Source organism: Drosophila subobscura, chromosome E (genome assembly GCF_008121235.1).
Source record: "Drosophila subobscura isolate 14011-0131.10 chromosome E, UCBerk_Dsub_1.0, whole genome shotgun sequence".
Lineage (NCBI taxonomy): Eukaryota > Metazoa > Arthropoda > Insecta > Diptera > Drosophilidae > Drosophila > Drosophila subobscura.
This window is the reverse complement of record NC_048531.1, coordinates 16744841-17254193: the sequence shown is the minus strand read 5'-3', so window position 1 is coordinate 17254193 and position 509353 is coordinate 16744841. Positions and strand designations below refer to the sequence as shown.

Below are 509353 nucleotides of genomic sequence, written 5' to 3'. Positions count from 1 at the left end.
CAATGACTTTAAAGCGATGCAGCAGGGCTCGCCGCGCTCCGTGCCTTAGAGGGGGGCTGACTGACACAGAGGGATGCCCAGTCATTATAATCGCTCGCTAATTGACTCTAATAGACTTGGTTCCATCAAATGCCCTGTTAGCTCACCCCGGACTGGGGTGGCTCTGACCTGCGCGAGTTCCCTTTCGCCCCCAGAGACCTCTCCGCTGCTTTGGAAACGCTGTCGTCCTGGAACTGGAACGCAATTGAAGTAGGTATTAGTAGAGTACTCAGAGCACGTCTTCAGCGGCAGTTCTGTCCTCTGTGAGATCTGTGAATCCTTAGCTGGGGTCTTGGAATAGTTTAAGCAGCTTGCCCAAAACACTTTCGGATTGTATGGTGTTGGAATTATGTGCGAAAAGTACGTGTATCTATTAGGAAATTGCCCACAAATTAGCACAAATAATGCGTGTCTTTAGCAATTTGAATAAGCTATTCAGAGTGCCCGGCACTCTACTCCACTCCACTCCAGCCTGCTCTGATCTGCCGTCAAAATCCCACACTCAAACACACATCCCAATCGCTTATCCCCTCGACCTTTCACCTTTTCACATGTCCCAGGCCTAAGTCCGCTCACACGTGAGCCCAGGGCATTGATAATTATGCGCCTGATTTAACCCTATAGAAGGTATTATACATATGCACATATAGGCTAGACTCTCTTTCTCCGCTCTCGCACACAAATGACAGTTTCACACTGCCTTTGTTACGTTGTCCGCCCTGTCCACTCCGTCCAGTGTCCGTTGTCCTCTGTCTGGTCCTTTCTTTCGCTGTTATTTCTCTGTTATTTCAAGTGCCGCGCACTTGAATTTTCGGTCGTGTCCTTGAAGCTGCTCATGCAGAAAGCGAGAAAAAATAAAACGAAATCCTCGACACAAAAATGGCTCCGCTCATCGAAATATGAGTGCATGAATGTGGGACAGGGTATTAAACAAAGGGCTGAGGCTGGCATGGCAGTGCCTGGTCACGCCTTCAAATCAAAAGCGTCATCCAAAATGCCAAGGAAATGGCCGAGGAAATTCGCATTTATTATAATCATGGGGGGAAATGGGAAAAGTGCAAAGAAAATTGCTCTCAATTTCCCGCCAAGGCATAAAAACCGAAAATAAAATTAATTTCCACAGCGAAAGAGAGACAGAGAGAGCCAAAGTGCTGCTCAAACTTTGCAATTTGCGGCGCGTTTCCTGCTTCCGTTCAGTTTAGCGTCAATGGGGCATCCTTCGACAGACTTCAGCTGTCTTCTGTGCCAAAGCAGGAGGATGGAAATGGAGCTGGAGATGGAGGTGGAGGAGTCGACTCCTTGGTTGGTAAGGAGAGCTTCAATTGTCATCAATTTCGTTTGATGTGCTTTCCCCGTCACAGTCGCAACGCGCACAACAATTTTATTTCCATTTTCGCATTTTCCTTTTTCCTTTTCACTTTTCTTCGGAACCCCGAAACGATTAGCAGCCACTTAGAGCAGTTAAGAGACCCATTGAGCTTATTAAATCAGGCGTAATAATTGGCACACACAATGAGCAGACGGAGCTGGCAGTCACCAGTCACCGAATCATAGGATCGAACATCGAAATTCAATCCTAGGCAGGCCTTGCCTTGACAAAGCAGCACAGATCACATGTCCACATGCCCTTGACAAAAAAACACTTTTCAATTCATTCGGAAATAGTACAAAATATACACACAACAAAAATAACCCAAAATTTTCCCAGGATGCCGAACGTTGTAGACGAGAATGGCCGACCACTGTCAACAATTGTGGAAATTGCCGACGAGTTGGGTAATTACCTCGATAAAGATATTCCCCCATCCCCTATAGATTGCACTTTTCAGAGCGAACTCATCTGGCACGCTCGCCACAAGTGCTGAAGAGTCTGGAGTACATTCGAGAGTCGGAGGACGAGATGGGCCAGACCGAACGCCGGCGCTTGAGCCGTAGATACGATTCGGGGGTATAAAGGAGCTCCAGCCATACGTCACAACAAAGCTCACCCGCCCATAACCAGCGACACCTGCCAAGGTGTTTGGCTGACAATTAATGGTACAACTTTCCACATTCCCATCCAAAATCCTCGAGCAAAGCAAACAAAGCAATCGACCAGAGCCTCACGCGAAGAGAGCTGAAGGGTTCGGGCTCGAAGAACACAAACAAATTGTGACAAAGTTGCGGAAATTTAATTAAAATCAAATAGTCGTACAACTAAACTAAACCCATGCGAACCCAAGCAAAAGGGGTAGAAAATTCTCAGTCAGGTGTGACCCGGCAGTTTCCAGCACGTAATTCGAGCAGCCCCGAACCGCGCTGGCGGACTGTCGCTGGTTTTCCGCGTCGTTTAATAAACAAAATGCAAACAAAGTTTAACAGCAATGACACACATGGATTTCTCCGTCCCTGCCCCCCGCGCCCACAGCCTGTTGTTGTTATTGGCCTTTTTATTAATATAATTTATGAGCCCGTGGTGGTGGGGCGGGTGTCAGCAAGGTGGAAATGCAAATAGAGCCGAGCCGAGCCGAGCCCGAACTAGCTCGGCAGCTGCTTCGATTCACAGCGCATACATTTGATTAACTTAATTTAATAGTATTTCTTTTTCACTGTTTTTGTTCACTTCCAGCTCATTTTGATATATTTGTTTGTTTCCCTAATTTATTATTATAGTAGTTAGGGCCGTGCCAGAGCTTGGTTAACAGCCTGAAATGCGATTATATAGCCATCGATCATGTTGAACAGAGCTTGAGAGAGTGTCTGTTGGCAAAATAAAAGTGGAAATTGATTTGATTCGACCATTAAAAATACCGGATCTCATCTACAGATCAAGTCCCAATTGCAATAAAGTATGAGATCAGTTGGGGAGCAGTTTGAATCGATCTGTGAGCGCGTAATATAAGAATGTACATATCTCGTTAAAAGAGAATGCCATACATACACTCGTACATAAAAATAAGAAAAAATGTCACCACACTCAGCCAGACTATTGGCTAATGAGAACACAATTGGCTAGCCAGCAGCAGCTGCCCGAGCGTGCTACCTGAACTGGCCAAGGGCCGAGGGGCAGAGGCGAGGCTTCGAGGCAAATCAGGCATGAAACCATTATGGCTAAAATCGGTAAACAAAAACCACGGGGCCACTGCTCTTTCTTTAATCACAGCCCAGCCCAGAGAGGACATCTACTGAGTGTGGGATCAGCTGTTTGGCCGAACGATCAGCGAGCGATAAATAAGGCACGGCTTAGCCTCATTGAAGTCAGGCAGGCCAGAAATGGAAAGGAAAGGACAGGACAGAACATTTCTTCGCCTCACCTTGAGCTCTCTCCCTCTATATTGAGGAGTCTCAGCTGGAGGAGATTGGGTGTCGGCTCGCTTTGAAATGCTTAGCAGGAGCTGCTGGATCGGCAAGCGACACAAAAGTATCGTGTTTCCCGGTTGTCGCCAACATACTTACGATAGATATCCTGTCGGAAATGTTTTCGTTTTGCGATGGCATGTTGCGGTATGTTGGCAATTTATTTATAAACGATCAGGGATCAGGCATCAGTCGGGTGTCACCCGATACTCAGTGTCCCATAGTGATTTCTCCTCAAGTGGTCACAAATTACTGCAATTACTGATCCGCCTCAATGCCCCTTCGCTCTATTTCTCTCCCTCTCCCTCTCTCTCTGTCACTCTCTTTTCGTTGCCACAAAATGGCGCTCATTAGGGACACGGCACTCCTCTGGCAGTCATCCATTCAATCCCACCCACAGCAGCCAGACAATCTGCGTAATTATTTCGCTGACAACTTTTGATGAAATGAATTAAATGCGAAATAATTTTTTAAGTACTACTAACGAACGCAGAGCTGCTGCAGCCAGTTGCCAAATGAAATGAACACGAAAATGCGACTGTCAACAGAGCCCTGCCTGAATGCAAGACGAAGGACCGAGGCAGGACAGAGGGCCCTCTGCCAGTAGAAGTATTTTCAGAGCGTCTGTTGAGCGGATTTAACTTGTTTAATTACCGCTGTATTCAGCATCGCGCAAGTTCATCAACGGCCGCTCATTACGGTCCCGCGCCCACGTCGCTTTTGAGACATCGAAAATGTTGCCAGTGTTTCAAGAGCTCCGCCACCCGCAAACCGCAACCCGCAACCCGCACCACCGCACGAACCGCTTCCTGGCGACCACTTGCTCTCTTGTTTTGCGTAACTGTTACCATTTTAATGCGCTCGAGTGTCGAGGACGAAATTGATTTTCGTTACCCATTGTGTTGGACGTTTTGGAGAGCATTTTGCTCATCAAATTTGAGCTCAATTTTGTTTGGTATACTCCTGGTATGGTATATGTACTTGGACAGGACAAGGTGAAATTCCACTGAGCCGAGAGCAAATACAGCTTTGAGAAGGGAGGCACAGGCACAGGCACTCGTCTCTCAATTTCGTAGAGCCACAAATACGAAACTCAAAAGGCCACTTGATAAATTTCATATATTTATAGCCCGCAGAGTGACGCGCTGCATTTGCACACTGAGTGAAATTCCATGAGCACACAGCCACACCCGGACACACACAAGGACATTTTGGCCCGAATTGTGGATGGGCGGGAGGCTTACCCCAACCAACCCTCTCCTCCTTGGCCAAACACTTGCACAAATAAAAGATCTACTTCAACTTATTGAATTTTCGTTGATAGAAACAAGATGAAATGCGAGCAGGGCAACACGGCAGATGGAATACTCTATGCGAACATTATTCGAGGCATATTTTACAGATGAACTGTCCATGGGATCCCACATAGTTGTGGTCCAGTGTTCCAGATAGAAGTTCAGAGTGTTGACTGTAACTAAGATCTACCAGCATGCAGTTTCCCCATGCCTATTATGTGTCATAACGGGAAAGAGTATAAGGCTGTGCGGGTCCTTCCACTGGTCCGGATACCTTCCACACAAAGGACAGCCACAAAAGGCAATTGCATATGAGTTTTATGAAAGCTTCTTTTGACAGTGCCGATGCTGACTCTGACTCTTCCTCTGCCACTGGCTCTAAGGCAAGGTTGAGTCACAGTCGGTGAATCCACCCAGCGCCCAGCGTCCTTTGACTGTGACAAATCCGTTAAGTCGCGCAATTCGTTCATTATTATGGTGTGTTTGTATTTGTGCAGGGAATTTCGCTCTGACCTCGCACAGGATCGGGCAGGACATGGCGAATGGTAAGTGTAATCAAATTCCAACCCGAATCCCGCCGATTCAGACAGAGCTTGACGGCGTTTTATTATTAAATTTGAGGCCATTGTACACACAATGCGACATCCTGCCGCGCGCCCAGAGCCCTGTGCGAAATTATTAAAAAGTAATTATGGCACAAATTACGAGATATCAATATAGCATTTAGCTCCGCAGGCGGCCCACTACAAAAGGACTCTCCCTCAGAATCTCGATCTAGTTCTCTCTCGCTCTCGCTCTCTCTCTCTCTCCTACCACCACTTGAGTTCGGTGCAAATCCTTTGGCTCACACATCCTTTAGAATTCAGCATTCTGCCGACATTTCCTTTCCTGCACTCCTGTCTGCCGCCGTGTCCGGGCACAATACGAGATTCCTTCTCTCCCATTGTGCTCCCTCCGGACGACTTCTTCGCCGTCTCTTCACATTTTATGCAACATTTCCTTTGCCCCTGACTAATATCGAGATTATTTGACGACTTGAACTCCTCCGGCTCTGGCTCTGGCTTTGGCCCATGCATTCAATAGCCTCTATCCCTGGGGGTTGGTCTCTGCCGAAGATCATTTTCATTTGACTCGAGCAAAGAAAAGGTCGCGTCAATTGTAGCAAACATTTGGCCAATTTATAGCGAGACCCCGTAGGGTCATAATCCCTGCTCAAGGTTCAAACTTTTACAGATAATTTTGCAGTGGAGCAATTTGGGAATGGGATGCTGTCGAAAATTGAAAAATTTCTTGGGTGAACGGAAACAGACGAAGAGATTAACTTTGTTTATGGTTCTTCTCCAGATGTAGACAGCCAGCAGCCACGGTTGATTGGTACTCAAAGAAAGAGATACCAAAATAACTTATTAAACGTATTTGGAAGTATTAGAGGTACACCTCAGCTGGCTTCCGTGTTGCCAACAGGTTCAAAGTTAGCGCAAATCCAAGATCGTAATTGCAGATCGACACGTCTGAGAATAATTGTATCCCAACTGTCAGAAGAATGGGGTGTTGTATCTTTCCCAAAGCTTCCTTCGAAAGGAACGATTTCCCCATTAAAATGCACCATGACTTCTTTTCATTTTGTTTATTTTTGTTTTCTTCAGATAAATGTCTTGGCTTCGGCGTTATGGCTAATTGTATGACACTTGCTGGGGCTAATTATAATTATGGATCTCTTATAGATAGGCAATACGTGTACGTGTTAGGACTAAGTTCAATTTGGCAATTGGCTACGCTCTTGCATATCTTACAGTGTGGCATATCCCTGCCAGTGAAGTGTGTGTCTATGTGTGATGTGTATGTACATAGCGATCGCTGTTCCGCTTTTCCTTCTGTGTATCGCTAAATATCACCGCGAAGCTAGTCCTCGCCCTTGGTCACCACGGACACGGGGGTCGAGGAGTTGCTGCTCGCTCCACCTGCACTGCAGGGTGACTGGGCGGCCGTCGAAGTGAGCATCAGGCCGCCCGAGATGAGGGTGGTGCCGCCGCCGGAGGGTGGCGTAGCATGGGGATGAGGCACGAGCGGTTTGGGGCTCTCCCGCGGACTGCTGTTGCTGCAGGGCGGACTCACCTGGGCCGTGGACAGGCCCGAGTGCATCGATAGGTTCTGTGGGTAGCCGGCAGCTGCGGCAGCCGCTGCTGCCGATCCGTTGGCCGCTGCCGCAGCTGCAGCCGCCGCACCGGCGCCAAAGATGCCGTTCAGGTTGCTCAGGCCCATGTACTGGGAAAGCAGGGTGTGGAAATTGGGAAGTTTGTAGTGGGGCGCCATCAGGTGCTGGGGCAGGAGGCCGGCGGCAGGGTTGAAGTGCTGGTGCAGGGCAAAGTGGGGGGGCCAGAACTCGGCGGGCAGGCCGGCCGGATGCCCGGGTAGGCCGTGAGGCGGCATGGGAATGCCCAGCGGAAACTCTGGCAGACCTGGAATCAGACCAAAGGAGAGGGAATTCGTTAGTCGAGCGAGGGCTGGTGACATTCGTAATTTCTAATTATGTTGCACACGTAATTCGGTAATTTGCGGACAAATCAAATGCGTATCGGGCGGACTTACCTTGCTCGGGCAGGAGGTATCCGGCCTTATCCTGATTCATAAACTTCTCACGTTTGCGCCATTTGGCCCGACGGTTCTGGAACCACACCTGCAAGTGCGAAAAGAGAACAAATTTTAGAGTTTGAACGTATGCAAATGTGAGCTACCCTTTAGATACGAGTATTCTGAGCATCAACTTGAAGAGTAACTTATACCGAAAAGTACCCTAAAGCTTAAGGAGAGATAACATTTAAACAATTAAATATTAATCCATCGGCTTAGCTTCGATTAGCTCCATTAAGGTTAAGGGATATCCCCAAAGTCGATTTGCGAGCACTTGAAGTTGACTTGCGAACGTTCGTCTTGTAATTGCTTTGACTTTGACCAAAGCCGAACAATTTGGCAATCTGTCAATCTGGAAGTTCGAAAAGTTCACGCCACATGGTCCTTCGATGGCTCCTTCACACCCCACCCACCATTGTCTGAGCCAGTTGGCTGAAGGTGGAACGTGGAGTGCTTTGAGTGGGCTGGCTGGAGAGATGGATGATGCCAAATACAATGGCATCCAATCGGAAGTGTTGTACTCTGATTTGCAGCGCTCCCAACCCTGTCTCACCCCCCTCTCTCCATCGCTCTTTCTCTTGCTCTTGCTCTCGGCCTCATTCTCTTTCTGGAATGCTGCAAAAGGGTGTCTTATGCATTTTTCGGCACTTGCTTGGGGTTGACCACCCACCCACAATGGGCGTTGGCTGCACACACACATTTCCGCTGTGTCGCTGGATGGAGCGGGGGTAGAGCCGAGAATTTCAATCCAAGCCGATGGGAAAATTAATTGTTTGTAAATTGAAATCACTCGACAACTGACTGTACCCGCAGGGCACGGTTGAGACAAAAGAGGAGTCGCTGCAATTATAGACACCCTGTACTTAGGCCGGGCCCCCCAGGATCCAGTCTGCTGATTCTGCTCCAGCTACCAGCTCCCAGCTCCCAGCTCTGCCAGCATTTGCAACAATGTGTGCAGTTGAGCGAGTAGTAAATTAGCAACGATTTCCTTGCTATAATTGCTGCCAATTATTGTCCTGTGTCCTGTCCCGTGTCCGCTGTGTCTGCTGGGAAATGTCAACCCACCCGCAACAGTCGCCCTCTTTGTGTATGTGTGTGTGTGATTTTGTGGGCTTTTTAATTGTCAGTTGGCAGCAATTATGATGCGGACCAACTTAAACCACTGTGCGAGAGCAGCGAGGCGGCAGAAGTTGAATTGCGGATATCCGTTCAGCATTTATCGCACATGTGCGATCATCAAACTGTCACAGGAGGAGGCTTCCCCAGCACTAGACAACTGTACAGCGAACACTGTAAGGGTCCAAACAGTTGTTAGATTTTGGAGTACATTTTGGATTTTTGCTGGCCGCTTTACAATGCAAATTCACCTGACCCCAAGACATGGAGTGCTGTTTACTCCTTTTTTTTGTTGGTCTGGTATGCCGCTCAGCAGTCGATACAAATCCCGAAATAATTGCCCACTCATCAACCCCAGAACAAGCGGGGATTAAGCTGCAGATACTTTTGTATCTATCACAGGGAAACACAAACAGAAAAAAATACAGCACAAAAAGTCGCTGCAAGCTGCCAGCTCTAAATCTGCTTCTACTCGTACATACATATGTATTGAAGTACCCCAAAAAACGCTCTTCGCATATGGGAATCAATGACCAATTACAGTTAATCTGCTAACAGATACACGTATGTATGTATGTGCATATGTGTGAGGGTTCCCCGGCAATTCCATCGCGAGGAGGATACGGATGCGGATGAATGACGACCGTGAAACGGACAATTTGTATGCAGAGTCCGTAATCCCTCTGTGAGCCAGGCTGCTCGCGAGTGCTTAGGTCAAGTTGTTTTACATTCTCTTGAAATCTTTTTTGTGCGATTGCGATACTTTCATTGCCCCGTCAACAGCGGCAAAAGCGGGTAAATCGCTCAATCAAAACTGAAGTGTTTGAAAGCATTCTCAACCGAAATCAAATTGTACGAGCTGGCAGAGACCTCTCTGCCCGGCGAAAGGACACCCTAATTACATGTGTAGTCATCGGTGTGTATGCTTGCCGCGTGTCCTGCAGCAGCACAGGGAGACAGTGCCCAGAGCCACTTTAATTGTTTACCCAAAAGGAGAGTTAATAAAAATACCAACACCATGTGAGCGCGACCAATTTAATCATTTGGAAAATCACAATATCTAATGTCCCTGGGACAACCCCTAGAAAGGACGAGCGACAACCCTCCGCCGACTAGATCTAAGCGTGTTTGTGTACAAAGTGGGGTTTAAGTGTTTCAAAGACCATTTAAAAATTCGGCAGGACCGATTGTTCGACGGGTTTAGCGACCTCTCCGCGTTCCCAAGCGATTCCCAAGCCATTTTGCAATCGTTTTGTTGGTTGCCGTTTATCAGCAAAGTTTGTTGAATTTACAAAGCTACAAAGCTCGTCAGTTAATTATAATTTCTACTGATTTGTACTGGGCTTTCTATTGGGGTTAGCCGGGTGGGGGAATCTAGCCTAATTCGAAAATAATTACGAGACCATTGCCCGTGTATTTCAATTACCTGCACGCGCGCCTCGCTTAAATCCAGGCGCATGGCCAGATCCTCCCTTGTGAACACGTCCGGGTACTGGGTCTTCTCGAAGGCCCGCTCCAATTGATGCAATTGAAAGGTTGTGAATGTTGTGCGAGATCTGCGAAATCAAAGTCGGCACATTAGCGAGATAAATAGATAGATAGGTGGATGGCAGGAGTGGAGTGGAGGCTTCTGTTTTTGTTTTCGGATTTTTTATTAGCCCAACAATGGGTAAATACGATTTGATCTGTTAAGCGGATTGCCCCCGGCAACTCAATCGATTACTCACCTACGGACTTTGCGCGGCCTCTCCATGTCGCTGAGATCGTGGCCATTGTTGAGGCTCGAGGAGAGCTCATCATCGTTGTCCACATCCAGGCCGCTCTCCGTGTTGGTCGGCGAATCCTCGCGCTTGGCCTGGGCCTGGGCCTGCTGCTGCTGCTGCTGAAGCTGCTGTTGCTGTTGCTGCTGGTGCTGGTGCTGCTGTTCCTGCAACATGTGGCTGTTGCTGTGGTGCAAGTGATGGATGTGATGGGCATGGCCATGATGGGGATGCGAAATCAGCACATCGCTGGGTGTATCTGAAAAGGCAAAGAATGGAAAAGTTAAACAATTTCGAATTGAACTCGAGTGCCGCCTCGAACAAAAAAGTTTTGCGTTTGACTTTGAAAATCGAAAGCTGCGCCAGCTGCGGCCGAGAACACTTTCGAAATTCATTCAATTGTAACTGAAGTAGTTATATCCGGGACTTTTAACCCCCTTTGGCCAGGCCAGGCAGGAGCAGCCAGCGGAGCCGCATCGAAAAAGCAAATCCCTTCCACTTTCGAGAGCCTCAAGAGCTCGAAAGCTACGCGAATTGATTTGGCAATCAATAACAAATAAATAAATACGCTTTGCCTTACCCCCGATTCCCGAATCCCTATTCTCGATTCGGGTTGGGTTGGGTTTGAGGATCCATTCACACGCCCGAGGCCCAAATCGGGTAAAAGTTTTTCTAAAAGATTTCCCTCAGAGCTAACGGGCAACGTGTAATCAAACTTTAATGAACCTCAAATTAATCATATTCACAATAGCACAAGGACACGTCGCCGCTCAGCGGGGTACCATGTCGTCCTTATCGTATTTCGTAACATTTATGCAGACAGAAAGAGCCGGAGAGCAAGCCCAAGCCCGAGCCTGTTGTGGCGAAAAGGTAATTTCCAGCGAGCATCAAATTACGCGACAGCAATCGAGGCTCACAGGATGCAGTGTCCTGCGGTGCGCACGCTGCTCGTTGTCGCCAAATTGTAGCCTTCCCTGGTCCCTGGTCCCTGGTCTTTGGTCCCTTGTCCCTGATTCCGTTCCTGTTCCTGCCTCCCTGCCCCCCGGCCCATTCACCCAAAGCGCTTCAATCTAATTATGGGTCTAATGATGCAATTGGTTTTCTCTCCCAGTCCCTGCCACCATGATACATGTGGCGTATCCTGTCAGATATGTTTTGATACACAGTGATTTTCTTTTTCTCCTTCAGCTGTTCACCGATCCCTGGGTGAGGCCTCATGCCGCTTAGCCACGCCCACAACAAGAGACTCAACATGGCAGACACCTCCCATTGTCATGATATGTTTCTTGTTGCTCAGCCTGCAGAGGTTTCGGGATGATGTTTGCCCCAAAGTTTATTCTACGCCAGCACTAACTATGACAAAATGTCCTCTCCAAGCAATTTGCATATGATATGGGTCCTTGAGATGGGTCAGCCCGGACATGGGGTCCCTGTCCCCCTGTGTCTCCAAATAGATCTTTGATGTGGTCACCAGGTTTGGTTTGGAGCTTGATTAGCAATTTTTGACTCAATTTATATAATATTTGACTCCCATCTCAATAAATACTGCTTGGCTTAACAATTTAGAAAGCACTTTTGGCAAATAGAAAGCAATAAATAATTTAATAGCTAAGCATCATCAACATCAACATCATCGATTGAATAAAGGTTAATAAATTAGAACTACCAAGAACTAGACCAAATTCTTTGAGACTTGTTTATGAAATAGAAAAAGAAATCGATTTGCAATTAAGTTTGCAATAACTGGCACTGCTTTCTACTGATGACATAAGCTATAATTTACGCTTTAAATTAATTCCAAGCTGATTATCAGAAAAGGGTAAAGAATGTTTAGAACTCCGCAAAGAGGCAAGGGACTATAACGTGATCTTGCAAGACGTAGCATAAAAGAGATCCTCTGATCATCATTGCCTTGCAGAAATCAGATAAGAATTAAAATTAAATAATTATATTAAAATGTAATGCCAAAAGTTCCAATGCATCTTCCATGAGTTTAAGTGTAATTTAGTTAACCCACAAATTAACACAAGCATCCAATTATAATAATTATAATCCTTCATTGCTGCCAAACCCCACAATCATTATGGCTCTTAGTCTTTTGCCAAACAGATCGCCGACGGCAGTCGATATTATCCCTGTGTTCGAATATCTATAAAAACCAACCCAAAATCCATAAATATATGACTTACCACTGCGCTTGATCTGGTGCTGATTGCCCAAGATCTGATCGATGCTGTAGACGGCGCGGGGACGCGAGACGGGACTCTCCTGGACAGGACCGGGACGCATGGCTGGCGGCATGATAGGATGCTGGTGGTGCTGTGTGGTCGTTGTGGTCATCATAGCTCAATGAGAGCTCAGGCTGTAGCAGCAGGATCCACGAACCACAAACTAAGAATCGATTGTCGAAAATTGTTTTCCTTCGTAGCACTTTTTAGCAACCAAATTATTATTATTATTTTTTCAGAATCGAATTTCCAATACAATTTCGTATTTATTTCACAGAATTTATTGTGTTGACTTGCACGCGCGGCGACTGATTAATTAATGAATGTGATTGAGTTAGTCTGGTTACTTCTGTACGAATCTGATTGATGGGGTTTACACAGCTAGTGCGATTAGCAGGACTCTGGCTGAGCAGAGCGGAACAGGACTGTGGACTGTGGACTGTGCTGAACTGAGGCAGGAGCGAATGCGTGTAACGCTCGAGACGATCAACAACCACCGACTGAGCCCGTCTCCTGTGGCACCGTTGCATTAAATACGTGCCACGTTTGCTTGCCTCTTGCCTCTTGTTGTTGTTGTTGTTGCTGGATGGTAGATGGCTGCTGGTTTCTGGTTGTTGCTGCTTCTCCTGCTGCTGCTGCTGCAAGTGTCGCGGGGCTGAATGAAATGGGCGAGGCTGAGGCCGACTCTCGCTCGCTCGCTGCCAGTTCCCAATCCTTCGCATCGCCCATATCTCTGGCTCTGTCTCTCTCTCTCTCTCCCTGTCTCACAAGGGGTAGTTTCCCCCAGTATCTGTGTGCGCGCCGTATCTGTTCGTGTGCGTGCATTTACAGGTAGCTTTTGTTTAGGGGTGTTGCTCTGCCCTGCCACTCGCACTCTCTCTCTCTCTCCCTCTCTTTCTATGCGTGCTGCCTCTCACTCTTGCACGTGCTCTCTCTCATTTTTCCCTCTGGCGCGATACTCTCTCTTTTATTCGACCAACATGGTTTGCTGATTAATTTTATTTATTTCACAAATTTCGCTCATTAAAAACTATCCTTAGCCCGTACGCACGAATATCTATCTCGCTCTCTCTTTCTCACTCTGCCCTTCCCGAATTTGGACATCCACAAATCGCGAAACAGGTTGCACGACTCTCTGAAATTCCCTACCTGAGCTGGTCCGCCATTTGCCGGCACAACGTTTATTAGTTCCGCTTCCATTTGGGCGAAAACTGGATCTGCGGGGACCCTCGTGATCCTCTGCCGCGCTTGGGAATGAGCCCAGGGTTTCATTGAACAATCCAAACGATCAATGAATCCCTTTACTTAACAGGCAGATGCCGCGAAATCTTGACCTAAGTTCATTGATTAAACTGATCTCATCTCTGATCTGTGATCTGCACTGAACACAGATCTCGACTGGGCTGAAAGGGATCTACTAATGGCAGGTACAGTAGGGCGCTATTTGGCAACAAAAAAACCATAATAAGTATTTATTTATTTGTAATTCAAAGTAATATTTTTACCTTAAGTACATGGCAGTTGTCTTTGTGGGGTATTGGCTTTGATATTTGAGAGCAAAATGTACAAATATTTTTATTTAGTTTAAAAAGTATGATGATCAAAAATGAATCTTCGCTTTAAATGTAGAGTAGCAATGAAGAACTATTCACGAAAAATGACAGGTATTAAATACAGTATTTAAGTAGTAGAATATCATTAGCAAAGCGTTTAAAGTTGTGGGTGTGTGAAGCCACAAAATAACACATTTTTGATCAATTTTTGCTTCACTTTAAGAAACTAAAATCGACCACTACTTGGACAAGTGCAACCAGCTCAGAAACCCCTGAATTTAAGGTATATTCTCTGCCTTTCCGATTAGTTTTCCAAAGCAAAGAAAACATTATTTTTAATTACAAAGTAGAGGACTTTTCTGGACGAAGCTTTTTGGCCGCAGATATACTCTTAATCTCTGTTATCTTTGCTAAAATCTAAACATAATCTCAATCCTGGCCATATTTTTTCAGACAACAAAGATTTGCCTTAAGTACAGCTTAGACAGGGCTCTCAGCTGAAGCTTTTCCCTATTACCAGTGTTTAGATCTCTCGCAGGTTGCATAATACAAAGGGCAGCCAAAGGTGTGGTGGCGTGTCTGAGATCTCTGGCTGTCCTCACAATGCGAAACGCCGTCGACAATGCTGACAATGCGAGGACTGGGACTGATCCTCTCTAATTTGTCGAAACTTACACAATTCCTTTGTGGTCCGAACCTAAACAAAGCCAAAGATCGCGGCACCTTGTGCCGGGCAGGCACTCCGAATCAGGATCAGGAACACGTAATTTCCGCAGAACTGCGAACAAGTAGCAAGGACCTCATTAATTTGCCAGATGGGTGACGCCACAGGACACAGGCCGGTCGGAGGGTATGCACAGACTCTTATGCTTCAGGGGAAAACTATCCGCGCCAGGCCAAGGCGCTTAATCATATTTTCATAGGACGCTGTCCCTATGCAGATTTCATTCAGAAATCCGATTGCATGTTCGTTTAATGTAGAGCTGAACGGGAGAGACGGTGACAGGCCTTAGGGGCAGGGCAAGTTCTGGGCCTACCTGTCCAGATCCCCGATCCCCGATCCTCGATGCCAGATCTTCTGCCCCGTAATCTCTGATCTAATGTGGAATGCATAATGCCAGCCAACCAATTTATGCAACATCATGCAGCGCACTTAGCCATAATCGTTGTGGCTCATTAGGCTAACCAGGGCGGTGTGGAGGGGGGCGACTGTTCGGTGGTCCACTAATTGGTCCGATCCAGCCTAGGGCAATCCTTGATCTATCTGCTCCGCTTGGCAGACATCAAGAATCGTTTGCCTCTTCAACGCTGCTGATGGCCTTCCCACGTTCAAGCCTTCTCCGGTTGTTCTTGTAAACGCTTTCAACTCATTTGGCCCCTCTACTTGCCAAAGTGATAACTGGAAGCCATTTAGCCAAAGTGTGAAATGACAAATTGAATCAAAGTCAAACTCAAACTCATTGAAGGCTACACTTGATTGTAATTTCTAAATTAGCACATCAATGGGGTGGGGTTTGGCTTGAAGCTGGGGGAATGCCAGCAAATACTCCGAGCGCTCTCTAGCTCTATGCTCGCCACGCTCTCTCTTTATGTGTATTACTCTCTCTCTCTCTCGTCTCTACCGCAGTCCACTCTCTCTCGTTCTCCTGTTGCGTTTCTCCTGGGACCTGCGCAGTGGAGGTGAAAGCTTATTGGATGTTACAGCTTTCCCACCCACACTCACACGCGGGGGGTTTTTGGGCCAACGAGGTCATTATCGTGTTACCCCAACCCGCAGCCACCCGTCTCCGTCTGCGTCTCCGTCTCCAGCTCCATCTCCTGACCCCACCCCAGGCAGCTGCGTGTAAACACATTGTGGCAATTCTCTCTGGTGCCATGACTGTGTTCACCTTTTAATAAGGTTAACTGCAACGCAGCGACGACAACAACCCACAAACACCCACTTTTCACAATAGAGCCCGTTAGATGGAGGGCAGGCAGGCAAGTTGTGTGCGGGGAGGGTGCGGGTGGGCTGGGTGCTAAGTGGGGCGACTGGGGGGGAGGGAGGGCGCTGGCTGCTGTTGGCAACATTTTTCTTAACCATTAAATCTAATATATCAAAGTAATAAAACGAATTTTGTTCCTTGCGTGGGTGTGGGTGCGGGTGTGAGTGAGAGTGGGGGTCTGGGTGGATGGGCCGAGACATTGCCACAGCCCAAGGAGGGGTGAGTATCTTGCAGATACGCTATGCATCTGTGTATCTGTGCGTGAGCTTCAGTCTTACCCTCCACGTAATCCAACTAAAAAGTTTTCGTCTACTCACAGTCTGCCTGCCATTGTCTGCCGGATATTCTTCCCTTTCTTTTCGCCAAAGTAGCAAAATGGGATATGGGTACGGGCTCGAGGTAAACTGATAGCTTTTCCTATAGCTGGGATATTTAATTTTGACTTTTTACCCGCTCTTGGCGGGGTTAAGTGATGGGCGTGGGGGTGCTTGGAGTTGGCTGTGTGCTCAATCGCTGCCACTGACATCATTTTGAGTGGTTTCGATGGAGAGACTTGGGGAAAGGGATTGATTTTTGCAATTACATAAAGCATTAGAATATATTGTGGGTGGAGTGATTGAAAATTAAACTGACTAACCCAAAATAATGATTTATTGTCTTATGCTGGACACTTGTATTAGCTTGAGAGATTCATATTTTATCTTGTGGTAGAACTTATTCCAATTTATCATTGGGGACAAATTCATTAGCAAACGATCAATGCAAAATAGACGATAAATCGCTTTCCAAATGCCTTTTGCTTTGATAAATAGTTTGCGAAAGTTGGGTCCCGCCTTAACCGTTGGCTGGCTAAATGTAATATGCGGTATGCGGCAGAAATGGCAGCAAATGAGCAACTGCTGAGGTTGGCCAGGCAACCGCAACTCGCCCAACACACGCCCAGATACAGATACTACACACCCACCCACCACTACACACAGATGGAGGATATGCAACCCCCACCAGTTACAGAGTCAAATGCATATAGATATAGTTGCTTAAATTATCCAATATCCTTGACAGTTTGTGGACGTAATCAAACAACTGCAAGGGGGAATGGAGCCGGAGATGGGCCAGGATTTGTTTGACATTTCGTTTCATAATCTAATATATACCGGCAGGACTGAGGGTAAAACCTTCCGTCTTTGGTCAGAGCTGGAGGGGAAGCTGGCAGTCCACACAGACCGCATATAAATGTCCCAAGTCAAGTTTCGTATCTCAGCATTTTTCGCTTTATTAAGCCCCCAGGCGGAAACAGGCCACAGACGGGTTGGGATCACAGGCGGTAACTCCTTCTTGCCAGCGAACAGGAACTGAGAGCAGGAAGAAGAGACTTTGGCACACTTTTCCAGATCAACCAGAACGATAAAGATAAAGAGCGTTTTCCAAGTAAGAATGTGGTCTGATCTCTCCATATGCCGGATCAGTGGTAAATTGACACTCACTTAGGGCCGAATTAAAGCACGTACATATGTACATATGTACCTATGAAAAGACACACATGCTTGTGGTTCTGCAAATTCCTGGCCGAGATAAGCGGCAGAGGAGAGTCCGAATTCGAGTCCTGGCTACGGCTGCTGCTCACTTCAAACGCCCTGGGGCCGACAAAAGAGTTTCCCGATAATTATGCGGCTCGGCTTCTGTTCTGTTCTATGCTGTGCTGTTTGCAAAGATTTGGCCACCTCCTTTCCTTTCAGCAGGAGATGGGCAATCACACATGCGAGAAGGACGCTGAGGGGAATTCATTGGAAATTACCTGTCACATTGTTGTGCACTTGAATTACATAAAAATTGGTCGAGTGAACAATGGGCGAGTGGCTACCGTTTTGGCCAGAACACAAACAAAAGGATAATGCGACACATATCCACATGCACACATATAGCATATGGATATGCAAAACTGTAGCCAAACAAATAAGCTGACAAGACCTCCTGACAACTGCCAAGTGGCTCTGGATCTGTCTCTGTATTCTGTCTCTGAGTCTGCCTCTCTGGCTCAGAATCTGTATCGGTTTTTTGGTTGAAGAGAATGGGAACGGGGACGGGGACGGGGACAACAATAAGGCGCTTGACATGTGTATGCATGGGCGTGGCCCGGGGGCCGAGTTCAGGCCAAACAACAATTGTAATCACACACCTTTTGTGTGTGGGAGCGTGTGGCCAGAAAAACCCATCGAAAACAGTTTTCCCTTTGTGTGGGAAAAAAAAGAAAAGAAAGCAAGAAGTTTTTAGCAGTTTTATGGCCAGATTGGCAAATGAGAAACAATTGAGCATTGAATGGGCGGAAATGAAAGGCTGATGAAGGCTCATCAGACTGCATATTGCGGTGGCTCCTCTCTGCACCCACCACCCTATTATAAGTGGGAGGGCGGTGGGGGGAAACTTGTTCAAAAATTTCATTAAAAACGGTTTTCATTTGTTATTGTTGCTGGCTGCCATGCAGGCCGCCAAATGGAGGCGTAATAAAATAAAAAGTGCAGCCTACGATGGCTCCTTCAACCCACCACAACCAGGCCCAGGAACAGTCGCGCAGGCCCATCTTCATGCCCATGCCCATTTGCCTTCTCAGCTCCGCTCATCCACACGGAAATGTAACACACAACACAATTGGCAGCCTCCAAAAAGTGGCGAAAAAAGATTTTTTAATATCTCATGCAAAATTGCATTCAATTGCCTCTGTCTGTGTGTGCCCCGCGTGCATGTGTGTGCGTTTGCATAAGTGCTGTAAATTTCCTTATTTGCCCCCCACACACACACACACACACAAACAAGCGCACAGCCAGAAATATATGTACATGTGTGTGCATATAAAAACTTGCATACATTTTTAACTCAAACAAAAACGTTGCAGAAATGAAATTTGTTACATTTTTTGTTTTGTTTATTTATAACAATTGTGTTTAAAAGCGCTTAAATTTTTCCCAGCATGTGCAAATAAAGTTCCCCCACCACACCACACCACACATCCCCCCTAAGCACAATCTGCCTCCACACTCTCTCTCTCTCTCTGGTTGCGGGGCAAGTGCAATTTCGCGTTAGGAGAAATTTTTTTGTGGCTTTCGCATCTTTTTTTGAGGTTTCTCTGTTTGAGTTGCTTTTTCGGGCGGGGCGACCAAAATGAAAACTAAATGCAATAAACGTTTGCGCCTAAAAGCTGCAACAAAAAATCAACGCCCAGAGATTAGCACATATGCACAGAGGACCTCCAACAGTGCTGAGCAGTTAGCTAATTTCCCGCCAGAACAGCGTTCTTTGCAGCATGCACACTTGGAGACTTGTATGGCCGATCCCTTACTTTGGTTTTGGTAGTAAATTATTATATTTACACCACTTGTTTAGGAATAAATTGAATCATAAATGGATCCAGCAAACGGTTCAGCCATCAATTCAGCATTTTTTCGGAACTTATCAAACATGTTTGGCAGCACTGAGATGGCCGCTGCACTGCTCTTCTGCTGCTCCATGTGTGAGAGTGTGCACACCACTTTTTGTTACGCTCTGCCCCCGCTCTCTCCCACTCTACGCCTCACTTTCTCGCTCGCACTCGCCCTCGCCCACTCCCTTTGTTTCTTGTTGTTGCCCGTTTAGCGTTCATTTAATCTCTGTCTGACTGCAGTTGTTGCTGTTTTTTCTTTCTTGTGCATTTAGCAGGGCCGCAATTTCGCGTTGTTACTCTTGTGCGTTGCTTTTTCTGCCTCTGCCTCTGCCTCTCTGTCGGATTTGTAATGAAATTTTTTTCGCTTCGTTCTTGGCCATTTGCACGATTTGCAGAGCCAGAAAAGAAGCAACAAAGAAGAGCAGAAAACCAACCAGAACGAAAATCAAAATCGAAACGTTAAAATTTTCATTGCAACGCAATTTGGGGCCGTAATTGCTGAAAAACCTGTGGTTGGTTGTTCTATACATTCACCCTCTCGGCATGAAAGGATGCTGCCGGAGTGGGTGGGAAATCAGGGGTTGGGTTGGGCTACGTTGTTTGTTTTAACTTTATTATTGGTCGTTTGTCACAAGAAGATAGGTACATTTTTCTCCATGCATCTATGTTGTATGTGTTTCTCAAAGGAATTCTGTAAGGAAATATTGAAAAACCATTGGCAGGCTTAGCAAATATGTATCCTCATGCACTTGTATATGTATTTATGTACATAGATGGCACATGCATATGCACCTGCTCTCAATCACGACGTTCCTGCTTTGATTTTATTGACCTCTGATGAAGTTTAATAGAACATTTTTCTCAAAACTCTACAAACGCCACTTCAGGTCCTATCAATCAGATATTCGCTGGCAATAAACGAGACGACTCCTCATAGCCCGGAGGTCTTTTAAAGATAGAGCACAGGACGCATTCATCTAAGCCTGCTCTGCGTCTGCCCCTGCTCTCCGTTACCGTGCCTGGCGTGTACAAATAACGCTCAAATTGCAAAAAATAACATGACCGCAGGCCACGCAACCAGAAAACGGACAACCCTGTGACAGTGGCAATAGAGCGGGAAGGATTCTCCATTTTTTGCCGGTCCCTGGCTGCGGATTGCTGCTTAGTGTAGTCCTGTGTGGCCCGATGTTCTCTGTGGCACAGTGTCCGCTGTCTGTATTGACACAACATGCCAATTTTCTTCGTGGCAGGTGGCGGGCGGCAGCCGCGTCGTGTCCTGCGGCTTTGCGGGTGTCACAAGAGCAGCCACCAAAGGGAAAGGACGGAAGAGTCGCAGTTACACAAATCCAAGCTTGGGGATGAGTGGGGAGAGTTAGGGGAGGAGCCAACATCAGTTAGCAGCGCCATATCAACTGACAAAATAATTAATTTTATTCGAGTTCTCTCGTTTTTTTTTGTGGGCATAGTAGATACAGTTCGTTTCAGACAGGGTATTTGTACTCAGAGGACTTCCAGAAACAACTGTGGGAAAATACAGGCATGGGACGCACTGTACCACACGAGTGGGACACTTCGGATGAGTAAGATCCTGGCTCCTGCCTGGCATACGTAATTAAATGCGCCTTACGCAATGTGCGAAAAAAAGCCGAAGGACTGACAGAAAGGGAAAGAAATCAAAAGTTAAAGGAGAGCACCGCTAAAACGGCGGTGTGGGGCTTGGGGCGTTTACCAGCAGCTCCATACGCCCACTTAGCAGACGCTTTTCCAGCTTTTCTATGTAATTAGTTTTTCCCCTCCAAACCGAAATACGAGAAAAGAAGCGAAAAAGTTCCTGGTGCGCTTCGTTTCGTATTTTATTGAATTTTCTTTTCATTTGTTTGTTGATTTTTGGGATTTACCGCATTTCGTATGCACAGCGGATAGACAGGACGAAGGGACAGAGGCGGGCTTATTGAGGGAATTCGGGGACTGCCATTGAGACAAATCTCTGTTTATCTACGAGTATCTTGTTGTTGCTGCTGCTGGCACTGTGGCTTTTCGTTTTGCCAATAAATTACTTTGTAATCAAGTGAATTCGAGTGGCAAAGGACAAAAAGTGGCAGAAGCTGAAGCTAAAGGGAAGTGGAAGCCGGCAAGAATTGCTCCAGGGGGAGGCCAGGAAATGTTGAATTTGCCTCATCAACTGATGACTATAATTTTCATAAGATTGTTTATTAAATTCCAGTCATCCTGCCCAGAGCGGACATTTGTGGACTAATATTGAGGTAAGTAAGTGGAACGGAACATGTTTAATTATTAGAAAATGCATTCTTCATCCGCATGGACTTTAAATCAGTGCGAAATATTCTGAGTTGAACTTATCCGAGTATTCTTGATTGTAAATTGAAAACTTTAAGCTATTGATCAACTTCATAGCGGGTGTATTGTGTGTGTGAACACCCTTTCCTATTACCTACTACAATGGCAAGAAATCTGCACTACCCCATCACAACCTCAAGGGAACTCTTGATTCTGAGCCGATCGATGCCATGGGCGGGGTTGGGCGCGCAGTTTGCTCCGTGCATTAGTCGAGGACGTTGTGGCATAATGGATTTGCATTTGCAAACACAGCAAAGAAATCCTTTGGTAAACTTATTGAATGAATATTATAAGTGCACATAAGAAATGTATTTACGCATGTACACTTTATACGAATATGTGATATGTGTATATATATCGTATAGCTGTAAATATTTTCCAGTCTTCCAATCCCATCTCGCTGGAACTGTTCTATGGTGATAAATGGCACTTGTCTGCCTGTTTTGGTTCATAATTGCTTGACAAAATTATGGTAGCAAGACAATGAGTAGAGATCCACAAAGAGCAGAGGGTAAAAGGTAGAGAGAGAGAGAGAGAGATCGAGAAAGGGGAGGAGCAGGAGAAGCACTAACTAATCTGTCAGCGACAGATGCGGGCGCAATGATAAAATTTAAAATTGCCCAGCTAGCATTGCAATTACCCTCAAATAAAAAACCGGCACAAGGATATGCTAAAAGTACCTCCTGCTGCGTGGTAGCGGAGATAAAAGGAGAAGAGCCAAGAGTCACTTTCTGCTTGCCCATATACGAAACGTTTTTCACCGACGCTAAGCGAGAGAAACAAAGACAAGTTTTTGTTTCGCATTTGTTGGGAAATTTTGTGCCAGAGCTGACTGGGCTTTCGTGTAGGATCCGCAGCATACGTGCATCGGTAGAAAATGTGTTGTGCAACAGCAATTTAATGAAATAAAATAAATCCTCAAAAGATGGAACGAGATTCTCCCTCTCTCTTAGCTTTTCCCATGAGCAGCAGCAGGTCGCCAGCATCCTCCAGCCACAAGGACAAAAGGCAGTTGACATTATGGCATTGTTATGGGATGACCCCCCCTCCAGCCCAACCCTACTCCCACCCCGCTGTCCATCTCTTTCTGTGTGCTGTTGATATTATATTACATTTTATAAATTACATTTTGTGCGCAAGCAAAGCTGATTTGCTATTCACTCTGCTGCTGCTGCTGCTCGTGCTTCTGCTCTGCTCTCTCTCTCACTCTTCCACTGAGCCACTTTCCATGGCAGACGAATACCCCACGAACACACACCCCCCCGCTCGCTACACTTCAGTTGCATGCAACACAAGTTGACATTTATTGTTGTTGTGGCCCCATGCATTAGCCATCGCCTGGGTCTCCGTCTCCGACAGAGTCCTTCCCTTCAGTTTGACTTCAATTGCGCAACGGAAATGCATTAAGAAATTCATTCTTCCCCACCCCAGGGCACACAGGGACATGCCCTTCAGGTGCATTGAACCAATAATCAGCAAACTGGGACTGGGACTGGGAAACAACACCATAAGTGGTCGGCGAGGAGTATTTTTCAAATGGCTAATGCAATGTCTAGGCAATGGAGTTTCGAATAAAAACTAATTCATAAACCAAATGGAACTTTGCCAAAATATGCAATCCTGAATGGAATTTGCTACACCAATTAGCTGGAAGAGGCTTTCCTCCGAAACCCATCGATCTGGCGGCAGTCAATCAACGTCCCCTGCCCTGACTGTCTAATAATAATATCAAAAAACATTTAGCACCCATTCACACCGCACAGACACTGCCCTTGGCCCTGCCACATACATGTTGACTCAAATGTACCTTTTTTTTGTGCACATTTTTATGACAAGTAATCCGCTTTCACAGCAATTGATGTCAGGGGAAAATCGTCACAAAATGAAAGTTAATACCCAACAACGCGACAATTGATTCCACCTGATGCGATATCCCATCATTATTATTGAGTTTGTCCTCTGCCAGTGTCCCCTTCCGCGACGCACTACGAGTATTATTAAACATTTTATTTGATGTTGAGTGAATAGTGATAAGGCTAATGAATGCATGCCTCATCCTTGACTGGAATCGTGACTGGCGGCTGGACTGGGTGCAGAGCTGGGCCCTGGCACTGGTACTCGGTAAAATATCATTATGATTCTATTTGCATTTGGCTTTAATAAAAGTCAACCCAGCATGTCTTATCAAGCTGGCGATGACTGTTTGATTTCGTATTAAATTAGTGTCATAAACGGAACAACTGTTGCGGTTCGCACGGGCACCAATCGGGATGCCGGGATGGGATTCGTTCGGGACTTATCAATGAATTATTTACAATGCTGTATTAACAATTTGTTAAACAATTTTATGGTGTTATCGCGGCCAAATCCATATTACGTGTGCGCTGCGTTCCATTGCGCCCCCAACTCTGTTTCTGATTCTGATTGGGCTGATGCCAGCTGTAATGTAATTTCCGATGTGCATTTCCGCTGGCTGCTGACCCAAAAGAGCCACCAAATGTGCGTAATTTTATTTATTTAACGCAGCAGTTTGCCGTGCATCGTCCACTGCAGTCAGTGCGTTTTCCACTGGGCAGTGGCAGTGGCTGTGGCGTGGCAGTTCATTTCCGGTGCACACAACAACAGTTGTTGCTGCTCCCGAGCGCGGTTGCCATTGTTGCAGTTAATCCCATTGATTGTCGGGTTTCGCGAATTTGCTGCAAGACTATTTATACTCGAATTCTGGCAAATCTGATTACCTTTTTGCTACTCTTTACTTGCTACAATTTTCACGATGGCTGCTCAAAGTATGCCAAGGCAAAACACATTCCCTGAAGCCCATCCCATTCAAATCGTCATCTGTAGCTGCATCATGGCAACCACTCAGCTCCACCTCTTCTGCGAACAGCCAGCATTGTCCTGATTCCGCTCGCAGCGAAATTGGCTTCAATTATGCGACAGAATTATGAAATTACGAAAGTAAGTAGCTGCCGCTTCTGTTCGCTTTTCGCTTCAGCCAAATGTAATTGCGGCAATTTGCAGTTGCAACTGGCAGTCGCTCGGCTAATAACGTTTATTAAAACCACAACAACATGCTGGCGGTTGGCTCCTGTCCCAATCCCAGTCCCAGTCCCAGTCCTTAACGATGCAGTCGCGGATAAAGCACAGAAGATACCGGGTATATTTATACACCCTTTTTTAAGCTCTTAAATAATAATAGGAAAAATGAAAGTAAAGAAGATCTTTAAGAGCTGAATCTACTGCATCTTCGATGCATTGTTTTGCTGGAAATGCATCATTGTTTCGGACTCTACACGAATAACATATACCCTTTCAGTTTACGTTTTGCTGGGTGCCACAATAAGCCGATAAGAGTGGGATTTTTCAGAGACAGAGAGAGACGCAAAGGCAAAGAGGTGATTATACATGTAGAATCTCGTATGGCAACGTTGTGCAAATTATGCAAATCCTTGTGAAGCACATTAATGCGCACAATGACAATTAATCGCTGCAAATTAAAATGATGACAATGTGATGCATCTGCCTGGGTATATGTGGCGCCCACGCCCCACCCACGGACTCATCCACTCAGGCCCACTCGTTGGGATTTTGGATTTGGCTTGGCAAATGAAATAACAGTTAAATGATGTAAATGATAATTATTTATGGCTAAACTGGTGGAGGCGGATAATTCTGATTGTGCTCGCCACCGAGGCGACCTACATCGCGCACAGCCTGCTCCATTCGTCGCTCCTCGTGCCACCCATCCGTGCCCGCTCCCAGTCGCTCAATGAACTTGGATGAACGGTATCCATTTTTCTGCGTTAGACATGGATAGTTATAGTTACTGCAACGTGTAGGGATCTAGGAGGATCAAGACTCACCTCGAAGTAAAGGGCACGCGCCTTCTTTGCCGCGTTCGGATCGAAGTTCCATTCGGTCCTGTCGTGTGTGATGGGCTCACCGGCCACGTTGTTCTGCAGTGTCTCGGTGATTAAGCGGAGTATGAAACCCTCTGCGGGTTGGCTGAGCTGCAGCAGCACCAACAGCAAAGGAATCTGAAATGTCGATCGATTAGAGTTGGGTTAGAAGTATAATAAAAATGTATTTTTGTGGAAACTTGTACACTAAACACTACACAAATAGTCATAAAATATTCCGCTTTTGAGGAGTAATCAATAAAAGCGATTGCATATTCATAGATTCCACAGTAACTTGATGCATTCATAACACAAAATTGCACAACGATTATTAAGAAAATATTAACAAATATACAAATATTGCACAATTGTTTTCTATCTCTGTTTGTTTTCTTGGGATATTAAAAAGAAACATCTACTGGACACTGTTATCAGTTGTCATTTGGTCGTGGATTGTGTCCCAAAAATAGCTCATACTCCGCATGACACACACACTGTCATTCGCCATCAACAAATCTCAGTAACCCCTTCTATACAGCAACTTTTTCATGGCTTATTGATTCCACTTTATTCACATTTCAGTGCACTTACAGCTAACGCACAGACAAATCGCAGGTGTAGCATTGTCTCGATGTGGTTGACGTTGAAGCGGTGGGGCCCGTGCGAGTCACTGGAGCATTGATCACTGAATACCACCGAAATCGTGGTGTTGCATAAAACTCAGCCAAGCGCCAACTCAAAAATTATTGAAAATAACCCGCAACTGGAAAACAACAACAAAATATGGTAAGGCAAGGCAAGAAAACTTCGTGAAGCTTCAAAGCAAAGCAGAGAGTGAGAGACAGAAAACCAAACAGAAAGAGAGACAAAAACAGAAAAAGAGATGGAAATGAGAGATAATGCTTCGGGTACAAATCTTTACATATTTAATAGTTGTTGTTGCTACTTAAATCCATGTGGATGTCTTAAACGAAAGATGATCTCCGATCTGTGGCTTTTGGATACGACCTTCAGGTGGTGGCGATAAGGTACTTGGCTTTGCCATAATATTAGATTCGTTTAATGGAAATAATATTCTACCCTTACAGAGGGTATTACGATTTGGCACTGGATTTACAAGGAATAAAAACAGTTACAAAGGTAATCTCAGAACTAGTATACATATAAAAGCCGATGTGATACTTCCATGAGAACCATCGAACTGCAAGAGCATCAGTAGCTTCGGTCTTCCACGACAAACTTTTTGGCTCGTTTTATTTTTTGGTTTCAAATTTTATGACCATCCAAATGGGTTTTCAAGGCAGACGGAACTAAGTGCGCGTACGAGTGTTTGCTAAAGGTTAGTCACATCTGCCGCGAAACGGCTGTGGGCCGAGGCAGCCACAGAAGCGAAAAGGCCTCAAGGAAAATGCAAATGCATGGCAAAGAAAGTGCACGATAGAAATGGCACAGTGGAATGGAAGAAAGGCGCAAAGAAGGAAGGCAGCAACAGGTTGGCCAATGTGGGACTGGACTGCCTCTTTGTGGTTGCAGAAGTTACATAATGGTCCATCGTCATCTCGATCGGAGCCGGAGGCAGACAGTCGCTCCAAAACCACTTTTGGTCATTTGGCCTCATTTCCGTTTTTGCCCACTCGAACAGCTGTCTCTGTGAAGTTTACTCTCCCACTCTCTCTCTCTCTCTCTCTTTCTTTATTTGGAGTGGCACATTTGGCGCTCTCTCTCTCTCTTTGCCGCTCGAGAGGGGCTACGTGAGCGGCTTCATGTCGACTTCCATTATTGTTTACACAGATTTCCGGCAACTTAAGTCCATGCCGAAGAAGCTTTCAGTAAGAGTCTCTGGCAGGACTTTCACTTTCCTTGAGAGCCAAGTCTTCAGATCGCAAGGAAAACGGATAAGTTCCAGTACCACAAAGAGCGAGAAGATGAAATTGCTTTAAAAAAAAGGTGAGGTATGCCCGGGCAGCGTTCTCATCGTCTGTTACTGGCAGGCCTCACCTTACCCTATACCAACACACCTTGGCGGAGCGCTGGCTCTCTCTCTCTCTCTGTCCGCCAAGCTTTCTCTCTGGCGCTCTGCTTGGAGCTACTGTGGGGCTCTGCACCGTCTGGCTGTGGGCCATGCAATTCATTCAAACGCGATCGCCGGCCAAACAACTCCGCTTTGGTTTCCGCTTTTGGGCCAACTGCTCTGGGACTACCGTTACAAAACCGAAGATTGTTGGATTCGAGTAAAAAAACCATGGCAAAGTTGAATGCTCTGCTGCTGGCCGTAAGTCTAGATCGTTTGATTTTCCCTCCAATGGGAGTACAACTATCGAGTATTGGCTTCTCCAATTAACACGGCCCGGCCAGACCGAAAGTCGCACGTTCTGGCTGACACAATTTCCGCTGCGCCTGCGCGAAAGTGGCACCCGAAAGAAAACCGCGTCGAAAATAGTGACTTGAATTTCCGATGAGCATTTCGTTTGACACATTTCGAAACTACGCGTATTCGTGTATATTTATGTGTGCCAATATTTAGGTCTGCCTGCCACTTAAAAGACCTTGAAACGTCTGCCTGTGCTCTTGCGCTCTCTCTTGTTGCGGTGCTGCGGCGGGATGGGGGTGGCGGCGTGGCTGGCTTGAAACCCAAACAAAATGTGTCATAATCTCGGAGCAACAACAAGTGCGCGGCCATGTTGTGGCTTCATTGCATAAGCAGCGTCAATAACCGTTGCTTTGCTGTGCCTGTTGTTTGCTTTAACCGACGAAAACCCACTACGGGGAAGTCGCCAGCCAATTGTCTGTGCATTCGCTGCCGCTTTTATGTGCCGCCTGACACACTGAACTAATGAGCATCGCTGATTTAATGGAGATTACAATATTTATGTCTTTTTCAGCTCTTTGTGTGCGTTGTGGCCCTCCTAGTGCACACATCGTATGCCACAGTTCAACCAAAGGCCCCAAACTTCCAGTACTTTGAAAGGTGAGTTGTGCCACAGTTATCCTTCCAAGGATCCTATATTTTATTTTAACGAATGCTTTTTGCAGACCCAAGTACCGTTATCCCTACTACGATGAACATGGACGGGGAAAACTGTTATACGGCTATGGAGGACCGGAACTGTATCAGTACAAGACCTATACGCCACTGGAGGGCATACACTGAGCCATTATTAATGACTATTTAAACTATAGCTGATAAATTTGATAACTTATGTAATTTTGCTTTATTTAATATAATGTATTGATTTTTTTTGAAAGTACAACGAAGCCGCGCTAAGTTGTTTCCCGAACAAAAGATGGCGCTGCGTCCGTAAGTGCGGTCACACCTTTAGGTCTACATTTCGTACCCACTTTTTTATGTACGTTGTTTGATTTAACCTTTTTTTTAACTTTATTTGGTACAGAATGCATGAGACGAAGCCATGAAAACTGGCCAATCTTTTGGAGAGTTTGTTGATAAATCGGATAAAATTACAGTCTTAGCCGTGAAAATCCTAACTAGCTAGCAATATTAAACAGAAGATCCAAAACGAGTAAAATGACATGGCTTACGATATATTTACGATATATGTAAGTGGGAACGTATATTATTTTTGGTAAATTTCTGTGTGTATTCTGTGCTCATATTTGAAACGCAAAAATAAGCACGGGAGCGCGTCTGGCAGAAGTGAATTTCGCTGACCGTTCAGGCACAGGAGACAATTTCCCTGACCATCAAATGAAAAATTCAAAAAGAAATTTGTAAAATATAAGGTCATAAGGTATACATCCAATAAATTGGAGTATTTATAATAAGCCAAATTGAATCTTTAATCGGGAGAAATTGTTTTTTCAGTGTTAAAAGTCTCTGCAAGCTAGTAATTTCAAATAGAAAATCAACATAGAGGAATTTGATTTAAGTCTACGGTATATTACGGTATATTTTTAAAATGAAATGGTATATTTTGGTATATTTTTGAGGGTCTGATGGTATTTTTTATTAAATTCCAATGTCACACTGACCACGTTTTAAGTTTCAATAAAAATGTTAATCAATTTTCAAAAGCGTCTGCGTTCGGTTTATTTTTTCATTGTTTAAACAATCTGTACACTGTACAAAGGAACACGTGCTGTCCTTTGCACGCTCGCTTGCTCATATTCAGAGTTAGCGAGTGCTATTTTAAAGGACAAAGAGAAAACCAAACGACAAAATTACCAAAAGTGCTTAGCTAACCCCTGGCTTTTCACTTATTTTAAGTTGTCAAACATATGTAAATGATTTATGAAACTCCGAATCGCATGCCACTCGAAACATTAAGCGGTGGCCTGGTTCGCACGCAGGCCATAGTTATGCACGCAGCGCCAAGATAATATATGGCAGCATTTAATAATGTATTGGTTCCGAATGACTCAGCCCCCTGCATTTTGAGGTGTTCGCCACAACGTGACTGCATAAAATTGGGTTATGTAGAAGCTTTTATTTTCTTTAATGATAGCCTTAACCTATTGCACACGTGGTGCACCTACTTTAATGTTTGGGCCGATTCGAGCAGGCGCTTCAGCTCCTCGTTCTGGGACAGGGCCCGCTTGACGGCCATGAAGATCTGGGAGTCCATTGCGCGCGTCTGGTCGTCGCTGAGGGACAAGGTGCTCACACGCTTGGCCAGCTCCGCTAGTTTAGGCTGTTGCTTCAGGAAGTGATCTAGGACCTGGGGGGAGATGTTGGCCATTTCAGCTAGATGCCGCACATGTGGTGCCACAGGAGGAGATTGCATCTCAGTCTCTATGTGCTTGGGGGAGTTCAAGTGCGGCGGGTTGCTTGGCCTGGGCGCCGCCGTCGTGCTGGGCACTTCAGTTGGCCTCGCAGGGAGCGCCACCGGTCGCAGTGGAATGGGATAATGATAGGGCAGAGGCTGACGCACAAGAAGCGGACGCATACGGGCCACGCCTGGTGGCGACACAAACACGGGCTTGAACGACACGGCTGCAGGTATGGGCTTCCTCGTGGCTGGTGCTGCAGTCGTGGTGGTGTGCCACAGGCTGTACTGCTTCATAAAGTCGCCGAAGCGTTGCAGGAGGCTGCCTTGCATCTCGGGTGTTGTGGTGGTTGTGGTGGAGCTGCTCGATGTCTCCATCCTGGGCCGCTCATCAAAGTCTGCTTCGACATCTGCATTGTCCATGGCGTTGTCATCATCGCCTGCGTCGTCGTCATCATCTACGCTGTCCGGCACATCTTCGGATAGCTCATAGTCCAGGGTCTCCAGGTACTCCTTCATCAGCGCTATTCCGCCTTCATTGGATGTCAGCGAGCGGATGTAGTCGATGGTTTCACTGTTGCTGCGCGTGCCAATCAACTGTCCAAGCTCACTTATGCTCGGCAGCACCTTCAGGCCCAGCTTAGTTTGGGCGATCTCGACCAAGTCGCTTGGGTACTCTGTGGGAACAGTTGGTGCAGGAGCAGCCGTTGTAGTCGACGTAGATTGAACCTGGCTGCCTGGCTTGATCAGCTTGTAGACGGGAAAATTGTAGTACAAAGCATTCTGCAGCTTGGAGTCCAGTCTCGAGGGCGTATTTCTTCCCACATCCACTATGACTGCACTGTCCTGGCCATAGAACTTTGGCATCAGGGCCACTCGTGCGCTGATGCACTGCAGCAGGGCCAGAGGCCAGAGGAAACGCACCAGCAGACCAAACATTCTGCTCACTTCAAAGGTCAAAGGACAACTAACACAGATCAGCTCCGAAGACTGTTCGAAATCGACTTTGAACCATTAAAGCAATCTTGTTCTTGTTTGCATTTCATGGAAGTCTCTTCAAGGGTTTCCACGAATTCTCGAGAACGTGCGGAATCTACCTGCTGTGCCATAGAAAATCTCACATTTCCATTGAATTTCCCACCTACGCGACGCGAAGGAATGCCTTTTCTTTTGTTACTCGCTCTACCTGAAATATTTACAAAAGAAATGGTTTTCAAGAGGGCTTCGTTTCGTTTCGTTTCGGGTTGGTTTGAGGAAAAGGATGAAATGAAGATGGTTGGCGGGAATCCGCCACCCGCTTCAAGCAAATGCCGCAATCTTTCAACTAAAACATGTTTTTATTATCATAATTAAACCTTAAATTGGAACACTCGATGGCTACGCGTGTGGTACAAATCTGTAGCCATCGAGTCCAGTCATCGATCACTTAGCAACTAAGAGGAATTCTAAATTCGCAAGCCATCCTCACGGATTGTTGGATCATTTGTATTTACATAGGGTTTACGTACAGGAATTTTTGCAGGATAAAACAAATTGCAAACAATGGAGACTCCTATGGCGTAGACTTTGTATGTAAACGCTTCTTGCTGGGGGTGCGGGGACACAGAACGGAACATGGACATGGGTCGGGAAACTAGCAATCAACACTTCGACACACCCACCAGCGCTGGGCGTACGCAACGCTCGTGCAGTTTGTAGCCCAATTTGGTGACCTCCACCACGGTGTTGGCCTCGACGGTCTTGTCCTCCTTCTGGAACAGAGCCTCGTGCAGATTGGGATCAAACTTCTGGTTGATTGGGTCCACAGCTTCCAGACCGTTACGCTTGAACACCTGCAGCAGCGAGGCGCGCGTCATTGTGAGACCCTCATAAAGGCTCTTCAGATCAGTATTGTCCCCGAGCTGTAAATGAAGGCGCATGTTAGACTCGATTACTTTACGATGCCGCCAATGGGCGCAAACGTCGTACCTTGTCCTTGGGCACTGCCTTTATGGCGTGGCCGAGAGTGTCTGCGACCTCCAGCAAATCCTTGCAGAAGCTCTGGATGGCGAAAATCTTCGCATCGCTAATCTGCTTGTTCAGGCGCGTTCGCATGTTCTCGCCATCCGCCAGGGCTCGCATATACTTGTCCTTGGACTCGGCCAGCTCTTTAGTAAGACGCTCAACCTCCTGGGTGGCTGCATTTTGTTCAGCGGCAGCGGCCTCCTCCGGCTGCTTCTCGGTGCTGTAGAGGCGTCCATTGCCTAGGGCTGTGGTGGCCTGACGCAAGGTCCTATAGAACACGACAAAATTGCGATAAGATGTTATTGCCGACGAACGTGCGTTCATTACGTCACAAAAAAGAGGAAGCATGCGGCAAACTTACCTTGACTGGCGTGCACTGACCACGGCCCTGAATTGGCTCAAGCTGCGGCCAAAGACTAGCATGGATAAACCGGCTCTCGATGTCATTTTGATGTGTATTTTGTGTGTTATTTGCGTATTTAAATAAAACTTAAAATAATTCCAACCGGAACTAGTGGGGTCGGAACCGGAACAGTCCGCCTGCTCTTTAAACTGACCAGGTGCTTAAAAGTCATAAATAACAAGGGCTCGCAGTGTCGTCACAGATGGCGCCAGTGTGCGAAGTATTCAAATTATGAACCGTTTTAATTCATGCAAAGATTTTGTTGTGCCCAGCCTTCAGATATATATTATTAAGAGCCGCCACGCCTTGAGGCGTGGAGAGCAATTAATTTACGCATAGCTTATAAATCTTTCAGCTTGAGCCCGACTAGGAGGCCGCCAAAATATAGTTCGTTTGTAAAAGTTGCTCTAAATATGTAAATTGCCCCAGCTCCCGGCACTTTCGGCTGTTGCCCGGAGCACTTAATGAATTCAAAGTACGAGTGGGGCGGGCTCAGCATCTTATTCAACTTCTACTCTCGAAAACGTACAAACATTATTACATATGCGCATGCATTGTATATATTTTGGAAAGCCAGGTATGAAAAGGCATTTAGTTTCATTTCGGCAACGAATCAGAGCTGTTGTCCGCACACTTGGTTGGCTCAGTGAGAACGGCTTGAGCTTGAAATGCGCGAGGAGGACCTGGAGCTTGCCCGCAAAATGGTGGCCAATTTAATTTCCCCATCCACGTCCGTGGAGGACGACGACGACGAAGGGGCAGCAGCGGCGGCAACATCGCCTGGGAATTCACCGCAACCCTTGAGAAGACGCGTCCTAGACCTGAGTGAGAGGCGTAAACAGTTTCGGTGAGTGAGGCAGCTCGGGCACAATAGAAGTGCCTATTTATAAACATAAACACAAGAGAGATGCTAATACATTCTTTTGGGATGAAAATAAACAAAAACGTATTCACGTGCCTCGCTAAATTTGCATATCCGCAGCTAATTTTAAATTTAGCTCTGCTCAGTTAGTCACAAAACTGAATGGGAAGTACTTCTGTGAATGGAAAGATTTCCAAACCATCTTGTGTACTGATACATATATGAGGAATTACATATTTCGCGTTTAAAAAGTGCGCCTTTTCCACTCGTGCTCCAACACTGAGTAAACACGACTCATTCAAACCATGTTTTATCAACAATCCAATCGAGAAATAGGTCTTTAGGACTAATTAGATTGTAGAAAATGTATTCATCTATCGAATCAAATTGTACGTCAAGAGCTAAATGCCCTAGCTAGCTGGTAATATTAAAAAGAATATCAAAATCGGGGAATATGATTTACGATCATGGACCCACATCGGTATACTTAGGTATATTTTCAAATGTAAGGTATATTTCGGTATATTTCCGAGGGTCTGTCGGTATATTTTACATATAAATTCTAGGGTTGACGCGGCACTGGAATTTTTGTGACGTATTTACCTTTTGCGACACCTTAGTTTTTGGTACAAATTTCGCAGCAGCTGAATATAAAATAAAATATATTGTATTTATTTATTTTCAATTAATACAAAATTGATACAAAATAACTTGAGGCAGACAGTGTAGGAGCCAGAAACACCAACATATAAGAACATTTCCAATGCAAAACCTTGCATGCCCTTATCAACAATATCAACAGCTACTAGGAACATACCCTTTTCAAAAATATTTCGACCATGCGGATTCATCGCAAAACAATGTCAAAACAACAACAAACAACAATCAATTGCCATTTAAGTGTTTAAATTTTTAAAACAATTGCCGACAACGAGTGTGACATCTGCTGAGCGAGCTCCAATGTGGCCCTAAACTTCTCTCGATTTGTGTGCAGTGAAAGAAGATGTCCGCCGCAGCAGCGAAAGGGAACAGCCCGAAACAGACACTGGCATGCCCCATTCCAGACGTTGATGGGGAGGGCGAGGCTCATCTGTTGCATGCCACAGACCTGGGCGCAGCGACACCGGAGGCGGCTTCTTCGGCGCCCGGCCTGGGTGGGGGGCATGGACATATGACCAGCAGCTGGTGGTGGTAAGGCCTTATCATCTGCCTACAATTTGCATGCATCTCCGCACGAATCTTATCTAAGTTGAATGCGCTGTCTTGAACTAACCGAGGCTACTTCCTTAATGGATTTGTTGATTCGATTTCCCTTTAAATTTTAAAGTGTTTCTCTGGTTATAGATTTGATTTGATATTACTAGACATTGTTCAATTAAGTGCGCTCTAAATTTGGCAATTGATTCGTATGGCAGCGACTGGTCTGCGTTATCAATTAATTAATTGTTGACCAAGGCCGCCTACACGCATGCGCACAGACACACGCACTCGCACACACAAACACACACACACACACACTGCCCTGCCATCAGCTGTTTCGAGTGTCGCCCTGGCATGGCATTCCATGCGACAAACAAACCAAACGCAACCAAAACCCTGTGCAGCAGTTTTTCAGTTGTCGCTCGACAACGCGATCGATCGCCTGGTGTTGCCTTCTGCTCTGGTGGTTATTGCGTCAATTTTTCCGGCCAGCTGTGTGAAGTAATCAAATCAAGAGAAAACTGTCACCGTGACAGCGAAAAACAGAAGAGCAAGCAAGCGAATTCCTTTTCGAATCATCGTCCAAATGCATTTCTGATTACCCGTTTTTCCAACGCGGATAAAACACTTTCTCTTTTGCCGTTTTGCATTACACATTACCTCCTACTCCTCCTCCGTGGTGTACATATCTATAAATGGTGACACACTTCAGGGCAAACAATATTTCGGTGTCTCATCAATCACAGACCACTCGTGAATGTGAATACTTGTGTTTGGCTGTGTGGGCGTGATACAACGAGTTCCATTTTGAAAACAAATGTAACCTTGGGCCCTTTAAAAGAACTCCAGGCGGTCTGACTGCATTCCAAAATACTCGAAACCAAAAAAAAAAACCCCCCAAAATAATCACAGCTATGGCCTGTCTCTCGGACATTGATTTGGCCACTCTCCATGAGCATCGGCTTGAGCAGCGCTGGCACTACGGCCTGGCGAACCATTCGAACTACCATCACGATCATCACTATCACCAGGAGGGGTTCAGTGCCATGACGCGACTCTGCCTGGAGCGTAGTCTGCATAAGCAAAACACGGACTCGAGGAAAATCCACAGCGATTTGAATGGCAATAGCCTGAATGCATTTGCTTCGTCTGAAGGGGTCGCTAATAAATCTGATCTGGGCAACAACTGCTTTGCGTCAGGTATGCAACGACGACGCTCCGGCACATGGCCGTAAGTTCAGCACACATTTCCTAGTCGATAAGAGTCCGGGATTGGTGTAAAGAGGGGATCTACATCATAAATTAGAATACGTAATAAGAATCAGTACTCGGATTGCAGACGCTGAATTGTTGAATTTGATTCCGGCTTATCATAAATTTGACATGTTCTTGTTTATTTTCTACCATGAAAGCTCAACAGCTGAGAATCGTTCTCTGCTTTGTGAACATTGCACCTGAAAGCACTCTCTTCCCGCTCTCTCATTGTTCATCTCTCATCTGCCTTTGCCACCACCATTTGCATTCAAGCCCTTTTACCGTTGTAGAATATTAATAAATAGTCTTGCTAAAGCATAGAGAACCAGTGCAAAAGATAAAGTTAAAAAAAACGCATAGTATTACACAAATTAGATCATGTTTCCAAAGAGAGCCGATAAGTCCATGCATTCAGGGCCATTGTTTCCTCAGCATAGCTCTTTGAGCATTGAGGAGTTTAATAATTTGGGCTGGGAGCAAGGCAGTGATTGCAACAACAACTGCATACGGGGAGACCCAAGGGAAAAGGTGCAAAGAGCGCCTGAGGCAGATCCAAGGGTACAGGTGCTAAGAACGCATCGCATTCTTAGGTCTGGACTTTGATTAAAATGTAATTATATTACTAACATATAATAATAATTAGTTTTCTCTTACCATTCCAGGCGAACACGCAGCTTGAATGCCCCATCGCCCTTTCAGCAGTTCGGACCATGTGGACGCATCATGAAAAACTCCGCCATGGTGATGCAGATCCAGGATCCGGCCAGCCAGCGACTCACCTGGTACAAGCCACCGCTCACGGTGCTGGTGATTAAGAAGGTCAGCGATGCCTCGGTGCTGGCGCCGTTCGTCCAGCTGGTGGGCTGGCTGCTGCAGGAGAAGAACATGGTGGTGTGGGTGGAGTCGGCGGTGCTGGAGGATGTCCACCTCAATGAGGATGCCAAGTTCAAGGCTATTCGGGAAAAGTTGGTCACCTTCAAGTGAGTCTACAATGAGTGTGCATCAGTATGAAACCATTCTAATTGCGATTCTCTGACCGATAGGGATGGGCGCGATGACCTGACCGATCGGATCGACTTTATTGTCTGCCTCGGAGGGGACGGCACCTTGCTGTACGCCTCGCAGCTGTTTCAGCAGTCGGTGCCGCCCGTGATGGCCTTCCACTTGGGCTCACTCGGCTTTCTCACACCCTTCCGATTCGACAATTTTGAAGAGCAGCTCACCAGCGTCCTGGAGGGTCACGCTGCACTGACACTGCGCAGCCGCCTGCGCTGCGTGACGCATCGCAAAGGTGAAAAAAGGCAGGAGGCCAAAGTGGAGGCCAACGCAGATGCAAGACCTGCAGCCAGCAGCATCCTCGTGCTCAACGAGGTGGTCATTGATCGCGGTCCGTCGCCGTATCTCAGCAATATTGATTTGTTCCTCGATGGCAAGTACATAACCTCCGTTCAGGGCGATGGCCTGATTGTGTCAACTCCGACTGGGAGCACAGCTTATGCGGCAGCAGCTGGTGCCTCCATGATCCATCCCTCCGTGCCAGCCATTATGGTGACTCCCATTTGCCCGCATTCGCTGAGCTTCCGGCCCATTGTGGTGCCTGCGGGAGTGGAACTGAAGGTAAGTAAAGTCTTACTTTTCTATTGAACCAATTCTATGTGATCGACCATTTCCCGCAGGTCTCTGTTTCGCCTGAAAGTCGCAACACTTCGTGGGTTAGCTTTGACGGGCGCAACCGTCAGGAGCTGTTCCATGGCGACAGCCTGCGTGTGACCACCTCCATTTATCCTGTTCCGTGTATATGCGCTCAGGATCAGATTTCCGATTGGTTTGCATCCCTCGCCGATGGCCTCCATTGGAATGTGCGCAAGCGCCAGAAGTGCCTCGACGAGCTGTCAGATCTGACGGCATCCGGCTCCGAGGACACCCTGGACGAGATGGAAAACTTAAAATTGTATGATATTTAGTAAGTCCCCGCTGGCTAAGCCCCACGGCATGCTTTTAGTTTTAGTCGAGCCTTTGCAATCGCTTCAATGTAATTCGAATATATGTAAAGTCGTTTCATAGTCTATAATTTCGTAGTATTTGCATATTTGCCAATTATACTCGTATACACAATATGGTGAACCATTCATTTGGCCAACTTTGGTCAAAGGTACACACATACATATATTATAGATGAACGTGCACTGATATTCGTTTGGAAGAGGAACACAAATATTTGGCCAAGATATTGTAGAGTGGAATGTAGAAATAATGTCCAATTTAATTGTTATAGAAACACACCCGCAACGAGCGTTGCCTTGCCTTGTTCCAATCAACTAATGTATTAGTAAATTGTGTTGTTTAGCTTTATACTCGATAGATATATTTCGTATATAGACTCGTTTTGTGCCCCGTCTGTCTGGCGTGTCTGGCGTCTGGCCACTTGTTGCATCTTGCTCACCTCGTGTCTGTCGCTGCGGCTGCCGGCTGTGCCGTGCCGTGCCTTGCTTTAGTAGCCTGGCACCACTGATACGCACTTGGGGCTGTCAAAAAAATTTTTTTGCGCTTATTTGCATAGAAAATGTGAATTGAAAGTGAAGCCGCCGTCGCGTAAGTAAGACTGTTAGCCAGACGCGCCCTCAGGCCGTACAAGCTATGCATTACACGGCAAAGATTTTTTGCACCATTGTTCGTGTTGTGCGATGTGCTGTGTTCGATGTGTTTTTGCCTTTTTTGTTAACTGAATTCAAGGTGTGCGAATCGGTCGGCGTGTGCGTGAGGCAGGTGTGCGGTGCGTGCTTATCTAGTCATATGAGATTCACGAAATCTCGCAATAGTCGACTCTGAGCGTTTCCAGCGTGCGGTTGTGAGTTAGTTTTGCAGTGAGAATTGGGTAAAATGAATCAAGAAGATATGCAGCGAGCCCGAAAAATGGCTAACGTGGAGTCAACCCAGCCGCTAGGCTCCCCTACGCCGTTGAGAAGGACGCTGGCGGCTAATTTGCTGGATAAACGTACACAGTTCCGGTGAGAAAACTACCCACATTCCCAGAATGTCCTTGAACAAGCAGAATTTCTCTGATTTCAAATATTAACTGCCAGTGCTATATCAATGAACTTCTTGACGCGCTCCTGAGCAGCCTGTTTACTCAAGTTGACACTTAAGATGCAAAGAAAAGCCTCCAAACCTAGTATTTTGTTTATAGATGCAGTCATTCCTGTCTTAGATTATAATGTACACAATGTATAAAAATTGATCTCCAATGTCCTTGAACAAGCAGTTTTTCTCAGTTTTAAAATAGTAACTGCTGCTGCTATATCATTGAGCTTTTTAACGTGCTCCCACATGATATATGGCTTATCGGTACAAAATATGCCGCGGTTTGTTGGGCCAGCAACCTTTAGTACCCATGGAGGGATGGATATCCTCGAGTTGAAGAACTTTTGGAAATCGCTGGCTCCAATCCATGCAAAAACACTTTCCAACTATGTTGGTGAGAGATTTTTTCAGATTATAGATACCGAGAATGTATGTATCTACATCGGTTGAAAGCATGTCAGTCTAAGACAAAGTCATTGTTAATATATATGGCAGCTGGTAAAATGGAATTTTAATATTAGGTATGGCAAGTAGGGTACACAAGTGCCCGTACTATGTTATCGGTTGGCCAGCAACGAATTGTCAAATGACGTACCCACGTTACTTTGAATGTTCGTTTTTTTGGTTGACCTTTTTAGTTTTAACCTTATTTTGCAATCAAACAAATAGAGATAAGATATGAAAATCCACCAATCTTATGGAAAATTGAATGATAATTCGAGTAAAATTACATTTTTAAATCATAGAGGCCTAAAGTGCTGGTAATATTAAACAGAAGATTAAAGTCGAGGAAAATTATTGAAGCTTTATGGTATATTTAGAGTATATTTTGAAAATGAAAAGGTATATTTCCGACGGTCTGTCGGTATATTTTTTATCGAATTCCGCGGTCACACTGGTGCTTAATCGCAATGATTAAAAAAACAAAAATATGAATAATTTAGTGCAACAATAACAAAGGCAGTGCGGAAAAGCTGCAGCAAATCATTCCGAAAAGAGCAGCAGCTTAGGCGGGCCTGTGAAAAGTTTAAAACAAAAGGCAGGAGGCAAGCAGGTGCTGCGCGTTTGTAGGTCAAACTCGAGCCTTCGACACAGATACGCATTCAAACGCATACATGCGCAGGACGGAACAGGTGATTTGACCAACATGACGTCCTCGTACAACATTATGATGTCCGCCGCCGCCTCGCCAGCTCAAACTGTGCCAAAGGCCAAATCCACGGCATCGGGGGGAGTTGGGTCAAGTAATTCCAATGACGTCGCAGGCTCCTACTACGACGGTCATGAGAATCACCTGCTGCATGTGAACAGTGTGCGTGTAAGCAGTGCCGCGGCCTCCTCCGCCCCAGGCCCTGGTCTGACCAACGGTAGGGCCGGCAGCGATGCGGAAATGCGCTGGTGGTGGTAAGTGGAACTATGATTTTGGTACTCCACTGTAGTGCACTTGCCATTTACCTGTTAATCAATTAGTGTGTGTTTGCCGGAAAATGTTTTCGTTTTCAAGTGAAGTGGAGTGGCCTGCTCTGCTCTGCACACACAAAGCTTCTGTTAAGCGACTGTAAACTGTCTGTTGCTGGTACTGTTATTGCCTTGTCAATGAGTTTATGACTTTCAGCACTGAACCTATAAATCAATCATTTGGTGCATTAATCAAAGCGAAGTTCAAGCGGAGACTGCTAATTACTGAGTTTACATAACAGTAACTCTACAGAGCGCACCTGTTTAATTGTCTCTCAGTCAATGGTTTATTTTTTTAAGGTGAGGAGTCTTACAAAGATGATAGAGCACAAAGTGTCCAAGGCCTCACCTTACGGATAGACCATGGCGCGGGCACTCGAGCGGTCGCGTGGCACGACGCTCAGCTGTTGCCCAGCGATCATATAATTTTATACTTTTATTTTCAAATCGGAATCGCACGAAAAATTTACAATTTAATCACCTTTTAGCGTCTCAGTTCAGTTTCGCGTACTGACTGGACAGCACGGTTGTGTTCGCGCGCTCTCTCTCTCCCGATCTCTTTGGCACGATCACCCTCGGATCTCGCGCGATTTGAACGTCCAGCGATCTGTTTCGTTTCGGTCGTTTACCTGGTGGCGCTGGTCAGCTTTGCTTTCAAGCTGCCTTCCCCTGTCTCTTCGGCTCCAATTCGCGTCTCATTTTGTGCTAAGAAGAAAATATAACAATTATATAACGTGTAATTAGAGTACTTTGTTGGCTGCCTAGCCCCTAAACTTGTCTTGGCATTTGTTGGCTCAGACACAGTCCCAGTTCCGACCCACTTTCGGTTTCTAAGTCAATCTCCCACCAGAACAATCCACACTATCTTTGCACTGTGGTTCCAATTCACGTGTATCCATTCCCCATACGTTCCCGGCACGTTGCAGGGAGGGGGACCTCTCCGTGTTCGATCTTGTCAATGATAATCACTAGTCTTAGTTACTAGTACTGCGCCATTTGTTGCTCGCTTGGCGCTTTAAATTGATTAATTAATTTCGTTTTTCTTTGTGCAATAAATCACTTAAAATTCGCTGTATGCACTCGTCTATGTGCATATGTATTTAGTCAGGTCTAAGGAGGGGGTGTGCCTTGTTCGTCTCCTTTGTTTATTTGTACTTCAATGATTTGTAATAATTGTACTTGTTGCTTCCTGGTGGCAGTGGCAGACAAAGAGAACTATAGATCACGCGAGCCCCTTATTAAGTTGAATGTTATATTTGTAATGATGTGATTCTTGTTATGCAACCTTTTACGTGATCAAGTACTTCAAAATGAAAGCTTTCCATTTAATTCGAATCTTTCAAGTTGTAGTCAAACATCTTCTAAAGCCTTGCTCGAACGATGGTGGGCTTCCTGCCTTCCATGTTTCCTCAAAAGAATCGACCGCTGTTAATGAACTGGTAATGAGCTACTCTAAAAGAGATCAAATATTATCATTTCACACACAGGTCACGATTTCAAGACTAATGGCCCCCGATACTGTTATGCCCAAGTGGTCTGCGTGCTTTATAACAGTTTAATTGTGGGCTAAGTGAATGTTTTTCTAATTAAAAGGTTGTTGACCACCGCCATGACCAAAAAGAGAGAGCCTCAAATCTGTTTAATTATGTGTACATTTAAGTAACCAACTTGTGTGGTGTTTTTTTTTTGTGCTTTAGCTTGTGCAATGTACAGACTGCAAATTGATTTATACTTGACATGCTTTTTGGGCTTAGCCCAGCTATAAATGTTGGCCAAGTCCGCTTCTGGCAGCCCTCTTCTGCTTCAGCGGAAGCTGGCTAATGACGCATTAAGCCTTGGTTTTTTCATCTCTCCCACTCTGCTGTCTCTGGCTCTCTTTTTGATTGCTCTTTGTTGACATCCAAGCCGGAACTACGCCAAGTCCGTTAGGTTGACCAAAAAAATTAATGAATAAACAACTATTTAATGGCCAATAGCAAATTTTTTTTGCACGAATTTCCAAATAAACCAAAAACCGGTTAGGTATATTGTACTAAATCCAGACACATATAAAATCGGATCGTTTATTTTTTTGTTTACCAACTTTTACCACGCGCCAAACGCTGAAGGCCCGATACATTGTACGACACCCGATACATCACAAATGCGTGGTGCATTCTTGGGTCTGTGTGTGCTTTCTGGTTATTTGGTTAACAAAAACTGTTAACGCCTTTACAAAAAGGGGAGCAAGGTCGTTGTTATCTACCGTTTTGGCCAGCCCAGGGACGTTTTGAGCTAGTAGGGGGACCCAGAAATGCCAAGTGAAATGGGAGCTAATATTCCAGTTTTTATTTCGTCAGTTGATTGAACTAAAGAAAAATGTGTTAGAAACAAACGTTGCTTGATTAATTGATGCAGAAATTTGTGTGAATCGTAAAGTGATAAAAAGAAAATCTGAAGCTCATAAATATGACGTGTCTTTCGGACATCGACCTGGCCACCCTGCACCAACATCGCCTGGAAGAGCGCTTTAGCTATAAGCTAGCCTGGAGCGGCACGGCCCATCAGCAGACCCAATACAATGATCTGCTGGTGCGGCACAATGCCTCCCTGAAGCGGCAAAGAATCATCCAGCACAAGGCAAACCAGGCTACCAGTACCAAGCCAAGGGAGCAAGGCGAAGCCACAAAAAACACGGCCAGTAATCAGGACAGCCAGCTGACCAAGTCCGAGGACGAGCATGACGATGGCTACTTCGATTCATCAACCCGACGCAGGCGTAGTGGCACCTGGCCGTAAGTACTTCGCTGTTCGAACCCATTCCAGCCCAAGCAATTCGATAACCCTGAACGTCGGACAACAGCCCAAAAAAACAATTGTGGCAATGTTATCAGGACATCGGACATTTGTTCGCGTCATGCTCTGATAGGAGAGGCCGACGCGCCGCCTCTCTAATCAAGTGTTACCTTGTTATTGGTCCTTATCGGCTCGAGTAGAGCGAGAACGGCGTTTCGTGCATTCAGGCGCTTTGCCTATCAATTTGCTTGTTCAGTCAGGAAAAGTCACAGCTAGGTATAGTAGATAGATAGTACGTAGTACGTATGCATAATCTGAATTTATTATTGATTTCTACATGTCAGCATGATGATCACCAAAAATGTGCGTGCAGAGATTTTAGTACACTTCGGTGGTGGCCTGTTCTCAAATCGAAAAAGTGTTTTAGAAGTCCTTGACCTTTCTGCATAGTTGAATGCTTGCAGCTCGTTTTTTGTCTGTTTATCTGTAGTTTCATTTGGCCAAAACTAAAAAAAAAACAAGTTTTTTAACACCTTGTCTTATGGTATAACTCTGGCGCCGTCTGTTAATTTATGGTTATCTAATTCTGATATGTGTGTAGGTTTTCTCTTCAGCTACTATTTTTGAACGATTTGTTTTGAAGAACTTGAGACACTGACGCGACGCCGTGGCTGAGTGCCAGTTAAACTTTTGGAATCGGTGCCAGTTTGTGCTTGGCGCGGTTCATGAAACAACAACAAATTAATAAATTAAAATATATTCAGAGAAACAAAAAATTAGTGACTGACGCGGCTTGTGACCACTTCAGCGGGCCGTATTCCAAAGGTTTGCATCGGCTCAGCCCGACCAGGTCAGGCAGTTCAAGCCGCATTTGCATGGTCTGTCTGGCTCGGATTCGATTATACTCGTACTTTCTACAGACTCGTTAATTCCCGCGGGAAACAGAAAACGAATTGAAGGTATTCGAAAGGTTTACAGCAAGTCAACGATGGCTGCACATATAAGTTTCTCATGCTGACGTTGTTGAACTTCTTTCCGGCACGCGTACATACAGTAAGCACACATATTATTCGTACACCACCATCACCCTAGTTTGAACAACTATAACTTGGCGTACGGTCAACGTAAACCAAAAAAGTTAATTTTGTATCAAAGATCAATATATCTACTATATTTTTATGAAAAAAGTTTTTAAATTTCTTCTATGATATCCTTATAAAAATTAACTTAAGCAAAAAAGTCCCTTTTTTTCGCACATAAATTATTCGTACAGCGGTCCGATTCCTTAAGTAAAATTAAAATATTAAAGGTAACTTGTACAATGAACATTTTTGTTTGCTATATTTAGTCTTTATGATAACTAAAAGCCCTAGAAACAATCTTTCCCCCAAGCTATTGATGCCCCATGAATTAATAGTGACCCCCTCCACAAGCAGTACCGGTTGCAATAGCTCCCTCGATGAAATGTTGGGCTTCCGTATTCTTTTTTATCAATTTTGCCACGCAGGCTTCATGAAACTTAAGTTTACTAACCGTAGTGAAAGTTTCAGCTAGTTGCAGTTTTAAATGAGCCAGATTTGATCCAAAAAAGATTATATTTTGTGTAATTTTTTGGGATGGGTCAAGTTTAACTTCGAATTATGACCAAACGGAATGACACATGGATGCCAATTGTCACTCAAAATAAAGTTTAATACACCCTTTTTCATATTTCCATTAAACAAGACCATTCGTAAAGCTCCAGTTAAAAAACAACACAGGTGAAAAAATAGGCACCCTCCGAAATGCCATACAGCAGGGACCACCATTTTCTCATCATGGGCTAAATGAACTTTCGCAAGGCCAACCAATCAAAAATCTGTCTTAGATGGACTCTCTAGTCATTCTCATTCTCTAGAAATGAAACTGGCCATGGGTTTCTTCAAAAGTCTTCCAAACAATTAATTTAACATATCTTGAAAAAAATCGTATTGGTCATTGGAGGGTGCCTATTTTTTCACCTGTGTTGTTTTTTAACTGGAGCTTTACGAATGGTCTTGTTTAATGGAAATATGAAAAAGGGTGTATTAAACTTTATTTTGAGTGACAATTGGCATCCATGTGTCATTCCGTTTGGTCATAATTCGAAGTTAAACTTGACCCATCCCAAAAAATTACACAAAATATAATCTTTTTTGGATCAAATCTGGCTCATTTAAAACTGCAACTAGCTGAAACTTTCACTACGGTTAGTAAACTTAAGTTTCATGAAGCCTGCGTGGCAAAATTGGTAAAAAAGAATACGGAAGCCCAACATTTCATCGAGGGAGCTATTGCAACCGGTACTGCTTGTGGAGGGGGTCACTATTAATTCATGGGGCATCAATAGCTTGGGGGAAAGATTGTTTCTAGGGCTTTTAGTTATCATAAAGACTAAATATAGCAAACAAAAATGTTCATTGTACAAGTTACCTTTAATATTTTAATTTTACTTAAGGAATCGGACGGCTGTACGAATAATTTATGTGCGAAAAAAAAGGACTTTTTTGCTTAAGTTAATTTTTATAAGGATATCATAGAAGAAATTTAAAAACTTTTTTCATAAACATATAGTAGATATATTGATCTTTGATACAAAATTAACTTTTTTGGTTTACGTTGACCGTACGCCAAGTTATAGGTGTTCAAACTAGGGTGATGGTGGTGTACGAATAATATGTGTGCTTACTGTATGTACATAGTTCGTTCATTTTCCTACATTATCTATTATATTGGATGTTCGGCTGTGATTTTTACTTGGCTTCCAGTTTAGTTCTAATCGAGCGGTGGTCGAGCAAGTGCAGTTAACGAGCGCCCCCTGTGCAAAATGTCGCGTAAGTATTGGTCAACTGGGAAGCCGGTGAATGAATCTGAATTTCCTGCGAAATAATTATCGTACGGAGTGAATGGGGGAAACGAGATCATGATCTGTCCTGCAATTTATCAGAAATTGTGCGTCACTGGATCTGCTTAACAGCTTATTGTTCAGCCTGGGCTGGGGATGAGTCGATGGAACAGAGATACAAAGGGACAAAATGGACACAAATTTTAAGATGTCAGAATATAAAATTCTACGATTTTCCGGAATTAAAAAATTAATTTGCCACTTTAAAAATCTAATGATAATTCCACCTATCTGTCCCACTGTGCGACTTGCGCTGCTGCGGTTCAGCATAGCCCAGCTTATGGCTCATTTGGGATGTTCTATCCCTCTCTCTCGTTTGGCTCTTCTCAATTCGCTCATCTCTGGATGAGTCAGCGCAAACATGTCTCAGCTCGCATTAGCACATCAATCAAATCCAACCCGTTATTATGCGATGCTTTGAGGGTACACCCACCTACACGCACACAGACACAAAACACTCAAGAGTCAAACGAAACGTTTAAAGTTCAGCATTAGCAAGGTGTATTTTTAAAGGGTGAGGCATGCGGTCATGCCTCTGCTTACTCTCTCGCGCTCTGGGAGACCGCTCTCACGCCATGGACTAGGAATTCACACAATTCACAAAAATGGCACGTAAGTTGCTATCATTTGACGGTTTATTGAAGGTTTATGGCAGAGCCCAGGTCGTTTAGGGGGCCAGTTCCATGGATTCCAGATGAGTATTCTCTCGGAATGCCTTACTTTATGTTCATACATCTTGGGCTGGCTCTCTGGATGCTATCTCTCTCCCAAACACTCTTGGTTAGCATGTGCAATTCCTGTTTGTTTGCGTCTGAGAGATTCAACAAGTTTATTTGCGGTTGGGTCTCCCCCGCGCCGCTGCCGCTGTTGTGTTGTTGTAATGAAAATATATATATAAATACGTTGTATACCTTTATTTTGTTGTTTTCGAACTCAAAAATTGGCCGTCCAGTGATTTTGTAACCTTCGCACGAGCCACAACGTCGGTCGAAGCACATATTCCAACAAGTTTTTTCTCCGTTTCCATCGTTTTGCCTTTGCTTTGTGTGAAATCGTACAACAAAAGATCGAAAACTACTCATAGTTGAGAGGAATAGGGCGTGACCATCCAAATATTGGCACTCTAGAGATTAATACTTACCCCAAATGCAGCATCAAAAGTTGCGACTCGCGGCGACCCTGCAGCGTCAGAGTTCTCTAAGTGCAGACGCAGCTGTTGAGGCGGCAGAAGACCAAATGCAACAAGTGGCCCAAGTGTTACCCGACCCCCGCATTCTGAGGTCCCACCCCAGCTCTGAATCTCCTCTCCAACTTGTACTAAATATCTGTATTCTTTCTGAATCCTTTCAGGCGCACTCGGAGCTTGAATGCCCCGTCGCCCTTCCAGCAGTTCGGACCATGTGGACGCATTATGAAAAATTCTGCCATGGTGATGCAGATTCAAGATCCGGCCAGCCAGCGCCTGACCTGGTACAAGCCACCGCTCACAGTGCTGGTGATCAAGAAGAAGGACTCTCAGGTTCTCCTGCCATTTGTCCAGCTGGTGGAGTGGCTGGTGCAGGAGAAGCACATGGTCGTGTGGGTGGAGTCCGCCGTGCTGGAGGATAAGTTGCTACGGGACGATGTCAAGCTGGAGAACGAGAGCGCCAAGTTCCGGCAGGTGCACGGAGACTACTGTGGTGTGCGTGAGCGCTTTCTGGCCCTGCGCGAGAAGCTGGTGACCTTCAAGTAAGTCCGAAACGATAGTGCCCCTCAGATCGTAATCAATTCTAACTGTATTTTCTACTACAGGGATGGTCGCGATGATCTAACCGATCGCATCGACTTTATTGTCTGCCTCGGAGGGGACGGAACCTTGCTGTACGCCTCGCAGCTGTTTCAGCAGTCGGTGCCGCCCGTTATGGCCTTCTATCTGGGCTCACTGGGCTTTCTTACGCCCTTCCAGTGTGATAACTTTCAGGAGCAGGTGACCAATGTGCTAGAGGGTCACGCTGCCCTCACCCTGCGCAGCCGCCTGCGCTGTTCCATCCACCGCAAGGGCGAACGCCGCAAGGAGTCGCTCCAGCCAGCCGGCAGCAACCTGCTGAAGCCAAGTCAGCATCGCCACCTCAACTATGTAGAGCTCAACAATGGATCATTCACTGGTGGCAACAACAACTACTGCAACCCGCATATGTCATCGAACAACAGCATCCTGGTACTCAACGAGGTGGTGATCAATCGCGGCCCTTCGCCATATCTCAGCAACATCGATATATTCTTGGACGGCAAGTACATCACCTCCGTGCAGGGCGATGGCCTTATTGTGTCAACTCCGACTGGAAGCACAGCTTATGCGGCAGCAGCTGGTGCCTCCATGATCCATCCCTCCGTGCCGGCCATATTGGTGACACCCATCTGTCCGCACTCGCTGAGCTTCAGGCCCATTGTGGTGCCTGCAGGAGTGGAGCTAAGGGTAAGATCCAGTTGAAGCCAATTTTCGATCGTTTAATATCGCTTTATATGCTTTCAACAGATATCCATATCGCCGGACAGCCGCAACACCTCGCGCGTCTCCTTCGATGGACGCAACGACCAGGAACTGAACCATGGAGATAGCCTGCGGGTGACCACCTCCATCTATCCCGTTCCCAGCATTTGCTCTCAGGATCAGATCTCCGATTGGTTCGACTCCCTAGCCGAGGGTCTGCATTGGAATGTGCGCAAGCGTCAGAAGTGCCTCGACGAGCTGTCGGACCTCACGGCCTCCGGATCGGAGGACACGCTCGACGAGTTTGACAATCTGAAGATCTACGATGTGTAGTGGCTCTTCCCTGGATGTTAGTGTGGCCAATTAGCTTAGTTCTAGAGCTAGTTTATAGGGTTTGCTGTGTGCAATTTATTAGGCTAAGGAATGTAGCGAAAAATACTCTATTATAATATGTATATATACAAGTACATAAATCACCTGGTTGAGTTAAAATATTAAATGTTAATGGAAAATGATTGCAATGTTTGTTTAAGCTAGACAAATTTCTGTTGTTGCTTGTGAACAAAGCCGCTTAGGCATAGTTTTTAAGTTTTTATTATACGTAAGCCTTTAATCGGCGATGGCATCGAGTACTCCGTACTTAAGCAAAATCACATTATCTGTATAATTCGAAGAAGGTAATAAAAATTGTATTATTTACTGAAAGCGCCACGCAATCCATTCCACTGCAATTGTTTACTCTTTGAAGCAAAAACACAATCAAAATCCAATTAATTAGATGAGCAATGGACAAAACCAGAACGGAGGCTATCAGCATGAACTCTTGTCGTGAAAAGGCACTTAAACAGCCCGGCTAGTTGCTTTCGAATGACCAGTCACTGGATGATGGATGGATAAACCAAAGGAAGGAGGGTTAAGCCTCAAAGAGGTCCATCATTCACAGTGCTTTTCGGAGGGAGTTTTTTGACTGGTCATAACTTTTATTTAATGTTAAAAACCTTACAAAAAAGGTTTGTTCTTCTACATATACATATATAGTATCCAAGGTATTTCTACACGTCTATGTGCTATAATTAACATTAAAAACTTTTCCAGCGATACAAGGGGACGTGTGAAACGCTTCTTACGCGTCACAACTTTTATACCCGGCACTCAGTACTACATCTGCAACTTAGCGGTTATTTGTCAAATTTTACATTTTTTCTTCATCTGTCATCTACATCAACAACACTACTCACCCCAACACGCTCCTTTATCTCGCCACCCTCCCCTAGAAACACACACTGCAGAGTCAGGGCAGAGTCGCGGCAGAGGCAGCGGCAGAGACGTGTCAGGGGCAGAGGCCAATAAACTGAAGTATCTTTTGGGGGCTGCTTTTGTTCTCAAAAGTATAGCATACTGTCAGGCTGAAAAGTTCCCAATTACGAAATAGCGTAGGACAGCCATATCCTGCAGTCCTTGTGGTCCTTGATGGACTCATGCGATACAGGAGACTCGTACCTTCGCCAGGAGGCATGCCATGTCCTGATCCGACAGGAAACAGCCGAGTTATAGCGTTGAAGGGGATTATATAGAAAAACAATATTCAAATAGCATTATCCTTAATGTCCTAGCACCCGAAGTGATCCGGGACATTTTCCCGATCCCGAGGAGGCGTGACATGTCCGTTTTTCGACAGGAAACAGCTGAGCTATAGCCTTGTAGAGATTAAAAAGAAAAAACAACGTGAAAATGGCATTATCCTTAATGTCCTTGCACCCGAACTGGTCGCAAAGGATCCAGGACATTGTGCCGATCACGAGGGGGCGTGGCACATCCTGGACGGACTACAAATAAAGGAGAAAACAACAAAACAAATCTCTCCTGTTATTTTTGTCAAATTTTGACAGTCACCTCTTTGCACAGTGTCGCCCACACGATGAAGACGGTCATTTCTGGAACTAAAATAACGTAGTTCGAGAATTGGCCGATCTGTGTTGGGACGCCACTGTGAACTTTTGAAATTGCTTCACTGAAATGGCCGAAAACTGGAAAATTTTCAGACCAAGTACCAGGCGAACAGAAGTCAGTAGAAGGTAACTGGCTTCCATGTTTTTTCACTGTGTCAAAAGCTGGATGCTATTAAACCGCAATAAATTTTAGTTTTCTGTTATCTTCAAAATTGTAGATTTGGGAGGTTTTCGCCCTTTTGCGGGGGCGGGGCTCATTTTTTAAATACACAGGTTTCATTGTGAGCATACAGCAGTCTGGTGCCAAAACTAGCCGACAAACAAGACGGACGGACGGACGGACGGACGGACGGACGGACAGACAGACATGGCTCAATCGACTCGGCTATTGATGCTGATCAAGAATATATATACTTTATGGGGTCGGAAACGTTTCCTACTGTGCGTTACATACAACCGTTATCCGCACAAATACAATATACCCTATTTACTCTTCGAGTACCGGGTATAATTCCCACTTCTGTTACATTGTGGAGCCCAGGGTGTAAATGATTCTAATATGATTATTGCCGATTTGTCCCAACCCCTGTCTCTGCAGCTGGACGCATGCCTCTATGCGACAATTGTTTAAGTGCACGAGCCGCGCCATAAATCAAAAGCATAAAACGAAAGCCAACTGCCATAAATGTGGCTAGAAGTGTTCTATGCTCGCTGCCATTGCCCACTCTCTCTCTTTCTCTCTCTCTCACTCTTTCTCTTCACATTTCCGGATGCGTGTGTACGTGCCAAGTGCGTTTATTATCAATTTTCACGCTCTTACAGCAGCTCCTTTCCCTCCTTACTTGGCGTGCAACAAGTAGAGCCGAGCGAGGACCTCAGCATCCATCCGCTTCGTGCCCCATACATCTGACTGGCGGATAAACGCATTGCGTATTATCCGACCCATCCGATTGGTAGACTTTGGCCACGCCCCGTTTATTCTTGCGCAGGACTCGTCTCCGGCTCGTGCATAATGATGGGGGTCCCTGTCTGACAAATGAAATAAATGGCATCAAGCGTATATATTCAATTAAATTTGTTCTTTTATTCGCATTATTTATCCCCTGTAATCCCCCTTAGTCGGGTCAAATATAAAGCTTAATAGTTGCGGATTTAAGTTGAGAAAGAATATAAAGAGAGTTAGTGAAATAGGATCCCCAAAGAACTCACTTTAACAGATTAACTTCACAATCTCCATTCTGTTGAATTATTTTCTGAACCTTTAATCAATCGATTCACAACTTTACTTTCACTGGCAGCCAGAGCCGAAGACCCCCTTTCCTTCTCTCCACGGCCGGCATTGTGAGTGCCTTTTTCATTTAACCGCAATAATATTTCAAAATATTTGAGGAATTTCTTAATGAAGTCGTGCTCATGCTTGGGCTAAGACAAATGCCAAAGGGGCAAGGCAAACCCAACTATGCGAAAGCAGCGGCCGAAGTCGAAGTCGGAGCTGGAGCTGCTGATGAAGATGAAGAAGATGATGCGGCACGTGTTGATATTCCAATTGAATGCCACCAAATATGCGGCACTCCATATACACCCACACGCACAGGAAACAACAACTTATCGTCATCTCATCGCAGTCTCATCCCTCTGCCTAGAAATGAAAAATATTTCCCTCTCATGCCATGGGTGACATTTGAACGTTGACTGGGGGACACACTCGTAAATTTAAATAGATTTCGCAAATGCTAATGACAGCTACAGCCTGTCCAGGGTGAGGTCGCTCCTGCTCTGCCTTTCAAACAAAAGGAAATTAAACATTTGCGGTCGAGTGAATTTTTCCCGTTTTGCGTCTGCTTTCAGCCTTTTTGGTTCTGTGATAAAACTTGACCACAAGCCAGAGATTGTCATCGGAATGACCCGCATATTGTGGAGTGTCCTACTAGCCACATTTGTCATCGTCTTAACCCCCAGCGAAGCCGAGTTAAGCTGTCATATGTGGCAAATTCAATTTGTCAGGCCTCACACTGAAAGAGACTTTTAGGCTTTTAGCCCTGACCAACTACTTCCTTGCCTCTGCTCAATTTGAAGTCCTCTCCACTGCCCGAAAGTATTACATTCCTGTATTTACTGTATTATTTAATGCCATCAGTCCTGGGTGATTTCTAGTCCATTAACTTTGAAGTTATTTGGGCGACGCCACTTTAACACTTCAATGGAACTCTCCACCTTTTCATGGCCCTATTGTTGATGCTTTTTTTCCTGGAAAAAGTTCCACACAAAAGAAAGTGTTCGGATATCGATTTTATGAGCGAGTTCTTCCGCATTAATATTGGGGTTTTGTGTTCACCGAAAGGAAACCAAAGAGGATTCATGGACTTCCAGTTGAATTGTCCCGCAATTAAAGCCGCAGTTATTAGCAAACACCATTGGCTGGCAAATAAATACCCTACCTAGCTGACACATTAAATAAAATATTAATTGCAAAAGCTCTTTGTATTTATATTTAAATAATCTACAAAGTAGCTCTAAGCAATCTGCAGACATTTCCATATCCCCAGTGATTTGGAGCTTGTTGAAGATGGGTTTCTTCAAGGTCTCTCCCCCACATCCCATTTGACCAGTTCAGTTCGGTTCAGCAGGCCAGGCCGACCTGTTTATATGTAAGTATGTTTGTGTTCATTGCCATTGACTCTTTCTTGCCTCGTTTCGCTTGGACGTTGCTCACTGCTGTGGATTCCAAGTTTTATATATCGACTTCTGTATGCAAATTCGAGCCCTAGACGTGATCGCAGAATTCGGCTCAGCTACGCAACCATCATCAATGACTATAAATATTTCCGAAGCCTGTCCTCTGCCTTTGGGGCCTGATTCGGCCGCGTTCTCCAAGTCAGTCGCGTGTCGTTTTCCAATCGCTGCGGTCCGTTCTGGTCCGGTGTGTTCTCTGTCTCTGTCAATCTCAACAAGCTCCTGATCCGGTTAGCTGCATTAATTGACAGCACCCGTAACGGATTAATCGTCGAGCCCTAAGTAAGTTGAATGATTGAAATTCATCTCGGTTATGCATCAGGTGTCTGTCTTGCTTGGCGGCATTAAGTGGGTATAATGTTCCCCCGCCCGGAAATTGGCCGAATCAAAGCAACAGCACGTTCGCCTTCGGGTGCTAGCCTGCGGGGCCGATGCCCTAAAAGTATGCAGCACACCTGTTACTCTTCGAACTAACAAGGGAGCACAAATTGTTAACCTCGCATCAAGCGCGGAAGCTGTCGAACAAAAGCGACTAAAGAAAACTGTGCGGAAGTTTGATAATGTTTGAATTTGTGAGATATTCCTGAGCATGCACCAAAAAGTGTCCTTTTAATATTGATCTTTAAGCTGGCATTGGCTTCGGAGACAAGTACTTTCCAAAAATTTGCCTTTCGTCTGACCCCCGCCCCTTTTCCAACCCCCTTGTGCGAGCGCGTTGCCACTTAACGCGAAAATCAATTAGGAATAATGCGTACGTGTGTACACATACATACATATGTACATATGTATGTGTGGGCCAAAAAGCGCCTCTGCATACTTCCAGTCGTAACGCAATTGACAGTGAAAACGGAAGCTCACACACAGCCAGAAACACCCAGAAATACATACTCACATATGTACATCCACACACAATGAAGGCAATTGAGCAGAAGCATTGCCGCTGGCAGTTTTCATCAATACTCGTAGTGGGAGTGGGAGTAGCAGTGATGGCAGGGAGAGCGATAATGAGAGGGACAGAGAAGGGCCAAACGGATAACGGGGATGGACTGCAACAGGCAGCGGCAGACAACAAGTGGCAGCGGCTTCCGACTGCGCTGCTTTTGCCGCTGTCTCTGCCTGTGCCTCTGCCTCTGCCAGTGCCTCTGCGTATGTCTCTGCTGGTTGTGCTGTTGCTGCTTCCTCGCATAGTCCTCGCATCCACAGCCGCATCCTGAACGCAGTCGTTCCCTGTCGTTGTCGGTATCGCCGTCGCCTCGTGCGCCGCTGGCGCTCGCCTTGGCTTTCAGTGCGAGATGAGATCTCGTGGCTGATGGACGTGCTCGATTACCACGTTTCCAGTGCAGCACCAGCGGCAGCGCCAGCGCCACACATTGATTCTGACACTTGTGGCACTTGCCTTATCATTTTGTGTTTGGTTGCCACGTAAAGTGTGGTTTAAAGTTTCAGTTTAAACATCAATTCAATTCAAACAAATGTGCGACTGAGATTGTGCGTAACCAAAACCCCCAAAAGCGGAAACCAACACCCACAAAAACATCAAAAAATATGTGAAAACTTGCAAGGGAAAAGGGTGTAAGTTCCAGTTGAAAGAGAGACGAACCCGTCAATAAGTTATATAGATATTTTTGTAATATAACAATAGTGAAAATTCTAGTTGAAGCAGAGACTCCAAGTTCCACTAGCGAATTCCATTTTGATTAATTTATTCAAACGGGTTTCATTAGCATATCTTGAGATGCTTCAATGTACCCTGGTAAATCCATCAAAATCGAAATTGAAATTAGAATTTTTAAGCGGCAACAAGCGCTGATAAAAGTATTGAATGTGCGGGTATTTATTTATCGATTTGAGTCGAGCCTGTTGGGCACACAAGATTATTTGCCTGGCTTGTTCGGCAAACATGGGAAAAAATCAAAGACAAATAATACATATTTATCTTTGTTTGCCTGCCACAAATAGCCGCCGTCTCATTGAGTAATTTGTGTGGATGGAATCCGATTTTTATTGACCTTATTTACCTTTCGGGAATCGTTTGCAGTTGCCAATATTTGGGATAAGTTTTGATGCTTTTCCTAGGGTTGGGAAAACATTATTAATAACTAATTGAGGGAGAGAGGGAAATAACATTTTTTATAGTATGTTTGATGCAAATAAATCTTTGTGCTCTGTGTAAGCTGCCCTTTGGGCCAAACAACTTGATATTCAGAAAATCAAACACTCCACACCGCTCAAAGGAAAGTCGCTCTGCTTTCCCCACAAGCATGCCACAAGTGGCCACCGAACATTGCAGGCGCAGGAAGTCTGTTGCAAGCTCTTGGTTTCCTTATTTACACAACTTACTTATAATTGCTTGATTCACCCACAGGAATACTCCAACAACGCAAAACTTCACCCGCCAAAAGACCGGCCAGACCAGCAATCATCATAGCAACATCCTCGAGTTTCCCTTGCAATAGAACCAGAAGCAGGACAGACATAAGTACCTCCCATCCGCCCCGCAACCAAAGCGAGGCAGACAAATCAGCAACAGTAGTCCCCAGGGAGAAGCCAGGCCAAAGAGGGAAAGCCAAAAGCCGTACATAAAAATAGCTCAGGTGAGTCCAGTCTCCACACAATAAGTATTATTAACATTGAAGCCAGATGAAGAGTTAGAGTCTGCAAAGGGACATCTTCTTAAATGATATTTAAGCTCTATTCCCTGTCAGAGTTCATTTTTTCATTCGTTTTCTATGTCAGCTAGCTCTCAGTCATCCGAGTGATCCAAACGTATGATCTATGCTCCCCAATTAGACACGTAGGAGGCAAAAATGATTGCCAGTTGGCATCGATTTGAACTAATTAGTTTAGAGGGGCTCATTTACACGGCTCCGCAATTTGCATGGATGCAGCGGCTACCGTTTCGCAATTAAAATTGCAATTACAGAACAATAAGTCGAATGGTTGTAATATGCGGGAAATAAAATGGAATTAAGAAGCAACTTGCAGCCTTCGATAACAGATTGAATCGAGAGAATGTAGAAGTAACCTGAGGCTAAGGCTCCAAGCAGAAGAAGGCAGACAAAGAGCTCTTATGGCTGTTGCCTCCAATGTCAAGCTCAAGTCCATGCTCACGCTCGGAACTGAGCTTCGTGTTAATTAATAAGAATCTGAAAAATGAGCACAATCTGAATAAAGTTGCGTGTCGATGCCAGTGGAGAAGGCGTGTGGCAAGTAGCCGCTAAATGTTGACCGTCGGCAGTTGAAAATGAATATTGTGCAATTAACAGAAGCTCCAAGCAACCTACAGCCCCCCTTCGAACAGCAACAATTATTTAAAATAAAAGCAGCGACAACAGCAATCAAAAGAAACAACTGCGACTGAGGCTGAGACTGAGAGAGCATAAATAATGAACGAAACAATCGCACTGCATCGCATCGCAACGGATCGCACGTGCAGGCAGGAGGCAGGCTGCTTCGTTATTGCTGCATTCTGTATACCCTATAACTCAGAGCGAACCTTATTAATAACTGTTTTAAATCTGATATTAGCCATGAGAAGAGTTGAGTCCTAGCTAAGGGAAATGGCTCTATAAATGAGAAAATGCTTAGTTCTTTTTTTATTTTATTTTAAACACATAAATATTTCCCTATAGTTTTGCATGTTTACCTCCAAACATTTGTGGATTTTCCTCTTGCTTTAATATAGTATTTTATTGTCATTACAAAGAACGGAAGCGGGTAGCACGCGACACAAAGTATCCATAATATGCATCAGCATCGTTGAAAATTGAATTGAATATAATTCTAATCAGATCGAAGCGCAAATTGCGAAATAGTCAAGCTCTGGATGCACAACTTAAACTGCGAGTTCTTTCTTCCATGCGAATGTAAAGTCGAAGTTTGTGTTGTGAGTCAACGAAATTTGCATAATTTTGTTTTGTTTTGAACGCTTTTTTGCCTTTGTTTGGATTTGATTTTCCCACAGCCGTCAAAAACCGAAATTGCATGCCAATTGCTAATTAATGATTATTAAAATGTATTTTACACACTTTTCATTGTGCATTCATTTCAAAAAAAAAGATTCCTTGGCAGAAAAACAGAGAACACACAGAAAAAAGCGAACGCTCAGTGAATTCTGTGTGCGGCAAATGACGAACACGAGCGATAAACTAACTAATGGCAAAGCCAGGGCAAATCTTTTTTTGTTTGTGCAAAAATGATTTCGTTTAATAAGCTTCTGGCAGCACGGCAAAGTTTTTAGTTTAAGCTGAGAGCGCCGACTTGTCGGTAGAGAACGCGGCACGAATGATCCATCAACACGAAGAAGAACGCGTGAGCAGGCAGAAAGTGAAAGTGCAATTAAGTGCTGATTCGATCAGATCAGAACTTCCTGGTTGCATCTTGACAGAGAACTACTGCCTTGACATTTGACTCATTGGGACAGAGTTCCCCGCCCCTTAATTGACATTTCTGTGCGCGTACCGAAGATCGTAAAGCAGTTCAATTTGAATAGCAGCTCCATAAATACTCAAGGCAGTTGTGGGAGCTCAGGCTCATAGTCTATCTCTTCTTCTTAAATATACAAAGTTCAAGCTGCGAGGTAAGATCAGATCCACCAGTTACGTGCCCAACTCTCAGCACATGCTATGCCATTCCCATTATTTAAGCGAATGATTGCATTTGATAGTAGTTGGAATTAATGCGTCAGCTTTGCTGTTCACATTTAATTTAGACAGATTGAATCAATTAAAATTACAAATTTAGTACCGCGCAGCACGCCCCCAAACGTGACACAGTGTCAGTATATTGTAATTCTAGTTCGCTTTTATTGAGTGATATGTTTCCTGCACCATTTATCAGGCACTTGCAATCGTTTTCCGAATTGATACACATGGTATCCAATGACAAACTTGACACTCGCTCTGAAGAGGACGTCAGAGACCAATCAATTGAAGAACTTGGACAGGTCCCATAAATACATATATTCCATTCTCAGTTGTGAAAGCAAATTAAGAAAATTATTCCATGAATGGCTCTGAGAAGTTACATCAACTTTGATTGCATATCGTATTCATTTCACCCTCAATTAGAAAACCTTTTTGGGCACTAATTGTTGGGTAATTCAATTTTTGAGTTGAAAACTTAAAGAAGTCGAACCAGAAGGGGCGCTATCTTTTGACGCTCTCTAAACGAATTATGGATTCAAATTCAATTTGCGCCCTGCGATAGGCAACGAAAGATGTTTCAATGACAAATGTCGCGCATACGCCATGTGCCACGACGACTGTCGACTGTGTGTGTGAATGCGTGTGTGTGTGGATGGGGAAGGCAATTAAATAAATATTTAAATTGTATATGATTCCATTAAATGCGGATTCTCGTGTGAAATCAACATTTTAATTCAAATCCCAAGATGTATAATTTATTTTTAATTAGCGAAATTCATTGAGGCATAAAGCGAGCGCAGCATTGCGAATGGGAATGGGAGTGGGATTGGTATTGGGTTTGAGGTTTCGGGGTGGGAATAAGAATGGGCACAGGGCTGGCGCGGAAGCGGGAGCGGAAGCGGGCGCTGTGTGAGAAGGAGCAGGCAAAAGCCGCTTATAATTTGATTGCATTTTAAAAGGCAATCCGCTTAGATCTAATCACAGTTGTTCCCTGTCCAACCCTTAGCAACTAGCGGCTAGCGACGCAATGCAATCATCGACTGATGCGGGCAATGGTGGACCAAGAAAACCCGCGCAGAGCACAGCACAGCAGCAGCAGCAGCAACAGTCGGAGATTAGCGCAGGAGCAGGAGCAGCAAGCGGCAGTGAGACCACCTCCTTCACCATAAGCGCCAACAATCAGGCGCAACCTCAGCAACAGCTTCCCGGTGGGAGCAACACACCCAGCAAAAATCCCTTCAAGCAACAGTTGGACAGCAATCAGCAGAATGGCAATATGGACACGGACTGCGGCATTCTCGGCGTTGGCAGGCAGCCCCCGGCACCGCCGCCGCCTACGTATCAGTCGCAGACGCACACGGCTGGCCGCCAACCGCCGCCGGATCAGTATCGCCAGGAGGATCCACGCGCTGCCGGGACCTGGTCCGCCGCCAAATCCTGGATGGTCAGCTGGCGCGGCTCCAACCGACTTGTCCTTGTCATCGTGGCCATAGCCCTGCTCCTCGACAACATGTTGCTGACCACAGTGGGTAAGTGCACCTGGGGGATGACTACTTAGCTGTCGGTTGGGGATTGGGTGGTTTTGATATATTTACCCCATGAATAAATCTTTTTCCCTGGAGCCCATTAGCATTTCATGACCATTTATCTCCTGTGGCTGGTTATCTTAGCAATGGAAGGCAATCGCTTGGAAATTGTCCATTCCTCCGAAGGGATGGGTGGGTGTGGAGTGCAGGAAGTGGAGTGGTGTGGCGTAGCGCCATTAAATTACCACAGAGCACCACTTAAGCTAATGAAGGTTTTCCTGCTGCACAGAAGCTGTCAATGCTCGTCCTCTTGTCGGCTCATCACTGTCAGTGAGTGCTGATGGCTGAGATTGCTAGGATCTACCAGCAACAGTTCTTGCCCCATCGTACATTGGAAGTCAATTAAGCGTCTGATCTTGCAACAAATCAAATCCCAGTGTATTCTCTGATTTTGCTAATTTTTCGTTGAAAATACTGCTGAGAAATCAAACCAGCCAGAGTCCGACCCAACTAGAGTGTCATGCCCAAGCCTGTCGACCACTAATCAATGTTGAAGTGCCAATCCTTCGTCATTAACAAAACCCCATGGCCAATGACCAATGGACCGAATCGAACGGGGCAGCTCCAAGTGGTCGACAGTCAATTAAATAGACACGCACAGGGAGAGCTGCGTTGGAACTGCAAACCGTCCTGCGTTTGACACTAAAACCCAACCACCAAGCAAACCACAGCCAGGGGGAAGCTCTCGTTCGACCGAGTGGATGCGAATGGAAATGGGAATGGGATGTGTCCGGGGCAAGTGCTTGTGTCAAGTGTCTGGACAAACACATGGACATTGAGTGGTAACGCAGTTGTCCGGCGGTGCTCCAGCCTGTGGCTGCGGCTGACAAATACAACAGGAGACACAAAAAAAATTAAACCCGAAAGGAGGGGACATTTTTCTTTGTGCTAAACGTTCATGAATTTAAATCAACAAGTTGGGGCCTGCGAGCCAGCCAGCCAGCCAGCCAGCCAGCCAGCCGAAGACAAATACACGTAGCGTTGGGAAAATAGCCGAGAACCAAAGTGGAAAACCACTCGAGCAACTTGTTGAGGCAGCGGAAGTGAAAGTCAAAGGAAAAAGCTGAAGCAAAACTATTAGCTCCAGCTCCAGCCCGAACTTCTTTCTCGTTTCCTTTCCAGCCACAGACTGATGGATGGGAAATGGGAGGTAAAAAGCAAAAGAAAGGGAATGTTCAGGGGGAAGAGGGCTTTTAGCTTTCGACTCGAGGCATTTCCACTTAAGTGCTTTCTCCCCTTCGCGCCCAGCACAAGGTGTTGATGCGAAAATAGCTGCGAATGAATACTTTTGATTATTTGATTCATTTGATCTATGTTCTGCCTCCCTCTGTGCTTGTTCATCCTCCCTGTAAGTTGTATCGTCTGCATCGCATAATATTCTCATAAATTAGATTTAGCCCAGGAGCATGTGGAGATTTATATGGGTCATAGATGCGCTGTTGTCTCGGTCCCTTATCCCTTATCCCTTATCCTTGCATATCCCCTTTGACTCCAAATTGAATATGCAATAAGGTTTTTGTTTTATTGAAAGAGATTGAATACTTAGCAGAAGAATGAGGGTTTGTGTGGGGCTACATTTGATAGCCTTAGGTTAGGGGTCGTTCGACCGGGTAATCAAATTAAATTACAAAGTTTAAGTAAGTTATTCAAATACTAAAGACGTTCGTTGCTGCAAATATTGAGAGAGAGTGAGATCAAGTAGAGTTACCAAAGGGTAGATGCAGGACTTGTTCCTTAAATGTAGCCTTAAATGTTAGTAATACTTATTGAAAATAGCTTAGAGATACACTTTAGTCGTATATTTGTTGAAGCAGGCTGCTCGTTGCCAAACAGAACTTTCGCATCATGGCATCGCCTGCTGGTTGGTGACGTCCACAGCCTCCAGTTTCTCCAGGCAGGCACCTGCTCGTCGAGTGGGCGTGGTGCTCAGCGAACGGGCGGCCTTCGTTGAGTCACCGGGCCGCAGTTGATCGAAGCCGCCGGAGCCGTCCTTGGTGAGGGACGCGCTGCGGGAGAAGGGCAGATAGGCGTTCAGCTGCCGCTCCAGCACATCCTTGTTGATGCTCGTCTCCCAGATCTGCCTCTGGATGATGCTGCTGTAGCGCGCCTCGAAGCTGTGCTGGTGTCGCAGGTTCTCGGGTCCGGGGCGTCCGCCTTTGGTGCGCTCCTGGCCGCCGCTGGGCGTGGGGGTGGCCGGCTTGAAGGGGCTGCCCACGGATGATGAGTCCTCGTCGGACACAGACATAGCTGCACACTAATAGCGGAAAATTAAAATGCGCCGCGGAAAACTTTGCTTGTTAGCAATGGAGGACAGAACTCGCAGGACTCTCGCGGTGAGCACCTGCCGCGCTTGCTGCAGAAACGCGAATAAGTCACGGCAGGCATTTGGCTCGTCTATAAGTCCATAAGTTGCCTTGTTATGTGTGTAATCCATATATTGTTGCGCATTTTCTTTGCCACACGGGGGAGAAGTCAACCGTCGCGGGCGGGACTCCGCCTCAAAGTTCCAAAGTTCCAAAGTTCCGACTTGCCTGCAAAGTAATTGCTCTTGCTTCCCTTTGTCTTTGGTTCGCCTTGAAGCGAAAGAACTTTTCTTTTTGGCCTTTTGCATTTGGCTAAGGGCTGGGGCTCGCACTCCCCACAAATTCCGCCAGCCAGGACTGGAGGCAAAGGTCACAATCGTGCGGCTTTTTCGCTGTCATTTTTGCCTTCATGCCAGACGCAATGACTCATTGGGGCAAAAATGCTCAGCCAACACCCCCAACCACCCCCGTATCGATATTGGAAGGGAATCGGAATACTGACGCGTCAGCCATAAAAAGAAACCAACGATGACGATGACGACGACGACGACAACTTGCCACGTGTGGCATTCAGCCAGTTGCAGGTGTCGCTGGAAGGGAAGTTTCCCTTGCAATACGGGCTGACAGTTGATGCCCTATTATCCCTTCATTTGATGGATTTGTAATGCTCATAATTAGCTTAAAGCGAATACTGCACAGGCAAGGCCAAGGAAAAGTCTTCAGTTATAACTCTCTTGTTGCTGATTTCTGGCAATACAAATATGGGAATATCTTAACTAACAGTGCAGATTATTAAGCGTATTTCAAGTCTTATCTTTATAGAAAAGAATCCAAAATTTCACTCACTTTAAATGCCAAATCGGCTCAATTTTCTATAAATAATTCCACACAAAACTTTATTCCACTAACGAAAATTCTTCCATGGCATTTTCATTAAAAAAACTTTATGCAAAACTTTATTTCATTATTTACCATGCAACATTCTGCACAATTACACTGATTACCCGCCTTACACCCCACCCACTCGGGATCGTGCCCCTTAAGCCACAAAAGCAAGTCAAAATCAACAATGAAGTCGGAAGCCAAAAATCAAAACAAAAGAAATTGGGCGTGGCACAGGGCGAAGAGTAATCCAAAAATAAACGAGAGCAGAATCAAAAACCAAACAAAAGACACAACAAAAAGTTTCAATGGCAACGAAACAAAAAACGCAAATCAATAAAATACACAACAAAAAAAGGTTGTAGAATATTAATAGGTACAAGAAATAATAAAAATACCCTACCCAAATGCGGGTACACTGACTTTGAGGACTTTGCCTTAACCAAAGCAGAGAAAACATTGAAAGGTTTCGAGAGATTTAGCAGCTAGAATGTCCGCAGTTCGTTGGGGTTCTACTACGAATATTTACACAAACAACAGTTAAGCCATTTGTTGCGGGTTGTTTTAATAATAGCATGTTAATAGGCCCTGCTCTATCTCTGAGGCGTGGCACTTGTGGGGCTCTATAAATGTAACGCTTGTTGCCTTCCGTGGCACACATTTGGCACAAGTTTCGCACAGCAAAAAGCTGCGGTATGGGACGCACTTTGAGTTTAACGCTCCTTGACTTGAGTGCCGATGAACGTTGGATGGCTGTGTGGTAGGGAAAACTCAGCCCAATATATGCAAACATGCTACTTCCGTGTAGCCCTAAATCTCGATATGTAACATACACTTTATTCAATGTTTATTAATTACAACGCAGCACTGATTGAATGTGTTACCATTTGCCAGCTACAGCTGGCACAATTCACTGAAACTGACGCTCAGTGCATCCTCGCCAGAGCCAGCACCTGCGCCTCCAGCAGGCGGTGCCAGTAGCCCCTTCTTGGGCAGGCTGGGCATGAAGATGTGCAGCTGCTTGCGGCTGTCCAGGCTGACGGAGGAGCCCAAGCCGTTGGCCAGTGCCCCGCGACTGCTGTGCGGCGGGGTGCGCGTCTCATCGGAGTGCGGGGGAGAAGCGGCAGCTCCACTGTACAACCGGGCGGATGCCAACTGTCCGGCCAAGCGTCTCGTGGCACTGGCACTGCTGCTCAATGCACAGAGATCAATGTTCCGGGCCGGTCGATTGAGGCGCACTGGGATGCCCTCCTTGTTGAAGATGATGGTGATGGGCTTGGCATTGGCATTGGCATTGGCATTGGCGGAAGCCGAGGAGCACGACACCACTGTGTGGGTGGACTGGCTGGTCTGCTGCGGTTTTGGGATGGGTTTTCTTGCCATCGAGCGCTGGTGGCTGCCGCTCCCTGCCGCCGTCGCCATTCGCTTGAGGCTCACGGCACGGTGGTGGATGCGCTGGCTCCTCTGGTTGGCCCTGGCCACCTGGGCACTGCTGGACACTGGCTGGCTGGGAACCACCTCTTTCACGATGTCCGTCCTCCCAGCCAGGTCCAGCCAGTGGAGCACTCGCTCGGCCAGCCGCTCCTCGGGATTGTTCGCCGTCACGGTGGTTGCGCTGGGATCCTGCAGTGAGCTGCGTCGCGACTGATGCTCCGGCAGGTGGTGGTCCAGGTGGTAGGTCTTGCCTCTGCTCAGCAGCCAGGCGCGCCTCTTGGCCTGACGACTGTTCTGCCTTTGCTCTCTGCTGCCCAGGGCCGAGCCAGAGTTGCCATTCATTCTGCCGCCCAAAGAGGGGAAGGATTGTTGCTGCTGCAGGGTCAGCTTGGTGGCATCCAGCAGCAGATACTCGTCCAGCAGATCGATACTTTCCTCCGCCGACTGATCGTACTCCTCGCAGGATGGGCTCTGCTGATAGTTCCCTATGGAATGGAAGTTCCATCAGTCACAGCCCGTTTGGGGGTTGATTTGCTTCAACTTACCTTTCGGTCGAAGCGTCTTCTGGCGCTTCCAACGCTGCCTCTGGCGCGGCTCGTAGTCGAGGATGAAGTGCCGCCTGCCTATCGCCTCCTGCCACACGGAGCGCACAAACAGCGGCCTGCTGGCCGACTCCCAAATGGGACGCATTTCCTGCTTCAGTCTCTTCCTCTCCCTTTCTGAGTAATTAAATGATTTGCATATTAATGGATCCAACAACGAACTTGAAGCTTATCGTTTTGTCACTGCTTAGGTCCCAGTGCGGTTCGGGGTCTGGCCTCTTCCTTGTCGCCAGCCGATGACTGGCTGCCTCGCCAGTTGTTGCCTCACTGCCGCCGCTGTTTGGCTTGACGACGACTCCGCCGCCGCCGCCGTCACCATCATCGCCAGCGCAGCAAATGTCGCCCTGCATATCGATGTATCTGTGACCCGTGACCTGTGGATGTGCGGCCACAGGGATGGGCAAGCAATGTCCCTGTCCCTGTCCCTGCAGTTTGTCACTTGTAATCGTGAGATTTGTAACTCTTAAACTAATTAACAGCAGACAGATAAGTTTGAATTATCATCAAAGGAATTGGAGTTGTCCTCCTGCAGCTGTTTTATGAATTTATTCCTTGGTCGTTCCATGGAAGATCGAACTCTTAACATACTCCAGTTGTAACAGTCACACTTTCTGCTGATCAAACAAACAGTGATTTGGTTACTCGATTACCAAGTCTCGTAGCCCTGGCCAGCGCCAGTCACTGTTTGTTTTGCCTGGCTGCATGGCTGACAGACTGCCAGAGTCGCTTTCCTTTTGGCTTTGCGGTTTAAGTGTCTTCGACACGCGAAATGCAACCAGAGCAGCGGCAGTCCCCCATCTAGCCAAACCCCAAACCCAAACCCAATACCAATGCCATGCCCAGCCCTTGTCTCGATGTGCTGCACGTGCTCTTCCTGAAGGATTATTTGTTTGTGTGTCAAACATGGGTCTTATGGGAGCGTTTAATGAGTTGTTGGGGACTTGATACCTACGAAATTACTAGGCAACAATTTTCTTTTTGTCGCATAAAATTGGTTGGCTAATCGTTTGGATGTTGTGGCATTCCAAGCGGTTAACCCCAATTAGGCGAATCGCAGGAAATTTGCATACATTTCCGCTTGCATGTCAGGGCAGGGGCTGCCTCCTCCCACCACCCAAAAGGGCTTCCTTTTTGGCAAAGCTGCCAAATGGCATGCCCGATGACATGGCCGACATATGTGACAGTTGAATGTGGTTGACACGAGGCATCAAAAGTTGCTTTCGGGTCAGGTCAGGCGAGATTTCCACTTTCGCTTGAGCTCATTGGCAGACCCCGGGGCACGAGGCAGCACGAGCCAGTGGCACGGGGGCATGCTCATATGCATATGAAGGAAAAGTTTGACTAAGTAGCTAAGCCCAGGAAACAACATAAACAACATAAAGGCCCAAATGAATGGCATGCCTCCAGGCCACACAGCCCATGTGGTGGCACACGTTCGTTGTCAGTGGGATAACCACGAGTCCCTGTCCACGTGCAAACAAATTACCTCAACAGTACTTCAAGCAACTTTCCACACACACTCAACGGGGCAACTCAATTGAAAAGTAGCCCAGCAGTGGCCCCTGCCATTGCCATCGGCCATGGCCGACCTCGGCCTAGCCTTTGGCAGGAAATGCAATTACGGGTACGAGCAAGAGTACCGGGGGGGGGTAGGGTACGCTCTGAGTCTATGTCTGAGTGATGCAGTCGTTTTACGGGTGTTGATAATAAATATAAACTGAGTCGAAACATGCAACAAACAAATTGAATTTGCCCTGCAACGCAAGAGCGTGGGCATGGGCCACCACACCGACTGGGGATCCCCTTTTTGGAGAGTCAATTAAAGGCAGCGTCGTCGTCTTGGGGTTGGCCCATCGTATGCACAAAGTGTACGTTCCACACTGTACTCTGTTGGCCTTCCTCTCTTTTGTTGCCGCTTGCCGGTTGCAACTCAATTAGGCGGAGGCAATCTCTTGCGCTGGCAAAGCAATTATAAAACTTTTAGCACCAAATGCAATTAAAGAGCGGCCAGAGACTCGCTTTCGGCAACAGCCAGCGCCATCAAGCGGCGGCCGCTTAGACTAATTGTGCGAAGATTCTTTTTTTTTGCTGCTGTGTTTCCTATTTTAATTACACCTTTCGTAACGCACCGCATCGTGCTCTAAACAGTGCCCATCATACCCGAGTTCCTGTACGACATACGACATCCGGATGCTCCGCTCGACAGCTATGCCCGCACCCCACTCACCTTCCACACCCCAGCACCGCCGACTCCGTGTCCGTGCAACAAGGATGGCAGCGAGGCGGCACCCCTTGAGATCTCCACCATGAGTCCGGAGGGTAAGTTGGGTGCAGCGAAGGCAGTCTGTCTAATTGGCAACGCGCTAAAAATGTGATTTATGCCACAGAGAACGAGACCTACTACCGTGAGCTGGAGGAGCGCCACAACGAACTCGTGGGAGAGACCGTCGAGGTTGGGCTGCTGTTCGCCTCGAAGGCCTTCGTCCAGCTGCTGGTTAATCCGATTGTGGGACCCCTTACGCACCGGTAAGTTAACGAGTTGCTCACACCCGCAGGTGTACAGTGGTGACTGTGCTCCTCTACACCTCTCCAACTCCCTCTTGCAGCATTGGCTACAGCATTCCGATGTTCGCTGGCTTCGTCATAATGTTTCTCTCCACGATAAGTGAGTTGGCTAGGGAAAAGAAGTTGCCACAGCTAAGTTTTCCACTCTCTCTCTCCCTCTCCGTAGTCTTTGCTTTTGGTCGCTCCTATTTGGTGCTGTTTGTGGCCCGAGCTCTGCAGGGAATCGGCTCATCCTGTTCCTCGGTGTCGGGCATGGGCATGTTGGCAGATCGCTTCACCGACGACAAGGAGCGCGGCAACGCCATGGGCATTGCCTTGGGCGGACTGGCTCTGGGCGTGCTCATTGGTCCACCGTTTGGCGGTGTCATGTACGAGTTTGTGGGTAAGTCAGCTCCATTCCTGATACTGGCCGCACTGGCGCTGGGCGATGGCCTGCTGCAGCTGTTCATGCTGCAGCCCTCGGTGCAGAAATGCGAGTCCGAGCCCCCGTCCCTGAAGTCGCTGGTCAGTGATCCGTACATTCTGATTGCCGCTGGGGCGATCACCTTTGCCAATATGGGCATTGCCATGCTGGAACCTTCGCTGCCCCTGTGGATGGTCGACAACATGGGAGCCACCCGCTGGGAGCAGGGCGTCGCCTTTCTGCCGGCCTCCATTAGCTATCTGATTGGCACGAATCTCTTCGGACCGCTGGGACACAAGATTGGACGCTGGTTTGCCGCCTGCCTCGGCCTGGTTATCATTGGAGCTTGCCTGATCTTTGTGAGTGCTTCGTAAACCCAAGTCTGAAGTGGCCTGAAGCTCATTGAGAACCTTTGCAGATACCCATGGCCACTTCTATTACACATCTGATTATTCCGAATGCCGGTCTCGGCTTTGCCATTGGCATGGTCGACTCTTCGATGATGCCGGAGCTGGGCTACCTGGTGGACATCCGCCACTCGGCCGTCTATGGCAGCGTCTATGCCTTGGGTGACGTCGCCTTCTGCGTGGGCTTTGCCGTGGGTCCTGCCCTGTCCGGCTCCCTGGTGAAGAGCATCGGTTTCGAGTGGATGCTCTTCGGCATTGCCATTCTCTGCTTCATGTACGCCCCGCTCCTGACTTTCCTCAAGAATCCACCGACCAGCGATGAGAAAAAGGTACGTATGGCCAGGGAAGCAGCAGCAGCGGCAGCGGCAGCGGCAGCGGCTGCCGATACGGAACTGGCCAATGCCGGCGGCAATTCGATTCCCCAGCTGACGGCATCCTGTCCGGCCATTATGCATGGCACGGCCGAGCTGGGCAAGTCGAATGATGCATACGAGAGCGAGAGGCTCTAGCTGCCCTTTTATTGCTTTTCCAATCGATTTAGTTTTTGTATTATTAGTAATTATCATTGTTATTTGTACGATTTAAGTTCTTCTTAGTTTGATTGTAATAAAACTTTTAATTTGTATTCATTTTATCGTCGCTGGAGCTTTATTTTACTGCAAATTTTGTTAGAGAGCTCGCAAATAATAATCTCCCACTCTCCCACTCGGTTCCTTTGCAGTCATTGATCTACGGACGCGATCGGGAACAGGTACGTTATGTCACCTATCAGAACTACGACGAAGACGAATAAATGACGAATCGAATCCTTGAGATGATTACAAATAAACTCCAACGCAATGTCGCCAAAAGAGTGACCAAAAATACAACAAAAAAAGTGTGAAAGAAGATGAAAAATTGGTAAAAAGAAAAAGCAAAACAAAAAAAAGGAAACACAACCAACAATATCAGATATATCATATGCAATTTCAAAGGAAATCGTTATTATTGTTCAATGTTACGAGTGTTAAATAACCCCTCCGCTATTATCATATCGAAACGAAACCTAAACTCCCATAGAACCACAGCTGCAGATCCAACAACAAACAAGTCGCACACGTTAATGACAAGCACAGCACAAACATTTAAATACAATAATCAGAGCAGTTATAGTATGGATAGAGAGAGCTCTATTGATGAGTAGGAGTGGGCACGATGTTCGGCGAAGACGGGTAACTTTTAGTTCGAATGGATACTAGAAGCGGAAGATCCGAGCATCTTCAATGTGGCAATCTTAAGAGCCCTACTATGTACCGAAGGCAATTCAATGACCCAATTTGGTATTTCATAATTGGAACTATTGACTAACCAAATTATTTATGTCACTACAAAGTACAGTCGCCGCATCGACCGCACCAACAGATGATGCATGCAACTGTATGTAAAGTTTACTGAGCTTTTTAGGAGAGCTTTTCTAGCGCAAAACTCTACTCCCAGTATAGAAGGTTTTATTGCTGTGCCAAAGAGCAGGCGCCTGCAATTGCATTGATTTAATGGACTGGGAATATCTAGGAACTAGGCAAAAAGCAAACACAAACTGTAGGGGGAACTTGCACTTTTTTACATACATTTTTTCTGCATTTTTGCTGACATTTAAAACAAAGTGAGCTTAAGACGAGTGCCGCATCTGGGATATATTTGATTATGTTTATGGGTGGGTTCAACATCAGATCGACTCTGAAACAAATTCCTTTTACGAAAGCACCTGCCTGAGGGTCAGGGTTCCAGAATTGTCCCGATGTTGATCCTACCCATGCTTAGACTCTCCCTCCTCTACATACGCATCCGACGCGAGTTGCTATCCGCATAGACATTGATATTGACATTCAAGGAGTGCACGGAGCTGTCGTCCCCCTGTAGCAGCCGACTGCTGCTCAGCCGTGGAGCCACACCCGGAATGGGTGAATGATTTCGCAGCCGCACTTGGTTAATGGAGAACTCCAGATCCCCGTCTCGGGGACGCGACGTGGTTATCCTAATGGGCATATTATTGAGCCGAGTGAGAATGGGGGAGTCGGAGTTCAGCTGCTTCTGCTCGTTCAACTCTGTGGTCGATGGCCGATGGCTCCCATTGGTGCTCACCGACACATGGACATTGCCGTTCGATGTGCCCGAACTGCTCCGCTCTAGACTTCTGGAAGGGCTGACAAGAGGAGCTCTACTGAACATGGGAACAGCAGGAGCTGGACTGTACTTGGGTTCCGCAGGAGCTGGAGTGTACTTGGGAACAGTACGAGCCGAAGTGTACATGGGGATAGGAGAAGCAGCAGTGAACGTGGAGGCGCGAGGAGGCGCGGTCGTAGCTGTGGGCTTCTTTTGGCCCCGCAGCGATGGCAGATACTTGTTGCAGCTCTGCAGAGGCTGAGGCCGCTTACAGGCAGCGGCAGGCGGACGGTCACAGAAGTGTACCATGCCGGGCAGACGATCGTCGGAGGTGCGCCTGTACAGATGGGAGCTCATCATCACGGGATTATGGGCGGGTATGGGCATCGGCATCGGCATCGGCACTTCCCGCCGCTTCTGCTCTGCCCGTCGCTGGAGTTCCTGGTACTCATGGTACTCCTTGCGTCGCTGAGACTCCCTCTCCACCTCCAGTTCGAGGAGCCGCTCGTAGTCCCGTTGCCTCTCCTGCTGGCGCAGATTCTCGCGCTCCCTCTCCCGCTGCCCGGCGCGTTCTCGCTCCATCTTCAGCTCCAGCTCCCGCTCCGTAACCCGTTGCTTGGCAGCCTGCTCCGCGCTTATCCTGGGCTTCTTTCCGGCCACACTGAACTTGGACAATCGCTTGTCTATGCCAAAGCTGACCGAGGATCGGCTGGCACTGCTTGAGCTCTGTTGTCTTGTCGGTTGCTTTGCCCTGTCCGTGTTGTTCAGCAGGCAGCTGTCCGTCTCAATCTTGATTCTCAAATTGTTGTCCGCCTCCGATTGCGAGTCCTGGGCCGCCATGTTAGTGTTTATCTCGCAGCCACTGCAGCCGCTTCTCTTGGGCAGCAGCTGGATGCTGGAGCTGCTGCTACCAGCAACCGACTGATGCCAACTCCCTTCCCTCTTCTCAAATGTTGCCCTAGAGGCGCTCATGGACGCTGCATTAGTGCTGCAGCGCCGATAGAGAGACGTGGCGCTCTGTCCCCGATCCATTGCCTGATAGTCGCCGCGGTTGCAGCAGCTCTTTAGCAGCGGAGAATCCGTCGAGACATTATGCTGCAACTGGGAGTCGCGCAGGCACCTGCGGCGCCTGTTCTCCGCAAATGAAGCGCTGTCCTGCTGCACCAACCTGGCGCTCGGAGGCGCCGGAGCACACTCGGGATCGCTGGAAAACTTGGCATTCCGATAGTAAGTCTCGAACTGCGGCGCTCGGCTAGGGCTCGACTGTGGCTGTGGCTCGGGCCGCTGGTAGTGCTGTACTGGGTAGACGGGTCGCTCGGCATAGCGAAATTTGTACGACTGAATTTTGAATGGATCGCCGTGAAAGATGTCGGTTTGGGGTCGGATCGGATACGGATGCGGTCCCTCTGTGGCGAAATGAAAGATCTTTGTTAATGCACTCTTTCGGCTGGGACGTGGAGGCGGCCTTACGCATTGCATGACTCATTGTGTGCTAGTAATTTTGTGCTCTCCGAGGACGTTGTGCCAAAGGGATTGGGAATATTGCATTCCAATCATGAAAATGAATTTTTTGCTAGTGTTAAAACAACTCCAAAGTGAAACTAATTCGTTGATTTGACAACGAACACCCAGGGCACCCTTCCCCTCACTTTGTGCCACCTCCTAGGCGCCCCAGTTCCATTGAAACTCTCAGGCAATACGGCGTGGCATTTGACAGGCTTTATCGGGGCACTCGATGACGACGAGTCCCGACCTTCTTTAACTAAATCAATTTAAAATTTAAAGTTGTTAAAGATAGTTATCGGAATGTAGTTGAATATATCTCCCAGTATCCCATACATAAACTATTAAATATATTCTAAACACACCCTTGTAAAATTGTTGCCCACTTGGCACACACACACAAGTTATCTGACACATTAAGGGAACTACTTATAGGCTTGTGGTGCAAACTGTACTAGGAATTCACTTCCATAGCATTACCATAAATAGGCTAAGTTCAAACACAAAGAAATAGCGAAATGCGTGCACAATTTTGTGATTTTTCTTTCTGTTTGCATTTTATTATTTAGAATTGAATTTACAAGTGGGGAATGAAATCGCTAAGGTGAGTTGCTCAAGAAGAACCTACATTCCTAGTATCTATTTATAGAGTGTCCATCCAACAATTCCCACCCAAGTTTTAAAGTGTTTCCCTCATGCGTATTACCGATTTCGTTCCCCGACTTGCACGGATCAACTTGGATCAATCGGATACTGCCGCAGGACACTTGAATGGCTGCAAGTGTCCTCAAGTGTTGTGATCACCTGAAAAGGATCATGTAAAATCCACAAATTATAATGCAATCATAATGCGCCAACCCAATGGGCCACCTTGTAATACATTTTTGTGCGCGCATTGAACAGAATTCACGCAAAATAAAGGAAAATATCTCTGTAATAGTTAGTAGGCCAGAGTGGCAAAACGACAAAAGTTGAAAAGCAAACAAAATGTAGTAAATCGCAGGTATACAATGAGGTTATATTGAACAAATTGTACATACGCATAGCTGAAGTACTTGCTGATTATCATCGTTGTTCCGTTGTTGTGACTCTACAGATCTAATATCTAAATAAAATATCCAATCGTATTATCTACTTGTAATCCAATCATAATCCACATAGACTTTGACTTTGTGTTCGTTGTAACTTTTCACGCTTTGAAGAATTGCCGAATTCAATCATGCAACAACACACACCACAAACATTTTATAGCAAATTAACTAAATTAAAGATTTGATACTATAGTACTCGTAAAAACGTGCATACATATGAGATTTAGATGTATCTATAATGATCTGATATTTAGCAAGAGGTTTTGTTCGGTTTTCATAAGGTTATACTATGGCTATAGCCTTGTGCTGTGGGCTCCCCACCGCCTCGTGCGGCGGGGTGCTCAGCATTCAATATAGACGTGTGAATTAGACAATATAGCTTATAAATGAACAACAAACAATATAGAAATTACTCGTATTCAAATCGTTACTGTTATCTAACCTAATGTTTAAATGTTCCAAAGAAAAAAGCGTGTGCCAAAAACACACACCAAAAGCTGGTATGGGGTCAAACAAAGCTATTAAGCAAAACTACAATTAACCAAAGCGTTTTGTGCACAGTATTAAATAAATAATCCACAAATATACACACTACACTACACAACTATATTTAACAATTTACTGTATGTATTTGCTATATATACTTATAAGAAATAATCGCACACACATACTCTCTCTCAAGTTCCCATGCGAATGTCCGCAGGAAAACCAAATATTGTATTCGTTTCTATGGTTTAGCGCGAGCATATTAGTCAAAATGCAACAAACAACACAACACAATACGATACATTTATAGAAACTTAACAAACATTATGGAAGACGCATTATAGTCCCTAGATAATTATCACACTACACCAAACACTAAACACTACAAACGATGTGACGATGTGTACTCATGCCATGCCATGTTTAGGGTGAGAGCCGGGAGAAACCTAACCAGAAAACTTACATTTATTAAGCCAAATGGTGACCGAGTAGAATATATATTACAAACCACTTATATATTGATAATACTACCAAACTTATAGCTATTATATATACACATTCAATCTATGCACTAGTCGTTGGACAAATGTTTATTTCATAGAGATACTTACATATAACGATATCGGGATAAATAAACTAAATTGCGTTGAGTTTACTATACTCGGATTCGCCCTTATCTTATTGGCAGCAATTGGAAACAATGCCATTGTAATTCAAAAATGCAAATGCAAATGCAAACTACAAATATGTAACTGAAGTTGTTGGTGAATAAACAAGCTACACACGAGAACAAATGTTGTTTTATGAATTGTGTTTGTATGCCCCTCGGCCCAGGAAAGACTCTATAATTATATTCTTTTTCCAACTAAACATTTATTTTATAGTTACATTTATTTACATCAAGGTGGCGGAAGAGCTCTCGCACAATGATAAACCATTTATATCAAAGTCCGCGTTAAAACCCCTCAATGGTAATACGAAGTGCATGTTATCTTAAATCTGATATTAGCTAATGTAAGTGTTAATGCATGATCGAGTTGATTTATATACATTTGAAACTTTACACATTACTTTAAGGTCAACTTTTATAAAGCCCATGAAAAGAGTACACGACAAAGGGGAAAAGGTCAAGAACGCTTTGAACTTACGAACTAATTCATGTTACGTTTAAATATCAAGATACTAAATCCATGGAGTCTACCAGCTCGTTTGAATCGCCTTTCTCCTTGCCAAAGGTAATAATCTGATTCAGGCTTTCGCCCAACTCCTCCATCACCTCACGCTCGGTATTCTCTATAGAAGTGTTCTGCTTCTCGTGCATCACAATACGAGAAATCATGCACATGATGGTCGCCTCTACCACATCGTCTGTCAAATACCGATCCGAATCATCCTGCGACTTTTTGTCGTCCCTAGCCTTGTTCGATTCTTCACCATCCGCCAAACTGTCTATAGAGTCCATGTCCATATCGGGACGATCTTCCATGTTCCGACAGCCTACAAAATACCACAAATAAAACATTTTAGCTAAGATCAGTGAACAGGCATCCAAAAGCATTCATTCTTGTACTAACCCACGCATTTGCACATGTTCGAGCAGGGTATCTTTGCCTCGTAGCACTCGCAATAGTTCTTCAGACAGCCAGACCGTTTGCAGTTGCACCCCTTGTTGTGCAGCCGCATGTCACCCGAATTCGGGGCCGTAATCTTAGGTCTGCAAGGAAAACCAAACAATAATTGTAAGTAAACAAACAGGATGACAGTGGCACTGAATATAAATACGTACTTGAATGCGCTGGGATTGCGCTCGAGGCAACTGCGTATGGCTCGCTCCCGCTCGACTTCATAGTCCAGATTATTGAAGCAGTCCTTACAGGTGCAGTCCTGGCAGAACTCCCCATTGGCAAAACAATCGCAATAGAGCTTCAAACACTGCGACTTGCTGCAGTTACAATGCTTGCGTCGCGACGTCATACCCGCTAGTGCGTCAGCCGCAGGCGGCGTGTCGGATGGGGGAGACTTTAGTACCTCGAAGAGCTGCTTCCCAGGCAATATCTTGGCGCTTTGAGGATTGGCATTGGCATTGGCATTAGCATTAGCTGGAGGAGGCTGAACTGGGGCCTGTGACGCCTTTGGCTGTACCGCTGATGGTTGATTTTGCAGCTGCTGCTGTCGTATCCTCTGCTTTGCCTGGGCCTGCAATGCTTGCAAATTTGTTGCATGTTGCATTGGTGCAATTTGCATGCGGTGCTGTTGAGCCGCTAAGGAAAGGGGACGTCGAGTCTTGCTGTCCACATAGCCGGTGTATCCACGTCGCATGGCACTGGTCGATGACTGGGGAACACCCGAATTGCAGATCATGTACTTGACTCCATTGGCCGACTGCACCAAATTATAGACTTTCTTTGCCGAATTGGGAGCTATTTTGTTGGAGTTGGCGCCCTGCACCGTCACGCGCTGTATGGACGAAGGACGTGTCACTATCTGCTTGTGCTGCGGCTGCTGCTGAGAGGATTGCGCTACTGATATTACGAAACGTGGCTTCTTTGTCTCTGGGCCAGCTTCGCTGCTATCGCTGGCATCGTCCCCAGCTGACAAGTGTTGGATGTTGAGATCGGTGAGTCTATGTTTTCGGGGTGATTCCTGATTGCCGCTATTGCTGCCAGGCGATCTGGTGTTGGTGGCGCCCAGCGCACGCTGCAAAGGATCATACAAGGTTAGCCTGGATAGTATTTTGGCAGTTTTCGTACTCACCTTGGAAACCAACGTTTGCATAGAGGGAAGCGGAACAATGCTTCCACCCGTTGTCTTCATTATAATCTTGTTTGTATTGCCCACAGATTGACTTTTAGTTGCTGCTGATGATGCGTTAGTTGGGCTGCTTGTGGATGCATTCGCGGGCATGATGGAACGCACAAAGGTCACCTTCGACGTGGAATTGGTCTTGGCGCTTGTAGATGTACTGCTGCTACTGGCCGCCTCCTTTGTATTGGGAAGGACGCGTACATACTGGACGACACCGCCCTTGCCGGGAATCTGTACAGCATGGATTCCCTTCGTAGGGGAGCTGCCTTGGGAGACGCTTGTGTTTGTTATGCTACTGGTGGCCCCTGGCTTGGGTGACAGCTTTATGATGTTCTTGCTGGACACCACAATTTGCTTGCCTGTACTCTGCACCAGCATCTTGCCAGGCGGGGCCGATGAGCTGCTTGTGCCGGTGGTGGTCGTAGTCAACGTGGCACTGTTGCTTGCATCGCTTTGCGCTTGTTTGGGGGGAGCTGCCTTGATAACCACTTGGCCAATCGACTTCCTGAGCCCCGCGTTTCCAGCTGTCAGAGACATTTTAAGGGCAGATGCTGCTGCATTAATTCCAGTTCCAGGTGTTGTGCCCGTGGTTGCTTTGGAGTTTATAATCATGGACGAACTGGCCTGATTTATCTTGATTATCTTGCCATCAGATGACCGCACCACCTGAAATTTGGCTGCCGGAGCTGATGTTGGTGAACTGGCGGACGATGGTACACCCTTTGCGCCCAGTGGAGTTATTCCCTTGATGGTAACGGGCGTGGAGCCAGAGGTACCTCCTTTCCCTGGCACGGCTGCCTTGACCAGCCCAGTGCTGCCCACGTTTACGGCCTTGGAGAGGATTGCTTTTTTGAAGACCCGCTGGGGCGACTAGATGATGTACAGCTCCTCCTGATGACACAGTGACTGCTGCCTTGGACGTGGTAGGAGTTGAGGCGGTCACAACTGGTTGCTTCGCAGCTGCTCCCGCTGACATGGACTTTTGAAGGTAGAGAATTTTCCCATCCGGCGTCTTGATCTGTGTCATGGTCACGCTGTTTAATGGCATTCCTTTGGCTGTTCCACCCGGAGACGATGTTGGTGCGACAGTTGTGTTGCCAATCTTTATGGTATTGCTGGAAACGGGCTTAAAATTGTTTAGAATCTTTATATCCGTTATTTGTGGCTTGACTGGAGCGACTGGCCCCGCCCCCGCCCCTGCTGTAACCACTTTGATAGCGTGCGATTTCAAAACAGCGGGTCCGGGCGTCCGCAATCGTTTGTCCTCCAGTATCGTGACAACGGATCTTTTGAATTGCGGCGTGTTCAAAGACTCATTTATGGAGATTGAGTGCTCCTCTCCAGAGGCGCCATCTTCATCCGAATCGAGTGCATCGATTTCCATGTGGTGCTGTGTGGCAGTTTCGTCTTGCGTTGGCTCCATGAAGTCTTCGAAACTGAGTTCGGGTAATGGCGTGCTGTCGTCCAAAGATTCTGTGTACGAAAAAGATTGCAATTAATATGTTGTTTATTGGCTTTTGCGTTATTTTGTATACCCGATGACCGTCGCCACCGTTGAGTGTACATGTTTGCAATTATTTTTCAATTCAATTTCAAAAATTTTCTTTATCATCAGCTGCGTTCAAGGCGGTTGCGATACTTCGCTTGCCAACACTGGGACTCAGTGTTGAAAAATATTCTACTGTACTCGAAGAATAATCGATATACATAAAAAATCATTCCTCACAAGCATGAACAAGATTTAAAAATTGTTTTTCTGCCGTTTCCGACTCTTTGTTTTTGTTTGGTTTATTTTTCGACTGCAATTTAATCGCCAATAACTTACAGAATACGCATACAAAGTGCTTAAATATATGATTTTATTAAATAGCCGACACATTTTTTATTACTTCTTGGCAGCCTCCTTCTTCTCGCGCGCCTTCTTGCCCTCAGTTAGTTCGAGGCGTTGCGTCTCAGTCAGGGCCGACATGGTCTTGGTAACCACACCCGTGCCCAGAGTCAGATTGCCGTCGCGCAGGGTGAAACGTTGTCCCTGCTCCATGACCATGGGTCGGATAAGACGCAGTATCAGTTTGGTGTCCTCGCCAGGCATGACCATGTCCTTGTCGGGTATTTGCACTTGGACAGCACAGTCCCAGGTGCGCGAGAACATTTGAAGTTGAATGAAGGACATAAAGGGCTTGGTGCGACCTCCCTCCTCCTTGGACAAAATGTAGACCTGCGCCTCCAGCTGATCCATGGCCTTGACACTGCCCGGCTTGCACATAACCATGCCACGCTTGATGTCGTCTCGCTTGACGCCTCGCACCAAAGCTCCCAGTTGATCTCCGGCCTGAGCCTCCTCCAAAATCTGATGGAACATCTCCACGCCCGTCACCGTCGACTTGAGCACCTTGTTGTAGCCGACAAATTCGCACTCCATACCCTTCTTGACCACACCGCGCTCCAGGCGACCAGTGACCACAGTGCCACGTCCGGGAATCGAGTAGACATTCTCCACTGGCAGAAGGAAGGGCTTGTCCAGCTCACGCACTGGAGTCGGTATGAAGCTGTCTACTTCCTTGAGCAGCTTTAGAATCGCCTCCGAGCCGATCTCGGGGCTTTTATCCTCCAGAGCGCACAGCGCCGAGCCTTTTACGACAGGAACTTTGTCCCCATCATAGCCCATTTCGGTGAGCAGCTCGCGTATCTCCATTTCCACCAGGTCAACCATCTCCTGGTCAGCGGCATCCACTTTGTTGATAAATACCACAATATGATCAATGCCAATCTGCTTGGCCAGCAGCATGTGCTCCCGGGTCTGGGGCATAGCGCCGTCCGTTGCAGCCACCACCAGAATGGCACCATCCATTTGAGCTGTGCCCGTGATCATGTTCTTGATGTAGTCGGCATGTCCTGGACAGTCGGTGTGTCCATAATGACGCGACTCTGTTTGGTACTCGACATGGGCCACATTGATGGTAATGCCTCTGGCCTTCTCCTCCGGCGCGTTGTCGATTTCGTTGTACTTTTTGCTCTCGGCCAAATGCTTATCCGCCAGCACTTTGGTGATTGCTGCGGTCAACGTTGTCTTGCCGTGATCAACATGCCCAATGGTGCCCACATTGCAATGCGGCTTGGTGCGCTCGAATACCTTCTTCTCATTGGCGTATTCTCGCAGATATTGCTGAACGTTGCCGGTCGGGGCAGTGAGGAGTAGACTGTTCCGCTTCCAATCCCGGCTGGCAGTGGTCGGACCGGTGGCGCAAGCCAAACGCAGCATTCGGGATGAGCTCATGGCCCGGCGGCTGCACCGAATGGCCATGGGGGCAGCCGACCGGTATACTGCAGCAAATGCATGTGACATGATTCAACGGTTCCGTACGCTTTCTCTGTGGCCAAAAACTGAAAGAAACTTGAGTTGCCAAGTGTGGTACCAGCTGCGTTGCACTTTCCGTCACTTACAACAATATTGTCTTGTCCTTCAGGGGAGCAAAAAGAGTTTTTGAAAGTCGGGAAAAATCTTGTCAATTGCGTAAACCGTACAATGTGCTGTGCTGCCGACTGAACTGCCAACTTGATACGATATATCGATATCAGTATTGTGAGCTCGATACACACCACATTTCTTACATAATTATGTTCGCGCTTCGCTTTATTCATAATCTAGATAATAGATATATATTTAACTTGCACGCAGACTTAATTAAGCCCATAAAACTAGTCTTCCGATTTGGTTCAATTGTAGCTAGTTGGCAGGTCTTGTTTACGTTGTGGAGGGAAATTATTTTTGCGCGATTTTTTCATAATAAAGTAAATTTGCTGGCACTTACACAAATACTCTAGAGCTGATGCATTTCAAACACATCGGGACGTAATGGCATTCTTAACCAGCTGTTTCGCATGCAAATACTTGGTATCAGCAGCCAAGTGCCCCCAAGACTGTACCCCACAAAGCACTCATACATCCACATATTCGTGTATATGTAGTGTTGGGAAATTTTTGGTTGGGATGTTCCCACGTTAAAAGCACTTGGTACATTTTTGAATTATCAAAAATGGGCAAATTACGAACCGACCTCATTACATATGCGTGCCAAAATGGGCGACAAAAGTGCACCCACTTATGAGGCACACTGCACTGATTTCCCATGGTCGACACATGGGCTGCTGGCCGGTTTGATAATTTGCGCGCCAGCAGGCCCCTCTACGTGAGATGGGCCAACTGCCATGCCAGGCAGGTACACGCTGTACTGGCCAGAGGTTGAAAATTCAATTTGAAATACGAAAGTTCGGCTTAAGCGCTAGACCACTCACCAATCGTAATGCAACTGGTATCCATTGTGGGGTCCAGCTCAGATTATGTGTCCTTATCGGGTAGTAATGTGTGATTGTTTTGAATATTTGCAGTGTGCGCGGTAGATGCTAAGCAAAACAAAAAAAAATCTATGCCGTGATGACAAACAACTAAGAACCGTGCGGCCCGGTCACTTTGCTGAAACACCACTCGCAAATCGCCTTAGAATTGTCTTCCACAACACCACTAATGTATGCACTTTATTTGGGACCGTATTTACATTCCGAACACAAAAGCAAATTCAAAATTCAATTTAAATTGCCGTCCAGTCTATTTCTGCTGCAGTTGATGTGAATTTTATCTAAATTGTACTAGCCGAGCAGAGTTGCTAATGAAACTATCGAGGAAGTGCGATGACTCAAGTGTTGTAAAGCGTTTCAGAAACTGCGGCATTTTTAAATAAATGTATTAATCATATAATTAATGTATTACGAGTGGTTAAAGCACAGTTATGGTATTCTTCTTATCCATAAACTGTCTATTAAGAAGCTGCATCTTGGAACTGTGCGTGCTCTCCATATCCTCCACCAGTAGGTAATTCTCACGAACAAACGCCATGAATGCCGTTTCCGACTTATTCAGTCCCGGCAATTTGTATGGGTCAGTGCGGCTCCAACGCTCCACCTTTACCGCAAACTGGCAGTAATGACACCGCAGACGCTCCGAGTCGTTCTTAAACTCCATGCGGCCGAAGGAGAATCGGGAGCACAGCGGACAGGAATATTTATATCTAGCCTCGCAATTCGTGATCAATGCCAGGTCCGGTATCCGTTGTTTGGATTGGTTGCCCCTAGACGAAATGCAGACGAATATGTACATATGTGAGAGGATATTACGTAAGGAGGAACGATCTATTTACCATTTCCGACAGTTGTCGCCATGTCCTATTTCACCGTTGAACACAAAGGCCGCCACATGGCACATCTCATGAAGCAGCAGCTTTATTAGCAAACTCGCCTGACTGATGTTCTTTTTGCACAGCAAAACTCGCGCTGTGCGGTGCCCTGAATCGTTAAAGCCCAGCTCGCTGGTGCTGGCAGTGCTCATTCTAGATTTCCACACAATTTTCGCCTGAAGGCCGCAGTGAAAGATTGAATGATTGAATATTTCATATAGGACCTCAGCCAGGTCCACTTTGCACTTCGCAAAATCTGTGTTTCGGTAGGTCAGTGCCCGCGGATGGCACATATTGATCGCAATCTTTGGATTCAGTGATTCGACGAATCCGTAAACGAGCGGATGATGTTCTAGGCAGGCTAGAGTGCTCTCCTTGTGCTGCTGACAAATGCTCGCCACCCGCAGCTTCGGCTCCTTGAGGGCCGTCGTTGTCCGTTCCTGAATGCTGCTGTTATTTCTCTGGAACACCAGATCGGAACAGAGCTTGGACTTCGTCTCCTCAATGGGGGAACTATGCAGGCTCACCTTGTCAGCCTCCTCCGCCTCATTCGCAGTGTCCATGAAATTGAAGTCACGTTTGTGCGGCGTTCTGAGGCCCAGGATTTTGTGCAGCTGCACTTTGAGTGCTTCATTATCATCGTGTTTATCTCTGGCAGTAGCCACAGACTGGCCCTGGTCTATAAAAAGTCTGCTAGAGGGGTGTGCACTCCCCTTCTGGGGAGAGTTATTTGGCTCAAGGGATTCCATGGGATTGTAAAGTCTACGGCGCGGGGCGAGGAGGCCCAGGAATTTGTGCAGCCTAGTTTTGAGATCTGCATCGCCATCTAATGATAAATCGGCCACAGGTTTATCCCTTACAATCGCCACCGACTGGTCCAGGTCAATGTATATTAACCGCTGATTGTCTTTGCGCCTCCGCCTGCGGAGCTTGGGGCGACACTTCCTATTGTCAGTGTAAACAAAGTTACTGTCCCACGAAGACCGCACGATGCGTCCACTGCGTGTTACCCCTCGTACCATCGAAGTGGGACGATCTACAAAGAATCCACCATCAATATTGAAACTGTTTGTAATTACTTGATCGCGACTTACCTGCATTTACCAATTTATTCTCTTGGAGAACTCCCGAAGATTTCTGATCCATGTTGCTGGTAGTTTTCCTTTTCTTTATTTGATTGATTTTTATTTCCAATTGACATTAAAATCAAATATTTGACATTTATAAATCATTTTCAGATATTATTATAACCATATATATTAACAAATATGAAGCTTTAAACAATAAATAAAACATAAACTACATAAACTCAGTGGAGGGCCGAAGACGCACTCTGCGATTGCGCAGCGTGTACGTGCGCGAAGTGTTGCCATCCTCAGATTGCTGCTGATTTTCGGCTGGACCATGGTCTAGGGAACGTCTTTCCCCTGAAGCCTCCAGCGACATGTCCTCCTCGCAGTCCTCTAGCTTGTCGCCCCCGACGGCCTCATCGTCGCTGACAGTGCCTTCGTCGATGGTGAATTTGAAACGCCGAACATTTTTCTTTGTACTGAAAATAACGCCACGGCTTTCGCGCCTGCTGGTGCCTGGCGTCTTCAGAATCGACTGGCGTGCCTTATTCGGAGGTGGCGTGTGATTCATTGCGTTTTGTTCGGCAGCCGCCAATATGGCAGACTTGAGCAAGGCATTGCCCCCTATGGAGGGACGGCTCTCGCCGACAGACATGCGCAGGACGGTGCGAGCGGGAGAGAAGGAGCGCCGATCGCGTACTACGATCAAACGCTGGTGGCTCTTGCGAGATGGAGTGGATTGTGCATCTGTATCTGCAGATGCCTCATCGTTCTTGGTCTTTTTCATATCAGCATGGGCCCTGCGGAGGAATTGCTTCAAGCTGCTACTGGCCTTGGCCTTGGGCTTGGGCTTTGCTTTCAAATTGTTGCCCAGCTTGGCCTTTGGTTTGGCCACCGGCTTGGCTGGTATTTTGGCATCCTCGACTGCATCGGGGTCCTGCCAATTGTTCTGCTTCCAACGCTTCAAGTTGTCAAAGCGTTTGTCGACATTTTCACTCTGGAGTCTCAGCATGTCCCACCACCCCTCCAGATCCTCTGGCTGCACGGGCTTCGTCTCCTCGCTGCCGTCATAGGGTCGATGGTTCTTGCCCGTAGCTCCCGCCTCGCAGCGGTCAATCAGACCGCTGAACTGCAGCATTTTCTTGGTAGCGAGCAGATTGGTCTGTCCAATGGCCACATTGATCATATCCATGCCGCCCGTATCCAGCAGATGCGCCTCATTCTCCTTACTATAGCCTTCCCACTCACTGCAGATGGCACGCAGTCGCTCAATCTCGTTCTTCAGCTGTAGGCGAAAATAGAGCACCGACTCGAGAGCTCTCCGTATGGCCACAGGAGTCTCCTCACCGGGCAAGTACATGCTATTTCGCTTCTCCCGCTCACAGCGAGAGTTGACTTTGCCGCGCGAAACGCTCACGTAGGGACTCAAATAGTTTGGCTTCCCATCGGACACCCTGCGTGGGGGCGTTGTTTCCTCAGCTGGCTTCAGAGTAACATCTTCTGGATCTGCATCATCTGTAACTGGATACCAACAATATTTAAATGTTACTTTATTACTGCTCTGTGTACCCTGCACTCACCCTTGGCCGCAAATGGAGTCATGATCAAACTATCTTCCGCTTTCGTCTCGACTATGGAGTATCGGGAAAAATCAAATTTTCGCTTGGCCTTCGGCTCCTCAGACGCGGAATCTTTGTGGCTGCTCGGTGGAGCCACTGGACTTAGGCTTGTGATGTCACCAAAGTCGTCCAGAGCACTGCTTGACTTGCACTGCGTGGACGTGGCCAGGGCTGGGCCACTTGTTCTTCCATCCAGTGGCGTATTGGGAGGCAACTCAAGGGTCGCAGCCTCAATCAGCTCCAGCCTGAGATCCGGCCGGTTACGCACATTCTTTTGAAGATTCACGTACTTGCTGGTGTTGCTCTTGGCCTTCATTCTCGTCGAAAAGTGACTGGCAGGCTTGTTTCTTGTCACAGCAGCCCCTCCTTTTGTCTCTGCACTTGGCTTAAACTTGCCCGCAGCTCCTCCACCGCCTCCACGAATTGGCTTTGGCTTCACAATCTCGGCACGGCGACCAGTCGCCGTGATGGCTTTGCTCACGGCCGGCTTCTCAAATGGTTGTGTCCTCAGATTTGGCAATTGAACAACTCCATTCTCAGCAGAGCCAACGCCAATATATGCTGCTGCCTTGGGCTTCGTTGCTGTTGTAGGCTTCAAGGGCCATGCATGTGACGGTGCAGGCTTCACTGTCGCTGGCTGCAGATTTCTAGTTGACTTCACAGCGACTGGCTGAGGGCGCGTTGTGGTTGGATGTGGCTTTACTGTGGCTGCCGCAGGTTGATGCTTTACTGTTTTTGGATTGGGCTTTAGTGTGGTTGCCGCAGTCGAAGCGCGCGTTGTGGTTGGATGTGGCTTGACTGTGGTTGCCGCAGGTTGGTGCCTGACTTTGGTTGGATGGGGCTTTACAGTGGTTGCCGCAGTCAGGGGTCGCGCTGTAGTTGGCTGAATTTGTACTGTGGTTGCCGCTGCCTTGGGGCGCATTGTGGTTGGATGAGGCTGTACTGTAGTGGCCTGAGAATGCGGACGTGATGTGGTTGGATGAGGCTGTACTGTAGTGGCCTGAGAATGCGGACGTGATGTGGTTGCCGGAGGACGCGATGTTGTTGCATTAGGCTTTGCAGTGCTCGTAGGAGGCCTTTTATATATGACCGCGTATAATGAGTGCCTTTTTGGCGGCACGAATGATGGCGCATCCTGCTGCTCTTGCTGGAGGTTCGGCGGAGGTTTAAATGTTCTGGATTTGTGTGTGAATTTAGAATTTTGTAATGTTTCCGCTTTCAACGGCTGGCCACGATGCGCATTTTGCTCGCACTTTATTTGTTCCTTCTTGGACGCCCTCCAGTCCAGAAAGCGCTTCAAGTAAAAATCTGGCCGGGTGGGTTTCTTCGGCGGCGAAGCCAGCTCTGGTTTCTGGTTCTCCTTCGGCGGAGCGTCATAGGTAAGGCGTGGCTGCGCCTCCTCCGAGGGAGATGTAGGTGCCGCAGACTTCATGGGAGTGGGACTAACGCTAATAATGCGGTTGCTTTGAAAACGATCTTCGCGTTGTTTGGCACGCGCCGCTTTCTGGAGTTCCCGGTTCTGCTCATTGAAGTTGCGAGGGCTCAGAGCAAGGGATTGCTGTTTGTATAAATCCTTGTAACGCTGCATTGCGACGGCAAGCAATATTATTTTAAGATTTGAGAGTTTTTAAAAAATTTAAATTTGTCTGGACAGGCGACGCTACTTTTAAATGGCGCCCAGTGTGGCCGCAGGCAAATCGATAAAAAATACGACCGACCCTCTGAAATATGCCAAAATATATATTCCCATTTTTTAAAAAAACCGCAAATATACCGTAAATCCTAAATCATATTCCTCGATTTTGATCGTCTGTTTAATATCTCCAGCTAGTTGGGACTGTCAGCTCTTAATCTACAATTTTACATAAATCATCAATAAATTTTCCACAATATTGGGTAGCATTCACTTAGTTTTTTGTTGTATAATATACAAAATGTCCTTAATTGAATAATCCCTATGGGTAGCAGAATGTTGGGAAACAGTGCTGCCCACTTTTCGCAGCATGTTACTGGCCCATAAAATGTATGTTGTCAACGATAAAAAAACGTAAGTGGGAATGTGAAAATCTAAGGACATTGTAAATCTACTTCAGCACGTACAACAGTTTTTGTGTAGGTTATCTGAAAATTATCTAGATAAATAGAGATGACACTTTTCACAGCTGATATCGATAACACTGTGCACCAACATCGGTAGCAGCTGTAAACTGTGCATATCGATACAGTCGTGACTCGATAGGGGCAGACGCATCAATAGTTTAGTTTAGATAGTTTCGCACGTATGAAAATAAAAGTGAATTATAATAAGGAAGATCAATTAATGTAAAGTATGTGATGAGTGATAAGTGTGTTATCTAGAACGCTGCTTCAGAGCATGGAAAATTCGCCAGAAATCTTGGCAGTGTGTGCGTGTGTGTGCATTAAAAAAACTAAAACAAACAACAACGTCACAGCAACAGCATTGCCAGCAGCAAGAACACACGCCCTACTTTGACAAATTAAATTCCTGTTAAAACCACATATATTCAATCGGTTTGAAACGCCAAGATTTGCCCCGAGTATGCCCCACGGCAAGCCAATGCTTAATTGCTTTTTCCCTACCTGCTTTTCCGTGAATTTCCGAATATAAGTTAGCTAAACGAATGCTGCTGGCAACGCTGCCCTCTCGCTCACGCACGCACACACTCCACTCTCTGTCGGTGTCGGTGTCGCCGCCGCCGCCTGTCAATTCTCGCTCTGCCTTGTCGGTTGTCGGTGTATTTTTAATCGCTTTTCTCGCCCAAGAATATTAAAGAAAGGAGAGGCGAACCACAACGCGCAGTCAAATCTATGAGTTATTGTTTATATAATAAAATGGAAATCCAAGTAAACCCAGCACTATTTTAATTTCGACAGAGCTGGAAAAAAACGCACATAAATACGAAACCCTCTCAGTCATATGTATGTATGCTGTGCGTGTGTGTGTGTGTGGTGCATTCAAGGCTGATAAAACAACACAAAAAAAATAACAGAGCAAGTGACTAACTAAAAGGCGACAAACACAAAACTTCGCGCTATCCATTACGCACGGGGATCAACAACAACAATAAAAAATGGAAGCAGTTGCCAAACACGATTTCTCCGCGACGGCCGACGATGAGCTCAGTTTTCGCAAAACTCAAATCCTAAAGGTGAGTGAGGAAGGAGTCCAGCCGGGATTGCATTGGATCTGCTTAAGCACGGGTCGTTCGTTGCCTTAACCCAGATACTAAGCCCCCAGACAGATTTTGTAACCGAATCCCCAGCCATGAGGGCAAATGTTTTGTGCAACAAGAAGGGATTCTAAAATGTGACTCCATCGAAGCCTAAACGCTGTGTGTGTGTGGTTGTGTGTGTAGGTGTGTAGCCTCGCAACTAGTTTTTTGCCTTGCGATGCATAAAGAAGCAAATATTCCCCGATTCCGTTCCGAGTGTAGCACAGTATATAAATCGCCTCACCCGCGCGCCAACTTTGGCTGTGAAAACCAGCCAAATTCCGTCTATACTCGTACGAGCCTGGTTTCTTTCTCATTTCTCTCTCTCCCTCTATCTCTCACTCGCTGCTCCCTTCCAGGTGTTTGCCGTGTTCCGTGCTAGACCCTTTGTTTTGGCCTCGCTGGCTGGCTGGCTGAATTTTCCGGTTTCTTGTTGCCAGGGCAGGGCAAGCCGCTTGTTGCAAGCTCACTTTTTGCTGCTGCTGCTGCTTCTGCTGCTGTGCTGTGTCTACCTTGTCGTAGGTTAGTCACAGCAGGGACACAGGACAGGCAGGTTTTTCCCTCTTTTGCATTTGCCAGCACAATATCCCCGCTGATTGATGATGTCAATGACTCGGGAAGCAGGCGAATGCAATGGCTCCACCACTGCTTATCAATCGCAAGAAGGTCAAGTGTGTGCATTGCTCTTTCTATCCCATTGGGTCCCCTATTTGCTTATCAGTCGGTAAACAACTGATAGTGGCTAGGATTGTGGTCGGAGGAAGCTAACACTGATCCACGGAAATTGTGGATTGCTGGATTGGGGTGCTATGAATTCGAACGTTTGCCTCTGCTTAGTCATACGTTGGGTGTCTGCCTTATCTAGACAAAGCAAAGATTCCCAAATACACACACACACACGCTCATGCTCATGCTCATGCTGTTGGTACCCCATGATTCATTCATATTCCAGAAGAGCACTGAAACTGGTTTCTTGATGGAAAGTGCTACTGCATCTCTCAGATACAAATGTATTTCGACAAACATCCAACAATTTGCGAAATAAATAGTTACAAACCATTGTGAAACCCTCCCAGATTGAGGGAAATCTACAGCAAAACTATATTTTATCATGACAATAGCACGAAATGCTATTCTACACTAAACTTTCGCTTGGACGAACGCTCCAACGAACGAACGTTCGTTTCGGCGTGTGACAATATCGTTATCCCCCACAAATGCCACAGAAAACCGAAAACACACACAGCACAGGCACTTCTCATGCCATTTTCCCAGTAATTACATACAAGTTATGAACAAATTGATAATGCCAATCGCTTGTGGGGTGCTGGATGCCACTAGTACGTGCTAGCTCTCGGAGATCGCTGTAACATATTTATATTTATTGTCTACAGGGGGGCACTGGGGACTCGCTGGGGTGCATTCCTTGAACGACAACGGAACGGAATTCATGGAACTGTTTGCCTCCGATTCGAATATGAATACGAATACGAATACGAATTTCTCGTTGCCGATTTCGATGTCGTTCAATGAATGAAAATGATCTAAAAATAAAAATAAATATACGATAAACAATGTCTGGGGTGACAGATGCGGGCGGGCCTGGTTATAGAGGAGGCTTTCCGAGGGTTAGATCCGAGAGCCAGGGCGATTAGAACCATTCACGGAGAGGGGAAAAGGGGTTGAGAGAGGGAGAGCGAGAAAGAGCGAGCTCGATGTATGCCAATTAGTGAGAACAGATCCAGCTGAGCGAGCAATAGCTCTGCCACTGCCATTCCCACAGCCGAAAAAAAACAAACAAACGAAAAAACAATAAATGATGACTTACATAACCCTGTGGAATACTCCCGTAGGCGCCGTCGTCTCACTATTTGAGGTGCAAATCAAAATCCCATGTACCCCGTTTTCTGTGCTCCCTACATGAGCACACAATTATGCCCCACCTTGTGCCCGGGGAGGGCTCTTGGATGAGTCACATGAAAGCCATTTCATTAATGCAACTCCATTGAATGCCACCTGCCATACCATAAAATACTTTAGTTATTATATATACAAATATTCATATGTGGCTTATCCCAATGAGAGGAAATCTGTTTTGAAAATCGAATAACTGAATGGCAAACAGTTTTATGAGTCTCTATGTATCAAGCCTGAGTGAGAAATTACATTTGTAGAGCCAAAATATTAGATCACAGACTACAGGTGCTTCATTCATGTGGCCAGCATCAGGCCAGCATCAGGCCAGCGCCTTGAAACGTATTGGAATTCCCCAAAAGCCAGCAGATGCAAAGATACAAATTTCAATTTGCTTTGGCAATTGAATGGAATCTTAAGAGGTGGCAGCTGAGAGGCGATTACGTTGGCTGGTTGCCCTGGGAGCTCTTGTGTTGTGTCATTGGCATGCGAAATGGGCAAACGACGACAGCGACAACTACTAGCTGGCTGCTGGCTGGCTGGCTAAAAAATGTATCTATTAGGAGGCATAAAAGTGAAATTCACGTACTCGCGCTGCTGTGGCACACTTGGTGCGTTTCACTTAACATTCTTATCACATGTCAACCATTTTGTGCGCTTATTTTTAGCGCCCGAAGCGACGAGATATGAGAATAACAGATAATACAAATGTATCTCTGGTCTCTGGTCAATAAGCCCCATCTTCAATGACTGCCGTGCTGCTGCCTGATTACACAGTGACACAGTTTTTGCGGCTCAATGAACGAACAATTGAAAATTATTTATCGAAAAACAACCTCTAGATCCCCAGGGTATTGGGAACAGTCTCCAATCTCTCGCAATTCATAGGAATTTTTCAATTGGTTTCCATTCTATGGGTGTTAAAGAAGGGCATCTATCTGGTAGTTAACATTTAGGGTGTTGGTTGGGGTCGGTTATCATCGCACTTTAACTATCTTTTTATCTGCTTATCTTTTTATTTTGTAGATATTAAACATGGAAGACGATTCAAATTGGTATCGTGCCGAATTGGATGGAAAAGAAGGTCTCATACCAAGCAATTACATAGAAATGAAAAATCACGAGTAAGTACCACAGCACCCACTTCTCCGTTCTTCAATCTGATTATGTATTTATCCAACAGTTGGTACTATGGACGCATCACACGTGCCGATGCCGAGAAGCTGCTATCGAATAAACATGAAGGTGCATTCTTGATACGCATCAGCGAATCCAGTCCCGGCGATTTCTCCCTATCAGTCAAGTGAGTTAATTGAGCGCCTGTGCTGGTGTTTGTGCTTGTGATTGATTGTGGATTCCCTTTTTTAGATGCCCCGATGGTGTGCAACATTTTAAAGTTCTGCGCGATGCCCAAAGCAAGTTCTTCCTTTGGGTGGTGAAATTCAACTCCCTCAACGAACTGGTGGAATACCATCGGACGGCGAGCGTGTCACGGTCACAGGATGTCAAATTGCGAGACATGATACCTGAAGAGGTAAGGAAGGATGAAGGGGAATGGTGTTAGCCATTCCCCATTCCCCATCGGAATCGTAATCGTAATCGGACATGTGGCGTGCTGGTGGTGGGATAGGCAGACAGATTTGTTTTAAAAATAAAAATTACGCACAACACATTGAGGTCATGCTTTTGCCCGCCGCCCACTGACTACTGGCTACTGGCCCCACTGTTGTACCCGTCCATAGAAAACTATAAACAAAATAATGATGCCAAGAAGAGAAACAAAAATTATATTATATATTTTATGTTGCAGATGCTCGTGCAGGCGCTGTACGACTTTGTGCCACAGGAATCCGGGGAATTGGACTTCAGACGCGGCGATGTCATCACCGTGACAGACCGATCCGACGAGAACTGGTGGAACGGTGAGATTGGCAATAGGAAAGGAATCTTCCCAGCCACTTATGTGACGCCATATCATTCGTAATAAGATAAATATCTAAAGGACACACACAGCCACACACAACACACAACAACCGCACCCTACTCCCCCCACACACACACAAACATAAACGAAGCAAAACAGGAGCAACAACAACAAATAACTAAACACAAATTTTTAAATATTTATATACAAGAAATGAGATGAATGGAGCTCGTAGATCGCGTATACGACACTCTAAGCATACATTATATGTATAAGCCGAATGCATTTTTTACATTTTGACGTTTTTTGATACTACATAGAAGAAAATGAGAAAAGAAAACACACAAGCAGAACACAATAGTAGTATGTATCCGAAGCATCCACTTACTACACTTGTAACCAAATATATATATTTATGTGTATATAGAGCTGCGGTCAAGATGAGAGAGCATAAGACAGACGTTAGTTTTATAGTCCGCCGACCAGACCAGACCAGACCCTAAACCCCTAATAATTAGACAGTTTCCCCTGTTAAGGAGAGATTGGAGAGGAGTGCCAACACTTGGACCGCAACGATATGCACATACGAATATATATTTGTAGAATAACAACACGGAACAGAATATGACGATGACGTTGGCACTATTATTATTGTAAACGAAACGATTTTTGATATAAATATACTATATACATATAACTTAAGATCGATAGAGATGAATATTTGTGTCCTGTGCTTCGCAGCGAGTGTGTAGCTCCTTAGTTTATTCGATGCTCGAGGGCGAAGGAGTAGTAGAAGGGAGAGCAAACACTTTAATTAATTATGATAACAAATTACCAACAACAAACCCAAACTATTGCTTAACAAATTTATAGAAAAAACAAAAACAAATTCACTATGAAAACAAACAAACTTTTGCCTAAATGTCTCAACAAAACTGAAGACAATTAAAACAAAATTTATATTATATTATCATAAATGATTACCAAGTAAATTAAATTAATTTTTGCATCGCTGGTTACTATATATATATATACATATATGTACGATACACATACACACACACACACTTACGATCGTATATACATTCATAATGCAAATCGAACGATATTATAAGCCACACAACATGCACTTCTCGCGGCTTTATAACTCAAAATTGTGTCAAATTTTGTGTCCCGTCCCCCACACTTCCAAATTGAAAATTGTCTAGAATTTGTTTGCTTTTTGGTCGGCCGCTGACCAGACCACCAACTCGATTATATGTTTTAACAAATTATAAAAAATTGAAGCGAAAAATGTGTGACATGTGTATAAAGTTTGAAACTGCTTGCTATATTACATTGTGCTATAAATTATTACATAAAACTATTGTATTTATAAAATGGGTTGAGTCCTGTGTAAGCTTTTTTGTCATCATTTGCCGACGATACAGAATGTGGATACAGAATCGAAATAACTGCACAATTGAGCATTATTTGACTACATAACTATATACATATGCATAAACAAATGAATTGTAATGAGAGTTGCCAATATAAGTAATTTAAAACAAACAACAACAAAACAAAACACTTTAAGCCTATTTTTTTACATATACGCATTCAGATAGAGAGATACACTTATACATATTCCTAATATCCACAAATCTAATGCCTCATGGAAGAAATAACACATCAGCAATTGTTTTCGATGATGATAGGCCATAGTTTATATAAGCAGAGCTACAATTTAATGGGCAGCTGGGAGGGAACTTGTTTTGTACTTTTTGAGCATATTTGGCCGGCATTTTGCCAAAACATTTCTCGGCCCAGAGAACCAGCATAAATTCGTATCGCAAAAATAAAGCAGGCAAACAAAGAACAAGGTCTAGATATAATTAACAAGCGAATACACAAAAAAAAGAAATATTACAGACGGTACATATGTTAAGTTGAGGAATTAGTCTAAGCGGTAACTGATTTATATAATAAAAACTATAAATTTAAATGTAGTTTGTCATTCTTTTTCGCGCTCAATAGCAACAGCATTGCCAGCACAAAATCTGGAGCTGTGTAGTGCTGTCGTTTGACAGCAAGCAAAAGACTCAGCAAAAAGTCAATTGATTCATCAATCGGGTAACACAATAGTTTCAGGTCAGAGAGTCTTACATAGCTATTAATATTAAAAACAATATCGAAATTGGGGAATACGATTCCGATCGTGGTTACGCGTCTGTATACTTCGGCAGATTTTGGAAAGCAGGTATGTTTCGGTATTTTTCTGAGGGTCGGGAAATGGGGCAGCCTTGTTCCATCCCTTACTTTCAATTCCACCACCAATATAATATGGAATTAGGGTACACAAATGCTCATACTATACTATACGGTTGGCCAGCAAAAAATTGTGAAATAATGTATCACTCTATGCCCACTCACGTAACGTTTTATGCTTTTTTTGGTTGATCTTTTTAGTTTGATCCTTATTTTGTTTAACAATCCAATAAAAAGAAGGCATGAAAATTTGCCCATCTTGTGGAAAATTGTTTTATGAATGGGATAATTTGTATATTTTTAGCGCTGAGAATCCTAACTGCATATTAATATTCAATAGAAAATAAAAATCGGAGAAACTTATTGAAGATTTTCGGTATATTTTTAAAATGAGAATGTACATTTTGGTATATTTTTGAGAGTAGTGATGTATATTTGATCGATAGTTCCGCGGTCACACTGGGGGCAGCGGTGGTTCGGAATTTTTGTTAAATTTTGCTAAATTAAATGTGCGCACACGTATATACATTGACGCATAGAACACGTATATCTACCACCCACAAAGCGCGTCTCGGTGCGTTCAAGGGCTACGTAGTTGCCTTTCCTAGTGTAACACACGGGAAAAAATAGGCGCTGAAAATAAAATCGCTAGGCACACACATCGAAATTTCAAGTCATACCATCTACACGTATACAAATGCGCGAAAAGTGAAAAGCGCGTGCGGAAAGTTTCACGAAATCTCCTGAAGTGTTATCATCCCACCCTTACGCTCACACAGCACACAAAGCCCCACACCACCACCCCACCACCCGCCGCACTCAATATAAAGTAAAAATGCCGCTACTTGCCTACAAGGAAAGTCACATTCTCAGCGCCCAGCAGCTGCGAAAGCTCAGCGAACACAAATACTCATGCTTCAGCGCCAGCTTATTGGATCCTTTGCTGCAGCCCTGGTGGAACTGGCTGGTGTCCCAAACGCCACTTTGGCTGGCGCCTAATCTGATTACGATTGTCGGTCTCATCCTGAACATTGTGACGACATTGATATTAATTTGGTAAGTCGTTAAGAGATTCAATCAGTTTTTGCCGGTGTACGTGCATGAAATGCATATATGTACATACATATGTATGTGGTATGAGTTTTGAGTTGTTGGGGGGCCTGAGTGCACGTTTTGCAACACTCACACAGACGCACACACACTGTCGTGTTGACCCTCAAAAATTGCAAGTTTTTCATGTTCTTTTCTTGCATTTGCCTTGGCTCTTGAATGTGGTTTTTGTGAGTGTGTGTGTGTGTGTTTGTTGCTGCCGACTTTTCATTTCAATTTCGTACAGAGACCAAATGATTTTTTCTTGGCAGACTTCTCTACCTCAGTAATTTTCCATTGGTACCGCACTATAGCAATTATTCTAATCCTTTTGGGCCTACACTTGTTCACCAGTTGGTGCCATCCAACTTATTTGGTATCTTGACAGCACTGTCGTCCGTTTATCCTGATATTTTATCGGGATTCTTAAGGCTTAAGCTTAAGAAATCCAACTGCGATCAAATTATAAGTTATTGTACTACTGCATTCATACTACTACATAGTAACACCCTTTATTCAGACATTGCTACAGTTGTTTCTTCATTTGTCGTTTCATAACAACCCAAGCGATACCATATCATATCATGTCATAACTACGAGTACCGTAACCATTTAGTAGGCGAGCGAGAGAGCGGGAGTGGGAGAGCCATAGCCCCCACACACGTACAAAAACTATGCCACAGATAAGATAGCAAAGGCGTCTCGCCATTTTGCCCCATTACACATATATGAATGTACAAATTGCGCGAAATATATGTAGCAAAATATATAAGTAAAGTAATCTCGACAATAATTTCTCGACTTGTCGCCGCGCATTTCTTGGGGGCTGAAACCGTCACGGAAAAAAGCGACATTAAACGATAAGCAAATAAACAAAGGCACACTAATCGCCGGATCACACAAGCGGCAGAGGAACCAAATGGAACGAAGGCACTGAAAGCACCTGAAAAGCAATGGCTAACGAGCAGAGGAATACGAAATAAATTGCCAGCGGGAACAAGGGGGAGACCAAAGTTCGCTTAAGTTAACCTCGGCGGGGGGCAGAGCATTTCCATTTTCCCAATTGTTTCCCATATTCAATTGGAATTCTTTTTGCGTCTCTGATTGAATTAGAATGAACATTTGCATTTTTAATTGATTTTTATAGGTGGGATGGTAGTACTTATTGGTACGATGTGTAGATATTTTCTGGCTGAATTGTCGCTGCCAAAATATGAGCATTTTGTAATTAAAAGAACTATTTTTAGATCTATGTACTTTCACTATTGCCATGGGGAGCAATTATATTTTCTTAGGAAAGTGACCTCCAAGCTAATAATTTCTCTGTCTCGTATCATCTCTCTCTCTCTCTCTTTCTGTATATCTATAAAATAACACTTGATTGCTAATTAAAGGGCTAACAGATTAAGTGGCAAAAGTAAAGGGATACAATTGAACTGTGAACCCACTTTGATCATACTTAAATACATAAGAGAATGTCCGTATGCTAAATTATTCATTATAATTGTCTTCTGAACAGGACACCTGTCCTGTGTCACTTTATTGTTGGGGAAAAATGTCAATCAAAGTGCCCACAATGTCCACCCACCCTTACCCAGTCCATAAATTACATATGAAACACCTTTTCGGCTGTGCCTCACGTGTTTGCCTGTCTGTTATTTTTAACCCGAAAATATACATACATACATACATTTATACTTACATATATGTATGTACATATCTATGTATGTACATATATGCGAATGCTCATTCACAAAAGCTCTCGAATAGGCATTGAAAATATACCGGTTTTATTTGCACTTATATGTTATTATTCTAGTTTCGTTTGCACCATTTGTATTTGTTTGAATAAACCAAAATCAAGCCATGATGATGATGCTGTTCAGTCAGTTTAGGGGTCAGTGGGACTTTATGTCTATCAAATAATTTCCCACCGTTGCGTGGGGGGTGGGGGCGGGTATGAGTAAGCTGAAATCGAGGGCTGTGCTGTGATTTTGTCTACCGAATATGTCGAGCCGGAACCGCGAAATCAGCTGATTGGATGGACAATACGACTGCCTGAGGAGCAAGGGGAGATTGCTTATCGTTCAGCAACAGCAGCAGAAAAGTGATTTTATTCTATATTCAACGTGATTGATAATTATAAAGTTTAGCTCGAGAACAGAGCTTTGATCATCAGGCGACTTTATGCTGACTGACGTCAGTGTTTAATTTACCGACCAGGGGATAGTTCGGGTCGATCGGTTAGTCAGTAGCCCGAGTAATTGACTTGTTTCCATTACCACTGGCCCAGTAACGCCTAAAGCTAGGGTTCATTAGGCCATAACTAACATTATATTTTCTCCTCTGCTGTTACAGCTACAGTCCAAATGGCGTTGAAGCCCCGCCTCGTTGGACCTGTGCGCTATGCGCCCTTGGACTGTTCGTCTACCAGAGCCTGGACTCGATTGATGGCAAACAGGCGCGTCGCACGAACACATCATCGCCGCTGGGGGAGCTGTTTGATCATGGCTGTGACTCCATATCGACTGTGTTCGTAGCCCTCTCGGCCTGCATCTCCTGCCAACTGGGACACTATCCCAATTGGCTTTTCTTTCAGGTGAGTAGCTGCCAGATTCAGATCCAGAGCAAGATAAATACCCAAAACTTTATCTTTCAGTGCTTCTGTGCGATTGCATTGTTCTACTGCGCCCACTGGCAGACTTATGTGTCTGGAACGATGCGCTTCGGACGCATCGACGTGACGGAGGCACAGTTCTCGATTATAGCCATACATCTGGTGTCGGCGGTACTGGGTCCTGAGTTCTGGCTCACCAAGGTAGGCGTGGGAACACACAGGCACAATGGACAGGCCTAAAGCCCCTTTAATGATACTCGAATTTCGTTTCAAAGCATTCTCCATTCCGGAAGTTCTTTGCGTTTCTTTTTAGTTGTTTTTCCTTCTTTTTTTTTACTTTTCATATGTAGATCGTTAAGAGTATGTCTTAAGTATTCTTATGTTTAGCATAGCATTTAGAGTTCAAGTTCCAGTTGCTGTCGCTGCAGCTAGGCAACCGTTTGCTGCGCTCGGCTCAGTTGCCTTAAGTTCTGTTCTAGTCGAGTTTTGTACGCTATGGCTCCGATTTAGTGGGACCAGTTTTTGAGTTGTTTTTGCTAGAGCTTTGATTTGATTTAAGGTTAAGCATCCATTAATTTATTATTTATTATTTACCATTTACCTGGCATGAAAATGCGACGAGCTGAATCAGGGGATTGAAGCCAGGACCAAACACAACTCTGTCCACATCGATTTGAGGCGTGTATCTCAATACTATTAGGCGCCCAGTTATTTAAGCAACCAAACCATATTCAGTATTTGTAATCGTCTAACCACTTTTACTTCTATGTACATAATGCGTGTTCTCTTCCACCCGCGCTCTCTAAAAACCAATCTGCCAACAAATCCACACACAAACACACACGTATAACACATGTATAACACTAACTATACGTTCATACGTATATGCATATGCAGATCGGCATTGGCGACATTCAGCTTTGGTATGGTCCGGCCATAACGACCATTGTGTGCGGTCTGCTCTCCCTAACTTATGTATTTTCCGTGATTAAAGCCGGTGGTGTTGGCAAGAATGGCTCCACAGTTGCTGTAAGTCTTGATACACACACACACACACACACACACATACACTACTACTACATGGAAATGTGTGCATACTAGTGTTGGGGACTAACATATTTTCTGTTACTACTCGTTTATTAGTTCACTTTTGCTCCTTTGTTCATACAAGTAAAAATTCGATTTTAATATGAAGAAACATTGAAATTTTAAGGAAAAATTTAACTAATGAACTAAAACGTAGTCTAAAATTATTACTTGAACGATGTTACCCAACACTAATTCACACACACACTTTTGTATACACGACAAAAACTATTTTGGCTTCTCTGAATTGATATGAATGTGAACACACCATTCTCGAAGGGTTCTCCCCCTCTTTATACATGTATGGTAATGCTGAGACAGGCCCAGTCCAGTCTGAAAGAAGGTGCGTGGCGTGAGGTCCTTTCTAAATTCCCCAACCAACCCCCGCTCTCTATTTCTCACAAATTGCTTGCCTACTTAATTTTGTGCCGTTGTAATTTTCTTGTTCTTGTGTACTTTGGTTTTTCCGACGATGCAGCTGCAATTCCTGCCTTGCGCTTCAATTGAATGATACCAAAATTTTAATATACTATATTCATATATGTATTCCAATATCTGTACGTGAGCATGCCTTTTGGAATATGGAAAAAATCCACCAACTATAACTCTTGGAAGCTGCTTAATGCAATTTTTAAGTTAACTCTATCAGTGTTTCCTTTGTTTACTCAAAATTAATGTACCTGTATTTGCCCTGTCCATTTGTCCAGTTCTCTGGTATACATATACTCTTTATAGTCCTCCTATACTATAATCGTACGTCTAAATTCTGTCTTGGTTTTGGATATTCTCCACTCCTGCCATTAACACAAAACAGGAGTCTAAATCTGCAAATCTTTACTATATTTCCTATATGTATGTATGTATTCTCTTTAAGTGTAGTTTGTAAGCCAGGTGGAGCGTATTCACAGTGCAGTCACAGTGCCAGGCAACTCACTGGCTGGCGACTGTGAACACTCTGCGATTACGTTTTGTTTTGTTTTTGTTTTCCTAACCATAACAAATGCAAATATATTCTTCCAAATTTATACTCACCCTTTGAATGCAGTTGACGAATTCTCTAAATTTTATTATGTTTTCTTGCAATCTTTCATCTTTACTAGATACCAATCGTGGGCGTTTCATGGAATTACACAATATTAGTATTTATCACATTCGGTTATACCTTGAATATAATCAATTTCTTAAAAATGTTTACTCAAGGCGGCAGTGGCAAAAACGGCTCTTCAGTTGCTGTAAGCATTGCACCCTATCCACCTTATACCTCTCCACCAAACGAGAGACGAACAATTAAACAATCCCATCAAAATACTACTATATTAACAGCCATAACAAACAAACAAAAAAGCATCTATCTAATTCTAATTCCTACGTTGATCTGTGTTTGGTTTAGCCGCTACTAACTATTCCATTCTGCATTTACCTTTGACTTGGGTTTGGATTGGCTTGTCGTTTAGGGACCGGTCGGATCGGTGGGGGGCTGGCACTCGACTTCCCCGATCAACAATGGCTAACATTATTATTTTAATTGCGTCATATCGATTAACATGTCATGGTTTTATCATTGGATGGCATTTCTGGCATGCTCCTGGCTTGGGTACAAATAGTTTTTAAACTGGATAATTTTAATTAATTTTTTTTTCATAGGATTATAATTATAGTTTGCCAAACCGCGTAACGATTTAATGAAAATATGAATAATTATTGTTCATTTTGCTGCAGTATGTAGAGAACTTTGATGCTTAAGAGACACTTAAATTTAACAGCTTGAAACTGTTATATTTTTTTTATTTAAAAGTTATTATTTGTATAATTTCCCCTTTTATTTTGTATTTAAATTTTATACCCAAAAGACTTCTGGAAAATGGTATTATTTGTTCGTTATTTGAAATCACAATCTAATGCGAACCCCTTTTCTCTTCCTCTCGCAATTAATCAAATGAATCAATCGCAAATCAAACAAAAATATATCCCATACGTTCTGAAATTGGCAGCTACCGAACTTCGACTGTGAAACGCGAATTATGCCATTGTATCTGGCCTGTGGGATAGATTTGCTCTTGACCCTGCGCTACGCAAAATGCATTTTGACCCAGGGCTGTGGCAAGAATGGATCGACGGTTGCTGTAAGAATTTTATGTTTATGCTTCTTATAGTAAAATGACACCGAGACACATAGCCCCATGCTTGTACAGTGCGTTCCACAACTATGAAAAGGGAATGAAAGCCGAAGTGCTTGACTTGTAGTTATTGAACGCACTGCCTGCAGGTCGGCATCCGTAGAACCACACTGGAGAAATCTGAGTATACTTAATTAGCCTAAGTAACTGTCTTTTGTTTTTGCTATCAATTGTGTACAATATGTGTATGGGCATATCTTATCTGAATACCGGATACTTGTTGCCAACTATTTAGACTATTGTTTTGTATAGTTTTTAAGCCGCTTCCTGGTGTCCGTTTGGCCTGGCCTGGCATGTAATGTTATTGTTTCGTTTGGTATCAATTGGTTTCTACTGTACTTACGCACGCTTTTGAAACACACCCACAAATCCCACCCACCCACCAACCCACACAACCGCCAACTAGCGCTAGACCATGTAAATAAAACAAGTATTAAACAACAAAACAAGAGTAATTTCCCCTCCCCAAATCTGTTGTCTTATGCTGTGACGGGGAGGGGAAAATGCTCAACTCCAAAAAAGCCAAAAGAATTTTTGTTCTCTTTCCCTGCACTGAAAGTTGTTGTGATCTTTGCAAAATGTGCCGTTTTACACACACACACACACCACAAACCAAACCAAACCAACTATGTATCGACTTGTGATAGTTGTGAGCACAACTGTACTCCCGTGATCAAGAAACTCGTGTGTGGCAAACGCCGCAACTTGCAAGTTTGCAACAAATCGATGAAACATCTAAAACTAATTGAATTCAATTTGTACCACGCTTTAGGGCACCAGTGTGCTGTCCCCCAGCATACCCCTTACGCTGGTGGTGCTGCCAGCTCTGATTATTGCCCAGAAGTCGCCGGAGAACTTATTCACCGAGCACGCATCGGTGTACATAATGGCCTTTGGCATGGTGGCAGCTAAAATAACCAACAAACTGGTGGTAAGTACACAGCTAGACACTTGATGCGAATTCACTTAATTGGATGAATGGATTTATTCTACAACAGATCGCACACATGACCAAGGCGGAGATGGAGTATCTGGACTGGTCGTTGCTCGGTCCGGCGCTGCTGTTCCTCAATCAATACTTCAACTGCATTGTGCCGGAGATCTGGCTGCTCTGGTTCACGCTCATCTGGGGAACTCAGGATCTGCTGCGCTACTGTTCGCAGGTGTGCCTGGAGATCTGCCAGCATCTGCGGATTAATCTCTTCAGGATACCCTACAACCCCAAGGGAGGGGCACCGCATCCGGCCACCGCTTCGGTCAGCAGTCAAAGCAGCTTTGGCAGCAGCGTCGACAAAAATGGCGGCACTTCGCATCGAAAGTCCAAGAGCAAACCTCATTAAGCGCCCCAAATACTGGTCGAAGAAGGGCCTGCAACCGAAGCCGAAGCCGAACCCGAAACGGACAAGGTTTCCTATTAAATTAATTAGTTTCCTTTTATAATTTAACGTCGTTAGAGTTGGCTGATAGCGGATCGGAAAGAAAGGAAGAGGCAAGGATAGAGAGAGAGTAATACAAACCGTTAACGCAGCCCAACAAAATTTACCGTCAGTGTTTAAAGAGAAAGAAACCAAACAGTAAGGAACGATGTAGCAAAAAGGCAAAGCAAAATGTTGCTCTTAAGTTTTAAGAAATCGTTTACAACCCATTGTTGTAGCAAATGAGAGTAGGAGAAGGAGGTATCAATTATATATGGCTATGGCTAAATACATATATATTTTGTATAATTGTGTAAGTTGTAATACATCTATATACATAGATTCTTGATGGCAGTATTTTTACTGTTGTGCAAAAGACGAATGCCAAAAAGAAAAGTAGTAAGAACAAAGTAGGAGAACTAGAACCAACCCAAACCCCAATCCAACACACATATTTGGCAAGGCAAAAGCTCAATTTACGTTTAAGTCCCCAATAAATTAATTGGCAAAGGCAGAGAGTGAGAGACAGGGGTAGTGGGGTAGGGGTTACTTTCAGCCTGAAACAGTTCCGATTCGAGCGGCTGATGCTGCCACTCCCAATTAGTTTTTTTTAATGTTCCGCAACATTCTAAATGGTGACTCATTTCAAAAAGCGCATTAACTATCCTGGTTTGTAAGCCGTACTCTTAGATGGAACCACTAAGCATGATCAACTTTTAATGCATCCTAGCTAAAACTTATTGTATCTTTGCGTGGCGTTGCAGTGGGCGCCACGTGCCGCCAGATGGCCACATCTTTATAGTGAAACTAAAATGGATTATGTTGAATGTTGTACAACAAGACGCAATGCAAAAAAAAACCACAAATAAAACGAATTGCAGAATACAAATTGGAGCTAAAACAAGAAACTTTCATTTATTTAACAGAAAACTAATAAAGGATTATTATTCACTTCTTATATGTATATAAACTTAAACGACTTAAACTATCCTTAAACAACAACCTACGTTTAGCAAGTAAATATATTTAGCGGGAGGGATTGCAGAGCCATGCCATAAGCGCCATATCGCGCACCTCCAGCGTCACTCGTTGGCGATGCAGTGTGAGCAGATAGGCGTCTTGTAAGCGTTGGGTTACATAGATTTCCGACGACGTTTGCAATGCCTCCAGGGCGCTGGTGGTTATCCTAAACGAAAATGATGTGCCAGTGAGCCGGGACATCAATTCACGCACCAAGCGAGAAAACGGCATGCGGGGTAACAGCAATGTGGGCAGCGCCTGCAGACGCTTTATCTCTTGATTCATTTGGGCGGCACGGCTCACGGGTCTCGTCATTTTTCGACGCGGCGCTCCAGTGGCTCTAGCCTGCTGTGGCTGTGGGGGATTTGCCGAGCGGAGATTGCGATTTGAGGTGTTGTGTGCCAGCAGTGCTGGTCCTTGTCCTTGTCCTGGTGCGCGACGGTTTTCTGGCTCTGGGTTGCGATTCTCCTCGTCAGAAGAATCTGATTCCTGATTCTGTCGAGTCCGACGGGCAGATGTGTTTTTGCGCTGCGTCGAGGTGCGCCGATTGCTCCCATCTGTCAGATTTAGACGGCTCGTGGTAAACTCCAAGCCGTAGTCGGTTCCATCTTCCTCGACTGGCGATTCAAATGCGGAGCTGTCATCAGCCGTGTTCGAGTCCACCAATGTTGCCTTTGAACTTTGGCCGGCACGCCGAGCGCCGCTGTTTTTTGCGGGTGGTCGCATAGTGGAGTCAAAGTCAGACGGCACAAATTTATAATCAGTTTTTTGTTTGTTTAATTTGCTAACGCTTCGCTTTGGTTGAAATGCTTCCCGCTTTTTTCTGTAAGTGTGGCCGTATTTAAAATGTGTGAGAGTACATTGTCCCCCCGCCTTTTCCAACACCAATCGATCAGCTGTTTTTCGTCAAGCGAGGCGACTTGTAAATTGTTTGTTTTGTTTATTCAGCATTTATTGCAATTTAAGGAATGTCGGAGCATCAAGGCAGGGGCCAGGACTACAGCCTGGAGGGGGACTCCGAGCTGCGTTTCGAAATAGAGCAGAAGGATGCCAAAGTTGTGGTTACAGTAGGTAAGAGCAAACCAAGCAATGGAATGGCCCTAACTTACCTTCCATTGTAGCTGGTAAATGGATTTGCGGAACTCTTTGGCACCGAATTGGTGAAGAAAAAGAAATATGAGTTCCGGATGGGCGCCAAGGTGGCGATATTCACATACCAAGGGTGCGTTCTCCATGTCACTGGAAAAATGGACGTTTGCTATATTTCCAAGGAGACGCCGATGGTGCAGTACCTCAATTGTCACGCTGCACTGGAACAGTTTCGCATGGAGGCCGAGGAGAAGGATCGTCGTGGTCCGGTGGCCATGGTAGTGGGCCCCACGGATGTCGGCAAGAGCACGCTCTGCCGGATTCTCCTCAACTATGCAGTCAGAGTCGGACGTCGTCCCCTCTACGCGGACCTCGATGTGGGCCAAGGCGCAATCGCCATTTCCGGCAACGTGGCCACCATACTAATCGAAAGGCCGGCCAGTGTCGAGGAAGGATTTCCAAAGACCGCCCCGCTGGTCTACCACTTCGGTCACAAGTCGCCCAGCGGCAACAGTGTCCTCTACAATGCCGTCGTCTCCAAGATGGCCGAGGTCACGCTGCAATCGCTCAACGGAAACAAGCGCAGTGAGTAGATGCAGTACGTGTGGACCTGCAAGTATTCATAAGCAACCTTTCAGCAAAGAGCTCCGGCATCATAGTCAACACCTGCGGCTGGGTCAAGGGCCATGGTTATGCACACTTGCTCCATGCGGCCAGGGCCTATGGGGCTTGCGCCATTTTCGTATTGGACCAGGAGCGGCTGTACAACGAACTGCTGCGGGATGTGCCCTCCAGCGTTCATGTGGTGCTCCTGCCGAAGAGCGGCGGCGTTGTGGAGCGCAGCAAGGAGTTGCGGCACGAGTGCCGGGATCAGCGCATCAAGGAATACTTCTATGGCAACGCCCGAGCGCCCTTCTATCCGTTCTCCTTTGAGGTGAAATTCCAGGACCTGCGATTGTACAAGATAGGAGCTCCTCCGCTGCCAGACTCCTGCATGCCCATCGGCATGAAGGCCGAAGACAACAAGACAAAAGTGGTTGCTGTTACACCCACCCCGGCATTGATCCATCACGTGTTGGCTCTGACTTTTGCAGAGTCCGTGGAAGACGATGTCATTGGCACTAACATTGCCGGTTTCTGTTGCGTGTAAGGCTTTAGGAGAAACCTCAAGAAGGAAATGTATAATAGAAAATCTCCCGTCTCTCATTTGCAGCACTGAAGTGGATATGGAAAGGCAAGCCGTGATGCTACTCTCGCCGCAGCCGCGACCGCTGCCACCGAACGCTCTGCTGCTATGGTCAGAGCTGCAGTTCATGGACAACCATACCTAGCTTCATGTTATATTGATTCAGTTAAGAGTATATTAAACAATAAATTAAAATAGGAATTGGTCGCCATTAGGCCTCTCGATTTTGCATGCTATTTTGTATGTACATACAACACCCTTTGAATGTAATTTAACAATGTCATGTCTAAGTTACATTAACATAATATTAAATAATATGAATATTACTCTCGCTTGCTCATTCGTTTTGCGAGTTTTTTGCCATAGAAAGACGCAGATTATTATTACATTGATTTTGTTGCACACACACACACACATATGTACATATATTGCTCATTTCCGTGCCATGACGTGATATTAGCACAGAGAGCCACTATGTCCTTCTGACGAGTCGTGGGAAACACGGGACCAAGGAACTCCATCAGCATGGGCTGCTTGCGCACTGCATCGTAATATTCGTCTGCCGATATGGCAGAGTCCTTGTCTAGGTCTAACTTCATGAATAGCAATTCCACCATATCTATATCAGACGTAGAATATAGTCAATATATTGTATACCGTCCAGCACTGAACTCACTTGACGCATCTCAAGCACCTCGTCCTCGTCACCGCCCTCGAAGAATTTGTCATATAGCGCTGGACAACCTAACGGTCCAGTGTATTCAAATCGGCCCTATCATATGCCTGGAGGCATGTACATACATATGTATGTACATACAATTACTTCGTATTCCTATTGAGATTTTACTCACTGAGAAACAGTTATACCCTAGAAACTGCCACAACATTTGAGTGCTGGGATAGAGCGAGGTTCCAAAGTTATTAAAAAACATTTGGGCAATTGATTACACACTATGTATTTGTATTTTCTTTATCTAGTTTAATTTTACTTCGCTCTCGCCTTAATTATGCCTTTTTATTAAGCAGAAGCATAGTGACAGGACATTACAGCGCTATACATAACGGATGTACAGTAACTTATGATTATAAGAATTATAAAAGATTCTCCTCGTTAATGTATGAACAGACATACTAGGGGATTTACAATTACGACACGTACCTACATATGTCTATGTAAAGATTTGTAAAAAAAAAACTTACAAATCAAGAGAGTGTAAAAAGTAAAAATAATACAATGCAGTGGCAATAGAGAATACTGACTTTTGGGGGTCGATTGCGTTTTTGAGTTTTGCAAAAGGGAACTTATTCAGAGTGTGCTTGAGTATTTTTGTTTGTTTCGTACGACACAACCGCTTTTTAAATGTCATCAATAATTCTGTTTTTGTTGTCCGGGAGGCTTAAACGGTAGAAATATATGTATATGTATGTAATACTATATTGAAAATGCATTGTCTGTATGCTCGTATTGGTTTGTGGTGCCAAATGCACAAAAAAACAGTCCATTTTGTCGTGGCAGGCGGCGCCCGAGTGGCATCTTGAGTGTAGTTCTTTTTTGTTTGAGTATTCGTATTCATTCGTCTTCGAAATCATTCATCTGACCCCGTGATTGGGTCGGCTACATTTCGCTAAACGTATTTCAAGCTAAATTTTAAAGTATTGGATGATGTTTTCCTCTAAATACACTTACAGGCTAACTTGCTGGCAATTCGTATTGCAAGAGTTTGTGTTGAGCCCCCCACCGCGCCCACTAATTGCAGGCTGCACTGAGAGCCTGCGTTCCCTCAGCACTGGTCGATGGCTTGACTGTCTCACCGTCCATGTGGACATTGTTGTAGTCCAATTTGGCGTTGCATTTCGCTGAGGGCAGGGGCATCTGTTCCTGTATGCTTCCGTTTAGTCCGCTGCATTTGAGGCTGTAGATAGCAAGACGCGCCTCGTGCTCCCGCCGCTGCTGCCGAAGCCTTATATCGTGCTCTTCCCGCATTTGTCGTAGCTTTAAGTCCTGCTCTTGCCGGTAGTACGCCATTTTTATTTCCTGCTCCATTTGCTCGAGGCGCAGCTTCTGTTCGTGCTCGCGGCGTGCATAGTCTATCTCGGCCAGACGGGCCTGCTTCAGCAGCTTGAAGAGGTCATGCTTATACTTTTGCTCCATATCCGTGCTGCTGATGAGGTCATGCGGTGCGGCTGGCGGGCTGTTCGTTTCGGGAACCGTTGTTGCCGCCGACGAGAACTGTTGCGGCGTTGTGCTAGGAGCAACAGTGGTGGACGCTTCATTTTCATCGGATACCACCGACTGTGCCTGCGAGAGCTGTCCCGGGGAAGACGATTCGTTATTAGCATTGCTCGTGTTCATGGCAGCTTGGACAATCCTCCAACTTACATTGCGTTGTCGCCGCTTTCGCACTGGAGCTGCCTTTTCGTTTTCCTCTCCCATATCCCCGGAATCGTTTTTATTGACCGTCGACTTGGGTTTGGCACGCTTGCGACGTTGGGTGGGCGGCTGGTTAGGAGCGCTCTCATGCTGCGAGTCCCCATCCCCGCCAGCGGTGGATGGTGGTGGCGATGGAATGGCCATGGTGGATGTCTGCAACGTGTCCTCACTGGCGTTCGTTGAGTTGGGCAAGGCGGCCAGCGGCATATCTTCATCTTCGTCAATATCGAGCAGTTCCTTCTTGAGAGTGCTCACGGTGGCGCCATTGGTGTTGGCCCCGCGGGTTTGGCTTCGGGCTGTAACCGGATCCTTTTGCATCTCCTCCATAAACTCAATCATACGCATGCCCTCCAGGGGATCCGACTTTGGATGCTTTTGCTGATGCTCGCGCTTGGCCGAGTTCTTCATGCTGCGCCATTGCACCTGAATTTGCTCGAGCAGTCGATGCCGAAAGTTTAACGCATTAAATCTGCAATGGGAGTAATGTCATATGTGCCTTAGTATGTGTAGAAATACACACATGTATGTTGCGCAATCTAGGTACACTTACTGTTTGGTGATCTGGGACCAGGCCAGACGCTTGGCTTTGATACTCTTCGCATCCACACTGCGGTTCTCAACGAACGCCACTTTTGATTTGATAACATCCAGCAGCAGTCCCCGCTCCGCCTCTTCCCAGTTGAGGGAGCGTTTTTTGCGCGTGCCTTTCTTCTTGCCACCCGCGCTTTCCTTTTCAACACACTCCTCCACAGCATCCTCCACCCCCTCGTCAGAGGCGATTGCGACTTTTGCCTTCAGCTCCACCTTTTCATCTTCGTCGTCTTCCTCCTGCGGCGACGACGAACCCTTCGTCAGCAGATCTTCCATTTTCATTGTTTATTATTCCTTCTAATATTTATATTTACTTATTTCTGATTCGAATTTCAGGCTTGCAAAAAAAATCGTATTTGATTTCTGTATATACTGGAGTTGCGTGGTTCTTGGCCGAGCTAGTTCGATGAAGTGAATCGAACAGTGGTTCAATTCCCATCGATGACGCTAAAAATGTTGCTACAAATAATGTTGAATGTGCTAAATTGTAAATTAATATTTCTTTTAGTACACCTTTCGGGTTTTTTACTGTTGATCGAGAAGCTAATGAAATTAACAAGTCAACTTATCGAACGGCACGAACTAAAGGAGCGAACTAGATCTTTGGCTGAAAAGTGTAGTCTGACCCTCAAAAATATACCCTATTTATACCTGAATACTAAATATACCTACAACTTGGACGCCAAAGTATACTGAAAAGTATTAAATATACCGAAATATACCTTCTAATGTGTCACTGTACAACACAGACAGAAAGTCGATTACATTTCGATTGTCACACTTGTAAGTAGCAGCAGCCATAATTTTTATTTTCGCAGGAAAAATTTAAATATATGTTTTTGAACACAGCGAGATGGCTTTCGGTGACTATCCAGCTGAATACAACCCCAAGGTGCATGGGCCCTACGACCCTGCACGCTTCTACGGCAAAGGTAAGCAATTTTTCAAAGTTACGTAATTTTCACCGCAAGATTCTTGCGGCAGGGCAGGCCAGGCCAAGTGCGAAAAATTAGAAGTAATTTACATAATTTAATTATCTTTGCTTGCAGCTGATGTCCCATTCGGACAGGTGAAATTGGGCGAGTTGGGCTCCTGGTTCGGTCGCCGCAACAAGACACCCAACGCCATGGCTGGAGCCATCAGCCGTGCCTGGTGGCGCTGGCAGCACAAGTACGTTTTCCCCAAGCGTGCTGGCATTGCACCCTTTTTCCAGCTGACCGTGGCCAGCATGACGTTCTTCTACGTGATCAACTACACCAAATTGAAGCACCACAGGAACTACAAGTACCACTAAACCCTGATGACTTCGGTTCCAGCGGCGATGGTGTGCACTTTATTTGTTCTACAACCTTCAAACATTGCGATTCACGTTCAATATAGAGTGCGGGAGGTGGGCTGACACTACATAATACTAGTACATTTGGCTTTTGTGTTTTCAAAACCGCTTAAGTGAATAAAACGGCTGCGAATAACAGTGTTGCACCACAGACTCTCAACCATTACGACACTCTGCCACAGCATTCGGCCCTGTATCCAGTTCCGCCTCACGCCTCCAGCTCCTTGGACTCGCAGTGAATATTTCGCAAATGAAAGGTAGCTCGCGCTCGCAGCTGATCGCATGCCAGGTGCCCTGCGGCGTCAATGCAACGCAACTGGCGTTTGCTTGCTGCTGCCTGTAAGTGTGAAAGAACAAATTGCGGGAATCTGCTGTAACCTGTGGCCATGCTTACCCAAGACCTGGATGACCAACGTCCCATGCCCTGTACAGAAAACACATTAAGCTCTCGTGCTGAGCATTCCGAAAATCACGAAGGCTCTGGGAGGTTGTGCGATTATATGATAGCCCCACATAGGCCAGGAAAATATCTGGCATAGACTCTGCTTCCAGCACTGTGCGCGTGTTCCTGTTGAAGTCAAGCATCCACTGTGACAAGGCTCTCGTCCGGGACTCGGAGGCTATGTGCACCAGGCTCCCGTCGAATTCGCTGGAATTACTGCAGGCCAATGAAGCATTCAGATAACTGCTGGGATTGGTGTATACCAAAAATAGGCCAACCTGCGGCACACAGCTATAGTTACGCACGGTTGTTGGTCGGCCATACAAGCTGTAGTAGTCGAAGCGGCTGTCATTGACCATGCCCCCAAAGGTGCTATTCTGTGGGCACTGCAGCACATGACAGTTGAAGAACTCTGCGGGCTGCTGAAATACCGTCAATTGACTGCGTAAGGCTTTGTGGCGAGCACTGGAGTCAGAATTCGGCTTAATAAACCTATTTCTGCTTCGCGTTGGACCTCCTGGTGCATAGTTCAAGGCTAGCCCATGCCATTCACGGGCCAATTTAGCGCACTCCTCCAGGGATGATGTGCTGTCCAGAGCCAGAGCATCATCCGCTGAAGCCCGTTGACATTCGCGCACCAAATGAAACTGCAGTGGAATTGCTGCTTCAGGGGGACAATTCAGAGAGCCCCTGGACAGGCTCGCCAGCAGTGGCAGCAACAGAATTGTAATAGTAGTAATCATCTGAGACCCACATCCATCACAGTCCACTCACTAAATTGCACTGACATTGGGCAGTGCATCTCTGCTGTCCCTGAGTGACGTGGACATGCACCACAAAAGCTGAAAGTGTATGGTCAATTTGAGTTTATTGTTCAATGTGATTAACATTAACTTAGAGGTAAACTATAATTGCAGTTTAAAGTTTAAATTGATTTCCATTTGTATGCGTTATGCGTAAATTGAACGGCTCCAGAAGAGCATTCCATCGGAACCGTATTCGGAATGCTCCATTGAAGCTGTACAAAGTCCTTAGCTTACTTTGAGAATGATTACAACAATGATTGATTGTATTTTAAGTATAGTAGATATCTGCTTGGGACGGCTGCATTCTAATAAGGGCTGCTGTGGCTGCAGCTCCTAGTCCTAGTTCAGGGTTAAGTGCAGTAGTTTAAGTTAAACAATGACAAGAAGTTGTTCAGGAAATTCAACTAAGAACGTGATGTGTGTGGATTGGTTTGTGCTTCTGTAGGTGGCAGTAGGGCAGCACATCCGATCCGATACGATAAATTAATAAATTACGTGTAGCTGTTAAAGTATTAAGTAGATACGAGTACAAATATCACCTGAGCGTCGGCTGCTGCATTCGTTGTTAGTTCGAGTGTTTAAATTATAGTAGTAGTAGTAGCTAGGTAGGTAGGGTAAGCATAATACGTGTGAAAGAGGGCTGTGATGCCAAGAGACACGCTAATGACTGCACCACTGCTTAAAGTGGAGTCTCTCAAAGAAGGGCGAGTCCAACACCGACTGTGCGAAACAGAGTTCCAGCTCCAGCAACCATTTGACTGAGCCGCTGCGAAGAACTCTGCGACATTAGCGGGCAATGGAGACGGGACCCAGCCATTGCCCGGTAATCTCTGCACAAACATTTTGCAAAACCTAAGATGCTACGCTTAACCTAGGCGACCGCTTGATCCTGTGACCTTACAGACTAATTGGCTCCCATTCTTGCTTCGACGGAGTTGACGTTGACTACCGCAGCGGCACCCTGCGCGACAGAATCTCATCCTGACAACTGATTTAAAACACTTTGAGTGTTCCATTTGCATAAATTTGGATAGGTTAAATTTTGAATTTTCACATTGAGGCGGCACCCGGACCCGGGCTGCGTTTAGCTGCTGTGCGAGAAGGCGGTGTTCGTGTAGGGTCCACTGTAGATTGAGCTGCCGGAATTGGACACCGTCTTCGTGCTGCGTCGTGCCATGATGCAGAGCACTGCTGCAACCACAGCCAGCATCAAAATCAAACCAGCAATGGCAATGGCTATGGCAAAGGTGCGCTGCGACACACACAGAGCGTCCTCCAGAGTCTACAATTGAAATGAATTATCAGAAATTATGGAGTTTGTATTATGAGTGGACTTACCTTCTCTTTGTAGACCGCATCATCGTCACTGTCGTTCGCATTCTCATTCTCGTTGACGTAGAGGCCGGAGAATACCTCAATCGTGGCCGGTAAGCCTTCCTCGTCCTTGCTGTCGACAGCAGTCTGACGCTTTGGCCGCTTGCCACTGCACAGAGGCGCCTCCTGGCACGTCGGATCTTCCAGGGCACAGAGGCGCACATTGCACTGATAGTAGACGGAGGTCGTGTATGGGAACTTGTGGGCCGGGAAGGTCACATTAGCGGCCAAGCGATCCTGCGTGTAGTTGAATTGTCCCATGATCTCGTTGTCCATGGGACAGCTAGAAAACCAGACAAGATGTGAATTTATATAGATTCGTTGTAGATAGTTTCTTTTGCACTTACCCATCCTCTCCCACCAGTCGCTGTTCTCCCCAACCCAAGCCATCACGCACGATGCAGTCGGTGACATGAAGACCATAGATCTGCTGTCTATCGATGCTGATGACAATCGTAAGAGGATCCCCAATCTTCACGTCGTCGGCTATCTTGTGCTCGTCATTGTAGATTTTCATGTGGCAGCCGGGCATGGGGATTTCGTTGTTGCTGACATCCTCCTCCTCGAGCGGGGCATTCACATCGTAGACATCCTCCTCGTCCAGTTCATCGTCGCGCTGCTTGTCCAAGGATCTGCCATAGTCCCGGCGATCCTCGCTGCGCAAGGCCTGTGGCTTCTGCGAATGCTTGCGCAGATGCTTCTTGGGCTTGATGGCTGCGTCGCGGCTTTTATAGGCACAGCGCACATGGTAGCCACGTCCCAGATCCGTGATGAGCTTCAGGTGAGGCTGGAGCACGATTGTGTTGAAGAATTCAATGCCGCCATCGTCCTGAAAGGCAAAAATAATCTTAATCTTGATGGAAAATGGAAATTTTAAGCGTACATCGGATGCCAGGGTATAAGCCAGTCTTTCTAGTCAAACCTATTTCTTTTCTTGCCATTCAAATGGAAATTCTAGGCGGTGGCTAACAAAAGACTTGGACAGCAAACTCGTTGGCATCTCTCACAGGGCAGTGAGCGGTGAGTTGGTGCCAAGAAGCCATACATCCCAGCGACTGGAGAACACACCAGCTACCAGCTACCAGCAAGCACACACACACACAGCCCCTTCTCATTATGCATTCAAATTCACGCTCCGTTGCAGCCAGAAATCGCTTTGGAGCCAGAAATAGCCCCTCGCCAGCCAGAAGTTAATGTGCGATTCAGTTGCCATCCAAGACCAACAGTAAGTGAACTGATGTTGTCATAGAATGGTGCTAGCTCCGATCAGCCAAGTGTGACGTCTCGCCGCCAGGCCCCGGCCAGGAGATCTGTGGGCCTTATCTCCTCGCAAATTAGCAAATGTTTTCCTGATGAATTTTAATTGCAGGCCAGGCTATGATGCAATTGTGATTGGTATTTCCTCTGTCTGGATAGGCGATAGGCCATTGCCTCCAACCCTGACGCACATTTGGCATTTCTCTGTCCGCACCTAACGGTTGTCGCCCATTGCCCATTGCCCATTGATTCTTGTGCTAATTCCGCTGACAACGCAACGCCACGGCAACAAATCGAGTACACACATACTCGTTGGCACTAGCGGTAAGGGGTAAGGGGAAGCGGGCTCGGAAGTTTTGTAATTGGGTCTCTACAGATTTTGGGCACGGAAGTTCTTCATTTAAGTGGACTCTGACACGGGGCGGGGGCACTCTTAATTGGTAGCGTTGTTTCGAAAGGCATTAAGTGGAAGCCGGCTTAGTCCGACCCCATGCGATTAATTGCCCAAAGCAGACGCTGAAGCGTTTCCGTCGCTGCGCTGCTATTGTCTGGCTTAAAACAAGCTGAGGCACGGATAGGTGGAAAAGAGAGAGAAGAGGTGTGCGGGCTGCTTCCAGCCTCCAAGAAGAACCTCTAAGAAGCGTTGACAGTTAGGTTCTCAGCATCGCGGCTTCAGCGGCACAATGGGCCAATAAAAAGCATAATAAAATGACATTTAAGATTTCAAGCACAAGCGTCAAGAGAATCTAACGGTAGAAAGAGCCATTATGTCATTATGACACTTCTCTCCCGCTCTTCCCAAAACAGAGCTGTGAATGTGAATGTGTGCGTGTTTTTTTGGAAGCACGAACACGAAAAATTGTTGGGATGTAAATGCCTGATGAGCTGCAAGATATTTGGGGCCTGTGTAAACAGGTTCAAGCTGGAATGCGTGGGAGTTGCCTTCATCGACCAACTGACCTTCGCTCCAAACACGGCAGCGGCAGCGGCAGCAGCGTCAATCGCATTATAATATCAATAACAGCAATAAAACGCCGCTTACATGTCGTTGCACACTTTTGGCCTTTTCACGGCCAGCCACCAGCCAGTGGCATTGTCCGACCGCCAACGTTGCCAGCGTCAGAACAAATCGAACTCGACCGGGAAGATGATGGAACCCAAAGGGTGCGGGGTAAGCCCTAATTGGATCGCTACTTGCTGGGGCCATGAAAAATTGTGATTTGATGTGTGTCTGCGCGAACGAAGAGTGCACACTTGCGAGCTGGCAATGAAGTTGTAGTTCTGAGCTCATCATCTTGGTGGCAATTAAATTTTAATTAAAACAATATTTTTCTCGCTTCAGAGGGGCCTCCTCCCGCTGCCCTGTGGGGGCACCTGTTCGTAGCTGATTTAATTATGCTTGACATGCGCACTGCGCACAGCACGGATCGTCTTGGCGCGACCCTCAGCTCGGGGTGGCAGTCACCAGTCAATGGCAGCGCTGTGGCAAGTTGTCACGCGACTCTCCCACCTTGCATTCGGAAAGCTGAGCTCATCGTTTTTGAGCGACGATGACGTAAGACAGGCAGGATGCCAGCCAAGCGGTGGCCATTAGCCGAGTGCATGCTGGCTCAGTGCCGCTCATCGTCTTTAATGACAAACATTAAAAAGTAGGTACACACTCGTACATATCTCGAGTCCAGCCTTGACTGCGTCTGTTGATTTTTCCCGCTGTTGGTCCGCAGCAAACAAACCATTATCGATTCTGGCTTATTGAATGCTCGACGCAAATTGTTTGAGTCAATACTGGAAGGCGGCTTGGCCAAGGACAAAGCAAAGACAACGCCAGAGACTCGGACCACAAACTCAAAGAACATGGCAGCCATGTACAGTGCGTCTGGAAACTATTTACCAATCTTCTAGCAAACGAACACACATTGCAGGTAATGCATTGCCACATCGATCGAATCAATCCGCTTGTCGTAACTGCAATTAACATTTGCAATTTCAACAATTGTGTCAATCCAATTGAGCGAAAGGAAAAAGCAGTCGAAGCAGCTGCAGCAGCAGCGGCAGAAAATTACAAAATGCTGGCCCCATAAATGCTGGGAAAAATTACGTTAAATATGTATCATAAGCGGGTACCACTGGCTCCGGGTTTAGTAGACCATAAACGTGTCTCTGCTGTGCTGCTGATGCGTGAGCTGTAGCCGCATTTAGCCGGGCCAAGTGCTAATTGAGATTTCAAAATCCCATCAGATCCCAGCACAAAGTCAGTGCGTTGTGTGATCGAATGAGCCAATAAATATGCTCGGCCATAAACGCGTTAGAGCTAGCTGGACAAACTCTCGACTGAAATTTATATGGCACATCTGGGCCGTCTTTGGGATCATTCGATATCATTTACAGGGACATGGCAGGCGAGGCAGCTTGTCATGCTCGCTGAGGCGGTGCCTATAAATAATACCTGATCGGATTTAATGTTATGAAACCCCAAGAAATCTAGTTTTTTGTTAGGCTTTAAGAATTACTAATATGAAACGATGATGGCCACATCCATTAGGTTCTTCTTGCCATCTGCCGTACCTAATGACTGCTATTTTAGTTAACAAGTCTTGACGCTATACAAGCCATTTATCCACCATTAGCTTAGTCACTGAGTGCGTGTGCTGGTGGTGAGCAGCGTCAACCTTTCAATTGACTAATCATCTTGGCATATGGATTTTACCTTGTAACCAATGACTTGAATTGCCTTATAGGCGGGAATGCTTTTTAAATTTGCATGCGAAAAAGGCAGAACGAGTTTGCTTGGACATCTGCTTGAGTGGGAGCACAAGTTAGAGTCTCGTCACCCATTATGGAAGAGACCCATCACATCACATCAATTTGGTTCTAGGCTATCGGCTGTGACTTACCGTCTCCTTGGGCATCGTGTTGCAGCTACGCAGGGGCAGCTTGTACCGCAGCGAACCCACGTGATCTCTGCGGGGGACACGGATATAAAAGCGATAGCAATTACAACGATCTAATCTAAATTGTGATCAGCACGCGGCTCTCACTCACCTGTACTCGCTGAGGCATGTGGAGTTCTTGGATAGGCCTTTCGGGTAGATCATGCCACTGAACAGCCCGGTCTCGTGGTTTGGCGGGGCATCTTTGATGGTGATCAGCATGGAGCCCGATAGGCATTTTATCCGCACGCTCGGCTCAATGGCTGCCTTCGAGGTGGGTGCGCCCCCATCGGACTCCGCCTCAGCCGCCGCGATGGCGTCACTTAGCGAACTTTGTGCATCCTCTGCAAGGAAAAAAGAAATTATGAAATGCAATAAAGTCGCAGATAAACATGACAGGCGCACGCTCCCCAAATGGGAATGTTTGTGTGCAGCTGGCAAACTACAGTTAGATGTGGATGAGGATGCGGTTGCAGTTGCAGTTGCATCAGCTGCTTCCACAGTGAAGTAACCTCAAGAGCCGTTAGCACAAGTCATGAGCGCACAACAAAACAAAAAGCCAAGACAACAATGGCCCAACAGATGCCCATGGGAGCAGTATTTAGTCGAGGTTGGAGTCGCAGTGCAGCTCCAAGCTGTGCCAGCATGCGGAAGAGCCAACAAACAGCGACAACAACGGTACGTTCATGACATTGAAAAGCCATTGAAGCGGCAACAACAGCGCACCAAACCCACCGGGGGGAAGACACAGCACAGAAGCGCTCGTGGGCCTGGCCTGATCCGCAGCCATTAGAAAGATGCCAAGTTCCTTGAACTTCAGCAGACGATTCGAGACATGGCCTGGGATTAGGTTGGGCTCTTGGCATTTCCTGCTCGATGCCAGCGCTCACGAAGCCAAAACAGATCAGACCAGACCAGACCAGAAAGCCATTGCAATGCCAAGAACTCCATGCTGAGTTGTTGCTCTGACACCTCCACCTCCTTCCCGCGCTCGCGTGCTTGGGCTCTTCTTTTTGCACTCTTTCGTGGGCCCATCCGAAGGTACACAACTGGTCCGAGGAAGAGCTCTACTCTGCTGCGGCACGTTCGCCCTGCCAGTTCAGTTGGCTGTGTGTATACTTTGGATGGGATGCGCGGCAAGGCGATGTGATGCCTCCGCAGTGGTTCAACGAACCTTGCAGCATTTCGCATCACTTACCTCTGTTTCTGTTCTGTTCTATGCCAGCATGTGGCTGGGCAAAGTAATTGCATGCAACACGGCCACGTCGTCGTTGTCGTGGCTGGAGCCGGTTTTTGTGGTGCCTCCACTCCTGCAGTGGACTGCGGCCAGCACATAAAACATTTAATGGCTTTCTATTATGTATAATTTGTGAAGGGGAAGAATTGCAATACCCAGCAGATCTCAAATATAACAAGAGAAGTAAACTGCACTTATACATACATACATATGTGAATTAGTGTTGGACAGCACCAAAGTATTGCTGTCCTTGTTTCACTAATGCAAAGGCAAGGGCAGCGAAAAAACAAACAGAAAAAAAAGAAAATGGCAGACGTCGAATGGATAGAACGAAATTCCACAATCAATTAAATTAATACAATCTTAAAAAGTTCTTTCGGGATACGAACATTTCCTTACTGCCTTCCTCGATGGCTTGGTTGCTTTTGCGACTTCGTGAAAATGGACGGATCCTCAGAACGGACAATGTGGGAGTCAACAGTGAAATTGGGGTCAGCCTCAACTGATCATTGATCCCTGCTCCCACCAGATTTTTATCCCGGTAACCCGCTGGCTCTACCACGACTGGCCCCTGCGGAAGCTGCAATCGATGAAGATGATGAAATGCGTTTGCTTTGGTCAGCTCCCGGTACCGTCTGCTGTGATTCGTGCCAACCGAATAGAAGACGCAAATGCTGGACTATCGAAATTGGAGAGCGTCGGGAAAGAGTCCCAACCAGCTTCGCCAGTCCTCACAATTCTATTATCGCTCCAGGCATGCTTCCACCAAGCACTTTGACCCGGACACAACTATCCCGCAGGCTGCCGTCCCGTTAGGAGCTACTAAGCACAGGCTCTCCTACCAGCAGTTCCTTAACTATCTGCAGCCGCTTTGGGCCATCTAGGGGATACAGCCGTTTTGCGAGGCCGAAAGGAAACAAGCCGCAACGTTTGCTGTCGTTTTTCAATGAGGCAGCTTAAGGCGCCACATGAATGGACTTTTGTTTGCCATGCGATTATGTGCCTGGTGCTGGCAACTCTTTTGGCCCACAGTCAAGAGATTTGGCAACCCAACAAACGACAAAACAATGACAAACACCACGGCAAACCAAACGCTGTTTCCATAGCGATGCAACAATGGCAGATTAGAGAGAAATGTGGGCTCTTAAGTGGATTGCTGCTCATAACTAATTAGGTAATACTTGTAGAGCTCATTTAAACACTAAAGAGTCCAGCCTAATGATATATGTCTATGTATTTTCAGATGCCACAACCGATTCGGGAACCAGTTTTCCCATAATTCAGCATTTGGAGTCAATAGAATTTATCGAGGAGGGGCTTATTGATGGATGGATTTGTGTACTCACTGACTGCCGTTGGTATCTGTGCTGCGTGCGTCGTCAGAGCTGCGATTGTCTGCAAAGAAAGTGGAGACAAGTCACTCATTAGCATAGTTGGGATAGTAGTGGCCGCGCGAACCCCGGACTCCTGCCCAGACCCCATGGCAGGCGGACCATAAAGCGCTGACATAAATCACGGCAAGCCGACAGTGAGCCCCAGCCTAATCCAGCCGAGACACGGCAGTAGGTAAGCTTCTTTAATTAAAGTGCATAGAAAATGCAGCAGAAATTTCGTTTTCGTGTTGCAGGCAGATATGGGGGAAACATTATATTCTCACGATTCTAAGGCTGCGCTGTGCCTGTGATGGCGAAAACTTTCGCCAGCCTCTTGCGCTGGGTTAGAGTTGAACCTGAATCCAGGCAAAGTCTCTGCTGGAGTCGAGGTTGAGTCGGGGCCAAGCGGCTCAGAATGAAGCGGAGCTAGGCATGGGTCCAGTGTTGTGCCACTTTTGACTATGCTTGCAAGCAGGAGCGACCGAATCGCGTTTAGCATACAGAGAGAGAGTCGGGTCGGCTGTCCGTCTGTCCGTCTGTTGGCCACCTCATATCCAGGTTAATCGCATTGGCATGCAATTGTCATTCGGTGTTCTGTCGGCTGATTGATGTGTTTACCGGCTGCTCTGGCTGGCCTGGTCTGCCAATTTTCCATTTCAATGGGCCCAGAATGGGGCTACGGATTGTGGACTCTCAGATAAAACTTACGATTAAGTGCAGCGCCGTGTACAGTAGGTCCATTTGCGTGCCCGACTTCATGGTGCGGTGTGAGCTGTAAAAAAGGTGAGAGAAAGACAGAGATTAGTGCCGTTGCTTGTGAGACCTGTGAGATATCCGCGATAACCGGTTCCAGACACCCACAATACACGTATATCAATCGGATTATGCTAAATCATTCAACACACAACTCGCACCAACAGTTCTGCAATGGATTGTTGTTGCTTGGGTTTGCGCTTGGGTTCGTTGCCGGCGGGCAAACTTTCTGTTTGCCAATTGGGTCAAGTCAACAGCCCAGCCAAAAATTCGGCTCCAATGGCAACAGCATCGCGTGCGCGGATCTTGCAAATGGGTTAACATCGGCATAAATATTGTACAACGGTTCAACAGTGACTGAGTAGAAGAAGATGGAGGAGTTGGAGGAGGAGCTGATGCTGGAGGCCAGTGGCCAGAAGCATCTTCAAGTACCACACAACAGAGCCGAAGATGGACAAACATCCGTCAGTGCAACTCATGCCGGAGACTCATTGTGGCATGACTCTGATTTCCGCTATTACAACACAAACAGAAGCAGTGGCTGGACTGGACTGGACTGGACTGGGGAGTACACATTACGAGGAATTAAACACATATCAATAACCGGGCATGCTGCACACATGATAAGCACTTTTTAGCTTCCTGCAACGTATACACGGGGTCCCAGTGTTGTGTGAGAACAACCTGACGGCGAGTCATGGCCAGGAAGAGACAAAATCACCTCCGTTTGTTGCCAGCTAGATGATTATCTTTGGGGCGAACCGAAACAACAACATGCGGCTTACGTTGATGGCCAACAGGCAAGGCGATAATGGCCGGAGGCAATGATTTGTTGCTGTTGTTACAGCCTACTGCTGCTGCCAACACATTTCATTCAACAGATATGATGTCACAAGGCCCGAACTCGACTGCAGCGACTCGCGACTGGATCAGTTATTATTATCCAAGTGCTGTAATCTCTTTGAGGGGTTTTTGAGGAGAAGCCAGCAACTGGGTCAATAGTAATCTTATGGAAATGATAAATTGTAAACATTATGCACCGAGCACACACACACAAACACACACACACCAATCACCAATTTGTCAATGCTGGCAGGCAGGCCCACACTTCCTCAACAATAAGCCAATGTTCCAAAACAGATTGGGATCGCGGAGCGGATCGGATCGTCACTCAAAGCTGAATGCAAATTGCCAACTGACGCCAGCAACAGCCTCACAGCCCATCCCACAATGGCAGTACGGAGCCGGTAATTCCAATGGCAGTGCAATAAATTAGCTAAAATTAGCGAAAATGACGCAACCTGCTCTAACAGAGACAGAAATAGTAGATACGAGTATGTACTCCCAATTGAAAACGCAGCTCATGCAGGCAACAAAAACATCGACCTGGAAAATGCGGCTAAGCACGCCAACGAATATTATGAATAATGACTTTGATTGGCATCTGCTCTCGTTACCTAGTTCGGCAAAAAAGTAAAAGAGGAGAGCAAAAATAATGCCAAAGTGCCATTGGAAATGGGAGCTGAGCTCTGGCGGCTGACCTTCAATTACGTTCGCCTGCGATAAGGGAAATTGCAACAAATTCAACTTTCACGACTCTGCGAGTTCAGCAAATGAAATTAATAAATGTAAAGCAATCGAAGAAGACAGGAAATTGAAGTTCCTTCTGCCATTTGTATTCTCCGCATGGAAATGAAGAACCAACTCGGAATGGATGTATCATTTCCAATGTAATTTCCTTCCTGCTGCTGCCCATGATTCATTGACTATTCAAGTCGAAGCACACAAAGTATGCGTGCTTGTTGCAAAGAGTGTGCATTGAACTGCAACGGATATTTTCTGTCGATTTGAATCCATTTGACACACATTTCGGAGAGCAACAAAGCCACGCCACACTAAAACGTAAACAAATACGAGGTAAAAACCAACAAAATGCTCCGTGCAACTGAATAAATTAAGTGTGTGGTGTGTGTGTGGAGTGTGTGTGTTTTGCGTGCCAACGAAGAGTGTTTTACTTTTATTTTGTTTAAACAATTGCATTTTCATTGATGTGTGGAGTGCTCTGCTAATGTGGCGGCAAAGTGACCTCGCGTGTTTCCATTTTCCCTCCAACTGCTCCAACGTAATTTATTTGTTTGTTAAATAGTCAACGAGGGTATGCAAAAGCGAAAATGGTACGCTTAACTTTTACAGCTTTCTGCTTGAGCAAAATTGTTAGGAAAAGCCAAAAATAAAAGGCATGAAAGGGCATGAAAAAAGCGCGTAACTGTGCGTTAAATTGCGCCAAGATCAAATTGGAAAATTAAATGTTAATTGCCCGTTTAATTGTGGGGCCAGGCCAGACTCTAATATCTGATTATTCGGTGCCGCCTATGGATCAATTCATTCATCAACAAATTAGGTTGCTCCACATACAAGAAGTACCTGCGTAAGCGGGGCACATTAATCAAACGAAAGAGCTGAGGGACCCCGAATCCAATGAATTGGGTTACTTCATTAGAAGCAACAGCAGGAACAGCGCTGCTTACAATTAGAATATCAGGCGATTCCCATCTCGAGATGTTTAATACGATGCAAATTGCCAAAGGCTATACACAAAATACATGCAAAAAAAAAAAGCGTGTTAAGCACACACGGCATACATACATATGCATACATATACATAAGTATTAACCGCAACACAAACTCAGCTCTGACCCATTTGAAATGAGCAGGCGGGTAAAGGAAAGAGTGAAACAGAGAGACCGGACGGACTGAGAACCTAACTTTCGGTTGCGTTGCGGTTTGCCGCCTGGTGTGGGGCGGATGAAGGGCGGGCACAGGTAGAAGTGCCATAAAAATGAGAAATCTCCCCAAGCCAAGATCATCTCTCTCTCTCTTTCTGTCTCTCTCTCGTATATACTTATACATATGCATACTCGTATTCGGGTCGGCACAGAGCCAATGTTGTATTATGATCAATCAGCATAGCGATGCGTACAGCTAATTTTACTGCAATTTCGCTGCCATAGAAAGTAAAGTTGGGGCTGGTTATGTTATGCCTCTCTCTCTCTCTCTCTCTCGAGATCTCTGGCTCTCTCGATCTTGATTGTAATATGCAGGCGTTAGGCCTAGCCTTGGCTATGCCACCATTGTTTGATTATCCCGCATTGTTCTTAATGATGGTAATTAACGAGTCGAAGTCGAATAAAAAAGGGTCAAATGCGCTGCAGTCTCTCCACACGCATATTTCGTTGATTTTACAGTTTGAATGAGGTCAGGCATGGCTTTTGTTTCTTTAGCTTTTACTTTTACCCAAAAAACTTCTAGTGGCAGTCGCCGCAGGTGCTTGAATGTCTCTCTCTCTCTCTGTATCATCGACTTTGCGTGCTAATCAAACACTAAAGATCAATGGCAATTGAAGAATCGACGACTTTCACCTGCTTGTGTATGCAGGGGCAGGGACAGAGACAGAGACAGGGGCTTTGGCCATGAATTAGAATTTCAAATGTGGATATATCACAATTAGCTGACATTTGATTGGGGGGATCGCATTCGATCGCAGGTAGTCCAGGCAGTCAGGCTCACGACTGCCATCTCAGGTCTCAGATGCAAAGCAAACGCAGCCAACGAATCGGAACGAAGTCTATTTTGTTTACCCGCTTTACGGCCTGCTCTGGCGTTGCGTCAAGGTCATTGCAATTGTCTCGTCGCCGCCGTATTGTGTTGAGTCCCAACACAATGCGCAAATGAACTAACAATGCTTTAATTTGCTGTTGGCCAATTGCAATAAACGCCAACGCCAATTCCCATTGTGCTGGCCACATTTATAGGTTTTGATTTGGCCAATCGCAGTGGCAGCCGCAACTTTAACTTTAATTTACGCTGCAATTAAAACAAAGTGAGAATTTTGTGGCAAAGTGCACATCGTTAGCGGCTAAATGGTCGTCCCCACCTTTTTGTTTTGGTCAAAATGGAATGGCGGCCCCTCTCTTGGGGTGTTGTCCTTGTGCAATGCTTTGGACCAATATGAGCTGTGGCCGTTGCCAAACGCACCTTTGTGCGGTAAACTGGAGCGTGGAGACATCTTGCCACATCTTGCGCGAATGGACAGACGCTGTGTGACCAAGTTTGGGTGAGACCAAAACGCAAGCCGCTGCCTGCCCAATTTCGTTTTGCTCTGTCTCTGGCGCTTATGTAAGTTTTCTGCCAAAGTTTTTGCAGCGTTGATTTGTCAAGATGTCCAATTTGGCTTAGCGGCTGACTGGCAATATGCAAAATGCTTATTGACACCCCCACAACAGCAGCCTCAAAGTATTTTTTGACGCCTAATTTTGTGGGTTACAAGTTGTGCCACAGGAAAAACAAAACAAAAAAAAAAAACAGCAGACGAAACAAACGGCAAAGAAATTCGCATTGAACGTGACTCGGGCTAAGCTGTAGACATGAATGTGTTTTGATTTTTATCAGGCCTGGTCTACAATATTTCAGTTTTAGCCATTTACTTTGCGCTCTTTGCTTTTTGCTTTGCGTCTTGCCTTTGCCTTTTTGACTGGCGCCCATTGTTACCCGCCGCCGCTGTTGTTATTTGTTTGCCTTGCCTGAAGGCAGCTTCAGAAACTCGTTTTTGTAGTTCCGTTTTTTGCTGTAGCTTTTGGGTTTCTGCTGTTTCTGTTTCAGCCTGTCTAGAAGTACTTAAAATGAACGCTGCCAGCGACATTGGCAACGGCTACTGCTGCGGCTGCGGCTGCTGGTCAACGAGCTTAGCACGAGAATAATTCGTCATTAAAACCCATTTATTGTAGCGTATTTTAAACCCGATGAGGGAATCGACTGATGAGCTACAGACACGAGCAATGCTAATTACTTGGAGCCCGCTCTGACCTCATAATAACTTTATTCGTCTCTCCTTTCTACATCTGTTTTGCAACACTGATGAGTTCCTACTACAAAATGATCTCATTCTCTGGCATAAACGAGGGAAGAACTGGGTGTAGTGTTCGTGGTACATTTCCTACAGTTCCTTTTTCATGCCGGCTAAACTTAGACCCCGCGCTCAAGGCAGTTCAAGAGTCAGCATTAGACACACCCCAGTTAAAGCTGGGATTTGAAAGTGTTTTTTTGGAATGAGTTGAGTCGAGCATTGGTACAGCTGGAGCCGCAGCCTCTTATTCAATTGCAGCTCAGTTCAGGGGGTTTTTGCGTGGGGTTTGTCTAAGGTAAAAGCCTGCATTAAGTCAGCTTGGTTTTAGCTCTAACTGCGACTGTGACTCCTGGTCGGGAGGGGGAGAGAGACAGACGGGGGTAACTAGCCAGACGACTTTTCATTTTGAGCCAAAACAAACACGAAATTTGCTGCACATTGTCCAGGCAGCAGATCGGACAAGTGACTCATGGCTAAACGGTGGGATAGGCGTGGCACGCCTCTGGCTAGCAAACGGTAACTTTTGGGTTTTTGCATAATTAGCGGCGAGCGCCAACGTGTCGCGTGAGTAATGCGCTCGGGCAGACGACAGACCGCCGCTGAAGCCAAGTTTGTTGCTTAAGTCTTTCGTCGTCAACTGTAAATCAATGAAGAGTATGTTGCAAAAAAGAAATGCCGCACAAGCGGGAAATCTAACGTTGTAAAGTTCTTTAAATTCGGTTGAATGAACCCACAATTTTGTCGGTGCTTTCTTTGGCTGTTCTTCGGGCAACGTTTTTCAATGCGAAAGATTATAAATCAAATTATTAGACAGCCGCAGCACACCTTCGGAAAGCCCACACGTTGTCTGGGTGTACAGTTCATGAACCTACCCAGTGGCAAATTCGTCATTCGATTAAAGAGAAGAAACAGGCAGATTGGCAGCCTCTCTCTCTTAAGTGAGTCTCCCCACAGTCACATAATCGCTAAAAAAGTCATATGATTATATATAACACAAAAATTATACATATTTTTTCCGTCTTTATTGTATTTTGTGCTTCCTTCAAGGTCACTCGGAGCAGTTGTTATATAAACAAGTTAACTACACGATCGCCAAGAAACTGGTATTCCAAGCAGAGTCGAGAGCTGTAGAGCTGGAGAGCTCGAGCCACTCGCGGATTCGCCTTTTTAATTATACAAAATGTAACGCTTGCGTTGGCGTTCCTCAAACTTCGTGGCAAAACAAAGCATTCTGAGAATGTTGTGGCAGCCGCCAACCCACAGATGAGAGAACGAACCGGAGACAGAATGTTGCGGGGGCAATGCTCATACATAAGGCCATTATTCATCATTCATGGCAGCAGGCGTTGCATTCAACACAAACATTAGAGCATTACATTGGCCAGACAATATTTTGATGGCTAACAAACCACAAATTAACCAATTAATAGGCGATGCATCAAAAGGGAAAGGCCAGAAGGCTCACTCCACATGGCCTAGCCGAGTTCCCAGCGTTCGGATGATGTAAGCCGCGGCCTCATCCTCACTCAATGTCCATCAATCAAATTTTCTAATTGCTTCTTTTAGACGCCAACCCAGCAACTCGAAACGAACATTATTATGATGACCCCTTCCGCCTGGGTGGATGCTGCGTCGAAGTGCTAAAAGTTCGACAGGGAGAAGCTCCGACTTTCGGCTCAGCAGAGCTCCGCCATAACGCTGGCACTTTTCCCAGGCAAATGATTAATGTTATACGCACACAGCACTGAGAATTGGGAAATTGTTTGGTCAGCCAATTAGCAACAGAATTCTGGCCACACAATGAGTGCGTGGAAAATGTGAATGGACTTGGACTTGGTCTTGGATTTAAGGTCTCCCGATGACACATTACTTATGCCGGACACACGCACAATCCAGAGAGGGAAATGGAATGAGGTGGGGGGAGACCAAAACGGATGTCCGTGATGTGGCTGTTCAAACAGCAACTGCAGTCTGCTTCTATTTTGAGGCATGCCACATGCATCCCATCCATATTTGTGTCCCCAGACACACCGGATGATGTAACCATCTGATCAGCGAACTTGGCAGCCAATTTTGGCCATCGCCAACCTTGGGGAAACAGGTTCAATGCAGTTGGGGACAGTTTTTGCTCGGCAAAACGCAACAAACTAAAGTCCCATTTAATTTGCACAGAAAACAAATTCAGCCGGAGATGCAGCCTCCTCCTTTTCCACTGCCAATCGCATTTTCTTCAAGTTTTTCAGGCGAAACCAAACAGCGAACCGGTTTCGTTGATGGATTTTTGGCAGATCCGCGCAGCGTGAGTCGAATTATGAAGTCATCTTTTCGAGGTTTTTGTGGGTTTCGGCAAAAGCTTCGATATCTCGAATATATCGAATGTGGAATTTTGTTGTGGCTTGCAACTGTTTGCCTGCCTAACGGTCCCGACTGGCACTCACCTCTGTCCAGGTTGTCCAACTTCGCCCTTCTTGTGTAATCCAATGCAAATGGTTTTGTGATGTTTGCTTTTTTAACGCTGTGGCTGGGTTCAAAGTGGTTGGGGGATTGGCCAAAATGCTGATGAATTTTAATTATTTGTAGGGTATTTTCGTTTCACATGAGTTTGCAGCTTTTGTTATTGGCATTAAGTGATTTTTGCGCTTCGGCTTCCTCTTATTATTTATCCGTGTTTGGTGGCCAACACTGGTTTTACCACACACAAGAGTTCCCGAAGAGAAACAGAGAGCCAAAGAGCGAGAGTGAGAGAGAGAGAGAGAGAGACGGCTTTAGTGGATTTTAGTTGCAAATATTTTGAGCTGTTTGTGCCTGTTGGCTGTTGTCTGTTTCCCGTTGCCTGTTGCACGTTGCCTGCTGCCTGTTTCCCGTGGCAAGACAAAAGACGCGACAGAAACCTCCACAAACTTTCCGACACTTTTACACTTGCCCCAAAACAACGCGAAATATTTTTGTATTCAAACGAATTCACAAATCATTCAGCACGAATTTTTAAGCTGCCTCGGTTCAACCACCCGCCGAGCGTAATATCTTCCCAAGGGCAGCAGCCAACAATCCGAAGACCCCAGACGACAGACAACAACAACAACAACAGCAGACAGCGGTAGGGCGAAGAAACGTTTTCAAAATTCCCAAAAAAATTACAAATAGCTCCACTGGCGTTGCCAATGGGGTTTGCACGATCCAATTAGAACCGGGTAAACACTTATTCTTGAATCTTTAAACGCACTCAGAACTTGGTGTCGATGGGGAGGCACTCGCGTACACGGGAATGGGATCGGAGCGAGGCAAAGCGAAACGAAGCGAAGCGGAGAGGGTCGGATCGGATCTGTCGTGCGATCCGCGTTCGTTAGCAATGTGGATGTCTCTCGCACACCAACCTGGCCAAGACTGTTTGAGCCCGTCGACGCCAAGACCGAGCCGAGTCGAGTCGAGTCGAGACACTCCGAAGAGCCCGAAGAACCGGTCTTGCTTAGAGTCTTTTCGGAGTAGCCTGACTTGAGATTTTCGGAGTATTTGGCAAGTCTGCTCTTAATGTACGCTCTTCCAGCCACTACTAAGCCGAGAGTCCAAGTCTAACCTGGCTATCGATGTCGTCTCTGTCTCTGTCTCCGTCTCCGTCTCTGCATCGGTGTCGTTGGCAGTTTTTCAGCAGCAACACTCGAACCGAGCTGCACGCTCTGGTGGCTCTCTTTGCTAGATACACCCTAGCAGTCGAGTCGGGATTGTCTTTCTAATGAGTGCGCCTCCCCTTTGCATAATTAGAGGTTCAGGCGTCCAGTCGGCCACTGGTCATCTCATGCCGCAAAGGTTCCAGCCCCGGATCAAGCCAGGGCGTCGTCATGCTTGGCCACAGCTTCAGCTAAACTTGGAGCCAGATTCTGCTCGGCTCTGACTTGGCAACCCGTCCGCTGATGCAATTATGGGCAATGTGTGGGCTGTCACCAGAACACCTTGATGACGGCATATATAGCCATAGCCACAGCCACAGTCATAGCCACAGCCATTCCATGGTCATAACTAATCGACTGATCAGGTGGCTTCGTGGATAGAACAGCTGGGCGACAGTTTCTTACTGGTTCATTGTTTGCTTTCTTGCTGCTGTCCATAAATCTTGGCACTTGCATTTACATTTTAGGAACCCAACTCCCTTCCAGCAGAGCCACAAGTACAGGTAGCTGTGGCACATAAAGAAGGGTACGGTTCGAATGGTCCGCTTGTTGTCCATTTCCCTTGAAGTCGAGCGTCGTGTTTCTGCTTATACTTTTAGTTGTATCAATATTTATGATTATTATGCGTGTTCCCCTTGTTGATCTCCTCAATGGAACGAGAAATATGCTCTTAAAACGTGAGAGAATTTCAATGAGGCAGGGAACAATTATGACTGACTGCAAGAAGAACCAAAGACTAGACTCAGTTCGTAGAAGGTCTTCCTTCTGTTTGAAGCGCTCTGCCAAATCTATTAATGGTTCAGTTACATCATACAAATTCTGAAGAGCATTAGCACATGGAAAGATTTCACCCACGCCACAAATTGATTGATATTTTGTGTGTGAATTCAAAGGCGCCCACACACACGGTGTCATGCCAAAAAGTTTATTAACTTCAGCAGACAATAGTTCATGGAAGTTTATGGGGGAGCGGGAAGCCGGTCTCCAATCGAACAAACGGAGAAAAACAACCCCCAACACTTTCATTGTCATGGTCTCAAGGCGTCGGTAGCCGGAAGGACGGGGAGGTGTGCCCCATGCCAATGATAATTCCCCGAAGTAGCCAGGGGTAACTGTCGTCAGTGTTTGGCGGCGGCAAAAGGGAGATTTATTTAGTCAGGAATCACATCAACATTGGGCGACAACTCATTCGATATAGCCACCGAATATATCCGGGAAAACTAGTTTCGAGGATAAATTCTATGTGTACGAGGTCTTGGGATAAATATCGCTAGAATTGTTTGAAGTATTAGCTAGGGACAGGGCAGATTGCTCCAATCTGTTTCAACGGCTAATATTCATCCTCAATGGCAGAGTTATTGTCACGCGAGAAAGAACTTTTCAAGATGAATCAGGAGCTCAACTTGTTGACCCTGACACCTGGCGGGATATCAGATGTCATTTACCCGTCAAAGGGACCGTCGGGACTCGCACTCAGGACGCGAACTGACACCTTCCACCGGCAGAAGGGGCCGAGTACGCTGCTCAAGAAGAAGGGCGCCCAAACGAAGCTGGTGTGCAAGGCAATGGGATCTGGCTCTGTCACGCCACCGGGCAGGAACTCGCCACCGGCGCCCGCGTCCACTCTGCTGAACAGTTCGAAGACGCCGGACTGGAAGAAGGGAAAGTCCGTGGGTCCTCCCTCGCCCACGACGGCCCGCTTCGAGAGCAAGTTCAGCACATTCACGCGGGTCCCGAGCAGCAAGACGGCGACGGTCGTGAAGTATCGGAACCCCAACTTCAGCGACAGCACCTCGCTGGACATGATACTGCTCGACAACGCGAGCATCAAGTCGGATCAAATGGAGATGGAGGTCACCCAGAGACGGGAGAGCACCACTGTGGTCAATGGCCAGGCCAAGAAGCAACTGACCCAGGATAACTTCATCAAGTGAGTGACACACACGCAGCTTGCGGAGGCTTCTTCACTCTGGTTCTTTCACAGATTCCTGAAGGCAAAGGTTGCCATACTCGAGGAGGATCATGCCCAGCATGCCGGTGAGCTGGGACGCCAGAAGGAGAAGCTGGACCAGGCACTGGAGGGGCTACGCAAGTCCGAGAGTCAGCGGGATCAGAGCCTGCACTCCAACAAGCATTTGTCGGAGCAGCTGCAGCGGGCCGAGCAGCAGTACGAGGAGGCCAACCGGCGCCTGAAGGAGCGCCAGCAGGAGTTCACCAGCCAGCAGCGCGAACTGGAGCAGCTCAAGCGCGACAACAAGGTGCTGAAGCAGGGCAATACGAATCTGGAGAATCGTCTGACTCGCAACCAGGAGGAGGCGGAGTCCGCCCGCCAGGCCCTCAGCAAAATGCGCGAGGAGCAACGCGACGAATTGGACACGCACCGCAACGAGCTGAAGGCAAAGGATAGCCGCATCAGGGCTCTGAAGCGGCAACGAGGCGACCTCCTGAATGCCTACAAGAAGCAGCTGTACATGATCGACAATCTGAAGCGGCAGACCAGCTGCATGGAGCAATCGGTGGCCATTGGCTGCGGGGAGAAGGAGTTCAACAAGGTGCTCGAGTGGAACGCCAAGACGTAGTTTGGATTTTAGCTAGAATATCAGACTACTCACTACAGCAATGTGTATAAATGAATGGCAATTAAATTGTATGGTACAGGTCCCCAAGCAATCTCGTTTCAATTATCTGTGTAACTCAATTAGGAAGGAATCATGTGCCGGCCACTGGCTGGACCCTTTTGATGGGTATAAAAGCTGCGAGCGCTGCTTGGTTGGACACAGAAACATTCGCTCGCTTCAGGCACTCACATCAGAACCAGGAGCATCGCAATCGCACACTGCCCACAACGCTCACCGAAGACTGCAAAATGGCACTCCGATTCACACTCACTCTGCTGCTGGTGACCATCCTGGCCATGGCCATTCTGCTGGGCTCCAGCGAGGCGGCCTACAGGAAGCCCCCGTTCAATGGCAGCATCTTTGGCAAGCGCAATGGTTTGGGTAAGTTTCCGGGCGCCCATTCTGGGGGATCATTGAACTTCACTTGACTCTAATTTGTATGCAGACTATGACAATGCCAAGATGAGTGCCGTGTGCGAGGTGGCCATGGAGGCGTGTCCCATGTGGTTTCCACAGAACGACAGCAAATAGGACCACGCCCTCCGACTGCGCCTAATAGAAGTGATCTCAAGCCTACGATTAATGCAATACCAGCAGCAGCAGCAGCAGGCAGGCAGATGCTGTGGCTGCACCTGCAGCTGCAGCGGCGACTAAATGGGGAAAACCGAAACATTATAGAATCATGTAAAATGTTATATTATAAGCCGTGCATTCGCATAAAACTTACGCATTATCATATATAGATACATGCATATAATCATTAAACTTACTGCAAATGAACATGATCCTACTCTACTATTACTTCAAATATTCCTACAGATGATTGCTGCAAGCACACTCGTGAGATACAATTAGATTACAATTAGAATACAGTTTATATATGGCCTGGGCCACTGCTGTTGCACCACTTGCACTTGTTGATCACTCTGGCTGGTGGCTAGTGTACCCTCGGCGCTCGTCCACGGCCCCGATGCCGCAGCTCATTCACGTGCTTGCGCAGATTGGTTATGTAGTCTGTCATGGAGGAGGTGAGTGCCTGAAAGCAACAACATATATTATGGTTAGCATTCAAATGAGTCGTCAGACTCATACTACTCACAGCATCCAGAACGTAGCGAGGGATGTATCCCTTTAGATCTAGACACAACACCCATTCAACGATGCAGCTGTCCGATTTGCCAACGATTTCACGAAAGGCAAAGCCCGTGACTATATTCTCGCCCCTGCAATTGGATGAGAAATTCCGAGAGTGAGTTTCCACGTCATGTTTCCCTTTCGTTTGTCGCCTCACCTTGTGTACTTGGATGTGGGCGGAACAGGAGCGTATTGCACACTAATCGCAGCGGTCATCCAAACCTTATCCGTGGTCGTGCCAATGCTGCTTGGCTTTGTCATGGTCTCTTTCTCTGCTTCGCCATCCAGCTTTTCTTTGGCATCTGAAAACTCATCTTCGTCCAGAGGCGGCGGTTCTTCATCAAAGTTTACTACTGTTCCTAGACTCTTTGCCCCCAGACTGTTGCCCAGTGTGTTGAAGGGCGTTGAGGGACCCACCGATGCGTTGGGGAACTTTGCCCGACAACTGGACACACTGCTGGGCAGAGGCGATTGCGATTCGCCATCGGATATGGTGCTGACACTGCCCTCGCAGGAGCGGTTCAGGGTGCTGTTGTCGTCGTCATCGTCGCTGCTCAGCTTGGGCACATCGTCGTCATCGCAGATTTGGCCATTGTAAAACAGACGACACGACCGCAAGTTGACAAAGTCGCGACTCTTTACCATGCCACCACCACCTCCGATGGACACCTGGTAGGTGATGTCCGTGTAGGAATTTATTTTCTATTCAAAGGAGTTCCGTGTGAGCAAAGTTATTTTCTGAAGTCTTGTGTGTGGACTTACGCGCACTATTTTCGATTCCAATAGGGCCGGATTCCATTTTGGACAGTCCTCAATGCGGTAGAAAAGATCTTCCATCAGAGCCTTGGCGGGATATTTGATGCGTGCCTGTAAAACGAAATAAACTCCATGTAAAGTAAGGCTTTAGTTGTAGAAAACGAAGCGCATACGTACAGTCAGTTTGTATATTTTTCCAATCTTCTCCCGCTGCATGCTGTGAATGGTGTCGCCCTTGTGGTTGACTTTTTCCACCTTCCAGTCACAGGACTCAATGATCTGATAGGCCTTGCGCAGGCAATCCAAGCCCATTTGGTGATATTCCTCATCCTGAAATGGAACCAATCAAGGGATATCAAGATCAATTGATTTTTAGAGGCATTAAAGTACCGAAAACATGGAAACAGTTTTGTTGCTACCGAAACCGAATCAATCGTTTTTATAGTCGCCAGACGCTCTGTCGTTATTATTCCAAAATGTTTTTAGAATGCGCATACATGAATAGCTTACCTCTTCATCTTCTTCGTCGGAGTGGCGAGCTGTGTCCAGCGGTGAATAAAAATTAGTCACACTCTGCGGCGGTCGCTCATTCTCAATCAAGATGGACGGCTGTACCAAAGGTGTGCGATCATTCGTAATCAGCGCTGCAATAGAGTGCAACACAATTAACATATTGCAGTGAAAAGGGAGCCAAGCTGTACTTACACCTAAAATAGTGCTGGGCATGCCGCTCCTGCGGTATGACCCGACAGTCTAGGAACCAGGCCTCGCCCCAAGCCAGTATGAATGAAGTGATTATGAGGATGACTTCGAATACTTGTTGCTTGGCTTGCAGCCACTGTGGGCAAGGTAAGGGAAAGATGGTTATACAAATTCTCTTCGGGATGTGCCATTTGCATATCTTACATTGAAAACAAAAACCTTGGAGATGAGGAACAAGCACGAACAACTCGTCGAAAGCTGTAAAGAAGAATTATCAGTTTGGGAGCATCAATTAACCTTCGAAATAAACCTACCGCTATAATGGACCAATGATTGATGTACATCATGGCATAGAAGAAGATGAGGACTATGAATCGGCACAGCGCTATGGCCACCACATCGAATAGCGATGTGTAGATGGTGTACTCCACAATTTGTTTGTGGAATGCCTGGAATATATTGTCCCCATCAATCTGAAAGTCGAAATAAATCAAAGTTTATGCATTTCGACACAGACAATCAACATACCACAATGCAAATGAGCCACAGCAGCGACACAAACACCAGATCGAATGTTACGAAGAGGCAGAAGAAGCGTCGTACCACAGACATGCGTCCATCTTGCATGTAGCCGGCCAGGAAGTCCTCCGTTATCAAGTTGATGGAATGTGTTCGCGCTGCTATTAAAATATGATCGATTTTAGTCAGAACTAAGGGCTTACCGGCAGCTCTACTTACACATATCATATTGCATGTTGTAGGCATTATTCCCGTGTCGCGCGTTGGACAGTAGGAGCTGAGCAGCATTGCGGGCATCCACTGAATCACTTTGAGGCATGGCAGTCGGTGGTCACTGAGCTTAGCTCATTTTATTATCCGCTATAACGACACCACAGCATTGGTTAATATTGAAAAAATCGCTGAAAATGCGCTTATCTTTGATTGATAGTGCAAAATCAGAACAATGAAAAAAAGACATGGAGTAGCTCAGTGTGTGACTAATTCAAAGGCGTATAAATAGGCAATTATGCTTACGCCGATAAGAATTGAATTAGTCGCCATCATACTAGGTGTTCATGCCGACTTATTAATACATTTACCATGTTCATTTATACATTCAATTAGCAGAATTTACCCAGAAACCAGGCTAGGAATCTGGAACACAGCGTAGAGCTATACCGTTACGTATATAAATATACCAATACAGTATAAATATATTCGCAACTTTGCTTTTTCTTTGTTTTGCTTCGGCCATAAACAAAATTTCTAACTGTACACCCGCATCATTCACAATAAGAATTCTACAGCTCTATTTACCTTAACTAATAGTATTCGTTGCACTTTGTTCTTATAGTATATATAAAGGCGACAAAAGGCGCCAGTAAAATTGGGATCAATCGCTATCTAATTGCATTACTTTTATATGTTAATTATAGTTGCATTTATGAACAAAAGGAAAAGAAAAGATAATGTAAAAACAGCTGGTCAGTGTGGATTATTTGGGTGGCTCTTAAATACCAGATATACCTCGGAGGAAAATATATTTTGTTGGTATTTTATACTCGTATGGCCGTATGACATTCAACTTAGCTTAGCGGCGTAGCTGCCAAGACAAGGATAGTCTTATGGGAAAAGCATGCAGTGAGAGCGAGATAAGTATATGATACCATTTTGGTATAAATACATACATATGTATGTATACAATGCTTTTAATGTTTATATGTACATATGTATATAGTAGGTCCTTTCCTTATTTTCACAGGAGTACAAGTAAAGAACTATTTATGCACATGCAAGGGAAAACATCCGAGTTTAATCAGCTTGCGGCATTTTACAGAGTTAATAATACGACTTCGAAAGAGTTCCATAGACCTGAAACACAGATCTAATGATGCCATCAACAAATGCGTGGGTCTGCAAGAGGTAATCACCTTCCGGAAAGGGCAGAACCGCTGTTAAACGATTGTTGACCAGGCTAATGGACAACTTATCCACATAAAGTTCACCCTGCACATGAAAAATGATTAGAAATTTAGCATCTGCTCGAATGGGATCAACAATTTACAATGTAGGGACATGTATGGTTTAGGTTGTGGTTCGTCCCAAGAAGACCAAAAACGTAATTATCGACGGAGATACGCCTACGACTCTTAAAGAATTTGCAGCCATCAACAGTGTAATTGTAGAGGAAAGGCTTGTATCCACTCAATCGCTTGTAAAATGCATAGTTTAACTGAAAATATTTATACTTTCAATGCACATATCATATAGAGTTGGTGTCCAGAACGTACCTTGACATTGTAAATGGGTTTAAATAGAGTCAATCGCACTGACATATATTTGTAGGTTCGATTTATCGACTTCAGATAGCAATAATCTACTCTGCAGAATTCCTTATCCACACAAGTATATTTGATGTTGGTAAACTCAAATTTGGAAGTGATCTTGAGAATTTGTAAATACTTATAGGATAAATGTCAAATGGAATCAATTTATACATACTTCGGTGATAAAATACAGCATCAAAATGAGCTGAAATAAGTTCTTAACTGACATGTTGAGCTGGCCTAACTCAAATGCACACTATTTTGGCTAGTCTTATGGTCAAAAAAAAATGGACTCAATGACAACAAATCATTAAATAGCAATAAATAATCAATTAAATAGTTGTATTTGTATTTTAAATCTCCACTGATGCATACTATTACTATCATTGCTATCATCTTCATAATGTTTTTGGGTAGACACTGTACAGATCTTCCGCATGGGCTGAAGTTGAGCCGGGAATTTTGAGGTACAAACACTCACACATATTTATTATTTACAATTTTGCTTAATTACTCAAGTGTATTGATATTATTTTGATGTCATCGTACGGTTTGTCCGTCTTGGGATTCGCTTTTGTGTTGCAAATATTGAGAACGACCTCCATGCCACGATACACGCGACCAAAAACAGTGTGCTTATTGTCCAGCCAAGGCTGTAAAGAGTTGTTGTTATACAAAAAAAGTCAACTAGTTGGACAAAGTGTTGAAATACTTACAGTAGGCAGGACTGTTATAAAGAATTGACTACCATTTGTGTTGGGGCCAGCGTTAGCCATACTAACCGTATAGGGGCGATCGTGCTTTAGACTTGGTACGAACTCATCCTTGAAATCGTGCCCCCAGATTGACTTACCGCCAGTACCAGTGCCCGTCGGATCACCCGTTTGCACCATGAATCCCTTGATGACACGGTGGAATATGTGCCCGTTGTAGTACCTGGATAATGGACACCGTTTAAAAGGAAACTGCAAACTGAGAAGACATTCTAGTGCTTACCCATTTTTCGCATGAACACAAAAGTTCTCGATAGTCTTTGGCACCTCCTTGAAGAAAAGCTTTATGTGCACGTCCCCTTTGGTGGTGTGTAGCACCACGTTCTCATAGATACGTTGCACGACTAAAATGATTAAACAGTTTCAATGATATAGATCTTGAATGGGCAAACACAGAAGTAAAAGTAACCTTCGTCTTGAAAAATTGTTAGCGTTAGCGTTAGGAGAAAAACAACGACGGTTAGTAAACAATTAACTAAGTAGATTCGAAATATCTGAATACCTGTGGCCTCGGGCACTGCAATAATGTCTTCTTTCGATGGCTTCTCATTGAATATATCCCGATCAACATCCTGGAGATCTGAGGGCAGCCTTCGACTGTACAAGTAAAAGCGATTTTTCCTAACAAACGCATAAGCAATCGTGTGAGTAAAATGGAACAGGCTTTAAGGTAAATGGAAACTAACTTGTAGCCGGTGCAAAAGGCGGTTGGATCATTAAAATAGTTGTGCAACGCTGGATTCTCGCTCGCCTCCTGTTCGAGCGTTATTGCAGCCTTCTGTCGCTTTACCCTGCCTTGGAACAGGGCCACTTGCAAGGGCCGTATGTTGTCCGTCTTGCCGAGTATTGTGACGCAGCGATTCGTTACCACATTGATCACCTTAATGCCCAGCATGGTTGGATACAGCAAAAAGTTTCCGGTACTATCGAACAGAATGTTGAGTGTCGTATTTTGTGCCGTCTTCTCCAGGTCGCGTTCGGCAGCCATTCTACAAAGAGTGCATTAAACAATGTCATTACATAAATAACAAATTATGTTTCCATATACTGTGCGTACCTTCGGCCAAATTCCATGTTCGGCAATGCGTGCGGCGTCTGCTGCAGTTGCGTGTACGTGGAGAGCGCCTCGTCGAACACTCTGATCATCTTTCCCGTGTTGAACTGAAATACGCGCACCTTGCGATCTGTGGAAATGGCAGCGAAACGCTTGCCGTCCGGGGAGGCTGCCAGACCGGTGACTTGGGTCTTTTGTTTGGCAAACTCAAAGAGGCTGGTGTCCAGTTTGGAGTCGAAATTCACCAACTTCTGGGGAAATCTGTAATCGTACTTTGGGGTTTGCCAGTACTCCAATATGCCCTTACGATCCACCGATATGACCGTCTCCATGGCCACATTGAAGCACATGGCGACCACAGGGGCGGCGTGCATCTTCTCCAAGGTGTGCAGCACTTGGCCCCCGCTTTGGCCATCGTAAATGTGTATAAAGTTGCTCTCCGAGTCCGTGCTGCAAATAAGATACATAATCATTATAGTTTCTCCAGTGAGCATTCAGTTAACCAGCTTACATGGCCAGTCCCTGCACGGCATCCCCTGGAGCGCTTATCCATTCGGTACATTGGGGTGTGTAGCCCAGGCGGATGATATTAATCATATCAAAGTTTACCACATCGAATACCTTGGCTGTTTGATCGGTCGCCGCAGAGCAGAGCAATGTGCCACTAGCATTTGTAGACAACGACTTGATTGGAACTGGAAGTGATCGAAAGTCATTAAAATAAATGCCAAAGGAAACCCCACGTCTACGTACCCAAATGACTTCTAAAGTGCTTGACGAACTCAATGCCCAACTCTCCCTTCTTCCAGAACTTAATGTGCCCATCCAAGCTGGCGGTGACCACAAAATCCGTCTTGGTGCACACCAAATGCGAGATCACGTCCCTGTGCATGTAGCTCCTTTCATAGCTCTCGGCGTTGGGCAGGTTCTCCAGGAAGATGTGTTCGTACGGAAGCACTGCAAAAATCAAAACCATACCAGTAAGAAGCCATCAAACGGATTGACTGTACAATGTGTATTTACCTTTCTTTTTCTTGGCCGGCACAGCACTTTGTTCCGAAGGCATTGGCCCAATCCAGCCTGAGTCTTCACCATCGGCATCGTTCTCTTCTGCTGGTTCTGCAGTCGCCTCATCTTCCTCCGCTGGAGCACTGCGTTTCAGATCCTCTCTAGAGTCTGTTTCACTCATCCTGCACGCTACTTTCTTAATAAACAAAAACAAAAGCGTGTTTTTATGAGAACGTGAACAATTTTAGCGCCGTTTGGGTGCCAAGCAATGTGACCGCAGATTTATCGATAAAATACCCCACTTAAACATTGGGAATATACCGTGGTATACCAAAGAATGTACTAAATATACTAATTATATACCGACATTTGAGGGACTGCTAGAGGTGGAAGTACTTCGATGATACCTGATGTTTTGCAAGGTAAAAACATAACAAGGCACAGAGATTTGAACAAACTTGATTATATTTGTATTAAAAACATTGTAAATACAAGATGGAGAAGCTTGGCCAGGAGGAAACTGCGCATTCCAGCCGGATTGCAGGCAGCAGCAGCAAGGATGGCGATGATGGCGGCGGCGGTGGCGGTATCAGTGGCGGCGGCGGAAGCGCGAAAGGCATTGTTGTAAATGCAGCACTTGGTGATACAGAGACACGCATACGAATCAATAAATGGCGCGTACGCGAAGGACAATTCGTGTCGGCAGCACAAATCCTGTTTCTCTACCAGGAAGTTGGAGACGATGGCAAGCCGTCAAAGGCCGGCAACATTACAGTCCACAAATACAAGTCAAACCGTGCCGGAGTTGTCAAAAAGCGGCTTCGCAAAGACGGCGAAATGGTTGTGAAGGGGTGAGTTTTGCCCCCACACACTCTGCCTGCGGTGTTGGAGCTGTGCTGGGTTGGGGTTGTTTTGGGTGGAATGCATTTGTGCACAACGCCGCACAGATGGGGGTATACACACATTTTGAGCGTGGATTTGTTTTTATTTGCTCTTCCAGGGATGCGATTATGGAGCTGTCCGAATGCATACACACAACCGTCATCAAGGATATGTGCGCGGACTGCGGTGCCGATTTGCGAAAAGATGACAATGTAAGTGTAAAAAAAAACAACAAATTCTTCCCATTGTCATGTGTTACAAACTAATTTGATCGTTGTTCCCTCTGCTCTCCTTGTCAAAAGGGCCAAACCTCTGAGGCCTCAGTGCCGATGGTGCACACCATGCCGGACCTCAAAGTCACCCAAAAGCTGGCCCAGAAGCTGGGCCATGACGACACACGACGCCTGCTGGCCGACCGCAAGCTTGTGCTACTCGTTGATCTCGACCAGACGGTTATCCATACCACCAACGACACCGTGCCGGAGAACATCAAGGGGATATACCACTTTCAGCTATATGGCCCACAGTCACCTTGGTACCACACGCGACTGCGCCCCGGCACGGCCGAGTTCCTGGAGCGCATGTCCCAGCTGTACGAGCTGCACATCTGCACTTTCGGCGCCCGCAACTATGCGCACATGATTGCTCAACTGCTCGACCCGGAGGGCAAGTTCTTCTCGCATCGCATACTGTCACGCGATGAATGCTTCAATGCCACCAGCAAGACGGACAACTTGAAGTGAGTAGAAACTTGTGAATATGTTTGTGGGCAATCATTTCATTGCAATTCTGGCAGGGCTTTATTTCCGAATGGTGATTCGATGGTGTGCATCATTGACGATCGAGAGGATGTCTGGAATATGGCATCCAATTTGATACAAGTCAAGCCCTACCATTTCTTCCAACACACCGGCGACATCAACGCCCCGCCGGGACTGTCCAAGCACGAGTTGGATGGCGAAGGTGTCGACTTCAAAGGTTAGTCCCGCTCCCAAAGCATAAGCAGTGTCATTACAGTGTTTATTTGTTGTAGATATGGCAGAGAAAGAAGAGGAAAAAGATAAGGTAGATGTGGAGAGTGAAATGAAAACTGAAGACCCCGATAAAGGCGACAATACAGTGTCCAGCACAAGCAAAGATGAGGACGGCAATGAAGAAACTGTTGACGTTCTCGGGCATGAGAGTGACCCAAAGGATGCAGAAGTAACAGACGCCTCGATTGTCACTGAGTCAAAGGAGTTGTCGGACAAGGTGAACGGCAAGGTTACGGATATGGATGTGGATGTGGATGTGGATGCAGATGCGGATGCAGATGCAGATGCGCTTGTAGATAATAACTCAACTGGCACGCCGGACCCACACAAGCCGGCCAGCGATAGCGAAGACATAGTCGTGGATGATGTGACATCGGAGAACTCTAAGGATAGCACAAGTGCGCTTAAGATTGATGGCAGATTGATGGAGATTGACGCAAAGGCGACTGCTGCCGAAACGAACGAAACAAACAACGATCTGGTGGAGTCATCGACTAGTCCAGCGGATGCGGAGAATCAGAACCAAGTTGGTGGCGAAGATGCTGCCACCACGTCAAAGATTCCAATCGTCAAAGTCAACCACGACGAGGGAGGAAAACTGATTGAGATTGAGGACCCAGATGACTACCTACTCTATTTGGAGGTCATATTGCGCAACATACACAAGCGCTTCTATGCGATCTACGACGAGACCATGGAGATTCCAGACTTGAAGATAATTGTGCCTAAAATTCGATGCGAAGTTCTGCGCGGCAAGAATCTTGTGTTTTCTGGCCTAGTGCCAACGCAAATGAGACTGGAGCAGTCGCGCGCCTACTTCATAGCCAAGAGCCTGGGTGCCGAGGTGCAGCCGAACATTAATAAGGAGAGCACACATCTGGTGGCCGTCAATGCGGGCACCTACAAGGTAAATGCCGCCAAAAAGGAGGTCAACATCCGTGTGGTCAATGCCAATTGGCTGTGGACCTGCGCCGAGCGTTGGGAGCATGTGGAGGAGAAGCTGTTCCCCTTGGACCGCAAAGTGCGCAATAAAGGCCGCCAGCCGCCCGCCCATTGCCACAGTCCCGAGCATGTGGTGAACTACAGCGAACGTTCGGAGATATCGCCATCGAGCAGCAAGCAGCAGGAGGAGCAGAGTGGTAACTTTCGGGAAACCCTCAATCCCCTGCTGGTCCTCACAAACGAGGAAATTGACTCCATGAACAAAGACTACGACACGTTCTTCGAGTCTGACTCGTCCAGTGACGAGGGACCCGTCAACTTTGGTAAGACCACAACATAAGATTACCAAATCTGTTATATTGATTTGCGAATTGCTTCCCAGAAAATCCACCCATGGACAAGAAACTGCTGAAGCGCAAGCGTGAGGATGAGAACTCGAATCGGGCCCACGATTTCTTCATGCGCACTGGCGATGTGATGATGGGAGCGCCGAGTCTAGCTAACTTCGATGAGGATGAACGCGAGCGCGATGACAATAACGAAGACGAAGAGGATGATGACGATGAGATTCCGAGCGCCAAATTTCGACGAGGTAGGAGGAGGAAGGAAGGCTTTCAAATATGAAAAATTAATCATTCAAATTCGTGATTGCTTGCAGGCGAGGAGCTGCCGTCAGATTTGGAAATTGGTTCGGACTCGAACAGTGAAAACAACCAGGAGGATGAGGATGATGGCGAATGGAATATGATGGGAGCCGCTCTGGAGCGGGAATTTCTGGGGCTAGAAGATTAACTATTTGACATTAAGAAGGTCTGCGAGGCAAATTAACAACAACAACAGCAGCAGCAGCAACAACAAATGAAGCAATCGAAAATCAGCTATCAGTTACATATTGATGTAGAATATCTAGGTTTACCGCCTATGTATAAGATCTGTATGTAGTAGTTAACTTTAAATAGTTTTAAGCAATTCGCTGAGTACTCTTTTACCAACAAACAAAAACACAAAACACACACTCCAGCCCCAGCCTCAGCCCAAGCCCAAGCCCTACCCCACATCGTCACGCATTGAAATTGTAATCAAAAAACATCTCACGACTTAAATCCTAACTCTAATCTAATGTAAATTGATATCTACTGTAAATGTTTTACAAAATAAATTCCGTTGAAACGGACTAGCTAGCGTCTAGAGTTTATTTTAAATATTTATCTTATATGTACACCACACCAGTAGTTGTTTATTGTTTGTCGTTGTGTTTTGTAATAGATCCACCACATGAAACTTGAACAAATATACAAATACAAAGTAATTCGAAGAAGCGATCGAATCGATTCCGCTACGTTCTGTTGAGCTGCGACGATCGCTGCTGCTTGAAGCGGCTGACGCGCTTCTTCGGTGTGTGAGCATCTATGTAGTTCTCCTTGGGCAAAGGGTCTGGCGCTGTTGGCTCCTTGGTCTCCACCAGATCGTGCATCACCTTCTGATAGGCGCTCATGTCGCGCAGATCATCGTCCAGGGTGCGCTCCTTCTTCGGCTGCCTGTTGCCTTTGCCCTTCTTTGACTTCTTCGTTTGTTTTGTGGCAATGTGGGACTCGAGCTCAACAGCGGACTTATTACGCAGGATTGACTTTGATAGAGGCGCAGCAACAGCTGCATCTGGCTTGGAAAACTGGAAAACAAAATGCTTTTAGTTTTGCCAACCAAACTGGTTTATGGCTTGTGTCTTACCTGAGTTCGAGGATCCTCGTAGGCCTCCTCTCGCGCTGCCTCCTTCAGTATGGGCACTTTCAGTTCCTGTTCGCCCTCGAATCCGTTCACGTAAATGGGAAAATGTGGCTGTGCCTTTGGCAGTGCTTTCTCGTACTGGTCGTAGAAATCCGCAGGCGTACCAGGCGTTCCGTCCTCGCACACGGGCAACGCAGCAGGCACCGCATCGGAATGTTTGAAGCTTATGTGTAAGGTGTTGATGCGTCCAGTTGACTCCTCCAGTATGCGGTTAAGCAAATCGAAATCCTGGGCACTCTGATTCTCCTGGACATACTCGAGGTTCTGCTGCACCTTCTCTAATATCTCCGAGTTCTTGTTTCTTACTTTCTCTGCAGGCACAACAGTCACTGTCTCAGGCAGTGGTTCGTCCAGCGATATGACTTCTCGGGCCCGCTGTTGCGCCTTTGGCATCATTTCGGAGACGGGTTCGTGGGTGCGGAACTCCAGCTTCTCCTCTGACAGAGCAAAGGAAATGCGCCGTTTTTGAGAGTCTACCTGGGGTGCTACCTCAGGCGCTTCCTCATCCACAGAGGCCTGCTCCTCGTCGCTATCTGCCACCAGATCCTTCTCAAACATTAACTCCTGCAGGTCGTCTTCCAGCGTGACAACCACATTCATCAAGTGCGTCAGCTCTTCGCTTATAAATTGAACTTTTTGTATTTTGCGCATTTTCGCTTTCAGCACCTGCAGCTGGGACCTCAGGAATGGTTCACGCTCCTCGCTGGGCAACAGCGACATTTGATTACGAATGGTTTGTACCTCCTCTTCCTGGTCGACAGGTTCATCTTCTACGCTTTCAACTTCATCTTTACCCTCAACACTGGGCAACAGGGATTCACTTTCTGTAGAGGTTTGCGCCTTTTCCTCTTGGGCTTTAGCTTTAACAGTCTGAATTTCTTCTTGGTTCACACTCTTGGTGTCCTTATCACTTTTAGTTGGTGCTCTGCCTATACGTTTCTTCGACGAAGCTTGCCTTATTTCGCCGGACATTAACTGATGCACCACTTGTTGGTCTGTGCTTCGAATTAGGGACTCCTCCTCCTCAGTTAGTTTCAATTGACTTGGCTCTGCTTTCGTGACAGGTTTTTCTTGCATCTCCTTTAGCAGCTCTTCAAGCATCTCCGGATCTGCATTGTCGGGGTCCAGACCCATTTCCTCCATTATTTCCAGAACTTCTAATTTGTGTAGCTTATCATCGCCGTTTCTGAGTGCTGCCTCACGTTCCTCACGCTCCACTTGCTTCATCCTGCGCACACTTTCCTTGTGTTGCTCCCTCCACTTGATGTCGGCCTCTTCGTTGTAGTCTTCAATGATTTCTAACTGCCCGGACTCCGCCACAGCGCCCTTCGCCAGTGGCTCGTCCAATTTGTTTCTGAAATAGGATCATAAACATTGAGCTCTGCCAAAAGCAATTACTAGCCACAACTCACTGCCACAGATTAGCTTCCGTCTCCAGCTTTTTCAAGCGCTCTTCCGCCACCCGAAGCCGATGTTGGCATATTTCCTTGGCCTTGTGAGCGGAACAGGCCGAGAAGTAGTCTTCGCTATGGCTCACCATCAGCTCGTTTGTGTGTATGAGCTGGCCCGGCATCAGGGCCTTCCTGCCAATGGGCACCATAACCTCGACGCTGAGACTCTTGGCGAACATTTCCAAGTTACGAATGGCGCCCTCATTGTCGCTTTTGTATGCCTGCCAACGCTCCGTTTCCTTGGCATTGTCCACGATGGCCTGAAAGCAACCAATTTTGTAATATATGTCCGTATTTATATATGAAAATAGCCACAAACCTGCCGAAGAGCATCCTCGCGCCGGTCCATGATGGAAGAATGTATCGCTATCGATAGGCAACAAGTCCAATCGTATATATTTGCCGCGGCCAAAATCGGAATACAAAATTCGATCTTCTTTTTCATTTGTTAATTGAATTGTATAACGTTTGTAAATAGCATGTAAGTTTATCAGCAATTTGCCATGTTTTGTGATGGTAAAGCCCAACAGGTTGGATATGAGTTGCGGAAGAACAAAGAAATCAATGAATTACCAGCACACTTCGACAATAACCGCTATAAATGTTACCAATTTAATAATCTTTCTTACTTAACGAATTGAAAAACACAATGAACAAATCTTAAGACTATTGGGCGGCCAATTTGGCATCCAGTTGCTTCATATCGACGCCTATTTCGATGAGACGCTTCTCCTGCTCTTTGGTGTCCAGCCCGTGCTCCTTGTTGTACCTGTAGTTGACTGTCAGCTGCACCTCCTCCAGGCCGCTCACATGGTCGTACAGGTTTCCCTCCAGCCGCTGATCAATGTCGCTCTCCTCGCGCAAGCAGCAGAAATAAAGAAGAAATACGGCCAGGCTGGCTGAGATCACGTAGGGCTGGTACCAAAGGGATTCATCGCTACCACCACTGCGGGTCTCCCGTGCTCGCCAGGTGGCCGCCTGACTGCCAAAGAACTGTATGGGCTCATTGCTGATCGCTCCCTCCTCCGGCTTCTGCTTTTCGTTTGCCACCTTCTGGGCATAAAAACGCGGACAGCCGGCAGAAGCTCTAGACGCCGTGGCCAACTGCCTGAAACACATTCGTAATTAGTCAAAGTTCTTTGTGGTTTAAGGTATGTTACAGCTTACCTTGCGAATCTGGTTTTTGTTAGCAATCGCAGCATTTTCTTTTCGGCAATTTAACCAAAATTTCATAACAAATGGTAAACAGCGGAGCGCCAGGGCGGCAAGAAACATCGATGGAATATATCGCGAGAATCGTTAAGGATTCCAGCCAAATTAAATCCATATTCAAAACATTTTGTTGTTTTTCTACTAACAAATAAAAAGATTATAATGAACAATTAAAATTAAAGAAAATTGGTAACTGAGACAACAAGTGATATCGGTTTTTCAGATCGATGTTATCGATAGACCATTCCAGGGCTGGTTGTGCCACACGTGCGTTGTAAATTTATAAACACGCGCTGGAATTTTAAAATAATTTAGTTGGAAAATGGGTGCAACCAATAATCTAGACTTGATCGGCACCATCGAGGATGATGCCGAGGTGGAGAATCTATCCGAGGACTCTGATGCCGAAGTAGAGGTGAGAAAACATGAAATATTTTATGCTCTGAATGAAAACTGAGACCAACTTTTCTCACCCGGCGGCGACTGCACACAGTATCAACCCACGAAGCTGCGACACAAGAAGGTAACCGAGTTCGAGAAGGGCTTCGAGTTTGTGGGCTCCGTCAAGGAGTACAACAAGGACACCTGGGACGATCTGATGAAGTATGTCAAGCGGAAGGCACGCACAAAGACCGATGACAAGATTGCTGCCCGCCTGCAGAAGCGCGGCGGAGTCGAAGTGGTGGCCGCCGAGCAGAGTGACGAGGATGAGATAGACCTTTCGGAGGATGAGCTGCAGCACGATAATCTGCGTTTGCGTGAGAAGAAGCAAACCAAGAACAAGAAAAAGAAGAAGGCCGAAGAGGAAGACGAGGATGAGGGCGAGAAAATGCAATTCGACGACACTGTGGAGGGCAACGAACAAGTCACCTCCTTCTATCAAATGAATCTGTCGCGTCCCCTTATGCGGTCCATTGGCGTACTGGGCTACATCTATCCCACGCCCATTCAGTCCTCGACGATACCGATTGCCCTCCTGGGCAGGGACATTTGTGGCTGTGCGGCCACTGGTACGGGCAAGACGGCTGCCTATATGCTGCCCACACTGGAGCGTCTGCTGTATCGTCCGCTCAACAACAAGGCCATCACCCGTGTCCTGGTGCTAGTGCCCACCCGTGAGCTGGGTGCCCAGGTCTATCAGGTGACGAAACAGCTCTGCCAATTCACAAGCATTGATGTGGGCTTGGCCATTGGTGGCCTGGATGTGAAGGCCCAGGAGGCTGTGCTGCGCCAGAATCCAGATATTGTGATAGCCACTCCTGGACGTCTTATCGATCACATCAAAAACACGCCCAGCTTCACGCTGGACTCCATTGAGGTGAGTTAATCCTCAGATATTTGATAGTTGATCTCTCTTTACGATGATGAATCTCCATCCTTGCGCTCTGAGCTCATCGCTGGGCAAAGCGGATAACCCTGGTCCTTGCAACTGCGCGGCAGATGCAAGCTGATTAGAGAAAATTCAATGAATGTTCCCCAATTGTATGCCTCATCTAATTTTGTCTGGTGATTCCCTTGCAGGTACTCATTCTGGACGAAGCTGACCGCATGCTGGACGAATATTTCGCAGAGCAAATGAAGGAGATCATCAATTCCTGCTGCAAGACACGCCAGACCATGCTCTTTTCGGCCACGATGAGCGAGCAGGTCAAGGATCTGGCAGCCGTCTCGCTGGACAAGCCCGTCAAGGTGTTTGTGAACAACAACCAACAGGTTGCCTTCAATCTGCGGCAGGAATTCATACGCATACGCGAGGACAAGGAGGGAGATCGCGAGCCCATTCTGGCCAGCTTGATTTGTCGCACATTCCACGACCATTGCATGGTGTTTGTGCAGACCAAGAAGCAGGCCCATCGCCTGCACATCCTGTTGGGTCTGTTGGGCGTTAGAGCGGGCGAACTGCACGGCAATCTGACGCAGCAACAGCGTCTGGAATCCCTCAAGAAGTTCAAGGAGGAGCAGATCGATATCCTGATCGCCACAGATGTGGCTGCTCGTGGTCTGGACATCGTGGGTGTGAAGACTGTCATTAACTTTGTGATGCCCATTACGACAGAGCATTACATCCATCGTGTGGGCCGTACGGCGCGTGCGGGTCGTGCCGGTATCTCCGTTTCGCTTGCTGGCGAAAAGGAGCGCAAGATTGTCAAGGACATTATCAAGAATGCCGAAAGCACCATCAAGAATCGCATTATCCCACCGGAGATTATTGAGAAGTATCGCAACAAGCTGACCGCCCTGGAGCCAGAGATTCGTGAGTATAAAAATCGATTTGCTGGCTTATCCTTGGACCTAATCGTTGATTCCATGCAGAAAACATTCTCGACGAGGAGCAGGCCGAGCGACAGCTGGCCAAGACAGAGCAGCAACTGTCCAAAACGGAGCGCAAGCTCTTGGGCCAGACCAACGGCAAGCGCGACTGGTTCCAGACGAGACAGCAGCGTGAGGATGAAAAGAATCGACTCGCACTGACACCAAGTGACGAGGGCAAGGCGCCAGGCGGCAGGGGAGGCAAGGGCAAGGGCCAGGGTCCGAACGGTGGCAAGCGCAAGCGGCCCGAATACGGCGGTGATGGTGAGGATGGACCGCCAGTCAAGGAGCTGGATGCCAAGCGACACAAGAAGAAGAAGGAGGAGCCGAGAAAGAAGACGCCCGAGCAGATGGCCAAAGAGCGGGCCATGAAAGAGGTCGAGAAGGTTTCGTTGGTGCGCGCGAAAATGTCCAAGCTCCGGAAGCGCCCTGGCAAGCTGGGTGCAGCCACCGAGCCACCCAAATACGGAGCCAGTGCGGCGGGCGGCAAACCCAAGCGACGCGGCCCACAATCGGCATTCACCAACGATTTGACCGATGTCAGTCGGGGCGGAGCATTGCGATTGAGGTAAGCACATATACAATTGCATTTCAAGATCATTCCATTAACAATTGTCTCCCTGCCAAACCAGATCCGAGGCCAATCGCCACAAGAAGATGACAAAGATTGCGGCCAAGAAGAAGGTCAGCAACGTGAAGCTAACAAACAAGGCGGGCAAAAACAAGTTCAACAAGGGCAAGAGCTTTGGCGGACCACGCTTCCAAAAGAAGGATAAGAAGAAATAGTCGTATGCAATGTCGGGCCGTAAAACTTGTAAAATAATAAAACATTTGATTCGCATAGGCAGATGAAAGATTTGAACTTAATTATCGATAGGGCGCTTGTTTCTCGATTACCGATTGAAGCTCAAACATTTCTCGCTGACCAACACTTGTTTGCCAATTTTGTGCGCTTTCGTTGTTTGTTTTCGTTATTTTAATAAATTTGCATTTAATTTTGCGAAAAACAACGAGATGAGCTTGGCGTATGGCCCCCCGCCTTCCGATTCGGACTCGGACAGCAGCTACGATGGCTTCTACTTTTCGGATACGGTAATTTGCACAGATTGTTGTGGCCACGAGGATTTGTAATGTTTCTGTTGTGCAGGTCAAGCGCCCAAAGCCTCAGCAGTTTGTGGCCCCGGATCAGAAGCTCTACGATGCCGTGCTCGATGGGGATATGGAGACAGTGATCCGGGAAATAGATGCCCTGCGGTTCAATGTGAACGACTCGCTGAGTGACGGCCCGACGCTGTTGATGCACGCCTGCCGTGGGGGCCACTACGACTTGGCCGTGTACCTGATTGAGCAGAGCTCGGCTGGCGTCAACAAGCAGGTGGAATCTCAGATGCCACTGATGGAGGCATGCGACTGCTCGAAGAACGATCCGTACTTGGTGGAGAAGCTGGTCCGCCTTCTGCTCCGCCATGGGGCAGTCATCAATGTCTCGAACAAATTCGGCATGACTCCGTTTATGCTCGCCTGCCGCAACGGCTACACCAACGTTGTCCGCCTGATGATCAAGGGTGCCAGCTTGAACGCCGTGGACAACCATGGCTGCACCGCGCTCTTCCATGCCATCGAGAAGAACCACGCGGACATTGTGAAGCTGCTGGTGGAGGCGGGCGTCAATGCCACGATACCCAACGGCAAGGGCTACACACCCACCCAGGCGGCCGAGTCGCATGGCTACTATGATCTGCTGGAGCTGCTGCCACGGGCTGTGGAAACGTACTCGGTGCCATCGCACTTCCTAGGCTACCACACGCTGCGGGACCACATTCCACGCATCTTCCTGAAGGCCGACTGCCCGGAGTACTTTCAGGAGCTGAACAGCATCCTGCAATCCATCAATATGCAGGACCAGCTGCAGCATTTTGCCATTTCACGCACATCCCTCGCCGAGTTCCTGGTGATGGACGATCAGGCGCTCAAGTCAGTGGGCATCCCATTTCCCGTGCAACGCAACAAGATTATGAAGGGCATCCTGGAGTGAGTGGAGTGCATGTCTCTCCTGTAATTGGCAACTCATTTGTATCCTCCCTTTGCAGCTTTCATCTGCACCATTGGTCCAACAAGTCAATCGCTCGAGTGAAGAAGGATGGAATGGATAAGTAGGTGCTTCGATTTCCTCTCAATCCTGAAATGAATTCCTTCTTCTTTTAGCTTCTATGAGATTCTGATGATCGCTGCCAATCATATGCAACAGTTGGTCATCGTTCAGGCTTCCCTGGACTTTGTGAAGAAGAATCTAAATGCAGGGAAGCTGGGCCAAACTTCGTCGATCCAGTTGGCCAACCTCAAGACGAACATCAAGGCATATCGCAAATCGGTCGATGACCTAACCAAGACTGTTAAATATGTAAGCGTGAGCCGAGGAGTTCCTGAATTCCGTCTCTAATCTTTGCCTTGCTTTGCCCACAGCTTGGTTCGTTCAGTCCGGCAAAGAATCCGCTGCACATCGACTACGATGAGATGCTGGCCGAGCGGAAGCGCACAACGGTGCGGCGCTACTTCAAGTACACAACCATTATACTGGGCATCTCAGTATTCGTCTGCCTCAAGTGCAAGTGGTTCGGTTTGTAGGGTTATTCCCCGGAACGCTTTTAGCTTTGCAAAGTACAAATAATGTTGATCCTCATGGAATTTGCATAATTCGCTTGTGTTCTCTTTAATCAAAATAGTTTGTAGGTTAAGAATTACGAAACCAAGCAAGTGTTATATGAAGTTGATAAGTTTAAATGCGTTAATAATTAAATTAATAAAAAAATGTTTTGAAAAATGAAGTTTAAGTATCATGCTGCAGGCGAGATTTCAGTGCTTCACAGCACTAAAGAAATGGTATTTACTGGTATATTTCTGAGGGTTACAGAACACTGTTAGCATTGCACATAAACACTTCCCGCCACGATTTTATTTATAAACAAAGTCCCTTGTTAATTGTTTACTGCATGGACACTGCATGTACAGATTTGTTTAGTCATGCAAGTGGATCTGGAGCCGGGTGTTATCCGGAAGCTGGACGAGGTGGTGGTCAATCGCATTGCCGCTGGCGAAATCATCCAGCGACCGGCCAACGCACTGAAGGAGCTGCTGGAGAATAGTTTGGACTCCAAATCGAGCCACATTCAGGTGCACGTCAAGTCCGGTGGCCTGAAGCTGATGCAGATCCAGGACAACGGCACAGGCATACGCAGAGAGGACTTGGAAATAGTCTGCGAACGCTTCACCACCTCGAAGCTTGCGAAATTCGAGGATCTCTCGCAGATAGCCACCTTCGGCTTTCGCGGCGAGGCGCTGGCGAGCATCAGTCATGTGGCTCACCTGACAATTCAAACCAAGACGGCGCAGGAGCGTTGCGGCTACAAGGCCACCTACACCGATGGCCGGCTGCAGGGCCAGGCCAAACCGTGTGCCGGCAATCAGGGCACCATAATCACCATCGAGGATCTGTTCTACAACATGCCGCAACGGCGGCAGGCGCTCAAGTCGCCCACGGATGAGTTCCAGAAGCTCTCCGACGTGCTGGCCAAGTATGCGGTGCACAATCCCCACGTGGGCTTCACCCTGCGCAAACAGGGCGAGGCGCAGCCCTCGCTGAAGACGCCCGTGGCCAGTTCGCGCGAGGAGAACATTCGCATCATCTATGGCGCTGGCATCTCCAAGGAGCTGCTGCACTTCAGCCACACGGATGAGGTGTACAAGTTCGAGGTGGAGTGTCTGCTCACCCAAGTCAACTACTCGGCAAAGCGCAGCCAGATGCTGCTCTTCATCAATCAGCGGCTCGTGGAGTCGCCAGGTGGGTGGCAACGCATCTGCTGGCCTGATTCCTCATTTGATTCTTCCTCCCTCTTGCAGCGCTCAAGTGTGCGGTGGATTCCGTGTACGCCACTTACCTGCCGCGCGGCCAGCATCCCTTTGTGTACATGAGCCTGAGGCTGCCGCCACAGAATCTGGACGTGAACGTGCACCCCACCAAGCACGAGGTGCACTTTCTCTACCAGGACGAGATCGTGGAACGGCTCAAGGAGCAGGTGGAGGCCCAACTGCTGGGCAGCAATGCCACCAGAACCTTCTACAAGCAGCTGAAGCTGCCCGGCGCCACGGAGCTGGACGAAACGCAGTCGGTGGACAAGACGCAGCGCATCTATCCCAAGGAGCTCATTCGCACCGATTCCACTGAACAAAAGCTGGACAAGTTCCTGGCGCCCATCAGGAAGAGTGACTCTGGGTCTCTGTCCTCCAGCTCTTTGGGTACTGAAATTTCGTCCCAGGAGACGCCAAGCGAAACGAGTGCCTCGCAGGAGGAGGAGAGCTTCCGCGTGGTGGCAGCCCGCAAGGCGCGGGAGGTGCGCCTGAGCAGCGTCCTGGACATGCGACAGAGCGTGGAGCGACAGTGCAACATTCAGCTGAGAAACATCCTCAAAAATCTGGTCTTCGTGGGCTGCGTGGACGAGCGTCGGGCTCTGTTCCAGCACGAGACGCGCCTCTACCTGTGCAACACGCGAGCCTTCAGCGAGGAGCTGTTCTACCAGCGATTGGTCTACGAGTTCCAGAACTGCTCCGAGATCAGTGTAACGCCGCCGCTGCCGCTTCAGGAGCTCCTAATGATTGCGCTGGACAGCGAGGCGGCTGGCTGGACACCCGAGGATGGCGACAAGGCCGAACTGGCCGCCAGCGCCGCGCAGATCCTCCAGCAGAAGGCACCCATAATGAAGGAGTATTTCGGTCTGCGCATATCCGAGGACGGACTGGTCGGGTCGCTGCCCAGCCTGGTGGCCCGCCACAAGCCAAGTGCCACACATCTGCCCGTCTACTTGCTGCGCCTGGCCACCGAGGTGGACTGGGAGCAGGAGGCCAAGTGCTTTGAGACCTTTTGCCGCGAGACAGCCCGTTTCTATGCGCAGCTGGAGTGGCGGGAGGACGTGTCATCCGGTCACCAGCACTGGCACACGGAGCACGTGCTCTTTCCGGCGCTGAAGAAGTACTTGCTGCCGCCGGCGGGTCTCCGGCAACAGATCTACGAGCTCACCAATCTGCCCACGCTCTACAAGGTATTCGAGCGGTGTTAGCATCAAAGTTCCATTTTTTGTTTGCTAATCAACTGCATAAATAATTTATAAAACTAAAACTAAGTTGGGGATTAGCTGTAGGCATGTTTCCCCTCTGCAGGATGTCCCTCTCCATTCCTAAGTCAAATCCGGCTGGCGGAGGCGCGTGACACGCTCGGCATTCTTCACGTGCTCCTTGAGCAGCTGCATGATCTCCGTGTTGTATTCGTCGGGCGTGGGCTTGACCTCGGTGGCCCAGTAGTAGATGTCCCAATCGTTGCTCACTCCATTGATCAACTGGTCGTAGATGGCCGTCTGCTCGGCATTGAAGTCCTTCAGGTACTTGGCCGCAAAGGTGCTCAAAAGCAGATCGTTCTCCAGCATGCCACGCTTACGCGATTGATAGATTAAACTACAAATTGGAGGCAGTGTTGGGTAATTTCTACAGCAGTTGTCCTTGCCTTGCCCCACTCACCGTTGCTTGCGCGTCTCCAGCTGCTCGTTGGGTCGCGCCGGGTACTCCGGCAGCGGCAAGTAGTCCGGATCCTCGTAGTCCACAATCACATCGCTGATGGGCGCCATGAAGGGTGGCTCCTGGCTGCTGGTGGCGGCATGGCGCTGCCAGGGCGCAAAAATCCAACGGGAAATATTCAACGTCAGCTGCAAGCGTAAATAGAAAATGGAAAATGGTGGAAAATGCATTTCTTATGCAATCGGCGATGCACTTTGCCGCTTACCTTTAATTGGCGAAACATCTTGCAAGCAAATCACGTTAATAACTAGTAAAATTATGTTTTACTCTCTCGATGGAGTGTACCTGCTGCCAAATTGGTTTTTAACACAATTTTGAAAATATCAAAACAACTTCAACGACAAAAGGCGCCAGCCAGGCCAGCTGAGTAGAATTGGGGCCAAAAAGTAAGTGGGGTGGATTGAGTATTGCAAACTGGCGGAATTATTGTTGCAGTATTTGTCCCATTCCCAACAAGGCATAATATTTATTCATAATATAATGGCCAAAACAGAAATGGCGCCAAGTCAAATTTCAAATGTTTCCGCTCTCTACCTCGTGGTGCAAGCACACCCTGCAAGAGGATTTTACTGTTATTTGCAAAATAATTTTAAAAATTTAGCTTCAATGGCAAATATTATTTATAAATATTGATACAATTATTATTTGCCAATTAAAATGGAAGTTTTTAAAACACGCATTCAACAAAATCAAATACAAGCTCATGCATGGAACGCAAAAGTGAGCAATCTGCTCTCGCTCTCATTCTCGCCGCAAAATAAAACCAGCTAGATCTAGCTATATTGGCAGCACTGCATCTAGCCGCAAACAAACTCAAGAGTACAACGCAAAACTGAGCTCCTCCAGTGTTGTCGCTTCGGGTCATAACAAAACTAGAAATAGCCATCATGCCAGCTTTAAGAACGCCAGATACAGTGGGAAAAGGCTAAATTGGCATCACTAAACAACTTTCGGTCGAACGCGGTCACGTCGCGCATCGTTGTAAAATTTAAACAAAGATTCGAGTGCCGACGCCAAAACTATGTGAAATAATAGTGGTTCGAATTAAAGCCTGTGCGAGAGGTGATAGGTAAATAATAGTGTGTGTTATTCGTAAAATCAAATACATATCTAGTTAATTGAGGAAGTTTCCTTCCCCTCACATCCGCGCGCGTGTGTGTGTTTGTTCGTGTGTAAGAGTGTGTTTCGCCGCGCGGCAAAAGGAGGGAGCGAAAGAAGTAAACAAAAACGTGCGACACTACCACAAAAATGCAAAGTTATATGAAAATCTGAATAAAAGGTTAACGAAAAGTGCTATTCCCGGCTGCGCGAGTGGTTAGTGTATTTTTTTGCGGCACAAAGGAGAGAAAGAAATAGTAAAAGAAACGGAAAGACAGCAGCACCGGCAACTGGAGAAGCAGCGAGGAGCAGGAGCGTGCGGCAAGATGCCGGCGACAGCGAATGTGTGGGTGTTGTTGTTGTTGTGCTGCTGCTTGTTCGTCGCCGTCGTTGTGGATAGCAGTAAATTGCAGGAGCAGCAACAGGAGTCCTCCACGAAGAAACCCTTGGCTGAGAAAGGTAAGAACGTGCTTTATCTCTCATTCCTCCGACTCTTTTTGTCTCCCTGTCGCTCTCATGTTAATTGTTTTTAATCTGCGGTGCATTAACCTGGGCCTCTCACTCACACTCTCACACTTTCATGCCAAAAATAACAGCAGCGTCTCTCCGTCTGCCGTCTGTGTGTTTCTCCCAATTTCTCTCACCCCTCTTTCGCGCTCTCACTCTGTCATCGTCTCGCCCCGCGAGCATTCACTTTGTTATGCAAATTCTTGGTTTTTTCTTGTTTCCACAAAACACAAAAAAAACACGCAAATAAACAAAACAAGAAAAACAAAGAAAATGCAAACAATTTTTGTGGATTTGGGTGGAATGTGGTACTTTACTTGCAACAACAACATAAAAAAGAAATAAAAATTTTGCGCTGAACGCAAAATGGCAGAAACTGCGAGGAGTGGAGTGCCTAACCCATTCAGGCTCCACATGAATGGGGAAATGGGAAAATGATGCTATACAAACTTTCAACTCAAGTTCAGCCGATCTTCCACCTTAATCTTTCCAATGCTACCTTGAATGTCTTGCAGACAATGCATACCCTCTGCAAGGGTATAAAAAGATCAAAACTCATAATTGGAGTCTCCTCCGCATAAATCATAAACCACTCATGGCCATAAAATTCCTTAGAATATTTGCACAGCAACAACAAATAAATTTCAATAAATTATGTAAGCTCTCCCCTTGACTTTATGGTGAGGGACGGTGGGAGCGCGGTGCCCGTCTCACATTATGCATGCACATGATCCATGACCCGAGGGGTCCCAAGTCTCCATACAAGAGGCTCGTTCCCTCGCTTGTTGAGACAGACCGTGAGGGGCGGGAGGTGAATCGTAAAAAAAAATATAAATAAAATTAAAGTAAGCATTTCCTCATTTGAGGCGCAACTTTGTCGCAATTTAAGCGGGGATAATGCCCATAAAACACACAGAAATCAATCAAACAAATTGCCCGCCTGACAACTGCGACCGCAAACGCAGTGCCCACACGTACAGTGCAAGAAATAAATGACAAGATTCCATTATAGATTACTTTATATTCTGTTTCGATTACCATATAAAGAACATAATTTCTTAACGTAGCTTGAAAGTGATTTTGGGTTTTCTTATCATCAGCTTATTTTGTTTATTTGGATGAGTTTCTTTCGGTTTTTTGTGGCACCAAATTGCTAATCTTTATAGGGCGATAATTAGCATGAAATTTCTAAAAATTGCCATGAAAATAAAGCCATTAAATTTATAATAATTAAATTAAGTGGCTCGAGATGCGGCAACTAATTAAGAGATAATCGGATGATGTGGGATGTGGGGTCAATCCTAAGGGTTAAGGGGAAACGGTTGTTCACGCTGCTAGACAAATCCACTCTCAATCACACTGACATATTTTTCAATTACTTTTTTGTTTTTATACATTCGCATACTTAATAAATTTGCATATTGTTAATCAAGTTGAAATAACTTTGTTTGATTCCCTTTTAAATTGTTTTTCCAAGACATTTTTCTCCTCAACACTCGTCGCCGGGAATTTGCATTTTTGATCGGCCTTTTCACTTTTTGTTCCGTTCCGTTTCGCTTCAATTGTTTTCTGCCTTCGCCCGCCTGACCTCCCCCCTGTCACCATGGCTCCCATCCTGCCAGCTCTCCCCCGTCCCCGCATCCTTTCGCACAAGAAGTGTGTAAACAAGACCGTTATGCTTGCGCAGCCTCTTTTAACAGTTTCGCAATTTGTACCCTGTGCAAAAAAAAAAAAAACCGCAAGGCGTGTTTATATAAGGTGGTGGAATTTTTGGTATCCCCCAGCTGCCCATTTTGTTGGCCATTTTCACTGTTCCTCCGGCCTTCGTTGTGCATGCAAGTACTGCAAATGTACTACCTCTAGCCCTACCTTGCATTAATATACCCTCCACTGAAGTGTGTCGCAGTAAACGCTACACGCCCGCGGGCCGGCCGTAACAGCAGGGCAGAGGGGGAATGTCAACAGAACCCAGTGCAACCCTATAACTCTCCCCTTGGCCCTGCCGTCTAGTGCAGGCGGAAATATTGCGGAAATCGTTTATCATGTCGCCAATGGCTCTGTTTTAATAATTGCTGTCCGCGTTAAATGGCCAAAGGGAGGTCGATGCCGAAAAGAGTAAGAAAGAACGAAAGAGAGAGAGAGAAAGAGAGTAGTGAGAAAAGGTAGCCTTAATTGAGAAACGGTAAATAGTAAGAAGTGAATGCTGTGTGTGGAAAATCGGTAAAACTGTCATAGCAATTGCAGGGTTCTTACAATCAATTCCGAACTGAGGCAGGAAGTAGAAGGGCATGCATCTATCACACCAATGACAAAAAAGTTCCTCGTCACCCTATACAATTTGTTCTCTTTTTTCCTGTCCATCTCCGTGTCTGTCTCTGGTCAAGTTCCACCTTCAATTTTGTTTGTTTGTTTCACTGTTTGCCCTCACCTCCTATGCTCTGCTATGGCGCTCGGCTCAAGTTCAAGAGCAAACGATAACCTGTCCACAGACGATTAAGTAACAACAACTACAACAACAAACAAGTTTGTGAGCTGGGTTACACAAATATACAAACAAACAAACATACACACTCGCACGGGGGTTCACGCACATGCATAGTTGTACATAGAGTGGGGAGAGAGACTTTAGCTCAAACAGCTACCCATACCGACACATAAGTCACACCTGCTTAAGGCCAGCGGCCCCCAGACCCAAACCTGAAGCCAAGAGAGAAGAAAAAGGAAGAAGACGGAAGAGAGGCAGAAAAATGAAACAATTTGCCTTCGCTGCGGCCAAACACAGCCAGAGCAAACGGAACAGAGCCCAAAACAAACTGGACAAGAGAGGGAAGGCTTAGCCATCGCCAGTCGAAGCGTTTGATGCCCTTGCGGATCCAACGCCACAAACATTAATATATGTATGGATAAAGTGTAGTTAAAAGCTTAGCTGTTCCGAAATTTGTACTAAGTGTGTCCATAATAAGTGAATCATAGGAAAAAAAATATACATTGGATATGGTACTTCCTTATCATCACAGCAAACATCTGGCTTAAATCAGAGTACACTCTGAAAGGGTAAAACAACCGGAGGCCAAGCCGGCCGGCTTGTGTGTATGTGTGTGTGTGTTTAGTGGAAAGGCAAAAAGGAAGAAGTGGTTAGATATGTATACATACATATGTACACTGTACAGACGTACAAAGAAGAATCCAAGCTGTCGAGGCTTTAATACACTCCAAGATTTTCAGGATTTGTGCTTAAATTGTGGGGAAAAAGAGATCCTTAACTCAAAAGTGAAGAGAAGGCGAGTTTGTTGTGTACTTGCAATACAATGTATTAGCTTTTCCACTCGAATTAGATGCACGGTTACCTAGTGCTGGTAAATCGGAATAAACATGATCTATTTTATAGCATTTCCTATTTTGATTGAAGAATAATCGAGTACGACTCCTCTATTCTTTAAACTTTATCCTATCCCAACTACTTATGCTGCTCATGTGATTTTCTCCCCCCATGCTCCCGGGAGCAATGCGCTTCTTTCCGTTTCATTCCTCCGTTATGGACGTTTTTTATGCATGTCTCTTTTTTGTTGCTATTGATTTATTGTACAATTTATTGTTGTTGCTGTTGCTGAATGCATGTCTCGACTGCGGCTGCTGCTGCTTCTGTGTGCTGCCGTCTTTATTGTACGAGCAGTTCCATAGTTCTGCTGTTGTTGTACGATATACATTTATGGTCCGTCTGGTTTGGCATGGCGCACGACCGAGATGGGGACCTGGGACCGGTTCGGTTCGCTGAACAAAGACACCAGCAGAAGTCAGCAGTCTAGACGAAGTGCCCAATATGGTCATGGGCAGGACGGGACACAGCCAGCAGCGAATTCATTTTGTCATCATCCAGAATTTCCGCGCTGATATCAACCTGAAATTTAGAGTTGAACTCGAGAACTTGAGAATACTTTATTAATGCAAAGGATTCATTAATTAATTACTTTCAGTTCGTTTGTTACTCTTTCATGTTTACAAAATGATGATACATATGATAAGTATCTTCATAAATATATCTAACATTCGTCACCCACACAGTTTCATATGATTCATTATTGCATCCCACAATTCCATCATTCATTTCGCTCACTGCAGCCCCTTGAGAAAAACATTTCAATTGAAAGCATGGAAATAATTATATGGCAATTAAAAATTCATTATGAGCTTATGTGTCTGCATAGCATGAAGAAGGAGAATGTCGGAGGCTGTACACTGAGATAAATATCTGATACATAAATATATCAAAAGAGATGTAAGCGATTGTTTGCACACTTGTACTGCCACTTTCGAGCTTTTTCTTCTATATCTTCATACATACATATGTATGTGGTTAATCTATTTCCATGGATTTTTCCAGTGAAGAGAGTATTGTGGTTTTCTCAGCTTTAGCTTTTAATGAGCTTAAGGCTACACATGTTCATCTCCCTTTCCCCCACTCATATGCAGCAAAGAAAATATAGTATTTATTTTAAATTTAAATCATTTACATGGTACAAGCATTCGCTATTTATCTATATTTGTATGAATGTACATACATATGAATGTAAAATATGTACATTTGCATTATACTACATATGTATGTATGTACATTTGTATGTACGTATTTCAAACGTTTGACACAAATGAATAGCAAACATGAATTTGCTGTTTCCATTTCCACTAGCAATAAGCCACAGCACAGCGCAGCATAGCCACAGACCCACCCACAAAGCTGCGGTTTGCACACACACACGCACACATACAAATTAAGTAGAGTAATATGCTGACTCTGTGTGTGTGTGTGTGACACTCAATTTAGTTTTAATTAGCAATGAGCATGGAATAGTTGTACCAAGAGAGCTACAAGCTCAACGAGCATCTCAAGTGGACCTTCCCCCCTTTTCTGTTTCTCATCGTTTCGTTTCGTTCAACGCTTTTCCTCCGTCCGTTGCACCCATTTTGCATACTTATTTGGTTAATTCTCGTAATGAAAATATATTTTATAATTGCCATTTACCCAAGGGGCATTAAGGGAAGGGGATGGATTGAGTGGCTTACTTGAGGTCAAAAAAGAATTTCTCTGTGAAGTGGTGCCGGCGGTGGTTAAAAGCGGCAATATAAAGCATATTTCAAAGTTTTAAAATACACAAAATAAATAATTATTGTTATAAATATGTACATACATAAATACATTGGTATATACATATTTACACGTATTACAAATAATGAAAATATGAAGGCAAATACACGAAATGTACGAACAAAAATTGGGCTCTTATTAAAAAAGTTGCACTGCAACAGAGTATATTCTATGCGTTTTCCACTCAGTCAATCGTTATCATTCGCTCTTGAATGGGCTTAAGTAAACAACAATAAATCTTCAAACTTATACTTTCCTACGTACATTTAGCATATGGACGCCGCATAATGCTCAAAGCTCTATCACACACACACAAAACTACTTTTCTGTAACAACTTCTATCGTTCAAACCCCGTATATGGTCAGACCTGGACGTTGAAGCGTTGCTGCCCTGCCGTTGGTGTTGCTAACGGCCGGCTCTGAGCCGATTGCAGTATTGAGAGGGAATTTAAATGGGGGTTTGCATTAGGTAGAATATTGAGGAAAACTGTGAGTGGCAGGCTGTAAATGTTATAGTCGTGTAACAATAAAACCACAAAGCCAAACCAATCCTTCTCCCCTGCTTACTATCTCTCTTACCAATATTCCGTGGTTTATGCGCACTTTAAGTTTGTGATTCGCAAGTTCTCGTACTTTGTGTACCATTAATATATGTAGTTTATGAGGTAAAACAATTTGACAATGCTGTGTTGTTCCAATAGTGCTGCCTCCGCATAAACCTTGGACAATTTGTCATCTCTGCACTTCTCTCTATGCTCCTGGTTTTGCATTTTATAAAGTAATTTAACCGTATGACGACAGGCAGAAGCAGCAACCGTAGAACAGACTAGCAAGGGGGTAGGAGGTGTGTGTTGTTGTGAGGTGGAGGAGTAGCACAGGCAGGCAGGCAGGCAAAACGCAAATTAATGATACGCAATTGCGGCAAATCGCACGCTTCCATGTGGGCGACATTTTGTTTGAAGTGCACTTTGTCCCCTGTATGTGGCCCATTGGTGTGGTGAGGGAGGCAGGGAACCGCTCTGCTGTAATTGTATGCTGTAGTTTGCTTGTTCTTCCCCAACTCTCCAGCTGTGTATGCTCGACTAGGAGTCAGGTTGCAACAGCTTTAATATAGAGGATTTTGAGACGTCACATTATGTGATATTCATTATTCATTTACTATGAACTGTCAACAACACGATGCAGTTTTTCCATCTGGTAATCCCTTTGCCATGATGCTGATCATCTCTTATATCACTTGCAATATAGTAATGCAGGGAATAAAGAAGTCGCTACTCCCGTCCAAATTGCTGCCATTTAAATTCTCCATTCTCTCTCACTCTCTTTTCACACACTCTCTCTCTCTCTTTTTTTGTTGCTTTGCATATTTGTCTACCTTTGTGCACTCGGTGTGGCTACGCTGCTGATGCTGCTGCTGTTGATGATGGTTTCTGTTGTTGCCTTTCTTGTTGCTTTTTGTGCTGTAATTTTTTCCGCTTCCTTTGTTTGCGCCAGGCTTCTGCTGCAGTTTCTGCTACTGCTGCTGCTTCTGCTGGTGTTGTTTTCTGCTGTCGCCGCTGCGTCTGTTATTATAAGCAGAGAGCTTTAGCCGTTTTTGCAAATTACTTCCACTTCTCATTTCGCTCTCCCCACGGCCCCTCCCTCTAGATGCCTATTGTATGGTTTCTTTTGGCGGGGGTCCATTTGGAGTGTGTAACTACTTCCTTTCGACAACCCACTGTATCCCTCCTCATCGCTTTCCCTCACTCTAGCCCTCTTTCTCGCTCTCGTTTTGCTAATCACAGCCATGCCAAAACACAGTCATCAATATTCCCACTCCACAAAGCTCATGTCGAAACATGTCTGCAATAACCGTTGATGCAGCGCTATTTGGTTCTCTAATTTATGGCATTGTCCACTTTTGGTTGTGAAGAGAGAGGGGGAGAGAGATGCTTATCAGTTGGACACGCGCTCGCTCTGGAGCGCCATCAAATGGGAACGGAACAGGCGAAGCATGAAATATGAGCATCCCACAATGGAATGGGGAAACTGTCTGAGGGAAGACAACGGAGACATGGGTCTGGAAATTGAATTTGAATCTATTCTATGGATACACAGGCACGAAAATGAATGTACATATTTAGGTACTACTGGACCTATCCCAATTTCATCCTAAACATATAAAACATCTCTCCCCGTTTGCTCATTGCCCGGCTATTTGACCTTCACAAGCTGCAAATAAACGTTATTTTAATTAAATTTCCATGCAAATGTTTTTGAAGCGCAGGAAGGAAGAGGCCTAAACTGAAATTAAACTAATTAAAATGTTTTGCCCTATAAATCAGCCAAAATTCCTACAACCCATATCCAAAACCCAGATGGGGTCCCGACCCTATCCCATGTTCCATGTTTCCCCTTGAGTTAATTTTGAGAAGTTTTCGAGCGCGTTATGTGGGAGAAATGTAGAAAGGAGAGGCCTCGAAAGATATGGAGAGGGATTTTTGTTTCTCTTTACGCGCGCTGACAAAGTTTGTTAGTTTTAGCGCCAATTTTAATGTGCAAACTTTTAGCGCAGACTGTTCTAAGCCGCGTTTTGTAAGCCACATTAAGGGTGAGGGGCATGTAGAGATCGCTTTGGGTTGAATGATTAGCAAAAAGTTTTTCATTTTGTGTCTCCCCTACTTGTGTGTGTCTCACTTACTATAACTAGAAAATTCAGTTGTTCGCATAGTCTCGAGAATCAGTTGGGAGGCAAATGTCGGTGACAAGGGATAAACTCGTAAATGCAGCAATTTTCCAGCTTTTTCAAGGGAAAGCCTATCCGTAGGGAAAACTTTAGCGAGGAGTTTTTCTACCCTCCAAAGACCGAATTGCAATCAATTTACACCAGAGCCAAATCTCTTTTATAAACACCTATAATCAAAAATCAATTCTACCCATCATCAAAGTGGTTTAATTTATAAAAGCTTCTCTTTGGCTTCATATACAAATTTGGATCCTCTGAAAGAGAGCAGCAAAAAGCCGTTATGTTTCATCGGCTTTTCAATTAAATTTGATAATTGTGAAAAATAATAAAGCAATAAATACACAGGAGAGGGAGAAAACCATGGAAAAAGGAAAAGCAATAAAACAATAAAAAGTTGCCATTCATTTTGCCCATTTTTCCCCACTCCCCCTGCCAGTGCCAGAGACCCTCCCGCTGATGATGATTTGTGTAATTTGCGCCCAGGCGAACAATTTTTCAATTTAATTAAAGCATCTCCCCTTACATACGCTGTGGATCTGAATCTGAATCTGAATTTATGGATATATGCCGCCGCAGTGCCCTGGATGGCCTGTCCCCACTCCCCTGGTGACGGTCGTTGGGCCGAATGAATTTCAATTTCAATTTTCATGCTCTCCCATTAATGTATGTATTTACCTTTGCGTATTTATAGCACATACACACATACATAAATACACGTAGTGTGTGTGGTTTGTGTGTGCCTGAAATTTATATCAGAGATCTATTACATGAACTGAAATTGCATAAAAAATCAGCATTGAATGTGTCGCAGATACAGATACAGATAGGTATGCATAAACAACAATCTGGAATTGATGGAGTGCCAAATTGACAAATGATTGACAACATTGATATTTACAACGTGCAGCAAAAAATTAAAAATAAAGTAAATGAATGAAAAGTCATCTTTTATGCAATTCAATACAATTTGATATTTTCCTGGCGGGATATCCGCTTTTCATCGAATTTTTCTGCCTGTTGCAAAAATGTTGAAAAATGGTTTTCAGAATTGTTGAAATGCCCTGCGGGGGGTCCTGCGCACAACTCTGAAATCAATTAAGCCAAAGTTATCGAAACAGAACTTTATGTTGGCCAAATATTTCGCATGCACAAACCCCTTTTACCAAAGGTTTCACCTAAAAATTCTTAAATTTTGTGTTCCCATAAAGGAAATCCCTCAAATGCTTCGACTGCCACACTTTTTTCTATAGACCTCCTGCAAATGACACCCTTTTTGGGCAGCATGGTATACATATTCCGTAGAGCCCTTCCTAAAGCCAGTCACAAGCGCGCGATACAAAAGTCAAAAAGTCACCACCAAATCCAGGGGAAAAAAATAAAACGGCCAACCCCCCTCACCCGTGAATACTCCTCGCTTTTCATCAATCTTTGTTAATCATTTTCCTCTACATGGAAAAAATCGAAAGAGGAAAAAATAATATTTGTATTTGTATCCGCTTCCCCCTGCATTGCCTAGTTTTTCAAAGGAGACTGGCGGACATATCCTGTGTGGCGGATGATGGACAGGGAAAAATTGGAAAACTCTTCCATTTGTTGTTGTTTTGCTGGCGCCCGCATTTTTTTGTATACAAGCAGACAACATATATTTTTTCTCTCTGCTCGCTCTACTAATTTTCTTTTATTTTGGATGTGAACGTTCCCAGTGAATGTTTGCAATACCTTTTCGAGGATATTAAAGAATCGGTTTTGGGGGAGAACTAGCAAAGGTGTAATCATTCAAGCGGAAATAATCGAATGAAGCTCTGATGGCTGAAACATTCAATTATTGATTGATGGCTAAACCAGAATACAATGCATTGAAATTTGTGTATATTGTACATACATAAATACATATTTACATAATTTCAAGTAGAGATTAAATACATCTTTACACTGAGAAGATACATATGTAGTGGAAAGTGGAGTCCAGTGATTAGTATGTTGTTTCAGGGGTGATTTGATCTCTTCACTGCTGACAATTCAGAAAATATCTGTAATTAGATGATAGTAAAATATTTGTGAAGCTTAGCAGCTGTGAGTTCACCGATTGAAATACAACTGATAGGGCAATTTGTTGTCTTAAACTTGGGGAAGAGATTGTTTCAAAGGTTATCAAACTTCAGAACTGGCTTTGAAATTGCTCTGAAGTCGCTGCGGTTGAAATTGAATTCAAACACAGTACAGTAAACATAATGATTAGTTTCTATCTGGGTCCGTGGCTGACCTTTGACATTTTCTGCCCTCAATTCTCTTTGGTTTCAGTTGGGATTTCGCTTGGATTTTCCATCATATTTAGGAAAAGGTCGACAACAGAAACTCGCCTCACAGCTCCCCCTACACCCCCGTATCCCATATCTCTTGCTCTCATTTTTGTTGCTTCTATTTTTTGCTGTTTTTATTGTGGTTTTTTGTTGTTTTGTTTGTTGTCCATTGTAGAAAATTAAAAGTGCGCTTTGTTTCAATTTGTCTGCTGCTTTTGCTTTGTGTGTGTGTTTGTAGGGAAAGAAAAATTTTTAATTTCCTCGCGCAATCACAAAGGGATCCTCCAGCTAATCTAAGGGACAATAGCAGGACACAAACAGAATGAGGGCTGTGTCGGACAGGCTTTTTGCCGAAGTTTTCATACCCTTGCAGAATCTAAATGAGCAAGTTTTTCCAAAAATAATCGAATCTGAATCGATTATTCACTAAAGATCTATTTTCAAATGAAATAATTAATCCATCATCTGGGTTGAGATTGTGTAATTTATGATTCCAAATACCTTTTCAAATTCGAATACCTTCTGAAAGGGTATAGACCGTATAAAAATGAGCAGCAATGCGGAGCGGAGCATAAAGAAAAAGAAGGAGAAGCAGAGTCCTACACTATTTTTTTTACTCTCCCTCACCCCCATCGGATTGCTCGTCTGTCTTTGTCGTGAGGCGCACCACTGGCAAACACACAGCTGCTCTGCTCTGCTCTGTTCTGCTCTCTCACCTTAGACAAACACATACAAGCAGGAACGTGAGAGGAGAGCGAGAGAGCGGGTTGGCGGCTTGAGACTCATTTACAGCTGCAGCTTTTAATCTTAATTTTATAGTAGTGCCAAAGGTGGGTTTGCCTTCTTTTGCCTTTAGCACTTCCTCCTTCTTTTGCCTTTCTCACTTCCTCCTTCTTCCTTCCCTTTCTTACAGATGTAAACAAACTGCACTTTTGTGGAGAGTTTTACTGCTCTCTATCCGTCTGCTCTTCCTACTCTCTTCTCTCCTCCAATACCTCTCTAACTCCTCAGCTCTCCAGCTCCATCTCTGTCTCTCCAACACTTTTTAGTGCCACTTTAGGACTTGTTCAAGAAACTGCATCTTTGTGCATCTCTGTGCATGTCTGTTCAGGTTCATAATAGAAATGCTTGAACTAATTTAAACAATTTAAATGTGCGTTTAGCATATGCCATCCACACTTCTCGGATTCTATCCGCCTCCATTCCACATTGGCCGCCGTTCGCCCATTAATTAGAGACACAAAATTATGACAAAATATCATATTTACAATGTATAAATTATGAGACCTATGTACATATGTATGCATGTACATCTGCACATACAATGTGCATACATATGTACATAAATATGTACATACATACATACACATATTTGCCATCCAATTAGGAGCCAAAAATGCTCATAATTGCTTAATGCAATTTATTGTGTAATTTTAATTATATTTTGACTAGAAAATATTTATTTAATTGGGAAAATATTCAGAAGAAAGCTTTTGAATTTTTAATATTTTAATAGGATTATAATGATAATGACATAATTTCTATTATATAGTCCAGTTTTCCCTTTACATTTAGTGTTTGTGCATTCGCTTTTGTGTGAAAATATTTTCGTTTTGTATTTAAAACTCACTTTGGGGCTTCCCTTTTGGAGGTAATTTTATCAATTTTCACTTCCCACTGTTCCTCCTCTAATGTTTCTGCTGTACGTGCTGGTCCTTTGATTCCTATTGCTTCACACACAAGCCCCACCCTGCAATGTCTTTCTGCTGGTACGTTCTAGTCCTTGCTCCATTCATAGTCCCCTGCTACCCCACTTTTCCACCACACAAATTGGCTTCAAATCTTTTGACATGCTACGTCAAGTTTGTCATATGTCCTGCATACACTTCGGGATGACAAGGATTGGTGTGCAACCTCCTCCAAGTTCTCCTTGGACCGACGTCAGGAACAAATGCCAAGCCAGAAAATTGTTTTAAAGTGTGTCAGCATTTGCCTGTCTCTGTCTCTGTCTCTCTCTTTCTGCCTGTTTCTATCTCCGTCGCTCTGTCTCCGGTTTTCCCTGCTTAAGTGAAAATGCCTGGAATTTTAATGAAGGGGGTGGGACGAGAACACAGCTCCTGCTTTTGGTGGGCAGTCGGCGGAGATTTGTCTGCTTCTCCGGCCTCCCATCGGTGGCTTACGTGGGCCGCCGCCGACTGACTCCTCGTTGATGGAAACGCCGCTGCTTTGCATATTTTTCCATTAAAAACGATTTAAATACCTTTTGCTAGGCTTTCTTTTCCCCATTCGTCTTATCACAGGCACTCTTTCGACACTTTGGCGGAGTAGAAAGTTCTCCACCCACCGCCCAGCCCCTCGTTTCAAAGCTGGTAAAAAAGATTGAATTTTATAATAAATTTCACCAGAAGAAGACACCAATAGCACAGTATCTATAGCCGCCTCCTTGAGAGCCGCAGAGAGCCTGTCGTTCGCCTGGAGATTTATGTGTGGCATCAGGGGCTCGGGTTAAAGTCAACATGTCTCTCGCTTTATCTCTCTCTCCCTTTGGATATCCTTGTGGCTGTGGCAGGAGGCAATTTAAATTGAAATTTGAAGTGCGACAGAGTGTCAAAGGTAAAATAGTGAAGGGCAACAAATTGTTTGGAGATGAATTTATACACAAAAGAAGGGCAAACTATGCAATGGGAAACCTATAATTGTAAAACGTTTAAGCCGTTTCCTTTAATGGTTTTTAATATAATTTACTAAATGGGTTTCTCTTCTTCTCTTCTTTCAGGTAAGAGCGCTCAAATTTGCAGCTCGGTTAACCGCACATGTGGATTAAATTGACCAAAATATCCGCCTTCTAATTGTGTGGCACATTAAATTTCTGAGGTACTGCAAATTGTGGCCATTATTACAATGGCTGTGATGAATTTATTATTATTATTATTATTATTGTGTATTGTGTGTACGTATGTCATACAAAGGCACCTCGCAATGGCAGCACAAACCGCAAGATTGAGTTTTATATGCCACTCAAATTACGTATACGCCGCGGAGACTCAGAGGCCAACGACTACGAACAAATCAAATCAGCAGCGCTTAAGTGCCAGCAATTCAAACACAGAGAAGTAGTTTATACACACAAACATATCTAATATGTACAAATATGTGTATTATTTATGCACATCTAAAGCTACGAGCACATTCGGTATTTATGAGTGCGTTTATGCCATCAAATTGTGTCCAAATCCTTGTTGTTTCATGGATTACTTAGTCATGAATATGAATATGAACAGATACGTAGATTTGGTTGCTATTATAATTCATTTTTCATTTTATTTATGATTATGATTTGGACACTTTAAGAATGGCGATGCAAACTTGTTGTCTATTTCCATTTGACTTGCTCTTAAATCAACCTGTATTTAAAGACATTCCATTTGAGTAGCCACAGAGAGCAGAGCTCTCGTAAATCATATTCATAAATTCTTCGACTGTCATCAGCACTGAAAATGTTGCTTTAATTTTGCCCACAATTGCCATATTCACATTTCACATATTTATTTGATAATAAACATTTTCAAAACAACGTACAGCCTACAGCTGTGTCTGCTACATATTGAAAATATTTGTGCAAAGTAAACAAGGAAAATAAGTCTAGACCTTGCGAGTGGCTCTTTCCCTTACACAAAATTTACAGTAGTCAGAATGGAGCAGCAAATTGCTTCCAACTAATATGCCCGAGGGGCACTCTCTCTGCCGTGTGTGTGTGCGTCCGTCGAGTAAACATCTTGGCTTTTTCCTTTAGAATAATCTTGCAGTATTTAAAGAATTTTCCTCATTTTATTTGGCATTTGTTTACGTGAAATTTAAATAGCAAAAACAATATCCCATACATTAGTAAACGTTTTGGAAAACATTTCGGTACGATTGCAAATGAAAATTCATCTCCTCCAGTTTCCCCCACACTTTTGCCCCACGTCTTACTTTTCAATGATTCTGATGCCCATTTCCGATTTGGCAATTTGGCCGCCAATTCGTGTGCGCCAGCTGAATTTATGAAACTTTTAAGATTTAAGTTTCTCCTGCTCCGTTAGCCCACTCTCTCTCACTCTCTCTCTCTAGCTGGTCCGCGCTTTGGCGGAAACTTTGCGGCTGGTGTGGGGCGGTAATGCTGGAATTTGTTCCCGCTTCCAATTTGGGGCTGGCAGGGGGTGCCTTGAGTACTTCATTAGGTCGCTTTGTTGCTCATTAAGTGCGCGCATTAGTCGATCCAGGGAGTAACTTTTCATGCGCAAACACACGGGCATGTTTTGTATACCCTTACTGAGAGGGTATGCTGATTTATAGCGACTTTCCAACTTCAGTGTTCTACAAAGGGTATCTGCTAGTTCGGCTCTGCGGTTGCTCCTTTCATGTTTTATGTAAATACTTTTTGAAAAGATTTTCCACCTACGATTTGGCGCCATGTGCTTCGCTCTACCTCGTCCAGTCCCCGCCTCATTTCATTGGAGCACACTCTACCCCTGCAGCGCCGTGGCCCTTTCAGTTTCAATCAGCGGCAGCCGCAGCCGCAGACACAGACGCAGTCTCATAGTCACAGAAGCTGCCTGCATGTTTTCATTATTAATGCCTCCAACCTTTCTGCAACTTCGTGCCACCATTCCGCACCGCCTGCTGTCTGCGGCGCCGTCTTTTGCTGACTTGGCTTTTTGTCTAGAGTTGCAACCACATTGCGCTGGTCATGGACCAGACTGCTGCTGCTGCTGCTGACTTCGTTGCCCTCGGCTCGAGTGGGATTCTGTTTCCTGTTTCATTGCGTCTCTCTCGCTACCGGTGCCAAGTTTTACGCCGTTCTGCCAAATCAATTGTTTGTAATGAACTTGCAACAAAATGGTGGCAGTCCACGGCAGTTGATGTGGCAGCCAGCCACTATGGGCTGTCAACGGAAAATATGGCAGCAAAATAAATCCTAAATGAAGTCTTCAATAAAGATATTTCTATGTTGAGAGAGAGAAAAGCCCGTCCCGAACTCATTGCTCGCCCTGAAAGACTTCTCGTGTTCCACGATCCACGTTCCGTGTTCATCTTCTGCCCAAGAATCCCATTACAACAGCAATTGAAATTAATTAGTGCTGTAATTTGATTAAGTACAACATCTCCGTCTTCCCCTGTGTCTGCCTCCTGCTCCTCCTTCTCGCCCTGCATCTCATTTGTCTCTCGAGTGTCTGCATAAATATACGAGTATTGGGGCAACCAGCAAGTAAATTTCGCTCAAGCATTTCGGGGTGTCTGTCGTGTGTATTTGCATTTTGGCTCCCAAAAGATGTTCATGCTTGGCGCTTCTTCATTAACTAATTGCCCCACAGCTTTCCACCATTGGATTCTCGTGCTCATAACGAACCGCGACACAAGCAAAAGACACACAAAAAACGACACGTGTTAAGTACATGTGTATGCAAATGAAGGCAGAGAAAACAACTCGATATCATCACATAAAATGGTTTTTGGTGTTGCCATTGCCAGGGTATATGTGCGAAGCTAATGGGATATACATATGTACATATGGTGGATCTTCCTTTGTACTATGCCAATTTTTAAGCAGACATTTCCTTCCAACTCACACTGAAAAACACCATGGACTAAGTTCGACGACAGCTCTTCACGCCTTGCTTTTATGATTGTCTAAGAGAGTAAGGTCTAAGAGTAAGCTGTCAACCAGCAAGAACGTAGAGAGCCAACCAGGATGTGTTTCATATTCTTTTTCTGCATTTAAAGCTGCTTAACCTTGGGGTACAGGGTATTTGAACGTTGATTTCATTTAATTAGACAATTCCAACAAGTTTTCACTTTGTCTGTTGCTTTGGTGGCATGAACTTTGCCAGGCATCTATCTGCATCCACTCACACAACTCATTTTCATCGTCATCCACGTCCTCGTTGTCGTCCTCTCTCTCTCTGGCTTCCTTTTGCCGCATATTGAAAATTCCAAATTGGAGTAGTGGGTGCGTGGAGGGGCGGTGGGGCACGTGAGCTTGGATCTGTTAACATCTTGAGCCACATTGACGCCTCCATGTGAGAAGCATTTACATAACAGCTGGTTACGCCGCGAGGTGCCCCACCATGTCGCCACATGCAGGGCTGGATGGTTTTGGCTTCTCTTGGTTTTGGCTTTTTGTTTTTGCCACACAAAGGAAATTGCCAATTGCAAATCAATTTGGGCAACAACTTTACATAAATCAAATGCTCCAGCACCGTCAGCTGTTTGGAATGACTCTTTGGGCGCAATTGGAAAAGCGGAAAACGGGGAAAAGCGGTACGCAAATACGAATTGAAACATATGGCTGCAAGGTTGGGAGGGAGTTGAGCTGCTAAGATGCAAAGATGTTATTCCCTTAGTTTATTTGCCAACAAAAAAATGAAATAAGGAAACAATTTTGCAAATTCACAAAAGAACAAACGGAAAATCTTTCGTCTCTGCTTTCGATGAGGCCATGGAAATTTGCGGACAAGGCAAAAAACAAATGAAATGCCAAGTAGAAAAAAATGTACACAAACTGTGCACGAAATAAGTAAAATTGGGTGAAAAATAAAGCAAAATGTGCCTCCGCCTCTGCCGCCGCTGCTGTCCTTCTGTCTGTCCGCAAATCAAACCGAAAAACCTAACCAAAATCCATTTGGGCCTGTGAGAGGCAACGCTTGACTGATTTTCTACTTTGGCTTCGATCCAGCCCTATGCTGCCACACCTCCCCTCCCTCTGGCCATGAATTGCGAGCATTTCACTCAATTCTCAGTTAACGCAAAAGCAGCTCAAAGTGATTGATGGCTGACTGCATAAATTATTGATGACCATAGACAATGCTGCCTGCTTTCAGGACTGAATGGCAGATGACAGGGGAACCTAGCGGGTAGGCGCCAATGAGCTTTAGTGGGTGTACGAGAGACAGTTATACATACCTCTCCGGAGGCGTAGCGAGAGAGAGCGACAGTGAGAGAGAAAATTATGCGGCAAATTGTTGTAGCTACAGGGAGAATGAATGCCCTACAGAATGTGATAGAGAATGTTTGCGCTCTGCGTTTAGTTACAGCAACTGAAAAGCAGCCAGAAGCGAATGGAACAGACTAGAAATGAATGTATTGAAATCAAAAATGAACAAAATGGACACTTTAAGGCACTCCCCATGAGCTTTTACTGAATATTTACTTAAAATATGGAAGAATAGTGCTAAACTCCAGGAAATACAATCTGTAACCTTTCAAATTCGCATAGCGTATTCCCCAGAGTTTTCCCTATGGCATTTTCGCCCACTCAAATCCTCGGCATAGTTACGGAATTCTTTTTCTGCTTTTGGGGCACTTTTGTTTATTTTCTTTTTGCTTGGGTATTGATTTCGTCAAACGCTTTTTATAGATCTTTGCCCAAGTCGAGTCTAGTCGAGTGGGGGCAAAAAGGGGCGCAAAAACAATTTAAGCGTAATTTGAAGCTTAAAGTAAACAGACAAATGCGACACGGAGAACGGAAGAGAACAGTTCGACAGGCCACCGGACCGGGCATAGGGAATGGGAATAGCGTGAATAGAGGGATGGCGGCCTGTTGTAATTGTTGTGTTGACTGATGATGGCCATGTTTGACAGTTTAATAGCCCCAATGGTCATGGCCATGGCCACTTCCTCCCGTTCCCCGCCGTTGCACGCCTGTCAAATGCTGGCAAATCATTTGGCAAGTAAGCGAGAGAGAAAATAACACCCGAATAACCTAGAATAAAAAGGGAATAGACTTTTTGGTGGTGCACTAAGTAGAAAGTGATCTAATTGGAATTCGAATATCGGAATTCGGAATCTGACACTGAGGGAGAGTGCCTTACATGAACCCTGGCATGTTTATTATCTTCCCAGCTACTATAAATCATACACAACTGAAGATAAGCGAAAGAGCCAGAAAATTGTAGGGACAAAGGCCTGCATTCTCTCCTTAGAAGATGTTAATTTGTTTTGAATTGGGGATAGTCTATTCGCCTGCGTATGAAAGCAACCATCGCCCGGCCTGAATGCCGAGCATATGAATAGATTCTCAAGTGCTGCGCCCATTAAGCATGGGCCAACTAAGGGTTAATGTTTGCCTTACCCCCATAGAAGTGCCGTTCCAACTCCCACCCTGTCCCTGCGTCATACACTTTTAATTCGTTGAAGCAGTTTTCTTTTCTCTCATTCCTTATTCATTTTTTCATTGCTCTACTGGTGCTGCTGCTGCTGCTTCCGCTCTGCTTTTGCTTATACTGCTGCTGCTTCTTCTGCTGCTGCTGCTGCTACTTGTTCTCCTCCTTCTCCTTCTCCTTCTGCTCGGCTACCGCTTGGGCTGCCTCTTTTGATTCTTGCCCAAGTGCGTAAAGCTTTCAAAGCTGAGCGGCTTAAGAGCTTTGCAACTGTTGTTGCTGTTGGCTGAGGTTTATGTTTTCTAAAGGTAACATATCCGTCGGTTCACACACACCTACACACATCTATACATATGTATGTACATACATCATGGCTTAAAGTTATGCCTATCAATGGCAGCAAAGAGAGGAAGAGGGAACGTGTGTGTGCTGGGTGTGAAAGAGGGGGAAAGACATCTATGGAAATTGGAATCATTGGAGGAAAGAAGAGGAAGAGGCTCCACCAAGCATGATAAGTTGGCAAAGTACGGTAAGGGAGGGGGTCGCAGGGGGTGCCGATATGATGATATTGACATGTGTCACATATGTTGCGCTTGCTAAAGTGTGGGAGCAAAGGGAAGAAAGGGAAAAAGAGGAGCAGCAGAGAGGGGTGTAGAAGAGTGCAGAGAAGTGACAGCACGAGAGAGAGAGAGGAGAGGAGTGCTTGAGATGTCGTGGAATGTGCTCCAAATTGCCCCATAAATATTTATCGCTCTCTGTGCAGAAGGAGCGGAAGGAGGAGGAAATAATTTATTCATTTACCCCAGAAATGAAATTTCGGTTTATGCCATACAGAGGAAGTACACAAAACACCCACACACACACACAAACACACACACACATACAAAGTATATTTATCCACACACACTTACAATAATATATTATGATAGATTTACGATTTTCCCCAGAAATAATGGAATTTCGTTGAAACAAACAAACAAAATCCGATTTAACAGCAAAAAGGGGACACGTCTCAAGCAAATTTCATTAACCATATCGCGTATGGATACATATTTACATAATATACATAAGTACATATGTACATAACGATATCACTTTAACACGGAACCAGAAACGTGCTTTAAGCTCATACAAAATGCAGCAATAATACAAATGTGCTGTTGTTTTTGCTGTTGCTTTTATGCATTACCCAGAAACGCAAAATAAAACGGGAAATTTGTCTAGGAATCGAAAACAGAGGACAGTGAACAGACAACAGAGAAGAGACAACAGCAGAGAGAATCATACAGAAAATGTAACAAAAATTGGAATCAAGACCTCGCTGGCATGCCTCTGCTCTTGTTATTGTTTTTATTGTTGTTGTTGTTATTGTCGACAATTTTTTGCAATTGACTATGCAATCGTCGTCCCCATCTGAACTGTCAGGGTTAATTTAAGGCGAGGTTCATAGCTAGACGGGGGGGAGCTCCAGTGAATGCATTTCATTGTTGTCGAAATAAAAAACGAATCACTAGCCAAAAGAAAAATAAGAATTATAGGGAATATGAGAGCTAATATTTCTGTTTAAGCAATCAAAAAGGGGAAAGAGTTCTTTGGATGACAGACTATGATTTCTATGAAACATTAATTCTTATGCGAAAGCAAAGCAAAGGAATAAGCAATATTTAATCGGCATAAATACCATAGAAGATTGACAATGATTCCACACAGATTCATCGATTCAATAGTTCCTGGAGAGGTCTGTTAAGACACTGTTAGGTGGTTCGATTATTGTCAATTTAAATACATTTCTTGGGCTAAAATCGCATGCAAAATAAATTGGGTTTTGCACAAACAAACAAAACAAGGTGAAACCCAGGGGGGAATGGACTTAAATGGAGGTGCCACAATTCAGTAGCCAAATTAAATGTCACACCCGAAATGCGCTCGAAATAAAGTTTAATATGCATTTTCATAATTTATGCCTGGCCGCCCCCAGAGAACTTGTCTGCTGACTGCCCTCCCATTCCACTGTCTTGCCTTGCTACCCATAAGAAATCTATCTGAATCTTTGAGTCTAAACTAGTTTACCCAGTTGATTGGCTTGGCTTGGCTTGGTCTGGGTCTGGGTCTGGGCTTTGCTGGACTGTGCTGTGCTGTGCTTTACCCGGTTAACGACTTTGAAAGTCTGTCTTCCCCAAGAACAGCGACTGGCAACTGGCAACTGGCCGGAGCGACAGCCCACGCAGCAGACCTGCTGGGACCTCCACTTAATGGCCTGACGACCCAAAAGATACTCGTAGTAAAAGCAAACTCAAATCAAATCGAGTAAATATTAATGACAGACGAACACCGACCTAGAAGCAGCACACGTTGGGGAATTTGAATAAATTATTGCACATTTACAGCTTCAAGGAATCACATTCTAATGTCTTCGATTCGATGGATTTCCAATGCGATTAGTTTGCTTTATCTCTGGGATTCTGTTGTGTGTTCACGTGTGTTCATGTGTGTGGGAAGACTCTTTCCAAAGCTCTAAACTTGCATGTGTCAAGTGAGTGGAAAAAAGGTTTAACCCTCGTACAGAGTTCATACATAAATAATACTCAACAGAGGAGGCAGCTCGAAAGGGTCTCAGGTGATGCTGCGCACGACGATGATGATGATTGTATCGAGTTACCCAACATATGGTTGAGTGGGCATCAATATGGCATCGACTCTCCCCCTCTCTTTTTATTGGATCAAAGCTTTGCTTCGAATCAATTGTGGTTCAGCTGAGAAGCAGAGGCTTTAGAGTCAGGACAGTCGCAAGAGAATGCTAAATCAAGATGTCCCTGTATTATTGAGTTCCTGTTTCCATCTCTTTTTTTGTTGCTGTGGAAAACGACGAACGATGGTTAATTACAAAGGCACAAAGGAAAAGGCAAACAGAAATGGCTACAAATCAGCCAAGGCAGTAAGAAAAAGTAACAAAAAGGGTTAAGAGAGCCGCCTAACAAGCTGCAGCTGGCATCAAATTCTGCATTGCCAATGACACACACAAAGAGAGAGAGAGAGGCAGAGTCAAAAGAGTGGCCTGAAGGAGCTGCAGAATAACGATGCAGTCAGTACCTTCTACTCGCTTGTGCTTTTGGCCAACTTCTTCTGGTCAGCAGGGGGGAGAGAGGGGGCGGCGAGCAGTGTAGATGGCAGCTCTCTGAGGCAGCAGACAAACGACACACACGAAATGATAAGCGCGCCAAAGTGCACGCTGCAATCAGGCAGGCAGGCGGCAGGCAGGCAGCAGCCAGAGACGCAACATTCAAGGGGATTTAAAGATATATCTAAATATATAAATTACATATGTACTATATATAGTATATATACATACATATATCTGCTGCTCTTTGTATGTATTTATTTTATTTATCAGACGTGATTTTTTCCTTCTTCTTGCTTTCTGTTCGCTTCTCTCCTTTGCTTTTGTTCTTTGGCTCGTCCGAGGAACCTGTTCAGTTGCATCGACGAACGTGAACGAGCGAACAACAACAATCTCTTGTTGAATCGCTGGCCACAACAGCAGCAGCAGCAGCAGCTACAAAACACAGAGAGGGGAAAAATGGCAAGGGAAGAATTGCAGTGGGGAGCAGAGAGAGAGGGAGACCTGCGGAAGTTAAGCTCCTCAATGCTGTCAGGTGTGGTACCCTTACAGCAGTAGCTCGTTTGGGGATTGCAAGACATTGATTGATCCACCCTTTCAAAAAGCCATAAAACCTAAGAGGAATCAAAGAAGTTCCTTCAAAAAGAATTCATAGATACAAAAAGTGAAAGTGAAAGATGGAACTTTGATATTAATTGAAGGCTATGTGTAATGCAGTAAAGGACTTTCATTCGACAGCAGAGTGCAGGTGAATTTTATTCATTGATTAATTTCCATTCAAAAGCGAACATTCTTTCGTTTATTCCCTACCAATATGAATGAATAAAATTAACATTTTGCATTACATGCACCAAAATGAATATGCAACCGCAATCAATCGGCGGGCACAAAGCGAATGGGAGAACATATGGAACTGAAATGTTCTGTTCACTCGAGAAGACAAAAGGCAGACACACAAATAAAGAGAAAAGCAAAGAGGCAAAAGAGGAGTTAAGTCCTGCTACTGGTATCCTGGTCTCATTTCTGTGTGTCTGAAGGACAGACCGCATTCGGACAATGCTCCAAGCGGTGAGAGGGTAATGGAGGGGCGATATGTATGTACGAGTGGAGCTGCTGTCCTCATGGATGGTTTTAATATGTTCTCGAGGGTGATTCAATTACGTGGACACTGCTCTCGTTGCAGCTCCTCTGGCACTGCTGCTCCACTGCTCCTTTGCTGCTGGTGCTGCCCCCTCAGCTGATGCTGCGACTGCTGCTGCTGATGGCTCAGACCAAATACATATATCGTCGGGGTGGTGCGGCACAGGTGGGGTCTGCTCTTTTCTGCTGTTGTTTTTTTAATGAGGCAACCACTGCAGGGACAGAGAGGAGACTTGTCAAGTGTGGCAGCACAGCAGCAGCACAGCAGCAGCACAGCAGCAGCAGCAGCAGTGAGTGAACAAAAACTTTGTGGCTTACCCCGGAGTTAACCACAAAATCGCTTCGGGTTGTGTATCTGACAGATGTCCCTCAGTCAACACTCTAGCCCCGACCCCGATACAGCCACATCTTCTCTCTGTCCATCTCTATTTCTTTCCTGTTAAAGGATTCGTCCGTCGTCTTTGGCTTGCTGCTCACCAAAAAAATGTTGACGTTCTGTTGGTCACGTTTTTCCATTATTTTCAAATTTTGCCTTGTGCCTGCCTGGTTTTTTGTTTGGTCTCGGCTCGTTGTATGTTTTATGCGATAATAAATGACAATAAATGCGAGTATTATGTGGCTGCACTCGTAATCCAAACAAATTGAAGAATATGAGTGCTCTCCAGAAAGGAATTAACATCATTGAAATGTTCTGTTTAGGTCATTGAAAGGGGGGAACAGGGGAATGGGGAATAGTGTGCTCGGCTTGCATCGTTCTGCTCTTGTGTGCTGCACATGACAGGAGAGAGCGAGAGAGAGACAGAGAGAGGAGCAGTTCCAATTTGATTTGAATATCTCAATTCTCATCCAATTATCTCTGTCTCTGGAGTGTTTTCTGTGTGATTTATGCCACTCGAGTGCCGCCAGCAGATGGAACAGATCAACGCTCCCTTAAGATGAGGGATATACGCGGCTGGCTCCCCCCCCTCCTCGGTATCTCTCACTTTCCCTCCTTTTATATTGAAAATAATTACCGAAAGGAAGACAAATGAAAATTATATTGTTTCGGGCGGACAACGCGGGCAGCACGCACTCTGCCACTTAGCTAATGAAAAAGAAGTGGCTCCCAATGGTAGTCCTATGGAGAAGGAGAAGGGGGAAACCAGAGCTAGCTGAGCTGTAATGGAAATTTTCCATGCAATTCCATCCTACGGCATGGCCCACCCTCTAATCAGACTCTGGCTTGGATCGTCTCCGTACCAAAGGCTAATTGAGGCAGCTAGTCCCCGACGACGACTGGCTGGCATCCGCATCGACATGAAGCAAGGACCAGGGACCTGGGACCAAGGACCAAGATGGCCGTATAGTGAGGGCATTTTACGGCAGGCAACTCAGTTTAACATCCGCTTTTATGGCAATTTGATAGCTGCAAGTCGGCTCCTCTAATAACTGCCCGGAGATGGACAGTGGACAGTGGACACCGGACACCGGACACCGGACACAGTGGGCTGCGCAGGGCCAAAGCCATGGAGAAAGTGGAGAAACTTAATTGAAAAGTTCGATAGATAATTGGAGTAGGAAATTTGAGAGTGCTTTCAGTACGCATTACGCTTATTCTTGTAATAAAAACCAACAACTTTAAGAAAAATAATGGTTCCACTGAACAAAGAAATTGCCAAAAATATAATTAAAATAGAAACTTACATATGTACGTACATACATACATACATATGTATGTATTTATGCACACATATCGAAGAATATTCACCGATTAAATCCTAAAAGTATGCATTTAAAATTGAGTTGTTCAAAGAGCCAAACAACAAAATACTCTTCAGTTTTCTTTATTCTTGCTATACCAATAACCCAATGGCAATGTTTTCCCAAAGTTTCCTCCGCTTTTAAACTAAAGTCTGCCTTGAGTATGAGCAATTTTCTTGGTTTAACATTAAAGGCATCCACTTAATGCATTTCATGAGTCAAGGATTGTTTCATTTAATTGGTTAATTAATCACTTAAACCGTCATCGATTCGACAATGTCCTAATGATTGGATGTGGAGCCACTGTAAGGAGTAGGGAGGTGCCCTGCCCTGCAACTTTGTGGCATTGTCACGTTCTGCCACAACGATGAAAGCGATGGTTGTGTGTGCGTGTGCATGAAATGCCAAAACGAAAGTGTTTTTGGGGCCCCCTGCAGAGTGGGGACTTGGGGCCTTTTGACTGCGCCTAAAATCTGTTGCCATGCCACTGCTTGCCCCAGCACGCTGGCACCTGCGCTGATTACACAAAACGAAGAAAAAAGAGAGAGTCTCTGGTCTCCCTGCAACATAGTAAGGAGACATGCCACAGTGCAAGATGATGATGTTCTTGTGCGAACAGGATCTGTTCATGCCTCTGCGTCCTGCTCCTGCCCCTGCCCGTGGTTGCAGCCATTTCTACAACGTTTTTCATGCCTCGCCACACCAGAATGATGTCTGGCCTGCCTTCTGCCACACTCGTAATTTCTTCAAGAAGGTCCTCACTTTTTTTATTCTCTTTTTTTCTTGCCTTTCGTTTATTGCATGGCAAAGTTTTGCAATAATTTTTTATTTACTTGACTTGCATTCAACCTCGCCCCCCCCCCCACTCGCACCCGCTCAATTGCTGTAGTTTTTTTTTTATTGCCTGTAGTTTGGCCTGGGAAATGGCCAAATGGCAACTGCCAGCAGCGGCAACAATTTCCTCTCTCGCTCTCTCGCGCTTACCCAGTAGTTTTTCCCCGTGCAAGAAAACTTTGCCACTTAAAAATATGCGTGCCACTTCCCCTTTTTGCTTTTCCTTTTTGCTCTTTGCTGGCTAATAATTTGACGCTTTTCTAATGGGAAAAAAGCTAGAAGAAACTTAATCAGGCATCAAAGAAGTCATTTGAATCCGTTTTAGAAATGTTAAAGAAGATGTGGCGATGCCTGCTGCAAGATACATTTAACTTTTTGTATGTGGCAATCACTGAATAAAATAAACCCTTTGGTTGTTAACAAGTGTAAAAACCAATCAATTTTGTTTGGTTTGTGTGCGTACTGCGTGTCGTATACGCAACGTAATGTGGTTATGCCCGGAAGGGGTGCGGTAGTACACGTGTCAACAATATAATGAAAATAACCACAAAAACAAAACAATTCAATTACTTTCTTCGGCAAAGAATTTCATTTGATTTGAGAATCCAGCAGTTATGAGAGAGAGGGAGTGGGGGAGTGAACAAAATGTCTAAATAAATAAATAAATAAATGGATTGACAATGCATTGAATCAAGGGAAGTGATACCCATTGAGGAACGATCCGATTGCGTTGCTTTGTGCGTGTTTGATTTTGGTTCGCTTGGACAACTTTGCCTTGGAAGTGTGCCTGCCCCGTTGGCTACCCTGCAATGGGAATTTGCTGAACTATCGATTGATGTTTGCTGGCTCCACAAAATGCATTTATTCGTGCCTCCTCTTGTACGACACACAAAACATGACTATGACAGACACGACGACAACATGCCACAACACTTCCCTGCCCCGCAACTGGGGAAAATGTATTTTCAGTCTTAGGAAATGTTTTTGGGGGAAATCAATGACATAAACAATATGAAATGAAAAACGAAAATAAGTTAAAAGCCTTGCTATTTGGATTCATTCGAGTGGCAGTAACCTGTGGGGGCACAACAATATAACAACAAAAGCAGCACTGCTATCGAATGTTGCATGCAACAACAGAAATGTCAGTTAACGAAGATTGATGATTATTTATATATAAATCATAGTTTGCTGCCAGCCAGATAGCCAAGCTAAATTCAGCAATAAAGCAACTTTTGGGCCACGACTTGAAAATTGTATCTCGTAGAAAAATTTATGAAGAGGATTTTGCCATACAAATATTTCCATGGGAGAGACGAGACGGGACTGTGATGAAGGACTGCCGAGTGAGGAGCAGCAGTGAGGGAGCAAGTGCCTTAAGCCAAAACTCCAAGTGAAACTCCTCCAACTGGGATGGAAGCGATGCCAAAAACTTTGTAGATGGCTGAAAAATGTACGTGTACGATGAAGAAAGTTCTCTTCTTGTTTAGTTTCTAGCTCTAATGTAGTTTTGCATACTTTATTCAAACTGCAAATTGTTGGCACATTTTCCATTGATCTAAGGATCTACTAATTGCTTTGGATACGACTGCACTTACATGCCTGTGGAATCTATTGATGCTGCTAAATGGAATCTGCACTTCCACCCCGTTGAATATTTTGTCATAATTTTTTACTTCAATTTGAATGAAAGCCGAGGGCACTCAATGGTTTTTCCTATCTAAAAAACCATTCAACATACAGTTGACCTTAGAATACTTTTGGTTGAAGTCCACTTTTCATGCCACTGCATTTTTAGCAGAAGCATCCTTGCAGCCAGGATTGTCAAGTGCCAGCGAAAAGAGTGAGAGGGCTGCTTTCGGAAATACTAATATAATTTTCCATTGCTCCAACGTTTGCAGCTCCTTGATTAGGATTATTAAAATTAAATAGGAAAAGTGCGCCAGCTCTTTCATGAAATAAGTTTCAGTGGAGTTGGCCCTCAAAAATAGCATTGGTTTTCCCTCTCTCTCTCTCTCTCTCTGCCTTTCTACTCTGCTGCGCTTTCCCTCTGCCATCCGATGCGGCTCATTAAAGGCAGTTTTTTTGCACAGAAGAAAAACAGACAACGAAAGAGGCAGAGGCAGGGGATTGGGCTTAAGGGGAGCACAAGGCGAGCTCTTTTAAATATTTGCTACAAAGTTTCATCTCGACTGCCAAAATGGGGCAAACTTTGGGCCACCCTTCCTGCTGCAACGCCCCCTCGAGGGGCGTTGATGATGCTGCAACTTTTTATGGCGGCAAGGGATGCCAAGGGAGGTCAGTGAGGGAATATCTCAGTTTTATGGCCCTTGGAAGGCAGCAGGGCAGAGGGGATTATTAGCCCCTCCACATAAAGGGCGAGGAATTTAATCTGCTGAATTATTTGTATGAAAATTGCATAAAAATATTTAGAAATGCCAACGCACAAAATACATTGTGTAAATGTGAATATAAAATATTTGACTCTTGAATAATTCGTGCAGGAAAATGTATTTCAAATGTGGCCAAATATCGTGCATAGCTGATGAGTTTTATTTTTGCCTGTTGCATGCCCCAGTTGATGGAATACAAGGAATATCCTTCACTCTGGAACTCGGGCGGATGTACTCCAAAAACTTTGATGTTTTCCGTTTTAACTTTATTTTTGGTATCTGTTTTTGTTTTCTGCTGCCAGTGATGATTTGGCTTTTAGTAGTTTAAGCCACACCCTCCCACGCCCCTTCCCATGTATGAAGCATGCAATAAACTCGATTAAAATGCCTGAGGGAACGTACGGCCATGGACAGAGCCAACAAAAACGAAGTAGACAAGCCCCAAAAGTGCCCTACAAAGCAAAGCAATGTCCAATGTTGAAAACGAACAAAAAACGAGACAAGAGACTGTGCGGCCCAGCCCCTGGCTACAGGAAGGACATGCCACCACGGCCCAGCAAACAAGGCTTTGGGCATGACAACCAACCGTTGTGCCAAGGGGCCGGCGAACTCCCTCTAGAAGGGACTCCCAACATTGTCTGCTCGACATTTGCCACTCAGGCTGTGATTCCCTGGTGCATTTAAAGTTCATTTATGTCAATCACGCTCATTATGCGCACATCAACGCATTAAATAATACACAAAAGGGGGCATCCAGAGAGAGGCATAGAGAGTGAGAAAGGATCTCACCTCACTCTCGCTTCACGAAATGAATGATGATGAAAATTGAGACCACAGTGCAAGGAAATCGTCATGCCACCGGAAGCCAGCGCCATATTTGTGAGTGTGTGCATGTGTACATCCAGATGCTGCCCCACCGGATGCAACTCTGGCTTTTTGCCTTCCGCCTCCTGCTCTGCCCTGCCCTGCCCTGCCCTGCCACCCATTGCCAGCGGCCATGGAGTGCTGCTGTTTGTTGACTGACCATCGCTGAGCGGAAATCTGTACTGGCTTTGTCACCTTTTTCTTTCATTTTTGGTGTATACCTTTTTCTGTTTGTGTTTCATTTTGATTCGCGTGTCGGCGACAGGAAAATGCTATTATAAAATGAATTTTCAGCAGGAAATTTATTCAGTGCTGGGCGGACAAAAAGACGAAAGATATAGATATACCGAACGACCCATCCTTTGTGAAACGCTTTTTCTGTATCGCATTGATTCGCAGAGAAGCGGCTGGGCAGCATCCAAGCGCTGTGCTATGTTGCGCGCTCATTAAAATTTCAGCATAAAAAATGTCTTACGATTTGGTGAAATATACTCGCTGGATATCTTCTCTAGCGATGGGGTGCAAATGTTACGCAGAGAATCATTAAAACCGGTTTAAAGGATCAACAGAGAGAGGGTGGGGGAGCAATGGGAGGATTCCTGAGATGTGTGAAAATGTTTACGACATTCATGGACTCCATTTTATGTGGCAAAGTGCTCTGTGGCTCTGTGGCTTTATTCTCAATCGTTAAATTTGCGTGCCAGCCACCCGGCAATTAATTTGAATGCCTTTCCGTGTTTTGCAACACTTAATGTCAGGGCAGGCACTCTTCCGTTTAATGTTTTGCACCCTTGGAAATCGATTAAAGTTTCTACATTTTGATTGTAAATCTATTACCGAGTTGTTGGCATCGCCAAGATGCATTTTGAGGGTATATTATGTGCTGGACAAGTGCCTGCCCTCAAGTATCCATGTGCCCTGTGTGGCCCTTCATCAGTCGAATAACCTACATATGGCAACTGGCCCACAATGCTGAACTCTGGGCATCCAGTTGAACCTCAAACTTTGGCCGCAATCTGTGGCGTCTCTGGGCACATGCCACAACTGTCATGGCAACTGCAGTAGCGAAAGCAACAACAACAGCAAGAACAAGAACAATAGCAGTTGCCATGATGACAGAGCACTGTTGTATGTTGTTGCATGCCCCGCGGCTGTGGCACGTACACTCCTGGCAACTGTCAGCGCGTCATTCAGAGCGCTAATTAAGTGAAAAACAGTGTTGCACACACATATGCAAACACACTCTCACCCACACACATGCACATTTTTGACCCCAAAACAAGAAAAAGTAAAGAAAATCATGCAAATTTGTTGACAAACAAGGACTCCATCGAAGTGGTGGGAGTGAGAGAGAGAGAGGTGAAGTGAAGGATATTCCCTGAATCTGATGGTGCCGCCACTGCTGTTGCTGCTGGCAATTTTCCGCGTGCGCCCACATAAATCGCAGCAGCGGCGGCGACGACGACAAATGCAAATTTAGCTTCGAGCCCAAAAGGCGCTTAACCCGCTTTCGCGGCTCTGCTCCCCGTGGTCTCTAAGTTCTTCCCTCTGGCGTTTGATGGAAAACAAGCAGAAACACGGGCAACGGCAGTGCGAGGGCAACAGCAGTGCGAGGGCAACAGCAACAGCCAGAGGCAGGCAAATGCAAAGCAGTGGCAGAGAGCTGAGCTGCTACCCAATATGCATAGGCAGCTGCAGAATGTGGACTAGATCGAATTTTAGAGTAGAGAACAGAGCTAAGGTCAAGCAGAAGCCGAACTAAAGGCACCGCGATCAAGTAAATCGAAAGCGGAGAGAGACAGCAAAGCCATAGAACTTCGGCAGAAACGAACCCGAAGCTTCAGCCGAAGCAGAGGCAGGTAGCGAGCAGAGTGAGATAGCGACAAACCGTAGGAAGTTTCGATGCAGCTTACTCCAAGGTGAATTGGAGGTGAGCTTTAAGTAAGCGATCTCAGTTGACTTTCTGTGGGTGCACAAAGGGAACGAGAGAGTTACAGTAAGAGAGCGGTGACAGGCAACTCGGGAGAGAAAGAAAGAGCAGAGGTAAAGCAAACGGTTTTTAAAGTTTTGTCGGTAAAGGCGCGTGCTTTGAAAGCTGCTCTACAAAATATTAAGCACATTCCATGTGACTGGAGAGCTATCAAATTAGATTGAAGAAACCTCGGGAACGGAGCAGAAACTGAACCTGAACTCGAACGCAAAGGCCAGACGAGAATAAAGCGATGGCACGTACCGGTAGTGAGAGGTTGAGAACGAGCCAACGAGAGTCAATTAAAATTTCTATTTGATTTGGCAAACGTCAGTGGCAAGCGGCAGGCGGCTGGCAGACATCCGGACAGGAACAGAAAACAGTGGAAGGCCAGTAGTCTGTACGTACAGCAATCCACACACCCACCCACCATAGAGTCGTGCCAATTTTCCCCAACCTGTGCTCCCCCCCCGCCGTCATTCCCATAGACAGGGCTGACCAAATGCCAACAGCAGACCAGACAGATAAGAGAAGCTCGAAATTGGCTACAGGTAGACAGAGTAAACAGAGCAGAGCCACAGTCCGAGATGTTCTCGGCAGGAATATCTCTTAAATTTCAGAGCGAACTGGAGCTTGGGGGGACCCTTAGCAGGAGAAAGAGCATTTCGTGGAGTAATTTATGAATGTGTTCATTCTCGGGAACATCCCCAAAACAAACGAGGATGTCAGGTAAACGAACTCAATGGCCAAGGCAGCAAGCAGGCAGCAGCCATTGCCAGAGATGAGCTTAAACGAAAACAAAACTGAAATCGAGTGCACCACCAGCTGCAATGCAACCTGAATCCGAGTCAGTGTCGCTGTCGGAGTCACAGTTTGGTGGCACAACAGGAGCAAGTTGAGTGCTTATTCAGTACTGTACTTGTCGTGCAGACATTATATTCATGCATTTCATGTGCTACAAGCTCTAAAAACTATAAACTAAATCGGTATAAAAAAAGAGGCGTAAAACTAATTTCGAACAGTGCAAAAGCCGCTAAACGAAATTGCAGCGTTTCATAATTTATGGGGTCATGCATGCATGCACACACACACAAACACACGCACACACACAAATATAAAGGACATAAAAAAAGCTATAACAAAAGGAGAATCGCTGGTGAAATTTATGACTTGTGGTTGTGCTACCTGCCACATGAATTCTCTTTCACACACACACACACACATACACAGAAAAATGTACAAATGTAGAGTATGTGGATGCGATAAAAACTTTCTCTGGCGCTAAAAACATTTGCCCCGAAAAGTATGCTGCAATAAAGCGAATTCCAGTGTGGATATAAACTGAAATATTTGAAGATCAGCCGCCTGATATGGAGGGGGTTATCTGCTATGTGAGCGCTAAGCCACCAAAAAGCCAACCAACAAATAACCATAAGCACGAAATAAAACAACTAGCAGATGAATTGGAAACAAAAGAAATAGGACGAAAGTGTTCCCCATATCTCACCCGTTTCCATGTCATTCCTTTTGCTTTACCAAATTTCCCATAAGCGAAGGGACAGCAGTGATTCACGCGGAAATGTAAAACCAATTGAATTCGTAATGCCGCAAGGCATAACTAATTTCCATAACTTTTATCCGCTCGCGTATCAAAGAAAATGTCACTTCCATTGGGACAACCCATTGGGAAATATGACAAACTTGCAGTGGAAATATATCTGCCTGCTTTGCCACCTGCTCGCAGTGGTTGCATCTCTCAGCATGCCTGATGATGCGGAAGTCGATTGCACAGTGAATGGAACCCTGGCCGTGTGTCCCCCCGCCTGTCCGGAAACCTGTGAATTTGTGAGTGAAACCTGTTCGAACGAGTGCGGTGGACCGTGTGTGTGCCGGGAGGGTTACATTATCGACGGTGATCGGAAGATCTGTGTCCTGAAATCGGATTGTCCGGCGGAGCTAAAGCAGACCACGATTCGACGACATTATCCTGTGAATATCAAATACTTTGGTTCATATTTAATCTTTAACGATACCACGGACTATAAAAGCTGGGAAGTGCGCATACCCGCGACTTGAGACCCTCTCAGATCTGAATGAAGAATTCAAAGTTGGAAGAATTTGTTGGTTTATTTTGTTATAATAGAAGAAGGCGGAGAAGTCTTCACGAATTTAAGCCGCGATTATGTGCCTGCTGGTTGATCCACTAGTCTGCTGCTTGTTTTCGTTGTTCTTGTTGTTGTTGGTGGACGGCTTCTTGCCTCCCTGGCGTTTGTTGTTGTTGTTGTTGGACTGTTTCCTTTGTGACTGGCGCTTGTTGCTGCCCGTTCGTCGTTTGTTGCCGTTGCGCCTGGACACGTTCGGTTTGCGCTGTCCCCGTCGTCCACGTCCACCACGACCTCCGCGTCCACCGCAACGGCGATTGCCGCCACGTCTGCGATTCTGACGTCCGCGGCCTCGGCGTCCGCCGCGACGGCTTCCACGTCGACGGGCGCGTGCCTCGGGGCGAACCAGCTCCAGGACCTGCTCTACCACTTCGTTGGCCTCCTGCTCATCGATGGCATCTTCATCGGCCTTTTGCAGATCATCTGCAGTCTCTTCCTCCTCCTCCTCCGGCTGCTGCTGCTCTGCCTTGAGGTCAAGCAGCTCCTGGTTGGCATCGTTCACCTCCTCCTCTTCGTCGCCCTTGGCTGCTTCATTGTCAATATCCTCCTCATGCTCGCGGATATCATCCTGATCCTGATCATCATCATCGATGGCATCGGCATAGTACAGCAGATTCTGGGGTACCTGCTCCTTGCTGGGCCGTGCCTGAATGGTCCTGTGCCTCTGTCTGGCACCCGGCTTGGCCCAGCTGCCGGTGCCGATGCTGAGTAGTGCCACAAGGGCACACAGTGTGATCCACTTGAGAGACATGATGTCGATGTTGTTGGGTTTTTGTTGTGTGGCTTCTCTGGCACTTGGCCATGGCTTTTATGCGATGCTTCTGGCCAAAAAGAAACCCACTTGTCACTTGCCACCGGCTGCTGCTGCTGCTGTTGCTGCTGCTGCTGTGTCAACATTTGATGATGATTTCTGTTTGTTTGGGGAAAAGTTGTTGGCTCGGAAACCCCCCCGAAAAAGTTCTCCAACACCTTCGTATTTATGCTCTAAGCAAATTTAAATTAGTTTTTTATTGTTTAACGAACCTCCAACGAACCCCCAATGAACCCCCCCGCAGTCCCCGGAGACGGGCGGAAGTGCTGCAGACTCCCGGGGGCTCTAATGATGCAATGTACCAAAGTCACGTACTTCAACTTGGCCGACAGTTGGCCGACAGTTGGCCGACATTCTGTACAGTTGTTCTTTCGGGTTGATGTTTAATGTTTAATTGTGGGCACGTACTGCCACGTACCACAGCGGGCTAGGGGCAGGGGCCAGCAACTGCATAAACATTGGAATATTTTCAAAATATTACCATAGCGACAGAGGAGGAGGGACTGAGCCAGAGGCTGAGTAGAATATTAACGTGGGGGGTGGGGCGCGGCTCATCGCATTCGCATGTTGTTTTTTTGGGGCTTTTGCGCATTAGCGAAAAATCAATGGAAAATCTGTGGTTTTGTGTTTGGTTATGAAATTCGCATAAATACTGAATAAATTACACACAATAATAAATCCATTGATTGGGAAAGAAAATGTATAAATAATTGGAGAGAGCAGCCATTCCGCAAAAGGAAATGTCTCTATGGCAAATATGATTAATTAATATTCGAATTTCAATTGTGGCTTCGGCAGCTAATTGCCTGTCATTATGCCAATTATTAGCATTGATTGCAAATCATCTTTTGCTGAAAGACTTTTCACCCTTTAAATGGTTATTACTCGTTATGGCTATCTGTGGGCTGTGGCCATTGGCTGCTGGATTGATTGAATTCTATTGCCATTTTAGGATTCGCACAAGAATTTGCATGTGCTCGACTCCTGTACTGCATGTCCTGCCTGTGGCTACCCCTGCAAAGCCTGCCCCTTTTCCCATTGCACTCTGAGGAGTGACCATTATTCCATCATCTGTCCGATTGCATTTCCCATACTATGTGGCAGGCAACGATGGCTCGTTGGGTCGTTGCCTGCATACCGATTCGATGTTTGTGTGGCTTGGACACGGCTCCAATGAGATAGCCACAAAAACCCCACTCAAAAACCACTCCCCTCCACTCACCGCTCCACTCCCCTCTCGCCTCTCTCCGGGGACATTAGCAGCAGGTGATTGGTTTATTATGGGTTTTCCTCTGTTTGGTTTGCAGCTTTTTCTGGGTGGGCCCATCGCCTGTCTGATGGCCTAATGACAGGTGCAGGCGGGGAGCGTGCTGCTGATGGTCTCCTAAAAACCCACAAAATGCTAGCCAAAGCACTTTCCTTCACCCCCCCGCCCAAATAGCCTGCTGGGCTGAAGCGAAACGCGTGGACGAGTGGGTCGGGGGACGCGGGAGACCATGGCAAATGCAATTAGTGGCCTGAACCATTTTAGGCTGGAACTGCACGAAAATTGAAAGCCCCTGAACTTTAAAAGCCAACACTGCTTTGAATGTCAGTGCAAAATTCAAGCGTTTGCCCTGGATTTTCGTTGACTTTGCGGCAGGGGCAGAAGCAGGAACAGGAGCTGCAACAGGGATAAAAAGCCACATGACTGTGGCGTTGTGGCGTCCACTTAAACCCCCTCCACTAAATTAATGTGTAGACATTTTTTTTGAATATACTCTGCAGACGGGGTATAATGATTTTGTGTGTTGCGAGATGGGAAAGGATGTACAAATATATCTATGACCCAAGTACACGGCTAGAGTCTAACAAAGATCATGGGAGCGAGTGAGCACTGTGTGATAGAGGGTTAGATTTATTGCAAAGTATCTGCCAGTGTGTATCCACAGCCTCAGTGTCCCCAAAAGTGTAATTTCCTTTGGCAGTCCGCTGCTGTCTTTTCACAATAAAAACAAGAAAATGTGCGAATTGCAACAATTGCTGCTGCTGCTGCTGTTGCTGTTGCTGCTGCTGATGGTTTGGCCCAGAGAGTTCTTCTCTGGCGTTTTTAATTTAATTTTTATGGCACTGCAGCAGTGCCAGAGATGGAGATAAAAACAGAGCAACAGAGAAAGCGACCGAGAGAGAGAGAGTGAAAGAGCAAGGGATGGGAGTGACAGAACAGACGACAAATTGTCGGCAAATATTAATGCAACAGATTATAATAAATGTGCCTGGCATCATGGCACATCGTTGCCATCATCATTCCCGCCATTTGCCAAACAGGGGCACCCCCCGCCACCGCTCCCCTCATCACCAGTCTTCCAGGCCGTCGCCTTTGCTCGACTCTGCTCGCAATTTCAATTAAAGTGAACTGCGAATGCACTCAGAGAACACTCGAAGCACTCACTATCACATCCCCCCCCCCAACCATGAGCGGTGGCAAAGTTTTATAAAGTGTTGTCATATATACATATATGTATCTACTCTACATATACATATGTATGTATGTACATACTCGAGCAAGTTTGTCTCTTGATACTACATACATATATCACACTTAAAATGGCCTCGTTGCTGCACAAACGACACAAAAGTTTTGCCTAGTGATTTTTTTTTACACGAATAAGTTGAGTTTCATGGGTAACATTTATTGAATATAAACAGAGGAATTTGTGCTGTCACTCGAAACGAAAGTAGACCATCGCTTATGGGATATTTGTGCAGCGAATGTGACCCACAAGAGCCACCAGTCTGCAAGGACTCTATAAAACTGTCCCCATTGGAAATCGCAAGTTCATTCCTTACAACTTTCTTCAGCAATAAAATAATATTTTCCTGGCTTTTCTTGCCACCACTCTGTTTGTATGTATTAGAAAATATCTTCCTTTTCGGAGGATGCAAATTGCTTGTGGCACAAAAGAAAGGAACAATTTGTGAAAAAGAATTCAAATAACGTCGCAAGCCCCAGCCAGCCAGACCCAACACCATCGCACGTTGAAATCAAAGGCAACAATGACAAGCCGAGCCAAGCCGAGCCATGACAACGAATTGGATGGGTAGCACATTGGATTGGATGTTGTTCCAGGGGGAGAAGGTGGTGCTCCACGGCATGCGCGACTATAACCATAAAAGCCACATTGGCGACACATGGGAACGGCCAAAAATATTCCAACTGCCAAGAGGTTAAACTCCAGAGACAGGAATTGGACGATGGCTGGCAGCCATGTTGCCATGTCCGTCCCGTATTTGCGTGGCAATTTGCATGGGGCATGAGGCATGAGGCACGAGGCAGCTACATAATAAGCCCAAGGGCATGCGGACACCGTCGGTCCAGCGAGAAAGTTTAAATTTTTTATTTGCCATTTGTGAAACTGTAGCGAAAAATACTGTCAAGGCTGCAGTGAACCATCCCCAAAGGGTGGCTGGCCCACCAGCCACCAAGTGGAGTGGAGTCCAGGCATTTATTTAATCAACTCGTGAAATGCCCCCGAAAATGTGCTCCAAAATGATGTTATAGGGCAATTGTTAAACATTCGCAAGTGCCGCTGGGGAGTGCCTCCAACTGGAAACGAAAGTTAACTCAACCAAAAAAAAAGAACAAAAAAAAACAGAAAATTAACAGCGTATTTGCAGGACCCTCTTTAGAGGAATATAAAAAAGGAGAACAAAAATAAGCACAGAGCTAATTAAAAGAAACTTTTTGGATAAATGAAAGTGGAAAATGAATGAATGAATGAGGAGTGGGCAAGCGTGTTGCATTTTTCCCCGCTTTGAAATGGGTAAATCAAACTCAGCAATCGTAACGGTTTTTCTCCATTTGAATGCACTTTTCCCAATACCTCTATGGGCGGGTTCTCTACCCTTGAATTTGTAGCAACTTTTGCTGCCTCTCCTTGGTATATAATTCAAAAGATTTGCAGCAAAGCCAGAAGTGCAGAAGTGCAGTGTCCGCCCAAAAGCAAACCACAGAAGCATCCTCCACCCTCATTCATAAATCTTCATTTTCGGTTATTGTTATTGCACGGTTGTGTCCAAGTACTTAATCCTGCACTATTTTCCCTCCCTCTCTGCTTGCAGCAGCGACAGCCCTGCTGGGTCCCTATTGCAACGAGGGACAATTCCGTTGCGTGCCGAGCCTCAAATGCATACCCGAAACCTGGCGCTGCGATGGGGAGTACGACTGTGGCGACGGGGACCTAACCGATGAAGTGAACTGTAAGTAAAGTCCCACCACTCAAATGCACGCTTTTTGTACCGAAACTCTCCACTCCCCTTTTTCTCCACCAGGTACCGATGCTCAGGCACTCCAGTGTCGCGTTTTCGAGGGCGAATGCTTCAATGGGGAATGCCTGGAGCTGTCGCGCTTCTGCGATGGCCACTGGGACTGTGATAGCGATGAGCTGCAATGTGGTAAGTGGCCAAGAGCCAAACAGCCAGCAGCCAAATGGGAAAACTGCAGTTAATTGGCTCATTCTCTCTCTGGTCAAAATCCCCTCCAAAACAGATAAACAAGACGCTGCCTGTGCAGCCATGAACTGCAGCTACAACTGCAAGCTGACGCCGCATGGTCCGCGCTGCTATTGTCCCGGGGGTCAGGTCCCGGAGTCGATGAACTCCACAAGGTGCGTGGATCACGACGAGTGCCAGGAGTTGGGCACCTGTGACCAGCTCTGCCGCAACACACCCGGCTCCTACGAGTGCTCCTGCGTCTCGGGCTACGACAAGATTAAGGGCGGACGCTGTCGGGCCATCAATGGTGTGTATATCCCCCAATGGGAGTGTGCGCGGGTAATTGGTAGCTGCAAGCTAATCCCCGCCCTACTTCATTTATAGTACCCACTGCGGGGCCAGCCACGCTGATGCTCTTTTCCAATGGATCCATTCTGCACATATCTCTGCTGGAGCTCCCATCGAATGCGAGTAAGGAGGAGGCAACGCGCGGATTGCTTTCCACGCTGACAATGCCCCAGGCGCAGGCCTTCGAGGTGTGGCACCGCAACCGGACAATCTGCGCCCTTCACAGCAGCAGGCACGAGCTGCGGTTGCACTGCCAGCGCATCGATGAGCCCAAAGACAATTGGACGCTGCCCGTTTCCCCGCTCATCTCCCCCAAGCAATGTGAGTCCAGCGCTCAGAGTGTGAGCCATATTTGTGATCCAATTTTCCGTTTCTCTTGCAGCCTTTTTGGAGCTGCATCTCGACTGGATAGCGGGTAATTGGTATCTGCTGAACAAGGACCAGGGCCTGGTGTTCTTCTGCACCAACACGATGACCTTTTGCCGTCAGATACTGCAGCAAGTGCAGGATCCCGAATCGCTGGCCCTCGACCCCACCAAGGGCTACATGTTCTACACGGATCGTACGCCCAGTCTGTCCCGCGCCCTGCTCGATGGCAGCAATCGCACCGCGTTGGTCACGGCGCACATCTATCATCCGAATACCGTGTGCCTCGATCTGGCCAATCAGCATGTCTACTGGGTGGACGTCTACGAGGATGTGATCGAGCGCGTCGACTACGAGGGCCAGCATCGTTGGACCCTCAAGAAGTTCCCACACGTAAGATTTGAAGTCGATTCAATTGAGATTCACTCTGATACCCTGTGTCCCATCGATTGCAGTCACCCGTGCTGCTGAGGAGCCTGCAGGCCATCGAGGTGTTTGAGAACACAATTTATTTGTCGCCCTGGACGGGCAATGTCATCGTCAGCCTGGACAGATTCAGCCACAAGAGCCAACTGCTGCGACGGAATGTGACGCGAGCGACAAATTTTCGTATTTACCATCGCCAGAAGCAGCCCGAGGTGGCGCATCCGTGTCGCGAGAACAATGGCGACTGCAATCAGATCTGTGTGCCGCTGTGGACGCGGGGATTTGCCAGCGCCAAGTGCCTGTGCACGGCCGGCTATAAATTGCACAATCAGACGACCTGCCTGCTGGCCGCCCACGACAAATTCCTGGTGTACAGCGACAAGCGATTGGGCCGCATCACTGGCGTGCCCCTGGGCACGGAGCAGGTGCAGCAGCTGGAGCAGCTCGGCGAGCAGCCCGACTTGATGGTGCCCATTTACAATGCGTCCATTGGCCAGACCATCGATGTGAATGTGCGGGCCAAGTCGGTGTTTTATGTGGTGCGCGATGACATCGATCTGGATCCGTTGGAGGTGGAGTCTGAGCCCAGCTTCAGCATCAAGTGCCAGTCGCTGAATGGCAGTGTGTCACGTCAGCTGGCCCATGGCCTCCAGCGGGTGCATGCCATGGCCTACGATTGGATCAACGATCACTTGTACTGGGCCACCAATCTGCAGCTGCATGTTGCACCGCTGCGCAACATGAGCAAAGTGCTGACATTTGCCACCGAATGCGATGCAATGTGAGTGTGCAACATCTGCCTTTTGCCTCACAAAATTATTACTTTTTGGGTTCTCTTGCAGGTCCATTGAACTGGATCCCACCACGGGTCTGCTGTACTGGTCGCAATGGTCCATTCAGACCTGTGTGGCAGGCATCTACAGCGCCTGGATGGATGGCACGCACAAGGAGCTGCTGGCCAAGGGCACCACCGAGATGGCCATGCATTGGCCGCGCAGCCTCGATGTGGATCGACGTGGCAAGCGCATCTATTGGTGCGACTCGCTGCGTGGCACCATTGAGCGCATGAAGCTGGATGGCACGGCACGGGAAGTGCTCTTCCAGTCGGATCAGTTCCATCCCTATTCGATGGTGCAGCACAACGGCATGATCTACTGGGTGGGCACCAAGAACTCGAGCATCTGGCGCTTCCATGTGCACCATGGCAATCAGACGAGCACGTTCAGCTCCACGGTGCATCTGCAGACGAGTGGACGGTCGGCGGATCTGCGCGTCTTTGATGTGGCCACGCAACCGCTGCCACAGACACCCAGCGCCTGCTCGCAGTCCAAGTGTCCGGGCATGTGCCTGAATACGCCCAAAGGAGCGATATGCCGCTGTCCGGATGGCTTCACCCTCAACGGCACTGGCACCCATTGCATACCGCAGCTGGCGCCATCAACGGTGGCCGCCCCGGGGCGTCGCAACTGCTCGTCGGCCTTCCAGTGCCGCAAATCGGGTGATTGCATCGACAGCAAGGATCTGTGCGATGGCTTCGATGACTGCAGCGATGGCAGCGACGAGAGCAGCGATGCGACGGGCCCCTGCAATCCCCAGAACTGCGACAAGGATCATAATTTTGTGTGCAACGGGCGGTGCTATCAGCGCTCGCTGCTCTGCAGCTCCATTGCCTACTGCTCGGACGGATCGGATCAGGCGAACTGCGAGCACAGCACCTGCAACAGCAACGAGTTCACCTGCGCCAAGAGCGGACGCTGCATCCAGATGACGTGGGTCAACGATGGCGTCGTCGACTGTGGCCCCGACGACAACTCGGACGAGTCGTCGGAGATTTTCTTTGGCAGCAAGTGCCCGGAATTTGACTGCGGCAACGGGCGGTGCCGTCAATTTACCGACGTCTGCGACGGCATCGACAATTGTGGGTGAGTTTTCGATGAGATATTGCCTGCTGCTCGACGTTTTGCTCATCCCAATCCCTTTGGTAGGAACAACATTGATGAATTTGGCTGCGATCAGGAGTGCGGACATGGCGAAAAGTATTGCCGGCCCATCGGCTGCTATGGGGAGATGCACATGTGCGATGGCATCCACGACTGTGAGGACTTTAGCGACGAGGCCAACTGCAATCAGACCAAGAGCGACAATCACCCAGTGAGCGGATGGAAGGAGCTCGGCGAGTGTGCAGCCTTCGAGTTTGCCTGCCAAGATCCATTCGAGTGCATACCGGACTTCCTGCGCTGCGACGGCATACCGCACTGCTACGACAAGACGGACGAGTCCAACTGCACGACGATACACGCGACAAAGTTCGACATGAACGAAACGGTCATCTGTGAGCATCCGGATCGAGTGTGCGGCTTCTCCAGGCAGTGCATATCCGTGGCGCAGCTGTGCGACGGCAAGAACGACTGCGAGGACACCACCGACGAGGGCTTCCTGTGCGCTGATAAGCTGTGCGAGCATGGCCACGAGTGCTCCCACAACTGCCACAACACGCCCGAGGGCTACATCTGCTCCTGCCCGGACCATCTGTTCCTGCAGCCGAATGGCAAGCGCTGCAACATGCAGCACGCCTGCGATCACTGGGACACCTGCTCCCAGGTGTGCCAGACCAACGGCAAGGGCTACGACTGTCGCTGCTTGGAGGGTTTCGATCTCGCTTACGACAAATTCACCTGCAAGAGCACCGCACCCGACGAACCCTTCGTGATATTCACCAATCGGCAGGACATCAAGGGCATCAACCTGAAGACAATGGCCGTGGGCACGTTGTACACGTCGCTGAGGAACATCATTGCCCTGGACTTTCTGTACAGCAACGAGTCGAGTGTGGAGATCTACTGGACGGATGTGATCGATGACAAGATCTACAGGGGAGAGCTGGTGGGCGAGAGTCTGCGCAATGTGGAGGCTGTCATCCATTCGGGGCTCTCCACCACCGAGGGACTGGCCGTCGACTGGGTGGGCAAGAACCTCTACTGGATCGACTCGAATCTGGACCAAATCGAGGTGGCCAAACTGAACGGCAGCTTCCGGCGCACCCTCATTGCGGGCAACATGGAGAGTCCGCGTGCCATAGCGCTGGATCCGCGCGAGGGCCTGCTCTTCTGGACCGACTGGGATGACAATTCACCGCGGATCGAGCGGGCCTCCATGGCTGGCGAGGGCAGACGCATCATATCCACCAGCTGGCAGCTGAGCACCGGCTGGCCCAACGGCCTGACCCTGGACTTTACGCAGAAGCGTGTCTACTGGGTGGATGCCAAGTCCAAGTCGATCAGCAGCATCAAGTACGATGGCTCCGAGCACCATGTGGTGCTCCGCCAGCCGGACATACTCTCCCATCCGTTTGCCATTTCTGTTTTCGAGAATTACGTTTACTGGACGGATTGGCGGACGACGTCTGTGATTCGGGCCAACAAGTGGAACGGCAGCGATGTGCAGGTGCTGCAGCGTACCCAATCACAGCCATTTGGCATTCAGGTGCTCCACTCCAGTCGCCAGCCATGGGAGCGGAATCCCTGTGGCGACAACAACGGCGGCTGCTCGCATCTTTGCCTGCTCAGCGGCAGGGGAACCTTCAAGTGCGAGTGTCCGCATGTGATGCGCCTGGATCCGAGCGATGAGCGCAATTGTGTGCCCAATGAGCAGGTGCTGCTCTTTGTGATGGTCGATGAGATACGTGGCATTGATCTACACCAGCCGAATCATCATACAATCCCCACCATACGGCAATCCCCAAGGGTGAGTACGCTGCCACACAGCCAATGGATCGCCATCGCTCAATATTTATGTATCCACAGCTCGTGGCACCGCAACGCATTGATTTCCTGGTGGATGAGGGGCGCATCTTTTGGTCGGACATCCAGCAGAACGAAATATCCAGCGCTGGCATATCCAATGGCCTCATCGAACCCATCATCAATACGAACATCGAGAAGCCTTATGGCTTTGCCATCGATTGGATAGCCAGGCACATGTACTTCTCCTCGGGCCAGATCCGTTGCAATATTCTCGCGAGCAATCTAAAGGGCGAGTATGTCGCGCACATTCACGAGGATCTCAATATGGTGGATAGCATTGCCCTCGATCCAGCCAAGTAAGTGGCGAATCACCCAACCGCATAGAGCAAACTTCTAAGCGACTCTCTCTGTCTCTCTGTTGTTCCAGTGGAAAAATGTATTGGCTTCATTCTGCGCCGGATGCCAGCTTGTGGCAATTGGAGCAATCGAATCTGGATGGCTCGGGCCGACTGCTGATCTATGAGCACGAGAATGCGCTGCAGAGTCTCACCATGGACTTTGATTCGCAGCGACTGTACTACGCGTACGACAATTCGGGCATTGCGTACTACGATATACCCAGGAATGAGACGCACAAGGTGCTGGTGGCCAGCCAGATAACGTCCATCAGTTCGCTGACCGTGTACAATGGCACCCTGTACTTTCCCGAGAACATTCAGAGTGTGATTATGCACTGCGAGAAGGAGGCCTGCTCCAACATGTCCTTCCTGAGGGTCAACACAAGTAGGAAATCCACAAAAAATCAATGCACTTCCACTATATTTATGACTGGTTTGTTTGCAGAGAGCATTCAGAGCATGAAAATGTTCTATGCGGATGCCCAGACAGGCACCAACACCTGTGCCGGACCCCTGCGCGGTGGCTGTGAGCATTTGTGCCTGGCCACTTCCGCCACGGAGCATGTCTGCCGCTGTGCCCTTGGCTATGATGTGGAGCCCCATAACCCCACACGTTGCATACCGCGGGCAGAGTTCATCTTCTACTCGATTGATGTGCTGCAAGGGGTGGAGATTATTGATCCAGCTGAGCAGCCCACGCCACCGAAATCGGTAGGGAATTCTCTCCTTTTGGCTAACAACAAACAAAAGCTAATCCTCTGTGCTCTTTCTGTAGGCTTTGGTGCCCATTTCGCGGGTCAGTTCGGCGAGCTTCATCGACTACCATGCCGCCACGGACATGCTGTATTGGGGCGACAATGAAGTGGGCAGCATATCGCGTGTGAAGCGCGACGGAACGCAGAGGGAGACCATTCTGGAGGCCATCAATCTGGCGGGGTACAAGCAACAGGACTGGCTGGGCGGCATTGCCATCGACTGGGTGGCTGGCAACATCTACTGGAGCGACACGAAGCGCAATCTGATCGAAGTGTCGCGCCTGGATGGCAGCCATCGGTATGTGGTGGTCTCCAATGTGGAGAAGCCCACCTGCCTCGCCGTGGATCCGCTGCAGGGGCTGCTCTTCTACGTGACACAGCAGCACATTGGACGCGTGGGCCTCGATGGCAGTCAGCCGTTCGTGCTGGTCAATCAGACGCGCACCAATTGGGCGGTGGGCAGCCTCGTCCTGGACATTGAGGCCACCAAGGTGTACTGGTGCGAGCAGCATCCGGATGCGCTCATGAAGGTCGACTACGATGGCAATCTGCGCCAGCAGCTGCTCAACGAGACGCTCAACAATCCGGTAGCTCTGGCCAAGATGGGGGACTATCTGTATTGGGCGGAGAACAAGTACAACGAGGGAGCCATCCGCGTGGCACCGCTCTCCAATCTCACGCAATCGAAGCTCGTGCTGCAGACGGAGCAGGATGCCATACGAGACCTGAAGATCTACTCGAAGCGCATCCAACGGGGCAGCAATCCGTGTGAGCAGAGCAACGGCGGCTGCGAGCAGCTGTGCCTGTACAATGGCACCAGCGTGGTGTGTGCCTGTGCGCACAGCCACCTGGCAGCGGACGGGCTGAGCTGCGAGCCGTACGAGAACTTTCTGCTGTTCAGCTACCGCAGCAACATCGAGAGCATCCACATGACGGAGCACACGAACAAGAACTGGCCCGTGCAGCTCATCTCGAACACGAGCATGATGCGCAACGTGATTGCCATTACGTACAACTACGAGGAGCAGTTGGTCTACTACTCGGACGTGCAGCTGAGCACCATCAATCAGGTGCACTTCAATGGTAGCGGGCAGCGCGTGCTCGTCGCCCAGCAGGGACGTGTGGAGGGCCTCGCCTACGACATTGTCAACGAGCAGCTTTTCTGGACATCCAACAATGATGCGGCAGTGCGTAGCCTCGAACTCATACATCTCTCCCAGCGGCCGGAGCGGAATCTGCAGCATGTGAAAACCGTGCTGAGTCTGCAGCCGAAGGACAAGCCGCGCGGCATCACCGTGGAGCCCTGCCTGGGTATGATTTACTGGACGAACTGGAACGAGGAGTCGCCCAGCATACAGCGTGCCTATCTGACTGGCTATGGCACCGAGCGGATCATTCGCAGTGACATCAAGATGCCGAATGCGTTGACCCTGGATCTCGAGGAGCAGAAGCTGTACTGGGCCGATGCGCGGCTGGACAAGATCGAGTGCACCAACTACGATGGCAGCAATCGCGTGGTGCTCGCCCACTCAACGCCCAAGCACGCCTTCGCCATGGCCGTCTACGGGGATCTGCTCTTCTGGACGGACTGGGTGCTGCATGCGGTGGTGCGGGCCAACAAGTACACCGGCACCGATGTGCTCTTCCTGCGCGAACATGTCACGCGGCCCATGGGCATCATTGCGGTGCAGAACAGCAGCATCAACTGTGAGGCGAATCGCTGCAAGATACTCAACGGACAGTGCGAGGATGTGTGCATCCTGAACAAGAGCGGGCTGGCCAGCTGCCACTGCACCCAGGGTGTCCTCGCACCAGACGGACGTCGCTGCATTGCGCCCGCCAATACGAACTGCGGCAAGTCGCAGTTCACCTGCCGCTCCGGCGAGTGCATACCCATGGAGCTGACGTGCGACAATGTGACCCACTGCCTGGACGGATCGGATGAGCTGCGCAGCTACTGCATCTTCCGGCAGTGCCCGGACACGCACTTCATGTGCCAGAACCATCGCTGCATCTCACACGAGCACACCTGCGACGGCATCCAGCAGTGTGGCGACGGCAGCGACGAGTCTGCCATGCTCTGCTCCTGCCAGTCGGATCAGTTCCGCTGCGGCAGCGGCGAGTGCATCTCGAATAAGTTCCTCTGCGACAACATGAAGGACTGCCGCGACTTTAGCGACGAGAAATCCTGCTCCCCGCGCCCCTGCGAGAGTGGGGACGTGGCCTTTGAGCACTGCGAGAACAGCACCATCTGCATCATGCCCAGCTGGCGGTGCGACGGCGATCCCGACTGTCCCGATGGCACCGACGAGCTGGACTGCAGCAATCGCACCAGCTGCGACGAGGATCAGTTCCATTGTGCCAGCGGCAATTGCATTGCCGGCTCCTGGCGCTGTGATGGCGAGAAGGACTGTCCCGATGGCAGCGACGAGCTGGGCTGCCGCCGAGCCTGCGATGGCAATCAGTTTGCCTGCGACAATGGCTGCATACCGGCCAGCTGGCAATGTGACGGCAAGAGCGACTGCGAGGACAATGCCGACGAGGGCCCGCAGTGCTCCAGTCGGGCGTGTCGCCCCCATTTGTTCCAGTGCAAGAGCTCCGGCCGCTGCATCACCCAAAAGTGGGTGTGCGATGGCGAGCGCGATTGTCCCATTGGCAGCAATGGCCAGGGGGGCGAGGATGAGGGCCCCCAATGTGGCGGAATTGCCCACATACCCGACTGTCCACCGCCAGCGCATCTTTGTACCAGCGGTAAGTGGTATTTCGGTTGCTCGAATTCGATTTATTTAACAATCTTCTCCTCTCCGGCAGGTCTCTGCATCGATTCGCAGTACGTTTGCGATGGCGACGAGGATTGCCCTGGGGGCGATGACGAGTACGAGGGCTGTGAGCCGGCCTTTCCGCAGCACGCCTGTCCGGGCGGCACGCTGATGCATCAGTGCCAGGACGGGCATTGCATTCTCAAGAATCAGACGTGCGACGGCAAGATGGACTGCGGCGATGGCTCGGATGAGCTGGCCAGCCTGTGCGCGCACACGCGCGGCTGCAACGGCACCGACGACTTCCGCTGCAAGAACGGGGCCTGCATCAGTGCGGATCTGCTGTGCGACAGGCGCAACGACTGCGCCGACTTCTCGGACGAGGAGCTGTGCAATGTGAACGAGTGCCTCATACCGGACATCTGCGAACACGAGTGCGTCGACAAGGTGGTGGGCTACGAGTGTCTGTGCCGTCCCGGCTACAAGCTGCTGCCCAAGAGTCCGCACCTGTGCACGGACATTGACGAGTGCCACGAGCAGCAGCCCTGCTCCCAGACGTGCATCAACACGTACGGCTCCTACAAGTGCATCTGCGCCAAGGGCTACGCCCTCGTCGATCATCACACCTGCAAGGCCACCAGCAATGTGTCCATGGAGCTGATCTTCTCGAATCGCTACTACATACGGCAGGTGAACATGGAGGGCAACGGCACCATCCTGATCAACGAGCTGTCGAATGCCGTGGCCTTGGACTTTGACTGGGAGAGTCAGTGCCTGTACTGGTCGGATGTGACCAGCACTGTGGGCACCATCAAGCGCCACTGTCCGGCGGAGAACAAGACGCAGACGCTGCATCAGACAATGCTCAAGAATCCCGACGGTCTGGCCGTCGACTGGGTGGCCAAGAATCTCTACTGGTGCGACAAGGGTCTGGACACCATCGAGGTGTCGCAGATGGACGGTAAATATCGCAAAGTGCTGATCAGCGAGTATTTGAGGGAGCCGCGAGGCATCGCCCTGGACCCATACCAGCGTCACATCTTCTGGTCGGACTGGGGCGACAATCCGCACATTGGCAAGGCCGGCATGGATGGCTCCAATCCGCGGATGATCATACGCGAGAATCTCGGCTGGCCCAACGCCCTGACCATCAGCTTTGAGACGCAGCAGCTCTTCTGGGGCGATGCCCGGGAGGATACCATTTCGGTGAGCGATCTGGATGGCAATCACACGCGTCTGCTGCTGGCCAGAAGCCTCAATCCCAGCCTCAATCTGCACCACATCTTCGCCATTGCCGTGTGGGAGGGTCGCATCTACTGGTCCGACTGGGAGACCAAGTCCATCGAGTACTGCCACATGTACAGCGGCCAGAACTGCTCCACGCTGCTCACCACCATCCATCGGCCGATGGATCTGCGCGTCTTCCATCCGTACCGCCAGCAGCAGCCCGTCAGCGGCAATCCCTGCCTCTCGGCCAACTGCTCCACGCTCTGCGTACTCTCCCCGGAGGCGCCCTACTACAAGTGCATCTGCCCCACCAACTTCATACTGGCCGACGACGGACGCACCTGCCGCGCCAACTGCACGGCCGCCCACTTTGAGTGCGTGAACACGTACAAGTGCATTCCGTTCTACTGGCGCTGCGACACGCAGGACGATTGCGGCGATGGCAGCGACGAGCCGGACACCTGTCCGCCCTTCCACTGCGAACCGGGGCAGTATCAGTGCGGCAACAAGAAGTGCATCCATCCGTCGCACATCTGCGACGGCGTCAACCAGTGCGGCGACAGCTCCGATGAGCTGAACTGCGACAAGTTCACCTGCTTCGACACGCACCTGAAGTGCGGCGCCACCGCCAACTCGAGCGCCTTCTGTGTGGACAATGTAAAGCGCTGCGATGGGGTTAAGAATTGTCCTGGCGGCGAGGATGAGGCTGGATGCACGCCGTTGGTCTGCAAGAAGGACGAGTTCCAGTGCGGCAACAATCGCTGCATGACCTACGTGTGGGTGTGCGATGGCGACATCGATTGTCCGGACAAGTCCGACGAAGCGAACTGCGACAATGTCTCCTGTGGACCCAACGATTTCCAGTGAGTAAACAGAATATCAACCAAGGGACATCCCTTTGCCAACTAAATGACTCTTTAAATCCTCTTTTTAGATGCGATTCGGGTCGCTGTATTCCTTTGGCCTGGCGCTGCGACGACGAGCACGACTGTCCGAATGGTGAGGATGAGCCCGCCAGCTGCTTCACCTCGAAGGCCACCTGCGATCCCACATATTTCAAGTGCAACAACTCCAAGTGCATACCCGGACGCTGGCGTTGCGACTACGAGAACGATTGCGGTGACGGCAGCGACGAACTCAACTGCCAGATGAGGAACTGCTCGGAGAGCGAGTTCCGCTGCGGCACGGGCAAGTGCATCAAGCACAACTACCGCTGCGATGGAGAGATACATTGCGATGACAGCAGCGACGAGATCAACTGCAACATCACCTGCAAGGCGAATCAGTTCAAGTGTGCAGCCTTCAATACGTGCATCAACAAGTGAGTAGAGAACAGCAAATGGATGCCAACAGATAGTATAAATGTATTTGCTTTCAGGCAATATCAATGCGATGGAGATGACGACTGCCCCGATGGCTCCGATGAGGTGAACTGCACCTGTCCGGCGGATCACTTCAGCTGCGGCAATGGCAAGTGCATTATGTCGAGGTGGAAATGCGATGGCTGGGACGATTGCCTGGACGGCAGCGACGAGAGCTATGCCACCTGTGCCCACGTCCACTGCCACACGAATGCCTTCAAGTGCAACAATCTGATCTGCATACGGAACTCGGCGCTCTGCGATGGCGTCAACGATTGCGGCACCAACGAGGACGAGTCGGATCAGGTGTGTGCGGCGCTGCCCAAGTGCCGCCACGATCAGTTCCAGTGCGAGAACGATGACTGCATATCGAAGATCTTCCGCTGCGACGGCCAATACAACTGCATCGATGGCTCCGACGAGATGAATTGCCAGCCACCGGTCTGTGGCTTTGGCACCTGCTCGCAGATTTGCATCGAGAAGAAGGCGGGACACTTCAACTGCAAGTGCGCCGAGGGCTATCACAAGGGGGCGGAGAAGAATGCCACCTGCCTGGCCTCTGGGCCAGATCAGATTCTGCTGCTGGCCTCCGAGCAAGAGTTCCGCTTCATATTGCCCTCCAAGCAGGAGGGCACCACTGTGGTGGGCTTCTTCCAGACGGACAGCCTGAAGATCGATGTCTTCGACATACTCATCAGGCCCAAGGACACGCTGCTCTTCTGGATTGACTCCCATCATGGCAAGGTGCACACCATGAAGATTGCCACGCCCCACGTGGAGGGTGCGGGCGTTCGTGTGCGTCGCGATCTTAAAGAGTTGACGGCATTTAATGTGAGTTTGATTGGATTTTCCTCTTGCTTGGTTTTAATCGCACTTTCTCTTGCCTTGCAGATCCCAGAACTCGATGATCCCAAGTCTCTGGCCGTGGACTGGATCACTCAGCGCGTGTACATCATCGATTCGCGACACAATCAAATCCTAGCCACCGATATTGAGGGCAAAAAGTACATCTCGCTGGTGTCAACCGGCACGAATCCCACGGACATTGTCCTCGAGCCCGAATCGCGTATTATGATCTGGTCCACGCTGGAGAATGGCATTCTGGTGGCCTCCCTCGATGGAAGCAATAAGAAGAGTCTGGTGGAGCGGGACGTGGGCTGGCCCATCAGCCTCTCGATGGACTATCCGACGGGTCGACTGTACTGGGCGGACTACCGCAAGGGCACGATCGAGACGTGCCGCCTCAATGGCAAAGATCGAAATGTTGTGCGACGCTTCGGCAATCGCGAGAAGCCCCAAAAGATCGATGTGTTTGAGGACTATCTGTACATCAAGCTGTACGATCAGAGCATCATCAAGATGAATAAATTCGGCAACGACAACGGCACCTACCTGCTGAAGGGCTATCGCTCCTCGGACATTGGCATACTGCATCCCATGAAACAGAATCGAAACAGTGAGTGTCGGATCTTGCAACATTTAACAGAAACGTCTTCAACTTGTTTTCTTTTTTCAGTAAGCAATCCCTGCCTGAAGGATCCCTGCAAGACCTCGAAGGCACTCTGTATTCTCTCCTCCGAGACAGCCAGCGGCTACAGCTGCAAGTGCGCCGAGGGCTATGTGATGACCGATGAGGGAATGTGCAAGGCCCACGCCGATGTGCCCGACTACTGTCCGCTGCAGTGCAACCTGGGCTCCTGCCAGATCGTGGATCACGTGCCCAAATGCATCTGCCAGCCGCAGTTCGAGGGCGAACTGTGCGAACACTATCGCTGCTCAGGCCACTGCCTCAACTATGGACTGTGCACGGTGGCGCCACAGCTACCGGGATCGCTGGATGTGCCGCCGCTCAAGTGCACCTGCACGCCAGGCTGGTCGGGCGCTCGTTGCGAGACCTCGCTGCCGGCCTGCCAGAGCCGTTGCCACAACGGCGGCTCCTGCCTCATCTCCGAAACGGAGGGCATGAAGTGCAGCTGCCCGGACATGTTCGTAGGTGAGCAGTGCGAGCATTGCCTGAATCTCACGTGCGAGAACGGAGGCGTGTGCCGCGAGACGCTGACCGGAACGCCGCAATGCGAGTGTCCCGACGGCTACACGGGCAAGCGGTGTGAGACCAACGAGTGCGCCGACTTCTGCAAGAACGGCGGCTCCTGCGTGATTGGCTCGAAGGGGCAGCGGCAATGCAAGTGTCCCAATGGCTTCTACGGCGAGCACTGTGAGTCCACCTCGTGTCGGGACTACTGTCAGAACGGAGGAACCTGCTCGGAGGGTGGCCACTACTTGAACTGCGTCTGTCCCTCACGCTACTATGGCAGGCGCTGTGAGATGGATCTCTGCTTAACCGCTGATCCACCGCGTTTCTGCCAGACATCGACGGTGCCCATCCGGAATCCCTGCACGGGCATCATTTGCCAGAATGCCGGCACCTGTCACGTCATCAAGGGCGTGGCCATGTGCAACTGCACGGACGATTGGAACGGCGACTTCTGCACCACGCCCGTAGGGTATGACAATCCCTGCATACGGTACTGTGCCAACGGGGGCGTCTGCCACCTGGACGAGTACATCCGGCCGCACTGCAGCTGCATTGGCGAGTGGCAGGGCAATGCCTGTGAGCTGCCGCCGCATTGCGTGGGCGGAGAGTGCAGCGTGTGCCGTCCAGGCAGCTCCATCAATGAGTGCCTCTGCGGGCCCCAGAAGGTGGTGCCATGTCTGACGGACAGTGCGGAGGGTGCCTTGAAGGGCGAGCAGGAACCCACGGAATCGGGCAGCGTATTCTCCATATTGGCGGTCGTTTTGTCTGTGACGCCGCTGGTTGTTGCCCTGTTCGCTGGTGCCATCTATTTCCTCAAGTGAGTTTTCCAAAACCCCCGGTTTACCAGGGTTCTAATATGTTTTATTTGCTGCAGGAAACATCGCATAGCTCAGCCGTTCTCGCATGCTCGTCTGACGGACAACGTGGAGATAATGCTCACCAATGCCATGTATCGCGGGGATGCCGATGAGGCGCCCACATTCTCCACAGAAGATGATAAGGTGCGTACACCATCCAAGTACCATAAGTCTATAAATTACATGCTTAATCTTACTGTTGCAGGGGAACTTTGCCAATCCCGTGTACGAATCGATGTATGCGGACGCCATTGCGGAGCCTGCGAGCACGGAAATAGCGCACAGTACGGGCCCGGATGAGCGCAAGGGGCTGCTGCAGCACACGCACGACGAGACACACACACCGGACATACTCTGATGATTGACCAGCGATGATTCCGATCGAGAGCTGTGCTAGGCGCAGTCAATTCTAGACACATCCCAAAACTCCAAAACTCAATACCGATTTGAACTCGAACCATGGACTGATAGCATAGCCATATTACGAATTTTGTGTAAACATTTTTGTGTACATTTGTTTCCTTTTTACTTTTTACTTTTAACGTTTTACTCTTTTTTATTTTATTTGTTTGTTTTGATTGTAATTTTTAGTTTGAGTCTTGTGTATTGTTTAAATTTGTGGGCTTACCTGTGGGCCCCGCATCCAAAGAGCTCTTACTCAGGCAGCCTTGCAGCCCCCAACGATGTCCTTATATACCTTAACCGGGAATACTTCTTGTCATTCGTTTACAAGTCTAACAAGCAATGAACGCCTTTTGATAATTGAATTTTATATATTGTATTGTGTATTGTGTATATCTGAAACGTTTTGTGGATCTGTAAATTTAGTAGTTGGTAGACTTAGTTGAGGCTCCCGTTCTATCGAGAGCTTTGTACATATTTTATACATTAATTGCCCAACAAGCAGCCTAGTTAACATTTAACAAGAAACCAGAACTAACAAACAATTCAGAAGAATCACTCACTAAACAACCAAACCCACATTGCCAATTAGTGAACGAAACTAACGAAACAAAAGAAAACAAAACCCTACTATACGATACGAACAATTGTGAAACGAATTCGTCTTTTGAGATTGACCAAAAAATGCATTTAAATGAATCTAGAGTGTTCACAAGATTGCCAGAATGAACGATACGATCAAGAGACAGAAACCTGCGAACAAACTGCATAGTCGATATGCATAGATTAAGTGCATAGAAACATAATTTATTGTATGTACACTCGTATATCTATATACGAGTATGAACACGTATCAATATTTAGATTGCACACTTTTCAACTCAATCCAACTCAAGCCGAAAGCAAAGCGAACAAAACCGAACCGAACCGTACCGTACCGAGATTTCCTGTATAGATTAATGCTCAGAAAAACGCCAAATTTTAACAATTATACAATGTAAAAAATTAATAAAACTATAATAATAAAATATATTATCATAAGCAAAGTGCGAGAACTGGAAAACCATTGTAAAAAAATAAACTACATAAATATTCAACAATATTCGCAGTAGCTGTGGAGCCAAAGAGTTTGCTAGCCTGGGAAAGGATTTCATTTCCCTTTCAAGGAGTGCGAGCAGTGTGAGTGACGCGTGGTTTACTTCCGCTTCAGTGTGTCTACCTGCTGGATCCCTGGGAAACCTAAAGGAAATACATTTCCACATCTTCGAGAGCTATCATAAGAAAAGTATCTCCCATGATGATGAGATACTATGCGCCGGGGTTGCGCAAAGCTGTTCAATCACGGCCATCGCACGCCTATTGATGTGATACGAGTAGATACGAATACACTTGTTACCCACAAGAAAACCAAATCGGCAGAAAAGAGCCCAAGATACGAATAACTGGGTCCATTCAGACGGTTTGCGTGAGAAATGCAAGCGATTTGAATTTACTGCACAACACAAGCACAGCGAGCACAGGCACACAGGTAGATGGGTAGATGGGATATGTTTCAGTTCAGTCTTTTCTTGTAGCGAAAAAGAATTGGAAAAGGATCACAGGGGCATATTCAAAGTGCCGGATCGGAATCTGTGTGTGGGAGAATTCCAGCTAAGCACCGCATGACTTTGTTGTTTGCGAGGATAACTCTATTGTGGCTCCAGAAATTTGGCTGTGGGAAAATCTTCGCCAGCAATGTTTAAGACATTTTTCGCAAGTTAATTTGGTAAATGACAATTAAATATGTTGTTAGGAAACCCGAAAACAAAGGATAAAGACAGGCGCTAAGATATAATCTGATAACAATGGAAGACCTGTTTGGCCTCAAGAACTTCTTCTTAAAATTATACAAAAATTCAAGTAAATTCAGATTCCCACAGTGCTGCCGGAGAACGAAACGAAATCAAAAGTAGAAATAAGAGTGATAGCCACACGAACACACACAGGGTCAAATTCATGGATATCCCATGGATATCTCCTCCCCATCCCCATGCCAGTCCCAGCATCAAATCTCAGCAAACACCGCGCACACAAAGAGCAGAAATCGAAGGATCCGTAGAGACAAGTGGAATGCAAACAGGCGAGACGGGAGGGTCGAGCAACCGAAGCAGACCTGCGAACAACCACAAAGCAAACAAGCAAAGATAAAGGATCTCAAGGATGTGTGGGAAACATACACGAAACAAGTGCAACGGTATGTGGAAATGCAAAAGGATAATAGCGTAAAAAGGAAATGAAAATTATCATAATTCTGTATCTCTCTTTCCCTCTCACACTCTCTGCGCGGGAGGTGTTGTTGTTTTTCTCACAGCCTGGATCGGGTAACAGCAGCGGCAGCAGCAGCCTCGAATATGAATGAGTGTGGGAAGGGCTGAGAAGCGGCGAGGGATCCGATCCGGCATCCGAAATCGAAGGCGGGGGCGTCGCCGCATAACTGGCGATGCGACGCTCGACAGCCACACGCAAGGCAGCCGCAGGATTGGATTGGATCAAGCTGTTGCGGAAGCTATTACGGAAGTGAAATCTAATTTGTAAGTAAAAAACCCAAAGGGGAAACGGATAATGGGGGCTGTAAATCAATTTGTAGCTGGCAACTTTATTCAATCACTTTCATTTCATACTCCCGCCCCCCTCTAATTTCCTTCTCCATTGTCCTGGGTGTAGCCGAACAATCTCTTGATCATGTTGTAGATGATCATTTGTCGCGTCACTTCCGCCTCGTACTGCATGTAGTCCTTGAGCCGATGCTGCTTGTATAACTGATCGAGCAGATCGAAAAGTTCCATTTCGAGGGCTCGCAGTGGCGCCTCCAATTCGGGTGTATGGGTGCCAGAGACCAAAGCATGCATGTAGATCGTGGATATCTTCTGCAGTGCCTCATCCAAGGAATTCAGTGTCGCATCCTGAGAATCGTGCAGAAGCTTAACGGGTCCAGTCAGCCTCGGCGAAGCCCGATATGTGTGCCAGCGATCGTCAGAATCACTAGCCAAGCAGATCAGTGGCAAGATTGCCACAATTATAAAAATTGTTTGCAATGTGAAATTTCGGTACTGCATTTCGATAAACTTTAATATAGATTGCCAGGAAGCTTGAACACACGCCTGAAGATCACTGCGTGCTCTGGTCTGCAATAACTTTTTGTGTTTGGCACACTGATCGGTGGGGCTTCTCCTTATATAGCGCTAGATCTGTTGAGGGACCCTGTAGTTGGGTTATCTGTTGAGTTGATTATTGCAAGATCACAGGGTTATTTCCTCAGCAAACTCGTAGATTGTGTAACTTCCGTTTTCTATGAGAGTTCAAGTTTTGCATGGGTCAGAAATGCATTTCAAATGATTATTTGTTGCTGAATATTAGAATCAGCTAGAAAGATCGAATATTTGAATCAGATGTTTGCTTTGTTTTTGAGCATGTATCATTTATTATCATTATTTTCACTCTTCTTTTGTCATATCATCAAATTACGATTACAAAATTGTACAATAAAACACTTTAAATTGAAACGTGAAAAACTTAATGCTATGCTTTGAAAAATCTACATAACTTAACTAAAACATCCGCATAAAGAATCATTTAAATAATGGAGAGAAATTACAAAAACTTCATTGGTCAATGAACTACATAATAGTACAAGTGTTTAATATAAGAATGCTTAAATGAGAATTACACAAAAAAATATACAAAATCACAGCTGAACTTAAAATAAAGAAAGCAAAACATAGAACATGGAAAAACATAGAAATCTATCGTATTATGGTAGAAACTTAATGGGTTCTAAAGCATTTGTTGTTGTTGGTTGGATTTTCGATTAATTGCGATGAAATAAATTAACAATTTGAGGATAAACTTAACATAAAACTTTGTCGTCATCTGCTTCCTCAGATCTATAGATCGATAGATCTACCAGGGCCTCCAGGCGGAGCTGGACTTGTCGATGGCTGCCGCCAGGAACTTCTTAGACGAGGGTTCGTCCAACGAACAGTCACTAGAATCGGCCTCCGGCTCCGGCTCAACCTCTGCCTCCCGTTCCCGCTTCGCGTGTCCGCTGGTGGAGCTCACTTGCTGCTGCTGCAAGTGGACCAGGGAGCGCGAGCATCCGCTGCTGTCGTGGCTGCCGGCACTCAGGTTGAGCGATCCGCTCGTGTTGAACGACGTCTCGGCGCTGGTCGGCGGTGGCGTGGAGAATACTCCGGCGAAACTGTGCTTGGCCAGCACATCGACGGTGGGAGAGGCTGCCCGGGACTCATCGCAATGGCTGGACATTGAGGAGATGGGGCTCAGTGGTGGGCTGCTGGTGGGAGTGTTGCTGTTGTTCTTCACCGGCAGCTGTGTCTGTGCTGGGATCTGCGTGTTGCTAGGGATCTGGCCTGTGGGAGCAGCCGCACTTGGAGGCTTGCTAAAGGCGCTCAGCCGGAAGCTCTGGGCGTAGTCGCTGAGATGGGTGGGATTCGCAATGCTGGCCAGGGCGGCGCTGGCCGGACCTCCCGCCGTGACCGTTGCACCAGGCCAGACGAAGGGGCCCGCTGGAGGAACAGTCGCGCCCGCGGTATTGGGCATGATGAGGGCAAACTCCCCGGATGGCAAGCGTGAGGGGATGAGCTGGAGGCCACCCATTTGGATGGATGGCGGAGTGGTCTCCGTCCGACTGTTGTTGTTCAAGTCCTGCGGCAGTGAGGGGAAGAGCGGAGCGGAGGCGGCAATTCCACCGACGGCTGCTGGGAAAAGTCCGGCGGGCATCTGACCCCGATATCCATTGTTGAAGTTGCTCATCGAGCCAATCTGCTCCAGACTGTTGGCACAGTTGTTCAAATGGGCACTCAGCCGCTGCCGCACACCCGTGTCCACGTCCAGTTGGCTGACGTAGCGATTCACCTCCTCGGCGCACTCCACGAAGCCCGTCTTGAACTTCTGCACTACTCCGGGGTCCGTCTGGATGGCCATGTTCAGCTGCTGGCGCTGCACAGACTGCAGATGCTTCACCGTCATCTCGAGTATGTCGGCCTTCTCCAGCTTGGTATGGCGTGCCGGCTGAAACGGGAGGAGAACCAAGGCAAGATAATGATGAGTTGAATGTTCAAATTGAAGCAACAAGAATGGGTGTGTTGTGCAGTGGGATGGAGTGGAGTGGAGTATGTCTAAGCCAAAGCAGAAGCCGCCGCTGCTGCTGCTGCTGCCGTCTGGCTAATTGTTTTGCCAGAGATGAGATCCCACAGGCCCAGTCGCTGCTGCAGTTGCAGTCCCTATAACAAGTTCAATGCCTGGGAAAAAGTGAAGTTAAGGAGCACGTTTCGTGCCTCATATGTCCAACTATTCGTGTGTAATCTCTGCCCCCGGCCCTTAGCCCGCGGTCCAACTTTGGGCCGGACCACTCTGCAAATATCACACGACTAAGGTGAGATACAACAGCAAGAAGATAGGAAGGAATAGCCGAGCCATTTGATACCCTTTTGGATTGATGGAAGACACATACAATTATTTGGAGATCCGATCTAAATGGATGTGGAATAGGCTTTACACAGTATACATTTTCTTCTCTGCCTTGCAAGCATCTGATCCACATCGAAATACCTTTTGGAAGGGTAAAAAAGAACGATCTTCGTTCTCTGATCTTCTCCCATTCTCTGGTCTGGCCCTTTCCCTTTCGCTCTGCTGGTCCCTCTCCGCCTTGCTGTCTCTTTCTTGCGCTCTGGGACTGCATATTTTAGCAAAAGTTTCCCACGCAGGTCGCCCGCTTCTTTCGTGCTCCTCTGCCCCCCGCCCCACCTGGCTGGGCTTGTCTGAATCTTTTGTTTACTTTTGCTCTTTTCCTTTCCCTTCAATGTCTTTCTTATTTGATTTTTTGGACCTCATCTTCGTCGTCATCGCCCTGGCTGGCCTGCCTCTCTCTCTCTCTCTCTCTCTGTCTTGCTCTTCTGCGCAGAATTCTGCGGCGGCGAATTTTGTTTTATTTTTTCGTTTTATTTCTTTTTTTCTTCTCACACAGCAGGAGGATCAGTCCTGAGGAAACTGGTTTTGGCCTGGCCAGTCCGTCCATCGATTTCTGCGTAATTCCTCGACTTGTTAACACTTTTTGGTCTCCTGACTGACTCCTACTCCGTCGGCGCTCTCTTGTAATGATCATCAATAAAATTTAATACTCAATTAGATTGTTGACTCTGCTGACGCTGACTCTCGTAGGAGTTCGGTTCTCCCATTTTTTGTGTGATCCTTTTGTACTCTTGCCGCCGGCGGACACTTGAGTGTGTGTCTCAAGGGGTTTTTTATGTGGGACCTGACATAATTTATAGTGAAAGTGAACTGATATGGATCCTGTGGCCGGCCCTAGTTTCTAAATCACTGCCTCAGCACTTTGTTCATTTTTCTTTGGGTCAAGCTGGTTTAACGGCGAATACTTACGTCTTTCTTCATGGCCTCCAAAATGAGGGATTTCAGCTCGTTCAGGCAATGATTAATGCGAGCCCGACGACGTTTCTCCATAATGGGTTTGTTGGTCTGTAAAATGGTTGAGAGAAAATTCCATTACTGAGTTGAAATTAAAGTCCTTTAAATGATTTCTCCCTCTCAAATTGCATCATTATCACGGTCTTATTTCACTTCATCTCTCATCTATCCATTTACTCACCTTTCTCAGCTCGGCCTTGGATAATCCATTGGGATTGGACATGCGTCCGTTGCTGCCGTAACTGTCGCTATATCCATTCGAGCAGTCGAAGTCGTCGTCCGAATTGAGATCGTTTTTGTAATCCATTTTGATCTTGTTCTAATTTTTATATATCCAAATTATTGTGGTAATCCAAAAGTGTTTAGCTGATCGGTCAGCTTTCGTTTAAAAATGAGTTTCTTGTTTTGTTTTTCTTTTCACAACACTAAAACTTTGGTTCAAGTACGAATATATTTCAACAATTATTGCACGTACTTTTTTCCGAATGTCCAGAACAACAAAAACTTAACAAATGTTCGCGTTTGTTTCAACTTATCGTACGGTTCATGCGGAGAGAGCGAGCGGCAGAGAACCGCACACACGAGACGCAGAAAGGATAGTGATCCTCGATCGACCGGGTCGCTGCATAAAAACGAAACGCTTCGAAGGCGAAACGGGTCCCCGAATTGAGCCGAACGACGTCTAGCGACGATTACCTGAACCCGAACACTAAGCAGAGCCGAAAGAATAGAACAGCGCAGCGCAGCGCAGGCAGGTACGTAGCCGGCTCCCGCTCCGCTAGCGTTCTCTGTGTGTGTTTTGGGGTGGTTGTGCAGACTGAGAAATTCCAGTGCAGTGAGAATCACTCAAAATGTGCGCAGTCGCGACTTTATACTTTGAGTTTTATTTGAGTGTCGGGTAAAATGAGTGCAGGCCGAGTTGTCTAGGCAACTGATGGCGCGACGGTGATCGTGGGATTACCCCAGATCTTAGCTTAACCAAATAAACGATCCCAAGTCCAGCACAACATTCAGAGTAAAGCCAAGTCATTAGACGGGAGGGCAGCTGGCAAATATTTGAAAATATTTGTGCTCAAACTGATTCGAAATCTCACCCTGTGAGGGGACGGGGATAGCGCAAACTTAATCAATGCCCGTCCAATGATTTGCAATTCATTAAGAAAAGAATTCCTTGGCAATTGTTCTGGGGTTGTCTTTTGCGCTCCTGGAGACAGAGCGCAGCTGTCTCGCGCAACCCCCGAGATACAACCCAACCCCCTTGGAAGACGAAGGTCTTTCTGCCTGCCCGTTGCCGCATCAACGGCTATGGGTCCGGTTTGGGTTCGGGGTCAATCATTACCGAAGCTTACCTGATTTGGCCAGTTTTTATGACCGATCACCGTTCTTGGTTCGTGCAGATTTACGTCCTCAAGCCAAATTTATTACTTTACAATGTTGGGAGGATTAAGGCCAAAGGAGTTGTCAATAACCAAGGGGACATGGCCATGGCCATGCGTCAGCTGACAGCTGGCGAACCTACCTCTGGGACTGGGACTGGGATTGCGACTATGACTGTGATGGGGAGGCCGGGTCATAAAGGTATTGCGCCGACTGGCAACTCTGGTTATGCAAAGTACAACACACCAAATCGCACTCAGCTGCCACACATTTGGCTCGAGCAGAAATCCCATGTTGAGCAATAAGCTGGCTGGGGTGATCACCCATGATCCATCCATCACTCACCATCATTTACAGCGTTGATCATGTCAGCTTTCATAAATTGAATAAATGCTGTTTAAAGTCGTATAGTTTTTGTGGTTTTTCGGTTGACAGGCCCAACTATGCAGATCCCGTGCTCATTCCATATAACCCTGATTACATTCGGGTGAATACTAATGCCCGCCATTTAGGTGCAAATATGGTCAGCATTTTCCCACGAAAGCCCAATAAAAATCATGATCGAGAGAACTGCAAAAAATATAGTTGTACTTACACGAAAAAAATGAAGAAACCTCAAGCTCATCAGACACATGTGGATGGATGTGATGTGGATCAATCGTCTGGCAAAACATGCAGCGGAGAGTCCCCTCCGATCACACACTCTGCTGCCTTCTTGAGAAACCAGACCAAAACAGAGAATTGAAACTCTATAGGGAGGAGCTGAAGTAAAAATCAAAGTTCAACATCAGCCCCCAAACAGTTGCTTTGGCTTCCCTTTTTTTGTCTTCTTTGCTCTTTTACGAGTTTTCTTTGGCAAGGGATCAAGGTAAATGCCATTTAGTGTGGCACGATCGCTGATGATCGGCAGCCAGAGTGTGCATATTGTATCTGTATCTGTATCTCCTTCTGTCTCAGCCTTTGGCTCCATATCCGTCTGCGTCTCGATCTTCATTTCGGTTTCTTTTTGGGCTTCCTTCCCTCAGTTTCGATGCGTTCGTTCCCAACGCACGATTTACACATTAAAACACTTTAATTTTTATTGTACAGCCGGTCGGAGCTTCGATCTGTCGATCAGTGACGATCTACTTCCCTTTTTTTAATCAACTCCGAAGGTGGAGCACATGGGGAGAGAGAGAGAGCGAGGAGGGACCTTTCACAACCTCAAATTAGTGACTTGAGGGTATTTTTAGCTGTGGGAACTGCAGTTATTACTTGGGGTGTGTGCTGCTCGTAGATGCAACGCCCCCGCCTCCCCATCATCCGCCCTCATCCAGTCCATTCAGTACCCAAAATAATGAGCAAGAAAAATATGAAACGGTAGCAAATGTGTGAACTGATCTGATCCAAGCAGAGCCGAACCGAACCGCTCCACTCGGGACGTAGCTAAAGCCGATCTGAAGTGGGGTTGGTTGGTGTCGGATGTAATGCTGCTGCTGCTGCTGTGGCTGCTTGGCCAAGATATATGTTGATTTAAATGAATTCCTTGTTGATTTTTATGGCGCTTAGTCGCGACTTGCATGCATTTGGGGGGAAATTTGAGTGAAGTGTGCGGTCTGCGGGGCATTAGGAGTCGTGACAGGCACCGGGGGCTACGAGTAATATTTGATTATTTTTTGTGGGAGATTTTATTTTTATGAATTTGATAAATGGCCAGCAGGGAGTTGGGCTAATAAGTGGGAAGTTTTTTCCTGACAGATGCCAAAAAAGGGGGAACGAAATGGGGGAGTCTTTTATTTCGAACACGAAAATATACCCGGAGGGCCGAGGTGTGGGAATTACCTATTGACTTTTGGGTTTAAATGTGCTTAAGTTTCATGTTTCACGATATTTCGGACTCTACAAATACAGCGCTGAGCTTTCATTACAACGAATTTAACCACAATTAGGATCCATTGATATTTCAGATTATTTCATTTATCTTTTCAGTCGCCGGAGATGTCCTTCCTGCAGATCAATAATCTCATTAATGGGCGTTCCAGCCCGTAAGTCATGGTAACGGTCAGTTTTGCCGATCAGCTGCTCATGTGACAACATTTGCACTATGTAAGTATGTGATGAGGCCTCTCTCCAGCTCTCGTGCCACAGATTCGCTGCACAGCTGCTCGTCTCCCTCCTCATGCCCGTCTATGATAACAATGGAATTACAGCTCGGAGCACGGACAATGGACGGCGCTAAGAAAACTGAACTGACTTTCTAGGGGAGGGGCGGGGTATCTTTTGCCGCTACCAAACGTCTTACATAATCGCAGAAAAGATGCGACGACTCCTAGAGGCAGACGCGGCATGGATTTTGGATGAAGCGTGCCTGATGCGAGGCAGCTGCTGCTATTGCTGCTGCTTGATGAAGGGTTGCCGGGGATTAAGTGCGATCTGTGTGCTGTAAAGATTTGCGGTTGTCTTGCCACTGAATCGATTCCCCCTGTGCCAAAGCCACTGTAAATCCTTCTGCCATGCGGTAAGTACAGTCAGACCTCGGGGGAAATCAGGCGACAAACACACACGCACAGCGACCAGCAATTGGGCGTCATATCAATTCATAAATGAATATTAATTCCGACCGGGGCTAAAATTAAAATAAAACTAGGAGCACCAGAGTCGAAGTCGAATAATGTGAGAAAAAAATGTTCTCACGATCACCTTTGAAGTCGGAACAGACGGCGCATGGAAAATCCACGTGCAAAAGGGGGAAGTAAGTAGGCAAGGAAGGAAGGAAGGAAGGAAGAAACCCTCCACCATACCACGCCACCACCAACATCCACCGTGCGATAGGAGCGAGCAGGCGGAGTAGGACGCAGGACACACGGCTGGCTTTGGTGGTGGTTGGTGGGCACGGCCACGGCCCCCTCCTACCCGTCGACTGTCGTTGTCACCGTTTGTCCTGCTCAATTCCAGGGAGTGCATGAGAATTTAAATTATACCCACACACACGTGCACTCACTGCAGTGCGCACAATCAACGGGCTTTGTCTGCGGCTGTGTGTGTGTGTTGTGTATCGGCATGCAAGCGGGTCGCCCGATAGGAACAGGGCGCAGGACGACCTACGCGAGGCGTGTGTGGGAACTTTTGACGGAGGACACTCGAGCATGAAGAGCGAGGAGACAGGAGGCAATAATTACCCATCCGAATTGAAATGCCCACTAATGTCCTTAATTCCCACACAGCTCACGAGGACCAGCAGCATCAGCAGCACAATCACCCACAAGAGGCAGAAGTTTCGTTACTTTCAAGCAATTCTCAGAGGAAATATAAATAAAACCCAAAAGAAACGGAATTATCGCTACAGCCAGAGCGAGACAGCGAACGAAAGAGAGATAAGCAATGCAAAAACAAAGTTTCTCGCTCTCTCTCTTTGTTACGCTCATGCGCAACATGCAAAAAAAAACAGCAAACGAAACGACACAGCAGCGAAAAGTCAAAGTCATCGAAAACAGATAATTTCTGTGTTGCAGCTGAATGTAAAACAAGGAGACCCACTTAAGTGCCCTCATTCACATATGTTCATGTGAGTAAATGCATTTCTTTTCCTATTTTTAAGCATTCCAAATGATAAGAACCAAGGCGAGGGCCTGCCTTGGTGTGCATGTGCATTGATAAATGTGTGTGTATGCATGTGTCGGTGCCTTTGCATTACTCATGCGCTGTAGCATCTTTTGGTATCTTTTGGTATTTCTAAGCCGCGAGTGAAGCACTTTCAGTATTTTACCACTGTCACACTAGCAACGGGCGGTGTTTTGTTGTTTTTCTCTCGCTCTCTCGCGCGCCCGGGGAGTATTATTTTGCGGGTTGCCGCCGACGGTCATACTGACACAGAAAATGCAAAAAAAGTAAAAGCAAAAAAGTTAAGCGTAGGCGTGACAAACGGGTGAAAAAGCGTTGTAAGAAGAACTGTTGTTGACACAAAAAAGCATAAGAGTAAACCCAAGTGCGGCACGCAAATCAAAAGCAAAAGAAAGACAAAATCAGTTAGGCAAAGCCAGAAAATAGTGCAGCCCTTGGCGGCCATTCAAATGAATAGTCCTCGCTCAAACGCGCTCAATGGCGGCGGCAGCGTCGGCAGCGGCGGGGCCATCTCTGCCCTGCCCAGCACCCTGGCACAATTGGCGCTGCGCGATAAGCAGGCGGCCTCTGTTACCAGCAATGGCAGCAGCGAATCCTCGGTCGGTCGACCGGCAGTGCAGCCCCCGAGTGTGCCATCGATAGTCGCCAGCAAGCTGGGCGAGTCCACACCCACATCTGCTGGAGCGCCCTCCAATGGTGATTCGAACAAACTGACCCACGATCTGCAGGAGAAGGAGGTCCAGAAGCCAGCCAAGCCGCCGCTGCCAGTGCGCCAGAAGCCCATGGAGATCGCCGGCTACGTGGGCTTCGCCAATCTGCCCAATCAGGTGTACCGCAAGGCGGTGAAGCGCGGCTTTGAGTTCACCCTGATGGTGGTGGGCGCCAGTGGGCTGGGCAAGTCCACGCTCATCAACTCCATGTTTCTGTCCGACATCTACAATGCGGAGCAGTATCCGGGGCCCTCGCTACGCAAGAAGAAGACGGTCGCCGTGGAGGCCACCAAGGTGATGCTCAAGGAGAACGGCGTCAACCTGACGCTGACCGTGGTGGACACACCCGGGTTCGGCGATGCCGTAGACAACAGCAACTGCTGGGTGCCCATTCTCGAGTACGTGGACAGCAAGTACGAGGAGTACCTGACGGCCGAGTCGAGGGTGTACCGCAAGACCATTTCGGACAACCGGGTGCACTGCTGCTTGTACTTCATAGCGCCATCGGGGCACGGCCTCCTGCCACTGGACATTGCCTGCATGCAGAGCCTGTCGGACAAGGTTAACCTGGTGCCGGTGATTGCCAAGGCCGACACCATGACGCCGGACGAGGTGCATCTGTTCAAGAAGCAGATACTCAATGAGATTGCTCAGCATAAGATTAAGATCTACGACTTCCCCGCCACGATCGAGGATGCGGCAGAGGAGTCGAAGACCACGCAGAATCTGCGTAGCCGTGTGCCATTTGCCGTTGTCGGAGCCAACACGATTATCGAGCAGGACGGGAAGAAGGTGCGCGGTCGGCGGTACCCGTGGGGCCTGGTCGAGGTGGAGAATCTGACACACTGCGACTTCATTGCCCTGAGGAACATGGTGATCCGGACGCATCTGCAGGACCTCAAGGACGTCACGAATAATGTGCACTACGAGAACTATCGCTGCCGCAAGCTGTCCGAGCTGGGCCTGGTCGATGGCAAGGCGCGGCTCTCGAACAAGAACCCCCTGACCCAGATGGAGGAGGAGAAGCGCGAGCACGAGCAGAAGATGAAGAAGATGGAGGCCGAAATGGAGCAGGTGTTCGACATGAAGGTCAAGGAGAAGATGCAGAAGCTCAAGGACTCCGAGCTAGAGCTGGCCCGCCGTCACGAGGAGCGCAAGAAGGCCCTCGAGCTGCAGATCAGGGAGCTGGACGAGAAGCGGCGGGAGTTTGAGCGCGAGAAGAAGGAGTGGGAGGACATCAACCATGTGACGCTCGAGGAGATGAAGCGGCGGAGCCTGGGCGCCAACAGCAGCACCGACAACGTAGACGGTAAGAAGGAGAAGAAAAAGAAGGGTCTGTTCTAAGTCAACCCAGAGGAATGAATTTCTCCTTCTATTTATCCCTCTCAATCCTCCATCCTCCCATCCGCCATCCGCCACCCGATATACTTAAGCGCTAATCTCGAGAACAAACAAAAAACTTAACTGATCGCGAATGATAAACATAGCGTAACCATAAATATACATACCTTTAAATATACATATACTACTAATAGAAGTGCTACCGAAATACATACAAACTTATATCTATTGTTGGGCCCCTCAGCCGCCCCACAAGGCTTTTCCGCACAGCAGTCGCACTCCGAACGCGTTGCATTTGTTTTCTACTTACTATACAAGTACATATAGCAGTTATTATCGCAGTATTCTACCGATATACAATATACACTTATTCAGATCGAAACTACTTGACGATGACGAAGAGATTTTTGCTAGCCTAAATGAATTGAAAGCCCGAACAGCCCTAAAATGGTAGTAAACCCTAAAATTGTATTTAAAAAATACTTAAATATCGCTTAAACAAACAAAATATATGAAAGTAAGCAAAACAGTGCGAGTATTTGATCCTAAATGTAACGAATAATAATAACGAAGACCATGTTAAACGTATGATATTGATATTGTAATTGTATCTTATACCTATACCTACCTATTATGCATAAAGTAAAGTCATTTACATACCACTCGAGCACACAAACAAGCGGAAAACAGCAGAAACAACAAAATATACTCTTCAATTTTACAAAATAAAGTCTTCTTTAGTTTAACTACATAAAACACAAAAACAACAAAAAACAGAAAAGAACAAAATTCCATTTCTTGTATTGTCGATGGTTTACACAACTGCTGAAGAGGCCATACAGGGTGCTTGGACGTGCGGCACGCGACTCTCAATTAACGCCGTGACGCTACATTTTGAAATCGTTGGCGATGCAACCCCCCAAACATTCCTCAGCGGTTGACTAATATATTTTTTAAACAGAAACTCGGAGGAATGGTGTGTGGAGAGTGTGACTCAGGCCAAGCTCCGTTTATGGATATTTTTGCTGGGCATTTTTGAGTCAGACGGACAGCTAAATCATTCAGCGAGACCAATTTAATGTTTACTCTTTCCATCATTAAATTCTAAACCATTAAGAAAAATCTCCTGGCGTACAGTGTGTGCCATTGAAGTAAGACTCAACCATAAGCTATAGGAATGATATCTCTGTAAATCTTACTGCTATTTTTTGCATGTGTGATGATGATTTGCTGTCAAGAGTTCAAGCACCCATTATACGGTTCCTGCCCATATAAGGCGCATGCAATTTTAAGCCCCGACCACACCCTATATGCCGCTACATACCCGTACTCGTGTGCATGTGTATGCTGGCAGTGCATATTGTCGGTGGCCCCCACTTGAAATTGCTTTCTAAATGCCCCAGACGCACAAACACATATGCAGACAGACCTACATATGTATGTATATGTATGTAAGTAGATGGACATGTGTGTACATATGGCTATTTAATTTATTCACAAAAATTAATCCATAACCCAATTGAAAGGCACTCAATTAATGCCGTATAAAGCGTAAAATGGAAATCCATTGGTGAAAGACATGAAAACATGGAGCGAGAGTGCCGGCACGGTGGGTGAGTTGTGGGTTGTGGGCGAGAGGGGAGATTGGGGAATCAAGATATGCTTGTTCGAATATGTGTGTACGGGTCTCTCTCTCTCAATATCTCTCTCTTCTCTGTATGTAAGTCAACAACGTTGACGCAGCACTTAACTCCATTCGAAGCAATTGGCTTTGGCGATCAATGAACGCAGAGCGCTGCTGCTTCGAAGAAGAGCAAGAACCAAGCCCCTTCAGCCGCCAGAGTGGTAGCGAGAACGGCAGTGGAGTGAAGGTGGAGTGGAGCTCGTTGCTCGCGGTGTTGTTTTTAGTTCGATGACTCACACATACACAAACATATGCACAGCAAGGCAAGAGTGGGAGGGAGAGCACTAGCACTTGAACTGCTGCTTATCAGACTGAAATGAGAGCACTTTTGCCTCTGCCTCTGCCTGCATGTGGTGTCCATGTGTGCAGTATGTTTCTGGCGAGGCACCCTGTAACTACGTTTTGCTCCGCTTGCGGCCAGCATTCTTGCACGTCGTCAAATGGCAAAGACAGGCCAACGGCAACCACAAGAAATGGATAAAAGCCTCAGGAGTCGAAGCGTTAGATACTCTTGCAGATCGACAATTTTCTGCTGGAGCTGCATATGCAGTGCACATGTGTCCACAGCAAGACAAACCGCTGGTCAAAGTAATAACTGCCTCTGCAAGAGTATAAAATCGTTTAAGATCAAAAACAAATGTTTGACCGTTTCTGAAAAGCCGCAGTCTGGAGAAGAGAGATAAAGAGAGATAGAACGTTCACCCACAACAGCAAGTAAGTACATACACACATACATATGTACATATTTATGTATCAGCGCTTGACATATTTACGTGACCGCGCGAGAGAGAGAGAAAGAGGGAGAACAGCTAATTGAGAGCTAGAATCAACGTTGCGCCTGCGTCGCTCTTCGCTTCAAATTTTTATTGGAAATTTCCGTTTTACAGTTTGAAATTCCTCTCTCTGGCGTCGGCTCGCGAGTCTTGACATTTGACATGACGATGGGGGAAGTGATTTTTATGGGTTTGTTTGTTTGTTGTTGTGGTTACAGTCCCCGTCGCCGTTCCTCGTCCCCAAATATTGCCCAGCCCCCGCATCGTCACTATCCAGAACTGATAAGGGCTCGCTCCCATATTTGTGTGCATTTGTTTTATGATTTCTCTCATATTTCACTGTTTACAATGCAAGCAAATCGGGATGGTGGTGAGGCGCGGGGGTCTTGGAGTTCTATCGCTTTACATAACACTTGTGGGAACCCGGACGGGGCAACCTTTGCGCCTTGGTCTGGATTGATAGCAGCTCCGGGTCCAGTCCATTAATTATCTGGCCCAGGCGTTGAGTAAATAAACACTTGTTAGAACTAACACATTCGCTTGGGTTCCGATAGAGACGCTGTTTGCACTGCATTTATCGAGGCTCTCCCTCTGTGGAGAGGCGCTTGTCCCCTGCTCCTTCAAGACGAGGTCCTAATTCACAGCCTTGTGTGAGTGTGAGTGTGTGTGGTCTATCAGTGCACACGGAAGTTCCTCTTCTCTTGTCTACTTCCGTTTTTGTGTTCTACCTTGGCTTGGTTGTGGATCCCATAGCGGTACAATTAAGTTCTTCTCCCTCACCTATGTCTGCGTCTCCTCTTTAGTCCTTTGTCCTGCCTGGATTTCCGCTACGCATGCGCTGGAAGCGTGCACAACATCCGCTCCTCGCGAACCGTTTCGTTCCGTCCCGTTCCGTTCTGAGCCATTCCCGCAAATCTTTCGTTTCGCCTTTTGTTGTGCATTTTACAGTTGGAATTGGCATTGTCCCGACATCCTGGGAACCCAAGCTATTAACAGGTGTCCCCACCCCCGCGCTCTCTCTCTCCCAGGCGAATAATTTGCGGAGGTGTGAAAAATATTCGAAGAGTTTTGAGTTTTGAGGGTGGATCTTTGCTGTTTTTGTCGTCTGAGAAAAAGGGAATCCTAATTGATTTGTTGTTCATTTGAATTGTGAAGCCACTCAACACAATTATGAGTTCACTTTATTATCAAATACATATGGAAAATGTACATACATTTATGTACATTTTCTACTAGATAATACATAAGTGGTAAGCTACATAAATAGCCTCCAAGTCTGACCCAATTTACGGATTTCTGCACACATTTTCTCGTTGCTCTTTTTCTCAGGGTTCTGTGGAGACCGACCTGATGGTCCATCGCTTAATCTACAAGCTGTCAAAGCACTTGACATATGTTCTCAAGTACACAAAAAGAAACCACACAATTATGCCCCGTAATCGTTCTCCATAACAAAGAACACAAAAGACCAAAAATCAAAATCGAATGAGGGCTATTTTGAGTATAATTTCAGTTAATTGGGGGACAGTTGGATCAGAACAGAAGAGATTTGTGGTTTGTGGCTGCCGGTGTGACCCTGGAAACAGATTTCATTGGACATTGACAGTTTTGTCGGTTATGCAAACCCAATTTGGGTCACTTCACAGCAGTTGAAGAGAGCTGAAGAGGGCATTGGACGGAGGGCTGGGAGGCGCCTCTTCGAGTGAGTTGAATGTAGGTTAGGTGGATGCTGATGCTGCCCAGTGGTGTAGACAGTCGTTTGTGGGGGGACAGGGAGCTTTGTGCTTAGTGCTTTGGAACCCTGCTGGCAGACGGCACTGCTGGGGATAAGGATGATGCGGCTGTTGGTGGCTTGTCGGGCTTTTGTGCTGCATCTTGGCTTGTGCCAGCAGCCAGCCCCTTTTGTGTGTGCGTCTGTGTCATTGAATGCGTTTGCATGCTGAGTGGTGCTCATCCTCGGTACATGTTTGATGGTTTCTCCACCATTTCCGCACCCGTCTCCACCGTCTGCGTCGCCCCATTTGGATCCCATTCAGTCACAGAGCTCATAATTGATGTTCAAAATGATGTTGAGGCTGGGGCAGGAGCATGAGCACAAGCACTTGCCACAGATTCTTTCTGCTGCTGCTGCTGCTGCTGGTGCTGGTGCCGAGGGGGCCCTCAATTGTGACACGTTTTGTCCGGCATTACTCGCATTATTGTTATTGCTATTGTGATTCCGGGCAGATGATGGTTTTGTTGTGCCACATAACATTGATTTAATTAACTTAAATTAAAGAAGCGGAAGCTGTCACAAACAGAGACACAGACAGAGTGAGAGAGTGTGCGGGAGAGACAGAAAGCCGAGTTCCATCACGCCTTCAATGGAGTTCCTGAGCGTGCCACACGTGCCAGGAAATCATCTGCTGCTGGAGTGGCAAGAAATACGTTACTTCGGGACTAATTTCCCTGCTCAACAATGCAGCAGCTACACATATTATTGAGCCACGCGGCAAAGGACGAAAAATCCAACGCACAAAGGTACACAAACGAGGGTCCCCGCTCCACAATGAGGGTCCTGCAATGAGCATTACCTTGCTCCATCCCTCTCCAGCTCCTGCTCATTCTCGGGGTTGCAGTTGCGTTGCACATTGAGCCGCAACGAGAGAGAGAGGACGACTCATCAGCGGCGTCCTGTTTGGGTAATTGTTATCAGTGATCCTGAAATGAACGTTACTTTGAGTCCGGGGCCCGGTGTTCTGCCTTCCCTTGGCACGCGCCAAAACGATCTCTCCCCTCCCTCTTGTTCCCAACACGAACAGCTGTTAGTCCTCGTCTTTTTACGTTGGCCTGCAGGACATGCTCTGGCATTTCAATTTCGACTGAACGTCACTTTTTAGTAATTGAAAAGGAAGCAGAGATTCCGTTTTTTTAGGGAACTGTGAGAAAGGTCGCGCGGTTCGTTGGGACCGCCTTCGGGGTCTCAAATCTGTCAGAATCTTTCAGTATATTTTTAGGAGAATATTTTAAAATTTGACATTAATCTTAGGACTAGAAAAAACAAATATTTTTGATGGTGACAAGCACAAGAAATATTTGAAATGCTATTAAAAACAAAGCAAAGACCTATTGAAGAAACTCCGTTGCTGGAGATGAAAACATGGAGAAATCAGAAGAAGTCTTTGGGCAAACTTTAAATCGATTTTACATACTCTGAGCATCTTTTGCACCCTTCATTTTGAAGTGCTCTACCCTATCATCCACTCAAACGCAAATGCCCTTCCAAAACTCACTCAGAAATTGCGCTCCACTCAAATCACTTCCTTGAGTCGGAGCGAGGCTGGGCGTGAAATGTGTCAGCCCCGGAGTTCTATTGAAACCAGCGGCAGAGCAAAGTTCTCTAACCATTTTCATGGTTGCCAGCAAATTATCTATTCGGGGTTTTCTAAGAGCTAGACCCTGGACTGTGGGCCCCGGCCGCGATGGCCAAAACCGAGCAGCGCTGACCACAGCAAGTGTCGGCCAGAGGATGACACTCCCCGGAGGAGAGTCCTGGTCCACCACTCATAAACACATTATGCATGCCGCCCTGGGGGGTGCTCGGCCTGATCGCCGGATCACTATTTTTGCTGTCGGTCGTTGTGAATGCGAAAAAGTGTCAATAAAACCATAACGCGTTTTCTTGGAAAGCGTAAAATCAGGTAACGCCCACCACTGCCATGCCGGAACCTTCGCTCTATCTACCCGACTTTGAGTCCGACTTCGTCTTCGACTTCGACTCTGAGCCTGTGTCCGGACGACACCGGACTGACTGACAGTCTTGTTTTGACAATTTCCATTCTTTGAAAGATTTTTGTAGGCGAACCATAAAGCGATTATGATTGGGAAAATGGTTTTGGGAAAGTAGAATGAAGTTTTTTTGTTCCTCGAAGGAAAGCAGAAACTAATTACCGCTGATGATACGCTTTTTGTTCGAAACTCGACCAAAAAATGGACCTCGTTCTGCATAAATAAACCATTTATTAAAACTATCACTCGGCCAGAACGAATCGAACCAGGAGGCTCGGCCCGGCCAGCTTGAAGTCTTGGGGGTTGTCGATAGAAAAGGCAGGAATAGGATCGCATGGCAGCCCGTGGCCAGGTGTGCGCCGAGTCGTGTGACGACACATCTCACAGCTCACAGCTCAGGAAAGGAATTATTTTTTATGCATGCGTACGAGTAAAATCCTTCTTGGCTTGGGTCTGGCCTGAGACACAAAAAGAAACAGGAGAAAAGTTTGCTGCGCATGCGCAGCCCTGTGCCACCACCCCTTGGCGAGTTGCCTTTGTTTGATGCTTGTGAAATCTTTTGCGAAATGTACAACCAGAGGGGTGGCTTTGCCAGTTGCTGCCACCGCCGAAGGGGCTGGGGGAGGAGCAGCAGCAGCAAGAGAGGGTTTCCAGAGGTCGCTGAGGCGCAACGACCTTTCGCTGGGCGCTCGATTCATTTCATTTCGGGGTTTTCTTTTCCTTTGCTTTCTGCTTTTGCGTTTCGTTTGCAGCTGTTGTTTTTGCTTGAGCGACAGATTTTTCTTAAAGACACCCCGTAGTAAAAAAACCTTCCCTCTGCACCTCCCCTGCCCAGTCCAGCCCCCTCCCTGTCTTGGTTGTGTGAAACGCGTGTGAAAGTTCTGTATTCCTGCCACAGCCACGCTTCAGCCATTTTGTTTCTGGCTCTTGGATCAGAGATTCCTTAATGCCGATCCGATCCGATCCGATGCGAGCTGCGACGCAGTTGGAACTAGTCGTCTGGGTGGAGGGCATGTGTGGCAGAAGCGTGTGCAGAGGGTACAGAGACGAGAGGAGCAGTCCCCTTGGAATAGGCAAACAAAAGAAGTTTACCAAAGAAATTACGGTTCACTGGAATCCAGATTGTAGTCGTAAATTATGGATTCCTATTCATACTTATATATGATCCAAGCAGCAGGACTACAGGCCATATATCAGTCGCCAGTTGCTTAGATTTTGCATAGATTTTATGGCTAGGATTCATGCTTATAATCATTGGAGTTGCATGCTTTTTTTGGGCCATGTTTTTGAAATAGAATAATCTAAATTGGGTGAATCTCAGAGGTTACCTACGGGGAAGACAGGCCTTGAGCTGTTTGTTGTTCGCACAAGCCCAAGCCCGAGTCTTTGGTTTCCTCATTAATGTCTCTGAGTAGTTACGACAAAATGCTGGCTGGGCCAAGTCAAATGTAAGCGAATGTCCATGTCCTGACCTTGATGGGATGGCCGCTAATTGCTTTATAGTACAAAAGTGTACGTGTACGAGTATGGCCTCGAGGCAAGGTTACGTTTTATGATTTGGCAAATTTCCACTGGCCTGGCGATGAGTTCCGTGTAAGGGACTGCGGATGAAAGGCTGCTGAGGCGGATGGACATGGACGTGGACGCGAAAGGATGCGCAAAGTTAGGAAGGCTGCGAAAGGAACCCAGAAGGATGCAAGAAAGGATAACTTTATGAGAGGCTCGTAAAGACCCGTTGAGCATTCGACCATTGAGCAATGGGTGATTATTTGCTTTGGTCACAATAAAGGCGACGGGTGGCCAGGATAATGCTAGCATATCCTTGCAATCCTCAAGCCATTAGCATGGCGATTAGCGGCTTTTGCATGGCTGTTTCGGCTCGAAGAGGGAAAGGGCTTCAACCGGACTTCCCGGAACGCCTGGGACCTCTTTTACTGGCTTCTTGCAGGAGTTTTTTTTTAGTTTTGCGTAAAAAAGTTCCTTAGATTTGCGTAAAAAACGTTTGCCGACGATTAGAGAAGTCAATTTTGATTCCAGGAACATCAATTGCGTCCTTTTACGGCGACTGTCAAAGGCTTTGTCCGACTGTATCCAGGCACAGGATTGAGGCAATGTTATGCAAGCTTGTCCAGGACTCTGGCTGAACGGCTGGGCTGCAGCTGATTTCTGTGGAAAGGTGTCACCTCCTTTTTCCTGGAAAAAGATTTTCTTTAACCATAGGAAAACCAAAGCCAAGAGAGGGAAGGCCATCATAAAGAATTCCTTCCCTTATCCATGCGATAAGCTGACAAAATTTCTTATCAAAACAAATAGGAGGCACTAATAAATGGTCGATAATTGTAAATCCAGCCCAGAAAGTATCCCAGTGCAGACAGAGCCCCGTTAAACTAATTTTCCCAGCTCCCTCATCGTGGCACACTGAAAATGTAAGAAAACAATAAAAAACTGAGGAACTTCTCAGCGAAAAATGGTGCAAAGGGATCAGATCAGCAAGGATCTACTGTGCTGTGTTCGGATACACTAATCGTTTATTGTGATCAACGAGCTGAATCAATAAAACCGAAAACGAAGCGCCCACTTCAGGACATGTCATCGTGCTGGTTCCCACTCTCATCCTTGCTTATTGTGGTTCTCATTCTCATTCTCATTCCCATTCTCATCCACATTCCCATTACCGCTCTCAGATCAACCTGTTTCACAGGGTTGGATGTCCTTTTGTGTGTGCGTTGGAGTGTTACCGTTGCTGGTTGCTGGTCGTGAGAAATGAATGCACTGAGGGGTAGGGTACCAGGTCCTGTTGCTGGCCCCTTATGTTGCTGCTGTTGTTTGCTGTTTGCTGCTTGCTGGTGTACAGGTATGCAAAAGTCAAATTGGTTTGCTATGGGAATTTGTCGAAGGTGTCTGGGGCTTGGGAAGGTCTTTTGCGAGTGAATGTGTGTGATGGGAATTCGCTTAGTCCTCCCTTTGTCTGGTGTGAATATGCTGGAAGGAATGAAAATTGTGGGCGGCAGAGAAAGGAAGAGGCTTAGCCATGAAGATGGTGAAGGGGTGATGGGAAATGGCTGGATGGAATCACAACGTACATAGTTGACATTCTGTTCAACGAAATGTGGAACTGTTTTGACCGGAATGCAAGCAACTTGAAAGTAAAAATTAATAAATAAAAGGGCTTTGGCTTCAAGTGGAGTATAAATTAAGTTGTCTAAAGCTATTCCTTTCAAAGTTCTTCCTTTGAATAAGCTAAAATGTATCCCTCGAACAACTTTAGTTTTGTTTGTCCTCGAAAAACCTCATCGTTGTGCGTCGAACTCTTTTAATATGCATTTTGGATTGTTTCCGATTCTTTTTGCTAATTTCCTGTCTGACGTACCAGGACACAGTTTGAGACATTCACACAAATTTCGTGCACTTCCTTCCGGTGTGCGGAACTGGCACGCAGAAAGGGAAAACAGAAAAGGGAGAAGAGCACGCAGAAGGAGATGAGGATGAGGATATTTTGTGTTCACATCTCGGCCAGACAACAAATAGAAATCTAAATTGCAAAATATGGGCCAGCGGCACTGTCGACAGAGAGAGAAAGAGAGAGATAGAGGCCTGTGGGAACCAATTTGATGTGGGCCCACCCTCGCATCGATAAGATCGTTAACCGAACGAGATCTGGGTCTGGGCCCCGGGGACCTCTCTAAGGAGGTGCTGAGAAAATCTCGTTTGTTGTGGCAGAGCAAAAGATGCAAAGATTTCATTGTTAGCCTGGGAGCATCGGCTGTGGCAGGGGCATTGCTCGTTGGCAGTGGCAACAATGTTTGTTTGTGCAGCAAAACAGGTTAACAGGTATTTAGCCCAGGGATCAGTCAGGATTAGAGTGATGCCCGAGGATGCGTGCACTCGAGTGGGTGGTCAAATCAGCAAACATGTGGAATCCATTGGGACTATCGACGGCGCATGTTCGATGTCCCATAAATCAGTACGCCCCATGGCAAGACATCGGCTTCAAGAATCATAGTTCAGATTTCATTTGCATTCCACTGGCTCCGACCCCGTCGACACATTAGTCGAGCAATTAAGCGAAGGACTCTACTCGGGGCGGCTCTCTGGGAAAAGGGATAATGGAGAATGAAAATAAGTAAATGGAATGAAATGGTAATTTGATACGCGCACACTTATGGAGCGCGTTTCCCAAGGCCTCGCATTGCCACAGCGACAACGGAGCCTCAAACAGGTAGCTCAGCGAGGCAGTCCTTTGAGTCCTGTGTTTCCTGCAGCTCTGTAGTCGCAACGCAAGCAAACAAATCTACAATTTCAATGATGGATCGATTGTGGCCCTCGCTTGAGCCTCCGTCGCTCTATCGTCCTGCGGCCGGTGAGCGTTAATTAGATTTGCACCGAGCGGCGCTCATCAAAGTGTTGGTCAGTGGAAATGTTCGAAAATGCTCGGATATTGCCTTGGAAAATCACTGACTCAATTTCGGGCTAAACACCTGTGGGAAAGGACCTCACGCAGCCAAGGACAGCCAAGCGAACATGCACTTGCACACATCTCGCTCCCCAGGACGTTCCATTGACTGACCTTTCCTCTTCTCTCCTTGGCGTTCCCACATAGGGAGTCGAGTCCCGTTCCCATTCCCATTCCCATCTTCGTTTTCATTGTTATTCGCAGTTCCTTTTATTAATTTGAAGTGCCCGCAACTCTGGCTGGGTTTTCCTTCCGGTAGAACTCCTCCTCTCCCTTCGGTTCCTCCTTTCAAGATACCCAGTGCCATTGTCCAGCCACGGCACTTCCTGTGGGTCAGTTGGAACATGTGGCCAAAACAATCTATTGTTAATTAATTGTGCTGGTCAAGGCGCAGGGGCAGAGGAAGTGACTGCCTGTCAGTCAATCGTCGAAGGAGGAGCCAAGGATTTTGCAGTCGCCAATTAAATATTAACCTTTTTTTGGCTCATGCAAGTCTCAATTTCAATTTGGTTAAACGCGAAATGGAGTAGCATCCACACCAGCTTAATGCCAGAACTTTCGAGTATTTCCGGTCTTGCCACCATGGAATCGACTACTTGGAGTACACTTCTGGAGATATTCCTTCAGGCAATGAGCAGGGATTCGCACTTGCGACAATTTCCGACAATTTTCAAGCGATGCACTGAAAAGGTACGATGTATTTCGACTCTGCAATCAGCTCTCTGTTTACCTATGCTTGTTTTTGTATTTTTCAGAGAATTGGAACCGTCATGGAGTTGAAAGATAAGAATTTGTCAGATTTTGCAGCTATCCGATACACAGATGTCCGATGTAGCCCGGGTTGCAGTAGGTATCACAATGAGCTGAACTACAACCTTCTTCACGCAGGAGATTGAGGAAGGATGGAGGGTCCTTCTAGGGCTACGATCAGGTTTACAAGTCTTGGAAGTGGCCGATTTCCAGCGAGTCGGATAAGGGAGCAGGTTAAGATTAGCATATGTACATAACATAAACATAACGAGAAGGGACGTGTGAGACGCTTCTTACGCGTTTCAGTGTGAGCATATAGCAGTCTGGATGCAAAATTTGGTGGCTCTAGCACTTATAGTCTCTCAGAAATAGCCGACAAAGAAGACGGGCGGACGGACGGACGGACGGACAATCAGACATGGCTCTATCGACTCGTCTATATATGCTGATCAAGAATATATATACTTTATGGGGTCGGAACCGTTTCCTTCTGTGCGTTACATACAACCGTTATTCCCCACAAATACAATATACCCTATTTTTTCTTCGAGTACCGAGAAAGTGCAAAAAAACAAAAAAAGGCGGGACGGGGTGGGTTTAGCCATTGAAAATTAAGACAAACAAATTGTACCTTGAGGTAGGCTTCACAATTTTTCAAAATTTCACAAAAAATCAGAAAATTCTGTTGCATACTTCAAGGTTCAATATTTTTAAGACAAAAAAGTTGAACCTTGAAGTATGCAACAAAATTTTTCACAAAAAATGGAAAATTCTGTTGCATACTTCAAGGTTCAATATTTTTAAGACAAAAAAGTTGAACCTTGAAGTATGCAACAAAATTTTTCACAAAAAATCGGAAAATTCTGTTGCATACTTCAAGGTTCAATATTTTTAGGACAAAAAAGTTGAACCTTGAAGTATGCAACAAAATTTTTCACAAAAAATAGGAAAATTCTGTTGCATACTTCAAGGTTCAATATTTTTAAGACAAAAAGTTGAACCTTGAAGTATGCAACAAAAATTTGTCACAAAAAATCGGAAAATTCTGTTGCATACTTCAAGGTTCAATATTTTTAAGACAAAAAAGTTGAACCTTGAAGTATGCAACAAAAATTTTTCAAAAAAATAGGAAAATTCTGTTGCATACTTCAAGGTTCAATATTTTTAAGACAAAAAAGTTGAACCTTGAAGTATGCAACAAAATTTGTCACAAAAAATCGGAAAATTCTGTTGCATACTTCAAGGTTCAATATTTTTAAGACAAAAAAATTGAACCGTGAAGTATGCTTCAAAATTTTTCACAAAAAAACCAGAAAATTCTGTTGCATACTTCAAGGTTAAATTTTTTTAAGACGAAAAAGTTTAACCTTGAAGTATGCATCAAAATTTTTCACAAAAAATCAGAAAATTCTGTTGCATACTTCAAGGTTCAACTTTTTTGTCTTAAAAATATTGAACCTTGAAGTATGCAATAGCATTTTTCGTGATATTTTGAAAATTTTTAAAGCCTACTTCAAGGTTCAATTTTTTTTTCTTAAAAATATTGAACCTTGAAGTATGCAACAAAATTGTCTGATTTTTCGTGAAACATTTTGAAGCTTACTTCAAGGTTCAACTTTCTTGTCTTAAAAATATTACATGTTACATACAACCGTTATTCCCCACAAATACAATATACCCTATTTACTCTTCGAGTACCGGGTATAAAAATCCATTTTGTAAACATACATACATATGTACATATGTATTGACACAAGTTGTTTTTATCAATAAATATTATTATTTTCAAATGTATGAAGTATCTGTTGGGAGTGGCTTTGATTACAACAAGTGTGGCATACTTTCAGGATGAACAGATTGTCAATTTAAACTGTTGTACCACAAAAGTTGTTGTTTTTATTGTTGTACAACAACCACGTCGTGGAGTACAGTTCCTCGTTGTAGTCAAAGGGTAGAGTTCCATCAATTGGGATCCATAAGTCAAGGCCAGCTCATCCAGCTCCATCAGTTATTCCCACAGGATCTTTGCGAGTGCCATGTCTGTCTGTCATCTGGCAGTTCCGCTCCGCTGCTGTAGGAAGTCTAAGCAATCGTTGCCAACCAGCAGAACCAACTAATTATCGCAAACCTGCTCGTCGGTGGCATCTCTGAGGTTCTCGGACAGGCCGTCTTGCTCTGTGCAAAGATGCCATCCTTGTTAAACTTGCTCAGACAACTCTGCCGTCAATATGTAGGTATATATGTCCAGGGGATGCAGGAGGCGATCTTTCTTCACATTGTTGTCAGACTCTTTATTGGCCAACTGGGGAGTAACACAGACGATTGTCAGTCAATTATATATGTAGATGTGTCCCGCTGATATACTTACATTCATGCAGGATATGAACAATGGCCAATAGCTTAATCTGGTACCGAGCGCACAGTTTTTGCGACGCTTCTGGTTTCATTCCACGTATTCAGTCATTCGTGTGCCATCCAACCCGCACACATCGCCAACGCCCTGGCCACATCACGACGCGGACGCTGTGAGTTGTACATCGGCTAGACGCAAAAGATTAGTTCTAAAAACACAAAAAACAGACAAAACTTAGCAAAATTATCATCAAAACAATGCAATCAGTGTTACCGCGGAATTATCGATAAATAATACCGTCTGATCCTCAGAAATATACTGAAACATACCTTCTAGATGGCGCAACGTAGTTGACACCAATCATACACGTATATTTACATATTTGATGTACGTCCTACTGGCTCCTTCTGATTCACATGTAAGGGCCGCTGGATGGCGCACGTAAAGATTCCTCGTCTCTTGGCTTGCAATGTAGATGGCGGACCTGTCATAATATATTCCTATATTCCAACAACCACGTCGTGGGCTACAGTTCCTCGTTGTAGTCAAAGGGTGGAGTTCCATCAATTGGGATCCATAAGTCAAGGCCAGCTCATCCAGCTCCATCAGTTATTCCCACAGGATCTTTGCGAGTGCCATGTCTGTCTGTCATCTGGCAGTTCCGCTCCGCTGCTGTAGGAAGTCTAAGCAATCGTTGCCAACCAGCAGAACCAACTAATTATCGCAAACCCGCTCGTCGGTGGCATCTCTGAGGTTCTCGGACAGGCCGTCTTGCTCTGTGCAAAGATGCCATCCTTGTTGAACTTGCTCAGACAACTCTGCCGTCAATATGTAGGTATATATGTCCAGGGGATGCAGGAGGCGATCTTTCTTCACATTGTTGTCAGACTCTTTATTGGCCAACTGGGGAGTAACACAGACGATTGTCAGTCAATTATATATGTAGATGTGTCCCGCTGATATACTTACATTCATGCAGGATATGAACAATGGCCAATAGCTTAATCTGGTACCGAGCGCACATTTCTTGCGACGCTTCTGTTTTCAATTCACGTATTCAGTCATTCGTGTGTCATCCAACCCGCACACATCGCCAACGCCCTGGCCACATGACGACGCGGACGCTGTGAGTTGTACATCGGCTAGACGCAAAAGATTAGTTCTAAAAACACAAAAAACAGACAAAACTTAGCAAAATTATCATCAAAACAATGCAATCAGTGTTACCGCGGAATTATCGATAAATAATACCGTCTGACCCTCAGAAATATACTGAAATATACCTTCTAGATGGCGCAACGTAGTTGACACCAATCATACACGTATATTTACATATTTGATGTACGTCCTACTGGCTCCATCTGATTCACATGTAAGGGCCGCTGGATGGCGCAAGTAAAGGTTCCTCGTCTCTTGGCTTGCAATGTAGATGGCGGACCTGTCATAATATATTCCTAATTAGTTTAATTTCATAAAATTAAGGCTTACAGAACAATGTGGCAAAAACATGATTTACAGAAGTACACGAAATAAAATTTCTCTATAAAATGTTACCTTTAATTTAGGACCACTTCAAAAAAATGTTTTGTAGACAGATACAATTAAATAAAATATAAATGAAACTCTGTATGGCATCCAGTCCTCCTTCCCTTCATAGGACCACCGTTTGTCCAATTGCATGTGTCATCCCTGGGGTCGCAGAGGGGAAGTCCTACATCTGTCGCTTTATGTGGTGCTGGGGCTTCAGCCTCACGCCTCCAATGTCCCAATCCCGAGCCATGTGGCTGCTCGCTGCTCCAGTGTTTTTTTCATTTATGCGCCAGAAGGTTCTTTGCTTTTCCTTCGAAATTCATTTTAATTCGCTTTTATTTCTTTTTAATTTTTATTACATTTTCGTATATTAGCTTTGACTTTGCTTTAGTTGTATCCACTTTGAATTATTTGCTGTTTGTTTTTCCCGCTCGCTCTGCGGCAAAACGAAAAAAAAAGATGGAAAGGCAAGCGGCATCAACAGCAGGAGCAGCAGGAACAGGAACAGCAGCTCCGGCCAAGCATTTTTTGTTTTTTCTGCTGGTGTCCAGCATTGTTCTCCTGGCTTATGCATGGTGGGAGGGGAGCGATGCCCATGCCACGTCTAGGGCCCACTCTAGGGCTCGGGCTCGGGCTCTGGCGTCGGTCTCCGGGTCCGGTTTTGTAGTTATTGTCCAACGTTGACTGTTTACGCCGAATGCGCCCAGCCACGTCGCGATCCGCGGAGTAGGAAATTAAAAATGGCGAAATAAAGTTAAATTTTTTATGGTTTGTGCAAATAAGTCACATGCTGGCGTCCGGACTCCACCGTACCGACCCCCCCTGCCCGTTGGCGACTGTGCCCCACCGTGTAGCTCATCGCTTGTTAAGCAAGAAAATAATATTAGCATTAAGCGTTTGTCTCTGCGCCTCTGACAGAACGCGGCGCCATCCGTCTTCCCTCCTTTTTTCTATATACCCTCGGACTCGGACTCTGACTCTGACTCGTATTTATTTTACAAAATGGGCGACAAACTTGTCTGTGGCGCGGCTCCTTTTTTTAGTCGCTGCCACGAGTAGTTGCCGTGTGTGTCCTTTCTCCCACATGCAGCACATCCAATTAAGCAGCTCTGCAAATGGTCTAAAAAATGAGCAGAGGGTGGGCGGGTGAGAAGTGGGTGGCCAAAAGAGATCCCGGGGAATACGGCTGGCAGGGCATGGCCTGGCTGTGTATAAGGTTTTTATTTTTATGCGCTGGCTCTAACGAGCCAATGAAAATAAAGTAATTATCAAAGGCTTAAACACATTTTTTTTTGGGGGGGGGAAGAGTTGAGTTTCAAGTAAATTACGTGCCAGAATGAAAAGATCCCTACCTACCCCAAACGGGAGCCAGAGATGGTTGCCACTTCCAGCTACAATTTTCGAGGTGTTCCATAAACTTGAAACCGGTTTCCGATTGACACACTTGCACTTTCTTTCAATTAGCCGCAAAAGACCCCCTCGTGTGCCACTGCCGGCTGTGTGTTTCTTTGCGGGTTTCTTTTCTTTTTCGGCAAACGAGGTGTTTGAGATTTCTTTAAGGCCATAATTAACTCGTATTTAAAGCAGGAACAGAGCGTGGGTGTCGAGGTGTCGAGGTGTCTAGGTGTTGAGAGATAGGTCTGCTACGATGTAGGTAGATCGCGTGACGGGCACCACAAAGGTGCTGTCTGCGGCATTCTTAAGAGGCTGCGGCTGTTGGGGCACCGCTCAGTGCCGCTTTGGACGTTGCCGCGATCGTGATCATGTGGCGACTACTGTTGTTGTTGCTGTTCCACTCCGCTGTGGCGCTGTTCGAGGAGTGCAATCATCAGGTGACGCTGTCAACGGGACAGAAGCTGCTCATCAACTCTCCCTATTATCCTGGCTGGTATCCGGTGGGAACTTCCTGCCGCTACTCGGTGGAGGCGCCCCGTGATCAGGTGCTGCAATTCAAATGCGAGCTGCAACTGCAAACGGTAAGGAGTGAGGAGTGAGAGACAAAATGAGATTCATTCCTGGCAATTTTCTCACCTTGTCAACTCCCGCACACAGCTAGCCACGGACCTGCAGTGCCGAACGGAGGCGTTTCACTTCAATTCCGAGGGCGATGAGGTGTTAACAAGTTCCGAATACTTTTGTGGCAGCGGAAAATTCGAGCGCAAAAGTTTTCTCAATCGTGCCGTCATTTCCTACATTTCTCACGGCACAGCGAAGCCCCCGCCAGCCGTGAAGCTAAAGGATAAGCTCTCGGTGCCGGCAGCAACAACAACCACTACAGAGTCGCCGCAAGCTGGGTCCATCGAGCAGCAGCAGGAGGATGAAGAAGACGAAGACGAGGACCTGAGCGACGAGGTGCTGCACGTGCTACAGGATGTGGGCGTTAGCGATGCCCTGGCCTACATGGCCTCCCTCCTGTACGACGAGTGTGAAGGTTGCAGACCAAAAATACAAAATTTAGAATGTCTGGACAAAAATTGTATTAAGAATTTTTTTGGGAACAGTTTTCTTATTTTATCTCAAAAATATTGAACCTTCCCCACTGTACATGCATTCCATAGAGAGCCCAAATGCAAGATCAGAAGCTTTTATCTTGAAAAGCTCTCTCTTTCGAAATTGCACGTGCGAGCGCCGTTCACATGTGAGCTTTTCTCTCCGCAAGCATAGCTTACGGCTAGCCCTTCGAGAACCTTCTTAGCTCTCTCATACCCAGCTTTTGGAGGGGTAAAATAGTTAGGCTAAGTGCATGCTGCACAGAACAAAAAGTGCATTCAAAGTTGGAAGACTTAATTAATGTGCGTACAGAACACATAAAAAGAAAAACGTGGTGAAAATTCTGCAAAACCATAAAAGGGAACATAAACCCAATAAAAACCATTTGAAAGGTGTTGTGGCTGCAAAGAACAAAAACAAAAAACCAAACCCTGGATAAGGTTATGATCCACGTGTGGCAGAAAATTGCTGACCTGGCCTGACCACCCTCAAGGAGGGGGGGGTCCGCTTCATGACGATCATCAGTCCTTCTTCTTGGTGCCACCGGACCTTGCCTGCAGGCATAGAAACGGATGGACTTGGCGATCGGGACCGAGCCGTTTATATACATATATCTCACGCGCAATTAAGCCGCTCAACAACAACGACAATATAAAACCATCTAAAATATTATATCACCGCGCCTTGTGTAAAGAAAATGTTGGTGCTTGCACATGTAGGGTGTGGAAAAATTAGCTCAGCGGTCATTGCCCTTGCGGCTGACCATACACCTATGCACACTTAACTAGACCCACCTGACCGTATGTCACCTATTCTCTCCTTCTCTCAGGTTATTAAAATTGTTCGATGCCGACATTCTAAAAGCCACTTGAGGGAAGAAAAATAAATCACAAAATCTAGAAAAGAAAATTTAATGAAAAGTTATGGATCGAAGAAAAAAATAGAAAAGAAAATTGTTAAATAATATTAAATATTCCTAGACGTTAACTTAGAAATAGAAGAAGAAAAAATGAAATTTATGCCTAGTTAAGAATAGATTTTAAAAGGTGCATCATCGGTCTCATTGTGTCCATGGAAGGGTATTGGTAAAATACCTCTTCATAACGCCTCTTGTTATTTTGCATATTTCTACATTTCTTTAACAGTTTTTATTGCAAACGTGAAATTGGGCCCAACGACACCAGCAGCTGTTTAAAAGTCTGTAAGTAGACACACATATATACACATACACTCCGGGTCAGGAGAATAGCGTCTACACAGTGAGACATGCATGCTTAACCATATATAAAGTGAATTATTATTAACTACAATCACTAAAATTATGCCATTTAATTCCTTTAATTAATTCATTCTTACTTTATATTTTGATTATATTATTTTTATTCATATTTGATCATTCTCTTGAATTCCTATGTCTTAAATTAGTCCCACATATATATACACATGCAGTAAAAATAGTTTTAAGGGTTAGGGTAGAAATAATGGGGGTTACAAACAACATGAAGTCATACCAGTCAAAGTAAAATTATAACGATTAACATGCATTTCTAATCTGATTTTTGGGAGGGGTTCCTAAGGCACATAGCGCAGCAGCAGAAGGTTTTGGGTAGAACCATAATGGCATATTCTTATGTTATTCTACATGGAGGGTGGGTCAAGAGGGAAGAGCACAACCACCTTGCTCTTCACAGTAGGTAGTGGACCTTAAGTTCCGTCCGGGTTTGTAATTCCGATCCCAGTTCCCGTAAATCTGTCTACGATTTTGTTAGGTGACGGAGTTCGTTTTCGCAGCACAACACCCACCCCATTTTCCCTGAGCCTAGCCGGCCAACCTTTAGTAGACAGAGAGTGCTGACGAGACGACACTTCCCGTGTCCGTTACACGAGTCAGAGCCAGAGTCCAACAACGATGCTCGCCACACGCCGGCCACAATTGTCCTCCGCCACTTGCCAAATCGCACCTCAAAGACTTCCGCAAAACGTGCCAAGATTGTGTCGAGTTACCCGTCCGCCTTTGCCCTCGGAGGCGGCCGTTTCTCCTGCCTCGTGGAGGCCATTGTGCCCACGTGCAGCTGCGGCTGGAGTCGTTTGCCACGGATAGCCAGTCCCACCAACGAGGAGGCCGCCCTGCACGAGTTCCCCTCGATGGCTGGCGTACTAACAAAGCGTCAGGGAAAAATCTTCTGCGGTGCAGCGATCAGTAAGTAGTGGCTCCATCCGTAGAGGATCTCCTCTCAATGCTCTCTCTCTCTCTCTACAGTTCATCATCACTACTTGTTGTCGGCTGCCCATTGCTTTCTCGGTGCGGAGACGGGCAGCGCTTCCCTGCTGCGCGTTGTGGTGGGCGAGCACGATCTGTCCAGCGTCTACGAGACGTTCTTCACCCGCCGCTACGACGTGGAGTCCCTCATCCTGCACGAGCAGTTCAGCCAGACCAATGGACAGCTGAGGAACGACATAGCTCTGCTGCGGACACGTCTGCCCATTGCCTGGAGTCGGTATGTGGGTCCGGCCTGCCTGCCGCTGCAACCGACGATGGGTGGCAAAAAGCTGCCGCTGGCGGGCCACCAGGTAGTTGCTGCCGGCTGGGGCACCACCTCATACGGCGGTCCACAGACCCATCGCCTGCTGAAGACCACCCTCGATGTGATCAACGGCCAGCGCTGCCGGGAGACTCTCTCCTCGTCGGGCACTGGTGTTCCGCCGCACAGTTTCTGCACGTACACGCCGGGCCGGGACACGTGCCAGTACGACTCGGGCGGTGCGCTGTACGAGAGGATCAATGGCCGCCTGATGGCCGTCGGTATTGTGAGCTTCGGCCATGCCTGCGCCACCAACCAGCCATCGGTCAACACGCGTGTGGCCTCCTTCATCAAGTGGATACGAGCGAAGAGTCCCGAGGTGGCCTATTGTCCGAGCAGAGTCTAGAATTAATGTGTAGAAAATAAATGGAAAATCTGTAAATGAAAAATGAATCATTATTGGAACCAAATGAAAGGCTAAAGAGTACAGGAGTACAGCTCACCCCCCATTTGCTGCTTGTTCCATTTTTGTCGTGCCACTTTAACCCTTAAGTGGGTGTCAAGTTTGTCGCTTTGCCTGAACGCGTTCGTCGCGAGCATCGCCATTCATTCGCCTATCAATGATGCATGCCTGTCGGAACGCTTCACTGGAGCTGTGCGAGTATGCCACCTGGCTGGTGCTGGGGCAATGCAATTAAGACCAAATGTCAACTAATTAACACTGCAAGGGGTTGTGGAAATTGCCACAGGCAGTGCGCAGTCAATACAGATTCTTTTCAGTTGCTTTATTTTGGAGAGTCGAGTCGGGCGGGAGCTGGCTTCCTTTCAGGTAAATAATTAAACGATTCGCATAGCAGATGAAGCACGCTTTTAGGCTTAAAGGCAGCGCGAATCATCATCGTCTGCCAACTTCGTTTTGTCATGTCTCTCCGGCTAGGGCCTGGCAATGCCGGATGTCTGTGTGGTTTGGGGGGCATCTTTTTATTCCTATCCTATTTTAGAGGAGGAGGAGTAAGAGTATGCTTTTTGTCTATATGTGTACACTGGCGTTGCACTTTTTCAATGCTTCTCCCACACACTCCCGCTCCCGAGGAGCGTCGCTTGTCTGTCTAACTTTGCTTGCCTGCATTTGCGCCTTTTTGCAATGTATTGACTGTTGTTGTTGTTGCCTCTCTGTATGTTTGCTTTTGTAGTTTTGGTGCATGGCGCACATGTCTGTGCCTGGGAATGCCTTGTAAGCCTGTTGTTCAATTTACGTGAAACGCGAGCGGGCACAAACCAACGTCAACTGCAGTCTGCGAGCGGCATCAAGTGTTGCACGGAACATTGGGGGCGTGGTATGGCTGCTGGTGGCACTAATTGAAAAGCAGCAGCCACTAAGAGCCAGGCTACAGGATACAAGTATCAGCCAATTGTGCAGCTACAGTGCGCATTTTGATTAAGCAAAAGGAAACCAAATGGCATCGGCATCGGCATCGGAGTGTGATTGACAACATCCACTGCAGCGGTTGTCCACTGTAATAAGAAAACGAATGCGCCAAAATCCGTTTGCATTTCCCACCAGCATTTCTATTTGGTTTTCGCTTTTTTTTGTTGCTGTTGCACAGCAATTTCCTTTGCATAAAGTTTGTGCTGCATTTGATTACAAAAATGGCGGCGCTGTTGCTTCTCCTCCTTCTCCTGCTCCTCCTGCGCCTCCTGTAGCTCCTGTTGCAGTCGTAATGCACGCCTAAACATTTACGTTTAGTTCTCGTTTTTGGGGCGCAGCTGCAGCTGCAGCATCCGCCTAGACTTTGGCCATTCATTAGCGTGTGTGTGTGTGTGTGTGTGTGGTGGGTGGGTTCGAGGCAGAAAAAACTCTAACAAGCTCAAAAAGCAATTTGCAAAGAGGCAGTCGAAAAAATTGGCAAAAATATCGACGTGCTAGCTCGTGCAATTGACGTTTGGTCGGGGTGGGGTAGGAATTTTCGGGGACCAGGGGATAGGGGAGATTGGGGGGGTTACCAGTTACATAAAACCACGCGTCGCACAAAAGCCGCCAAATCGTCGTCGCTCACAAAGCCCCAGCAACCAAAATACAAAATGGCTGCACAATAACCAAAATTCCCACAATTCCAAACAACTATTTCACCCCGAAAACTATTTGAGCGGAAAAGCAGAGACACATGGAACAGAACTATCCACACAATTGTCAGGGAAAATGCTTTTGGGAACTGCTGGTTTACCCTCAAAAATAAATTCGTTTCGTGGTCAGAAATTAGCATCGCTTTTGGGTTGATTTTTTGTGTGTTCGGATTATGGCCCTGCTGCTGATGCTAGTAGGCCAATGGAATCCCTTCGCATCACTAAAATCGGAAACAATGCAAAAATCAAACAAAATTTGAGCTTGGCTTCCCCCAAAGCTACAAGTAAATATTTCGACACAAAACAGACATCCAACAGCTAACGCATAATGTTCATTTGTCGTGGCATAGGAGCACTCGGAAAGGTGTGTACAAACTCCAAGGCCTTCGATTGTGCACTGCTGACTGTCAGGGGTAGCTCCTCGGATCGACCACCGCTGGCGCTGATTAAAAGCTTCTTGAAAATACGCATGATGGAGGCATCCCACATACGACCCGTGCCGGACCGTCTAAAGCCTCGAATCATGAGCGAATCGAAGCCGCTCTACTCGCCACATCGCTGTGTGCTGGATGATCGAAATTGTTGCACGGACTTCAGGCAGGAGCAGCAGCAGCAGCAGCGGAAAAAGGCCGCTAAGGAGCGCAAAACGAGGCAGCATGGAAGTCTGTTCAAGGATGAGGACATTACCGATCTGGAGCCATAAATGAACAGCGAAGATGCACAAAATTATAAAGTAAATTAAAATGTTTTTGGTGGAAGAATTTAAATAAAACTTAGAAATGTTTGAATAAACTCTTGTTTCATTTGCCAACGATTTTGTGAGCTAAACATTCATATCTGCAACGTATATTAGATACATTTGCTACCACTTCTTGGCTTAATTTCCAAGCAACAAATTGGTGGCCACGCAATTTAGTCTCAAGTTGCACGCCATCTGGTTGCCTCCTCGTCCCACTTGCAACTGTCATGTTGGAGGCCCTCGAGAGCAAAGCACAAAACATAATTAAACAATTAAAAAGCCTTTTGGCACCCAAACCCCCAGCGGCCGTGGCTGTGGGTGCCATACTTAGCCCAGTTAAGAGCAGCGAACATCAAAGCCAAAGAGGCTGGTCGGCGCCTAATTACGCCGACAAGTGCAGTGGATGGAAGCGCAGAAAATGCAAATGTGCAGAGCAAAAAATACAAAAAAACCAAAATTAACTGGCAACAATTGAGAGCGGCAAGAAACATCCGAGAATATGGATGGGGGCAAGTTAATTTGTGCAACTCGGCGTAGGGAGGAGCGAAGCCCCGAGACCGACACGGGCCTGCGGCAGACTGGATAGTAGGACAGTGCAGGACTGTGGACAGTGTACCAGTGGACGAGAAGTGGGCAGCCGGGCAGGACACTCGACGAGCTAGTCCTTGCTTCTCTGCATTTTTTGCTGCCATTGATTTTTTCTATATTATAAAATTTATGCTACTCGTGCGCGCTACTCTCTGTGCTTTGTTCTACCCCGCCTCTCTCTCTCTCTCTCTCTCTCTTTATACCCGCCACCTACAGCACTCCATTTTCTGCCTTTGCTTTTTATAAAGTCCTTTTTTTCTGCATTTTTTTGCCCCAAGCGCTTTTGAGCTTTTGTTGTCGAGTGCATCGGCAGCGGCAGCACCACCCAAACCCAAAGAAAAGGGCTTGACAATAAAAATTATGAAGCATATTACTTGAGTGCACTTGAGTTCTCTCTTGCCTCTCTCCTCTCTCCTCTATCCTCTATCCTCCATCCATTTTAGCCTCGCCCCCGCGTCAAGCTCTTCTGTCACTTTTCGTGCCGCTCTTGTTGGGATTTTTCCTTGTTTCGTTTTGTGTTTTGTTTGCGTTTTTGTTGTGCTGCTTGTTCTTGGCGCCCATCGGAAGGATGCGAAAATATGCCAAAGTATGTCGCTAGTTTCTAGAGTGTACGGCGGCGTGTTAAGTAGCAGCAAGGGTTAAGAGCACTCGAGATAATAATAAACTGAATGAGCTGCAATTTAAGATGCGAATTGAGCAAGAGTTGCAGCACAGACTTAAAAGGTGAGCTATGAGGCTAGCCAACTGATTCTTAGATGATTAAATACATTACCATGGCATAGACCGAGTCCTGCAACGAGTCCCTGGAGGCAAGTCAGCGAAATGTAGAAGCTCTGTAAAACAAAGAAAAATAACCGATTATTTCCATTATTTGTAGTTTAAGGGAAATATTTATAAGTTTAAATACCAATTGGAAACAATTTAATTAAATTTATAGCAATAACCGAAGATCATGGCGCACCAGAGCTCCGCCCAGCGTCATTGATCCGACAGTAATTGATGACGCTCCTCTTTCCACCTACTAATCGAACAAATATCCCATAGCCCATTGCCATTAAAAAGTTTCCTTAATTACCCTCTCATGTAAATCAATTATAATTTTATTTAATAGTTAGTTAAGTTCGCTCGAAATGTGTCTAGAAGCTCGGTCGCCCATAGATCATGGCATGCCGGAACTCTGCCCAGCGACTGCGATGCGACATGTAGGATGGATAGGGGCAGATGACCTTGCGGGAGATTTCCTTTTGCGGTGTGCTGTATTCGAGTTTTTGAGCAGACACACGTCGCCGCAGCTCCTCGCTGTACCGCCTGCGTTCGAGCTCATCCTCATCCTCGTGGTCGTCTTGTTGATGGCCAAAGATAACCTCACGGACGGTGCCGACTCGCTGATCATCATAGGGGGCCTCCATTTCGTAGTTCTGCCCTACCAAGTCGTGTGCTCTTCGCCCTTGCTCCTGGTGACTATACTCCTGTGTGCCCTTGTGCGCATCACTTCGTACCTCTGTGTCCATTTCGGCAACGGCATTCGCCGGCAGATCCTGGGAGACGCCAAACTGCCGACGACGCCGGCGCGTGGCCTGGCCCATCCTCCTGCTGCTGTTGCTCCAGCAGCGACTCTGGCTGCGGTGCAGGTTCGGATTCTGATTCTGTTTCTGCAGCATTAGTTGCCGGGCTGCAAACCAGTCCTCCCGCAGGGGCCACTGCCTGGTGCCGGCGCCCAAGTTCAACATTGCTCGATTAATCACCGCACTGTGCAGCGACGATTCGACACTGTACGATCGGAGGCACTGGCCGAGGGCCGGTCTCAGCGAGGAGCACATCGCGGGAAGGGTTTTCAGAAGGGAAGGCATTTTGGAAAGTTGCACTTTTAATTTTTTTCGAGTACCAATGAACAATTTTGTGAGAATTTCTACAAAAATTTTGTTGAACAACAGCAAAAGGGAATTTAAGAATTTGTACAAAAGTTTTGTGTAGTGCTATGGAAGACAACAATTTTGAAACTGAGAAAAGTACACACTGGCCCGGCCCAGGGACATGTGACGCAACGGTATCGAACGAACACGCTTGCTTTTTCATCGAATTTTCCCCTTGCCATGTGCCACACACACATAGGATTAGGAAAATCTGTCCAAACAAATGTCCAAACATAATACAATATTTATAGCCAATGACAATTCATTTTGAATGCGCCTCAGCCAGAGACATTTGGGCATTTTGGGTGCAAATTAAACAAGAGAGAAAACTTGAAATAAAAATGGAAAATGGCAAATTGAAGACCACAAAGCAATCTTTAGCGCATGAAGAATATTTATTAATATTTCATCAGTGGGTGAGTGGCCGGAGGAGGGTGTCAGCAGCTAGAGCCAGAGGCTGATAAAAACCTTTGACTATATTTTACGCAATCTGAGCTGAGAGCTGGGAGCAACAACAGCGACACTGCAAATTGAGTTAGTGCAAAATTACAACAACAATTACGAGTAAAGTCTACAATTTGATGTACAATAAATGCAAAATAGTATTATAAAATAAAAGCTACCCGCTGGCCGAACACGGAACACTCTTAAGGAGGGGATTGGTAATGGTAAAAAACAATTTCAGGCTAGAGTATTTAATAAAAGTTGATAAAAGCTTCTGGGAAAAACTATTTTATGGCCAGCGGAATTGGATTGGTAAGAGCTGTGCGTAGGGCGGAGGCAGGGACAGCGGGTTTTGTGTGTTGTTTAAATGTAGGCAAAGACATGTCACTGCTTTTTAATTTAAATGCAAATTAAGGCCTTTGTCAACACTTTGGCAAACTCAAGACAACTGCGATGACAACGTTGGATGCCCGAGGCCGAGGCGGCTGCAAGGAGCCAAGGAATTGCTTTATATAGTTTTAGATAAATGTATGTGTGTGTGTGTGTGTGTGTGTGTACTTTAACAGCAATCAATGCTGTGCACATCCTTAACGCACACAAACCGCACCACCCACATAGCGCCACAGCCAGTTGATGTGGGAGGTGATGCGAGTGTTGACACCGATGCCATAGGGCTGTCCACATGCCCGCCCGTAGCTGATCACGCCCAGCAGATACATTCGTTCACGCTGGCGCAGAATAACCGGGCCACCAGAGTCGTACTGGCAGGAGTCCTGGCCACGGCCGCTCGCGTCGTAGGTGCACAGCTGGCTGGCCGTGATGCTCGAGTTGTACTGCTGCCGGCACACCGCGTTCTCCATGGTCAGCAGCGTGGCCTTCTGCAGAGTGTTTGACTTGGCAGCGGCAAAGCCCAGCGTGCCCCATCCTGCGATGTCCACGTTTTGGTAGCTGAATGTGCTGTCGCTGTGGGGGATTCAATGGCAGTTCATAGAAGTCTGGAAAGTCAATGAACACTCCGCCACTTACGCTTGTCGAATGGGCAGACAAATGGGAGCCACACCCCTCGACCACTCCATGGGCGTGGCTGTCTGCAGCAGCGCAATGTCATTGAGATCTCCAGAGTTGGTCACCGTGTAGGCGGGATGATTGATTATGCTGCGAATTCGATGCTGGGCAGCGTAGATCGATTCGCTGGCTGGCAAAAAATAATCCGTACTGTTACTGTCACTGCAACTGAAGCGAAGACTCACCCGAACTCAGATCATGTTCCCCCACAAGTGCCAGCAGACGACTGGCCACTGGCTGACGCCTCGTGCAGTGGGCTGCGGTCACAATGAACCATTCACTCACGATCGTGCCGCCACAGAAGATGGGCAGCGTGGAGGCCAGGTCGCGGAGGCCCACCATCGAGGGGTACTCGTGCTTGGCCGTCTCCACGCCATTGGCCACGCGATTGGGATACGACCAGCCGCAGTCGCAGGGCGCTGGACGAGCCACAGCCTGGCAGCTGAGACGCGCTCGCTGGCGGCTCTGCACACTGCTCGAGTAGTAGGCCAAAGCCAGGGACTGGAAGTTGGAGGTGCGCGAGATCTGACCCATGCGGCAGTAGCGTTCGGCATCGCGGAACTGCAGGTCCCCGTCGCGTGAGACGAACAGAAACTCCGAGCCGCAAGTGTCGGGAAACTAGCACGGGAGGAGTAAGGATTGTCTCATAGATCAGAGAATCGGAATCGATTCAAGACTCACCAGCTCGTAGCGGCAGTTCAGTTGGATCACATGATTGCTGGGCGCTCGCAGGCGAAACCTGCAACTGCTGCCACTCGGCAGGGCGCCCGGAAAGTTGAGGCTGGTGATGTTAATCACTTGATTCGACAACAAATTGTAATGCCTGGTGCACTGCTGCTGCCCGGCAACTGCACCGATGGCTAAAGCCACAAGAAAACTGACAAGTTGCAGCAAGAACATGATGCTAACTTCTGTAAGTATGAATCCCTTACAGCTTCGCTTTATATAAGACCCACCTGCCAGCAGATAAGAGTGGAAATTTCACGAAATATTTAATAAAAACAAATATTGGCCATAGTCAAAGTGGAAATGGAAGTCAAGGCGAGGAAATGCAACTATTTACACGACATTGAAGGGCGGGAATTATTGCTCAAAGGCTGACCACACAATTGGAGTTGGCAATCTTCTGACGGATCCAGCTGATGTGGGAGGAGATGCGGGTATTCACGCCCATGGGGTACGCGGTGGCGGCACAGCTCTTGCCGAAGCTGATGATGCCCAGCAGGAACTGCCTGGAGGAGCGCAGAATGACGGGACCCCCCGAGTCGTACTGGCAGGAGTCGCGCGCGTTGCCCGAGTAGTCGTAGGTGCACATTTGATTTGCATAAATGTCAGCCTCATCGCCATACTCCGTCTGGCAGTCCTGGTTGTTCACCACCATCAGGTTGATCTTCTGCATGGTGGCCGATGTGGGTCCACCAAAGAAGAGTGTGCCCCAGCCAACAGCATCGACAGTTTGATACGAGAATGTCTGAGAACTGCAGAGGGATGATTTGGATTTCGAACTAAAGGAAGAGGAAAGGAAGTACTCACGTGCCCACAGGCGGCAGGCAGACGGGACCCACGCCACGGGACCACTGGATGTCGCTGGCTGTTATGAGAACTGCAATATCGTTCGTCATGTCCGGATCATCCGCGTACTTTTCGTGGCGTATTATCTGCTGAATGGCGTACTGCTTGTAGTACCTGGAATTGGAAGCTGCAAAGATCTGCGCTTAGGCTGTGGCTTGCCTTGGCTTTGGGGCTGCCCAGCTGCCCAACTTACGGTTCTGCAGATTGTTCGTGCCGGCAATGGCCACAATGTTGATGGCCTGCTTGACCTGCATCGTGCAATGGGCGGCGGTCAGGATGTAGCGATGTGCCACTAACGGGGAGGATGGATGGGATACCAATTGAGAGTTAGAGAGTCTCAAGGAGTTGGGTTCCTCGGGTTGCGCTCACCTATGGTGCCGCCGCAGAAGGAAGCCAGATTGCTGGTCACATCCTTGAGGGCCACCGTGCTGGGAAACTCGTTTTCCGCGGCCTGCTGGCCATTGGCAATGCGCGAGTTGACCGACCAACCGCAGTTACAGTTCTGCCTGCTGGTGGTCAGGGTGCACTTGAAGTTGCCCCCCTGCCGGCCCGTCGAGATGTAGGCAAAGACCAGTTCGGTGAAGAGGGACTCACGGCTGAAGGTGCCGCTGCCGCAGAAGTTCTCGGCTCCGCGCATCAAGAGGTCGCCCTCGGGATCCAGCCAGAAGTTATCCGTGACGCACTGGCCATTGCTCTGGGGCAGACTGATGGTGCACTGCACCTGCACGGAATAGTCCACGGGCGCCACGAACCTGTAGCGGCAGGACGTGCCCGCGGGATAGTTGCCGGGATAGTAGGGCGACTCCACGTACGTGGTGCCCGGACTCAGATTGTACGTATTATCGCAGCCCTCGAAGTAGGCCAGAACCACGGGACATAGCGCCAAGAGCCACAGCTCCGTGATAAACATTTTCGCAGAGACCTCACAGTTTCGTGGCCGAAACTGAACTGGAACAGCCCGATAATGCCGCCCACAACTAATACCCGAGACAGTGGCAAAGTTAATTGAAAACAAAAAAGAATAATAGGCCGCGTTCCAGCAGTTGATAAAACAGTTGGAAGTTTGCCATTAAGCATTACGTCCGTCCCATTATGCAGTTGTTCAAATACAATGTTGTGCGGCAACGGCAGTCCCCCGCCCGCTACCCTTGGCCGTCGATGCACAAACTACTCCATCTTTGAACTTGGCCAAGAGCTGGCTGCCTTGGCATTATTCAATTAGCCCGATAACTGTCGACTGCATTTGCTGTGGGTCATTGCTACTGTACGGGTTTACATCTACATCAGCGTCTACGCAGTCATGTTCCGTGCTTTATTTTCCAGCAGCAGATCGTTTGGGGTTATCCGCCAGCTGCGCTGCTGGCTGCTGGCTGCTAGCTGCTAGCTGGCTTGCTGATAAGCAAAAGTCGAAGGCAAATACAGCAATTAAACGTAGAATAATGAGTTCTAATTAAGAGGTAAACAGCGACAACAACAAACCTACGTAGATCTGTTCCGACGGATTCACTTTTTCCTGTTAATTTTGTTTTGTCCACACAATCGCGCGATAAACAAAAGATAAACCAGATCCAGCCACCGATTGTAGTCTTCCCCGTTGGCATGTTTGCCAAGAAATTTACGATTAAATAAACAGAAAGAATAAAGAAATAAACGCACAATTTTATCTTGAAAATTCCTACGTTTGTGGCACAATTTGGGGCAGTTTTGATTTCCTATTTAGCCAGGCCACTAGCTTGAGGCTAAACAATTCCTATCAATTTGTATTTAAAGTTGCCATTTGATCAATTATTTTATTTACCAACTCACACTCGTATTTGGGCTTGAATTGTTTGTTTTAATTTGACTGCCATGAAATAAATGAAAATGAAAACTATCTTTAAACGAAAGTACAAGTATTTTCCATCTCCGAAATGTTTGTTGATCTTTAATTAATTTTTTGCCCTTTTATTGTCTTGCAACATCTGCGTTCTCAGACCGAATTTCTTAAAAATACATTGAAAACGGAATGGGGCTAGCGTGGCTTTAAATTTTGGTGGAAAAAACATAAATTAATGGGGAACACTGAAGCAATCATCGTGGAGAAGGTGCGGGTAAATGCTGATGAATATCAGCCAATGTGTCTATCAAAAATTGACTTTATTCAAAAATATCAGCACACAGCGCCGCATGGCAGCAGTTTTGTCTCTGCCCCGCTCGGAGCTGTGTAATTATAATATGGCAGCAATTTTTGTCTTTATCTTTTTGCAGGCCACACTTTTGTTGCCATTCCTGCCCCTCCATTCCCCTCCTCTGGCTGCTGCCTATGTTTCTGCTGTACATAGCATGGCCATGTCTATATTTTCTAGTGTCACACACAATTTTTTGTTGCTCCATTTGAAGGGGTTTCCTCTCTTTTTTGTTGTGCTGATGGCACTCCATGGCATTTTTTCTACATGCATTTGCATTTTCCACTAATTTGACTTTTGTATTGTTGCGGTCGTAAGCCCCTTCCAGTACCCTGCCTCTGCCCTGCAGCTCGTTTATGTGTTAGAGGTTTTTGCTGGTCGTTTTTGCTTTCCACCAATCGCATTCCCTCTGCCACACACAGCATCTGTGTGTTGGTGTGTGTCCTGCGCTTATGCATTGGTGGGTGGGCTGCGCTACGCACTTTTTGACTTTTCGTTGAGGAAAATGCGTTTTCATGCACTGGTTGGCTGTCGAGTGGCAGGGCTGGGCGTGTGATTGGGTTTGCTTCTCAGTTGTGTGGCTTTTGGGTTTGGGTCTATGCTTCTATCTCTCTATATGCCTCTGCGTCTCTCTTTTCGTTTGCCATTACATACCCGTGTGTGTGTGCATGTGTGTGAGTGGGAATGTATTTTCCCAGGCCTTGTCATTTGATGCGGCTGTGACTCTGTGGCCATATCATTAATTGCCGTTAGCTGGTAACAGGAACTAGGCATGGAGCGCGTGCAGCACACACAAATTAGTGGGCAACGCGCGCACTTTGTATAGAAACTACAACTACCACGGGACAAAGATGGGGGGGGAAAGCTGAAACTCTGGCAGAATGGCGGTTGAAAAAACGGATAGACAGAGAGGCTTTCAATAGTTGGAGGCCAGAGCATAGAACGTGCACTTTAATCATCGTGTTTGATTACAAATGAAGGCGCTTTTAATATGGGAATTTGATGAGGCAGAAACGAAGAAATAATTGCATCAAAATGTTACCTTTAGAAGTGAAAAACTCTTTCGATACTTCTCCTTGGCACGATATCAGGATGAACTGTAATTGCAGTTTCCAAGGCCATAATCCGACAGATTTGATGCATCCATCAGAGGCGGTATTTGCCTTCTCTGCTGCTCGCCCCACAGCCTTTGACAGCTTTTTACAGCCTCTCCAGTTACAGGCAACTCGTAAGCGGAAACACATTCAATTTGCTGCACCTTCAATCACAATAAATCCATACAAATTTCCGGCCTGCTCTTTTGCGAATCTCTTTTCAAATGCAAACTAAGCAAATTTTAATTAATGAAAAATTGCAATTAAAAATGGGGTTTTCTTCCAACTATCTCACTCTAGCGTGCGCCGTGCACAGTTTTTCATTTGCGGCTGTACAAAACAAAACAAAAAAGAGCGCAAGGCAATCCACAAAACAAACAAAAACGGCAAAAACAACAACAACAAGAACTGTGCGCCCAGTAAATGCATAAAAAACACAACGCACTCGGGTACATATGTACAGCGATGGGTGGCGGGCTGTGGGAGGCGTTATCTAAGCAAAGCCTCTGCCGCTGCAACGCTGCCAGCGCCACCGATTAACATAAACACGCAAAAAACATTAACAGAGCCACAACAGCGGCAGCGGCAGAGGCAGCAACAGCAGCCACAGCAGCGGCCAACGGCAATGCAGTTAGAAAAAGCAACAAGAGGAAAACTATAGCACGCGGGAGCAGCGGAGGGGAGATGTGTTTCATACATAGATAACGCGGCGTATGTGTAATGTGTGAAGGAGATGGAGAGAGAGTGCCAGCCAGCCCCAGAGTCGAGTCTCTCTCTTTCGGTCGCTCATTCTGCCACTCGCTCATTACACTCATTTCGCATAGTAGTTTGGGGTGGCGCATAGGCAATTTTCCTCACAAACACAGACACACACACACAAACACAATCATAGCGGGAAAAGCATAAAGCAAAAAAAAGTGCGCTGACTGCGCTGCTTTTGGAGCACCCAAACCCAATCACAAAAACGCGTTAATAAGAGGAAAACGTGGGGCAAAAAACTACACACACATAGCCAAGCGCGAACACACACACACACACACACACACACACAGACACCACGCAGCCAGAGAGAGGGAAAGACTGGCTGCAGCCAATCACAGAATTTGTTTACGAATCGTGCGGCAAAAGCAACAGAAAGAAAATACTTGGGCAAAAAAGAAAAATCCACCCACAGCATCGCTCTCTCTCTCTCTCTCTCTCTCTTACTCGCTCGCCCGCTCTCCATCTCCCTCTCGCTGTGTGTGCCCGTGTGCCTCTCTCGCGGCACAGTTTTTACTTTTCCACAAAGCTCTCTCAACGTGCGCCTCTCTCTTAAGCGCCGCTCGCTCTCTTTTGGCTGCTCTTTCGCTTGAGTTTCGGCCCCGTGGATTGAGTGACTGCCCGGTGCAGTGGCAGTGGCAGAGAAACTGGTTTTAGGTTTTTGCGGAAACGGGAGGGAGACTGGAATGGCATGGAGGGAATGGTGAAGGGGGGGAGGGGGAACGAGTTTGCCTCGATTGATGTTTTAGTTAATATGGTCAACAAATTTTAATTGAATGCTCCATGTTTGTGAATGTTTGATGAATGTTGGACGAATGCAGCTGGAAAGTGCAGAGCGCAGCCGAGTGGAGTGGAGTGTGGACTGAAGTGGGTTGAGGGGGTAAAGCTGTACCGAATCTAAATCGATTTTAATTGGATTTGATTTCAGTTGAGTATATGATTAGATAACCAAAACTACTCTGACATGCAAATGTCTTGTGAATGTTCCACTGAAAAGTGGATTCACTTTGGAGGATTTTTTATTTTCCATCCAGGCTTTTTTGACATATTCCATATGATGTTCCAATTATTCGAACACTTACTGCTCTGAGCTGGTCTTTTAGGTGCATATAATTGAAACTGTCGCAGCGAATAGACTCCTTCTAGCTCTACATAATTAAGTGAAACCATCGCTGCCATTACTCAACCACTTTACGACATTCATTAGCCCAGAAAGTATTTTTTTGTTGCTATAAAAATAGCCTAAATTCCCCCTCAAAGAACTTTTCTATTAGCCAACAATCGATTGCAAAGGCTTATGACCTGCGTGCCAGCTATAAGCAGATACTCTGCCCCCCCACCAGGGGTGGGGCTGCAGCTGTGGGTCTGGATGTGAAGCTAATAGAAAGAGAAAAACGGAAGGAAGGAAGAAGCAAACAGTTAAACGAAACGGTAAACATAACGCATCAAATGTTAATGTCGCCTAATTGTGTAATTCTGGTGTCGCATTTTGGCCGTCATTTACATAGGACATAACAATGGAACACACTAATGAAGGCACAAAGGAGCTGTGGGGCGACAGCGAGTGGGTGAAAGCGAACAACGCTAATGAAGTAATTACAACAATTAATTTAATTATGAATTAAGCGATTGTCGCTGTTGTCCTGACATTTATGGGCAGTTCAAAGGCTGCTCTAGGGTGGGGCGATGGTAGCTTACCTCAGTTTGTTTGGTCAACATGTTGACAAAGGACAACGAAGGACGTACGCAGGTACAGTGCTTGGGAATGCTTGGAAACGCTTGGGGTTCGCGTTAAGCCAGCGGGAAGCAATGGAATCTCTTTAAAAGAGAGCAAAAAACGTTGGCTAGTTTTCATGAATTAATTTTTCAAAAGTCTGTGCACTTTAACCCACAAGTGCCTCAGCGTATTTGCGTCTAACCGCAGAATCGGGAAATGCTTTCAAATATTATTCATACGCCCCATGCGACCGCATATAAACCAACAAACGAGTCCCTGCGTGAGTGTCCATGTTGTACTAATGAGAACTGACACACACACACACACACACACACACACACATGCCTATCGCGCTACAAATATTATCCAGATTTTCACACCTTGTCCGCTTGTTTCTGGTTTCTGGTTTTTGGTTTTTCCCCTCGCGAACTTGCATAATTGAAATATAAAATAAGCCAATTAAAATTAAAATTATTGCCACGCATTATGGCCTGTGGCATGCCAGAAACAACCCATCCCATGCACACCCTAGGACGATGGTAGACACTGGATAGTCGTTGCATTTATTGAAAATTACTGAAAATGAGCAGCGGGGGGAGTTGGCTGCTGGCTGCAATTGTTGATAATTTGTAAATTATTGCACTGCTGATAAAACCGCAAGGCGGCAAATGTAAACATGTGAACACATGTCGGGCTATTTATTTGTTCAATATGCCCTTAATGAAGTCCCATAATCAGATTTTAATTGCTTCAAGTTGCAAGAATTTAAAGTGCCACGAAAAGGGCAAATTAAAGTATTCCGAATGAATGGAAAACTATTAACTATGAACATACAATTCGTCTCCCCGCCATAATAATAATCACTAAAGAGCATCAAAAATGTTATCGGACGCGTAATTGCTTCTTAAGTGCTTGATTAGGCGAGCAAGTAAATATATTAACATTCAAAAGAAGCGGCCTTCTGGGAAGTGTGGCGGGGATTGTGGCTGACAAGCGGTTCTAACGAACTATTTGGTACTTACACCCCGGCGAGGGCAGTGTGGGTTTGAGGAGAAGTTTGTAACACACAAAATAAAGGATTTGCGATCACAAGAAGTCGTTTAAATATATTCATTCTTGGGCATCCACAACAGAACCAGAAAAAGAGAATATGAAGATGGCAGAAACGCCGCTTGAAGGCCTTGTTCCTGTGGCTATAAATATTTATGTTAAAGGAACTATCGATATGTTAGAGTATTTAAGCTTCATCATCTTCGGCTATGTTCTTCTTTTCTATCAGCATAAATGACACTGGTTATAGATGGCGATTGGGATACACCTAGTTGGTATTCCACCCGGTTAATCTTTTCATAGTAACGAGTAATCTGCAAGCACCACACAGATAACGTCAATTCACCAAAAACCGCATTTAATATTGGGCTATGCGGGTATATATAGGTTTCCACAGTTGGTCAGGCATCAGTTGTAAAACAAAAATCGCCACTAAGTAGGTACTAGGGCAAGATGATAAGTGTTCTGGCCGTAGTGTCGCTCTGTTGGCTGGCGTTAGCCAGGTCCAATGCGGAACTTGTCTATCAGCAGGAGAATGGATTTAGCATGGCGAACTATGAGCGACTCATGGATCTGCGTCCATTGGGTACGGAGTTCTTTCGCCATTTCGGGAACATTTCAGAGGCAGATCTGGAGCTCCTGGAGGGGCGGCTACCCAGCCAGCAGGATCTGGTGTGCCTGGCAGACATTGCCCAACTTATGCAGGCGCTGACCTCGGGACGCTTGTGGGCCCTCAGCAGTAAGTGGAATTCCCATCTGTATTTGGCCAAACCTTTGGAAATGTACAACTCTTTCCAGTGATTGATTCGTGGGGAACCATACCGTCTGGCTATCTGATGGGAAATCGCATCGATTTGGGCAACTACGATCAGTGCATCAGGCTGGACAAGGCTGTAGCGGATGGACACAGCATTCAAGGGAAATACTGCTTCTTGGAGCTGCCTGTGGCCAAGTGGCTCGGCTTCGACATGGAGATCTTGAAGGAGACCAACATGAAGACCGCTGTGTGCCTGCCCTCCTCCTGCTCCGCCGCGCGTATGGAGACCTTTGTGGGGCAGCTGCTGCAGCGCCTTCTCGGCGTCAGCAATGCCAACACGAAGTTCTCCATCGACGAGTCGAGCTGTAAGACAGGACAGAGCAAATCCTTCGACAGCCTTACCATTGTGACTGTGTAAGTACTGACATGTTTCCGTTCCACAAGTGGCAGTGTCTAATCACTTGTCTTTGCCAGTGTACTGCTATCAGTGTTTGCTTCTGTGATGATTATTTGTACCGTCTACGACTACCTCCGCTGCGGGGATAACTGTGAGTAAGAAGGGTTCGACTTTGACTAAATTCTCAATGAATTATTTTTGCTGCAGCAAAACTACCACCCCGTATAGTCAGTGTATTCTCTGCCCGTGCCAATTCCCGAAGTCTATTTGCAATGGTGGACATCAAATCGAGTCCCAATGTCATTCATTGCCTGCATGGCATACGCTGCATGTCGCTTATTTGGGTGATCTTTGGCCATGAGTTCATCATCGCACTGATATCGCCAAATATCAACCAAATGGATGTACTTCGAGTGGGTACTTTTCCCCCTACAAATATTTGTTCACTGCACTCACACCTCTTCTTACAGTGGGTGCAGCAAGCATTCAGCAGCTTCATCCTGTACGCCCCGTTCTCGGTGGACACTTTCTTCTTCCTCAGCGGCCTGCTGCTGGTTGTGATTTCCTTGCGCTTTCTGGACAAGTGAGTTCCACCATCCAATCTGTCTACGTGGCTCCTTGGACTCAATTCTTTTATTAATTTGTCAGAACAAAGGGCAAGATAAATGTGCCAATGATGTATCTGCATCGGTATTTACGCCTGACACCGCTGCTGGCGGTGGCTATTCTCGTGTACTGGAAACTCTTGCCCCACTTGGCCGATGGACCACTGTATGAGCAGGTCGGCTTTGCGGACTATTGCGTGTGTGAGCGCACCTGGTTCTGGACGCTGCTCTATGTGCAAAACTACGCCACCAAGGAGACGGTGGGTGCCACCAATCACCAGTCGCTGGACATCAACTGATCCTCTAATCATTTCAGTGCATTACTCACACTTGGTACCTGGCCGTGGATATGCAACTGTATATCATATCGCCAATTCTGCTGATTGCTCTTTATAGATGGGGCAAGAAGGCAGCTGGCGGCATTCTGCTGCTCATGCTGCTGCTCTCTTCGTGCCTCTTCGCCACCATGTTGATCAACAACTACAAAGTGCTCTTCAAGTGAGATTTGCCACTGAGAAAAATTGCATCGCTGGCTTATGCCCTTGTCCTTTCCAGAAACGGTGGCCCGGATCAGGATGTGCAGCGGAAACTCTACCAGGCGACACATAACCATGCGGCGCCGTGGCTGGTGGGGCTGCTCTTTGGCTACTTTCTGCACCTGACCCGCGGCAAACAGTTCCAGTTGAGTCGCCTCATCGTCTGGGCCGGCTGGCTGCTCAGTCTGGCCATGCTCTTTACTTCAATCTTTGCCATGTACCCGTACGCCAAGTGGCTGGGACCGTCGCCAACGGTCTTGGCGCAGGCCTTCTACTACACCCTGACCCGCATCGGCTGGCCCCTGGCCCTCTGCTGGGTGGTCTTTGCCTGCATGCAGGGCCACGGAGGCCTGGCCAACAGCTTCCTATCCTCGCCGCTCTGGCAGCCACTGTCGAAGCTCTCCTACTCCGCCTACATCTGGCACGTGTTCATCATGGAGGTTAACCACAGACGCATACGCTCGAACTCGCATTTCACAAACTTCGATATGGTAAGTGAGCCACGAGCCCCGTCCCCGCTTCGATCACAACTCATTCAACGATCTCCTCAGATGCTGGCCTTTTGGGCAACCTTTGGCTTCACCCTGCTGATGTCCTATACGTTCTACATTGTCATTGAGGCGCCCTTGGCTGGCCTGGAGTCTCTCCTGCTGCCCACTCGCAAGCCCAACTTGAAGCCGAGCACAAGGCCAGTCGTCGCCACGGACGCAGTCGAAGCTGTCGTCGCCGCAGACGAAGCCATCGAACCTCAAGTGGAAACAAAGCAGACTGACTTGGATCTGTTCCCTACGGAGACTTCTAAAGAAAGCGTTTAGCAGCAATTATTATTTGAATCTAAGACTTTAACACCAATCCACAGCTTAAGACTGCTGCCTGGTACGGGTACGAGTATATTATTTGCACACCAAAACTTGTAAATATACTAAAATTCTGCATGAATTTGAATCTTTGAACCGAATTGAGCACAGTCTAAGGAGTAGCTGTAATTGTTGTGTTTCGGACTTCAAATTGATATTTTTGTAGTATTGAAATTATGGAAATAAGTATAAAATAAGCCACTTAACATTAAAATTAAGTATTCCCGCGCCTTGTAGCACCTGGCATTGCCCATTTGTGTCCCACCTGTGTGTTCCCCTGAGGCGATTGCAGACAGCTGATAGTCGCTGCATTTATTGAAAATTACTGAACATTAACTGCAAGGCGCCAGGACTGCTGCTGGCTGCAACTGTTGATAATTTGTAAATTATTGCACTGCTGATAAAACCACAAGGCGGCACATGTAAATATGTAAATGTGTTTGTTTCAATACTCGCCCTTAATGAAGTGCGATAATCAGATTTGAATGCTCAACTGATGTATGTAGACAGCATTGTTTAAGAGCAAGCAATATTAGTTTAATAATATTAAACATCAAGTTTCTTTCGGGTTACTTCAACCCACGTCAGAGGAAGAACACTGCCCGCAGCAACTACTCAAATTTCGTTCGATATTTTGCCTAATTGACTACAAGTATGGCAAACCTTGCCCAATTTACACCCTGAAGGCCGCGCCACAACACGGACCCAAAAATGTTCAATGGAAAATCGCAAATTCAATATTTGAGCAGCACCTGCAACACATGCCGGCACAGACCAGAGCAGCAGCAGCGAACAAAGTGTGGCACGGGAGGGACCGAACACCAACCCACAACCCCGTTTTGGCTGAGCTGCCGTCGAGCAGTTGTCGGGCTGAAGTTGCAAGAGTTGTAAGTTGCCTTCTTACCAGGCCATCCCGAATCTGAACCAGAACCAGATCCAGGTGCAGTGGCAGGTGCAGGGTCCAGGTCCAGGTTCCGTCCGTCTTTTGCCAGTTAGTGATGCCTTCGGAAAAGTTTTCCAGGACACCGTTGCCGGCAGCTTCTTGCGGCTGTCGTCGCTGCATTTCGGGTCGCGCAATTATTTAATGAAGTTATACAATTTTGGCCCATGTGCTGATCAGGGACACGTGCAGCAGTCGGTGTGTGCGTGTGTGCGTGTGTGTGTGTGGTGTGTTGCGGTGAAAATTTCATTGCTGGGTTGAATTTTGTTGTAATTTGATTTTTGGTTTGTTGGCTTTTGTTTGAGTTCGCTGCTCATTCTGCCGTGCCATCGTAGACGGCACCAACTTTGTGCAACGGAATTCAATTAAGAAATGTCAAAATTTTATTGAACACAATGCAGATTCCGGACTCGGCTTCACGGTCACCCCGGGACGGTCGCCAGGATCTCTCGCGTTTCCATTGCATCCGTATGGGTTCGGGGGCGCGCTGGTTCGGGGTTCGGGGTTCGGGCACATCCTCGACATTAATTTAGGCACGCCAATAACCTTTGCGCACTTTTGCTGCATCAATTTTCATTAAAACGCGCTCGCTCGCTGGCTGGCAAAAAAAGGCGAGTTTTTTCCACGGCACTCGCTTGGATTTTGCGCGAAAAGTTAGAAAACCGTAAGCGGAAATGAATCCCATGTGCATAAATACGTATAAATCCAAAAATAAATTGAATTAAAAAAGGCTAGAGAAGCGAGAACCAAAAAAAAGAAACAACAAAAACCGAAAAGGAGTACAAAAAATAAAGAGAAAAGGGAAGCACGAGTCCAGCCGGCAATTGGAGTGAGCATAATAAATTCGGGCATCAGACTTTGTTTGGCTTAGTCAATGGTCCAAATAGCACGAAAAAAAAAAGAGAAATGAAGAGAACCATCGAGCAGAGCACAGCTACTGGTACGGCCCCACTGGTGCTGGGGGCAAAGAAGCCAGCCAAATAGCCGAGCACCAAGGATGGAGTCAACAAACTGAAGCAAAATCGCGAATTTATTGTGGACACCCCGGGCCCCGAAAGGGCCGAGCAAGCTACTTTTGTTCAGAACATTTTTAAATTTCCTCGTAAATGTTTGCAAGTTCTGTAAGCAGTCACACACGTTCACTTTGCTTCCCGACCTGCCCAGCATTTTCACTCCCCCCGCAACCAAATAACAAAGTCATTTATCTTATTTTGTCAAAAAATTGTCAACGCAAAAGAAAGAGGGAAAGGGAAAGACACAAAGTGAGAGTCAAAAGCAGAGTAAGAGGTGGATACAGCGATAGAGGAAAGAGATGAGCAAAAAAGGGTCTGGCTAAGCAGTCGTTGTCTGGTTTCCTGCTTCCACCATAGCCACCGCCACCATCGGCGTTGCTAGTCGAGTCCCTGCGCTCTGTTGACAGCAATTGTCACAATTACAAGTTGATATGTCCTGGCCAGCTGTCCATCCGCCAGCCACGTCCTGCCGTCCTGGCGTCCTGGCTCTCCAGCTAAGTCAACTGATTTAAGTGATATTTATGCCAGACGCCGCGGCCAGCGTTCAATGGAGCAAGTGATAAGCGTCGCCAGACCAGCGCACAGTCAGAGCCACAGCCGGAGCCCCACTTGACGGACAGCTATGAGAGCGCGCGCAGCGAGATGGTTTGGGGATCTGCAAGAGTCGCGTCGCTTCCTGATTAATGGCTGATGCTGGCCAGCGGATAAGGCTAGTGGCCAGGATGTAGGAGTGTCCGACACTGCAGCATAAATTTTGTAATGTTAACACGACGTAAGACACCAGTTGAAAGTGTCTCTGTGCAGTTCCCTTCGGGCTGGCAAATGTTTTTCCACTAATTTTTCCATGTACCCTGATTAAAGTGGGTTAGCAGGGGTATGCAAGAATGTTTGAAAAGATGTTTATGGGCGGAACTTACACACCACAGAGAAAATGGCTGCTAGGTGAAACATTTGCATTTCACTTAATCGAAATTAAAGGGTATTAAGTTGGCCTTTGTACATATTTTTCGTATTTTTTTAATTGTTTAATTTTGTGCCCGAGAAGGAACATTGATTGCACGTCCAGCCAGTGGCCCTTGGGCGCTGCCACCCCTCTCCGGGACACTTTCGGTACTCATTTGGACGACCACAAAAGTTATGTTGTCTCATTAACTTTTAACTTTTCGGCTGGTGCTGGAGCTGGTGCTGGAGCTGGTGCTGAAGCTGGTGCTGGCTCTTGCTTTTCGCGGGGTTATTTGAGCTGTTACTCTTGCACATTTTTTGCTGCTCACATATTCCTCAACTTTGGCAAGGACTCGACAGCGGTCTAGGGACATTGTTAAGGTAACGAGCGCTGTAAAAATAATATTTTTATTACAAACAAAAAAGGCGAAAAAAAAACGAAGGAGCAGGGAAGCAAATATTGTGTGGCTGGCACCGAGCTCGAATTGCAACTAGAAAAAAGTTTTCCCTGCTCTCCGCTAAGCTTTTGACTTTCAAAGCGCACAAAAAATGTATAAAAATATATATATGAAAATTAATTTTAATGCAACCGAAGGGAGCAAAAGGGATGGCACAAAAGGAAAAGCTGAAATTACATATGATGTTTTAATTAGTGGGAAACGAACGGAGAAATATGGCAAAAGCTGAAGCGAAAATGCATATGGAAATAATTGACTTAGGTTGCCCCTCCCCCACCCGACTGTGACTCTTGCTTTGTGCTGTGTAACAGTTTATGTTGCAGATCACTTGAAGTCTCGGGCACAGGGACATTTAATGTACTAACATTTAAATCAAGTTGAAAGAAATCTGTGTTTTAGTGGATTCTCCTTTGCTACGTCAATGTTTAGTTACTGGCAAAATTTGTTTGCATATGACACGAGGAGTTTTGATTTGCAGCTGTACCCAGGAAACCTTTCGCACCGAATTCTACTATACGTTCCCTTACCTCTATCTGCCATTACCCTCTTTTATTTCATCTAAAACTCGTACTTTTAGCTGCATCTATGTGCCGTTTTGCCGCCTTTTTGTGATTTTTGCGCGGAAATTGCAATTTTTGCTTGCTCGCTTTCTGTTGCCAAAAGAGAGCCAGAGGCATGGCCTGCCGCCACTGCCGCCGCCCACTTAATGCAATCTAAGCGCAGCTGCTGCAGCATCATTACGACACTCTCCTCGCATGTGTGAGTGGTGTGGTGTGTGTGTGAGTTTGTTTGTGCTAGTGTTTGCTTTACTTCCGCTCAGATTTAATTTCGTTGAAGCGAAGGCAGGACCGTGCAGTGGTGCGGAACGCAGTCGTCCAACTACTCCTCGTTTGCGCCGCCTGTTTGAACTTTTAGTTTACACTCTTTTTATTTTTCGTTTGCTTCTTCTATTCCTATTTTAGCGTTTCGTCTGCTCCTACTCTCAGTGTTTTTTTAGTGTATGTGTGTCCATTTGTTCACTGTTTCGCTGTTACTGGCTATAATTTAATTCTGCTTGCATTTTTCATTTGCGGCACTTTTTGGCGCTTCACCTTGCCGCCAGGTGTTGTGAGTTATGAGCACTGGACGTGGCGCTGAGCGCAGTGGGGCGTGGAGCATCGCGGCGCAAGCTGAGCTCTGACTTTGTGCAAATTACAAAAAAATTCGAATGAAAAATAAACGGGAAATGCATGAAAAAGTTTGGAAAAATATGAAAATTCTCATGAGATTTGGTTAGCACTCGGACACATCCGAAATGGCAGTCGATCCTGGGACTATTCCTCTCAATTTTTATGCACATGCAACCAAGATTACGTATTCGATCTGTTGAAAATGCTTTGGCACTCTTTTAGCTGCCATTCTCTTGCTATTCCTTAGGCAGTTTCCTCACTTAAATTGACTTCTTCCCAGGCAGGCACCTTATAATAATAGCAATTAAAATATATAGATGCTGGCTGCACGCAAATTCCAATCAGGCATGTGTTTATATTCTAAATAGAAAACTTGTAAAATATACTCTTGTGCAAGTTGCAAGTTGATGTACGTACGTACGCACAGGGGGAGTGGCTGCAGGGTCTCCCCTTGTTTCTTGGCAACATCTCTTGGTCAGGCCAAGTAATAGAACTTTGACTGCCGCCTTGTCCACGTGATTAGAAAGTTTTTCATGCCAACACAAGTGCAAGTGTGTGTGTGGTTGAGATTGTGCTCTGCATGTTGCATGTTGCTCCTCTACTTTGTATGCACTTAATAACTTTTACATAATTTTGTATATTTTATTGAAAATTTTCTTTGCCAGTTCTTGCAAAGCTTCTTCCCCGTATGGAATCCCTACGAATTCTTTGTGTGTGTGTGTGTGTGTTTGTGTATGTATGTGTACATGCTCTGAGCTTTGAATTCCAATCAAGCATGTGTTTGGTTTACAAATGGGAAAAAGGTTGTGAATGATAGTCGGTGGGTTGGAGGTGTGTGAGACCAATGGAAAAAGTAACGAAAGTAGAAACAAATCAGAGCGGTATAAGAGTTCAAAATATATGGATAAACACCACTTAAGTCCGGGCTGTACATAAGTTAATTACAGTGTGGAAATTGCAGTTTTCTTTCTAAACTGGAAGAAAGTTTCCTCTAACATAAATTCAAAATATATTTCAATCAAATTGGAATTATCTGCCCCTTTGTTACAGACAAAAAATGCTCAAATTTCATTTGCCATCAGGTTGTACCCTCTTTTTGTGTGTAAATGCATTTAACACATACTCTTACAGTACACTCTCGTTGCATACGAAGTCATTAATTAAATTTTCAGCTACATCTCCATATAATTTGATTCAAAAGCACAGAGCCCATGCGAAGGGCGGGCAAGAATCTGGCAAAAGTCTCAGCACTCAAAACTAATAACTAATAATTTGAAAGCTGCTGCCCCTTCCTCCTCAATCTCAGCTGCATCTTCTGCTCGTTTTTGTTCTTTTCGATGTTGGTTGTCTTTGAGTGGGCCGTCTTATGCGTGGCTGTGGGTTGGGTTGCAGCAGGAGGAGCAACAGCAAAGCCATGGCAACCACAACCTTTCAGGCAAAAAGTCCAAGTTGCCCGAGCAAAAGAGTGTTTATAGTTTATTGTTGATTGAACACTAATTAAGTTTCCCAGTGCGAAAAGTTTTGGCCTGGTCAGAGCAGTGCATCTCTCCATCAAGATGGGGCTGTGGCTGTGTAGATGGACAGCCGCTTGATTGGTTTTGTTACACCACCCGACACTGGCCAGGGCCCTAAGATGCTCGCCTTGTACTTCTCATGATGGACTGGCGCAAGGGTGCTGTAAAGTTTTTCTTAAAAGAGCTTCTGCTGTGCATTTAATAGCAATAATAATTTGTAGTTTGTCTATTTTACAATCTATAGATGTTCGTATCGGGTTCCGAATCTCTCTGGTTATGATTCTGGTTCTGGTTCTGCTTCTGCTTCGAGAAAAACTTTATAATTTCACTTTACTTTGGCTACAACTTTTCATCATCTTTGAGAGCGTGTGTGTGTGTGTGCGTGTGAGAGTGTGTGTTTGATCAATTTTCTGTTGCATACTTTGTGGCGAGTAGTTTCTTTTTTCTCTGCAACTCTTGGCAAAAACTTCTCCAAGGCTCTCATGCAAAATGCATTCCCGCAATTATTTTACAAAAAGGCAATTTAATTGCTCTCCTCCAAGCCGGCTATGAAAAAGCAAATCATTTTTCACATGATTTAAGTGAATCCTTCACTCAAAGTACATACATGTGAAGGATATGTTGATATTTTCATGATTTTCAGTGATAAAGTTTTTGTTTTTAATTTTCTTGGCAAATTTTTGATATTTTCTACAAATTGTTTAATAATTGATCTTCTTCATGTCATATCTGCATACGTTCCCCTGCCTTTCCTCGCCTCCCCGCCTTTGCTGTCTTTAATCTCTGGCCAAACCTTTAACTCAAATCTCCCGTTAAACGCAAAACACATACAAATCCCGAGCCGAGCCTGTTGTGACTTGGAGTTCTATGTGTGCGGCGGCACAGCCTCTCCTTCTGTTTTTGGCTTAAGCCAAAGCTGCCCCCAAAAAAGTGGGTACAACTGCCCCACACCCTTCTTCAACCCCTTGCCACTTGACAGCGTAAAAAATTGTTCTAAAAATGTGTTGGCTTGTTGCTTTTGTTTGCCATTTTATGCGGCGCAACTTTTTTGTTGGCAAGTCAAGCACTTCTCCTCGTTTTTTTTTGGTTTTTTGGTTTTTTGTGCTTTTGGTTTTTTGTTTTGGCCCAACGCCTTTTGGTAAATTAATGCGAAAATTTTTCGTGAAATGCGAAAATTTCGCGTTTTATTTTTTGCCTACATGAAGGGATGGAGGGGAAGGGACGGGGATTGGCCCCGTGTGTGTCTGCAAGTCGGCGACTGGCCCTCGTCGTTGTTTGTTTGAGTCTGGTGCCTCTGGTCGCCTGTCCACCTGTCTATGCCCTGCTTGATTGATGGTTATTATGCGCACTTGTACGGCCAGAGACTACTCCAATCTCATGCCGCCACCCAGCCTCAGTAGAGTGTCGAGTGGAGACCCAGACCCAGACCCTGAATCGTGCACCGTGGACCGTTGCCATCATCAATGCCAACACCCCGTCGCTCACTTTTTATTTTACATATCAAATAATTGCGAAAAAAGAGAACGTATTAGGAGGTTTTGCATGTGCCCCTTTTGGGGGTTGGTACCAGCACGAGTAAAGGGAGTGCCGCTTGATTAAAATACCTGCCGGTTATTTGCATTAATTTTTGCACACTCTCCCCCTCTCTCGGGGTGTCTTAATTTCGACATTTATGCAATGCCCGACCCGAGGAACTTCATTAGCTTCTGCTGTTGCCGCACACGCAGCAACCTCAAGATCTACCTGAAAGCATTGAGCAAACACTGGCAAAAGTCGTGCTCCGTCTTGCACACAGTTTTAGCATTCAATTACAGGAAAAGTGTTTGCTTGGGGATTGCGTGCAAGGAGGCTGGCTGGGTGGATGCACGCCTGAAAGAGGCATTTACTGGATCCTTGGCAGGAGAACGGCTTCGAATGGTGTGGGCTGTAGTTACAGCAAGGCAGAGCAGAGGCGCCTGCCGAAAGGATTGCTACGATTACATGAGAAGGAGCAGAGATAGGGCAGAGTTCTGCTTGGCTCGCCTGCCACTGTGCTTTTCTATGCCTATCTGTAGTTTACTTTCCCATTCTGCTCCAAAAAAGCAATTGCTGTCTGCTCTCCTACCATCCCATCCACCGCCAACCAGTTCCTCTTTTTCTAATTTTTTTGCATCTGTGTATCTGCTGCTGCCTCTCCCGTAAGCGCGCGTGTGTGTGTGTGTCTCTGCCTCCCACCCCGTTTGCTTCGGTTGGTGCCTAAAAAAATGTTAGTGCCCCTGCTGCCACACACCCACCAACAGTCAACAGCACGCAGCCATCACAGAACTTCTGCCTGCACCACCCACATCATCCCACGCCATTTGTCGTTATCTGCAGAGCCTTCTACATATGTAGACGCTGAACAATTTTCATTTCCAGGCAGTCGCAAAAAAAAAGCGAACAAAAAAAAGTTTTCCTCTTTTTTGCTGTGCAGCAAACATTTTCGCGTATTTCTAAAAACAATTTCTACGCGCAGCCACCCCTGCCACCGAGCACCCCCTCCCACACCCGCTCAGCCGCCCAGTGTGGGCCGTAAATGATGAAATGCGTGAAAACTACACAAATACATATGCAGCTCTGGCTGCACCCACACCGATGCACACACACACACACACACACACATGCGGCGCAGCAGGATGGAAGAGGAAAACACAGAGGAAAGAAAAAAACTACTTGCCTCCTTTATGTATCCCAGACTAGGCTCCGCCCTGCGTTTGGCTGCGTGAGGCAGAAGCCGGAGCTGGAGGGGCAGTGCAGCGGATGGGCGGAGAGGCTGAGCTGCAGAGGGGAGGGATGCAAGGGCGCAGTGTGCAAGGGAAAAAACTATAGCCGGGCCGAGGCTTGGCTTTTGGGATTGGTATTTGGGTTTCGGTTTGGGGGTTGCAAACTAACGGCGCTCTGCCAGTTCGCTGCTGCTGCACACAGTCGCTCTGCCACAGTCGCTGTCGCAGTCTCTGCTACTTCCGCTGCTGCAGCGGCACAGCCTGGCCTGGCCTGGCCTGCCCGGCCTGCCTGTCGTTGTTTATCGCTCGTTGAAGCCTACTTTTTGGCGTCTCCTATGTGCGTGGGGACCTGCTGCAGCTTTCTCTTCTTTTCTTTGTCGTATTTTTTGCAGGCCCATTCCATGGCGCTTGGGCGCCTGCCAACCGCACGCTTAGTTTGCAATTAAAACGAAAGATGCTCCCCATTTGCTGTTGCTACTTGCCCCATCCACCCATTTGCCCATCTAAACCATCCTCCACTGCCACTCCTTCCCATTCTCCTTCTGCCCTCCCCACGTTGCAGTTAACTCGTTCTATGTGCTGGCTGCTGCCCATTTGTTGTTGTTGTCGTTGTTGTTGCTTATTTATGTACTCGCTTTGCGCAGTCAACGCCAGCGCTGGAAAAAATTCTAAGCAGAGTTTTCTTTTAATGAAAAACCGTCGCCCTGCCTTCATGTGCATGTGTGTGTATGGGTGTGCATGTGTGTGTATGTCTGTGGTTTCCACCAGAGACCAGAACGAACCACCAGGCAAATGACAGTTGTGCATTGTGGTTTCGCATGGAATTCATTTCATTTCAGGGATGAGGCATTAGTTTCACTATCTATCCCCTCTGCCTGCATTCGCCTTGAAAGATCAAAGCCAAAGTAGTTGACATAAGTATTGGTACAGAGCCTTTGCTAAGTATATTTTGAAGATTTAATGGTTGAAAATTAGCATTTAGTTACCTGATTTATGTGTGACATTTCGGGTTGGACGCATCTGACCTGCATCTGAAAACAGGAGAGATACCAATTAATATCGATGTAGTCTTGCCATTATGTTAGCTATAATGTAACTATTGTTTTCTCGGTGGGCACAGTTATAATGATATATTTCCGAACGAGTATCAATTACAAAGAGAGCGAGAAAGAGCTTGACAAATGTTTGTAGATGATAATCTCTATAATCTTATCCTATAATCTAGCCTTTAGTAGGTATAAAAGTCATTAAATATGAGATGGAGTGGTGTGGGATTCTAAGAGGAACATGTGTTCGTCCAGTAACATGTAACTTCAGCAGCACGAAATTGATCAGCTGTAAATGATCCCGCAGAGTCCATATAGACAGCGCCCATCTCGGTTTTGATTTGTGTATTGCACTTTTTCCATGTTCTAAGTCATGGAAACGATTGTACAATGATAAGTATCGTATGGAGGTGGCTGAACTTTATGCCTAATGCCCCTCTCTCGTACATGTACTGGGAATTCGAAGGAAATCTAATGCTGTACGGCTGATGGTTCAGATGGGAATGGCCTCTTACTGGGGTTTTCCCATTGCTAATGGGTTCATGCAAATGTTCCGACAAATATATTGAAATCAAAGTGACAGACAGACAGGCGGGCCATCAGCGATCAGCAAGCCCTAATCTTGTGTGCGTTCACGTACACGTGTATAACAGTTGTTGGCATGGAAATAATGCAAATGTGAGAAAATACCTGGCTTATGGGTTAATCATAAATATATTCGGACAGCTGCAAAACTCTTGGCAAGCCAATGCAATTGCTTTTCGATTAAGCTAAGGCCCCATTCTGTTTATTCTTTATGCCTGTTAAATATTAATTCATCTTTGGTTTCTTAATCAATGATTCCCTTTGCGTTGAAGCGGCATTGTCAGCTGGGCGGCTTATCACACAAGCAGGTGCAGTGACAGTGTGCCACTGGTGCTGCTGCAACTTGCAGCTGCATGCAACCACATCAAATATGCTGTCAGTGCAGATACAGGGAGCCCACTCCACACTGCTGGGCAATGGGCACTGCACTTGGTTTGGCTTTGCATGCAGTTTGCATTTCGGGTGTGTGTGTGTGTGTGTGTTTGTGCACTGGCAACGCCTGCAACATGTGGCACACGCACTATGGGGCCGGCTTTGTGAACCATATGGTCAGAGGCCTGTTTTCAGAGTCGCCACCATTCATGGCCTTTTTTATGCACATGTATAGATATTTATTTAACACATTTTATACACATGCACACACACACACACACACACAAATACATATATATATTTATATATATATATATATATATGTATGTGTGTATATACCCGATGCAGTTTGACTTTATTTGATTTATTTTTGTTCTCTTCATTGGGAACTCCCTTCTTTTTTTTTGCGTTTGTTTTTGTTCATCTTTGTTTGAGCGCTCTTCGCAATGGGGTTCAAGGTCGCATCAACAAAAAAGTCCGCCGAGTCGAGTGTTCTTTATACATATATATATATGTATTTCTATATATATGTGCACTCCCGTTGGTATGTGTGGATCAATGTCTGATTTATTGCAGCTCGTGCCATTGCACTTGATTGTGTCCCAAATTCCAAACGTATATTTTGCACATACAGAATCCCCATACATAGCAAAGAGGAGAAAGGAGAAAGGAGAAAGGATATAGAGCGTATAGATGCCAAAACAACGGATGCACTGGCGAAGAGAGACGAGGAAAATGGGGGAAAGGTGTGCAGTGCAGGTGTGAAAAAATGCACCAAAATGCAGCGAGTGCATTCCGGGCACACAGTTCCCCCAATTCCCACAGTTTTTGCACTTTATCTGCTGACCCTGAACGCGGTCAAGCCTTCTACGGTCCACACTTTTGCTTTATTTATGTTAAACTTTCAATAGATTTCATTTTCATTTCAAAATTTCAATATAAAGGCCTACGCTGCGTGTGCGCAATAAGTGTCGGGGATTAATTGGTTACACAAAAGAATATGTTTACGCGTGTGGTTGGCATTCAAAGAATCCCTTCTCGGGAATTCCTTCTCTTTACGAAGGAGTTGGTACACCTTAAATATATTCATTGGCTGGGAAGCTTCTTTGGCCCAACTTCCGGCACCATTCGGGCAGGGACTAGCTGTCGGTAACTTATTGAGTACCTTTTCAATCGATGGCAGACTTTGCTCTATCCTCCCTCTCCTCTGGTCGCCCCTTCCAACTCCCTTTTTTGTAAATCTTTTCCCTTAAATTACTGAGCAAATAATTCATAATTCATGTGGGCGCGCTTTAATTTACAATCGTTTGCCGGTCGATGGTGCTGCTGGTGCTGGTGCTGCTGCTGCTGCTGGTGGCTTAGGACCAGAACGTGGACCCAGGCGAAACCACAACCTGTGCATGGTGGTCAGTGGCTGCTCACTGACCGTACCCAATCCCAAACCCAATCCCAATTCCAAGCCAAAGCACCAACCGTTTCCCCAAGCCAAAGCCGCGTCTCCGTTTTCCCATTTTCTCTATGGATATATGTACGTATTTTTGGGAGGGAAAACATTTTCGCCGCCAGCTTCCAGAATGCCGGGCGATTGTTCAATTGTTTTGCTAACTTTGCCTCGTTGTTTGTGCTGTTGTTTGCCCCCTGAACGCTTTCCATTTGACTTTGTTTTTTGGCGCAGACACGCGGTTTTTTCGGTGGACCTTCTACTCCCCCACCGCAGCCAAAAGAAGCGATTGGGGGTCTGGACCGTACCTCATGTGGCATGTACGAGTATGTGCTGGCAGAGGCGCAGCAATTGTAGAATTTTTACTCTCATTTCATTCGGTTTTCGTTTTTTTCCTTGCACATATTTGTGTTATATTTGCAATGGTTTTATTTTCTGTCTCTGATATCAAGCGGCAATCGGTTGTCGTCCCTTCTTTCGCTCTCCCATTCCCCCATTCCCTCTCGTTGCCTTTCCTCGTTCTTTCTTTCTCTCTGCTGTTTGGTTCCATTTTACTATTTTTGCCAGTCTCCATCCGCTGGGGGTTTTGGGTGCTTCGGGCTGGGGATCATACCTCCCCCCTCCCTGTGGTGGTGGGCTTAACATTTGAAATGGTCATCGACGCGCATTTTAAATGATCTATGTGTGTAGTGGAGTGTGTCTGCCTGCCCCTGCTTCTTACGACTAAGTGTGTGAGTGTGTGTGTCCTTTTAATGGGCGCTGCAGGGCGTGGCATTTAGCTGAGCCGACTTTTTTATTATCTGGCTGCCGTCTGAGCGGCAAAAGGAAGCAAAACCAAATACAAAAATTTGTAGTGCGAAAAAGGAAAATGCTGCCTGATAATTAATTGTTGCTCATACTCGGCTGTGCCCCATGGTGCACGGGGCAGTAATCAGGCTTCGTGTGTGTGCTCCACACGATGGGTCGTGTCGCCTGCGTTCGTTGTTCGTTGTTGTTTTGTTGTCGTGCGCCGACGTCGTCGTCGTCGTCGTTGTCGTCGCCCTCCGATTGGCTTAGAAAATTGCGAATAGGCTTGGCCGGGCCTCTGCCCAGCTACCCATGCCACCCCTTGCCAGACGCTTTTCCGCAGCCAAATCACACAAAAATAATCATTAAAAAAAATTGTAGCAACGCATATTTAACTGTGGAGAAGGTAGAGAAAATTCACTGCTGGCTTTGCTTACTGTCTGCTTTTGTGGATTACCTTTCTAAGCTGTTGGACAGAGAAAGCACGAGGGAAACAGAAAGAGACAAAGACAGCGAAAGAGAGAGAGAGAGAGAGAGGTGCTGCAAAAGTGTGTGCAAAGAGAGCGCTTAAGAGAGCCAACGAAGAGCACAACCTTTGGGGGTACACTGCGTATGCTTGATGTTTGCCGAACGTTTAACATAAATTATTTTCGGATTCCTTACGGGCAAGCAGAAGACTAAGATATTGTCTTATTCCGTTTTTAAAGAAATAAATCGCTGAGACAAAACTAAAAAAAATTCCTTTCATACTTAACCATTCCTTTAAATAATTTCCGCGTCCCTCCTATGTCTTATCAATTTCCTTAACTCCACATTTCATCACCTGCCCAGTCAACCTTGAAAGAGTCTTCTTGCACCCCGGTAGCTTTCCATTCTCCCCCAAAGCCCTCCAAGTTTACCACTCAAAGTTTTCTTACTCAATTTGCGGCTCGAAAGAACTACGAGCAGAGCAAACCTCTTTTGGACTCGACTTCCTTTGAGTGAAAGAAAACTACCCTCGGCGCTGGAAAAGTCATTTCTCCTACGCTGCCGCCGCCGACTGCAACTGAACGACGACTGCAACGCCGACAGCGGCTGTGGCAGCTCTTTCTCCTCCTGGCAGCGACGCATTAGTTTGCTGCGACGTCGCTAACTTCAAGCAGAGCGGGAGCCAGAGTCGGAGCAGGAGCAGGAGCAGGAACAGGAGCAGGAGTCGTAGTCAGAGGCCGTCATTGTCAGGCATCGTTGTTGCTACTTATATTTTCCTCGTTTCGACTTTTTTGCGCCATTTATTTTTGCGCGCTTTTCCACGAAATTTTGTGATTGGTCGCGACGACGACGAGGATGCTGAGGAAAACGATGACGATGACGACAGCGACACAACGACGACGCGGAAAATGCTCCATGCCTCTGTGTGTGGCTGTGGCTATGGCTGTGTGTGTGTGAGTGTGCGTGTGTGTTTCTCATTTTTTCCGCGAGTCGCGAGCCAGGGACTTGCCGTCTCTGTTCTGCACTTTTGGGGGATGGCGCTGGCGCATTTCTTATTATGATTAAAAAGATAAGCGGCAGGAGCAAGGGGTTGGAGCAGCAGGAGCAGCAGCAGCAGAGTTAGAGGCAGCGGCAGAGTCCGAGGCTGGGGCTGGAACCGCCTCCTTTGGTTGCCCGCTTGACTCTGCAATTTATGTCCTCCGCTGGACGCTTCTCTTCTCTTTTTTCTAATGAGCATCTCCAGATTAATTGGATTTTTTGTCGTCCCACCTTCGTTTGTTGTTGCTGGTGTTTGCCCGGCAAATTAGTTTTCCGATTCCGCTTCACGAGCCCACGATCTCGTTGAAGGTGGGGAAAAGGCGTTAACGGGGTAACCACGCTCTGGTGGATGGGCGATTAAAGCTGCTCTAAACTTGACCCAAAAGCCAACCTGGCCAATGGAGACATTTTTGACATCTTTCCTGCCGGTTCGATGGCAGTCTCGCCCTCCGCCGCTGTCTCGACTCGACTCGACTCGACTTCCCACTTCCCACTTCCTGTCTAACAAACATTTTGTCTGCGCGTCGTCTTGCGTCCTTGAAAATCAACATTCAACATGCCAGCTGGGGCCGGGGAGACTGGCTGGCATAGACGCCACAAGGAGTCGACAGTGGGTAACCAACTTTTATATATCTATGTACATACATATGTACATATGTATATGTATGTACGAGTATGTATATCCTTGTTTTTGCATTCCTTTTTATATTTTTTTGTTGTATTTTCTTCGTTGCATGACACTTTGGCAATTGGCTTGGGGCATGGGGTTCAGGGGGTGGAGCTTAGTATCATTCCAGTGGCTTTGGCTGGCATCGACACATGTCCTCCAAGCGTGTCGTCTGGCAAATCCTTTTGCTCCAGTTGCGTCTCTGCTTCGGTCTGTGTCTGGCAGAATCCTTCGAACCGGAAGCGCTTTCTTTGCGCTCAAAGTTGCACCACAGTTTCTGTTTCTATGTCTCCAGCTGTTCTTTTGTTTTAGTCGCCCTCTCTGTGGGGTGGCACCTCTTCAGCTGAAGAGTTTTTGAGGCATTGTTTGGCCAAGAGAGAAACACTGCCCCAACGGGGGAGTTCATTTACCTCTTAACCCGTTTGACCTTATTTTTATGTAAACGAAAGCCAAAGATAAAGCGAATGTGAAGACAGTTTCGGGTATTATCAAATCATAAAAAAGAAACCCAAAGCTCTGGCTTTAAGTTAGTTTTCATCTAATAATTGCTTTTGTCAGCTTTTCCACTGTGGAAAATTCTATTGAAATGTCATTTGGTAAGTCTTAAAAAATACTCTCCATGCTTTATTCAGGTCACAATTGCACTGCCCTCACTCCAGCAAATTAAAATCTAATTTAATTGCATGTTTTATTTGCTTATTTTTTGTCAAGGGATTTTGTTGCATGTCTCATGTTGAATAATGAAATTTATTATCTGCGGCCAAATCCATTAAATTGTAATAAAATTGCATACAATAAATGGGGAAAAAATAACCGGGAAAGATCGGAGTTTTCTTTTGATTTTTGTTTGCTATTTTCCATTTGCTTGTTTTGCATATTGTGGTGTGTGGCCGACAAATATTTTGCTTTTAATTTACTGCTGATGTGCCTCGACTCGCTATTAAGCCAAATATGATTAAGCAATTTGATTACCCGCTGTCGGGAGCCTATCGTTCCGTATCCTGTGCCTGTCCCTGCCTCCCATGCCCTGCTCCGGTCGTGCCATCGAGTGACGGCGACGATGACGGTGGACAACCTCAGCTAGACACAATGGACAAAGCAGTCGGCCTGCGCTGCGCCATGACACCGGAAACGGAAGTGCCGCTGTCACATATTGACATGGCGACAAATGCGACGCCATTCAACTTTGAGATTGTTGCAAAGTTCCCTCCGCTGTCCCTTTCTACCCCCCGCTTTCCCCCTCTCGCTGTCTCTTTGTCTCTCGGCAATGCAATTAAACTATTTCCGTGTTGCCGGTCCTTGTCGCAGAGTCAATAAAAATTGAAATAAAAATTGATATTGAAATCTTTATTAATAAATAACTCGGGCATGCGAAAAAAAATTCCCAAATGGCGGCGACTTTCAGGCTAGGCAACAGCTGAAGCCGCCAGGTTATTAGCAAATTGGGCGCCAAATAACTATGGTTTTTTTTTTCAGGTATACATTTATGTGTGTAACTGTATATCTGCCTGACTGAGCAAGTCATTGACCTGCTCTGCTGCCAAGTGTCGGTGCATGGCAAAGTCTTCCTGCACTCATAATTGAATCATGTAAAAAATTGTACATTCTATCTCTACCCGAATTCCCTGAAAATGCCACCAAATGAGGCTTAGTGGCATTACCAATACCCATAACAGAAGTGGCCACATCATCTACTCCTATTCCCGGTGGTCGTCGCCTCAATGCCGCAAAGGCAAGTCGTTTGCCATGGCCATGGGCCGCACAGTTGGCTCGCGGCAGTGCCTGGCCTGCCCCGGCCTGGCCTGGCCTGGCCAAGATTTACACTTCCTTGTCCATTGTTAACATTTACGCCATTAACCTGCGTTGGCTTTTAGTGATATGCCACAAGAGGCCACACATCTTCAAAGGTTTTCGCTGTATCGCTCTCTCCCCCCACTCTATGTAGCTCTCTCTCTCTCTCTCTCTCGCTCTCTCTGTGCTGCATATTTGGTGCAATTAAAATTTTCGTTCAGCTTTTCTTGGATCAGCTCGTTTTTGGTGGGTCCCTGCCGGGGTCTTGTAATAATTTCTACTTGCTGCGGAGTGCACAGCGGAGGGGAGCTGACGGAGGAGTGGGACCGAACCGCGCCTAAGTCACTTGCGCTGTCCTATGCAAATGCAATTGCCTCGTCTATAAATTAAATTATGCTTGCGAATTATGCATGCATAGCAGCGTCAACGGGCGGCGGGGTAGCTGAGGGAGGCAGCAGCGGGCAATGCAACCTAGGCAACTGAGGCAACGGCCAGTCGGCGATGAGAAGCAGCCAAATGCAAGACTCCGGAGTCCGGGACCAACCGCCGACAACAAAAGCTGCCACTGCCACTGACTCCGTGTCAGTGTTTGTGTGTGTGTATCTGTATCTGTGTGTGGCGGCCGCAATCGTAGTGCACTAATTCACATTTGATGTTCGTCGAATGCGTTTGGTCAATGAGGTTAAGTTACATGACGATGGAGCCGCAGCAGCAGCAGCAGCAGCAGCAGCAGCAACAGGAGATGAAGGTGGAGCAGCAGCAGGAGTTCCGCATCTATTGATGATGCTGATGTGGCTGGCAGCCGCAGAGTCGCGGCTGGAGTGGCACAGGCACAGCCTCGGCCCCAGCTTGAGGTTCAGTGTAGCTCTTTTACCAGTTTTTGGCCTGCTTGCTGCAAGCTGCAACATTGCCCTGGCATGCTAATCGATGATGTTGCCGAATACCTTTTCCCCATGCTGTTTAGCTTTTCTTAGTTGTAATTACTAAGGGGGGGGAGGGCATTGAGCAGGGTATAGGTATCCTGGTCCAGGGTAGCACTTTTACGTTTTGGGGATTATTTATGTTGGTAAATACAATGCTTTTGCTGAGCAATTTATTAATGATTTGTGACAGCTTAAATTTTCGGATCTCTCGTTTTATTTATGCCTGCAAAGGGCCATAATTTATTTTGGTTATATATTTGCTATTAATGCACAATTTATTGTTTTATTTGCACACACAACTTTAAGTATTCTTGCAGGAGCTTAAAATTTAATTGCGTTTCTTTGATATCAATGCAAATCTTGCATAATATTTTGCAGTTTTAATTGATTTTTCAGCATAATTTAGCAGCTAACACAGTTGCCTGCACTTGAGGGGGCATCAATCATCCTCCCCGCATCGGTTTTAAATACTCTCCTGAAACCATCGACTAATCCAGAACTTTTGACACATTTTAGGAGCGTCACAGGGCCACACACCCCACCCCACCCCACCACACGCTCCACAAGTCGCATCTCTCATGCCCCAGTTGGCAATTGAGTGCAAAAAAGAGCTCACTGCCACCCAAGCAATTAGTGAAGTCTTCCGCCCACACACGACCTATCCCACTGGGCAGGTTTCACTCCCTCGGTTCCCCTTCCCTAGTTCGCTAACAGAAAACCGGATTCCGCTCTCCCAAAAGTGTTCACCCACTCCCCTCCCCCACACTGAGCCTTCGAGCTGTGTCTTCGTTTACTTCTTCTCCGCTTCCTTCCCCTTGAGTTGGTTTTGCTTTCTTTGCTCTCTCGCTTTGCTTAACTCATTCCGAAATTCTCTCTCTTATTTACCGCTCTCCCCCTGCTTGCTTCCGCCACGCACTGCTTGAGCCGAGCGCTGCTTTCTTTGCTCTCACGCCTTGCTTAACTCAGTTGGCAAAACACTCTTTTTCCGCCAGGGGTAATTTGTTGCTGTTGCTGTTGCTCTGCCTCTGCCTCTGCCTCGGCCGCTGCTCTCGTCTCACTCGGAATGGTCATCAGTGCGACTCTCGTTCGTTGAGTTTTGTTTTCCCCTTTTTTTTGTTGGTCGTGCGGTTCGGCTGCTTCTCCTGCCCAGTCGTCACGGTGACGTCACGGCCGCTGCTCCAGTTCTTGTGGCATTCCTTGGCTCTCGCAGTTGCAGATGGTGGCACGTCTCCATCAGTTTGCCTCTGGTCTGCGCTGAGGCATGTAGTCCAGCATCAGCAGCAGCATGGGGGGACGCCCGACTCCAGTTTGTCGTTCATGTCCGTTTTGCGGGTGAGCAGAGGTGGGAAAGGGTTACCTGAATATGCGAGTTTTTCGCCATCTGCTTGAGCATATGTCGAAGAAGTTTTTAGTTGGGGTTGCCATCGATCTACTTGAGTCGATTGTTTATTGCGATATAAGTATGGGTATTGGGGGTCTCTTGTGAAAGGCAAACCACAGAAAGAGAGAGAAATGCTAAATAGAGTCTGCTAATCAAATTAAAAATGTACCTTTTTATATTCTTTTTTAAATAAAGTTCCCCCCTTAAAAGGTAATGCCCAAATAATTGCATTTTAACATATTCAAAACAACGCAAATTTCCATACCTTTTCAGGCAACTCCTCAGAAACTCAGTCACATTAAAGAACAGATCTTATGCACACAAATTTAGCCCCCCCTTCGTCCATTACCATGTACCGAAAAGTAGAGAAGAGAATTTCATAATCCCCCGCTCAGTGGCACACAACGGAAATGCTAAATTTTCATATATTATACGGACAAACGAATTGATCGATAGCGATCGATCGAACGGCGGTCAGTCGCTGCGGCTCTAACTGTTTCGACAGAAGCAGCAAATTAACATAATTGACAGAGACAGAGGCAAAGAGAGAGAGAGAGAGAGAGAGAGAGAACCAGTTGGTTCGATGTCTACTCGTTTTGCTTGGGTAATAGAATTACAAATTAAACGCGCACAAATTATACCAGACCACGGATATCAAAGATATCCAAACCAAGAAAGACGACAGACCAGACCCAAGACCAGACCCAAGACCAGACCCCAGATCAGACCCCCAAGGCACAGAGCAGACCAAAGACCGTTCGCAAGGGGCGCTGGCTGTGGCAGTTCAATCCTCCATCTCCGACATTTATGTAATACAAAATTAGACTACATTTTGAATGATTGCCGGGAATGGGTATTTGCAAACCAAATACGATTGTGACGCAGGAAATGGTCCAACTAATCCCAGAACGAGATCGAGTTCGAGTTCGACTCCACTCCGCTTCGATAGAACTAACGAAAATTGTGCAAAGCTCTACAAAATAATGAAAACAATTTGCAACAAACACACACACAAATATGGAACGCACTTTTTTGCATCGAATTCACATTTAACGTACGTAACATTATGGGGCGCAATGCGAAATGTTTTAATTTCCTGTGCCGAATGACATTTTAATGAAGGACTTGCCAAAAAACACAACAACAAAAAATAATAAACAGAACGAAGTTTGAGTTTTGTGTCGGGGTTTGAGTTTTGTGTCGGGGTTTAATTTTCCATGCGTTTTAATGCGTTCCATCCACGGGGCAGCAGCACTCTCCGCGTGTCCTGCTGGTGGTCGTCGTCCTGGGTCCCAGCCACTGGCTGAGAGCATACGCACTCCCCAGCGGAAGTTAATTAATAAAATATTAAAAGTTATTTATTATCATTTAAGTTAATTACAAGGTGCCATGGAATGGGCGCGACAACAGGATATGCGACGAATTTACAATTTTCTTTACATAATGAACATTCAAAAGGGGTAAAATAAATACGAAGAAAGCCCTGCAGAGGGGTGTACGTAATTATTTGTGTTTCCTGAGTTACCGAAGAGACCAAGGGGTTCCCTTCTACAGGACATTGTATGTACTTAAGCGTTTATTCGCTCCCTTCTCTTTGGCAAACAAAAATTAACTTCTTCCCACGCCTATTCCGATTTAATTTCTGCAAATGCCAACTGCAAATGCAATTGGTCGCGAGGATTTTCAACATAAACATAACTATAATTCTAGCAGAGTTCCCATGGATCATCGCTATGATTAGCCGCAAGACAACTGTGGCGATCTTCGTGCCAAGCGCCTGTTAACACCGCCAACATAAGAATGTGCTAATTATAGAAAAGAGTGAGTAAAGAGCTGCCACTACTTGGTGGGGCCCGGTTGGGAGGCCAGAGCTAATTGTTGGTAATTGGCTGGCCAACTCGGCGGTGCAATTCATTAAAGCAGACCATTAAATATGTAAAAATTATGCGAATGCTTGCATCATGTTGCATGCAGCTTTTCTTTAGTGGGGCCCCCCTGCTGGTCGCCTCCTGCCTAACATCTTCAGCAACGTTTTCAATTAGTTTTCGCAGCTTGTGTGTCATGCGCTAATTTTCCAATAAATTAAATTCACAAGGCAAATCTAAACAAAGGCATTTTCGGGAAGCTGCGCCAAAATGCAAATTTTTGGGGGCCACAACACTGACAGCGCTCAGCCGCTACCCGCTACCCGCTACCCACCACCCCTTTATGCCCTTTTGGCCAGGCTTTGTGTCTAAATTAATTTGGTTGTTGTTCGTCCTCGACTTCCCTATCGTCGTCGTGGCCCTGGTGGGCTGCACTGCGGCTTCACTCTGCTGAAGAGGGCAAGGCATGGCAGGAGCTGCGCTGGGACGGGGCTTACAGGCACATAATTGCATTTATTATTGAGCGAAATGAGTAAGTTATTGTGGCTCTGACAAAAGGCAACCGCATATATGACGACATCTCCTCAACGTCGTCGTCGTCGTCATCGACGTTGTCGTCTTTGGCAGGGCCAGACGCACTTTGTTGGGCTTGCGGCAAGGGCCAGGGCCTGCTAGTCTGCCTGCTGCAAGGCACATGCTGCTGCCTCATGCTCCCTATGCCGCTGCTGCTGCTGCTGCAGCCATTCATGTTTATAATCAATATATTATAGCCTCTTACTTTGCCATTTGACTTTGTGCTGTCAATGTCATTGAGAGATTTTGTTGGGGCCCTAAACAGGCAGGGGAGAATTCGCTTTATGAAGTGAACTTTGGCATAAAGGTTATTCCATAACCCTAATGAAAGTTAAATACTAAAACTAAACTGCTTATTAAATAATTCTTAGTGTCTATCCTAATGGATTTTCAAGAATTTCAACCGACTTCTAATGCAAAAATTGTAACGGACACGGGAAGTGTCGTCTCGTCAGCACTCTCTGTCTACTAAAGGTTGGCCGGCTAGGCTCAGGGAAAATGGGGTGGGTGTTGTGCTGCGAAAACGAACTCCGTCACCTAACAAAATCGTAGACAGATTTACGGGAACTGGGATCGGAATTACAAACCCGGACGGAACTTAAGGTCCACTACCTACTGTGAAGAGCAAGGTGGTTGTGCTCTTCCCTCTTGACCCACCCTCCATGTAGAATAACATAAGAATATGCCATTATGGTTCTACCCAAAACCTTCTGCTGCTGCGCTATGTGCCTTAGGAACCCCTCCCAAAAATCAGATTAGAAATTCATGTTAATCGTTATAATTTTACTTTGACTTGTATAACTTCATGTTGTTTGTAACCCCCATTATTTCTACCCTAACCCTTAAAACTATTTTTACTGCATGTGTATATATATGTGGGGCTAATTTAAGACATAGGAATTCAAGAGAATGATCAAATATGAATAAAAATAATATAATCAAAATATAAAGTAAGAATGAATTAATTAAAGGAATTAAGTGGCATAATTGTAGTGATTGTAGTTAATAATAATTCATTTTATATATGGTTAAGCATGCATGTCTCACTGTGTAGACGCTATTCTCCTGACCCGGAGTGTATGTGTATATATGTGTGTCTACTTACAGACTTTTAAACAGCTGCTGGTGTCGTTGGGCCCAATTTCACGTTTGCAATAAAACTGTTAAAGAAATGTAGAAATATGCAAAATAACAAGAAGCGTTATGAAGAGGTATTTTACCAATACCCTTCCATGGACACAATGAGACCGATGATGCACCTTTTAAAATCTATTCTTAACTAGGCATAAATTTCATTTTTTTCTTCTTCTATTTCTAAGTTAACGTCTAGGAATATTTAATATTATTAAACAATTTTTTTTTCTATTTTTTTTTTCTTCTATCCATAATTTTTCATTAAATTTTCTTTTCTAGATTTTGTGATTTATTTTTCTTCCCTTAAGTGGCTTTTAGAATGTCGGCATCGAACAATTTTAATAACCTGAGAGAAGGAGAGAATAGGTGACATACGGTCAGGTGGGTCTAGTTAAGTGTGCATAGGTGTATGGTCAGCCGCAAGGGCAATGACCGCTGAGCTAATTTTTCCACACCCTACATGTGCAAGCACCAACATTTTCTTTACACAAGGCGCGGTGATATAATATTTTAGATGGTTTTATATTGTCGTTGTTGTTGAGCGGCTTAATTGCGCGTGAGATATATGTATATAAACGGCTCGGTCCCGATCGCCAAGTCCATCCGTTTCTATGCCTGCAGGCAAGGTCCGGTGGCACCAAGAAGAAGGACTGATGATCGTCATGAAGCGGACCCCCCCTCCTTGAGGGGTGGTCAGGCCAGGTCAGCAATTTTCTGCCACACGTGGATCATAACCTATGTATGTACAGTACATACGTGAAATTATGTAATAAGGTCACTTTTTCATTTTCTTTGCGTACCTTATCCAGGGTTTGGTTTTTTGTTTTTGTTCTTTGCAGCCACAACACTTTTCAAATGGTTTTTATTGGGTTTATGTTCCCTTTTATGGTTTTGCAGAATTTTCACCACGTTTTTCTTTTTATATGTTCTGTACGCACATTAATTAAGTCTTCCAACCTTGAATGCACTTTTTGTTCTGTGCAGCATGCACTTAGCCTAACTATTTTACCCCTCCAAAAGCTGGGTATGAGAGAGCTAAGAAGGTTCTCGAAGGGCTAGCCGTAAGCTATGCTTGCGGAGAGAAAAGCTCACATGTGAACGGCGCTCGCACGTGCAATTTCGAAAGAGCGAGCTTTTCAAGATAAAAGCTTCTGATCTTGCATTTGGGCTCTCTATGGAATGCATGTACAGTGGGGAAGGTTCAATATTTTTGCGATAAAATAAGAAGACTGTAAAAAAAAAAAATTCTTAATACAATTTTTGTCCAGACATTCTAAATTTTGTATTTTTGGTCTGCAACCTTCACACCCCGCCAGATTTTATCTTAGGGTTTTGACCCAAGATAAAACTGAAACAACAACAAAGGAAGGGTGCAGACTTTTGTCTCTAGCTACCAAATATCCTTAATGTTAAATTTCCCCAGCTCTTTACAGTTCAATTGAGATTGTGAACGCAACGGTAACGAACAAATCGGGCATGTCTCATTGGATGTCAACCAATCCGATAAACACGACCGGTGGTATTTGTGTTTGCAATGGGTTTCTACAATGTCGGTGTCCTGGCTGGTATCATTGCATATAGTGCAGTGTACGACTACCTCGCCGAGATTAACATTTATATTGTCAATGCTTCGCCTTACCGCCATTGTAACAAATTATGATTAAGGAAAAACGATATAGTCTTTAAGACTATGAAAGATTTTTTTTTTTTTCTAAATTCGAAAATATGGGCAATGATTGTGAGGGTCTCCTATCAGGCACCAGCACAGCAGAAGGAATGTCTTCGGTTGTTATAACCTTAAGTCCGTAAGCAGAAAGAAAGAAAACAAAATTTTGTTGTTGATCCTTTCGAGAAAAAGAGGAACAGGACCGAATTCTCCAGTCTGAACAAGTCTCAATTAATCTCGAGAGAATAAAGGTCATTCATCTTCGCTACTAGGTATAGAACCAATTTACTCAGAACTATCGTTCCTAGTATCCTGATGAAATGATATAATGAAGTCTACTGTGATCTTCTTCTATGCAATATATCCACTGGTCTGGGTCCGACAATGATCAGATTCCCAGCTGTTCCGAGCTGGATATATAACACAAAAACTGAACTACTTTAAAATTTGGATCAATATTGGGTTGCGGAAGGGATTGGGAAGGTTATTGGGGAAAACGTGAGGGAACCTATAACCATAGAATATATAGTTGGTAGGTACGGCCATTCGGGCCCCACGTTGGTAGATACCGACCATTTGGGCCACACGTTGGTAGATACGGACCATTTGGGGCCCCACGTTGGTAGATACGGACCATTTGGGCCACACGTTGGTAGATACGGACCATTCGGGGCCCCACGTTGGGCGCCATTTATTATGTAACGGACACGGGAAGTGTCGTCTCGTCAGCACTCTCTGTCTACTAAAGGTTGGCCGGCTAGGCTCAGGGAAAATGGGGTGGGTGTTGTGCTGCGAAAACGAACTCCGTCACCTAACAAAATCGTAGACAGATTTACGGGAACTGGGATCGGAATTACAAACCCGGACGGAACTTAAGGTCCACTACCTACTGTGAAGAGCAAGGTGGTTGTGCTCTTCCCTCTTGACCCACCCTCCATGTAGAATAACATAAGAATATGCCATTATGGTTCTACCCAAAACCTTCTGCTGCTGCGCTATGTGCCTTAGGAAAAAAAAAAAAAAATCAGATTAGAAATTCATGTTAATCGTTATAATTTTACTTTGACTTGTATAACTTCATGTTGTTTGTAACCCCATTATTTCTACCCTAACCCTTAAAACTATTTTTACTGCATGTGTATATATATGTGGGGCTAATTTAAGACATAGGAATTCAAGAGAATGATCAAATATGAATAAAAATAATATAATCAAAATATAAAGTAAGAATGAATTAATTAAAGGAATTAAATGGCATAATTGTAGTGATTGTAGTTAATAATAATTCATTTTATATATGGTTAAGCATGCATGTCTCACTGTGTAGACGCTATTCTCCTGACCCGGAGTGTATGTGTATATATGTGTGTCTACTTACAGACTTTTAAACAGCTGCTGGTGTCGTTGGGCCCAATTTCACGTTTGCAATAAAACTGTTAAAGAAATGTAGAAATATGCAAAATAACAAGAAGCGTTATGAAGAGGTATTTTACCAATACCCTTCCATGGACACAATGAGACCGATGATGCACCTTTTAAAATCTATTCTTAACTAGGCATAAATTTTTTTTTTTCTTCTTCTATTTCTAAGTTAACGTCTAGGAATATTTAATATTATTAAACAATTTTCTTTTCTATTTTTTTTTCTTCTATCCATAATTTTTCATTAAATTTTCTTTTCTAGATTTTGTGATTTATTTTTTTTTTTTTTTGTGGCTTTTAGAATGTCGGCATCGAACAATTTTAATAACCTGAGAGAAGGAGAGAATAGGTGACATACGGTCAGGTGGGTCTAGTTAAATGTGCATAGGTGTATGGTCAGCCGCAAGGGCAATGACCGCTGAGCTAATTTTTCCACACCCTACATGTGCAAGCACCAACATTTTCTTTACACAAGGCGCGGTGATATAATATTTTAGATGGTTTTATATTGTCGTTGTTGTTGAGCGGCTTAATTGCGCGTGAGATATATGTATATAAACGGCTCGGTCCCGATCGCCAAGTCCATCCGTTTCTATGCCTGCAGGCAAGGTCCGGTGGCACCAAGAAGAAGGACTGATGATCGTCATGAAGCGGACCCCCCCTCCTTGAGGGGTGGTCAGGCCAGGTCAGCAATTTTCTGCCACACGTGGATCATAACCTATGTATGTACAGTACATACGTGAAATTATGTAATAAGGTCACTTTTTCATTTTCTTTGCGTACCTTATCCAGGGTTTGGTTTTTTGTTTTTGTTCTTTGCAGCCACAACACTTTTCAAATGGTTTTTATTGGGTTTATGTTCCCTTTTATGGTTTTGCAGAATTTTCACCACGTTTTTCTTTTTTATATGTTCTGTACGCACATTAATTAAGTCTTCCAACCTTTGAATGCACTTTTTGTTCTGTGCAGCATGCACTTAGCCTAACTATTTTACCCCTCCAAAAGCTGGGTATGAGAGAGCTAAGAAGGTTCTCGAAGGGCTAGCCGTAAGCTATGCTTGCGGAGAGAAAAGCTCACATGTGAACGGCGCTCGCACGTGCAATTTCGAAAGAGCGAGCTTTTCAAGATAAAAGCTTCTGATCTTGCATTTGGGCTCTCTATGGAATGCATGTACAGTGGGGAAGGTTCAATATTTTTGCGATAAAATAAGAAGACTGTTCCCAAAAAAAATTCTTAATACAATTTTTGTCCAGACATTCTAAATTTTGTATTTTTGGTCTGCAACCTTCACAAAATATAAAAAGAATAATTCATAATGGAAATAGCACAAATTTTTACTCGCAATGTAAATCAGTTAATGCCCGAGACAAAACTACTCAACAATTTCGTACCATTATCCTTTTCGAAGAATAACAGAACTTTTCCCTCCCAGCCACTCTGTAGCAACCACCCAACCACTTCTCTGTGGCAACCCCTCTTTGGGGTAGCCCCTCAGCACCACCCGACGAGCCACTCAACTAGTTCCATTGTTCAAAGTGTGTTCCATGATGATGATATTCTAATTGAAATACGTAAAATGAAATTATGAATATGCAAAGTAAGCAAATGGATGACAATGCTAAGCAACTTGGATTTGGATTTTTGTGATAGGCATGGGGATGGTGGGGCAGGATTACCATGGTGGTAAATGCCATGCGGCCTGGACCATTTCTGGCCATAATGAAAACTAAAAATCAAAAGTGTGTATTCTTTTTCCGCCCCCCCCAAAAAGTGCGTGACTGTGCGGGGGGGTGGGGTAGAAACTTTTGCATAATTCGCTTATGCTTAAAAATGTTCAAGTTGTAGTTTCTACTTGTTGGAAATTATTTTTGTGTGCGAGCGAAAGAGAGAGAGAGAGCGAGGGAGAAGAGAGAGTTGTTGGAACATTTTTAATTAAAATTATTTTAATCGAAATTGTGGATCTGGGGTGTAGTGGCCGAAACATCTAAAGAGGATTATTCATCGAGTAGATAGATACAATTTCTGCATATTTACGACTACTCTGTGCAGTGCGAAACGAGCATGTACATATTTACATAGGAATATGTACATGTATGTAGCTGTCGTTTTGTGTACATACTCGTGTAAGAATGTTGTGCAATAATCGAATTTACAACAGCTGCAGTGCTGCTCTCCTGGCGTCTTGGAGCATGCTGCCAAATTACCCAAATTCTGTATGTGGGTGTACATTCAATGCATCTACATGTACATACATACGTACATATTTACATAAATATATATGTATGTACATACATATGTATATGGCTTGTCGTCTCAGGGTGTTTATACGTGGACATTGAGTATCACTTATAATTAGAAACTCAAAAATGCACAAGCCACACAGGGCTTCCTCCCACACACACACACACACGCACAGGCACACAGCCTGCTAAGGATATGCAGCAGACAACAACAGCCATGAGCAGGACAACGACATCAGGCTTGGGGCGACACCTTCCTCCGCCCAACTCCAGATATTCCCCTATTTAATGCATATTTCGTATAACTTTGATGTGCTGCAAATTTACTTGATGCCACATCGTTCCTGTGTGTGTCCAGTCTGCATCGTGTGTCTGTGTGTGTGGCTTTTATGTATTTACGTTGCATATGAAATGATATTTATAGTAAACAGATTATTTTATATGAAGGTATGTGCAGCTCAAGAGCCTGTCCATTGCACAATCCCCTGCCCCAACACAATACAACTCCCCCCAAAAACATTACCCTACCTTTTCCAAACGTTTGATTCTGTCTGAGTGTGTGTGTGGGAATATCTATAGATATTTGTGTGTGTGTGTGTGTGTCTTTGTTGAGACGACAAAGACAGAAATGTCTGCCATGTCTGTCGTCGGTCCGCTCTCTGCTGTTGCTCCTGCTCCTGCTGCTGCTGCTGTTGTCTCTTTAGGCATATAAAATGATTAGAACTAATGGTCAATATGCAGATGAGTGTTGAGTGTAGTTTGGTGTTTATTTGCACAGTGGGCCAGACACGAGATTGCAAGCGGCTGCAGCAAAGCAGTTACAGGAATATAATTTCTATATTTCTAGACAACAGAAACCAATCCTGGAGAAATTCATGTAGAGGTAAAGGCAGTGCTTTAAGTATAGTTTAACCTTCCATTATTCTGAGAGTTTTTCAATAATTTATCTATCGCATTCCTTCAACCAATATATGCTTGAAGATATTCCCAAAAATCAAATGGATTTGCCTCATCATGGTGCAAACATCTTCCCTCTAGCTAGCTAACATATATCTATACGTATGTTCCCTCCATTACCTCCAGTGGCACTGCACTGACCTGACCACAACTGCATCGGAGGCATCCTGCAACGCAACTCCGTCTGCATACTCATTATATGCATTATATATTTCCCCGAGTGGGTGGAAAGAGGAGAGAGAGAAAGAGAGTAAGAGAGAGTGTGAAAGAGAAAGCGAGATATGTGTGAGTGGTCTGTGCGCATGTATATCTGCCGAGCGTCTATGTATTGAGAGCAGTAAACAAATCAAGTTTTACTCAACATTATTATCAACATTTATGCATTCAGAAGTCACCCACACCAGCACTCTAAGCAGACACACACACACAAAGGAACTAAGCCAAATTGGGAAGACATTGCAGCGCTGCATGCCCCCAGAAATCGCCCCTTAAGAAAATTTATCGAAATGTTGAAACAGATTTTATGCAGCAAAGTCGTCGTCGTCGTCGTCCGAGAGGAGGCAGGCAGCGGAGAGGTTGGAGCGAGGCAGCAACTCGAACTGAGGTGGAACTGGCTGACAGGCAGCAGAGAGAAGGCGAGGCGGACATGGACATAACTGTGGGCAATGTGGGGATCCCCCTGCCCCCTGCCCCATGCTCCATGCCATTGCCACTCGCCTTCTGCCTGCTCTTGCTCCTGCTCCTGCTCTGCTTGGGCTTCGGCTTGTGCTTCTCCTTCTTCGAGGTTCCTAATTTAAATGCAAATGAGATTCATTTGACGACGACACCAACATACTTTGTCCATGTCCATGTCTTGCGTTCGCACAGCTATTCTACTGTATGTATGTATGTCTGTATCTGTATGCGGAATTTGATAATGTCTATGGCTAAGTGTGTGTGTGTGTGTGTGCCTGTGCATGTACAATTAGACATTGGTCTGTGCATGTATTTAGTTGCATGTTGTACGTACTTCGGTACATACCTAAGCCGCTCCGCTCCGCTCCCCCCAACCCACCGGCATATAATACATAAGTTGACTCCGAGTTTGTCTCTCTCCTTCGCCTGGCTCTCTCATATATAAATGAACTATTGCAGTGTAAATGAATTAGTCCAATGGCCAGGGGCGTCATGTGCGAAATTATATGTAGCCAAAAGGGGGACCTACACTACAGCACACATGAAAGAAAAGGCTTGATTTTAAGGCTGATCTTCGCTATAAATTGTCAAAGAAATGATCAAATATAGAGTGGAACTTGAGTTTCCATTTCACGATCCCCTGTTAACCCAACTTAGCCCGAACTTAGCTAATCAGTTCCCCAATTCCCTCAAAGAATATTCAACAATTTAGCAGAACAATTTCCTACACTGCTTGCACTGCTTGCAATCCCTTTAGTGGACACCGTCACTGCCTTAATTAAGCTCTTGTCTGCATACATTAAAACCTGCCACTGTGGCTGTCCTCTTCTGACTGCTACTCAGCTGCTGCTGCTGCTGCTGCTGCTCCTTCATTTTCCTTATTTTGGCCAAATACAAAAGCCTATTCCGCACCGATAACTGCAAACACAACAAACACAGCTGCAGCAGCAGCACCAGCAGCAGCAACAAAAACAGTGCGGCCAGTGGGTTGTGTTGGACAGGAAACGTTAGGAAGTGGCAGGATATGCAGCCAGCTACTTGCACTCATGTAGATGACTTGCTGCTGCTGCTGTTGCTGCTGGCCGAGGCTTCCGTCTACGTTTTGTATATAGCAAACAGAGACAGCAACAACAACGCACAATTATAAATCTGTCCACACAAACACACACACACTCACAGAGAGCTATCCCCCTTTTGTTGGACATGGACGCCGGCGATGATGATGATGATGATGATGAGAATGAGAACGGGGCTACGGCTGCTTAAGTTTTTGGCATTAACAAAGCTACCAGCCACACCCGACTGCCCCTCAGTCCCGTCTCAGGCCGCTTCGAAACAGACCGGAAACCCACACACACACACGAACACACTCACTTACAGCACGCATACCAGCACATTGCCAGAGTGCCTGACAACACCACACCAATACCAACACCAACACCAACACTAATACCAATGCCATGTCCTTGCCAACACTGCCAAAACCGCCTTGGAAAATTAGCATCAAACGCATAAAATGACCAAGTCTAAGTCTGCCGCAGTGCGGGGCATGGGGAATATGTGTGGCGGGTATTCATTCGGTGGGGACAGACCAGAGCAGGACAGTGCGGGGCAGGGCAGGACGTTGCATGCCTCTCTTCGTGTTGGGTCTTGCATTCTCATTTGGAATTACGAAAATTCAAAATTTACAAACGAAAATGTTATGAGAGCGTAGCTTGGGCAAGGATTTTCCCTCATCGTCTCTGTCTCTGTCTCCAAACTCGTACTCCTGCTCCTGCTCCTGCTGCTGCTTTTGCTCCTTCGTCGTCTCCTTGGTCGTGTGACGCACAATAGTTGGTTAGTGTAGCAGGCAGAGAGCTCTGCCTGGCTTGGGTTGAGTTTGGGCCAGAGCCAGAGCCAGAGCCAGGGCTAGGTCTTGGCTGGAAAGGGTGGCCATGCCGTACAAGTTAATTCAGTTAAAGGACCCAAAAAGTCTGGTGTGCATTTTCGGCTATACAAATGGACGGGGTGGTATCGGTGGGTCGTGGTGGTTGGCTCTGCTTCCTTCCCTATGCATGTATTAGTATGCGTAGTTAAGTTCTGACGCCAGAGCCAAACTCTCGGCCCCCTGCCCGAGCCCTGCCCGGTGCGGTGTGTGGGGCTGTAGGAACTTTAAGTAAATGAACAGAAATGACAGGCAGACATTTGCATTATTATTAGTACAAGTTGCAGTCGTGTATCTGGGTGGCAAGGCAGTGCAGAGCAGGGCTAGTCCTAGCTTTCTGGTTGGGTGGGTTCGCCTCGAAATGCATTTCATTGCATACATTTAGGAGGTTTTCATTACGTCGCAAAAGTTCTCAATTCGGTTCGCCGTCTCTCTCTACCTCTCTGTTCCTCTTTCTCTCTCTCTCTCTGTGGCAGTTTGTTCATGTAAGTTTTCGGTTACGTGCAACCTCTCTCTCTGTCTCCCTCTTTTCCCTTCTCTGCCTCTGTGTGTGTGCATTCAAAAGTCATTCTAAGTTATTGAATGGAATAAAATGTAATTTAAGTAAATTAGAATTTCAGCCACATGGAATGTTGATCCAGGTATGTACACAAGTACTTACACACACACATGTACATAGACATCTACATCTACATCTACATATGTACATGCTGCATGTGTAAGGACCCGTGCAAGCCTTGATTAGAGAACTTCTGGCTATCGATTATTGATTTTGGGGGGTGCCAACAACAGTTTTTGGAAGGTTGCTGCTGGTCGATGAACTCACTGCAGCTAAGCCAAAGGACAGCAATAAAAGGCTGCATACAGCGATAATGTTGTCACATCCTTTCAGTTTCTGTAATAGCAAACTCAAAATCAATCTTCTCTCTCTGAAAACCCACACGTAGACAGTTATCCGGCAAAACAAAAGCAACTTTGCACATCAGCAGTCATTTATTTTGAGTTCCAAAACCTTGACCAGCTCTCTGGGTTCGCATTTTGGCCAGCTCTGCAGGGGAACGTGAATCCGCTCCGCAGGTATGGTGCAGGAGGGAGCACCCATTTGGTTGTCGTCTGGCCGCCAAGCCTCTCCCTTTGCTCACACCACCTGCACCCCTTTGGCTTTACCCCCAATTGAGGCTGGCTGCTTACTCCGGCTACCAACAATTTTTTGCAATGCCATTTTTAGCGGTTCCCCTTGCCCCTGCTCCTGCCCCTGCTCCATCTCGTTTCCATCGCCTGCCTGCGCGGCATCTCCAGCTCCAAAATACTTTTATATTTCGCGTAAATTCAGAACTTTCTCATACATTTTTTTGCGCTGTCCCTTAGTGGCGGGGAGTGCGGGTGTGGGTGGTGGGGCAACTGTCGCTTGACCAAATGGTCGCCACCCAACTGCCCCCGAGACGGGCACACCAACAATGTACCTACCCTTTGGACTGATTATGGGTACGTGCACGCTGGAAAAATGTGCAGCGACAGTCCCATGTTGCCCAGTCCTCCCCCTGCTCCCCCTGCCGCGCCTGCTTCTGCTCTCTGTCTCTGTCTCTGTCTCCCGCCCTCTTCACATGCGCCCAAAAGTTTGTTTTGTGTTTTGTTAATTTTTTCTTGGCCGCGAATTTGTTTTCATTTACGTTTTTGCATCGCCCAAGCCCCATCCTACCCCCTAGTGTTGTGCGTGTGTGTATGTGGTGTGTGTGTGTGTTTGTGTTTGTGGGCGAAAACAACGCGCGGGTTTCGGTTCACTGGAAATTGGTAAAAAACGATACCCACGAAGACGGCCAGGCCACCAGGAGGATGCAGGACTCGCATTCGTATTCCGAAATCGCCAGCGCCACCTTAAGCCGCACACCCGAGCGTTAAAAAGCAAACCCCAGACCCAGACCCAGACCATGCCAGCCACCATCCAGCCACCCACCCAGCACCACCCGTGCACAAACCACTCAACCGCTGGGTGGCTTGGGTCTGGGTGGATTCTGGTTCTGCTTCCTGCTGCCAGTGCTGCTGCTGCTCAGCTGTTCATTTTTATTATTTTGACCATTATCGCGTGTGGTTCGTTGCTTTGGTCAGCAGCCAGGGAACCAGGGATGCGATGCTGAAGCTGATGCTTCGCTCTTTTCGTTGGTTCGAGTCCTGCTGATTAAACATTAATTAAGGAAAACAATGCTCCTGCTGCTGCTTCTGCTGCTTCGCTCCCCATCCTGCTCTGACCCTCTCCTTTTCTCACTCCTTTTCAGCCAAAAAATAAAAATAAGAACAAACTCGCGGAATTTGTATAAAAATGCAAAATTACGAATTTCGCGAGTTTCGTATTGTCCGATGTACATATGTATGTATGTATGTGTGTATGTACACACATATGTATTTATGTATGTATGCATGTACATGTAGATGGGTGCATGTATGCTTGGGGGTTGACGGTGCCAAATAAAAAATGTTGCTTAAATCGCCAAAAAAGTAGTAGAAAAATCATCGACAGACGTAATAAATTAAAAATTTCCAACGGAATGGGCAGACAGGTTTGGATTGTTAAGCAGGCAGCAGGCAAGAAGACAACGCAGATACAGCTATAAAGAGTGGGCACCCGTGGACAGTGGACAGTGGTCAGTGGGGCCCTGAAAGGGTAGCTACCGGCATGGATTTATAGCAAAAGGAATAGCAGGAAAGTAGAGTCTCTCATGCCAAATAATTTGAGTTATACGAGCACTAAAAGTGGTCAGTGGGTGCATGGGAAAAGTATTTTGTATAAAAACTAAAAACCTGCGAGGGAAGTCTTTAATTTTGAATCCTTGACATCCTTGCATCATAATTAACTCCTTAATTTATTCTCATTGGCTGTCCTGACCTGCCCTGACATAGTTTACACAAAAACACAGAGCCCCTTGACTCCCCCGCAAAGAGCAAATATGTATTAAAATTCACATCACGTATTTGCCTTACTTGACGCACAACCAAAGGCAAAAGTAAACACACACACACACACTGTTGATATGAGCTGATGACGCGCATGATAATGCATTTTGTGTTTGCGCATTAAAATGTTGCCCTGCACTGGCATAGAGCCTTGAATATTGTCATAATTAGACCGAAAATGATGTCAATTATGCTGTCAATGGGAAGGGAAAGTGTTTGCTTAGCTGTGGATGGGAGAGAGCTGCGACTGGAATGGGGCCAAGTTGAGCAGCAATTCATTAGAAAATCAATTGACTGGCAAGTACAATTTACGTCGACTTAGAGAAAATGTCAAACGTGTCAGAATTTCCACATGGACACTACCTGAACAAGGTAGAGTTTTAAGGACTTCGTATATATTATTCTATATTATTTTCTATTTTCTCTCGTTTCATGGATCGTTGATTAGGACTTGCTTCTGGGTAGCTAATTTAACCTTCTTCTTGGCGACCTCTAGCGCAGGGTGCCACCAACTATTTCCCCGCAACTTTCTGCCCTGAAACTGGCAACCTTGTTAGCTGTGCACACACACACACCGCGTTCGTCGCTGCTGCGCCGGTGACCTCCACTGTAAATTGGCGTTAATTTAGACAAAATGAAATTCGTGCAATTAAGGCAATGTTCTAGTTGCTGGCGATGATAGTGATGATAGCGACGATGATGATGTTGCAGTGGCTGCCACCTTCTTGGCGGTAACCGCAACGCCAGCGGCAACGCCAACGTTCTGCAAGCAGGAACTTCACGCGCTTTGGCGGTCGTGTGTCCCTTGGCAGCAGCGCGGCTCTTGTGGGATCTTCATGCAGCTGGCTCTTCTTCATTTGCATCCGGTGCGAGGATGGATGGCCTGTCCTTCATTATGGGTAACAGCACGGGAGGCAGGAGGCGGCGTAAAATGGGTTACAGGTTAATTTAAGTGCAAAGTTATGCGCCTGAAAGTATGCAATTAGATTGTGTGCCGGCCAGGAGCTAGGAACCAGGACCAGCACCCAGCCGGGAGCCATTAGCTGACTGGATACTATGATGCTGCTGCAGCATCCGCCACTGCCACTGCCGCTGCCCCCTCCGGTTCCTCTTCGTGTGCATGTTTTGTGTCAATTTTGTTTGCCAGAAATTATAGAGAGTACAGGCTGGGCTGGGCTGCGCTGGACTGGGCTGGGCTGTGCTGGCTGAGCGGAAGCCGGCAAAATGCAATTATCTTATTAGCTAAATTTTGTCGTAACTGAGTGCATCCTAAGTGAATAAATTTCACAAAAGTTCCAGGCAGCTGGCCGATTGTCGGAAAAGATCCAAAATTACTGTAGACATTTTTACTACCATTCGCCCTTTACCTTTTTTTGTACATTTAATTTTCCGATTAATTTTTATAGCCGCAAAAAAAAACAAATAAATATTTCTTTCAGTTCTAAAAACCAATTCGATTTGGCTTTTTCAATTACAAAAATCCATAAAAAGTCTAGTTTATCCGTTAGACGATCTAATAATAATTACAAATCTCCATTGGCCATTGGAACAAATTAATAAAAATAGAAAATATTGCCAGAAAGGGTGGGGTGGGGTGGGGGTAAAAATATGCAAAACTGTGGCCAAAGTGTTCATTATGCTATATGGCTCGATATGTCAACATCCAAAACCCAAACAAAAAACTGTGCGATTCCTTCCCTTCGTGCCTCGCCCCCGCCCCGGGATATTAGCAATTCAAATTTGCCCATTAAAAAGCCAGCTGAAGGGAGGCGGCAGGACGGGACAGAACAGGACAGGACAGGCGACAACGACAGCGACTACAAAAGTCAAATATTGCCCAATTTCGAGATTAATTGTCTACGCACCTTACGGGACGGCCAAGCCCAAGCCCGGGACTCGAACCCTGGACCCCAACCCATTCCCATTCGGAATCCCATTCCTGAGCAGATCTTAAAGGGTTATTCGTCAGAAGGGGCCACGCTACGCAATTAATGCAGAACTCAATAAACTTTTGTCGAATGAAATTTTATGCTAATTAGAAGTTGATTTTTTGGTACCCGCCGCCGCCACACACACACACACACACACACACACACACACACACAAAAGCGTATCCAAATGATAATGCCTCGTCTCGGACTTTTGGGTCTTTCCTACTTGAGACAGACCGCTGCCCCTGCCCCTGCCCCTGCCACACCCACTCTCTTACCGATCCACCCCCTTTAGCCATTCCCCCTCCGATTGATTTGCATTTCTAAATGCGTTGTCGGTATTTGTCGTAATTTGCTGGCTGCTGGATGCTGCCCGGAAAATGTTGTCGCATTTTCGTCATAATTATGCATTTTAATTATCTCGATGAAGACGCCAATGGCTGCCCCGTCTGACTGTCGGACGGCTCGTCCAGCAAAGGGTTAAACTTTGCTGTGTTTGCATATGGCCACGGGTTGGGTTTGCGGTACTGGCGGGGGCAGGGGACTTTGTCCTAAACGTATGCTAATTTATCATTTGTGTCCTGCTTAAAATTGAGAAATTTGTGGATGGCACAAGATGAGAGAAAGATGCTGCATGAGCAGTGGGTGGAGGAAAGATCATTGGGAAGGAATAGCTGGAAGGTATAAATTGGATTCACGATTTCATTTAATAACCATCTTCAGGCGGAGAAATTGGATATCTAATTACATTGTACTTTTCTGTAGCAGCAGCACATCTCCTGCGGATCGGCTGACTATATCTTATAGTTGCCATTTGGAATGAAGGAGGGAACCTTAGTCAGAGCTTCATACTTATTTGACCCTTCTTTTGTATGCTGTTTATTCATGTTCCACCATTTGTTCCTACAAAGTATGTAAAGAATGTCTTCAGCCATTCGCTGTTTCGTATAAAAATCGCCTGCTGCTCGGTCTGGTGGTGGTCCTCATGACAAAAGGCAAACAATTTATGTCATAGCATCGCCGCTTTACATAACTCACAAGCCGCTCAGCTCAGTTCGGCCCAGCTGGGTTATGGCCAGGCTTGGCTTGGCTGTTTAGTTTAGCCCATGGGCTAAGCGTGCTGCTGTCCAGTGCGCATGCCGGACCCACCAGCTCAGGCAGCCCAATCCGACTTGCACGAGGTTCGGCTGCAGCTTCAGTTGCTGCTCCTGGGCTTTGCTTCTACTGTGGCCCAGCCCAGCCCAGCCCATACCATCCACTCATATATGTATATGATTTCGACGAATGCTCGTTATCGATTTGAAACTTATATGGAAAAAACTAATGAAAATCAGGCAACATCATCATGCCACAACCAGCAGAGAGCAGCCAGCAGCGAATCACCACAAGCACAAAAAGAAACAGCAAAAGTGTAATGAAGGAAAACGGAGGGCAAAACGAAAGCAAATCGAAGCAAAGCGAAGCGGAAGAGCAGCAAAAGTGAAGCGCAGGCAACGACGAATTAAATTAAATTAAATGAAAACTAAATTCAAATGAGTTTTCGGAGGCATTAAGAGAGGACACAGACCCCCAGAAAGACGGACAGGAGCAGCTCCTGGCTGTGCTGTCCATCCTACGACCTGCACCCGTCCCTGTCCTGAGGCATCCTATCCGCTGCTGATTGTTGTTATTATTTCTTGCGCTGAACGGGTTTGTGTAATGAATTAATCCTCGCAGTGCTGGCAATTTGACTGTTGGTGGCTTTGGCTTTGGCTTTGGCTTCGGTCGATGCAAATCAGCTGCTGCCGCGACAGTTGACCAAGTCGGAGGCACAGTGGCCCAAAGCCTGTTGGCACCTGTTAGCCTGCCACCTAACAGCAAGATTTCCTTTACCTCAGAGGCTGGGATTGGTGTCAGAAAATGTGTCATTTAGAGTCACATCTTTCCAGCAATAATTCTCATTCACCAACTGCCGTGATCTTGCCCCACTGCGTCACTTTGGCTGACACCCAATCCCTGTACTTGACGTCTCCACGAAATAAGGGCAACAAAAGCGAAATAAACCAAAGGCAAAACAGCGCAAAACATCAGCAGCATCACCGAGCAAGCAGCTTGCAAAGAGACAAATGCAAATTGCATGATTTCTTTTGTAAATAAGAAACTGATGAGCAGCAGCAGGAGCAGCAGCTCTGTGCAGGGGCACCCAGACCGATCAGGGGCGGTGGCAGCTGTCGAGCGGCGGAGTGGTGGAGCGGCAGAGGGGCTCGTCGTGAAATGAAATCGATGGCCCCCAACGATTGACATGTGCAGGCAGAGGACAGTCCGGGCTACGACTTATTGTCGATGCAAAATAAGTTGTCTTGCCATCCACGGAAATTAGTTTAATTGTATGAAGCAAGCACCCGGCTTACCCGGATGTGGTGGCAGCTGCAGCTTGCCCCTGGAGCCCTAAAAAAAAACAACAACAACAAGTGAAAACAGAAAGAAGTAAAAATTTCGATGCTGGTTGATCCATCGAGTGGGGTTTTGTGGGGGTTGCTGGGTGATTAACATTTAACTGAACGACGGGGGGGACGGGAGGTCGCCAGTACAAATTGTGCATTTCATCAAACATTTATTTAAACTTTTGCGGCCCCGTTTGCCCGGGACCTGATGGTTGATGGCCACTGCGAAAAACGACAAAAAGAAAAAGTGCATTGCACACTTTTTGGCGTAACCGCATAAAACAATTTTCATTTCCTTTCAACTACCAGAGCAATAAAATATATATATAAATATCCGTAAATATGTATGTGTGGTCGTGCGTACACCAGGTGGCATCGCAACAATTTTTAACCATTGACAACGACGTCGCTGGCTACAATGTTTGACCAGTTGTGGGAGGAGAGATCGTTGGGTTGGGGGGCTCGGGGCTTTAATGGTCACGCATATCCGGTGAAGGCAAGCGCAAGCCTCAAAGTGGATAAAGGATATGACCACCAAAGATGAATGAAGTTGTCCTTTTCATGTTGGGGCTCATAGACAGCGCTGAATAGGTGGCAGAGAATTTCACTGCCCGCTGACCGTGCGATTCGTTACCGCAAAAATCCATTACGGTGGGCATAATACATATTTTAAGTCGCAATTTAAATTACATTTGCCTACAGCTGAGAACTGAGTAAATGTTAATCTTAACATGAGAAATTAATATTCCCGAAATATTTCTACAGCGAAATTTCATAGGATTTTTCCATCGTTTCAGCCTCAACTTTCTCCCTCGCTGATATACAGCCTCCTAGAGATTAGCCGGCTAAACAAATTAGCCTCGACAAACAAAGTGGAAACCCTCGAGCAGCAAGCATGCCACTCAGAACGAGAGCGCGGCTGCTCTGTAATTAGTGGCAATAGCAGCAACAATTTCATAACATACTTGCAGGCACTCGACCCAGCCAGAGCCCCCTGCCCCATCCGCGCTGTGTCTGCCCATCCCTCTCCAGTGTGTTTATTTTTGTGCACAGGCCTCTCCCTCCCTTGGCTCCTCTCTGTCCCTCTGCCTGCAGTTAAGTATGTTAACAAGCAGCGTCGAATGCGAATGAGGGATGAGCAACTGCAATTGCAACAATTGTGCATCTAAATAACTGCAAAAAAGGAAGCAGCAGAGTAGCATACATTCCTGGGCCCCAGTTCCAGCTGCAGCCAGCCAGCCTGCTCAAGGGTCACCGAGTTCCTTGCAGAGCAGAGGAAAAAATGCAAAAAAAAGAGGGTCCTCTCGTTGTCAGTTTAATTATGACATAAAAATGCCCGCAAGTAATTTGACATCATTAGCCCCGGCCCAAAAGGCAGCAAGGGAGGGCCGGGGGACCGAGGGACGACCGTGTCGAGGACGACTACGACAACGACAACGACTCGACGAGGACCCAATTGTTGTCAGCGGAAGTAAGAGCACACACACTCATCTGCTGCTACCCAGTGCCACTGTTGTTGCAAGTTGGCTTTGTTGCATCCACTGTTTCCTACTAATTAAGCGTGCTAAGTAAGTAGTCATCTCTGGCTGTCTATTTCCACATGCAGTTTGTGACTGCAACAATAGTTTTTGCAGCACTCGGCATGAGCACGGTTCGGCGGGGGGACGGGGCTGTGTGGTGTGCCCCTTGGCAAGTGCCTTCCCTTGAGCACTGAAAGTGCTATTTGAAATTCCGGTACCTTCTCATTTTCAACTGATTTGCATATGAGAACCCACAGATATGCCGAGCAGCAGCAACATTTTGTGTGTAATGTGAAATTTTCATGCGTAGCATTTTCCCCAAAAAACTCAACTCCTATGCAGTGATATGGCCGTCTCCTTCTGCTTGAGTGTACGTATGGTCATCTCGCTCTAATTGAATGCAGGATGCATGCAGGATGCTGGCATGTGACATAATCCCATCGCCTGCCAAAAATATTCTTTGGGGGGGCATGGCCGGAGCATCTTGCATGGAATGTTGAAAATCATGTTGAAGTTTAGTGCCCACCGCAGGGCCAGGTGTTGCTAATGTGTGTGTGTGTGTGTCTGTGTCTGTCATATGTGTATGCATGATTCTTGAGTTGCACAAACTCGGAGAGATTGTTGCACATACTCATACTCGTGGAGTGCCGAGTATATGCATCTAATTTTTCTTAATTTTGTTAGTCAAGCACTGTGTGTGTGTTGGTGCTAAAGTGCAAACATACCCTAAGCCATGCCAGACAACACACACACACACACACACACACACACACACACACGATACCCGATATACAGTTGATTTGTATATGGAATATCCGATAGCCATTCTCAAGCACATAATGCCAAATTTATGAGCCTTCTTCTCGGGCACCCAGCTGCCCCTCTTGGCCAAGCGTCTGTGTCTGTGTGTGCGTGTGGCAAATGAATTGAAAATGTGAAAATTTGCTGCATTCAAATGCATTGAAAGCAAATCGATGTTGCAGGCAAAAGAAAATGTCCTGCAGCAAAGCTCTAGGGCGGGGTAGAGACTTCAAATCAAGAGAACTGTTTTATGCCACCAAAGCAAATGAAAATGTTGATTAAAGTTTTGTTTTCTCTCATGCAAAATCGCACAATAATCTCTTCAGCTAACGAATTTGCAAATATATTATAAAAATTGTCTCATAATCGAAATAAAATGCGTGCAAGAGATGAGCTCAAGTTTAATGTGATAAACAGAGTCATATTTAATTTTATTGGCCTTGTGCTGTTGCATTCGCGGTGGTAATGGCAGCCCGACCGCCGCCTGCAATTGACCCGATGCCAATTATCAGCCTCGTTGCAGCAGCACGGTTGCCACTGCCACTGCCACTGCCACTCCCTGCCGGCCAACATCCTTGCGCTGACAGCGACAAACTGTTTTTGTGGCCAGCTGCAACCGCATTATCGAAATCACGGCAATGGCAATGGCAATGGCAATGGCAGCCCAGCAACGCGGCAGGCAACGCGATGCCATGCGACGCCGACTCTCAATCCAAAAATGCAATTTTACATTTTCAATTAATAAACATTTGGCGACTGGACTCCGGTTACAGCTGCGGCGGGCACGGGCATTGGACTGGACGAGGATACGAGATGCCAACGGAGGCTCCCTACTGTCGTGTATTTTACATTTGCGGCTGCGTAATTTGGTAAATCATTAACCGTAAAGCAAAGAGCCGTGAAGCACTGACCGCAATATGCGAGGCATCAAGGGAGCAGCCGTGCAAAGGGAAATATATTTGGGATAAAGCACCGCTAAGTAGTGTGGAGAAATGGACACTTCCTCTGGCCATAACTTGATCAAAAATCAACGCTTTAGAGGATGAAAATAATGCAAACTGAATGAGGAATGTTTAGTATTTGAATTGAAGAGGAATCAAGGGTGCAGCGATTATCCCCTGGGAGATTGCGGCTCCTGGTGGTCTGTCTCTCCATGCCGCAAGCGGCGCACAGATAGCGTTTATCGAATCTGTGCGTATCGTATTTATATTTACTGTTGTGTACCCTTTTGCATAATTGTATGTACATATACGATGCAAGATTTGCGATGCTCGCTTTTGCTTAAAACAATTTCTCATATTTACTTTTTTCCCCAACTGCCTCTCCTCAGCCTGTTATTCTTTCTCCACTGCGTCCGCCCCTCGTCGTCGCTTTTTTTTGACAACTCGCTCCCCGCCACCTTGTGCCTGGCACCACTGCACACCCAATCGAGCTGTCTGCCTACACACACGCCCATTGCTAAAAAACAAGAAGAGCTGCCACCAAATGCCGGCAAAAAACTACGCAATGGCGGCCACTCGGTGCCAGAAAAAAAGCGGCATCCATCGGCAGCGGCAGCGGTAACAGAAGCAGCAACTCACACAAGACTCCGCCCACCGACGCGACGCCGCGTCGACGTTGCAAGCGGCAGAAACGCTGCGCCGGCAGCAACAGCAAAAGTCATAAGCGAAAAACAAACAAAGGCAACAAAAACAACGCTCGTAGTACGCTCGATTTTGGACAATTTTTTTGCATTGACTTTTTGAGCTTTTATTTTCATATACATATGCACATCATACATACATACATAGCTATGTACATACATATTTACATATGTACGAATATGAATGCAAATGTGTGCGTGCGCTGTCGAATTTTTTTGCTTTGTTTTTTTTTTGGTAAAAGTTTCCATTTTTTGGGGCCTTTTGTTCTTCCGCCTTCGGCATGCAGTTTTTTTGGGGCATGGCTGCCCCGTTTATTGTTAAACATTGACGAGTGCCGCTGCATCGAAGCTGACAGCTGACGGGGCAGGTAATTCTGGGAGCTTAGATGGGAAGTGACAGCGCAAAGTAATTGATGATATAATCAAACTTGCTCCTCGTAATGCATTGGCCAGAGCATTCGCTGGGACACATGCAAAGTGTGGCACAGTGGCATGCAGCGAAAGGCGGCCCAAATGAAAATTGCATTCCAATTGAGCGGCTTTTAACAAAGCTCCCGAAACGCGATGTGTTGTGTGTGTGTGGAATGTGGAGGTGTTGTGGCAAGCCACATGAATCATCATAACGACAAGTGGTCAGGCCGCGGGGGCCCAGGGAAGGCAGTCGATTTTATAGTTAGGCTATTGCAGGCGCCAAAAAGTATGCCAGACACACACCCAAACACACACACAGGCAGAGAGGCAGTGCCAAAAACGCACACAAAACTCACACCACACACGCACAACGAACGAAAATCTGTTATTTGTTATGTGTTAACAAGACTGAAAGAGAGAGTGAGGGAGTGGTGGAGGCGGGAGTGGCAATGGCTGAGTTGTGGCACCAAGCCAGGGTCCTGGGTCCATGGTCCTGGATCCCGTGTCCGGGGTGGGGCTGTGTGGCGGCACTCACGCAACGCTTTATGCATTTCCGTTTTTGGCAGCAGCAACAGTTGGCCAGACCAACAGTTTTTAAAGTCAAACATTTTTTGTTTAAAGTGGGCATCCGGTCAAACGACCTTGACACATTTCCCCAGGGTGGGGTGGATGGAATGAAAGGGGGGAGGGGGTTGCATGGCAGCAGGACCCTCTTCTTTTGCGCAGCTCAATTGGACACTGAAAACGAGTTGCAAACATCTCTAGCTAGACCCAAAAATATGTAGCATACTCGCACCAACTAACTGACTGAAGTTGCTGCCCCACAAGCACAAGCACAAGCACAAGCACATAAAAGGTGGTGGAAGAGAGTGGGAGAGACACCGACTGGTTCGGGGTATCCAGACTTTGGCAAAGCCAAAAGGCGGCAAAGAACAAGTGGTAAGGCCAGCAGCAGCAGCAGCAGCACCACAACCAGTTGCCCGCCCAGCAGGAAGGCAGGAAGACAGGCAGCAACGTGGAAAAACTCATGCGGCTCCACTCCTCTTCGCTCGAAAAAGTATGCTACGTTTTTTCTCTCCCTATATGTCTGTGTGTGTGTGTGTGTGTGTGTCGTCTCTGGCTGTGTCTGTGGGTGGCAGTCCTTGAAAGAGCATTTCCCCACTCTGCAGTCTGGGGTGGGCACAATGTCTAAGTTGAACGAACGCTCCTCGTGTTGATACTTCTTCTACATCTGAATATTCCTCTCCTTCTTCCACTCCTACTCCTACTCCTTATCCGCTTGCTTTACTTTCTCACTTTTGGTGTGTGTGTGTGTGTGTGTGTGTCTCTGTTTGTTTCGACTCTCTTTTTTTGTCTTTTATGTTCCTGTTGCATGTCCTTGTCTGGTGTTTGCGGGCTTTGCAGGTTCTTGCGATTTCCTCGCTTTAAACCGAAGTCACACACGACCTTGACTGAGATTGCATGTGGGTGTGGGTGTGGGGCACAGAGAAGTTGTCCAGCATATTTCAGCGCATCATTTTTGACCACAGGCTCAGGGCATGTTTAGCACACCACTACAGCTCGTATCCCTGCATTTTTCGGGGGCATGCAACTGCATTTTTCGTACTGCCTGCCCTGCCCCTGTCCTGCCTGCCTGCAGTTGCTGCAGTTTTTGGCTCGCCTCACGCAACGTTCCGGTTGCGAGCCCCAGTCATGGACATGAACATGGCCCTGGACAAGGACATGGACACGGACATGGGCACTATTGTCGCCTGTCTGCGTGTGTCTGCCTGTCCGTTCGTCTCTCACACCCGTCTGTCTTTTAGGGTGTCACACTCTCACTCACTCTCTCTCTCTCTCTCTCTCTCTCTCTCTCTGTACGTTCGTCTGGCTGGACTCGCCAGTGACTCGGACTCTGACTCGCCCTCTGACTCACTTTCGTTTCATTGAAGCCTTTTGCTTGGTATTTGGCCATTGAGCTCATAACTGCCATCACCTACCATCACCTCCCTGCCCTGGCACTCTATTTTTCAGCTTTTTCCTTTTTCTGGCTATGAGTTCCCAGCGACGCCTTCGGATGACCTTCAATCATGACAGTGGCCCTTCCGCATGGAACTCTCCGTTTCTCTCTGTTGCTTTTCAGTTGTGTGCGAATCAATAAAAGTGAAGAAAAGTAACAGCTATGAATCAAGAATTGATAGATACTCGGTCTGTCGCCCTTGGCTGGTAATTCTACTGGGAAATTCCAATAGTAAATTCTAGAAAATGTTCATTTTAGTTCTTGCAACGATAACAGCACTTCCTGATGTCCCTACACTCCACTGACAGACCCCACCAGAGCTCTGGCATCCAATCAGCAGGCCAGGCCAATGGCAGACACAGTTGGCCAAGTGCCTCCAATTGGCGTGGCAGCTGCCGCGCGCTCGCGTTTTTCGGATAATGAGCAAAAAAAGTTGAGGAAAAGCCGAACAGAGTTGGCTAATCAGTGGGGAAGAAGGCAAAATGAGGGATGAAAATGGCAAAACCAAATGGGAAAATAAACGCAAATTTATTGCGGGGAGTTTCATTGAGTTTTTCTGTACACAGAGCGGTAGAGGGAGTGTGAAAATGTATATTAAAATATAGCTTTGCATCAGTTAGCGTCCCCTCCACATTGTCACTAGCCAACATTCAAATTTAATGAAAATTTATCACTGGAAGATCCAAAACTGCAACATGCCAGATGCTGACAGATTAGCCAAATGAGACCCCAAGCGAAGCCACAAAAAATATATTGTAAAAAAAGAGCAAAGCAAGCAACCAAACAACAAACAGCAACAACAACAACAGCAACAGCAAAGCGAAAACCTTTTGAACTACAAGCAAATCCATTTCACACAATTTATGTACAAGTTTATTTCGCGCTTCCAATTTTCCATCGATGTCGATGTGCTTTTTGGGTGGCAAGCGGACTTGGACTTGGTGGCACTTGGACGCCGAGCAGCGCGCTGCGGCTTTCCACAGAAATGTTAACAAGCACTGAGTAGACAGAGAGAGAGAGACACTTACTTCGGGGCAGACATGTGTGAGGATGAGGACCTGGTCGATGTCTAGATTGGCCCCGGCCATGGCCTGTCTGCTGCTGTTGCTGATTAACCCCACAAAGGACTTTGAAAATTGTAATTTCATTTCATTTGTGGGTTCTTCAGAATATGCATAAATTATTTGGGTGTATAAAATATAGAAAATACTCCAGCAAATATAATTGTATTTATTATTAGTTTTATTTTATATTTTCAAAACCCATAAAGGGTTAACAAAGTGAAAATTACAAGACATACGTAACAGCAGAGCGATAGAGAGGGAGGAAGAGAACGATGTAGAGAGAGAGAGAGGGAGAGAGAGCGTAGCAGCAGTTGCAGCGCAGCTCTGCTCGAAGTCAGAGACAGAGTCAAAGTCAAAGTCGAATTCGGAGAGGAGAGGAGGGAAGAGTCGAGCAGAGATCCGACCCATGCATTCCTAATCTTGTTCGCTGAATTCGTAATCTCATTAAATTTACATATTAATCAAGGGATTTTAATTACTCTTACACCGCATTGCCAGTGCCAGTGCCAGTGCCAAAGCCCCAGTCAAAGCCAATGGCACTGGCAATGGCAATGTCGATGCCAGTGGAAGTGAAACTGTGGCCAAAAAGGAGGCTCTCAAAATGAGGCAAACGTCCAACAGCCTCAAGTGAGGCATAAGCAGTTCTCGAAATCGCAGCCGTCTCAGCCGTCGATGGGGAGATAGAGGGGAGTGGTGTGGTGTGTGGTGTGTGGTGTGGCAGAGGTAACTGGTCTAGATGGGGCAGCAGCAGCAGCAGCAGACTCTGCTGTGGCCGTCGTCTCTGTCGTCGTTGTCTTGGCGTGTGGACCCTCATAATTTAATTGGACTTTGTGTGGCGCATTGGCGATGCTTCGACTGTGGCTGTAGCTGTGGCAAAACTCCAGACTCCTTGCCTCCATTGGCGCGGGGCAGAAAGGATTACACGAATTTGCGTGTCAGGCGTCAATGTAAAATCGCAATAAATGAAACTAAATTACAAACTAAAATGCAAAATGAGCAGGAGACCCTCGCGCTCTCCATCCCTTCATCGCTCCCCAACATTTGTGGGTGTCTCTGTCGCTAGTTGTAGCTGCTTCCCCCTCCCCCCCTTCAGGTTTATCTGCAGATGTCGCTGTGCGTGTTCCAGCCCAGAGCTAGACGCCTGCATAATATGCATAATGTGTGCCTGAACTCTATCTGAGATATGTGGGTTCTGGGCACTGGCTCTGGGGTCCTCGTTCTGGGAAGGTGGCGAGTACGAGTCTGCCCGAGTGTAGGAGTTGGCTGTCTAAGCATATTCAGATAAAGTCTTATGCCCCAGACCATTAAAAGTGCTGCCTCCCAGTCCTCCCTTCAGTCATAATTTGCCAACATCTCGAATGGAACTCGCCCGAATGGTGCGCTGATCCTCCAAAACTCTTCAATCATTAAGGGAGAGGCGCAGAGAGTGCTGCAGGGCAGCGAAATTTATGGCATTTATAATGACTACTTTGAGGCCATGCTGCAAGCGGGGCTGGGGCAGGGGCAGGGGCAGGGACACAAGCAAGGGCAACACACAGTTTTAGAGCTTCATAAATTATAAAAAATAATTATAATGAGATCAATTTTTAATCGTCGAGTGGGGGGGAAGAGTTGCACAGCAGAGCAGGGATAGTGGCAGAGCAGAGCACAACTTCCTGGCGAGATGGAGATGGCAGAGCGCAGCAAACATGGAAGGTGTAATTATTATCATATCCTGCATCGCATAAACAACCAGCCAAAGTAGAAGACAACACGCGGTGGGGAGAGGGGAGGGTATACTGGCAACAGCAAAAGAAGAATCAGAAGAAGATACATACATGAAATACAACACTCGGGCCTAAACACGCAGCAGCAGCACCATCAGCATGCCCCTAGAGTCCAGTCCCAGTCCTAGAGCTGCGCAGCCGTAGCCGTGTTAGAAACGCTCAACCCCACGCCAGCGAAGGAGCTGCCGATGGAGCAGCAGAAAACTGAAGCTGTAGCTGTTGCTGTTGCTGGAGAGGAACCCTGAGCAAACACACATCGAGCAGCGAGCAGCACTTTGGTGCAAACATTTAGAGTAGCAACTCGTAAAACTTCAATTTAAGACACGTAATTTGCAATTCACTCGAGTGCAGATTAGAAGCGGCATGTCCTCCATACCCATGTGCAAGGGGGGGAGGATGCATCGAGCTGAAGCTGGCCATGGAGCAAGGAGTGGCCAACTGGCCACGCAGCCGCCAATGATAATGATGATGATGATGATCGGGCCGGGCATGAGGTTGCGGATGGTTAGAGCTCAGAGTGAGAGGAGCCCCAGCACTCCACACCGGACTGGGGAATGATCTCTTCAATGATCAACATGTACGGCTACTTTGCACATTGGTTAGATCAATTATGGAATTGGCAAAAGACTTTTTAAATGCGTATTTATGCGACTGACATTCGGCCGATTACATTGATAGATTTCGATATAATCCCAGACTTAATCCTTGAACGCATTTGAAACTGTGGATCATCTGGGTGTCCGGCAGCCTCATCTGTTGCGGCAAAACCACTGCCACTTGGTCGGGCCACAGAGCCAAAACAGCAGGCAAAACAGGCCGCGATTTTAATCGACTTTAATCAAAGAAATTTCATATGTGACCACGCCCACATGCAATTATGTTTAAGAATGCAAAACGATTTCGCCAAAGGAGGCGGCAGCAGCGTTGGAGACGCGGGGCAGCGAGAAAATTAAAACTGGCAAAAATAAATAAAAAACGAAAAGAGGAACCAACAGCAGTGGCAGTGGCAGAGAGCGAGGTCCACAGCGAAAGAGACTTCGAGGCAGAAAACATAAATTTAACAGCAAAAAGAAATATTATTATGAATGCATTAACCAAGCAGCGGCAGAATGAGCAGCAGCGGCAGAGGCAGAGGCCGAGTAGAGAGGCTGGGGGAGAACATGGCTAAGAACAAGCAGAACCAAGAGCAAGAGCAACGCAGACACAGCAGCCACAGCAGCCTCTGCCTAATTATAAAGTCGTGCGTCTGGGCTTGGGCTTCGGCTTGGGCCCAGGAACAGGTTGGGTTCCTCCTCCCAGCCCGGGCTGAGCTGAGCCGCGCGCTGATCTGACTCGCCCATGAATGAATGCGGAATGAATGGCTCAGATCACGTTCAGCACCGCAAAGACCCATCCAAGGAAGCGCTTGAGCTGTGCAGACGAAAAACAAACGAAAAAAGGTTGCCAAAGGTTATGCAAAACTCAAAATACGCTCAACTAATCATAAAAGATTATATATATATAGACGAAGAGTCACATAAATCTTTTATTGATTTATGCTTTCGAGAAATGCAACTTTAATTGGCTGCGTTCCACGATCCACTCTCATAATTAGAGCTAATTTTAATGCCGTCGAGCATTCGTTCTCGCATAAATCACCAAAAGCCACAGCCAGAGAGCCACAGAGGCACAGACAGAAGCCCAGAGACAGCATCCATGGGACCCCCAAAAGGAAGTGAGTCATAAAAGTAGGCTGGCTCTAGGGTTGCCATTGCCCGATTGCCAACAGAGTCCAGAGTTGTCAAAGCACTGTTGGTGGGGGAAAGAAACTAATCCCACACCACATCGTTAAGTGGAGCGGAGTGCCTTCGAAGGTGGTGCGTTCAATTAAAAAATACTTTACGATATTACAAAATTACCACGTAACAGGGAGGTGGCCCGCTCTCCCTCCCTCTCTCTCTCTCTCTCGCTGTGTGCGGAGGAGGCGGGCCAAGTCTGCGCAGTGGCAAGGGCAGACGGACAGGTCTATGCTCCTCACGAAAGACAGCAGCCAGTCCGGGCCAGGCCGAGGCCCAGTTCGAGATGCAGGCGCAAAGCCGCAAGAGCCACTGCCACTGCCACAAACGGGACGCATGCGCATAGTTCGAATGGCATTAAGTACGCCACTTGAGGCAGAGACTGGGGCCTCAACATGCCACTGCACTGTGGTGCCATGGTGGGTCAGAATGGAAAGTACTTTCCACATCAAATAAATGTAAATCTTTGATAACCTCGCTTAGATTCGAGCAAGTAATTGTATCTTTTATTTTCTTACCTTTTGATTTTCTTTCTTTTGCTGATTCTCTGCCCCAGTGTGGTGGCTTCCGTGTTGCCTCCGGGGCGCAGGTTAATGCAGTTGCAGTTGCCGTTCGCTCGCTCTTGTTGTACGTCTTTTGATTATTGTTTTTGGTGGGGGGAACTGAAAATCAGAAAGCAATAATAAAAATTCAATAATATTAAATTTTTATGCGCGCGAAATTATTGCAGGCTGCTCATAGCATTCGACATGTTTGGGGCTGGAATGCCCTTCCGGAGATGGCAGTGGAGAATGAAGCATGGACATGGGAATGGCTTTGCGAATGGGCAGAGTGGAGAGCCTGGCCCTGGGCCTCATCAATGGCATGGGACTGGAGGTTCAAGTACAATAACAATTAGCATTCATTTGCTCAGAGCCAGGAGTCTGTTCATTTGTCAGTTAGCACCTTCTGCAGATCCCTACCCTTCTCTCTCTCTCTCTCTCGATCTCTCTGTTCCCTTCTCTTTCTGTTATGACAGCTTCAGTCTTTGTTTAGTCTCTCTCTCTCTCTCTCTCTCTTTCTTTCTCTCTCTTTTTTCGCGCGATCTCTTTCTGGTTTGTGATTAAACTTTAACTAATTTGGTGCTCCACCAGAAACCGGTCAGTGTCTTGGCCAAGTCCAAGTGCCACCCTGTCCCCGTCGTCCTCTGCTGCGTCCCGTTCCCCCTTTGGGGCTAAGCGAATGAATTATGTTATTTGAAATTAGTTTGTGCCTGGCTTTCAAAACTCCTCCAAGTTGCACACACACACACACACACACGAAGCTACAGCTCCAGTCCCGGTCCCAGTCCCAGTCCCGGTCGCAGTCCCACAATCTGTGGCCTGGCAGCGCCTGCGGAGTAATCAGGTTAATTTTAATATGTTTTGTATGTGGTGTGCCCCTGCCCCTTTTCCCTGACGTTGCCGTCGTCGGTTAATGGAAAAATATCTGAAATGATGTTGGCCAGGATGCCTTTTGTAATTAGCAGCCATCGCACCGAGAGCCAACCCCGTCCACAAAAGCTACAAAGTTTGCACGCTCTTAATTACTCAACTCATCTGCCGCTCTCCCTATCTCGCCCTCTCCTAACAACTCGTTGGACACATTTCAACAGTCATTATATCATTTTGCATATTAGCTTGTGATTCATTAAACAAAAGCATCTCAGGCACAGCCCTACGATCTTCAATCCTTCATAGAAAGCCACTAATGACATCACGTTTAAATATAGATCTAACGAGCTCAAAAGATGGTAAAAAGGAAGCCACATAAAGATTGAAAATTATATATTTTTCAGCCGATTAGGATGGATACATTTACATTTCTGAGGCAGCTCCAAAGACACGCTAAATTCGAGAGTTTTTCTGCATTATAAAGAGCATCTGAGTAGCGTTTCTACCTCTGCGCGTAGTGTATCAGCCGCCGATGTTCTTTATGGCACTTTGAGGCGATAATTTCCATGTTGTTTGCTTTATTCAACTATTTCAGCAGCCTTTTTTTTCTGTAGGCCGCTGACAAGTTTCGGAACGTAGCTGAAAATGTGGCCACAGTTTGCCCCCTGGCACCGTGGCAATATATTAGACGTAGACGCGGGACGAAAGATTTGCATTTAATTGCAAGCGTGGATCGGAGTGCAGAGCGCTGCGTGGCGGAGGCTGGTGAAAATACACCCAAAAGCCAAAGTGTAGATCAAGTTGGGGCTGGCTGGGGCCTGCGTGTGTGTTCCAGGCCAAATGGAATGGCAAATGATAATTACAGAAAGCATGTAAGCTCTTGGAAGAGCACTCTTGCAACGGGTGGGGGGGCTTAGAGGCACAGACAGCCATGTCAAGAGGCAGCCAGGATGAGGGGCAGACAATGTGCTAGAAAACGTTAATTTCAAATTTATGTAGAGCGTCGAGTTTCCTCCTCCCCGACTAAGCTGATGATGTTGCAAAGCTCCTGCCTGCCCCTGCCCCACTGCTCCGCTGCTCCTGTGCTCCTCTGCCCTCTTGCTCTGCGGAAGAAGTTTCCCAAAGATGCCCGCAGGGCGCGTGCTGAATTTAATCAGTTTGCTGGCCAGGCCGGTGCACTGGAGCACTGCCAGCAATGACAATCAAGCCAAGATGGAAAGTGGGCAGTGGCTGAGAGTTAGAGAGAGAGAGAGAGGCCACTCCTGCCATATGCCCTTCCCCCTTTGTACCCCCCTTGCTGAAGCCTTGCCACTGCTGCTGCTGCCGGGTAACGTAAATTAGACGAAGACTCGACAGTGCAACATTTAACGGTAATACGCTTTTATAGCTGCCGGTAAAATGCAGCACAAAATTAGACATAAAAGACAAAGACAGAGAGTGCCGCAGAGACAAAGAGTGAAAGAGAGAGAGAGAGAGACAGAGATGGACAATGTGCAAATTTTCGAAAATTAAGTTGATGAGTTGATGCGAGGACGAGCAAACGGGAGACAGGCACTAGACATAGACATAGACATGGGGGACATGGACACAGATACACTGAAGTGCCTGGCAAAGTGCATAGATGTGGAAGTGGTAGTGGAAGTGGAAGTGGAAGGCATTCGCCGGCACTTAAATATTGACCAAAATTGGCTAAAACCAACAGCAATGGCAACAACAACAACAACCACCTCTAGGCAGATGAACGATGAGCAAACTGAAGCATCTTCAAGATGTGCGAAGCTTGGATACTCTCTGGCATAAGCAGCAGCAAGAATTCAGCAAGAAATTGGTGTCAACATTTATCGTGGCCAGAATTAATTCGAGTGTTTCCAAGGAACTTTCAAAGGACAGTTTTGTAGCAACAATTTACAGGATTATCTACGAGGTCTCAGTCTATCTTTAGGTACATACATTTATGTATAAATTCTAACCCTCCTGTTTGGCTAACATCTCTGAGCATTACAAATCGAATACCCTATTGGCATATTCCCTAACAAATCACATTAAGCGAAACAGCAACAAATTCATCGAATGGCGTAGGCCGTTGCAGTCTGTTTTGGTTGCTGCTTTGGCGAAGTGGAGTGGCCTGAAGTCATCAGGCGGCTAGAGCAGGAGGGGGCAGTTAGACGACTACGACGACGTCATCGACACCTCCGATAGCTGAGGCGGGTGGGTGGCTAGACAGTGGCCGGCAGCAGCCACAGCAGCAGCCGAATCAGCGTCAGCAGAGGAAGCCACAACAGAGACAGCAGCAGCAGCAGCAGCAGTCAGTGGTCGCTGAGGACGTATCGGCAGCCTGTTTGGATCCGTCCGTCTAGGACTGGCCGACAGCGACCGGTTGAGGACCGCACGAGTTGCTGGCTGCATCTTCTGCCCTGTCCTGGCCTCCTCGATTGGGGGCCAGAGGACACAGGGGCACAGTGGTGCAGGGGGATGGGGGGCGGCTTGTCTAGTGACTTGACTGTAACCTCATTGACCAGAAAAATGCAAGCAGCGACAAGAGCAACAGCAACCAGAAGAAAGAAGGGGAAGCACTCTGAGTCGATGTTTTGAATACACTGCCCCCAAAGATATTTCGTTTCTTTTGGAATTATGGGATGTAGTCATAGAATTTTGTGTTAAAGTTGAAAGAGTTAAAAGATTTAAGAAGCTGGAGCTGGAGCTTTACATTCAATCTCAAACAGGGTTTTGTTTACCCCAAAAAGTTATCTGATCTTCGATGGCTGGCTCCGATCTGATGTCTATGGCAGTTATTGTTAGCATTGCTTGCAAATCAGATATTAATGCAACTCTTAAATCTTATAATTGTTGGAAAATTAATTACATAGTTGCAAACATTTGCCGCAAGTCGTATCGACCCTCTGGGAAGGGTATACCAGGCGCAGACAACAAAACATCAAATGTGAATTAGTGCAAAAGGTAGACGCGGAGCAGGGATCGCTGGTAGCGGAGGATGAGAGCCCCCAAGAAGCAGCACAAGACGAAGCACAGGGAAGAGAGGGTTTTTTCTGTGGAGGTGGGGGGAGTGGAGATCTGGAGTAGGCAGTGGGAGAGTGGGAGTGGATGGCAGTGGGCAGAACAACGCAAAACGCTTCCATATTTATTGGCACTTTTCGGTTTTCTGAATGCGGTGCTATTCAAGGGGGTTAGGGGGAGGGTGGCCGAGTGGACACTCGTCTGTTGTGGGAGTCCACACGGAGCAGAGAGAAGGCTGAAGTGTGGCTTGAGTGGGAGAGGAATTCGAGTGAGGTTTCTGCAGCATTGACTGTTGCTGTTGCTGTGGATTGGCATTTTAATTATTAATTTCCAGCAATAGTTGTCCACCCGAGCAGGAGTAGGTTGCAGAAGGGCAGGGCACCACCGGACATCTACTGCGGCAAGTGGCAATTGGAGCGAGGACCCTCGATCCATTCGCTCTTTCCTTCCGTCTGTGAAGGGGTCAAATTTACTTGCGCAAATACTTTAAATTAATCTACCGCTGGCTTGCTCTCGAAGTAGAGACTTGACAAATGCTTGTGACCCTCTACCATTTACATACGGAATTGTCTTATTGGAAACTTAATCGATATGTAATGCCATATCCTTTTAATTAAATCTTAATTACCCGTTTGAAGTCAGTTTTATAATTATTTTTAACACTTAAGCCAAATCTTTTATCTTTTGCATAATTGTTAGAAATAATTGAATAAATAATAATAGCCGCAAGAACAAATTTCCACCCGCCTTGACTTCGTTCCCTAATAAATGCTCAAATTTGCACTCGCAATAAGCACTCATGTGCACAAAACTACCACTCACTCGCAGTCGAGCGCGCTCTCTCTCTCTCTCGCTCTGCGTCTCTCCCTCTATAGCTCACTCTTTCACTCGGTGGGGCTGCTTCGTCAAGTGTTCGTCCAAACTAAACTTCTCCTGCCGTTTGAGGCTGGCAGCAGCGGCGTCAGCAGCAGCAGCGCTCATTTGTGCGCGTAATGACGTCATTATTTTTATTTTAACTGCCATCGACAGAGGGGGGAGGGGAATAAGGGAAAAGTGCATGTACTGTTGCTGCTCCTGCGCACACCCCCTCGCTGGTGTGCTCTCTCTCGCTCTTGCCCTGCCGCTGGCGCTCTCTCGCTCTCGCTTGCTCCTGCAGCTGCTGGATGCAGGGGGGTGAGGTGGGGGGACAGACATGGTTCGGCTTGCGCTTCGCTTCGGCAAGAACGGTCTTGTTTGCTCGTGTTTTGTTTCTCGTAAGTTGCACTCGTCGACTCTGGCTGGCCGACCCGACCGTTCCACGCGACGACACGATTCGACTCGACTCGACTCGACTCGACGACTACTTATGCTGATGATTGCTGGGGGTCCAAGCGCCCGTCTGGTGCGCCGCACGTTCATTCAGTCTGCTGTGGACAACGTTGCACGACGACGAAAGCGGACGTCGCGTGGTAGTAGCAAGAACCAAACAAATCAACAAACAAACACTCTCTCTCCCACACACAAGTGCACTCTGGAGAGCAGCGCGTGCCATTAAATACTATCTGCAGCATTCAATAGATGCAACTGCAACGGAGAGATTCCGAAATTCCGAGATCCGCGTTTCAGATTCGAGATATTTTCCTCACTTTACGCGCGCGCCACAAAGGCATCGCGCCCCGGCTTGCAACGTCGCGTGTGAGACAGACGATGATCCTTAGTTGATCTTGACTCTAGTGTCTGTGTTTGTGTGTTACTGTGTGTGCGTGATAGCCATCTCCCAGAAGATACTCTTAATGAATTGTTATCTAACGGATGCTTGGGATTTGGACGATTTGTGACTAAAAATCTAAAGAATCTCGAAGAAAATTGTGAACAAATTGTGGAAAACCCAGAAAATCTAATCAACTTTACAACTGCTTGAAGAACACTTACAGAAAACGGTAAATAGTACAATCATATTATCAAAATTCTTCATTTTTAGCATACTTTTGGGTCTGGAAATTGGTTCCTTTCGAATTTATATTAGTGGTTCCATCCATAAACCGTATGAAAGACAATCAAAGTGAAGTGCTTAATAGAAACATTAAAATGCATAAAGTCTTAACAGCCCCATAACCATATTCATAGTTCATTAAGTTTCCATTCTGCTCTCAAGAGACAAAAAAATAAATAAAAAACATTTTGAGCCTCTCACGCACTTCGATCGCGATTCCCATTCGAATTGTTCAAATAATCGAAATGCAATTTTTATGTAAATCTCGAACCTTGACATGGTAATATTCCTAATGCTGCAACCAATAAACAGATAGATGCGCCTTTGGCGCTGACGGTTAATAACTTTAATTAACGTTAATTACGATCAGAAGTGGCATGAAAAATGAGCATCATTATCATTATCATCGGATCTGGGGGCAGGCACAGATTCACAAATATATCGTACGTGTGTACGTACGGAGTGCCCACTCGAAAATAGTCGCCTCGTTCTAATAATAAAACGAAATGTACTCGTAATACAATAAATACTAATAATGTGGTGGCACTGGACAGTGCTGGATGGCAATTTGCAACAATAAGCTGCGGTAGCAGGCAGCAGACGGCAGGCGTATCTCCCAGATACGCGACTGAAATTAAATCAGAATGAAATTCTACACATAAACAGTTTAATGCCACCAACCAACCACCCCACGAAAAAATTACGAAAAATCTATTACAATTGCCTTGCGGCTCAGTGTCAGTTTTGTGCAAAAAAGAAAAAAAGCTAAATGTAAGCGTATCTACGTATCTATGAGATACAATAAGCAGCAGCGGCAGCAGCAGCAGCAGCGGCAGCAGCAGCAGCGGCGTACAATTCACAGCAACAAATAGCGGCAGCAGCAACAATTGTAATAATCAGTTTCATTTCAAAGCCAGACCAACCTGCGCGATACATTTTTCCCAGTGCCACCACTGTACAGTGCACAGGTTCTACGAGCAGTTGAACCCCTCCCTTCTGCCCCTGCCTCGGGCGGTGCCTACTCTGGCCTGGCCTGGCCTGGCCTGTATCTGTATCTCAGTGCGGTGCATTGTTAGCCCTGCCGCTCGACTCGCTCATTTAATTAAATATAATTAGCTGCATTAATTGCAAATTAATACAGAGTTTAGTCTCTTTGTTGATTCGCTTTTCATTGTCGTTGCCAGGCAGAGAGGCTTTTCGACGGTTCGACTGTTCTACGGGTGTACCTGATGCCTGTCTGCCTGCCACTTGTTCTCCACGGCTAGTTATAGCCGTGTAATTATGGCCCGTAAATGCAGATTTTATAGATACTTTCAAGTAGCTTCTAAGCTGGTAGCTGGTAGCTATGCTTAAGAGAAGCCAAATGGCAACTGCAGATCCTGGTTGTCCATACATTTTCGCAGAAAATTAAATGTAAGCTGTGGCTAGGCAATGGCAACTGATAGACTAGTGCAGATTATTTAGATTTAGTTTATATTTCGATTAAAACCCTTTAGTTTGACAAATTTCTTCGTTTTTCTGGTATGTTTTGCTTATTGGAATTTTTTCATTAATTGGGAATCGATCGCACTGCGCTGAGCGGCACATTTATTCGCCATTCATCACTCTCGTTGAAGACATCTATCAATGACTTACAAAAAGCCGACGGCTTTTATGGTATATTTTAATAAAATAATCACCTAAAGTGTTTCCCTTTAGATATTTAACTTTATATTTGAAATTTGTTTATTCTCTCCGACTATCAATACAATTATCTATAAGAATCCATGAAGTTTGGTTATAATTTCCATTTCCAAACCCCTCTGCAATGGCTACGTGTGTGATGTATGACGTCTGATGTCCATTTGAACGCTTCATTTTGAGTGAGTGGCACATCAGAGAAATCCATTAAATTCGCATTTCGACAACTTTTAATGCGAAAAATAAGTAGTTGTGAAAATGGAAAAACAACCACGAAAATGATTAGATATTAATTTATAAATTAAGAATGTCTACAAGTGTGTGTCTCTCTCTATCTCTCTCTGTCGCTGCCTCTAGCTTGTGTATTTTTTTATGACAAACGGATGACGAACGCATAAAAATGCATAAAATGCAGCGGCAAACAAGCCTTAAAAATAACCAAAAGCCGGCGGCAAATTGCAATTTCCCCCGTTGCATGCCCCTCCTCTCGTGGTTCGTTGCGCGTCACGTTGTCACTCTTAACGTAGGCAAAGAAATCGTAAAAATCGTTAGAGAAAAAGGAAAATCGGCAACGGCAAAATGCTTAATTATGTGCCGCCGGGACATGTACACGGACTAGCTGCAGCTGCAGCTGCATTGCCACGCCCCCAGGTAGGCGGCCTTTTAATTAGGAATAATTAAAGTAATACTTATGCCCCATAAATGCATTCTGCATTCTGTAAATCGGAGGAGATCCGGAGAAGGCGGACACTCAAGACATTCGTCTTGAAAGGATTTCACTCTCCACCTCTCACTCCCTCTGTGCCTCTCTGTTTTTGATGTGTGGCCAATTTGCAACTTGTGCAACACATTTAACTGCACTTTTATGGCCATATTGGCGGGTGGGTGGAGAAGTGCAACCACGTACGAACGTCTCTGTGAAAGGCAAAAAGCCATCGAAAATTTAATGATATCAGAAGGACCAGACCAGCAGTCAAATCAAAAGAAAATCATTTGCTGAAATTAGAAACTTGTTGTCGGCAAAGGAAAAGTGCCATCGAATGGTCTTTGACCGAATGGTAATTTGTTGAATATGGTCATAATGCATAAACGCTTTTCCATTTACATATTTTTATAATTGAACAATTTTATTTGGGGCTTTTCTGAGTTGTAACTGGTATTTTTGTATCTTAATGAAATGTTTTGTGCGCATAAAATAATCCATTTAGACTCCATAAAGCCTTTTCCAATAGCTAATGGTAATTACTTTTATTTGGTTTGCATCTATTAAGATAATATTATAAATTTACATGCATGGATCATGGTTTCAACTGCGAAATTAATCTGAATTGAGTGGTTGATTCATAGGCATATCATTTGATATCAATATCTTTCATTCTTCGTCACTTTTTCCAATATAAATTCATGTTTAAGCCATAATTTGTTCGCTTATTTTATATAAAATAAACCAAAATTCATAGAACGCGTAAATATTTCCCACATTTTTATCAGAGTGTTTCCATTTGGAGATGATCGCGGCGCATTCTTCGACTCTTTTTGTTTTCAGGCCACCAAAAACTTGCATGCCGCACATGCCACAAAGCCTACACAAAAACAGAACGCCACGCAAATGAGAGACAGAGAGAGAGAGAGAGAGAGAGAGAGAGAGTAGCAAGATAGATAGCGACAGAGATACTGCCTCATTTAATAATGAACAATAATGAAGAGTAATAATAATCATCAACCAAAAACGTGCAAAGAGAGTGGAGTGGTCCACAGAATCACTAAATACAAAGAGAAGATACAGATACAAACAGATGATGTATATGTATGTATCTGTGTGGAGGGGATTGCTTTATAGGAGGCAACGAAATTTTATCAACGAACGCGCATCATTTCAATTAAGAAAATGTCACAAGTGTCCAAGCAGCAGAGGCCGCCACAGCGGCAGCCTAAAACACGCCAAGTGGCGCAACGGCAGTTGGCTCGACAAAGGGAATGGGGATCCCCCGGCTGTGGCGAAATGAAAGTGCGCCCCAGTACCGCTCTGGGGATCATCGATGCCCTCCCCCCGCTTTAATGGGTTCTTTTTTGGAGCATTTCTCGTAATTAATGCGAATTGTCACACGCTAAAATGAGAACGAAGCAAACGAACGAAAGAACGAACGAACCTCTCTGGCAAAAATAATGTCTCAAATGCCTTCGATTCGCCTTCTAATTAATTATTGTACATTTATCGTTTGTTGGTATTGCTACTGCCACTGTCCCTCCCCGTGCCACATCGAAATAGTGCCGTTTCCTATTCTTAATTAGTAATTAAACAATTTATGCTTTCGCGTGAGACATTCGGAGAGCACGAGAGAAACAAACTGAAATAAGTTGAATTTTTGTGGTGACCAAAAACATGAAACCATAATTAATTCTATTCCATAAAGTATTTTGCTCAATTAGCAATTAAAAACAGTGCCTCGTACTAGTGCGTTGCGTGCATCGCCAAAGATGTAAAGCCTACAATTTCGGGGGTAGTTCCACAGGTCCAATCAAGCTTGATGGATGTATGTATGGATTGTCAAACTTACAAGATACAAACGATAAATGTAAATGTAACTGTGTCGTGTTTGGGTAATTATGTTCGGAGAGTACACTGGGGGTTACAAATATTGGAAGATTTAATTATTCTTTAGAATTCCCGACCATTTCAATTCCTATTTTTGTGTGTGTTTCAGCGATGAAACACATTTCCAAATGAAATTTTCGGCTACATAAATTAACGAAATGGCATGGCATTCTTTCACTTATTTTTGAGGAATTTTTTCGCTTTAATTTCAGCTAATTTTATATCATGTTTTAGTGTATTTCGTTTAATTTTTGTTGATTAAATGCAATTAAAAATGTCTCCGCCCTGCCCTCTCTGCAACCCGGCGCCGCCAATCTCTTTGTGGACACGCGGGGCACTCGTTCGTCGTCAGAGATCTAGAGTTAATGAGACGCGACACAGTTGTCCAGATGTTCCACAAAAACCAGCTAATTGTGCAATTAACTGGGGAAGCGTAAGAAGAGAGTGGCAGCCACATGTTGAATGGGATAGCCGCCGCAGCAGCAGCAGCTGTGTGGCATGGGGCAGTTGTATTAAGTGTAGAAAATCTCGAGCACTTAATTCACGCTTTGTTGAAGGTGTTGAGAGGCGGTTGGACGACTGAATCCGCCCAAGAAACTGCCCCAGGGGGTTGCTGATGGTTGCAGCGCTTTGTGGAGAGGGGGCGGGTACTTAACAGTTAAGTTAAACCAAATGCAAAAACCGCAAAAAAGGAACGCCGCAGCTCCCCACACGAACCACGAACCCGAACTCGTATCCAAATCCTAACCCACGTAATGTGTGTGTGGCAGGTCCTTTTTTCTGTTGCCCCTTTTTATTTTTATATTTTTTTTTGCTCATTTGACTTTGGGCCAGGACTAAACAAGCTGCTTATCCTTGGCAGGGCAGGCTACGGGCTGGGTCTCGCGCCGAAAAGAAAAATGTTAATTACCCTTTGTGTTTAAATAGACCTCCACACATACACACACAAGTGTGCGAGTCCTGCATCCTTGTGCCAGGTGGGAGGTGGGCGCGGTTCACAATGGACTTTTGTGTTTTTTGAGGCAATTAAAATTATTATTTTAATGTCAACACTTTTTTTTGGCCAGGATAATGCATGTAAAACGACTAACGCCTCCCCGAGAAAATCCGTTAAATGTTTATAAAGATTCCAATGGAGCATGGGTGGCAGGAAGGAGGTGGAGGGTGCGGCAGGCCCGGAGCAGGCAACGTCTACATTTCCTCTTTGCCGACGCTTACCCAAACTTAGCTTTAGCTTTCGTTTTGTTTTCGGGTTTTTTTTTTTTTTTTTTTTTGGCACTGGGGTTGATTTGACGCCTCGTCCCTGGTCTACCAGGCGTCGAGGAATTTCGTAAAAGTGTTTTTACGGTATTTCTGTTCTGCTCAAGCATTTTTCCGGATGGAGTTAGGTCAGTGCTACCATTCAACCCCGCACTCCGCACTCACCCCCTTCTATTCCCCACCGCTTTGAGAAATGATTTTCGTTTGCTTTGGGGGCATGTGGCCTTGTTCTTGCTCTGCAAGGGGGTTGGTGGGTGGCTTCTCTGTGGCAATGGAGATAAGCAGGTGTTATATTTTTATGGCTAAAGTGGCTAAGCAGTTTTGCGGGCAGGCAACTCCGGAAGGGGCAGGTATGGATTGTTGGGTGGATTGCTCGGGTTGTTCCAAAGTGTGATGAGTCCAAGGAAATCTGTTGGGTTTGGGAGCTTCTTTGCGCCTGATGATTGTACATACTGTAGAGGAGAATTTCCTCTAGCATTGTGGGACTCTAATATATACACACAGCTCGTAGAACTCTTCAGCGCTCAAACTGCATGCCCCGTACTCCCTTTTTCTGCTCTCCCACCCTTTCCCATTGCAAAATCAAAGCCTCGAGAGCCACCGCTTGGAGGAAAACCAACAAATAGTTGGCTCGGGTGACCCCGAGAAGCTGCTGAACAACTCCTACACTCCCCTTTCTAGGACCACGATTAACTACAGCAGCAGCCGGTAGCTGCCTTAATTGTTTCGCACTTAATCAAAATAAGCAGCGAACTGGGACCTTGGGCACGGGCTATCAAAGGTCCACAGGCCACCCACTCCCACTCCTCGCCAGACCCCACACCCCACAGTCCACAGTTCATGTCCCACTTCAAGTCCCAGTCCAAGTCCCAAACGTGGCACAAAAGCCAAAGCAGATACTGTTGCTGGAGTTGGGAACTGGCTGTTGCTGCTGCCACTGCTGCTGCTGCTGCTGGTGCTGCTGCTGCTTGTTGAAAGCAAAAAATTGAAAACTAAAGAGCAACTTGGGGCGCACGCCAGTCTCCAGTCTCATTCTGGAAAAAGGGACGCCGCCAGACGGACGGATGGACAAACGACGTGCGACACAACGACAACGACTACCACGACGAGGACGACGACATCAACACCCGTACGATGTGAAAAGAAAAACGTTTTATGAGGTCTCATTCACAAAAAGGGCCAAAGCACACTCATACACACACACACACACACACAAACACAGACACATTCACACACACACACACAGATCCATAGAAAAAAGGAAGTTTTCTGAGGATGTCGACAGAGAAGCAACCTGTTGAACCCTCCTATCCATACATCCATCCATCCAACCATCCAACCATCCAGACCGCCACCCGTCCATTCCACTCAGCTGTAAGTGTGCCACACTTTACTCGGCTTCCCTCTTTTTCTTGCCGCTTTTCGAATGCCCTTCCCCAGGTGAGAGTATATTCAATTTTGAACAGATATTTGCTCTGCCGCTAGGGAACATTCATTGAATTATGGAGATGCTCCTTTCATCCTCTGTCGCTGCAAAGTCTACGAGTGAAAATTACAAAAACCAATCCATCAGAACATCAGAAATAACAGTCATATAACCAATCTTGAAGGGCATCCCGGGCCTTGGCAAATTCTTTTTATTTTTTTGAAGACCCGTCCGACAAAATGATATGTTAAAACATCAACACACGCCACCCCTGCTCCCGCTCTCCCTCTCTTTCTGCAACTTGTTTCCCTCTTCTTTCAGTATTTACTTAAAAAGATTTCCCCAAACTTGAAAAAAGCAGCAAAGGTAAAAATCTGTTTCTTGCTCTCTCGCTTTATTTTCTTTCTTGTTTTTGCTGTGAGTTTTTTTCCTGCTGCCTCTTTGCCGGGTGTCTGCCAAGTGTCTGTAATTTTTCTTTTAGTGGGTGTTTCTAATAGAGTTTTTCCTTTTTCTAAATGGGAGCAAGAGGGAAACAGAGTATGTGTGGGTGGGGTGGCTGGCTGGCTGCGGCTGGGTCTTGTGGCATGGGCGTTTTAAGTGCTTCTAATGGCCGCTTAGATGGAGAGAATGCCAAGTGGAATGGCGACCTAAAGTTGCCATTTGAGGTGACTTTTCCAGGTGGCCAACGCTTTTGACAGAGACTTTAGGCTGAAGGTCAAGAATTTGTTGCTGGGTAGTGGAAGAGAAGGTCCGAAGATTGATTTCTGTTCACAATCTGCTCTAGGAAGTGTATTCCAAAGGCATACGAGCTCCATCTCGTTTGATTTCTAATAAACTTTTGAGTTTGTCTCAAATCTGTTGGCTCTCCTCCTGCTCCCATCCCATCCACTGCTCTTTGCGTCTTGTCTTTGCGGGCGTGGGGGAGTGTGGGGGGTTTTCTCTTGGGCTTTTCTTTGTGTGAGCTTTTTTCGAGCCAAGACGACGCGCACGCTTTGCGCTCTGCCGCGGTGTGGCGCGTGGCAGCTGCTCTTCGAATGCTGCGCGCCTGCTGCTGTTAGCCAGAATGGAGGCGCCGCCTGTCGTTGTCGTTGTGGCTGTCGCCGCCTGTTGATTCAGTCGTTGTGTTTTTTTGTTGGTCGTTCGTTTTGTGTTTTTTGTCTCAGTGTTGGTTGTGTGCTGCTGCCAATGCCTTGGCCATGGCCAAGACAACGCGCCGCAGAGGCTGTGACTTTTACAACTTTATAAGCTTCTCGGCGTCATGTTTGTCGCTGTGGTTGTTGCTACGTTTTTTTTGTTGTGCTTTGCGCATCACTTCCGAGACATACACACACACGCACATAGAAATGTACGTGACGTCAAAGAGTCAGAGTCAGAGTCGCGGTGTGGCATGTTATTTTGTGTCTACTGCCTGCCACTTGCTGAGCTTCTGTTACGCGTCGACTCCACTCTCTCTCTCTTTCGCCGCGAGTGTGTGTGCCGCGCCGGGCCGCCTTTTGAGCAATCTCTGCTGCCATTCCGGGAATGAACTTGGCTTCGCCTCGCCCCCTGCCACATCCACCATTCAGGCAGGGACTCTCTGAGATTAGGGCCTAGGAATAAGTTATCTAAATGAGGCCCGACTTTATTACCGGCAATTATAGATCGTTCTGTAGCGCTGCAGCACACTGCGTACACTCGTTTCTAGGTGTGCGTGTGTGTGTGCGTGTGTTTGTGTGTAATTGCAATGCGATTGCAGCCAATCCGATGCCTTTTCCGACCGACTTTTCATTAGCTGCATCAACACTCTGCATATGTAATTTAGCATAATTACAAATGCAAGGCAGCGCCACAGAATAACTGCCACAGAGAGGCACGACTGAAGCCAACAGCAAGCAGTGTGCCCCCTGGCCCCTGCCCACCGGTAACTGGTATAATTAATAAATGGTAACAGCCACAGATACAGATACAAACGCCAAACAAAACCAAGATTTCTATTGGCAAAGGAATGCCAAAAGGCAGCGCTTTTTTTTTTGTTGGCTCAATTCTCTTTCTCGCTCTCACTCTCTCGCTCTGTTCCCCTATCTTCGGCTCGTTGTCTGCTCGTAGATATATCCATGTCTTGACTGCAATTTATGAGCCTAAATGAGCGCAAATTTCAGTGTTCACACACAGCCACACGATGCAATACATGGACAGAGAGTGTATGAGTCGTATGTGAGCGATTTTGGCGCTCAATTGGCAATAATTTCTGATCAATTTTCCATTGACTGACAAAAACAGAACAACAGACAAACGAAGCAGCGACAGACAGACAGACAGACAGCATAGTACAGTGTGTCCCATGGAGTGGGGACATGTGTCAGATAGGAATTCACTGTGGATTTACCCAGTCAGATAAAGCTCATGAATTATAGTGTTTTAGATAAACGCATAAACGTCTCACGGCACGAAATAAACAAATGTAGAAAAGTGCCTTTAAAATAGAAAAAAAAATGTAAATAAATTAAAAGTAAAACTTTGCACAGTTTTCTTTTGCATTTCTTCTAATTTCCATTTGGCAGAGACTCAATTCAAACAACAATTGGCAGTGGCCCTATCGAAGAGTCAATAAATTTTGGTGGCAAATGCGCAACGTTTCATATTTTCCATGGGGAAATCCCGACTGGTTTTTCCAATTGACACACATAATTACCCCTATTGGCTTTGATTCTTTTGATTTGTATTTTAGAATCTAATTAAATCAGTCCAAATGCCAGAATGAAGTATTTTCTCCATTGAAGTGCCGCCACTCAAGTCAGAATTATGATTTCAACTCGAATCGAGTTGAGTTTTTGCTGTGATTTTTATGTTGGAATGTTGTTGGCTGTTAATTGGCTGAATTACTCGTATTTTCAATGATTACTAATAAATATGTATTGTGTTTTGTGATGGCTGATTAATTGGAATAAATGAAGACCAAAAGTAAGACTTTATTGCGTCACTCAGTGAGAGAATGGAAAGACGATCATTTGCATTAAGTTCCTCTTCTCCTCTTGAAATGTGGGCCCCCATTTCCAAGAAAATAAACATCACAGCCATATAGTGGAAGAGAATATACCCTCCCCTTGCCCGACAATAGCAGCAGAACGTGGCACAAGAAATTAACACATTTAAATGACTTTCATTAAAAATTGATTAATATGGCCCTGATTGGTTATTTTCTTTTCTTTTTTTCTTTTGCCTCATTGTCGTCATTGTGCCTGCCACACGATGCCTGCCCCTTTATCGCTCTCTCTCTCTCTCTCTGTCTCTGCCTCTCAATTATTGTCACATAAATTGAACATTTACTGGCAGTTTTTCACTGATTTCAGTATTTTATTAATTTACGTATTGGTTCCGCTTGTGTTTTCGTATTGATTTCCAATCATAGTTGGTGCCTCCGCACAATTCGTTTTCAATGAGCCGTAATTTAGACTCATTTAAATAAATATACTCGTTCTTTTGTTGATTGGCCTTTTGCATTATTATTACTCTATCCATCCATCTGCCTCGCCTGCTTGTCTCTCTCCCTCTCTATCTGTCTGTCTATCATCGTTCGTCAATTGCGATAGCGAGTTCAATGCAAAGTTATTTAACCTTTTAATAAGCTGAAATGTTAGATAATCGAGTGTGTGCCGTAGAAAATTATCGAATGGGAAGGTACAGTTGCCGCAGTACACAACTAACACTCTTCGTTCGTAGTGTGAATATTGTCAGATTTGTCAGATAGAAAGTTCCCGCTTAGAGAGTCTCCCGCTGCGCCTGCGCGTTGCTAGGTACAGTCGCCTCTAACAGGCTTAGTTTGTCTCATGTCTCATGCATTTATGCATAAGTTGGGGCCGTCACGCACTTAATGAGCCAGAGATTGAGTCGGCGATGGTGGCTGGGGGCCGGGGGCTGTAGCTGAAGCTGAAGCTAGATCCGTGCGACGGCAACAAATTGACGCATTTAATAATATTTTACAATGTGTGTTTGCAGCTTGCTAATTTCTTGCAGGCGTTATTGTGCGCACTTTCAAAAAACGACGTTGCGTGGTGGTGCAGCAGTGCAGCAGAGCAGCAGCCCCTTGGGGGCCTCATTTGATGCCCGACAGCGTTGCCATATCGCTGCCACTCGCTGTTGCCGGTTGCCGCTTTGCCGCTATGCCGCTTGCCCGCTTTTCGCTTGCCTCTTGCTGTTGTCGGTGTCGTGTTGCCGTCGTCGCCGTCGCGTAATTTACATTAATTGGCACACGGCGTCGTACATATAAATTGTTTGCGCGCTTAAACTTTAATTTCATGCGTGCCATTTGATTTTTGTTGCCACTCTGGGCACAAATTATAGGCAAGTGTGACGGGACTAAGGCTGCATTGCATCGTGCCTGAGATAGCTGCTGCAAGTGCTGGGCGTTGTGTATAATATTTTGTGGGCCTGCTGCTGGTACTGGCACCGGCACCGGCACTGGCACTGGGACTGGGACGCATACTCCGTTCCCATGTGTCGTGCGCCGCAAGGTTTACGGAGCGGAGCGGTTCCAATATTTACGCAGATTTGTGGGCATCTGGTTATGGGTTATGGGTCTTTGCATAATAGAAAGGTGTCTGCAAAAATGTCGAGACAATCACTTGCCGTTTACCACGGATTACCATAACCCCATTAAATCTGCCCCTAAGGCGTGTTTAATACGCACAGAAATGGTGGCCTGCAAATGCAATTACCAACACTGCCACTGCTTGGCAACACTGTAAATGGTTCACTTATTTTCTTTCCTTTCTTTTTGTTGCGAACATGGCATATCCTTTCGTATTTATATTTAATTTTATAGACGATCCTTTTGCATTTATTCTATTTTTATGAATTTTTATTTATTTTTTGGAACTTTTCCTCGCCTATTTTCTTTCGAGTACAGTTACGCTCCGCTACTTCCTTGCTCTGTTCTGTTCTGTTCTCATCTTCTTCTTCCATTAATTAACATACTTTCACAGAATTTCTTTCTAACAGCACAAATTTTTCGTTGACGTCAATTTTGCGCATCGTTTGCCATTATTGCTGTTATTGTTATTATTATTATTGTTTTTGTTGTTGCTGTTGTGCTCATTTCGCCATCATATCATCAGGTCAAATCTCAATTAACAAATATTACGATTGTTGCTTTCTTTCTCTCTCTCTCCCCTCTCCCCTCTGTACACTCTGCCACACTCTATCACTCTGCTGCCTCTCTCTCTCTCTCTTTCACTTAAACTAACAATTAACAAATATTAATGGAAATTTATTTCAATTGAAATCAAAAATTTCACTTCCAAATGCGCCTCAATGGCCGAATGGCTGAGTACTCTCACTGTCCATATGGCCATGTGTGTGCATGTGTGTGGGTTCTAAGAGGCGTTCCTTATGGCCAAGTGCATTCGCTCCTTATCCAAGTTGCACTCGACCATTATCCAGTCATTGACTTGCCCCCTAAACTCAGGTTAATTAAAAAGCCCCACACACACACATAAACACACACACACACGTACACACAATCAGCTTATAATCAGCTTATGGGAGTATTCTAGTAAATTTATAACCTCTCTTGATTATGCCGTGGGTTAGTTGTCGCGGGGACGAATGACATGCCACACCACACCATAAGCGCCATGCCATCCCATGCCATCCCATGCCATCCCATGCCATTTTCAGCGTTGTGTGCGGTATGTGGCGCGGTGTGCTGTGCGGTGTGGTGCGTGCCGCTACGTGTGCTGCATATCGAGTGAAATGTTGTATGTGCTTATTCGCCGTAAGCAAACTGCAACTTGTGGTAATTATGACGAGCTCTGTGGCATATGTGGGTGGCAGCCGGGCAACAGGGGCAACGGCGGGGCTCTTCCTAATGGCCGCCGCCTGGTCATTGTTCGTTCTCCGCTGTGCGGAGTGCAACAAGAGCTCTGCCGCTTTGCCGAGTAGTTAAGTAGCTTTTAATAAGCGACTGCGTCAGGCAAATAAATAATTATAATAGAAAATAAAAAAAAAATAACAAAATAAATTATAAATTGTTGTCGAGGTGCAGGTACAGTCATACCATACAATGTGTGTGCTGGCTCCCTAATTACCTCTCCCCCCCTGCCGCGCTACTCCTCCACTCTACCACAAAAGGGCGCATGCAAAGTGCAACTTTTGATTTGCCTGCACCTGCACCTGCCCCTGCCCCTCCGCATTGCCCTACTTTATCGAGAGTTAATTAAGCGTTTTAAAGACTCAATTTGAATGCAACTTAGCTGACGGATTGTCTGATTGTCTGGCTGGCTATTCAGCGATTGCTTTTGCATTTGCTGGCCATTTAGCTGCATTTTTCATAGTTTGCAGCTCATTAGAGGCACGGCCACATGTACCTACATACATATGTATGTGTGTGTGTGTGTGTGTGTTTGGGTACGTGTATGCAAATCGTTATTGGCATTCGATAATTATTACTGATCAATCGATTTATGGCAACAGATTTTTATAGTGCTCTTGGGGCCCCGTTTGCGTTTTGCTAATCGTTTTTCACGTCGAGCCTTGATTCCATCACCGACTAATAAAAAAAATGCTTTGATCGTGGTTAAAGCTGCGGAGAGAACTATAGCTCTGCTGATTGAAATGTTTCTTTCTGTGTTGGCAAACTTCAAAGTTGGCACCGAATGTTGGCCAGTTAATCGATTCGAAATTTGATTACCACAACACTTTGCCACTGCCCCCCTGCTGGCACTGTTGTTGCAATCAGCCCAAAAATATGAAGCACTTTGCAACCCCAGATAAGGGCAAGAACCACCCTTGAATGGTCATGTCGTGCCGCGAGCTCCGCTCCGCTCCGGTCCGTCTGCTCGTTGGTCCGTTCCTCTGTGCGCTTTGAATGCAGCAAAAAAAAAAGACCCCGCAGCCAAATTCTAATTATAATCGCGTATCGCATGTGCCAAAGCTCCAATAAACCTTTGTCAAGCGATTCCCTTAGTAAGCTTGCCCTCCATGCCACCAAATGCGATCCGATTCGTGTCCGTCCCCCCTCGTGTCGTGTCATTAACGACCCACACTGCTAGGTTTTGAGCTTTGCATTAATTTCTGCAGTGCCACGAAAAACGAAAGAAAGAAATTTCCATAATGAGCACGTACACAATCACTTACCCCGGACATGGCCATGGCCATAGACGGAGGGAGCAGACTGAGGGGACTGAGGGGACTCAAACCCTCTACATGCAATTGGCAAAAAGGGTTTTTTCGCATAATTCCATTTCACTCCCTTCCCTTCCCTTCCATTCCCGGGGGTTGCAAAGCATTCTTTTTTTTATAATTAGTTGGCCGTTGCCCGGCACCAAAGTGCAGGTTTTCAATTCAAATTTTTATTCAGTTTTTTCCTTCATTTTTTGAACCAAATATTTAGACGTTGATTATGGGGCGCCACCGCCGCTGCACACCCCAGCCAGGGCGAGGATTGCAAATGATTTTGGTGCGTGCTCAATTGGGGAGTTTTTCAAGCCGAACCCAAGCCAAGCCAAAACAGGACACACCAAGGACTGCCCTTCCCTCATTTGGGAGAGCATTTCTTTTGTTTTTCGCTAATTTAGCAAAATTATGTTCTGTGCTCTCTCATGTCTAGATGTCGTGTGCGGTTCGTGCTGCACACCCCTTACCTTTCCATTGCCACTTGCTCCCACCAGTCCTGGCTGCCATTGCCTGCTGCTAGATTATACAACTGCAACACGGAGCGGGACATGCAACATTCTAGCAGCCACTGCTCAGTGTCGGGCTCCTCGAATTTTCGTTGCGGTTTGTGCTGAAACAAAAAGGAGATTTTTGACAATTAATATCTCTAGAAATATTTAAGTTATCTATCTAATAAAATGGGATCTAAACTACTTATATCTATATCCTGTAGCACATTTGAAATTCGTTTTCATTTAACCATCGTCAAGTCCCCGGCCTTCCCTTATTTTGGCATCGTTAATATTTCCGTTTCTAAATGAATTAAAATCGCCAAACGTTGGCGATCGACGCGGGGGCAGCAGCAGCAGCAGCAGCAGCAGCGAGCTTTGGCAGCACAAAAACGGGGCAAAAAATGCGAATAACTCATTACGCGGCGCATTAAGGACAATGTCTGTATGTGTGTGTGTGTGGTGTGTGTGTGGTGTGTGTGGGTGTGTGCTGGTCGCAGGACTCACGCTATGAGAGGGTTGATTTTTCAGCTCCAGACTGTGGGCATGACTTTGACTTCCTTTCCGGGTTATTTTTTGTTTTTTGTTTTTTGTTGCTTTGCTCTCATCCTCTGGGGGCGTTTGGTTGCACATGTTTATTGTTGTTGCTGCCGCTGCCGCTGCCCCGCATGCCACTGGCAATCGTTGTTGTTGTTGTTGTTGCTGCTGCTGTTATTGGCATCGCCTAGTGCGTGCTCTGCTTGAATCACGCAAATTTCATTATTATTATTATTATATTTTTAATGATTTGAGTGGAGAGAATATGCATACAGACGCAGGAATGAATGGTGGGTAAGCGGCTACCGTACGTGAGTAATCGAGTAATCGAATAGCATAATAGAGATTGCTGGCCATAGTCCACTAACCAGATTGCAAGTGCCTCATTGTTCAACGGACAGATGGACGGACGGACGGACGGACGGTGCTTGAGGTTGGTCTGCACTTAGCCCTTAGCACTGCACTCAGCCATGGCCCCCAACGAGCGCTCATTATACCCTTTTTGGTGGGGCATATACAAAAGTACAAGATGTTGGACAGATATAAATGTAATTATTTGAATATATTTTCAGTTGTGAAGCGGCCAAGATCGGTTCAAAGTAAATAGTTTTGTGGTTTATCTGCCTCACAACTCAACCTTTATCTTGTAGTTGCCATCGTTTGATCGTTCTTAAAGAGTATCAAAGGTTGCGTGCCTTATAGACAATCTTTCTTTGCTGTTTCCACTTGAATTTCTTCCTTGCAAATTTAAAACTTCGATGCGTGTGCTCCCAACTCGTTCTCTCTCTTTCATGCAACTCTAGTCTAACCCTTGCTCTTTGCATAATATATCAGGCATTGTATTTTCATGTGTAATCGTGTGTAATTTTTAAGAAAATTGCACGTACTGCCACACACCCCCAGGGACACCAGCCAGGCAGGAGGCAGGAGTCAGGAGTCAGGAGGCGGCGGCAACAACCCTAAAACAATGCAACAAACAACTTGCAAAAACTTTTCATGCACGGCCGAGTGTGTTGTGTGTGCTGTGTGTGTGTTGTGTGTTTGTGTGCGTAATAAATGTTGCATAAATAATTTCAACTCAATGACTTAATGTTGCAGGGGGCTGGCACCCGCATTATTGATTATTTTTGCCATGGCAAAGTAGCCAAAAAGTAGCCTGCCTGCCACACACTGTGGCGCTCTGTGCCATTCACTTCCACACAAGCAGCAGAGCGAACAGCTGTGTGGCACTGCTGCCGTTTGGCTATTTAATATGCATTTTGCGCTAATTACAAATCAAAGGAAAAATTTAATAGCCCAAGACTTGGACACTAAAAATGAAGTTGTTTGGTGTCCGGGGTCCACTGGTTTTTCTAATCAAAAATTGCTTTGTGCCACATTTGGCTCTCCTAACTCTAAATGATGGCAAGTGTGCTACAATTTAGTTTGACTATTAATTACAACAAGTCTTAGTAGCAGCAGCAGCAGCAGCAGCAGTCGTCTCGGTAGCGGCAGCAGCAACATGTTCTACATGTTTTTTTTTTTGCCGGGCCCCGATGCCATGCAAAATTATTGATGATTTTATTAATTTGAATATTGCCAACGAATTGCTGTCGAAGACAAAACGCCTGCCATGCTGCCATGCAACTCGATCCGAAGGCGATCCAAAGCGATCCCCGTCCAAGTCGATTCGTGGCGACTTTGAATGATAAATTTTTGCGTTCGGCCCGGTAGAAAGTTGCATGGAAATTGCAATTTATAGCCTGGCAGCGAGCGGTGCCACATGTTGCAGCCACCACCAAGAAAATGAGTATAATTAGACCGGTTTCGCAGTGTGTTCTGCAGTGCCTGTGCCGTGCATGTTGCGGATGGGGCATGTTGCACTGGAAATGAAGCGCACTCGATTTGAATTATAGTCGCCGGGCATGGCGATAATTAATCGTGCTATTTAGTGTGCTACATGAAATTCTACTAGTTTCCTAGTTATTGATTAGATTTCATAGTTGATGCTGCTGCTGCTGCCGAAGCTGTTGCTGCTGCCGAAGCTGTTGCTGCAAGCGCAGGAAGCGACAAAATGTTGCATGTTGCTGGCGCTGCCCGCTGCCTATGCAATTTTGCCAGACTTTTAATATGCGCAAATTGTACTTAATTTGGTTGCACATTTTGTCGCTGCAATTTGCCCGTGTATGTTGCCATGTTGCCAAGTGGCCCGTCGTCTAAACTTTCACAACATGTTGCAGCATTAGCATTAAGCAGCAGCAGCAGCAGCTGTCTTTTGGGGCGCCTCTCCTGCTGCTGCTGCCACACACACACACACACAATCCAACTGGGTTTGGCATTCTCTGTTGACGCATACTTGAAATAATTTTTGCTTGTATGTTGCAGCCCTGTGCTGCTGTTGCTGTTGTTTGTTTTTGTTTTTGCTGCTTTTCATGGATTGTTTTTGCTGCTTATGCCACATGGTGGAAGGAAGGGTCCAACACCAGGACCAGCCATGGCCAGACATTTGCATGCAACGTGCAAAATTAATTATTACACTCCCCTACACCAACCCCTACCCATACCTACCTACTCCTCCTCATCCCTCTGCTTCCTGGCCAAAATCTACAACACGAAAGCATTGCTTGGGCTTGGGCTTGGGCTATGGTTATAGCTTTGCCTCTGGCTTTGGGCTGTGCCTCCGACTCTGACTCTGCCCCAGACATTGGCATTGCATGTACGAGCATAGTGCAACATTCCAACTTTCAAGGCACAGTACCGACATTTCTCGGCCCCGTTCGCCCGCTACCCCCGGAATGCTTCTGGGCTCATTACGGCAATGGAGGCAGCTCTGTGTGGCAGTGTGGCCGGAAAAGTGCGTTCGTTGACTGCTGCCGGCTGGCCAGCGTCGACACATGCAACAACACCCAGCCACCCATCCACCCACATGCACCCCCCACCACCACTTACTCCCCTCCACCCACAACAGAGTGACCGAATCCGAGCTACAGAGCTTTGAGTGCGAGTATGACTTGGACTCGGAGTCCGAGTACGAGTCCGAGTCCGAGTCCAACTCAGTTCACAGGCGACTGCCACAGCAACAGCACACACACACAGAGAGACAGTGGATCCTGACAGGAGAGGAGTGAAGCAACTGGCAATGAGCAGAAGCCCACATGCATTATGCATTAAAATCAACGCCCATTTTGTGTAGACCTGCAGACAATGCAACGAAGAACCGAAGACAAAACCCCAGGACCTTGCGTTTTCCAATCCCAATGCCAATCCCAATCCATGGACCCCACCCAAACCACACGGAGACACAAAAACACTCTTGAAATCAGGCCCAATTTTCCGGCTAGCCTTCGGTGTGTTTGTGTGTGTGTGTGTGTGTGTGTGTGCGTGTGGAAGCCAAATATCAAGGCATTGCCATTGATGTTTCCTTTGTTTCCAGATGGCAGCTGGGCTTTGCAGGGTGGGTCGGGGGGTGTAGAGATTCGATGCAGTCCGGACAGGTATGGTATTCTATGAGCTCTTTAGTGCAAATTGTTGGCACAATTTAGGCGCCTTTGGGCTGGGGCTTAACCCCCAGGCATGCGCTCGATGCTCTAGGAAGGTAATAGACCAGACAGTTAATGGAATGTGTTCGAGCTGAGCAATGATTATGAGATGATTTTTGCATAGAATATTGTTGAGTTGAGTCTGGATGGGTAAACGAAGCTTTCACAGACGCAGCATTCGGTTCGTGCCTATCTCTGTGTGCCGAAAACTTTCCAGCATAAGGGAGTGCCCTGCCTAGTCTTTATCTTCCCCTGGATTCATTTCCCAGTTTGAACAATGTTTTTTCCGTATATAAATGCTGCCCATCGCCTCGCCGTCTTGCTGTCTTCCTTCTGGTTCTTCTTGTATATGGGGAAAACTTTCTTGCCAGACATGCTTGCCACACACACACACACATACTCTTGCCACAGTGCCACCATGCCACAAACCACCTCCTTCTTTGGTCAGTTGTCCCGCCAGGCGTATAAATTATAATGCAGAGTAGGTGTAAAATTTTCGATTACGACTGTGCGCAGTCTGCCCCCACATCCTGCACTCTCCGTTCTTCCTGCTGCTGCTTCTGCTGCTGCTGCTGTGGCAACCACCCGTATGTTTCGGCCTTTGTGTCCATCACCCAACCCCCCTTTATGCTGCCCCTTCGGGCAGGATTCGTTCCTTGTCCAGTGCAGAGCGCCGTCGTCGTCGTCGTCGTGGCCTGGCAAGGACATGGACATGGACACGGACATGCATGGACTGCAGTGGACTCCAGCCTCCGCCTCAGACTCTTCGGGTAGCGCTTTGCATTTGCAAAATGATGTGTGGGCTGTGTGGCATGCCCCTTACCCGCCAGTGTTTTTGTTTTTATGTGTGTTTGTGTGTTTGTGTGTGCGGTGCAACGTGAGTCAACAGGGATAATTAATGAAATTAATGCGGCAAGTGGGGCAGGGGTGGAGGGGCTTTAAGTGCACGAAATATTATTCGATAAATGTAAATTCTAAATTATGAAGGACGCAGCAGGATGCGAATGTCTCTCCTGCTCTTTGTAATTGGAATCTATTACAATTGAATGAATTACATACGCGATAGAGGGGTAAAGTAATATCTACCACAAGTACAGTCAGACAGCAGCGTAGATTTTACATGTTACATACATATGTAGATGTATGTATGTATATTTTATGTATGCTTTTATGCCTTCGTGTGACACCCTTCTTTGTTGTCTTGCAGGCGCGGCCCGCCCATGATGCAACGAGCGATGCAACAGTGACATGGCCGAGGGCTGCGAGGACTCTGCCGGTGCCGCTGAAACGACAACGTCACAGTATACAACGACGCTAGACAAGATGCTGGGCACGGTGTTGCCGTGCGAGGCGGCAATTGGTGCCACACCTGGTGGCAGTGGCGGTGTCAACTCAAACACCAGCGGCGGCGGCGGCGGCGGCAACGGTGGCGGTGGCGGTGGCAGCAACAACAATGCCAACAACATTGTGAAGCGAGAGTTTTGCGATGGCAGCTTGATGCCAGGTGCTGGGGCAAGTGTGAACAACAACAACTGTACTACCAACAACAACAACAACAATGACAACAACAGCAATAACAACAATACCAAAATACAGTCACTAATTTGCACTGGCAGCAGCAGCAACAACAACGGCAGCCACAGCAACAACAACAACAGCAACAAGAACATAAGCAGCAGCTCATCCTCCTCCTCATCGTCCTGCTCCTCGAGCTCATCTTCGTCGAGCTCTGCGACCAGCACCCACACCAGCTGCACCACCACCGCCGCCGTAGTGCCCTCAAATAGCTCCACAAATGCCAACAAGTCGCCCGGTTCGCCCTACTCACAGCTGGGCATGGGCATGGGCACCGGCACGGGAGCGAGTCCGCTGCGTGAGGCCAGTCCGCTGGCCGGTCGCAGTCGTTCCCCATTGATGCATGCCACAACAGCCGCCCAATCGCCCTGCAGCATTGGTGGCGCAGTGGCGCCCGGCTCCCCGCCATCGGCCTCATCCAACAGCTCGTCGCATGTGCTGACCCTCAACATCAAGACCGAGTCGGTGAGTCGCTGAGAATTTGCATTTCCACCTTCCCGAATTGAGCAACTGTGCGTTATGATATGATAGAGTGCCCCTCTGCAGATTCTAGGATAGGGATAGACACACACACACACACAAGTCTCTCTCTCTCCCGCACTCTCTCACGTGACTTTGTGGCACTCACATTTAATTAGCATGCAAAGCCCTGGCGACGGATCATTAATTAGTCGCCGCTTTGGACTCAGCTGCTAATCAGTTCAATCTGCCAGCAGGCCAGGCCAGGCCAGTCCAGGCCAGAATGTTGCAACTCCAGCACCAATCAAGGGCAAAGCACTGCCGCTCAAAGCTCAAAACTCTTGCCCCCAGGCCAGCGTCTCTCAGCTGGAGTCGTGCTCTAGAATCGTTCAACACACAACAAAAACCAGAAACAAAACTCAAATTCAGAGCTCGGTCAAAATATTTTTGTCCCAATTTTAATGACCATAAAAATACTGATCGAAGATGGAGAGCGGCAAGCGGTAGAGGTAGCGGGGAAACTTTTGTGCAATTGTCAGCAATAAATAAAAATTTCGCATGTCCTCTGGTTCTCGTGGTTTTTTTTGCTTTAGCTCTTTTTTTTTTGGTTACTGCCGCTTGTTGCCTTGTGGCAGGCACATAGTTAAGCAGCGAATCAGCCAGCCTCAGCCTCAGCCTCAGCTCCAGTTACAGTTGCAAAGACAAAAGCCACAAGCAATACAGCCTCCTGCGATCTGCTGATCAAGGCGACTTGACTTCTATTTTCAAGTTTATTTTGTTTTAATTTCTGCCTGGCATTGGGTCTTTGCTTTGGGGGCTCTGGGCGATTGTTTTCTGTTGTCTTTGCTCGTAAAAATTCCTAAATTATGGGTCTGTTCCAATAAATTTCAGCAGGGAACAGCAGAATAAGCAAGCAGAGGCTGAAGAAGCATTTTATGGTGAACATTTTAAATTGAATAAATTTCTAAAAACATTGTGAAATATTTGGGAAAACTGAAACTCAAGAGCTAAATCAATGCAGTTGCAGAAATCCTAGGCAGTGTCCCAATGAAATCCCAAAACAGTTGCAAATTGTTGACCCAATTCTAGCAGCAAATCAATTCAGGTCCAATTCTGGTCTCAAGTATCTCCGCGTTCGCATTTTTTGTATTTTTTGGTGCGCTTTGTCTCTGTCACCCTCTCTCTCTCTCTCTCTACCGCTCGCTCTGTGTCCGATCAGATCCGATCCACTCTATAAGTAATGACACAATCAGCTCACACGACACAGCACGCACTCGCTGGCGCTCACTCCCCCTCCTTGGAGGCCCTGGCAAAAAGCAATTATTATAAAAACAAAAAATAAAGCAATCAAAATATAAAAATAAGGAAAAAAAATAGAAAAAAAAGACGTGCCTACAATTTATGTGTGCATGCAGTCAAATGAGTAATCGACTGCAGCGGTGAGACAAGCGCAGCAACAAAGCCGCAACATTTATTGAAAATTAAGTTAAAAAATAAAAATAAAAACAAAAACCAAGCAGCAAGCAGCAACGGGCTCCAAAGGCAACAAGTAATAAGTGCAAAAATAATCAGCACATACACAGAGAAACACACACACACACACACACACAGAGAGCCAGAGAGCGGATACGAGCAGATCGGGGGAAAAATATGTCTAACTGAGAAATAAATTGTACATTGGCGGCAGTGGAAAACAAGAAAATCCAGGTGCAATAAAAATCGAATTAGAGGCCATAGCAAAAAAATGAGAAAAAGATAAAGACACAAGTATAATCCATAGGAAAATTAATGTGCTAAGCGGGAGGCAATGATACACTTTCTGACGGGGGAAGAAGTCCGCACTGTACCCCAAATGGTAGCTAGAAAACGAATCCATATCGTGGCATAACTGTGGAAATGTTTACGTACACTTGTGTAAATCCATTTACGACTAAGTTAACCTACCCTTTGCATACACTAACCAGAAGCATTAGCAGGAGAGCTTGGCTTGACTTGTCTAAAGATATATTATAGCTAATTATGAGGGGACTGAGTGGCGCACGGACCCATTGACTACGCAGCCGTACCGGGCTGTATTTTGGGGCCAAGGCGGCAGCACTTGAAAGCTGCCAACCCGCTGTGTGAGTCATAGGCGTCTAATGAGCCACAGTCTGCTGGCTGCCGGCTGCCGGCTGGCTGTTCGGGACAAGCCTTTTAGCCGGTGAAAGTACGGGGTGTGCTCCACCAACACCACCACCACCAGCACTCGTTTTGTGCTCTAATTTAGTCTTACTAATTATACGCTGATCGCAAATTGTACTCCTTCGGTACTCCTTTTTATTGCTGCTGCTGCTGCTGGTGGCATGCCACGCATGCGCAATGAACTGTGGCAATCAGTCAGAAGGAGGAGGAGGACGGGCGGGCGGAGGCCGCTGCCTCTACGTGCGTGCCAAGCGGATTTGATTTGCCTGTTCAGCTGTGCTCGTGGGTGTGTGCGAGTGTGCCTGAGTGAGTGCGTGAGTGAGTGTTTGAGTATGGACTCACATCTGCAGTGTCATCATCAACATCATCATCATCACGATCATGGCGTTTTGCCCACAACCGGTTTCTGCATTTTGCTTTAAATGTTGCAAATATTTAAGCGGGATTATCCATGCTACGACGCAGCCAGCTCTGGGCCAGTGTCCCGTCTCGTCCCGTACCGTCACGTCCCATGGCCTGGATCTTGTTACCAATGTTCTTCGTTGGCCCTGGTTAGCGTACTCGTACTCCCCAGCTGTGTTGCATGTAAATCGTTTGTAATTAGTTGAAAGTCTTGACGCGTATGTGCAACAGCAACAGCAGCCACAACAGCGGGCAGAAGGCAGGCAACAGGCAGAAAGATTTTAAAGAGGAGCAGACAATAATTGCTTATTAAATGAATGTTCTGTGCAGATATTTTTATGACTAACCACGTGAGTGCTAAATTGACTGCAAATGAGCCAAAAGATGGCCCATTGCCGGGCCAACACACGAGGGGAAACGTCACGGCATGGAGACGCCCAGCGAGAGGGTAATTTAAATGGTCAGCAAATTGATAAATTACCAGATCTCCCGTGATGGGCAGCAACATAAGTGCAAGAATCTTTATAATATTACTTTTGATATTGTTTGATCCTTTGGCAAGTCCCATAATAACATGAAATATTCGTGTGGCACCCGGCAGCCATTCTCTTTTGTTTTTTGTTTGTTTTTTGTCTCCACTCGAAAAGTATTCCCAGAAGCCAAGACAAGACCTAAATTCCTTGGCAGACATTTCGTTGATATTAATTCAAAATTAATTGCAAATAAATTACCAAGCAATTTGTGTGTCGAGATGGCAAGGGAGAGGGAGAGAGAGAGGCAGAGAGGAGAGCGGCGAGTGTGGCTTGTGGGGCCAGCTGCATGCAACATTGAAATTGTCGGTTTGTTTTGTGTGCTGCGCTGTGCCGTGCTGTGCTGTGTGTGTTTAAGTATAAATTAATTGTATCGCCGAGTAAGTTCGACTTATGCACGTTCACGTAATGCCAATAATCATCTGGGACTGGCTCTAACTGCCTCACTTCCACCTTCCCCCTGCCCGTTTTATTCGCCTTAATTTCATTTCATTTACGCAAAAGACAGCAAATGGCAAATTGCCTTCGTATTAATTATGGTGGCATTAAAAAATTATTAACAACATGAACGAACGGGTTGTTGCAGTTGCAGTGTCCGGCTCTGGCGGCCTTTTGGGGTTGCAGCTTTTAAATATCGCAAATTAAAGGAAATTTTCTATTGCGTGATAATCGACAGCGGCAACATGGCACCATCTGTTGCCCACTTCTACGTACGATTATTTCACCCACTAAACAAGTATATTATGACAAGCCAATAATTGGCAGACATTATTCATAATTTGCACGGCGCTCGGCCAACGACCAACGACCGCCGCCATTTGTAGCTATCACTTTCAATCTGCATCTGAATCATTTATCTATTCGCTCATATAATATTTAACCAACGGTGGGGGTAGGGTATGCCACATACTCGCATGAATCACAGTGCAACACCTAAGCGGTGGCCCACTGACAGGCCTCTTGACCTTTCCTTAGTCATATGCCACATGGTTTCCTTCCCACCAGAAAAGGTTCCTGCCACATCTGCACTGACCTTACAGAACATCGATGGATACCACACGATGGGCATCGCATTGAGGGGGGTTGCGGCTTGCCGATGAGTTAATAATTAGCGAAACGCGATTTGGGCCAGCTCTGGTCTCGATGGGAGAGAAAATCCATGCCCACCGGCCATGTGGACTGCAGCAGGACTGCAGCTGGAGTTGCAGTTTGGCATTAAAATAAATGTAATATAGCCAAGCGCTGAGCCGGTTGGCCCAAAGCCTGAGACTGAGCTTGAGCCTGAGCCTGAGCCAGAGACAGAGACTCAGACTGAGCCTGAACTTGGCTGCCGAGTCTCTCATAATTTGCGAAAAGAGACGAAGTCGCCTGGCCAAGTTGCAGCTGAAGTCGTCGTCGGAATCGGAGTGGCTGCAACTGAGGCACAGACTGAGACTGAGACTGCGACTGCGACTGAGACTGAGGCTGTGTGGCTGCCTCCGCTTGGCTTCAATTAAACGTGTCTGTGTGTGTGGCTGCAATAGTTAAGGCCAAAAATAGCATTTAAACTCATTAATTTAACGCGTGATTATGACCATGTTTGTAAGCGCGCTCACTCGTACCGCACTCCGGCTATGAGGAGTTCGTGGCTTCGTTTCTGCCTTGCTGCTGCCTGCCTGCCTCGTACCGCCTGCTGCCTCCTGCTGCCTGCCGCCTGCCGCTGGCTGAAAGTGGAGTTCGAGTTTGAGTTCGAGTATGAAAAACGTTGCCAAAAGGCATAATATTTGTTGCTTTTATTATTGGTGCCTCTTTGCTGTTATTGCTGTTGTTTTTGGCGTTTATGTTGCGCTTCTTTTGCAAAACGTACGGCCAGGCAGGCAAGCCAGGCCCCCGAGAGGGGCACATGATGGTCGGAACGGGGGCCGGTTCGGTGTTTTGGGTTTTGGCCATCGCATTGTTGATGTTTTATGCATCAGCGGGACAATTCGGTTTACACTGCACACAACCAAATGCATAGATTATGGGATATCATTTCAGATGTTCCATTTTTCCATCATTTAATGGTGAAATTATATCGTGAATGCTTATCGGTGGATACAAAAACTATTCGCACTTTGTTTAATCTTTAAGCGAATTTCTCTCAGTGCATTTGTTTGAGTGCGTCACAAATTAAATGCACAGGAAAAACCCACCTCAGGGGCGAGAGGGAAGAAGGAAAACGAAAAAAGCATAAAAAAGAGATGCCACAATTGCGATAATTTTTCTATTTGTTAGCATTGCGTTTTGGCCCCAAAAGAAATTGGCCATGAGGCAGAGACCGACATACCTTTATGGCTTAAAGCGAGCGAGAGAGAGCATTAATTTTTTTATGTGCTCATTGTGGGGCCAAGTCCAAGTCGAAGACCAAGTCATAGAGGAACTCCAGCTCTAGCTTTGGCTCTGGGTCTGGCTGTAGCTCTGTCTCTGGCTATGTCTCTGAGTCAGTTGTTTATTTAGCCAAGCCATGCAAAGGAGGCTACACGGTACTGTGGTGCGAGGGTCCAGGGTCCAAGAGGGTCAGACTGGAGCTCTCCTCCACTCGATAATTGCAATGAAATTGCATTCTACTTCCATTTAGCCAAAGGCGCTAATTCATTTATTATGAGCTCCATGGGGAGAGCAGGAGCAGGCTGAGAGGGAGGGCCAGACCAAGGCAGGAGAATGAAGTATGTGGCCAGGCCAGACCCACTCCACAGATGCAGGCAGGGAAAATGCTCAAGAAAAATGCATAATTTTCCACTCTTTTGCGTTGGGTGTGGCACAAATAATAAAAAAAAAGAATAGAAATAAAAATAACAATGGCAGGAACAAGTTTTCAGGCCGATTTTGTTTGCTTAATGAGTTCAAGAGAGTGGGAGGAAGGTAACCTGATATTGTGGCGAGAGGAAAGTACGTAGAAAACTGCAGAAAAAATGAATAAATAGTTGGAATTGATGGAGAGCAGCTTGAGCATGGCATAAATGGAAAGACTCGGAGTTAATTTTCTATGTGAGAAGGCAGACGGAGTAGAGTAAGGAGTAGAAGACAGCTTTGAATTTGTCAAGGATCCCCCAGATACTCATTTGGCAGCGTATACCATCAAAAATGACGACGAAAATAGTTGGAGAAAAGCGTCGACCAATGTCTAAAGAGAGTAATTAGTCTTGTGACTAATTGCAACTAATGTGCATGTGGGTGGGTGGGCTTTGGGTTGTATTGTGACAAACCGACACATACGAGCACATCCAGCGAGTGGAGGGGGGGGAGGCCAAAGGACTTTTCAATAGTTTGTTTGTGTCATCGTTAGTGGCCTTTTGTGGCGCCGCTGTTGTTGTTGCTGCTGCATTATTGGCAGTGCCAATTAAGTGAAATTTATGTGCTTCAATAAATTATGAGTGCCGCAGCTGACAGATGCTATAGAGTACACAGAACACATAGAAAAAGAAGAGCACAAAAAAAGCTAAAACAAAAAATGGTTCGTGGGGGGGGGAGAACGAACGCCGTGGCAAAACTTTTGGCCAAAAAGAACAACAGAACGGGTAAAAGTGGCTTTTAGTTGGTGGGTAAGCGCGACACATGTCGCTAAGGTAAAATAGTTATTAGTAAATATATTCAGCACTATATTTGCATAGATATACCCCGCCCCCAAACACACACACCCATACAAACACACGACCTAAAACACACCACACATACGCGGCAAGGGCCAGGCCAGGCCACCGCGTTGACGTTGCCCGAAAACGGGTTGATATCCGAACCAAACTGAACTGAACCGTAGTTGACTGCAATAATTATTCAAGCGCCAAACACTAAGGGCAACGGCACCATCCATAGACACTGCCACCAGCAGGTGCAGGTGCAGGTGCAGGGAGCGACATCATCCTCAGTGACAGCAGCAATGGCAGCAGCGTGGCCAACAGCCAAACACACACTGTCAATCGGGGCTATTGGGATATTGGGATAGATGGCTATTGTTGCGCCCAACTTAACCTGTTTTAGTAATTAATTTGGGTATTGTACGTTTTAATTAGTTTAAGAGAGACAACAGCAGCAGACCGACCTGCGCTGCGGCAGCCAATGGAGAAATGTACTTTGGTGTCTCCAAAGAGAATACATTTATCCCGCCATTGAGTCGCTTAATCAACAGTTCAGCTAGTTTTTGGCTAAATGGAAGCTTTGTTTAAGTTTCCTTGTCGTTCCTTGGGGTAGAGTGACTTTTAATCGATTCGCAGGCTTGCTGCAATTCGTGCCACAACTAATCCCAGCCCCCTTGGGGCACACCCCCAACATTAGACGCTATATTTACAGCTAATTATATCTACGCTCCAGACTCGGACCATCGTCCTTTGCTGTCGACTCGCTCTGGACAGTGCCTTTGGGCGCGTCTAAAGCATATTTCTCTGTCTGGCTAAATACATTTTTAATTATGATTTTGCGTTAATAATTATGACCTAAGCTAACGGCAGCAACAAAACGAGTTGTTGCTTGTTGCAAGTTGTTTGTTGTTGCGTTTGCTGTTGTTGTGGTTGTTGCTGTTCTTCTGTTGCAAGTTGTAATGGCCTACGATACCCAGCGGAGTCGGAGTCGGAGTCGTCGAATGGTTTAAATTAATAATTACGCGAAAAGGCAAAAGGCGCAGGCCACAAGGCTCCGTCTCAGGCGCCTTTCGGACTGGCTCTGTCCTCGGCGCTTTCGGGCCCCCAAGTTTGCATGCAAGTGAAAATAATTAATGCACTTAATGTGTAATTATTTCAATTAAACGACATGTATTCCTGTACAGTGCCCACCGATGCGGGGTCCTGCCGTTCTCTTTCGCATAATTGGGTGGGGGGGCAGTGTGGCAGGAACAGAATTAAGTTCAGACTAATTGGCTTTCTGCCTGCCCCATCATTGATAGGCTCTATATGAGATGGGATCGCGATATGCATACGTACGGTGGTGGTAGGGGCACATCAATCTGCAGATCAGCATTCGAATGAAAAAACTGAACTGAAAATGGAAATGGGTTGTGTGCGGGAGCTGAGGGAGGGAGAAACCAGTTCCACTCTCCTTGGCCTGACTTAATTATGAAAGTGTCGTGCGAGTGTCATTGCCGTAAATTGTATTCTGTCGATCTGGCCTAATCACGCCATATAAACTGGCGTGAACTGGCAATTGGTTTATGGCCCAATACTGCCCGGCACTTAACCAAGCCGCAACATGTCGTCCAGTGTTAATGGTGTGTACTTATTGGTCGCTGTTTGTTTCTTAATTCCGAATGGATGCAAATTTTACTTATGAATTATTGATGTATGAATGTCACATACTCGTATGCCCATGTGTATGTATGTACATTCCCCAGTCGCATTATTGATGGCCAAATACATAGTTAACTGTTGCAACAGTTTCCCCGTTTCCCCGTTTCACCGTTTCCTCTTTTCTTCTTAATTTCGGTTTTTTTTGTTGCCCCCTGCAATTATAGTGCGATTAGAAAGTTTTCGTCCGCTCGCTTATTGATATTTCTCTGGCACATTTCATGGCTACATGGCTTTGGTGTGCGGGAGGGATGGAGAGAGAGTGGGGCACAATTATTTATTGCAGCCATTTGGCGCCTCTCTTGCTCGCTCTCTCTCTCTTCTCTTTGCATGTGCCTGTCTGCCTCTCTTTCTCTTGAAATCCATGGCTGAGCTTAACAGGCGAACAGCAAGGGCAGCAGCAGACTTTCCTGGAAGATAATTGTGAATGTGGAACCCCTAAGAACAGAAAACAGCCTCAAGCAGAGAGCTGGACATTTCTTTGGTGTTTGTTTGCCTTGTGGCCCCAGAAAGAGCGTAGGAGAGAATGAGAGTTTGCAAAGCAGAGAGAGAGAGAGAAGTGAGTAAGAGAGAATTTAAGAGATGTTTTAGCAAGAGATGGTCAAGAATTTAAGCAGCTTAAGAAACATCGAGATATAAAAATATTAAATTACATTTAATTTGAAATCTGTTCTGGCACCGCTCTGCCACATGCTCGTATAATCATATTTACTCAGCTCCCTGAAAGTACCACAACTATGCTGGCTAGTGTTTGGACGTACAATTTGATTATTTCATGTCCGGCAGCTATTTTAGATTTGATTTTCCATGCACATTTTCAGTTCTTGCTCGTTGTGTTTGTGTTCTTTTTTTGCATTTGCTTTATCCCTGCGAGAGTGTTTTTCACATTTTAATTTAAATTAGTGGACGGGGAGGGGGCAAGGGGGGTGCCATGCCAGGGCTACTCAGGGCTGATGACTGTGGATGTGGATGTTGATGGGAATGGGGATGGGTGTGACGCTGTCTGACAAGCGTTATGCCTGTTATGCTCGTAACTCGTTCAGACTCTGGACGAGCTTAACGCGCTGATGTATGCTAATGAGCCGGCATTGTACCCTCTGCTGACTCAACTGCTGGACAGGAGTAGGAGTTAGGAACAGAAGCGGGAGTAGCAACAGAAGAAGCTAGAGCTGTCGCTGTCGCTGCTGCTGCTGCTCCAGGGCTGGGGTGTTTCCATAAATATGCATAATGCAATTAACAGCCAAATGTAATTGCAAGAAATAAGAAAAAAACACACTGGAAAATCATGGAGATGGGAAGAGAGAGCAGAAAGCAATGAGAAGTCGAGCATTAGCAGCTGACAAACCACCCGCATGACAGTACAGTACGGTCCTGTCCTGTCCTGTCCCGGAGTCATGTCACATCACGTCACAGCACAGATGGTGATGCATGACAGTCATGCAAGCTGCTGCTGCTGCGGCTGCTGGTGCTTCTACTTTCGGTTCAGTTCGGCTCGGTGCAGGCCATGGCTTTTGCATACGAGCAATGCCCGACTTTCCCAACCAACCTGTTCCCTCGCGCACATTTTAATTAGGCTATTAAACAATTGCTGGAACGCATGTTAGCCAACCAGTTCTCTGTGTGTTTGTGTGCATGGTAAATGAATGTGTCGCTCCTCTCGCCCAGTTCCGCCTCAAGATCGAATCTCTGCCTGGCGAATCTGTGCCAAATTTCGCATAAACACTGCCAACAATTCAGAGCCGAAATACAAAACTCCGGACAAGAAAACCAAGAGAACCGAATAACCGTTGCGTGCCTAGGCCCAGTCAGCAGCCTGCACTCCACCAGAGGCTTTGTCTCCAGTCTCCTCCAGTGTCTATCTATTTATCTGGGAGTCTGACCGAGGCCTGGTACTACCAGTGCCACTTCGACTGCCACTGCCACTACGACTGACTTTGCCTGGCTGATTGGGCGCGCGTTGTTTTGCATTTCCATTTCCATTTCCATGCCAAAGTCAGTACGGCCGAGTCTGCGTAATAAAATGCATTTTAATTTGGCTAAATGTTCAATTAAATTTAAACATGCGCAGTCTGCTGTTCGCATTTTGTGTGTTTGCTGTCGTTGCGTTGATCTTTTCCGCACTGAAATCGATGGCAAAGTGAATGTACAATCAGACGACCCTCGAACGATGCTCGGAACAGTTTGAATTGGTTTGAATTGTGGGGGTGGAATATGCATATGCTGGGAAATGAGTATTGTAGTAAAATGGCAAACTAAAATGAAGAGATTATCTGTTTATCTGTTTACTTTTAAACCCGCTACTCTCTGATCGTTATGGTTCACGCCATGGACAGACGGAAATTAATAGATATAAAAACAGTAAATGTTTCTGATCTCTCTTACCTTACCGTTTTTGTTGGACGCAATTGCTTCTCCTCTCCCTCACACAGTATAAGTCGACGATTTTTTGTTTACGTACGACGGGAGAATTAACGGAACCGCGACAATTTTCGAAGCAACGATTTACGAATACGAATACGAAAACGCACAGGCACATTCCAAGCACATTTCAATAGGAGCACATATTTTGGGTAGATTAATATAAGGTGAGGCAAAACAGCACTGGAGCTCGTGTGGAAACACTAACGGAGTAGAGTCAGATCACCTAGACCTCACCTCACCATGCAATAAGACACTTCGTACGAGAGAGCGTCGACACGCTCTGCACTCGCTCCTTTCTTATTGCTTTTCTCATCTTCTTCACATTGGTAATGGGAGGGGAACATCTTTTGCGACGCATTTTTTGCACACACAAACACGTACACACATTGCCAGAGATCACTTTTCTGCATAGAATATGTTTATACACATTATGTACATCAAATGTACAATACACTTTTCACTTTCACTTAATGCCACTTTTCACTTATTGCCTCATTCTGCCCCTGCCACTCTGCCTTTGGATTTCCATTTTGACGACGAACACATCCACTCATGATCAGGAACTTTTTCTTGCACATTTTTCACCACTTCACAGCATCACTTCAATTCACAATAACACTTCACCAAAACACTGCACTGCACCACACTGAACCACTACATTACACTGCACCACTGCGCGATAATTTTCCCGTAGGATTTTCCATCCATTTCCCGATTTTCGCGACCCGACACGCGGAGCTGACTTAAAACCGCGCGCTTTGTTCATCCGAAAAATTAAAAGTGAGAGCGGCGCAGATTTGGATGCGTAGGTGGCGTGGTTTCTAGAACATTCCATTCTCTCTTGCTTATGCTCTCTCATTTGTCTTTTGTCTTCTTTCTCTCCTACTCCAAGAGAGTGTGCGTTTGACGCTGGCTAATGCAACGGTGAATGTGATGGGTGCAAGGGGTGAGGAAGCAGTGCAGACGAAAAGGGGAACGATAGCATGGAATGTTCGAGAGACCAATCCACCAACGCATTCAATTGCCGAAAGTGAGAAGGCTTATTTTCTAGAACATTGCATACTCTCCATTGGAAGCACTTCCAAATTGCTCGCTCATTTGACTTTGTCTTTTATGTTGTTCCCTTTCCTACTCCAAGAGAGCGAGCGTTGGTGCGTTTGATGAGTGACCACTTCTTAATGCAACGGTGAATGCCGAGAAGGGGAAGTGCTGTGCTCTTGGGTTTTGTATGTTTTTTGGAGTGGGGAGAGGAGGCAGCGCAAAACGAATATTCTTATGGAAAAGCAAATGGAAAAAAAGAGAGAAGAAACCAAAGCCAGTAATTTGCTCCCGCACTAATGTACATGTTTGTGTGTGTATGTTTGTTTGTACAAGAGCGTGGGAGTCTGAAGATTTAGCTGAGCGGCTGTTTATATGTTTTCTTATCTTGTAATTTTTTATTTCCAGCCATTTCATATGTTGATTAAATAAATCTGTAACTATATTGATAATTTTGATAGTCCGAAAGTTAATGTAATTAAATCCAGCTGCCTTGCCCACCATTATTTAGGGTTTGGTGAAGGTGATCTTTGTCTTGAGATTGGCCTTGCCAGACTTCAGTTCGTTCAGTGCAAGCTGCAGAGCGAGCACCACCAGTGTATGCGATTGCTTCTCCGTTAGCTTGGTGTGCATGCGGTGCTCCCTGGCTCCATCCCCCTTGGAGACAGTTGGCTTATCCGTTGGCAGCTTCTGCATACCCTCTCCCGCTTTGCCGGCGGCAATCGGCACAGCAGGGCGAGGTTGAGTGTTCTGAGAAGCGTCAAGTCCGGTGGATACCTTGCTGCTGGAGTTCATCATGTCAGCTGGAACTTCTATAATTCTGAAGGGTCTGTAGGCTTGAACTGTAGGATCTATGGCCTCTGGCGCTTCGGATTCTCGGCGCAGGAACTCGGTAAAGTCTGTTATGGCATCCGACTGGTGTTCGTTTTCAGTATCAGTCATCTGGTTTGCTTGGTCCCACACGCTCTGCATTTTCTCGAAGAAGATCCGATCGGCCGTCTCAGTGTTCCTTTTCTTGGCTGACATGCAAAACTCTGTGGAAGCATCAATGGCAGTGGCTATGTCTTGGACTTCGTTGAACACTTCTGCGGATTGGTATGTGGTTGTGGGTATGGAGGATGGTTCACGCTGCCACACATTCTGAAGATCATCGAGGTACAGCTGGTTGGCACCCCTTTCCGCTGTTGGTTCCTGGGACTGGAGACCCACTGGCTCATCAACAGGAACTCCCCTCTCGTTGATCCACTGGGGGTGCATTTTAAACTCGGATGCATCAGTGGCTTCCCTGTGGACAGACAAATCGGGTGGCATAGTGCTAGCTGTAAGCTCTTGGGTAGTATTTTCTGCAGCCTTATTCATGCACTCGTCATAGACACTGCGATCGGGCACCCAGGTATTCGCATTGCCTGGTCCTTCCACTTGAGCATTACTTTTGGTTATATACTCCTTGAACAAGGCTTCTATTTCGGATGCTGCGATGCTCTTTGTGTCCTGAATTGATTCCAAGAATTGCGCAAATCCCGCCAAATCGTTTGACTCAGTGCTGTCCCACACCTCTGGGCTCTCATCCCCTGCCAACTGACTCGTTTCTGCTTTGCCTTCCTCTGTGGCCTGCTCCTGCACTGCTTTATCGGCCACCGATTGCTCTGCATTGCCATCCGCTGCCAACGGACACTCTGCATCGTAGCTGTTCCAGCTCTCATGGAACCAGCCAGCATCGGAGACGGGGCAGCCGGCAATGATGTCGTCCACTGCACGACTAATGCACAGATCGTAATCATTTGTGGTTTCCGCTGCACTCGCCGCGTCCTTGTCCTCACAGGACTCCCTGCTAGTGCTCCGACGGATGTCGTGATAATCTTTTCGCGGCTGAAACGTAATCGCTGCTGCAGCGCTCGTGTCGCCAGCGCGTAAAGTCTTCACACTAACAGAGTCCTCTGCTGGATTGTACTCTTCAGCCGCCTCGACTTCGTCCTGCTGGAACAGCTGATCGAGCATCTGCTCCTTGGATGTGGACTCCGCAGTGCCAATCGCACGGTACTCACACTGCGATGGCGTCTTCTTCACGAGACACGCCTGACTGAAGCGTCGTTGCGGCTCCAGCGTCGCCTCGGACTTGTTGGCCAGGCAGTGCGTCACACAGCGATTGACCATTCGCGCACACATCAACATCGTGGGCGGACGAGAGATCATGGTGCCGGCAGAAATGAATTATAAATTTTGTATTTTGTAAGAGAAAAATTTCGATAAATGTTCAAACTTGTTTGCTGGATAATGGACTGACTAAAGTCTATGCCCAGGCAGGAACAAAACACACCAGTCAGAGGTTGCTACGTTGAAAGTCAAGTAAGGGATTTCTCTTGCCTCAATGATTGTTTATTGAACTTATTTTGCTTGCCACGTGGGCTCTGAAAGGACCACAGCGGACCGATGTACCCATCTGCTGGCAGTGGACATCACTTTGAGCATCTTAAAAGTGTTTCTCCAGCGGTTTCTGAACTAATTTTAATTGGAATGAAAAGACACTGCCTGCCCACCCAATTTCTATATGTAAGCCAGTTGTTTCTTCTCTTGAATGGCAATATTTTATTGTTTAATAGTTTGGTTAGCAGCCGTGAAGAGCCTTCAGCCTTTCTTCAGCTACAACTCAGTCACAACACCATTTTCCGTGCGGTGGCGTTGTGTGCAAGCTGCAGCTGTAGGTGGCGAAAGGTGGTTCCAGGACTGCTTCTGTCCGGTTAAATTTAGAAACAATTACGATACAATTTGAAGCGATCAATGGCCAGTGGTTGTGGCTGACTCTTGTCAGCAGAGCCCAGTCCCAGGGCGTAGCGTATGCCCATGAGCAAAGAGGGGGACATCTGAGCGGACTTCTGGCCCGGATAGGGAATCTTTGTGGTGCGCGAGGCTTCCAATTGCTGAGACATCAGCAGAGGCTGCGGCTTGGCTGCCACTGGCACTGTCACTGGCAGCTTCTTCTCCCCCTGCGACTGCAGCAGGCTGTAGATGCTGTTGGGCTGCTTCTCCATCGCTGAACGCTGGCAGCCAGCCATCGATGAGGTCCACTGCGAGGTAAAGTCGTACTTCATCGCCTTCGGCTGCTGGGATGCGGCGTAACGCTTCAAGTAGCCAAAATCCTCAGCGGCCTTCTGCTGCGGATCCAACAACGGTCCAGTGAGCCGCGCCTTGTGCTGCATCAGATGGCTCTGGCCCTTGGAGTGGTGTACGAGAAATTTGGTCAAGCGCCCGGCACAAATGGAGGCCAAAATTGTTGTTCCTGCCATGATAAATTTCAATTTTTCTCGCAGTCGAATGTGAAAACTAGAAACGAATTATTGTGTGTGTTATGTGTGAGGCAGAACGAGTTTGATTCTGAACTGCTTATGGGGAGTGTGAAACAAAAGTCAGAGCCTCGGTGATCTCTCAGATCTCAAAACTTTAATCTTTATTTAATCAAAAGGCTGACACAAATTCTGTCTTCTAAAGCCCGTAAAGGAAGCAATTTCTTCAACTTCCTTTGGTTGGCGGAACTTGGCACAAGAAAACGGTTTGCAGACAGCGGCAATGCTCGATCCTGTGCAGGCAGCAGGACTTCATCAGGTGCCCAGCTGAACACTCCAGCGAGCTGCGCTGCTGCGGCCAGGGGCTTTGGCTGTGCCACTTGTTGCTGGTCTGATGCAGAGCGGTGCGCAGATTTTGGCACTTAGTCTCCAGCTCACGGTACTCGTCCAACAGCTGCTCGTGTGGCAGTTGGTAACGAAACGCAGTCTTGGGCTGGCACTTGGGCTTCACGGGTGCAACAGGCAACCGCGATGTGCAGCGAGCTCCTCCGCAGACCAAACGAAGCGCTAAAAGCGGACTAAACCGCTTGACCTGCATGGCGTCGGAGGGGACTCTCTTTTGGTGTTAGAACTTCCAACAAACTTTGAAATTTAGAAGGAGATTTCGATTGATGGAGATCTCGAAACAGAGTGCTAGATGCTGCTGGATTTTGGAGGGTTCTAACACAAAATTCAAAGCACATTTTGTGGCTCTGTAAGTGTTCTTTATTTGGCGGATGAGCGGATCCTTTCTAATATTTCCTGTGACGATAGTACTCCCAGACGGAGCACATGGACGGTCGCTCCAGGCACTTGCACTCGGTGGGTGGAGCCTCCGGCAGCGGATCTATCAAGCACTCCGAGAAGCTCGGATACTTGGTCAAGCGCTTGCGGCACTGGCCAGGTTTCCGTGTGCCCACCTTGCACCTCGTCGAGCTGTAGACCTCCTTGCAGTAGGGCATCGTTATCTTCGGACAGGGCCCGCCCATCGACTTGGTGCAGCCCATCAGATTCAGTTTGGGCGCACCCGCATTGCAGGGCACCATTTTGCAGACGGTCCTGGACTTGGGCTGCTTGCGCTTGCGCCGCTTGAACTTCAGCGGCATGTAATAACACTTGGCCTTGCGCTTGCGCCGCTTCACCACACACTCGACCCAGGTGCGTTGATACTTGCGCTTCAGCTTGTCCCCCGGCCGGTAGTACTTTAGATCCGTGGCTGGATAATCCAGCGCACACGGGTCCGCCAGGCATTTCTTGCGCTCCGTGATGAAGGAGCCAACACTGAACTCCGGATCGGTGCGGCACTTGAACTCGGTGCGCCGCAGCGACTGCCAGCAGGCATCGGGCATTCGCGTGGTATCCGGCGCCTTCATTCTCTTCAGGTCCTTGCGCACCTTCAGTACGGGGTAGCTGTCCACACAGTCCTCGCACGAGTCGCCGCCATACAGCGTGTCCATGGACCGCGTGGCGCCCACCGCGGGGTACAGCAGGCTCTGGCTCGGCTTGCACAGCACCTGCAGCACCGATGGCGCCTTCCTCAGGCCACTCTTGAGCAGAAACATCATCGTCAACTGCCACGGACCGACTTAGAATTTATTTTAAAATATTTATTTATTGTTTCAAATTTTGTTTGAATCGAAAAAGTTTTTGCAGACAATTTTTGGACGTTTTCTCGAAAATTTTTGAATGCCGGAAAAGAATTTGTATTTTGTTTCTGTCCGGACGCGTCCGGTTAGAGGCAGCGGCCGACTGATACTGGAACCGAAATTTGTTCAAGCTTCCAAGCCACATTGCTCTTGATGGCAAGGCCTGATGTGCCTTTGGAATTGTTTAAAACATTTTGAGGAACGTTTTTGAGAAAAAGATCGAAGAATAGTCGGGGAGAATTTTGTAATATCTTTTGGGAAAAGTTTTTAATGGAAAGGCCTGCTCAATGGCAACGAAGCGGCATCGAAGAGGAAAGAGAAAAGATGTGCCAAAGTCCTCATCAAAAGTTCAGCTTGGATCACTAATTGTTGTGGCTATAAATCTATCAAAATATAAGCTCTATAAAATGAAAAAATCCTAACAAAAATGCTGCTCTCTCAGTAATTGTTTTGGAGATGAATACAAACTCTATTAAAACTCCAAAAACCGAACAAAAATTCTGCTTTGTTGCCGTAAAATATGGCATTATTGGATGTAAAAATAAACTCTGTAATTATTTGTTAAATGTAGTTTATTTTATTGTAATTCAACGCATAGTTAAAGCTTGTTGTAGTCCTTTCCTAGCGGCTCCCTCTGCGCGACTCGGCCCACTCAGCTCTGCGTGTTTGGCTTCTGTGGCGCTTGTTGGCTTTTGGCTGCTCCTTGGGGTCCTCGTGGGGCTCTTCCTCTACGTCATACTCTGGCCAAGTGCGTTCATAGACACGCTCCCGATAGCAGACAGGCCTGTAGTGTATCTCATCGTATCGCGCTGCACGGCTTGCTTTTTGGGCCTGGGTCGCCTTCTCAGACTGGCACCGCAGCATCTTAATCCTTTGGTTCACCAACCCAGGCTGGTCTGACATCCGCCTTCCGACCCTGTCCAAGCCTACAGCGCTGGCTCCGGAAGCCGCGTTAACTGCCACGAATTTGGCCCTAATTGCTGCCCAAGAGGCATGCATTTTGTCTCGATTTCTGATTTAAAATTTCGATACTAAAATGTGAAAATTTGTTTAGAATTGAGCTAGAAAAAATAGTCCAAACGGTGCCGAAATGGATTTACGTATGAACAAATTACATACAGAATTTATGGGGGTACGGAAAATGTGTAGAGTCCCGGACTGCTAGATTTGTTTATAACAAAATCGAACTTAAAACCAATCTGACATGCTAATAAATGCAGAAATAGAAGAGAACTAAGCACTTTATTATTTCGACGTAATCTCTGGCAAATAATAAGCTTTAAAAATCAAAATCTATCATTTTCTTGAGGTTTCTTTTTCTTTATTATTACTTTAAAAATGCAGGAAAACTCGAAAGAAAATTATGTTCCCTATCTTTACATGTGTAATTATGTGTATAATTACACAACTTAGGCATCGTTTGGGTTATTGTTCATATAAATCTTTGGCTAAATTTGGCTGAGCAAAAACGTATGCCAAAAGTTAATTGTGCTGGGCCAAAGTTTATTATTGTGAAATTTAATTCATTATTCAATGAAACGCCGCGAGGACCATCAACATTTTCTTATCCTTTAAGGCCATTTTCAGGAGCCCCGCCTGCCATTGCTCGCTATGCAGCCAGTCACTTGTGCGCAGCATCGCGGGCAATGGCACTACGGGAGCCTCTTCCAGCGGATTGGATTGTTGCTTTTGTAGCTCCTTCGTTACCGCCAACTGCTGCAGCTTCTCCTTGTAGCCCGCACCCGGCATGTGGCGCTGTAGCAGTGCAATGTTGTAGAGGCGCTGCCTGCACTGGTTGGGTTGCAGCTTGGGCTGCAGTCTGAGCATCGACTTGAGCATTTTGTTGTGGGCCGAAAATGTATTCAGAATTTTGCTGCTGATTGTGATTTTCAATTTTGACAGAGTTTTCCAAGTTCCGGGACTACGGGAGAGTCACTTTTCCAGGTGAAATGGGTTCGAGAGAGTCAATTGATCAGCGGAAAGTCAACCGTCCAACTGCCAGCAATCGCAATCCTTCTTGGGATTGCCCTGGGTTTTGGCTGGTTCCGGGACGTAGTTTCCAGCACTCTTTGGCAGCAGACGGCGGCATGCAAGAGGCGTCCAGACAGCGTCCAGACAGCGTCCAGCGCCAGCAGTTTCCTACTCAAATGCAACATTTGTTGCTTATCCCATTCCCACCTCTACTAAATGCCAAATCAATGAAGCTGAGTGGTCATTTATTTCAGCAAAAGTTCAAAAGGAAAGTCTCAGCATCTCAATCGCAGTCTCAAGTCCCCGCTCAATGGATGGCCTCGGCTTAGGGCTCGCCGCACTTCTTGACCGGCCCACGGCCCAGGGACAGGCGATGCCTGAGTGCAGCCCAAGTCTCGCACATGGCTGGGTTCTCGAGGCACTTGCACTCGGTGGGCGGTGGCTGGAGCAGTTCGTCCTTTTTGCACTCGGAGAAGCTGGGGTATGGCGCGCGACGCTTCTTGCAGTCGGACAGCCCCTTGAAGGCGGACTTGCAGTTGGGCGGCACACGGGCCGGCTTGCAGCAGGGCATCGTTATGCGTCGGCACTTGTCATCGGCGGACTTGGGCAGGCACTCCATGGGATTCAGCATGGCTGGGCCACCGTCCTTGAGGTTCACCTTGCGCTTGCGGCGGCAGGGCTTCGGGCGGATCATCGTCTGGTGGAGGCAGACCTTTCGCGGCTTCACCACCATGCGGGGGCACTCGTTCCAGGTCACCTGATACCTGCGCTTCTCCTTGTCCGATATCCGATAGTACTTGACGTCGTAGCGCACGGGCAGTTCGCAGACAACCGGCGGACAGCCATCCATATGCCACATGGACTTGAACGGCGCCTTCGGCTTGGGCAGATCCTTTGGCGCCTCCTTCTTCTTGGGCGTCTCGCCACAGGGCTTGCGCAGCGATGGCGGGCCACAGCGAGTCTCCCCCGGCGTGTCCACACACACGTCCGGCTTGCAGTCGTCATCCCCGAAGCTGCGCGCGGGCAGACGCAGCGGCGTGGCACGTTGCACGCACCTGGCCAACTGCTGCGTTCTGTGCCTCAAAAGTCGGAACATTTTGGAACGTCTTTTTTTGAATTTTGTTGTGTTTCCACAGCCGAAAGGATCGAGAAATTTAAACTGAATTTGTATCCCAAAATGAACCGAAATTTTTGGTGTATGTCCAGGCCGAGAGCGGGTTTGAGACTGACTAAAGGGCAGGGTCAGGGACAAGCTCTGGGACCGGACTGACAACTCAATGACTACTTGGAATTGTTGAATATTTGAGGGCCAGAAAGGAACATTTTTTGGGCCACAGAGCAGGCCTGGACAGGGGCTTTAACCAGACTTGGGGCTGGGTATAGAAATTTCAGTCTAGCTTGGGATTTCATTGCTGGGACATCGATTTCGGTTTGGGTTGAGCCTTTTTTCGGAACTTTAGGTACAAAATTTATCGAAATTAAATTTGGAAATCAACTTACAAAATGTCTCTGTGGCGCTGTGCGGCTGGCAGCACCCAGGCACAAAATTGGTGCAAATGTTTTGGCATCTTGAGGAGCCCGCAACGCCCCTACGCCAAGGACACGCGGCCGACACCCAAGTGCTCCGATGCGGATGATGGATGCAATAAAATCCGAGACTGCGACAACACAAACTTCGTGAAGAGCGACAAGAAGGCGAAGGACAAGTTTCAGTTTCATCACTTGATCAAGATGCCAGACGAGTGCTGCATCAACGAGTGCATTGACTCGTTTCCGCGCTTCGACGAGTGCCTGTACAAGGAGTCGGACAAGCGGAAGCGCAAGTACCAAGTCACCTGGGTGGAGTGTCCGCCCCTGCAGATCAAGCCGAAGAAGATCTGCTGCTTTGAGGGCGGCAAGCGTCCGCCTGTGGCGCGGCGCAAGCGCAAGGTGAAGGACGCGTGCGTCGAGGACAAGCCCTGCCCCACCGAGGGCGCCTGCCCCAAGATAGCGAGTCCCGGCTGCAAGCCGGTCCGGGATCCCGCGCGCTGTCAAATTGTGCGCGTGAAAACGGACTGCGTGAAGGTGAAGGCGCCGTATCCGGCGTACTCCGAGTGCCGGCGACCCAAGCCCCGCCGCAGGCCCAGAGTCGAGTGCAATTGCCGGGACACTCCGCCCATGTGCTTGGTCTATGAAGTGCAGGCGAAGCTGGAGCGGCAGGGCAGGACGCCGGGCGATTGTCCGCCCAAACGGAAGTGAGATCGAAGCGATGCCAGCCAATGTTGCCCCAACTAAATATATAAAATAAAAGTAAAACCAAATATATATTTATTTGTTTGAAATGCTCAGCGATCTTCGAAGCGCTCCTCCAACCAACTCTGCGGACTCCCAGCGTATAAATTTGTAACTTTCTGCCCGCGCAGCCCACTTAGCCATGTAGATTCGCAGAAACATATTCCCGTGTACCTATCCATGGATGAGTATGCAAAGTGGAGGCTGACGGCACTGCGTGCCATATTACAGTCGCTTTATAGCAAATTACCAATTCAGATTGTGTGTAGAGGAGCGTACACACAAATCAGTTATACTCTTGCCAGTCGCATCCATCAGCATATTCCAGCAGGCCGTCACATTTATTCGGGTTCGAGTTCGAGTTTGATGTACCTCTTCCCCTACTCCCCCCCTGACTGCATAATCAAAAGGGAAGCAACAGGGAAGGGGTAGACTGAAGACAATCGAAATGAGACAAAGCTGAAGCTGGATCGTTGCTTTCAGCTGCAGACATAATTGATGGATGGCTGGCTGGATGGATGGCTGGATGGCTGGGATCGCGGCGCTGAGGATCGACTGGCTGTGCCTGACAAAAATGTTCTGCAGCGAGATGGCTGGCCCAGGCCTGAGCTCAGCCTAAATAATGATGTCGCATTATTTATGCCGCTGCTGATTTGCATAGGCAAATGCAGAAGAAGCTGAAGCAGAGGAAGGAATCGGTAGAAGGAGAGTGCCGCCTGCCTGCCTGCCTGCCTGCCTGCGGGCAATGTGTGCGCTTTCTTTAATAAATGTTTAATTTATAATTGATTTTCTCCGCACACCCCAAACCCAACCCAAACTCCAAGCCCAAACCCAACGACATGTGGGGTGGCTCTGCGCCTTGGCTAAACCTCAAAAGTTCTAAAACCCAACCCAATAGCGGTGCGAGGGGCAGTGGGAAGTAAAGTTGAACCGCAAAAGGATTTTGCCCGCGCACGAAAACACTTAATTAATTCGCATAGACAGACAGAGAGACAGGCAGACAGACAGACGGACGGACAGAAGGGTGGGTTGCACGCCCAGCTAGTTGGTCAGACACACACACGGACACACACACACACACACACATGGAGAATAATTAGAAATTAGAATGGAAAATGCTATGCCAGCCAAGTTGACGATAACAACGCCCTAGAAATGCCCACACACACACTCCCCCCAAGTGAACTTCCTTGCAGCACAAACCCCTTGAACACGCAGAGAGCGAGAGCTGGGATCGAGAGCGAGACGGGTCAAAGGAGCATATTTAAAATGTAGCAATACGTACAGCAACATGATTTAAGCTATGGATATCCTGCGTCCCCTTGGATGACTGTGGCCCAAGACGGCAACCCGAAGCGAAGTGGTTGGGATTTGCAGCTGGAGATGGCACTGCTGCTGATTACCGACTATCGATTAGTCGGTGGTAAACTGCAAGGAGACTGCAAAGGGAGTAAAGAAAGTGCAGGGGATAATCTATTTTCATTCGACGAACCTTAAGCAATATTTATAAGATGCCGAGAGACTTTTACCATCTCTAAGTAGATCCGCGAGCGGGCGGCTTATGGCAGCAGCTTAATTTGCTGCTAATATCCGTTTACGTCTTTAGTTGCAACACACACACAGCCTTTGGTGTGTGTCCAATTTAAATTTCCACATTTTTGGCCGCGCCAAGAAAAACGCCAAAGATGCGGAGCCAAATGAGAGCTCGAAACGGGGCCGGACCGGGCCAGCCGCTTGAACTAATTTTCTCGAAGGGATTTTTGGGCTTTGGGGGGGGCGGAGGCATCGAATCGGCTCCAGTGGCATGGCTGGGGTAGCCGGATTAAAGCCCAGCAAGTGGACACAGACAAGGGCCAAGTGGTAGTGCCCGTGCCCGTGCCTGTGCCTGTGGCTGGGTCCAAGGATAAGGGATGGCTGCTGCTGCGCCGCTTACTGTTGCTCTGCTTGGCCAAATTATATTATGACTTGTTTAAAATTCAAATTTGGAAACACTAAAATCATGTTTTCGATGTCTGGCCACCCACAGGCCCGCTCCTGCCCAGCCCAGCCCCCTCCCTGTTCGAGGATAGTTTTACGGCAAGGGTTTAAGTAGCACACGCGGCTGACAGGCAGGCAGGGGGAGTGGGTGTGGGTGTGGGTGTGCGGCTCTGGTCAGAGCGGGGGGTGGCTCTCTGTGTCTCTGCTAAGGATTTGCCGCTGCCTTCAACTGGCAACTTTTGCTGTCTGTCCGTCTGCTTGCCTCTTCTTCGTGCCTCTTGCGTCCATGGCCTCGTCCTCGTCCTCGGTCTCGGTCTCGGTCCCAGCTCAAGGCAATGTCCTTTGGTCGTGTACCCCTAGCTGGTGTACAAGTCTGTGTGTGTGTGTGTGTGTGCGTGTGTGTTGCCAAAACATAGTTTCTAGTTGCCACATAAATTTTGCATGGCCACCACACCCCGCACGCCCCCCACGACCCCATTGCTGTTGTCCCCTTGGCAAAATTTGCTTTTAAACAATTTTAATGATTTCATTAGTGGAAGGCACAACGCAGCAGATTAATGAGCAAAATTTCAAATGGATTTTCCATTAAAACGGAAGAGCAAAATAATTGAATGTGGGCAGAGTCCTTTTCGGCTGCAAAGAGAATATTTTCGATCTCAAAATTGATCGTAGATGTTGGATTTTTCTGTTGTTTCGCAATTATTTTTCAATTTAATATTTACAAAACTTTGATGGCGATTCCTCTGTGTGCATTTTGTGTCCAGCCGGCAACTTGTCATGGAACTTTAGCCCAAGATGACTTGAGGCTTGCCCCCCACTGCCACTTATCTTAGTTGAGAGCTGAGACGCCATTTTGTCTTACACACACACACACATGCGAGGCAACACAGGACATAATTAGATTGCATAATGTAAGTGTTGCCCAGGCCAGAGCCAGAGCCAGAGCCCTCTCTCTCCCAGAGCCTGGCAATTTCAATAAAATTTGTGCTAGCCAAGACGAGGACTTAGACCAAACCACCCGCCCCAACCCAAAAAGCAGTCAAATGTCTCAGGACACAAGTCACAGCCACACACACACACAGACATAAGCTCCACATCCTGCAAGCGACTTAACCCTTATGAGTGTCTGTGTGTCCCTGTGTGTGTGTGTGTGTGGGTGTGTGTGGGCAAGGCAATGGCCTTTCAAAATTTTCGAATTTACGTAAATTTAACTTGCTTGAAAATACACTTAACTGTAAAATTAATTATAAAAGGCAATTGTATGGCAGTGTGTGTGCTACACATATGTGTGTGGGTAGGGGGTGGGGGGTTTTATAGTGGCCCCACACACACACACACACATGGGTACACATTTCCCCACTTAAGTTTGTCTTAGTCTTTGGCCGAAAAGGTGTTGGCATGGAATTTGCATAACCAACGAAACGTCAATGTCTTGGGCAAGAGAGAGAGAGAGCAATAGAGAGAGAGAGAGAGAGCGAGAGAGTGCATGTGTGTGAGCATGTACAGTTGCGCCCATCGACATTTGCATACAGGCACACACACACATGGAACACTGGTCTCTTGGTCTGGGCAAAACACACTAATTAAATGTTGAAGGCAGTTTATATTGAGATGCCGCCACCTGCCCTCTTTTGCATGGCCAGCGGGCGGACAAAGACCAAAAGCAGGTGCCACATAGACCCAAACTCCCCGCTACATACATATACATACATATATGTATGTATGTACTTATGTACTTGGCAATGTGTATGTGTGTGAGTGTGGTAAGAAAATCTATAGCCTAAGGTGGTGCTCGAAACCCCAAGCCACAAACTCAAATGTCTTCATTTTGCACATCAAACCAAATGCAGCAGCAGCAACCCAACCATTACACATGTAGATATGTATATACATATGTAGATGCTACATGTATGTAGCATATGTCTGTACATATATGTAGAAATCTGTGTATATTTGCTGAGGATTTCTAATTACATTCGGCAGCAGCATTCGGACTTGTCTTTAGTGTGCCCCACGGGGCATGGGTAAACGGAATCGAAGGAAGCTGGGAGTCAGAGGGTGGGGGAGTGGCTGTGGTGTGTGGGGGGAGACAAGTCCAAAGCCGCATGTAAAACATTTCAATGTCGATAAATTATAATGTCTCTATGGATACAGGCAGCATCAGGATCTGTGCTCATAGATCGCAAGATGCAAACGATTTTTCGTTGCCTGTGCCTAAGTTGCTGCTGTTTTAAGTTAGTTGCTTGAACTAATTGCACATTGAGCAATGGCAATTACCATTCCGACAGGCTCGCTGGCTGCCACATGCCACCTGCCTTGGTTTTCACACACGCAGACATTTTTAATTAAACGTAAAATTTTGCTCTATTGATTAGTTGCCAAGAACCTGCGAGGATATGCGAGGAGCAGGCAGGCATGTGCAGCCTTTGTTATTGCCAACGCATTAGTGTTAGCGCGCCACCAATGTCGCGGATGGGCAATGAGGGGAATGAGCCTGACACGCAAGCCCCGCAAGTCAGTGCCCCGCAGCCCCGCTGCTGCCGCTGCTGTCATTGTTCAACCTGGCAGGCCACAAGCACGGCTGGGCACGGCTGGGCACGGCACAGAAGTGCAGGCGGTGTAGACGCGAGTTTTGGTTGCCAGTTTGGCGTCTTTTTAACACAATGACAGTTAATTAGATTGCCAAAGGCAAGCGGGGAACACGGATACGGATACGGTTGGGGTTGGGTATGGCCAAAACATTATACAGGTGTGAATAGTTACAAGCGGAGAAGTCTGAATTATACATTATAAATACCCACGATCGATATATTCGACTGTGGTGCGGGGCTGTCTCTCGTTAACATTTCAAATTGCAGCTTAGATTGTTGGAAAATTCAGCAGTTCAAGCTGCAGCCGAGCAACCGCAAGGAATTCTCCGCTGTGCCATGAATATTGGATGATTATTGGGGGGTATACGCACTTTGCTTGCCATCAACACTCTGCTGCACCAGTGCTCCTAATGACCAACGCCTAAGCTGAAATATTGATCAATAAATTTGAGGCAACAAAAAGCTGTTGCTGTGTGTGTGTGTGTCTGCAGTTGTTACGTGGCTTGATGGACATACCCCAAAAATATACGAAAACTGCAACGCATCTCTCACACAGACAGGAGCAGAAACCAAACGAACCGAAAATATTTCAGATTCATGACAAATGCATAAGATTTCAACAATACGAAGGGAAGGCAGGAGGCGCAGGCACAGACGAAGGCTCAGTTGAGGGGGTCTCTAGACAGACCGGGGGGAGGCCTTGTTACATGTAACCCCAAAGCAGTTAAGTGCAATAAATACCAACAAGCACACACACACACACACACACAGAGAAGAAACACTGCTTGGCTGCACACACACTGCACTGCACTGCCGACACTGGCACAAACACAATCAAATAAATTACATAGCATTTAATAATTCATGCAAAAAACGGTCAGAAACAAATGGCAAGTGGGAGTAGGAGGAGGAGGAGGAGGAGGCGGGTTGTTCTGTGTATGTGTGTGTGTGTGTGTGTGTGTTTTAAGACTTGATAATTTCAAAAATCAACAGGATATATATACATTTTTGTGTGTGTGTGTGCATAACTTCAAAATGCATTTTGACCACAAAAATTGCCTGTAAACGGAGACGTTGAGTGGGCGTTGGAGTGAGCGAGTGAATGGTGGGGTGGGGTGGGGTGTTGTGTTGTTGCTTCAATTTTGTCCTTGTCTTCCCCTCGTATTGGCTGTCTCGCTCTGCATTGCTCTATCTCTCTCTCACTCACATGCCATTGCACTCAATTAAAATCCTTTTGTCAGTGCTGGCTCTCTCCCTCTCGCTCGCTCTTGCTGTATCGCCTGCTCTTGCTTGCTTACTCGCTATCGTTGTCTCGCTCGTGTGTGCCTGTGTGTGTTAAGTTTTTCGTAGCCATTTTTGTTATTTTGTAGTTTTAGTTTAAATATTTGATGGCCTGCATATTGATTGGTGCTCGGTGCAACGTGGCGCATGAGTAATAAGTATTTTTTTACCTTCTATGTACAAGAGTGGATAAAGGGGTGTGGGGCATTCATGTATTTACTTTGATAACGATGTGATTGGATTGCTTAAGTGAGCTCAATTATGAGTCTTTTACATGCGGTCTCTGTGTCTCTGTCTTTCCTGTTTCAAAATCCTTTCATTGCCCACCTCGAGGAGCAGCCTAAAAGCGAATGCTATCACACACACACGCACACATAGCCAGCAGCACTAATCAAGAAATCCAAAAAGCAAGGAATATTCGCAGTGCAGACAAACCTGACACCCGCTGAGAGCGAGAGGCAGAGGGGCATGGGCAGAGCAGAGCGAGTGGCAAAGGCAAACGGTAGGAGCAGAGCGAGTGGCAGTCAGACATGCACCGCCATTGTTGAGCTTAAGGTTTTGCGCCTAAACGTAGGCAGCAATTGCATATCGCACTGCCGCAGCAGCAGCGCACTGCCGGGCCCTAATGTATGCTACAAATCTCGCCAAAGCAACGCATTTTGTAGCCATTTAAGCTACTTGCATAATGTAGAGGCGCACACACACACACACACACACCCAAAAGAAAACCCAAAAGGGAGAGACAGAGAGGGAGAGCAGGGAGCTGGGAGTTCCTTTCGCTCGGCAGACAGACTCATGTGTCTGCCTCTGTGTTAATGTGCCTTGTGTGTGCGGGTGTATGTGTGTGTGTGTGTGGCATTGACCAAGTGCACGAGTGGAGAGCAGCAGGGCCATGGCTGCAGCCCGGACGACGTCGTCGTCGTCGTCAAATGAATCTCATTTGCATTTAAATTAGGAATGAAGCCCGATTTGTTGTTGTTAGAGAGCAGCCACTGCTGAGGCACAGAGGCAGTGCCCAGAGCCCGAGTCAGTGCAACTTCTAACGTTACCGTTGCTACAAATGGGTCTGGGGGTGGCCCCAGCAAAGGGTGCATTGGGGTTGGGCCACGTCTGTGTGTGTGTGTGGATGGGGCACAATTTTTAATGAAGACAGCGCAGCTACTTAGGCACCGGCACCGAGCTGGCACCCATACACGCACACACACAGTACACACACATTTGTATGTCTATGTGCCTCCCCCTTCCTTTCCGAGCGCCTCTACTGATGGCCGGCAACTTACTTTTTCGGACAACTTGCCCGATTGCATGGCCAAAAACTAATGGCCAACAGCTTGGACAAATAACACACACACACACCCGCTCCACCCCCAAGCCTCCTCTGGTTATGCTAAATATGTTAATAACCTTTCTTCCATCGGGTGGGGTGGCTGTACGAAATTTTAATTAGAAATGTTATACGAGTTGCACGTACCCCCCCGGACTGGGCAGTCGGCAGTCTCTCCATACGGCAGGCATGGCAACGTCTGACCAGAGTGGAGAGACATGTGGATGGGCAGGAGGTGGCAGATCCACCCCAGCAGGGTGTGCTTGTGCTCATTTTCCACTTGAATGGGGTTAATTTTGCAGTTCTTGGGCTGAGCAGCACTGAGCGTATTTATAATCCACAAAATGATGCTAATCTGTGCACAGAATGCAAGTGTTGGCCTTAATGAAACTGCTGCCATAAACCCATAGAAGAACACTCTGGCAGAACACTCATTCACTCATTCATTCACTCATTCATTCATGCATTCATTCACGGAGTAACATTCGCGGTGCCATCGATAACTTACCCTTCAGCTGGCACACAACACAAGTGGCATTCAGGCAGCGGCTACTTGCCTTTTATTAACGGTAATGCAATATTACTGCCTGACTAAGACGGAAGCCAAGGCAAAGCTTGTTGCCCTCTCTTTCACTCTCGCTCTCTCGCTCTGTTTGTGGCAGTGTCAAATGCAATAAATGCAGCTATTCATTTATGTCAGCGCTAATGACGTTTTACATTCAGCATTGGGGATGGCACGGGGCATGACAACGGAGTCTTCTAACAGCAGCAAATGTCGGTAGGCTCTGGCAGTGGGTGTGGCAGCAGGGAGGGCTAAGCAGTGGCTGGGGACAGGCAGTCGCAGTGTCAGTGGCTGTTCTGTGTGCCAGTTTTGGGCTCGGCTCGGCTGCCATGGACAAGTGTCAGTTGTAATTGAAAAATACGAATATTAATTTCAAAGTGCTAATAACGAAAGTGTGGCAACGGGCTACGTGAGGCATGCTGCAACTATGCAAAGTAATTACATTTTGGGGGGAAGAGAATGTACAAAAGAACACGAAAAACTGTGTGCCAAAGTAATTCCAACAAATACATTTAAATGTGGCTCAAATTTCACAACTGTCAGGATTCAGGATACCAGCAGCCACGCAATTCAATCATCTCACAAAGACAATCTGCCCCATCGTGGGGAGCTGCAGCTGAGTGGCTCGCCCTCTGCCTCTCTGTTGTTGCCATTAAATATGCCAAAGGCCCAGCTCCAATGCTCAGCCACCCAGCTACCACCCTCAGCTACGCGGAGACAATAAAATGGGTGTGTTGGCATACGACTAAAACAAAAAATGTTATTGTTTGCCGCAGCAGCAGCAGCAGCAGCGGCAGTTGTGGCAGGGGCACACACATGTGCCGAGGGGTGCAACCAATCAGCGAGAGCCGAAAAAATTGCGACTTGTTCGTTTTCTTGATGAAAACACAGCGACAGCAGGCAGCAGGCAGCAGCAACGAATGAGAAATGTAGTGGGGCAAGAGCGTAGGGCCAGAGACGTAGCCGAATTCGTGGCTGTTTGCCTCGCAACAAAAGTGTACAAAAAATGCCACAAAAGTGGGGAAGCTTCCATGTGTGTGTGTGTGTGCTGCCACGACGTATGCCTAAAATAAGAATAACAGAGCTAACGGCAGAGGCAGTGGCAGAGGCGACCAATAAGAAGGCCAGGGAACAAAGACACATCGCAGCAGCCGGCAAACAGCAAACGAAAAGTGCAGAAAGGGATGGAGCAGGCGCATAACGGGGTGCAGGGGAGGGTAGTAGTTGCTGTTGGCACAAAAACTAAAAAACAAGGGAATATCTGTATGTGGAAAGAGTTGTTAAAAGTAGCTAAAGAATGCAGGCGGCCGGCGGACTCCCTCCCAAGTGCCGTGCCGTGCTGGTGCGTTGCATGAGGCGCAAACTTGAATGCAACGTCAAAGGAGAAAGGGCCAGAAAGAAGTATCAATAACTCTGTGGGGGCAAGGGAGTGCCGCGGAAATTATAAATAAACAAAGAGCTAGAACAAAATTTCGCAGCAGCAGAAGAATTTCTCACCATCGATGGAGCATCAGCTAAAAGCTAATTTAAGTGTTAGATTTTGTAGTTATATCACTGGATTTTTCTCTTGCTTTTACAACTGCCCAAAGGAATACATTTCTCCCGCTCCAAACGAGTTCCTTTCCGCGAATCTCTGGGAGTATTTTTCCCATCAAATCAATCGACTTTTTGCCAGAGAGTTAGCCATCAATTGTCAGTGATTCTAAGGCTGATGCTCTGCCCCTCTGCCTTGTTTTGCTACACGTTGTCCGTCTCTATCTGCAGCGCCAATTCCAATTAAAAATACTGATGCAAATGAGCAGCGAAGAGAGAGAGAGAGAGAGAGAGAGAGAGAGAGGGAGAGAGAGAGGAAGAGGCAGGAAAGGAATCAGCTCCCCGGGGCTATATTGCGGCAATAAATGCCTCGACAGACGCCCCTGCACAGACCCAAAAGGCTGACCAGGGCAGGCTGGTGAGGGGGTGCTGTGCTGTGAGGGGGCGGGTGTGTGGCACAACTTTTACTTTTTATTTTTTGGGGCGCAGAGAAACGGAAAAAAAAGCAAGTGTGCCGCCAAAAGTGAAAAGCAAGAACAAGCCGCGAGGTGGTGGGTGGTGGGTGGTGAATGGGCGCTGTCCAGGTTGGCGTCTGAGAGGTTTCTGGATTTATGTAGGCACTCCACTGCCCATGGTTCGGGTGGGGCGGGGGGTGGGTTAAAATTGCATTTATTTGACCAGAGAAGTGACCAGTGGCCCCGCATCGGAGGCCGCGTCCAGTCAGGAGTCGCCCCCAGAAGAACAACTGCGGCTGACCAGCGACCAAGCAGTCAGAAAGCTGCAGCAGGCGAACGACGCTCAGCCATAAAAAAGATGCCCAACCAAGCAGAGAGGGAGGCAGAGAGTGGGAGAGTGGGAGAGAGCGCGCGCAGCAGAGGAGAGCAAAATTAAAGGCATAAAAAGTGGGAAAAAAGAAAATAGAGTAAACGGGGAAAAAAAACGTACAAAAATTGGGACAGGCTCAGACACAACGACACACAAAAGGAGAGTGAGGGTGGGAGAGAGAGAGAGAGAGAGAGAGAGAGAGAAAGAGCCAAGTCCTGGACAATGCTTGGCCTTCATTGTTGTCAAGCAGCGGCCACCGCCCCCGAAACTCCAGTCACTCCAGTCACTCCAGTCACCCAGCTATCCAGCCACCTTGCCACCCCTGTCCGCCCCTGTCCACCCCTGCCACCCAAGTGGGGTTGATTGAGTGGCGCGCCCATTGATGTCGGGCGCTGGCTCTGACTCTGGCTCTGGCCCTGGCTCTTATGCTGCTGCCGCTGATGGACCATGCCTGCGTCGCACCCCCTCTCCCTTTTGCCTTTCTCTTTTCGCATTTCGTTTTCCTTTTCCTTTTTGTTGTTTTGTTCCAATTCGCCTCGCTCCCTGCCCTACCCTGCCCTGTCCAATATTGTTGCTTTTCTCTCCCCCCCTCTCTCTCTCTCTCTCTGCTTTTCCATCATTTTTTACACATTTTTGTTTTGGTTTTTGTGTTTCGTGCCTTCGTGGTTTTGTTTCGTTTTTTGTTTTCGTTTGCTCATTCGCCATGCGGCTGGCTGTCAGCTGCGTCTCCATACCGTTATACATATACATATATGTACCTCGTGGCAGTAGTACATAATGGTACATAGATGTGTGTACATGCTGCTCGTGGAAATTGCAACGTCTGCAGCTTGCAGCTTTTGTTTGTCACTGCTGGGTGGTGCATTGGGTGCTGCCATTAATGGCCGGTCGGACACTCTTTTTTTCCCTCTCTCTCTCTCTCTCCTTTTCTGTGTGTTGCATTTTCGGACATCGACGACTGAATGTGATGCTTACATTTTTATCGACACTGTCGCTGAAATGGCGCAAAAAATTGCTACGTTATGCAAAGATTTTTGTTCTATTTCGAATTGAGAGAATTGAGCGCTGGTCGTGGAGCAGATGTGGCTGGGGGTACTGCTTGATGGCTGTGAGGCACTGCTTGCTGGTAGTGAGGGACTGCTTGCTGGTCGTGGGAAGTAGCTGGCTCCAAGCAGCACAGCAACAGAGATCAAATCAATTGCTAAACACACAAAGATAAAGCTACAGCAGACATTAGCCTCAGTCTTGCCAACTCCCTCCCTCTTTTTCGCGCTGTAATCAGCCTCAACTGGCGAGCATTTTTGCCTAGCAATTTGGCATCTCCATTTCAAGGTCCAAGTGCCAGGGGCCAGGCATTATCAATTCAGGCATTAAGCAACATAAATATGAATTGAAAAGCATTTTCACATCTCCACGGCTTGACAGTGGGCAAGCGGGAAGGCATAAGCGATAAAACTACCACACAAAAGTACAACCACACGCACACCCACACCCACACCCACAGTCAGTGATGAAATTATGTGCATTTGCGTTAAACGAAACATTAAATATGCAAAAGTGCATCGTGCATCGTGCTTCGTGCCACCCCCCTACAGCAGCCCAGCCAACTCATAAATGTTTGCTCGCAACACAACGAACAGAAAAGGCGCTCGGGCTTGTTGGGTTGGGGCATGGCTGGTGGCACAGACTGGGGCACGGACGTGGTGCTGGGGCTTCGTGGTGGCACAAAAAGCATATTGTTGGCCGCTGTGCGGCCGCTGCCTTGCTGCATCGTTTGGGGCGTTGGTTGACCAAAAATAGAACAAGACAAATATTTTTCGACAATTTATGAGCCTTGCTCCATCGGCAGGGTGGTGGTGGTGGAGGTGGTGGTGCTCCTGTTGGGGTGCTGCTGCTGCTGCTGCTGGTCAGCTTGTAACGTGTATGGCATGTCCTTCCCGTGGCCTCATCCTGGCCAAACGAAAAAATGCCATTTGCAATTAAAGCAAACAAGCAACGCAACCGTTCGTCGACGCCGTCGTCATCCTTGTCGTCGTTTTCGTTTTCGTTTTCGCTTTCTTTTTGCCGGCTACTTTTTGGCAATTGCATTTTTTTACAGCCCCATGCCCCTGCCCCAAACCTCTCATGCAAATGGGGCGAGCACCCCAGTGGCAGCAGCAGCAGCAGCAGCAGCAGCAGCAGCAGCAGCATCCCCACTCCCCTCTGGCATGGGGCACATGTGTGAATTATAATTTCGCGTCGCGCTCAAAAGCATGCTACATAAAAAACACAGACAGGAGCGGCAGGCAGCAGCAGCAGGATGAAGGAGTTGGCTGCTAGGTGGAAGGGAGAGCAGCATATGAGCGAGCGAGACAGCGGCAGCATAATAAGAAGAAAAACAAAAGCTGCCATCGCATTTCCCATTTCGAGCCGGGGCTTTTGCTTATCACATTCGAGGCTGTCAAGTGCCACCCATTCCCCACCATCACGCTTGGGCATGGGTGCACAGCCTCCTGCCCCTCCGACGCTCTCTCTCCCTCTCCCTCTCTCTTTTGCAATAATTCAATTCATTTTCTATTTTTTGGCTCATTTTTTATTTGACTCGAGCACAAAACGAAGCAAGAAAAGCGCTGTGCCGTCCCGTCCGTTCGATTTTGCAGGCGGCCTGGGTGGCAGCAGCCCGGCAGCCATTGAGGGGCTAGGGGGTGTTGGTCCTGGAGTGCTTGGCACTTGCCTTGCATACGATTGTACAGGCTGACCACGACTACTGCCGTGCAGCAGATACAGATACATGCCACGACACGTTTTGGGGCAAGCAGCGCATGGGTATCTCTCCGCTATGCTGCCACAAACTGCGCTAAGCTCAAGTGCAATTATGTTGCATAAACCAACTCGTTTGCTTGCAAGTTCTACGCGTTGATCAGCTGCTAATTGGCAACAGTTTTTGTTGTAAGTTTTGCCTAACATTTGGGCAAGTATTTGCCTCACATTAGGGAAAGTTTTGGTTGCCTCACGGATCTGCTCGCCCATTGTGCTCTAGATAATCTTTCTGAGTACATCTACCCAACACCACTCTCTCTCTCCCTCTCTGCTCTGTGGTGCTGCCCCAATGCCAAATCAGTTTTTAATTTCCGCTCATTTGCGAGAACGGCATAAAAAGACAAAAGCCCAAGCGACAGCGACAGCGTCAGCGCGCCTCATTATGGTTGCAACTTTTAGCCACTGCTGCCGTAGGGTAGAACCAAGAACCAACACACACACACACACACACACACACACACACACACACACACACCCTTCCACATAGTGCCATGGCAAGTCCCATTCAATTGAGCGTGGGTAAATATGTTGAAAAGTTAATTCATTGCACATCAGTGGGCGCCCAACACATTGCACTGCACCCAACTGCCAGCTCCCAGCTCCATTTCCATTTCCATTGCCATTCCACTTGGTGGCAACTATGGATGTGCCACATATAGTGGCTGTCAGCGGCCGTCTGTTTGCCGCCTGTTTGCATAAAGGACACACACACACACACACACACAGGACGACATTAACGTGGCTTTCTTTTTGCATTTTCATTCATTTTTTCATTCCCTCTCCCCCTGGCGGGCACTCTCTCTCTTGGCTCGTGTTCTCGGCGTGTCATAAATTTAGTTCGATTTGCTGTTCAATGACATTAACTTACTTCAACGGCCAGCGACCAGCTAACAACGAGGAGTCCTGCCTTGGTCCTGCTGCTGCTATTACTAGACTCTTCTGCCCCCGCACCCGCAACGACCGGTGCGGCCGAGTGTTGCAACTGTTTAAGTAGTGGCTGACGCGGGGGCGCCAGTAAATGTCAATTTTTAATGTATTTACTGCACGTTTGCAAATGAAATTTATCAAGTGCCTTAATTAATGTTCATGTCCAGAGTTTTAGAGTCGTTCTCATGATTGATTTTACCTTTGGAAGATTCCCCCCAGCGGCAGATGGTGGCTCGTTCGAATTCCCATTAGAAATTCCATTTAATTACCCACCAAAACCTTTATATTATTTGCATAAATATCTATGTAGATATTGCCTCTCTTTTTTAACACTTTTTTTGCCCGGCTGACACGTTTGCTGCTTATTTTTTTATTGCTTTTCCTTGGGCTCCTTCCATTTCCGATTTTCCTTCTCCCATTTTTTGCGTTTCCTCTTGTTTTTTTTTGTATTTGGGTTTGGTATTTTCCACTACAATTATGTTAATTTCCTATGCAAATAAAATTTAATTGAAGCTCAGCCAAGGACCGGTCTAAGGACCCAGGGACAGCCACGGTTTGTCCTGCCATTAATGTGGGTGGGCAGGCCCACCCGTCGCCAGCATTAATTGCCAATAATTATATTGGTTTACCTTGCCAAGGGCTTTCTTTTCTACCATTTTTTCCACTGTTTACTTAACAGCCAGCCAAATGGCACTTTAAATTGAAAGTGCAGCAATTACCGCTTGAATAGAGGGCAGAGGAGGCACAGCCCTGGCAGTGACTAATCATCCAAATATCGATGTCACTTGTCGCCCCCAAAAATATAATTGTAATTCCCGGGGATCGAGCAAATTAAATTTGCATAAATTGCGCAGCTCATCCGAGGCACAGATCAAAATGCCAGCAAACAATGCAAGTGCGCTGACAATTACAACAGAAATTAAATTAACTTATTAACGCGCCGCTCCTGCTCCTGTGTGTGTGAACATCCTGTGCCGCAATTGACACAAATGAAATGTAATACGAGTGCGAAAGTGTCAGCCAATAATCCAATCAGCAAACAAAAGGGCTAAGGGGCTGAGTGGGTTGGGGCGTGGCAAACAATTGACAATGCATTAATTATGAAAATATATAATTGAATTTTAGCCAGCGAATTTCCCATCGATTGTGATTTGCTCGCAGTTGCTCAATGGGGTTGGGGTTGGCAAATGTACACAAAATATATTTACATTGAATGTGGCATGCCACAACCCACACACACAACAATTAATTACAACAATAAAATGTTTGTTCGATTTTGCAGGACTTTGACAAGGAGATCAATTGCCACAAGATCCATTCGCCGAGCGGCAGCAACAGTCTCGGCCACTCCCTGCACCACCATCACCACAGCCACCACAGCAACAGTGGCAGCAACAACAACAACAACAACCACAACAACAATATCGATGATGATATGGAAATCACGGACGTACACGCCCTGCTCTCGCCCCCGCCACACTCCCACCACTCCCATCAGTCCCACCATTCCCACCATTCCCACCACTCCCATTCCCACTCCCCCTACGACACCAAGGATCACGTCAAGGAGCTGGAATTCTACAAGAATCTGGCTGCCAAGGCTGCCTCCCTGGCCAACCAGCAGCCCACTTCGCCGCTGGCCCTGCCCCTGCCCATGCCGCTGCCCATGCAACTCGATGCGGATGCGGATGAGGATGCGGATGCGGACGATGCCGATGGCGACGCCGATGTCGATGCCGAGGAGCAGGCAGCGGAGGCGTTGCGTCTACGGCGCGAGGAGCAGGCCCAAGCCAAGGCCTTTGCGGCGCATCTGAATGGAACTAGTGAGTACATATCGAAAGCCAAAAACCAACCCAAACACAATCCAGACAGTCCGAGATGGAAAGCGCGCAGCAGCCAGAGAGTTCTCCTTTCCCCTTTATTTTTCGTATAATTTCCCCTCTTTTGTTGAACAATTTGTGGACATTTGGGCGCTTGTTTTGCTTTTGCTTTTGCTTTTGCCACTGAGCTGCAGCTTTCCAACTCTGAGGCAATCATTTATGAACCCAGCCCACAACCCCCGCTCTAAAGCCAACCAAGAGTAAACTGGCAATTAGTGTTCATTCCCGTGTCCCCTCCCCTCCCCTCCCCTCTTTGGCAAAGAGTTTTAGCTGCCCGAAAAACTAATGACAACATTTTGTGTGTGACTTTTGCTTCTAAATCTCCTCCAGTGCAAGACATGATAAATTTGCAAAAATTACAAAATTTGGCCACGCTGCAGCAGCAGCAGCAGCAGCAGCAACATCCCCATCATGGGCATCATCATCATCATCCTGCTGCCACGGCGGCTGCACTGGCAAGTCTTCAGGGCTTAGCTGCCTCCGTGTTCAATTCGCCGTTGAATCTAAGCGTCGGTGGTGCTGAGCCTGTGGCAGCAGCAGCAGCAGCTGCAGCAGCAGCCACATCAGCAACGGCAGCGGCAGCGGCAGCGGGGGGCACGCCACCCCACAGCAGCTGCCACAATGGCAGCAAGCACAAGACGTCAAAGGCCAACGGCGGCGGTGGCGGCGGCAACACCAACTCCAACTCCGCCTCGGGCTGCGGCACTGGCTCCGGCTGTGGCTCGGGTGGCGGCAATGCCTCCTCCTCCAGCCAGCATCCGGATAATCCCAGCAGCAGCAGCTCCCCGCACGCCCTCAATGCCACATCGCTGGCAAATGTGCTGGCTGCGGCGACCGCATCGCCACCGCCAGCCCTGCAGGCGCCACCAGCCAGCGCCCAAATGCCGCAACTGATACTCGCCTCCGGGCAGCTGGTGCAGGGCGTGCAAGGGGCACAGCTGCTCATACCCACGGCGCAAGGTAAGGACTACTTATAGTTGTGTGTGTGTGTGTGTGTCTGTCCGTGTGCTCCATCAATATCGTAGTTGACTTGATTTGACTTTTGCACGGGGGGGAGGCCACAAAAAAGGACTCGCTAAAGCGATTAGAGGGAAACTTTCAATTTCCTGCCACGGCATAAGCCGGGAAATATTTACAAAATAACTAACACATTCCCCTCCCCTCCCCACCCCCCTGCTAGGTATTGCCGTGCAGACGATACTCACGATTCCCGTGAGTCCGCAGATACCCACCACGGAGCAGTTTCTGCCCAATGCTTTTGGCGCCTACGCCAGCTACCAGCAGCAGCAGCAGCAGCGGGAACAGCAGCGGGAACAGCAGCGGGAACAGCAGCGGGACCTGCTGCCACCATCGCTGGCTGCACTGCAGCATGCCACAGCGTTGCCCCAACTGGCACAGACACCCACGAATTTACTCAAGCCCAATCTGTTCTCGACGGGCGTGCAGCAGCTGCTGACGGCGCTGCATCCGGAACTCTTTGCCGCAGCGGCGGCCAACCATCAGCAGCAGCAGCAGCAGCAGGCGCAGCAGCAGCAGCGGGAAAGGGAAAGGGAACGAGAGCGGGAGCGGGAGAGGGAAAGGGAGAGGGAACACCAAATGGCTGCTGCAGCGGCAATTGGTCACCTGCCACATGCCCATTTGGCCGCGGATCTGCGACGCTCAGCGGAGCGTACACCTCCAGCAGGATCGCCGGGCGGCGGCAGTCCTGGCCTGCCTTCGAAGGGTCCGCCTCCGCCACCGCCTGGCGCTGCATTCCTGCTGCAGCAGCAACTCCACATCAAACCGGAGACGCAGACGCATCTGCACCATCATCTGCCACCACAGGGATCCGCAGCGGTCTCCTCCTCGCATCCACAGATCAGCCTGCGGCATCCCGATGAGCTGACGGCGCCCCAGATGGATCTGAAGCCGCTGGAGCTGAGTTCGAGCAGCTCGCCGCCAATACCGCCGCCAGCCGCTGCCCTGGCACGCCATCACTTCGGGCACAGTCTGCGTGTGGTCTCCCCCAAGCACAGTCCCGGCCGGATGTCCGCCAGTGGCGCCTCCTCGACCGGCATGAATCTCAGCCATCATCACGAGCGGCACGATCGGCACGACCGTCACGACCGGCACGAGCGGCACGAGCGACACGAGCGGCATGACCGCCACGAGCGACATGAGAGACGTTCGCACACTCCGACGGCTACGGCCACGCGGGCCAGCGTCTCGTCCAGCTCGGGCGGAGTGCCGCATCATCTGACGCATGAGCGGGTCGGCGGCAGCATGCCCGCGGGCAGACTGACGCCACCGACCTCCACATCGGCGAGCAGCGCCAACAGCACCAACGATAGAGGCTACACATCACCGCTGTTCCGGACACATTCGCCGCCCGGCCACCCACTCAATATGGGCACATCGCCACGCCTGGAGCGGGACTATCTGGGCAATGGACCAAGCCTGAGCGCCGGCTCTGTGGGCGGCACATCGACCAGCTGTGGGACGGCAGCATCAGCAGCGGCCGCCAGCTCCACGGCCAATGTACTTAGCAGCATCAGCAGGTGAGCGAAAGGAAACTCTTGAAAGGAATTGCCAAAGCTAAAATGTGTCCCTCCACTGCAGACTCAATGCCTCCAATGGAGAGCTGACCATCACCAAGTCCCTGGGTCCGCCGACGGCTACGGCAACGCGTGCCTCATCGGCCTCGCCGCGAGAGGACTCACCCGGCCCGGGGCCATCCACATCGAGTGCCAATCTGATGCAGCCCCTCAAGCTGAGTCCGTCGTCGCGCAGTGAACCGCCACAGCTGTCGCCCAATGCCCAATGCGACAACGACAACGATCTGCTGATGGATTCACCGAGTGAGTAAAGATCGACTCTTTCTATGTTCCACACACACAAATGTATTCATAAGTTAGCTTAGCATTAGAATTGTGGGTCAATTTTGGGTCGTGGCTGGCGCATCCTTCAACGTGAATAGCCCTCAGCCATGCCGGAAATTCGAGTGTTAAGTTGAAGTGGCAGCTGCTGGAGCTCCTATAATTGGCCACCGAATTGGCCTGATTTGATGTTTAGATGTTTCAAGTGCCTGCCGCTGCTGCCCCTCGCTGTGTGCAACGTGGCGCATGAATGATATGAGCAAGGGCGCCAAAAACTCTTGGCCCAACATTAATTAACGAAAAAGGCGAACTTTGTAGCTGGCAGAGTTTTAGGCAGTGGCAAAAAGCCAGCCCAAAACAAAGTTGACTGCATTTTATGTAATTTTGCAAAAGAAAATCAACCTCAAGCCGCTCTCCCCCCGCCCTTGCCTGTAGCCGCGTGTGAGCGCCAAAGTTTTGCTGTGCATTTACACGACTTCTCAAGACATTTGGGGGGGAGATGCTCATAATTGATGCAGCAGGGAAGGGAATCTGCCCGGGGATTAGGTGCGCAACCAAAACAAAACTTGTGCGAGTGCGAGTGCATGGCCCAAAAAGTTGTCAGCGAGATGTCAGACGGAAAGGAAAGTGTTGGGCAAATTAGCAGCAGCGTTGAAGTTGTCACGCTCTGCATCTGGCATTGGATTAGGCTGCGAAGAGACACACGAGCACTGAGAGACAAAAGGCTGAGACGAGCAGGGAGACAAATGCGGAGGCTGCCTCCGAGCTGGAGGCTGAGTTATAAAACTGTGTCCTGTCGTAACTCATTTGGGATTAGCTGGGGCCCGGATTATGGCTGGCAAGTCTCTGGGTGTTGAGAATATTGAATTGATTAGATTGGAGGCGCCCATCAGCGTGGCTCCTCCCACACCATCGGCAAAGCCTTAATTGAAACTTTTAGCTGCATTAAAAATGCAATCGGCACAAGCATCAGAGGCAGCAGCAACAACAACAAGGAAAACAAGTCAAACCCCTGGCACCCATTAGAGGCAGGCCATCAGGATGGAGCCTGGGACTGGGGCTGAGGCTGAGGCTGGGACTAGGACTGGGGGACTGGGGGACTGTGGCAGCAGCAACTACCTAGAGCCGTCTCGATTGCTACAACGGATCGTTTGCGCATACAAATTGCAGACAATATGCGGCTTAATTACTACTAATTGATGCATACAAAAACTTAAGATGTTTTCCGCATTTAATGACATATTTCACTCTCGAAGCCAAACAACAAGGAGCAACACAAAGCAGCCAAAGCTGCGACGACAGCTTGAGTTACGGCAAGGCAAGGCAAAGGATGCTGCCTGGCTGGTGGCTGGTGGCTCCTCCTTCAATCCATTCTCGCATCTTAATTACCGCTAAAGCACCAGCAGCAGTCAGGCTGTCGTTGCATCTGGCTGCCGCTTCTGCCGTTGTTGCCGCTTTCCCCATCCTTGCAGCGCTTTCAGACACATGGCAGGCATCGTTGTCTCTTGCTTCTTGCATATCATTAATAAATAAATCAAAATTCTAGTCGAGTAGTTTGCTCGCTGAAGTCTCCTGCTCTGATTGCTACCCGTTCTCCAGGCAAACAAATTAAGCAGATAAAGGCAATAAGTTTTCGCACTTTCCCTAATAGACAAGAACAACTTGGCAAAGAGTTCTCTGTACTCATCCTGTGCGGCGGTAACTGAGTTACCTGGCCATGGGTTTGGCTCTGGCTCTGGCTCTGGGTCTGGGCCAATTGCAGTGTAATAATATTTTGCAATTACCGCAATTAACTGTAATTACTCGCAAGACTCTCGACACGGCAGCAATTTATGCTGTCATTGGCTAGCAGCGGCAAGGCTTAGCTGTAGATTTACCGTTTAGTAGCTAGACCTAAGTGCCTACTCCCGCACCCCACCTGCCCCCCGCTGGCATGCACTAATTGGAATCTCTCGTTCTCGTATTGCGGCACACAGATGAGCCGACCATCAACCAGGCCACCACCAATGTGGTCGACGGCATCGACCTGGACGAAATCAAGGAGTTTGCCAAGGCCTTTAAGCTGCGACGCCTGTCGCTGGGCCTCACCCAGACCCAAGTGGGGCAGGCGCTGTCGGTGACCGAGGGACCCGCCTACAGTCAGAGTGCCATCTGCAGGTGAGCTATGCAAGGACGTGCACAGTTGCAGGATCTACGGATCTAAAGAACATTTACCAAAACTTGTTACCGTCGAGGTTTTTGTATTTTAAGTGCTCAAAAAACTAAAAAAAAACGATCGGAGTGAAAAGATTTAACAAAAAGAAGTCAAAATACAAATATTTTTTGAAACACTTTTCCCGCCCCTTATAATTTTCTCTTCAAGTCAAGATTATTTGTTCACTTTATTGAGTTTTCGTTTCGTCATTTTCTGGAATAACAATTTTCTCAGAGTGCCAGGACATTTTCTAACCGAGCGAGCCAAGACGAAAATTTTAACCACAAGAAAAACGAAAAACAAAAAGAAAATTTATATCAAAACAGCAACAGAAACCACCGACAAATTGAATGCTAAAATTTAATTTTGTTTCTTTTATTTGTATTTGTTTTAATTTTTTGTTCTGAATCAAACGCCAACTCTATCTAACTCTCTCTCTCTCACCGCCACCATAAAACGACACGAAATCGAATGTCGCCCCGCCCCCCCGCAACTATCGAATGTCAACTATCGAATGCAAGCAGTGCACTCGCTGCGCAGATGTACGCCGCCCAACTATCGACGCAGCAGCAGAACATGTATGTGTGACATTGATGCTCTGAGTGTGTGTGTGTGTGTGTACTGAATGTGTGTGTGTGTAAAGAGAAACCTAACTAAAGTGCCAGAGCGCAGCATCGCTCTCATTATAAACTATTCATTTTTGCCATATATTTCGTTTTGTTTATCGCTTTATTTGCAAAAAAAAACAAAAAAAAAGAAGAAAATAAAAAAAATTAAAAATAGAATTGGCCCAGGGCATTGCCAACGAGCAGGGTAATTCGAGTTTCAGAATTTGAACAAATGAACAAAGCTAAAGATCGGCTAAAGGGAGTTTACTCTCCCACACAAAAAAAAAAAAAAAAAAAGAAGAAGAAGGAATGCTAATTGACAATGTCCTGGCACTTTAGTTACGTTTCGTTTTACATTACTTTGTACGAGTAGGAGTACGAGAGAGAGCCGCTCGCACTGAGTTACAAGTTCCCCTCACTAATCCAACTCCACCACTACTCAAAACCACAACGCAGGTTCGAGAAGCTGGACATTACACCAAAGAGCGCGCAGAAGATCAAGCCAGTGCTGGAGCGCTGGATGAAGGAGGCCGAAGAGAGGTGAGAGTATGGAGGCAGTTCCAACGCGACGTCAACACACACGCCAGGCGAAGCTTGACTAAATGTCATTTCTTTCTCGCTTTTGTTTCGCCTTCAAGCAGTCACTGGAACCGTTACAAGTCCGGCCAGAATCATCTCACGGACTACATTGGCGTGGAGCCGTCGAAGAAGCGCAAACGGCGCACCTCCTTCACACCGCAGGCCCTGGAGCTGCTCAATGCGCACTTTGAGCGCAATACGCATCCATCGGGTGAGTGGTAACTTTCACCGAAGCACACACTTTTCCACCATCGAAGCAGGCACTGATTATGTTATATCCCATCTGCAGGCACGGAGATCACTGGCCTCGCCCATCAGCTGGGCTACGAGCGTGAGGTTATACGCATTTGGTTCTGCAACAAGCGGCAGGCACTCAAGAACACTGTGCGCATGATGTCCAAGGGCATGGTCTAGGCGAAGGTGGAGCAGTAGCAGAAGCAGCAGCAGCAGCAGCAGCCCGTGTATATAGCACGCCCCCCCTGTATATAGCTATAATGTATGTGTATGTGTGTGACTGGCTGTAATGTGTGTGCGTGTGTGTTATGTGTGTTAGTGGTAAGTCGCTCCCCCACCCCTCTTAGAGTTTAGCATAGGCCATGTAAAGTAATAATGTGTCATCGCATTTATCATACAACCCCGAGAAACCAATCGAATTGAATATTTAAGCATACCTAAATGTATAATCTAAACGTAATCATATCCCAAATAGCCTAAAGTTAGTCGTGATGTCCCCCGCGAGCAGACTTTGCGCAGTTTTTAGGCCAAATTTTAATTGAAGTGCCATTCCAGAAAGCAAACAACAACAAAAGACACGTTTAATACGCATAAAAGATTAAAAATAATTGATATGTTTAAACAATTTCAACCAAAACTGCATGGATCTACATACATAAGGAAGAAAAAAGGAAAACGAAATGGAAATGGAAAAGGAAACTCGTCTTTGGATGAGTAAAAATAAATACTTGCATTTAATGCGTTCTCTCTTACATGTAACTCGTATACGAAGGTTCATTTTATTTCGATCACCCATTCATAAGCAAATTTATAGAGCCCTCTACCTAGCGTTTAGTCAACTCCCAAAAGATAAAAACAAAAAACATAAAACTATGAAAATTTAATGGCAGTACACACTAGCAAGGAAGCCCAGCAAAAACAGTTTAGACTAAGACAATTCGTGTAGCGATCTAAAACTATGTATGAAAAGAAACAACAAATAATAATGAACAAGAGAAAAGAAACAACAGAAAAGCAAAAAAAAAGACATTAAAATGGTACACAGCAAGAAAACAAACCACAACAACAACAGCCACAACTGAACAAATATTTAAATGATTGTAATAAAAACAGATTATTAAAAAATGTTGATTTTATTTAAGGGATTTGGGTCGGATTTGGATTTTTAACCAAAAATTCAACTGAAAAGACTGAAACTCTCCCACAGTCTGGAGCCAAAAAGCGTTCTAGGCAACATTTATTCGCTTAACAAATGCACGAGCACATACAGGCTCCCCTGGATGTCGTCTCAAAGCGTCCGCACTGGCAGTTGTTACCATTCGAGTAGAGACAATGATGTATGCACTGATATTCGCAATCGCGTCCCCTCTCCACCCTGACAACCGTAGGCGACTGCCAGCGGCCCGGATGCGAGGAGTCGCACTCTGCCTGCCCGCGACGAGCAATCGTCAAGAGTACTGCCAGCAGCAGAAGAATCCTTAGAGCTTGCATCTTGTTGAAGACAAACTAAGATCTGTTGGCTGGGCACACAATGTAGCTGGGTATTTATAGTCGAAGCTGGCATAGCACAATTCACTGATAATACGCTGATAAATGCAAATTATTACGATTACAAATGTTTTTTAATTTAATTTGTATGTTATTTTAAACGCTGAAATGTATGGCCATATGGCCAGACATTCAACAACCTCCCAGGGCGGGAACGTGGACCTCAAAAGGTCAACCCCAAAAAAGTTGATAAGGCAAATTTGTGGAACAGCTGGCTGTCGCTTTCGATTCTTGGAATTCCTATCTACAACCTAAAGCTGATGTATCATAAAATCTATTTACTATTGGCAATATCACAAGCGGCAACATTTTCTTGGCAAGAAAAACGGCAGTACTACAACAATCAATCAATTTATCTATCTGAGAATCAATCAATCGCTCAGCATGATCTCCAGATTCTTTTGCTTTTGCCAGACGCGGTATTCAATCAGACCGTAGCTGGAAGGATAAACGTTTATTAACTTTTCAACCTGCTATTCAAAATTGAAAACTCACCCCACACAACCCACCAGCATGACGCACATCAGAATCACCAGTTTGGTGGAGGTGCAAAGCTGTGAACTGATCACATAGCCGATAACCGAACCCGTGCTCTCCCACAGTCGAAAGTTGCTATAAGCCGCAATCAGATGGTTCGGGAACAGGATGCCATAAAAAGCTGCAATCAGAAATCCTTATTTAGCAGCTGTTAGCTTCTGCGCAAAGCTCTCCACTTACCATTGACAACAACCAACCAGACGCCATCGCAGATGCCCCAAACGGCCGCAAAGGCACAATACCGAATGTAGTCGCCCTCTCGCGCCTCCCACGTGTACATGTACGCCAGCAGACAGAGATTGAGGACTGCACAGAGTCCGGCCAGGGTGATGCGTCCAATGCGCTCCACCAGAGCACCCGCAATGCCCGCGGCAATGGCATTGGCAATGCCAAAGCAAATCATGGCAAAGCCAATCTTCGATATGCCCCAGCCGCAGGCGACAAACGAGCGTGTAAAATCCACAGCCAGGAATGCCTCCTCCAAACCAATGAACATGGTGATGGGCAGCATCAAAATCTGGCGACGCTTGCGCAGCAGATTTATGGTCACCGTCAGCAGCTTCAGGCCGGACATTCCGTCGCCAGTGTCGCCACGCTTGACGCCGTAGCTGGGCGTGGGGAGGAGTGCGATTATAATTTCGGAATCATTCCAGCCAAGCAACGACTTACCGCTTTAGCGAGCTAACGCCAAAAATCATCATGACGACGGCAGCGGCCATGCAGGCAAGGAAAATGGAGTTCAGCAGCTGGATCTGCTCGGGAGCGGGTGGCACCAGATTGGGATTGGCCTCCGCGCCCACACCCGGACAGAAGCGAGCGCCGCACAGCTCTCCCACTTGGCTGAGGCTGGAGCTGCTTTCCAGACTTCCATTGACTGCGCCGCCCTTGGCCGGCCCACTCAGCGTGAGCACCGAGGAGGAGATGAGATTGCCCCACACCTGCGCCATCTGATAGAAGATGAAGAACAGCCCAAAGAACTTGACCGTGTTGACATCCTTGCGCGATTTGTTGCCCCGCACTTGTGTCAGCGCCTCCGACACGGTGGACAGGTAAGTGCACTTGGAGCACCACAGCGGTCCGCCGCCAAATCCCACCATCAAGGCGGCGGGTATCAATGTCTCGAATCGGGGATAGAATTGCGCAGCGATGTACGGCATGTAGGCGAACAGCGCGAGGGCCATGGTCAAGCGGCAGCCAAACCAACTGTTGATTAGAGTGGAGAATGGAGTGTGAAATGTGTGTGTGTGAAGAGAGTGTGTTTTGTGGCACATGCTTAGCAGGCGGTCATTTATTTTCGGGGGCGTCACCTCTCACCCCACCCCACACCACACCCAATGACACGCCAAGGACAGAGCCTAGAGCCCATAAATCTAAATAAATCGAGCCAACTGATTAAAGTTGGCAAAGCCCAGCAGAAGGGCAGGCCTGGCCAACGGGCGCGTGCCCCGAATAAGTCAAGCGAGGCGATGCGACCGCCGCAGCGAGGGTTTTGCTATAAATTAGCGATTTGTTTAAATGTCAGACAGAAACAAAATGGCACAGGGCGGGCGGCAGCGTGGGCCTTCGTGATGTGGGGTGTCGCATCGTCTCTAATCCTGCGACTTCCTGTTGACATTTTAACAGTCAAATGAACTCGCCGACCCATTATTCCGACTGCGCTTTTTGGGCCATGTCACATCTACATAAATTTCACATAAAAAATGCGCCAGCAGACAATAACCCGAAAACTTCTACATGGCACACACACGCGGCCGAAGCGTTGATTGGCAATTAATTTTGAGTGGCAAGATTTGGGTTTGACATGGAGAAGACGTACCCGAAATGATGGCTAATGGTTTCCCCTGGCTGCTGTTACTCACCTAATTACCGTCATGGGCAGGAACACATTCGATAATATCAGGGAGCCATAGATGACGGCCAGTGTGGTGGTGCCCAGCGCCTTGTCCGCATTCACCGAGCTCTGCAGATTCGATGTGCCATGGAAGGCCGTGAAGTGTATCATAAAGGCGAGGCCTATCACAACGACATTTCGGGTGATAATGAAACGTTCCTGTGGCTCGTACTGCCGCTGCTCATTGACTTTCGAGGCAGCAGCTCCTGTTGCGGCATCCATGTTGCTGCCGCCATCGCCATGTGCCACACTTGTGCCCAAAGCGAGCTCCTCGTTGTTGCTGTTCGGGGGAGCCATGGGGAGCTGATGGCAGTGTGGCAGTCCTGTAAATACGAATGCTGTTATTTTGTGTCCCTCTGTGACCAGTTGCAAAATGATTGCACAGGTCAAAGGCCCAGGCACAGGCCCGGGCCCAGGCCATATGCTCTAATTAAAACGGAATCTCCGTTGATGCAACAGGAAAAGTCACTCGTAATTAATGATGATGTTGCAGTGGGGATAAATGCTGGCAGCCAAATTCAAATTCACATTCCATTTCAGCACTAAAGGTTCCATTTTGGGACGGCTGTTTGATGGCCATCAACTTCACATACAGCTTTAAGTTATTCCTGTGTGTGTTTGGGGCCTCGGTTTCGGTGTCGGTGTCGGTTTCTGTTTCGCCTTTTGGCCAATAATCTCGCCCTCCAATGCCCACGCCCATGCGTGTATCCCGAAAGTTATAGGATTTCCTCGTGCTTCAGCCTCCAACCCATTGTCGCCAACTTATATAATCCTTTAGGCATTCGCACAGCACGAACTCCACTCCGTCTGGCAGCCTACAATTTATGCCAGTCTACGCCCAGAAGAGCTCCATGGTTCAGCGGCTCAGTGGGGATGAGTGGGGGACTGCCTGTGTGTCTGTGCCATGGGCTCAGAAACGTTTTCTCGACTTTGTTTGCATTTGATTTTGGGCCTGTGCCAACGACACTTTATGAAATTTTACACCTTTGATAAAATGTTAAAGGCCTGTTTGCCATCTTCCGAGTGGCTTCACAGCTGCCTCCCTCCCATCCCTGAAGGCTTTTGCCCCACTCTTGTCTTGATTTAATGTAAATCGCGAGCTCGCTACAGCCTGATTGAGTTGAAATGTTTTCCCTTTGCCAGTTGCCGCTGTTTGCCCCTGCAAACTCCCTCGGCTTCAAGTTGAAAATTGATTCTAAAGCTGCTACCTGGAGGCGTTACATGAAGCTCAGTGGAATTAATTGCCCCCGAAAAGTTGTATTTTCCTCATTAACAGATTTTGATCAACGTTTCGCCGTGGAAGCCTCTAAGCAATCCCGGAACGTGGGCGGCTGATGGGCAATTAATTGCAACGCAACCAAAGCAGTAAATCAACTTGATTGGCCATTAACCGGAACACTCAAACACACACACACACACATTCATCATACGCAGTGATGCACCACTGCAGCTGATGGGATTTCACATTCATCTTTGTGTGTGCCAATAGACCCGCATGAGTTACACATCACAAAATGGCACTCGAAGCTCTTCTACTTGTCAGCATTTTTGGACCACAAACAGATATCCTTTAATGAAGAGTTGACAGCCCATGGAGACAGGCAAAGGTACAGGTCACTGGGAGGTGTTTTCTGCCCAGTGTAATGTTGGGTCAGCATCGGCATCATCGTTCATCATCTGAATGAAAATCTGGCATATAATCATCAAAATGGTCACCAGCCCAAATGGGCAACCATTTGTGTTTTTATGTGCAGCCCACACTCAGACCCTTTCCCTTTCCCTTTCCTTTTCCCTTTCCCATCCCGAACGACACTCTGAATGCTGTCTAGGCCACTTCCCGAGCATTAAACAAAGCAGCACCCAAGGCCCGAGGACACAACGTTGGCTCGTTAAAGCACATTTTTGGGCTTTATATAAAATGCGAGTGAAAGAGAGAGAGAGAGAGAGTGTGTGTCTCGCTCTACTGGCAGGGAGCTGATAACAATGATTTTGTTTTGGCCAAAATTCTGGTTTTATGTAGGGCCACTCGACTGGGTTGACCAGTAATTTAGTTAAATTATTGTGCCTCAGTCTGTCTCGCAGAGTGTGAAGCTTTGCCCCAATCTCTGAGGTTTGCTGTTTGCTCTGCCATTTGCTGTTTTGTGGGGGGATAAGTGCATGCTTCAGCTGAAATATCAGAACATTTAAACGAGATATATATACAAATATATATGCCAATAAATCTCCACACTTAAAACTTCGGTTTGTATTCCTTGAACTTTGTTTTGCATTTGTTTGGGATTTGATAAATGGACTCTGGGCATATGTTGAGTTGCTTGTTTACACATTTGGCTGTAGGCCAGCACAAAAAAAAGGAGCAACAATCATCAGGCACACACACACACACACACACACACACCAATCAATCACTGCCAAATAAAAAAGTGAGGCAACACAAAAACATTGACTTATGGCGCTGACAGAAGGCAAATAAAGTCGCAACATTTCGCACATTCCCATGGCCTATTGGCTGGCACGAACAACTTTTGCTCCTGGCGTCACATGTGGCGAAAAGCCAGGGCATTAATGTCCTGCAATTAACTTTAGATCAATTATATCGTCAGACGGACCACTCCGGCCGTTAATTAGCCAACAAACCAAGTCCAAATACACAAATGAGTGGTGGATCCAATTGAGGTCGAGGAGCTACACTGAGAGAAACCAGAGAAACCCACTTTGGGTATGCAGATTTATGTGGCTCTCAATCTGGCACGTGGAAGTCCCATCCATTAGCCATTTTTCTTAACAATTTCCAAGAGTTTTCCCTCTCTTCTTTGGAAACTTTTGCAAATTTTTGTGCCGACGTGCAGCATCTGTGGCTGTCGGAACTGCTTTGCATTTCACTTTGTCGTGTACACACACACACACACACACACACATGCATGCAAACATGTGTATGTGTGTTAAGGATGTGTTTGCCTGCAGTTGATGGCAAATATATGCATGTCGAAACGCCTGTGTGTGTGGGCCGGTAGCTGGCCGTGATTTTGCGCCCAATTGAATCCACATCAACTGGAACTGAAACTGAAGCTGGAGCTGAATCGTGACGTGATGTGGTCGTAAGAATGAGCTCTGTCGAAGGACAATACCGCAAGAGTGTGTCCCTGCAACAGCAAAATACATGAACTGCGCGCCACGTGGCTATCAGACGGGTTGTTTTTCGGCTGGCTGACTGGCTGGCTGACAGTCAATCGTAAAAGAGTTTTCTCATTATTCTGCGATTGCAAATGCATCAAAGTCCCGAGCACACACACCTTACCCGAGAGCGCATGAATGCACTGCAATCGTCCTTTGTGCGAAAGGAACTTTGTTTCGTGACACAACACACGCGCGCCGTGCCCCTGCAGTTGGCAACAAAGAACCAAAAATGAAAGCCGCCGAAAAGTTTATCGCCAAAAAAAGAAGTCAGAGAGAAGAAGAGACAAAGCATGAAGCATATTTCAGACTTAAAACAGAAAAACAGAAAATACATTTTAAAGGCCAGGGACACGAAACATTTTTATACGAAACTCAAAGCTGAGTTTTCTTTATGTTCCCTTCCAGCTGGTAGAAGCATTTACCATGCCCTAATCCCAGGGAAAAACTCAATTCGTAGCAGGAAACCCCACGGAATCCTGGCTGCCTAAATGATCTAGTAAACCGATTAGCATACTGGTGCACCAAACTTACGTATCCGCAAAAATGTCTGTAAAATTACGCATGAATTTCACCGTAAAGCAATCACTTCCTAATCCTTCCCTGACGCTGCTCTGCTCTGCTCTGCTCTGCTCTGCTCTGTGTTTGTGCGCTGCTGCGGGTTCTCCTAGCCTGCACCTGCAAGCAGTCACAAGTCCTTGGCCATTGTTCACCTTATTCATGGCTGATCTCCCCATTGTTCCTGTGCACTGTGGAAAACAAACGAGGCGAGTGTGGAAGCACTTTGCATGAGAGCAACCGGAACATATCCGGCAGCCATTCGGGCCCTGCCTCTGTCTGCCTGCCTCGACTAATCCAAAATTCAGCTTCGTTTTAGGTCAAGCCTAATGGGCCATGCATGGGCTTTGTGTCAGAGCTGCAGCCAGAGCCAGCGGTAACAGAATTTAATTTAAAATTGATTAAGACAGAAATCAATTGGAAGAAGGTCTCGTGGCAATCATAAATTTATAATATCATCAGGGCAGGGCCAATACGAGTTCTTTTTTATTGTGGCTGAGGCTGTCGACTAAATGTTTGCCCCTCCAGCAACCCCCTGACACCACTTCCGGGTGGCCCAGTTATTTTGACGCGACACTGGGTTTTATGTGGACGAGTGCGTCAAAAGTTTGGCCTAAAATTGGGCCATATAAAAATAAGCGCAGAAGCGTAATGCAAACGTAAACGTTTTCATTACTCCCGCGGAAGTTCGAGGCCAATAAAAATGACAATAATATGAATGGGTGCGGGGCGGGGAGGATGCCAGTGTTGCGTGGGGAGGAGCATGTTTATTCCCACCCCCATAAGTATATCAAAGCCTGTTCAATAAAATCATTTCTGCTGGCACTTTAATGTCTGAACATAACAGAACCTCCCGCTCCAGCTGCTGCTGTGATTTGTGCAGTCAACAGCCTCACCTCTCTGTTACTGCTAACCATCTGTTAAAATATCCCTGGGTGTTAGAACCAACAGCTTAAGAGAGTTTCCATTGGGCAGCGTCTGTTAGCTAACATTAAGTGTGTACGCAGATCAATCAAACAGATGATTGATGGGCCACACAGATAAAGTGCAAAACTATGAATAAAATAATTGGAAAAATTCCAAAAATATCTATGAAAATATTTGGGGAGTGAACTTAAACCTTTGCTTAGAACGGAGCCATAAACTCCTTCGCTATGAGCTCTGATTCCACACACACATTCCTTTGGCGCACATGCAACATTGTGGCTGGGTTTATGCACATGGCTGAAGCTGCACCTGTAAAGAAACTAATTTCACCATTTTACAGCCACACATTGTGTGGCAATGCTGCAAGAAATTCGGAAAAGTCGAAGGAGCAGCTGGTTAGAGTCCAACTGGGGCAAAGTGTAAAGCCATAATCCCAAGCCAGCCAAGGAACTGTGTTGCTGCAATGCAAAGCAGAAGTGCACGGAAACGGAAATGAAAATGCCACATACGCAGTACACACACACACACACACACACACAGAGAGACAGACAGACATTTCTTCAAGTAAATCCAATGCAGATGAAACTGCCAAATGGCCAATAGTAATGATGTTCTTCTTGCTGCGACAGCTGCGCCATCATCTCCCCCCGAGTTGTGCACAAAAATCGTTGCACCAGAATGCCTGGAAATAGCTCACCTCGAACCCGAATGAGTCTTTAAATATTTATACACTTTCCATTGCCATTCTTTGTACGGTAGCCGTAACCGAGGGCAGGCAGGCAGGGCGGGGTGCACGCCACTCTTGTATTTCTGCTGTATTTGCCGAGTACTTCCGCTTTGCCGCTCTTAATGCTGCTTATTTTCAGCTTGTCGCCCTTCCCATTGAGTGGGGTTCCCACTGCATTTGAGGGCAAAAATGGGCAAAGGGGCCAAGGGGTGTGGTGGCTGGTAAGGGGGGTGGCATGCCTCTGAGTGTTTGTGGACGAGTGCAGAAAATTCAATGGAATTTCGGTTTCGGGTTTCATTCGCTTGCTGCATTTTACGCACTTGTTGTCGTCTCCACCCCTAACCCTTCCTCCCCCCTTACCGCCCACAGCTGTGAGTGCAAGAACATTGGGAATGGGTGGGACACATGCTTAACTTTTTCGATTGAATGCAAATGTTTGACACTTTCTCGGGCAGAGAGTGCCAGTTGGGGCTAACGATTGCTACAATTGGCTGCAATTTGTCGCTTAACTGCATCGCTCGCAGTGCCAATTAGCCCTAAATCAGGGCCAGCCACAGCTGCTGGCAGGTGGAATCGTGCACAACACCTTTTACTTAACCCAAGTGAAGGGCTTAGCAAATGATAATGCAAATGCAATTGCAAATGGCAATTCCATTCAGACTCCTCTCACTGCCACTGGGGCAGGAGGCAGGGCTTTGTTGAGCATTAATTGTAAAATATTCAAGCAGCCCTCATGCCTGTGGCGGGGGCAAACTATTCATTATGGCTGATGCAATTTCCCCAACGATTTCCAAGCACACTCCTCCCCCGTGTTCCCCTCAACTCAAATACAAAATTATGTCTGCATCGTGTTGGCAAATGTAATTTATGCCAAATGAGCAGCAGCAGCCACAAACACCGAGGGTCTCTCGCCTCGCCATCATCATAACTTATTTAATATAACACAAGCTACAACAGCAAAAAAAATAACAAAAACATTTGCCACATGCTGCACGCCGCAAATTTTTGATGAGGCCAGTTCTGCCAAGGGATATGGTGGCAGGGTGGCAGGTGACAGCGAAAGCCCCAGAGAGAGAGAGAGAGAGCGCTAACAATCAGCTGCAGCGCACTGAATGGGCATGGTTACGGCTCACCCACACAGCACCCACTCACGTGTGCGTGGTTTGTTGGCCCTACAATTTCACGTTTCCGTTTCGCATTTTAATAAGTTTCTGCGACCTCAGGCCCAGAGCAGACACAAAAGCCATCGCAGGGAAATTCGAAGCGAAGCGAAGCGAAGCTGCGTGCAACGTGGCGAGGGCTCGCTGGGTGGCTGCCAGTTTGCTTCTGGCTGCTTGCTGCGTTACAGCAATGACTCTTTGTTCAACATGTCACCAAAGTGGCCCGGCGCTCTCTGTATTTATTGGCTTTGTGGCATTCCATTCATTTAAGCGCTCTATCTATAGAGCACGATTCCATTAGCAAAGCAGAGTCATCAGTTCTCTATTCATCACTCGCAGACTTCGCTCTAGTTGATGGCAAGTTTAAGTTTTCACTTTGGTCACTTGAAAGTCTGCCCAGTGGGTTGAAACTTTACCATCTTCTTGTGGCAACTTTGTGCCCCGTCAAGTCAATGGAAACTTTGCACTGACTGTGGTGTTGCCACGCACATTTCAATTAGCATAAAATCCTTTTTCAATTCCATTTCGCTCTGTCAGTGCGCAACTCCTCAGCGGCTTCAGCGGCACAGGGCACAGCGCTGGACCGGCACTTCCTTTTCGGTTTAATTTGTGGGAAATGTTTGGGCAATGCAATGCTGGGCAAGGGTATCCGATTCGGATACGAATTCGCTGGCCCTGTGCCGCCAGAATATGCAGCACAAGCCAGGTCGAAATACCAGCCCACATGCAGGTCCCAGCCGCAGCCACAATGCATGGGAATAATTCAATTAAGTTCGGAATTATTATTGCCATCGCTAGCATGCTCGAATTATCGCTCAAAGTATGCGAAATTAAAGTCTGCACCTGAATCGAACAATGAGGAATTTCCATTATGCTTTGCCCGCATCTTTGGCTGTGAGAGTCGCTCTCTCCCTCCCTCTCTCTCTCTCTCTGTCACTGATTTATCGGAACTGTGCCACAGGCCAAGAATTGTTTACCAAAATGTGATTTGAATTAAAATTCTCATTGGCCACAAATCATTTTCAACTGTGAGTATCCTTCTAGTCGACTATTATCCACTATCTTTTTGCGTTGCATTTTACAATATTTAATTCTTATTTTTATTGTTTTTATGCTTGTTTTTTTTTGGACTGATGCATTTGTACACTTGTTTAACAGCTCACTTTATGGTTTTTAATTAACGCCTGCGGTTAAGTATTGGCGTTTTTTTTTTTGCGTGTTTTTATTTGTTGTTTGGTAAAGTGTCAGCTGCAGATTTATATTTGCGTAAATTACACATGCAAATGTGAGTAATAAAACTATTAAAAATTGTGACAACATCTGCCACACATTCTGATGATATTCCATGCATAATTTCCCAAATTCAATTAAATGATTACGCGGCCTGAGTTTTACCTGCAAATGGGATTTGGGTTTATCTCGCTATTAAATGGCGCCCACTCGCGGCGCTAACGTTGCTGCCGCTGCCCCAAAAACAAACTGACTAGAGATCCACAATTCCACAAAATTTTCAGCGAGATGCGACGAGTCTTTGGCGTTTTGTCGAGCCAAAATAACAGCGAAGTGAACCGTTTTGGAGCGCAATTAAAACTAAACTAAAATCTCGATCGTCGCGTCGACTTCTAAATATGAAATGGAATGGAAATGAACTGTTGCGACAGCCGCAAGCAGCGGCGCCAGCAGCAGCAGCAGAGATCCACAGAGGCAACAGGTTTCAGCTCTCCCCACTTCGTTTATTGCCGATACATTTGCATAATTCAAACGTGTATTCCGATGCAAATATTGATTGCTGATACAAACAATTTCATTCCATTCCCTTGAGCGAACTTACAAGAAACGTGACGACAGCGGAGAGGGGGGCTGACACACGTAGGCGTGTCAAGGCTCTAATTTACCACAAATCTGTGGTTGACCGCCAGCTGCCATGGCTTGCGATGGGCTGGCCTGGGCTGGGCTGGGCTGGGCTGGGCTGGGCTTGGGCTCCTCCTGATTCATCTAGAGGCCAGTCGGGGCTGCTGCTAACCACATTACCCGAGAGAAACACTCGACAAACCACGCTCTGAACTCGTCGAGGAAGTGTAATGAACGCTGTCAACTGATTTAGATTGCTCGATAGTGGGAGGTCGGCTCGGTCGCTTGCATTTAAGCAGGAACATTCATTAAATGCCAGACAGCCACTTGTTGAATTCCATTGGGGGACGGGATAAATGTTGAACAAGTGCGACTGACAGGTGAAAATGAACAACTCTCTCTCTAAACCGCTACAAAGTTGACTTGAAGTCATTGGGGAATGCAATGAACCTTTCCGCCTGTTGACTGTTGCCTGTTGCCTGGCCAATTACGTTGAATTTGTACGAACGCTAGAGATAAGGTTAGATAACACACAGAACAAGATGCCGTAAGAGCAGCGACCACAGATATGACTCTGTGGGCAAACATGGCAAGCAATTGCGTCTGATAAATGGAATTGCTCGCGATTGACATTGTTCGCGACTCTAGGGAGTCGCGCTCTCTAAGCGGTGTTAATTATCCATCAACAATTAGTTGATTCCCCCCAAAATGGTATCATGGCATCAGAGCTATCGCATCGCACATTAGCCACGCAAATCGGGGGGAATTTCAACAGGTAATTCCCTTGGTGCGTCAGCTGCTGAAACTGGTTTTTGTTTTCTTTTTTAAATGTACTTTTTGTTGGTTCTTGGCATTGGACTTGCACTTTACCCGCTAGACGGTGGGAGCTTCCACATCCCTTCTGTCCAGCATTTTGCATAATCCGATTATGTGTTACGAGCAGGAGAGCGGAGCAGGAGAGCGAAGCCGAAATACAAACAGCAATGTGGACAGGACGGGACGGGAGGGGAGGGGACGGTGGCGCTTGTGGCAATTTCGTGTAGTTCGAGTACTTGGAATTCAACTGCTGACGCCTTTCACTTGATTTCAACTGACGGCTCGGCTCTCTGGATCTTTGGCCATAAATCTAGCCCAGGGTCATGCAGTTTTGCTCTTATTTCGCTTGACAATTTTGCCACTCCAGTATGTGGCTCACGTCATTAGATGTCTACGCGCGTGAGAGAGCGACCTGAGCCCATATGAGATTGAGATTCGTTTGGCATTTGACATTAATGACGGCCAGCTAGGGCAAGCAACATTTAAGCCTGAATTTGTCCAATGAAATTCAGATTTCGGTTATGTAATTTATGTCATTAAATTCTTGCAATTCCTGCAATTCCTGCAATTAACGCCCTTCGCCTCATGTTCGTTTCCTTTGACTTTGCTGTCACAGAAATATTTTCAAACATTAAATTGCTCGATTTTAATTATAAATGTCGAATTATTGACATTTCAATTACTATTTCAATAAGTTATTCCTTCAATTTCTTGTTATTGTGGCTAATAAAGAAAGAGCCAGGACTTTGTTTTATTTATTAAAAGCCTTTGTGTGGCCTTCGTTTTGATTTCATGTGCAGGACCAAATGTGATTTCCCATTAATATAATTTTTAATTTAATTTTAATTGTAATTTAGTTAATATAAGGATTAAAAAACTATTATGAGGACTTGTATATACTCTTCTCAGAACAGTAAATAAATTTTGCTGGTCTGCTTTATATTTTGAATTGATTCAACTCGGATTCAGCTAACAGTAACAGCTAAATTTGAAACCAGGACTTAACATAACTTCCACTCTGTCAGAGCTTTGCGTTAGCCAATGCACAAACCACGCCAACTTAACAGCAGAAGGCTCTGTTATTCAACAGAGAATTATGTCTAATACATAGTACAACCTCACAATATTGTTCAAATTATACAATACATTCATATGTACACACATATGTGCATATTTAATGGGCCGCACGTTACATTAGATGAACAAGATTCCGCCTAATTGATTCCAAATTTTTGAATATCTTAAAAAAATTGACTCATAAGAGAGGAGATTTAATTGCACATTGTGCACACTTCTGATATTTAAGCAGTTCTATCGGCCATAAATTGATTAATGATGGAGATAATTGATTAATTCAATTCATTGAGTTAATGAATTCAATTTAATTGATTTTAACAATTACCTGAGTAGTCCGAAGCAGCATTAAATCTGCTCAATTAACATTTTTTCACAGATTCATTGGGTAAATGCAACAGATACTATTTTCAGACCATCAAAGTCTGTTCAATAAAAAAAGCCACAAAAAAGGCAGCGTTTTTATTGAGTGCAACACAGTGACAGGAATTGTATAATGTTTTTTACTCGGAAAACGAGTCAAATTTATGTGATTTGCTTTGTATTCTTTTATGCGTACCACAAAAAAGTAGATTAATTTAAAATAAACAATTGCCAGAGGAACAATGGTGTTGTGTTCAAAACAAAAATATTTTTTTTTAAATATCAAACAAAAACCACCAGAGGAAACAAAGCTGTTGCTGCTGTTTGTAATTGAATCACTTAGTGGCTAATATAATTTCGAATTCAAAAGCAAAACAACTAAAATCGAAGGGGAACTGAACGATAATGAGATTGCCAGACCAACTGCATATCGAGTGCACAATTCATTATTGCCGAAAATAGAAGCACATTATGTGCATAAATATTTGCCAAATTAGTTTAATTGAAATTGCATTACGTGTGTGTGGGGTGGGGAAAGAGAGTGCAGAGCAGCGTGGCAGAATAAAGCATGCAACAAAATAATAATGAATAATGCCAGAATGATGCACAAATTAAATTTCATTTCTGCCACAGGAAATTTAATCTGAAAAGCAACTGAATAAATTTTGGTGGGCATTCAATAACCGAGTTATCGGTATCCATATCCGTCTCAACAATTAACAGCGGCTAACCTAACCATCAAGCGTGTGTCCGTTTCGAAGCTCTCGGTGTGCCTTGAGAGATGGATCCATTACATCTGTTAAAGGATTCACTCCTCACCCCCATTTGAGCATTCATGTAACCGTATAAATTACCATGAAGCACCAGCGGCACCAGCGGCACCAGCAGCATAATAATTACACACACTTCAGTGAGCACTCCATGTGAGGCACATGCTACATGCCACTTGCCACTCCCCATAACTTACTGTCAGTCTGGACTGCAAATGTTTGTTGCAATTACTCTCGACAGGAAGCTAGCCACAATGGAATTAGAACTTATTAATTAATTGGATATTATTAACAGGGTACAAGGGTCTGTCCCATATCCTGTAGCTATATGCTACATGCTCCACATTTAAATTTAATTCCCTCACAGCGGTGTCGATATTTATATTTATTTGCACACAGTAAACGGCCGACGGGAAGCTGCGGTTGCATTGCCTACATCATTATGCTTTTAGGCAAAATGCCAGCTCATTGTTCGATGCATTTACAGCCCCACCACACACACACACACACACTCACACACACTCGCACACATGCGAAAAGTGCAATTAAGCGGACACAAAACTAATTAGAAATTCCGATTGGGCCCAAATGTTTTATTTGGCAATCGTTGAACGGTTTGTTCCGGCCAGAAATCCCAGTGCAAAGTTCTTTTTTAATTGGATAATTAAGGGGCCGCCGCTTAAATGTTGTGGGCGCAACTTAAACATATTCCACTTATGTCTACAGCAATTTCTGTGGAAATTTAATTAAAAAACTTTTTCGGGCCAATCGGGGGACGCGCAGGAGGGAAATTTGTTTGCAAATAAATCTTTATGGATTAAGCGCGCTCCTTGTGTTGATATTGTTGTGCCACAACACAGTTGCCTCCCCTCACGCCTGGCGGCTTAACAAAAGATATTTTGGAAAAGCTTTAAAAACTACTTTGTAGCCGCCCCAGACCAAGGGCAACTTTTACGCCAGCACAAGGAACCGGCGCGCAATGAGAAGGAAACCCAAACTGATGGGCAGGCGGCACAGAAGATAGCGGAGGGGGGTGGTGGTGCTGGTGGTGGTGGGACTAGACACCCGGCGGCATCGACGGGCCAGTGATTTATGCGTTTGGCCAAAAACTTCCAGCGAGGCGTGTGAAAGCCCAAAGCCGAAAGCCGAAAGCCTCTTCTCAGCCCAGCTGAATTGAGCCTCCGCCAGTGGAGTGAGTTTTTGGTTTAATGAACTCGAATGTTAATAAATAAATTTGTCAATGAAAGTGGACAGTGGGAAAGACTGTGGCTGCCTGCAAGCTGTGGCCAGGAGTGGGAGCAAGGCCATCGACGATTACCACAGAGGAACATAATGAAACGAAGATGAATGGCGGTCGAGGCCTGGCCGGGTCTCATTGTTGGCCAGTTTAATTTGCCAGCGATACCCCAAAGAGCTGGCAACATATTGCGTGGCCTAATGAGCTGCGATGAATGGAAATGGAAAAGCTGGGGGGGGAAATCCGGGGGAAAATCTGAAGGCCGAAAGCTGAAACTGGCACTGCCAAAGGGCTGCTTGCGCCGCTGCTGCTGCTGCTGAATAATGAAACGACACTCGAAATGCCCGGGAGCTTAAAACTTCGACAACAAAGTGAACAAATTCGACTAATTAACGTTAATGCGAGGGAAATTCCTCAGCTTAAAAGCCATCCACGGAAAGACAGAAGGTTGGCAGGCAGGCAGCAGGACAAGGTCGAGCGGCGTCCGATTTCGATTTCCATTTCGATGCGGCAAACAAATGCCAGAAACTTAATAAAAACTCACTTTACTGCGGATTCATTATGCCATTGAGAGAATATGGCCAGCACTAAACACTCGATATGCCATTTAAACGTGATTTAATTCGATTTCTATACGACAACGAGCTCGAGGATATGGATACCCCACAGACAAAACACAGACTCAAAGTGGCCGGAATTGCGCTGATTCTTATTTCTGTTTGATTTTTATTGCCGACTGACCAATTGACTTGGCTGCTAGAGTCTTTGGGGGCAATCAGCACATCATCGCGATAGGGGAGCTGGGCGGACCCTCGCATCGCATCGTTTAATGGCATCGACATTCTGATTATCCCTGCGCATCATCAGGCGGCGACCCTGCCAGAAGAGGCACCACATTATCGTTTGTTTTGATAGGTTTCTTCTTGTGTTGTTGGGTGCTTCCCCTCGTTGGGATGGATGATGGCGATAATGCTTACGCTCCACACACGCTCTGACTTTTTGCTCTGCCCCATCCTGGAGCCTGATGTGTGTGTTGTTTTTTCTTCAAAAGTCGAATTCCTGTTTGTTTGTTGTTTTGGGTAGCTGCCAGCGGAGTCATGCTAAAAACATTCATCAATTTTTGTTATCCCGCTGACTACTCCACGCCAGAGCCCTTCCTCGCAGGTGCTTACAAGGGGCTGAGAATAGACAAATGCAGATTGAAATTGATGGCAGAGGTTGTCGGCTGGCTGTCGGCTTAGACCCGTAGCCACTTGTTAAATGTTTAAGTTCTCGATTACCAGACAAAAGCCGCTTTTCCCCATTTACCTCGAGGGCACGGGCACTCCTCCACCTCCACAACATATGTCGGCCAGGTCTAAGCTTTAAAGGAAGAGTAGCCAAAGGCAGGACAACCCATTGATTGGAGGGCAAAATGCTCAAGCACACTTCAATTTGAAGTTTCGAAGATTAAGGGTTGACTTGTATTGTTTGACTTTCAGTTGCCTTCTATCGATATTACCTGCCGACTAGTTCTGTCACTCACAAGGAAAGCCTTTGAAATCGGCACAAGGAATAGCTGCTGCTTGTTGTGCACTTAATCAAACAACTTTTAGTTACTCGCTTCACCTTGGTATACAATTATTGAAAGTGAATCACAAGACCTGGGCATGTATCACCCATCAATCCAATTCGATTCAATTCAATGAAATCCATTCCATTTCTCTGCCATCTATTGATCCAATTTGGATGTCAACAAGTGGCAAACCAAATCCGGAATGCCACAAATTGTTTCCCTGATTGCTGCTCACTGCTGTCCGTGTTATCCTTGGAACCCTGCACATGTCAACATTTGTTATGTCCCTCCTCCTCCTCATCCTCCTCCCTCCTCCCTGCGATCCGGGAGTAGTTTTGCCGCCTTGTTTCTGCACGTCGCCCGAAAGCGAAAATAAACAAAAATCGTTATAATAATATGCAATGCTTGAATAGGTTCCATGTGTATAAAGCATTTCCATATCCGATTGTTTCCTCCATCATGTGTGGATTTCCCCGTGGAATGGTTTGCTGGTTTGGGGTTTTGGTGGGTTGGTTTTGGGTTCAACCAGAATTGGATTTGACGTTGTTATCGCCGAACCCTCATCGTGTGTGTGTATGTTGTCACAACTAATTGATGTTTTTCGTTTGGTTTCGAACGAGGTATTTTTCCTAGTTTTTGGCAACTATGAATCCCGGAGAATATGTACCCAGACCCCTCTCTCTTTCTCCTACTCTGTCTCTCCGCTATGCTTGCAACAAATTGCAATTTATTGCTTTATTCTTCGTTCAAAAGCACTGATAAAAATGCTCATAATAGCGCAACGGGCAGCCAAAGCATAACGGTCCTTTGTGCAACCTTTTGTTGCATACTCCAAATATTTGCTCAATTACTGCAAGTTTTATTCCCGACTGGAGTTCTTTATTTAATTTATCACTTTTGTTTCATTTTCTCTGGCGCAGCCAAATAATCCACTCTGGAAAAAGTTCACGTGGAACAACTCTGAATGGAACTTTTGCTGCTGTCATTTCCTTCGATAAGTCCGCCAACAACCATAACCATAACAATACACAAAGTAAGCCAAATAATCGCGGGGCCTGGCCCCAGCAAAAGCTGTTTAGGTCCTGATGAGCGGAGCGCCAAACACCCAGCAAGGTCAATTCCTCGCCCGACTGGCTTGATTCAAAAAATTTGATAAGCCAAAGACGACGACAGCCAGAGCAGAGCAGCTGCTACCCGACAGCATGCGCAGGGGTAGCCGAAGTCGCTATCTTTTAGCACACTGTTATACGCTGTTAAGCTAGCTAACATGGCGCTGTTATCCTCGCTAACATGGCTCTGTTAGCTGCATGCCGTTTTGCATGCCGAACGCGTTCGCAGTGCTCACGGCTTTTATGCGGCCATTGTGGCGGCATGAAACTGTTTTGATATTTTATTTTCATACATTTTTATGGCCTAGTAAGCAAATTGTTGGGGCGCGTGGCTAATACGCAAACAGTGGTGGGGGGCGTGGCAGAGATTAGTGACGAACAAACTTAGAAGCTGAGGACTGAGGGATGCTCCATGTGAATGTTGATGATAGATTCGAAAGTGAAAAAGTGTAATTAATTTTAAAGCTTAGTTGTCAACTGTCTTGGCGTGGCATGCCATTCTCTTGCGGCACATGATGAAATGTTTTGCCATTGCCTTGCCGCAAATCGCAAATTAAATTGAAAGCTTTTGGGTTCCATAATCTCGAATGTACCTAAGCCGAAACAACCTGAACTCAACCGAAAAACCGAACAAACTGCCAACTGCCGATTCATTGTGCGTCAAATTAATGACAAAGTGAAAATCTCTACAACTACAACAATTTTAGAACAAAAGCAGAACAAATACCAAATGAAGAAACTTTATCCATAGCACATGACACGGCACCATTGACAGATGGCAGCGGTACAAAAAAGGTACAGCTCCATGTTACCCTGGGTGTTCCTGGGCAGCACTGCATCCTATGTCCAGTAGTTGATTAGCAGAAATTAATCATTGAGCTTCTGTCTATTGTTTCTGTATGCCTTTAGGCAGTTGTACCGACATCCTGCCAGCTGCCAGCTTCTGTCTGTGCCAAAACTCCCTGCCGCTCCTTGATTACACGTCCCCTGTGGTGGGTAACTAAAACTCTGCCCCGGAGGTTACTTTTTCGCACAGAATGCGTGGCGAGCAAAGCCAAAGCGAAACATTTCCAAATTATTTCGAAAACGCTTCAAACGCACCCGGTAAACTAATCACGGCTGGGCTGCACTTTCCTGAAACCACACCACAGAGCAGAAAATCGCAACGCAAAATGTACGGAACGTTGCCCCACGGCAGACATGCCGCAGCAGAGAGACTGTAACAATTTTGTAATGGCAGGCAGCGCAAATCCAAAATTCGAAAAATCCAATAAAAATGTACCACCAAACGAGCGCCATGCACGCCCTCACGCCCAACCGCCCGCCCCTCCGGCAGATGAGTTAAGTGGGCGGCAGCAGGTGGGCAGTGGGCAGTGGGAATTGATAGACGTGTCAATCCAATTGGAAAAATTGGAAACAGGCTGGTCAATTTCCTGGTCAAGTGTTGTGTCTGTTCCATTGGTACTTTCCATCCACCAGTGAAACAAAACACACATTTTCGATTGAGACCAGGAGATGAGATGTTGGCACGAAGAAAGGTTCAGGCAATCTGTTTAACTAATGGATACTCGAGTTTCGATGTAGCATTTTAAAGTTTTTTCAGGCTTCTCCTTGTTTGGTCATGATCTCCGCGTGTTGCCCTGAGGGACTCTGACCTTTAGTTAACTTTTCATAATCGATGAGCAGGCAAATCCCATATAGAAAAGCCGCTCCACCGCACTGCCCCCCCCAACACACACCCAGACAATATAAAGGGTTTTCAACTTTCAACCCTGCACCTTTTTTCATATTCTCTATCGGCCCCTTACAATAATAACAAGCAAATGTGTCTGGGGCAGGAGCAAAGTTTTGGCAGCCGAAAGTGGCCTAAGGAATATTTTTTTGCTCTCGCACAGTCTCTTGTCTGCCTTCCTTATAGCTCCCCAAGGGGCGTGTTTGCCTGGGTGTGTGTGGGCGGAATGGTGTGCAAAGTGTTTTAAAATAAAGATGCTAAGCTTTAAGCATAATGGAATGAAAGTAGGTAAAATGATAAGTCCAAATGGGTACAGAATATTATAGAAAAAGTCTAAGAGCAAGGAAAAATCCATTAAGAATTTTAAATATATAAATGTTAAAGTAAAACAGTAAAGGTTTCAGCTCTCACTCACCGTTTGGGCAATAATATTATGCCATTACGTTTTCGTAAGCAGCATTTGCTCTCATTTCACACATGAGAAGTCGTCGAGTTAGTGGTTACGACGGGAGGATTAACGGGACCATAAGACGGGCGAATACGACGGTTTTTTTGAACGAACGATTTACGAAACGAATACGCTTTGCGGCTCTGTCTTTAGTCTTGCGGGAAAATTAACTGTTTTTACTTTGAACTCACTGGAACACGTCACTCACTTTTGCCGAACCCGCCTGGCACCCCTTGCCGTCAAATGACCATCTTACACTTTCACTAACACTTGCACATATCACTGAGTGAGATTTTCTTCTGCTCTTTCTTTTTCATGGGAACTCACTCTAACACTTCACTCACTTTTGCCGAACCACCAGGCACTCCTTGCCGTCATAATGACCATCTTACACTTTCACTTTCACTCACTTTTGCCGAACCGCCAGGCACTCCTTGCCGTCATAATGACCATCTTACACTTTCACTAACACTTGCACATATCACTGAGTGAGATTTTTTTTCCGCTCTTTCTTTAGTTTTGCGGGACATTCAACTGTTTTTCATGTGACCTCACTCCAACACTTCACTCACTTTTGCCGAACCGCCAGGCACCCCTTGCCGTCATAATGACCATCTTACACTTTCACTAACACTTGCACTAACACTTGCACTAACACTTGCACTTATCACTGAGTGAGATTTTTTTTCAGCTCTTTCTTTACTTTTGCGGGACATTCAACTGTTTTTACTTTGAACTCACTCTTACACTTCACTCACTTCAGAGTCACATTCGCAGCCACAAAAAAAAAACACTCAGAGTGGCGATCAATGCGCTCAATATTTGCGCTGACCTTACACTCTCATCTTGTGCTCTTTACCTGCACTAGAGCTCACTCTCACTTACACAGAAAACAAAAAAAAACAACTCAAGCCAACGTGCACATCACACCATAGTGCCGCTATTTTTCCTCGCCTTCTTTCCTCTCAGATTCCAATAGCTGGAAACGAGCATAAGCAGCGCCTCAACTGCGTCGCCATTGCCATTTTGCGGGCCTATTTTTACGTAGAAAAAAACATTGAAACTATTGTTTTCACAATCGTGAGATCTTTTTCACTTGTGGGAGCTATCCGCCAACATGGGCTTGCACTTTTCGAGATTTTTCCAGAACTTTTCTTTACTTTTCCCGCTTTTTAAAATATTTTTTACTGTGTAGTTTTTCGTCACTGCAATACTTCACTGCGCGAACATTTTCCGGGAGGCTTTTCCATTAATTTCCCGATTTTCGCGACCCGAAACGCGGAGCTGACTTAAAACCACGCGCTTTGTTCCGACCGCAAAATTAAAAGTGAGAGCGGCGCAGATTTGGATGCGTAGGTGGCGTGGTTTCTAGAACTTTAATTGCTCTCTTTCTTATGCTCTCTCTTGAATTTTGTCTTCTCCCTCTCCTACTCCAAGAGAGTGTGCGTTTGTCGAGTGACCATTTGCTAATGCAACGGTGAATATTGATGGGTGCAAGGGGTGAGGAAGCTGAACAGTCCATAAGCCGAACATAGCCAAAAAATGGAAAGTGAGAGAGTCGCGATATGATGCTCTCTCTTAACTTTGACGTTTGCATTCTCCTTCTTCTACTACTAATGTGCAAACATTTGTTTGTGCGTTTGCCGAGTGACAACTTTTTAATGCAACGGTGAATGGCGAGAAGGGGTCAGTGATGTGCTTCTTGGTTGGGTTGTTGGTGAAGAGGAGAGAGGAAGAAGAAGCGAAGAGAATAAGCCAGTGCAGATATTTTGCTCGGCCAATAATGTGTTATCTAGAAATCCCTATATATGTATACCTATCTTTACAGTTATACCATGAGGCAAGCCCACTGCGCACACGCTTCACGTACTCTTCCTGTACCGGGTATGATAATTACAAATTTAAGTTGCCCGCTCTGTTTCATAGCAGCCAGCCTCGTAAGCAGTTCTCCCAAGAAGCAGCCGTTCCCAAATACCACAAAGTATTTTTGTAATGAAAAGGTATATTTCGGTATATTTTGGAGGGTAGTATTTTTGATAGATAAATCCGCGGTCACATTGCATCCCGGTTTACGTTTTGCCAAAAAAATCAACAAAGTAAACAAATAAAAAACAAATTAAACAATCAAAATGACTCAAGATATGCTGCTGGACAACGAGGAGCCTGCCAAGAGCAAGGAGACATTCCTGGAGAAGTTCTGCGTGCTGGCCAAGAACGCCACCGGCGCCGCACTGCTTGACGTGCTCAAGCAGGTGCTGGAGGCGCCGAATGTTTTCGTTTTCGGGGAGCTGCTCGTGGAGCCCAATGTGGCGGAGGTTAGTAATTGCCTCTACTTTGATCTCTAATAACTCTGTTTGTTTTGCGCAGCTTAAAGATGGTCCCGATGCCAAGTACTACAACACACTGAACCTGTTCGCCTATGGCACGTACAAGGAGTATCGATCCAAGGCCGGGGACTACATCGAACTGAGCCCGGCCATGCAGAAGAAGCTGCAGCACCTGACCATCGTGTCGCTGGCCATCAAAACGAAGAGCATTCCCTACGCCCTGCTGCAGCAAGAGCTGGAAATCGATAACGTGCGTCATCTGGAGGATATTATCATTGAGGCAATCTATGCGGGTAAGCAACTGGCTTGTCAGCGCCAGCACTTGCACTGGGACACACTCTCAGATCCATAAATAATCGCTTGAAAGTTAATTGAAAAAGTTCAGGCAAACATTAGCCCAGACAGCAGGCAGGCAGCAGACAGTAGACGCCGGCTGCAGCTCGCGGGAGAGACTTCAAGTTTGTCTTTGCCTTTTGCCTTTTGCCTCTGCAGAGTTCCAAGTTTATGCGGGCGGACTTGGTTCACGTAAAACTGACACGCAAAGACGTGAATTTTCGCCATGTCATGGCCACTCCTGGCTCCTGGCCGAGTATTTTCTCATCATATTTTGCATAATTGAATCAAATGCTAATTTTATTCGCGCGAAACTCTGACAGTAACTAACGAATGGCGGGGCAGACTTAATTAGCATTTTTTGAAAACATGAGCTGGTGGCACATAAAGTCCGTGTCATGTTCCACTACGCCAGCTCCCCTGCTCCCTGGGGGGCAGTGCACTTGATTGGACGCGACAGCTGACGCATCCTGCCGCTCCTCTTGAAAACAATTCACGGGCCTGGACCATGGACGGGTGTTTTCTTTTGCCAGATTCATTAGCCGCTGCCCACCAGTTGCTGGCGAGTCTCTCCGCCTTCGCCTCCAACTATGCGCAGCAGTTTTTATGGCGCAGCTCAGCGACGACAGCTGGATGAACACTTTTGCCTCAATGATTGCTCGCTGAAGCTTATGCCACGCAGCATCACTTTTTGTGCTGGAATTTGAATGGCTTTAAATTAAAGTCAATGGCTGTCTCTTGGTTAGGCGAAGATTACTTGTGCTTTCTGTAGCTGCATCTATGCCAGGATTTCCCTTCGGTTTTGGCATGTTTTAGTTTTTGTGCTGGTGCCGGAGCTGTGGCTGCTTCAATTAATCTTTGCGCCACTCAAAAATGCGTATTTTACATGGCTTGCGCTTGGGGCTTTTCGGTTTCTCTGTTACAGCCGTAAATCAAACACAACAAGCAAACCAAACTGTTGGCTGGTTGGTTGGTTGGTTGTTAAGCCCTCGAGTGCCGGAATCCACAAAATACATACAGAATGTATGGCCCCCATGTCCGGTGTTCGCAAACCTTTAGTTCGTGGTGCTGCTGTGGATATTTCAGCTTTGTGTTGGTCCAGAAACAAAAATATGCAACTCGACGGCGAGTCTCAGCGGCAGCAGTAATATTGGTCAGAGTTTGGTTCTGGCTTAGGCACTTGGTGCAGCGCTGCCAAATATTCGTAATTGAATCCACAGCAAACAGCGACTGACCAGCGAGCGCTCTGGCTGCCCGGGGGGGTGCGGTTGCCAAGCAAATAACATGCTAACATTTTTTAATGGCATCTGCTGGCTGTCCATTATCAGAGCAAACAGCGTGACAGCTCCAGCGACGCCTTGTGCCCTGAAGGGCAACTGTCTTATAAATAACATTTGCCCCCCCAACCTGTGACCTGTGTGGGCGTTGTGCCTGTGCCCATTCTAATTGCTTCCAAATCCTAGGGAATCGAGACTGAGATTTATATTATGATAGCCATCAGCCCCAGCAGGTGAAAGCTGCCAGGAATGCGAAATCACTGCATACCATTAGACGCTGCTGTAATCTGACATCGCAATTTAATGTAGTTGGAGGTGGAGAGTGGAGAGAGGAGAGTTGAGAGTGGAGAGTGGAGAGTGGCGTGCTGCAGGGCAGATGGCTCGCTCTCTGTTTGCCTTCTCATTAATGCTGCTGCTGCTGGCCTCAGAGACCCATTTGTTTTGCGTGGGGCGGCTGGAGCAATGGAATGCTGTTCAGTGGGAGTTTTTATGGTAATTAAATGCCTTCTATAATTGAAATTCACTTGAAAGCCGTTGGAGCATTAGTGAATTCTCCATTATTGTTGTTATCTGCTGATTGATTTGCAGTTTCCTTTTTTTGTCAAGCGAAACTCAATCCCATTAGCGTAGATAAAACTTGCTTTAGGGGCTATGCCCATGCCCCAGCTGGCTCTTCTTGCTGCAAGCTGCCGCAGAGCGTTGAGCGGTTTTTAATATCCTTTGCAGATTTGTTAATGTGCTCCCCCAGCAGAGGCCTCGAAAATGGGCCAAAAATGTGTTCATGAGAGATGCCGCTGCATGCCTGCAGCCTGCAGCCTGCCATGTTTCATGTGTGCCTGGCAACTGGCTGCATTGAGGTCTCGGGCTGTGCCTTGGGCGTTTTTTTTTTTGGTGCTCCTCTTGGATGGGTGTGGCTTGTTGCGGCGCTGAATTTAATTTCTTTTGTAAGCCCTTATGTCAAAGGCAAGTTTCGCATAATTCCGCATGCTCAAGAGCGTCCTTTTCGACATGCCTTGCCCTACCCATTCTCTTTATGTTACTCTAGGGATTTGCAATGCAGAAAAGCAGCAAAAGAAAGTGCAAAAAAAAGGCAAAACCCTCTGTATCCAGTGTATCCATGCAATTCGTGTGATTTACTGCAAGAGGTTAAGAGTCCTACAGCTGTTGCTGACCCACAAACAAATGGCAATCGGCTTACAGGCAGTTAGCCACCATTATCTGCCCACTGCAAATCGGATTTCGTTTCATTTCAATGTTACACTGAGTGCAAAAAGTAAGCCCATCAAATGGAAATCCTTGTATATGTCACGCAGGGACGCTGATCCGTGCAGGATGTGCCAGCGGGAGGTGCATCTCTCGGCCCATAACCCTTCTCAATGTCGCTGAACTTTGATGGCGCAGCTGTTTCTGATCACTCCTCCACTCCTGCCTCCACTCCTGCCTCCACTCCTGCCGCCACTCCAGCTGCATTTCATAGTTTTCATCGGCCTCCGGCTTATGCCTGTAACTTGTCAGGATAAACTTTATTTCGGTGGAGGAAGCTCCATAATCTGTGTGCACTTTCAGTCTGTTTTAGGTGAAAACTTTGCCCTAGTAAGTACACTCCCCAGCCCTGCCCTCTCCCCGGTTCCCACTTCATATTCATGGCTGAAGTTTTGCCATTGCCGATGAGGTTAGCCCCAGCCCCCGCCCCCCCCCCCCTAATTTTATCTGTCGTCTTTGTAGTAAGCGCTGCTGCTGGGGCTTTTGTGTAAAATTTCAATTAATACGTTCCCATTTTATTGCGCCAGGTGAGGATATTGCAAAGCTGTCGCTGCCAGCTGCTGCTGCTGCCAGTCGATCGAGAGGGAGAGATTTGCGTACAGAGTGTTTGCCGCTCATTTAAAGTGTGTGAGAGAGAGAGAGAGAGAGAGAGCATGAGAGCAGAGATTTATTTATGCTGCCAATTATTAATACAATACTCGTCGAGCGGCTGTGGCGTAGGCTTTAACAATTTTATTTCCATCAAAAACGTAGCAACAATCGCAACCGCAACAGCTACAGGGCCGAGTCACAGTCACAGCCGCAGCTACAGGCTCAGGCTACAGCTAAAGCCACAGCCACAGCCAGAGTGCCAGTGCCAGTGCCAGTGCCTGGCCACAGTGTCGACAGCCCACTCAGGCGATTCATTTCGTCATGTCCGTCAACGCTATTTTCCTTCTTTTTTTTGCACAATTTTGTGGGTGCAGGCATTAAGCATGATTGATTGTATTCGCTGCGCGTTTCGTGCCACGCAACAGGAAAAAGCCGCAAAATTCGCAGCCCGCCACAGAGACTGTGACATGCACACACGCAGGGATGGGGGGGAGGAGGTTGCCGCCCAAGACAAGACACATGTCAACGCCCAAAATGGCGCACAACATTTTACAGGCCTTTGTGGCTGCCTCCAACCAAAGCCATGCCTGTCCCATGCCTGTTATTTCAATCCGATTTTCCAGCTGCGCTCGTCTGGCGCTTGCTTTTCAATTACTTGTCGCCATCAAATTCAATTTGCTCTCAAGCTAATTAGAAATATGTTTGACAAATTGTCGCAGCAAATCACTTAAAGAGAGTTAAGGCGAAATTCAATTGAATCTGAGTGCGAACTTGCAGCATATTTCCATGGAATATTTATGACACGACCGAGCTAACGGCAGCAAAACTTGGTCCTGGTTAGAGTCCGAGTTGCAGTGCGAGTTCTGCCTCGAGGACAATTGCTCGTAAATTCAAGCTGGACAAGAAAAAAGCGCTTAAGGGCTTAACTTCTGGCCTTAGTTATATGGCCCAAAGAGGGGACGGAGACAGTTATGGTGGAAAGGCCAAGCATTCGCCATGGCCTGGCGGCTGAAATAGTTTCTCCATCAATCGACAGATCCCCGCTCTAAGCTGCTAGTTATACATTTAAATCCCCGCTGGAGAACAAATTTGCAACAGGCAGCAGCAAAGTTTTGAAACAGTTTCAAATTAATTACACCCAGCCACAGACAGACACCCAACTCGAACTCTCCTCCGACTGCATTTGCGAGATTATGTGTGCCCGCAGTGGACCCGGGGAGTAATTCCAGACAAGAGCTAATTGCTACTCCCACTCCGGCTTAAAATCTTTTAGCCAAAGCAAATGTTACAACATTTGTGTGCTGACTGCTCCATGTGTGTGCGTGTGTCCTGCCAGTGGATTTTCGAGCATTTTCCGGCTTTGGATTTGATGGCCTTCGTTTGCTTATTTGTTATATGAGCGCAGCGCAGTCTGTTGTCTGTTGTGGGGCCGTTTTCTAATCATTTTAATTGATTTGGGAGCAGCCTAGCGGGTATTACGACCACTCGGGGAATGAAAAAGAAAGATTGATGGCGACTCGGGTTCAGCTCATTGTTTAATTAGTTAAGGTTTCGGTGACAACTTAAATGAAGTCCCTTAAAAAGCCATCAATCCAAATGCAGCTCTAAATGCCAACAATTTCCATCTGCAGCCGCACATGTCACGGCGTCCGTCGGTAAAAGGTTTGCACAAAAACCGCTTATGTGGAAAGGCAAAAATGACTCTTTGACACGCTGGCTTAGGGGCCACTCAACAGGCAACGACTGGCAGGTGGACATGCTGGATAGGCAGTTGAAAGTTTCACTTGCATTCGGGAAAACTTTGCAGTTTCATCACCACAAAAAGAAACGTTGACGCGCGCCTCTGGGTAGGGTAAGATTGTGCGTCCGCCCACTTGTTGTTGGCAACTGTAATCCTGAGCAAAGCCTTTGGCCTGTCACTAGGCGTCTCGAGTGCACTTGAAGCGGCACTTCAGTCCAACTTCAGACAGTGTTCGTTCTGGGCAATTAGTCAGCGGAAAGTTAACAAGACGCTGAGAGGATTAGTTGTGCCAGGAAAAACTTTATACATTTTCTGTGCTTCTTTTTTTGTTGCTGCTGCAGACATCATTCATGGCAAACTGTTCCAGAATACACGCATCCTGGAGGTGGAGTACGCACAGGGTCGGGACATACCGCCGGGCAACACGGGCAAGATTGTGGAGACACTCCAAGCGTGGGTCAACTCCTGTGACGGCGTCTCCAGCTGCATCGAGAATCAGATCAAGTACGCCAATGCCGAGAAATCCAAGCGTTTGTTCAACAAGGATCGCGTGGAGCAAGATGTGCGTATAAGATTGGGAGCTGCCGTAGATCAAAGAATTATGTTGACTTGTGTTTGCTTTTCAGCTCATCAATCTAAAGAAAATGCTCAAGAGTCAGGCGTCGGACAGCGATGAGAGCATGCAGATCGACACGCATGGACCGAGCGGCAGCGGCGTCCTCAGCCTGGCGGATCTGCGCAAGAAACCCTCCAAGATGAAGGCCCAGCGGAATGCAGGAGGTTCGTTCATCCAAGCGAAATTGCTTTGCGGAATGTCCGCGTTTACTCTAATGACTTTCTCATTATTTACAAACTTTGCCACTAATTATTTTTGTGTCACACTTTTACTGCCCCTTTTTCCCTTTCTTTAGTGGTGGGCCTGAAGTTTAGCAAGTGAGTGCAGGCCAGCCGCGCGGGTGTTGCTGGCGACTTGGAGGAGCTGGACCTGGGCGAGGTAGGCAGCAGCAGCAGCAGCGGCTCAAGGTTAGATGCAACACCGCGCGGCACTTGAGCAAACGGATGCCACAAGGATGCCAAGCAGCAGCAGGACAAAAACCACAAAAACCAAAACCACAACTCATTTCACACACAAACAATGGGCAACCGTCGTTTAGTAGCAAAACAAATAAATAAAATACATATACTAACAATAATAATCAAAGCGTATCGAAGCGCACATTAATTAGTGCAGAAATTCACACTCATCTGCGTGTAATTCGATTATCTGTCAGTGCCATCTTTCTGGCCTTTCTGTGCCACCACAAATGGCCATTTAATTAATGTCCAATTTGGGTTAGACAAATGTTTGTCCATCATTTGAGTGCAAATCTATATTGTGCGTGTTTTTGCGGTGCTACAACCCACACTCTGTGCCTTTGGATGTGCTATTTGTGGGCCAATTAAGTGAAGCGAATTTAATTATATTCCGACACCTGCAAACTGTTAATCATTTTGCGTTTCTGTGGCTCATTTGTATCGGAGATTGATGCGCATTGTGATCATTGATTTTTCCCTTATTATCAGTGCGGCAAATCCCTAGTCTCGGAACAGATTTATCAAGTTAAATCTTAGTTCTGTGCATTTTGTAGCGAAATCAACAGCAGAGCTTTCCTCATTAGACACAAACTTGAACTGCAGAGGATTTATTTGCTGACTCTATATTTGCTTTACCCCAAGCGAGCAGCAGCAGCAGAGAGTGTAAACCATTTCTCTAATTGTATTTTACGAATGTGCACTCCACCGGGCTCTGGGATCTGTTTTCTAATTAATAACCAAACTCCTCGAAGGTATGTTTCCTTGCAAATCAAATCCCATTGCAGCTCCTCTTGCTGCTATTCTCTGACCCACAAAGTAGCTTCGTTTTGGGATTTCTAGGGGGGACTTCTTTCAGCTGCTGTTGTTCAGAACTGGTTTCATTTGTTTTTATCGTGAGCACACAAGTAAGAACAGTTAAATGAATGTGGCATTAACAGCATGACGACAAATGCCGAGTTTATCGTTTGCAAATTTGCATCTTGGCGCCTTTTGGCATTCAATTCTTAATTGCTGCACAACCCAATCGGGTTTGCTCAACAGAAATATGGAAATAATCTTGCACAAAATGCTCTATTAAAATCTAGGGCATATTCAATTTATGCTGCATATTGGTGAACTCGTTTCTGAGCATCGCATTAAAGTTTCCACCCTGGTCGGGTCTGGTTTGGTCTTTAACCGGTATCCAAAATCAAAAATATATTATTCTGCTTATTATTTTAATAATTCTGAACAAAAAGGTCAGGGTAGTTTCTTGACACAATCGAATATCGACAGAACAGCTGATTGCTCTTCAGTCTTTTATCTCCTTTTGAAGAATTGAATTTAAAGTTAATTCGAATTTTTAGTTGTGTTTGCAGATGACTTAGCAGAAGGCAAGCAGAAATGATTACCACTCCTCTGAGTAGCTAATTTTGGTGTCCGCTAATGTCAAAGCTCTCATTTTCTATCCCTAAAATAATAAATACAAACAGTTCCATTTCTTTAAACAATTTCCAATTGCCTTGACATTTTCTTACCCAATGAATGTGCCAGGCAGCCTCTAAAACATCTGCAACGTATCACAGAGACTTTTAACTCGACCTTGGGTCGTATGTTAGCTAACAGCACACAAATCTGGCTCTTCCCTGCCCTTTGCTGCACATCGAAACACGATTTCCCCTTCAATATTTGTGGCTGACATCTTTATTGCACGCAATAAAACATCAATTAATTGTGCTAAAAAAAGTGGTGAGAATCGAAAGCGAAATTCGAACGAAGCAGAACCCGTTGGACGAGTCCAGAAACCGTTATGTTACAACCGAAAGTGGCAGCCCAAAGTCAAGGAGAGTCAAGTCATCGCTCGTTACTGTTATCATTTTGCATGTATTTTGAAAGTCAAGAAGAATTCTTAGAGCTAATTAGAGAAAGGTATCCAGAGAACAGTCCATGGGTGCGCTGCGTATTCGGGGGGGTGGGGGCCTTAATGATGCACGGAGTGGTGCACGGGCTCGGGGGCCTGTGGGTGCGACTCCAGCCATGCGACGGCACGGGCAATGGCCTCTGGGATGGGTGGTGGAGTGGGCAGGACGGCACCCACGGGCTGGTAGCCATTCTCATCGGCGACATACTTGATCTCCACATGCTCGCCCTCGGGCGAGATCCAGCTGAAGCTGCCATGGATGTTGCCATGGACATCACCGCTGGATGCCTGCTGGATGCTGTTGGACACCAGGAGATCGGCGTCGAAGCCATCGGCGCGCACATCGCTGTGCTCGGACTTGACCTCGGCATGAACATCCTCGGAGCGTCCCACGGGACTGTGGGGCACAGGAGCATGCGGCAGATGCGCCACACCGGCGGCGGCCACGCCCAAAACTGCGAATACCATTACCTAGAAGGAGGAGATTCAATCATTAGAAGATGTCGTCAATGTCCTGCTGTTCTGCTGTCCTTTGTGGCTACTCACAAACTTGAACATTTTTGGATTGTTGATTGCTGTCTTGCCGTGAACGAGCGTTGACTGATGTCTGACTCTGGCTGGGCCGAGCCTTTTTATATGGTTCTTAATCCAGTTGCTTCACCCAACAAATGTGCCCCACAACTTGCATTCAATTGTCTCGCTGAGTTATGGGATAACATATCGGATGCGCCCGCACCCAAAAAAAGACAACAACAGCTGCAGCAACAACCCAAAAAAAGCGTCACATGGCGACAGCTGACCAAATGCCAAACATCGTAGCTGTATATAGTATATCACATTATATCTTGTATGTGCACGTATAATCTGTTAATAGATGCTAAAATGAAACAGTCGCATCAATAAAAGTGCAAAAACGAGTCCGACAGCATCCCCAAAAATCACCAAAAACGAGTTCATCCAGGCCCCCCCCAAGAAACAACAACAACCGCTGCTGCCGCCGCCGCCCTCTTTCTTTGGCAAACTTCTAAGTGGATGTGGTGCCACACTTTAGAGCACAGATACTGCAGCGCCAAAAAAGACATCAAACAGTGCCACCGATCAGTCAAGTTGATTTATTGTCTGGTCTGTGGTGTCTGATCGGTGTTTCCGCTTTTGCAGATATCAATATGGGAACATGTGCGTTAATGTTGGTTATTTAGCCAAGAAATTAATATTGGTATTCTCGAGCTGATTATCTTGCTCCTCTGACTGTGACTGACTTCTTGTTATAAGCTTGAAGAAGGTGTTGGAATAAAAAGTTGAAAGAGTTTAACAACACAAAAAGGAGATATTTTTTTTTATAAGCAAACTTATCTATTGCCTCATATATATTAGTATTAAAATATTAAAGAAATAGCATCAAACAAAAGACAACTATATTTTAAATATATTATTGCCCTTATTTCAACCATACTTAACTCAAAAAATGTATGTAAATAATATTTTATAAGAAATACCCAGAATAAGCTCATTTATTTTTCATGGAAACATTCGCTTTGTACCACTTCAACCACAAATACATTGATACATTCATCAATGTCACGAAGTACATGAGGCTGGAGCTCAGCTGAAAAAGCCAAATTAATTGCCAAGTGTATATTTTATTTAAAGTCTTCATATGAAAAAAGATCAAGATACGACTACCAACAGTTACAGAGTTAAAAATGGATATGGCAAAGTAATATATTCATTAAAGTTCTGCTTACAAGTAGAATCCACAGAATTGCGTAGCTAAATGCGTTCTAAGAAACGTTTGCCACAGAAGCAAAGTATTTTCCACTTAATTATATCTAACACTCGCTCAAGAAACTCCACAGGGAGCATCACAATCCAGCGTACCAGACAATTATCTAAATGGAACTCCCACCAATAAACAACTATAAGTTTCAGTGTCAAGTGCATCCGCAACATCCTTCCAATACCAAACTAAATATATAAATAAAATCGCAAAATTGTTTTTGATTTTTTAGTGCTTTAAGCATATGCATTTATTTTTCTGGAAATCGAGTAGCACGGCTATGCAGCTGGGCAGATACGCTTCCATAGGACAGTCCGTTGTGCGATCCATATCGAGGGTTGGCGGCGGCGACCTTAGTGATGGGCTCCGTGCTCCGGAGCTTGGGGGTGCGACTCCAGCCAGACAAGGGCACGAGCAATGGCCTCTGGGATGGGTGGTGGAGTGGGCAGGACGGCACCCACGGGCTGGTAGCCATTCTCATCGGCGACATACTTGATCTCCACATGCTCGCCCTCGGGCGAGATCCAGCTGAAGCTGCCATGGGCATTGCCATGGACATCACCGCTGGCGGCCTGCTGGATGCTGTTGTCAACCACCAGATTGGTGTCGAAGCCATCGGCGCGCACGTCCGAGCTGAGGGTCTGCACCTCGGCGTGGACATCGTCGGAACGGGAAACTGGAGCCACGGCGGCTGCCAGACCCAAAACTGCGAAGACCATCACCTAGTAGAAGCAAATATAGAGTCCGTGAGCTCGAGACTTTATGTGTCCTTGAGGCCATTTGAGCCACTTACAAACTTGAACATTTTTGATCCTTGATTACTGTCTTGCCGTGAACGAACGTTGACTGATAACTGACTCCGCTCGAGCGTAGTCTTTATATATGATTCTTAATCCACTTGTTTCCGATAAATGAATTACCCGAACAAAAGCTTTAGGCGGACTTTCCAATGTCGGAAATCACCCATAAAGCTAACAAATGCTGCGCCAATAAATTCGCTCTCCCTCGACAACAGGCGAAACAAATGTCAAAAAACGGGTATTACGCTTCAAAATAGATGCTCAAAATGAGACTTGCTTTAATAACACCACCAGTGCAGGGAAGTTGGAGCAGAGAAACCTGTGTGCCGTCCTCTAGCTAGACAACTAAGTAAGAGACTTGGAAGATTGCAATCCTAAGCAGAAAAGAAGCAACAGATGAAGGTACGTGGCCATGGCCATAAATAGGGAAAAATTAATAGACGACAGCCGAAATGGTAGATTAGCCAGTCAAAGCAGACTCTCAAGAGTTCAATAAGTCATTCCCTTTTTTCTTTAACAAGATTTCCCAATGCAAGAAAGGAACTCCATCCTGAATGCCAACGACTTGGCACCTTTAATTCCTTTTAAAATATTTATGTACATATGTATGTGCCTTTATCGCTTCCAAGTATTTTATAATTTAATTGAATTATTTACCAAGTGAAACACTCTTTAAAGCTTGAAAGACTTCCCTGTTCATTTTAACCAGAACACGCAGCTTTCTGCCAGAGTTGTTTTCAGTTCTACTTCGGCATTAATGGGAGCTTCGAATACCCCGAAAAATATGCTACTAAAATTATTACAAGAGAAAGTTTTATTCGCAAATTTGAAACAAAGTTTAATCAAAAGTACTGCAAACATAAATAACTAAAATGAAATTTAATAGAAACAGAAATTGTTGGTTAATTTGTTAGTTTCTGTCATGGCCAGAGAGGCTAGCTTCAGGCTTACATTTTGCTCGAATATGCAGAGAGCTATGCGAAAGTGCTCCTTGATATTGTATGTACATCACGTGGCTGGAGAATGCTTTCAGAAAGTAGCTTCAGATGCTACTTATGAGTATGATTTGCATAAGAGATTTAAGTCAGTCCAAATGGGCGGGGGCTGCTGCTTATGCTAAAACGAAATGCTAATTAAAAACGGGTTGCATCAGCATCCAGCTTCCAGTTCCGCAGTCTCATTTTGGCCTATAAAAAGCGATGCTTGCTGCCAGATCAGCATCAGTTCGACAAGTTCCATTGCCTGAAACAAAATCAAAATGTTCAAGATTGTAAGTATCGAATGCCCAGGAGCAAGCACCTTTGGATAATCAACAATTCGATTAACAATTCGAATGAATAACCCTCCTTGCAGCTGCTTGTCTGTGCCCTTGCCGCCCTTGTGGCCGCCAACGAGAATGCCGAGGTCAAGGAGCTGATCAACGACGTCAATCCCGATGGCTTCAAGACGGTGTTGTCCCTCAGCGACGGCACAGCCTCCCAGGCTGTTGGTGATGTGCACGGAAACATCGATGGAGTGTACGAGTGGGTGTCGCCCGAGGGTGTCCATGTTCGCGTTGCCTACAAGGCCGATGAGAACGGTTACCAGCCCACCAGCGATCTGCTGCCCGTTGGCCCACCAATCCCAGAGGCCATCCTGAAGTCTCTGGCCTGGATCCAGGCTCACCCCAGCAAGGAATAAGCACAGCATCGACCAGGACTTGACTTCGACTCGAAGCAGAAAGTCTGAGCTTGGATTAGCCCGGACTCACTGCAAAACCACTTAGAATATGAACAGCATACTGAAAATAAATTCTATTTTCTAAAGAAAACAGTTTTAATCTAATATTTATTCAAGCAGCATAGAAATAATTTAGAGGAATTAATTGTGGATCAGACGTTGGCTTTTGGCTTGCTGGGACTATGATTTAGCATAAACAAATGCACATTTCATTTGCAGTGGTCTAAACTATAGAGATATCTATTTGTTCAATGTGGCAAAGAAGTTGATAAGCAATTGGTGGCAGCCATTAGAGACTGCTTAATGTTTAGAGACCCAAAAGATTTTTAATTTTGCTAAAGAAAAATCGTTTATCGTTTTATACAACTGCCAATTCGTGCTTAAAGAAGTGGGGAATAATTTTCAGACTTTAAAGATTTCTTAGGAATAGTCCACAGAGAAAACCAAACTTAGTCTTGGTTGAAAGAATTAAGCTAAAATTTAGTTTTGCCCTAAATATAGAAGCCAAAATGTAAATTTCGCTTTTGATTAATTATACATTTATTAGGAGCCCGAAAAAGCGCAAAAACTTTTGTATATTTCAAGCTATGTTCAGGGTTTAGCATGTCCATTTGCAAGTCCTATATTTAAAAATAAAATGAGCTCCAAAAAATATGCTATAAAGTGCTCGTCGATATACATTTTTGGGCCACAAATCGAAGATTATATAAAACATAAACGCAATCTGACGCAATAGATTGAGCTGATTGCAATTCCAAACTGGAATATTGGCTTTCTTATGAATTAATTACTGTCTGGCTGCCAATCGTTCCGTTATACAAATAGTCTGGATAATTATGCGCTGGATTATAATCAACGAAATTCCGAAACTGCCACTGGAAGTCGCCTTAACTGGATCAAAGAATCTCCTCTGAGAATATTTTTAGAATAATTTGCATAGAAGAGTTTGAACAAAAAAGTGCAGCAGACTGTTTTTAATCGTTCAAAGTCTACATGTGCGAATATGATAAGCTGAAAAAGATTATGCGAAATCGAAATGTTAATTGAAAACGGGTTGCATCAGCTTTGGGGCTTTGGAGATCCGCGATTCGTGTGTATAAAAGCGAAATTCGTATTTATTTTGGCATCAGTCTCACAAGTTCTCTAGTCAGACAGTCAAATACAAAATGTTCAAGATCGTAAGTAGCTAATCGTCTGGATAGTGATCAATGATTTGACTCTAATCAATGATCAATCCCTTACAGCTGCTTATCTGTGCCCTTGCCGCCCTTGTGGCCGCCAACGAGAATGCCGAGGTCAAGGAGCTGATCAACGACGTCAATCCCGATGGCTTCAAGACGGTGTTGTCCCTCAGCGACGGCACAGCCTCCCAGGCTGTTGGTGATGTCCATGGAAACATCGATGGTGTCTTCGAGTGGGTCTCCCCCGAGGGTGTGCATGTTCGCGTTGCCTACAAGGCCGATGAGAACGGTTACCAGCCCACCAGCGATCTGCTGCCCGTTGGCCCACCAATCCCAGAGGCTATCCTGAAGTCTCTGGCCTGGATCCAGGCTCACCCCAGCAAGGAATAAGCGTATCATCCTCTAGGACTGCACAACGGACTCGAAACAGCAAGTTTGGACCCGGATTATCCTCACTTGCTGCATTATAGATAGGCTCTGAACAGCATGCTGTACGAATAAATCAATTAATGAAACTGAAACAAAAGCGTTCGATGTGATACATTAATCAAATAGAGCTTACAATTATCTACAATCCAAGGGGTTAGAGAAACAGAAGCTATTAGAATGCCATGAAGGTTAGCTGAAGGTTCCCTGCTGCTCGTCATTCATCAGTATTTTCGGGGAATGGCCTGGAGAAAAATTCTACATTTCTATGCATCCAAAACGAGCTAAGCCAAGGCCAAGTTATAAACTGGTAAGCCACCTTTGTGATTATCAAATACATTTGTTTGGATAGTTTGTGACTTATGCAATGAAAGGAAAACGAAACTGGCGAATCTCCAAATGAATATTCATTAGCAGCGACTACTTAATGAAGTGCTAAACAAAATGAAACATTTGGCAAGTCCACGCTGATGGTTTTGTGTGTTAAACAAAGCTGCAGAATGTCTGGGACATATGTACATATATTTTTAGACTAAAACACTTTCGGGTTAAGTTACTCCACGACTGACCGTTTGCCCAGCCGGATTAGAATGCCATTCTCGGACTTCAGAGTCACGCGAATATTCAGCACTGGATCGTACTCGCTTTGGGGCACGCACTCCACCTGGGAATGATCGTTGATGCCCGATGACAAGCCATCGATGGCGGGCAGAATCTCAAAGTTGCGCACCAGCTGGGACAGCAGCGACTTCAGTTGATACATGGCAAACTTTTCAGCTGCAAAAGTGTTTGGAAAACGATTAAGTTAGTCCAAGGATAGGGTTAACTTTCATTCCTACCTATGCAACGCCTGGGCCCCGCACTGAAGGGAACACTCTTGAAGGCTTCAATGCCAACATCTGCGCCTGCGCACTCGAATCTCTCGGGACGGAAGACGCACGGCTCCTCGAAGTATTTCTCATTGTAGCCCATGGCAATGAGGCACATAATGACGGTGGTGCGTTTGGCTATCTTGGTGCCATCTGTAAGAAACAAAATGAGTCTCCAGGCGATCCGGATGCCATGTACAACTACTCACTAATGTCGATGGGCTTGCGGTTGGTTCGCGCTATCAGCGGCACAGACGGATACAAACGCAGCGTCTCGCGTATGACCAGCTCAAGGTAGCGCATCTGATCCAGCTTAGCTATATCCGCCTCTGTGGACAGATCCTGGCCAAAGATGCGCTGCTGCTCCTCGAAAACTTGCTGCTGAATCTCCGGATGCCGCGAGAGTGTGTACAGCGTGAAGGAAATGGCAGCAGCAACCGGATCGTGGCCCTATATATCAATGGAAAAAACCCCGATTTAATGCAGCGGAACATCACTTGGAATGGAAACACTTACTGCAAATATAAATGTGGAAATTTCCTCTATAATTTCACGTTCCTTGAGGGCACGTCCGTCCAGCTTGGCAGCCAAGAGGACATCGAGGAATGGCTTATTGATTTGTTTGCCACTTTGCCCACTTGGCTTCTCCTCCGCCAGTTGCTGGCGTCGCTGCGTAATAATCTACAGAGAGGAAAAAACGGATAAAATGAAAGCACCGTCAGGCATTTCGTGCTGCTGGAGGCACTTACTCGAAAGATTTCCCTGCGAAGCAGTGACAGTGCTCTGCGCTGCTTCATGTAGTAGGACGTGAGGCGGAAAAGTGCATCGAAACGCTTCACGATGCTGAAGGTGCGCTCCTGGACGACATCGCAGAGGCTGCAGGGATGGGGTAAAGATGGTAAGAGGCACTCGACTCATGACCTTGCACAGATTAAACTTACTCCTTGATGGCCCCATGCAAATCCGATGGCTCGCCGCTGAGTGAGTTGCTGGCCAGCCCAGTGGCGTTCTCTGCAGCAAAAGGAGCAAAGAAATGGTAAGAGAAATGGCAGAACTTCAGTCTTAAGTATCGCCAAGTAGAGGCTAAACGAAGCCAGACGAAACTGCAAAATGCTCAATAAATTACTCCCACTTAGTGAAGAAATTTTTCAAAAAAAAAAAGAAACAATCTCTCGTAGAATATCCAAAAGTGTTGCGTATTGCAGAGCAGTGGGGAAAGTAGCTTTGAAAACTTTTTCCTACAATCTGCGGCACTTGTAGCCATTTTCTATGTAATAAATCTTTTCTGTAAAACGTTCATAATAAATAACAAAATATAAAAAAAAACACACACAGTAACGCAGGAGAGTCAAGACTCTACTTCTCCGGAAAACTTCGACATGAGAAATGTGAAAAGTTTTTTGTGGGTCGAATGCTATCCTTCACTTACCACACACAATATCCAGCGTACATTTGGCCACCAGCTCCTGGGCGTCGAACATCTCCTGTGTCTGCGTCAGTTCATTGAGTTGCTGAACAAATTTTACGCCTGTACGATGAACCACACGCAGATAGCCCTCAATGGACGAACGCTCAAATGCCGGCATGTAGAGCTTTTGATGCTTCAGCCAGCGGGCACCGGAGCTGGTGAGGAGACCGTCGCCCAGCCAGGGACGCAAAAAGGAGTACAAGTGCTCCTTGTACAGCAGCGATGAGCTCGACAAAATGTTCTGCCAAATGCATACACGTGAGTGTGGAGGAGTTGGTCCAAGAGTGGGGCTCACAGTACTCACCTGAATTTCCGCTGGATCACTAAGCATCATGTGATACTGCAGGAAGACGAGTGAACGATATCCCTGGAAATCATATTTCCGACAATACTGCAATAGCTTTTTCGGGTACTCTGTGGGGAAAAAGAAGTAACAAGTAAGCCACTCCATACTTTAATTTTGCCATCTCAAGTCTGTTGTGGAAACTGCACTTGAGATTGTGGCCAGGCAGGCAGGCAGCCTGTCACTTGACTTTCGCAAAAGTTGCAGTTGCCAGGTAGCTGCAGTTTTCATTTACATATATTTTAAGACCATGTAAGAGCCTGGAAGTTTTGGGCAAGTTTTGAGGTAGAGCCTCAACATGTGATTTGTTAGAAGCTTGAAGTTGCCATAAAGTGGTTGGCAGAGAAAAATGATTGAAAGGTATAGCCCCCGAGCGGCTTAACTTGCATTTCTCTTTGCTTCACGGTTCATGCATTTGAGCAGCCGAATCCAATTGAAGAGCAATCTAAGCTGGCCAGTAAAAGGCACATACAGAGAGAGAGAGAGAGGACCCATTCAATGGACAACAACAGGCATCCAGGCTCTGCCTGGTAGTAAGTAACCATCCAAGCATGCAAAACTATCTGTTGTTGTGCAGCATCCGCATATCTACTCCCATTCTCTGTGCTAGTCCCAGGCCATTGTGCATTTGGAATGATTACTTTAGGCACGCTCAGAGGCAGAGCCAAAACAAGAACGAATTATTTAGCTGTGCCGTGGAAAAGCACTTGGGAATTGTGTCGAGAACTTGATGAATATGAATATACATACATCTATAGAGAGAGCAAAATCAAAAACACAATTCGTTGTGCCAGAAACGAAGAAGTAAATCCTAATCCCAATAGAATTCGAATGCATTTCGGATAAATAAAATGTGCAATTCCCAGCACAGCAAACGTGCAATTCGAGCAAACAAAAGCTACATACACACGAGTGGAGATGTATTATCGAACGCAACTTAAAGAGTTCATAAATATAGGCAGGGAATAGATTGGAATTTAGTATGCCGACTACTCACCCGCTGGCTTCAGACCAAACTGAAATATGTTGCCCACAAATGGGTAGGGCGTTGGTCCTGGTATCATTTCCATTATGCCAGCCATGTGGTCTATGTAGTTGAATATCTTCACACCCTTGAACACCAAAATGGTGGCCAAAATTATGGCAATTGCTATCAGAAACATGATGTCCCGTTCAACTGTTCGCCGCGACAATTATTTTCAAACTGTTTGCTCAACCTGGAAGACTGATTATACATAGTAAGTGGAAGTGGGTGACAAATGTTTCCCACCGATAAACCCCATCGATAGCTTATCTTAACTTAACTTTCTTCGTCGGCCCACTAAAGAGTTGTTTGTGGGTGTGTTTGTGTGCTGCTTTCTGGTAGTCAACTACTATTTGCAGTTCGGCAAGTGCTTCAAATAACACTATCAATTAGCCAATTAACATGGTAGTTCTTTATGACATGCTCCTGTCGGTAATTGCTAATTTTAATTGCGCTGCCCTACCCAAGGGGCAGAACTTGACTCACTTTGCTATACTGTGCGCTAATGACGTGTGGGTCCAAAGTCTAAAACGGTTTTTGACGCTTGCGGTGAGACGCGACACTTATTTATTTACGATTATTTATGTATTTGTTTGCGCAACAGAATCGAAATAGAATTAGCGACTAAGAGAAATGGAGAAAGCACCCACAACTAGAGTAGCACATTTTAAGCGATATTTATGCGATATGCCGTATTTCTCTTGATTTTGCTGAACCAACTTGAATTATTTCGAGGTATATTTCCGTTTTCCATTGTGCGTTTTCAACAGCAAACAATTGTTCGATTTATTAATACATACATACATATATTGTCTATAATATTAACACATTTTGTATTCCATTGTTTGAATTAAGTAGGCTCACGGCAGAGACAGCTCAATAGTCCCATCTCTAGTGCTTGCACACAAGACGCTCTCTGAGAGGATCGCTTGATTGCTTCTCTCAGTTTCGCTGAGTTTCGACTGCGCTTCGCGAGCAGCGCAATAAGAAGAACGTTGCGAAAAGGAAACCATAAACCATATCAAAAGAAGATCAAATCAAACACACAATTTGAAGATCCGTTAAAGCGCATACTTTTAGGCATAACGGTATGTAAAAACAACTGTATAATACAACATTGATGTGTCGAATAACATTATTGTGCTGATGTCTGATTTCTCGTTCTCTGTCATTGGGAAAGAGAGCAAATTTGAGACACGGACCACCAACTCTCTTTAGCTCCAAGTGAGTATGTATGTATGTATGTATGTATGTTGTATGTTGCTGTCATTTGTTTACCTTTTTCGTGTCTTTATTCTTCTCTTTCTTAATTGCTTTGAGCAACAATGGAAGGTGTATGGTCAAATGGAATAATGTTGGAGATTATGGTGCGTTCATACAAATCAAGAAAATATTTATAGAATCTGTGTGGTGCGTTTCACAATGACCACGCACTCCTACCCCGCGAACTTCAGCACCGTTATTAACTAATATTGATCACAACAGTCCAAAACTGGAATTGGTAAACGCCGAGTCACGCTGAACGCATCAAAATACGTGCACAAACATCTGTACATATGTACATACATGCACACATACATATGTTTGCAGTGTATTTACTCAAAAGATTTTGGCAGCTGGCCAGCGATAGTGGGAAAGACGAAAAGAGAGTGTGCAAGAGAGAGGACAAGCGAGAGCTTACTGGAGTGAGAAATCGGACTCGTATCATTTGTATATAAGCCCAGCGACGATCAAATTACGTTCCCATTTTTGTAGTTCCGTGCGTACGAAAAGGTTCAACCAGTGTCTTCCGATCGAATACATATGTGGATCGTGTTGTACGTGCTGCTGGCGCTGCCAGTGCTTTTAGTGGCCTATCTGGAGCTGACCACGTTTCGGCGAAGGAGAGCTCTGAGGAAATTCAGGGGGCCTAGCCGGCTGCCCATTGTGGGCAATGCCCATCAGGCTGGCAAGAGTCCCACAGGTGGGTGCCGTTGCAGTTACCGTTACAGTTGCATCGAGGGATCTCTTCACGGATCAGAACAACCCATCTCGAATAGCGTTGTGACTGATGGATTGCATTTGACTCAGAGACAATGTTATTCCAGTTGGGTTGTTTGCGGTCAAACAACAGCAATCAAAATACAGTAATTTTGCAGTGCAACTGATAAGATCAAGGCAGTATATACTCATACACATATACTATTTAGTTACTTGAGCAGCACACAATCTGCTGTAAAGATAGCAGGCGTAAACTTTGTTGGAAAAATTAAAACTTCATGTCATACAGGCAGCATTATCTGTGATTATATGGACAGAATATTGCGTGTCAAGCGAAATGATGATAAACTCATGCAAACAATGAAAACCTTTGGAATTCGAATGTGACCCGCCCACTTAATGTAAATGTGTTGCCTCTTTGCATGCATCGACTAACAATGAGTTTGTTCTGTTTACTTTGTAGTGATTCTCGACCAGGTATTCTCGTGGTGGCATCAGTATGGCAACGATAACTTTTGCTTCTGGATTGGCTCCTACTCCAATGTGATCGTCACCAACAGCAAGCACTTGGAAGTAAGCTGCATAAAGAACTCCCGATCGAACTACATCTAACTACATCTAATAACTGTTCCTTTCCAGTTTATACTCAGCAGTCAGACGCTGATTTCCAAGTCCGATATCTATGACCTCACACATCCATGGCTGGGCCTGGGCCTACTCACCAGCACGGGCAGCAAGTGGCACAAGCATCGGAAGATGATCACGCCCGCCTTCCACTTCAACATACTGCAGGACTTCCACGAAGTGATGAACGACAACTCCACAAAGTTTATTAAGCACCTGAAGACTGTGGCAGCTGGAGACAGCATTTTCGACTTTCAGGACCAGGCCCATTACTTTACTCTCGATGTGATTTGCGACACGGCCATGGGAGTGTCCGTAAATGCAATGGAAAATCGAAGCTCCTCAATTGTTCAAGCCTTCAAGGAGTGAGTACTGAAAACCGGCTGACATCTCGTTTCTCCTCACAGCTTCTATTTTCTCGCTTCTTAGCATTTGCTACATGATCAACATGAGAGCCTTCAATCCGTTCAAGCGCAACGACCTGCTCTTCCGCTTGGCTCCCGAGTACCCAGCCTATTGCAAGACACTGAAGACGCTGCAGGACTTCACCAACGACATCATCGGGAAGCGCATCAAGGCCCACAAAGATGGTACAGTCTCGGCCAGTCAGGGTGATGAGTTCTCGCGCAAGAAAATGGCCTTCCTCGATACCTTGCTCTCGTCCACGATCGATGGTCGTCCGCTTACGACTGAGGAGCTGTACGAAGAGGTCTCCACATTCATGTTCGAGGGACACGATACGACCACTTCGGGTGTGGCTTTTGCTGTTTATTTGCTCTCCAGACACCAAGACGAGCAGCGAAAACTATTCGAAGAACAGCGCCAGGTGATGGGCGAGTCCGGACTGAGTCGCGATGCAACCTTCCAGGAAATATCTCAAATGAAATACTTGGATCTGTTCATCAAGGAGGCACAGCGCGTGTATCCCAGTGTGCCCTTCATCGGTCGCTTCACTGAGAAGGATTACGTTATTGGTAGTTTATTGACAGTTTCTACATTAACCTTTTGCTAACTATTTTCTTTGATTTTGTAGACGGCGATTTTGTGCCGAAGGGCACGACCCTGAACTTGGCAATCATCTTGCTCGGCTACAACGAACGTGTGTTCAAGGATCCGCACAAGTTCCGGCCCGAGCGCTTTGAGGAGCAGAAACCTGGTCCCTTTGAGTATGTGCCCTTCAGTGCTGGTCCCCGCAATTGCATTGGCCAGAAGTTTGCTCTGCTGGAGATCAAGACGGTGGTGTCCAAAATTATTCGCCACTTCCAAGTGCTGCCAGCCCTGGACGAGCTGGAGTCCAAGGATGGTTACATTAGTAGTACCCTGGGATATCGGCCGGAAGAGAGGAAGAGGCGCGACCCGCTGCGCCACAAATACGATCCCATTCTGTCTGCTGTGCTGACCCTTAAGGCCGAGAATGGTCTGTTTATCCGTCTCAAGGAAAGGCACTAAACTTTAAGGCTTATACCAAAAATAATTATTGTTGTTTATTATATTTTGTATTACTTATTATATGAAATGCATGTGCTTCAGTACAGTTTAGGTCGAGAGTGGATTAGAAAGAGATTGCATACGCTCGGGCATGCCATTTGCAGATAAGCAATTCGAAAAGCTTGGAAGCTTCACATATATTTTAAACACCCCAGCAGTTAAAAACACAACCTGACCTAGCCTATTGCACACTTATCAAAAGCTCAGCTGCTTAACAAACTCAAAGAGGCTTTTAAATGATTTGTTAACTAACTTAGCAGAAAGGAAAAACTTTATTTAGTCTTGAACTGTTGCTTAAAATGTAATTTATACTTTTATCTTACAGCATTAACTTTCTATATTGGCTACTTCCTTTTAATATTCATTTTTATACACAAAATTTAACAACTATCTTATCGGGCCTGAACAGATGATAACTCAAATCGTTTGTCTAAATTCGCCCACTTCAGTACCTAACCCAAGTGCTGCTGGCCATATTCTGCACTCATAATCGCAGAGTTTTGTGGAAATGTGGTTCGCTTTCCATGTGATCTTGGCGCTGCCGCTACTCTGGCTGGCCTACTTGGAGCTAAAGTCGCTGCGGAGGAGGAGAGTACTTAACCAGTTCAAGGGACCCAAAGTACTGCCAATTGTGGGCAATGCACATCAGCTGGGCAGAACACCGCCAGGTAACAACTTTGTGCAACGATAACGAAAGGACTTTGATCTGATTGTTTGAGCACCCGTGAAGACTTCTTATCAGATTCTATTCCTGTGCCGATTAGGAATAAGTTTGTTTGTTCTCTCAACTTTACAGAGATTATTGCGCAAATGTTTGAATGGTGGCATCAGCATGGCAGGGGTAACTTTCGCTACTGGATTGGATACTATCCGAATTTAATGGTCACCACTAACAAGTACTTTGAGGTAAGCTAAACATTCATTTGGTAGCATATAATAATTGGTTTCTCCACAGTTCATTCTCAGCAGTCAGACGCTAATAACGAAGGCGGAAGTCTATAAGCTCACCCATCCCTGGCTGGGTCTACTCACCAGCACGGGCAGCAAGTGGTTCAAGCATCGCAAGATGATCACGCCCTCCTTCCACTTTAATGTCCTGCAGGACTTTCACGAAGTGATGAACGAGAAGTCCACACAGTTCATCGACCACCTGAAGAAAGTGGCGGCTGGTGACAGCATTTTTGACTTTCAGGAGCAGGCCCATTACCTGACACTCGACATAATATGCGACACAGCAATGGGAGTATCCATAAACGCCATAGAAAACCGCGACTCTGAATTAGTACATGCCTTCAAGGAGTAAGCACTGCAACTATTTGCTTAGATTTTCTATTTACTTATATTATTTTTTATAGCATGTGTTACAACATCAAAGTAAGAACATTTAGTTCGTGGAAGCGCAATGAGACGCTCTATCGATTTGCCTCCGACTATCCCGCCTACTTGAAGACGGTGAAGATGCTGCAAGACTTTACCCACGATGTCATCGAGCAGCGCTTAAAGGCGCACAAAGAGGGTACCGCTGCAGCAAGTCAGAGCGATGAGTTTTCGCGGAAGAAGATGGTTTTCCTGGACACCTTACTTGCAGCAACAGTTGACGGTCGCCCGCTCACGTCGCAGGAACTGTACGAGGAAGTCTCCACATTTATATTCGCTGGCCACGACACGACTCCGGTGACTCCGGACTGAGTCGGGAAGCAACCTTCCAGGAAATCTCTCAAATGAAATACTTGGACCTGTTCATCAAGGAGGCGCAGCGTATTTATCCAAGTGTTCCATTCGTTGGTCGTTACACCGAGAAGGACTATGTGATTGGTAAATTGCTAAGTTTGTGGCAAAAAAAATAGCTAGATAACCGCGTTAATCTTTCCTGCAGACGGTGACCTCGTGCCTAAGGGTACCACTCTACATATGGGACTAATGATGCTCGGCTACGACGATCGTGTATTCAAGGATCCCCATAGATTCCGGCCCGAGCGCTTTGAGCAGCAGAAACCAGGTCCATTCGAGTATGTGCCCTTCAGTGCCGGTCCCCGCAACTGCATTGGCCAGAAGTTCGCTCTACTGGAGATCAAGACGGTGGTGTCCAAAATTATTCGCCACTTCCAAGTGCTGCCTGCCCTGGACGAGCTAGAGTCCAAAGATGGGTACATAAGTACTACCCTGGGATATCGGCCTGAGAAAAAGAAGAAACGCGACTTGCAGCGCCACAAATACGATCCCATTCTGTTGGCAGCGATGAGCCTGAAGTCAGAGAATGGCATTTATCTTCGCCTCAAAGAAAGGTTTTAGAATATCAATTTGAAATACAGAGTATTGCTTCTGGCATATAACAGAAGCATCATTTAATGCTCTGCATACTTTACAGAAGGTAGAAACTAGACAGAAATACAAACGGTTTGCTTTTATTTACCATTTCTACCATTCCTTGGACCACTTTTAATTTTCTGAAATTATTTTTGTACACCTTTCCACATGGCAATAGCATATTTTTGGGCTTGGCGAAAGAACCGATCACAACAAAATTCGAATTGCGAGGGTCAGTGCTACTGACAAGAGCGATGGCATTTTAGTGTGAGTAACAAATGAAGAACACTTGTAGACATTATTACTTGCAATAATATGAATTTAACGTTTGTAATATATATTTTTATGTATTTTCATATATTTTATCTAAGACCATAATTAGCGGATATATGTTAATAAGTACGCAATTCAGTTCGACTCAAGTTCGCATATTTATGTACATACATAACAGTCCAGACCGGGCAAAATCAACGGATGGGCTACACATTGGCGTTTCATTTTGCTAACATTACTTTAAGCAACAAATGCGATGCACTCATGTACATGATGATACATCGATGAGCTACCGATTTTGCTCCTTAGTGTCCACCCTCGTAGATAGCAGGAAATTAGCTCTGTTCTTATAAAATGTCATGATAATTTTTGAAGCGGTAATGCTCTCCAAGCACATTTCAACAAAGAAAAGTAGTGCTAGCTAGGCAAATTCTAACCAAAACAATGGAAAGACTGCCGCCGAAAGTCGCTACTCTAAATACCCTGCTAAACCAGCAATTATATTCAGCGAGAAGCGACCAAAACCAGCAAAGAAGTTTTTCATAGACAACTAGCTATGAGTAATGATAGGAATATACTTACAAACGTGCACCTAAAACACATAAAGATTGTGATAGTGCTTTTAAATTCTACTGCAAGAGCATTTTCAAAATGGCAACGCAACTTAATAATGAAGGTGCTCGCCCGACAAACGTTATCATCGTAATCAGCACAAAGTTGACGAACTGCCGCGTCACGATGAACGAGCGCTGTCTTGTCGATCGATGTTACCAGAGAGAGATACATATAAAGAGCGAGCCAACAGAGAGTCGTGCTGCTTGCTCAGCTATTTAAACCTGAAGCCCACAAAAATCTAACGTCAAATTCTCAGTGCAGCGTGTGCTGAACGGTAAACTGCTTAGAGTCATCGTTGGAATAAAAAATGTGGGTGTTGCTGTATGCCTTCTTGTCCCTGCCGTTGCTCCTGTGGCTCTACCAGGAGTTCAGCACCTTCAGACGGAGGCAAGTGCTTAAAAGGTTCGCTGGGCCAAAACGATTGCCCATCGTGGGAAATGCTCATCAGATGGGCAACAAACCAACAGGTAAACAGGTTTATAAAAATTTTAAATTTGTATTTAACTTATACGCTCCGTAGAAATACTCGATCAGATATTTTCGTGGTGGTTTCAGTATGATAGGGAAAATTACTGCTTCTGGATAGGATCTAATCCAAATGTAATGGTAACAAAGCCCAAGTTCCTGGAGGTGAGCATCCAAAATTGTAATGAAACAAGCCAGGGAAACCCATCTAATCGATCTTATTTTCCCCCACAGTATATACTCAGCAGTCAGACGCTACTAAAAAAACCTATAGGCTATCAGCTAACCGAGCCATGGCTGGGCTTGGGCCTGGTCACTAGCACGGGCAGCAGGTGGTTCAAGCATCGGAAGATGATTACGCCCTCCTTCCACTTCAATATACTGCAGGACTTTCATAAGGTGATGGACGAATATTCCAGCAAGTTCGTGGGTCTGCTGAAGGGAGTGTCTGCTGGAGATAGCATTTTGGATATCCAAGATCATGTGGGATACTTGACCCTAGATGTCATTTGCAGCACATCCATGGGAGTGTCCATAAACGCAATGGAGAACAGAACATCGGAAATTGCGCAGGCATTCAGGGAGTAAGTATTCAACGACTTTGCATGGAAGCTCAGCTCTCTTCTCTGACCATTGGATCTCTCCTCATCCAGCATTTGCGAAAACATCATCATGAGATCCTTCCATGTGTGGAAACGCAATCAAACGCTTTATCGATTGTCCTCCGACTATCCCGCTTACTGCAAGACACTGAAGACCTTGCAAGACTTTACCTACGACGTCATCGAGAAGCGCGTCAAGGCCCACAATGACGGCACCGCTACAAAGCGCCAGATTGATGAGTTCTCGAGCAAGAGTATGGCTTTCCTGGATACCTTACTCTCAGCCACTATTGACGGTCGCCCGCTGACGACCCAAGAGCTGTACGAGGAAGTTTCCACATTTATATTCGCTGGCCACGACACGACCACTTCGGGCATATCTTTTGCCGTCTATTTGCTCTCCCGACACCAAGACGAGCAGCGAAAATTGTACGAGGAACAGCGCGAGGTGATGGGTGATGATGGGATGGGTCGCAATGCCACATTCCAGGAAATCTCTCAAATGAAGTACTTGGATCTGTTCGTCAAGGAGGCACAGCGCGTGTATCCCAGTGTGCCAGTCATCGGGCGCTTCACCGAGACCGATCATGTCATAGGTAAGTGCAGAAACCACATTGATCCCACAGGAACAGCTCTTGTAAACTTGTTTATTCTCTCTTGCAGATGGTATACTTGTGCCAAAGGGCACAACCCTCAATATGGGACTCATTTTGCTCGGCTACAACGATCGAGTGTTCAAGGATCCGCACAAGTTCCGACCAGAGCGCTTTGAGGAGCAGAAACCAGGCCCTTTCGAGTATGTGCCCTTCAGTGCCGGTCCCCGCAACTGCATTGGCCAGAAATTCGCTCAGCTGCAGATCAAGACGGTGGTGTCCAAAATTGTTAGGAACTTTGTGGTGCTGCCCCCAGAGGATGGACTGGAGTCCAAGGATGGCTATCTGAGCACTACCTTGGGCCTGCCCACAGCAGAGAGAATCAAGAAGGAAGCTTATCGCCAAAAATACGATCCAATTCTGGAATCCACGATTACTCTTAAGTCCATAAATGGTCTTAATATTCGCTTGAGGGAAAGGAACTAGATCATAAGTTGTTAAATAAATATTAGAACTCAACTCCTGGGAAGCTTGAATTGATAAAAACTGTAGAGAGAAGAAACAAAATTATGCTGGAAATACGATTAATATGCGACACAGCCAAAGGAGTGCATATTTTCTTTCGAATTGTTTCAAGTTTCCAGTGCAATTGTGCAAATGAGGAATCTCCAAAGAACCCTTGTTGTTCTCAAAACTAGTGAAAGGTACTACCTCTTTCACAATTTACTTGGTCCCCGAGTTCCATTTTGCAAACTGACAGGAGCTGTCAGTCACTTTTTATGACTTATTAAAAGATTAGCCATTAAACATTACATTTTTTCATTTTAAACTAAGAAATACATTTTTCAATTCAAATGTAACTTTAGTTGACTTTAACAGCTGTTATCTTTACAGTGGTGAGAACTGTTTATATGTTGGGTACGTAACATTAAAGACTGGTGCTAAAAACATTATTTTATCGACTCTTGAAAATGAGTTATGGCCAGAAAAGGTAGTCGAATTTCCTAGGGACATTTTTAATTTTCTGAAAATATTTCTGTTGCTCTTTCACTTGGGCCTGGCATAACTTTAGGCATGGCTAAAGAGAACATCACAACAACTTTGCAATTGCGCAGGTCAGTGCCACACACAAGTACTATAGCGTCACAATGCCGAGAAAGATACGATCAATTTAACACGCTGAAACAAGGGGTATTTACTAACAAGGTGACGTCTTCAAAAGAGTCTCTCTCGGTGCCTTGTCAGTGTGAATGCTAACAACAACAATCGAAGAGCGCGGAGAACAAGTTACTGGACCTCACCACAGCATACAAAGTCACCATGCGAGTAAAGTCAAACTAGCTGTACAATGTACAGTAACTATATCTGTCCTCTTCTATCACAGCGGTGCTGCGCTTTGCGTTTTCTTGCTTTGTATTTCTTCTCCTGCTTTTCTTGTTTACTCTCAAATAAGAAAGAAATCAATGAAATCGAATTCAAGGGGACATTGGGAGTAAGTATTGGCTGCAAGCTCTAGAATATTTATTACTCTTAGAGGCAATTAAAATTGTGCACCTTTGTGTCCACTCTCATAAAATGTCAGTCTAATATTTGAAACGGTAATGCTCCCCAAGCAAATTTAAAACAAAACAGTAGCAAAGTAATGCTAGCGAGGCAAATTCAAACCAAAGCAATGGAAAGACTGCCGCCGAAAGTCGCTACTCTAAATACCCTGCTAAACCAGAAATTTTATTCGTCGAGAAGCGACGAAAACCAGCAAAGAAACTGATTATAAATTCTACTGCAAGGGCATCCACAGAATGGCAACGCAACTTAATAATGACGGTGCTCGCCCGACAAACTTTATCATCATTATAAACACAAAGTCGACGAACTGCCGCGTCACGATGAACGAACGCTGTCTTGTCGATCGTTGTTGCCAGACAGAGATACATATAGAGAGCGGGACAGCTGAGAATTGTGCTAGTTGGGCTGCTATTTAAACCTGAAGCCTACCACAATCTAATAACAAATTCGTAGTGTACCCGGTGTTGAACGGAAGGTAAACTGCTTAGAGTCATCGTTGGAATCTAAAATGTGGGTGTTGCTGTATGCATTCTTGTCCCTGCCGCTGCTCCTGTGGCTCTACCAGGAGTTGAGCACCTTCAGACGGAGGCAAGTGCTGAAAAGATTCGCTGGGCCAAAACGATTGCCCATCGTGGGAAATGCTCATCAGATGGGTAAAAATCCAACAGGTAAACAGGTTTATAAATTTTTTTAAATTGCATTCAACTTTTATGCTTTTACCTATAGAAATACTCGATCAGCTATTTTCGTGGTGGTTCCAGTATGATAGGGAAAATTATTGCTTTTGGATAGGATCTAATCCGAACATAATGGTCACAAAGCCCAAGTTCCTGGAGGTGAGCATCTAAAATTGTAACGAAACAAGCCAAGGAAATCCATCTAATCGATCTTATTTTCCTTCACAGTACATTCTCAGCAGTCAGACGCTAATAAAAAAACCTATAGGCTATGAGCTAAGCGAGCCTTGGGTGGGCTTGGGCCTAATCACTAGCACGGGCAGCAGGTGGTTCAAGCATCGGAAGATGATTACGCCCTCCTTCCACTTCAATATACTGCAGGACTTTCATAAGGTGATGGACGAATATTCCAGCAAGTTCGTGGGACTGCTGAAGGGAGTGTCTGCTGGAGATAGCATATTGGATATCCAAGATCATGTGGCATACTTGACCCTAGATGTCATTTGCAGCACATCCATGGGAGTGTCCATAAACGCAATGGAGAACAGAACATCGGAAATTGCGCAGGCATTCAGGGAGTAAGTATTCAACGACTTGCATGGACGCTTTTTTCTCTAACCATTGTATCTCACCTCATCCAGCATTTGCGTGAACGTCAGCATGAGATCTTTCCATGTGTGGAAACGCAATCAAACGCTCTATCGATTGTCCTCCGACTACCCCGCTTACTGCAACACGCTGAAGACGCTGCATGATTTTACCCACGACGTCATCGAGAAGCGCGTCAAGGCCCACAAAGACGGCACAGCCACAAAGCGCCAGGTCGATGAGTTCTCGGGCAAGAGTATGGCTTTCCTGGATACCTTACTCTCAGCCACCATTGACGGTCGCCCGCTGACGACCCAAGAGCTGTACGAGGAAGTTTCCACATTTATATTCGCTGGCCACGACACGACCACTTCGGGCATATCTTTTGCCGTCTATTTGCTCTCCCGACACCAAGACGAGCAGCGAAAATTGTACGAGGAACAGCGCGAGGTGATGGGTGATGATGGGATGGGCCGCAATGCCACATTCCAGGAAATCTCTCAAATGAAGTACTTGGATCTGTTCATCAAGGAGGCACAGCGTGTGTATCCCAGTGTGCCATTCATCGGGCGCTACGCCGAGACCGATCATGTCATAGGTAAGTGCTGAAACCACAGGAATCCCACAAGAAAACCACTTGTTAACTTGTTTATTCTCTCTTGCAGATGGTATACTTGTGCCAAAGGGCACAACCCTCAATTTGGGGCTCAGTTTGCTCGGCTACAACGATCGAGTGTTCAAGGATCCGCACAAGTTCCGACCAGAGCGCTTTGAGGAGCAGAAACCAGGCCCTTTCGAGTATGTGCCCTTCAGTGCTGGTCCCCGAAACTGCATTGGCCAGAAGTTTGCTCTGCTGCAGATCAAGACGGTGGTGTCCAAAATTGTTAGGAACTTTGTGGTGCTGCCCCCAGAGGATGGACTGGAGTCCAAGGATGGCTATCTAAGCACTACCTTGGGCCTGCCCACAGCAGAGAGAATCAAGAAGGAAGCTTATCGCCAAAAATACGATCCAATTCTTGCTACCGCGCTAACCCTCAAGTCCACAAATGGTCTTAACATTCGCTTGAGAGAGAGGAACTAGATCATAAGATGTTAAATAAATATTAGAAAGCAATTCCTGGGAACACTTTGCATACTTCTGGGCATTGGAATATAATTGATCGACAATTTAGATAGAAGGAATTGTGTTTATTGATAAAAACACTCGACACTAACGCGATGGCAAATGCAAAATTTAGTTAACGGCCACGAGTACTGTGCCCACATAGGGATTGGCCACAAATGCTGCGGGATTGATGACATCTCCGTCGATGTGCTGTGAGTTCAGGGAGGTGGTGATAATCTCCGCCTGGCTGCCCAATTTATAGTGCTTGGTTATGTCAATGGTCTTGGCTGTTCCACCAAGATTGAGGACAACCACATAGAGATCGCTGTCGCTCTTTTGGCTGTAATCAAAGTGGCATTTGTGATGGATGTGAGTCAGGAATATTTTGTTAAACTTACCGCGAATAGATGATGATATCATCATCGAGGGCCTGAATGTTCAGATCTCCCTGGCGGAAGGACGGCTCCTTGCGGACGCGCACCAATTTCTTGAAGATCTGCAGATGGGAACGGGGAGCACGCAGCTGTTGAAGGGCGTTCTTGGTCTTGTAGTCATCGGACACGGGCAGCCAGGTGTGATCGGCGCTGGTGAAGCCTGCCAAAAGATCACAAGAACAATTATAAAACAAAGTACAGAGTACAGAGGAGATCTACGACTGATCTTCAACCCACCTGCTTTGGAAGAGGCATCCCATTGGTAGGGTGTGCGCGCTGGATCGCGTGATCGATCGTAGTAGTGCTCGGGATCGGAGTTGCAGGCTGGGGGATCGACAGTATCCTCCCAGCTGATCCACACATCTGTCATGCCCAACTCCTCGCCGTTGTAGGTCACGGCATGTCCTGGCAGCGTCTGCAGCAAAATGTTCATCAGATCCGTACGCTGCACACCGAAGCGAGAGGCGACGCGCTTGTTGTCGTGATTGCCGAGCACCCAGTTGGCGTAGACACCCTCGGGCATGGCATCCATCCACTTCTGGATGTGTGTCACATAAGTGCCGGCAGTCGAGGCGTTGTTCACGTTCGAGAGGAAGTCAAAGTTGAAGGGAATGTGGGAGCCATTGCGCTCGCCATTGCCGTAGTACTGGATCATGGTCTCGAAGCTGGTGTAAGCCTCGGTCAGGAGCAGTCGCTTATCGCCACCGTGCTCGGCCTGGAACGTGTCCACCACCTCGCGCCACTGGTAGACCATGTCGAGGGTCTCTGGCAGATTCTGCGTGTAGATGTGCTGCGTGTAGCAGTGATCGTCGGGGTCCGGGCAGGCCACACTGTCGTCGGTCAGCGGCTCATCGGGGTACTGGTTGTAGCGGTCCAGATCCACCTCAAACAGGTAGGGCACCGCATCGATGCGAAAGCCGGAGACGCCCTTGGCCAGCCAAAAGCGAATGATGTTCTTCATCTCCTCGACCACGACGGGATTGCGGTAGTTCAGATCGGGCTGCTGCACAGCGAACTGATGGAGGTAGTACTGCTGACGCACATCGTTCCATTCCCAGGCGCTGTAGCGGAACTCGGAGCCCCAGTTGTTGGGCGGCTCACGCTCGCCGGTCTCCTCGTTGATCTTGCCATCGTGCCAGATGTAGTAGTCCTTGTAGTGGGGATCGCTGTCCACCGATTTCTTGAACCACTCGTTCTCGTCGCTGGAGTGGTTGGGCACAAAGTCCAGAATGATCTTGATGCCCACCTCCTTTGCCTTGGCAATCAGATTCTCAAAGTCCTCCATGGTGCCATACTCGGGATGGATCTGATAAAAGTCCGAGATATCATAGCCAAAGTCCACCATGGGCGACTTGAAGATGGGCGAGAGCCAAGTGCCCGTAAAGCCAATATCCTTGAGGTACTGCAGCTTCTCGGTGACGCCATTCAGATCACCAATGCCATCGCCGTCGGAGTCGCGGAAGGAGCGCGGATAGATCTGATAGTAGTTGCCACTCTCCCACCACTCGGTGGCTCTGGCCAGGCCAACGACGGCCAGCACCAGGAACACAACAACTGACTGCGTTCGCATTTTGTTCGAATTTGTTCGGACTATGGCAATGCCAGGTACCTTTTATACCGGACGATAAGCTCCCAAGCTCCCTATCGAGATCGGGCACGCCTGGAGTGGCCATTTGAATGGCTGAGCAAACACCCGGCTATGGCATGGGTTCTCATACGATTTGCCGCGTTCTCATGCGCCCCCACTCGAATTTTGTCATTGTTTTCGCCCTCCAAGGCGGCTAATTTTTACGTAAAAGCGATTGACTAATTCTGATTGCTGGTAATATTCCAAGATATGGCTACAGGTATCTGCTCGAGTGGCTGTGGCTGACTCGCTCAAGTGGACATTAGTCAGCTGATGGGCAGCGAAGCGGCCAAAACATTTGAAACATCTTAGCGGCAAAATTACGCGGAACACTCATACATACTTGTACGGTATGTGAACAAATATTTTCTAAGTGGCCTTGACAATGTTCTGGGGGCCATTGAAAATGTGTCAAAACATTTATGTACGTACATATGTAAGTATGTACATATGTATGTACATATGTACTTCTTGTTCACACGAGAGTTCCTGCTGTAGTGACTTGTTTATCAGCAATGGAACTTTTGAAGTAAAATAATTTATCAATTTGTTGATAGCAAACACAAGGAAATGTTTGTTAATAAACTTAAACGAATAGATTAATCGTTTGACCTCTATAACCCGTGTCTCGTGATTTACAAAATACCAAAAACAATGTGTGAAATATTTATATATTATAAACGGAATGTAAAGTAATTAAAAATTATATTAAAGACAAACTGGAAGCACTGAAAGTTTTATCAGATATTCCACAGCCTCATTTGTACAACAATTAAAACATACATACATACATAGATATGTACGTACAATCATACATATGTACATACATACATACACATATGTATATTAACACAAGCATTGTGGGTAAACAGCGTTGCATCAATTACAGTTAATCTGCCCACTAATGAGTTAAATTTTGTGTAAATTGCGGTTGATTTTAATTTTGTAAATTAATCAGATAAAAAGTTAAATAGTGTAGTGAATGAAATGACTCCAAATAATTGCATACCGAGAATTTAAATTAAATGTAAATCGTTTAAAATTGTTTCGCGGTAAGCACATTAACGGTGATTCTTTACACCAAATCCAACAGCCAACTATTTTGAAACTTTGTTGCTCTGAATGAACGAAAATAATGTGGCAAACAAACTATCTGCTACTTATTGTTTTAGCGTGAGTGATTTTCCACTAATTAAATAACTTTGGATTAATTTACTTAAGAGCTGTTGGACTAACAAGAAGTTAGCAGAGCAAAAGAAACACAAGAATAATTGTAACTCTTGCATTCCACACGAGATTTTTGGCAGTATATGTACATATGTGTGCAAAAACAAACTGAGATCAATCTTTTTTAATGGGTTAGAGTGAGACAAATATTGTGTACAGAAATATGCGTGTATTCTTGATTTACGGCTGTTTCTCTCTCCTGTTTTCTCTCTCTCTGCTCACGATATCGTGCTCTCAGCTCTGTTTACTCTGTAACGGGATAAGTCGCATGCAGATTTATACATATGTACATACATACATAAATGAACTAAATAATGATTCAAGCGTAAAAATGCTTTATAAGTACGAACGGCAATATCTAACAAAAGCCAGTTAAGAGCTTTGAATGGCAACTCTCTTCTGATGTTCCAAGGTAAAGATGCCGCAAAATGTGATTTAAAGTGGATGCAGCAACTTATTGACCAACCTTCGGAATGTTTCTTCTTCTTCTTAAACATTTATATGGAACATGAGTTTACGACATACCGCTGGTGGTTCATATCCAGGAATAGGAAAGAAAACCCAACCCACGCAGTTGTTTAATCGTCCAAATACGTTTGCGATAAAAAAGTTGTCAGATTAGCAATTGGTCTGGGCAATTTGTGGCCTTATCAGCGGCAAATGCGACATGCCAGGCAATTGTTATTAGGAAATCGATTGAAATTGATTTGAAGCCACTCAAACGTCAGCGAAATGCCAAAGTGGTCACATCTGTGTCTGGTCGCAGTGCTGCTGGCCACGGTCAGCTGCACGGACATCGATTGGTGGGAGAACGCATCTCTGTACCAGATCTATCCGCGCTCCTTCCAGGACAGCAATGGCGACGGCATCGGTGACCTGCAGGGCATCACGTCGCGGCTGAGCTACCTGAAAGAGATCGGCATAACGGCCACATGGCTGTCGCCCGTTTTCACATCGCCGATGTCGGATTTTGGTTACGACATCTCCAACTTCTTCGACATTGATCCCATCTTTGGAAACCTCGATGACTTCGATGCGCTTATTGTGGAGGCCAAGTCGCTGGGGGTGAAAATCATCCTGGACTTTGTGCCCAATCATTCGAGCGATGAGAATGAGTGGTTCGAAAAGTCTTTCAATCGCGTGGACGGTTACGATGACTTCTACGTGTGGCACGATGGCAGGGTGAATGCGGAAACCGGCGAACGGGAGCCGCCCAGCAACTGGATCAGCGTGTTTGGCGGTCCACAGTGGACGTGGCACGAAACGCGACAGCAGTACTTCCTGCACCAGTTCCAGGTGAAGCAGCCGGACCTCAACTTCACCAATCCCATGGTGCGCGAGCACATGCTGCAGGTGCTGAAGTTCTGGCTGGATCGGGGTGTCGATGGTTTCCGCATTGATGCTGTACCACACATCTACGAGTACCGCAATACGGATGGCTCCTATTCCGACGAGCCGGTCAGTGGCTGGGGTAGCAATCCGGACGCCTACGACTACCATGATCATATCTACACCAAGGATCAGCCAGCCACTGTTGAGCTGATGTACGAGTGGCGTGCTTTCCTGGACCAGTACCGAGCGGAGAATGGGGGCGACTCCAGGGTTCTGCTGGCCGAGGCCTTCTCCTCGGTGGAGACGCTCAGCGCGTACTTCGGCAACGGCACACACTTGGGCACCCAGCTGCCCATGAACTTCCAGCTGATGTACCTCAGCGGCTACTCCTCGGCGCGGGATGTGGTGAACTCCATCGACTACTGGATGAACACCATGTGGAAGGAGCACCAGACAGCCAATTGGGTGGTGGGCAACCATGACACCAATCGCGTGGCGGACCGCATGGGCGCCCACAAGGTGGATCTGCTGAACGTAATCGTGAGTGCACTGCCCGGTGCCTCGATTACCTACTACGGCGAGGAGATTGGCATGTCCAATGTGGATGTGGAGTGCACCGGCGACACCTGCGAGGATCGCGATGGGGAGCGCACACCCATGCAGTGGACAGCCGGCCAGAATGCCGACTTCACCCAGGGCCAGAGCACCTGGCTGCCCCTCAATCCCGACTATGAGCGCTTCAATGTGCAGACCGAACGCGGAGTGGCGCGATCATCGCTCAACATCTTTAAGGGCATGCAGGCGCTGAAGAGCAGCTCCGCCTTCCAAGCCTTCAAGCAGGAAGGCGGCTTTTCCTATGAGGCAATCACGGAGCAAGTTCTGCAGATCATACGGTAAGCGAAACCGTACATAAATCCAAGTTATAAGATCATTAAAGTCATTTCCTTTGCAGTACGAACAAGTACAGTGAGGAATATCGCATACTGGTGAACATGGGCAACGGCTTGGAAATAATCGAAGGACTGGCCGACAAGGTCTTTGAGTATGTCCTCACCACTGCCTACTCCCCGCACCAGCAAGGGTAAGTTCTACACTAATCATTTATCCTGCTCATTATAATCTAATTGATGTTCTTTCCAGCCAAACTGTTGATCTGAGGGAACGCATTCTGCTTATGCCCTACGAAGCTGTCGTTCTACGTTGGGTCGCCTGAACCAGCCGCACCAGTACCAGCAATAAATTATAATCTATTTTAAAGAAACTTTTGCTATTTATTTTTCCATAATCAGGCGCTGCTTGGAGTCCCTTGGGGTCCCCCCATAAAGATAAAAAGTGGGAAATCAATCAGCCCGTGGCCACATGGCTTTATAAATCGATCAACACATCAACAACATGGAACGCTGAGGGCCAATTACCCAAGTGAATTGCAAACAAAAACCACTCGAGATCCGCAGATATGACTTAAGTAGTGTAAACTTATGCAATCGATTCGAATCGATAGCATCTGTAAATGCCAATTCTGCGATCTTGTGACTACTTCCCGGGCGCCAAAGCCAAAGTACTTTCATTTGGCTATCGGTCGTGAGTTATGGTAATCTTCCGATCCATTATCTTGCCTAATTGCCTCATAAATTGAATGAGCGTCTAATCGCTGATTATATTAACGTGCGTGGGGCGTTCATAAAGATTAGCCGCGGGTTTAGTGTACACCCATAAAACGGTACGACTGTAATTTATATTCTTAATGATTTTTCTTTATTTTTTGTGTGTATTTTTGAGGTGTATTTAAACTGTGCTCAGCACGACAGCTTCCTTGGGCATAAGCAGCACAGAGTTGGCAAAAGTCAGATCGCTGTGAAAGATGGAAATGGTTTAGTACATATTCTAAGAATTGGAGGACTGCTTCTGCTTACTTCTTGCGACGAACGCTCTTGTCGTTGACCACAACATACTGCAGCTGCGAGGAGATTGAGGTGAAGACCGAGTCCAAATTGATCGACTCAACATCATCATTGATATTGATGACAGTGATGTAGGACTTCTGGCCAGCCAGAGAGCTGTTAAGAGAGAGATCAAGATTTGTTATTAGTAAAATAATAAAGCCCAGTGGTTCCTCCACCCCCACTCACCGCTTGAAGGCCAACACATTGGGACCAATGGCGTTGACGGTGACATCTCCCTGCCTCAGCGTGGGCTCATCACGCAGCGCACGCAGCTGCTTGTAAATGTTCAGGTGACTCAGGGCAATGCCGCGCTCCCGCTTGACATTCACCAGCTTGTAGTCCTGGGCCACAGGCAGCCAGGTGGATGGGGCATCGCTGAAGCCAGCGTTCTTATCGTCGCTCCACTGGAAGGGCGTGCGCACAGGGTCGCGGGTGAGGCGCTCAAAGTCCTCCTCGTTGGCCTGGCAGGCCTGAGGATCCACCGTGTCCTCCCAGCTGATGTAGACGTCCGTCATGCCCATCTCCTCGCCCTGGTAGGTGATGCTGATGCCGGGCAGTGTTAGCACAATCATGTTGGCCGCATCGATGCGATCGGCGCCCAGGCGGGAGCCAATGCGACTCTGGTCATGGTTGCCAAACACCCAGTTGGCCACCTGTCCCTCGGGCATGTTGTCCAGCCAGTTGTGGATCAGCTCCGAGTAGTGGTAGGCGTCCGAGTCGAAGCCAATGTTTGCCAGCAGATTGAAGTTGAAGGGGATCTGCGAGCCGAGATGCGTGCCATTGCCGTAGTACTGCATCAGGATGTTCAGCGGGGAGTAGGCCTCGGTCAGCAGAATGCGATCGTCGCCGCCCAGCTCCTGGTCGATTTCCTGAATCACCTCCCGGAAAGCGTAAACCAGTTCGATGGTCTCCGGCTGGTCGGTGGTGTAAATGTGCTGCAGATAGGTGTAATCCTCGGGATCGTGGGTGTTCTCGTTGCGTGGCTCGTCGGGCCAGTTGCCATCGGCATCGGCGGGCACCTCGTACACATGGGGCACGGCATCGATGCGGAAACCGAAAGCACCCTTGCGCAGCCAGAAACGGAGCACATCCTTCATGGCCTCCACCACCTTGGGGTTGCGATAGTTGAGATCCGGCTGCTTGGCATGGAACTGGTGCAGGTAGTAGGCCTGACGGCCCTCGTGCCACGTCCACATGGAGCCACGGAACACGCCAATCCAGTTGGTGGGTGGCTGCCTAATGCCATTGACCACCTTGCCGGTGTGCCACACATAAAAGTCCTTGTACTCCTCCTCACCAGCCGCCGATCGAACAAACCAGTCGCACTCATCGCTCGTGTGGTTGGGCACAAAGTCCAAGATAATCTTTATGTCCAGCTCCTTGGCGCGCGCCAAAAGTCTTTCAAAGTCCTCCATGGTGCCGAAGATGGGATCGATATCGGTGAGATTGGCCACATCATAGCCAAAGTCGGCCATGGGTGAGGTGAATATCGGCGAGAGCCAGGTGGCCGTAATGCCGATTTCCTTCAGATAAGCCAACTGTTGTGTAATGCCTGACAAGAAGGAAGATAAAGATCAGTAGAGAACTTGTTCGAAAGGGAAACACTCACCATTGATATCGCCCACACCATCGCCATCGCTATCCTTGAAGGATCTGGGATAGATCTGATAGAACTGCGCCGATTTCCACCAGCCCACCTCAGCCAAAGTGGGCAGCGTAAGGGCCAGCAGGCAGGAGAGCGTCAGAAGTTTGACCAGTGCTCCCATTTCGATCGATTGCCAATGCTTAATTGGATTATACGCGGCCTCTATTTATGCACAACACAAACCCGGCGGTCTAGGGTCGTAATAAACCTCCACCCATATAACAGCATATGGCCAATACTATTTCTGATTAGCTTTGTGGCTTTTGGCAGATTTATGGCAGTCATAGCCAGTCATGGTTTCCACCTAATTGTTGTCCTGATAGCAACCAGGTTCATATGATACCAAGTCTTTGGTATTTATTGACGACAGCACCCGGGGAGGTTTCACGTTCGGAGATCATGAGACAGATTGGCAGCCAAATGTGTGAGCTGCATATAATTTCCAACTTGACTTGGTCATATCTAATCGGACAACTGTTTTTTTGGATTGAATAATTTATAGTCTTACTTCTGGGGGGGTTATTTTGAATAGGTTGTGGCCGGTAAATAACAGGCGACTCTCCTGGGGGGTTCAAGGTTGCGATAAGACAGTCGTGCGATGAGATTAGCTAACTGAAACTAAGTAAGTGTAGGTCATGAAGGGTCCTCCAACATGGCGAGGTGTCAGCTCTCTTTTTGTTACCATCCAATATCCAATTCCCGATGGCAGTTCTTCCCTTACTCCAGTATCAGTCTCAGTAGCACGACTCCTGACTCAGCTGTGTTTATTTCATACGCATTTCTCCCGGTCAAAGGTCTCCTCATATATTTCCCCCTGCTGGTGTGGCTCGAAAGTCATAAATGATAAGCCTTAATGCCCAATAGTTTATAGCAGGGGCGCTATCATTTGGGCTAAACGTTTCGTATATAAGAAAGGTATTATATTCGTACTATTTTCAGTTAACAATGACTTCTTGGTTGAGCCTGTTTCTGTTGATAGGCCTTGGCCTTCTGGCCGTCGATGCGGCCACTCCGTGGTGGAAGACAGCCTCGTTCTATCAGATCTATCCGCGATCCTTTAAGGACACCGATGGTGATGGAATCGGTGACTTGAATGGTGTCACAGAGAAATTGGAATATCTCAAGGAGATCGGTGTGACGGCCACTTGGCTGTCGCCTTTCCTGAAATCACCCATGGCCGATTTTGGTTACGACATCTCCGACTTCAAGGACGTGGATCCACTCTTCGGCGACATGGAGGACTTTGAGAACGTGGTCGCCCGTGCCAAGGAGCTGAATGTGAAGATCATTCTGGATTTCGTGCCCAATCACTCGAGCGATGAATGCGACTGGTTCATCCGCTCTGCTGCTGGCGAGGAGAAGTACAAGGACTACTACATCTGGCATCCCGGCTTTGTCGATGCCAACGGGCAGCGTCGTCCACCCACCAACTGGGTGAGCGTGTTCCGCGGCTCGGCCTGGGAGTGGCATGAGGGCCGCCAGGAGTACTACCTTCACCAGTTCCACAAGAAGCAGCCCGACTTCAATTTCCGCAATCCCGTGGTGCGCGAGGAGATGAACAATGTGCTTCGCTTTTGGCTGGAGAAGGGTGTGGACGGCTTCCGCGTTGATGCCATCTACCATGCCTTCGAGATTGAGGCGGACGCGAATGGCAACTATCCCGATGAGCCGCGCAACGATTGGACCAATGATCCCGATGAGTATGGCTACACCCACAAAATCTACACCGTGGATCAGCCAGAGACCCCTCACTTGGTGTAAGTGCAGTTCTATGGAGTGGGAGTAATAGTTAGAGCATGGAAAACTCACGATATTTCATCTTTACTTACAGATTCGAGTGGCGTGAGATTCTCGAGCAGTTCCAGGCCGACAATGGTGGCGAAGAGCGGTAGGTGGTTGTCTCTTTGTAACGATTATGCTATTATTTATGTTTATATGTTGCCGTAGCATTCTCATGGTGGAGACCTGGTCACCCATTGAGATCGTCATGGACTACTATGGCAACAGCACGGCCGACGGCGCCCAGATACCGTTCAACTTCCAGTTGATTAGCAATCTGCACTACGATTCCGATGCCTATCACTACGAATACCTAATTAACAATTGGCTGAACCTGATGCCAGAAGGCAAGAGCGCCAACTGGGTGGTAAGTGCTATCACGATACTCCCACACCCGCATTCGCATAACACATACATAATCATCCGATCAGATTGGCAACCATGACAAGAACCGCGTGGGCTCCCGATTCGGTGCAGATCGCGTTGATCTCTTCAACATTCTGTTGCTTACGCTGCCTGGCTGCAGTATCACGTACAACGGCGAGGAGATCGGCATGCTCGATGGCTACGTGTCCTGGGAGGACACTGTGGACCCTCAGGCCTGCAACGGATATGAGTCGAATTATATGGACAATTCACGCGATCCCGCTCGTACCCCCATGCACTGGTCGGACGAAAAGATGGCTGGCTTCACCACTGCATCGAGCACTTGGTTGCCAGTGGGCCAAGACTATGCCCAACGCAACGTGAAGACGGAGCGTGGAGTCGCTCTCAGCCATCTGAACATCTTCAAGCGGCTGCAGCAGCTGCGCAAGGAGCCCACCATCGAAGAGGGCTCTGCCGAGATCAAGGCAGTCAGCAACTACGTCCTGGCCGTCAAGCGGTGAGTTTCGTGGCATGCTCTAACCAAAGAATCGATATAAAGATGTTCCAAATTCCAGTTACCTGAGCGGCGACTACGTCTACATTTCCCTGTTCAACATTTTTGACACCATAGAGAATGTGGATCTGACGAAGGTATTCGGTGGACTTCCCGCCAATTTCCAGTACGCCCTGGTCACAGACAAGTCCATCAAGCGAGTCGGCGATAAAATCTCGGCCAGCAGTGTCACCCTAATGCCACACGAAGCCATTGTGCTGCGGTCAACCACAACGGTTTAATGTATTTGCTTTATTTTAATAAACATGACATTCCACAAATTGCTCGAATTATTTAAATTTTAATTTGCAGACGCGGTGACACATTGGAGATTTGTTATTGCAGCCGCGATGCTGGACAAGTAAATTGGAAAATAAGTACAGTAAAGGCAGAGCACGAACACAGTCGGTGTAATTTATTTTAGTGCGCAAGCTATGGCTGCAACTATCACTAGGTACTCTAATCTATGTATGTAGGTGGTCCTAGCAAAACAAATACATACACATACATATGTAAAAACATATATGGAATATATTTATTTAAAACATAAACTAACAGAACAGAGCTCATCAATAAAATTGTAATATTTTAACTGCCGATGAATAGAGTTTTGTCACTCAGTGTGTGACATTCTCGAATACAGAGAAGTTGCGACGTCGTGGTAAACAAGAATGGTTAAGCAAAGAGGAAAGAAGGAACAGAAATGGCTTTGCACAGCAAGCTGTGATATTGCGGTAAAAAAGAATGAAGAACCTCAGCGGAGCACAAGTACAGCACAGGAATTGAACGAACACAGCTAGTGTAATTTGTGTGCGTACGGTAGCTCGGACGACAGCTCGTAATTCAAATATTTTAGTTAATATCAACAAAACAAATACACACATATAAATAGCATATGGTTGGTGTTTACAATAACTAATGCAATAAAACTCATCAGCATACATATTTGTAAAATCTCAGCTGCCGAGACAAATAATTTTGTCACCTAGTGTATGATGCAATGTTCTCTCCGAATCTTTCTATTTAACTCTCCCCATCGTTTTCTTTCCTTTGCTCTGCTGCGCAGTTTAAAAATATTCAAGTACAGTGGACGCTCGACAGAGTGTAAGCCAGCTTGCCAAAATAGATTTTCTTTCTAATCAAGGCTATTATTATCTGAAATAATATGATATTTGGCTGCCGACTCAGCTACTTTCACAGTCTGCTGAGAGTGCTTAAAATAATCAATCTAACGAGAGTTCACTGTACTTTGCTCTCGCTGACCGCATGCCGAGCTCGCAAGCAATCGCTCTCTCTCCCTCTTTGCATAATTCTATGCGGTATAAATCTGTTTGGCACTTGATCAGATCCAACAGTCGCATTTTGCTCTTGTTTGTTCATTCGACTAGTAATACCGTTTAGCCAATCTGTTCCCAGGCAAGTCCATCAATGATGATTACGCACCGTTCGGCCGCTTTGGCTTTGGGTCTGCTGCAGCTTCTAGCAGTGGTGCACGGTCAGCCCTTTCCCAATTATCACGCTAATTTCGTGGATATCGAGGAGCAGCCAACGGATCTGAAGTGGTGGCAGTCCGGGGCCTTTTATCAGATCTATCCAAGGTCATTTAAAGACAGCAACGGCGATGGCGTGGGCGACCTGAATGGTGAGAATACAGTGAAAGAGTGACAGAGAGAGGGTTGAGGTGTGCGTGGTAATAATTCGATTGCAATTGCGCAGGCATCTCGGATAGGCTGTCTTACCTCAAGGAGCTGGGTATCACGGCCACCTGGCTGTCGCCCATCTTCACCTCGCCCATGGCCGACTTTGGCTATGACATTGCCAACTTTACGGAGATAGCTGCCATTTTTGGGACCATGGCTGATTTCGAGAATTTGATGAAGGTGGCCAAGCAGCTGGACATCAAGATAATTCTCGACTTTGTGCCCAACCATTCGAGTGACGAGTGCGAGTGGTTCAAGCGCTCTGCGGCCGGGGATCCAGAGTTCAAGGACTTCTACGTGTGGCATCCCGGCCGCATGGTCAACGGCACTCGCCATCCCCCGAGCAACTGGATCAGCGTGTTCCGTGGCTCCGCCTGGCAGTGGCACGAGGGGCGACAGGAGTACTATTTCCATCAGTTTGTTAAGAAGCAGCCGGATCTTAACTATCGCAATCCCAAAGTGCGGGAGGCCATGAATGTGAGTGGACATCACGAATTAGCAGCTGTAATCATAGAATTTTCGTACCTTTTAGAATGTGCTACGCTTTTGGCTGGCCAAGGGCGTATCCGGCTTTCGGATCGACGCTGTGCCACATGTCTTTGAGATAGCACCCGATGCACAGAATCAGTACCGCGATGAGCCCCGCAATGACTGGGACAATGATCCCGACGACTACGGCTATCTGCAGCACATCTACACCGTCGATCAGCCGGAGACAATTGACCTCGTCTACTCGTGGCGTGCGGTGCTGGATGAGTTTCAGCGGGTGCACGGTGGCGAGGAGCGCATCTTAATGGCCGAGACCTATTCACCCATCGATATCGTGATGCAGTACTACGGCAATGCCACGGCCGAGGGCGCTCAGCTGCCATTCAACTTTCTGCTGATAAGCGAGCTGACAAACTCGTCCAATGCCTGGGCCTATGCCGGCACAGTGCAGAAATGGCTTCAGCATATGCCCAAAGGCCGTACGGCCAATTGGGTGGTGAGTGAACCTTCCTCCTTAACTTTATTAGACATTCCTCATTGGTTTTATTTCACCAGCTGGGCAACCATGACAAGCCGCGAGTTGGCTCCCGGCTAGGCAGGGATCGTGTAGACATGCTGAACATGCTGACTGCCACTCTTCCCGGAGCCAGTGTGACCTACCAGGGCGAAGAGCTGGGGATGACAGATGTGTGGATCTCCTGGAAGGACACTGTCGATCCCTCCGCCTGCAACACCAACCCAAGCATCTACGAACAGTTCTCACGCGATCCGGAACGCACGCCCTTTCAATGGAGCGACGCTCCTGATGCGGGATTCAGCAATGCCAGCAAGACTTGGCTACCCATCGGGGAGGATTACAGGCAGATCAACGTGGAGCTGGAAAAGACCCAGCCTCTGAGCCACCTAAATGTCTACAAACAGCTTTGGAAGCTGAGAATGCAGGCAAAGACTCTGCAACGGGGAGAAACTGATGTGAAAGCCCTGAATGACAATGTTTTGGCTGTGAAAAGGTGAGGCAACTCCTTGTCCAATTTGATTCAATAATAATGAAAGATATCTCTGCAGATATCTACAACATGACGACACATTTGTGACTCTGTTGAATATCTACGATGGAGTGGAGACTGTCAACCTGCAGCAGAGTTTCCCAGATTTGCCCGCTCATCTAAAAGTTGTGCTGGTCGCAGAGCGATCCAAGTTCAAAGTGGGGTAGGTTCTAGGTTCTATCTTCGTAATCATTAATTTCATAACTAATTCAATACGTTTCCCTCCCAGCGATCTCATCAATTCGACATCAGTGCAATTGCAACCCAAGGATTCATTTGTCCTTCAATCAACCTCCTCGTATTTTGGTTATGCCACCAACGGAGAGATTCGTCAGCTGCCGGTGCTCGCTATTTATCTCTGGTTAGCTCAAGTGGCCCTCTATCTCGCCCACCACTAACGCGTGATTCCAGCAGCTTGTCGTCATATTAAACACTCCAAATAAAAAACACTCATGTGAGAACTACTCGTGCTTATCGTCGACCAGATCACTATATAAGGGGGCTCCCGTGTGGGGGCTTCTCAGTCAGTCATGACATTCCTACACAACTTACTGGTAACCATTCTCCTGCTGGGGTTGCTCTGCACGCTCGGGCGTGCTGCTGCCGTAGACCTCAGCCTTGAACAGCATCAAGATAGGGCTGCGGCGTCAAAGGAGGAAAAGCGGGACTGGTGGCAGGTGGCCCAGTTCTATCAGATCTATCCACGCTCCTTCAAGGACTCTGATGGCGATGGCGTCGGCGACATTCAGGGCATCATTTCGAAGCTGGACTACCTAAAGGAGATCGGAGTTACGGCCACTTGGCTGTCGCCCATTTTCACCTCCCCCATGGTGGACTTTGGCTACGACATCTCAGACTTTTTCGACATCCAGCCAGAGTACGGAACTCTGGACGATTTCGACCAGCTTGTGGCGGAAGCCAAGAAGCGTAACATCAAGATCATTTTGGACTTTGTGCCAAATCATTCTAGCGATGAGAACGAGTGGTTCAAGAAGTCAGTCAAAAGGGAGAAGGGCTACGAGGACTACTACATGTGGCACGATGGATATGTAAACTCTATCACTGGGAAGCGAGAGCCGCCCTCCAACTGGATTCAGGCATTCCGTGGCAGTGCGTGGGAATGGAACGAAGACAGGCAGCAGTATTATCTCCATCAGTTCGCAGTGCAGCAGCCCGATTTGAACTACCGCAACCCCCAGGTAGTGGCGCAAATGAAGCGGGTGCTGACCTACTGGCTGGATCGGGGCGTTGCCGGTTTCCGCATGGATGCGGTTCCATGGTGCTTCGAGTCATTGCCGGACGAGAATGGACGCTACCCAGATGAACCACTGAGCGGCTACACGGATGATCCCGATAATTCGGCGTACCTGAAGCACATCCATACCCAAGACCTTCGCGAAACGGTGGAGATGGTCTTTCAGTGGAGGACACTCTTTGACGATTACCAGCGCGTCCATGGAGGCGACACGCGTATCATTATGGTGGAAACCTACTCTGGGCTGGACTACGTTATGCAGTTCTATGGCAACCGAACGGCCAAGGGAGCTGAGATTCCATTCAACTTCCAGTTTATTACGGGCGGCAATGGAGATAAAAACAATACACAGCTCACAGCAGGCGGCTTTGTGAAGATCATCAATAGTTGGATGGTACAGATGCCGGCCGGAAAGACGGCAAACTGGGTGGTAAGTCCTTAAACTCTTCAAATAGATTCGCTAACTTCTAAATTATAAATTTCCATTTAGATGGGCAACCACGATCAGCGTCGAGTGGGCAGTCGATATGGCGAGGATCGCATTGACCTAATGAACATGCTGCAGATGTTCTTGCCTGGAGTGAGTGTGACCTACCAAGGAGAGGAGCTGGGCATGACAGACCTCGACATCAGCTGGGAGGACACGCGTGATCCATCGGCCTGCAACTCCAATGCAGATATCTACGAGGAATTTACACGTGACCCTGGCCGAACACCCTTCCAATGGAGCGATGAAGCGAACGCCGGCTTCTCCACCAACAGCAACACCTGGCTGCCGATTAACCCCAACTACCAGACCGTTAACGCCAAGACGGAGAGTGCCAGCACCACCAGCCACCTGAGCCTATACAAGCAGTTGACGCAGTTGCGTCAGCTGAAGACCCTCCAGCTTGGTGCCACCAGGTATGCCAATGTGGGAGACAATGTGCTGGCCATCAAACGATCGCTGAGTGGAGAGGCCACCTTGGTGCTGGTGGCCAATGTGCTGGAGACCAAGGTAACGGGTGTGGATGTGGCTGGTCCACTGTATGCCTCCGGCAACTACAAGATCAAGGTGTCCAATCCCCAGGCCAAGGCATCTGTGGGGTAAGCTCTCGCTCATTATTATCAAAGTTTCTACTAATACATTGACTTTCTCTCTGCAGCGACAGCGTTACCCTGAGTAATCTCTCCCTGGAACCGTACGCGGCGATTATTTTGGAATCTGTGTAGAGTACTATTAATTCAAAGATATATAAATATATTATGTTCAGGAAAAGAATCAATATTTTGTATCCAATTTATTTATTTTAATGCGGTGTGATCCGAATTATACGGTCTCTTATACGGAACCCAGCTCCTTTCGCCATTATGATCGCGTATAGTCTTGTATTGACACAAAATGCAAAGCGAAAAGATTGCCTCGTGATACTACATATGTACATATGCTGTCCTCTATTTTTTCCACCTTTTCCTTATGGTCCGCTCAGCTTCTTCTCCCCTCACCCAACCACATGCCAATAAAAGTGCACAGAACTGTACCTCTCTGCCACTTACATATGTATACCACTTCGTTAACAAGTTACTCAGCAAACGCACAAACGTTCGCTCTCTTGGAGTAGGAGAGGGAACAGCACAAAAATCAAAGTAAGATGGGAGAGCAATTAGGAAGTGCTTTTGAAGGCGAGCATATAATGTTCTAGAAACTAAGACTAGTTACAATTTCAAATCTGATCCGCTTTCAATTTAAATTTGTCGGCAATTGAATTCTTAGGAGGCTTACATACACACATATGTATGTGTGTATTTACATAGTTTCTCGAACATTCAGTGCTATCGTTCTCCTTTTCGTCTGCACAGCTTCCTCACCCCCTGCACACATCAACATTCACCGTTGCATTAGCAAATGGTCACTCGTCAAACGCACACTCTCTTGGAGTAGGAGAGAAAGAAGACAAAAGTCAAATGAGAGAGCATAAAAAAGAGAGCATAGAATGTTCTAGAAACCAAGCCACCTACACACTCAAACCTGCGGCGCTCTCTCACTTTTAATTTTTCGGAACAAAGCGCGTGGTTTTAAGTCAGCTTCGCGTGTCGGGTCGCGAAAATCCGAAAATTAATGGAAAATCCTACAGAAAAATTGTGTGGCAGTGGTGAAGTCCAGTGTAGTTGGTTTTGTGGAGCAGAATTTTGTGTAACGAAGTGGTTTGGTGAAGCATTGCAAAAATTGCAAAAAAAACAGTTACTGATCCAGAGCGGAGTCCATCGTCAAAATGGCATACAAATGGCTGAGCGGCAGAACAACTGAGGCATTGAATGAGAAAGTGTACTGTACATTTCATGTACAAAATTTGCTTGTACATACATACATACAAACGTACATACATATTTACATTTTCTATGCATATGCATATTCGTAGGTCACGTGATCTCTGGCAATGTGTGTACGTGCGTATGTGTTTGCAAAAAATGCGGCGCAGAAGATGTGCGCAGAAGATGTCCCCTGTCCCTCTCCAATGCCCAATGTGAAGAAGAGGAGAAAAGCAATAAGAAAGAAGCCAGTACAGAGCGTATCGACGCTCTCTCTCTTTTTGAATGGTGAGGTGAGGCCTTTCAGATCTGACTCTTCTTCGTTAGTGTTTCCACACGAAATTCAGTACTGTTATGCCTATCCTTATATTAATCTACACAAAATATTTGCTCTGATTGAAATGTGGTTGGAATTAATTCGTATTTGTATCGGAAATCGTTTTTCCGGAAATCGTCGCGCGCTTACCACTTTCCACGGTCCCGCTTATCCTTCTGACGTAACCACGAGATTTTCCACTACTCAAGTATGAGGAGAGCAGCAGTAAATACTTATCTCTGACTCAAGTGGCCCTCTATCTCACCCACCGGTAAAGTTCCACACGTGATTCCGCTTGTTGACTAATTAAACACTCCAAGTAAGAATCACTCACATGAGAACTTGAGCTTATCGTCGACGAGATCACTGTAGAGACGAGCTATAAAAGGGGGCTTCCGTGTGGGTGCCTCTAAGTCAGTCATGACGTTCCTACACAGCTTACTGGTAACCATTCTCCTGCTGGGGTTGCTCTGCACGCTCGGGCGTGCTGCTGCCGTAGACCTCAGCCTTGAACCGCATCAAGATAGGGCGGCGGCGTCAACGGAGGCAAAGCGGGACTGGTGGCAGGTGGCCCAGTTCTATCAGATCTATCCACGCTCTTTCAAGGACTCTGATTGCGATGGTATTGGCGATATTCAGGGCATTATTTCGAAGCTGGACTACCTAAAGGAGCTCGGAGTCACAGCCACTTGGCTGTCTCCCATTTTCGCCTCCCCCATGGTGGACTTTGGCTACGACATCTCTGACTTTTTTGACATTCAACCCGAGTATGGCACGATGGATGATTTCGATCAGCTTGTGGCGGAGGCCAAGAAGCGTAACATCAAGATAATTCTGGACTTTGTGCCAAATCATTCGAGTGACGAGAGCGTCTGGTTCGAAAAGTCTGTGAATCGAGAGAAGGGCTACGAGGACTACTACATGTGGCACGATGGCTATGTGAACTCCAACACGGGGCAGCGCGAGCCGCCCTCGAACTGGCTGTCGGGCTTCCGTGGTAGCGCTTGGGAGTGGAACGAGAAGAGGCAGCAGTACTACCTTCATCAGTTTGCCGTGAAGCAGCCCGATCTGAACTACCGCAATCCGTTGGTGGTGGCTCAAATGAAGCGGGTGCTGACCTACTGGCTGGATCGCGGCGTTGCAGGTTTTCGCATGGATGCCGTCGCATGGTGCTTTGAGTCATTGCCCGACGCCAACGGACGCTATCCAGACGAGCCGCTTAGCGGCACCACTGACGACCCCGACAATGAGGCCTATCTGAAGCATATTCACACCCAAGACCTTCGCGAAACTGTGGAGATGGTCTTTCAGTGGAAGACACTGTTGGACGACTATCAGCGCGTCCATGGAGGAGACACGCGTATCATTATGGTGGAGACCTACTCTGAGCTGGACTACGTTATGCAGTTCTACGGCAATCGAACCGCCAAGGGAGCTGAGATTCCATTCAACTTTCAGTTCATTGTGGGCGGCAATGGAGTCAAGGACAATACCAAGCTCCCTGCAGGCGGCTTTGTGAAGATCATCAATAGCTGGCTAGGACAGATGCCATCCGGAAAGACGGCCAACTGGGTGGTAAGTGTTCCTCCACGCTTAAAAATTAATAAAAAGTTAAAGATATTTCAATTTCCTTTTAGATGGGCAACCACGATCGGAGTCGGGTTGGCACTCGCTTCGGCGAAGATCGCATTGACCTAATGAACATGCTGCAGATGTTCCTGCCTGGAGTGAGTATCACCTACCAAGGCGAGGAGCTGGGTATGACAGACCTCGACATCAGCTGGGAGGACTCTCGCGATCCGGCAGGTTGCAACTCGAACGCAGATATCTACGATCAGTTCTCACGCGACCCAGTGCGGACTCCATTCCACTGGAGCAATGAAGCGAACGCAGGTTTCTCCACCAGCAGCAGCACCTGGTTGCCGATAAACCCCAACTACCAGACTATAAATGTCAAAACAGAGAATGCCAGCACCACCAGCCACCTGAGCCTGTACAAGCAGTTGACGCAGTTGCGTCAGCTGAAGACCCTCCAGCTTGGTGCCACCAGGTATGCCAATGTGGGAGACAATGTGCTGGCCATCAAACGATCGCTGAGTGGAGAGGCCACCTTGGTGCTGGTGGCCAATGTGCTGGAGACCAAGGTAACGGGTGTGGATGTGGCTGGTCCACTGTATGCCTCCGGCAACTACAAGATCAAGGTGTCCAATCCCCAGGCCAAGGCAACTGTTGGGTAAGTTTTCATCAATTAATAATAATTATCCAATATTTATACTTGTATATATCGATTATATCCCTGTAGCGATAGCGTTACCCTTAGCAGTCTCACCCTGGAACCATACGCTGCCTTGATTTTGGAGTCTGTGTAGAGCAATGCTCTAAAGAGAAATTCGTAAAGTGAAATATAAATATTTTTGCACATGTACTCGTACTCGTAGTCGTGGACGTGCTGGTATTTGGGGCAAACGACATTGGAAAACTTTTCAATTTAAGGTCGTATTCGTGGCCAACTTATTACAAATTATGAGGGAACTTCGTCCTCAGTCAAGCACGGCTGGGCGGGGTGCAAAAGAAATTCCATTAGTCGTGATTGATAAGACACACAAATCACGCAACCGAAGCGTTGCCTCCCTGCCAAAATGAGAGCCGACTGTCAGACCGCAGAAGGTGTCGCGGAAGTGCGGCAAGGAGTTTCTGTGTGTGTTAGGGTGTGTGGGTGTGTGTGCTCGTAGTTGGTGAGAGTAACAAGCGTCGTAGCAGCGTAACTTCTCCCTGCTTGGATTTTTAATTTACTCGCACAAATTTAAGTGAAATTATGTCGAGTATTCAGCTTCGTTGAAAGGCAAAGTACAGCATTGGCGGATGAATATTAAATAGTTCCTTTCAGGGAGAACTGCAGTATCATCGTTAGCCTCGACACAGACTCCTTCCCACGGTCCTACCACATTTCCTCTGCCCTGACGCGACAATTGGTCTGTCATCTGCGTGCTCCTCTGTGGGATTAACTGTCAACCCAGCGGCAAACGTGCGAGGCATGCCGAGTGCCACCGACTCCTGGCGAGCATAAGTCAACCCTTTGGCCCACAGTTATGAGCCAGCCAGCTCGTTCTCGTTCTTCGTTGCGGTGCAATTAATGAGATGACGGCCAGCCGGCCGGCCGGCCAGCGAGTAAATGAACTTCCCCAGCTTCAGCTTCGATTCTCCGAATCGTACCTGGCCAGCTGGCACGTGCCGATCCAGAGACAGTCCCACATCAGCAACCCATCAGCCTGGCGTAACTCAAATATGAAGCCGTGCGGGCAAACATAATTAATATGCAAACGTTGTCGGTGCTCTGAGTACGTTAACTAAATGTGCAAGAGCCAGGGCTACCTTCCGGGTGCCGTGGCCCACGATTACAACAAACTTAATGCCTTTTAAAAAGTTGTTCAATAGGAAGGGCCACAAAAAGTTTTGTTGTCGGTCGAACGCTCCACGGATCCGTAAATCTCCGAAAATCATCTTAAATGTAAAGATTTCTGTGTCGCTTCTCTTTGGGAAATTAACTTCATTATCTGTACGAAAATGAAATGCATAAAATGACAGAAGGCAGAAGGCGCTGCCAGACTGCCTGCCATCAGGTGGAAGGAACTCCTCCACTTTTGCCACCGTATCCGTCTGTCATGCGGTTTCCATTTTCACATTTTCACAATTTCATATTTGATTTTTTAAGGTTTCTGGTCACGTGCGTGGGGGTGAAGTGGCTCCTCAGTAGCATAGCTTTGTGTGTGTGTGTGTGTGTGTGTGTCTGGGCTTGTGTGACCTTTTTAATGGGCTGACGGGTCACGCAGCCATTTACACGATTCATTTTATTATTCATTTTTACGCCTCGCTGGATGCAGACTGCTAATTTTTTGTAGCCCATACATCCCAAATAATACTATCAAAGCGAAATCAAAGAGTTTCGGTGGCTAAAACCTGGATTTGTTCGCCTAAATCTGTTGTTTAAGCCGCTTGATGTCTGGTTTTTGCTTTCGTAAGTGGTTCTCAGAATTTGTGGTTCCACTCTATAAACTTTAAAGTTTATTTTGGAAATTGTTTTGAAGCTGCACTTCAGCAATTTTTGTGTTGATAACCTGTTCGAGGAAATTCAATTCCGTAATTGTTATCAAAACTAATCGCACGTGAAATCCACTCAAATCAGGTGGAATACTCGACTGGGAGGGGGGCACCACTGACAGGCCGACAGACAGCCAAACTCCCCTTGCCATGTGTGTGTGGGTGTGCAAACAATTTCAAATATTCGAAAAATCTTTGCCGTATACTTAACAGCGGGGCAGCTCCTCCCCTGTAGGCAGCAGTCTGCCTGCCAATTACCATGTGTAAACGCAATTTAATTATTTAGAAGGCAATTGAAGTTTTTTTTATACCCGGTACTCGAAGAGTAAATAGGGTATATTGTATTTGTGCACAAAGTGAATGTATGTAACGCACAGAAGGAAACGTTTCCGACCCCATAAAGTATATATATTCTTGGTCAGCATCAATAGCCGAGTCTATGTCTGTCTGTCTGTCTGTCCGTCGGTCCGTCCGTCTTGTTGAGCGCCTGGATCTCAGAGACCATAAAAGCTAGATCCACCAAATTTTGCATCCATACTTCTATGTGCTCACACTGTTACAAGTGTATTTCCAAAAAGAGCCACTCCCCCTTCCGCCTTCGCAAAAGGGCGAAAACCTCCCAAATCTACAATTTTGAAGATAGCAGAAAACCAAAAACGCCATTCCGTAGGGAATGACCATATCTATCAGATCACCAAATTGGGATCCGATTGGATCATTATTATAGCCACAATGAAGAAATTAATTTTCAGTGGCCAAACCCACCCTGTCCCGCAGCTTATAGCAAAACACTGGCCGTCTGCCGCTGGCTCTGCCTCTGCCGCTGGCTCTGCCTCTGCCGCTGGCTCTGCCTCTGCCGTGAGTCTGCAGTGTGTGTCTATACTATAGACTCTATAGGGGAGGGTGGCGAGCTAAAGGAGCGTGTTGGCGTGAGCAGTGTTGTTGATATAGATGACAGATGAAGAAAAAATGTAAAATTTGACAAATAACCGCTACAGTGCAGATGTAGTACTGAGTGCCGGGTATAAAAGTTGTGACGCGTAAGAAGCGTCTCACACGTCCCTTCTCGTTTCGTTTGCAGATGGGTTGCTTTAGAATTTATGCTAGCTGTGGTTATCGATCTGCCCCACTTGGTGTAAAACTCATCGAGCCACTCTCGATGGTTTCGACTTCAAAGAGCAAAATCCCAAGACCATAACCAGGAGCAGCAGCAGCAGCAGCAGCAGCAGACAGTGTTGTTTTATGGGCCTAGTCCCTGGTCGGCGTCTGTATTTACTCTTACACATTGTGGCACACACACACACACACATAAACGATACGAGTGTGTACTGGGGCTAACCCGGACTCTTGGGTTCCTTTTTTTAAGCACACAAAGTATAAAATACAAAACACTCAGCGAATACAGTGGGGAGGGGGGCTGACTTTGTGCTTGACTTTAATTTGTGTGTAAACACTTTAAATGGCGAAACCCCGAGCATTTGCCGAGCGGCGGGAATTAACAGAGTAACTCCGTGGGCACCTTCCCGGGCAGAAGGGGGGTGCATGTAAGGAGCGAATGAGAAGTGTATGACGAGGCGAGTTTCAGTGTGTGTTGTGTGTGTGTGTGTGTGGTTGAGTGGTTTGTTTTTGCTTTATTTATGCAAGCCGCCGCGGCGTATTTGCTTTGAGTCAAAAGATAAAAGTATTTTGTGAAGTGAGGGCGATAATCGAACCCGGAAAAGCCTGAAAGTTGCTACAGTTTCAGCTTCATATGGTGCTCAGCACCAAGGACTCGCCAGCAGCCAGACTCAGTTCATACACCTCGAACAAAGCGCTGAAAGAGAGAGAGTTTTAGTGAGTTAAACACGTCTCTGGGCCAGCATTTTCTTACTTCTCCTTCTTGGATGACTGCAGGCTGCGTATGAGCAGATTCAGATGCGTTGGCAGCGTCTTATCGAACTCGTAGAGATCCACGGTGATGCCTTTGCTGGCCAAATTGGCCACATAAACAATGGACTCGGAGCCAGAGAGGTGGCTGTGAAGTGGAAACGGTTTAAATTTGATCTCAAGCAATCCCTTCTGGCTGCCTTCACTCACCGTTTCACCACGAAAACATTCTCCTTGAGCACTCCATACTTTGTGGATCCCTTCTGCAGTGTTGTCGAGGATTTCCTGAGCGCCACCAGCGACTTGTAGATCTTCAGATGTGAACGCTCCGCCGAGGACTGCGTCTCCACATTGACACTGGCAAAGTCGGTGGCCAGGGGCAGCCACGTCTTTGCGGCCGTGGAAAAACCCGCATTGGTGCCGCTCGTCCAGTGGAAGGGCGTGCGGGAGGGATCGCGTGTGAACTGCTCGTACACGTCCGCGTTGGAGTTGCAGGCCGCTGGATCCTGTGTGTCCGCCCAGCTGATTTCGCCATCGGTCATGGCCAGCTCCTCGCCCTGGTAGGTGACGCTGGCACCCGGCAGGATCATCACCAGCATGTTCATGGCGTCCGCATTGGCCGTTCCATAGCGACTGGCCGCCCGCCGCTGATCGTGATTGCCAATCACCCAATTGGCCGTGCGACCTGAGGGAAGATTCTTCATCCAGTTGTCCACCGCCGTCTTGATGGAGCCCGCGGAGACGCCATCGCTGGCGGGCACCGTGATCAGATTGAAGTTGAAGGGCAGATGGGCGCCCTCCACGGACCGATTGCCATAGAACTGCATGGTGTAGGCGGGCGGGGCGTAGGTTTCGATCAGCAGCACCCTCGTATCGCCGCCGTGAATGCGCTGATAGTCGTCCATCACGACACGCCACTGGTACGCCATGTCAATGGTCTCCACACGGTTCTCGATGAGGTCGCTCTTCAGGTAGTTGCGCGCATCCACATCGTCCGTCAGGCCACTCACCTCCTCGTCCGCATACTGTCCGTTGGCATCCGTTTCAATCTCAAAGAGCACCGGCACAGCGTCACAGCGGAAGCCAGCGACCCCCAGGTCCAGCCAGTAGCGCAGCACACGCTTCATCTGCTCCACGACAAGCGGATTGCGGTAGTTGAGATCGGCTTGTTGCACCGCAAACTGATGGAGGTAATACTGCTGCCTCACATCGTTCCACTCCCAGGCACTGCCGCGGAAGGCCTGCAGCCAGTTGGACGGTGGCTCACGCTCGCCCGTTGTGGCATTCACCTTGCCATCGTGCCACACGTAGTAGTCCTCGTAGCCTCGCTCCCGCTTCACTGACTTCTTGAACCATTCGTTCTCATCACTCGAATGATTGGGCACAAAGTCCAGAATGATCTTCAGATCCAATTCATTCGCTTTCTTGATCAAAGCACGGAAATCCTCGAGTGTTCCATACTCCGGCTGAATGTCGTAAAAGTCGGAAATGTCGTAGCCAAAGTCCACCATGGGCGAGGTAAAGATGGGCGACAGCCAGGCGGCCGTTACGCCCAGATCCTTGAGGTATTCCAGCTTGCTGGTGATGCCATTCAGATCGCCAATGCCATCTCCATCCGAGTCCATAAACGAGCGTGGATAGATCTGATAGAACTGCGCCGTCTCCCACCAGTCCTTGGCCTTAACGGCAGCGGACAGGCACGGCGGCGCCAGGACTGCCAGGCAGCAGAGTGCAGCGAAAAGATTAACTCTAGCTCTGTGCATTTTAATAATTGGTTTGGGTAAACCCAACTCACAGGTGGCTCTTTTATATGATTACGTGCAGGTCCCAGCCGGGTGATTGATAAGCGAACATCGAGTGGAGGCCTCCAGTGAATCATTTACAAAACAAAAGTCGAGTGTCCAATGGTATCTGCCACAAAACCGAACACGAAATACACTGTTAAAATTTCCACAATGACTGCCAATGAAATTTCTTAAACGATTATAACTTTGAGCTTCCCTTCTGCTCTTTCAGCTTTTGGTAGAGGCAATCCTGAAGTCGGCCATCACACATCGTACCCCAAAGTACTCTTCAGACACACTACTTTGGCATTTTCCATTGTCGTCGCTTATCTAACAGACCGCCGGCCAAGTGCGCGCTGGAGAGGCCTATAAAAGCCCCAGGGAAGAGCCAAAGCGACGTACATAATGTCTGGGATTTGGAACAAAACATTGGCCCGGCTGGGGCTCCGAGCGCTGCTGCTGTTGGTGCTTGCCATTGGCCAAGGTCAGGGCTGTGAAGTGCAGAGCTCGGCGGCGGCGGCAGCAGCGACCAAGGACTGGTGGGAGACGGCGCAGTTCTATCAGATCTATCCGCGATCATTCAAGGATTCGGATGGAGATGGCATTGGGGATCTGAATGGCATCACCAGCAAGCTGGAATACCTCAAGGATCTGGGCGTAACGGCCGCCTGGTTGTCGCCCATTTTTACCTCGCCCATGGTGGACTTTGGCTACGACATTTCCGACTTTTTCGACATTCAACCGGAGTATGGAACACTCGAGGATTTCCGTGCTTTGATCAAGAAAGCGAATGAATTGGATCTGAAGATCATTCTGGACTTTGTGCCCAATCATTCTAGTGATGAGAACGAATGGTTCAAGAAGTCAGTGAAGCGGGAGCGAGGCTACGAGGACTACTACGTGTGGCACGATGGCAAGGTGAATGCCACAACGGGAGAGCGAGAGCCACCGTCCAACTGGCTGCAGTATTTCCGCGGCACAGCCTGGGAGTGGAACGAGGAGCGGCAGCAGTATTATCTCCACCAATTTGCGGTGCAGCAGCCTGATCTCAACTATCGCAATCCCGATGTGGTGGCGCAGATGAAGCGAGTGCTGCGGTACTGGCTGAACGAGGGCGTCGCTGGCTTCCGCTGCGATGCACTGCCGCCGCTGTTTGAGGTGCAGCCCGATGCGGAGGGTCAGTATCCCGATGAGGCTGTGAGTGGACTCACCGAGGACGAAGATGATCGCGACTATCTGACCACAACGTACATTGAGAACAGACCGGAGACCGTGGACATGGTGTACCAGTGGCGCACGGTGCTGGACGATCACAAGCGCATCTTCGGTGGCAACTCGAGTGTTCTGCTCATAGAGACATACACTGCGGCGTGGTTCACGATGCAGTTCTATGGCAATCGGACGACGGAGGGCGCCCATCTGCCCTTCAACTTTAACCTGATTACGGTGATCGATCAGAAGGGTCTCAGTGCGCAGTCCGTGCAGGAGGCAATCGACTTGTGGCTGCAGAATATGCCAGCTGGACGCACGCCCAATTGGGTGGTAAGTAGAAGAAACTTCTGGATGGTAGCTGCATGGATTCACGTTCCCCCTTCCCTTCATGGCAGCTGGGCAACCACGACAAGCGACGTGCTGCCAGCCGTTATGGTGTGGATCACATTGATGGCATGAACATGCTGGTGATGGTACTGCCCGGGGCCAGTGTGACCTACCAGGGTGAGGAGATTGGCATGACGGATGGCGAGATCAGCTGGGAGGACACTGTCGATCCGTGGGGTTGCAACTCCAATGCGGATATCTACGAGATGTACACGCGCGATCCCGAGCGTACGCCCTTCCAGTGGACGAGCGGCGCAAATGCTGGCTTCACCGATGGACCCACCACCTGGCTGCCACTGGCAGGGGACTATGCCACAGTCAATGTGGAAACGGAGATGGCGGCGCAGCATTCCCATTTGAAGATCTACAAGGAGCTGGTGGCGCTGCGTAAATACTCAAAGACGCTGCAGAATGGCTCCACCAAGTATGTGGCACTGACCAAGGACATATTTGTGGTGCGACGGTGAGTGGCATGAATGGAACTAAGTACTTGTTGCTTGCAACACGGCTAATATTTGATACCTGTAGCTCGCTGGCCAATTCCCCCACCATTGTGGCTGTCATCAACTTTGGCACAGAGGCCACAACCATTGACTTGCGGGAGTTTGATAAGAATTTGTCCGGCAACTTGCAGCTGCTCGTGCGCAGTTTGGCATCCACCAAGTCCGAGGGGTAAGTGGGTTACCGCAGGATTAACACTCTTTTAATACCTTTTGTTACTCTCCTTTTGTAGCACCAGCTACAACGCACAAATGCTGAGCCTGGAGGCAGCTGAGGCTTTGGTTTTGACCACCCAATGAAACTGATTTTGATTTTATTTCGTAAACATATTGTATGTGTATATGCAGCCTAACAACATTTAGCATTATTATTTCATATATGTATAATATGTATGTGTATATTAATCTTATTTATGCTATGAATCAAAAGTACTTCCTTATGTTTTTTATGTACACTTAACAAACATACACACACACAGAGAGTGAGAATCAAATACATTGGGCTAACATTTTCTTTTTCTATAACTTTCTCCACATCATTTGGCTAAGCTTTAAATTTGTATTTATTATTATTTCCTAGACATACTTTCTATATATTTAGGATATCTTTATTTCGTATCAACACTTTTCAAAAAACACATTCAAATTGGTTAAACAGCACAATCAACATTAAATATTTATTATGCACACACCTAGATGGATCAAAGTACTAAAAGCTAGAGATTTGAACAATATTTTCTTTGGTATTTACAACAATTAAATCTATTATGTTGCCGGGGGCTCAAGACAACACAATAAATGCAATTTCAATTGCTCCATTTGACTCCATGCCATAACTGCCGCTACATTCGCAAGGGGTTGTACCAGCAGCCCCTTGGGAACATAATCTGTGCACCCTTTCAGCGCTTCAGCTTATTCTTTAAACTTACATTCAGATAGTTTACTTTAAATGGTAGTTAAACGTTAGTTATAGAAAACACATTTTTCAAATTATATCACATTTTTCATTCATTTTGGTTTTGCCTTTGCCTTTGTCTGCTGTTTCCTTCTCGTTTTGGGTAGAAACAATTATTGAAGATAGTAGAGGGACAGCTTAAAGATTAACACTTAATATTTCATTAATATTACGCTAAATGGCTGACAAATTGTTTGACAAATCGTTTGAATTTATTTGGAAACCGTCTCAATACGGTTGTGTGGGGGGTAGCGCATATCCTTCGTACGTAACTCAGTTCCCTGGGGCACTGCCCGCTCATTTTGCTGTTGAAGTTATGCGATATCCTTTCGTATTGTATTTCCTTTGGCAGTAACATGAGCAGGCATACCCCAGTGCTAGCTCCCTGTACCTGTCTGGAATTTACTTTGCATTTCATTCACATTTTCCTGCACTTACTTGTAACCATTTTGGTTTCTTTTTAAGGTGCAACTTAAACGGGTATGGCTGCCCGTTTCCTGCTGGCAGTTCCACTGCCTGTGCTGCCGCCATCGCTGCCGGAACCCTGCGTCGTTGTGGCCGTCTGCTGTTTGTCCTCCTGCTGCCCTGCCTCCAGCTGAAGCTGGAGCTGTTGCTGTCGCTTCTGCTCCTTGAGCAACTGCTGCTGCAATTCCTGTGCGTTTAGCTATAAGTTTGTCTGCAGCACGGGTCCGCGATGACTGCCATTGTTTGCATTCATCAAATTGGCGGTGGTCTCTGTGGCGGCTTCTTTGGCATCTGTGCTGCTCTGCGCTGTTGCAATTGTAGTGACTGTGGCAGCTATTGCAGTCATTGCGGCTGCTGTTGTTGTGCCCACAACTCCAGCTCCAGCGACCGTTGCTGCTGCCGCTGCTGTTGTTGTTGTTGTCGGGGGACTGCCAATACAATTGACAGCCGTTGAGACAACAATGGCAACGGCTGCGGCCGCCGTTGGCTGCTGTCCGTGCTGCAGCTGATTGATTTTGTTGTTGTTGGACACCACCTGCTCCTTCTCATTGTCTTCCTGAGTGGCTGTCGGCGTTGTGCTCGTCTCTGTGGCCGTATTGTTTGCCACAAACTGATCGGCATAGGGTATCTGATTGTATGCATTAATGTCCAGCGATGTGAAAATGCTGGAAATGGTCTGTGTGGCCATTTCGCATAACTTTTTCGTCTTCAGCGAGGGCTCTGCAGGGACACACAGGGCTAGGCAAACACACCCACAAATGCTGTAGACCAAATGCTCACCTGTATTGGTGGGCGTTATGTGCCGCTGTATCTTCTCCTCCTGTGCGCAGGTGGCGGCGCCCACTACTGCCGCTGCCATCATCGACGACGGTCCTGTGCCGGCGGTGCGGTGCATATTGCCATGACGCGGTGGCATCATGCTCTGTCGCACATTACGCTCCGGACGTATGAGTATGATGTACAGCTGCCAATTAGATGTGGGGGAAAATCATATGTCAAGAAGCTTTAGCTTATGGGGGGGAACTGCGTGACCAGCCACGCCCACTATCTACGCCCACCAGCCCTAAGTTCTTGAGTCATTAGCCCTGTTCCCTCAATCCCACTCCCTTACGTAACGTTTCGCAGCTTACGTTGCCGTACTTTTACGTATTGCTCGGTCATTTCCGGAGCCCCGTACTTTGACATTGTTTGGATGCCATTTGCTTTCCCTTTTCTTATTGTATTGCTCCCTCCCCTTTCTCCCTTGTGACCCGCTTTGTGCCCTTATTTGAAAGCAAACAAATAAGGGGAAATACATACGCAGGGTGGGGTGGATAAGTCAGCGTAAAATGTGGGGAATGGCAGTCGGAAGTTGAAAATGTTGCCCATGTTGGCTGCTCCCCTGCTCTCGCCCTGTGTGTTTGTGTGTGTGTTCCTTGCGGAAGGCGTGGCTGGTGGCACCTTTATGCTGTGAGTGTAGTTCAGGGATCCGCTCCGCTCCCCTACCGACCGGTTTTTGTGCTTCTGTGGCATGCGGCATTTACTGTCGCTTCTGCTCCTCTACGCCACGCTTGCCCCACCAATTGTAAATTGCATTTTTATGGCCCAAGGTGTACGACCCCTCCCGGTCTATGTTTGTGTGTGTGTGTGTGTGTGTGTGCTATGTGCATTGGGTGACATCTGATAGGAAAGTTGGTTGTGGCTTTGCTTCTGGCTTTGCCGCTGGGTCAAGCGTTGCCTCTGTCTTTGCCTGTGGTTCCGCTTAGGAGCCAGCAAGCTACTTTATTCCCTGACATTTAATAATAGCCCCCGTGTTGAGTATTTATAGCCTCGTTTTTCCCCATCAAGAGTCCAAGAAGCATAGCTCTACATACCGCAAAATGTGGCTATTTAAGACGCCTCTGGAACTGCATGTGTAGCCAGCGATTTTCCTACTTTTCTTACTGCAAAAACTTTTGTGTTGCCCCAGCAGCAGCAGCAGAAGCAGCTTCATTCTGTGTGCTGCCCTTCTGTTTAATTTAATTGAGCAAGCAAATTGTTTTGCCGCAAAACCTACATAGCTGGCTGGCCCCTCTGCTCAAAGCCAATTTGCCACCAACCTTGTGCAGGGAAATTTGCGTTTTCACCAAGCAAAGTCAGCAAATGCTGTCGATATTTGGATTGGCTGTGCCCAAAGGGACCATAATGAAGCTTAATTGTTGCATATACACATTGTGGCATGCAACAGGGAGTAGTGCAGCTGAAAGTCCCGGCCATACATCTTCACTTTGAACATAAAGTGTGCGAGGAGCAGCAGAAGCGATGATTAAAAATAAAAAAAATAATAATAACTGAACGGACGACTCCCCAGAGGAGGGCACATAACGAATCCTTTTTGCAAAAATTAAGCGCCACTTGGCGTCTGCTTATCAGCGTCTGCTTGCGCTGTCATTTTAATGAATCGCTTTATCCTTTAGCTCCTTTCCCACCTCTCTCTCTCTCTCAGAACTGGACCCGCTGGAGACTCGGGCCCACAAATTAAATCGAATTGAAATGTAAAAATTAAGGCGCAAACGACTGGGAAAACGTTCAACGAAATACAACAGAAAAATTGCCAATAATTATGACTGAAGCAATTATGCAGTCCCCTCTCCCCCTACCCACCAATTACTTACCTTGGGCGAGAAGAGACATGCGATGGTCACACTCGCGGATAGGCTGATGGTCACCGACATGCTGGTGATGCGCAACGGCACATGATTGGCAGTGCCAAAGTACAGTGGCACAAATGCCAGCCAAATCACGCAGGTCGTGTACATGGTGAAGCCTGTAATCAGATTTTTGATTGTAGTCAAAAGTTGTTCCACAATCAAATGGTAACACACTCACCAATATGCTTCGATTCATTGAATGCTTCGGGTATCTTGCGCGTGAGCACCGCGTAGACTGTGCAAACGACAATCAAAACGATTGGATAGAAGAACGCAATCATGTAGGAGGCATCTATATAGGAATCGCAAACGAGCATATTATCCTCGCGTGTCGGATAATGATGCATGGCATGTGATGGTGCAATTACCATCCAAACGCCATTGATGAGTATCTGCGAATACAGACAGACAGACAGACAGACAGACAGAGAGGGAGGGAGAGAACGAAAGGGAGAGTGTAAGGGAAATGCCATGCCAACTGTAATTGAGAGCTCTGCGCCGCCACTCACCTGGACCGTGACAAGGAACATGCAAATCACCAGCTGGGATTTTGGGCTAATGAACGAGGGTCGCTTCGCCGACTGTTTGCCCGCTTTGAAGATGCGTGCAATGCGATTCGTTTTGGTCAGCAGTGCAGCATAGACAACGGTAAAGCAGAAGCCAACGCCGAAACTGCAATTACACATAGAAAGCTGTGAACATCTTCAACTCCACATGCCAACCCCTCCCTCCAAATTACCGTTGAATGGCGCACACAATGTTGGTGGGCTTTAGGACCAGGGCAAATGTGACACCGTAACACATGAATATACCAGCCAGCAGAATGTAACTCAGCTCCCGTCCCGATGCACGCACGATGGGCGTGTCATTGTGCCTGTTTAGAAGGAGAAGAGAGAGAGAGAAAGAATTAACAACTTTCGGCCATGTGTGTGTTCCAGTCGCAAGGTGGATTTACAATAAGGTAACGTTCTCCGCTGTGGTGAGCATCAAGCACTTATTCCCCACGCTCTCTCCGCTCTCAGAGAGGCAAGCGCTAGACAGAGATGGCACTTTGTGTTGGCGAAGACGCCACCTTACAAGTAAATTCACCTTGGCCTGGCTTAGCTCCAATTAGTAAATGATTTTTATGTGTCTTTGTTTTTAGTTTTCTGTGGCATTTGCACACACTCTTACATAGTTCTCGAAAGTAATATGGAAAACTTTTTAATTGCCAAGGGAGAAGCGATGCAAAGTTTTCGCAACACCCCAATTGACATATTGGAAAATTGGCATTTAGTTGAGAACTTTACTCACCTGACAAATACGCCCATTACAAAGAGCGTTATCAGGATGCCCGTCGAGCTGAATGCCATGGCGCCGATGGCCCAGGCGGACTCTGGACGCAGGTAAACCTCCGGTATGGCACGGCAGTACTGCTTGTGGGCATCGGGCAGTGTGCCCCATTTGCACAGCTGGCAGTGGGTCTCGTCATCAGGGTGCCGTATCTACACACACAAAACACACAAAGAGGAAGCGGCATACAATTCAATGGGAAATGGAAAATGGAAATGCGAACTTCTGTTGCGTAGCAGCATCGACACCGACACCGACACCAAAACCAAGAGGCTGAACTATGTTAGTCCTGCCTCTCGGTGTCTACTATTTTCCTACACAATCTCCGCGCACTGCGCCCGTTTATCTGTGTGCTGCAGTCGCTGTGCCGTTTCAATTGGGAGAAAGCTCCGGCAAATAAATTAGACAGCAGCAGCAGCAGTAACAGCAACAGCTGGAGTGAATATTCTGCACTTACTTGATAAGTTGTACAATTGAAACAGTGCCAGCAGCAGCTCTCGCCCTCGACATACTTCTTGGCCTGCCCCACATCGCAGGGTAGACTGCAAACGGACTCGGGTGGCTTCGGACTCAGACGCTTAAACTTCACCTCTGTGTAGGGGCAGGGGCAGGGGAAAATCAAATATTTAAATAGAAATTGCACAGCTCTGGGAGCGAGAATCCGCACTCACCCGACATATTCAAACGCAGTTCGCCCTCGTAGTACTCGCCAACCTTCACCCAATGGTACTGTCCGATCTGTGACTGCTTAAAGTGAATGATGTTGTACCGTGCCGGTCCATCGCCGTTCACATCGAAGCGAAAATGGTCGCCGCTAAGGCCTGTAAAGGAAGAGCGAAAAGTGTTTAATGGTTTTGCTGGTGCCGCAAGAAAGCGACTTTGACTGGTCGATGCTGATGGTCTATCAGAAAATTGACTATCTGTGTCGGAGAGAAGCTGCAGCTTACCCCGCTCCTGGCTTCCATTACAACCCATTCTCTTGCCATTCTCTTGGCTTGGTCTGTATAATTTATTGAATTTCAAATTGAGTTCAATGACGATGACAAGCAAGTCAATTTTCCACTCGAAAGCATGGCCAATGCGTAGACGCAGTGTGGGACACAGCGAAGGCTCAGCCATCGTCCAACCACAGCCACAGCGAAAATGCCAGCGGGATGTTTCCACTTAAATTTATATGCGCAACACTTGAGACTCGACGACAGTCTTGTTGATTACATTTAGACGCTGCTTCTACGCACACCCAGTTGAATGTCAAAGACAACATTTAATCGTTGGCCGGATGGCCGCTTGGCTTACCTTTAAACTGAACTTTGCGCAAATATTTAAGCAGGTCGGCGCCTTTGGTCGGCTTCATGGCATCGCACAGTGAAGGTCGTCCGCCGCACAGGTCGTGGTGCATGTCCCTGTGCCAAGGGGCAGATGGAAACTTTAGTGTCGCTTCTGCCATTTCTGGGCTCCGCACTTACCGAAGGGCATAGGCGAATGCCATAACCGCATCGCTAACGAACTGCAGTTGATCCTCAAAGTCAGTGTTCTGCCGCGACAGTCGCTCCTTGGTGGTGCACTGCTTGGTGTAGTTGTTGTAGGGTGTGCTGGTGCTGCCCGGGTAGCGGCACTGGAAATGATCCTCCCAGAATTCTAAGGGGTACAAATAACGACCATAATCGCATTTGTGCGTGGGGCTCGGCACTGACAAGGGACTTACCCACAAACCACGGATTACGTTGGTTATTCTCGACGGTTAAGTTGAGGAAGTACTCCTCGAAACCGCGCACAGGATTCGCCTGTGGCTGCACGGAGAGCGTGCCCTCCACCTGAACCGAGTTAAATACAAATAATTAATATATTAAATTGCTAGAACACGCACTCAACGCTAGATTGCAACGTGTCACAAATTAATTAGCCCACACACACACAGCCGGACAATTAATTACAATTAAGCGACAATTTATCATAGGAGGAAAACGCAATAGAACGTATTGTTTTCCATTGTTCTCTCGGACCATCATTTGTACACTTTCCAGCACGCCCTTTGTTTGTCTCTTCATCATGCTGCGGCGGCGGCGGCGGCGGCGGCGGAATCATTTATCAAAATCCGTCACCGTTACGCCCATTTAGGCCTCATAATTTCCAACTGGCAGCACTCGCTCAGTCATTCGGACTGGCGCTGATGGAATAATAATAGTTTAGTTTACTTGCCTCTGGCTCGTAGTCATCCGACACGAGATTTCGAGCGCTCCAGCCATCGGAGCCTATCCAGGAGAAGGAGCCCGTGGCATTGGCACGCCGCACAGCCCGCATGACCTGCCTCACTTCCTGGTCGGAGCCAAAGATGATGGCACCTGTCCACAGCACGAAAGGAGAGATGGGAATTAAATTAATTTTAATTGCAATAAATACGAATGGGGGTCAAGCATCAGCCTTGCACTGTAAATATCTTAAAATAGTTGAGCCACTGTCAACCGCAGTAATATCATCGCATTTTCTGTCTTTAAAATTGTCGGAATTTGGTATTGAACACGCTCAGAAGGCAGCTCTTGCCTCCCTCCTCTGGGCGTTGTGTAAAATCAGAGCAGCGCCAGTCATACTCGATGCTGGACACTCGATATTGGAGCATTCCATTGTTATGGTATCGGGCTGCTGTCCACTCGATTCATGGCCCCTTTTTCTGGCTGACTGGTAGCATTATGAGTGGCAGTTGTCACTTACTATCAGGCCACAGCCAACAGTCAGGCAGGCAGGCAGCTGCGCTATGCTCTTGCCACTCCAACATGCCCCATTATCGATTGACCGCTGCTGTTGAAGCAGCAGCCACATGAGAGCCGCTCGAAGCTAAGGAAAAACTTGTCCTTTCTTTGATAAAGCAAAGTGAAGTATCTCGGACTAATTACAATGCTTTTATTTCTGCAGAAGACATCTAAATTTGATTTTGCAAACTCCTCCTCTCCTCTTCAATATTGCCACAAATTTATATGAAAACTTTTCGAATTTTTCACCAACAAATTTGTGATCAAATTGTGATCAAAGTGTGAGAGAATTTCCATAAATTTAACAGCAAGAAAGCAGCATAAAACTTGCCAAAAGTGCGATAAAAAGCAAAAACATGTTAGAACCCCGGCACCACCTTAGCCACACTCAGACATGTGTGTGTGTGTGTGTGTGGGGGGGATTCTTTACAAGGGTAAACTTTGCCCCTGACGGTTTTGGAGCGCTCCATTTTTCAGCGAGACCCTAAACCAGAACGTACCCCGCCACATGCAAAATTAAAGAACTGAAATGTCGGGGCAAAAATACTTTGTCAAATTGATTAATCGTTAGGGGGGAACATTGCGAAGAAAAAGGATTTTTAGCGAGGCAGCAGCCAGTAAACGGCGTCAAATCACAAGTCACAATAAATAATGATTGCTGAAGAACCCTTTTTGGTTGTGTTGGTGTGTGTGTGTGTGTGCTTTACGACTCCTGATGGCACATTTATGCAAATCAAATATTCCTGGCCCCCCAGACAAAAGTCAATTGTTATTGGCGCCGGGCCACTGCCACTGGTGCTTTTTATTGGCACTCCTCTCCCCCTCTCTCTCTCTCTCTCTCTCGGTGTCTCTCTGTTCACCTGATTAATGACATGCATAAAAAGTTTAGATGGTAATTATTTTTAATATATTTTTGTTTGCCTGTAAGTGGCATTTGATTAATATTTTGCAATTTGATTTTGAGTTGGGACGCAGTCCAAAGTGATATTGATTGACATTTATTAAACTCGGTACTTGAAGAGTTATTTGTGGCCAACTTACAAGATAAGAAAACATTTCAAACAGCCGAGCAGAGAAGTATGTAGATTCCCAGACCAAATACCCCTGTACGTACATATGCATGTACATATGTATGTCCATACATACATATGTATGTATGAATAATGAATATGTAGTGAGAGAGTAAAATATCTGCACTGGTTTCTACTGTCTTCCCTCTCTTACCGTTTGTCCGTTGCTACATTTTCTGTCCCTTCCCTCACACAGAAGAAGAACATTCGTTTTTGCCCTGCTTTCCCTCCCCGCTCCCATTCACCATCAGTCACCGATGCAATAACAAGGTGTCACTCACTCATCAAACGCTCGAACGTTCGCTCTCTTTGAGTTGTTAATGGAACAACAAAAAAGTCAAAGTAAAATGAAGACTTCCTCTAAAGGAGAGAAAGGAATGTTCTAGAAACTAAGCCTTCTCACACTTTAAATATTACGCCGCTTTTTCTTTAAATTTTTCGGCAATTGAATTTGTAGAACGCTTGGTTTCTCGAACATTCCATGCTTCCGCTCTACTGCACAGCTTCCTCACCCCTTGCACAAATCAACATTCACCGTTGCATTAGCAAATGGTCACTCGTCAAACGCACACTCTCTTGGAGTAGGAGAGGGAGAAGACAAAATTCAAGAGAGAGCATAAGAAAGAGAGCATGGAATGTTCTAGAAACCACGCCACCTACGCAACCAAATCTGCGCCGCTCTCACTTTTAATTTTTCGGATGAACAAAGCGCGCGGTTTTAAGTCAGCTCCGCATGTCGGGTCGCAAAAATCGGGAAATTAATGGAAAAGCCTCCCGGAAAATGTTCGCGCAGTGAAGTATTGCAGTGACGAAAAACCAAACAGTAAAGTAGTAAAAAATTATTTTAAAAAGCGGGAAAAGTGAAGAAAAGTTCTGGAAAAATCCCGTAAAGTGCAAACCTATGTTGGCGGATAGCTCCCACAAGTGAAAAAGATCTCACGATTGTGAAAACAATAGTTTCAATGTTTTTTTCTACGTAAAAATAGGCCAGCAAATGGCAATGGCGTCTCAGTTTAAGCGCTGCTTATGCTCGTTTCCAGCTATTGGAATCTGAGAGGAAAGAAGGCGAGGCAAAATAGCGGCACTATGGTGTGATGTGCACGTTGGCTTGAGTTGTTTTTTTTGTTTTCTGTGTAAGTGAGAGTGAGCTCTAGTGCAGGTAAAGAGCACGAGATGAGAGTGTAAAGTCAGCGCAAATATTGAGCGCATTGATCGCCACTCTGAGTGGTTTTTTTTGTGGCTGCGAATGTGCGTGTAAAGTGAGTGAAGTGTAAGAGTGAGTTCAAAGTAAAAACAGTTGAATGTCCCGCAAAAGTAAAGAAAGAGCGGAAAAGAAATCTCACTCAGTGAAAAGTGCAAGTGTTAGTGCAAGTGTAAGATGGTCAGTATGATGGCAAGGGGTGCCAGGCGGGTTCGGCAAAAGTGAGTGAAGTGTTGGAGTGAGTTCACATAAAAAACAGTTGAATGTCCCGCAAGACTAAAGAACCAGAGGAAGAAAGAAATCTCACTCAGTGATATGTGCAAGTGTTAGTGAAAGTGTAAGATGGTCATTATGACGGCAAGGGGTGCCTGGCGGTTCGGCAAAAGTGAGTGAAAGTGAAAGTGTACGATGGTCATTATGACGGCAAGGAGTGCCTGGCGGTTCGGCAAAAGTGAGTGAAGTGTTGGAGTGAGTTCACATTAAAAACAGTTGAATGTCCCGCAAGACTAAAGAACGAGAGGAAGAAAGAAATCTCACTCAGTGATATGTGCAAGTGTTAGTGAAAGTGTAAGATGGTCATTATGACGGCAAGGGGTGCCAGGCGGGTTCGGCAAAAGTGAGTCTAATTTAAAGCGAGTGCCAAAAACAAAAAAAACAAGTAAATCGTTCTTTTTAAAATCGTGGCGCGTTTACGTATGTATGTAGTCTCACGGTTCCGTTTATCCCTCCGACGTAGGGAGAGGAGTAGCAAATGCTGCTAGCAAAAACGTTATGGCATAATATTATTGCCGAAAAGGTAAGAGAAAGCCTTTCCGTTTTTTATACCCTTGACGCTTCTAGAAAGCGTCTCACCGCTTTTTTAATAAATTGTTGTGCCTGTAAGTGGCACTTTGATTAATATTTTGAAATGTGCTTTTGTGTTGGGGCGCAGTCGAAAGTTAAATTGATTGACATTTATTTTTTTGTGCACTTCTGCTCGGTGCCACGGGTCGTCGGATTGACACAGATTGGTGTGGTATGCCACTGGTGTTCAGTTTTATTTGAATTTCGATTAATGAATTGTTCAGATTGATTTGAAACTGTGCTGCCCCACCACCGTTGTGAGCTGGACTTGTTGAACGCTTTAAAGCAGGTCAAAATATTTGAATAACAATTCCATTATTCTAGTATTTTGGCAGAATATTGGATTGTCAACGCCGGCCACTATCTCTATTGTAAATCGCCCAATTGACGACTCTGAAATTGGTTTGCCGAAAATTTAGTTTAATCTGCTTTGTTCATTTCGTTTGTTCCATTTCCCCCTTTGCCGCTCCGGAGAGAAAGGCTAAACATTTTAATTTCCCGCAGGGAGGAAAAGCCGGAATGAGGACAGAAAGCTAGAGAGAAATGTTTTAAATATTTTCGTTTAATTTTTGCAATTTCCGTGCCACTCCACCAGCCCCCCAAAATGTCACAGTTCACGCCCTACGCGTTGCATTCATTTGGCAGGCGTTGGAAAATGTTTTTCCTGTTGTTTTTCTATTTTTTGCATTACAGGGACTGGGACTGGGACTGGGACTGGTACTGGGCGTGTTGCCTTTCGTTGACATTTTCATTGAAAATTGCATTTCGCATTTCGCTTGTTGGCTTTACAGCTTCATATTGTAGCAAGCTCCCTCGTCCCAGCTTATGTAAGGGCACTCCCACTCTTTGCACGGCACTTACCTCGGGCCCGCGGCTTGGTCAACAGCTTTTGCACGATATTATCGTATGCAATATCCTCGGCCACTCCAGAGTCCTTTACCAGCTTCTCCTTGATGGCAATACAAATGTTATGGCGTGCCAGTAGCTCCTCCAGCTCCTCGAATGCCTGCAGATGGAAACGGGGAACATCAGCATAAGCAGATTGTAAAAACACAAGGCCCACACGGCCACACACAGAGAGAGAGAGTAGAGTGGTTGAAAACAAACACTTTTCCCTGGTGCCGGCAAGTGCCACAATATTACATATTTGACCAATGAAGCACAAGTGTACCCACCTTGATGCCGTAATTACTCTCCTCGTAGATAATCGAAACGTAGCTCCAGCCCATCCGCATCACAATCTCTACCATGGCCTTCACCTGGTAGTGATCCGAGGGTATGGTGCGCGAGAAATACTCGAAGCGCTGCTTGTTGCTCAGCTCGGGACTGGTCGAGAAGTAGGAGACCTGCGAAAGGTTATGTTGTGATGTGAAAATGTTTTCATTAAAAAACCGCGCAGCAAATATTATGTTGACAAAGTGCCATGGGCACACTCGAGTAGAAGGCGGGCGCCTCCCAGTCGCTCTCCCTGTGTTGTTTGCTGTGCAAAAATTCCCTTTGATGCATATCACATACTTATCCCTTTGACTGTTCTTCGGTTTCTCTCTCTACACAATAGAGTCAATGGTCCCTTTTTCGTGCTTTAAAGGTGCGTCTCTTTAGTTGGGTAAAGCATCTACAAAGTCAACAAAAGTCAACGCCAGTCAGTGCTGTCCCTTTAGAAGCCAAGACAAACCCAATTGGAACTACAAGCTCGCTGTAGGAACGGGGGAAATGCAGCAGAAAGTAACCTTTTAGAACTAATAATGTGGCTCGAAAGTGTGCCAAGTCTGCTGGAAGTGTTTAACTTCTTCATTTGCAATTAAGTGTCATTACTATTCAAGCCAACCAAGTGCTTGCTCGAGCCACGTTCCTACGTCGGGTAAAAGGGCAGGCGCCACTTGTACAAGTAATTAATTTCTACAAGAGACATTAACTGTCGTCTGACGGTAGGAGCTTCTTCATTGATGAATCATAATGCTCATCTTGCAACTGCAACTGCTCAGCATTTTGCACGACGGGAATTGAGTGCAATTAGAGGGTCCTGAGAGGTTGCGCATTTCGCTCAATTTGCATTTAATTGGAATAAAAACGAAATATTTATTATCTGCACTGTTGGCCAGCTTTCAGCTGAGAGATAACTTTCAAGGAAACCCGAAATATGACCGCAATATCAACAGCAGAGCTCTGGAAGGAAAAGCCATAGACAAATGTTTTGTACGAGCAACCTGGGTGGAGGCAGAGCAAAAGAAATGCAATCAAATGCTTATTTCTGATTTACGAGCTCTCGTTTTGAGTATGGACAGAGACCTTCCTGGGTCTGCAGAATATTGTTTCTTACTTCCGACTGTCCTTTCTTAGCATGGCTGTTTTTTTTTTCCTTTTGCTCGTTGCTTGTGCGTTTTATGGGGCACTTTCTAGGGGGAAGGCCATGACATACCCAGTCGGATGGATGCTGGCATGGACTCCAGTTACTTAGTTATTGTCGCATATCGACTTTTGGTGCTCGACTCACGTACGGAGAAGTCCCAACCGTAGTACCAATAGCTGCTACTTAATCTCTCGTGAGCAGAGACGTGATTCCACACACATAGATGGAGAAACAAGGTCTGCAATGGGTGCAGTTTTGTGTGATTTGTTGCCCCCTTTTTGCTTTCCTCTAATTAAGTAGCACGTAAAGGCACTTAAAAGTCCTGAGCACTGCCCCCTACTGACTGGCCAATTTTAATTACAAACAATAATACAGGGGGTGAACTTTGTCGGTCGGGTAAAGAGTTGCCACACAGCTGTGAGCACAAATGCGCAAAATTGCAATTGGTAGGAAAAATTGTTGCCCCACTGAACTTTCTGGTCGCTTATTGCATGGTCTCTCCCTTTGGGATTGTCCACACACACATTTGGGGCTGACACACACACACACATCGACGTCGAGCAGGACACTTACCTGGGGTATGCGGAATAAGCGCAATAAATTGGCCACTTGTATGGAGGTTACCGATGAGGCGGCACCCACCACCCCAGAGATGACCTTTCGTACTTGCGTCTTGTTGCAATGATATTCGGCGTCATCAATGTTGCTGATGGAGCCTGCAAGGATAAAGAGCAGAACGGAGGTGGGTAGGGGAGAATAAGTACAGGTTAACTTTGCGGTGGAAAGTTCGTCAAAGGGAAATAAGTTCTCGGTGACCAAAGCCAATCCTCGTTTATTAATACTCTCTTCATTACCAGCTGCATTTTCGAAATGGCAAAGTTGTACGGTCACTGTGGGGTGGATGGCATTGTGCCAGCTTTCAGTTTTAATGCAATTCCACTCTGACATGGCCAGTAAAACACGTAAAATATACTTTAAGTGCATCGTTTTGGGTGGTTATTTTATCATTTTGTTGTTGTTTACAGTTAGTGCATTGTGCCATATCTGTGTCTAGTGGTTAGCTGTGCATATACTGAAACTACTGCATTTGCATGCCTAACTAATGCCACTTCAACTGTGCCATTCGCTTTAGTGATTTAGTGCTTTTGTTGGTTTTGCTGTTTGCACAGTTGGCATGGCCATTCATGGATATCCGCGGGCGACAAACATTAGCCTGGTTCTGCATAATAAATCCTGTTGTGAATGCTGGAAACAATGGTGGCCAGGCCACATGTTTTTGAAACACAATTTGTAACGCTTTTGCGGGCACTGTGTATCTGTCAATTGCAGCGTAATGAAACGATTGATGCATTTAGTTGAAGGACACGCTAATTGGGTAACAGCTAGTGCAGAAATCCAATATAAATAGTACATTTAGCAGGACTCTAAACCCTTTGCATTGCTTTTTTTGCCACACTTTAGGGGGAAATGGCAATGGAACGCCCTCAAGTGCGAGAAGTAACGTCTGCTGGCGTCAGCTCTTAAATACAAATTAATTAACTCGATGACTGGCTTGATTATTATTAACCAGAATACTCGTGAGCGGGTGTGGGATGCGGGCCAGAACAATGTGGGTGGGGGTACACGGACAGACACAAACGAGTAGCAGAGAGAGAGAGTGAGAGAGTGAGTGAGAGAAAGAGATGCTCTTATAGTTTACGGGCTGCCTAATCCTGTCAATATAATTCAGTGACTTGGAAAATTATATTTTTCATACGTCACACACAACGGCAGACAAAACGGCCATAGACAGAGAGAGGTGGAGAGAGAAAGAGAGAGAGCTGAGCAGCAGCAGTGTGGCACGTCGCTCAAATAAATCCTTGCCGCGCAAATAAATAATGAAATTATGGAGATTAGAAAGTGTTCCAGGACGCTGACAAGGCTGACAAGGATGCGGCCGCTTCTCTTCTGTGCTCAATTGATTATGGATCGTTGAGTGTGCGTGTGTGGGTGTGCTCTGTGTGTGTGTGTGTGTGTGTGTGTGTTTATGTTGCCTCGCGCCTCTTTGGTTGGACCGATAAAAGTAATAAGCGGCACTTTATACACACTCTTCCCACGTTACTCTCTGACGCACTTGAATACACATTCTGTTCATCCATCTTGCTCACTCTCTCTCTCTCTAGCTCTAACTCTCTCTGTCTCCTCTCTCACACTGCTTTTGTGGCACAAAACCCAATAAACCGAGCGCCGTTTTGTCTCTGGGGGAATTATGCATATTTAGTTAGCTAGCGCCGCCTACCCTCCTCGTCTCGTTTGTCGTCAAGCGAAAGCCACATAATTTATTTATTAATTTAGTTAATTAATAAAATCCTTGACGCTAGCTTAAGTAACGCCTCAGCCATGGGCCAAGACAGTTGGAAATTGATAGATATTGAAACGAGTGGATGAGAGTTGGAAAGATGGAAAATATTTGAGTCTCTTTTCCATTTGGTGCGCACAAAGCCAAGCCCATGAATGAATAAAATATTTCTCTCTGAAATTGCATAAATTTTCAGCATAATACACTATTCCACTTGGTTAAGCAGTTTGCAGAGTACTTGTTTGCCACATTAATCGCAGTGCAACTGCAACTGAAACTGCAACTGCAACTGAAACTGCTACTAAAGCATAAGGAAAAAATGCAAACAATAAAATCCGCTTAAGCCACAGCGACAGAGCGCCGCACACAATGGGGAAAAGCGCACACTCGCACACACACACAAAAACACACAGACACGGCGTAATTTGCATATAAATTTGCGTGAAGCGAATTCTGCATTTATCCTCCTGCCGGTCGTTGCAATTTGCCACTGCTGCTGGCTGCGGCTGCTTACCTTTGATAAAATCCACAGCCATCTCCAGGCCATACGAGTCCTTATCGCAATCATCCAGAAGGTGAGCGCCCAATGTGATATTCGGCAGCAGCTGTGCCTTGTTGATGCTGTCGATGGTAAAGAGCATGGCCTCGAGCGCTTGAATGCCACCCTGGGGCATGATCGGGCCGCAGGTGATGCTGTCCTCGCGCGAATGGACCATCATCAGGCCACCGAGTATGAGATCCCCCTCGATCAGGGCCTCGCGCTTCACGGGCCAGTGGCGCTGCTGCGGCAGGATGGCGTGCAGGCGATCGTTCATGAAGCTCACAGAGTCTGGCAGGGAGCGCATATACTTGCCACTCCCGTCCACTCCCGCCATTAGGGGCAGCAGCAAGTTGTTGGTGCTTTTGACTGGCAGATGACGGCCACGATGGCGTCCAGAGCGTGGAGCTGCCATTTCAATGTTCGCATAGCGCTGGTACTCCTCCAAATCGAATTGATCATAGAGCTGTTCGTCGTCAAGATGCTGTGGATGAGGTGTCGACTCTGGCTGTGACTGTGACGTGTCCGACGACGATGGTGCCTCATCATTCACATAAGCTGGATCTGGCAGATGACTGCTGCTGCTGCTGCTGCTGCTGCCCCACTGCCACTGCCAATTCCGTTGGTGCTGCCGCTGCTGCTGCCTCCACTGTTGCCAGTGTTTGCCCAATTGCTGTTGTTGCTGCTCTAATTTCAGGGTCTTGTAGTGACTCTGTCTGCTGAGTTTCCGATTGTGTTTGATGCCGCGTTTCAGCTGTTGCGGGTGTTGACACTTTTGATGATGATGCTGATGCTGATGATGATGATGCTGTTGCTGTTGCGTATACGAGTGATGTTGATGCAGTTGATGGCGCCGCGCTCTGCTACTGCTACTCGGTGTCGGATGCATAGTGTGCTGCTCCTCCTCCAGCTGCTCCTCTATGTCGCCAATCACCTCACTCTCGGCCCGCAGTGGATGCCACGAGAAAAGCAGCACCACGAAAAGCACAACAGAAGTGTTTACGAGCCATTTGCCACTGCAATCCACTCTCATGTTGGCATTAGCTTTTTTGGTTTTTGTCCACTCTCTCTCTCTCTCTCTCTCTCTCTCACTCTCTATACCGTTCTCTGTCCCTCTGTTTCTCTATATTTGTTTAGAGTATATTTTGTGCACTGAATTTATTTTGATATGCATGGATTTCGGTTGATCAACTTCCTTTATTGCTCACAGTTCGATTGCTGCTGCTGCTGCTGTTGTTTCTGTTCCTCCTCCTGCTGCTGATATGTGGCACACATTTTGGTTGTTTTTCTGTTTTATCTCTCTCACATATTATGGATTTTTTTACGCTTTAGCATTTTGTATGAGCTGCATATGGGTGGGTTGGATTAAGGGGATTTATATTTTGCACCTTTTCACTTGATAGAATTGTGTTTCAAACTTCGTGATTTTTCCGCATTTATTTTTGATTCGTTGCAACAATTTTACGCTAGAAAGCGCTTTAAATGAATTCATATGCTGACTATTTTTATGTTTTTAATGCACATTAATTAATGATATTTTTATACACTTTTTTACTTGGTTTAATGTCACAGCAAATAATTATCCCAGAATTTCATGACATGCACTTGCAATATTCATAAGCTTTTTTTTTTTTTTTTTTTTTGGCAGAGTCATGCATAATTTGGCCATTTTCAATTTGGGTTTTCATTAAAATTTTACCAAAAATTGTGTCGCTGTCAGGCCCAAAAAGAAATGTTAATACCAGAAAAAAGCTGTAAGTGGCCAGAACCAATGAGCAGGTCCCAAAGGGTCGACGCTGCCACGATTTAGGGTAGCACTGGGCGTGGCCCCTGGGCATTTGGCCATAAAAATGGTTGCCCTGAGGTAAATTAAATTTGCATAAAATTGTACATGCCACGCAACGAAACAGCCTCGCTGGCGGCTGTAAAGTACAAAAAAAAAAGAACTGCAAGAAATCCTTCCATTTGCCAGGGAAAATGTAAAGTAACGTTCAAGTTGGGGGTACCCAGCCAATCCGTAATTAATCAAATTGTTGGCGCCGTAATGAGCTTGTCGGGATGTCCCTTCCCCGCAGCAGTGGCTGCTTTTGTGGCCCATCCCCTGTGATAACCCAGCCGAAGCGCCGCGAACTAATCAACAAACGCGTTAACGCCACTTTAGACATGGCCTGCAGTTCGAGTTTACGGAATTACTTATAATCAGCGTAATCAGTGGCATTATCCACTGGCAGCAGCAGCAGCAGCAGCAGCAGCCGGAGCAGCAGCACTGCCAGCGACGAGGCCAAAAGGTGAAACGAGGGCTTGCAGTAGCAGCAGCAGCAGCAGCGTTGTGGCCAGAGGCTGTGGCAGGTGGGGCGGTGTGGTGTGGTATACATCTAATAATGAGATTGCGTTAAACAAATGGTGTTCTCCCTTTTCATTGCGCTTAATAGACACCGGAGGCTGCTTACACGCTCGTAATTTATTTTGATTACATTTCTCGTCGGGGCTCTGACAGTGATTCTCTTCGAGCACCCTCTCTCCCTCTCTCCCTCTCTCTGTGTGCGTCCTCTCTGTCGTCCTGGTTTGGGTATTACAATAGAGTCAAGCTGTTTGTTTTGTTAACTACATAAGTGGATCAGAGTCTAAATAGAGCATGAAAAACCTTTGTTAGACAATTCTCTAAAAACAAAACACGCTAAACCACAATTCCTATTATCAAATTCAAAGTTTCTACATATTTATTATCCTGCTAATTATCATGCCAATATTCGTGGAATATTCGATAGCAATTTTGAAAGTCCCCAAGAGCATTCGAATTTTCTTATTTTGGTCAACAATCTAAGCTCCCTTCTCAGCTGTATTTGTGTACATCTTTTGCATAACGAAGTCTGTCAGTGACACTTGCCCCAATGGGTTTTTATTGGACTCTCCTCTTGTGTACACGCCATGTTATGGAACATCCACGAGCCGTGACCCACCCACCCGCGACACAATCCACGCCCAACTCATCCCATTTGATTCCGCTTTGTCATTGTCTTATTTTGCATTTTCTGTATGGAGGGGACTTTGATTTGATTGAGCATTTTGTTCGTGTTGCCTTGTGTTCTCTTTTTTTCTCCTCGCTGATTTGAATTTTCCACAGCTTCAGCTTTTTGTTGGTTTGTTTTTCGTGGGGCCCACAGCGTTGAAATATTGTCCGGGCTGGAATGGCTTTAAAGCGGCTGAAATTCCGACTACAGAATATTTCAATTTATGTGCTTCTCTTCTCCTCTCTTCTCAGTTTCCGCTGCAATGTGGCGCAAATTGATTTCCATCAATGGGATTTACAATCGCATAAAATTGACAATTTCACAGAGTGTCTGTCGACTGGATACGGATACGCAGAAGGTCACTTACTGTAGAGTCCGCATAAGTATAATAAAATGCTCGACTGTGTGAAAACAAAATAAACAAAGGCGCACGATCACAGAGGCATCTTTTGCATTCATTAAGCGATGGCCATTCAGAGGAAATCAAGGACTGTGGCATTAAGTTGCAGGATGCACACGGGCGAGCCTCCCACCTCCCACCTCTCTTCAAGAGCATTCGCGAATTGAGTTTCCATGTACACAATTATTTCTCAAAAGGAAATGAATGAGTAAAAACATCAGAAAATATGTTGAGTGGTTTGCCTCAGAACCACCACCCACCACCCACCCATACATATATTTCCTGCTCTTAATTATCATTCAGTGTTTGCATGGAAGTGACAGTAAATTTTTGCAGATTTTCTTTCTACAATTTCTCTCTCGCATTTCACATTCCATTCAAAGAGATTTCTGCTGACAACTGGCAAAGTACAAGGCGGCGACAAGCCAGCCAGCCGTGTGCGAGTGTGTGTGACATTTGCATAAATGCCAGCCACACAAACAATCAAATAAATTTGCTAAAAATTCACATCAAATAACATTCAATCAACTGCCTGCCTGCCTGCCACACTCTGTATGTGGCATGTAGCACTCAGAGGGCATCAGCCTTGACGCGCAGCTAATGTCCTGTTTCCAGATTATGCGCCGGGGCCTGCTGCTTACGAAATGGGCACAAACAAATGCTACACGAAAATATGAATAAATTGGGTGGAGGGCGGGAGTGGAGCAGCCATGCAAATGGTGTCACCTACAGATGTGTGTGTGATAAATTTTGTTGACATGACAGAAACACCGAGAGCTGACAGCCGCTCCGCTCCGCAGGTAATCAGTAGCTTTAAAATTCCACGTGAGTTCCCCACCAGCTCCTTGGACAGTTTTTGACATTTGTGCGAGAATTCATTTTTAATTTGATTATCGCCAAGATGTGTACGAGGGGGTTCAAGCACAAGCAGAAAGATATGAGTATGTCTCTCTGCTGGTGCTGTTGGAACTCACATCTATGAGAAACCCAAAGGCTGAATTTTGGTATTCCCCTCGCATGGCAATCAGCTCGAGCAATTTGAATGGGTTTTTCTTGGCTTCGCTATGCTCTGCTCTGCCTATACTACGGGGGTTTTTGCTTTTGTCTGCGCGCCTTAGATGGGAGTGGGATTATTGGGCAGCTCTGCTGCTTGGTGGCCCTGAGGGGCCGAGCCCCGTCAAACACATGAAATCAATTACATTTCTCTAATGTAAGGCGACCCCAAACCCTACTCTGAGGCAAAGCAAAGGATGCCCTTTGTTTAGTCTGCGGCTCAGCGACTCGAAGGCTTTTTGCCTACTTCTTGCACGGCGGCGAAATCTCAGGTATTTGGCTGGCTAATAAAGTTTGCCTCAAAGTATTTCGGCATCGAAGGTTTTCTGGGGTAAAAGTTTTGGTATATTTATTTTAATATTAGTTGGCCCGAGGCATCCGGCTCGGCCCCATTCATATTTGCTTAGTTCAGCTGTCTGCCGGAGCAGAGTCAAGGGTCTAGGAGACACGTGAAGCTGCCTGTCGCTCCTTTTGCGAGCCAATTTGTATGCCCCGTGCTCGTATCAATAATTTTGTGGGTTTTATTGTTATTTGCTGGCTTTATGTGTTTGCGTACCTTAATGGAAATGTGTCTGTGACAGGCAGGAGGAGGCAGTGGGTTCGCTTTGGTTCGCTTTGGTCTGATGCAGCGTAATATTATAGAGACGGTAGAAATGTCAATTAATTGACACTGGATTACGGCAATATTTCAATTGAAGCCTAATTAAGTGCGAACAGCTCTTTGTTACGGTTGGATTAACCATTCAAAAAGCCGTCGCTTAATGAATGAACCAGAAACCAAATCGAATATAGTGCTATTCAATTATCCTGCGATTGGAAAGTGAAATGAAATTGTTTTCAAAGGCAATTAAATGCGAGGAAAAGTGCAACGGAAGTGTCATATAAATATGCAATTATCATGCCACACACACACAAGCACAAAGCACACACGTACGTGTGCAAGTGTAAAAAGAGCTAACAAAAAAGAGTCACGGAAACGGAAGCGAAAGAGCGTACAAAAGGAGAACGGTTAAAGCAAAACCCGATGACAGGAAATCGACAGGCGACGGCATGTAGCAATTTAGCAGCAAATTGTTTTCTTTCACATGACAGCTGCAGGCGAACCTCGAGCTCAATCAAATGCCATGCATGTAGCAGAGTGTACACAGTAGCAGTAGCAGCATGTGGTGGCAAGCTCAAGGAAGAGCAGCGAAGAACGCCACAAGGAATGTGGCTGCGAGTCCGATCGAGAGTCCGTCAAGCGATGAAATTAACCGACAGAATGTTAATTGAATGTGTCGTCCGCGATGGACACAATATCTTTGTGCTTCTCCTTTCAGGTGTAATTAAGTTTTGCATGCCACATAAACGCATTAAGCGGACTTTCTAAGTAAGCGAAAACAGCCCAGTAAAATGTTTCATAATTAACTTTGGGCTGGCATGTCGCGGCTCCATTTATCCAGGAAAAGTTCAAGCTACGCATAGAATAATCCCCCCTAGCTGAGGGGGCTGGGGGGACACCGTGCTCTAGTCAGACCGTGGGCGGTGGGACTCCAAGTGTCCATCGGTGGCGGCGTTGACCGCACCCTAGGCACAGGTCGAGTGGGCCGTGGGCTGCAGCATATGAGAGGTGAATTATTGATGCCATGGCCACTCTTTTGGGTGCTTTGTTTTTACGCTATAAAATTCGATGTGTATGCTGGCATTTGGCTGGTTATTTGGCTAATTGAATTCCGTTAGGCCGTTTGATGGCAGCCCTCTTAATGGCATATTGCCCCCAAAATGTGTTTTCTGCGTTATTTACATTTCAGGCATTTTATTAGTTTGCCAGCACAGAATATGCAAAGTATTGTTTGATATTGTTTGCTGGGTTCTCAAATATTTCAATTCCTCACTCACACATGTTACTGGCTGGAGGTGGGCCCTGGGCCATTTGCTGATTGAAATATGACCTGAATCAGTGCCAAGATGCACAGCATGGATGTCTTTTTGTGTACCTGGCTATTGACAGTCACAAATCGGTTTGACAAAATGGCAGCACGAGCTGGCTGCAAATAGTTTTGCATAAAGCTGTAAATAATCCATTTCATATTTACTTGTCACTTGGCAGCGAGCACAAGGGGAAGAGGGAAGAGCTGTAAGTGGTTTGTGTATCAGTATCAGTATCAGTAAACGGACAGAAGTGGCAGCTCTTTGCAGGGTTCCTCCCTTCTGTATGCACTCTCGCGAATTGGCATTCACTGAATCGAAGTTACAGATAAACATGCACATGGCCTTACAGTAGACGGGAAAGTGCCATGCAAATAAGCAACAAAAGCACAAGGATTGGAGCAGAATATTTAAGCATTTGTGTTGTTCTTTTTAAAAAATGTTGCCCAAAAGTGCAACCGACACGAGGGGACAAACAGAACAGAAGGAGCTGCTGAACAATGAAGAGAATGAATAAAATAAAATAAAATAAAATACAATAAAAGCAAAAAATAGAAACACAAAATGCTGACTACGAAATCAAAACACAATTGCTTGATGCTTGTTACTGTGTTCAACTCTACGAATGCCGCCGCCGGCATTTTATGACATTTTTATGAACTTGGCCAAATGCAACGGATAGACAGACAGACAGACAGACAGACAGCAGCAGCAGCAGGAAAGGACAGCAAAGGGCAGCTGGGCAGCAGGAACAGCAGGAACAGCAAACGACAGTCGGACATATAACCAGCAGGGCTACACGACAAGTATATTTCCATGGCCACTCGCTATTTGTGTTACTTTCCTCCATGCTCTTTCGGTGGTGCCCTCCCTCCATGCTGCATCGCTTTCCATTTGGCGGAAATTACAACATTGCATGCTGATGATGGTGGTGTGGGGGCGTTAATGAAACCAAACATGCACAGCGATCTGCAATCCTGCTATCTCGGATGTCCACACATAAATCACACAACAAATTTGAAATTTAACGGCTCTGAGCAGGCAGCAGCTGCAGGAGGAAGAGGAGCAGCAGCAGCAGAATGTTGTTTGGGCGTTGCCGTACAAAAGTTTCACGGAATGCAAATTGAAAATAGAAAAGTGTTGCAAACTGGTGTTCACAGTCGAGTCAAGTTTGCCTCGACCACAGAGCCAGAGCCAGAACCCAGAGCCAGAACCCAGAGCTAAAACCGCAGCCGTCAGTGGTTTGTGTGTCGGCAACGAAAACAGTTTGTGGAGTGTGTGTGGAACCCCGTAATTTCGGCATGTTTGAAAAATGTATCTGCAAGTAATCCAAAAATAATCACACAATGAGATCCGTGAGGAGCAGTGCCCAGTAAAGTAGCGATGTGAAAATGATACAGCCCCAAGTGTGTGAGCACGGTGAAGTGCCTCTGGGCCACACTGCCTCTCGGCCATATCCTGCACCATTGCAGTGGACTTGCTGCCCAAAGCTTGCCCAAAGCCGATGCCGACAGCCACTTGGTTGCATTATGCCATGTCCGTCCTGGGCATGTCCACCTGGCCGGTGCATGAATATTTCAAGTGCTCTTTCTGGCAGGGCAGCCACCGGCCACCAGCCACCAGCCAAGGGGTGTGAATGGCAACACGTGGCCACTCAGAGGCCGGCAGCAAGCCCCATGGAATTAGGTGCAAAAGTGTCTGAGCGCACAGCACATCCTGGCGAAGTTATGCATGTTTCGACTGCAAGAGTATTAAATTCACACACACACACACACGTACATAAATGTTGTATTTATTTTTTATGATATGATTGCACATAATTTAACTTTTTACCGCCCCTCGTGTCGACTCGTAAATAATTAGAGTCTGGGTTGAGGGATTCTTTTTTTTTTTAGGCCCAATTCTCTGGCATTTGAAGACGGTTTACAAGACAAGTGACAAGAGCCAGGCACTTGAGCGGGCGTAGTCAATGCATTTTTTATTATTTTCCCTGTGTGTGTGTAAAAAGTAACATTTAACTTTATGGCCGGGCTTACAGCTTACGGGACAGACGTACGAGTATGTGTAACTTTTTGATGTTACGGCTGTAAAATTGTAATCTCGGGCTCGAAATTCTTGAATATTTGTTCAAACATCCGCGCTTTTTCCGCCGTTGTTTTCGCTGTTTTTACCAGACATAAAATTTCCAACAATTGCTTGAAATGCTGGCAAATGGCCAAACGACTGGCTGTGGCACTGCGCGGCAAACACAATTTCCCCAGCGCCGAAAACTTCCGCATTCAAAGTTCATTTAACTAATTTTTGATGCGTGCCGTTCGAAACTTTCGCTAAACCCCGACATTATGTGGGGTATTTTCGGCGAAATGAGTTTCCATTGCCATGCAGACTGCAGACCGCAAAGTGAATTTCAAGATGCGGCTTAAGAACTCCCAAATCCCAGGAGAATGACGGAACTCAATGGCCATTCACTGAATGAGTTTAATTCTTGGCAAGCCGAGTGAATAAAAAACTTTACAGCGAAGCAAGGGCAAATATCTTCTGGCCACAATGGAAGCCAAAACGAATGATTGGCAGCCATTTACAGTCAAAGGTGCGCCTGCGGAAATAGAGCCAATAGAAAGTGCCATCAGCAAATGGCAAAAGAAAAGTAAACGCAAAAGAAAATGCAGTTGCAGTTGCAGCGCTGCAGCCACTCAAATTGAATGCCACAAACAGGTGCTAAAAATAAATATTGACGAAAGCTCCTTTAAAGTACACAAAAAATGGAGAAGCAGCGTGATGGGTAAACACTTTTTCTTTGCCATTTCATGGAGTGTTTTTAAACGTGAAAAATATCTCAAATGAAAACTATTTGCTATTTGAAAGACCAAACTTTTCGCTTGGTTTCTCGTCGGAGGGTTGAGCAATTTCCGGCTGCATTGGCTGCCAAGCGTGAATAGTCCTGATTGGGCCCGGACGTTGCATCTGCAAGGCTGATCTGTTCCATAAATGATTAATATAACCTGATTAAGTAAGGGTTTCGCTTAATGTTCATCGCGTCAGGGGAATCCATTTAACTTAAGCTGCTTTAAATATTTAAGTGCGCGAATATTTGTCCTGCAAACATTTAATAGGCAACAGGCAACAGTGATGATATTTTTTATTTCATTTTATTTAATATTTTTCATGTATTTTTTGCTTCATTTTAATTAAAACTCATTTTGCGCATTTGTGGGCTGCTATTAAAAGTTATGTGACTGTGAGAGGGAGGGTGGAGGAAGGGGAGGGTCATGCGAGCATGTGTGGTACGTGCCTCTTGGCATTTCTGTTTCCGAAAACTAAAAGCCAGCCTCCTTTAACGGGGTAGGGGGAAACCATTCAAATAACAGCCAGCATCAATGTCAAAATGTATATTTCTACGAGATGCCTTTTCGGAGTGCAGACTGTGGGGCATACTCTGGCTCTGGCTGTTGCCAGTTGTCGAAAAAATGTTTAAAGTATGGCAGAGAAAATTGATTGAAGCTCGCCAGCCAGCATCAAAGTGACGGCTCGTGCGTATGATTATGATGCAACTTTCTTTTCAATACAGTCTCGTTTCTATCTCTACTTCGAGTTGTTTCACCCTCTCTCTCTCTCTCTCTCTCTCTATCTCCTTGTCCAGATGGACTGCCGAATGGCAGCTACATTTTCGCATAATATTGACACACGAGACGGAGAGTGAGATACCCGAGAGGGCGAGCTAAAATGAAATAAAATCAAAAAGGCAGACGAATCAATATCATTCCATCAGACTGAAGGAAAAGTGTTGAATGTCAAGAAAATTCACTTTTCCATGCAGGCAGTGATACAAAAAAAAAGGAGGAAAGTAAGAGGAAGACGAAGATTGTTAGCTGAATGGAATAACTGGTTCCATTTGGGGGCGTATGAGTGATTTTTTGCTTTAAAGCAAACACCAAATGCCAGCTTAGAAAAGGCAGGGAATGTCTTTAAGCTTAAAGACACAGCTTGGCGGGGGGGGGAGGATATTGTAGCATTAAACATTTATGGGCCGGATTTACCCTAATTAAAGTCAAAGATATAAAAGCAGCAGCGTCTGATTACCCCATCTGATGGCTGTATCGATGGAAGATAAACTTTTATTTACCCAATATCCAGGCACTAAAGCAGCCATTAAGCAGAGGCAAGCACCTGGAGCTGGTCTCTCTGGAACGTGGCGAACGTGAAGCCTGAAACCTGGCTGCTATCAACAGTCAATAAATAAAATCTCATTAAGCTGAGGGCGCCGCTGGAGAGCGCCCTCCAAGTGGTTTCCAGCCACTGCGAGCGGAGTGAAATTATAAAATTTCCATTTTATTGACATTCAAAATTGACTGATATGCTAAAGGACAAAGTGAGGGTGGGGTTGGGGTGGGGGATGGTGGCTGCGGCTGAGTTTAAGTGTCTAAAGCCAACACTAAAGCAAATTTTGTGGCAAGCGAAACGTGCGGCAGGAAGTACAAGCAGAGGCAAGAGAAACAACAGGCAACGAGTCAATCAGGTTCGGAATGAAAAAAGTGGTTCAATAAAGTCAACACCCCTGGGCGGCGCAGAGGCGTGGCATGCCCCACGGGGCCAAGCCGAAGTTGAAGTTCAAACAGAAAAGCGTTGAAAATATTTCCCGGCATCCAAATTACATTATCGCCGCACCCATGGAGCAGCAGCAGCGGCAGCGGCAGCAGGGTTGGGGACAACCAACAGCCAACATCAGACAACGTGCCCCCAAATGAGTGTATCCCGAGTGTCGATGGCTGATAACAGCCGGAAGCCAAATACAGCAACAGCAACAGCAATGGCGACGGCAAAGGCGACGGCTCAAAAGACAAAAGACTTTCGGGGAAAACAATATTTCGGCGAAAATTTGCAGCACACAACAAAAAAAAAAAGTAAACGTTGAATAACCAAATTGGCTACAAAGCCATTTTTTGTTTGTTTTTTTTGTTGCTGTACAAAGCATACATTAAGTGTAGGTGTGGGTCGGAGGTGGCTCAGAGGTAGGCGTGGCTCGTTCCCGCTTGATGACTGACACATAAATTTAGACATTTTCCAGCGCGGCAGACGTGGGCGGCGCAGGGCAACGTTCGCCAATCAATAATTCAAATTGAGTGCCAAGGAAAGCCAAAGAAAAACAAAGAGATTGACGACAACGCAACAATGGACACAACAGAAAGGCCAACAAATAATAGTAAAAGAAAAGAAACGAAAAGAAAAGAAGAAGCGTCAATTCATTTGTGGACATTGGCCGCAAAAAACTTTGATGCATGGCAAATATTTATTACAGTTTTTATTTCTAGTTATTTAAATATGCAAAAGTCAAGTAAACAACAGCAAAAACAAATAATATGCACTATTGCTGCCATAGAAAGTAATTTTTTGCTTTTGCCGCAAACAGATTTACGTTTTTCGAACTTTGAATCTTTTTTAAGTCCATGTCAAATGCAAAAATACAAAAGAAAGCCATTAGAAAATATTTTTTTCCGAGTAAGAGCAACTAAAAAGACAAAGACAAAGGTTTAAATAGATTACAGCAGTGCCTAAGCTTTGCGCTTTTATGAATTGTTTTGCAAAAATGGAGATTAAAGATTAATTTCCAGCTCTAAATTCAAAATGTAAAGCAAAGTGAAATATTTCACCATTTCTGCCATTTGTGTGTGTGTGCAGTCATAAATCAGAGCGAGAGGAAACCTAAGTACTTGTGGTCTGTAACTCTGGACGCGATGGCTTGGCAACAATTTGATTTATGGTCCGAGAGTGTGACTCACAGTGCCCCTGTCATATGGCTCTGTCCAGCTCAAAGCAACTCATTTGCAGCGCTGCTTGATGGACTTATTCGATTCGGGTTCGCTTCGAAATTGGTTCAATTAATCGTTCGTGGGAAATTTATTGCATTTGAATATTTCAAAAGTTTTCAAACTTTCAAAGTTCCAATTTTGGCTTTAAATAATTAAAGTTGCCATGGAAATCGACTGACCGCCCTGAGAGGAATCCGCCTGGAAGCAGCAGCAGCACGTGTTTGGGGCAGCAACGTAATCATAATATAGAAACAAACAAAAAATCAACATCAAAGTCAGCGCAGGGCGAAGGGAGAGCTAAGGAGAGCTAAGGAACAAGGGAGTGCAAAAGCTTAACTTGTCGCTCATAAAACAAATTGGCATTTTTATTATTATGACAAACAGTCGGGATGTCAACGAGTCGCCCGCCCGCAGCCGCTGCTCAGTTACCTAACAACATAAGGACCATATGTGAGAGCATGTGGGTAGAGCTTGGAGCTTGAAGGAGCTGTGCGCTTATCTTTAGCAAGCAGCTAAAACGCTTTTGATTTGACATCACGAACGAGGCGGACGCCTTGAAGCAGCTCCAATAAAACGCGGCAACAATGTGACGCAAACGCAGCACACGCCACGCCTCCACACGCGTCTCGCCTTCAGCTGTCACTTCATATATCTATTTTTTGTCAGCTTTTAATGAGTTAACAGTACACAGACGCACAGGCACTCACACATGCTTATGCCTCATGCCCATGCCCATGCCCATGCCCATCCTCGTGCTCGTCGTCATGGCTGCTGCTGATGTTCACGCGTTTTGCGGTTGTTCCGGCCAAGAGCTGGCAGGCAGGCAGGCAGCATGTTGCAGCAGCAGTGGCAGCGTCGAGTGATGTGATGTGATGCCATTTTGATGCTTTCAAGGAAATGCCATTTTGATTTTTCAACTTTTACGACAAGCGCCGCGCATTGTTCTCCCTCGCACACAGAGAACTTGAAGAGTGTTTGGATTTAGTGCATCGTAAAAGGGTTTTTTTCGGTTGCAGGGTAGGGGGTTCGGGGTCACTGAAAGTTTGTGTGCCAAATGACGCATTGAAATATTTCATGTGAAAAACAGTTGCTGTGGCAGCTGCCGAGTGTCACACATAAATCAATCAAAAAGAGCGCAAAAAAGATTTCATTAAACTTTGCCTTAAAAAATTAAGGAAAATATTTTGCCGTAGCAACAGAAATTAATTCTAAATTAATTGCCAAGACGCTGGCAGAAACTATGCTTAATTATTTGTTGGGCCAGCTCTGACGGGGAGTTCAGCATCTCCTTTGCTTGAGGACAGCAGGGATGATGAGCAGGCTGAACCCCCGCTGCCGACACAGCAATTGAGTTTCTAATTGTCCGTTGTCCTTCCCCGTTGTCCTTCCCTTTGTGCCGGCTGTCGCGATGTCGCGTTGATGGCGCATAATTTGCCAGCTCATAAATAAAAATGTCCACGGACAGAGGCAGAGCAGCGCCCAGCAGCTGGAGCTGTTGGCGATCTCCCCTCTCCGGCACCAGCAGTCGGCGTTAAATGTAATATTTATTAGCCATGCCGCTGCTGCTGCCGCTGCTGCTGTTGGCCAACTTTGTAAGCCTTTTAAAGGCTTTAAGGTTTACTCAGCGGCCCGGCCTTAAGGCCTAATCGGCTTTCCATGCTAAAACACGCGCTCTCTTTGTCTATGCTGGGGATTCAATGTATTGGAATTAATAAAAAAGGTTCCCAGTGCCTCATGCCCCATGCCCCATGCCTGGGGTCCCCAAATCTATGCTCGACCTTGAGCCTGCTTACTCCTCACGCTCGCTGGCCAATTTTCGAAATATGGTCCGCACTCTCTCGCTCTTTTTTGTCTGCTTTTAATAGCTCGCAGCTCGCCGCTCGCAGCTCACAGCGCGGCGCTCATAAAAAAATCTCCCGAAATGTGGCCGAAGAGAAAGGAGCTGCATAAATATTTTTATTTCTATTTTTACGATATGGCAGATAGCACGGAAAAAGCGAGAGTGCTGCCAAAACCAACAAACAGACTAAATGGAAAGAGCTGTGCCTCAATCCTGCCTGGGTTGCTCCTCGTTTCCTGATGTTTGACGCCTTTTATGCATACAGCAGCTGCAAATAGTTGCTATTCTGTAGGCGTTAATGGCCACGCCCCCCAGCCCTACCCGTAGAAAACGCAAACATTAAAACTCGTTAGACAAAAGCTGCAAGGGGGATGGGGTAATAATAAGCAGAGTTTATGCCCGGAAAATGTATAATTGGCAGAGGCAGGCAGGACCCGGGACCGAAACCGAAACCCTTTCACCTCGCCAACTGCTGACTCGGCAAACTTGTGACTCCGTGCTGGGTTCAAAGGACAGCCAGCCAGGCGGAGCGCCAAAAAGGTTCACCATTTTCGATATCATTGTCAAAATTGTGTCAAAAATTCTTTGAGCACATTAAATTGTTACCCGAAAGAAGGGACAAAAGCAAACGCACACAAAGCGGCCCGATTTCTGCGTGCAAACATGCCAAAGGAACTGTCAAATTTTGTAGGTAATATCCCACGTTTTTGTTATTAAGAAATAAAAGGAGTGCAAGGAGCAAGGAGCTCTTACAACATACGAAATCGCATCAAAAAATGAATAAATTTATGCAAAGTTCTCGTTCAATTTCTGCCGCAAAACTTCAAGAGAAACTTCCACTTGGAAGCATTATTTAGCAATTACACTGCCCCCAATTTATTTTGTGAAACGCACTGCACGGACATCTGCCGACATTTATGCAGCGACCGACAACCGAACTGTGAATACAATTTCCGGAATTCGAAACAAAACACAAAACACAAAACAAACAAAAGAAATGCAAAACGGCAGCAGTTTTCAAGTCATTTGACAGGCCCGTTTTAATATAAAACCAATAAAACGGAGGAAATGTACACAAAAGAGAGAGAGAGAGAGATAGAGAGAGGGGGGGAGAGGGGTAGTGGGAGTGTGGAGGTTGGGCAGCAGCTGCATGTGCGTAAATTTTGATTGTGGCAACTGGCAAGAAAGGGTCAAATGTGTCGCACGTTTCCTGCCTTACTTTTTGATTTTGTTGCCTGCAAATGTGTGTTGTTGTTGTTGCTGTTGTTGCTGTTGTTGCCCTGTATCCATGTCCGTGTCTGAGTCCATGTCCCCAAATTGTACTTTATGGCTTAAATACGCCACAAGGCTGCCAATGTCGGTTGCCAGAGTCGGTTGTTCATGCGGAGACAAGGTCGGAGCAGCAGCAGCAGGGACCAGAGCTTGGAATTCACTTTTAATTAAATCTCACACAGAGAGAGAGAGTGAAAGAAGTTCGAGTTTTCGCTTCGTTAGGCCTCTCTGATCGCTCTAATTAGGCACCCCCCGAAAGTAAAGAGTCAAAGCCGGTCGGTCCTTTGTCTTTGTCCTTTTCAATTTGATTTTGTTTTCTTTTTTTCTTGCTTTAAATTGAATTTGTAATCAACTTTGGTTTGGCTTTGCTTCTAGAAAAGTCAGCCACAACTTTTTCGAAAATAGTTTTCTCTGCATTTTGCAGTATAGATTGCCATTGCGCTTGTCTTGGCACATCAGTTGCAGCATGTGGCATGCGGCAGCGGGAGCTCCTAACCGAATGAGCAGCTCTGTAAATTGAATTTTTCAAATTCTCCACATGAGTTGCGCCCTGCCCGTCCCTGCCCTGCCCCACTGCGTGCTGCAAATGTCAATGCCAAACCGATGCTCGTTGCTCGATAATTCTTAGCCCAAAAAGATTTCAGCCCTGTGCAGCTGTCTGCGTAGCTTTTATTCGGTTAATGCCAGCTGTGAGCTGCGAGGCTGATGTGTCGGCAAATTGGGCAGACTCTTTGTGGCCTCTGAGAGCTGCCAATTAATTTACCACTCTGCCGCACGCGCTTGACACGCTCGTCAGGCGGAGCCGAAGCATGGGAACTCGCCCACTCCATACATATTCAATTAGGCGCCGGCGCAGACGTCTCTAAATATGCATAATCATGAGCCATTTACACACACTCACACACACACACACACAGACACACACACAGACAGATGGAGAGCATAAATGCCGTTTTGGCCGTCAACCACAAACGCCCAGACGGGCAGAGAAAGCGAGTGAGGCCCCGCCACAAGAGTCACACAGCTTGTGCCACAACGAATGCGTCAAAATGGAGTCGAGTGGAGTGTGTGTGTGTCAGTCAACCAGGCCAACAGCACATTCAGTTAACTGTGGCGGCTAATGGCGTCGGTTGAAAGTGCAAGCCAAGCAGCAGACAGCTTGCACAGGGCTGTCGAGTGGCAATTAAAGGCCACACAGGAAGCGCTTCGTGGCTGTGCAGAGAATCCTTTTGCTGGCTAAGAGGCACTCGTTTCGGTGTCACGCTGCCATCACTAGCAGCTGCTGCTCCAGCTTCAGCTTCAGCTCCTCCCACTCCTTTTGGTCTGTATCTCGTAGTTTTCGGGTTGTTCATGCTTTTCGCATAACGTGGCTAAATTATTTTCGCTTAGGGCCATTCCCCAGTCCCTTCATGCTACCATCAGCCACCTGTCATCAGCTGCTGCCGCTGCCTTTGCCTGAGCCTGTGCTCTGCCCTGGTGTCTGTGTACACGTGTAGATACAGCACCACATTCTAAGAGATAAATGGCAACTACATGGTTTTCAGGTTGCCCCTGCTCCGACAGCCATGCCATCAGGTCTGCCCCCCAGCTGCAGCCATGCCATCAGCTCTACTCCAGCTCCAGCCATGCCATCAGGTCTAGGGGACTAGCCAGAAGTGTGTGCTGTTGGTCTGGTTTTGGGGTTGGTTGGGTTTGGGGGCCTAATGACTGTCGTTTGATAATACACATGTTTCAGGCGCTGCTGTGGCTCTAGCCAGGTGGATCGTTGGGCAATATAATTGCCAAAAAATAAAGCCAAGGAGGGAGCGAGCACACACAAAAATGTAATTAAGTTATTATCTCTGTGGCTGGGCCGCCGCGTCTCCGCTGTGTCTCTGCTGTTAGTTTGTGGCAGCTGCCTGCCTGCCTGCCTGCCTGCCTGCCTGCCTGCCTTCTGATTGCGTGTCAGCATCGCATTCGACTCCCTCTCCCCTCTCCCGGAGCAGGGGGTGTAGAGACGAGTGCCTTTAGCTGCTTTACAGCGCTGTCAATTGAGAGAAAATTGCGAGTTGTTAAGATTTTCGCTGCGTCCTTTTGGCTGCACTTAATGAGCAGCCATCGTTGCTCCCCTTCCTGCCCACTGACACATTAAACATTAAAGACTTGACGCCAGTGTAATGCCTTTAAAAGCAGTTTCTTGCTTCAACTTTTAATTTGATTACATGCCACAGACACGCACACACTTCGAGGCGGGGCGGAACCCCAAAAACTTCCTCATTGGTGGCAGACGTGCGTGGGTTAGCCAAAAAACAAAAAAACAAAACGAAGAAGCAAGCAGAATCCCAACATGACGTGCCTCAAGTTTGTGTGCCACACACACACACACACACACACACGAAGTCAAACACATTTGTAATAGCAGCAGCACTAATACAAACATAGAACAAGCCGAAAAGCCAAAAATGTATGGGCTGCGTAAATATAAATTTCAATTCCTTCCCCATCCGCCTTGAAGCGCCACCTGTGCCAGCCGAAGCCACCTTTCATGGGGGTGTCTCGCCCTCCCGCTCCCTCTCTCTCTCTGCACCTTTATTCCGAGCAAGAGGGATGGCCTGTGCTCTATTTTAGGCGCTGCTCTGCAGCAGCACTGCTTTGGCTTGTAGTTTCTGCGTAAATATTGTTGGAGCCTGTGTTCGTGGGTGCTGTGCCAGACAGGCGGCAGGGGGCCTGCGAAGCCACTCAGATGTTGTCGTATATGTAGCACAGATATTTACAGCTATGCAAGGGGGATGCTCTGCTCTCCCCGCACTAATCGCCCAACGCATTGGCTAGTTAGTATTATTGGAGTTTTATGTGCAAGTTTTTCGGCCATGTTTTGATACATTTTATGGAAATGGCTGGCTGGCGGGCTGGCTGGCTGGCTGCTAATTGTGTGCTTGGCTTTGGCCAACTCTTGTTCGTTACGAAATTGCTTATTCTCCGTAAAGTAGAGAAAAGAAAGGGGTGCTGAAGGCAACAACAACAAGAGACTGGGAAACCAATGCAAATGAAAATGAAGAATCGTGTTTATTGCTTGTTGCAGCTGTGCTGGCAAAAGTTTTTAATTATTTATTCATGGCCTGCAAGCAGACAGCTGCAGTGGCAGTGTCTAAAGTTTCGCTGGCTTCCAAAACTGCTGCAGCAAAGGACCAGCAAAGGACCAATGATTTTTCGGCAAATTTGGCAGTTAAAGAGGCAATGTGGCAGGCACTTTAAGCGGCATTGTGGCAGGCTCTTGAAGGCTGCTCTCTCACGTCGCTGCAACTGCAAGTACAGGCAATCAATTTCAATCAAATGAACAGAAACTACACACACAGAGGCAAACTGAAGGAAATGTTGACAGGAAACGCAAATGACTCGAGCTTTGGGGGGTCTGGGGCTTGGATTTGGCTCACGACACAACAAAGTTGGCAAAATGTTAACGGCAGGCAAATGTGTGGAAATGTCGCATAAATCAAAAGAGCAGCCAGCAAGGGCAGAGCTACCAGCTACCAGCTAAAGCACTCCATCTGCCTGTCTGCCTGCCTCTGGCCGCTGCTGCGGCTCACAGCCCATTGAGCACATGAAATTGTGAATTACAGTTGGCCCCGCCCCGCACCGCTCTCTCCCCTGCCAATGCCAATGCCACATAGAAATAAATACAAATATATACGAAGAGGCACACACTTTCTCGTGTGTATTAATATATTTTGTGTGTGGATGCGGACGCGTGACTTGCATAACATTTTGCCAAGTAACGCAAATTGAAAAAATCCATTGGCCACTTACTCCCAGTGCTCCACTCCACTCCACTCCGCTCCCCTCCCACCCGTCTCGCTGCCCTTCCAAGCCCCAGCAATGGCTTCGTGCGGACCTTAGCGACGTGTTTATGGTCGGCAAATCATTTTTTTTCTTCTCATTTTTTGCCAAAAGAAAAGTCTGCACGCCAGTGGAAAAAAAAACACACACAACTTTTGCTTCTTTTCCTTTAAAAATGTCGCAAAAACTACATTCAGTTTTGCTCTATGTTGCTCTATGTTGCATGCATGTGTGTACATGTACTAGCATGGTATATTTATACCCGGTACTCGAAGAGTAAATAGGGTATATTGTATTTGTGCGGATAACGGTTGTATGTAACGCACAGAAGGAAACGTTTCCGACCCCATAAAGTATATATATTCTTGATCAGCATCAATAGCCGAGTCGATTGAGCCATGTCTGTCTGTCCGTCCGTCCGTCCGTCCGTCCGTCCGTCCGTCCGTCTTGTTTGTCGGCTAGTTCTCAGAGACTATAAGAGCTAGAGCCACCAAATTCTGGCTCCAGACTTCTGTATGCTCACACTGAAACCAGTGTATTTCAAAATTGAGCCACGCCCCCTTCCGCCTTCGCAAAAGGGCGAAAACCTCCCAAATCTACAATTTACAAGATAGCAGAAAACTAAAAACGTCATTCCGTAGGGAATGACCATATCTATCAGATCACCAAATTGGGATCCGATTGGATCATTATTATAGCCACAATGAAGAAATTAATTTGCAGTAGCCAAACCCACCCCGTCCCGCAGCATTCACACTCTGCTTCGCGCTGTTTATGGCCTCTGCCCTGACACAGCTCTGCCTCTGCCTCTGCCGCGACTCTGCAGTGTGTGTCTATAGGGGAGGGTGGCGAGCTGAAGGAGCGTGTTGGCGTGAGCAGTGTTGTTGATGTAGATGACAGATGAAGAAAAAATGCAAAATTTGACAAATAACCGCTAAAGTGCAGATGTAGTACTGAGTGCCGGGTATAAAAGTTGTGACGCGTAAGAAGCGTCTCACACGTCCCTTCTCGTTTATATTGTTTTTTGTCTACAATTTTCTCATTTCCCCCCCTATTTTGTATGCATACAGTTTGTCTTGCGATCGTGCACGGTGCCGCGCACACGCACACATTTGTCAAGTTGCTGCTGCTGCTGCTGCTGCAGGACTTGTTGTTGTTTTAGTTGTTGGTTTGCTATTGTCTTGTTGTAGCGTCAATATAATAATACCGCTGCTCGGGGTGCTGCCTGCCTGCTTGCCTGCCTGCCTGCCTGTTCTTTCTAGACCCAAAAATAAGTATGCTAACAAATGCAAACAGCAAAGCGAGAGGGCCAAGAACCGAGAGACAAAGACCCGAAAAAATGGCGTGTGTGTTGCTGCTGCTGCTGTTGTCCTCATGGCAAAAGCGCAAAGTCATGACAAACAAAAATAAAATGCTCTCTGTCTTGCCCTCGCTCTTCCTCTCTCTCTCTCTCTCTCTCTCGCTTGCTGCTTGGCTATTTGCACTTGTTCCTGGAATATGTGTGTGTGTGCGTGTGCGTGTGTGATTGCTTGTTTGCTTTGACCCCCTCTACCCACACACACACACACAAAAAAACACAGCGGCGCATTCGTATGCGTAACAAAAAGATCATTATGGTCTGTACTCTGGCCTCTGCCTGCTGCCGTCTGCTCTGGCTGTGGCATTGTCTATTGTTTGGCAGTTTCGAGCATGCTTAGCCCCCGTTCTGCTGCTTCTTCTGCTACGCTCCGCACATTTATTTATTTCTATATATACGATATATTCTCTTTTCTGTTGCCCGTTGTTCTGTGTGTAGCTGGTGAAAATGCGCTCCGAGGACACACAACTTAGCACTAAATATTTTATAGCATACTTAGCTGCAGGGACACACACACACACACACACGTGTGCCTCAGATTGAGGGGCATACACTCGCATGTGCACATAAATATGTCGCGAACAAACAAATCATTTTCCGCTTGTCATTTGCCACCCAAATTGAGTCATTTACTGCATGCTGCATGCAACGATGACTTGCCCCAGAAAAAGTGAAACTGATGCCAAAATTAGCATATTTGTGCCTTACTTTTGATTAACTTGCTTTAACTTTTCAACTTCAAGTGACAGCCAGTGGCATTAAGTCTTATCCAAATACAATTACAATTAAAACGTTGACCACTTGCGCCACTGGTTGTGGCCATAAAAAGGAACACACACAACTGACGCACAGTTGTAAAAAAGTTTCCGCCAAGCCGTTAAAAAAGTCATAAAATCTAGAGAGAAAAGCAGCAGGAGCGAGCGCGCGAAACGAGAATCAGAGTAGAGAGAGAGAGAGAGAGAGAATGGAAATGCAAAAGAAATAATTGCATAATTAGCGGAGCGTATCTGGACACATTATGGCCGCCGCAAAAACCAACAAAGCCGGGACAAATTTATGTTAAAGCGCTGAGAACGAAGAAGAGATAGGCCCTTGCTCCCTGCTCATTTCATTGATAAACTAAACATAAAACTTAAGATGCTGAGGAATGCTTGAGCAGCTTCTCAAACCCCTTCGAATTGGGAGGATACTTCGAGGTCGCGAGTTATGGAAAGGTTTCCGCCACATTAAAGGAAAGCCATTGTTTCAGGTTAACTTGTCAGCAACATTTTGATGGGGATAGCAAGTTTCGTGCAGAAACTGCCTTCCAGTTGAGCCAGTTTCCCTTAACTGTTGGATAGCTACTAACTTGGGTCTTACTTTATGGTAATTATTATGAATCTCGGAGTCTCAGTGTTTCTGCTTTTGCAGAAACTTTTCACCTGCCCTTGCCTGGATAGTGAATGGAGAGTGCAATCCCTTAGCGGAACATCCTGTTTTCACACTTGCATCCACTCCTTGCCTCGCCCCCATCCCCTGCCAACGTCTTCCGCTTTGGCAAGTTTCGAGCTAAAACTTTGCGCTGTTAAGCCAAACTTTTACGCGTGAGCTAAACTTTGATGCAGTTGCGTCATTTCCGTTTCCGTTGCACTGTAATGAAGGCTACAAAGATGTCCCATTATCCACCCAACCAGCCAACCAGCCACAGCTACCTCATTTGCCGTGGTCTCTACGCGTACCAGCAACAACAGTCGGCAAGCACTTTTGTTTGATTTCCTAATTATTTTCCTCGTGAGAGTTGATGGCGTGGCAAGCAACAGGTAGCGGTCGTAGCGGTCCCTCTAGTCCCCCCATTTATGACTCTGCAACGCCATAAATAAATGAAGGCAGTGTGGCGCGGCGTGAGTGGGCGGCGTAGGAGTCGTCAACGCGTTCGTTGCACCCTCATTATCAGGAATTTATTAATTATATTTATTTGCGGCTACGATCCCGCCCTCCCCATGTTACATAATTCCATTATAAATGCTCGTTTTTCCAGAAAGTATTCGCCATTCATTCGCTTGCGAGTCGATTGGTAACTCTGCAGGCAAAATCTGTATAAAATGCGGCAGGAAATAACTTGCACATTGCAAGCGAAAAAAAGGAGTAATTTCTAATTAAGTGAAAAGTATTTTTAGTCGAAATATCTTGCACTTTTCCATTGCTGTTCATGGATTTGTTTTCCATGGAAAGCGGTCAGGAATTTTTGTTTTCATTTTGCAACGAGCTAACATAAATATTTATGCAGTGCAAAATGTTGTTTAAAGGCTAAAATATACAATTCCCACACGACAGCAAACTGTCAACAGAATTAGGTTAATTTGTGCAGTGGGGATTCGACGGGAAGCTGTTTATTAATCGCTTGGTTTAGTAATTAAGCAAAGGTCAAAGAAGAAATCCAACGGAATTTGTCAGCAGCAGCCCCAGGGAGGGCACCAGAAAGCAGGTCACAAAGCTCATCAGACAGCAGCTGTGGGATGGAGCCGGACGAGGAGACCGGACCATCCATGGCGTATAGCATTTATCACAGCTACGTGACCATCGCAGAGCTTTGTGCGAGGCCATTTGGGTTCCCAAACTATCATTAAAGTGCTGACAGAGCGGGAGAGCGTAGAATTTAGGTGCCAGAGTAAGACTTTGGTAATTATTAGAGCCCGATGGGGTGCCATGCCCTGCCTCAAGGGGTGCCGGCAGGAAGTGCGAAAATAATGAAAATAAAATTACAAAATGTCAACAGCCACAGCACTCGGCACTCGGCAAGGAGGAAATTGAATATCCTGTGGCCAGGCACACACACAGAGAGAGTCGACAGGAAATGGCAATCAACCTGAAAGTACGCTGAGAGACTGAGACCTGCAGAGAGGGCAGCTGTAACGCACTGGCTGTAATTTTCTAAAGCACTTTTAGCGCCGCCTCTTAGCCCCTCTCTTATCAGACAACTGGCCAGGCCTGGGTCTGCCTGTGATTTTAGCATAATTCTCTAATTACATTAAAATGTTCCTAATTGCTTTGCCCCGGCATCAAAGTTTATCGGAGCACCACCTGTGCCACGCTCACACACGCTCGTCTCATGCGTATGGCGTATGCATAATAATTTACCCAGCTCCACGTACAGTTGTGTTGTGTGTAAACGAGGGGCTTCATTTGATGCTTAAAGTCATGGTTGGAGGACCCTTAAAAGTAAGACAGAGAAAAGGAGCGATGGAACTTAATCCTGACTCCGTCTCCTCTGCCTCTCCTTCACTTTAATTAAACTTCAACTTCAGCTACAGAACACCAAACTTTTTCTATTTCCGATGTGGCAAAAAAAAAACAAAAATCACAGCAAAAAAAAAGAGACAAGAACTTATAATTAAAGGTAAGGGACTACGGCAAAAATCACACAAGCACACAAACAACTTTTTACAACTTTTTCGTCGTCGGCCCAACTTTGCTTTCGAGCCGCCCCACAGAAAATTATTTAGAATTTATATTAATTAATATTTGTGTTGTCCTCCTTTTCGGGGTGGCCCTACACACTGAAGGACCTGCTCCTTCACTTCACTTTGTTGATATTTTGATAACGAAATTTTGGTGCTCGACCATGATAAGATTTATGTTTGTGGCAGGCGAGACGTCTCGTCTTTGTGTATTTATTAAGCGCCAGTTGCAACTTAATTAATTAGGGGTCAAAGCAAGTGGCTGACACTAACTAACTGGCTGTCGGGGAGACCTTTGCTTATATCAAGTTCTTTTGTTATTTGAAATTCATATCTTGATCACTTTTTGCTGTGACATTTCTGGTGCTTAATTTTCGCTTTAGTTTGATACAAAATATTGCATTTAAATTATTTTCAAATATTTTCAGAGCTCACGAATGTTTTTTATGTTTTAAATATTGCTTTTCGCTTTAAATGTTTTGTTTTTTTTATTTTTTTCGTATATCTTTAGTTTATTTTTCTTGATGTTTTCATTCCATTACACGTTTTCCTGGCAGTTATTTGAAGTGTAATAACTCTGCTCCTTAGTCTGCACTGCACAGCCCTCAGGTGTAGTCTCAGCGGGACTTACTTTAACCGTTACACTTGCTACCAACCCCGCTGATAAAGAGAGCGAGCTCTGCCGTTAGCTTACGTAAGCGTCTGCGTTGGCGAACAACCGGCGTGCAACTGAAAGTCCGACAGCCGCCAGGATACGGCCGAGGGAGTGTACTAAAAACTGTAGGACACTCGCTGTTCGGGTTCGTGTCATGGCTCGGATTTATGAATGGAACAAACACTTGTTTGCGTGCAAATGGGGCAGGCAACTTTGTTACTGTCGCCCTGACACTTGTTATATGCAAACTGTTATAACTGTTATACTTGGAGGGGCGCACGACAGATACAAATTGCATGCCTCTGCTGCTGCTGCTGCTGCTGCTGCAGCGACCTTCCATTATGCAAAGGATTCTGTGAAATCAAACGCGGCAACTTGCATCGTGTCCACCTTAGACGCCACTTAATTGTGTGACGCCATGCGACAAATGCTGCAAGTGGAACGTAATGAGAATTCCCTCGAGTGTGCTGCGACGTATACTTAATGCTGCTTTTGTGCCTTTCAAGCAGCAGCAAGTGCACTTTGGTTGCCGAAAATTAAGTGAATAGCGCTGACAAAATGTACAACTTACGGACGGATGTTTGGCAACGCTGAAAGTTGCAGGCATGCCGCTAGGTTTCCCTGTTGCCGCCGCAGACAATGTCAATAATGCGGCAAAGCCTAAGCGGGTAACAATGCCGCAAGCAGCAAGTAGTAGAAGTAGCAGTGGCAGTGGCAGTGCCAACAAGCAGCCAGACAGACAGACGGACATCAGCAGCTTTGTAAACCGAATAAACAGTTGGATGCCACGGGGCCAGTCGCCAAGACACCAAGGAGTCGCAACAATAAAATCCGTGAGTAGAGTCAGGAAAGTATGCGAAAAACAAAAACAGGTTCAGGTTGAAGAAAAGAATGGCCTGCAGGCAGGTGGGCAGTGGCAAAGAGGGGGCAGGCAGCCAGCCAACGTCCGGTGGATTGTGTTGCATTCAACAAAGACCCATTACTGTTGACAACATGCCCCAGAGGGCCAGGCAAAAGCAAAAAAATTACAGTGTTTATGCCAGAAGAAAGTAAAGCAGAGTTTGCTGATTTTTAGATAATTTTCTGCTGCTTGCAGCCAGCCCCTTGGATGGCTTTAATTGAAAGACATAAAACCACAAATCCTAGCATCCAGAGACTGTTGCCACAAACAAACACAAACACACGCACAGCCAAGCGTTTGTTTGTGGCTGTCAAAAGGCAAACAGAGAGACAGACACAGACACAGCAATTATATTCATTGTTGAAATTTGCATAAAATGTCAAGCAAAGTGCGGGAATGAATATACGAATGTAATGCCGTGCTTAGTCTCCCCTCTTAAAGGCTCATATAAATTAAGCAGACTTCATAGACAAGGCAGTCCTGCCCCCCCATAACATCTGGTTAAAAGTCAAAGTCAAAAGACAGAGACGCAGGGAAGAGGGGGAGAGGGAGGCGTGCACATGTGTGCTAGTGGGGTGACGTCTGGGGGGGATAGCCAAAAGAGGCTGTAAGCCGCACGGCGTGCAAAAGCTGTGACAAGAAAAACAACAACAACGGGGAAAACAACCGGGGAAAACCAAGAGGAAAAACAACTGGGAAGAAAAAAAACTTTCTGCCAAACAGGCAACATGTCAGCCAAAGGAAGGCCCGGCACACAGCACGGACAGAGCAACGGACGGAAGAAAAAAAAAGTAAGGAAACAGGCGAGGAAGAGCTCAAATTTCACAGGAAATGGCTGAAAGGCAGGCCGAGGCCTGGCCCATAAAGGGTGGCACGCAGGGGGCAGACGGGCGTAGAAAGGATAATGCGCGGCATGCGGAACGCATAAGCGGCAAATTCCATTAAGTGGCAACAGCAGCAACAACGACCAGCCAAGAGTCGAGCAGAGTGGAGCCGGTAGGCGCCGGCGGGCAGCAGATTGAGGGCTTCCCATCGAATTAAAATGATATGAGCGGCAGCAGAATCAGTGGCAGTGGCAGTGGCAGTGGCAGTGGCAAGCATCAGCATCACTGGGAATGGACAAAAAGAGCCACGGCGGTCAGGGTTGACACAGCGCTTCATGGTAGATAAATTTTTTTATGCGCTCTTTGATGAGGGTGCCTCATGGGTTGTGTTCCTTGTGCGTGGTTTGACACAATACCAGGCTATGTGTGAGTGTGTGTGTGTGTGTGCATGGGTTTGTGGCCAAAATAAAATTTCAATTTGCCAACGAACTGGGTCAGAAGAGAGGCTTGCCTCTGATTCGAAGGCATTGGATATTGAGGCCTAGCAGAAAATGTATGTACGTACATATGTACTTACATATATGTATGTATGTATGTATGTACATATGTGCAAGCATATTTATGTATTTGGAGCGGCGCACTTCACGGATTTATGCTCCATAATAGTGAAATGGCAGCATAAAACATGAGAGTTACTCCTTGTAGGCCAAATAAGGAAATATGTCTAGTAAAAGAAGGAATATGCCTGCTATTAAAATATACTGAAACTGAAAGAAAGGAATATATTGTGTAAACAATGAGCATTAAATTGTACACAAAAATATTCCTTGTTCTCTCAACCCAACTAAATGAAAGCCGGGAGTTACGCAAATGTTAGATAGGATCATTGAAAATGCTTAAATGGGTCTCCATGTATATACTTTACATTCTACATTCCACATACTGGGAATTGACATGGGAATTGACAGCACTTGACTTGTTGTTAGCCGAGGCACAAACCAGGCAGAAGCGCACGAAATGTTAAGTAGCATCCACAGAAATGGATGCCACAGAAATGTTAGACCCAGGACACAAACCAAGGATACAATCCTCAGAAATGCAATCCACTTGAATGTTTTCCAACGCTTCAACTTTGGTTTTTAATGAAGTTTTCTTATATTTAACGTTGCGTGGGTGGATAAAATTAAACAAATTAAAAAAAACTAAAGCGGATGTCAGTGAAGTCTGCAGCAGTCTTCTACCTCCCACAAACGCTAACGAAGACAAATGAATGTTGCATCTGATTGCATATAATGGAGCCCCTGTACTGTACTGAACTCTGTGCCGCATCTCTGTGGCTGACTATTGGCCGCAACTGCATAAGCAACCCCGCAAATGTCGAAGCAAGAGATTAAGCCAACGAAATGTCTGTTTTGTGTGTGCTAGAAGGAATCCTCTTCCACCCCATCAGACTTCATTGAACTTAAGAAAATTAATGGTTTAGTTTTGGGTTAATTGTTGGTCAAATCACGCGTTGGGATAGAGCGACGGGGGTGTGATGTTTGAAATGATTTTCTTAAGAAATGAATGATTCAGTCGTAATTCCAAGAAGTATCAAATGAAGTGCCATTCTCTTGCTCAATAGCAGCCACAATTTGCCAGCAGCTTTGTGCTCTTTCTTGCTCACATTTCCGTCCTTCCTTCCGGCCGGAAGTGGCTCCACACCTAAGCATTTGCATAGGCACGGATACGCCACTTCCTGTCGTCCACTGACACTGCATTTTCAACACTTTATTCTGCACTCCGGACTCCATTAAATATTGTTTTAGCACACAATGATTTATTCATTTGGCCTTTTGCCAGTTTGTCCAAAGAAGACAAAAAATTACACAAACATTTAAATGAAATGCATTTATTTATTGTAGTTTGTTTCCATTTTGCACCCGACTTCATTCCGCTTTTTTTTGCGTGCGTAATTTTTCATATTTATTCAAGAAAAAAGCAAAGCAAACGCAAATTTCTGCGGTCAGATTTGGCTTGCCCATTTCATATTATTTCACTATTTGCTATAGATTAAGTGCACAGCCACACATTAACGCAGGTGGCAAAGCAGCCGCAGCGAAACAAAAAAGTAAACCAGAGCCAGATATTCGACACGCCAAATACCCTTATGGCATACTCTTGAAGTAATGCAAAGTGCACTTTGGATATTCGGGGCGTAGATGGCAAACTTTTACCCATTTGGGGCAGCAATGGCAGCTGGTAAAATGAACCAAAGGGGCAAGCAATGCACATGGAATACGTACAACAAAATCAGCTAATAAATGGCCCCTGCATACGCAATGGATTTGTGGTGTGTGCAGTGGCAGGAAGGTGGTTGAAAGCAATCCACCTATCAATTCCTCCATTCGCATAACATATGCATGAAGCTATTTATCCTTTCCGCAGAGAGTCAAGAGTTTAAGCCAGATTTATAGGCCTAAGCACAGCTCTGGCAAAGGGAGGGTGGGGAGGGGGAGGGACGCTGAAGGTTGTGGCTGCAGACAAACTTTTCTCAGATTTATGGCACAGCGTAAAAAATAAATGTAATTTAAATTATAGAGCCAACGCGAACAGCCGCGAACCGAAGTTGAACTGGAAAAAAAGTTACCAAAACTCTCTGAGAAGTTTCATTTTTCATATTTTTTGGAATATTTTCGTTTTGTTCCTCCACCATTCAAGTGTTTGCCAAATGCTGGCCTCGAGCGTAAGAATTAATTCTATGGAATTCTATAAATTTTGTTGGACTCGCCGCCCCGCACTTACCTTTTATAAAGTCCACGGCCATCTCCAGGCCGTAGGTATCCTTGTCGCAGTCGTCCAGCAAATGGGCGCCCAGTGTGACATTTGGGAGCAACTGCTGCTTGTTCACTTGGTCCAGCGTGTAGAGCATTGCCTCCAGTGCCTGGATGCCGCCCTGTGGCATGATTGGCCCACAGGTGATGCTGTCCTCTCGCGAATGCACCATCATGAGGCCGCCCAGGATGACGTCGCCCTCCAGCACGGCTGCATGCTTCACCGGCCACACGGCTGTGGGTGGTGGTGCGGAGCTGCCGATGGCATTGGCCAGCAGTTGCACCATGTAGCCAGCACCGCCCAATAGCCTGGGTGTAGGCACGGTTTTTGTTACTCCTGCGGCTGTTGTTTGCTGCGTTGTTGTTGTTTCTGTGGTTGTTGTTGATGTTTGCTGTGTTGGTGCCCCAGAGGCATTTACATAGTTTGGTGTGGCAGCCAACATTTTCATGTTGAATTTGATTCCGGCATGGGCAACAGTTGTATTTGCCCCATGTGGCACCACCACCTCAGTTGCTGTTGGTGTAGTTGTTGTGATAGGTGTGGGTGTCGTTGTTGCCACACGCTTCCCTTTTATTTGTATTACGGAAACTGTTGGCGGTGTTTCAGCTGTACTTTCAGTGTTTGCCTTTCCCACTTCAGTTGCTGTTGCTGTTGCCGCTGCCACACCAATTGGTTGCACGCGTGTTACAGTTGTTTTTAAGGGCATCTCCGTTGTTGTTGCCTGTGTTGCGGCTTTTGCATTCATGACTCGCATCCGTTGTACCTCGGTTGCTGTTTCTGCTGCTGCTGCTGCTGCTGCGGTGGCTGCCTCAGCACTTCCGATTCGCATTTCCAATGGTGCCACACCTGGC

At 46.5% G+C, this 509353-nt stretch overlaps 71 protein-coding genes and 4 long non-coding RNA genes across 115 annotated transcripts; 35 read left to right on the top strand and 40 right to left on the bottom strand.

The window, feature by feature from the left end:
- The first annotated feature begins 1652 nt into the window (after positions 1-1652).
- LOC117890363 lies at positions 1653-2260 on the top strand. Its single transcript, XM_034795156.1, has 2 exons — positions 1653-1815; positions 1869-2260. Exons 1-2 carry the CDS (start codon positions 1662-1664, stop codon positions 1991-1993), a joined length of 279 nt encoding a protein of 92 aa, XP_034651047.1. The 5' UTR covers positions 1653-1661; the 3' UTR covers positions 1994-2260.
- Positions 2261-6323: 4063 nt separating this feature from the next.
- LOC117891526 (dorsal root ganglia homeobox protein) lies at positions 6324-12978 on the bottom strand. Its single transcript, XM_034797026.1, has 6 exons — positions 12367-12978; positions 10145-10436; positions 9844-9973; positions 7260-7347; positions 6559-7129; positions 6324-6521 (listed from the first exon to the last, which is right to left on the bottom strand). The coding sequence occupies exons 1-5, from the start codon at positions 12518-12520 to the stop codon at positions 6573-6575; spliced, it is 1221 nt and encodes a 406-aa protein (XP_034652917.1). The 5' UTR covers positions 12521-12978; the 3' UTR covers positions 6324-6521; positions 6559-6572.
- A 12361-nt stretch (positions 12979-25339) lies between these two features.
- Positions 25340-26387, bottom strand: LOC117890401. Its single transcript, XM_034795210.1, has 3 exons — positions 26207-26387; positions 25580-25753; positions 25340-25514 (listed from the first exon to the last, which is right to left on the bottom strand). Exons 1-3 carry the CDS (start codon positions 26237-26239, stop codon positions 25365-25367), a joined length of 357 nt encoding a protein of 118 aa, XP_034651101.1. The 5' UTR covers positions 26240-26387; the 3' UTR covers positions 25340-25364.
- Positions 26388-27744: 1357 nt separating this feature from the next.
- Positions 27745-28854, top strand: LOC117890516. Its single transcript, XM_034795420.1, has 3 exons — positions 27745-27887; positions 28498-28583; positions 28649-28854. Exons 1-3 carry the CDS (start codon positions 27858-27860, stop codon positions 28764-28766), a joined length of 234 nt encoding a protein of 77 aa, XP_034651311.1. The 5' UTR covers positions 27745-27857; the 3' UTR covers positions 28767-28854.
- A 1186-nt stretch (positions 28855-30040) lies between these two features.
- Positions 30041-31320, bottom strand: LOC117890352. Its single transcript, XM_034795144.1, has one exon. It carries the CDS (start codon positions 31276-31278, stop codon positions 30106-30108), a length of 1173 nt encoding a protein of 390 aa, XP_034651035.1. The 5' UTR covers positions 31279-31320; the 3' UTR covers positions 30041-30105.
- Positions 31321-31800: 480 nt separating this feature from the next.
- On the bottom strand, positions 31801-32868 carry LOC117892673 (grpE protein homolog, mitochondrial). Its single transcript, XM_034799069.1, has 3 exons — positions 32705-32868; positions 32308-32611; positions 31801-32240 (listed from the first exon to the last, which is right to left on the bottom strand). The coding sequence occupies exons 1-3, from the start codon at positions 32788-32790 to the stop codon at positions 31980-31982; spliced, it is 651 nt and encodes a 216-aa protein (XP_034654960.1). The 5' UTR covers positions 32791-32868; the 3' UTR covers positions 31801-31979.
- A 531-nt stretch (positions 32869-33399) lies between these two features.
- On the top strand, positions 33400-38129 carry LOC117892671 (NAD kinase-like). Of its 5 annotated transcripts, XM_034799068.1 has the most exons (5): positions 36391-36590; positions 36627-36652; positions 36725-37042; positions 37106-37679; positions 37739-38129. In XM_034799068.1, the coding sequence occupies exons 1-5, from the start codon at positions 36441-36443 to the stop codon at positions 38024-38026; spliced, it is 1356 nt and encodes a 451-aa protein (XP_034654959.1). In that variant the 5' UTR covers positions 36391-36440; the 3' UTR covers positions 38027-38129. The 5 variants fall into 5 exon arrangements, with proteins under 5 accessions (XP_034654958.1, XP_034654957.1, XP_034654955.1 ...); XM_034799067.1 differs by lacking the exons at positions 36391-36590; positions 36627-36652 and adding an exon at positions 33400-33593; XM_034799066.1 differs by lacking the exons at positions 36391-36590; positions 36627-36652 and adding an exon at positions 34498-34799.
- Positions 38130-40122: 1993 nt separating this feature from the next.
- LOC117892670 (NAD kinase) lies at positions 40123-49284 on the top strand. 4 transcript variants are annotated; one of them, XM_034799059.1, is made up of 5 exons: positions 41093-41337; positions 42941-43375; positions 47650-48027; positions 48091-48754; positions 48815-49284. In XM_034799059.1, the coding sequence occupies exons 2-5, from the start codon at positions 43050-43052 to the stop codon at positions 49100-49102; spliced, it is 1656 nt and encodes a 551-aa protein (XP_034654950.1). In that variant the 5' UTR covers positions 41093-41337; positions 42941-43049; the 3' UTR covers positions 49103-49284. The 4 variants fall into 4 exon arrangements, with proteins under 4 accessions (XP_034654951.1, XP_034654950.1, XP_034654953.1 ...); XM_034799060.1 differs by lacking the exons at positions 41093-41337; positions 42941-43375 and adding an exon at positions 40123-40547; XM_034799062.1 differs by lacking the exons at positions 41093-41337; positions 42941-43375 and adding an exon at positions 46108-46228.
- Positions 49285-53714: 4430 nt separating this feature from the next.
- On the top strand, positions 53715-69318 carry LOC117890824 (synaptic vesicular amine transporter). Of its 4 annotated transcripts, XM_034795901.1 has the most exons (9): positions 54687-55023; positions 55817-56045; positions 59104-59626; positions 67053-67223; positions 67292-67430; positions 67511-67569; positions 67636-68231; positions 68291-68608; positions 69001-69318. In XM_034795901.1, exons 3-9 carry the CDS (start codon positions 59125-59127, stop codon positions 69070-69072), a joined length of 1857 nt encoding a protein of 618 aa, XP_034651792.1. In that variant the 5' UTR covers positions 54687-55023; positions 55817-56045; positions 59104-59124; the 3' UTR covers positions 69073-69318. The 4 variants fall into 4 exon arrangements, with proteins under 4 accessions (XP_034651789.1, XP_034651790.1, XP_034651792.1 ...); XM_034795898.1 differs by lacking the exons at positions 54687-55023; positions 69001-69318 and adding an exon at positions 53715-53733 and having other exon boundaries at positions 68291-68788; XM_034795899.1 differs by lacking the exon at positions 69001-69318 and having other exon boundaries at positions 54685-55023; positions 68291-68906.
- Positions 61472-62036, bottom strand: LOC117890833. The gene has a single exon (XM_034795916.1). It carries the CDS (start codon positions 61926-61928, stop codon positions 61527-61529), a length of 402 nt encoding a protein of 133 aa, XP_034651807.1. The 5' UTR covers positions 61929-62036; the 3' UTR covers positions 61472-61526.
- On the bottom strand, positions 63721-65252 carry LOC117890830. The gene is made up of 2 exons (XM_034795912.1): positions 64848-65252; positions 63721-64787 (listed from the first exon to the last, which is right to left on the bottom strand). Exons 1-2 carry the CDS (start codon positions 64990-64992, stop codon positions 63763-63765), a joined length of 1170 nt encoding a protein of 389 aa, XP_034651803.1. The 5' UTR covers positions 64993-65252; the 3' UTR covers positions 63721-63762.
- Positions 69319-69930: 612 nt separating the features above from the next.
- On the bottom strand, positions 69931-72048 carry LOC117890825. The gene is made up of 2 exons (XM_034795902.1): positions 71892-72048; positions 69931-71827 (listed from the first exon to the last, which is right to left on the bottom strand). Exons 1-2 carry the CDS (start codon positions 71905-71907, stop codon positions 70092-70094), a joined length of 1752 nt encoding a protein of 583 aa, XP_034651793.1. The 5' UTR covers positions 71908-72048; the 3' UTR covers positions 69931-70091.
- Positions 72049-74357: 2309 nt separating this feature from the next.
- LOC117890822 (protein lin-54 homolog) lies at positions 74358-80953 on the bottom strand. Its single transcript, XM_034795894.1, is given in 6 exon segments — positions 74358-74998; positions 75076-75215; positions 75288-76198; positions 76256-77155; positions 77157-77779; positions 80603-80953. Coding segments are annotated over 6 exon segments (2922 nt in total). The 5' UTR covers positions 80628-80953; the 3' UTR covers positions 74358-74675.
- LOC117890826 (elongation factor Tu) lies at positions 78128-79892 on the bottom strand. The gene is made up of 2 exons (XM_034795903.1): positions 79751-79892; positions 78128-79690 (listed from the first exon to the last, which is right to left on the bottom strand). The coding sequence occupies exon 2, from the start codon at positions 79650-79652 to the stop codon at positions 78192-78194; it is 1461 nt and encodes a 486-aa protein (XP_034651794.1). The 5' UTR covers positions 79653-79690; positions 79751-79892; the 3' UTR covers positions 78128-78191.
- A 127-nt stretch (positions 80954-81080) lies between the features above and the next one.
- Positions 81081-82683, bottom strand: LOC117889822. Its single transcript, XM_034794301.1, has 3 exons — positions 82632-82683; positions 81502-82573; positions 81081-81432 (listed from the first exon to the last, which is right to left on the bottom strand). Exons 1-3 carry the CDS (start codon positions 82681-82683, stop codon positions 81081-81083), a joined length of 1476 nt encoding a protein of 491 aa, XP_034650192.1.
- Positions 82684-82808: 125 nt separating this feature from the next.
- LOC117890823 (guanylate kinase-associated protein mars) lies at positions 82809-85916 on the bottom strand. 2 transcript variants are annotated; one of them, XM_034795896.1, is made up of 2 exons: positions 84188-85916; positions 82809-84128 (listed from the first exon to the last, which is right to left on the bottom strand). In XM_034795896.1, exons 1-2 carry the CDS (start codon positions 85812-85814, stop codon positions 82837-82839), a joined length of 2919 nt encoding a protein of 972 aa, XP_034651787.1. In that variant the 5' UTR covers positions 85815-85916; the 3' UTR covers positions 82809-82836. The 2 variants fall into 2 exon arrangements, with proteins under 2 accessions (XP_034651787.1, XP_034651788.1); XM_034795897.1 differs by having other exon boundaries at positions 82809-84122.
- A 622-nt stretch (positions 85917-86538) lies between these two features.
- On the top strand, positions 86539-92650 carry LOC117890832 (protein enhancer of sevenless 2B). Of its 2 annotated transcripts, XM_034795915.1 has the most exons (6): positions 86539-86553; positions 87122-87396; positions 90400-90497; positions 90557-90676; positions 90742-90907; positions 91184-92650. In XM_034795915.1, exons 2-6 carry the CDS (start codon positions 87319-87321, stop codon positions 91355-91357), a joined length of 636 nt encoding a protein of 211 aa, XP_034651806.1. In that variant the 5' UTR covers positions 86539-86553; positions 87122-87318; the 3' UTR covers positions 91358-92650. The 2 variants fall into 2 exon arrangements, with proteins under 2 accessions (XP_034651806.1, XP_034651805.1); XM_034795914.1 differs by lacking the exon at positions 86539-86553 and having other exon boundaries at positions 86707-87396.
- A 1356-nt stretch (positions 92651-94006) lies between these two features.
- LOC117890829 (cholinephosphotransferase 1) lies at positions 94007-102442 on the top strand. Of its 5 annotated transcripts, XM_034795907.1 has the most exons (7): positions 94008-94319; positions 94354-94600; positions 96992-97232; positions 97293-97451; positions 98148-98279; positions 101286-101444; positions 101512-102442. In XM_034795907.1, the coding sequence occupies exons 2-7, from the start codon at positions 94380-94382 to the stop codon at positions 101851-101853; spliced, it is 1254 nt and encodes a 417-aa protein (XP_034651798.1). In that variant the 5' UTR covers positions 94008-94319; positions 94354-94379; the 3' UTR covers positions 101854-102442. The 5 variants fall into 5 exon arrangements, with proteins under 5 accessions (XP_034651799.1, XP_034651798.1, XP_034651797.1 ...); XM_034795908.1 differs by lacking the exon at positions 98148-98279 and adding an exon at positions 99437-99568 and having other exon boundaries at positions 94007-94600; XM_034795906.1 differs by lacking the exon at positions 98148-98279 and adding an exon at positions 100328-100459 and having other exon boundaries at positions 94008-94600.
- Positions 102443-102824: 382 nt separating this feature from the next.
- On the bottom strand, positions 102825-103784 carry LOC117890831 (histone H3-like centromeric protein cid). The gene has a single exon (XM_034795913.1). The coding sequence runs from the start codon at positions 103672-103674 to the stop codon at positions 102955-102957; it is 720 nt and encodes a 239-aa protein (XP_034651804.1). The 5' UTR covers positions 103675-103784; the 3' UTR covers positions 102825-102954.
- A 68-nt stretch (positions 103785-103852) lies between these two features.
- Positions 103853-105420, top strand: LOC117890827 (protein CLP1 homolog). The gene is made up of 4 exons (XM_034795904.1): positions 103853-104015; positions 104070-104622; positions 104676-105183; positions 105251-105420. The coding sequence occupies exons 1-4, from the start codon at positions 103917-103919 to the stop codon at positions 105366-105368; spliced, it is 1278 nt and encodes a 425-aa protein (XP_034651795.1). The 5' UTR covers positions 103853-103916; the 3' UTR covers positions 105369-105420.
- A 743-nt stretch (positions 105421-106163) lies between these two features.
- LOC117892207 lies at positions 106164-108653 on the bottom strand. 3 transcript variants are annotated; one of them, XR_004648707.1, is made up of 3 exons: positions 108205-108653; positions 106911-108123; positions 106164-106864 (listed from the first exon to the last, which is right to left on the bottom strand). XR_004648707.1 is itself a non-coding variant. In XM_034798307.1 (3 exons), the coding sequence occupies exons 1-3, from the start codon at positions 108525-108527 to the stop codon at positions 106971-106973; spliced, it is 1404 nt and encodes a 467-aa protein (XP_034654198.1). In that variant the 5' UTR covers positions 108528-108648; the 3' UTR covers positions 106182-106970. The 3 variants fall into 3 exon arrangements, 1 of the variants encoding a protein (XP_034654198.1); XR_004648706.1 differs by having other exon boundaries at positions 106164-106848; XM_034798307.1 differs by having other exon boundaries at positions 106182-107531; positions 107604-108123; positions 108205-108648.
- Positions 108654-108993: 340 nt separating this feature from the next.
- On the top strand, positions 108994-109722 carry LOC117892212 (putative ATP synthase subunit f, mitochondrial). Its single transcript, XM_034798312.1, has 3 exons — positions 108994-109028; positions 109095-109177; positions 109295-109722. Exons 2-3 carry the CDS (start codon positions 109099-109101, stop codon positions 109537-109539), a joined length of 324 nt encoding a protein of 107 aa, XP_034654203.1. The 5' UTR covers positions 108994-109028; positions 109095-109098; the 3' UTR covers positions 109540-109722.
- Positions 109719-110776, bottom strand: LOC117892213. Its single transcript, XM_034798313.1, has 2 exons — positions 109976-110776; positions 109719-109918 (listed from the first exon to the last, which is right to left on the bottom strand). The coding sequence occupies exons 1-2, from the start codon at positions 110764-110766 to the stop codon at positions 109738-109740; spliced, it is 972 nt and encodes a 323-aa protein (XP_034654204.1). The 5' UTR covers positions 110767-110776; the 3' UTR covers positions 109719-109737.
- Positions 110777-110872: 96 nt separating this feature from the next.
- Positions 110873-128050, bottom strand: LOC117892208. 2 transcript variants are annotated; one of them, XM_034798308.1, is made up of 9 exons: positions 127880-128050; positions 127095-127338; positions 119709-119772; positions 118974-119022; positions 116503-116734; positions 116355-116421; positions 112551-113032; positions 112168-112486; positions 110873-112111 (listed from the first exon to the last, which is right to left on the bottom strand). In XM_034798308.1, the coding sequence occupies exons 3-9, from the start codon at positions 119757-119759 to the stop codon at positions 111914-111916; spliced, it is 1398 nt and encodes a 465-aa protein (XP_034654199.1). In that variant the 5' UTR covers positions 119760-119772; positions 127095-127338; positions 127880-128050; the 3' UTR covers positions 110873-111913. The 2 variants fall into 2 exon arrangements, with proteins under 2 accessions (XP_034654199.1, XP_034654200.1); XM_034798309.1 differs by lacking the exon at positions 127880-128050 and having other exon boundaries at positions 127095-127356.
- LOC117892214 lies at positions 119073-126377 on the top strand. Its single transcript, XR_004648708.1, has 3 exons — positions 119073-119193; positions 125704-126159; positions 126223-126377. It is a non-coding gene; the product is annotated as an uncharacterized LOC117892214 (long non-coding RNA).
- On the bottom strand, positions 126409-135009 carry LOC117892206 (steroidogenic acute regulatory protein-like). 3 transcript variants are annotated; one of them, XM_034798304.1, is made up of 12 exons: positions 134849-135005; positions 134270-134410; positions 134060-134211; positions 133846-134004; positions 133736-133789; positions 133535-133667; positions 133340-133473; positions 133007-133159; positions 132836-132940; positions 132231-132775; positions 132039-132162; positions 131632-131975 (listed from the first exon to the last, which is right to left on the bottom strand). In XM_034798304.1, exons 2-12 carry the CDS (start codon positions 134367-134369, stop codon positions 131877-131879), a joined length of 1758 nt encoding a protein of 585 aa, XP_034654195.1. In that variant the 5' UTR covers positions 134370-134410; positions 134849-135005; the 3' UTR covers positions 131632-131876. The 3 variants fall into 3 exon arrangements, with proteins under 3 accessions (XP_034654197.1, XP_034654195.1, XP_034654196.1); XM_034798305.1 differs by having other exon boundaries at positions 134060-134208; XM_034798306.1 differs by lacking the exons at positions 131632-131975; positions 132039-132162; positions 132231-132775; positions 132836-132940 and adding an exon at positions 126409-126482 and having other exon boundaries at positions 133003-133159; positions 134849-135009.
- On the top strand, positions 129496-130996 carry LOC117892209 (testis-expressed protein 9). The gene is made up of 2 exons (XM_034798310.1): positions 129496-130251; positions 130306-130996. Exons 1-2 carry the CDS (start codon positions 129668-129670, stop codon positions 130898-130900), a joined length of 1179 nt encoding a protein of 392 aa, XP_034654201.1. The 5' UTR covers positions 129496-129667; the 3' UTR covers positions 130901-130996.
- Positions 131091-131719, top strand: LOC117892211 (neuropeptide SIFamide). The gene is made up of 2 exons (XM_034798311.1): positions 131091-131320; positions 131385-131719. Exons 1-2 carry the CDS (start codon positions 131188-131190, stop codon positions 131468-131470), a joined length of 219 nt encoding a protein of 72 aa, XP_034654202.1. The 5' UTR covers positions 131091-131187; the 3' UTR covers positions 131471-131719.
- A 303-nt stretch (positions 135010-135312) lies between the features above and the next one.
- On the bottom strand, positions 135313-136263 carry LOC117890046. The gene is made up of 4 exons (XM_034794666.1): positions 136034-136263; positions 135823-135975; positions 135597-135764; positions 135313-135538 (listed from the first exon to the last, which is right to left on the bottom strand). Exons 1-4 carry the CDS (start codon positions 136085-136087, stop codon positions 135371-135373), a joined length of 543 nt encoding a protein of 180 aa, XP_034650557.1. The 5' UTR covers positions 136088-136263; the 3' UTR covers positions 135313-135370.
- Positions 136264-136318: 55 nt separating this feature from the next.
- On the bottom strand, positions 136319-138974 carry LOC117890045 (peptidylprolyl isomerase domain and WD repeat-containing protein 1). 2 transcript variants are annotated; one of them, XM_034794664.1, is made up of 10 exons: positions 138709-138974; positions 138439-138642; positions 138197-138380; positions 137689-138135; positions 137318-137620; positions 137134-137252; positions 137041-137046; positions 136855-136975; positions 136575-136794; positions 136319-136511 (listed from the first exon to the last, which is right to left on the bottom strand). In XM_034794664.1, the coding sequence occupies exons 1-10, from the start codon at positions 138872-138874 to the stop codon at positions 136365-136367; spliced, it is 1917 nt and encodes a 638-aa protein (XP_034650555.1). In that variant the 5' UTR covers positions 138875-138974; the 3' UTR covers positions 136319-136364. The 2 variants fall into 2 exon arrangements, with proteins under 2 accessions (XP_034650555.1, XP_034650556.1); XM_034794665.1 differs by lacking the exon at positions 137041-137046.
- Positions 138975-139020: 46 nt separating this feature from the next.
- On the top strand, positions 139021-142725 carry LOC117890043 (RNA polymerase II subunit A C-terminal domain phosphatase). The gene is made up of 8 exons (XM_034794661.1): positions 139021-139115; positions 139189-139544; positions 139694-139787; positions 139878-140314; positions 140372-140553; positions 140609-141874; positions 141934-142143; positions 142210-142725. Exons 1-8 carry the CDS (start codon positions 139104-139106, stop codon positions 142341-142343), a joined length of 2691 nt encoding a protein of 896 aa, XP_034650552.1. The 5' UTR covers positions 139021-139103; the 3' UTR covers positions 142344-142725.
- A 19-nt stretch (positions 142726-142744) lies between these two features.
- On the bottom strand, positions 142745-145141 carry LOC117890044 (unconventional prefoldin RPB5 interactor-like protein). The gene is made up of 4 exons (XM_034794663.1): positions 145107-145141; positions 144749-145047; positions 143280-144690; positions 142745-143220 (listed from the first exon to the last, which is right to left on the bottom strand). The coding sequence occupies exons 1-4, from the start codon at positions 145134-145136 to the stop codon at positions 142888-142890; spliced, it is 2073 nt and encodes a 690-aa protein (XP_034650554.1). The 5' UTR covers positions 145137-145141; the 3' UTR covers positions 142745-142887.
- Positions 145142-145368: 227 nt separating this feature from the next.
- On the bottom strand, positions 145369-146052 carry LOC117890180. Its single transcript, XM_034794878.1, has 2 exons — positions 145955-146052; positions 145369-145895 (listed from the first exon to the last, which is right to left on the bottom strand). The coding sequence occupies exons 1-2, from the start codon at positions 145987-145989 to the stop codon at positions 145454-145456; spliced, it is 477 nt and encodes a 158-aa protein (XP_034650769.1). The 5' UTR covers positions 145990-146052; the 3' UTR covers positions 145369-145453.
- Positions 146053-146244: 192 nt separating this feature from the next.
- LOC117890583 (probable ATP-dependent RNA helicase DDX27) lies at positions 146245-149153 on the top strand. Its single transcript, XM_034795521.1, has 5 exons — positions 146245-146414; positions 146493-147317; positions 147521-148253; positions 148313-148877; positions 148942-149153. Exons 1-5 carry the CDS (start codon positions 146322-146324, stop codon positions 149093-149095), a joined length of 2370 nt encoding a protein of 789 aa, XP_034651412.1. The 5' UTR covers positions 146245-146321; the 3' UTR covers positions 149096-149153.
- Positions 149154-149221: 68 nt separating this feature from the next.
- LOC117890584 lies at positions 149222-151112 on the top strand. The gene is made up of 5 exons (XM_034795522.1): positions 149222-149401; positions 149457-150340; positions 150400-150462; positions 150515-150710; positions 150773-151112. The coding sequence occupies exons 1-5, from the start codon at positions 149324-149326 to the stop codon at positions 150932-150934; spliced, it is 1383 nt and encodes a 460-aa protein (XP_034651413.1). The 5' UTR covers positions 149222-149323; the 3' UTR covers positions 150935-151112.
- A 120-nt stretch (positions 151113-151232) lies between these two features.
- Positions 151233-153450, top strand: LOC117891132 (DNA mismatch repair protein Mlh1). Its single transcript, XM_034796340.1, has 2 exons — positions 151233-152147; positions 152207-153450. Exons 1-2 carry the CDS (start codon positions 151331-151333, stop codon positions 153418-153420), a joined length of 2031 nt encoding a protein of 676 aa, XP_034652231.1. The 5' UTR covers positions 151233-151330; the 3' UTR covers positions 153421-153450.
- LOC117891133 (succinate dehydrogenase assembly factor 2-B, mitochondrial) lies at positions 153417-154295 on the bottom strand. The gene is made up of 3 exons (XM_034796341.1): positions 154137-154295; positions 153875-154059; positions 153417-153811 (listed from the first exon to the last, which is right to left on the bottom strand). The coding sequence occupies exons 1-3, from the start codon at positions 154152-154154 to the stop codon at positions 153538-153540; spliced, it is 477 nt and encodes a 158-aa protein (XP_034652232.1). The 5' UTR covers positions 154155-154295; the 3' UTR covers positions 153417-153537.
- A 567-nt stretch (positions 154296-154862) lies between these two features.
- On the top strand, positions 154863-208568 carry LOC117892042 (prolow-density lipoprotein receptor-related protein 1). Of its 2 annotated transcripts, none has more exons than XM_034797968.1 (20): positions 154863-155488; positions 192981-193112; positions 193185-193307; positions 193402-193653; positions 193731-194015; positions 194077-194453; positions 194516-195267; positions 195329-196408; positions 196472-198230; positions 198290-198585; positions 198657-199012; positions 199073-199338; positions 199403-202133; positions 202194-204231; positions 204303-204689; positions 204747-205560; positions 205621-206185; positions 206246-207581; positions 207639-207765; positions 207827-208568. In XM_034797968.1, exons 1-20 carry the CDS (start codon positions 155356-155358, stop codon positions 207977-207979), a joined length of 13962 nt encoding a protein of 4653 aa, XP_034653859.1. In that variant the 5' UTR covers positions 154863-155355; the 3' UTR covers positions 207980-208568. The 2 variants fall into 2 exon arrangements, with proteins under 2 accessions (XP_034653859.1, XP_034653858.1); XM_034797967.1 differs by having other exon boundaries at positions 192975-193112.
- On the bottom strand, positions 188063-188852 carry LOC117892043 (protein nemuri). The gene is made up of 2 exons (XM_034797969.1): positions 188189-188852; positions 188063-188143 (listed from the first exon to the last, which is right to left on the bottom strand). Exons 1-2 carry the CDS (start codon positions 188811-188813, stop codon positions 188070-188072), a joined length of 699 nt encoding a protein of 232 aa, XP_034653860.1. The 5' UTR covers positions 188814-188852; the 3' UTR covers positions 188063-188069.
- A 2087-nt stretch (positions 208569-210655) lies between the features above and the next one.
- On the bottom strand, positions 210656-211197 carry LOC117890884. Its single transcript, XM_034795977.1, has one exon. The coding sequence runs from the start codon at positions 211116-211118 to the stop codon at positions 210696-210698; it is 423 nt and encodes a 140-aa protein (XP_034651868.1). The 5' UTR covers positions 211119-211197; the 3' UTR covers positions 210656-210695.
- Positions 211198-211618: 421 nt separating this feature from the next.
- LOC117892072 (protein deadpan) lies at positions 211619-215214 on the bottom strand. The gene is made up of 3 exons (XM_034798060.1): positions 214685-215214; positions 214459-214554; positions 211619-213090 (listed from the first exon to the last, which is right to left on the bottom strand). The coding sequence occupies exons 1-3, from the start codon at positions 214808-214810 to the stop codon at positions 211963-211965; spliced, it is 1350 nt and encodes a 449-aa protein (XP_034653951.1). The 5' UTR covers positions 214811-215214; the 3' UTR covers positions 211619-211962.
- Positions 215215-219690: 4476 nt separating this feature from the next.
- Positions 219691-221964, top strand: LOC117892070 (protein peanut). Its single transcript, XM_034798058.1, has one exon. The coding sequence runs from the start codon at positions 219930-219932 to the stop codon at positions 221532-221534; it is 1605 nt and encodes a 534-aa protein (XP_034653949.1). The 5' UTR covers positions 219691-219929; the 3' UTR covers positions 221535-221964.
- A 1342-nt stretch (positions 221965-223306) lies between these two features.
- Positions 223307-242355, top strand: LOC117892079. The gene is made up of 3 exons (XR_004648677.1): positions 223307-223929; positions 232965-233140; positions 242345-242355. It is a non-coding gene; the product is annotated as an uncharacterized LOC117892079 (long non-coding RNA).
- LOC117892078 lies at positions 234767-236798 on the bottom strand. Of its 3 annotated transcripts, none has more exons than XR_004648675.1 (4): positions 236645-236798; positions 236282-236474; positions 235328-236215; positions 234767-235261 (listed from the first exon to the last, which is right to left on the bottom strand). It is a non-coding gene; the product is annotated as an uncharacterized LOC117892078 (long non-coding RNA). The 3 variants fall into 3 exon arrangements; XR_004648676.1 differs by having other exon boundaries at positions 235328-235520; positions 235691-236215; positions 236282-236790; XR_004648674.1 differs by having other exon boundaries at positions 236282-236796.
- Positions 238574-242517, top strand: LOC117892071 (venom serine protease 34). The gene is made up of 5 exons (XM_034798059.1): positions 238574-238818; positions 238895-239267; positions 241221-241532; positions 241593-242289; positions 242359-242517. The coding sequence occupies exons 1-4, from the start codon at positions 238606-238608 to the stop codon at positions 242258-242260; spliced, it is 1566 nt and encodes a 521-aa protein (XP_034653950.1). The 5' UTR covers positions 238574-238605; the 3' UTR covers positions 242261-242289; positions 242359-242517.
- Positions 242518-244137: 1620 nt separating this feature from the next.
- On the top strand, positions 244138-244949 carry LOC117892076. Its single transcript, XM_034798065.1, has 2 exons — positions 244138-244262; positions 244329-244949. Exons 1-2 carry the CDS (start codon positions 244181-244183, stop codon positions 244679-244681), a joined length of 435 nt encoding a protein of 144 aa, XP_034653956.1. The 5' UTR covers positions 244138-244180; the 3' UTR covers positions 244682-244949.
- A 78-nt stretch (positions 244950-245027) lies between these two features.
- On the bottom strand, positions 245028-286160 carry LOC117892080. Of its 2 annotated transcripts, none has more exons than XR_004648678.1 (3): positions 286128-286160; positions 270000-270044; positions 245028-246138 (listed from the first exon to the last, which is right to left on the bottom strand). It is a non-coding gene; the product is annotated as an uncharacterized LOC117892080 (long non-coding RNA). The 2 variants fall into 2 exon arrangements; XR_004648679.1 differs by lacking the exon at positions 286128-286160 and having other exon boundaries at positions 245028-245978; positions 246078-246138; positions 270000-271242.
- On the bottom strand, positions 246420-247300 carry LOC117892075. The gene has a single exon (XM_034798064.1). It carries the CDS (start codon positions 247153-247155, stop codon positions 246442-246444), a length of 714 nt encoding a protein of 237 aa, XP_034653955.1. The 5' UTR covers positions 247156-247300; the 3' UTR covers positions 246420-246441.
- LOC117892073 (venom serine protease) lies at positions 248054-249677 on the bottom strand. Its single transcript, XM_034798061.1, has 4 exons — positions 249409-249677; positions 248913-249345; positions 248689-248857; positions 248054-248625 (listed from the first exon to the last, which is right to left on the bottom strand). The coding sequence occupies exons 1-4, from the start codon at positions 249625-249627 to the stop codon at positions 248250-248252; spliced, it is 1197 nt and encodes a 398-aa protein (XP_034653952.1). The 5' UTR covers positions 249628-249677; the 3' UTR covers positions 248054-248249.
- Positions 249781-251276, bottom strand: LOC117892074 (venom serine protease). The gene is made up of 4 exons (XM_034798063.1): positions 250669-251276; positions 250493-250591; positions 250261-250426; positions 249781-250205 (listed from the first exon to the last, which is right to left on the bottom strand). Exons 1-4 carry the CDS (start codon positions 251207-251209, stop codon positions 249818-249820), a joined length of 1194 nt encoding a protein of 397 aa, XP_034653954.1. The 5' UTR covers positions 251210-251276; the 3' UTR covers positions 249781-249817.
- On the top strand, positions 255851-260259 carry LOC117892077 (nose resistant to fluoxetine protein 6). Its single transcript, XM_034798066.1, has 9 exons — positions 255851-257823; positions 257883-258255; positions 258316-258389; positions 258446-258651; positions 258709-258821; positions 258887-259103; positions 259160-259341; positions 259399-259870; positions 259931-260259. Exons 1-9 carry the CDS (start codon positions 257538-257540, stop codon positions 260192-260194), a joined length of 2187 nt encoding a protein of 728 aa, XP_034653957.1. The 5' UTR covers positions 255851-257537; the 3' UTR covers positions 260195-260259.
- Positions 286161-316061: 29901 nt separating the features above from the next.
- Positions 316062-380764, top strand: LOC117892686 (AF4/FMR2 family member lilli). 7 transcript variants are annotated; one of them, XM_034799090.1, is made up of 11 exons: positions 316062-316594; positions 336512-337344; positions 373511-374051; positions 374439-375068; positions 375289-376645; positions 376707-376945; positions 378940-379120; positions 379679-379735; positions 380222-380305; positions 380404-380555; positions 380634-380764. In XM_034799090.1, exons 2-11 carry the CDS (start codon positions 336553-336555, stop codon positions 380756-380758), a joined length of 4158 nt encoding a protein of 1385 aa, XP_034654981.1. In that variant the 5' UTR covers positions 316062-316594; positions 336512-336552; the 3' UTR covers positions 380759-380764. The 7 variants fall into 7 exon arrangements, with proteins under 7 accessions (XP_034654981.1, XP_034654986.1, XP_034654984.1 ...); XM_034799093.1 differs by having other exon boundaries at positions 316063-316594; positions 379682-379735; positions 380407-380555; XM_034799092.1 differs by having other exon boundaries at positions 316063-316594; positions 379682-379735.
- On the bottom strand, positions 349603-351471 carry LOC117892688. Its single transcript, XM_034799099.1, has 2 exons — positions 350390-351471; positions 349603-350140 (listed from the first exon to the last, which is right to left on the bottom strand). The coding sequence occupies exons 1-2, from the start codon at positions 351392-351394 to the stop codon at positions 349709-349711; spliced, it is 1437 nt and encodes a 478-aa protein (XP_034654990.1). The 5' UTR covers positions 351395-351471; the 3' UTR covers positions 349603-349708.
- LOC117892689 lies at positions 353225-354126 on the bottom strand. Its single transcript, XM_034799100.1, has one exon. The coding sequence runs from the start codon at positions 354084-354086 to the stop codon at positions 353274-353276; it is 813 nt and encodes a 270-aa protein (XP_034654991.1). The 5' UTR covers positions 354087-354126; the 3' UTR covers positions 353225-353273.
- Positions 356367-357319, bottom strand: LOC117892690. Its single transcript, XM_034799101.1, has one exon. The coding sequence runs from the start codon at positions 357232-357234 to the stop codon at positions 356464-356466; it is 771 nt and encodes a 256-aa protein (XP_034654992.1). The 5' UTR covers positions 357235-357319; the 3' UTR covers positions 356367-356463.
- LOC117892691 lies at positions 357552-358442 on the top strand. Its single transcript, XM_034799102.1, has one exon. It carries the CDS (start codon positions 357642-357644, stop codon positions 358374-358376), a length of 735 nt encoding a protein of 244 aa, XP_034654993.1. The 5' UTR covers positions 357552-357641; the 3' UTR covers positions 358377-358442.
- Positions 380765-382353: 1589 nt separating the features above from the next.
- On the bottom strand, positions 382354-384877 carry LOC117892687 (UNC93-like protein). The gene is made up of 5 exons (XM_034799098.1): positions 384523-384877; positions 383333-383866; positions 382844-383271; positions 382622-382784; positions 382354-382564 (listed from the first exon to the last, which is right to left on the bottom strand). The coding sequence occupies exons 1-5, from the start codon at positions 384849-384851 to the stop codon at positions 382498-382500; spliced, it is 1521 nt and encodes a 506-aa protein (XP_034654989.1). The 5' UTR covers positions 384852-384877; the 3' UTR covers positions 382354-382497.
- Positions 384878-404140: 19263 nt separating this feature from the next.
- On the top strand, positions 404141-410693 carry LOC117891400 (COP9 signalosome complex subunit 7). Of its 2 annotated transcripts, none has more exons than XM_034796844.1 (5): positions 404141-404370; positions 404423-404675; positions 409929-410149; positions 410214-410367; positions 410502-410693. In XM_034796844.1, exons 1-5 carry the CDS (start codon positions 404185-404187, stop codon positions 410522-410524), a joined length of 837 nt encoding a protein of 278 aa, XP_034652735.1. In that variant the 5' UTR covers positions 404141-404184; the 3' UTR covers positions 410525-410693. The 2 variants fall into 2 exon arrangements, with proteins under 2 accessions (XP_034652735.1, XP_034652734.1); XM_034796843.1 differs by having other exon boundaries at positions 410499-410693.
- Positions 410694-412504: 1811 nt separating this feature from the next.
- Positions 412505-413150, bottom strand: LOC117890260 (larval cuticle protein 1). Its single transcript, XM_034795017.1, has 2 exons — positions 413108-413150; positions 412505-413032 (listed from the first exon to the last, which is right to left on the bottom strand). Exons 1-2 carry the CDS (start codon positions 413117-413119, stop codon positions 412622-412624), a joined length of 423 nt encoding a protein of 140 aa, XP_034650908.1. The 5' UTR covers positions 413120-413150; the 3' UTR covers positions 412505-412621.
- Positions 413151-414595: 1445 nt separating this feature from the next.
- Positions 414596-415237, bottom strand: LOC117890328 (larval cuticle protein 2). Its single transcript, XM_034795118.1, has 2 exons — positions 415132-415237; positions 414596-415060 (listed from the first exon to the last, which is right to left on the bottom strand). Exons 1-2 carry the CDS (start codon positions 415141-415143, stop codon positions 414692-414694), a joined length of 381 nt encoding a protein of 126 aa, XP_034651009.1. The 5' UTR covers positions 415144-415237; the 3' UTR covers positions 414596-414691.
- A 1130-nt stretch (positions 415238-416367) lies between these two features.
- Positions 416368-416850, top strand: LOC117890447 (larval cuticle protein III/IV-like). The gene is made up of 2 exons (XM_034795278.1): positions 416368-416408; positions 416492-416850. Exons 1-2 carry the CDS (start codon positions 416397-416399, stop codon positions 416816-416818), a joined length of 339 nt encoding a protein of 112 aa, XP_034651169.1. The 5' UTR covers positions 416368-416396; the 3' UTR covers positions 416819-416850.
- Positions 416851-417937: 1087 nt separating this feature from the next.
- LOC117890392 (larval cuticle protein III/IV) lies at positions 417938-418559 on the top strand. The gene is made up of 2 exons (XM_034795197.1): positions 417938-418035; positions 418102-418559. Exons 1-2 carry the CDS (start codon positions 418024-418026, stop codon positions 418426-418428), a joined length of 339 nt encoding a protein of 112 aa, XP_034651088.1. The 5' UTR covers positions 417938-418023; the 3' UTR covers positions 418429-418559.
- A 438-nt stretch (positions 418560-418997) lies between these two features.
- On the bottom strand, positions 418998-422354 carry LOC117891430 (probable cytochrome P450 4ad1). Its single transcript, XM_034796901.1, has 9 exons — positions 422142-422354; positions 421106-421215; positions 420763-421042; positions 420275-420344; positions 420083-420209; positions 419850-420014; positions 419543-419783; positions 419304-419486; positions 418998-419241 (listed from the first exon to the last, which is right to left on the bottom strand). Exons 1-9 carry the CDS (start codon positions 422305-422307, stop codon positions 419018-419020), a joined length of 1566 nt encoding a protein of 521 aa, XP_034652792.1. The 5' UTR covers positions 422308-422354; the 3' UTR covers positions 418998-419017.
- A 1560-nt stretch (positions 422355-423914) lies between these two features.
- Positions 423915-426311, top strand: LOC117890542 (cytochrome P450 4e2). Its single transcript, XM_034795467.1, has 5 exons — positions 423915-424131; positions 424612-424721; positions 424788-425137; positions 425202-425746; positions 425806-426311. Exons 1-5 carry the CDS (start codon positions 423972-423974, stop codon positions 426219-426221), a joined length of 1581 nt encoding a protein of 526 aa, XP_034651358.1. The 5' UTR covers positions 423915-423971; the 3' UTR covers positions 426222-426311.
- Positions 426312-426671: 360 nt separating this feature from the next.
- Positions 426672-428588, top strand: LOC117890546 (cytochrome P450 4e2-like). The gene is given in 6 exon segments (XM_034795470.1): positions 426672-426928; positions 427057-427166; positions 427216-427559; positions 427616-427929; positions 427932-428075; positions 428137-428588. Coding segments are annotated over 6 exon segments (1488 nt in total). The 5' UTR covers positions 426672-426768; the 3' UTR covers positions 428553-428588.
- Positions 428589-429716: 1128 nt separating this feature from the next.
- Positions 429717-431634, top strand: LOC117890543 (cytochrome P450 4e2-like). Its single transcript, XM_034795468.1, has 5 exons — positions 429717-429922; positions 429976-430085; positions 430155-430504; positions 430574-431118; positions 431186-431634. The coding sequence occupies exons 1-5, from the start codon at positions 429763-429765 to the stop codon at positions 431599-431601; spliced, it is 1581 nt and encodes a 526-aa protein (XP_034651359.1). The 5' UTR covers positions 429717-429762; the 3' UTR covers positions 431602-431634.
- A 1555-nt stretch (positions 431635-433189) lies between these two features.
- LOC117890545 (cytochrome P450 4e2-like) lies at positions 433190-435060 on the top strand. The gene is made up of 5 exons (XM_034795469.1): positions 433190-433349; positions 433408-433517; positions 433587-433936; positions 434000-434544; positions 434612-435060. The coding sequence occupies exons 1-5, from the start codon at positions 433190-433192 to the stop codon at positions 435025-435027; spliced, it is 1581 nt and encodes a 526-aa protein (XP_034651360.1). The 3' UTR covers positions 435028-435060.
- A 97-nt stretch (positions 435061-435157) lies between these two features.
- Positions 435158-437078, bottom strand: LOC117890538 (maltase A1). The gene is made up of 3 exons (XM_034795463.1): positions 435723-437078; positions 435450-435645; positions 435158-435391 (listed from the first exon to the last, which is right to left on the bottom strand). Exons 1-3 carry the CDS (start codon positions 437053-437055, stop codon positions 435181-435183), a joined length of 1740 nt encoding a protein of 579 aa, XP_034651354.1. The 5' UTR covers positions 437056-437078; the 3' UTR covers positions 435158-435180.
- A 1933-nt stretch (positions 437079-439011) lies between these two features.
- LOC117890541 (maltase A2) lies at positions 439012-440928 on the top strand. The gene is made up of 3 exons (XM_034795466.1): positions 439012-440564; positions 440624-440752; positions 440812-440928. Exons 1-3 carry the CDS (start codon positions 439072-439074, stop codon positions 440882-440884), a joined length of 1695 nt encoding a protein of 564 aa, XP_034651357.1. The 5' UTR covers positions 439012-439071; the 3' UTR covers positions 440885-440928.
- A 475-nt stretch (positions 440929-441403) lies between these two features.
- LOC117890540 (maltase A3) lies at positions 441404-443412 on the bottom strand. Its single transcript, XM_034795465.1, has 4 exons — positions 443224-443412; positions 441801-443166; positions 441585-441728; positions 441404-441523 (listed from the first exon to the last, which is right to left on the bottom strand). Exons 1-4 carry the CDS (start codon positions 443378-443380, stop codon positions 441457-441459), a joined length of 1734 nt encoding a protein of 577 aa, XP_034651356.1. The 5' UTR covers positions 443381-443412; the 3' UTR covers positions 441404-441456.
- A 777-nt stretch (positions 443413-444189) lies between these two features.
- Positions 444190-446238, top strand: LOC117890539 (maltase A3). Its single transcript, XM_034795464.1, has 5 exons — positions 444190-445016; positions 445091-445147; positions 445207-445405; positions 445470-445921; positions 445980-446238. The coding sequence occupies exons 1-5, from the start codon at positions 444205-444207 to the stop codon at positions 446197-446199; spliced, it is 1740 nt and encodes a 579-aa protein (XP_034651355.1). The 5' UTR covers positions 444190-444204; the 3' UTR covers positions 446200-446238.
- A 1077-nt stretch (positions 446239-447315) lies between these two features.
- Positions 447316-449656, top strand: LOC117890534 (maltase A3). Its single transcript, XM_034795453.1, has 6 exons — positions 447316-447599; positions 447674-448134; positions 448190-448642; positions 448702-449156; positions 449212-449355; positions 449422-449656. Exons 1-6 carry the CDS (start codon positions 447386-447388, stop codon positions 449588-449590), a joined length of 1896 nt encoding a protein of 631 aa, XP_034651344.1. The 5' UTR covers positions 447316-447385; the 3' UTR covers positions 449591-449656.
- A 44-nt stretch (positions 449657-449700) lies between these two features.
- LOC117890535 (maltase A3) lies at positions 449701-463354 on the top strand. Of its 7 annotated transcripts, XM_034795459.1 has the most exons (5): positions 449701-450085; positions 461563-462342; positions 462408-462862; positions 462928-463071; positions 463133-463299. In XM_034795459.1, exons 1-5 carry the CDS (start codon positions 449723-449725, stop codon positions 463197-463199), a joined length of 1809 nt encoding a protein of 602 aa, XP_034651350.1. In that variant the 5' UTR covers positions 449701-449722; the 3' UTR covers positions 463200-463299. The 7 variants fall into 7 exon arrangements, with proteins under 7 accessions (XP_034651350.1, XP_034651347.1, XP_034651348.1 ...); XM_034795456.1 differs by lacking the exons at positions 461563-462342; positions 462408-462862; positions 462928-463071; positions 463133-463299 and adding exons at positions 453965-454627; positions 454690-455285; positions 455355-455475 and having other exon boundaries at positions 449702-450214; XM_034795457.1 differs by lacking the exons at positions 461563-462342; positions 462408-462862; positions 462928-463071; positions 463133-463299 and adding exons at positions 454511-454627; positions 454690-455285; positions 455355-455475 and having other exon boundaries at positions 449702-450760.
- On the bottom strand, positions 458757-460800 carry LOC117890537 (maltase A1). The gene is made up of 3 exons (XM_034795462.1): positions 459227-460800; positions 459021-459164; positions 458757-458963 (listed from the first exon to the last, which is right to left on the bottom strand). The coding sequence occupies exons 1-3, from the start codon at positions 460777-460779 to the stop codon at positions 458897-458899; spliced, it is 1764 nt and encodes a 587-aa protein (XP_034651353.1). The 5' UTR covers positions 460780-460800; the 3' UTR covers positions 458757-458896.
- Positions 463355-463510: 156 nt separating the features above from the next.
- On the bottom strand, positions 463511-508956 carry LOC117890547 (metabotropic glutamate receptor 2). 2 transcript variants are annotated; one of them, XM_034795473.1, is made up of 17 exons: positions 508473-508956; positions 477105-477247; positions 475357-475527; positions 475043-475187; positions 470520-470662; positions 470026-470134; positions 469787-469958; positions 469617-469723; positions 468992-469141; positions 468778-468911; positions 468282-468472; positions 467728-467862; positions 467498-467660; positions 467167-467380; positions 466953-467104; positions 465100-465283; positions 463511-465039 (listed from the first exon to the last, which is right to left on the bottom strand). In XM_034795473.1, the coding sequence occupies exons 1-17, from the start codon at positions 508948-508950 to the stop codon at positions 464519-464521; spliced, it is 3312 nt and encodes a 1103-aa protein (XP_034651364.1). In that variant the 5' UTR covers positions 508951-508956; the 3' UTR covers positions 463511-464518. The 2 variants fall into 2 exon arrangements, with proteins under 2 accessions (XP_034651364.1, XP_034651362.1); XM_034795471.1 differs by lacking the exon at positions 508473-508956 and adding an exon at positions 479384-480500.
- Positions 508957-509353: the final 397 nt, after the last annotated feature.

What these genes read in the sequence shown, in the direction of transcription:
- LOC117890363 (XM_034795156.1), top strand. Translation starts at nt 1,662, where the DNA reads ATGCCCTTGACAAAAAAACACTTTTCAATTCATTCGGAAATAGTACAA. An exon ending in GGAAATTGCCGACGAGTTGG is followed by an intron (nt 1,816 to 1,868) that starts GTAATTACCTCG and finishes TGCACTTTTCAG; the next exon opens with AGCGAACTCATCTGGCACGC.
- LOC117891526 (XM_034797026.1), bottom strand. Translation starts at nt 12,520, where the DNA reads ATGATGACCACAACGACCACACAGCACCACCAGCATCCTATCATGCCG. An exon ending in TAAGCGAGGCGCGCGTGCAG is followed by an intron (nt 7,348 to 9,843) that starts GTAATTGAAATA and finishes TCGCACTTGCAG; the next exon opens with GTGTGGTTCCAGAACCGTCG. An exon ending in ATACCTCCTGCCCGAGCAAG is followed by an intron (nt 7,130 to 7,259) that starts GTAAGTCCGCCC and finishes GTCTGATTCCAG; the next exon opens with GTCTGCCAGAGTTTCCGCTG.
- LOC117890401 (XM_034795210.1), bottom strand. Translation starts at nt 26,239, where the DNA reads ATGCTACACCTGCGATTTGTCTGTGCGTTAGCT. An exon ending in GATTTGTCTGTGCGTTAGCT is followed by an intron (nt 25,754 to 26,206) that starts GTAAGTGCACTG and finishes TCGACATTTCAG; the next exon opens with ATTCCTTTGCTGTTGGTGCT. An exon ending in CGCGTGCCCTTTACTTCGAG is followed by an intron (nt 25,515 to 25,579) that starts GTGAGTCTTGAT and finishes TGTCTAACGCAG; the next exon opens with AAAAATGGATACCGTTCATC.
- LOC117890516 (XM_034795420.1), top strand. Translation starts at nt 27,858, where the DNA reads ATGGCAAAGTTGAATGCTCTGCTGCTGGCC. An exon ending in TGAATGCTCTGCTGCTGGCC is followed by an intron (nt 27,888 to 28,497) that starts GTAAGTCTAGAT and finishes TGTCTTTTTCAG; the next exon opens with CTCTTTGTGTGCGTTGTGGC. An exon ending in AACTTCCAGTACTTTGAAAG is followed by an intron (nt 28,584 to 28,648) that starts GTGAGTTGTGCC and finishes TGCTTTTTGCAG; the next exon opens with ACCCAAGTACCGTTATCCCT.
- LOC117890352 (XM_034795144.1), bottom strand. Translation starts at nt 31,278, where the DNA reads ATGTTTGGTCTGCTGGTGCGTTTCCTCTGGCCTCTGGCCCTGCTGCAG.
- LOC117892673 (XM_034799069.1), bottom strand. Translation starts at nt 32,790, where the DNA reads ATGACATCGAGAGCCGGTTTATCCATGCTAGTCTTTGGCCGCAGCTTG. An exon ending in GTCAGTGCACGCCAGTCAAG is followed by an intron (nt 32,612 to 32,704) that starts GTAAGTTTGCCG and finishes CGTGTTCTATAG; the next exon opens with GACCTTGCGTCAGGCCACCA. An exon ending in AGGCAGTGCCCAAGGACAAG is followed by an intron (nt 32,241 to 32,307) that starts GTACGACGTTTG and finishes CTTCATTTACAG; the next exon opens with CTCGGGGACAATACTGATCT.
- LOC117892671 (XM_034799064.1), top strand. Translation starts at nt 35,723, where the DNA reads ATGGCCTGTCTCTCGGACATTGATTTGGCCACTCTCCATGAGCATCGG. An exon ending in GAAAAGTTGGTCACCTTCAA is followed by an intron (nt 37,043 to 37,105) that starts GTGAGTCTACAA and finishes TCTGACCGATAG; the next exon opens with GGATGGGCGCGATGACCTGA. An exon ending in CTGCGGGAGTGGAACTGAAG is followed by an intron (nt 37,680 to 37,738) that starts GTAAGTAAAGTC and finishes CATTTCCCGCAG; the next exon opens with GTCTCTGTTTCGCCTGAAAG.
- LOC117892670 (XM_034799059.1), top strand. Translation starts at nt 43,050, where the DNA reads ATGACGTGTCTTTCGGACATCGACCTGGCCACCCTGCACCAACATCGC. An exon ending in AGGCGTAGTGGCACCTGGCC is followed by an intron (nt 43,376 to 47,649) that starts GTAAGTACTTCG and finishes GAATCCTTTCAG; the next exon opens with GCGCACTCGGAGCTTGAATG. An exon ending in CTGCAGGAGTGGAGCTAAGG is followed by an intron (nt 48,755 to 48,814) that starts GTAAGATCCAGT and finishes TGCTTTCAACAG; the next exon opens with ATATCCATATCGCCGGACAG.
- LOC117890824 (XM_034795899.1), top strand. Translation starts at nt 59,125, where the DNA reads ATGCAATCATCGACTGATGCGGGCAATGGTGGACCAAGAAAACCCGCG. An exon ending in CATGTTGCTGACCACAGTGG is followed by an intron (nt 59,627 to 67,052) that starts GTAAGTGCACCT and finishes TGCTCTAAACAG; the next exon opens with TGCCCATCATACCCGAGTTC. An exon ending in AATGTTTCTCTCCACGATAA is followed by an intron (nt 67,570 to 67,635) that starts GTGAGTTGGCTA and finishes CCCTCTCCGTAG; the next exon opens with TCTTTGCTTTTGGTCGCTCC.
- LOC117890833 (XM_034795916.1), bottom strand. Translation starts at nt 61,928, where the DNA reads ATGTCTGTGTCCGACGAGGACTCATCATCCGTGGGCAGCCCCTTCAAG.
- LOC117890830 (XM_034795912.1), bottom strand. Translation starts at nt 64,992, where the DNA reads ATGCGTCCCATTTGGGAGTCGGCCAGCAGGCCGCTGTTTGTGCGCTCC. An exon ending in GAAGACGCTTCGACCGAAAG is followed by an intron (nt 64,788 to 64,847) that starts GTAAGTTGAAGC and finishes TCCATTCCATAG; the next exon opens with GGAACTATCAGCAGAGCCCA.
- LOC117890826 (XM_034795903.1), bottom strand. Translation starts at nt 79,652, where the DNA reads ATGTCACATGCATTTGCTGCAGTATACCGGTCGGCTGCCCCCATGGCC.
- LOC117889822 (XM_034794301.1), bottom strand. Translation starts at nt 82,683, where the DNA reads ATGGATCAGAAATCTTCGGGAGTTCTCCAAGAGAATAAATTGGTAAAT. An exon ending in GAATAAATTGGTAAATGCAG is followed by an intron (nt 82,574 to 82,631) that starts GTAAGTCGCGAT and finishes GATTCTTTGTAG; the next exon opens with ATCGTCCCACTTCGATGGTA. An exon ending in GGCGACAACTGTCGGAAATG is followed by an intron (nt 81,433 to 81,501) that starts GTAAATAGATCG and finishes CATTTCGTCTAG; the next exon opens with GGGCAACCAATCCAAACAAC.
- LOC117890823 (XM_034795896.1), bottom strand. Translation starts at nt 85,814, where the DNA reads ATGCAGCGTTACAAGGATTTATACAAACAGCAATCCCTTGCTCTGAGC. An exon ending in GACTCCATTTGCGGCCAAGG is followed by an intron (nt 84,129 to 84,187) that starts GTGAGTGCAGGG and finishes GTTGGTATCCAG; the next exon opens with TTACAGATGATGCAGATCCA.
- LOC117890832 (XM_034795915.1), top strand. Translation starts at nt 87,319, where the DNA reads ATGGAAGCAGTTGCCAAACACGATTTCTCCGCGACGGCCGACGATGAG. An exon ending in GCAAAACTCAAATCCTAAAG is followed by an intron (nt 87,397 to 90,399) that starts GTGAGTGAGGAA and finishes TTTATTTTGTAG; the next exon opens with ATATTAAACATGGAAGACGA. An exon ending in GATTTCTCCCTATCAGTCAA is followed by an intron (nt 90,677 to 90,741) that starts GTGAGTTAATTG and finishes TCCCTTTTTTAG; the next exon opens with ATGCCCCGATGGTGTGCAAC.
- LOC117890829 (XM_034795908.1), top strand. Translation starts at nt 94,380, where the DNA reads ATGCCGCTACTTGCCTACAAGGAAAGTCACATTCTCAGCGCCCAGCAG. An exon ending in ACGACATTGATATTAATTTG is followed by an intron (nt 94,601 to 96,991) that starts GTAAGTCGTTAA and finishes CTGCTGTTACAG; the next exon opens with CTACAGTCCAAATGGCGTTG. An exon ending in CTGAGTTCTGGCTCACCAAG is followed by an intron (nt 97,452 to 99,436) that starts GTAGGCGTGGGA and finishes CATCTTTACTAG; the next exon opens with ATACCAATCGTGGGCGTTTC.
- LOC117890831 (XM_034795913.1), bottom strand. Translation starts at nt 103,674, where the DNA reads ATGCGACCACCCGCAAAAAACAGCGGCGCTCGGCGTGCCGGCCAAAGT.
- LOC117890827 (XM_034795904.1), top strand. Translation starts at nt 103,917, where the DNA reads ATGTCGGAGCATCAAGGCAGGGGCCAGGACTACAGCCTGGAGGGGGAC. An exon ending in GCTCAACGGAAACAAGCGCA is followed by an intron (nt 104,623 to 104,675) that starts GTGAGTAGATGC and finishes GCAACCTTTCAG; the next exon opens with CAAAGAGCTCCGGCATCATA. An exon ending in ATTGCCGGTTTCTGTTGCGT is followed by an intron (nt 105,184 to 105,250) that starts GTAAGGCTTTAG and finishes TCTCATTTGCAG; the next exon opens with CACTGAAGTGGATATGGAAA.
- LOC117892207 (XM_034798307.1), bottom strand. Translation starts at nt 108,527, where the DNA reads ATGAAAATGGAAGATCTGCTGACGAAGGGTTCGTCGTCGCCGCAGGAG. An exon ending in TGGTCCCAGATCACCAAACA is followed by an intron (nt 108,124 to 108,204) that starts GTAAGTGTACCT and finishes CTCCCATTGCAG; the next exon opens with ATTTAATGCGTTAAACTTTC. An exon ending in GAAAGCGGCGACAACGCAAT is followed by an intron (nt 107,532 to 107,603) that starts GTAAGTTGGAGG and finishes TCCCCGGGACAG; the next exon opens with CTCTCGCAGGCACAGTCGGT.
- LOC117892212 (XM_034798312.1), top strand. Translation starts at nt 109,099, where the DNA reads ATGGCTTTCGGTGACTATCCAGCTGAATACAACCCCAAGGTGCATGGG. An exon ending in TGCACGCTTCTACGGCAAAG is followed by an intron (nt 109,178 to 109,294) that starts GTAAGCAATTTT and finishes CTTTGCTTGCAG; the next exon opens with CTGATGTCCCATTCGGACAG.
- LOC117892213 (XM_034798313.1), bottom strand. Translation starts at nt 110,766, where the DNA reads ATGATTACTACTATTACAATTCTGTTGCTGCCACTGCTGGCGAGCCTG. An exon ending in GTTGGTCATCCAGGTCTTGG is followed by an intron (nt 109,919 to 109,975) that starts GTAAGCATGGCC and finishes TCACACTTACAG; the next exon opens with GCAGCAGCAAGCAAACGCCA.
- LOC117892208 (XM_034798308.1), bottom strand. Translation starts at nt 119,759, where the DNA reads ATGAAGTCGGGCACGCAAATGGACCTACTGTACACGGCGCTGCACTTA. An exon ending in ACACGGCGCTGCACTTAATC is followed by an intron (nt 119,023 to 119,708) that starts GTAAGTTTTATC and finishes CTTTCTTTGCAG; the next exon opens with ACAATCGCAGCTCTGACGAC. An exon ending in ACAGATACCAACGGCAGTCA is followed by an intron (nt 116,735 to 118,973) that starts GTGAGTACACAA and finishes TTTTCCTTGCAG; the next exon opens with AGGATGCACAAAGTTCGCTA.
- LOC117892209 (XM_034798310.1), top strand. Translation starts at nt 129,668, where the DNA reads ATGGCAGAGTTATTGTCACGCGAGAAAGAACTTTTCAAGATGAATCAG. An exon ending in ACCCAGGATAACTTCATCAA is followed by an intron (nt 130,252 to 130,305) that starts GTGAGTGACACA and finishes GTTCTTTCACAG; the next exon opens with ATTCCTGAAGGCAAAGGTTG.
- LOC117892211 (XM_034798311.1), top strand. Translation starts at nt 131,188, where the DNA reads ATGGCACTCCGATTCACACTCACTCTGCTGCTGGTGACCATCCTGGCC. An exon ending in TGGCAAGCGCAATGGTTTGG is followed by an intron (nt 131,321 to 131,384) that starts GTAAGTTTCCGG and finishes ATTTGTATGCAG; the next exon opens with ACTATGACAATGCCAAGATG.
- LOC117892206 (XM_034798304.1), bottom strand. Translation starts at nt 134,369, where the DNA reads ATGCCTCAAAGTGATTCAGTGGATGCCCGCAATGCTGCTCAGCTCCTA. An exon ending in CAACATGCAATATGATATGT is followed by an intron (nt 134,212 to 134,269) that starts GTAAGTAGAGCT and finishes ATATTTTAATAG; the next exon opens with CAGCGCGAACACATTCCATC. An exon ending in CCCACATCCAAGTACACAAG is followed by an intron (nt 132,163 to 132,230) that starts GTGAGGCGACAA and finishes ATCCAATTGCAG; the next exon opens with GGGCGAGAATATAGTCACGG.
- LOC117890046 (XM_034794666.1), bottom strand. Translation starts at nt 136,087, where the DNA reads ATGTCAGTTAAGAACTTATTTCAGCTCATTTTGATGCTGTATTTTATC. An exon ending in AACCCATTTACAATGTCAAG is followed by an intron (nt 135,765 to 135,822) that starts GTACGTTCTGGA and finishes AAATATTTTCAG; the next exon opens with TTAAACTATGCATTTTACAA. An exon ending in ACCATACATGTCCCTACATT is followed by an intron (nt 135,539 to 135,596) that starts GTAAATTGTTGA and finishes TTTCATGTGCAG; the next exon opens with GGTGAACTTTATGTGGATAA.
- LOC117890045 (XM_034794664.1), bottom strand. Translation starts at nt 138,874, where the DNA reads ATGAGTGAAACAGACTCTAGAGAGGATCTGAAACGCAGTGCTCCAGCG. An exon ending in AACATGGAATTTGGCCGAAG is followed by an intron (nt 137,621 to 137,688) that starts GTACGCACAGTA and finishes CACTCTTTGTAG; the next exon opens with AATGGCTGCCGAACGCGACC. An exon ending in GCCTTTTGCACCGGCTACAA is followed by an intron (nt 137,253 to 137,317) that starts GTTAGTTTCCAT and finishes TGCGTTTGTTAG; the next exon opens with GAAAAATCGCTTTTACTTGT.
- LOC117890043 (XM_034794661.1), top strand. An exon ending in GGCGAAATGGTTGTGAAGGG is followed by an intron (nt 139,545 to 139,693) that starts GTGAGTTTTGCC and finishes TTGCTCTTCCAG; the next exon opens with GGATGCGATTATGGAGCTGT. An exon ending in AGCAAGACGGACAACTTGAA is followed by an intron (nt 140,315 to 140,371) that starts GTGAGTAGAAAC and finishes CAATTCTGGCAG; the next exon opens with GGCTTTATTTCCGAATGGTG.
- LOC117890044 (XM_034794663.1), bottom strand. Translation starts at nt 145,136, where the DNA reads ATGGACCGGCGCGAGGATGCTCTTCGGCAG. An exon ending in GCGAGGATGCTCTTCGGCAG is followed by an intron (nt 145,048 to 145,106) that starts GTTTGTGGCTAT and finishes GGTTGCTTTCAG; the next exon opens with GCCATCGTGGACAATGCCAA. An exon ending in ACGGAAGCTAATCTGTGGCA is followed by an intron (nt 144,691 to 144,748) that starts GTGAGTTGTGGC and finishes ATCCTATTTCAG; the next exon opens with AAACAAATTGGACGAGCCAC.
- LOC117890180 (XM_034794878.1), bottom strand. Translation starts at nt 145,989, where the DNA reads ATGCTGCGATTGCTAACAAAAACCAGATTCGCAAG. An exon ending in ACAAAAACCAGATTCGCAAG is followed by an intron (nt 145,896 to 145,954) that starts GTAAGCTGTAAC and finishes AATGTGTTTCAG; the next exon opens with GCAGTTGGCCACGGCGTCTA.
- LOC117890583 (XM_034795521.1), top strand. Translation starts at nt 146,322, where the DNA reads ATGGGTGCAACCAATAATCTAGACTTGATCGGCACCATCGAGGATGAT. An exon ending in TCACGCTGGACTCCATTGAG is followed by an intron (nt 147,318 to 147,520) that starts GTGAGTTAATCC and finishes ATTCCCTTGCAG; the next exon opens with GTACTCATTCTGGACGAAGC. An exon ending in CGCCCTGGAGCCAGAGATTC is followed by an intron (nt 148,254 to 148,312) that starts GTGAGTATAAAA and finishes GATTCCATGCAG; the next exon opens with AAAACATTCTCGACGAGGAG.
- LOC117890584 (XM_034795522.1), top strand. Translation starts at nt 149,324, where the DNA reads ATGAGCTTGGCGTATGGCCCCCCGCCTTCCGATTCGGACTCGGACAGC. An exon ending in GCTTCTACTTTTCGGATACG is followed by an intron (nt 149,402 to 149,456) that starts GTAATTTGCACA and finishes TCTGTTGTGCAG; the next exon opens with GTCAAGCGCCCAAAGCCTCA. An exon ending in AAGAAGGATGGAATGGATAA is followed by an intron (nt 150,463 to 150,514) that starts GTAGGTGCTTCG and finishes TTCTTCTTTTAG; the next exon opens with CTTCTATGAGATTCTGATGA.
- LOC117891132 (XM_034796340.1), top strand. Translation starts at nt 151,331, where the DNA reads ATGCAAGTGGATCTGGAGCCGGGTGTTATCCGGAAGCTGGACGAGGTG. An exon ending in GCGGCTCGTGGAGTCGCCAG is followed by an intron (nt 152,148 to 152,206) that starts GTGGGTGGCAAC and finishes TCCCTCTTGCAG; the next exon opens with CGCTCAAGTGTGCGGTGGAT.
- LOC117891133 (XM_034796341.1), bottom strand. An exon ending in CTGGAGACGCGCAAGCAACG is followed by an intron (nt 153,812 to 153,874) that starts GTGAGTGGGGCA and finishes TCCAATTTGTAG; the next exon opens with TTTAATCTATCAATCGCGTA.
- LOC117892042 (XM_034797967.1), top strand. Translation starts at nt 155,356, where the DNA reads ATGCCGGCGACAGCGAATGTGTGGGTGTTGTTGTTGTTGTGCTGCTGC. An exon ending in CCATACGGCAATCCCCAAGG is followed by an intron (nt 198,231 to 198,289) that starts GTGAGTACGCTG and finishes ATGTATCCACAG; the next exon opens with CTCGTGGCACCGCAACGCAT. An exon ending in TCTCCACAGAAGATGATAAG is followed by an intron (nt 207,766 to 207,826) that starts GTGCGTACACCA and finishes TTACTGTTGCAG; the next exon opens with GGGAACTTTGCCAATCCCGT.
- LOC117892043 (XM_034797969.1), bottom strand. Translation starts at nt 188,813, where the DNA reads ATGTCTCTCAAGTGGATCACACTGTGTGCCCTTGTGGCACTACTCAGC. An exon ending in CCAGTCACAAAGGAAACAGT is followed by an intron (nt 188,144 to 188,188) that starts CCAACAACAACA and finishes AGAAGCCGTCCA; the next exon opens with CCAACAACAACAAGAACAAC.
- LOC117890884 (XM_034795977.1), bottom strand. Translation starts at nt 211,118, where the DNA reads ATGCAGTACCGAAATTTCACATTGCAAACAATTTTTATAATTGTGGCA.
- LOC117892072 (XM_034798060.1), bottom strand. Translation starts at nt 214,810, where the DNA reads ATGGATTACAAAAACGATCTCAATTCGGACGACGACTTCGACTGCTCG. An exon ending in CCAAGGCCGAGCTGAGAAAG is followed by an intron (nt 214,555 to 214,684) that starts GTGAGTAAATGG and finishes ACCATTTTACAG; the next exon opens with ACCAACAAACCCATTATGGA. An exon ending in TGGAGGCCATGAAGAAAGAC is followed by an intron (nt 213,091 to 214,458) that starts GTAAGTATTCGC and finishes CTCCCGTTTCAG; the next exon opens with CCGGCACGCCATACCAAGCT.
- LOC117892070 (XM_034798058.1), top strand. Translation starts at nt 219,930, where the DNA reads ATGAATAGTCCTCGCTCAAACGCGCTCAATGGCGGCGGCAGCGTCGGC.
- LOC117892071 (XM_034798059.1), top strand. Translation starts at nt 238,606, where the DNA reads ATGTGGCGACTACTGTTGTTGTTGCTGTTCCACTCCGCTGTGGCGCTG. An exon ending in CTCCCTCCTGTACGACGAGT is followed by an intron (nt 239,268 to 241,220) that starts GTGAAGGTTGCA and finishes CGTTACACGAGT; the next exon opens with CAGAGCCAGAGTCCAACAAC. An exon ending in CTTCTGCGGTGCAGCGATCA is followed by an intron (nt 241,533 to 241,592) that starts GTAAGTAGTGGC and finishes CTCTCTCTACAG; the next exon opens with TTCATCATCACTACTTGTTG.
- LOC117892076 (XM_034798065.1), top strand. Translation starts at nt 244,181, where the DNA reads ATGGAATCCCTTCGCATCACTAAAATCGGAAACAATGCAAAAATCAAA. An exon ending in GGCTTCCCCCAAAGCTACAA is followed by an intron (nt 244,263 to 244,328) that starts GTAAATATTTCG and finishes GTCGTGGCATAG; the next exon opens with GAGCACTCGGAAAGGTGTGT.
- LOC117892075 (XM_034798064.1), bottom strand. Translation starts at nt 247,155, where the DNA reads ATGCCTTCCCTTCTGAAAACCCTTCCCGCGATGTGCTCCTCGCTGAGA.
- LOC117892073 (XM_034798061.1), bottom strand. Translation starts at nt 249,627, where the DNA reads ATGTTCTTGCTGCAACTTGTCAGTTTTCTTGTGGCTTTAGCCATCGGT. An exon ending in TGAACTGCCGCTACGAGCTG is followed by an intron (nt 249,346 to 249,408) that starts GTGAGTCTTGAA and finishes CTCCCGTGCTAG; the next exon opens with TTTCCCGACACTTGCGGCTC. An exon ending in TGTCTGCCCATTCGACAAGC is followed by an intron (nt 248,626 to 248,688) that starts GTAAGTGGCGGA and finishes AATCCCCCACAG; the next exon opens with CGACAGCACATTCAGCTACC.
- LOC117892074 (XM_034798063.1), bottom strand. Translation starts at nt 251,209, where the DNA reads ATGTTTATCACGGAGCTGTGGCTCTTGGCGCTATGTCCCGTGGTTCTG. An exon ending in CTTCTGCGGCGGCACCATAG is followed by an intron (nt 250,592 to 250,668) that starts GTGAGCGCAACC and finishes CCTCCCCGTTAG; the next exon opens with TGGCACATCGCTACATCCTG. An exon ending in TGCCTGCCGCCTGTGGGCAC is followed by an intron (nt 250,206 to 250,260) that starts GTGAGTACTTCC and finishes ATCCCTCTGCAG; the next exon opens with TTCTCAGACATTCTCGTATC.
- LOC117892077 (XM_034798066.1), top strand. Translation starts at nt 257,538, where the DNA reads ATGATAAGTGTTCTGGCCGTAGTGTCGCTCTGTTGGCTGGCGTTAGCC. An exon ending in AACTACAAAGTGCTCTTCAA is followed by an intron (nt 259,342 to 259,398) that starts GTGAGATTTGCC and finishes TGTCCTTTCCAG; the next exon opens with AAACGGTGGCCCGGATCAGG. An exon ending in ATTTCACAAACTTCGATATG is followed by an intron (nt 259,871 to 259,930) that starts GTAAGTGAGCCA and finishes CGATCTCCTCAG; the next exon opens with ATGCTGGCCTTTTGGGCAAC.
- LOC117892686 (XM_034799090.1), top strand. Translation starts at nt 336,553, where the DNA reads ATGGCCGAGGGCTGCGAGGACTCTGCCGGTGCCGCTGAAACGACAACG. An exon ending in GTACTTAGCAGCATCAGCAG is followed by an intron (nt 376,646 to 376,706) that starts GTGAGCGAAAGG and finishes CCTCCACTGCAG; the next exon opens with ACTCAATGCCTCCAATGGAG. An exon ending in GCGCAATACGCATCCATCGG is followed by an intron (nt 380,556 to 380,633) that starts GTGAGTGGTAAC and finishes TCCCATCTGCAG; the next exon opens with GCACGGAGATCACTGGCCTC.
- LOC117892688 (XM_034799099.1), bottom strand. Translation starts at nt 351,394, where the DNA reads ATGATCTCTCGTCCGCCCACGATGTTGATGTGTGCGCGAATGGTCAAT. An exon ending in TGGGTCTCCAGTCCCAGGAA is followed by an intron (nt 350,141 to 350,389) that starts CCAACAGCGGAA and finishes GCAAACCAGATG; the next exon opens with ACTGATACTGAAAACGAACA.
- LOC117892689 (XM_034799100.1), bottom strand. Translation starts at nt 354,086, where the DNA reads ATGATGTTTCTGCTCAAGAGTGGCCTGAGGAAGGCGCCATCGGTGCTG.
- LOC117892690 (XM_034799101.1), bottom strand. Translation starts at nt 357,234, where the DNA reads ATGTTCCGACTTTTGAGGCACAGAACGCAGCAGTTGGCCAGGTGCGTG.
- LOC117892691 (XM_034799102.1), top strand. Translation starts at nt 357,642, where the DNA reads ATGTCTCTGTGGCGCTGTGCGGCTGGCAGCACCCAGGCACAAAATTGG.
- LOC117892687 (XM_034799098.1), bottom strand. Translation starts at nt 384,851, where the DNA reads ATGGCTCCCCCGAACAGCAACAACGAGGAGCTCGCTTTGGGCACAAGT. An exon ending in CTGCCCATGACGGTAATTAG is followed by an intron (nt 383,867 to 384,522) that starts GTGAGTAACAGC and finishes TCTAATCAACAG; the next exon opens with TTGGTTTGGCTGCCGCTTGA. An exon ending in CTGGTTGGTTGTTGTCAATG is followed by an intron (nt 382,785 to 382,843) that starts GTAAGTGGAGAG and finishes TTCTGATTGCAG; the next exon opens with CTTTTTATGGCATCCTGTTC.
- LOC117891400 (XM_034796843.1), top strand. Translation starts at nt 404,185, where the DNA reads ATGACTCAAGATATGCTGCTGGACAACGAGGAGCCTGCCAAGAGCAAG. An exon ending in TGGAGCCCAATGTGGCGGAG is followed by an intron (nt 404,371 to 404,422) that starts GTTAGTAATTGC and finishes TGTTTTGCGCAG; the next exon opens with CTTAAAGATGGTCCCGATGC. An exon ending in GGCCCAGCGGAATGCAGGAG is followed by an intron (nt 410,368 to 410,498) that starts GTTCGTTCATCC and finishes CCCTTTCTTTAG; the next exon opens with TGGTGGGCCTGAAGTTTAGC.
- LOC117891430 (XM_034796901.1), bottom strand. Translation starts at nt 422,307, where the DNA reads ATGTTTCTGATAGCAATTGCCATAATTTTGGCCACCATTTTGGTGTTC. An exon ending in TTGCATGGGGCCATCAAGGA is followed by an intron (nt 420,210 to 420,274) that starts GTAAGTTTAATC and finishes CCATCCCTGCAG; the next exon opens with CCTCTGCGATGTCGTCCAGG. An exon ending in TTTCCACATTTATATTTGCA is followed by an intron (nt 419,784 to 419,849) that starts GTAAGTGTTTCC and finishes ATTGATATATAG; the next exon opens with GGCCACGATCCGGTTGCTGC.
- LOC117890542 (XM_034795467.1), top strand. Translation starts at nt 423,972, where the DNA reads ATGTGGATCGTGTTGTACGTGCTGCTGGCGCTGCCAGTGCTTTTAGTG. An exon ending in CCAACAGCAAGCACTTGGAA is followed by an intron (nt 424,722 to 424,787) that starts GTAAGCTGCATA and finishes GTTCCTTTCCAG; the next exon opens with TTTATACTCAGCAGTCAGAC. An exon ending in ATTGTTCAAGCCTTCAAGGA is followed by an intron (nt 425,138 to 425,201) that starts GTGAGTACTGAA and finishes CTCGCTTCTTAG; the next exon opens with CATTTGCTACATGATCAACA.
- LOC117890543 (XM_034795468.1), top strand. Translation starts at nt 429,763, where the DNA reads ATGTGGGTGTTGCTGTATGCCTTCTTGTCCCTGCCGTTGCTCCTGTGG. An exon ending in GATGGGCAACAAACCAACAG is followed by an intron (nt 429,923 to 429,975) that starts GTAAACAGGTTT and finishes TACGCTCCGTAG; the next exon opens with AAATACTCGATCAGATATTT. An exon ending in CAAAGCCCAAGTTCCTGGAG is followed by an intron (nt 430,086 to 430,154) that starts GTGAGCATCCAA and finishes TTTCCCCCACAG; the next exon opens with TATATACTCAGCAGTCAGAC.
- LOC117890545 (XM_034795469.1), top strand. Translation starts at nt 433,190, where the DNA reads ATGTGGGTGTTGCTGTATGCATTCTTGTCCCTGCCGCTGCTCCTGTGG. An exon ending in GATGGGTAAAAATCCAACAG is followed by an intron (nt 433,350 to 433,407) that starts GTAAACAGGTTT and finishes TTTTACCTATAG; the next exon opens with AAATACTCGATCAGCTATTT. An exon ending in ATTGCGCAGGCATTCAGGGA is followed by an intron (nt 433,937 to 433,999) that starts GTAAGTATTCAA and finishes CACCTCATCCAG; the next exon opens with CATTTGCGTGAACGTCAGCA.
- LOC117890538 (XM_034795463.1), bottom strand. Translation starts at nt 437,055, where the DNA reads ATGCGAACGCAGTCAGTTGTTGTGTTCCTGGTGCTGGCCGTCGTTGGC. An exon ending in GGATGCCTCTTCCAAAGCAG is followed by an intron (nt 435,646 to 435,722) that starts GTGGGTTGAAGA and finishes ATCTTTTGGCAG; the next exon opens with GCTTCACCAGCGCCGATCAC. An exon ending in GATATCATCATCTATTCGCG is followed by an intron (nt 435,392 to 435,449) that starts GTAAGTTTAACA and finishes CTTTGATTACAG; the next exon opens with CCAAAAGAGCGACAGCGATC.
- LOC117890541 (XM_034795466.1), top strand. Translation starts at nt 439,072, where the DNA reads ATGCCAAAGTGGTCACATCTGTGTCTGGTCGCAGTGCTGCTGGCCACG. An exon ending in CAAGTTCTGCAGATCATACG is followed by an intron (nt 440,565 to 440,623) that starts GTAAGCGAAACC and finishes TTTCCTTTGCAG; the next exon opens with TACGAACAAGTACAGTGAGG. An exon ending in TACTCCCCGCACCAGCAAGG is followed by an intron (nt 440,753 to 440,811) that starts GTAAGTTCTACA and finishes TGTTCTTTCCAG; the next exon opens with CCAAACTGTTGATCTGAGGG.
- LOC117890540 (XM_034795465.1), bottom strand. Translation starts at nt 443,380, where the DNA reads ATGGGAGCACTGGTCAAACTTCTGACGCTCTCCTGCCTGCTGGCCCTT. An exon ending in TGGTGTGGGCGATATCAATG is followed by an intron (nt 443,167 to 443,223) that starts GTGAGTGTTTCC and finishes CCTTCTTGTCAG; the next exon opens with GCATTACACAACAGTTGGCT. An exon ending in AATGTGTTGGCCTTCAAGCG is followed by an intron (nt 441,729 to 441,800) that starts GTGAGTGGGGGT and finishes CTCTCTTAACAG; the next exon opens with CTCTCTGGCTGGCCAGAAGT.
- LOC117890539 (XM_034795464.1), top strand. Translation starts at nt 444,205, where the DNA reads ATGACTTCTTGGTTGAGCCTGTTTCTGTTGATAGGCCTTGGCCTTCTG. An exon ending in GACAATGGTGGCGAAGAGCG is followed by an intron (nt 445,148 to 445,206) that starts GTAGGTGGTTGT and finishes ATGTTGCCGTAG; the next exon opens with CATTCTCATGGTGGAGACCT. An exon ending in GCAAGAGCGCCAACTGGGTG is followed by an intron (nt 445,406 to 445,469) that starts GTAAGTGCTATC and finishes TCATCCGATCAG; the next exon opens with ATTGGCAACCATGACAAGAA.
- LOC117890534 (XM_034795453.1), top strand. Translation starts at nt 447,386, where the DNA reads ATGATGATTACGCACCGTTCGGCCGCTTTGGCTTTGGGTCTGCTGCAG. An exon ending in AAGTGCGGGAGGCCATGAAT is followed by an intron (nt 448,135 to 448,189) that starts GTGAGTGGACAT and finishes CGTACCTTTTAG; the next exon opens with AATGTGCTACGCTTTTGGCT. An exon ending in GCCGTACGGCCAATTGGGTG is followed by an intron (nt 448,643 to 448,701) that starts GTGAGTGAACCT and finishes TTATTTCACCAG; the next exon opens with CTGGGCAACCATGACAAGCC.
- LOC117890535 (XM_034795456.1), top strand. Translation starts at nt 449,723, where the DNA reads ATGACATTCCTACACAACTTACTGGTAACCATTCTCCTGCTGGGGTTG. An exon ending in GAAAGACGGCCAACTGGGTG is followed by an intron (nt 454,628 to 454,689) that starts GTAAGTGTTCCT and finishes ATTTCCTTTTAG; the next exon opens with ATGGGCAACCACGATCGGAG. An exon ending in CAGGCCAAGGCAACTGTTGG is followed by an intron (nt 455,286 to 455,354) that starts GTAAGTTTTCAT and finishes ATATCCCTGTAG; the next exon opens with CGATAGCGTTACCCTTAGCA.
- LOC117890537 (XM_034795462.1), bottom strand. Translation starts at nt 460,779, where the DNA reads ATGCACAGAGCTAGAGTTAATCTTTTCGCTGCACTCTGCTGCCTGGCA. An exon ending in AATGTTTTCGTGGTGAAACG is followed by an intron (nt 459,165 to 459,226) that starts GTGAGTGAAGGC and finishes TCCACTTCACAG; the next exon opens with CCACCTCTCTGGCTCCGAGT. An exon ending in CAGTCATCCAAGAAGGAGAA is followed by an intron (nt 458,964 to 459,020) that starts GTAAGAAAATGC and finishes TCTCTCTTTCAG; the next exon opens with CGCTTTGTTCGAGGTGTATG.
- LOC117890547 (XM_034795471.1), bottom strand. Translation starts at nt 480,440, where the DNA reads ATGAGAGTGGATTGCAGTGGCAAATGGCTCGTAAACACTTCTGTTGTG. An exon ending in GGCTGTGGATTTTATCAAAG is followed by an intron (nt 477,248 to 479,383) that starts GTAAGCAGCCGC and finishes TTATCCTTGCAG; the next exon opens with GCTCCATCAGCAACATTGAT. An exon ending in GTAATGGGCGTATTTGTCAG is followed by an intron (nt 467,863 to 468,281) that starts GTGAGTAAAGTT and finishes CCTTCTAAACAG; the next exon opens with GCACAATGACACGCCCATCG.